This window comes from Dasypus novemcinctus, chromosome 14 (assembly GCF_030445035.2).
Source record: "Dasypus novemcinctus isolate mDasNov1 chromosome 14, mDasNov1.1.hap2, whole genome shotgun sequence".
Taxonomy (NCBI): Eukaryota; Metazoa; Chordata; class Mammalia; order Cingulata; family Dasypodidae; genus Dasypus; species Dasypus novemcinctus.
This window is the reverse complement of record NC_080686.1, coordinates 78,940,824-79,517,539: the sequence shown is the minus strand read 5'-3', so window position 1 is coordinate 79,517,539 and position 576,716 is coordinate 78,940,824. Positions and strand designations below refer to the sequence as shown.

Below are 576,716 nucleotides of genomic sequence, written 5' to 3'. Positions count from 1 at the left end.
TCCTGAAGGTCATCTTAACTGCTCCCAAATTTGGGGTAATTATGAATAAAACTGCTGTATTCTTTCTCTTTTATTTTCACTTCTTTCTTATCATATCCATTTTCTCTCTCTCCCTCTCCTATTTTGTTTTTCTTCTCATCTTCTAATTGATATAGGAGAAAGGCAGGAAAAGTGGTTTCTGGGTAATTCTATTTTGTTGCTATTCTTTTAACTACTTTTGATGGATTCATTGCATAACCTGCCTTGAAATTTTCATTGCCACAGTTTTTGAAGATGATATCTAATATGTGGCCACTAATTTTGGAGTAAATATCCAATTATTATTTGTTTTGTCAGTTTTAAAAAAACTGCTAGAAAACATTTTTCACTTCATATGTGAGACTTTCATAGAATGATCACAGTGAAGATCGATTTTGCTGAAATATTCTAGAGCTTTACTAATTTCCCCAAGGCATCCTTTAATTTCTTGCTATTCAAGTCATATTCTTTTGAATTATCTAGCATATCATTATCCTTGTTCATTTTTTCTCTCTTTCAATTGATAACTGGTAGGGGTGAATCCAAGTTTTGTGGAACTTTTTAAGAAAAAACATGATATTACAAAAATAGAAGAGCATGATACATATTTTGAATGATCAAAGAAATCACAATAAATAACAAATTATTAAAATCTCATGATTATCTCAGACATCATAAGATCCAGAAAAATATTTTTGTTAACTTCTTGACTTATATTTCTAATACTTTTTCCTACTTTTTTTGGCTGTGTACTCTGGTTATCTCTTCATTTAACAATGATTTTATAATATTTTCTTCAGTGTAAAGAAACATGAGTCTTTCTCTTAGCATAACTAATCAATTGTTTTCTATTATTGATCATGTAGAATTTGTTTCAGTTCCAATACTTAATATTGGTAATGTCATATACAAGTTAGGATATTTGTTGTATATTGGTAAAGTCACCATCATATATAAGCTGTAAGAATTGGAAAAATTTTCCATAGACTAGCATCTGGCTCCAACAAGCTTTCATTTGGGAATGTTTGCCCTCTGTTATCAAATACTTTAAGACAATCCTGAAATACATATTTTATATGAAATTTCCTGATTTTTAAATGTTAGCAATCAATTCATGTGTTAAGAAACAGTATGTGGATAAACCAAATTTGTCCACTGATCTACACAAAGGAAAATGAAGACATCACATTTTTATTTAATTCTTGATATTTAGAGTTTTTATTAATGTTTTTGTTTCATTCCTCAATACTTTTAACAATTTAAAAAGAGATATCATGTTATAGAGATGAACAAATTAAAATGCTTATATTGCTATTGTATTGATTCCAAAACACAAATGAAGAGGGAATATAGAGAGGGGAAATGTTGTTTTTTAAGTTGGAATATGACAAATACATTTACTCTGGAAAAAGCCAGAGTGAAGCCTAATAAAACCTGAGGCAAAGCTCTGGGTCCTATTTGCTATTATTTAAAAGTGGTACTAGAATTCTACACTTATTTATGACCAAAAAAAGATATGCTTACCAAAGGCACAATAGAAGGCATTTCTTGATGTGATAAACAGTATCAAAATTTTATATTAAACATAATACTGAGCAGTAAAATATCGGAAGTTTCTCCCTGAGATTAAAAATCAGACAAAGAAATTTTCGGTCACCTTTTCTATTTAACATTTTATGATAGACTTCCCAAAGGGATGACTGCTCAGTTTCCTTTTTCCCATTCTCTTTCTAGTTTCTCTTCTGTTTTTCTGAGTCTCCTAAAGACCTATTGACTGTGACTCACCAGTTCAGTGTTCCACAAAAACTTTCATTTGAATAAAAAGCTTTCCTCAACCAGAAACATAAAAACGAAAACACAAAACTCTGTTCTGGTTTACCATTTTTATAAGGTATGTCTTTCTTTTGGGACTCATTTTTCTAGTTGTTTAGGCTTCCTCTGCCTGTATCCCCTCTTCTTTCTCTATGTGCCTCCTAAATTTCAGTAATTGAAAGCTCCATGAAGGCTCCAAATAATTTTGTAAGCAAACAAAAATTCAAAAGTTTGTATTTTTAAACTTTCTTTAAATAATAATGTTTACTTATTATTATCCTGTGGTCCCCTATAGTTTCCATCTGTTTGTTTGTTTTAATAAAGGGGAAAGAATATATAAATAATACATGAAAAGTCTTCTTTCCCTGCAGTATTAGTTATCTATTGCTGTCTGACAAATTACATAAAACAAAACAACAAACATTCATTAGCTCACAGTTTCTGTGGATAAGGAATTCAGGGGCAGCTTAGTTGGGGGGTTCTTCTGAGATGGCAGTTTGGGTACCGGCCAGGGCAGCAGTCACCTGAAGGCTTGACTACAGCTGAAGGATCTGCTTCCAAGCTCACTTGTGTGGCTTTTGGCAGTGGGTCCAGTTGCTCACTGATTGTTGGTTGCAAGCCCTAACTCCTTCCACGTGGGCCTCTCTTCAAGATATGGTAACTGGCTTCCCCTGGAAGAAGTGATTCAAGAAAGTGCAAAATAGTGAACAAGTAAGAAGCTTCTCATGGCCTACACTGAGAAGTGACATACCCTCATTTCTTCTAATGTTATTGCAACTGCAGGCGAGTCCTGGTATGATGTGGAAGGGCATATGCAAGGGCATGAATGTGAGGGGGCCATCCTGGAGGTTGGCTACTATACCTGAGAAAGGGACTCCCTTTCATATTTCATCTTAATTGCTCATTTCATCTTGAAAATAGCTGGCAGATTTCTCAACTAAAGTAGATGAACCCAAAAAGTCTAATTATAATTTATATCACAGTCAGCTAACCATTTTCATAAAATTTTAACAAATTAGCAAAATAGGGCATTCTTACATTGAAATATAAATTAAGTGTATCTAACCAATATTTAAAGTTTTTGTTTTTTAAGATGGAGGGATTTGATATTAGAGTCCAAGTATTTTTTTTAACACTGACATTGACAGGGAAATGGATGACATTTTTATATTCTTTCGGAATAAGTGGAATCTGTAGTGGATGGTGTGTGCACAATTTCATCGTTTTGCAATCCAAATGAAACAAACTAAACCCAGACCAATTTTGAGAAAGTTAACTCAACCTGTACTGAGCCAGCTACTGAGTAGGCCATAATTAAGTGCTAATCGCATGGGTGTGCTGCTTTGTGAAGCAGTAAACCAGTTTCCTGAGTGGATAAACAAGGAGCCTGAAAGCTGAGGAGCTTAACCTATCAAATAACTGCAATTTTCATGTAGAAAAAGAGCAGACTTACCCTGTTTTTGCTATTAGAGTAAGAGTGAGAATTCCTAAAAAGTAGGAAGAATGGTTCTTTTTCAAAACTGAGTAAGAGAAGGAGGCAATACCAAATATAGGAAAGTGTTTCATATACTCATGGGCTCTGTGTTGAGGATCTTCTGTCAAATTCAGCAAATTTATTTGTCTACAATAATCTCCCACAGTAGCACTTAAACTTATCAAGTTTTAGAGCTGACATGAGCTACAGATTTCATCTGGTCTACCACCAGTTCCCCATCCCAACTCACACCAAGAATTTTAAAGATGAACAAACCAAGACTCCAAGAGTTGAAGTAATTTGTCTCAGGACACATGTCTACTACAGAAGAGAGGTTACAGTACACAGCCTGTATTCTGATGGGCCTCACACTGAATCATAGTTACATACAAACTATTTGAACCTGGGAAATATAACCACTGTAAGGTTCCATTTTTTTGTTTTTTCATCCATAAACCAAGAAAATAATCCCTATCACATTCACAAATTCTACAAATATGGATCAGACGGAGGGACTGTACTTCCCTTAAAGAAGTTTTTATCTGTGAAGAGATGAAGGCAAGTAAAGTGTGCTGTGGTAACACAGGCCCCAAGTCCAATTTCTCATAAGTATTCACATTGAACTTGGCCAAGCAATGGAAGGGTGAAGAGGGAGACAGTGGTCTCTGGTGGAGAGCACAGCATATGCCAAGACCTGTAGAGTATAGAGAGCATGGCATGGTGAGGAATGACACACTGAACGTGGCCGGAGTGCAGACGGTGAGGTGGGGCTAACTGAGAATATTAATATAAATGGTTTAGCATATTGCCCAAACCATAGTAAGTACTTGGCAAATGATAGCTTCTGTTACCATTTTTGTCATTGCTATTATTAATCATTAAAGTTGAATTTTGGAATCAGTTGTACTTACTCCTAATTTCCAGGGTCCTTTTCAATATATCTAGATAATTTACTATGGAAGGTCTTCCAATGGCAAATATTTACTGCACACCTGCTCTTTGCCTGGCCCTATTCTGCTCTAAGACTAGGGATTTAGAAAAGAAGAAAACAGTCCTGGTCTTTCTGCAGCTCACATTCTATTGGGGAGAAGTGGACAAACCATAAGGAAACAAGTATATAAATGAAATAATTTCAATTGGAAAACTGTTATGAAGAGAAAATAACTAAAGATGGTAAAGAGAAAGGGGTGTAACAGGGGACGTGAGAGAGATTATCAGAGAGGTTTTTCTGAGCAAGTAGTGTTGAGCTGAGGCATGAAGGATGAGTGAGCCAGCTGCATGAAGACCGAGAAGAGCATTCCAGGCAGTGACCCCGGCTGGGATTCTGCCTGACTAGAGGAAAAAAGACCTTCTTACCTGAGGTATTAGGAAATGGAAAGAGTTAGGGTTCAGGAAGATAGAGGGAAGTAGTTAAATCTATGAAAGAGTGTGAGGTGGTAAGGTGATGGTTTTATTTTACATGTATTGGAGGGCTTTATCGAGGCATGATGTGATCTGATTTAAACTTTAAATCAGAATTTATCAAAACTGCAGCACTATTACATTTTGGGCTAGATAATTCTTGGCTATGGGCGGCTATTATGTGCCTTGTATGACGTTTTGCAGCATCCGTAGCCTCTATCCTCTAGACGCCAGGACAGCCCCTGAGCTGTGGCAATCAGAATTGTCTCCAAACATTTCTAAATGTCCCTGTAAGTGGAAAGGTGGCTCAAAATCTCCCTCAGTTGAGAACCACTACTTTAAAATTATATCTTCTGTTGTGTGGAATATTGACTGGGGAGGCAGAAGGGGAAGGCAAGAGAGAAAGCAAAGAGACGATTCAAAGGCTGTGAAGTGAGCCTGGATAGAAAAAAGGGAGTCGGGGCTTATGGTGGAGCACCAGAGACTGTAAGAGTGGGTGCAAGATATATTTTGGATATATTTTAGACATCTTTTGGACAGTCAGCAAATATGTTGGAGGCTGAACTGACACATCTTGAGTGATGTGTCATCATACATTTCACTTTGTGCAAGTCTCCTTTTGCCCCTATTTTCCTGGTATAATTATTAAGAGTGCCCCCTTTCAGTTTCAAAAGAGTCCAGGTTTAGATAGTAAATTACAGACTTGCACTTGTAATAGTGGAGTGACAAGCCACAGATATCTAATGTATTTTCCACTTTATCTTATCCATTTAAGGGCCTCTCATTGTAACAATCTGTTCTTACCTGATGGAAATAAAGAGAACACAAGCAGATATTTATAGAGTAAGGAATAGAGTCATTGAGAGGAGGATAGGAGGGAAATATTGCATATACTAATCTACTCATTTGCAGTATGTTAAATATAGTTTTATAGTATAAATTACCATTCATTTCTGGGCTTTTTATAGACTGCATCTGGGTAAAAGAGACTGAGGTACATATGATAGCAATGCATATATTTGTTAATCCCCTTTAGCATATCTGAGAAAAATGTTCTTTTGCTGTTCTACCAGTTATGTAATATATACACACAGTTAAACATTGCAGCAAAATGTGAATTTGTAAAATATTTTTTTAATTCAACCAATTAAGATTTTGTGTAATTTTCTCCATTTTTCTGCCTGTGATGCATTGGTTGGTTGGAGCTCCATACTGCTTTTAGCAAAGTGGAGGAGGTAATTCATCTCCATTGTGGACTGGGATGCTTTGCCAGAGGTTTTTAAAAAAAAAATAACTCATTCTTTGGCCACAAAGAAGGAGACATAAAAGAAAGGTTAAGAGAAAGAAAATGAATATCACAGCACAAATCTATCCCCATTATTGGAAACAAACAAGAAAATAGGCATGCCCACAGTACAGGATGTAGGAAAACCAGGACAGCATGTTCCCTCAATATTCAGGAAATTTCCTGGTCATTTTTTCTTTTTACATTATCATATACCAAAATACTCTAAGTGAAGAGTAACTTAATTTATACCTTGGTTATGTGAAATTATTACTATTATCATCCCCATTTTACAGACAAAGAAGTGAAGGCTTAAAGATCTTTAAGTACTTTATGGAAGTCACATGACTCCTGACGGAATGCCAGGGCATGCCTTCTAGTTCCAAAAGCCCTTCCTCCTTCAGTTTCACCACCTCACATGATTTTAGTAAGGAAAGATTTGCTTGACTTCTGGGAAACTGATATTCAGAGTAATGAGATGTTTTGCTGAATGTCACATTAGTAATTGGTGAAGCAAGGCCTTGACTAGAAGTCATCAAATTCTAAGTCCAGTTTATTCCAAAGTATTTGGATTCTGAGAGTGTCAAAATTCAATGAGGGACTCCAGCATTTTCAACAGACTAGCATAATTTATCAATGATTCATTTTCTCACATAATCTCAGGGGAAATTAAGAAAAATACTTTCATGCAAACCAAATGAAGAAGAATAATGTTCGACTCCCTCGTAGAGACGCTGAAGGAGTATTTTAGCCAGTGTATGTTCTCCAACTAGAGAAGCAAGTTAAAGATTTATAGACAACTTAACTTTACTATGTTGCCTCTAAAATTAGCAGTCTGTCATCTCTTGGAGAGACTGCTTATAACTACATAGTATATGGTCAAAACAATCTGAGGTCCTCTACTGGTTGCCTTTTAGAACTTCCTTTCTCTCTAACTATCTCAATTTGCTTATCTATGAAATGACTATTAAAACATCATCTGTCTCAAAGGATCTTTCTGAGGACTAAATAAAATTTTCCATGACAATATTCTGAATGGTACACATGCACTGAAAGTTAGCAAATATTACTTACTAAGTATTCCAACAAAAAAGCTCTTTGACTACCTGGGCTTTTGGTGGCTTTTGATGATAAAATGTCTTTTTTGGAAGTATGTTAACAACTGATTGCTGGATCTTTTGTTTTGTGCATAAGTGAAGTAATTACTATATATTCTCTCCAAATAATCTATCCACAAAACTTCTTTCTTCACTTTAGAGGCAAAGATACTTTTGGATCTCAGAGGAAAATTTAAGTATAATCTATTGTTATCCTTTCCTTTAAAGGCAAGCAGCCTATGATGTTTAGAGTTTAAAATCCAGTCTAAAGCCACACTGCTATGGCACAACAGAGTTGGGACAAGAACCTGGCTCTGGACTCGTGGTCTCCATTCCATTCTGCCTTCACAATACCATGTTATCCCTATGTAACATGTCCAGTATATTTATTGCTTCAATTTATTTCTTGGCTTCAGCAAAATTCAATAGAGTGGAAACAGCTTTTTTATTGCTGTGGTGAATGGAGTTAACAGGGAACACAAATTTTAGAATTATCATTTTATATTTTGGCTAGCCAGGCTTTCCCAGGTTATGTTTAAATAGATCAAGAAGCTAAATATACATCGATAGCAGTTTTGCCTAAGGGAGATTTAGTTCTGTCTAATTGGCTGAACACTTTCAATTTATTTCTACTAAATAGGTCTTTGATATAGAAAGATTTATTGCTCCTCTTTTTTCCATCTAGAAGATAAATACAGTCTGAGATCAGAAGGGACTTCTTGTAAACCCGAGGTTTCTAGATTGATGGGTTTTTATTTGTCCTAATTTGTACTGGGCTTTAGCCCTGGCCCATTCAGTGTGTTTCAAATATATGTATGTATATTTTTTGCCTCTTTCTTAGCATGACAGATTTGTGTCTGTTCGTTTCTACTTCACTAATTTGTGCTAACTGCATATTGTTTAAACCAAAGGATTAAGTGGAGAGTCTCTATTGCTTAACAAAATTGCCAGAAACTGGGTTGGGCCATCTTGCCTCTTCACAGAAAGCATGAGTGTTTTACAATTCATCCTGGGAAAACTTATAAACCCATACAAAAGAACTAGTTGCTGTCTTCAACTGTGAATACCACAAAGGACTATTCACTTAGAGTTTCCATTCAATCAAACATGAAAACTGTGTTGGGTGAGAATATGTTCACTTGCAAATAAGTAATTGGGTAATAGTGTCTTGATAACCCCTTCTTGATCGGTTCTGTATGTATTCCATATTTTAATCTCTTTATTATTTCATCTTTACATAAGGTCTAGCCATAATTTAGATCCACGTAAACAGAGATTTTTTTTTAAAGAATCACTTCTCTCCCTAAGAGTCTTGGTCAGCTGGGTTTCAGTCTTCTATATTCATTTTGGGTCCAAGGTTGGCGCTTCAATACTGCTTCTTCATTTCTCTGTCATCTTCCCTTGAATGAATTGGCCCAGGAAGGCTCCAGATCCAGTGATTTATTACCCACCAAAATGCTTCAGTTCTAACTAACATGAAGTGATATGAAGATCACCACTACCACTACCATCCACCTCTCTCTACACCCCCTTCCCCATGCAGAATAAATTAGTCTATTCTGTACAAGGGCCCAGGAGAGACTAAAAGTGATTTTCGCCATTCAACAACCCAAGCATCTACTATGTACAAAGCATCATGAATACAAAGATGAACAAACCATGGTCCCTTCCCTTGAAGAGAGCACAATAATGAGGGAAATGTGGTTGGATGAAGATACAGCAAGAGAAAGGAATCTGGAAGACCAGGGGTGTAAGTGATGTACATGAAAGTTGCTTTGATTCGCATGAAATTGTCTTCTTCATTCCAAGTCAATTCTGAGTTTTCACTGGGAAAAACATGGAGAGTCATTCTTGCTGTGATCTCTGACCAAAATGCTACCATAAACTAGATTGCTAAAGATTTGTACATTTACCCCTGGAAAATCACATCACTAGAAACATTTGTAAATTGGCTGAGCATTTTGCAAATGACACTTATCATTCATCATTTGATGTGAACTCCCTTCAATTTCAAAGAGAAGGAATAGTTTAAGAATGATTACAACAACTGTGGGCACTGAGCCTTCTACTTGGTGAAAACTAGGGAATTGTGATAAGGGGTAATTTAATGTGCTGTCTTGTTTTCCTTTCATTTTTTGTTTGATTTATTGGCAAATATGAGTTATAGGTTTCAGAGAAGGTGATCTAAGGGCTTTTCAAACAGTTCCTGGAGGATGTTTAGACCCTGGGGGGATAACTCACGAATGAGTGAAGTTAATTAAGCTTTAGGGTTTTATGAAATTGATAGTTGGTTTTTTTCACATTTTAAGTTTTAGGTAAGAATTTGAATTATTATTCCTGAACCCAATTTTCTTATTCTCTCCCATGCATAGATTACATTATCACTTCAGCCAGTAAGAATGTATTTTCCCAAGTGACATCAACAATAATGCCAGAAAATGAAGAGTACAAATGTTGTCACTTTTAGGCATAAATTATAATAAATCTATCTTACAATGACCAAGTTCATTTTTTAAAGAGAAAACTATGCTGTGAAAACCCATCAAAGTTTCATTCCCTGATCTTTTCTTTTTCCCTTAGTATTTATTTAGAAAATTACATATACTAGAATCCTTAGATCCCAAACCCAGTTCCAGGGTGCTTTAGCAGGTTTAAACTAGTCAAAGATTCAGGTGAGATATTTAGGACCATATTTTTATAAACGAGTCTTGCTAACAAAATTTTTCCTCTCCTTTAATTTCCTATAAATTAGTTCATGCCTAGAGCAAGATGACCATCTTTGAGAAATATGAAAGTTGGGAAATGAAACAACAGGCTCCCTCCAACTTCTGATAGCCCTTCCTCTGCATAGGCACAGCCTAGCCAGAGGAGCTCCTTATTAGGCTCCAGTGACAACAGAAAGGTTTGTTACACCACATCTTATAACAGGAATATTTAGACAATTTATATCTTTCAATATCTTATTAAAAATAGCATAGCAGTTTTTGGTATTTTTTTTAAGATGATATCATTTACTGGGGCTGATGAGAAAAATGAATTATGGATTAAATCTTTCAGGTTATTTTCTGAGTCCTTTTCCTACTAAAAGCAAAACAGTAAATTTATTTATTATTGTTATTATCATTATTCAAGACTCTTGGAATTAAATGACAGTAACACAACTCAAACAAATTTGGTATAGGGGTTTATTGGTTCACCTCATCAAAATGCTGCCAGAATCTATGTAGGTCTTAAAGATATTTGGTCCATGGGCAAAAATTTTCCCTGATGGGGAGCAGATGTAGCTCAACCTCAGTGGTTGAGCACCTGCTCGCTATGTATGAAGTGAGTTCCTCATTTCAATCTCTGGTACCTTCTTAAAAAAAAAACAAAAATCTAAAATATTTACCCAATTTCAAACTGTTTCTTTTGAAAACTAGGGTAGGAAATCTTTAGTATCATGATTGTGGTGATGATTTCTCAGGTTTATATATATGTCAAAAGAGATCAAATTGTTCACTTTAAATATGTGCTATTTAGTGCACCTTGACTACACCTCAATACATTTTTTTTAAGAAAAACATGTAGAGAAGGCCCCAAAATTACATTCCCAAATTTGGTCTCCAAAAGGGCTAAGACCTGCATTGTTTGGACAAAAATCCCAAAAGCTTTAACCGTTTCGGCTAGCCCACCACTTTGGCCAGGGAGGAGGGATCTTTGAGAAGATGGCCAATCCAGTTCCAACAACATGGCTATATAAAACTCTGCCCCCCAAAGGGCAGTCTTGTTATGATTTAAAAATAAAAACAAACAATACATGTACCCTACATTTGGACCCATGTTTTTCATGAACAAAACAAAATCCAAGAAAATGTCAAGTCAACAACATTAGGTAAAGAGAAATGATCTATAGAGGAAGGTTAACCAAAGTTCTGTCCTAAAGCTTTTTAATATCAAGGGATTAAAAGTCTATGGTCAGGATTTTAAAAATACTAGGAAGGCCCTGTGATGAAAAGCTGCCATCCATTTTCCCAGGGCAAGGCAAGTTTGGGGTAAGGATAGAAAGGCAAATTGGGAGTACGGGGGAAGGCTAACATTAATCATGAAAATATATTCTTCTCAAGATACACATTGAAAGATTAGTTAATTATTAGGTCTTAAGAGCCTCAATAACCTTAAACAAATATTGCTATTTAAGTAATAGATAAGCTTTGCTGAGAAATTAAGGAATGCAAAGTGATTGAACACATGGTTATGTATGTTTCAAACCTTTTCCCGTAATAAAATACAGGTTACACCATAATTTGGGGGGACCTAACAATTCAATCGATGTACCTTTTAGTTTCTTTCCCTTTTTTGTGGGCGAACTCTGAGTCATTAGCTGATAAGAGCAAAGGGAGAAAGGGAAACGATAAAAGAAAAGGACTAATTTTTAAATTTACTGTGTGGCAGACAATTTAAGACTTTAAGGATGTCATCTGATTTAATGTTGACAGCCCTGATTCTCATTCTTCCCATTTTACAAACAGAAATTAAGGATTAGAGAAATTAATCCAATTACCTATATTTAATCAACATGACAAATGCTAAATCTTAAAAACTTTGAAGGCCATGCTTTGTATCTTACACCAAGATGCTTACCACTTTAAATATTTGGCATTTTAAGGAAAAGAAGAAACATTTAGTATTCTTATTCAATTTTATCATTCAGTGAGCGCCAACCACTTTGAGAAGCCCTATTCTCTTTTGCTAATAATCTTTTTTCCTTTTTCTTACATCTCCAAATAGGCCAGACTTCATGAGGTAAACTTAAGGTTGGAATTGTGGAAAGAAATTCATCTAGATTTTCTAGGTCAGGGGTTCTTAACTTTTTTTGTTCCACGGACCCCTTTGCCAGTCAGGTGAAAACCACACACCCCTTACTAAGTCCACACTATACTGTGCATTCTTTCATAAATATACCACACCCACATGTCCCCACAAGAATAATGTTTTTTTTGAATTTCAGTTCAAGCTCATGGATCTCTTATTACGAACTCCTGTTTTAGATTGTCTTTGCCCTGAAATCCCAAATAACTGACTGTAAAACTATTTTGAACAAGTAGGAAACTACCTACTAAAATTCCAGTGCTATAAGGGGAAGATAATATTTAGTGAGTGTCTGCTAGTATTTAATGCTTAATGTACATGATCACATTTCCTCTGCACAATGCATGAAGTAACTTTTATTATCTCCATTTCATATGAGAAACTCAAGACCTAGAGAATTTACATTCTCATTAATTGGTATATTCAAATTCAGATCTAGCATGAAAGTCAGACTCTTTCCCCTCTAATAAAGGAGAGAATAACCACTTGCATTCCATTTAGGAAAGCTTGTATTCTTTGAGTGTTTAATATGGGTAGCCTACACTAAAAAACTCAATTTTACAAATACATAGTAAGATCCTGATTTATGTCAGTCACTGAGCTAGGCCCTTTGATCAAAAGAAGACTAAGATTTTCTTCACTTTTTCAGGAGCTCATACTCTTCTGAGGGAGACAGATTGAGCATAACATGACTATATCAGATGGTAACAAAGTCTTTATGCAAAAATAAGTACAGTTTAGCACAGAGTGTCCAGTCTAGAGAAACACTTTTTTTATTCTTATAAAAATGCATATGTATATATCCAGTTTTCACTTCTGTTTTCAGTTTTTACCTCCTACCAAACAAAACTATTTTCTAATGAATAGTTTCAAATTTAGCAACTATCTTTGTAATGCTCATATCAAGAGTGAAGGGTTTCCCTATAAAACACATAAAATATTTTGAAAACTTTTCAATGATTTAAATATTCTTTTTAAATGTTTTGTCACTTCAGAGGAATCTCTGGTTCTGAAGCACCAATGTTTCTAATATTCTAATGTTAATTTACACATTTTCCTACAATTTTAAACAAAAGCTAAGTCTTAAATGAAAAAAAAATGGATTTCAAACAAACAATTTAAATAGAAATTCCTGCTCTTTTAGATTTATGACAAATCAGTTTAGGACTTTGTAAGAATTGTATAATTGTCTTCAGAATGGAAACAATTTTTCATTAATATAAACTAACAACTAGCAAGAGCATCTTTATGATCCCCTACTACCACATTCAAACATGAAAATTAACTATAGGCCAAGTGAAGCTGGCTTTAGACAGTCTCCATGTGATTTAGGTCTCCTTGACACTCAAAATATCTCCTCAGTAGTTCAATTCCACAATTAGAGATTTATTCTTACAGTGTAAGAGTTCTTAATCCTTGCAAATATGCCAGAGAAAATAACACCTAAACTTTTGTCAATTCAATATCTACAAAAGCTAATCACATGCTTAATCCTCAATTCAGCAATATATTTCTGAAATATATGCATATTTTATCCAAACTAAAATATTCACACAGTAGTATTTGTAATAGTCCAAATGGAAGCTACCTAAGTATTTGTGAAAAGAATAATGGATAAATAAATAGCAGTGTATTCCAGAGTGGGATTTATAGCAATGAGAATGAATGAACTGCAACTCTATAAAACAATGAAGGGAAGTGGATGTGGCTCAACTGATAGAGCAACCGCCTACCTAATTGAAGGTCCAGGATTCGATACCCAGGGCCTCCTGACCTGTGTGGTGAGCTGGTCCATGCACAGTGCTACCGTGCACAAGGAGAACCATGCCATGCAGGGATGTCCCCCATGTAGGGAAGTCCCACGCTCAAAGAGTGCTCCCCGTAAGGAGAGCCGCCCTGCGCAAAAATAGTGCAGCCCACCAGGAGTGGCACTGCACACATGAAGAGCTGACACAGCAAAAAGAGACACAGATTCCCAGTGCCACCTGACAAGAATGCAAGCGAACACAGACAAACACACAGCAAATGGACACAGAGAGCAGACAATGGGGGGGCGGGGGGGGGAGGAGATGGAGGGGAGAGAAATAAATAAAAATAAATCTTTAAAAATAAAATACAACAATTAAAAGCATAATGTTGAGTGAAAGAAGCCAGACACAAAAAGGAAACATACTCTATAATTCCATATATATGAAGTTCAAAGAGAGTCAAAAGTAATTGTTGGGGAAGCACACTTGGCCCAATGGACAGGGTGTCTGCCTGCTACATGGGAGGTTCACGGTTCAAACCCTGGGCCTCCTTGACCCGTGTGGAGCTGTCCATGTGCAGTGCTGATGCATGCAAGGAGTGCCGTGCCACACAGGGGTGTCCCCTGCATAGGGGAGCCCCATGCGCAAGGAGTGCACCCCATGAGGAGAGCTGCCCCACGTGAAAGAAAGTGCAGCCTGCCCAAGAATGGCGCTGCACACAGAGAAAGCTGACACTACAAGATGATGCAACAAAGAGAAACACAGATTCCTGGTGCCCCTGATAAGGATAGAAGCAGTCACAGAAGAACGCACAGTGAATAGACACAGAGAGCAGACAACTGTGGGGGGTGGGGTGGAAAGGGAGAGAAATAAATAAAAGATAAATCTTTTAAAAAAAGTAATTGTTGATGTTAGAAGTCAAGAAAGTGGTCCCCCTTTATGGGAGAAAGGTAGTGGCTAGAAGGGACATGGTGGGGGTAGCGAGTAGGGGGACTTCTAGGCGCTGGTGAGGTTCTACTTCTTGATCTAAGTTCTGTTTATGTGTACATGTTCAATTTGTAAAAATATATTGAGTTGTGCCCTCTTGATTTGTACTCTTTTTGTATATGTCTGTTATACCTCAATAAAAATGTAAAAAGGAAAAAAATTCATAAAATATAGCCAGTCATTATAATTTAGTACCAGTGAGTTTGAACTGAATCTTTTTTTGTTGTTTTTACTAAGGCACACCCTAGAATTGGAATTCCTAAACACAAGGTCAGAATGCAGTATAAAAGAAAATTGATCCACTGAGGGAAGGCTACTGTATGCTGGATAAAGATAAAATAGGGCTAGTGAATTACAAAAGAATCCACTTCAGGATGACTGAGCTTTGATCTCTTAGAGCAAGGCAATTTATTTCAAATAAACACTCATTAACACTGCAACATTCATTAATATGGGTGTGTATGAGAGAAACAGAGGCAGAGAAGGAAAGAGAGAGAGAGAGAGGAGAGAGAGAGGAGAGTCTGGAAAGGTGTGGGATGGGAGGGAGCAAGAAAAAGGAGGGATGGAGAGAAGATGGAGAGAAGGACTCTAAGTGAAAGTTCTTTGCCTCCAGTGCATTGCACAGCAATCCTTGTATTCTGTAGGCATTAAATTAAGAGGTTGCTAGTTGGCTGTTTCTTTGTGCACGTCTGTCTTTGCAAATACAATTTTTTTCCAGTACCGTAACTGATGTCTTTGGTTTCAACAACCTCACACAAACCTTAAAGTATCCTTTAGTGTTCCTCCCAAGACTAACTTCGAAAAAGCAAAGACTTTTCTATCTCCATGCCCCAGTATTTCCGAGTTTTTTTATTTGTTTGCTTGTTTTTTTAAATAAATGAAGCCATATTTGATTATTTCAAGTGTTAATTATAAAAAAAAATTGCAGCACAACTTTTGCATTTAAAAAAGTGAAACTACCACACTATGTTTCTATCTTAGTAAATAAATGAACCTGATGTCTTTTAATGACATTACAGTTGAGCATTTTACAGTACACCTTAAGAAATCTTTTGGTTTATTTTTAATTCCTATTTTATTAGTTGTTGTATTAGTCAGGATTCCCTAGGGAAACACAATCAACAGGAGATATCTGTCAATAGTATGAGATCTTATAAGAGTTTCTCATGTGACCATGGGGATGCACAAGTCCAAGTTCTGCAGGCAGGCTGCAACCAGGGCTCCAATGAAAGTCCAATGAAAGTCCTTGATGAGTTTCCAGGAGATGTTGGCTGTCCAAAGATAAGATAGGAAATTCTCTCTGAATGCTGAAATCACTTCCCCTTTTAAGGCATTCAAATGATTGTCACTTATTGCTGATGGCAATCTCCCTGATTGATACAGATGTAATCAGCTATCTATGCAGTAAAGTCATTGATGACTAAAGGCCATAAATGTCCTTGTATTACAGTTAGCCCAGTGCTTGCTGGACCAAACAATGGGACACATTACCTGGCTGGCTTGACACATTAGCCTAATCATCACATTGTTTATTTCCCATTTTGGGTTTATGTAACACCTTTTCCTAGTAGTAGCTGATTTGGCTCTTCAGTGGGTAGGGGACATATGAGAAGAGATGATGTTAATGGTTAGCCTGTAGAATGTTAAATACAACTCTGTTTCTCCTAATAATAGTGTTTCTGTTGCAGTCATTCAACACAATTCTAGCTGAAGAGGAGCAGATAGAGATCTAGCTCCCTGTTCACGTAATATAAATATTTTCTATGCCACCAAATAGCTGTAAAAGGTTTTTTAATGAATTAATTGTATTCCAACTTCCAGATACACATTATTTCATTTAGTTGAACCTTATAGTTGGACATCAAACTTTGTTTGATATTTGCTTATATTATAAAAATCTATATAACTATGTATTACACACATCCATAGTTATTTCCTTAGGGTAAATTCTAAGAAATAGAGTTACTGATTCAAAAAATTGATGTACATTTTAAGGCATTTGATTGCATTGATCAGGGTCATTTTTATCATTCTTCAAGTTTTCCAAAGGGATTAATTTGACCTTAAAAGAACATCATCAGACATAATGAATTCTCAAGTGCTTCTCTATAATGAATAGAAAAAAATTAACATAAAAAATTTAAATATATAGATTGTGAGATGGGAGCATATTTTAAAGTAAGAATACTTGAAGACAAGATAGACAGTATTTCACCAGGGTGGATTCATACATGACTTGCTCGATCAGCACAATGGTCTATAGTGGCATGTCACAGGAGTCTGTATTAATTCTGTTCTATCTAGTAGTTTTAATAATGATCTGTCTAGGGGCTCATGTTGGCTCATGTTTATGCATATTGTTTGTCTATTTAGTTGACATTATTTTGGGAGTGAAACCTAAATTTTTGGAAGATAAAGTCCTGCAGACACTCTGCATAAAGAAATGTTGGCCTAATTTAATATCATGAGAGTCAACTGTAATAAATTTGAAAATAATGAGGAAGAATAGGAATATATTAGCACATATGAAAGCTAAGAAGGAGTTTCATTTAACCAAAGTTGCCAAAGAGGCAATTGTGATACAGATAATAAAGTTATTATGATTTGAGATGTTATAACTAGATATATATTCTCTAGAATGAGGAGGTGATATTGCAAATGTACTCTACGCATCTCATACCAAGTACATGATGAACTAGAATTCATTTAGAAAAGACTGATGATCTTAACCTGAGTCCGTAGAAAACACACTAATATCTTATTGGGTAATATAATCCCAGGGCAACAAGAGTGACGAAAAATTAGAAGTGAGACAAGGAAAGAGGGAAAGCAAAAGCAAATTGGGAAATTCCAGAGCTTTCCAGACTTCAAAAGAAAAATAGCCAATTGTTCAGTCATGTAGGATGTCTACAGAGAGATACATTGAACAGGGAGGGGAAGGGTGAATTTATCTGTGGGCTCCTTCACATTTCTTGTCTATAATGGGTTAAAATTTGTCCATTCAGTGCCCTGCATTTCCTGATTGTATTTACCAAGCCATCTGGGAAGCTCCCAGGGAAGCCAGAGTCTCCATAGGTCTGGTTGTTTGGGCTTTGGGTCCTGGAGCACCTGGAACTCCTGGTGTAGCGGGTGAAATGAAAGACTTATTGAAGCCCAAACTGACCACCTTTGTTGAAGCCCAGATGAAAGAGCTGGAAATCTTAGGATGTGAGATGATGGTGACAGTGACCAGGACTTTCCATTGAACAAATGTCAAGACCCAGGAATAAGCAATGCCAAGTCAAACTGGAAAGGCACATAAACTGGATTCAGTATAGAATCACCACTTGTGCTGCTCAGATGCATTTGTGTCCTTTATGATCTCTATATCCAATATGAGTATTTAGATGCTTTCACTTCTTCCTGAGAAGGGTGATGCAAGAACAATCCAGGAAGGTGGACAAATGGCAACTACTTAAAAAGATTACTATCCCCATTTCTGTAACTGGACTTGGTACCACCAGGTATCTATCATCACCCTCATTTATCACTCTTCTAGAGTTTCCTCACCTTCAGCCAACATTTCAACTGATCTGGATTGCTTGTTGGGTGGAGTGACACAGTCGTCTTTCAGAGGTCTTCAGTAACCCATTTGTGCTTTCACTGGGTATAGAAGCACCAAGAATTCACCTAGTGAAAATTCTGGTTTTCAGACATAATCTTCTCTGCCTCATTGTGTAGCAGCAAACCAATCCATTCATGATAATCAGAATGGATTACCCAAGCCAATATCAAATCTCCTTTCTTTGTCTATAGGTTTATTAGCATGAGGTGTAAAAAAATGTCTAGCTGGTATTCACCACTTGTAGTTAGTAAATCTTTTTCCTTGTCCCCTTGTGGATGTGTCCTCCCTGGGAACCAGACTTCTAACAATAAGGATGGGATGCACCAATTCCACAAGTGGGTGTCTGACAGCGATAGTGACAGGTCCCAGGCCCTTGTCCTTTGGTTATTTGGGACACAGTACTACAAAAAAAACTGTGGTTGATTGCTCATTATGCAGGGCATCTTGAGACCAAAAGAAGGAAGGAACAGCTTCTTCCTATCTCCTCCCTCTATTGGTCAGATTTCCCCATGTGGTGTTAAGTTCTAACACTTCGTGGTTGTACCACCAAGCTCCTCTATGCTACCTGGGGAAGCCAGAGCTTCCTTGAGTCTGGATGGATTGGACTGGGGCATAGAGCTATTATGGGGGAGGTCACAAGAGCTTGTGGTGGTACCTGGGAAGGTGGTGGATTATGAAGCTGAGGAAATCTGGGAAGACCTTAACCTGGCTATAGCAATGAAGATAAGCAGAATTAGTACATGCCATATGAGAAACTTCTATAAGTACTAAGGCTATTAAACCCAAGGAGTGGAATACTTAACTCTCTTCATGAATTTAAGCTGCTCAATCAGAAATTTGACAACCATTTGTTAAAGGATCTTTTAGAAGACTTTCAATAGTACTTTGATTCAATAGATGTACAATTACATTGTGTCCAAACTTGTGAGGCTGTGAATCTTAGGGCAGTAAAGCTCTGTTTATTAGGTAGTTTTATACATTTTAATCAATTTAGAAAACCTGAACAAAGGATAAAACATCTTGGGAGATCTCCGGTTTAGAAAACTCTACATTCAGTTAAATCAGCTCTTGTTCAATGAATTTGGATATATGAATTTTCCTCCCTAGGACATACAAGAAACCAGCTTATGAATGGAAACCTGACTAGGGCCACAGGTTAAAAAATTATTAGTGATGCAAAGCAATGTCAGCATTAGCGCTGGCAGTGTAATGACACACAGTAGGGAAGTATCATGAGAAAATTGTTTGGCTATTCTGTTTCCATGAGCTAATGAATATTGCAGCATATTGTAGCAAAGGTCTCTTACCATATCCAGTTAAAAATAAAATTACTTTGTTGAAAAAACTAATTCAGCTTTGCAATTATTTATAGAGCACTTACTTTGAATGAGTCCCTGTCATCACAAGCAGGGCAAGAGATAGAAAGAGGAATCTGGTGTAAAATAAGTATTTGTTTATTCATTGTGAAATTACTTATGCTAAGGTTTTCCCAATGCCAATATTCTTTTTTTTTTTTTAATGTAAGACTAACTTACTAAGCAAAAAAGAAATATTTTTTCCAAGAGTGTATTACAATTCTTTCTGGTGCCTTTATATGCTTCTACAAGTGTTCTAAAATTGTAGGATCTGATTCTAAAAGTATCTGCCATTGTTCAGGTTATCTATTTTTGTGCAACAAATCACACAAGAACTTAAAAGAACAACAATCATTTTATTATCTCTTGTTTTTTGTGGCTCAGGGATTTGGACAGAGCTCTCAGCTAGGGGGTTCTAGTACAGGGCCATGGCAGGCAAACATTGGCTGGAGCTGAAATAGCAGGTGGCTAGAATATTTGGCGTCCCTCTGTCTCTTCATGTAACTTCTAGGCCTTTCTATGCTCTCCCTCTGCATGTGTCAATCTGGTACTTGGAGCACAGAGACCCCAGGACAGTTGAATGGTTTACATGACTTAGTCTTAGAAATAAAGGTCACATATGATTATTTCTGCCATAGTCTATTGTCTAAATGGTAACAAAAGCCTACCCAGTTTCAAGAGGATAAGATATTGTTCCACCTCTTGATGGGAGGAATGTTAAAGTCACATTGTAAGAAGAGAATGTGGGGTGGAAAATAATGTTGCAGTAGTCTTTGGAAAATACAATCTAACACAGTCATTTTTATCATATGAAAACTAAAATGTGTAAGCTAAATCACAGTGGAAATATTATTTCCATGAAAGTGGGTTTGTATTGTTGCATTCCATAGAAAAACACTAATAGTCCTTACAAAATTAAAATAGTGAAAATACCCAATGTAATTTATATATTCATCATACTCGTGTAATTCCAGATACTGGGGATTAAAAAGGCAAGGTATAACTACCATCATTTTTTCTTCACCATTTCAGTTCCCAAGTAGAAAATCAAATAGAATTCCTTCTGGAGAAAATGGAATTTAATCACATATTTTGTTCATGACAAACAAATCTGAAAAAACAGTGATGAATACTTGACCACATTTCATATTATTTAGTAAGAGCGATGAAGAGTGCCTCCAACAAGGGTGTCCTAGTATATTATAAAATAAATTGTTCATGAACAAAGAATCTGCACAATACTGCACTGGAAGGCTTTAAGGGGTCCTCCCAGCTGCTGGGCCACAAGCACACCAAGGCAATCATAATGATTCTTCTGGGGTACTTATATCTAGGACAAAAAGAAGTAGGATTGATAAAAGTTTTGAATTGGGAGAAGAAGAACATCTGAGTGGATTCAGTAATAAAATCAAACCAGTATCCTGGTTTTGATCTTATCTTTCTTTGTAACATTGACAAGAAAATAGAAAGGGCTTTCTTTCTATGTTTACCAAACTTGTCTAATATTTGGGCCTTGAAGCTATTATGGATTTTTATGGGCACATAAGTCAAAAAGAAAATTAGCTTTCATTCCATTAAATTTCATTATTTTTGTGTTCACACAACAAGGTTTTAGTGATTGAAAGAGGGCCTCATTTTCTTTCTCACCTATGAACAAAGGGTGTTGTCCCCAGTTTGAGATCCCATCAGTTTTTGTCTTAGGATCAAAATATTGCTTCTTTTAAGGGGAAAAGATGTAAATAAAGCACAAAAATGGTACGACAACTTGCAATCTCATTTTAAAACAGCATATTTCTATAAGGCAATGTTGACTGCATGCAAATATTTTCTCAAGGATGTTGTTGAAAGCACAAGTTATTTGAGGACTATCTCTACTTGTTGTGTGATAAGAATCTTGAGAGAATAGTTATTTTCAGAACTCGAATATTGTTCCATTTCAGTAAGCGAATCTCAGCCTTAGTATGAACCAGTAAATAAAAACTTAATTTCTAATGTAGAGTCCTAAAATAAGCCACTGAAAATCCTGCGAAAGTGGGTGAATTATGACTTTGTAATGCAACCTTAGCGTCACGCAATGATTCTCAAGGCATTTTCAATCTGTAACACCTTTAAAAAAATTAGTAAGAAAAATGACCTGGCTTTTAATTCATTTTCTCAACACTGATGTATTTGACTTAGCAGTGTCTGGATCTAAATTAAGATTAGTCTCTAAAGTACCTTTTGGCGAAGGAAAACCATAATGATTTTATTACTCTTTTACATGAACCAGGAAAGGGAATTTTACAAGCATGAAGAGGTTCGTAAATAGAGCAGGTAATGGGGGAAAAAAGAAAGAATGAAAGAAAAGGTAAAACCAAACTCCTTTTCCATTGCATTGTTTAGCTCCCACATCATACAAAGAAGTAAGACTGTTTGTTCACTTGTTAATCTCATTTTTCCATTATCAATCCACAGGGTGCGTTTTTCAACCAGTTTTGAGTTGGAGTTGTAAAATGGACTCTAAAGTAATGTGAGTAAGAACAAACAAAAGGGTTATTCTCTCATCACTGCCTGTGTGTCACTCCCATTAATGTCAGTGAGGATTATGTACTCACATGTAGGAAAATGTCTGTTTACAAATGGAGTAGATACATTACTCTCCCCTTTACCACCATTTCAATTCATTGAAATTGAAATAGATTCGTATGGGGTGTGTTTGTGTTTGCTTCAAAAAGGCATTCTTTTCAAATGGGCTGTTAATGATGTAAACCTAATTATGTGATTTTCCCTCTATATACTAAAGTATTACAACTGGCTTTCAGTATTCAATTTCCCTTCTTTTCTGTGTCCTACCACCTCAACTTAAAACAAACAAACAAACACAAACACAAAACAAAACACAACAAACAAACCGAAAAAAAAAAAGGAGAAAAAAATAACAAAAACCAGGAAAACAAGTGTTCAGCTTCAGCGCATTTACATCATTTTTTTTAAGACAAGCAATATAGTTGAGTGATGTTAAGCTCAACAGATTGTAAATGGAACCTAAAGTACCTTGTTAAGACAAGACATGCTTGCTGTCCACTTAAGCACTTCTTGTTGCTAGTAGTTTCTCCAAAATTATCCGGGTGTAAGTGAAATAGCCAGTGGTACTTATCCCACGGAAATAGCTGTGACCTGAATTTGCATGCCTCAAATTAATTCTTAGGATGCTGATTATCTCCACTCACTCTTGCCGCATTCTTTCAAAGCAGGTACTCTCGGCATAAGGCACAGCAAGCTCTCTGCTAATAGCGAAGCTACAGATTTACAAAACTGCTGCAAAGATTTCTGATCTGTCTTTGAGCAAAAGTTTTGGTGTGATTAACAAAATGCTAAGGCTGCTGGACCAGTCAATAAGGCTGAAATTATGCAGTCAGAGGTTGTTTACTTTAAAACTGCTTGCAAAATATCAGGAGACCTTTCAAAGCGTTAGCAAGCAATTTAAGAGAAAATGAGTAGTATAGGGGTCAGGGGGAAATATTTACTTTGGAAGGTCAATTGAATATTTGAAGGGAGTAACAAGTTTGGCTTCTGGGGTCATGTTAATGTATCCAGTTGTCTATTTGATCCTAAATAATTAAGCAGTAGAAGCAGGAGGTCGCAAACTTGTGGATTAGGTCTCTGGCAAGGACCATGCTTAACATGGTTTGAACAAAAGAAGGGCAGTGTCTTCTATATAAAGTATGGTTTGTTGTGAGGGCAGGTCACAGCCTGCTGTCCTGGATCCTTAGTCTGAGCTCTTGTACCAGAGATCAGGGCAGCCACATCCTCCTCAGTAAAGCCCTGTGGGCAGCATTTGTCCTGTGATCTGTGCTCCGTCATTGCCCTGAATGATTCTGATTCTCCAGACGACTGCTTGAGGGAAGCCTATAACCTGGTAGCTTTTGGAAGCTGAGTATCTCCAGTCTTTGAGTCATACACACATTCCAACCTGTTGGCTTTCTTGAAATTGAAATACAACCCTTAATTATGTTAGTTAATTGCAATTATTGCACTTCAATTATATCTATGGTAAAGGAGCACTAGCATCTACCGAATTAACTTTTTTTAATAGAAACATTTGTGTTTTTTAAAATGATTGTGCTATCTATGAAAGTGGGAAGTGGGAAAGGGTTGTGCTTTTCAGTGATAATTTTACTGTGCTGATGGCAGGCATGGTTCTCACAGATGAACAGCTTGGTTTTTTCCTTTTACATATCACACTTAATGAATTAAGTGGTCACAAACTTAATAATGATGAAAATAAACAAAATGCTGTCTTTTCTATTTTAATATTAGTTGAATTATATGTTGTTTTAAATGTGTCAGATTCAAAATCCTCTTTTCTTGTATCGTCCATTTTAAAAGTCAAATGTTCAACTAGAAATTAAGACATTTTTGAGCCTCTCTCCTCTGATTCAAATAAACTGAAACCGATTTAGGTTTTATTTAACTCATAGATTCAACTTTTAATATAAAAATCATATTTCCTTGGTGGAAAATTTTGTTGCTATTTCTACGCCCTGTACTTTTACTGGTTCTATTGGAAAAGTTGATTACCAGGATGAAATTTAAGATTGTTTTCTGCTGCAAATCTTACATATATTCACCATGAATCTTGAAGGGGGGAAAATATATATATATATTTTTGCAAAACTGATATTTCTGCCCAAATTTTATGTATTACAGATCTCTTAAAAAGGACTAATTAATTCACCAGGTTTTGAGTACATTTTGACTTGTAAAACCAAACTAATCAAAGTTCAAATTTGCATTAATTAGTATAATCAAGATTAGATTGGAGTATTTGGTTTTATATAAAACAGAAAACAAAAGCTCGCCTAACCTCAATCAAATTCTGGAGAACAAAGGGAAATATATATGGTTGAATGGACTGATTTAAAGATGCTTCATTTTTTTTTCTCCTTCAACCTATTCTCAGAGTTATTTCCTAGATGTTAATACTGTCATCACATAACACAGAAGAAAATAAAAAAAACAATCAGCCAGCATGGCTCTGGTATGATCATAATATAAAATGTATTTTGCATTTAATAAAAGTAAATTACGTTTCAAAAGGTAAGGCAACCTATAATTAATAGTAACTTGGATTGCGATAGCCAAAACACATCAAAGCAGTCTGTTCATATTGACTAATGTATGCGCTCTGGGCAATTCAACCTGCCCCCCCCCAACCCCACTCCCATGAGTTGGGATCTTCAAGTTTAATGGTATAAGATGTTGATTGAAATTTTTATTTTTTAAATAAAGTGCTTGCTGTTAAATTTCATGGGTGCTGATTGATTATTCTAATAGGATTTACACATATGAGAAAAGAGACAGAAGTGTTTGTGTGTGTGAGAGAGAGAGACAGACGCACTTTTGCCCCTACACTTGAAGATGAACGAGGGTGCAGATGCCTTTTATTATCTGAGATTAAGTAAACCCACGCTTTCTCCTTGAAAAAAAATTTGTGTTTGCAAATGAAAATGTTCCCCTCTTACTCTGCATTTGGCAGTCCTCATGCCAAAGGGAGAAAAAAATAGATTAAGATTTTAAGGAAAAAAAAATATTTATTATTCTTGAGAATTCTCTTGTTAAATTGTCAGAGTAGAGTGCCTCTTTAGGCTGCATTAAACCCATTCGTTTTTAAAGCACTTTAGAAAGATTTGCATTAAGACAAGGTATTGAAACCTTCAAAAACCAGAAGAAAATTGTATTCCCCTTACAGGAAACCATAAAAAAAAAAAAAAAAAGAAAGAAAAAGAAAATGCCTTGCCTGATTCTTGAAATGCTTTCTAAAGGAGAGTAGAGAACCAGACTAGAATTTATGACCATCATCTTTTTAAAAATGGAAGACAGACTGAAACTGCTCATTTTATTGTTAATCTAGTAGAAGTTGCTGCTGTTGTTTTGTTAAAAGGAAAGTCTTTCTGTAACTGGGCCCACAGGAGAATTGCATCTGCTAAGTGCTCTTGCTACCTTTCCAAGGCAATGACTTGACAATGAGCTATGCTGCAAGCCAGCGTTTGGGGAGGAGTTCCTTAGTGTGCATATATTCCCATTTTTAGAAACTCTGTGACTAAGAGTTTTGCTTAATTAAAAGTTACACTGGAAGTGCTCATAGAACCCCAGATCCTTCCCTGCTTCCCTCAAATTCTTTTCCTTCCATTCTTTCCAAATAATTCATCTTTAACAATTTTCAGAACACAAAACATCTTCCATAACTTCTCTATGTCAATCTATTCTAGATGCTATTGCTTCCTTTCAATTTTTTTATTTTGCATAAATTCTTTCTTCAAAAGCTCTCTCTTTTTTTTAAATAACACACAAGATAGAACAAAGATAATATATGGTGTATATTAAAATCGTCCACAAATCTCCAATAGAGCCATTACATTTGGTCACAGATTTTTTTATTTATTTTTTCCTCACATGCTATTTTCTTCCAGATGATAATCTCTACACATGTCTGAATAATGCTTTACTGCTTACTGGGCAATTTCAAAAAGCACTGAGAGCAAAGCTTCATTTTTCTGTGCATCATTTCAGGGCAAGAGATTATTTTAATCCCCATTTTGTAGACGAACCATTTGAGGTTTAGGTAACTCGGCCAATGCCCCAGAGTACGTTAGACACGAAGTCAGAGTAAAACGCACAGTTTATGATTATGATCTTAGATGCACTTCTCTGTCTTTCTGCAAGTGAACTTGCCTTCTACTTTTCTAACGTGAAAGAACTAAGTTTTTTTGTTTGACTTCTGACTATCACTATAAGGCAGAACTGAAGGCACGATGTTAAGCTCATTTCCTGACCCACTTTAAATTCTCCTATCATCACTGAAGTCATTAAAAGCTTCTCTTTCAGTTTACACTGTAGTTTCCTATTAATCAAAAAATAGCTTTAGTTAGACCTTTGCAAGGGCCAAATACACTATTGCCAAAAGTTCTGTCAGTGGAAAAAGTGCTGAACAAATTGTTTTTTCTTTTCTTGTTGTTTAATCAAATTTATGGATAATAATGTCTATATTACCATCCCCCCTTAAAAGCAATTTGTGTAGAATAGAATGCATTTAAAATTATTTTAAGTGATGATTTCAGGATTTCTAGACCAATAAAATAAGTACATCATCAGGACCTCAGGATCGCTATGCTGAAATCCGACTCCACAATACAGAAATATTCATTTTAAAAGCCAGCTTTGTTTGCTATATATTGCAATAATAAAAGCTTTTATAAGCCTGTGATATGAAATATGATTTGTTTTTCATAATTAGAAAAAAATTCATGAAATTGAAAGAGTTGGAAAGTTAGTTTAAACTTTTCATTAAAAAAATAATAATAGCTCTAAAATTTTATAGGAAAATGGTCTGAGATTTCTGATGTCAATTACAACAGTTTCAAATCATAAAATGGTTTCTTAAGCATAGAACCAATAATAAATAATAGTAAAATTAGTTTCATTTTAGAGAAAATAAGATGACTTTATTTTAATTCACCTTGAAAATTCAGATTAGCGTTTTTAAAAAAAAGCTTTTTATATAGGTGAGACTTGGGATATTGCATACTAATATGAAGATTCTCAATTATAACTTTTCAGCTGCTTAAAAGCTTGTGAATTATTTTCTTACCATCTAAAATTTTCCCATCATTAATCTCAGGCCAATAGTAAAGTTTTATATTTTTTTAATTATTTGAAGAAGAACTTAATAGACTATTTTGGTGATGGTTAAAGGAGAATTGACAAATTCTCCAACACTTAAAATATTGTCCAAGTAATGTTAAAATATACTCTCAAAATGTCAAACTTTCCTAAGGCCTGTAATTCGATAAAGAATTATAGTTCCTTCAAAATTTAAACTAATAAGAGAAATGAATTTAGGAAGTGGAAATGCTTTTAATTATTTCTACAGATCTTTAATCTGTTGGTTTTGTAAGCATACATTTAAACACTGTGCATTCCCTAATTCCATAGCACCGTAATAGAGGATGTTACAAATCTAGAAGACATTATTGCCTAAAGATAATGTATTTGGAGACAATCATAATGGGGTTTCACCAACTTGATTTACTCTGATTAAAAAGACAAACTTCACCGTTGAAACAGTAAACATTAAAGGCAATTTTAAATTGCAAGTTTTAAGTGAATAATATGGAAATCAAGGTTTTAAAAAGTCTGATAATTCAGACTTTTCAATATTCTTTTTGCTATTATTGTTAGACAGCTAAATAAAAGACAAAGGGTAATATTTGCTAATGTATTTGAGGTTCAAATAAATCACTTAGCTGTTGTATTCATATTCACATTTTATACAAAACTAGTTTGAAACAATACTTATGCCCTATTTAAATAAAGCTCAATCAAGCATATGATCACTTCACAGAAATAAAGCTGAAAAAAAATCGGTAATTAATATGTAAGCTCCAAGGGGGAATACTTTTTAGAAGAAAGCCACAGAAGCATCTGATTCTAAAAATATGAGGTAGTTTTCAGAATTGTGAGTGCCATTTGTTAGCAGGTGGAAGTATATAGTTTTTATAGTATATGCCTGTAAATAACTTCAATATAAAGCTAATAATTTAATGAAAATTTTAAAAGAACTCTATTAAAATGATTTCTTCACTCTGGTAGCCACCATTTTAATCACAGAAAATTATATCCCACTTTAGTGAAGTTTGTGCTGTCATTTTTTTCAGTGTTTTCAAAAATTAATTACATCTCTAAAATGTTTGGGTAAAATGCTAAACCCAGTAGTTAGATTGAAGACATATATTCATCTTTAAATATAAAAAATCTTTTACATAAATGTATGTTGCAGAGAAATCTAATAGAGGAACATAACAAAATTTTCCAAATTGATAAAAGTGACCCTTTTGGTCTGTCTAGTACAGATGACAAAATTAAGATCTTCATTTTAAGAGAGTTAAAAGGCAGAGAATAGTACACCCTTAATTATTATTATATAACCATTCAAAAGATGAAATAAAACTTCTTCCTCATGAATTTTGGTTAGCATTTATCTAAAATATTTCTAAACCAAAGGGTATTTCAAACTTACTTATCTCTCCCTAAAAGTTCTTTTTGTACTTCATCTTATTTCTCCAGTCTAATGACTTTATTATTAGAAATCTTCAGTTCAAAGTTTGCATATCCTAACCCCAAAAAATTACCTTGAAAGTACGAACAATTAGCTTTAACAGACCCCAGTTTGTTGTAGGAAACGGCCTTTGACTCATCTTAGTAACTTCCCCAAGGCCCTCACCTTTTCCATGCGTGACCTTGTTTATATACCCTTCCTTCCTAATGTTTCTAGCTCTTCTCATTTTAGAGTTTTGGGGATTCTATTCAAACTCTTTAAGTAGCAAATATAGCTATTGTTCATGAGTACCAAGTGTGAATTCTTTATTGAACACCTTTTACAATGATTTAAGTCAGTAAATTGCTTTGGAATTTACACACATGCTCCAAACCGCAAGACTGTGATATGGATAGATCCATGGTCAAATATGGATGAGGAAACCGAGATGCACACGCTGAATTTCCTAATAGAATTTTCAGTTCCGTACCAGTTACCCTGTACAAGCATTACACTCAATGGTCCATATGCAGGATCTCATGTAGTACTCAGGCCAACCAGAGACTCTGGAGTCTCTCGTGAGCCCTCCCTTTCTTTCCCACCTCATAGGTGATCCTGTAACAAATCCTGTCCTACTTTCAAGTTGTACCAGAATCTGACAGTTTCTTACCACCGTCACTGCTGCTCTCCTGGTCCAAGCCACCAGAGTCTCTAACCTGGAATATTGCGATAGGTTCCTAAGTGGTCTCCCCACTTATAGTTCCCCCAAACAGTCCATTCTTAACAAAGCAGTAAAAGAGACCTTGTCAAAACACAGGTGAAGTTCTATCACTCCTTTGCCCACGGCCCTCAGTTGGCTGTCTATGTCACTTGGTGTAAAAACTACAATTATTTCTCTGACTTTTTAGACCCTACATCATCACCCACCATACCTCTCTGACCCCATCTCTAAATATGCCCCTACCCTCAAACTCCACTGGCTTCCTCCAGTGCATCAGGAATATCTCCACTCACAGCCTCTGCATCTGGTATTTCCTCTTCTCCCTGCCTTCGTACCAATCTTTCCGCAGATCGCATCCCTGAAGCCTAACCTAGTGGTCCCTATTTAAAATGTAGGCACTTCTCCCATTCTGACTCTTCTTGTCACCCTTAGGGCTCCATAGCACTTAACACTGTCTAGCATACTCTATATTTTGATAAACACTTGAACATATATTAAACTTGTTTGGTCCATGCCTTTCTCTACTAGAATGCAAATTGCATAAAGGTGGGGATTTTTTTTTCCTATTTCATTTTATAGATAAGAACGGTGCCTGTTGCATGGAAGACACTCAATTAAATCTGGTGAATGAGTGAATAAAATATCTACATGATATAGGCATCATCATCATCTGCATTTTAGCAATAGCTGACCATAACAGAGTGATCAAATAACTGGTGCAAGGTGACAAAGCCAAGTTTGTCTAATTCCAGCAGGTGCTCTTAACCTCTACTCCATCCTGCCTGTGGAACACGAACTCTAATTCCTGACCCTGGTGCTTTTCCTATGTCACTATGCAATTTCCTACATAAACATGTCCCTGTAAGATATGAACCCAGGCAAATAAAGAATAAGATAGATTCCAGCTCTGCCCAAAGCAGTGGTTTGCACAGAGCAGGTATGCAACACTTACTCAAGGTCATGCAATGAATGGAAGGATTAAGAATTATCATATGGGTGCCTGCAATTTATATGAAATTTAACAGGTAGATAGTTTGCAAGCAAATGACTACACTGCTTACTAGCTGTTTCTTTACTAGTTTCTTTACTTCTCTGTGCTTCAGTTTCCCATTTACAAAATGGGATTAGGTAATGATGGGGAATGTGAGGTGATGTGCAATGCTGAAAGTAGGGCCTAAGACATATAAGTACTCAGTGTATACCCTCTTGCTTCTAGCATGATATTGGTTGACTTAGGTTGACTAAAATACAAACAGCTTCCTACATGGCCTAAATAGTCCTACAAGATCTCATTTCTACCAAATTCTCAACTTCATGTCTTTTAGTCTCCCACCACTTGCTTGGCTCTAGCCACCAGCTGTTCTCTTTCTTGAATTGCTCATTCCCTGCTCAGGGCCCATAACTGGCTGTTTCTTCCAGAGAAAATCCTCTTCCCATTGCTGCCTTTTCACTCTCTAAGTCTCAGTAGACATTTACCTGCTTAGTGAGGCTTCCGTGAACCACCCAAACATCTCCCCAAATGCTCTCTATCTAACAATGTCCTTTTCTGATTTTGCCTTCGATATTTGGAGTTATTTAAATTTCTTAAATTTTTGAAATTGTCTGTCAGTCCATGGGAATGCAAGAGGAAATTTTTCTTTTCTCTTTTCTTTACCTTAGCCCCTAAAGCAGTGCCTAGTACATATATTAGATGTTAACTAAATACTTGTGGAATAAATGAATGAGTGAATGAATGAATGAGTGAATGAATGAGTTAATAAATAAGTAAATAAATGAAGGATTTATTTAGGATACCTGGTTCAGATGAGGAAGTTCAGATACAAGAGTACATGAAAACACATCTGTCAGATAATAGTCAAAGAGGTAAAACTGAGGACTCTACTCATGGAAACAAGTCATGGGCAAAGATACACATTTTATTTAACTTCCAGTATAAATGTTGTATTAACTCTTCAGATATTGCCCATACATGTCTTTGTATCATTGAAGAGTGCTATTCAAAAACGGTACAATTGTGGATCAGTTGGAGGCTTGGTTCCCATCTGTCTCGAAGGGTATTATTTTGGTACATGGCCCACTTTCACAGGCCTCTTTTCTCTAATATACCCAGCATATCATTTGACCCCGTAATTATTGAAGAGAATCTGAATCCCAATGCTTTTGAAGTGCCTACAGGTAATGTGGATCATTAGAAGCATATGTCATAAAAGCTGAAGACATTTTTCAAATCACTTAAATTATAATAATTAATTTAATATGCTTCATATGTTTAAACTATATTTAGTTTCATGCCATATGCTTTTTTTTTCCTTACATGAAATGCAGTTCCAGATTTTTCTATTGCTTTTAAAATACAATATCCAAACTGGAAGTTTTCCAGAGCATCAAGAGTTAACATGCCTACAATAACACATCTTAGTATCCGTAACAAGTATTAAGGGTAAAACAAACTCGTCTTTTAAAAAAATGAATAATGCCATTTCTTAAGCTGGTTACTTCTGCCTTTGGTAAATGCTTGCTGTATCCAGCCGTCTGGGCTTTCTATTCAGACAAAGGCTTGAGGAGTCAACTCTGCTAAGATACTGATGTCATAGACTATGATAGGTTATTGTCACAGATACTTAGCTCTGCTCTGAAGATGCTTTAAAAAAAAAGAATCTGGTTTTCAAAATACATTAGGATTAAACTGTATGTTTTGTCCTTAGATCTTTCTAGTTTCTACCCATTTTTTCAGAGATGAGTTATCTGTTTTAAAATTCATCATTGCTTCTATTTTATATTTTATTTAGTTTGCTTTTTCAACTGTTACCACCACAAGGTAATGTAACAGTTAAATCATGCCATTGTGGCTTTGGTGATGAATCAGATGTAAGGGGTAGAGTGTTGGCAATTGACGCAGTGGCAAACAAAAGATTTTATGACAAATATAACTAGGAGTGGAAGTACTCATCAACAAGTATTGATTTCTCTTTTTGAACTTGATTTTTTTTCTTTTAAGAAGGTATTTAATTTGTGGCTTATCTGGCAAATGCTAAGTAGCAGATTCATTTTAATTTGCTCTCCCTGCTGCTTTCCAAAGTTGTTGGGTAACTGGACTGATAATAGAGATGAAATGAAGAAAGACTACTGCTTTGTGACAGGACAAGTCATGAATGAAAATATTACTAATTATTTGAATTCTACTGTGTTAGTTCTCTGACTTCCAAGTTAAGAAGCAATGACATAATTTCAGGAAGCAATTTTTGATAGAGATGGGAATTTTCCTTTAACCTTGATTTAAGACTTCCAATGAACCTTTAATTTACTTTTTTTTTAAAAGCCTCTTCATCTTGATTTGCATGCTTTAGGTTACTTCACTGATAACCCAGTAACAACCTATTTTACTCTCTATTGTGGAACAATTGTGCATAAAATCTCCCTGATTCTGACAGCCAGAATTTACCACCACTTACTTAGCTTACTTACTTAGGTCTGAAAGGTTATTATTCTAAATACATGTGTACACTTTTCTTTCTTTCTTTCTTTCTTTCTTTCTTTCTTTCTTTCTTTCTTTCTTTCTTTCTTTCTTTCTTTCTTTCTTCCTTCCTTCCTTCCTTCCTTCCTTCCTTCCTTCCTTCCTTCCTTCCTTCCTTCCTTCCTTTCTTTCCTTTCTTTCTTTCTTTTCTTTCTTTTCTTTCTTGTCTTCTTTTTAATAGAGAGACAAGTAGTTTTGCCACATGTGAAAATCCTGGGGAATCTAGTTGACAACACATGATATTTATTCCCATTTGATTTCTGTAAACTCAAATTAGCTACAGAAAGAGTGATTTCCAGGCCTGTGTGTAATGCTGATAAACAGCTGCATGGACAGGGCTGGCTATCTGCTTCTGGACTTGCTTTTGCTAATGTCCACTGGAACAGGAGAAGAAACATAAATAATTTTTTCTTTTTGCAAAGACCACTTCGTTACAGGCCAGCTGTAACCTTAATGGTCAACAGCTGTAAGTACACGTTGGCCAAAAGCAGAGAAGAATTAAAACTATAATGGAAATTCAGAAAATAGAAGAATTGACAAGTGTTGGAAGGAAGAACGCATTGTTGCTTAAAGTCATAGATGATTTAAAGTAGAGTATTCTGGTAAAATGTCTATGTAAAGAATATTCTTAGTTTTAAAAACCACTAGGAACCAATACTTCAGCTTTAAGAATTCATCCTTTGTCCTTAATGTTTTATTTATAGTTCTATCACTGATGTGCTATTTTTCACAAATGCTATGACAATTTGGTTGGAGAATGACAATGCATAAGCATAAGATTTCTATTTTATTCTATAAGCATCTTGGGAAAAAGTGTGCTTTCTATTGCCTTCTATTTGTCGAATATTTTTTAAAAAATAGTTTCTGATCAATTTTATTCTTTAAGTTTTATTTAATGATAACTTACGCATTTTTCTGCTCAGAACATTACATTTAAGCTGTATCTTAAAGAGCTCCAACTTTTCTCAATAAAGCCAAATTAATTATTTTATAGTATCCCTCAGGTTATGGACAAGATGCATTTTAGCAAAATTTGATACTAAACGTTTCTAAGACCCATTTAAAGTATTGCTGGACATTTTTCTACTCAACTAATTGTTTAATGAAAGGAATTGAGTCCAGGATCTCAAGTGATAAAAACATTGTTTTTAAGAATTAATTTCAACTCTATAAATGATTCTCTTTCTGACTTCAGAAATATGATCTATCTGCAGGTTCTCTAATTGGTTGGGTAATTTTTTATTGGATTTTTAAAAGGCAATTGTTTATATGAACTTTAAATATGCAAAGTTGTACACTCTCAAAACTGTGGCTAGTCAATATTATTGGAGAGTCATTTTACGTATAGCCCATTTAGGTTTAAGCAATAAGAAATCATGTGGTATAATTTCAAAAAGCTTTCTGAAAAAAATTTAAACTTTAGCTTTTAGGAATAAAGTAGTAACAGTTGGGGAGAGTTAGGGAGTAAAATGGAGAATAGCAGGGAAAGAACGGCTTGCTGATCAATTCTCTGTCCAATTTTATTCTTGGAACTGCCAGGTGATGATTTATATGTATATTTTCTTGTAAAACTCCAATTCATTAACTTCCCTGAGACTAGTGGTTCTGGAAATTTAAGTTATATTAAAGTTGGAGCACCTGCTCAAACTTCTATATAGTTTTTGCTGGTTTCATTCTCTTGGTCTCCCGCTGCAGACATTCTGCCAGTGGAAATGCCAACGATGCCTTCTGGCATTCTAGTGATGCTATGCAACCATTTTACAGCATATTGAAATCAGAGCAAACATGCCAACCTCAAAACAAGCAATGTGAGTGCCAATAGAGCACTGCACGGTGTAAATGCCACCCAAACATATCATTCTTTGACTCCTCATTGGAATTATCTTGTTCACATTGAAAACCTGTTGTTCTTCCCTTATTTTTGCTAACCAAATTTTACAGTAAAACTAATGAACAGAAATCACACTGGGTATAAATTAACATACTTTAAAAGCATATCCATTTACCTTCTCCCATATTTTCTTGTCTATGGAATAAGGAGATTCATAATGTCCTCCTTGTTCTTGCTATTAAAAAATATTCTGGTAAAGCCTCTGGCAAATACGTACAGTAAATCAGCCCTGCCCTTGCCGAAGTTTTAATTTGCATGCCTGCGTCTCTGGAAACATTCCGGAGTCTTCTAAGAAAGCATTCCAGTGTCTGCCTCTGTAGAGTCCATATGGCAAATGCCTTTGAGATCACAGAACTTTTCTTATTTAAGGCCAAACATATCCCCTTTGTGTTTCGAGTTCTCAGTAGGAGCCTAACAAAGATTCTAGAAATGATGGGGAGAAAAAAGACAAAGTGGAGTCAAGAGAAAGAAGGAAAATAAGTTGGAAGACAAAAACATATATGTGCTGATTAAGCAGCACTCATATAATGCACATCTTGGAACAAGGCACACTTCTTGCTCTTTGCTTCAGGAAATGAGAATGGAGAGGGCATGTATCAGATGATGGAGCTGATTAGGTTAGCAATTCAATTAAAGTTTTTAAATGTTCCCTCTGATACATACTGGTTTCTCATTTAATTGTACTCAGGAGACACCTACCATGAGTGTTATTTAAAATGAAGGTTCTGGGGATTTTAAGAACATTTTATTTTTTGAATGGAGCACTTATAAATTACATGTGTGCAAACAAAGCTTTCAAATGCGTGCTCACCCAGTCCAGCCCTAACTGTAAAAGGCAGTCATGCCTCTGGAAAAAATAAATCACAACATCAGTTCTGTCTCTGAAATGCAAAATTACAACTTTGAAATCACATTTAGGACCTTGTGCTAACGATGAAAGGAACTTAAAGGGAATAATGAAAGGGAAGATATTTTTAAGTGGGTCTTTCCCCCTGAAGACTTTGGCAGTATTTATTTGTTCCAGAAGCATTCACAGACTGCCTTCTCTGTGCCCTGCACTCTGCAATATGCTGGGAGTACAGAGATGATTACACCATTGTTTGTCCCTTTAAGAAACCCACAGTCTAGTGGGGACTGACATGTAATGGATGATTATGAAACCACCAGGAGAGAATACGACAGTGATGGCTGTAGAGTTAACTGCCACCCCCCCCCCCCCCACTAACCTGATGGGGTCAAAGGTTTTGTGAAAAGGTTTTGTGAGCTGAGTCTTAAGGATAGAAGTTAGCCACATAAATTGGTCTGGAATTGGGGGTGGCAAAGAGCAGAAATCATGAGCACAGTCAGAAGCGGGTAAGAACGCTGGGAAGCTCCTTAACCACATGCAGTTCTCCAGGACTGTGGGTAAAGGGTGAGGAATGGAATGGTGAAGGGTGAAACTGAAGACATGAGTAGGCAGGACCCAGGCCATTAGGGGCTTGAGTTTGGATTTTTTAATTGCGGTCTGGGTTTCCCAGACTTCACCATTTTTGTCATAGCTCTGTATTACCTTAAATACGTTCTTTAACTTGTCTCCTTTTTTCAATTCAATAACCTTATTTTAAAAAAGAAATTTTATATATGGGCCTCAAAACCAAAAGTTTAAAAGGAAGTGGATGGAAGTTTGGTAGGTGACAGCAATGAGGAGTGGCAGAATGGGAGGGAGCTGAGTGCCGTGAGCATCAGAGGGAAGTCATGAAGCTGTGAGCGTGGTGATAGGACCCAGGAAGATGCTAAATCACCCATTCTTGTCTTCAGACCTGGCAGAAAGAGGAGTCTCAACTAGCTGCAGAGAAAATGTTTTCAAGAGAGAACAAGGTTCCAGTAAAGGTCAAGAACCCTCTGTCAACATGGGGAGGAATATAGCAGAAACTGTTAAAAATAAATTAAGGGTTCTGGAGCCAAAGAAGCAAGGTGGGGTGGTCTACAGTGAGGGTACAGGTGAGGACATTTATGACAAGAACAGAACAAAGGTACTGAAGAGGATAGAAGTCTTGTGGGGTGTCTGGGGTTGGAGTGAGTGGAATCAGGGCAGAGAGGAAGGTTTGTTAACTGAGACCTATAAAGTCATTGGCCTCAAATGTTTTAAATTTTGCCCAGTTGATTCCATACCAGAACTGGTCAAGCCATTAACAGCTCAGGCTGGTATGAGAATGGATTTAGTATTTCACGATTGTCCCTCACCAGCCCTCTCCAGGAGTCTAAGCTAGAAAGCAACCTAATTAATTCTACTAATATTGACTTGGCCTCTTACTGTTGGGTGACCCATGTCTCAGTATCCCCAGCAGAAAAATGGGTATAATCAAACTTATTTCATTAAGTTGATGCCATCATTAAATTAGATAATGCATTTAAGATGCTTATCAGACTAAGTGCTCAAAAACTTTGGCTAGTGTTGCTCTTAGACTGAACTGGAGTTGCCTGAAACATTTCATTTTATTTCACTTTTGCTTAACAAAGTTTTAGTGGAATATCTTTATAGAGAAAGACTTAAGACAGATATTATTCTTGGGCCATATACAGAACACTTACTTAAAGTCTTCCAGTAACATTCTATATTTTTTTCCTTTGTTCCCAGGCACTTCAAATTACCTTTATCCTCAAAAGGTCAAAATCACTATGTTCGACCATGTTCATGACAAATAATTTAACCTAAAACACAAAATAGGCGATGTAATGGCCAATATATACATGCATACCTGCTTGCCAAGAGTTCCTCTTGATAGTCATCCCTTCTTGCTACCACTGCAATATGACTGCCATTTCACCTCTGGGGAAATACTCATTTTTTCCCTGTTTGCACAGTTTCCTGTACAAAGTCCCACCCAAGACCAGTTCTCATATTACTTATATATATGAAAGGAATGCTTTCCATCACTCAAAAGTACAGTAAAACTCTCAAATATTTTTCCATGAGCCAGCCCCTAAAGACTTCTTAATGGGAACAAATTATTGGAAAGGGAATGGATATTATGGATAGGCAGACAGGATGAAAATTAATGATGGCTGATCCAAAGGATAATATTAGGCGAGCTATGGGACCAAAAATAGAGAGATGGCTTTTCCAGGCATCTTTGCCCTCACACCCTACATTTCCTGGCCTCTCTTGTTAAGTCTCTGCCATCCTTATTCCACTGTAAAATTATCTGACCAAATGTAGAGGGGCAAAGAAGATAGAAAGTGTTTCTCAGATGCTCAGAAAGCAATGCCTATGGCTCCATGAGTGCTCACCGTGCTCTTGGCAATTGCCCAATTGATCCAGTTAAAGGAGAGATACAGGAAGGAAGTAAAACACTGCACCCAACACACCTGGTTTCAGAAGATGCCACTAAACCAGATGCCTGGTTTCCAGAAATTATTGTTTCTGTACAGATCCTTACTATTCTTTGAACTGGCCATTAAAAATATTGTAAAATTTGTTGTGTTTGTCATCACCCCATCCTTTTCAAAATCTGATATCAAATCTGCTAAGGTTTTTCTGCTAAGAAAAAAATTATCTGCTCATTTAATTCATATTGAAATGATTGTAACTAAATGAGTCTATTCTTCCTGGGGAGTATTTAAGGTGTTGTCTAAAACAAAAGAATTAATAATAATCTTTTAGAGAAATTTTTTTTCTTTTAAAGAAATAATTTATTTTAGAGAAATTTTACTGAAAGGGAAATTTTAGACACCTGCAGTAGTGTTCCACCTACATGTGTATAATTCTAAAAGCAAAATTTGTTTGCTGGTTTTTATTTTTCATTTGACACTAAATTTATGTAAAAATTATATTTAGAAGCATTTTGGCATGGGTGATGCCCAATAGGGGAGGACAGTACAGTGTGTCAAGCCCTCAGTGTTGTTGCATGTAATTTTGAATCTGGTCCTGCAAAGAGAGAAGCCTGGTGGTTGTCATCAATCTGAGGGGAGGGGAGGGAGAAATAGAATAGATGAACAGGCAGTATTTTCAAGGCAATGGAAGTGTTCCTCATGATCTTGCAATGATGGATACAGGCCAAGTTAAGTTTCATAAAAATTTATAAGAGTGTATGGTCCCAAATGTAAATCATAATGTAAACCACTGACCATAGTTGGTAGATATGTTTCAATATTTGTACATCAGTTGTAACAAATGTAGCATCGACATATAAAATGTTATTAGTAGGGGAAGGGGAAAAAGGGAGAGGATGTTGGATATATGGAGTGTCCTATATTCTATTCATGACTTTGCTGTGACCTAAAACATCTTTGGAGACAAAAAAAGTAAGATATTGGGGAAATAAACAGAAGAAAATGTCACTGTACATATAGGACAACAGTGATGAAAGTGATGAAAGGAAAAATGTCAAAAACATTTTTTAATATTTTTTCATTAATTTTTATTATCCCAAATTTTTTTTTAATTTTATTTCCTATTTTTAAAACTATAATTATTATTTCATTTTCTTATTAATTGTATTTGGCCATTTTATTGACTTCATTTCTGAAGAAGTTTTGCATCACAGAAGAGTTACAGCCATGGCAGGAGAGGACCATTTGTGTGGAGTTTCAGTGAAGGGGGATACATGGGAGGAGTTTCATCTGGGCATCCATGTAAGGCATATAAATGTGTTCAAATGTTCACGGGACATTGTCACATGGGTGGAGATTCACACAATAACTGAAAGAATATTGACTTCCCATCTTGGAGTGCCCTGCCACATTCTCTGATGGAATAGCAAGAATCCCCCAAGTACAGAGACAATGGCTATTGAAGAAGGATGGTCCATTGACAGGCCTTGATACTGATGACTGTACTTATGAACCCTTACCCTTGAAACTGAAACTTAGCATAGTATTATAAGGTGCCTAAATGTTACCTCCTGAAAGCCTTCTTGTTGCTCAAATGTGTCTCTCTCTGAGCTGAACTCAGCATATAAATGCAATAACTTTCCCGCAGCATGGAATATCACTCCCAGGGATCAACCTCCCTGGCACTGAGGGATTACTACTAAGTACCAACTAACAATGCAACTGGAAAAACACCTTGACCAAAAGGGAGAAAAGGTAAAGACAAATGAATTTATATGGCTAAGAGACTTTAAAGTGAGTCAGAAGGTCATTGCAGAGGTTATGCTTGTGTATGTCTCAGCAGAATCTCACTGACTGCCAAATTATACACTATTCCAAATAGAAGGGCTCCTGAGGGCTCTAGAGCACCCAGGCACTATGGTCAGGGCAGATAATACATGAATTTGGTGTCTTGCCAGTGGGCCCTACTTTGGGATTTGTGTTCCCCAGTGTGACAGAACTGGACTTCCCTACACATGGTTCTTCAGTTCCTTCTATTTGAACCTATAGTTGGTGCTGGAGTTGGTAGGTGTATGTCCAAGAGACTTGAATCTTTGGACTGTCATGTGCCAGCTGAATCCTGAGCCTTAACAAAGTTGCAACACCTACTGTCCAGTTTATTAGGCTTACCCAGGACAACTAACAAGGAGGTGATGATGGACAACCACTATATAGGAACTGAGAGAACCTACAACTGCAAGCAAGAGGGTTCCATCCATCGGCCATATGAGACTGAAGTCCTCTCTCAATTAGAAGTGGAGTAGGCACCACCATCCCAGAATCTTCAGGATTGGGGACTAGAGTGGATCTACTGGTATTTTACTATAGACTTATTGGTGATTCTAGCAATAGAAGAACTAGTATAATTGATGTGGAGGCAGTGACCACTAGAGGTTCTGAGGTCAGGAAGAGGTGTAAATGACATTGGAATTGTACTAAATGACATTGCAATGACAGATACAGGCCATTATACACCTTGCCATACCTACAGAATTGTGTGGGAGAGAGTGTAAACTGCAAAGTAAACTATAATCCATGCTTAATGGCAGTGCTCCAAAATATGTTCATCAGTTGCAATGAATGTACCACAGTAATGAAGGATGTTGTTAGTGGGGATAAATGTAGGTGGTGTGGAGAGCAGGGCCTATGGGAATCTCCTATATTCTTTATGTGACATTTATGTATTTTAAATATCTTTTTTTAATTAAAAATTTAAAAATAATAAAGTGAGTCACTTGTGAACAACAACAACAAAAATAAATGAAAGCATTTTGTTTCTTTTGGTTACACCATGAGAGCGGTTACATCTTCTTGTAGGCAAATTTGTAAGTACTCACTTCAGCCTGATTGATCTTCATTTATTCCTTATTTTCTATCAATTTCCTCCTTGAAATCTAACCCCACATTATCTTTCTAGGCAGTGAGCAATGGTAGGGCAGCGGGTGGGGATGGGGGCAGTAGGGATTGTCACCTGGCGTATTAATCTGTACCTGAAAAATACAGGGGGTTTTCTAATCTCAGTATTTTTTAAATGTGGATTTTTGTTCATTATTCATGTAGTTATTCTTCTAGAAAAATGCAGGATTTTATAAAGTACTTGTTAATACTGGATATGAAAGTCTTATCATGGAGTGTTATAGTCAGTGCACTATATGAGAAGGTGGAAAAGGACCATGAGGTGGTTTCTTATTATTTCACATGGAGAAATTGTAAGGAATTTCAAAGGAGAAAATCTAAGTGTAGCCAGAAATTGTGCTTGCCTAATGTAGACACCATGTTGAAAACAAAATAGAAAACATACCTCACCTTGGCCAAAACTTCAGCTATGCCTCTTAGCCAAATTCTAGGCAATGTTCAAAATCAAATCAACTTGTCAATATCTCATTCTTGACAACGGTATTAAAGAGACATTTTGCTGGTTTTTACTTCTTCTAAATGGTGGCTCTACTGCTGGTATTACCAGCATCTGGTTTGTAAAGTTAGTGTTAAATTAATCACCAAACACATGTATTTCAAAGTTTGCAGGGCATGCAGGGCAGGTACATGTTGTGGGAAGAGATGCTGCACCAGCATCAAAATCCATGTGGGAGAAAAAAAATGTACATTTCTATGTTCCATAATCCGTCAAATCATGATTTCTGGGACCAGGACCCTAGAAGCTACATATTAATAGGTATTACCAAGTTATTTTTATGCCTTTGCCTTACTTCAATACATATCTAGCATCTGACCACTTCTTACAAATTCTGCCACCTCCACTCTGGTCCACACCCTCCAAAGCCTTTATACATTTTCCTGGATGATTGCACTATCTTCCTGACTTGTGTCCTTGCCCTGTTGCACTTAATTCTTAAAAGAGCAGTCAGAGTGATCCTGAAATAACACAAATCAGATCACACCACCCTCCCACTCAACACATTTCAAAGGCTCCCCATCTCGCTCAGAATAATATCTAAAGTCCACTAAGGCCTGCAAAAGACCCTCCATGCCCCGGCCTCTCATTAACACTCTGATCACGTTTCTTATTTCTTTCCTCCTCCTTACTCCTTATTGCCTCTTCCTTTGCTTCCCTCTCTAGGGCCTTGGAATTTGCTGTTTCTTCTGTAGGACACAGCATTGTCCGCTAGAACTTTCTGCAATGACAGGAAGGTTCTGCATCTGTGCTATCCAGTGCAGTATTCCCATGAGGCTAGTGGTTACTATGCTGTACATCACAGATCTAAAGCACTTTTCGCCTAGATAGCTACATTACTTATTCCCTTCTTCCTCCAGGTCTTACTCTAGTGTCATCTCCGTGAGACCATTCCTGTCCACTCTACCTAAAATTTCAATACATCCCCTTCCAGAATTTTCTATCCCCTTCCCTTTTTTTTTTTTCTTCTTAGCACTTATCACTATCTACTATACTATATATGTATTATTTACCTGTTGTTTATCTGCCCTACCAGTATGTAACCTCCAAGAGGGCAAGGAATTATTTTTCTTATTTTGTTTGGTTTGGTGATGTTTTGGTTCACTGTTAAATTTCCAGCACCTGGACAGCATCTTGCACCTCTGCCCCAAAAATATAGGATAAATGAAGAAGTAAATGACTATTAATTAATACTTTATAAAACGGCCATCTCAGCATTTGAGTTGGTGAAGGTAATGGGGGAAGTGATAGACTACTTCAGAGCATCTAAATGTCCCTACTATGTTGAGTTCTGAAATACCCAAGCTCAAAAGAGGAGTTACTGTGGTTCTAAGTGTTAGATATTCTTGAGGTTGTAAGTTACTGCCCAGATCTGTGCAATGCTGGCATGCACATTTTGCTAAAGCTAGGGGTGCACTTTTTCTTCCTTCCTACAGCCATTTGTGAGTAAAAGAACAATCTTCAGGTTAGGGTAAAAAGAAATTCCCCATTACTAAAAACAAAGACACAACCAAACACAAAATTAATCTATGACTACTTACTGTCTTGAAATATCAGACTTACTCCCTTAACTGCAGCCACTCGGATGTTTGTTTTCTAATAGTATCATGCTCCTTTATGTTAAGTTACATGTAAATATAAAAACCTAATTGCCAAAAGCATACCTCTCTCTAAAATAAAAAAAAAAGTGCATAGAATTTTACTATATCCATTAAAAGCTCTGAATAACTTCCAAAAGTCCTGAAATTAAGTATAAAGAAAATTCCAAAGTAAATCTTTCGGTCTTTATGGACTTAGCCCACAGATCGTGGCTCTAAGCAGAATGAAAGAACACCAGTGAAATAATTGCACACTCCTCTGACACTAAAAGCTATCTTGCCAGAAAAATATTAGCGAACAAAGCTTAACTTTGATTTTAACTAACCGAATATTGAATGTAGTTACCTTTTGTCTGGTTGGTCTTGAGAGAATGCTAGAGAATGCATTGAATGTGTCCTTGATTTTTATAAGATGGGGGAAATTAATCATAAGTCTGTGCTTCTAACCACTCCTATCCCATCTCACCTCTACCCCAGGGAAAAATAAAAAGTCTGACACACATCATCAAACTATTTCACCACGATTATCTGCAGGTTAATGCTACCCTTTGAAGCAGATGGTCAATTGCCAGCCTAATAGAAAGAATTGTTATCCTTCATCTCATCCATTGAATATGCTTTTGATACCCATCCTCCCACTCCCTTGCCAGCAAATTGCTACAGGTTCAAATAGTGCCCTATGTATGATAGAGAAACAGAATAATTGAGACTGTCAGAACATCCTCTCTTTTCCCGTACTTTTCCTTTTTTTTAGGAAAATTGTTCTACTTACATATAATTAACGTTCAAGGATACAGCACAAGAAAATCTTACAGCCCCATCAAAATGAAAATCGTAACAATATGTAAGATAAAGAATTGGTAATAAACTTAGAATTCTCAGAGCAAATAATGTCTATTTTTCACTGTTGAACATATCCAAGCATGAACCAGAATCCTTTTTATTAGCCAAAGGATTTTTTGCTTAAACTTTGTCATAACTGTATACTGTCCACAGCAGATCTACCACTCTGCTATTTTGTGTTGAAACTTACTTAGAAGAAATTTAGCCTTAGAGTGAAAAACTCTTGTAGATATAATGTCATTTAGTTCCCATAGTGAAGCTTAGATACTCTTAGATTAAATAGACCAATATAATGACGTGAAAACAGCACAGAAAGATAAACTAAATTCAAGTTCAGCTACCCACTTACTGGCTCTGTTATCTTTGGCAAATTAAAACTCAGTTTCTTCATTTTCCTACCTTAGATGGCTAATTTAGGGATTATATGTAAAGTAGGTAATATATATGGTTCATTATAGATGCCGGATAAGTTATAGCTATTATTATCATTATCATCACCATCATTATTATTATTAAATTGTGCAAACACTACAATTACAACTAAAAAATATTTAAAAGGATGAATTTGTAGGGAAAAATAAAGAGAGGAGTCCACACCGAAGTGCTGAGTGGTTGTTTTTAAGAAAACTTTTTCCTCATTTTCTACATTTTTCTGAATTTTCTCCAATACATTTATTTAATTTCACTGATAATGAAAGGAATCTTTTCCGTTTTCAAACACAATATTCCTTCTATGCTAATCAATATGTTCTCCTAAGAAAAGGTAATAAGAATTATATATTGGTTTATTTTAACTGTAGTACTTTTTATAACATTTTAAACTAGAGAAGAAGCAAAATTAATTTGCCAAAATAATTTCCCCCTTCAGATTTTTAAAATTCCTGTAAATCTAAAGGAAAAATACTCCCACATTATTAAATAAAATTTTTAAGAGTTATTTGATGAAAAGGAAATCTGAGATTTTTTATAAGTTTTTCTTTTTTGAAATGGGAAGTTCGTCTTTACCAAGACTGAACAAATGTCTATTATAAGTCTCACAAGATTTGTATAGAAACTCTGGGCAAAACCATTCTCCCAATTCTAGTTTCTTCCCAAATCACAGCAACTTGGCCTTTTCATAAATGCATAAATGGAGGCTCCCTTTCCATTAAAACTGCATATGTCTGTACCACCTGGAGAAATTTCAGCCAGGGCTTAAGATCACTTCATTTTTCTGTCTTTGGGAATCAGAAGTAATTATTTTTAGCAGGAAACTTTCTATCGTTTATATACGTATTTTTAAAGGCATGGTGTCTCATTCCATAATGTTCGCAGGGAAACATTTCGGTCCAGGTTTCTTTTAATTCTTTCAACTGTAATTTTTTCTTATTCCTTTCTCCACTCGAACTCCTTTCTCTTAATCTGGTTTATTTTTTGTTTTATCCTTTGTACAAGATGTTGAAGAGTGCCCTTGGGTTGAAACAAAGAGATACAGGGGAAGGGGGGGCAGGAGGAGGGAGGGAGGAAGAAGGGAAGAAAGGAGAAATGAGAAGAAAAAGAAAAGGGGAAAGGTGGAACAAAACCTTCCATATTTCTTAATGGGTATCATCATCACAGCCTCCAGTATCCACCCGGGACAAAGGGACACATCCATATTAGAAACCTCCATTCAAAGATAAGTGAACACTTGACAGGGGATGAGGAAAACTGACTGCTCTCTCCTACCCACATAGCTAAGAGAGAAAAAAGGCCTTCTTCAAATGGGAATCTCCCAACTCCACCTCCCTCAGGACAAATGGGTATGAGGTGGCAGTCTTCTTTTCAAAGAAGCCTTCTCCACCCCCACCCCAAGGCCTCATTCCTCTCTCTGTGGCTTTCGGCAAATGATGAGGGGTTGTTTTGCCAATTTTTCAACCTTTGCATCATTCTAAGACACCACGTCAGCATTCTTACCCTATTCCGCAGAAGTTGGCAGGCTGCTCATTAAGCGCACAGAAGGGGGTGTATTTTTCCTTCACCACGCTATTTATCATATCTTCCCATAGGAGGGAAATCTGAATGTCCCCAGTCACCTTGAGTCTTCCATAAAATGGAAAGAGCTTTGCTAATATCCTCCCCAGAACCCTCTGATTTCATTCACAACGTGACATAGGAGCCCAGAGTTGTACTTTATCTGTCATTAATCCTGCTGCAACATGCTACAGTCATTAAGGTGGTTTCTGACCAGCTCTCTGGCTGATGAATGTACAGAAAGGAAAATTGGCAGGGTCCGTGGCAGACGATGGCAGCCACTGGGAATAAAGACCCAACTATTCTGCCTATTGGGGAGCCGTTTCCCCCGTGTCAACAGAGGTACTTTTTACCATTTTATGATCTACTGTACATGGCATCTGTTCTGGCACTTGAGACTGTGTCTATTTTGGGGACCAGTTGTGTATTCCCAGATTGCCATTTTCCTCTGCCTTTTGCTCTGTTAAATATTCTACAGTAGATTATCACTTCATTTTACTTCAGTTTTTCCTCTGACAGTGGTGCGGGGCAGTCTGGACTCACAGTCACTTCCTCTCTCAAGCTCAATCTGTCTAAATGTCAAAAAGAAAAAAAAAAAAAAAGGAGAACTCTTCAAAATCCCAGCAATATGGCATTTCTGAGGAAATATTTGATAGGTGTTGCATTTTTGAAACTCTATTTGCTGGAGGAGAGATTGGGGTTGAAAATAGTTACACTCATGTTTAGCTTTTTCTGAAAAGCAGTGTGTTCTTGAATGCCCTAGCCGCAAAAGCAGAAGCTATATTGACATATAGATTAGTCTGTTTGATCTGAGATATGTGAAAAGAAATTTGGGTGAAAGTTTTGGTCAACATTTTGATAAAATTCACAAAGCTAAGAGCTTATTATTTTTCTCTTCTCTCGTCCTTTCCACTTCCCTCCCTTCTCCTGTCCTTCTCCACTCCCTCTCTTCTTTCTTTCTCATTCTCTCCATGCAGCAAGAGTGTCAAATCTGGTGACATGAAAGGATAAATCTCTGAAAAGGCCCTATTGAAGATTTTGCTACTTGCCTTTTGGTATAAGGGCTGGCACTGAATATTTTCAGGCTATTTCAGACCATCCTAATTATAGGTTATCAAGAATAAAATTAGAGATGTCTTAACTAGGTCAACAGAATTCAGTGATAACATATTACCCTGTGGTGGAATATCTGGGATTAATGAAGTGTTTTACCTAAAAGTACTTCTATTGAGTAATGTTCAGGAATGCTCCTGAGCTTGGAAGCAGAAATATATCAACTAGTAATGTGGAATAACTTAGGCTGCACAGAAACAGGATGTGTCTGTCGCACCATGGATTTCATAACTTTTAAAGCCTTTCATTCCTTTATTTGTTTCAGAAAAATAAAAAGTCAGTATAGTCTGAAAGCAAACATAGTGTCAAGTGGGGAGGAGGGCGAAGGAAATAATTATGGCTGAGTTTTAAAATTTGTCAGGTCACAAAGCTAGGTGTTTAGTATACAAGAGATCATTTAATTGTTAGGATATCTCTGCAATGTGTTCTCTCTTCCCAATCTTAGAAATAGAGAAATGAGGCTCCATGAACAACCACCATAGCCACAGGAATAAGTTCCCCAAGATTATAATACTAATCAAGAGCAGACCAAGGTATTTTTCTTTTCCTCAAGTGCCTTTTATTAAAGTCCATGCACTTTCCATAACTCCAAACTGGTTATCTCAAATCTCTTAGTCAGCCTTTCTTCTTTCTTTTTTTTTTTTTCTCCTTTAAGACTTGCCTGTTTCCTAAGACTTGCAGCAGATTATCAACATTCAAAATAATTGCCCACTCATCTGGCTAGAATGCAGCAAGGCAAAAGGAAAATTTATTCCCAATTAGGAAAAATATTGCAAATTGCATTGGCTATATCCCAGAACAAAGGCATATTGCCAAACAAATTTTGGTAGTCTAATTAATATTTTAAATTCATTTATAAAATGAAGAAAGATTTTCCACTCTTTTGCATTTAAAGACATTATCATCACTAAAGTTGTGCATTTCCAAGCATCGAAGAGGAAGGCGGCTGCATGGTAATACCAGCCAAAATTGTGTATTAGATTTCAGAACACCACAAACCTAGCTCTGAAATGTAAAACAATGTTTTTCTGATTTTTTTTTTTTTAGTCTGTTCCCATGTAAGTACACATGACTGAGTTCAATTCATGGCAAGTTTGAACCTCATTTTATAAGTCATGTTCAACCATAGTTTTCAACCAATGACATTTCAAAGGGAGGAGTTAATATTTTTTAACTTTGGCATAGTTTTGATGAAAAATTCAGGGTCTCCTCCCATCCTTCCAATGCAGAGTTATAGTACAGCAGAACTGCCAATAATTCCGTTATCTTCTGGAATGAAATGGAGTTGGTCTAAGGCTCTCTGGTTCCCCTGATTCTTTACGAGTTATTTCTTCACTCAATAAGAACAAAGCCTTTTCCTTTAAATCCACACAGGAGAGGCTGGGGGTCTGCAGTTGCTCTCTTGGCTCTTTCATGGGAGCTTTTCCTTTATTGGCGTGTCTGTACTCTGGATGGGTCCTCTTCTATGAGAGGCATTTCCTGTCTCCACCATCATGAATGCAGATCTTAGATGAGGCAGGGTGGAGGCAGATGATCATGGGGAAATTTCCTAACCCTCCTATCCATGTACCATGTGACAAGAGAAGCTCTAATAGCAGAGATACGTAGTCAAGGTTGACCACAACATGAGGGATACAGCAATAGCAATTTATCCCATTACTCTTTTCTCTTGATTGAAGGTGGTTTCTTTGAAACTCTCTCAAATGGGAACTTCTAATATGACACCTACACTTTTTTTAATAAGGGAAAAAAATACATGAAGAGACAAAAAGCCCTGAATCCTACCAAAATAATTTTCAAAATACTAATGAAAGGGAAGCGGCTGTGGCTCAATCAGTTGGACTCCCATCTACCATATGGGAGGCCCTGAGTTTGCATCTCGGGGCCTCCTTGTGAAGGCAGGCTCGCCCGCACACTGCAGAGAGCTGCCCAGCCCACAAGCACCGCGGAGAGCCGACTCAGCAAGGTGACTCAACAAAAAGGGAGACAAGTAAACACACAGAAGAGCACATAGTGAATAGACACAGAGAACAGACAACAAGCTAGCCACAAGGATAGGGGCGAGTAAATAAAAATAAATACAGACCCACAGAAGAATGCACAGCAAATGGACACAGAGAGCAGACAGCAAGCACGCTGCAAGGTGGAGGGGGAATTAAAAAAAGTAAATACTAATGAAAACTCTAAGATCTTAATCACTATCACACAGGAAAAAAAAAAAAAAAACTATAGAAAAATGTTGAATTCTCCCAGAAAGTACAGTGTGATGTTATGGATAGTCTTGGCAGCAGTTCTGAAACATAGTCACAGAAACTCATTGAACAGACACACAGGCACACATACAGTTTTTGTTTTTGTTTTAAAGATTTATTTATTTTTATTTATTTATTTATTTCCCCTTCCCCCCGCCCCCCACCCCCCACCCCGGTTGCCGGTTGTCTGCTTTCTGTGTCTATTTGCTGCGTGTTCTTTGTCCTCTTCTGTTGTTGTCAGCAGCACGGGAATCTGTGTTTCTTCTTGTTGCGTCATCTTGTTGTGTCAGCTCTCTGTGTGTGCGGTGCCATTCCTGGGCAGGCTGCACGTTCTTTGGTGCTGGGCGGCTCTTCTTACGGGGCGCACTCCTTGCGCGTGGGGCTCCCCTATATGGGGACACCCCTGCGTGGCACGGCACTCCTTGCGCGCATCAGCACTGCGCGTGGGCCAGTTCCACAGGGTCAAGTTGGCCCGGGGTTTGAACCACGGACCTCCCATGTGGTAGACGGATGCCCTCACCACTGGGCCAAGTCCACCGCCCACATACAGTTTTAACCACCATGAGCACACACATGCATAAATACTGTGTGTGTATTTGTGTGTGTGTGTTTGTTATACAATGCACTCTTGTTATTGTAAATCTATTTAGAGACAAAATAGTGAATCCACTTAGGAAACACATGTACTCTTAAATGACACACCTTTGTCAAATGTTAAGTGGGGACTGCTTTTTTCCAAAAGTCACTAGCAGGAACAATTAGGCTGCTTTATCAAACCTTTATATCAAACTAAGAAGTTGTCTTCTTCTTCTATTGCCACTCAGTCAAAACTTAGTAGAGAATATCTTGTTTCTAGTTGTAACTTAGGAGTTTGCAAGCAAAATAAAGGAGGAGGGGCATATCAACATTTAGATTTTAAATCTTTATTTTTAAGTTTGCAGGTTGAACTGAGAGAACTGTGTGAAGAGAAATTTATGTTCCTCAAATGAGTCTGCTAACGTCCCAGGGACGCTTATCATTTTATTTCCACTAATCACTGAGAGTTCTCTAGAAAAACCACACTGCATTCATTAAATAGCCTCTGGCAAGGAGAAGAAGAAAAAGGCCTTGATTTTCTATCAGATTCATAGAAGAGGTTTTCTTTCAGGAAAGAAAGCACCGTGAAGAATTTGCCAAGAATGTGAAATTTACAGTGTCTAGAATTCAAGGGTCTCCTTGGTGACACTTAGATGGAGGGAAATTTGAAGTAGAGAATGAAGGAATAAAAAATATACATTCATGTATATTCTGAGAAACCAACGCTAAGAAACCAAACAGCCAAAATTGCCCATGAAACTTCGTGTCATGTCTAGGGATTAAATAACTGAAGATATCCTGAAATTTGTATTAAACCATTTGTAGTTGAAGTCAAATGAAATTACATTCGCCTCATTTATTCATCATTATCTGCTATCTTCAAGGCAGTAAGCTGTGCGCTAGGGACCCAAGAACGCAGCCTGTACTCACAAGGTTCATAGTCTAATGGAAGACAAAGCAGTTAAAAACGTTACGGGCAGGAAAGGGGAGTAGTATTGGAGAAAAAGCATTAAGTCCAGTGAGGTCTGAGAGGGAAGGTCAAAGGCAGCTTTGTGGAAGGCGGGGCACCACACTGGATAGTCAAGGGTGGCTGTGGAAGGGTAGGCTGTTCCAAGTATGGCCAAGGGGAAAGATCAGGAACCCTCCCGCAGTGTCTAGACTCTGGTGTACGGGATCCATACTGCAGAGAAAGTCAGAGTTGATCCTATGCAGTAGACTGGGGTCAGATCTATTCCTTACACACTCTGGTGTTTGGATTTTATTCTCAAAACTGCAAGAACCTTTTGAAGGATTTTAAATGAAAGTAACATTGATTTCTTTTCTGCCTCATAAGACAGAAGACTGGGTGCTCTGAGGTTTGGGGATAAGAGTTTGCTTCACAAAGGGAGCATATTTGTCTTCACAGCCTTTGTTCAGAGCAGACTGGCCAAAGAGGCAGAGACCTACGTGTGTTCTTCAGGTTGGGAGCACTTATTAACAGACAGGAAAAGACCTATTTTGTTTAAGAATTTCTTGTGGGTGGTTCTGGAGGATTGACATATACTCTAAGCGCTTTCTCTCAGCTCAGATTGTTGCTCAGACTCATTGATTCTTCATCTTTGACATTTTCTTGCAACAAAGACCAGTTCCTTTTCTTTCAAGTCTTGTGTGACAAATATCTCATCTTTCCTGATACCTGGGTAAATCCAAAAGTCAAAGTGATTTTTTAGTAAAAATGAACTTTTGATTCAAACCTCTTTTCTAATTGCATTTATCTTTTTGTTAACAAGGTGAACATAAATGACTTATCTTTATCTATTTCTTTTCCTGTTTGGGGATGTGAAGTTGGGACATACCTTACTTAAAAAGCTTCAGGCATATGTTTCCACTTTTGGCAGCTGGCCAACTATTCCTTTACGAAGCCATATTAACATTTCTTTCCTTATAACTGGCAATCTAAGTGAGCATTGATTGCTAATATAAATTAATATTTTATTTATTTCACACATAGCTATTTTTCTATTTCTGTGATTGGCCAGGTCAGTCTTAGAATGAAATCCTTAATACAGTTAAAACAATGTGTTTTTTTTGTTTTGTTTTGTTTGTTTGTTTTTTTGAGGTACGGGGGCCAGGGATTGAACCTAGGGCCTCATATATGGGAAACTGGCACTCAACCACTGACCATTATCGCTTCCCCAAGTTGGTTTTTTTGTTTGTTTTGCTTGTTGTTTATTTTTTTTGTTTTGTTTGTTTTTTTCAGGAGGCACTGGGAACCAAACTCAGGACCTCCAATACGGGAGGTGGGCGCTCAACCTCTTGAGCCACATCCGCTCCCCCAGTGCTTTTTTAGTTCACTAGAAAACTCAGTATCAAAAACTTTGTAAATTAATCCATGAGACTGGTATAAATAGTTGACCATCCAAGTGTCTCTTTATTTAAAACATTGTTTCTTTAATTATGTTGATTTCTTTTCTCAGAAAATACCTTGTCTTCATTTTTCTTAAAGAAACCTCCATAAAATTTTTGCAAATCAATTCAGAACCCCTTGAAAAGAAATTTAAGAAAGTAATTGGAAAAATTTGATTATGTTTACAGACAGAAACAGATCTTCCCCCAAATCCCCAAATCAATATTCTTCGTAATCACTCTGGTACTGTAGCTGGTTTTTTAAACCATTCTCATTTGAATCAGAATAGAAAATACTTGTATCGTAATTGCTTCATGCCCCAAATAGAATTTTTCTGAGCCCTGTTGCATTTTTCCTTTGACTCTCCCTTGAGCATTTATACTACTCCAGTCCTACCGCAGGCTGCCTTCCCTTTCCTATTCCTTTCTCTTCCCTTTTCTAACTAGTTCTTAATGGCACTGTCCAGCTAGTAAAATTGCTAGAATTTGTAAAGTATAATAACACACAGTTGCATGCTAAGACCTGGGCAAATATTATCTCATTTAGTCTTCTCTGTAGACTGAAAGGTAGATATTACATAATTTCTTTTTTAAAAGAAAGTAAAGCTCTGAAAAGCTTAACAAATTGCCCATGGTCCTGAAACAGGTAGGTGCCTTGGAGTCCAAAGCTGATGTTCTCTCTGCTCCATAACTCAGTCTCCCAAAGCATGATCATTTACGTCATAACATTTTCAAGATCAAGAAATCAGCCCTAGTTCATCACATCATATCTGAACTCCTCTGCCTGATTTTCAAAAACCTTTTCTAATCTGCTTCAGTGGAACTCAAATAAACGTTTATGGAGTGCAGATAATATACCAGGCATTGTTCAGGATAGGAAGGATGAAAAGAAGGATAATGTGTCTTAGCCAACTTATGCAGGTTCATTTTCTCTCACCCTTTGATTGCTTCACCAGTTTTGGTCAAACAAATAGCCTTCTCCTTCACTCATGCCAAGCTGTTTCCCACTCCCACGCATTTTTATTCACCATACCCTTTAGTGAGCTTCCGTTCATATTTTCAAATTGTGCTCTTCTTTCAAGGTCCAATTTACTTCTTACCTTTTCCATGAGACTTGCACATCCTTGGTGAAATAGGTAGTGCCTCATGTTTCATATCTTCTTGTTTCATATCTTCTTGTTTCATATCTGGTATTTCATCTCACCAGCTATAAACTGTGTTGAGCACAGGAGCCAGGGCATTCTGCTTTTTTATTTCTCACATAACACCAGGCCTCCAGTAATTGCTGAGTTAATCATTCAGTCTACACGGTAGCAGTAGGCAGAGGAAGCAATAGGGACCTGTTGGAAACTGACTTGTAGCGTAAAATTACAGGAACTTTCTTTCTCCTTGGCTGAGTAGAGAGCATTGTCCAATGTATTGAATCATGGAATGTTACCAAATTAATTCTTCCATGTCAATCCACCTCCTTCTCATCATAAAGCTCACAATATCAGAAAATAAAACTTCTAAGGTGTTAAAAAGTATTATAAATCATAAAAGTAGGTACCAAAAATATTTCTGGTGCAAAATGTTGCAAGTGGTCTGTATCATTTCCTTGCAAAAGCCACTAAGCATCATCTTCATCTATAGAGTGGAAATAGCTATGTACAGCTATTGAAGTTGATATATTTGAAATAAGAGTTAAAGTTTTAAGATGTAAATTACTTGTATGAAAAACTTTCTGAGACCTTATTATAGTGCTATTTTGAATTAAGGCAGGTATCTTTGAGGTACCCACCAAAAGAAGGACTTCAAAAATTCTTTAGAACGTCACTATAAGGGTCAAATGAAAGGAACAATAAATAAGTGCCCACCTAGGCAAAGCCATGTGGAAAGCTTGGGAAGGATAAAGTGGAATAAGACTTTCCCCCTGTCTTCTAAGAGTTTGTCATACTACCTCCTATTACTACTACATAATTTGTGATGCATTGTGGAGGGATAGGGACAATGTTGAGAGGAGCAGAATTGCCATGAAAATTCCCACAAAACAGATCTTAAGTAGAGGGTTTGAGAAAAATTTGGAAATATTTTGTGAAACCACTAATAAGAAAATTGTGACATACACAACCTTAGTACAGGTGTAATTATTTTTCTTTCACTTTCTCTTTAAACATATTGAAACTCTGATGCCTTTAAATTGAAAAGTTGCATTCCATTTGGCAAAGGATCAATGTTTCCAGGTAGGTCAGGGAGTATGACTTTCAGAATTTCTGATAATGTTATTAATTGAAATCATAGTGCTAAGTACAGAATCAAACATTATTACAATATCCTGTCAGAATTATCTTTCATAGAATAGGAGAGTCAATAACCACATAACTAAGCCTCAGGTTAGAGCTAGATCACATTCACCACCAGGAATTTCTACAAAGGATGTGAGAAGACTGGCAAAATAAGCTCTTCCTCTGAGCAATGGAGTCCCTGGTGTGCCTGTGTTAAATAGCCAATCCTTTCCATTTTCACTCCATCACCACTAAAGACATACAAAATGTCTGTCCTGATTTCTTTGAACAGGAGGTTTTTTTTTCTAGTTCTAGATTTTCAGGAGAAATGCATTTATATGACTCTAAAAGGACCAGAAATAAGCCTTTTTGGTATCGAATTCTACCATTTTCACCAGGAAAATGCTTTCAAGTGTCTAAGGAGTAGATGTTATGCTTGAGAAGATGCTTCAGCAATTTCAAACATGTCTTTTCTTACCAAGTGACCCTTCTGCACTTTTCTGTAAAGATTCTGAACAAGGAAGTTAACAGGCTCAGAGATCCCACTGTTTCCAACTTCTATTTCCAGTAATGACTCTCAGGGCTACTTTGTCACCAAGACCCACAGAATTGAATGCAACTGCAGCAAAAGGTACTGTGAGTAGAAAATAAATCCCTTATGTTGAAGAGAGAAAAGCTTTAGGAATGAGAATGTAGACAATGGTGCATTTTTCCACAACATATTACTAAGGGATTGCTAAAATTGATGGATGATGAGACAATTGACATAATTTTTGAAAATAATAAAGCAGAATTTTCCAACTTATTATGGCTTTCATTCATTTTCCTTTTATTTTGATGACTATGATGCTTACCAAAAATTTAGATGTACAACATTCTATTTTGATGTGTTTTGTCAGCTAGATTTCATACAATGATGTGAACTCATATAAAGACTACTTACCTTAGAGTTTTCTTCTAGGAAATGAACAGTCCTTAACTCAAGACTTGAACAATGATTCTTACAAAAAATACAGAAAAAGGTACCCAGTTATCCATGGCCCCCTCAGTCAAAATTGAAATGGAGAAGTCATTTGATATTCGGATGCTTAGTGATCTAATAAATTCAGGAAATACTTTTGAGAATTTGCACAATTATCTATTATGTGTCCTATATATAGCCCTAATTTTAGTTTATAACATATATGTTTCATAATATATATGTTTCAGGAAACTTTGTTCCACCTTGCTGACATTACCAATCTTTCGAATTTTAAGGAGCACACGCAAAAGAGTTGCAGCCTACAGAAAAGGTAGATTTGAAAATCAGCTTGCAAATCAATAGTTCTACATAATAAAACTTACTATTTAAAACCTCTTAAATGACCCATGAAGTATAATAAAGTATATATTGTCTATGTAAACTACCTTATACAATAATACATTTGTATATGTAATATATGTGGTAAAGCACAGTATGCAGTAATAGAGCATTTTTAATTACATAAAAATGGAACATGTTTGCATGACTTCGAACCAGCTGAATGGAGAAATGCTGATTCCAGGGAAGTTAGGGGTATAATGATTTCATATAATCCAATGCTTTCACAATATACTGAGTGTCATCAATATAGAGAGAGTATGCATTGGGGAAAGATTATTTTAATAGATATTTTCTCATTACTGAAGGACACATTATAAAAGGTATTGCATGCACTCACCTATTCACCAGCAGTGAGCACCCAAACATAATAGACCTGCTTGGTGACTGTGCTTTAAAGTCGTCAAACAGGGCTGACATCTCAGTTGCCAGGTCATACAGAAAAACAGCCTCGTTTTCTTCACAGAGCAGGTCACTGTGACCTTCAGTGCCACCTCTAGCTATGAAAGTTCTAGGAAATCCTCCTGACAGTACAGCCTACAACAGATTTGTCTGCTGCCGCTGCTGCTGGAGCTGCCATGGTTTCTAGCTGCGTCCCCCTTACCTTTGTCTTTTCAGTGTTTCTCCTGCCCACCCTGCCTCTGCTGGCCTCACTTCAGCTCCCCTACCGTCGTGCTTGGGAACCCGCCGTCATCCATTCTGAGCACCAAGTCACCTGCTGCAGCAGGCACTGCCTGGAGCTTGGCTGTGCTCCAGGTCGCGGCTGTAAGGTTCCCTTCTTAACATTTAAGATTAAATGAGGCTTGGGGACGAGGCTGGTGGAATTGTTTAGAGAGCTGGATGTGGTGCCCCTGTAGCAGGTCTAGGTCCTAGCGTCATTACAGGGGTTGGCCGGACTTGTCTTTCAAGTCTGGGCCGGTGCACATTAGCAGGGCTGCCCTAGGGCCACTCTACTTTGAACCTATGCAGGGCAAATCCCGTTTTGAAAACTCCAAGAGGTTGTTTGTTTTGCTGAGACTATGAAGGTTCTTCCACGATGCACAGATTTTTATTTATTTATTTATTTATTTATTTAACCCCATGGAACTTTTTCATACTTGTCTCTGTTTAACTCTGCAAGCTCTCTCCCTTAGGTATCCGTTTCTTTATTCCACACCTAGCACTTGAGCGCCCTGCATGCACTAGGGAATGGGAGGCAGGACGTTGTGGGGAAGAAGCCTGGGTGTTTTGGCGTCTGACACGCTTGGATGGAATCCCAGTTCTGCTTCCAGGGCAAGCGTCTGGACATCATTAGCGCTCATTTTCCTCATTTGTGAAGCAATAAAAGTAATAGTATCCACCTCATAAGGTAGCAAGGATTATCTGATCTACTGTATATGAATTTCCTAGCACAATGCCTGCACAGAGTCCCAGTGCAATAAATGGTTGATATTATTCGATTGTTCTTATTCTTGAAGTAGGAGATGGGATATAAGGGCACTAGCTTCAAGTACTGTGTCAGCCAGTACGGCAATTTCACACATAAGTACTATAAGGAAATTCGTGAGATAGAAGCTCTGAGGGGGGTCATCAATTCTGCTTGAGGGGAGGGGGCGACGGCATTTGTCGAGGACGGCATTGGCATCTCTAAGGAGATTTTACTTGGCTGGGACTTAACCAACAAGAAAGGTTTTGATAGATTCTTTAGTGTTATATAATTTTGCTGTATTTAATGTGTTTCTTAAAACGTCCCTTCAGTTTTCAGAATATTCTTACTCCCTACCATTTCAAAGTCCAAATTCTATCAGTCTTGTAATCCTAAAACTCCTACTCAAATTTCTAATCTTCCTGGATTCTTCCCCTGATGAGTGAATAAATTAAATATTACTTGAAAGTATGCTTGTAGGCTGAGGCCTGCACATAATATTTTCTATGCAGAAATTTATTTTGGCATGGGAATTGCTGTAAGGGAATATAACCTGTATTAACGTGAGTGCCGTCAATCATTCCCTGAGATGAGTATGATAAACATTTCCATTTTTGATCCAATTAAAGCTAGTAGAGCTAGAGAAAACCATATGGGCCTCTTTTCTTTTTTAAGTGGTATAAATTTTCATGGCATAACTATCCAACAGATTCAGAGACAATAATATGCCAATAGAGTTTGGATGCAATCTGCTGATATGACATAAAGGTCTTAGAACAATAAACAAGGACCATAATACAGAGAATTGATGGCATCAGGATAATTAGATCCATCAGTACACTTAACAATAACCACAGGCAAGCAAGCTAGAGGCATATGTATTGCTTGTCCCCTTTTGCAAAATAGTTCCAACTAGGTAATATTCACTGATAATGAAAATAATCTGTAATGTTTACTGCATAAATAACCAAGGCACATTATACCTATAATAATTTCAGAAAAACAAAACCCAGGGGGCAGTAAACAACATACACCCACATTTCTATCTCCTACAAATTACTCAGTATTAGCTACAAGGGAGAAAGGGCCAAAACATCATTCAGGCATGAAATGTTAAATAAGTATCAGAAGGTTTCTAGCAAAAAAACCGTAAGACTCTGCTGTATCTAATGTCCAACCGCAAAGAGAAAGATGTGACAGGGTGATGGAGAGTGGGCAGTGAGTGTAAAAGTAGCCATAAAAACGTTTTACACTGAAAATGAGTAATGACGAAATGATAGTTTGAATTTTGCACAAGTCACAAACTGTTGGATAAACATGACCCATTGACATGCATTCTTTGTTAGGACTACCTACCATTTGAAATAATTTTCAATCCATTGTAAGATTTCACATGAAAATCCAGATTTCTCTCTTTGTTTTAAACTTGGAACCCTGGTGTACTCTGCAGCCATCTATTTGTAATGCACCCTGCCTCCCCTCCTTCAAGTCTTCACTCGAAGCTCACATTATTTATAGTATTTTCCTGACTACCCCTTCAAAAATTGCCTGCCACAAATTATCATCCTTCTCTGTTTTGTTTTTCTCTATAGTATTCATGGCATGTAAAATGGTTTTTATTTACTTTTATTAGTGGCATATAAAATGGTTTTTATTTGTCTTATTTAATTATGATGCTTATTTTCCATCTCCCCACATAGAATGAAATCTTCATGAGGGCATGGATTCTTGTCCATTTTCTTCATTATCTACTTAATTTGACATATTTTGTTTAATGTCTAAATATGAACATAACATACACTCAGTAAATATTTATTGACTGAATCTGACAACACTAGACTTGTATTTCTACACATAACTAGCTCAAGGTGTACAACAGCTGTCTTCATTGCACAGGTTGCATGCTCTCCAAACTCACACCTTAGCAGTCTTTCCTTCAGGGCCCAGTTAAAAAAAAAAACAAAAACCCAGTCCCTTCTTACCACACAGAAATCAATAGAAAATATTTTAAAATATTATATTCAACACCTGTGCTAAATATTTATATATGCATAAACATCTATTTTACAAAAGAGAAATTAAAAAGCTGACCTGAGAGTTAAGACCTGGTTTATCTGACCTCAAAGCTATGAGCTTTAGAATTTATGAGCCTTAGAATTTATTAAGACATAACATTTAGATCAATGGCAAAAGATAGGTTGAAAACCTCTTTTAAAAACAGGATTTTGTTCATCCTAAAACCAAGAAAAACAGAGAAACCAACTCTAAGAAAGAAAGAAAAAAAAACTGTTTCAGAGACTACTCAGATTTCCTTGTCTAAAAATCACAAATAATCTATTAGTCAAAAGGTAGACAAAGACCCCAAACTTGCTCTCTGGCAAATGTGCCGTCAATCAATCAAGTCTTTTGTAGATTCTTATAGTATAGATGTTAAGTCCTCTGACCAGCCCCAGGCCAGTGCAATGCAATTGCAAAATTGGCAGTTCCTAATACCCCCATGGAAACAGACTACAGCTGGGTTATTTGACTTTGAATCATGATATGATCAGTGCTCTCACCAGATGAATAGAGTAAAAGGCAAATTTACAACCCTGTTTACTCTGCAGGAGTTATGTGACTTTGGACACCTCTGCTCATTTTTTATTTCTTTTTGAGATAAGGTTGGTCCTGTGGAAAAAAAATGTTGTTCCTTTGCAAGTCTCATCAGGTGTGAAGAAAGACAGGGGAGGGATAACACTCCCTGCAGTCTGCAACTACAAATCCAGAGTACATCCCCCTCCCGCCTACCAATCCCATAATAGCACTTTCAGTTTCTGTTCACACTTGCTTTCCAAAATTCAACCCCAGGTAACATAGCTCCTATCATCCAAAAGAGAATGCTGAGCCATCACGCCCTTCATTCTAGAATGGTCTTGGACATTACCGACCAAAGGAGAAAAATACTATGTCAGGCCCAACATTATTTTGTTGTGTTGCTGCTATCATTAAAAAGCTTGGCTCAAGTACATTCAAATATATTGAATGAGTTGAATTGAGGGTTGGGGGAAGAAGGAGTATTGCTTTGCGAAAATAAAGAATACAATTTTAAAAATATTAAGTTGATGTGCACAGAAAATGGCCTTTACTCCAGGCTTCCCAAATTTCCTGCTTCCACATGGTCCCAGTAAGAGCTATTTCCACCCTATCGTCTCGTTTGAGTTCGAGGCCTCACGATCTCATCTCAGTGTCCTGTTTTCCTTTTATATGAGGAAAATATTCACGTCCTTGTATCTTCCCTTATTTGTAAGATGTTTGTGTGATAAGAATTAGCCTTGTTTCTTACCCCTAAATTCCTGTTTTTGTTTGTTTGGTTGGTTGGTTGATTAGGGAATAATTTATAAACTGTTATTCTGGTTACATTTTTTCAAAGGGGGCTTATTACCTTGACGGAGTATGTTCGTGGCTTAGAGAGTTACATGAGTCTGCCGGAATCTACAAACCTTGGAGGTAGCCCCTTTCTTATTAGGCAGCACCGTTCCAGCATGAAAAGCTCCAGGCCTAGGACAAAGGAAGTCTGACATGACCGGACCTTCATCCCCATCGGCCCAGCTGGAAAGGACATACACAAAATGTTGTTTTGTACAAACAAGCTGCACAGTTAGTAGCATGCTACTAACATGCTAAGACACATTCATATGGAGTTTTAGAAAACTTGTACTTCTTTTTGTGAGCATTCAAGTCTACATACAACCCATACAATCCCAGATATCCTGATTTGAAAGAGAAAAATAAAAAGGGGGGAGAGAATTTTTTGTAGTCTTTTAACCAGAAAAATTAACTGCTCGATGGCACTAACGTCCTGACCATCTGAGAACACTAAACAGTGATAAAAACAATTCAGAGGCTAAGAGAGAGAGAATCAGAATTTAACATCGATGACATTAATGGTAATACATGACTTCTCTACCCTCGATGCTGTGGAATGTTCGTGAACTGGCGTGGGAGGGCATTACTTTTGATGCCTACTCTGTCCTTAGGATGAAGAGAAAAAAGATGGGCTTTTCCAACAGGAATATTTTAGCATGAAGTCTAAGTAGCTCTCTGCATGAAAATTTTTCTAAATTCTGGAGAGTCGCTGTGTTTGAAGATCGCTGCCGAGTTTGGTATTTGTTTTCTGCCCCTCTGTCAGCTGCCCTGCATACTGAGATCATGAAGTACACTGCTTGTTGGAAAGGAAAAGCAAATATTGGGTCGTTCTAACTGAGGTCATAGTTTCTCCATGTCTAGACACCGTTAGTGCCCGTTGCCCTCTGTGCTTTCCATGGATTCATAAATGTGTGGATTGCTTTGTATTTGGTTGCATAAAATATACTATACTTCCAAACAAGTTTCAAAATTTGTATTTTAGATCTTTCTGATAAGTCTCTGCTCAAGTTATTTTTTTCCTCTACGTTGAATCAATGACTTTTCATAATGAAGTCTTGGACAATATGATGGCTGTTTTCTGTATTTTTAAACTCACTGTGCAAATGTACCTCATATTTTCTAAACTAGCTATATTTTTATTCCATTTGTGCTGTACCCTGCTTCAATCACTTTGAGTTTAAATTTCAAAAAAATAGAAAAGAGAGAGAAGAAAAAGAAATGTCTACAAAAATAGCATGAGAAAACAATTGCTCATGGTAGAAAACAAAATGAATGGAAATTTTATTTTCTTTTTACACTTTTTTTCCTCTGGATAGATAGACCATTTTGTTTTGGTTCCTTTATTACCTTACTATGTCATAATATATAAGAAAAGTGAAGTATGACAAAAGACACACTCATACACATATGTTTTTAAAGATAGTCCAGGGAAATAAGGCTTTATGAATAAGTCTGAACAGCTCTATAAACAACTTGACTGTCGGATTCTATACAGTTAGTTTCTTAACTTCACTAAGTAATCATGAATGCAGAGCTAGATATGCACTTATGTGAACAAAAAATAATTCATTGCATGTTATGCCAATGTCCAAATAAAGTTTAATCTGTGTATGTGTACATGCCTGAGAAAAATATGTGTTCTAAAAAAAATGCCCTGCAGGTCTATGTGAATTTTTTAGGACATAATATATTGTTTTCAGCTTCTATTCTGAGCTCATAGAATCTTCCATAATTTCTAAAACTTCCATCGATGCACATGATGTTATTTAGATGTTATTAATATACTCCTTGAAATGTGATTTCCAATGATACTTCAATTATTCATAATTAAACAGAAAATAACAAACTGAAAGCTTACAACAAAACCAAGAAAAAAAGAAACCTCTACTTCTTAGAATTGCTATGGAAAATGTTAAGTCATATTGATTTGTCTAAAGCAACTTGTTCTCTATAAAAGCGTCTTCCCAATTATTCTGCTTTTTGGTTGTTGTTTCGAAGGGAAAGTAAATCTACTTTCATGCCTCCAACAAAGTAATAATAACCATAGCCATAATCAAACATTAGTGTTATTTTAACAAGCATTAATGTTGGAGACTAATACCTGTGTCTAAGTTTTGGGATTAAGCCTTAACAGTTAAAATATTGCAAGCTGGCTTTCATTCTGATTTATACTGTGATTTTCACTTTCATGAAAAGACGAAGGGAGCGTATGGAGAATCCATATGTCATTTCTTTTATTCACTCCTTCCACAGACTTTTCCTTCTTGCTGGACAACTATCCTTTCCTTCCCTGTTTGGCCCACTTCTAGTTATTCTTCAATTTAAATGTCACCCTACAAAGCCTTCACATATCCTCCAAATTGTGTTAAGTAATCTCAGGATTTGCTATAACATTTGTACAGAAAGCTGTTATATTACTGGTCATATTTTATTATACTTTGCTGTTTATGTGTCTCTTTTCTTCTCTGTGAATTTCCCAACAGCAGACACTTGGCCAAATAGTTAATAAATGTTAATTAATTAAAATATATTTGATAAATGTAAATGTTTTTAAACTGCATTTTGGAAAATAATTTTTTAAATCTCCATAAATTATACACAAATAAATTCCAGTTGGAATAAATGGTTGCATTTAAAAAAAAAAAAAACTATCACAATCGTACCAATGTAAGAGTCAGGAGAAAACTATGTTTTTCTTAGCAATTGAATTTGCCCATAAGAAAGAACCATCTTTTGTTGTGTTAATACTCTGATGAGCTACATGGGCTAAGGAGTATGAGTTCACAGAACAAGACTGAGCTGAAAGGAAGTAATTTAATTGAGATTGAAGGAATGAAGTACAGTTAAACGTAGACCTTTTGTTATCCTAACTCAAATTAAGCATGTAAGCGTGGAACAAACCCTGAACTGTTTCAGAAAACAGAAAAGAATTCAGAGATGGTAGAAATAAAAGAGAGCAAGAAGAATGGGAGAAGAAGAAAGAAGAGGTCGATGACATATATGGAGGGCACTTGGAGTAAAGAACGGGAATGCCTACTGGAAATACGTCTTAATTCTTGCCATGCAGAAGATGTTGTTAAGCCTCTTCTTTGTCCCCCCTATGAAATCATTAACAAAGTCTATATGTTTCAAAGGTGCATCATAGACTTGGATGTATATTTTGAGGTACATGACAGAATCATGAATAAAATGTCAAGATTGGTATGGGACAAGAGCATACACTATTACATTAATCAAATCAAGAAGCAAGTTTAGTAGTTAAGTGGAAACATGGTGCTGCTTTAAATTTTCCAAAAGAATAGGGAAAATAACAGAATAAAATTAGCAGGTTCAACTGTAGAAGTTTAAAATTTTATCAAATAGGAAAAACATATAAAATAAAAAGAAAAATACAAGAGGAAAATATTTGTAGTACAGGGTTAACTCATGAGCAAACACTCATAAAAATTCATAAGAAAAACATTAGAATATTAATTTGGGAAAAAAGATAAAGAGACAGTTGATAATTAGTAAACAAACATATGGGAATGTTCAAACTCACACTTTATTAAAAGAACATAAATTGAAAAAATAACATTACCCTTTTATATTATTAAATTAGTAAAATTTTAAAGTAATGCTATAACCCCATGTAAATGCAGATGTTTTCAAAGTAGTATGTATTTATTCCTTGTTATTGGCAGTTTATATTGCACTATGCTTTTTGGGGGGAAATGTTAGTATATATTTCAAAAGCCATAAAAATATCCATACTCTTTTGACCTAATATTCCTGGAATATATTCTAAGGAAAAATCCACAAGGCAAAAAAAAAAAAAAAGCCATATGGATAAATTGTAACAGGAAAAATTAAAACTGTTGATTTTAAGAGTAAAGGGATTTCAAACGCTTTTAAAATTTGATCTTTACAGCATTATAGTGTTGTGTCTGTATTTGTTGAAAATAATCAGCTCTCCTTAAAGCTTAAGTTTTTTTTAAACATTATCCTTCATTTTCCATTAAAGAATAATCAAGATCACCATTTCATTTCATTATGCATACTTTTGCTCAAAAATGGAGTAAAGAAGCAGTATACCAATTAAAATATAGCTTAGAGTAAAGCTTTGGTTTCAGAATTGTCATGCTTTGAAAAATATGTTAATTGCTATTTCTTGAACTTAATCCATATATAAAGTAAGGTTCTGCCTTTAAATTGAAAAAAGATTGGTTTTATGGTACAATAATGGGGACATTATTTCAGATCTCCAATAACATTCAGTTTAGGCAAGCCTTATTTTTAAATAATCTCCTTTTTATGATCAAATGGTAACATGTATTCATTGTAGTAAATTTAGAAAAACAGAGAAAGGCATGAAGAAAAAAATAAAATCCTATGCTCTCACCACCAAAAAGTAAGCGTTGTTAATATTTTGTTTTCTATTCATTCTATATACATGAACAAAAATGCTATTATAATGTGAATACTGTTTTGTAAATCTATTTTTACTTTGTATAACATGATACATTTTTACATTTCATTAAATATTCTACATCATCATAATTTATAATACTAGCATTATATTTAAACCTTCCTATTTAATTCAGTATCGAGTGTTTATATCATGCTTCTAAAAGAAGGCCAAGAAAGGAAAAGTCAAGCAAATACCACAAAGAAGGAAAGAATTTGACTGAAAAGTATTTTGATAAAGAATACTTCTTTCTACAATTTTCAATCAGTCTGTTTTATGGTGCAGGTGTCAAATGTTTTTGTTTTATTGTGATTTTTACCATAGCTCAAAAGTCAATATTCTGCTGTCAGATGTGGGCTTACATGAGAAGAATAGGAAAGGAACTTAACTAGGAAGCATGAGCTCAGGGAATTGAATTTGCATTTAATTCACTGAGCATACATGTTTACATGACCTTTAGAAAAAGGAATTAAACCAGTTTTTCACTAGCTCTAGGCAATCTACATTAAGGAGGCGATTGAATCAAGAATCTAAAATACTCTGTACAAGAGAGCTAGGTGAACAGAAAACCGCTTTAATTCAAATACCTTTCACTATTAAATTCATAATGATCTTAGCATGGTACAGTGGTCATATTAAGAAACTGGGGGTGAGAATTTTTGTTATAGTTGAGTCATCACATAACCCATAAACTGCCTTAGTAAGCCCCAAACAATCCCAAAATATGTAATAATACAATATTTTAAAATCTCATTTCAAAGGCTTCACATTTCCTTTTGTCAATTTTCAGAATCAATTCCAAATCTGTGATAAATGATAATGTCTAGTAAAGAGCTGATATAAAATGAGGCAGTATGGGTTAGGAGCCAGCTCCATCATTAAAGTTCCACATGGCTTTAAGCAAGTCACTTTAGCTTTGGAGGACTCATTTTTACCACCTATAAATAAAAGGATCCTGTCATATAATCGCAGAGATTTCATTTAGCTGTAACACTTTGGGATTCTACTGTCCATCCTTTTAAACAGATGTCAAAGTGGTAGTAGTATATTGCAAGAGACCTATTGCACATTGTTGTCTCAGGGATGGAATAAAATGGCTAAATCACATCTCATTCCCAGGCTTCCATACTAAGCCTGAGGGACAGAGGACTAAATATATACTGAATGAAATGAATTAATATATGAGTAAACTGCTACAAATACATATGTAGGGCAAGCAGAGGATTGGATTATTGTGCCAATCCAGTGTTACCTATTGCCAGGATCACATAAAGCATGGTTATATGGAGCTGGCCATTAGTTCTATTGTCTTTACTTTATATTTAGACTTCAACTGGGATTTACAGAAATGTATATACTTTAATGCAAAAGCAACAAGGAGAGGAACTATTGGAGGACAAAAGGATGAGAGGTGAACAAAACAGTCCAATCATTAAAAATCATTTGATCAGTTGTCTTTTAAAAATCCTACCTTAACTTTGCTTTAGACAGATAACTGAATATTTCCTTTTTTTGGGTATAGGAGGAAGAACTGAGAGAGAAGTGATGTGTAGCAAGAGAAGACTCATCAGCTTGAAGGTTAGTCAGAAAAGAACAATTCGCAAGTTGTAGGGATTTCAGAAGTAAAATAAAAGAACTACATTTACCCTGGTTGAACAGCAACTGAAGAGAGGAGCAGTACCCATCCAAGGACATCTGAGGATTTAATAACAATTTTGCTATGTTCCAAGGAAGGAAGTAGAATACATAGGATTCAATTAGCCACACTGGAGCACTTGATAATAGCCAAGACTGAACAACAGAGGTGGAGTTCCCTATGGAAAACAAATAAAATACAAAGAATATTTTTATAATAAAGGGTTAAATTCTTTTCTCAGAGAAAGAGTAGATCCGTATCTTCGGTTGTTGTCAACTACATTGTTTTCTTATTCCTTAGAATATAGCTAGGGATATATTGGACCATAAAAGTAAAAAGATGTTCATCTACAAAAGGTGATAAGTTTGGGGAAACCAGTGCTAAGGCTTTCTTTACTCCAAAATTTCTGAGACTCTTTCATGTCATTCATCTGCATTATGAATTTCCAGAAGAAGAATTCCTAATTGGTTTGACTACAGAATTATAAATGTATAACATCTATTAACATTTTGTGGTACATTAATGTTTAAGGGGACAAGTGCTAAATATTGGTCTAGGTTTTCTTCAGCCCCTGTATTCCAAGATTAAATGAGTCATTTGCATTGCAGAAAAGATTTACATGAATGTTGAAGAAATTCAATAGTTTCTTTTTTCTGTTTAAGTTTCTTTTTTTAATAAAAAAGAGAAACCAACGCTGAGTAGGTTTACAATAAATATTTCAACAACTATTTATTTACTTCCAATTTTGTGCTGATACTGCTTCAAGAACTGGGAACAGAGCAGTGATTAAAACAGAGTACTGATTAAAATCGGATTGACGGTGGTGTTGGTCAATAAATGAAGAGTTGGTCCATACATGAGATGATGATAAGTAAATGAAGAAAAGTAAAGCCAGATAGGGAAGAGAGTGACTGAGGTGGGTTTATTTTATACAGGTGTTCAATATGGGTTTTTTTAGTTTTTTTCTCTTTTTCCTGTTTTTTTTGGGAGGGGATTATTTTTAATAAGGTGAGAGTTTAACAGAGAACTGGATGAAATGAGGAATCAAAAAATATGAATTTCTGGGGGGAAACCATACCAAAATGAGAATACAACAAGTACAAAGACCTTATAGCAGGAATGACTGACATGTTCAAATGTGAAAGAAGTAGAATGTATCAGGGAGAAAAAGGTAGGAGAGGAGCTCAGAAAAGGTACAAAAGTGCAGATCATCTTGGGCCTCAGGTCATAGCATAGCAGATTGTGTTCTGAGTAAGATAGACAGCTATTGGATGGTTTTGAACATGAAAGTCTTATGCATAACTTATATTTCAAAATAAATTTTCTGATTGTTCTAGGGAAATGTATTTTGATTAATTCACCCAGGAGATGATAATATCTTAGAATAGAGTGATGGGTACATGATTGAGAAACATGGAATATGAGTCAAAAGGGTTTGCTGATGGAGGTGGTTATGAGATGTAAGGGAAAAAGGGGAGACAAAAGTGGCATCTATGATTCCTGCTAATATGCTGAAATGTAAGTAAACAAAGGAAAAGATCTTCATCTGTTTTGTTCCAAGCATATAGAACAGTAACTGAAAAATAGTAAGTGTTCTATAAAATATAAAAATGTGTTAGAAGGGTGACTTTTGGTTTCAGCTATATGGGAAAAATGGAATTACCATTTACTGAGATGGAAAACAAAGCAGTGGGAACAGGTTGAGGTGAGAATGAAGAGTTCAGTTTTGCAAATACCAAGTAGACATGTCAATTAGACATCCAAGAAAAATGTAGAATAGGCATTTGGATACATAATTCAAGAATTTAGGCATTAGACAAGGCTGGTGAAATTAATTTGAAAGTCATGATATTTGAACCAATAGAACTGTATGAGATCACATGGCGACCAATTGTAGGTAGAAGGGAAAATACATCCAATAATTGTGCACTTAGATACCTCAGTATTTAGACCATGAGAAGATAAGAAGGATTCAGCAAAGGAAGTTAAGAAGGACTCGTAAGATAAAAGGAGAACAATGAAAGATGAAAATGCCAGAAGATAAGTGAAGAAAATGTTTTAGAAAGGATCAATTAAATGTATCAACTGTTTTTGACAGGTGAATTAAGAACTGCTTGGGTTGAAACAAATGTCTGATGGAAATAGAGTCAATAAAACAAGTGCCATTGAGTTTATACAACCCTTTCAAGTAGTTTTGCTTCTAAAATGACCAGAAAAATAGAGAGATAAGGGAAATCAAGGGAGGATAGGGTTTTTTAAAAGATGGAAGATATCATAACATTTTATATGTATTTTGGTAACCTAGGGGAGAAGGAAAAAGTGATGAGACATTATATGTAAGGTAAGGCCAGGAACAAAATCCCTGAGAAGTCACAAATGGATTCAATCTAAGGTATAAAGATATGAATTGACCTTAGACAAGTACACAGATAGTTGAGGATGGAGGCAAAATACATGGATATAAATGATATATGTTTTATTTTTTTCTTGTGGTATCATGTGGATGTTTGTGAAGATTTTTAAGTTCATATTCTGAGATTGAAAAGTAGAGAGAAGCTATAGGGAGTCTGAGGAAAGAAAAGGGTTGAAATAGGCCTCTACATGAGTAGATAAGTGGTTACATTAGAGAAATGTAGAGAAACACCAAGAACCATTTTAATAATATGATAGAACTTGAGAATTAGACAACCTTTGGTCATGAATTTAATGTGAGAATTGTCAGTATGGATTGTGCTTTTTTCCTAGCCAGGTTCTGCAGTTTGGTGCAGGAACCGAGTTGGGTAGTTGGATTTAATCATGGTTGAGTTTATTTTTCTCAGAAGTTTTGACAGAGAGAGAGAAGGTCAAGTTGAGAGTATGACAAATAAAAAATTATAATATTGAACCATGATACCTATGCCGTAAAAGAAGGAATGTAAAGCCATGGTGGAGGAAAGAAGACCAGTGAAAGAATGGTAGATCCAACCAAGTAGAGTCAATCAAGCAGAGGTTCCTGTGGGGTTGTTGGAGTCAAGGTCTCAGTGAGTTACACTGAAATTAAAAAGAACTCATGATCAGAAAGTGGAGTGCTTGAGTTTGGATGATGGATTCAGCTAATAAAAATGACACTGTGAATAGGTGATTGATCTGGGATGGAAAATAAAACTAGAGTAACCGAGAGGTCTGGTCATGAAGGGGTGTTATAATTATTGGATACCAAAATCCAACAATTATGACAAATAAAAGTGTACAGAGATTAAGACAGTTGGTAAGGAGAATAAGTAATAAGTAATTCCTCAAGTAATAAGAAGCAGCATAAAAAAGAGTTTAATGGAAGGACACTGATGTAACTCATCCACTGAATGAAGAGTACTTAAGAAAGTCTTAGAAAGGGTGGGATTTGAACAACAGGAATCTTGGACATTTTTTTTCTAAGGAACTACCATCAGATATCTTATCTCCTCCCACCTTCCATTTCTAATTATCTGTTAAATATCAAAATACTGGGGGAGAGCCTTTCACTGACCAGCTTGATTAAGAGGTCCACCCCTTTAGAGCAGCAACAGTGTACTGGGCCCTTTCCTAGCCAAGGATGTAAGGATCCGATACCAGAAAAAGTCTAGAAATAGATGGTAGAATAAAATAAGAAGCAGCCGTTGTAGAGGCTATCTCCCAGTGTGAAGGTATCTAGAGACAATCACCCCATTGAGGCAAGGTAATTTCTCCTAAGTGACTGAAGTATAGCAGTTGCTGGGATCTTTGAGAGCACTATGGAATAAAATTGGAAGACAAAAACATAACTCTACCTTCAACTATAATCTTATCAAGAAAGTTTGGTACCATTACTATTGGAGTATTTGTAAGGCTTCTTATTCATGTCATTTCTGAGAGCATTACATCTATTTGTCTGCAGTGCTTGCTTTTAGAATAAAATGCTAAAAAACCAAAACCCCCCAAAATTTACACACATAGCTTTAAAAGAATAAGTATTTGTTGAGCATTCATTGCATGCCTGATAAGTGCAGTCAATTAAGTGGAAAGCTAGATAGCTGGCATCCAACTCTACAAGTAACCTTGGAGGGAAAAGAACACCAAGGGCAACAATCAGTGGTGGCGTGTACTTTTCAATTTTTTTATGTAAGGATGAATACATGCTTACTGTAAAAGAAATGCAGATGTTTATACAGGAAAAAAATCGTCATTATTCATCACCTCCAGCTCTTTAACACCTCAATATTTCCATTCTGCCATATCGTTTACCCTTATTACTTAGAATTTTAAATTTTCATACCTTTAAATATATCAGCCTCTTCCTTCATATTTTTTGTCACTTAATTAGGAAGTCTTTTCCCACCCCAGATCATAAAAATATTCTCCCATATATTCTTCTAAACTTTCTATTTTGTCATTGCTGTTGTTGTTATTGTTTTACTATTTAGATATTTAACATATTTTTGTGCTGATGACTTATAGACTTAGCTTTTTATTTTATAAAAACATTTATTGTTCTAACAAAAATTATTGTGTAATCCATCTATTCTCTGCTAATTTAAAATACTGTCTTTATCGCTGAGTTGGAGAAACACTCTTTCTATATGCCTAGCATTACATCTAACCACCTATTATCAATAGCTCTAGTTTCTTTGGGGGAACTATCAATCCTTTCTTCCATTCAGTTTTCATTGAGTGACAATAACTTAAATCAATCTCCTGAGGCAACTGGAATGATCAAATCACCCAAGCCAAGACAATCTAGTGTCTCTCAGAAATTTAAGTCCAAGAACTGACACACAACATAGCAAAAGACAACTGGAGATATATTTAAATCTTCTTTCTAATCTTTTTTAAAGTTCGCATTTTTCTTTAATATTTCTTTTAAATTTAGTCACTACTGTTTTAGAGCTCTTATTGCTATTGTGAATGAGAAATCCCCCAAGATTTGGCAAATAATGGGAGATGTTTTAAAAAGTAGAGGCAAGTAGATTAAGTCTTTGGAGACTCTTGGATTAAAGGGAAGGTATCCATGAAAAAGGTTAATTGGCCTGGACCCAAGAAGGAGACCTAGAACTGAGTGGTAGAAGGACCTAGTGATGCTCCTTGCCAGCATCTAGTGTTCAGGATAGTTTGCAATTTTTTTTAGTGCCCCTAATATGATTTATTAGGAACAAGTATCGAAACTTGTGAGTATTGTCATATATGAAATGTTGACATCTGTAATGAAAATTTAGTCAAGACAGATTGTACTATAGTTCCCAAATATATTGCAATCCTGTTGCTATAATTTTGTTGATTTATAACTCAAAGTATGACTGAAGATGTTATCTTTGAATAATGAAGTGTTACATGATTTGGGTGTTTTTAGAAATGGTTTTCTCCCACTCAGTTTAGATCATTTGGAGAATTCTTGCTTATGGCTGCCAAAGTAGGGTCATGTGAGACTATAGTCATAGAAGTTAGCATCAGAGGCTTCCATCTAAGGCTATGTTTCCAAATGAGGTTTTTTGCTCAGAGATTACCTTTTATCTTGGTGCAAAAGGCTGAACTTGTATTACTTTCAAATGAATCTCAGGGGCCATCTTGCCCAGATTTTGCTTCTGGGGTCTTCCATAAGGCCCAGGTACTCTCTCTCCCTAAGGTCTTCAAGGGCAAAGATGGTTTCTTAGTCCACTTTATAACCTCAGTGTCTAATATATTACCTAATACTAGAAGATGCACAAGGAATATTTGTTGAAAGAATGGGTGCACACTTTAAAATAAAGCTTTTTAATGAACTGTAATCTTTGCCAGGTATTCAGCAAACATTTATTGATGCCTTAACCATGTGTCAGATACTATCCTAGATGCTGAGTATACAGCAATGAACAAGACAGGGTCCTACCTTCCAAGAAGTTACACTCTAGTGGGAGCAGACAGTAAGTACCTGAACAATTACATAAGTAAGGTGATTTCATGAGGAGGAGCTACAGCGTGCATGAAGACCCAAAGTTCAGAACCTCAGGTAAAATGTAGAGGGCTGAACAAGAAGGAAGAGGGAAGAAAGAAGACTGAGAAACCCATCTGTGAGGCAGATGCCAATCCAGATGGATGTGGTGAGCTAGAAGACTAGAGAATAAATGTCTTCACAAAGGGGGAATTGGACAACTAGATCACATGCTCCTGAGAGATCAAGTAAGAAAAAAAGAGGATTGGTCATTGACTGTGGCAAAATATTGGTCATTCGTAACTGTGATGATGCTTCAGTGAAACAGTGAGAAAAAAAAAGACTGGTGTTGGTTCAAGAGAAAAATATAAGGAAAGAAAAGAGATATAACAAATATTGACAACTTTCTGAGGAAGTCCTGTTGTGAATAGCTATAAAAAAATTGGGTAGTAGCCAAAGAAGATACTGGGTCAAGGAAGGGATTTTAAAGATGTATAAAGTTAAGACATATTTGTATGCACGTTAGAGTGAGTCAGTTCAGAGAGAGAAAATAAGCACCATTTTAGAAAAAAAAATTCGTGGAAAAACAAGATAGAAGTCAGGATTTTCAATAAGGGAGGTTTTAAAAATTCATTCCATTTTATTATGAAGAAATAGAGTATATGGGTTCAGATGCAAAATGGTTGGTGAAATAAGTAGTGGGAAAATAAAATAGCTCTTGTCTGTTTTAATCCACTTTACCTCTGAGAAATATGCAATGAAATTATCACCTGAGAGTGGGTTGGAGATTTTAGCAAAGTGGAGAAGTATGAAATAGTCATCCCTGAATGGAAATGTAAAACCAGATAAGGGAAGTTAAATGCAATAAGATCTTTGGACAGGGCAGTAATGTGTGAAGTGATGTGAAGTGAACCTACTCAGTATAGATACATGATATTTTCCCTTAGCAGTTAGCTGCTCCGGTACAGGTATGAGGACACAGACAGTTAAATTTAGCATATAAATAATTAGGTTTGGGGTTTTCCAGACAAACTGAGTAGTGAAAGTTAAAAGGAATCAGGTTATTTGCAAGAAGAACTTATAGCTGAATCAAAGACTTTAGGCTGGGTAAAGAGGAAATTGAGAAAGGTGACACAGAGTGGAAAACACTAGGGCAGTCCTTGGATTGGAGGTTTTGATAAGGTCCAAGAATTTCTGGGGGAGGAGCACTAGAGAAAGAGAGATGGAAAGAGTTGTAGTGAAGATTAAATAGTAGAACGATTGACTTAGAGAATTTTGATTTGGTACAATTATTGGCGTGGTCAGGAAAGGGCAGGGCAACTTAAGTGGGTGGCTGAGATCATTGGAACTAAGAGGTCACTCATTAACGAGGTCAGAGTGATGGGTGGGTCAGAGACTGTGAATGTTAAAATCACCAATTATGGTGACAGTAGCAGTTGACCGGAGGTAACCAGTGACCTAGATGCAGATGTAAGTAATCAATGATTGAGGATGACACTAATGGATAAAGGGTGGTAGATATTTCAAAAACGTTTTGAAGGCAGAAAAAAAGAAGGAAAGATATTTTGGAAGTAACAATATGAAGGAAGGGTGACACCCACACCTATTAGGCCTAGAGAGATATAGGCTATGAGAGAAAAATCCGACTCCTCTTAAGAAGGAGCTGGGGAAATACCACCTTCAGTGATCATCCAAGCTTCAGTTAGTGCAACAGGATGAAGGTAATGTTCCACAGTAATAGATTAAATTGGTTTATTGACGACAGACCAGGAATTCCAGAGGGATAAGTGGAAGAGTGCTGAGAGGGCAGAGAGTGATTCTGTTTACAGAAAAGTACGGGAATAAATGTCCATAACATGACAGGAGCATGGACAATGAATGACGTTGGGATTGACCTGAAGCACATGGCAATGAAATGGTTCAAGGTGCCCTGACACTCCAGAGAAAAAGAGTTGAAGTAGAATTGTGCATGCAGAGACATTTTCTTTCACTCTTCACTAGACTCACTTTGGAATCATGTTGAATGAATACACTGTAGACAATATTTAATAATCTGTCTAAAATTATCATTTTTATTGTAAAAAATTGTTTATGCTCACAGTTAACATAATGTAAAAGCTTGTAAGTTGAAATGTAAATACCCCCTTTCATTCCAACCCACACTTAGAACTATTCTCTTGAAGTAACCACTTTAAGAATATACTTGCTATGGAGAAAGTGGCCATGGTGGCTGCTGGGGGTAGGGAATGGGAGGAAGAGATGAGATGTGGGGGCATTTTCGGGACTTGGAGTTGTCCTAGGTGGTGGTGCAGGGACAGTTACCGGACATTGTATGTCTTCCCATGGCCCACTGGGTGGACCGTGGGAGAGTATGGGCTATGATGTGGACCATTGACCATGAGGTGCAGCGGTGCTCAGAGATGTATTCACCAAATGCAGTGAATGTCTCATGATGATGGAGGATATTGTTGTTATGGGAGGAGGAGTGTGGGGAGGAGGGGTTGGGGTATCTGGGGACCTCATATTTTTTAATGTAATATTAAAAAAATAAAGACAAAAAAAAAGAATATACTTGCTCATGTGTTCTTCGAGAAATGTTAAATCCAGAACCACAAAGACAATAATATTGTACACGTTGCCCTACAGCTTGCTTTTATTTCTTTTACTTAATAAGATCCTAGATAACTTTCTCTATTAGTACATATACATCTATAGACCCCATTCTTTTAAAGGCTGTGTGGTATTCCATTATAAGGTATACACTATAAAAAGGGATATTTAAATTTTGTCATACAGACCACCATCATTCCTGAAGACGTACAAGCAGCAGGGCTAATCCTAATTAAGAATGTCAAGTGTCTTAGAAAAAGCCAATAAAGAATAGGCTCAGAGTAGATAACTGAATGTCCAGATTGGGAGTATTGTCCTCCGGCAAGCACCCAACCCATGTCAGTGATTTGCCAAGTTTCTCTGGCACTGGCACATATAAAACAAGCAGAGGGTCAAGGCCTTGACCAGGGACAGTGACACTGCAGCTCTGAAGGAAGTACTCACGCTGATGTTAATGAAACTATTTTTACTAAATTAACTGAAAATGGGAATGATGATTCATCTGTGAACTGTGATCATTCATCGACTGCCCTGTTCCCTAGGAAATGGTGTACTATCATCTTCTCCTTACAAATAAATTTTATTTGTCTTATTTGGCTAAATTTATTGACTTTAACTATTCATTGCGTAAAAATCAATAATGAAAATAAAACAGACTTTTCACAGTTAGAGGCTCAGCATCTGACACATTCTAGAACCAACTCATCTACAAAATAGTTTTTTACAGAGGTGCTCCTCAATTTATAGAACAGATGCATTCATACAGAATTGGTTTTAAAGTGAAACTCTTTTACTATTGATTTTTTACAAAATGGAAAATATGTTGCCTCATAAAATTCATAAAGTCACTGATTCTTTTAAGTCTTAAAGGCAAACATTTAATTGTTGGTGGTAATATAAACTCTTTTGCTAGGGTTTTTGGACAACAACTATTTTCCAACTCTAGGACATCTCCACTGCTTCCATTTGGGTTCTGTTGGATCTTTTTATCATTTCATAAGAATTCTCTTCCAGCAAGAAATCTTCAGTCTCCATATATAGTTTCTAGGGCTTGGCTTCTCTCCTGACTCTAATAGAATATTTTTTCTTATTTTTGTCTTCCCACGTCTCATTCATTCTTTTGTAAGATTCTTCAGAGTCTTCTTTGGGAAACCACCCTACTCACATTCTCAGTCCTTGGATTTAGGTAGGTCTCCTGTGCTGCTAGCCAGGGTGGAACACATGACCCTGTCCTGGCCAGTAACGTTCCCAAGCCCCCTAATACTATTGACTGGGATGGAGGTAGTTATATGGTTCAAGTTGGTTCAATAAAGAGAGCTGTTTTTATTCTTGCCAGTCCCATCAATACTCATGTGGGATTATTGACAGAGATTGTGATACACACTGATTTATGAGATGTAGTAAGCAACCTGTGGAATAGTTTCTAAAGGGTTCACATTGAGATATGACAGCAAGAATTAAATAGTTAACTTGAGCAGGAATGAAGACCTTACTTTCATGTTTAATGAAATGGAGAACATAAAAAATCAATATCATATTTTGTATATTAATTTTCTCATTTTTATATAGATTAGTCATCATTCTACAAATGATTCTAGGAATTTCATTGCCAGTGCAATGAAACTGATGTGATTTTGAATAAGAGGAGTTTAAATAGATTCAGTCTTTTATCTTAATAGGGAAATCACCAATTATGAGATAAGTAGACATATAGCCAATCATCTTAATTATGCAAATAGATTACTATGAGAATATCGGTATATACACACAACAAACAAAGGAACTTCCTGAAACTTTCATAATAGTGGTCTCAGTGACCTAAAATTCTAGGAATTAAATTCAATTAAGTATAGAATATGGGTAAAATATTTATCCTGGGAGCTAAAAAAAAATAGATCACTCGTAAGTGATCGTAAGTGACTAGTGAGGTGAGCAGTAGTGAGACTGAGAACTTTCCTATTGGGAAACATTTGGGAAACTTTTCTTTAAATCATCCTAGAAAAATACAATGCTCATAAAGTACATCATTATTTTTCCTCACTCTTTCTTCCACTCCCTCACATATCCTGAAAAATGTATTGCTAATAGAATTTTTCTTCTGCCTTCATCTGTACATCATACATTATGTGAAATAGCTAATGTTTTCTCACTAGTGTGGACTGCCTTTTATCACAGCAAAATGAGCTGTTGATACTTTTGCATATAGTTGAAGTGGTTCCAGAATAATCTACTCACTTGATTTGTTAATGCCATGATAGTACTATCCTTTCAAACTGAACCCTCATATTTACTAGTCATATAAAAGAGATGTTGTTCCCACAGTGGGAAGGCTACCCCAAAGGATGTCTGCCATGTGACACCCCTCCCCAAGGAATGCTGTAATGTTAACTCACACTTCCCTCAGAGGGAAAGCAATTCAAAAGTAAACAATCAGCTACCTCTCCCAGACATCTGACACATTACATACAAAGTACCGTCAGTCCTCGAGGCTATTTTGTCAGCCTCAATCTTTAAAGTATCTAGCAGAACGATTTAGGATTTAAAAGAGCTACCCGACAAGGGGATGGGCATGCCTCAACCTTCACTTGGCTACATTTCAAAGAAACCTCACTGGCCATCTGAGCAACTCTGCTTTCTATTCTACAGAAAAGACAAATCTTCTGAAAAAGAAAGAACCTACCAGACTAGAAAACCTGATGGCCTGCATGTTTGTGTAACACACAGCACATCCAAATAGCAATGTGCTTCGCTCATACAATATATAAGTGAGATTTCTCTTTACCTGGTTCTGACCACTGGACCAGAAGCTGGACCCTATATCCATGTAAAGCTTGGATCAAGTGGAGATGTGGAATAGGATTTTTTTAAGATTTTCTAATTTAGGTCTTTGAGAAATAATTATTCACAGTGTTTCAATGAATAAGGTGTAATAAATATATTCTGAATGAATGAATACAGCACAATTATTTGTTGGAAATGACTAAATTGGCCTTCTATAATATTCTATTTACTTATATGAATGTGTTTCCCCTTTTACAGGTGAATTTTTTTAATGTATTCTTTTACATACAAGATCATCCCAGGAAAGTAAACATTATTCCATCTGTAGTTGCAGAGCCTAGTTGCAATGTACATGGAAGCATTTGGCAACATGCCATTAAGCAATTTATCCTTTTGGACAGTTTGATAAATTAAATATCTGTCCTTCAAAAGCTGATAGATCTCATTTTTCTCACATTGATATACCCAGTTTTGTATTTTCATATAATCCTTATTTTGGGCAATATATTGCAACTGTTTCTATCATTTTGTGCCAGTTTGCTCAAAACTTCCAAGAAACTGTTCAAAGGTCTCTAGTTGATGTTGCAGCTGGTTGCTCCAGGAATGTTTTAAATTTTTATTAGTGTTTCAACAGCTTTTATGGTTATCACCATTACGTAATTATGAACAAATACTATGAGTATTACCAATGTGGTAATTTGCTGTTTTAAATCCATGGGTATTAACGTTTGCTTCTGAATTTCCTATCAGGAAACATTTTGGTACATTGAACTGCACAGGATTTTGCAGTCGGTCTCTAACTCTTCAACAAAGGGGGCTCTGATGGCCTCCAGCCAATGTGAACAAGCTTGTTCTGGTCCTATCAGGATCCTCCTCTGTGTGTCCTACTTAGTTTTTGTTCCATGTGTTTTAATCTGTGTTGCAATGACTGCCTCTTGCTTATGGCCTTATGTGTAAATCTTGTTTTTTTGCTCCTGCACTTACTAAAAAGAAATGTCTAAATATGACGTCTACAGCAATTGATGTCAATGGGAAGCTTCACCACCACTTCAGCATTTTGCAGAGCATTTTGGAAACAAGCAGTCCAATTAATGGTCGTCTTTCTTCTTGGGGGTTGCAGACCCCTCCTTGAGCAGCTGTAGAGTGGGCAGCAGAAGCGACACTTTAAACTCCTTTCCCTAAATTGGTTATTTCTTATTTAAAGTCTGCACTGGAAAGACCCTTTCCCAATAGATTCATGCCCCACTCCAAGCCTGCAAAAGCAGTAGATAGGTGTTTTGACTAGACCATCATTAAAACAAATTACAATAATATGATTTCTTCTTGGGATGCAAAGAGGTGCTTTGGAAATATATATGCTTTGCGGGATTAAAGCCTTGGGTCAAATTTGCAGTTCCTCGCTATCTGTGGGCTCTTAGACAATGCATGTTTTAGATTTCTGGACCCACATTTACAAAGGATTGTGAGAAATAATGCATGTCAAAGTAGCTAGTTCATTAAACAATTATGAAATATGTGGTATTTGTGGTAGTGACTTGAGAATTGGAGAACTGGCAATAAATGAAACATGAACCCTAACTATCCAAGAATGAAAGAGGAGATAGAAACGCTGTTTACATTTGTGGCATACCTAAGTTGCCTCAAATGAAAGCACATGTCCTAGACAGTGCTATCACTCCAGAATTGGTCCTCAAATTCCAAGTGTAAATTTGGAAATAGCCATGCCTCCTGACGTGAATGATAATCTTCAGCCATTGTAGTTCAGGTAGCACTCATCTATTTTCCTTCCATGAATAGTTGGGTGGAGTCTGGTTCTATACATTTTGGGAAAAAAATTTGAGAAGTAGGTAGAGTTCAGTTTTTATACACCTTTGCATGACCATCTACTTTGCTTTTACCCATTCCCCTTATGCCTCTCTATCATTTCCTTCCCTCCCTCTCTAATTTCTCTACTTCCATTTTGTTTTCATTTCTGAGGCTTCACTTATGGACTTCTTTTGTTTTGTTAGAAATGGAGGAGTATCAACTGTTGCTCATTAGTTCTTCAACCCATTCTCATCCCATCCACTATCTCTCATGACCCCCTTTTCTACCATGATTTTTGCCACTTCAATTCCATTCTTAAATCTTTGTTGAATAGGCTTAAGTGTCAGATGCTAAAGTATATAGGCCAAAGCAAAGCCCATTCTCTACTCTCAAGGAGCTCACACCAAATACAACACAAAGATGGCCAAAAGCCACTCATTGATTTTATAATGTATTTATTCATTGAACAACCACACGTTGAATAACTGCTGGGTATCAGTCTCTCAATTTCCTACTGGATAAGCAAAATGTGATTTTTTTCCATCATGGAGTTACAATACATTGTGGGGGAACATCAAAAACTGCAGATAAATGCAAACTCTGATTAAGTGATATAAAGGAGAAGTAGCAATGCTATGAGAAAGAATAGCAAGGGACTAAGGCTGACTTTCCAGACCTTGTGGTGTGGTAGAGAATACATTTGGACACATGATCGATTACAGAGAGAGGGATAGGTGCCATGATGGGCAATAGGGCATGCTATGGGAGCACATGGAAGAAACACTCAACCGGATGGGCAGGGGTCCATAACACTTTCCAGAGAAAGAGAGGCCTAACCTGAAGTAAGAGTAGGACACTTATGCAGGCATTATCTCATTTAATACCCAAAAAACCCTATAAGGTTGTTTTAATCTTTATTTTAATATGGAGGAATTGAGGCTCAAAGGCTCTGTGCAAGAGGAGACTGTTTTATACTCCTAGCACACAGTGGGCACTCAATAAACACATGTGATATGAATGAAAGCTGTCAATCCAGCATAGCCGATGTGAAAGTCTACGTAGTTAACCACTACTCTACCTTGCTCAGGAGAGATGTGATCAGTTCTGACAGGAGATATTGGGATGTTTTTAATTATGATTAATTTTAAAAGCCCTAACCTTAGAAGCTTTTTAGTAAAAAGCCTACATTTTATCCTTCAGCCTTAGGCAGGCATTTTGTCCTTTCTCCCATCTAGCAGCCTGCAATATGGAAGACAGAAAACATGGGAGAAGCACTAAATCTGGGAAATCAAAAATGCTCTGAAAAACAAAAACAGCTTCTAAATTATATTTCCATATTGGTTCTATCTTTATATTGTCAGTGTCTGTGGACAGTGCCATGGTTATATTTATTCTGCATATACTGCACTACTCGTCTGTCTTGGAAAAGCATCTTTGATTTTTAAAGTTGTTCTCTTTGAAAAGCTAGCCAGAGTGACTAGACATTCTCTTTCTATGGAATTTTATTTGGAATTTTATTCATTGGCTTAGAAAAATGTGTTCTTTCCCCGAATCTTTCAGAGGTTCTGTGTGTACTTATATTTCTCCAATTTGTAAAATTTTGAGAATGAGAAAGAAAAAAAAAAAAAAAGAGCAGAGGATGATCCAAATCAGGGAAGCCTTCCAGGGAGAGGTGATGTTTGAGTGGATTTTTGAGGGATGAGTAAAGGTCAGCATTGTAAAAAAGGTGAGGAAAGAGAGTTCCAGGAAGTAGGAAAAACATACGCAAAACCGAAGAGGCCTGAAAGAGCATGATGCATTTTTAGCAAGCACAAGTCGTACCAGATGGCCAGAGGGAAAGTTGCCTGTTGGCAAATGGCAGGAGATTAATCCAGAGCTTTAATACATTTAGTATTTTTCTGCTATACAGCTACTGTCAAAATTCCAAATGAGATACCTGGTATGGACCAGAGAAAGAATATTCTAATCCATTTACATAAATATTCTGTCAATTTTACCTGTTGTATCCTGTTGTATCATCAGAAAGCATGCCCCTTGACTAGGACTCTTAACCTTGGATGTGTTTCAGAATTACCTGGGAAATTTTTAAAAATGCAAATTTTCTGAGCTTAATTAAGTCTAAATGAAACAAAATACTTTCTGGTAGAGACACATTGTAGACATTTGTCTGATATGAATAAATGAATATAACTATGTATTAGGCTTTTATTGCACCTACATCTTTCATTGCAGATTCTAATACAAGATGGGCTTTTATATGCTTTCCAAGCTGCAACAAAGTGATATAAGAAACACATTTGCTTTAATGTGCTAGAGATGTAAACTAGTGTTGAGTGTACATTTTATTAACAAAAGCATTCTGACAACAATGTCTCTATCTTTGTTGCTAAGGGAAAAATGACAAATCTTTGGGACTAATACAAATGTTGATGTTACAACAGAAAGTGAAGTAGTTATCTGGGGACAGGTGGTGTATTGGGTCATTCCTCAAGTCATGCCATGTACGATTCTGCCTACTATGCCTATATATAAGCAAGCTCTCTTTATTGAAATATGAACTTTCTTTAAAATCAATGTTGTCCCTGAGCGGGTAGAGGAATTGGCAGTGCTGTGGACAAAGGCAAAAACTGCCTTCTTTAGATCATCCTGTTATTGAATTTATCCAAATGCTTTACTGCGTGACTTGGGGATTTGACTCCAACCATCCATTGAGCAATCTCTCCAGAGGCTTAGCTTTAACTGTCATATGCTCTCAGCAAATACATATTGGGTAATGGGGGACGAAACTCCAAACAATGCCTGAAGTTAGATAAATGAAACTCTCCTATAGCTGGGCTTATTCATATCAATACTTTCTTCCATCATGTTTCAGCAAGGGCAGGGGTTATTTCTTAACTTTGTTTAGGGCCTAGTACAGGATGCAGTTCTTAATAGGCATCCAATAATTGTGAGTTCAATAATTTTGGATAAATATAGCAGCACAGAAGAATGCAACATAAAAGCAAAAAACAGGAAAGGATTCTCCAAAGAAAAGAGATGATATGATTATAACAATGATTTCTGCTGGTTTTACTTTCATGTATAGGTAAAGGATATAAAAATATATGTATATATTTACATATACGATGGCTAGGTTCTACTGTCCAGTGATTGGCCCACACTGACCTAGACATTATTTTGCACTATTTTCTTGATGGGATTAGCATCTATAATCAGTTGGCTTTAAGAAGATTACCTTCCATAATGTGTGTGGCCCTCATGAAATCAGTTGAATGTCTTAGGAGAAAAGACCAAGCTTTCCAGAGAGAAAAAGAAATTCTGCTTCTAGACTACATCAGCTTTTCTCATAATTGGTAGCCTGTTGGCCACCCATACAGATTTTGGGCTCAAGACTGCAAGACTGCAACTCAAGATTTTCCTACTGACAAGTCTGCCCACAGGTTTTAGACTTGCTAGCCCCTCAAAATCATTTTTTAAAATCTGTCTATATCTCTCTCTCTGTCTCTCTATCTCTCTATCTCTCTCTCTCTCTCACTCTCTCTCTCTATCTCTCTATCTATCTGTCCATACCTATACACATGTATCCTGTTCGCTGGAGAACTTTGGAGATATAAATATATATACATATATATATATAATAAATGTAGACAGTTCAAAATGAAAAAAGATATATATATATATCTTCTTTTGTTCATTAACAGGAACACATGAGGAACAATGTATTTAACTTAGAGCTAATAGGTAAGAGTAGCAGTTTGATATACTTATGAATTCCAAATTAGATATTGGATTATGTTTGTAATATGGTTTGTGCCTGACCATGATTAAGTTATGATTAGGTCTTTGATTGGGCCACGTCAAGAGGGCTTTGAGTCCTCACCCATCAAGGGTGAAGACTCACAGATAAAAGGCATGGCAAAGGACAGAGTTGAGGGTTTTGGATGTTGGAGTTTTGATGTTATAATTTGATGCTGAAGTCTTAAACTGGCGCCCTGGGGAAAGAGACAGAGCTGTTTGGCTGATAGTCTACAGCTGATCTTGCGGAGAGAGGCAAAGCCTAGAGAGCCTCATAGTTTTCAGTTTACCTTGTGGAGAAAACAGAGGAGTTGAGCCTAGAGGAACCCAGAAAGCCTGAACCCTTGCAGACATAAGGAGCCGTCTTGCTCCAACATGTGAAAATAGACTTTGGTGAGGGAAGTAACTTATGCGTTATGAACTGGTATCCGTAACCTCTTGCCCATAATAAATACTCTTTATAAAAACCAACCAATTTCTGGTATTTTGCATCAGCACCCCTTTGGCTAACTAATACAGTAGGAAAGTTAAAATTAAACCCCATATTCAAGATTATGAATGGGGCAATTTATAAAATATGAAATTTTCTATTCATCTTGAGAGGTAGAGTTATTTCCCCTAATCTGAACTAGGCTGTAACTTATTTTGACCTACATAATTCAGTGGAAATGAAACTGCATGATTTACGAGGCTAGGATAAGAGAAGGCTTGCAGTTTTCTATCTGGGTCTTTTGAAGTGTTCTTAAAATCTACTCCTCAGCACCCAGTTGCCATGTTGTTAGAGCCTCACAAGTGTGCACTAAAATTGACAGTCCAGGATGAACTCTCATAACCTGCATTAACTGCCAGCCATGTGAGTAAGCCATCCTGGACAAACAGCCCAGTTGAGCCTTCAGATGATTGAAGACTGAGCCAACATCTGACTGAAAACACATGAAAGACCTCATGTGAGAGTCACCCAATCGCTCCCAGTTGATCCATAGAGCTATGAAAGGTAATATCAGCTTGTTGTTTAATAGGTTTTGGGTGGTATGTTACATTGAAGAGAAAATAAGAACAGAATTTGTTACAAGAAATGAGAAGCTATCATAAGAACAACATAAAATATGTGTCATTGGCTTTAGAACCAAGGAACATATGAGACCAGGTAATGCTGATCCAATTGATATTCCTGTGAAGGAATTGGGGGTTGGAATGAGAATAAAGATATTATCTTTTGGCCTGGTGAAAAGATGACCCTTGATATGTAGTGGCAGAAATCCTAGTGAAAGTGTGGCTAGCAATAATGTGAAAAATAGAAAATGGACATAATGAACAGGTAAAATGGTTAAGGAAATTTCCAGTCAAAATACTGAACATGCCAACTGGTTTTATTTAGCCACTTACGATAAAGGAAGTATGAGTTGATTTTTTAAAGGAACTCAGATTTCAAGCAGAATTTAGATAAATATAAAGGACACAGGACTTCCTATGTTCAGAAATAAAACTGGCTCTAATTACCAGCTACTCCAGATGGCAAAAGCTCTCAAAGTAAGCAAAAACCTCAGGGTAAAGATCATCTTAGGTGTGAGGTAAGGGAGTAAAGCCCTTATGTTAAGATTAGAAAGACTTAAGGGAGTGCTCAAAAGCCCTCTCCACCTGACAAATAATCTTCTAATATTCTTAAGACATAGTTATATAGAACCCTCACACACAACCAAAAATAAAAAAAGTGACCTGTTTGAAGAAATCTGTAGATGTTATTTTTTCTAATAGAATGAAATACAATAAATTTCATAGGAAACCCACAAACATTAGAAGAGAATTATATTGGTAGAAGCAAAATTAGCTCAGCCCCCTCAAAAAAGGAGACAGTTCAAAATGAAAAAATTATTTTTTAGAGATTTATTTATTTATTTTTCTTCCAATCTCCCTTCCCTCCCCCACTATTTTTACTGTCTATGTCCATTCACTGTGTGATCTTCTGTATCTATTTCTCTTTTTGTCTTCTCATCTTTCTCCTCTAGGATTCACCAGGATTCTATCTTGGAGAATTCTGATGTAGAGAGAGGTTCCTTGTCAATTGCACCACCTCAGTTCCTGGTCTCTGCTGTGCTTCACCTTGACACTCCCCTGTGTCTCTCTCTTGTTGAGTCATCATCGTGCTGTGTGACTCACTTCTGTGGGCACTGGCTTACCATGTGGGCACTCGGCTTGCTGTGTGGGCACTTGGCTTGTCACACAGGGACTGGTCTGCCATGCAGGCACTGGCTCACCATGACTGCATTCTCACCGGCACTTGGCTAACCACGCTGGCACTCGCGCAGGCACTTGGTTTGCCGCGCAGGCACTCTGTTTGCCGCGCAGGCACTCTGTTTGCCGCACAGGCACTCAAGTGGGCACTTGGCTCACTACATGGTAATTTCGCTTGCCACATGGGCACCCGCATGTGCACTTGGCTCACCACACAGGCACTTGGCTGACCATGTGGACACTTGGCTCACCATGCATGCACTCGGCTTGCCACATGGGCACTGACTTGCCAGGCAGGCACACTTTCTCTTCTTTTTCACCAGGAGGCCCCAGGGATCAAACCAGGGTCCTTCCATAGGGTAGGTGGAGACCTTATCATTTGAGCCACATCCACTTCCCCCAAAAAATTTTTAACACCTAAACTTATGTGGACAAGAAGCAGACTAAAAAACTATTCCACTGGAAACATAATCTTTTTTCTCTTTTTCTGTCAAAAAGGAAATCATACTCATGGGGCAAAGCAATGTCTATGTGTGCATAGCCAAAACTCCTAAACACAGCTCCCAAGAAGCAGAATGAGCATTAACCAAAGCAATGATAACTTGCACAGAATTGATTTCAGAATAACCTTAGACAATGATTGCTATATGATTCCTGTTCCTTACTCCAAAAATTAAATGGAAGATAACAGCAATTAATGAACGTCTGGAGAGCAGATGTCTTTTCTCTTTAGATCACAGAAATTCAGACTAAGAGAAGCCATACTGAATATGCTACAGGCATGGAGCCTGATTCCCACTTAAGTGTAATTTAGATGGAAAAAAAAAATTCTAACCTTAGAGCCTGAAGGTTTTGTTGTAATATATGAGTTTGGAATGAAAGGATGAGTATATATAACTTGTAGCAAATGGCTGACTCTGATATCAAATTCTTTGCTACTTCTTATACAGAGAAGCAAAATCTAATTTCCCTCCCCTAGAATATGATTTGACTCTGTGACTTGCTTTGCCCAAAGAATGAAGTGAAATTGATGCTGTTAAATTCAAAGCTTAGGTCATAAACATCAATGCAGTTTTCCATTTGGATCATTTGGAATATTTGGTCTTGTAATAAACCCTCCAAGAACCCAGATGCCATGCTTTGATCCGCCTAACCTCCTTGTGAGGACACATACAGTCATTCCAGTCTATAGCCCACCTGAAGCATCTATTCTGTAAACATCTATTCTGGCCATGTGAATTAACCATTTTAGAAGTGCAATCAAGTGGTAGCATCAGATATCTACAGGCGCAGGTGACTTCTCACTGTAACCATGTAAGAGATTCTAGGTAATGACTAATCATATGAATTTTGTTAATTAAAATATCTGCAGATATACTAATGGTTTGTTATTTTAAACCACTAAATTTAGAGTGTTTGTTATGTAGTAATTTATATCTCAAACACCAACATTTCAGCACTAACTTTTAAACAGACACATGCACAGACAAAAACTATTGCCCATTATCCCAAGGCAATGGTTAGAAATACTTCATTCTTGCAGAAAGAGTCCCATGCTATGAAACAGCAATCATGGCTGGGTTCATCACTAAGGAAGCCAGGAATTCAAAACCCTAACTCTCTCAAAATGATTATTAGTCCCAAGTGATTTATCAAAATAAGTATGTGTTTAGTAAAAAAAGTTTGGAAAATGCTGTAAATGTGTATCTATCTAGGAAATTCATGATATGCAGCAATTCTATGAAAAGTCTTTCACTACGAATTCTTAAGTTTTAGGTTGCTTTTCAAACATTTAGGCTTTAAAATACTTTTTTTTTGTTATGGTATCTGTGGAGCTTCCAGATAATGTGCTTTGGGAAATGTAATCCAGGCTTGTTATCCCACACTAAAGTAGTGATTCATATTAATTCATTTTATCTTTTTATTAAAAATGTATTGAATATACTTAAATGCTAGCTCTTAACCTACATAGGTTTTGATATTTTGCCTTAAAGGAATTAAATATTGAGTATAACAGAATAGACATTTAAGCAAATAATTTCAAAATTATGAGAAAATTGCTATGATAGACTATAGATGTGCAAAGAACATTAAAAAGAGGAGGAAAGTGCACATACTCATTTTCAGTAGAGGTGTCAGGGAAGATGTTTGAGCAAGGTCCAGGACTTTGACAGGGATGAAAAGGAGAAAGAAAAAGACAGGAAAAATATGTTTTTTAGTCAAAGGCTGAAAAGCTACACTAAAATAGCATGAATGATTTACTAACGATTTAGATATTTCAAAAAATAAAATATTTAATATAGGAAATTTGGTACTTATAAAGGTCTTGGTGGATATTGAAAAAAAAAGACAGAAAGTCTACCACAAGTTTTTAGGTATGCCAGGGTAGTAAACTGCTGACGATGATAATTGTGCATACCAGAAAATTTTTGGTTGAGTCACAGAATAAAAATTTTAAAACTCTCAGAATCTACTGCAAAATATCATATCTGTCCAAGTCTACATATCTGCTTCCATTGAATCATACAAGCAAAATGCTGGAAACCAGAGTTAAAGAGAAAAATCATGTAAAGTAGCCAAAAGAAAAGGACAAATTACATATAGAAGAACATACTTAAGAATTATAGCAGACTTCTCATCAGAAAAAATGTAAACCAGTAGACAATGGAAAGCATCTATAAAATATTCTAAGAAAAACATGTCATTGAGGGATTCTAAGTCAAGAAAAAGATCATAAAAAAATTAAAGTGAAACAAAAATGTTTTCAGATGTGGAAAAGGAGAGGTAACATATCATCCATGCACTACATACAACATAAAAGGGAAAAAAAAATCAGAGGAAAATGTTACATGCACACACATAAAAACGACCTCTGGGTTTAGTAAATGTGTACATGTAAGAGATATTTTTTGTATGTTTTTAATTACTTAAATTATAATTGACTGTTTAAACATAAATAATGCAATGCTAGGAAGATAAAATTGAAGTACACTGACGAAAGGTTTTTATCATATATGTGAAGTGGTATATTATTATTTTATGATAGACTTTGAAATTTTAAAAATGTATACTTAAAACCTTAAAACAGCCACTTAAACATAACAGAAATGTAAATACTAAGTGAAAAAGGAATTAAAATAGGATCACACACATATGAAATAATCTAAAGAATTCAGGAAAAGAACAAAAATGAGGGAAAGTATAAACAGGAAAATAAAAGAATGAAGAAACTTTTTTGAGGCTAAAGAAATCCTGTGGAACAATGTGAAGCATACCAACATACATACAATGTGTGTCTCTGAGTGGAGAGAAATAAAGAATATTTGAAAAAAATGATGGTTGAAAACGTTCCAAATTTCATAAAAGATATAAATCGATACACCAAGATGGTCAACAAACTGAAGCAGGGTAAATTAAAAGAAATAAAAAACAAGACAAATTATAGTCAAATTGTTGAAGACAAAGAAAATTTTGAAAGTAGCAAGAGAGAACTGACTCATCACATATATGTGATTTTCAAAAAGATTAACAGTCAATTTCTCTTCTGAAACCATGGAAACAAGAAGACAATGGGATGACACATTTAAAGAAAATGTAAAAAAATACTGTCGACAAAAATCTATATCCTACAAAACCATCCTTCAAAAATAAAGAGAAATTAAGATATTCCAAGATAGGCAAAACCTAAGGAAAATCCATCACTAGTAACCCTGCCTTACAAAAAATGCAGAAGGGAGTTTTCCAGGCTGAAATGAAAAGAATGTAGACAGTAAATCAAAATTACTCAAAAAAAAAAAAAAAAAAAAAAGAAAGAAAGAATAAAAGTAAACACAGCAACATAGATAAATATATATTCTGGTGTTATTGTATTTTTGGTTTGTAACTCTTCTTTTATTCCTATATGATTTAAAAGAAAACTGAATGAAACAATATTTTAAAACCTATATTAACGGGCACAAAATGGATAAAGATGCAATTTATGAAGATAATAACATAAAGCAGGGGGACATAGTTTTAAATTAACAGAGATTTTAATACTACTGACAGTAGGTATTAATTTAAATCTGATTGCCCTGAAGTTAAAATGACAATTGTAATCTCCATGGTAACCATCAAGGAAGCATCTTAAAAATATGCACAAATAAATGATAAGGGAATCAAAATCAAATACTAGAAAAAATCAATCAAAAACTAAATCAAGGGAAGCAGACTTGGCCCAATGGATAGGGCATCCACCTACCACATGGGAGGTCCACGGTTCAAACCCTGGACCAACCTGACCTGTGTGGAGCTGGCCCATGTGCAGTGCTGATATGTGCAAGGAGGGCCATGCCACACAGGGGTGTCCCCCACATAGAGGAGCCCCACACACAAGGAGTGCGCCCTGTGAGGAGAGCTGCCCAGTGCAAAAGAAAGTGCAGCCTGCCCAAGAATGGCGCCACACACATGGAGAGCTGACACAACAAGATGATGCAACAAAAAGAAACACAGATTCCTGATGCCACTGGTCAGGATAGAAGCAGTCACAGAAGAACACACAGTGAATGGCCACAGAGAGCAGACAACTGGGTGGGGGGGAGGTGAAGGGGACAGAAATAAAAAATAAATCTTAAAAATAACCCCACTAAATCAGTAATGGAGAAATTGAGAAACAAAACAAAAATATTTAATACCCTTCAATATCAGTAATTATTTAAGTTTAAATAGCGTAAACTCCAATTAAAAGACCGTGAATTGGCAGAATGGATTTAAAAAAAAAAGAAAGAAACATGATCCAATGGTATGCTGTCTGCAATAGAATATTTTAGAGTCAAAGAGATAAATATACTGAAAGTGAAATGATAGAAAATAATTTTCCATGTAAGTAGTATCCAAAAATAGGTAGAGAGCTTTATTATCAGACAGAATGGATTTTAACACAAATATTTTTACACAAGAAAACTATGTTATAAATTGATAAAAAGGCTAGTCCATCAAAATGTTTAACCATTACAGATGTATATCAAAAGAATAAAACATACAGATGTATAACAAAATATACAGATGTATAACAAAAGAATAAAAAAATATGAGATAAAAAATTGACAAAATTGGGAAGCAGATGTGGCTCAAGTGATTGGGCTTCCGTCTACCACATGGAAGGGCCTAGGTTCAGTTCCTGGTGCCACCTGGAGAAGGCGAGCTGGCACAATGGACAGGTGCAACAAGCTGATGCAACAAAGAGACACAGAGAGGAAAGACAATGAGAGATAAAACAAACCATGCTGCTGAGATGGCTCAAGCCATCGAGTGCTTCTCTCCCACATGGGAGGTCCAAGGTTTGGTTCCCGGTACCTCCTAAAGAGAAGACGGGCAGATACAGAAAGCACAAAGCAAATGGACAGAGAGCAGACAGTGACGTCAAACAACGGGGGTGGGAGAGCAGAATAAATAAATAATTTTTTTAAAAAACTTTTTAAAAATTTGACAAAATTGAAGGGAGAAATTGGCAGTTCTATAATAATAAATGGAGACTTCAATACCCTACTTTTAACAATGGATAGACAACTAACAAAACCAACTAGGAATACAGTTCTTGAACAAGACTATAAACCAACTATTTTTAAGAGACATTTTTCTCAATGCACATGGAATACTCTCCAAGACAGACCATATGCTCGGCCACAAAACAAGTCTCAATAAATTTTAAGACATTGGAATTATACAAATTATCTTCTTGAACTACAAATCAGCAACAGAAGGATAGTTCAAAAATTCATAAATATGTGGAAATTAAGCAATACACTCTTAATCAATCAATAGGTCAAAGAAGAAATCACAAGGGAAATTGGAAAAACACTTTGAAATGAATCAAAATAAACAATACCAAAACCTTCAAGATGCAGTGAAAGCAATGCTCAGAGGGAAATTTTAGCTGTAATCATTTATATTCGAAAGGAATAATGATTCTAAATCAAAAACTGAAATTTTTGCTGTAAGGACCTTGGTAAAAAAAAAAGAGCATGCTAACCTGAAAGGTAGCAGAAGGAAGTAAATAATATTCTATAGGAGATAAATGAAATAGAAAAACAAAAGGGAGAATCAATAAAACCAATATTTAGTTCTTTAAAAATATCAACAAAATTAACAAACTTTAACTAGACTCACCAAGGAAAAAAGAAAATGTTCAAATTACCAAATCAGATAGGAAAGTGCGGAGATTCTCACCAACCTCACAAAACTACAAAGGATCAAAAGACAATACAATGAATGACTGTATGCCAAGAAATTAGATAACCTAGATGAAATGGACTAATTCTTGAAACTACCAAAATTGACTTAAAGGGAAATAGAAATTTGAAAAGATCTATAATGAGTAAAGAGATTCAATCATTATTAAAAACATACCAACAAAGAAGACCCAGAACCAGATGTATTCATTGGTGAAGTCTAACAAACATTTAGAGAAGACTTGACAAGAATCCTTCTCAAGCTCTTCCAAAAACTAGAAAAGGATTAAACACTTCATAACTCATTTTATGAAGCCGTATTACCCAGAAACCAAAGCCAGATAAAGATATCACAAGAAAATTAACTATAGACAATGTCCCTTATAAATATATATAAAACATCAGTGAAACACTAACAAACTGAATCCAACAACATATTAAGAAATTTATATTTATGTTTCCTGGGATATATCCCAGGAATGACAAGGTGGTTCTACATTCAGAAGTCATTCATGTGATATACCACATTGATAAAATGAGGGCGGAAATCACATGATCATGTCAAATGATGCAGAAAAAAAGCATTTGATGTAACATAACACAATTTCATGATAAATAAAGACATGCAACATCTTTTCAACAAATTGTGCTGGAAAAACTGGACAGCCATGTGCAAAAGAATGAGAGTAGACCACTACATCACACCAAAGTTAACAAAAGTTAACTCAAAATGGATCAATGACCTAAAATTAAGAACTAAAATTATAAAGCTCTGGGAAGAAAAGAGGGAAATATCTTCAGAAGCTTGTGTTAAGCAATGGATTCTTAGACTTTATACCAAAAACACAAGCAACAAAAGAAAAAAGTAGATAAACTGGACTTTGTAAAACTTAAAAAATTTGTGCATCTAAAAGTATTACCAAGAAAGTGAAAATACAACTTATCAGAATGGGAGAAAATATTTAGAAACATTATATCTGATAAGGTCCTGCAACTCAACAAGAAAAAGAGAAATGACCCAATAGTTAGTGAAATGTAAATCAAAACCACAATGAGATCCCACTTCACATCCAACAGAATAATTATTATTAAAAGAACAGAAAATAAGAGGTGCTGGCAAGGATGCAGAGAAACAGGAACCTTAAAACATCATTGATGAGCATGTATAATGGTGTGGCCACTGTGGAAAAAAGTTTGATTGTTCCTCAAAAGTTAAACATAGAAATAATATATGACCAGCAATTCAACTTTTAGGTATATACACAAAAAAATTGAAAGCAGGGATGCAGACAGATATTTGTACAAGACTAATGACAACGTTATTCAAAATATCCAAAGCATGGAAGCAACACAAATGTCCATCAACAGATTAATGACTAAACAAAATATGATATATACCTACAATAGAATAGTATTCAACCATAAAAAGTAATGAAGTTCTGATACAGGTACTACATGGATGAAACTTTAAGACATCATGTTGAATGAAATATGTCAGACACAAAAGGACAGATATTAAATGATTCCATGTATATAAAAAATCGAGAACATGTAAAATCATAGAGACTGGATTCGTTTCCTAAGGCTGCTGTAACAAAATACCACAAATTGGGTTACTTAAACGAATAGAAAATTTCCCCTCACAGTTTTAAGATCTAGAAGTCTGAAAGCAAGTTGTTCACAGAGCTATGCTCCATGAAATGCCTGTAGAGAATATTCATTCCTTGCGTCTATCTAGCTTCTGGTGGTTTCCCACCAATCTTTGGCATTGTTTGACTTGCAGTGAAGCACTTCGCTACCAGTGGATGGGGTGATTGTAGTACAGGGAGATATGATTGAGATCGAGGAGCTGGAATGTGAGGGCGAGCAGACTGGGAGGTTTGGGTTGGCCTATCTGTGAAACTGGGCTGGAAAAGGGAACAAGTGAACTCTGGGGATTTGTAGGTCTGTGGTTGAAACTACAATGGTGGGACTGTTTCTTTAGCAAATATGGCAGGGGAGAGTCACTGCTGCAGGATGTGGGGGTGGGGGGTAGATATGTGGGAAAGGGTGAACCTGGGGCAGGCTTCTATGGAATATGAATGTGTTCATCTTGTAATAGTGCGTGGAGACTTACACGATAGACAAGAAAATATTAAACTCCAGTTCTGGGGAGTCCTGTTAAGTCCTCAAATAGAGGGACAAGAATCTCTCAACTATATAAGCAGCAACTAATAAAATGTTAACAGACCAGTATGTCATGCCCTAAATATGAATGCATGTAGTTATGAACCTCTGAACCTTATTCTTAAAAAATTGAAACTTAAAGGTAACCATAGGTTCCAAGGGGAGGGAGAAGGGAAGAAAGTATGAACATAGGGTATTTTGGGAGGATTAGAATTCTGCATGATCTTGCATTAACAGGATACAGGCCATTATACATTTTTTAGAACCTATAAAAGTGTACGGTGCAAAATTTAAACCACAATATAAACCATTGACCATATTAGCAATGCTTCAATATCTGTTCATCAATTGTAACAAATGTACTATATTTATGTATGTTCTTGGATAGGGACAATGTGGGGGGTAGAGTAAATATGGGAAGACCCTATATTTTCTATGTGACTTTTCTATAACCTAAAGCTTCCTGGAAAATAAAGAAAAAAATATATAAGGCACTGGGAGAATATACAGAAGAAATTGTCATTATTCATAAAAGATAATCGATTTTACAGTGATGAAATGTAAAATGCAAAAATTTAATTTTTAAAACTTTTATTTTGTTTTCTTTTATGTTATTACTATTTTATTTGGCTTTGTTTATGTGGAAGTTTTGGACTGCAGAATGTTTACAACTGTGACAGAGAGGATTACTGTTACAGTGTGTCAGTGATTGTATTAGTCAGCTAAAGGGGTGCTGATACAAACTACAAGAAATTGGTTGGTTTTTATAAAGGGTATTTATTTGGGGTAGGAGCTTACAGATACCAGTCCATAATGCACAAGTTACTACCCTCACCAAAGTCTATTTTCACATGTTGGAGTAAGATGGCAGCCGATGTCTGGGAGAGTTCACACTTCCTGGGTTTCTCTCTTCCTGGCCCCTTCTTCTCTCCATGCTCAGAGTTCTTCTCTTCCAGGGTTTTGCTTCTCTCTGGGTTCAGGGTTCTTTGCTTCCCAGAGATTGCTTCTTCCTGGGCTCAGGATTCCACTCTTTCTGGGGCATGCTTCTCTTTCTTTTGTGTGCTTACTTCCCAGGGCTCTAACTTAAGGCTTCAGCATTAAACTTCAACATCAAAATTCCAACATCAAAAACCCTCAACTCTGTCCTTTGCCATGCCTTTTATCTATGAGTCTCCAGCCACCAAAAGGTGGGGATTCAATGCCCTAATGATGTGGCCTAATCAAAGCCCTAATCATAACTTAATCATGCCCAGTTACAGACCAATTTACAAATATAATCCAATATCTATTTTTGGAATTCATAGCCATATCAAACTGCTACATTCTACCCTCTGAATTCCAAAAGGACATAATATTCAAATAAACCTTAAATCAGTAACAATGCAAGTACTAAAATATATTACCATTTAAAGAAATACAGTTTGTCTTGGGGCAAAGTCCTGTTTGTTATAGAACTCTGAAATTTACAAAACAATTTATCTGTTTCCAATACACAAATGGACAGACAAAGGATAAACATTTTCATTACAATAAGGAGAAATTGGAAGGGAAACATGAGTTATGGTTTCTCTACAGTTCAGTAGACCTTCAGGGAATCTGTTCAATTTTAAAGTCTGAGAGTCGTTCTTAAGAAGATGGTTTCTTCTCCTTGGGATCATATGGGGACCCACCCTTTCAACTGGCCTGCCCAACAGCCATTTTTTTTGGTTCCACCCTCATCAAGCATCTGGGTGTTGACCACTAGACCTTTCCCTCCAAGAGTGTTGGGATGATTGCCACATCTTACCCAATCTTTAGGTTAGAGTCTTAATCCCCCTCATACAGGGATGTGAAGACAACATTCTCCTAACCTTTGGTATAGAGGCTCAACTCTCTCAGAGCAAGGAGTTGACCACCTGGCCTTCCCTAACCTTTGGCATACAGGCTTAACCCTCTCAGAGCAATGAGTTGACCATCTGGCCTTCCTTAACCTGTGGGGGACAGGTCGACTTCTCTCAGACACACATGGTGCTGATCTTAACCACCCTAATCTTTGGGAAATGTGCTCCACCCTCTCTGTACCCTGGGGCAGCAAAACTCCCCCAGAACACCAGACAGGAACATCCATCCTCTTTAACTGCTGGGGCAAACTCACCCTCTTTGTACACAAGGGCAGGGCTCCTCTCTTGGCCTAAGGTGATGTCCTAATTCTAGATCTCTGCTTTCATGGTTTTCCTCCTAAAGCTGTTTCTCCTTCAATCTCTCCTTTCCCTGTTCAGTGGTTTTGTTCATACAGTTCTCTCAAAAACCTTGTTGGTTTAGCATGCAAGAAGCAGGGGTCCAAGCCATCAGACAGTAAGACTTTGCACAAGTCTTCCTAGATAACTGCATCCTCAATCCTAATTTGTAAAATCCAAGTTTAGTTAAGTCCTCCAATGGGGCACTTTCATCTGGGAGGTTGGTTTCCAGAGGCTTGGAATTTCCAGAATCAGATTTTGTTTTCTTTGTGCCCAACAGTTCAGTCAGTGCTCAGTATATCTCTCTTGTCTAACTCTTTGCTATAAGCTGCAAGCAGAGGTCAAGCCGCATTTTCCAGGTTTACTTTGGAAATTTTTTCAGCTAAATGCCCATGTTCACCATTTTTAAATTCTGTCTTCTATAAAACACCAGGAGTTAATCTTGCTAAGTTCTCTGCAACTTTAAAACACGGATCGCCTTTCCTCCAGTTTTCAATAATAGTTTCATTATTTACTTCTAAGGCATCATAAAAAGTTTCTTTAGCATCCATATTGTTATTAACAGTTTCTTCAAAGCAATCTGACCTTTTCCATCAAGCATCTCACAATTCCTCCAGAAAATACCCCTAACCCATTTATAAAACCATTCTAGCATTTCAGTAATTGCAAAAGCACTACCCCATTTCTGGTACCAAATTTTCTATTAGTCAGCTAAAGGGATGCTGATGCAAAATACAGAAATTGGTTGGTTTCTATAAAGGGTATTTATTTGGGATGAGATACCAAGCCATAAACCATGTCACTTCCCTCACCAAAGTCTATTTTCACATGTTAGAACAAGATGGCTGCCGATGTCTGCAAGGGTTCAGGCTTCCTGGGTTCCTCTCTTCTGCTTATCAGTGTAACAAAGTTTGACTCATTTATAGTTTCCATACACATGGCTCTTCTGCCCCTTTTATTTGAGCCTCTAATTAGCACTAGACCCATTAAGTATATGTTCCAGGGGCTTAAATCTTCCATCTGTTCATATGCTGGTTGAGCCCTGAATCTAAACAGAGTTACAACCAACACCTACTCTCCAGTTCATCGTACTCACCCAGGACAACTAACAAAAGGATGATGATGGACAATGCCCATCCCAAAAAAGCAGAGTCTCTATAACACAAGCAAGACAGTTCCATCTATCTGCCCCATGGCAGATAGATTGGAAGCAAAGTGGTTATAACCATCCCCAAATCCTCAAGATTGAGGAATGAACAAACATAAGATTGGAATGTAATTATGGACTAAAGTAGATATTATTATTCTAGTAACGGAAGAACTTTTAATATTGATATAAAGACAGTGATCTCCAGAGGTTCTGAGGGGACAGAGAAGGAACCATATGTGTACCATGGGGCATCTTTGGGATATTGACATTGTTCTGCATGAAATTGGAATGACAGATACAAGTCGTTACACATTTTGTCAAAACCTATGAAACTGTGCAGTGCAAAATCTAAACCATAATGTAAACTACAGACCATGCTTAGTAGCAATATTTCAATAAGTGTGCACCAATTGTAACAAATGCCCCACACTAATGAAAGATGGGGGAAAGTGTGGGAGAGGAAGGTGGTGGGTATATGGGAATCTAAATCTTCTTTTTATGTAATTACATTGTATATTACATTTTATGTAATCTAAATCTTCTTTAAAAATAAAGAAAAATTTTTAAAAAACATCTTTTACAATTATACCAGAAACACGTAATACTAGGGATAAATTGCATAAAATAGATGCAACACCTATCAAAGCTAAAATGTTGAGATAATTTAGAGATGGCTGAAATACATGGAGAGTTACATCATGCTCATGTATCAGAAGAGTCGATATTATTAAAATGATAGCTTTCTCTAACTTAATCTGTATATTAAATGCAATGCCAATCAAAATCACAACAGTGTTCCACTTCTAGAATGGTAGCATGAGATGCTCTGCAGACTGTTCACCTGAGACAAACATAACTGGTTAAAATATACAAAAATAATCATCTAAATCCTCTGGAAATTGTTTCAAAGGCATACACAAATGAAGAAATATTCATTCCTGAAAATATTACAAAACTCATTAAGAAAAGCAGGAGTTTTTAGCATTTGAGTCAAAACAGCTCTTTCTCTCCCCAATCTCAACCCTAAGTGACTGAAATTCCAGTCCAAATAGATGTAGTCAAGATCATAGTACTCCCTAACCTCACAGGTCCCAGTTGAGAACTTCAGTATCTTCTCAGGAGGGCAGGCCACCAGCACTAACTCATCTCTTTGCTGAGGCTAAGATCCCAGCAGTTATAACCAAGAAGTGAGGAACTTCTTTCTTCCACTCAGCCCACACTTGTAGAACAGAAACACTACCTTAAGCATGGCATGCCAAGAAACACTGGAGCCCTGATTGCTATCTTTTCAACTCACTCATAAGGCAGAGGTTCCATGTCAGCTGAGGCAAATCAAGAAGGCAAGAGTATAGTGCTCCTGTATGGCTCCCAGCTCATGAAGCAGAAGGGTCACTCTGAGAGAAGCAGGATGCTGTCCCTCTCCTCAGCTCTACAGATGTGTCTCAGAGATTTTGCCTAGGGGTAGAGGCAGGCCATTAGAACAGAGAGCTCAGAAGCTCTCCACAAAGGAAATTTTTTTATTTAAACCAGATGATGGGGATGCTCAATCACAAGGGTTCTTTTGAAAATGATGGAGATTTTGGTAATGAATAATTTAGAGAATGCTGGTAACTTCATGAGAGCAGCAAGCTAAACCACAGGCCAGCTAGTTATCAGACAGAACCGGGGTAAAGCTAGCTAAGAAGAGCCTTTCTCAGGACAGAATGAACTTCAAAGTCTGGCCTCAAACCTACCCAAGCAAAAGAAATGAAATTTAATTGGATCAGACTCTGTAGTGATTTATGCCCCCAGAGCATTATCAAAAACAACTGAGCAATCAAGCAGCAATTACTGGAGGCTATCAGCGGAGTATGAATACCAACAGAGGGATACAGCTTAACAGAGAGATCAGGGAAGGAGAAGGTCAAAAATAGCCCTGCTGAAATCCCTGCCAACCCATGTGACAGTGTACATGCCCCAGGCTATGTCCTCTGAGAGGAGACATCAGAGGCTTCACACTCCAGAGGATAAAGATTTCGCTAAAATACACAGTCAGCCAGTAATGAAAACAAAAGGCAAGCAAGAAAAACAAGCCCCACAAAAGGGGAGATTGTTATCCAGATTTTCTACAATATATTATTTAAACTACTCAGTTTTCAACAAAAAGCTATGTGACATGCAAAAAAGCAAGAAAGTGTGATTCATACATGGCAAAACACAGAGAGTAAAATTGCCTGAGATGATCTGGTTATTGGACTTAACAAACTAACATCTATAAGCAGCCATTATAAATGTTACAGGAACTGAAGGAAAGTATACTTAAAAAATTAAAGGAAGCTATGATAATACTTTCTCATCAAACAGAGAATATCAGTAAAGAGATAGACCTTATAAAATAGAGACAAATGGAAATTCTGGAGTTGAAAATGAAAATAACTGAAATGAAAACACACTAGAGGGACTCAACATTAGATCTGAACTGGCAGAAGAAAGAATGGGTGATCTTAAATATAAATTGAAAGAGATACTGCAATCCAAATAACAGAGAGAGATTATAAAAGAAGAAGAAAGAATAGACTTCAGAGAAATTTCAAGCACCATTAAGAGCTCCAACATATGTGTAATAAAGTCACAGAAGGAGAAAGGACAGGGAAAACAGATTAGAAATATTTCAATAAATAATGCCTAAAATCTTCCCAAATTTACTGAAAAATGTCCATTTATATATCCAAGTGTAAACCTTAAAGAGATCCACATTCAGACATATCATACTTTTAAAAAATGCTAAAGCAAAAAGACAAAAAGAAAATCATGAAGTAGCAAGAGAAAAATAATTTGTCATATACAAAGAAACTCTAATGAGATGAACACTTGCCTTACATCAGGAACAATAGAGGCTAGAGGCAGTGGGGTTGCATATTCAAAGTGCTCAAAGAAAAACATTCTCAACCAAGATTTTTATATCCAACAAAACTATCTTTTAAAAATGAAGGTGAAAGAAAGATACTCCAGATAAACAAAAATTGAGAGAATGTATTGCTAGCCAACTTACCTTGTATGAAACACTAAAAGAAGTTCTTCAAGATGACATCAAATAAACATAGCGGGTAATTCAAATCCACATTGGAAAAAAAAAAGATTACTAGTAAAGATAACCGTACAATAATAAAAGACAGTATAAATACATATTTCCTCTTAGCTCTTAGATAAATCCAGTTTAAAACCACAATGAGCACTATGCAACATGAATGTGAATAAAATGATAATACAAAAATACTGACAATATCAAGGGCTGGTAAGGATGCAGAGTAAGTAGAACACACATACATTGTTGACTGTAATGCAAAATGGAACAGCTTCTTAGGACAAAGTTTGGCACTTTCTCATTAAGTTATATATGCATTTATCATATGATCCAGAAAACCAATTGTTAGATATTTACCTGGTGAATTGAAAACATGCTCACACAAAGATCCGTATACAAATATATATAGCATTCCTACTCATTTTTATGGAGAATTGGGGAAAAAAACAAATATCCTTCACTAGGTGAATAGATAAACACTCTGTGTTGCCTGCATAAAATGGAACACAACTCAGCTACAAAAAAGAACAAAACTATTGATACATACAACCACTTAGGTAAATCTCATAGGAATTATTCTGAGTGAACGATACCAATCTAAAAATTTTGCATACTACATGATGCCATTTAAGTGACAGTCTTGAAAAGACAAAGTTCTAATTATGGAGAACTGGTGAGAGATCGCCATGAGTTAAAGGAATATGGAGGATGTGACTACAAAGGAATAGCATAAGGGGACTTGGGGAGATGATGGAATAGCTCTGCATCTTGATTGTGGTGGTAGTTATACAAATAAATACATGCATATAAATGCATAAAAGTACACATTGTAAGGGTCAGTTTTACTGCAGGTTAATTTAGAAGACTAAAATAAAGAATAAACACTATTAAGGTGTCCTGTTTCCATGCAGGGATATAAAAGAATAGCAAGTGTTGCTCTCACCCTTACAAAATAAAAAGGAGAAGAAACTCCAAGTCTGTGACTTATCTTCAGGCCATCAGAGAACTAGGGTTCAAGACAATTAAAAATCACAACATATAAGGAGCAAGACTTGGCTGCCAGGAGAAAAAGGATCAGAGCACTTGTAGATGCAGGTAGAAATCAGTGAGAATAATGCAACTAGAGTACTGATCAAATTGGTGGAGGCTGAATATTGGCTGGTGAGAGACTGTGGAACCCTGGGGCAAAGAGAGCGGCAGCCCAAATTCAGGGAAACATCATACCATATTGTGGTTTTTTTTAAACTTGGACCTCATCAGTCGCTCATAAAAGTGACCTCACCAGTCGCTCTTTGTTGAGATTCTTCAGAAAGCATCTTTCTTATGCAGACCTGAGAACGAGGAAGGGGGTTTACTGCAGGAGCTGTATAAAATTCCACCTGGATCCTTATCTCCTGTTTTACCTAAAAAAAAGAATTGTAATAAAGTCTTAATCTATAGGGGAAAGGCAACAAACAATTTCACACTTAGAGTACTGGTGGAAACTTAATGAAGCTGGGGAAACAGAAAAGAAAATGGTCTCTATCCCTGATGGAAGAACAGGTGTTATGCTGATCCCAGACAAAAACATTAAAAATGCCACACATGTAAGATATAGGGACACAGTGCCTGCCTCAGACTGAGGCTAAACCAAAAATCAGAGAACATCCTCCTGTCCTTTCCCACCAGGATAGCAAAAATTGAGTAGTAATTCGCGGCTAGTGGGATACAGCTTAGAAAGTTGCAAAAGCATTGAGACACACCCTCTCTGAAGCATAATATAAAGGGAAGATGCAAAGGGGAGCAGACAGTGAGAAAAAAATGGTAGCGAACAAACTCCCACCCTAAATGCAAGGAATTTGAAGCCTGTGGTGTACTGAGGGTAAACACAGCAACAAAAAATTTAAATCCAGCCCAATTCCTAACTTTATTAACTTAAACCCAACTCTAACGGCCCATCAGAAAGAAGGGTATACATATTTCCAAACATGAAAGTTATTTACCTCAGTTTCCACTACCTTACATCAGCTGGTCACATTTCAACAACAGCAGCAACAAGACAAAGAGGCAAGAAAAAGTAGCACCCTACCAAGGTAAAAACTAATCTAGTAAATCATAATCTGGTATGACGTAGATATTAGAACTGTTTGATAGAGGCTTTGAAGGAAAACTATCTGATGTGCTAAAGTCTCCAAAGGAAAAGATGGCAAACATGCTATATCAGGAGGTTATTTCAGCAGAGAGATTTAAAAAAATAAAAAAGAAACAACCAAACCAATAAGAAAACAAATAGAAATGCTAGAAATGAAAAAGACAAATGGTGATGTGTTCAACAGGTTCATCTGTAGAAATGAAAACAATGAAGGAAAGAAACACACAATGAATTACAGATAGAGCGATAAAAATTAGTGAAATTGAAACATAGACAAAGAGGAGTGGGAAAGAAAACAGTACAGCATTCAAGAGCCATGGAATAACATCAAAAGATCTAAAAAATGCAAAATCAGAATCCCAGGGGAATAGAGAAAAAGGCAGAAAAAATATCTGAGGAGATAATGGCCAAGAATACCTAAATGAATTATACTACACTTTTAACAAGCCCCCAAAACACTAAAAAGGATAAATACCAAAACAACAATAATGTTAACAATTTTTTAAAAGTCATATTTAAACTGCTACAAACAAAAACAGAAACCTTCAAGGCAGCCAGAAGAAAAATGGTTCCTTATGCACAGAGAAACAAAGATAGAAACTATTACAGCAGACTTCTTGTAATAAACAAGTACATAGGAAGAAAACAGAGTAAGATATTTAAAATGAGGAGGAAGAGAAAAGGGAGGAGGGGAGAGTAAGAAAAGGAAAGAAGAAGAAAAACTTAACCCAGAATTTTACACCTAGGAAAAAAAATGTTAAGATTGATTCAGAAATAGTCTCAGAACGACTGAAGTCAAGAGATATCCTCACTGCAGACCTACTTTGCCAAAAATAAAAAATTAGAGGAGGTTTATAATATAGAAGAAATAGGATATCAAACTAAAATGCGGATTTATAGAGAGAATTGAAGAGTACTGTAAATGGCATAAATGAAGGTAAAATGACACTATTTCTTTTTATTTACTCTAAAAGATAACTGTCTGGCAAACCTTTCTCTAAAGCACCAGGGAGTAAATATCTTAGGCTTTATGGGATAGACAATCTTTCTTGCAATTAACAATTTTGTGAAATAAGCCACAGACAATACATAAATGAAAGGGAATGGCTGTGTTGCAATAAAACTTATTTACAAAGCCAACTCAGGAATCATATTTGGTTGACTCCTGGACAAAAGCAAAAATAGAAACAATATATTGTGCATTTATGGAAAATGTAAAAGCAAAAGGTATGTCAAAAATACTACAAAGGACAGAAGGTAGGAATTGAGATGGTAATTTTGGTAACATTCTCACACTAAAAATTAAGTGGTATATTATTTGAAGGTAGACTCAGTGATTAAGGATAAATATTGCAAACTTTTTTTTACAAATAGTTAAAAATAATTTAAAAATGAGAGATGAAATGGAATCATAAAGAAATGCTCAGTCAAAAACATAAGAGAAGGTAGAAAAATTAAAAAATAAGAAACAACATATTGAACAAAAAGAAAACAACTAAAAAGATGGTAAATTTTAATCCAACTATACAAATAATGGTATTAACGGTGAATGATCTAAATACTAATTAAAAGACAGGGGTTGTCAGATTGGATGAAACGTAAGAACAAACTATGTTGACTAATAAAAATGCACTTTAAATGTAAAGACATACAGAAGATAAAAGTAAAAAGATAAAAAAATAAATATACCTTGCAAACACGAACCAAAAGAAACCTGGAAATGTAACATTATACATTACTATATTATACTACATATAATATAATATGGTATAATACATCAAATTATATCATCACACTTTTTAAAGTAGACATGCATACTTTATTCAGATCAAGGATAATCAAGACATGATAAATAATAGAGTTCAATTCTCCATGAAGACATTATCCTAAAATGTACGTACCTAAAAATAGAGCATCAAAATAAATGATGCAAAAACTGATAGATCCTAAAGGAAATATAGACAAATTCGCAATTTTATTTAGAGACCTCAATATTCTTCTCTCAATAGTTGATAAAATAAAGAGACTAAAAATCAGTATGGATATAGAAGACCCAAAGAACATTGCATAACTGACCTTTATAGAACATTCTTCCCCAAAGCATCAGAATACAGATTCTTTTCAGGTAAACAAGGAACATTCATCAAGGTGAGCCATATTCTGAGCTAAAAAATACAATACTTAATATATTTAAAAGAATAAAAATCAGAATTGACTATCAAAACTTAAAATATAAACTATTGTATAAATTGAATAGAATATAAATTGAATGGAAGTTTACCTATTAAAGAAATTGAATTTGTATTTTAAAACCTTCAAATACAGAAAACTGCTGGCCAAGATGGTTTCACCATTGAATAGTACTTATAGTAGCTCCAGACACTAAATTTAATTTGATCGAGGAAAAAGGAACAAATTTCTATCTGACATACAGTAGAAGATCATGTCCACTTAGAAAGTTACCTGTAGGCCATCTACAAGAGGTTCATTAAGTTTTGTAAGATAAATGTGAACATACAAATACAAGGACCACCTTAGCAAATGTAATACAATGCTTTTATTTATTATAAAGAACCATATTATAAATTTACTGGGTGACCATATACCCACATGAACTTGAAATGCATGGTTTCGGAATGTTATTGATGTATTTGATCTTTGTGTTTTACATGAACCTTGGAATTATAACCAGATATTTTACATTTTAAGACCAACTTATATGAGGTGCCAGGACACTACAGCTCTGGCCTACTCTGTCTCTTTGTAAATAAAGTTTTATTGAAACATAATCACTTCTGTTTATTTATGTGTCTTTAGATGCTTTCATGCTACAACAGAGTTGAGTAGTTGTGACAGAGACTGTGTAGCTTGCAAGGTCTAAAATATTTACTATCTGGTCCTTTACAGAAAATATAAATTGTTGACCCCTGACTTACATGTCTGTGGTGGCAGAAGGAAGGATTAGCGGAAGGAAAAGGAACTGTGGGGAATAAGTAGTCCAGATTGTCTTTCTGGGTCTCAATGAAAGAGAAAGAGGAAAGAGTGAAGAAAATTGAATCACATGGTTACTACACAGAATACCCTTTCATCCTTTGCCACAATTGAAAAGGTAGATTTAAAGATAATTTTTAGCCTCTGAAAGAGAATCTAAAGGTCATTTAGACCTTGGACAAATTCCCCAAATCCCGTTGAGTCCTCATTTCATCCATGCTATATAAGATTATAATATACTTTCACCAGAGTACTATCAAGTCAAAAGGAAATAAATGGTGTATGAGGAAACATTTTCTGTATCTCAGTTCCTACCATGAGGAGACTCTCAATATGTATTTGTTGCATGAATGTTAGTCATCAAAACCTCCTCATATTACAGAGAAGGAAACCAAGCAAGAAGAGTAGATAGATTGGGCAAGGTCTCACCAACTATTTACAAGTGAATAGATCCACAGTTCGTATTTCTTCTTTCAACACTCTTTCCACTGGAGTCCTCAGGTCTCCTTCTTCTAATTCCTTCTCCCTTTGCCTAGCTTTAGACTCCTCAACACTATGAAGCCACCTAGCCAGCTCATAAGAATAAGTATGTCCTCTTTGACATTTGGCATGAATAACAGTCATTTTTTTATTTTTTTCCCCTTTATTGCATCTTTCATCAGGTTTGGGGGGTTCTTACTATGGTGTTTGTTTTTGCTTCTTTAGATACTGAGAATGAAATGAACAGGAAGAACATATCTATATTACCTACATCTTGTATAATAACATCATAAGCATATATTTGCATGCTTGTTTGTGTGTGTATTGAAAATAGATGCTTACATGCTGCTTCCCCATGTTCCTTGAAGTGAATATAGATTGGTGCTGCTCAAAAGTCAATATCAAATCTAATTGACTTTTCTCGGCATGTGCATGAGCAGCAGAGGTACAGTTTCTGTTGAGCTATGGAATGTATCCCCAAGTCGAGTTTTAACCCTTAGAACCATAAAAAAAAGCCTGACTGAAAAGCATGTAACTCAGTCACTACCCATAAAAAGGGCACTTGCCCTTGATAAATCCCTCTCAATGAAAAAGATATTTTTGTCTTTCTAAACTCAGTATCTATAGCGCCTATAGCGCCTGTGGCTTGAAGTAGACACCTAATTGTTTGTTAAATGAATTATATTTTTCTCCCCTTCAATCTCATAAACAAAATATAACTGAATAAAGGACTTAAAAAATTACATCTTTCAAGCAAACTCTTTAAAATCTTTATGGAAGTTCAAAAACTTTTTAAAGTATTTTAATTTGTTTTGTTCTTTCTGTACTTGATGCCAAAGGCATGATGTTGCCTGCCTCTGCTTGCTTACAGGTAGAGAGGCAACCTGAATCTGTCTAATGGAGGATGACAGGAGAGGTGAGAGAAATCATGAGATGGAGATGTTAGTTCAGAACCAGATTTCACTTCATTTTGTCCCAAGTCTCTCTTGGGGTGGAGTGGCCTCTCAGCTCAGACTCTGCTCGCAATGGTAGCAATCAATCCTAAAAGAGAGGAGTGTGTCAACAATCTGTGGGTGGTAGAAACTGCCAGACCTCAAGAACCCACGGTGGTCCCTCCATTTAAGCTCGATTCTGTCTGAATCATTTTTGTTCCCAAGGGCTGCTATCTTTGGATTGGTAAAAGGCAGTCAGCATATCAATCCTTATTAAACCATAGTGGCAAGATGGTCACTCGAAAATCATTTAGGTTCCTATTATTGGCAGTAGTTGCTAAGTATTTACCCATGCAAAATAGTAAGCAGAGACCTAGAAGCCTCCTAGGGAGTCACTTAAGTGAAATACTGATGAAAAATCTTCATTGAAGCAGAAATTCCAGTCTTTGGCAGTTATGAAAGGTTTTATTCTAAACAGTTTTCACCCCCTAAACTGTAGGACAAAAATGAATAGCAAAAATAGAGTGCAGCATGTGGACAAAGCTCAGGGAAATCTAAAATGTAAACAGGGGCAAACAGTAATACTGCAACCATTAAATGGGATTTGTAGGCAAGAGACCTATCTTCAGAAAAGTAAAGCAAATTGGTTTGCTTCTCTTAATTTGGAAGCATTTAATGTAAGAAAATAAATATAAAAACTTTATTTTCAAGTGAATAATTATATTACATTTTATTTATTAAAAAATAAATATGACATTTTTTATTTTTTTTTGGAAAATTATCAGCCATTGGCCATAATCCAACTATGCAAATTTTATTTTTGTATATTGCTTTATAGACCATGTCTCCAAGTATGCATATTCACATCAGTAACAATTACTGAATACATATATACTTTATGATTCTTCCATGATTAACTCAATATGAATTTAAATCTGAGCTGTTTTCCTGAGAAGAAACTTTTTTGATTGGAACTTCTTTTAGAGTAATGAGAAGTTAGTTGTAATCTTTTAAATCCCAATATCAGTGACTACTCCCTACCTTTATGCCCTGATATCAGAATGACACACCACCGACATAATTTATTTTCACTTTTATCAAATATCAGGGGGAAAAATAAGTGAATGTGTTTCTTAAAGCCATCACACAGGTGGGTGTGGTTGGCATTCCCTGGCACGGGTTTTTTAGTAAGGTGGCATGCCAAGGTCTTAGGGCTAAAAGGAATTATGCCCAATGTAAGTTGGTTATTCCTTGCCAACTAAAATTGTCTTTTCAAAGAAGGATTTGAATCTGTATACGTATAAATTTACTTCAAGAACAGAAGTCCAAGAAGTACAAATTAAATGATTTATTCAACCTTTAAATGCAAATTGAAAGTAAGAAAATACTGAATAAGAGTAAGAGAGAAGCACATTGGCGTTTCTAGGTAAGAAAAGTTACCTTGTTTACTTGGAAAATGGATGGGCAATAGAGCAGTAACTGAACATTGCATTTTGCCTCTTATGTGTTACCATTTTCTTCTATCGTGTTCATTATATCTTAAAGCGAGGGGGCTTTCAGTGTATTGCTATTGTGTATCAAGCTACATCATTTGAATAAAATGACAATTTGGATAAGTGGTAATGTTTTATTAAAAAAAAAAAAAATTTCATACCCTGATTGCTCGGTCAGAATAACCCTTCAGTAGTACATTGTTAATGTTTGCAGTTAAGTTTAACTGAAGTTGGACAAAGTAGTTTTATACACACACATATACTATAAATATATATATTATTCACTCTATATTATATGATGTAAGTCTTGTATTGCTTATATGAACAGGTTCATTTTAAATTGGTATTCCTTGACAGCCTTAAATTTCTTGCTAAGGACCCTATGACTTTCTCAAGGGTTTTGGTTTAAGCCAACTAAGATGTAATGATAGCTTTGCAAATTTTTAATTTTATTTACCTGCTTTCCAAATATTTTTATTTTAAATATTTTGATTATATTCTTTAAGTAATAACAACTGTTATATAGTATCCAAAATGTGCTATTCCAGGGATGGTTCCCTTTCTGGAGCCTTATAATTTATGTAAGTTACATTTATTATGCCATTAATACGACATACTTTTCACTCTAATTAGATGCAGATGTGACTGGCAATTATGTATATGATTTCTATTCTTTGCAAACCTAGTATTAACATGTCCCAAAAAATGCCCCCCTAAAGACAAAACTGTAATCTCTTTTAAATAGAAAATTCCTATCCAAATGCTATTATACTGTAAGACTCTCAGTGTCGACGGGATTTAAAAGGAAGATAGAGACAAACTGGACTCATGAATTCATGTATCCCCTTTAAGGTCACCAAAAGCTCCTCCCTTCTTTGTGTTCACACCCTTGAAAGACTTGCAGGCGGTTATCATGTTCCCACTTAGTCATTGCTTAGCCAAGCTATACATGCTCTTTTAATTTTTTTCATACAGTAAGTCAAACCCTCCTTTTTCATTTTCTCTGAACTCTCTCCAACACTTCTATATATTTTAAAAATAGCATTCTAGTGTTGACAATATGTCCATTGATTTCTATTTCAGAAAGCTTTTAATGGAGCCAGAGCCACATGCTGGGTTCTTTTGAGAGAGCTTATTTCAGAAAAGACATGTAAATAATAGCATTATTATTATTACAAATTATCATTTGTCCACGTAACAAAGAAGGGATATAGGGACTCTTCATTTCCCTTACTCATCTACCTTTGTGAGTTATCAGGATAGATGATTTCAAATGTGACATTGAATTTTTTATTTCTTTTCTTTGTCCAAATATAAGTTAGGAAAATAATACATTCTATGCTAGTTGATAATATTCTCCAAATATCCCTTCAGTAACTTTGTTGTTTGTCCAGTTTTATAGATGACAGTCTACGTTTCTAAATCATTATGTTCACATCCACTTATCTCTAGGCCTCTCACATTTTATGCAAACTTGATGTCATGGTTTCACAATGAAATTGGTGTACTGTACCTTAATCCATCAAAAGAATTTGAAATTATTTATCTTACTTAACAAAGGAAAAAGGTATTGCTATTTCACTGTCCTTCATATTTCAAGAAACAGGAAACAAAAGTTGCTCTACTTTCTGCCTCATTCCCTCCCCCAAGGAATTCCAGCTTTTTCCCATAGTGCATAAGTAATACATCATCCCTAGTACTATTTCAAAGTATATACAGTTTTCATGGCTGTGTTTGCTAATCAACCTCAGTCATCTAGTGTGTAGAGAGATGAGGAAGCATAACAAGGAGGCAAGAGTGGACTCTTTCACGAAAATTCAATGTTAGTGAGTGAGAGTTTGGACTTTCCCCTTCCTACAAGAACTGGTTTCATTGATATAAAAGACAGTGACTCTTTCTTTTTATTTTTTATTTTTTATTTATTTTTTATTTTAAGAGAAGTTTATTACTTTAACAGAGAAAATTAAATTTTTGTTTTATATCAGTATATCACTTGATACATAGTTTTATCAAATGTTAGTTCGCCTATATCAAAACAGATAAAATGTGTTTCCATAAATGTTCTATAACATTTTATATTCATTTAGAATTTGTTCCTCACATTTCTGCTTTGCTTTCTTCAAAGACTAGTTATTATTATATCCAGCATTGACTACAAAAAACAAAATTCACTTCCACAAACTGTCTTCAATCTTCCATATCCATTCAGATCTTGTCCAACATATTCCTGGAAACCAGCCATATTTTCTCAGGACAAAACCACATTCATTTAAAAAAGCTTATTGAAGTTTTTTTTTTAACAAATCAGTTTTATCAATATTTATTTATAAAGCATGAATCCATCCAAAATGTACAATCAATGGTATTTGGTATAATCACATATTTGTACATTTCTCATTTCAATCATTATTAGAGCATTATCATTATTCCAATAATAAGACAGTGACTCTTAGAAGCACTCTGCCCAAAGATGTATAATTATTATTAATATTTTTACCCTATATTTGCCCAGAAAGAAAGATGAACCAAGAGCTTAAATCACTTGACAAAACCTCTTTTGATGAGAAGAGTTGTTGCACATCTCTGAAATAAGTACAAACATATTAGAGACCTCATCTTATTAATGCACTGGTATTTATAGGTACAACACTATCAGAATCTTCAATGAGGCCAGCATTGCTAATCAAAGTAATTACAACTGAAGGAAAATGAACAGGAAGACTAAGATTGGTTAGTGAGAGAAGAGTAAACCATCTGAAAAAATAACATTGGAAGCAATAATAAGGAAGATATAGCTGATGTGGAGGTGTAGTAAGGGAGGGGTTATCTATCAAAATTCTACTTACACTATTTGACAAATTCCTATATGCAGAATTTTTTTTAAAGATTTATTTATTTATTTCTCTCCCCTTTCCCCCACCCCAGTTGTCTGCTCTCTGTGTCTATTTGCTGCGTGTTCTTCTTTGCCCACTTCTGTTGTCAGCAGCATGTGAATCTGTGTTTCTTTTTGTTGCATCATCTTGTGTCAGCTCTCCGTGTGTGTGGTGCCATTCTTGGGCAGGCTGCACTTTCTTTCATGCTGGGCGGCTCTCCTTACGAGGTACACTCCTTTCACGTGGGGCTCCCCTACGCGGGGGACACCCCTGTGTGGCACTGCGCGCATCAGCACTGCGCATGGGCCAGCTCCACAAGGATCAAGGAGGCCCGGGGTTTGAACGGCGGACCTCCCATGTGGTAGACAGATGCCCTAACCACTGGGCCAAATCCGCATCCCTATATGCAGAATTTTGATAGATGAAAGTCTGACATTCAATTTACTGTCTGAAATTTTCAGTTTTATTGAAATGTTTTGGTTATATATACATAGTCAATTATTATTTTTCTAGCATAAAAATGTATTAGTCAGCCAAAGAGGTCCTGATGCAAAGTAACAGATAGCTGCTGGCTTTTATAAAGGGTATTTATTTGGAGTAAAAGCTCATAGTTACAAGACCCTGAAGAGTCCAACTCAAGGTTACTTCCTTACCAAACTCTGTTGCCATGTGTTGAAGCAAGATGGTGGACAACATCTGTAAGGGTTTGGCCATCCTCTTTCCTCTTAATGTTCTTTCAGTCCAGCTTCTTCAGTTCTCAACTGTAGGCTGGCATAGAGCTCATCTCTTTTCCCAGGGCTTGTTTCTTTCTAGGCTCAGCTGTTCTAGCCTCTTCACAAGGTCAGCTGTAGACTATCAGGGGAATTGCTTGTCTGTCTTCCCAGGGCTTCTGCTGTGTCTGTGGATCTGTCTCTCTTCCTCTGTGTGTATTTTCTCTGTGTATCTACTTCTGTGTTCTAGATTGAGCATACATTCATATAACTCACCAACAGGGCAGCAACTCGACCCTGCACACCCTAAGGATATAGTCAAATCAAAACCCTAATCCTGATTTAATCAATTAAACCAAAAAGCCTTTGAATTTAACACAATCGAAGGGTATCACCCCAGAGAAACAGACCAGTTTACAAACATAATCAATATCTCTTTTGGAATTCATAAATAATATCAAACTGCCACAAAAACATTCTAAAATATATTATAGAGCAAAAGCCTTTCATTCAGTAAGCAAATGAACAAAACTTATTTATAATGATGGACTAGTTGCTTGGGGTGGTCTCTCACCAGTTTAATTAAAGGTGTTATATGAAGGCATAGAAATGCAATTATGCAGATATGAAAATTTCCTTTTTCAGTATTTTATTTATTTTTATTATTTTGCTATTTTTAAACAAGCAGATTAAGAGGTCACTCTTAATGCAAACTTCTTCTTCTTTCTCTCCCCTTCCTTCCCTTTTCCTCCCTTCCTCCCTTCCTTCTTTTCTCTTCCTTTCTTTTTCTCTTCCTTTCTTTTCTTAATGACTAAAAACTTTTCAAGATATTTGATCCATAATGCACAACATGAAAATGTGCACATAAATGTTCAAAGTATGAGTTCAAAATAGGGAAGGGGAGTCCTGCCAAGATTGCCTTTCATCCTGCGATTTCTTTGCTTTCTCTTAGAAAAAAAAATCAGAGCACTGTTCATGGCTAATTACAATCCAACTTGAAAGTAAAATTGCACAGTTAAGAGTAAATATAGTAAAAATATAAAGAGCAATGTAGGGGTTACTTTTCAAACTAAACAAGTAAATATAAAGAAATATGAAAACTCAGGTAGCAGGGATTAACCTTTTAGACACTACATGAACTAATGTGCAATGACCTTTACAGGAATTGAAAATATTAAATAGTTCTCAAAAGTAAACATGGGGCCAATGATCATGTCATTTACTATGTGTCCACACTCTTCTCCCTAAAAATAGACTCCTTGGATGTCCGTTTTCTCCAAAAGCCAAGTATTGCTATTGAAACAGATGTTTGTGCCTTAGAATTGGGAAAAGATCTGTAGCTGGTGGTTGAGAAAATCTTCAGTGGCTTTGATCTCAATTTCAGGGTGAACTTCTATCTTCACCTCAAACTATGACTGGAGATGAGTGTGTGTCCCTGAACCAGGGAGCAAAGCAGAAGAATTTCCCTCTACCCTCTGCCAGCTTCTTTGAAGTTTCATAGGAAGTGCCCCTAAGCACTCTCTCATTGTCCTTTGCACTCTGGTTGGGAGAAGACTTTTGCATGCACTGGAAAGATGAGTAAAGTGGAAGTATTCCATCTCCAGGAAGCTGGGCAGTGTTGTGGAAGGACTGTTAAAGACACAGAGCTCCTCAGCCACTCTCGTAATCGTCACCAGTAATAATAGAGACTAATATTCTCTGAGAAGTGAAGAGGAGTGAGGCAGTGGGCACCAGCTTGGCTTTATCTGGGGTATTAGGAGAAGATGGGAGTTGGGAGAGACCTTATCCTTAAACTTTCCTTCTGTGGAATTCATCATTTGCTTTCCCACAGCTTACAGGGGCACGCTGGGCTCAATAGTTTTTAGCTTTTAAAGGTAATAGATAATACTAGAAGAACACTATCAAATGCAGTAGGTTTCAGCTTTACTTTTTAGATGTCTCTTTATTTGGATTTTGCAAGAAACTAGAGTATGTAAATCACTTTTAAGAGAATAGTTTCTCTAGTATCCAAGGAATCAAATCATATTAATAGTCCCTGTAAGCCTGCTGCTGCCCGATAATAAATGAAAAATGTTCTTAAAAGAATATTAGTTAAAAAAAAACACTGAAGTTTCTTGCTTATCTTAATTCTGCATGCAGTACCTGACCTCTAAATCCATAATGAAAATGTTACTTTCAGTTTTGTTTCCCTCCTTCGGAGTGAATAAATTTTAACATTGTTTTTTTTCCCCAAAGATTCCCCAATGCAAACCACACTTGTAAAAAAAAAAAGCTAGAAATGGGGTCTTTCCAATGCCTAAGAACATACCTATGCTCTTAACCATAGTCATTCATTTTGCGGAGCTTGTTTGCTGGTTTTAGGCAAGTTGATTTCATAGAATCATAGGCTGGAAAAACATCCTTTAGTTCATGTCGGCTTCACAGAAAGAAATCTGTCTAATATATGTTTAGCAATTGGCAGAGAACGAGACTCCACACCCTTTCTTAGAAATACAATTCATAAGCTTCTAATCAGCAAGTTTTATTAAGAGGCTTACTTAAAGAAAAAACTTATAAAATCCCAGTCTACTCTTCTTTGGCTGTTTTGAGGGAAACCAATAAAGTTGCTTAGCTTTGTTCCCTGCAAGTATTTGAATATTATTAACTGTCAACTACCAGGCTTCTCCAGGTTACATGCCCAAAGTCCTTTATTGCTCATTTTGCTACTCCTGTCTACTTTAAAAATCTGGAAAAGCCTAAAACAACTTTATAGTAAAATACTGAATTTGAAAGGGAAAAAAAAATGGACTTTTTCCTATGTAATTAGTTATTTATTGGTAGAAATCATAGATTGCTGCTTATATTGTAGTTATATTGTAAGTACATCAAACATGTACTTAAGTAATCACTTTGTAAAAGGCACTTTGCAAGACTCTGGGAGTAAAAACATCATAAGACATAGTCCAGACAAATGTATAGCAAATAGTTACACTAGAATCTGATAAATACTACAAAGAGTTTGCATAAAGTTCTATGAGAACATAAGGAAAGACCTCTGTTCAAGAGAGGTGGAAATATCTTGCAAAGCAAGCAACATTTGAATTAGTTTTTGAAATTGAGTGGTCACTCTCCAAATGAAGAAATGAACCTCACATTCAAAAGAAGAGAATCCTGAAATAGTATGGTTAGTGTTAAGTAGTTCATAAGGATGAAACATTAGAGCATGTGTGAAGTGTTAGAAGCTGAGATTAAACATTAAATTGAAGCCCTGCGCTGAGCTTTATCTGCCCTGTAAAACATCGGGGTTTTAATTTGTGGGTTCAAAAATTATTTTAGCAAATATTTATTGAGTACAAACTATGTGTGCAGCATTGACACAGCAGTGAATAAGACAAAATACCTACTGTTTAGAGTTAACATTTACAGGTGGGAGAGAGTAGCAAGTCTAATAATAATAATTAGCTATTGTGGTGGTTTGAAGCTATATGTACAAAATCAAAAACCATTTTCTTAAATCTAATCCAGTCCTATAAATGTAAATCCACTGTAAGTGGATTTAGTAAATGCAAAAACCTCTTAATGAGGCTACTTTAGTTAGGGTGTGACCAACTTCATTCAAGATGGGACTTAATCCTATTACTGGAGTTTTTTATAAATAGAATAAATAGAGAGAGAGGGGGGAAAAAAACAGAGGTACGCGGACATGGCTTAACTGATACAGCATCCATCCACTATATGGAAGGTCCAGGGTTTGATCCCCAGGGCCTCCAGACCCATGTGGTAAGCTGGCCCGCATGCAGTGCTGCCACGCGCAAGGAGTGCCATGCCATGCAGGGCACCCCCATGCAGGCAGTCCCCATGCACAAGGAGTGCCCCCCACAAGGAGAAATGCCCCATGTGAGAAAAAAGCACAGCTCGCCCAGGAGTGGCACCACACACATGGAGAGCTGATGCAGCAAGATGACACAACAAAAAAGACACGCAGTTTCCCAGTGCCACCTGATAATGCAAGCAGATGCAGAAGAACACACAGCAAATGGACACAGAGGGCAGACAATGGGGGGAAGGGGAGAGAAATAAATAAAATAAATCTTAAAAAAAAGAGAAAGAGGAAACTGAAAGCAACAAAATCCAGAAGAGAAGAATGAGACCAGCAGACACCACGATGTACCTTGCCATATGGCAGAGGAGACAAGGATCACAGGCAGACTGTCTTTGGAAAGATGCCTTCATGATGCCTTGACATAGATATTTTCTCAGCCTCAAACCTGTAAGCTAATAAATTCCCATTATTCAAGCCAAACCATTTCATGGTATTTGCTTTAAGCAGCCTAAGAAATTAAAACACCTGTTATAAAGAAAGTTAAAACATTGTAAGAGGATAGGAAGTGATGTGGGATGGGAAAAGTGGCCAAGGAAGCTTCTCAAAGAAGACAGCATTTGAAACAGGTCAGATTGGAGGGAGATAATGAGCCTTGTGAAGGTCTGAGAAAAGAGTGCCCATGAAGAGGGAAAAGCAAGTTCAGAAACTTTGAGGAAAGAATTTCTTTGTGAAAAACTATCATTAAAACTCAAATAGGATGAGCCACGAAGGCTAAGGCACTATCTCATATCTCCAGAAAACCAAAAATTTGGCAAGAGGATGAGCAGAAATATATTCTTCTTAATTGGGCAGGAAAAAAAAGCTTTACTTAACAGAATTAATATACTTTTAAGTTGCTAACTCCAAGTTCCTGTTTACATTGTCACTGTTTCTCACCTGAGATGCGGGCATTTTCAGAAACACCAATTTAAATGTTGAACGTTTGTCTGCATTTTTAGATGTTAAAGCTTGCATGGGAAACTTGGAAAGTACTGAAAGATCATCTTATGTATGGTCATGTAAATGTCATTTAGTGATATGGCTGAATGTTATCCACTTTAACTTTGGACAATTATGAATTCATTGAAATTGTTCATGAGAATGGTTGCAACATGAACTTGGGTAGTCCAAATAATGGCCAGCTCAGAGTTCACTATGTTCTTGGGTTTCACATTCTTTTGTTTTTATAGAAAAAATGCTGCCCCTCTTATGTCATTCTAAGCATTTGTTACTAAGTCTAAATTCTAAAATATACAATATTATTAGGAGATTTGGGGTTCTGAACGGTTATTTCTGACCACAGTTTGCCTCTGTGTTTCAAATTGGATTTAGCTTCAATTTATGTTCATGCCCATGCATCTCTGGAGACATGACAAAGACAAATAGAACAACTAAGGGGATATTAAGGGCAAAATGAGCTGCTACAGAACGATTTTTAAATTCCCACAGTCACCACAGATTTTCATTAGAGAAGAGAGATTTACTTGCATCCTTCTCAGATGTTTCTTTCACAATGCGGGAATTTCCTTTCCCTACCCTGAGGAGGTCTTTTTTGTTTTGAAATTCATCTCCTGTAAACAATATTTATCATGTTTAGTGTCCTTAAATTTGTGCTGCTTTTGATTTTATGACTAACCTTCTCCTCTGTCACCTGGTATTTGCCCATGAATTTCTGTTCATAACTAAAACCTTAGGCAAAGACTTGACAGATTTCCCCACAGCATCACCCAATCCTAAATAAAACAAGTGATGTCTTCCCATTTGTTTTATGAAGTGGCACTCAAGCTGTTTAATTACAGTATGTCTTAGTAGGGAAATTTGAGACTTAAGAAACAGAAAATCTTTCATTTTCTCAAATAAAGCAATTTCTCAGAATTGCCATGGTCTCCTCATACTCAATCAGGAAGACGTATTCCTGCTTCCTTTTACTATCACAAGAAGAAAAAGAAATCCTGATGTGTAAGAAACCGTAATGAGTGGGCAAGGCAGCAGCAGTCAACTCTTGTGTGTCAACTCTTGTGTGTCAATGTTTCATGTAAATTTATTTTGAGCTATGCCAAACTTTATTCTCCTCTACTCTCACTCTGAGTTGCTATAAATCTAGTCTCAGCACCTTAATTCTATATAATACTGTAAGCATTTTATCAATAGAATGTAGACAAATCTATATTTGTATTTTATGAATTGGTTGAGTTTACATTGTCATGAAAGAATTATAGCAAATGATAGTTTAAAATATTTGCTTTGGAAATAGCAGAGAGTTTGAAGAACCCAAGTTTTCACTAACAGCAGAAGAGGACAAATGGACAGTTTGCTCTGCTCCACACAGTACTACTATTTGCATTTCCCATGGTCTTTCAGTCTGAAAGTGTCAAGGGGATATAACTTGTGGTCTAAGATGCAAAGTAGTACATGAGCCTCTGCTACTCAAGATTATTTTGAATTAATCTTTAAAAAACTTTTTATTAGATAAAGAAAATAATTTTCTCCCTCTTTGGCTAGCAAATGGCTTTTTCAAAGGAAACAAATGTTGAGTTCAAGAGACCAAATAGGAATTTGCTTTTATATTTTTATTTGAATAATAGGAATATTTAGCTACACTGCCAATATGGCAGCCTCTCGCCACATGTGGCTATTATGCATTTGAAATATAATTAGCTCAAATTGAAATTTGCTGTAAATGTAAAATAGAGATTTATTATAAAACAAAAATTATGAAATGTCTCACTAAAGGTTTTATGTTGATTAACTGTTGAAATTTTATTCTGAATGCACTTGGTTAGATAAAATATGTTATTAAAATTAATTTCATCTGTTCTTTTCTACTTTTAATGTGGCTACTGGGAAATTAAAATTTTAGTTTGAATTTGTGTTTTGCCTTACATTGCCATCATTCAGCATTGGTTTACAAGTTAACTTGCCAACTTTACACAACTTCAAAGAGGCAATAAAAATATGAATAATAGAATTTAATATTATGAATCACTTATTAAGTGTTAAATACTCTACTAGTCACTTTGATTCTTTCAAAATCCCTGTGAATAGTATATTATTAGCCCCATTTCTCATATGAAGAATCTACTGAGGTTTACAGAGTTTTAAGCAACTTTTCGAAGATGACATAGCTAGGTTATGGCTAGATCCCAGATTTGAACCAAGAGAAGAGAGTTAACTATACCACTATAGTGGTATAGTGGTATACCACTATTAATGGTTTTGGATCAAAATATAGTTATTTTTGTTTTTTGTGTTCTTATTTGGGAGTGTATTTCTTCTATATATTTTTAATGTGTATACAGGAAAGTCTACTCTTTTTTTGGTTTATAATTAATGCAGTCATGTAATAATATTTATAAACATCACTCACCAAAATTCCCTTGAACTGTCTCTTTAAAATGAGCCTCTCCTCCAATCTAATCCTAGCAACCACTGATCTCGGTCCCTACATCCAGAATGTGATATAAATGAATCATTCAGTATGTAGCTTTTTACTTAGCATTTTTATTGTTGAATCCTCTTCCACTGTATATGGCACAAGGATGTAAGACAATTTGTTTAAACATTCACCAGTTGAAGGACATTAGGTTTATTTCTGGTTTTTGGTGAATATGAATGAAGCAGCTATAAATATTTGCATACTCTACAGGTTTTCTGTGTGAACATGCATTTTCATTTATCATAGGTAAATACCTATGAGAGGGATTCCTGGGTCTAATGGTGATTATAGATTTGACTATACAATAAACTGCCAAACTATTCTCCAAATTGTCTGTGCAATTTTATATTCCCATCAGCAAAGCACAAGAGTTGCTCTGCTGTCAGCACTAGGTATTGTCAGGTATTTTGTTGTTGGTTGTGTGGTTTTGTTTGGTTTTTGTGCATAACAATATCTCATTGTGGTTTTAATTTGAAATTCGTTAATGACTAATATTGAACCTATTTTCATTTGCTTTATTGCTATTCATGTATCTTTTTAGATGAGGGGTTTGTTCAAATCTTATACACATAATTTACCGGCTTGTTTTTATTGTTAAATCTTGAGGGTTTTTTTGTTTTGTTTTGTTTTGTTTTTGAGAGTTTTTTTATACATTCTTCATACAAATCCTTTATCAGATGCATGATTTGTAAATATTTTCTTACAGTCTGTGGCTTGTATTTTCATTTCCTTAAAAAAATATTTCTCAGAACAAAAATTTTAAATTTTGATGAAATTAACTTTATCAATCTTTACTATTTTAATCATGCATTTAGTGTCAGGTCTAGAAATTCCTTGCCTACACCAGGACCACATTGATTTTCTCTAGTCTTCTTATAAAAGTGTCATAGTTCAAAATTTTACATTTTAAATGTTTTTTTTCTTATGGTTTTTCTTATTATTGATGTCCAGTTGTTCCAGTAACATATTTTGAAAGACTATTTGTTGTGCATTGCACCATTAAAAAATTAATCCTGTGTTTTTGAGTCTATTGCTATTTATTCTATTCCATTGGACAATGTGTCTATATTTTTGCCAAATTCACTCTGCCTTAATACTGTGGCTTTACAGTAAATTTTGATATTATAGAGTGTGAGAATTCCAACATTTTTCTTCTTTTTTCAGAAGTTTATTGACCACTTTATTTCCTTTTATGTTTTTAAATACCTTTACAGATCTTACAAAAAAAACGTTTTTATAGATAAATTAGGGGAGAATTAATTTCTTAAAAATATTGAATCTTCCAATCTATGAAAGAGCATATCCATACATTTTTAGGTCTTTTTAAAATTTTTTATCAGTGTCTTCTAATTTTCAGCATACAGGTCCTATACCTATTTTACTAAGTTTATATCTAAAGTTTACTTTTTTTTTTTTTTTTTTTGGTGCTTCAGTATACAGTATTGTTTTAAATTTTTCTTTCCAATTGTTCATTGCTAGTATGTAGAAATACAATTGATTTTTGAATATTGACCTTGTATATTTAGATTTTGCTAAAATCATTTATTAGTTCTAAAAGCTTTTGTAGATTCTTTGAGACTTTCAAGGATAATGATCATGACTCTTCCAAATAGCAAAAGTTTATTTCTTCCTTCCAATTCATATGCTTTGTTTTTGTTTTCCTTGAATATTTCACTTCCAGGACAATGTAGAAAAGGAGCAGTTGCCTTCCCTTGCTCTAGATTTTAGGGAGAAAGCACTAGTTTTTTTTAGCATTAAGTATGATGTTTGCCATAAGTATTTTTGTAGAGACCTTATATTAGGTTAAGGAAGTTCCTTTATATTCCTATTTTGCTGAAAGTTTTTATCAAGAATGGATATTTAATTTTTCAATTGTTTTTCATGCATCTTTAGATATAATTGTGTAGTTTTTATTCTCTAGTCTTTTAATATGATGAATTATTGATTGATTTTGAAATATTGAACTGGCCTTAAATATCTAGGATAGATTCCACTTGGTCATGATGTTTTAACCTTTTTATATATTGTTGGGTTCACCTTGGTAATGTTTTGTTGATGATTTCTTCATCAAGGTTCCTGAGGGATATTAGTCTATTGTTTCCTTCTATTTATTTTCTTGGTTTGGTACCAAGGTAATGCTGGCCTCAAAAAATTAGTTAGGAAGTGTTCCCCTCTTTTCTATTTTCTGAAAAATATTTTGTATGATTATGATTTACTTTTTTTATTTTAATATGTGTTATAAACATTTTTATGTAATCTGGATGTCTCTGTTTTAGTTGGCTTGTTTTAAACCATTTACATTTATTGTAATTGATATGGTTGGATTTCAGTCCAGAATATTAATCATATGTTTTCTATTTGTCCTCTCTGGTTTTTTTTCTCTGTTCCTCTTTTCCTGCCTTACATTAAATTATATGAATATTTTAAATGTTCTATTTAATGTATATATTTGTTTATTGAACATATATCTTCACTTTAGTTTTCTAGTAATTGTTCAAATGATTATAATATACATACCAAATATTTTCAGTTTTCTAAGATATACTATTGTACCACTTTATGTAAAATGTAAAAGCCTTACAATCATATAACTTACTTTACATTACCCCTTTCTGTTAAATTTCTCATATGTATTATATTTCAACATACAATGAAAACACCACCAGATAATGCTACAATTTTTCTTTCCACAGTAATACATAGTTATAAAAATTAAGAGGCGAAAGATAGTCTATTATATATACTTAGAGGTTTATTATTCCTGTGGCTTTCCTTCATTCCCAAAGCTCTGAGTTTCCACTGGTGTCATTTCCTTTTAGACTGAAAATTTTCTGTAGCATTTCTTTTTGAACAGAATTGCTCACAACAATAAAACCTCCTTGAAAATCATAGGAAGTAGATTAAAAAAGTAATTTTTACAGTTGCTTAAATTTAATTACTGAGATCATTTTGTAAAGATTTGTGAGGTGTAGACAAGTATTTCATGCCCTCTCAGGTAATAGATAGATAAATAGATAGGTAAATATCTATTTAAACCACACTAGTTATCCATTCATTCCACAAATATATGCTGAGTATATATATCCTATACTACACGTCAAATGCTATACCAGGCATTGGGTGTATAAAGGTGAACTAAAATAACTATTGTTCTCTTTTTGCTTACAGAAAAGTAATTTATTAATTGAAGAGATCAAATACTCCCTGCAAGGGAGTGCTCAGGAACAAAGAGGTCTGTGACTGAGGGGAGAATGTGAAAAAAAATCCAATTAGGAGGGTGCAATTGAAAAATGATTGAATATATAATCATGGCATGTAGTTATAGTAAATAATAAAAATTTTTAAAAACTAATGGTAAGATGAAGAACTGTACAAAAAAAAATATAAAGATAACATCTACTTGACTGAGGCAAATGATATTTAGTGGGGTATAAGCATGTCAATACTGAATGTTGATTTAACTAAAATATTGCCGTAAGTATAATAGAATGAGAAGAAATGTGGAGTTGTTTTAAGAGAGCTAAAATCACCTCTATCAAAAAAGGAAGACAAAAGATGAAATCGAAATTCCCAAATTAAGAAATTATAAATATAAACATTTAGAAAAATGGAGATCAATATCAGATAAAAACATCTAAAAGGTTAAATGTTTTATTGTATCTTAGGGACAGGACTAAATAAAGGGAGGCATTATTTTTCATAATAAGCCTTTGGAACCAATTGATTTTTAAACAGTTTCATGTATTATTTTTATTAAAATTAAAATAATATAATTATACACTCTTCCTTATGCCTCTTTTGGATATCTTTCTTTCAAAGCAACATTAAATATGTGAACTTATGAGTGCTGAGCAGAGATGCAGGAAACAATATATAAGCTCTTTTCAGCATATTCCAAATGATATTTACCCTGTTCTTTATCTCATGCTCCTTAACAATTCAGCCATGTATAGTACAAAATAGGGACAGATCTTTAGGTCTTCAAGGCCTGTATATCTGTCAAGTGTTTGACAATTATAAATTAATATATTAGAAGATGTGGCAGCAGACGATCATAAATATTAGTGGTGATGTAAGTATGTCTATGTCCGAATGTTAGTAAGAGACTTTGACAACAAAAATGGAAGTCACTAGTTCGGTGAATCTTTCTACATAGATCACGGATTGTCTCATATCTCCCAGGTAAATGTTTTTGGAATATAGGTAGCGGTGCCACTGTCCTTCTTTATAACTTTGGTGGTAACTCAGGGTAATGAATAAATGTCCAAAATTGTTTTAAAAATTATGTATATACGTAAGCAGGTATGAAAGCTATCCTACATTTTCCTATCTAAACAAACCCTGGAGAAGTCTTTGTACCACAAAAGCTGTTAAAATGATGCAATAGGAAACAAAGAAACCTGGGTACAGATTTAAAAAAAGAGAGATCTAAATACAGTCATCTTAGGTTATTGAAGAAGAACTTAAATAAAACATTAAACAGTTTAATTTCACAATTAAGGCTTGTAGCATGGGCCTAAATGCAAATCCTCTCTGTGCCTTAACCAAGTTACTTTTAATTCATTTAGCCTAAGTTTTCTCATCTGTGGAACAGGAGATAAACTAGCAATATTAGAGTTTTGAAAGAATTACACAAAATAATGCCTATAAACCATATGTTGTCCAGTGTGGTCAGCATTAATGCCACATCACACTGTTGCATGCTCAGTGCAGTTTTCAGTACTAATGATAACTGCCATCCCCGATAATTGCAATTGTACAGGGTACTTTACGTGAGGGTCACTAATTCTCAGGAAACCAGAAAGGATAGAATTTGAGACCAGAAATATCTGATTCCAAATTCGGGGTATTTGTATGATTAAACCACAAAGAATGTTGTGTTTATACCAGTAGATCAGAACTATTAAATAAGAGAACTGCTTTCAAAACAGGTAAAGACCCCATGGAAATAAGGAGCAAGTTTCTGACTATGTTAAATATTATCAAAAACTAAAACAACAATGATTTCTCTCAGTGCAATTTTAAATCTGTGTCCATTCAAATTAATTAAAGCAACACATGTCTAATTAAAAAGAAAAACCAGGGCCAATATATTAAGCTATATATGAAAATTACTTATCTGAGCATTAAGATAAAAATTAAGGCCAATAATATGAATTTGTAGCAGTGTAATATGTAGTACAGGTATCCAGGACTTCTGACAGTAAAGTAATTTGCATACATTAAAAAAATAATCCTCATAATTTTTCTGCTGTACAGCTAAGTAGCAATTATTTCTGAGATTTTTCAGATAGTGAAACAAAAGCACAGAGAAGGAAAAATCTATCTGCATCTCTCAATAGATCTCAAATTTTATTTTTAACTTGTGAGCATTTACTGTACTTGAGGAAGACTATAATAAAAAATGTCTCTATTTTTAAGTATGGAAATAGTACTGAGTAACTGCAGAGGGGTACTCTGAATTTTAACAAGAATGGGGAAGAAATAAATTGTGTGTTCTTTTCACAAATACAGAAAATATCCAGTGGTAGCTGGCAACTGTTTCAATAAAACAACTACTTTCATCAAGTAAGTCATTATTTTAGCATCAATGAGCACACTTAAAATGACAAATCTTCATATTTAATAAATGATGAAACATCAGATTCTTTATCTACCTCTTAATATAAGATGCAATCCAGTCATGTTCCCTGGGATGTTTGTTTGCAATACTAGACTGTCCTGAAATGAGAATTAAAACTATAGGAAGCAAAAAGTCAGCATGTAGCTACTTAATAGATTTATTTGAAAATTCTTCATGCGTTTTCATGTTTCAAACAAACTAGGAAGATGAAAATAAAATGAAAGCAAGGATGTCTGATCTCCCTCATGAGTCAGTTTCTGTTTGTCTGATTGTGCAAAGCTGTGCTTTAATGCATCTGTGATGAGCAAATAGTAATTTAAGAGCACTGATTGGCTACCGGATTCTCCTATCAGTAGTTTTTTTACAATAAGATTTAAATTAGTTGTCTCTGAATAGTGAATGCTATTACAATCGGGTAGAACAGTTGTCGTTTTGTTAATCTTGCTTTTGTAAGATATAAATTTTATGTGGGAAAAGCAATGATTACTCATTTGGTTCACTATATATAAAAGGGAAAATAGGAAACAATGAGACTGGAGACAAAAGAGAGAAGTGGAAATAATCCTAATTGGTTCATCTACCCCACAAATATATGATGAGAACCTACTGTGTGCATGGCACTGTCAGAGCACTTTGAGTAAAACGATAAGCAAAGACAGACAAACACCCAATCTCTTTAGTCTAGAGAAGAAGGACAAGCATCAATCATGCAAATAAATGTGAAATCAGAACAGAGGGAAATGTTATGAAATAAAGGAGTTATGAGATTGTATAACAGTAAGTTTCAATGTTTTAGGAAAGTCAGAGAAAGTTTCACTGAAGAAGTGAGGACAGCTTTGAGATTTGAAGAATGATGAAGAATTAAGCCGGAAAAAGGAAGAAAAATATTTGAAGAAGAGGTAAGACCATATAATTCACAGAGAAAGCTGTGATGGGAAATGCTGCTTCTGGCCATAATGGAGTAACAGGGACTGGACTTTCCTTTTTGCCTGTTAATAGGCAAAACAATGCAAGTAAGGAAGGGAAACAAACAAGGTGAGTCCTCTGATTGCCCCAATTTACTGCTTGGAGAATTTCCAGGTCACAGTGCAGGGAGAAGGGGGACCCAAACAGAGTCCAGTAGTATCTCTCCAATGAAGACACAGAGTTAAGAAGAGAGAGCAGAGTGGCTAGAATTTGTAGGGCAGGGTACCAAATAAGAGGAAGGAGCACAGAGATAATTTGAAAATCTGCAAAAATCCGAAGTAACTACCTAACTTCCAGGAAAAGAGCCACCAGAAAGGAACAGAGTTCATACATATCCAGCAATAATGTTCTCACTAGCCAGAGTAATGAAAACCTAGCAATAGACTTAGAATCAAGCAAAGTACTCAGAAGGCTTTGCTGCTCTGCTCCCACCTAACAAAGCTTAAAAACAAGCCTCAAGAGAAGCAAGTTGTTTCCAAATAACTTAACTGTATCCCATCCAAAATGCAAAAACATATTTTGAAAATACAAATAGACCCTGCCTAAACTCCTCTCAGACCCATTTTCCCTATGGAATAAAAGCCTTAACTTGTAGACAGAAAGACAAAAAAAAAAGTAGCTTCAAGTTCTCAGTGAAAACCCACTACAACTGGGATTAGGGGGTGGTAGCTACCATGGAAACTCCACCCAGACCCCTCTTTCTTACTTGCCCTAAGGAAAAATAAAAAGGCTTGATCTGCTAAGGAAGGGGGATCAAAACTATAAACCAAATGAACTGATGGAATTCCACTGCAGCTCAAGGAGAAGAATGTTAGAAGCTCTAACATTGGGAGAGACTACCAATTCATGGCAGGCACATCACTATGTCCAGAGGAAGGGCCAGAATACTTGTGAAGGCCACATCTCCAAGACCCAGCTGCATAGTCCTTGCGTATGGCAGAGATTTAATCAGAACATCAGAGATCAACCTCCTCACTCATCCTCCATCACCATGCTAAAAACATCAAGTAAAAAACAAGCTGTGGGATGGAACTGGGTGAGCTACAAAGAGCCAGACTTTCTCTGGGGAGCAATATAAAGGAAAGAAAGACCCAAGCTGAGCAGGGAATTTAACAGAAGGTATTTATAAAGGAATGTAAATCTTTAAGTGTACTAACCACCAGAACAACAACAAACTTCACTAAGTTATCACTAATTGATACAAATCTCCACAATGATTGCCTAGCAGAAGAAAAGGCAAGCTCACATCCAAGCATGACAACATATTTTTCTCAGTGTCTAATGTCCTTGCAATATAGCCAACACTGAACAACAACAACAACAACAACAACAACAAAATCGGAAGCTTAAAAGAGGACAAGTAAAAGAACAATCTGAAAAGAAAAAAAGCAATCATCAAAATCAGACTAAGATATGGTACATACGTTAAAATAACAGATAGGATATGTAAAATAACTGTAATTGATGTGTTAAAGTATCTAAAGAAAAAAGTAGACTACATGTAATATCAGATATGAAATTTCAGCAGACATGAGACTTATAAAATATCAAATGAAATACTAGAAATCAAAAACACAGGAAAAGAGATTGTGAATGCCTTTGACCAACTCATCAGTAGATTCAATACAACTGATGAAAGAATCAGTGAATTTAAAAATAGAACCATAGAAATTACCCAAATTGAAATGCAAGGAGGGAAATTAAGGTGGAAAAAAACATAAAAAGCATTCAAGATCTGTGGGCAAATATCAAACAGCTTAACACATGTTTAAATGGAATTGCAGAAAGAGAATAGAGATAATGGGATCAATAAAATATTAGAACACATAATGGCCAAAGATCTTACGAAATTATTGACACCAAACTACAAGAACCTCAGATAGCACCAAACAGGATAAAGGATAACTATCAAAATGAACACTTGTAGGTGTGTATATTCATATGTTGTAAACAAGATGAAAAAATCTTGAAGGCAGTCAAAAAGGCGGAGGAGAGACATTACCAAAAGAAGAATGAGAATAAGATACAACATATTTGTATTAGAAACCATGCAAGCAAGAATAAAATGAAGTGGTTTCTTTAAGGTAAGGTACTGCAAGAAGAGAACAAAAGAAGTAAACCAAAAAAACACTGTCAACACTGACTTCTACAGAAGTGGAAATAGCCTTCAAAATGAAGGAGAAATAAAGACCTTCTTGAACAAGCAAAAACTGAGGGAATTCATTGCCAGCAGATATACTGTGCAGGAAATGTTAAGAGAAGCTCATTAGGCAGAAGTAGTATCTTGTGGTTGAAACTTAGAGCTACATAAAGAAAGGAAAAGAATCAGAAATAGAACAAGTGCAGATAAAATATTTTTCTAATTTTAATTGCTCTAAAATAATTACCACTTAAAGTAATAAGAGTAGACATGTGTATTAGTCAACCAAAGGAGTGCTGATGCAAAATACCAGAAATTGGTTAGTTTTTATAAAGGGTATTTATTTGGGGTAGGAGCTTACAGATACCAGGCCACAAAGTGTAAGTTACTTCCCTCACCAAAGTCTATTTTCACATGTTGGAGCAAGATGGCTGCTGATGTTTGCAAGGGTTCAATCTTCCTGGATTCCTCCCTTCCAGAGTCTTGCTTCTGTCTGGGTTCAGGGTTTCTCTCCTCCCAGGGTTTACTTCTTCCTGGGCTCAGGGTTCCTCTCTTCCTGGGGCTTGCTTCTCTTTCCTCTGTGAGCTTACTTCCTGGGGCTCCAGCTTAAGGCTTCAGTATCAAACTTCAACATGAAAACTCCAACATCAAATACCCTCAGCATCAAATAGCTGCAACTCTGTCCTTTGCCATACCCTTTATCTGTGAGTCCCCACCCACCAAGGGGTGGGGACTCAACATCCTAATGATATGGCCCAATCAAAGCCTTAATCATGACTTAATCATGCCCAGGTACAGATCAGATTAGAAACATAATCCAATATTTATTTTTGGAAATCATAACTATATCGAACTGCTACAACATGTATTTTGTGTTTATAGCATATGTAATACTGAAATGTATGACAATAGTGGTACAGTGGTTGGGAAGGAAAAACTGGAAATACACTGTAGAAGGTTCTTATACTACCTATGAAGGGGTATAATATTTGAAGGAGGATTCAGATTACTTTAAAAAGTATATTATAACCTGATGACAGCCACTAAAAATTATTTTAAAAGAAGTATAAATAATATTTAATAGGGGATAATGCCTAAACAAACCCAGAGAAGGAAGAAAAGGGGGAGGGTGGGGAGGGAGAGAAACAAAGAAAAAGTGAAAAAATATAAAACATTTAGCAAGATGGCAGAATTTAATCTAACATGAATAATCATTTTGAAAAATCATATTTTAACTCTAAATGTGAGTTAAAACATGAAGATTTCAAGATTGAATTTTAAGAAACCTACTATAACTATTAAAACTAAGTAGGTGGGAAGCACATGTGGCTCAAGTGATAGAGTTTCTACCTACCATATTGGGAGGATCTGGGTTCAATCCCCAGGGACTCCTGGTGAAAGAAGAAGAAGAGAAAGTATGCCATGCGGTGAACCAGTGCCTGTGCGAGTGCCTGCGCAATGAGTGCAAAATGCCTGCATGGTCAGTGCATGTGCCCACGTGGTGAGGACAAGTGCCCGTGCAGTGATCCAGTACCTACATGAGTGCCTGCATGAGTCCTTGCATGGTGAACCAGTGCCTGTGCAAGTGAGTCTCACAGCAAGATGATGATGCAACAAAAGAGAGACAATGGGAGTGTCAAGATGAAACACAGCAGAAACCAGGAACTGAGGTGGTGCAATTGACAGGGAACCTCTCTCCAGATCAGGAGTCTCCATGATCCTAGAGAAGAATCCTAGAGGAGAGAAAATGGGAAGAGAAAACAACACAGACATCAAAAATGGCAAGGCAGGAGAAGGGGAAGGGGGCAAAATAAAGAAATAATAAATCTTTAAAAACCTAAGTAGGTTTAAAGCAAAAGAATAGAGGAATCTATACCATGCCAAAACTAATCCCCAAAAAAACCCAAAAAACAAAAACTAGAAGTAGCAATATTTATTTCACAAAAGATTTCATAACAAGAAATATTATTAGGATAAAAAAGGTACATTACATAATTATAAAAAGATCAATTATCTAGGAAATTAAAACAACCATACTAAGTATTTGTGTGCCTAATGAGCTTCAAAATAGATGAAGCAGGAAAAAGAAAAAAGAAAAAGAAAAAAAGGTCAGATCTGATAGAAGAAATAAATAAATTCACTATTATAGTTGGAGACTTCAACACCCTTTTTTCTGCAATCAATAGAATAAAAGTAGAAAATCAGTAAGGCCATAGAAAATCTAAACACCACTACCAACCACCCTGACCTAAGTATATTTATGGAACACTCCACCCAACAACAGCAGAATACACATTTTTTTCAAATGCACATTGAACATGAATCAAGAGAGAACTTATTCTTGACCCATGAAGCAAACCTTAACAAATTTTTAAAAACAGAAATCATATGAAAAACATGCTTATACCAACATGGAATTAAAATAGAAATCAATATGGAAAGATGACTGGAAACCTGCCAAACATTTTTATCTTGAACAACGTTTGTTAAAAATGTCAAAGAGGAAGTGGAAAACAACAAATGAAAACTTCTGGAATGCAGCTAAAGCAGTGCTTAGAAAGAACTTCATAGAACTAAATCCTCTTTTAGAAAAGAAGAAAGATCTCAAACCTTTCCTGCTCAAGCAGTTTCTTACACTAAAGAAAGTAAACTTAGCTTTCATCTTACCAAAAGGAGAACAAATTAAAAGTAAACAAGCAGAAGAAAGGAAATAATAAAGACTAGAGATTTAAACAATATGAGTGAAAAATGGAAATACACTAGAGAAAACCAATGAAATCAAATGTCGTGTTTTTAAATGATCAATAAATTTTATAAACCCCTCCCTAGCCATTTTCTTGGGAACAAAAAAGAAAACATCACAACTGATCCCACAGACATTAAAAACATAAATAGTATAGAAAAACACTATGCACATAAATTCAGTAATTTGAATTAAATGGATTTATCCCTGGAGAGACACAAACTACCAAAATTCACTCAAGAATAATTAACTTGAATTGTTACACATGTAATAAAAGAATTGAATTAAATATTATAATGTTCAAAAAAGAAAACTCCTAGTTTGGGTGGTTTCACTGATGAATTTTACCAAATATTTAAGTATGAAATAATATTGATACTGCACAATTTCTTCTAGAAAATAGAAGAGGGGGAAGTACTGCCAACTTGTTTTGTTGGGTCAGAATTACCCTAATATCAAAGCCAGACAAAGCATCACAAGAAAAGGAAACAGCAGATAAAGATCATACATGAAAATAGATGCAATAATTATCACCAGAACACTAGAAAATCAAACCCAGCAAAATATAAAATATGGGTTTTATTCAAGGAATGAAAGGCTGGCTCAACCTTCAAAACTCAAACAATTTAATTTACCATATTAATACAGTAAGCATGAAAAATCATATAGCCATCTTAACAGATGCAGAAAAAGCATTTGACAAAATTCATCATGCATTCATGATTTAAAAAACAAAGATCTCTCAGCAAACCAGAATAGAAGAGCAATTTATTACTATAATAAAGGGAAAATTTAAAAAGTATAGCTATCATTGTCCTTAATGGTAAGAGACTGAATGGTTCCCCTTTAGGATCTGGAACAAAGCAAGGGTGTCCACTCTCACCCCTTTTATCAACATATGCTGTAAGTCTTAGCAAATGTAATAACACAAGAAACATAAATAAACTGTGTACAGATTGGATAGGAAGAAAAAAATTGCCTTTACAGTTATCCCTTCAACATCTCAGGGATTAGGGACACAGTCCCCTGCAATCTGGAAAATTCATGTAAAATTTTTTGGTGCCCCCTTTGTACCAGAGCAGAAGTCTGAATTTTTTTTTGTTTCTTTTATGGGGTGTTTACAGTACCTTACTGTAGAATTTGGGTTAAGTATTATACAATACTATACATACATTTTATACATTTCTGAGTTTCTAAACTTTTTCTGTGCCATCAGCTGGCTCTTGCCTGTCATTTGCAGCTTCCACAAAACTCCCCCAAATTTCCTATTTAATTTCTTATTCTATCACAGGATCTATCAAAACCATGAGGGGGAAAGGTGCAATGTGGAAGGGATAACTATAATCACAAAAGGCATGATAGTGTATTTTGAAAATTTCAAAGAATCCACTGAAAAGTTCTTAAAGCTAATAAATGAATTTAGCAAGCTTATAAAATAAAATTTCAATATATGTCAATATTATTTCTGCTACGAACAATGAAAAATTTGAATTTGAAATTTAAAAATTAATACCATTTAAAACAGCACAAAAATATTGAAGTGCATATGCATATAAATGAGGGAATATATGCAGAATCTGTATGCTAAAACCTAAAAAAAAAAAAGCTGATGAAAGAAATTTTTAAAAGATTTAAATAAATGGAGAGATGTATCATTTTCATGAATTGGAAGACGCCATATTGTTCAGAGGCCAATTTTCCCCAAAACAATCCCAACACAATCCCAATCAAAATCTGACAAAAGGTTTATGTAGACATCAACAAAATGATTTGAATAGTTATTTGGAAAGGATAAGGAGCTGAATAGCCAAAACAATTCTGAAAAGGAAAGAAAAACTGGAGAATTCACACTCTCTGACTTCAAGAAAACTTGAAGGTATGTTATTGGTGGAAGCACAGATAAATAGGTGAATGGGACAGAAAAGAGAATAAAAAGCCTAGAAATAGACCCACAAAACTATAGCCAAATGATTTTTACAAAGGCCAAAAGGCAATTACAATGTAGAAAAGATAGTCTTTTCAACAAATGGTGCTGAAATGATTGGGCATCAATTTTATAGAAAAGGGAACCTCACCACATGCATCACACAATACATAAACTTTAACTCAAAATGGATAATAAACCTAAATATAGATCATAAAACTACACTACCTTCTAGAAGGAATCATAGAGAAAACCTGTGTGGATTAGAGTTAGGCATGAGGTTTTAGATATGATGCCAAAGCATGATCTACAAGGAAAATATGATAAGTTAAACTTCATCAAAATAAAAACATTTGCCCTTCAAAAGACACTGTTAAGCAATTGAAAATAAAAGGCTTTGAATGCAAAAAATTGCAAATTCCACAACTAACACAAGATCATATACAGGACATCTATATTGGACAAAAATAACCAATTTTTTTAATGGGCAAAAGATCTGAACAAACTTTTCCAAAGATGTATGGATGGCCAATAAACATATGGAAAGATAATCAACATAATTTGTCAATAGGGAAATGCAAGATAATAGGAAGAGAATACCACAACGAAATACCATTACACACTTAACTAGACTTACTTTTTGAAAAAGCAAAAAACAAAACAAAACCTTCTAGTAACAAATGCTGGCAAGGATACAGAACAATGGAAACTTTTATTCCTTCTTGTTGGTAAGAATTCAAAATGGTATTTTAACTTTGAAAAACTGTTTGGCAGGTGTTTATAAAGTAAAACATCGTCTTGCTATTGACCCAGAATTCCCACTCCAAGATATTTATCCAAATGAATTTAAAAATCATGACCATGCAAAACCCCATATGCAAGTGTTTATAAGAAGCTTTTTTTTTTTTTTAATAATTGCCAAAAACTTCAAGCAAACAAAATATCCTTTAAAAGGAGAACAGATTAACTGGTGCATCCATATATTAGAATACTATTCAGCATAAAAAATGAGTTATTGATTCATGCAACAACTTGAAAGAATTTTAAATAAATTCTGCTAGGTCAAAGAAACATCTCCTAAAGGCTTTATGTTGTGTGGTTCCATTTATATAACATGCTGGAAAAAGCAAACTTATAGGTGTAGAAAAGAGATTGATGATTGTCGGTGGTTGAGGTAAAGAATCCAGTTTGACTAAAAGGAACTAAACAGGGAATTTTTAGGGCCCTGGAACTGTTCTGTATGGTGTTGTGGTGGCAGATACCTAACACTATGCCCTTGGCAAAACACATTTAACTACACCATGAAGAGTAAATTCACTGCAAGGAGATTTTAAAAAGCAACTAAAAGGAGAAAGTTCAGGTAGTGATATTAATACAAAAGTAGATTTCAAAGAAAAGGATATTTCCAGGCATAAAAAGGTCTTTTCATAATGATAAAGTAGTTAAACAAGACATAACAATCCTAAACATTTATATATCTAATAACAGAGCTTCAAAATACATGAAGCAAATATGAATAGAACGACAAGGAGAAATAAACAAATTATCATTTGAGATTGTAATACATCTGTCTCAATAATTTGAACAATGGAGAGAAAAAATAAAGACACAGAAGATTTGAACAATGGTATTAAAGAACTTGACCTAACAGTTATAAAAGAGTAGAATAAACATTCTTTTCAAGTGCACACAGAACATTTAACAAGATAAGCCATATTCTCATCAATAAAAAAATTTTCAAAAAATGTAAAGGAATTCAAATAATACCAAGTATATTCTCTGGTAAAATGGAATCAAACTAGAAATCAATAACAGAATGTTTCCTGGAACATCCTTTAATATTTCAAAATTAATTAACACATAAATAATCCTGTATCAAAGAAGAAATCAAAAGGTAAATTAGTATTTTTAAAGCATATATAGTTAATATACAGGATTTAGAAAAAGACTTTTTGATAACATACATATTCAAGATAAAGGCAGGCTTTCTAATTCCATGACTATTTAATTGCAAATGCTAACACCTTAAATTATTCCTTCTCTACATGAAGGAGAAATTCCAAATTCTGTTCTTTAGGAAGACTTGGAGGGCAAGCAATACCTTAAGAGCAAATATTTTGGACTGAATGAGAAAGAAAATATTAAACATAAAAACTTGGGGGATACAGGACTTAGAAATTTATAGGACTAAACAGCTATAAAAGAAATATAAGTAAGGCCTCTATTCAATGACCTAAGATTCTATCTCAAGAACTAGAAAAATAATCATAAATTAAAGCCAAAGTAAGCAGGCAAAAAATATTAAAGTGCAGAAGGTGAAGAAATAGAAAACAGACAATTGAAAAAGCTCTAGCCAGACTGATTAGAAAAGAGAGAATATACAAGCTATCATCTCAAGAATAAAAAAGGGGTATAATTACAGGTATCAAAGACATTAAAAGGATTATAAAGGAATATAATGAATAATTTTATTCCAATAAATTGGACAACTTAGATAATATGAACAAATTGCCAAGACACAACCTACATTTACTAAAAAGTTGTGTTTGCTGTTAAAAAACCTTCCAACAAAAGCTGATCAAAACCACGATGAGATATCATTTCACACCCATTATAATGACTGCTATTGTTTTGAAAACGTGGAAAATATGTGTTGGAGAGGATGCAGAAAAATAGGAATACTCGTTTATTGCAGGTAGCAAGGTAAAATGGTGCACTTGCTGTGCAAGACAGTTTGGCTGTTCCTCAGAAAACTAAGTATAGAACTACCATCTGCGCTGACAATCCCACTCCTAGGTATATACCCAAAATAACTGAAAGCAGGGACTCAGGTATTTGCACACTGATGCTCATAGCAGCATTTTTCACAACTGCCAAAAGATGGAAGCAACCCAAGTGTCCATCAATCAATGAGTAAATACATAAAATGTGATATAAACACACAATGGATTATTATTCAGCCATAAAAAGGAATGAAGTCTTGATACATGCAACAGCATGAACCTTAAAGACATCATGTTGAGTGAACTAAGCCAGACTCAAAGGACAAGTATTGTATGAGTTAATTGTTGTGAAACAATTAGAATAAGTAAATTCATAGAGTCAGAATCTAGAATATAGGTTCCAGAAGATGGAGTAAGCACGGATAAGGAATGGAAATTTAAGGTTTACAAAAAAAACGGGTTCCTTCTTGGAATGATGGAAATGTCTTGGTAATGGATGTTGGTGATGGTAGTACAACATTGTGAAAGCAATTAACAATACTGAAATATATATATGAACATGATTAAAAGGGGAAATGTTAGCTTGTGTATGTGATAACAGAATAAATTTTTTTTAAAAATCCATGGAACTACACTACACATTGAAGCCTAAGTTAAACCATGGACTTTAATTCATGGAACAACTATAAAAATGTGCTATCATCAGTTGTAACAAATGTTCTACACCAATGGAAGATGGTGGTGGTGGGGTGGTAAATAGGAATCCTGTATTTTATGCATGATTGTTCTGAAAAACCCATAACTTCTCAAAAAGAGAAAAAATGTATATCAATTTTTTAAAAAAAAACATTACCACAAAGAAAACATCAGACTCAGATGACCTTCCAGATGGATTCTACCAACAATTTAATGAATAAAAATACTGATTCTACATAATATTCCAAAATATTGAAGGATAGGAAATACGGAATACTTCCTGATGCATTCTTTGAGTTTAACATATGCCCAAACATTAGCAGAAAAGAAAACTATAGACTAATATCCTTTATGAACACAGAGGCAAAAATTCTTAAATTTTATTAAATCAATTCTAGCTATGTAATATTGATAATGCATGTTAATTAAGTGATTTTTTCTCAAGGAATGAAAAGCTAATTTAACATTCAGAAATTCAAATAATCTGTATCAGCAGATTAAAAAGGGGTAGAGAATCATCAATTCAAGAGATGCCTTAAAAAACATCAGATAGAAGTCAACATCCATTCAAAATAAACAGGCTCAGAAAACCAAGAATGGAAGGGAACTTCCTCACTCTGATAAAGGGTACCATCTGAAAACTTATATTTAAAATCACACTAAATGGTGTGCTACTAAATGTTTTCCCCCTTAGAGCAGGAAGAACCTAAGGATATATACTCTTACTACTTCTAGTGAGCATTGTATAAGATTGTTCTAGCCAGTGCAATAAAGCAAGTAGAAAGAAGTACAATTCTCTTTATTCTCAGAAGATGTGATCATCTATGCAGAAAAAAGGCAATGACTCCTAATACCTTGTCTTGAGAAGCTGAGCAATATAGAAACTCAGAAAATTCTGATTCTCCTTGTGTCCTTATTAAGTGTGGTCCTAATCCAGGCTTCGCAGTAAAGAGCTTTAATATTAAAATATTTTGTTAGAACAGAATTTACAATGAGGTGAGATTCCAGGCTCTACTATCTGGGAAATTATGCACTGTAACCCAGTTCTACCATTTATGGGGAGACAAGGTATTTGCCCCTTTGTAAGTTTCAGTTTCTCATTTGGAAAATCAGAATAATAATTGGAATTAAATCAGATAATGTGCATAAAGTTTATATGTAGAGGTCAGCCTACATACTGCATAATTATAAAAAGGTAGCTCTTTGAGCTGAAATTCTTTTCTCTTCTTTTTGTCCTAGTTCTGTACTCTGGAATACAGCACAAAAATTCAATTCCTTCTTGTGGTGGTTTTAAAACATGCCTGCAAATTCTTTGAGACTCTTCTGGTCATCTTGGAGTTGGAATCTATATCCCTTACCCTTGAGTCTGGGCTGGATTGTGACTGCTTCATATAAAGGAGAGCATGGTAAAAGTGATGCTCTGTGACCTTCGAAGCAAGCTGGTAAACTGTGATAGAGTTTCCTGCCTTGATTGCTGGATCACTCATTCTAGAGCCTCGATTCCCATTCTAAGAACTCTGTCTACCTTAATCCTGCCATGGTAGAAGGAAGCTACACCATTTGGAGAGGCCATGTATTAGTGTGTTGGTCAGTTGGCAAACTTGAGTTGCCCTAGCCTTGGCACCAGCTATATGAGTGAAAGAGCCTTCAAATGAATCCAGCTCCCAAACATCTAATTACCCTCAAACTGTGAGTGTTCCCTGTTGAGGCCACAGCCATCTAGAGCAGAAACTAACCATTCTTTCTGTACCCCCACCCAAACTCCTGACCCACAGAATCTGTGTGTGTAAAGATTATTGTTTTAAGCACCTAAATTTGTTGTAATTTGTTGTGCAACAATAGTATTTTTCTTCATGGCAACTCTTCAAAACTATGTCCACCAGTAGTTCTTCTCTTCCTACCACAGATCCTTCAGCGGTTTCTCACATGACATGGTTTTGAGTTCTGTCATTACATGGTCACATTCCTTAGAAAATATTTCCATGAGACAATCACAAGTGCACATGGTACTTCGGATATGAATGAAAGAGAGAAATACATTCCTATCTTCCTCAAGGAAATTATAATCTTGTAGGGAAGACCAACAAAACCAGTATCAGACAATCAACAGACAACACAATAGAGCAAGTAAGTGCCATCTTAGAGTAGATTAGAGAAAAATGGAGTCAATTAGACCTAATCAAAACCAGTTTAATGAAGGCAATTTGATGAGCTAGGGCCTCAGCTCTTCGTAGGACTGGATTAATCTAAGTGACCTCCATAGGTACACAAAATCATGTGCACAAAACAAGTAGATAAAAGCAAGCCCAATGCCATTCACAAGTTAGAGAAGAACTGACCCTGACTTTAGTCACTTCACTGGAGCAGAGTTATGAGGGCTGGCCAGTCTGTGAACTCATAGTCTAGCTCTACCTCTTACTTTATGTCCTTGGGGAAGTTATTTTCTCAACAGTCTCAACTTTCCTCATCTGTAAAATGGGATACTAATATTATGACCCTCCTAAGAGTATCATGGTGATTAAATGAGATAACATGTTTAAAAAACCTAGTGTAATGCCAAGCAACTTTAGCTATCATTACTTCATTCACTCAATAAATATTTTTTGCCATGTCCTAAGTACTGAACCCTGTGCTAAGTTCTGAGAATTGAAAAAAAAAAAAAAAAAGAATAAGACATACATTTGTTGCTAACTTCCGGTATCACACTGCCTAATGGGGAATACCCATACATCATAATAATTATAATCTAGGAAAGAATATTATATTAGTGATAAATACGAGGTCCTATGTGCTAATATAGCAATAGAGATATATTCACAATCTTCAAGGTCTGTATGTGTTTTGAAAGGTGTTTCAGAAGGGAAAACCTTGAGCCTCTCAGAAACTATATTTTCTTGAATATTTGTCTTGAAATAGGTGTTCAGCAGATAGAAACGATTGAAAAACAGATTCCACAGAGAAGAAACAGCTTCTATGAGAGTATGATGTGAAGGAAAAACAGGTCTACTAGGCAATGCCTTTAAGCAGTTTAGAAAGGTCAGAGAATAAGTTTTGTATCCAGATTTGTGAACAATAGTGAACAGTTGGGCAGGAACCAGAACTAGAAAGGTTTGTTCACTTGGGTAGGTATTCGATTTTTGTATAAAAAGCAAAGAGAATTCTATCAAGTCTCGAGTCATTGAAAGATTTTAAGCAAGGGTACAAATGGCTTAGATATGTTATTTATAAAGATCTTTAAGGCAGGGGGCCAAGAATTTATTCCAACATCAGTGGTGGAAGGTAAGGTTGTCTGGTTGGTTTGAACCAGATTGTAGAGAATTCTGTGGACCAGGCATGTGAGTTTGTGAGTCAAAGTAAACCACTATAGAGCTTTGAGAAATTCTGGCAAATGGGAATGCAGGTTTGTTTGTTTGTTTTTTAAGAATGCATTCTAAAGATCTGCCTGAGTCATATATTGACTGTTTCAAAGGAAAGGGTCCAACAGGGACTAAGTAGCTAATATCATTCAACCATATCCCTGTTGTAGAAATGCAAAACAAAGAGTCAGAACTGATGTGGTGAGGGTTGGGAAGACAGAGGAAAGGGTTTATACTAGAGACATTTTGAGAAAAGAAGCAAAGAGGCTTAATGACTAATCAGAAATAGGGAATGAAGAAAAGACAATATACACTAAAAGTAGCCCAAACTATATGAGCCCACAAGACCTCCTTCTAATTTTCCTCCTCAGAATTGAAATTGGGACCGTACCTTGTTCATTGTTTCAACTCTAGCACCTAGCAAGTCCCTGACAGCAGAAAATTCAGTAAATGCTAGACAAATAAATGAAAGATGAATCAGAGAATGGACATACCATTAACAAAGAAGTTTGTTGCTTGGTGATATTTTTTCTCTCAAAAGTTCTATGTCCTACTGGTGCCTTCTCTTTGTTTCTTACTAATAGCAATTAAAGCATGGACTCTAATACTGGGATTTATCCCATCTGAGACTGTGTTTTACATGCACTATGCTTTACATACATACTATAGGTCTGAGTTGATTTCAGTGACGTTACCCCTAGACCTGGGTGAGAGGACCCTCTACTCTAGGCCACACTTTACACCTCTATTTTGAGGCACCTCCAGCTGTGATTTTTCATGGCATAGAGCCAAGAGGACATGCTTTCCTGGAGTACTTGTTTCCCCTCCTAGACCATAATCTGGGTACCCAAGATCTCAGAATTCTCTGCCCCAAACAGTCACTAAGTGGGTCTCTTCACTGGATCTGTCATTCTAAGGGCAAACCACATTCTATGTGGGTACATCAAGAGCTATTGTATGACCAAAGGCTGCTTTTGCTATGGAGCTGTTCAGATAGCTCATGGTTGGAAGAGAGTGGCCAGCTCTCCCATGCTGAACCACAGATCTGCAAGGTTTCTAAAATTCTACATTTCAACATTACCATTCCACAAGGTAAAAGGTACATTTGCCAAGGGATCAGGAACCTTTATTTTTTAAATTTTTATTTATTTATTTATTTTTAGAAGGTACCAGAGATTGAATTCAGGACCTCGTAAGTGTGACGTAGGTACTTAACCACTGAGCTACACCCATTCTGTGAGTTTGTATCCGTCTCCCTCCCTGAGATGGCTCCCTTGTCTGTTTGCTCATTATTGTTGTTTTTTGTTTTTTTTCCTCGTTGTTTGCTAGTTTTTTTGTCTTCTTTAGGAGGTAGTGGGAACCGAACCCGGAACTTCCCATATGGGAGGCAGGTTCTCAACTGCTTGAGCCACAGCAACTCCCCACAGATTTTATTTTATTCATTTCTTAACTTGATTTAATACTTGTAAATATTTAGACCAATGAGAAGGGTCTACTTTTTCCAGGCCCTGAAAATGTCAGAGAAAATCCTGTCTTTAAAACATAAAGCTTTGAATAACTATTATTTACTTAACACCCCACTAGGAGTTCTTGGGGGATGTACAATCTTGTGAATATTTCTGGACTGATAATTTAAATTTCTGCCCTATACTATAATCACAGGTTAAGCAGTTCATCACCTTATAGTTAAGTAATTCCTTCTTCTTTGTCTCCTTCTATCACCAACTATTTTGCAAAGTCATATTCTTTAATTGTGAATTTCGTTGTAGTTGTTTATGTAACATTCATATATTTATTGTTCTGTATGTAGTTTTCCACTTTGTTTCTCAGCCAATATCACTCTTCATAGAAGTGTATTTTTCTTCATTTCAATTCTATATCTAAACCATTGGGTCCTTTATGTTTGAAAGCAGAATATAGATTTTGTTGTACAAAATGAAAAATAGTTCAGAATTTTAAAATAAGTACAGTCTGGTCACATTCCCTAAAATATTTACACCTGTTGAGCTGATAAATTGTCTGACTTCTAGCAAATCAATTATAATTTATTTTGTTTATTAAAAATAGCTTAAACAGGGAATAAATACATTTTAACATGCTGAATCCAAGATGAACCTGTTTTGTCACTTTTTGTAGGTGTTAACTTCTCAGAAAGGCAATTACTAATAACTCCTCAGGGGTTCATCTCCAATATCACTTTTTCCTTTGCTATTGGCTGTTTTCTAAGGGATACTTTTGCCTAACTTTGGCTTTCTTTGGCATTGAGAGCTGAAGGAAGCTGTCATAATTTAAAAGTTTGGCTTTGAGGTGAAATATCCCGTCTCTCGTATTTCACTGAGCCTCTTTAATTAAAAAGGGTAAATATTTTGAGATAGTGGGTTTCATTTCTATGTTTTTAATATTTGCTTTAATTTGTCTGTTGTGTGTGTACCATGGAAATGAGAGTAACTAATTTGAATTTATAATTTTACATTTATATCTCCATTAAGCTAGAAAAAGCAGCTGCTGCCCTTGTATCATTTTATCTTTTAAAATTCTTCTAACACTTAACAATTTGTGTGGACAGTAGAGCTCCAAGCCATGCCCTGAATGTGATACAAGGCTTCTTAGTGATTTGAAACTTCCCATTTAGGATCAATTACTTCTTCAGTTGGGCTTGCTTTGAGGCCAAGAAGGAGAATGTGTTAAAGATCTGTACATTTAAGATATTGTTATCATCTACAAGTTTTCTCCCACTAAGCTGCAGAAAGAATACTGTATGGTTCAGATATTATTGTTGTTGTTATCATCATCCTCACTATATTCAGCTTATATATTATTTGTAAAAGAAAACTGAGAGAACAAAACTCAGATAAGGATCAATAAGGCAAGAAGGAGTGGGGAGATCAAATAAATCGACCCAAGGGTTAGAGGGCCTACAGTCCATAAAAGGTTCAGCCTCCAGACAGTGTTTTAGAAGTATAGGGCAGTCCAGTTTTAAATATCTGACAGCCAGGAGACTGTGTTTTTAACCATGGAAATCTCTATTGTTCCACCTGGTCGGGATGCATTTTTACTTAAGGCAACGTTCATTTTCTGGTGAGAAAGTGATATATTGCCGCTTCACACTTTCATATGTGCTCATCGGTGCCCAGGCTCAGTCCAGCTGACTGGAAAAGGAGAATGTGACCACCTCTCCTACCCCACGAGTCACCCTCTGGCAGTGCTCGAGGCCTCCTGCCAAGGCTCTGGCAGTTTTAAGACTATTTCCTGGCAGCCATTGGCTTTGAAAGGCCATATGACTCTGCTTCTGTCCGTCTGGATTTTGTTCTGAATTTCTTAAGGGCTTGCTTCTGAGCAGCATCTCAGCGGCAGCAGGAGCCCTGGGATTCAGCGAAGCCATGTTAGCCAGGAACTTTGGATCCCTGAGCTGTCCCAGGCTCCTTCTGCCAGCAGCTTCAGGGCTTCAAAGAAGGGCTCGGCTGGAGTACCCAGGATGCTTTGCGGCGGCTGCCACAGCCCCTCTTTTGAAGCACCATGGTAGCCAACAGAGAGGATTCTGTGTTACATACAGTATGACCCTGGAGGTGCCAGCCAGCTGCTGTGACTCAGCTAAAAACAGGGAACTCGCTGTAAGAGAGAGGGCGTAAAGGGGAGAGATTACTGGCGGGGGAGGGAAGAGGAAAAGCAGCAGGAGTTTATGATGCACAAAGTTTGTCAAAGGGCTCAAAACACATTTCTGAAAAAGCTTTCTTGACGGGCCAAAGGAAGCCCATCTCTGTGAGTTTAAAATCTGCTTGGGATACCCAATATTTAATAGCCTTTGTAGCTAACAAGTGGCAGCAGGATAAGGGAGAACCAAAAAAATAAATTCTCCCCTTATTCCCAAATGCCCGGAGGAAATGTACATTGATTGGCCCTCCAGATTTCATTTGTCATCAAACTTATTGGTGCTAAGGAACTGAATCACTTAGCATATGGACTTTTATTTTGATTACTTTAATTTCTTCTTATTATGCTTTTTGCTTTTTCCTGTGGTATCGGATAACGGGAGGGGTTATGGTCTGAGTCCATGTGGAACTGATCATTTCAGAAGCAAATTTGAATCCAAATTGTGAATAAAACAACACAGTCCAGAGGAAATTTATTTATGAAGCTCTCTATTATGCCACTCTCCCTTGCTCTGGGCAGCTTTTTAAGGATAAAGGTGATGCTCAACTAAAAGTAGAGCTGAAGAAAGAAATTTTAGTCTTATTTTGTGAAACATTTGCTAGGGTACTTTGCTCAGTTCAAAGGTAAAAAGTTACAGGCAGATGGAACATAAAATGTAAAGTGTTCCTTGTCTAAAAAAACAAAGGTGGGCCTGGGAAAAAGGGTGCTAGAGAGAAGACCTCACATTACAGAAAGAGAGTAACAAAAACTGATTAAATCAGCATTTTTAATGCAAAGACCAAGGTATTTAATAGGTATTCTTCTTCTTAACTTTCCATGTGAAGAAGTCATCTCTGAGATGATGCAATAATCAATCTGGTTAGACAGAAGAAAATCAAGTTCATGTCTTCTGTCCACCAAAAAACGAAGCAGTGAGTGAGAAAAAGGCTTAGGGTTAAGATATCAAAAATGATCCAGTTTGCTCATGACAAGCAAGAGGGCAAGTACAGCCCATCAAGTAGGGCCTGGGTGTGTCCTATCCTGGTAGTGTTTCAGAGGTGATAAAACCCTGAGCAAGTGGTGACAGCTATCCTCTAGGAAAAATAAAATAAAGCATGTAGTCTCTAGAATTTCCCCAAAGATTTCTTCTGTTTCAACTCTCACAAAACATGTCAAATTAATATACCGAGGAGGAGAGGCTCAACCTCATACCAGCTAAGTAAGACTTGGATTTGCTGTTTTATTTTTCAATTTTCCTATCAATGGCTGCTGAACAGATAAGTAGACAGGTTTCATTAAAGAACAGTTTTTTTTCCGCACTCTAATCCCATTCACATATAAGTTTACACAAACAGGACACCCTCTTCCCACCAAAAAAAAAAATTAATAGACTTTCTCAGCAACAGTTCTATATTGTGGAGTCTATGTTCTTGGCAAGAGGCACATGCACTGAAAAGAAGACCATGTCAGTTTTTGGTTTGTTTTTTTCTAACAGGGAATCTATTTTTTTATTCTGTGTCTGTATAAGAAGGAACTAATATGTTCTTAATAGAAATTTTGGTAAGTGATTAAAACAAACTCAGATTAAGAAAGAAGAGGTTAGAGGTAAGGAAGCTTAATCCTAAAAGTTTGTTTATGTTGTTTTTCAGGAGGTCCTGGAATTGAACATGGATCTCCTAAGCAGGAGGAAGGTGCTCAACCACTGAGCTACACACACTCCCCCTTAATCCTAAAAGTTTTTAAATAACTTCAACAGGAAAAAGATATCAAAAGAAAAGACATTGATTACAACATCAGAGAACAGTGTGAGAGAGAAGCTTAAGTGACAGAATACGAAATTCCTCTGCTTCAAAGAGGTGGAGAAAGCATCAGGGGCCATCTTCCCAAATGCCCACCATCTTGCTGTTGTAATAAGAAAGCCAAGAGAAGAAACCAAAATGAGAGTGAAAGACTGGATTCTCTGGCTAAAAACCCAGATTAGTTGTATCCCCAGGTTAGAAGGGGATTATCAATTGGTGGCTGGATTTCAATACTTAGTCACATCATTAATGTGACTCATTTATTCCATGTCCCATTTTTCTTCACAATTAGGTTGTAGCCCTTGGCTGATTCTGGATATTCTGTCTGTGGTTTTCTAGGCCACTTCCATTCTCAATAATTCACTGGGAACTTTTAGCACCCCCTCTTTAATTCTCTTCAACTTCAGCATGTACTGGCAGTGCTGAAAATGAGATGGAACTAAAACAGCGAAAAGGATTTGTTTTAACTAAACTTTAGTGAACTACTACCAGAATCATAATGGGTTGGGGAATCAAGTCTCGTTCACTGAGCACTTACTACATCTCAAGCACCACGTTAGGTTTCAGTTAACAAAATATACAAAGAAGCAGCTCTCAAACCTTTTGGTCTCAGGATTCATTTAGACTAAAAATTATTGATTTTAATTCAAAATAAATTTAATTTTAAAATAAGTGATTTTGTTTATGTGGGTTTTAACTACTGTTGTATTCCATATTAGATATAAAAGCTAAGAAACTTGAAAAATGTTTAGTTATTAACACATTTTAAAGTACAATAATAAACACCTTACTGGGTAAGAAACATATTTTAAGTAAGCTAATATATGTAACATATTTTTAGAAAGCAACAAAAATTTTAGTGAATAGGTGACCTTGGTTAACATCATTGCCAATTCTGTATGTCTGGCTTGATAGAAGACAACTTGATGTTGGTACATGATTCCTTATTCAAACTATGACACTGCTACTTTCATTGAAGTATATTAAAAAATTCAGTCTCTTAAAAAAAAAAAAGAACGAAACATCTCTCTTGCCCTTAGGAAGTTTATATTCCAATGATGCACCAAAAAAAAGTTTCTACAAGTTAGCCAAGTTCCTTGAAGGGATGGAAGCTCATCTTTGAGGGATAGTAGCAAATTGGGCAATACTAATGCAGAATTTTTATTTTGCCATATTGATGATACAAACGATAGTCTCTATTCTCTTACAGTTCTATCCTGAGTACCTAGCACAATGGCTGGAGTACTCTGAGGAAGGAAATTAAAAGTATTAACTGGATAAAGGAATAAATGGATGCAATGCTTCTTGCCCAGGAGGTATGGGCTTCAGGAAAGGTATCAATAGCAGTTGGTAAATAGTGGGTGGGCTTCCTTGATGCCACAAATTGCAGAGAAGGTTTTGCAGAGAAGGGAGCATCAGAATCCTTCTTTTTAGTCTCTCAATTGGCACACTCAGCTCTGTTTGAGTTGGTGGCTTCTCAACTGCTTCTCACAGCTCCATCAACACTCTATACTTACCCTCATTTCTTTGACCCTCACCCAATTAATTGTACTCTGAATGAACATCTGCTCCAAGGTGCCATGCAGCTTCCAATGTTCAATTTGGAAAGTACCCACAGCACAATGGGGAGGCATTATCAAAGACTCTGTGTCTGGGAAGCCTGCTCTTTTTACAGCCAGCACTGCTGTTGGTTTTGCCTGCTGGCTTGCATGAATTGGCTTTTACATTTCTTAATTTAGACACTAGCAGTATGGAGACTTATTATATATATATTTTTCTGTCTGAGGATAGCAATGTTTTCCATTGCACAAATTGAGATGAGTGCCAGCAGTTAGTAAGCACGGAGCTCCACACAGCCCACAGATGCATCACTTCATAGCATGAGGCTGAAACACTGGGAGCGGAGGATCTGTCCTGTGACTCAATTGGGACTATGTTTTGTTTTTTTTTCTAAAATCTGATGAGGAGCCAGGATGTTCAAGTAATAATAATAATAATAACTAACCATATTTCAGGCTGGTGACTGGTCATCTTTCTGGTGTTTCCAAATGTTTGAGGAGGAATCACTTTATCAGATTCCCAATCCCTATAGCTAATAAGATAGCAAATAATGGAGCTAATGATGGAGCTACCCTGCATACCAGACATTGCACTAAGCACAATGAACACATAGTGCTTTGAACAAAAACATAAGGTAAGTAAGGTTATGACTCTTATCTTAGATGAGAAATCTGAGGCACAAAGGCTAAGTCACTTCCCAAATTTACCTAATGTCTCAGATAGGTCTTCGTAGAAGCAGAGCTAGAGGCAGCCATGCACTGAGAAGACTATGGTCTTAGCTGAAGTCTGCCTTCACCCCAATCCCATGGGGAGCACTGAAGCACACGGGCACCATAGAATTGTTCCCACCTTGTGGCAAGAGGACAGGTCTTTCATATCAGGCTGGCAGCCTTAGGCATCTAGAGAGATCTTTCCTTTTAAGCCAAGGGAAATTCTCCAAAGAATGGAGCAGCAATGACCTGTTAACAGCAATACTCACAGCAGATGGATGGGTGTAAGGCCAAAAAAAGGGGGATCTTGGTGACAGTGTCCACTACTAGCTCACAAGTGGCAGTGCTTGACTTCAAGACCCATGCTTTTTACATTGTTCTGTATTGTAAATGTGAAGTCTCTAACAGGCTTAAGCAGTGCCACCCTTTAATCTGTCTCTGGATGTGAGGTAGGACACAGTCTCCTGTTGTAAGTCCCAGAGAAGGTGTCAATAAAACCTCATACATTTTCTTTCACCATTTCATATAACTTGATCTCAGAGCTCCTCTAGGAGCTGCTGAACACAGTACCCACTCCTAGCCCCCAAACTTCTAGCCTTCTCTCGAACTTACAGCTTGAGCCACCTACTTCCCTTTGCCCCCAAACGTTATGAGGAAGAAAAGGGCCTGGTTGATGACCATGTGTATCCCTGCTCCTTGCAACCAACCAGCAATAAACAAGAAAAAGTAAGAAGAGAGGGAAACTTATTAACACCATGCGGTATCTAAACAAGCAATCCCAGATGGCATCCTTTATGCCTTCTGCCTCTGATAAGAAAAGATGGAGCAGGAAAAATAAGCAGCAGCTGACAAACCATACCCAGTATTAAGACCAACAGGGAGAACAGACATTAGCTTGAGCTCTGCCCTCAGTCACAGCTCAGCACCCAACCCAAAGGCCTTCAGCTGTGCATGCTTTTATGGAACCAGAAAATCATGAACAGTTACAGGCCAAAGGAATCTTTCCTTCTAGTCCAATTCTGGGTTTTCTGATGAAAACTGAGGTGTAAAGTAATCGAGTGATTTATGTGAGATCATTTTATTGTTAAAAAGATTCAGAAGAAATGAAATTCGAGAGCTCCTGACTCCTGACCAGTGCTTTTCCCAGAACCCATGCCTTTTTCTAGTATATAAAACATGCTTTTTCTTCTCTTTAAACTTGCTTTTTTTCTAGTATGCATATGTATGGTAGCAACTTTGTATGAAGTAGGTAAGAGCTCAGTCTCTGGTGTCCACCTAGGATTGAATCCTCACTCCACTGTTTCCTAACTGTGTGTCCTTGGGCAACATTCCCTACATCTCTGTTTCCCCATCTGCAAACTAAGGATAATAATTATACCCTTGGAAGTTTGGGGAGCAGTAAATGGCATAATCTATGTACAGTGCTTAGCCCAAAATACACCTAACACACAGCAAATATCTAACAAAGTTAGCCCTTGTCCATTTACTCACGGAATACATTGGGTAACAGTTTCATGGCAGGCACTTTGATAACTGGAGCTACTCATCTCAATACAACATGGTATCCCTCCCAAAAGTATCAGAGTGTAGTTGTTGTTTTAAAGTGCCATCTTAGAATTAAGGGTGGGTTGTGACACTTAAATATTTCAATATGGAGTGCAAATAGGACACAAGTTATCACGGACCACCTGGAAAGCCCAAGTCAGCCATAGCATGTTCATTAGTAAGAGCATGATGCTGAGATTAATCAATGGAAATGCTATAACATGACAGAGGAGGGGTATCCCAATGTTGCCACTGGACAACCCACTGCTTATGGCCTAATCAAACAAGCAACTAGCCCAGGTTTTCCTTCACAATTTGATAAAACCAAATGCTCCGAGCTGGTGCTGAAATGATGAAGAATTTGAATGAAAAAATCTAGATCGAAAGGCCAAAGACAGTAATGTAACTTCTCATACAGAAGAGAAACTCAACTGGATTTAACTTCCTCTTCTTCCTATTATGCTTCCAGAAGATGGCCGAGTGTTCCTTCTCAGCTAAGAGGCATTGAGGTCAGACAAAGGAAGGATTTTCTGGTAGTTAAATCCAGAAAGCAAAGGTTAGGAAGTCATAGATGACACAAATTCCTTCTTTGAACATGTAAAAAGTAGCAACTCTTTAAAAAGAGCTTAGGATAATGGCATGGAAATGAGTCAGAAAATATGCAAATTAAATTCAATTGAAATATATATGTCTTTAAAAATTAAGTGATAAATTGCCTTGCCAAATGCTTTTCTTATGTGCTTTGCCACCCGCACACCCCCATATTTAAATTCCAGTTCAAGATGCTTTCCATAACCTCAAATACATATTCGGGAGTGATTGGAAAAGACAGAGGGGAGTCATTCTTCAGTAATGAGGAGGATTGACAGTCTTCAGCTCTGTATGTAAGGGAAAAGAAAGAGGAGGGTAATATAGGGCATGTAAAGGTTCTAGTAAATTGGACTGAGAGAAATGAAATACGTAAATACTAGAATGTACCTAATGTGAGAGGTGCCTTAAGAACAGGCAGCTTCCCCTATCCAACTTGCTATTCCTAGTAGTTAGCCTAGGACTTAGCACACTGTACATTCACAAAATGCTTGTTGAATAAGTAAGTGTGTATTTCCTGAATTCTTAAAACACATCTTCATTGTATTTTGTCCTCGGAGATGAGCCTTAACTATTCCCGATAATTAGAAGACAGCACATTTGAGTTGAGAGGTTGCTAAAAACCTGTAAATTAAAAACCTGCAACATCTGATTGTTTTTAGGAAGAGTCGCCACCACACCCCGAACAGCAGAGGACTGGAGAAACCGGTGGACAGAACTTAAACAGAGACTGATAGTGGGTAGAAAGAATTTGAGGAAGTCCAAGTTCAAAGTAAAGCTTCCAGAAACCAAGAAAAACACAACATCCCTAAGTTGAAAGAGGGCTGAGAACAGAAAACCAGGCAGCCAGTCGGAAATGTGGCATGGCTCCAAAATCAAAAGTGGGGGGAGCCATTCAGTGAACAAAACAAGGTGCCCAGTCCAAGCAAACAGGTACAGACGCACTGCTCCAGAGACACAGCCACCTTGAACCTACCTAAGACCTGACTCAGACAGAAAGCCGTTTATGATATTCCTGCTACAGCAAGTTTGAATGACAAAGGAGGAACAGTACCAGGCTCAGAGCGTCAAAGTCTGCTGGAATCTAGCAACTCCCTTCACGGGGCTATTTCCGACCCAGGGCATTCAAGGCTATTGTGGAACCACAGTCAGCAGACCCTAACAAATTGATAAGCATTTTTCAAACTATCTGTAAACCTCCAGAACATTGATAATACCTTGCCACTCATCTGTAAGTAAAATGACTGGATGCAGGGCTTCCCAGTATCCCTCCACTTCCCTCCCATGTATTTCATTCTCTGCACAGTGAATGTTGGAATAAATAAAATGCATTTTCTTCTGCATAATTTCTGTTTGCTTAAGAAATGCTTACACATCTTTGATTTTTGTAACTGAGCTTTCAAAGGTCTTAGCACACTATGGGTTCGCAACGTCAGTCACAGGAGCAATTCACAAACATGTTTTCTCACCCTTCCCAAATCAGTTTGCTAAAACACCTTCTGAAAAGAGGAAGGGAGTGTATAGTAGATGCTCAACAGATATTTCAATGAATTTAAGTCAAGGAAAGACTCTTAAGACAGCCAAATCATTTGCTTCTCCTTTCTAAGTCCTCAATTCCTTCTATAAACTGTCACAATGGCAATTCAGAGAGGGTTCATGTACAGCCCCCCCACCCACCCTGTGCCCCCAGGATCCCTCCAGGAGAATGGCAATTCATTGCACCTCATCCCACAGGCATTTGAAAAGTTCTTAATGTCAGATGAAATCTGACTCCCTGGAATTCATCATCTTTGATACCTAGTTCTTCCCTCTAACAACATCTTTACATACACAAACCATTCAAATATTCCAAGACATTTACTCATTCAAGCAAACACATATCCCTACCCTGAATCTTTTCTTCTTTGTTTCATAAGTCCAAAATTTCCATATACCATGATTTTCATATTTCTCGACATTCTAGTCACTCTTTTCTGAGTATACTTCAGTTTTGTCAGGATCTTACAGAAAATGCAGCACCCAAAATTTAGCACAATTCTCCACACAGTGAAAAGCAGAACTTTGCGCACACTCCTTTGAGACATGTCATGGATACACACTATGATTGTGTTATCTCTTCTAGCTGCCTCATTACCCTGTTAACTTGTTGAGTTGATAGTCAACCCAGATCTCGAGGATATATCTATATATATGCTTTCAGGTAACTACATTTCCCCTGGCCCATTAGTCCATTGGCTTAAATAAATGAATGAATGAGTACATGCATCCAAAAATGCAAAAGAATTCAAGTTCACATATATTAATTACCAAGAGGTACACCTTTCTTACCAATAGCAGTTTAGTTATTCAAGCAGGAATAAGATAGAGGAAAATCATTTTTATAATTAAAAAGTTGATTCTTTGAAAATATAAGTCTAGGCTAAAATTTAGATTCAAGTTCATTAAAGAAATTGCCCTGCACACATTTATTTGTTGCATTTATAGTGGCTTTAGCTTTTTATTTATACCTGGTCTTATTTAGATAACTATTTAAGACAAATCATTATCTTCAAGTAGTAATTAATGTTATCCCAGCAACAAAATGTCTTTACAAGCTAAACTCCTCATTTGCTGAATAGATTTAAGAGTTTTTGAGCACCAATGGGAACACATAAGTCATTGGAAATTTGGTCTTTAGCCTTGAATGCTATATAAACTTTGGATCAAATTGGTTAAGGTGAGGAGTTTAAATGTGATTTGAAGTTTTTTTTATAAGCTTTTGCTTGAAAACAGATTGCTTATTTTGCTCCTAAAACTTCACTTTCTCATCTTGAACACAGAAGCAAATTTCTTGATAAATGGTTAGGAAATCAGTAACTTACAAGGTTGCTTTATAGAGAGTCACGGTTCCTATTAGAAAAGTGGTAGGAGAATCAAGATGTCATCTACTTTATTATCTGTAGGTTAAATAAATTACTTTCTAAAATAAAATTTGATTGAAAAGTCCAAGGCTAACCCTGTGGAAGAAGGTCGACATTTCTTCTTCCTGCAGTTCATTAGATGTATATTTGGGTCCAGAGGGTGGAAAGGGACCATACAGTGCAGAGGGCTTGAGACAAACTCCCACAAATGGACATGACAGCACTGCTCTCTGTTTTATTGAGTTACACCTCCACAAAGAGGCAGCATACAAAATAATTCCCTAGGTTTGACCTGGATCTTGCTGAGATCTGGGAACCCCTGATGTCTCTCTCTCTCTTCCTTGCCAATGGAGCAATGCAACTCACCTTTGTGTCCTGAAGAGTAAAAGTTTTGTAACTTTCCAACTAGAAGCCATCAATCCTTTGAGCTCTGAGTGTCTATCAGTTATGTGTAGGAAATCAAGGGGATGAATCTTAAGGTGCTCAGTCCTTCAAATAGCTACAAGAATAATTTTAGAATGACACCATTGTAGAAACACTTGTTAAAAATTACATCTGTGTTCTTATATATGTGTAAGTTGGTACACTCATATCTCCACAGGGAGATAATTATACATCTCTAGGTTTAATTTGACAAAATAGGTCTATTGTGTGAGAACAAGCCATAGGAAATCTGCCTGACAGTTACAAGTACCAGGGAAGGTCTAGTGCTACATAATAAAACACTGTTGTTGAACGAAGAAGCACAAAACAGCTATTATTTCCTAGATGAAGGTGAGGCTATTCTGGCTCTTTGGGTGATTGTAAATAAATCTTTTGCAATGTCCTGGAACGAGATCAGCCAACAAGAGAAAGAACAGTTGTGATGCTTCTAGGCTGTTGACCACAGCCTGGACCGAAGAGGGAACATATTCTCCTTGAAAGTCTTCTTCCTCACACCTTCCGCATTTTCAGGTCTTGCTTGGAACACAAAGTGTGACACCACCCCTACTCCTTTTTTTCCCCTTATAAATGGAACAGAAGTGGTGTCCTCTTTACTGGGAACAGTTCTCCAAAGTGTTCAAGTTTTCCTTTCATTTCATGGCATGTTTCAGCTTAATCTGGTGCCAACCGGCAAAAGCAGTATGATCCGAGGTTCTAACAGGAAAAGGTGGTGCGCCAAGTGTTACTAAGCCTAGGAGACAGAAGAGTGGTGCAATTGATGTTGAAACTGCCCTGTTTGATGAATAGCAGGGCATGTAGAGAATGCAGCTCAGCCTAGCCACATGGGTACATTTGTCTCAGGTAGAAACCTTTGCAATAGTAGACAAGGTAAACAGCAGCAGTTCCTGGCTCAGGATTTTGCTGGAAAGATTTGAATGCCCCTTAATTCTGTTTTGTGGACCATAATATCTGGAAAAGAGAGAAAAAAATGCAGGCAGGAACTGCTGCTCACCCAGAGATCTATTATATATTTTAAAATACTGACTACTTAGTGTAACTTTAGATGGGACAAAACTCTATGCTAGAAAGGGTTGGAGCTTTTATGTTATGTCAACTCAAAAGTCCACTTCCCAACCCTGCAGATTACTGCAAGGCTCAGGGAGGCATGGAGGAGTCCATGTGTTGCCTAAGCCCTCTGGCTGATAAGCATCCTGTTCTAGATCTGTGCTGTCCAAAATGGTAGCTACATGTGGTTATTTAAATGTAAATTTAATAAAAGTAAATCAAATTAAAAATTCAGTTTCTCAGCCATATTTCAGGTGTTCAATAACCCCAAGTGACTAGTGGCTACCATATTGCACAACCCAGAACATTTCTATCATAATAGAACATTCTATCGGACAGCACAATTCTAGAATATTTTCAACACTTGTAAATATCCTAAAGATTTTCATAGGTAGGTATATGAGAAGCAATTCTCAGTGTGGGGCTAGAGGGAATAGTGCTTTACAATTAATAGTCAATGGAAAACTTGATTCTATGGAAAACTTTTCCATGAGGGAAAAAATCAGTTAAAACACATTAAATATTCTATCTCTCTCTGAGAATATAGCAATGCATGTGAAGGTTCTGAATAGTCCCACAGTAAAGAGCCTTGCTTGCCTTTGATTAACCAAGTACTTTCAAACTAACTTGGGGTCATCTATTAACTTTCTTCAGAACTCAGTTTCTATTTAGCACTTCTTAGAAGAATTTTGCCACAGAAGGAACTCAAAACAAGCCTTTTCAGTTGCCTGCCCACTTAAAATCAGGGCAAACCATTAGGACAGTTCCAAACTAGAGTAAATTGAACAGGGTCTGCCTGGTCTGGCCTTGTGCCTCATGATTTTAGGAAAAATCAAGTCTCGAAGGTATGAATTAGGGGAACTCAGCAGTGAGAGTGAAGTAAGTTGCTTATCCTCAAATATTATTCCTGAAGATACTGACCAGATACATGCCAACCTTTCTAAAACAGATTGCCAATTATCTACCTGAAATCAAGACTATAAGTAATCTCTCCTAGCTTTAACTCCATGAATCCTGGACAGAGATTTCTCTTACTTCATAGAATTTGCCGAGTCAAATGTGTCAAGTACGAGTCATAGTTGGATTTTTCTGTGTCCATGAAAGTCAACATTCTTATTCTATTCAGCCAACAGACTTAAAATTTCTTATGAAAAATAGATTCATAGTATTTGCTAAGCAAATCTAAGTTCCCAGATCACTGACCCTGCACCACCATGAAATAGCAAAACAAAACAAAATGAAACAAAAAACTCGAAGCTCCTGTCACTGAAGTACTTTACTTCCCTCTGTTACTGATTTCATGTAACAGAACCAGGGTCCTTTTTTACTTCTCCAGGTTTCTTTCTTTTGTTTTCTTTTCTTCTTTTTTCTTCCCTTTCATCTTCTCTCCCCCTTTCCCTTCTCTCCTCTTCTCTCACCTCCTTTCTTCTCTTCCTGTCTATTCTATTCCCTTCCTTCCCTTCCATTTTCTCTCCTTCTTTTCCCTTACTTTCCCTTTCCTTTTGTTTTAATTTCCATTCTTCTCTTTGGCTTTCTTTTCTTCTTCATGTGAATTATACACCTCACACGGTTTTATTTCTGAGGGCTGTTATTATCCATGGTAGCCTCCCTTAAGAAGATGTCAATGAAAATAAATACCAGTCTGATCTCTCTCCTCACAAAACATCAGCAGTTCTCCTTTAGCATTTTACACCCTGGCATGTATGCTATACAGCCTGAATGGAAGATTGTAAGGAAAATACAATCTGCACAGCTGTCTGTCTTTTCTCTCTGTGCGATGTCTTCTCACCTGCGGGATTTGTTCCTGCTAAAGAATTGTCCACTACAATGAGTGTAAATGCTCTATAAAAAAAAAAAGGGCAAAAAGAAAGGAAAGGAAAAATACTTTGCTGTGCACACTAAGGCCACTAACAGGAGGACTGCTGTTTAAAATAGTTCTATTCAAATCTGAGAAAGGTTTCTTCAAGGTGACAATTCAGATTAATAAAATATTTGATCTCTTCATCTTTAAACTATAGCATGGATTATTTCTTCAAAAGTAATGGCATGTAGTAAGAGAAAGTTGTTAGAAAGTTTGTGCTCACTGACTAAATTTGTATAATATTCATATAGTATACATTCATATGCCCGCTGACACAATTCATATTGTGATTCAAGTTGCAAGATTAAAAGAGCAGTAAATTAACTCCATGTAAGGAGTTTTCAATACAATACATAGTTTTTAATACAATACAGTGTATAGTACCTATTGGTGTAAACCAGCCACATCCCAAGAAAAGATGTTTGAGAAGACACAGCCTCTCTCAGTGGAAAGGAATCAAAGTTTACAAACAAAATTCCGGCAATGGCAATATCATTTTGGACAATATTATGGCAAGTTAAATCATTTTCCATGTGTTTTTAAAAATATTAAACAGGACTAAATATATATTGACAGTATGGTTCCTGCATCATCACCCTAATGCTTTACTGTCTGGCCCCTATTTCAATGGAGAATCTCTTCCATGATTTGTATATTTTTGTACTTTGGCACTGTAAAGAATGCTACGATATAACCGATGTGCAAATCTTAACCTGTTGGAGACAGGATTCTAGATAGTTCTGGGATAAAAGTAAGCATAATAAAACTGTTTTGATGAGAAAAGTCCCATGAGCCAGCAAATATGAAAGAAAACTGAAAAAGTGAATATGGTGTTGGTGTTAATCCAAAATTATGTGGGTAAATTCCATTTCAGTGGATATTTTCTCTACTTTTGAGGCTCTCAGCAAGTTGAAGATTTTTATATTCACTTAGTAACTGGTAGCAGAATGAATTTACTGGATTTCTTAATTAATTCATTTCAAAATAACCAGTTTTGGGGAAGGGGTTATTGGTTTTTTGTTTGTTTGGTTTGGTTTGGTTTTTGCCTCCCTTTCAGAGTGTACCTGCCTTTGCTGTAATGAGGATTCTAGGCATAGCTTCTCACAATAAAACCCCTGAGGAGCTTTCTCATGGGGGCAGGTTTTCTGCAATCTCTAGGTACCTAGATTCTTCTAGGAGGTATTCCATCATTTTGAACCTTGCTTTCTATGAGTCCTAACTTCTCTCTAACTTCAAGCACCTTCATACAAGCTTTATGGTCTATGAAAGGAACAAAATTGTGAGAAAGTAGGAAATGAGGGCTAGAGGTCATTTTGTCCTTTCCTTTCTAAAATAAGAAGTATAATTTATTGTAAAGAGGTTTTATTATTGCAACTACATATATCTCCTTTTCCATCAGTGCCTTTAGAATCATACACAGTAATTTCAGTAATTCCTCCTGTAAAATTTTGGATTCTAGAACCTCCATGTACCTATTCATGATCATTAATCTCACCCCAAGTCAAGTCCCTGCTCCTCATTTTTAATATTAAAAAAATACCAAATCATTGGCCTGCGGCAAATAATTAGTATAGTATAAACAATATAATATAAGCACCTTCTATGTGTTTTTCATTATACTTTGTTTACACTACTACCATTGCTTTCATCATACGTCATCATATTAGCTCTTCTTTTTCCTGCTAGATTATGAATTTAAAAGGCAAAAACCTTATTCATTTTTTTTCCTTATTCATCTTTTGTCTCCAGTTTCTAGAGTAGTGCCCGACACCAGGACTGTGCTTAATTATAGTTACATAGTAGACACTATCGTGTTAAATAAATATTTAATTTTTGCCATGGTATTTGTGTGGTTGTGGATATGCATGACAGTAGGATTCAAAGAATTTACTTTGAGCACATGCTTGCACATTCATATGTATTGATCATTTATATTCAGTTTTTACTTGCATAAATGAAAATGTGGTAAAGGCATTGTGATGCTTTAATACTATCTATATATGAAAGCCATGCTTTCTTTTCCAGCAACCAGAAGAAGTTATGACTTATTTTCCTTCTCTAATTTCCATCATACTTTGCTTTCATATAAATTTTCCTGGATGGAGACATTGATCCTTGTTCCTTACCTACTTAAAAATCTTCATTGACTCCTCATTGCCTACATATTAAAATCCAGATAACTTAGCTTTTTTTAGGCATCTAATTTTTCCTCTTCCTTCCTCATTATTTCTTTCATTCATTGATCAGTTCCTTGACCTTCCCTCAACAGCTCCAACTTTGCACCTATGCTCCACCACCCATGCAGTACCACCACCTGGAAGAATATTTTCTATCTTTTCATGTCCAAATGCTACCTTTCACAAGGCTCAGCTTAAATGCAATCACTACCATCCGGAAGACTACTTGGTCGTCCAATTTAAAGTAATTGCTCTTCTTTAAACTTCTATAGTCTCTGTAGTGCCTCCTATGAACTCCCAAAAGATGAATATTTCTAGCTAATATATTTTACAAAACTAACATTTATTGTATAGCCACAATAAACAAGCACAGTCTTGGTGTCAGCTGCATATTTGTCTAGTCAACTCTGTCAGCACTCTCTCTAGGAGAGCAACAGTAAATCTTGGTTGGATATACACTAAAAAGCTATGTTTTTAACTTATACTTTTTTGTCACTAAAAGAAGAACTGAGAAAGTAAACCACATTATGCGACTCTGTGAAGTTACTATCAATGTACTTTATGTGTAATGCATGTTCTTCCTTTACTATCTGTTAACATATCTATAGACATGTACAAAATGTTTAGTGAGCTATGAATAACAGGCAGGATCTATGTGATTCTGGTTCAAGCTGAGTCCTGGTGAAGTCTTTCCAGAAGTCACTGAGTTGGAATTATCTCTTCACTTTGTCCATCATCCTGATTTGTTATTGCCAATTTCAAATGTTGACTTGTGCCCTGCATGGGGATCTGCATTATCCCAGATGTTTCAGTAGCAATATCCAAATTCCCAAAATGCTCACTCTTATATTCTCAATCTCTTTCCCAAGAGCACAATGGAGTGTTTCCATTGTGCTAACTACTCCAATTTCCTTAAGTAATTGCTGCATGAGTTAAGAGGCAAGTACATCTGTATCTGATCTGTATCTGTCAGCATCTTAGCCTCTCTGGAACTCCCAGTCCTTGTGTTGATGATTATCCTTATGCCAGATAATAACTGGAGGTAACTCTGCTCCCAGGCACACAGGTTTCCAGTGTTGGCCAGGGGGTTCTATCTCTATGAAAGGGGAGTTAGTCACCCAAAGGGTATGTACACACCAACCTTTCTTTAGGATCCATGTTCTACCTGTGATGCCCTTGGAAACTGGTTCTTAAGCCAGGTTTCAGCATCTAGGTATCAGTGACACTGGTTTGAAATGATTGCAGACAAGCTTCACTAGGGGAGAGTATGAGATAATCACACTAAAGAATATCAGTATGAGGCAGGTTCACCTACTCTATCAGGTCCCACTTTTGATTTCTGTTCCAGAGGGTAGAAAAGCTGCCCAAGAAAAACTAGTGAAGAGGGAAAGGTCAATCTTTGGTAGTTTCTAAAATACCTGAGCTGAGGGGAGAAGGAAAAAGGATGGGATGGAGGAACACAACCAGTATGTCCAAACATTTATCCCTAAAATTTCAAGAAGCTTTTATTTCCCTCATATGGGCTAGCAAAGGTGGCCTTTTACTAACACTGTTATCAGTCTGGTACCCCAATGCAGTGCTTGGTAAACACTTACTGGCCTGAATCATTTCTTTCTTCCTAAACCATTACTTTGCCCACTCAAGGATGGCATTGATGAGTCAGTCACCTTTTCCTAGGTCTTTTGAATCTGAGAGGACTCTCTTTAGTTGACATCACCCTTACCTTTCCATACAATCAGTGGCCTGCAGTAGCATGATGTGGGCCTCCCCTTGTGAATCTCTCAATACACATAAACACTCCTGGATTGCTTCTGTGGTGGTTGGAGGGAAGTTATTGGTACCTCCTATACTATTACAAAGGGGAAATAATATATTCCTGGCAAATAGCTAACAAAGAAATCTTTTTTTCTTCTATAGTTGAATCAGTCTCCCATAAAGAATGTCCCCAAACTCATGCCAGTCCTATGTTCAGTCTGGTTAGGATTTTAACTGTTGCACACTAAGTAGGTTTATGTCAAGGACAACTTTATGCGTTATTCATCCAATAGTATTACCTACAATTCAATGGACAGAGCTGATGCATCACTGCAGTCTTCCCATCCCCACATTACCAGCCCTATACAGAGTATGAATCTAATGAATAGTTTTTGAGTTACAATTATAGCTATAATCTAATTCCTTAAAAGTTCTCCGTTTCTAAATGTCTTACATCCAACTCTCTTAATTTGAGCTGATGTATTTGTTCCTGTGTGCCAGCAGTATGAGAGATGCCATTCTGACACAGTGTTTCTTTAGACTATTCTTTCTGTGGTCACCTTATAACAATCATCATATTGATTGGTTGTTTATGAATCCTGAAATCACTTTCAGCATGGCCCAACCAGCAGAATTGTATTAAGATGCAACTTGTTTTAGTGCCAATGGATTAGTTAATTTTCTATATCCTAGCTGATTATCTTTTATTATTTACATCTTGGAGGTATTCTGATAAAAATAAAGAAATAAGGAAGGGTGGAAGGGAGGGAGGGAGGAAGTAAAGAGAGAGAGAGAGAGAAGCACTTTGTGAGTAAATAGTTCAATTATATTTTATAATCAAATCTGATTTTATATGGAAAAGTATGCCTGAAGAAATGGAGAAAAATTTAAAGATTCTCAAATAAGTAGTTAATTCAGACTCTTTGGCCAACTTAATCTCATGGGTGTTTATACATTAGTATTGGTATTCAATCTACTGTTGCATGATTGGGTCATCATAAAAGATTTCTCTAAATTTTGATATTGATGTCAACTTGGAAATTAATAGTTAGCAGAGTTATTCCATTATTGCTACAACATAGCTCGGATCTTGGAGAACTTGAATAATTAAGTTCTGTCTCCAGAGGCAAGCAGTCATTCTCGTCCTTGCATATGTAACTGCTTCCAATATTGGTATTTAGAAGTTCATTTTGGGTAACAACTCTACCAAACATTTTCAGAGACAATGTGGCATTTTAAAGGATATTTGGAAGCCCTCCTTTGTAAAGCTCACATTCTAAATAACAGGTATGTAAAAGTTGCCCTAATCACTCTCAGAATTTTGTTTTTCTTCTTCTTTGGGCTCATTTTGCTTTCTATTCATTTCCTACATCTGTGCTGAGAAATGTAACATAGTTTCCAGGCTGATGAGGGATGGAAGTTAATAGATGTTTCTGTTTCTTTATGCTTAAGCAAAAATGGGAGGGGCAGGAATTAAGAGTTAGTCATTAAATATTTATCATCCATCCACCATGTTAATAGCATTGGTCATAGGACAATTATTAAAATGGCATCCAAACTTTCCTCTGCACTTAATCCCAGGTCAAGAGCCACCTCCTTCATGAAGGCTTTCCTGACTTAATGGTTGTTTTCTACATTCTCTTTCACCATGATAACTTTCCACTGCACTTTTTGTGTATACCATGTATGTTGACCCTTGACTTTCATCTGCCAAGTATTGTTCCCCAATTGCTTTTTCATGTCTAAGATTTCCTTCCCAATGAGATTCTAAAGATCTTTAAAGGATACCCATAGATGATATTGATATTTGAGTACAAAGTTAGAGAAATTACTTGTCTTCTTAAGAAATGTATCTTAGATAGTCAAGTGGGAGCCCTCGCCTTCCATGCAGCCACCCTGCTTCAGTGTACGTGAATGGCAAGGAAGATGCCACCACTCTGTTCATATTTTCTTGACTCATCCTAGATATCAAATTCTAATTTATTCACATCAGTAACAGCTGGATTTTTATTTTCTTGGAACTTTGGATAGATTTTTGGGTAGTAAGTGGATATAGAATTAAATTTTATGATCTTGTGACCAGTTTAAGTAAATTAAAGATATTTTTTAGCTACTGGAAAAAAAAAAACAAAAACTATTGGGGGCTTGTCACAAAAGAACCTGTAGCCCAGAAGTTTCTTTGGAATACCCCTTTGATGACAAACCCTTGCCTTCTGAAGATAGATAGAGGTTTGGAAATGGCCAGGAGTCATTTGGAGCCTGGATTTGTGAGTTGTTCAGTGATTAAGAAGGGTGTTACAGTTTCTAGTAAGGAATAAATGGGACACTAAAATATGGGTGCTGATTTTCTGGTGTGATTTATAAGCCAGCTGTGATCACAATGCCAGGGGGCAATGACACATGTTTTAAAGAGTAGCACTTCATTATTCTAAGTGTGTTTCTTCGAAAGGAGACTAATCCAAAGGACTTGATTCTAACTTGGAATGCAACTCCCGGTCATTTTGTTAAAAATGGGTGCTACCGCTTCACACTCAGACATCCTAATTGTTCTGTATCTTTATCTAGCTCAGTGCTGAATAGTAGGCTATTAACAGAAAATATGAAGCTGGAAACAGCCCAAGTGTCCATCAACAAATGAATGGCTATATAAAATGCGGTACATACACACAATGGAATATTATTTGGCAAAATGAAATGATGAGTCAAGCAAAATGAAATGATGAGTCATGCTGCAACATGGAAAAACCTCAAAAACATCATGCTCAGTGTAATAAGCAATCGACATATAGACAAAAATTGTATTTCACTTAGATGACTAGAAATAGCAAATTTGCATAGGTAGAAAGTAGATTGGAGATTACCAGAGGAAGGGGAAGGGAGGCGTATGTTTGTAAAGAGGAAAAAAAAGAAAAAGAAAATATCACACACACAGAAGCCAGATTGACTGGGCTTGAAGTCTGCCTTTCTAGCTGTGTGACCTTGGACAAGCTACATAACCTCTCTGTGTCTCAATTTTCTCACCTCTAAAGTGATACAGGTTTTTGTGAAGATTAAATGAGTTAATATATGTAAAGTGCTTGGAGGAGTTCCTGGCACAGAGTATTAACTATTAATATTAATCAGTTAGAATTAACTAATCAGTATTAATTATTATATTTCTTGTTCTTATTTTTATTATCACTTTACTAAAAATGACATTTTCAAAGATCACTTTCTATTAATGGTGACCTCTATGATCTTAAATACTAGTGGTTATTCAAATAATGTTCTCTACATAAGACTGTTACTTACAACCTGTGCCACTGGCTCTGTCCTAGGATTCTAAAGCTGAGGCAACATCAGCATGGACACAGACTGGATACCATGAAGTCAGAGAATTTTCACATCATATTGGAAGATGTCTTGTCATGGCACAAAGCAGCACACTGTATAACATAGCAGACAGAAAGAGGCTAGGAAGAGGCAAGATCTGGGTCCCAGACGAAGGCATCATATAAGTCAAATGACTTGAAATGTTAAGTCAAATGACTTGAAATCTCTGTCTGCCTCATAAATATTTCTCTCAACATTCTGCCATGTAAATCTATAGCATCACTTCCTCTTGCTAAGGGAGATGGAGACACTGACACTACCCACCTGTTCCTTGGCTTACCCCGAGAATAAAAGACCATCAAAGAGTATCTCAGTTCTGCAGGGCAGGGGTAAATATTGTGTCCTTCACGGGCCATGGAACATCAAGGATGAGCAAACCATCTTTCTCTTTTTCACGGCCTAGGAAATCTGACCATGTGAGCAGGAAGTCCCTCTGACTCTCCAGGGATGGGGCAGCTGCTCCCACTTCCTGCCACCTGGAAGTGGGTGGCCTTGAACCGACGACCCATTAGTGTTGCAAACATGTATTGTGTGGAGTCCATCATCCTGTTTAACTTGGCATCATCTACAACCATTCCAACATTTCGTGAACGAGATTACTGCCAAATCGGTATGTTTCTGATTCAGTTACACTTAACCCATTATCTCTAAGTGCTTTCATGATGCTTGTACTGACAACGAACCCTGCTTCAATCTTTTTTTTTCCTAAAAATTGTCTGTTTAAGTTTTCTCTTTCTACAGAGGAGATTGAAAGCCATGAGAGTCTTTCCAAAAACTTTTCAGGCTCTGCAGTGGCATTTTCAGTGGGAAATTGGCAAGGGTTTATGTGTGAATGAAGACAAAGAAAGCCAGTGAGCAGTCGAAGCCCTGCTATTGAGCGTCTGCTTGTCCACATGTCAGAAAGGAAATGTGCAAATCTTCCTTCAACTCCTAACAGAGTTGCCTGCCTGAGACTCATGAGGTCTGATGCACTTTAGGAATTTAAACAGAGGAAGAAGGATTTAAAAAATAAAACATGAAAAGCATTAATGCAAGCTTGCCTGGAAATATTATTCCTTTAACAACTGTGTGTAATCGCACCCTTCCTCAGCTACCTCCCAACAGAAAATGAAAGATATGACATGGGGTGGTGTGTACACAGTACAAGCATCTGGGTTAAATTCTGTCTTGATGTTTTACTCTCCTATAGACATAGGGTTATTTATTTATTATTTTTAACACCTTCTGCAAGGCTGACATAACCCATGTCAACTAGAATCACCAGCCTGCAGAGATTTTTACCAGATAATAAAATTTTCCCCAGCCTTTCTCTCAGTGACTACTACCTTATAATTTTAAAAAGGAAATTAATTAATCTCTTCTTTGTATAAATATATGGAGTTGTTAGTGGTTCTTGCTGGAATGGTCATTTCAGAAGCAGGAACTCTGATAATTCTGATAAGAAGAATCAATTTTTGATAGAACTTGAATGGCTATACAGTAGATTCTGAAATGATTAGCCAAGCTTTAAATGATTAACTCTGCTTTGGATCATTTGATGTGCTTCGGTAACACCAAAAGACTAAAAAAGGTAGCAATGCATGGTAGAAAGAATTTGTACTTTGGATTCAGATAAACTTGCATCTGAATCCCAGGTATGCACTTGCCATGTGATGTTGCACAAGTTATTTAGTCTCATGAGCCATAGTTTTCCCATCTGCAAAATGGGGTTATCATAAGATTACATGACAATATGGTGTTGTTATAGGACTATCAGATCAGATGGTCAATGTTCAAAGATTTTAATAGTCTTTTATTCTTATTAGAAATATGAATATCATGAACAGAAATGAAAATATGAATATTCTTAAATTCTTCATACTACTAGTAGAGATAGGCTTAGGAGCCACAGATAAGATATAGAGGAAAGAGCACTGGACTACTGGTGAATTTTCGGTTGGTTCTGCCAGATCTCATTATTATGCCTTTGGGCAAGTCACATCAGTGTGTATATTTATTCTTAATATGAACAGGTTTGATCTACTGTCTAAGATCCTTTTAAGCTCTAATATCAATGTTTCAATGATTTTGATTCTGCTGGAGGTAAAATGGATATGTAAATACAATTCCTCCAATATCCCATTTTTGGATTTTGATTGTGCTTAAGACACATCTTATAAGAGTTACTGAAATAAAAACATAGATCAGTATGTTGAACATTTCATGAGTCACCATCACTACTATATTCAATAAAATACCTCATGGGTATATTTCTTCAGATATTTTTATTTATATCAGTGTCATTCATTTATAAATTCTTTAACATAGCTTTCTATTTTCATACCAACTTTTACAATCCGATTTTGATTCAGAAGCTTCCCTAATATCCTCTGTAGAAAAGACAACACCTCCACACTTCCCCAGTATCTTACCTAGCTCCTGGAAAACACTTAGGGAAAGAACCACCCCCAGACACCACAGGAGTGACAGCTCTGTGAAGGACATACAGATGTGAATATGTATTTTATGGGATGTTGTTCTTTTTCCCTGTGCAGGTGTTTTTCAAATGATTTCTCTCATTTGCTCACAGAGGACAGAAATATTAGTTTTCATTATTTTTTTTTAATAAGGAGGACAAATCTGGTGGGAATGTCTTCTATAATTAAAGGTGGATGATTTACTATATCTGAGCAGCAGGACTTAGTGTCGCTTATATATATTTCCTGACAACCTCTTGCATGGCTTCAGTCACCAAGTAGTTGATTCTATGTTGCAATTTCACTTCCTCTAGTGAATTGGGGGTGATTTTTATTCTGTGTTTAAAAATAACCCAAACATGCGTTCTCCAACTGATATTGTAATCATTCCCAATAAAAAGCCCACATTTTGGGCTGTTTTCACTTTTTTTAATTAAAAAAAAAAACAACCAACATTGTACTTGTTTTGATCCATTGTGAAAGAAACAATATTTCTTTCATCCTTTCATTAACTTTTAAACACATATCAATTTTCAGAGTGAATGAAGTAATGAGAAATATACCCCAGATATCTGGTTATTACTGGAGTTAGCATATACTTAAAGATGAGTTATACACTTAGAAGCATGGTTATGGTTGATTTTTCTAGGTATCAATGTATCAGAAGTCATTTATATGGATTAAGTAAAGAAGCCATGTTTGTAAAACCAAAGAATCAGTAACAAGGAAATATAAAGTTGAGAGGACTGCCTTTAGAGTAGGTGTCTCTAAAATGATTCTTGGGTGTCCATTTATAAAGAATACCAGCCTACCAATATCAAGCCCTAAGTAAGAAATTTTAAAGAGTAGTTATTAAAAAATTCAAAAAACATGAAACCACCAGACACAGTTAAGAATTCCCTAACTTGGTAAGAGAAGGCAATCTTTTACCTGCAAAGGAGGAGGTAGAATCCTCCTTTATAGATAGGTTGAAAATGTTCATCAAATTGAAGATTAATCAAGTCTTAGAGTCAGAAAAATGTACTGTTCCTACATGGCCTTTCCAAAATGATACTATTACCTTTTTTTAAGCTTTAGGAGTTCCCCAGATGTTTGTGCAACCATTTGACTTGAGATACAGTTGTAAGAGGAGGAGACCTAGAACATAAATATCACCAGTACACAATATATTTTAACCCAGAGTCCTCGTTATTAGTTTAATTTTTCTTCAAACATGTCTAAAGGATTTAAAATGTCTAATATTTTCTATTATGAAGTGTTTTACCTTATTCTTTTTGTAAAGATTGAATTTCCCTGAACTAATAACAAACTGTATATAATAAAGTAACTAAGCTACTGAAAGAAATAAATGACCAAGGATGAGTAAGTTAACAAAGCAGAAATTTGGATGTAACAGACCTTAACAGAGAGAAGCTTTAAATTGGCAATGTCTCTGCTCCACGCAGTCATTCAGGGAACCAGACTAAGGCAGACTCTGTCATTTTTAGCACATGGCTTCCGAAATTGCTATGATCATCCCTATGACATCTTCAGGAGGGAGAGAGAGTGGTACATGCTACTTCTGCTCACATTCTATTGGATAGACCTCAATCTTTTAGCTACATCTAATTTCAAGGGGTGTTGAGAAATATGGCCCAGCTCTCTGTCTTGAAGAAGAGGAAAGTGTGTTTTGGTGCTCCAGGTATCAGTCTTCACTCACTATGTTATTTTCCCCTCAAAACTTCTCTTATAGGGAAGTGGATATGGCTCAACTAATAGAACATCCATCTACCATATGGAGGGTCTAGGGTTCAATCCCCAGGGCCTCCTGACCGATGTGGTAAGCTGGCCCATGAGCAGTGCTGCCATGCACAAGGAGTGCTGTGCCATGCAGGGATGTCCCCACGTAGGGGTGCCCTACATGCAAGGTGTATGGCCTGCAAGGAGAGCCACCACATGTGAAAAAAAGGGCAGCCAATTCAGGAGTGGCGCCACACACACAAAGAACTGATGCAGCAAGATGATGCAATAAAAAAGAGATGCAATTTCCCAGTGCCACCTGAAAATGCAAGTGGGTACAGAAGGACACACAGCGAATGGACAGAGAGCAGACAATGGAGGGGGAAGCAGAGAGAAATAAATAAAATAAATCTTTAAAAATAAAACTTCTCTTATATAACATATTTCTTTTCCTCTCAATCTTTCTTTACCTTTATACCATTTATCTTTTTCTCTTTTGTGTCCTATTCTAGCAACACAGATTTCATTTAAATTGGATGACTAAAATCTAAGAGAAGAACCTCAACACAAGAAATCATAGGAAGCCAGCCTTGAGGTGGTTCTCTGGCTGAAATGAATCTTTTGTTCCTCATCACTAAATGGTATTAAAAAAAAAAAAACTTTGGTTCAAATTTTATAGCTTGTAACAATAAGATATATATGTGAAAAATTCCAATGTTTCCAATAATAATAATAATGACTAAATCTTGATAGCTGGTGAATTGATTACTCACTAAGGGCAATACATGAAACTACTGAAACAGCTTCCGTTTTTACTTAGAGAAAAGCTTATGGGTTATCAAATGTTCTTTCAAAATTTTTTTTCTTTCCCATGCATTCAAACTCAGTAATAAGATCACATCTTCTATTTAATACATTTGTTACACAGTAGTCATAACCTCTCATGTTATGCAAGAACCTTGATTATCAAGCAGCAAATAGAAGATCCAGAGCAAAGTGCATGGAAAGTGCCCGGTTCAGAGCAAATGATAAATTTTGACTGTCATTATTTTATAATCAGGTACTTCTTTTTCCTATGCCATTAGTCATCTCTTTTATAAATATACATTTTTATATAACTTAAACAAAAGTTTGTATCCAAATTTTACCTTAATAAAAAAGATGTGTTATTTTTTAAAGTGTATTTAGGTACTGTGAGGTTGGTGGGCCTAAGTCTAATAGCTGGCAGGTGCTTTTGAAGAGAGGGTGTAGTAATAGTGGAAAAGAAGGGAGAAAGGAGACTAATTGGTTGTGTCTCCCCTGCATTTCATATGTACCCACATATATGGATATCCTTGCATGGAATTGGTGAAGAGAGACCCTGTGGGACTGGAGGTGAGAGGCTGTGGTGCTGAGTAAGCCCGGCAGCCTGTGCTTATACCAGACTGGACTACTTAGGAAGCTGCAGTGTCAGGCTGAGTCAGTCAGCCAGTCAGTCAATCAGAAGGGCTGGAGGGAGGGGAGAGAAGCCACCAGGTGGCTGGTAGCCACCTTTCAGAACCTCCCTCACAAACCCTAAAGGCATCGCTTAGAATTGTGTTATTTCTTCCTGTTCTTTACAGAGAAAATTATAGGCTACAGAGACACCTTTGGATATAGGAATTTGAGGTTCTTCTGAGGACATTTTTTGCCAATGCAAAAGGCTATGTGGTCATCTTGTAGCTTTATATGAACTAGCACTTCCTGCATTCAGAACAAGCTCTGAAAATAATATAGAGTAAGAAACCATGTCACCTAATAAAAGACAAATCATATATGCAATTCCTCTTCCATACCAGCAGCTGTTCTTTTTTTTAACTGTTCCACCCAAATTCAAAGAGCATTATCAACTGGCTTATCCTTAGTTATACAGTTGGATTGACAGCTGGCTTTTTAAAAAGGTAAGTTTGGAAATTACTGATTACATTGCAAAAACAGTGAAAGGTATATCTGACATTGCCCAATCCAATCCTTATTAGTAGGTGTGTTGCAATCAGAGCTGGCTGATAGAGAGCCTTTTCTACTGAAGTCTTTGCTATACATATGCTGGAGAGAATAAGACTTAAACAGAAGAAGTACCTAACCATTTAATTAAAGGTTTACTAGAAAATTGATACTCCTATAACTCTGATTCTCAGATTCCTGTCTGGTTTCTACACATTGGCAATATAATCAGGTTGATGTCACTAGCAATTTCTTATGAAAACCCGGATTTCCAGTGAGGCAGTATAAACTTATGGTGCAACTGCAATAGTTTTCCTCTGGCATTTGGACCCTATTTTGATAAATGACTTTATTTTTGTAGATTTTACTTTGTTCCATGTTATTCCCTTAGCTTAGAAGAACTTCAATGTTGCCCAGTTCAAGTACCCATATAAAAGCGTTTTAGCCTTCTGCTCTTCAGAACTATTTCATCATGACTATTATCCACAAAGTCAAAATGCAATACGTACGACCTAGTGCTTAAGAGAAGGCTATACGTAACATTAAAGTCATTATGATATTGTAACGACTGTTCAGGGGCCCTGAATGATGTGAAAGGAACCGGTAACAGTGAAAGAGGTTGGGAAGAATTATGCCAAGAATAGGAATAGAAATGAACTGGCACTGAAAGGAAACTGGCAAGGGCCTATGACCATCGTGCTTGGATTGTTTTTTTCCAACCCAGTGAGATCTTTGAAAAACTCGTGACGCACCCAGGATGTAAAGGAAATAGCCATGGCAAGGCCCTATCTAATCCAGTGCTTTACCAACCATTCCAAACCCATCTTCTTCCACTCAGCCCAGCTCACTCAGTCTTCTCCCCCATGATCATTTGTGGTTTCTCCAGTACACTAAGGTGGAGTGCCTTAGAGCTTGATGTTCCCTTTCCTGGAAAACTTACCTAATTCTCCTGGCTTGCTGCTCACTTCAGTGAGGTATCTGCTCATACGCCTCACCTCTGAAAGACCTTCCTGTCACTCTACCTAAAATAACCCTCTCCCTATCCCCATCACACTTTATTTATTTTCCTTTTCTTCATACAACTTACCTTTAACTGACATTAATTTTTATTTTCATTGGCTCATTTATTTGTTGTTTACCACCTTCACTAGGATTTTAGCTAAATAAGGGCAGGAAGTTTATCATACTACGTTCTCTATTTCTAGTCTCAATTTTTAGAGAATTTCCTGGTACATGAGATGCTCAATAAATAAGTACTGAATTAATGATGAATCAATTAATGATTGACACTTTGATGTCACAAGTTTCAAACTCCAGATCTGCTCTTACCATCTGAGGCTATTTTCTGATCCTCAAAACGGGACCTTAAAACACTCTGCATCCAAAATACTGTGAGAATCACGTGAGGTTATGAATGTAGAAAGTCTTATAAACTGTAAAGTTCTGCATGAAAGTTTGAATGTCACTACTCAGGAACTTGATATGGTACAAAAAGAACTTGACCTGGGTGCAAGATCACACTCCTAATGGGGACTTTACCATATCATGTGTACCCTTAAACAGGTAGGTCTTCTCTCTGGGCCACATTTTCCCTTTTGCTGTGTGTGCATAAAGTGAGATAACGTGTATGAAAGCATTTGACACTCTCTAAGGTAATACAAGAATAGATGACAGTATCACCAGTCTGACTGCAGAACTATTCTGCTCACAGTCCTTATTCCTTTTATCCCAGATGTCTTCTGTTTATATGAATACAGCATTCATATAAACGGAAAAGGTAACTTAGAATCCTATTGCTAGACTGATGCTTTCCCAGAGCTGGAAAGGGATGCTTTATATGGGTAAAACAATAACCCTTAAATAAGTAAGCAGACTTGTCACAAAGCTTATATGCCACTGGTACCATCACAATGACAAAACATAGGTTATTTCTTGATGACACTTTATCCTGAATTTATTTGAGGTTACATTCTGAGGTTAAACAACTCCCTGGAATTTTTCAGTGCCACAGAGACTGTGAAGATCCTTGGCCACTATGGTTCAAGCTAAGTCATGCATGAATTTAGCCTTCTTCAGAGTATTTGCTTATGCTCAATGCACTGCATTAATCAGAGAAGGAGGCTTCAATCTTAGGCATGTTCTCAAAGACTCTGCTCCATTGTGTTGCTTTTGATGAAAGCTTAAAAGGCACAGAACAGGAAATTCACTCTGATTTCATTGTTCCCTTTGAACAGTTCTTCCCCCTTAGGAACAATGCTAGTTTGCCTAAAATGACTAATATTCATTATCTTTTATTGAGCATTAATTCTGTGCCAAGCACTGCACACAGTACTTTCGATACTCCTTTACATTTCATTCTCACAGAAGGAGCTTTTATTATCCCCATTCTACAGAAGAAAAAAAAAACCTTGATATTCAGAGATGTGATAAAATTCTCCAATGGCTACTCAGTGAGAAGAGCAAAGGTGAGGCACCCCACCTCCAGCTGGCTCCCGGGCTTATACTCAAAACCATGAAGCTAGAACCCTGAAGTAATGAAGTCTGGGGGATATTTGGGAGAAGAATTAAGGAGATCATTTCACATTTCCTGTAACAGTGTTTGAAACCTTTTACATTTTGGAGTACCAACTTGATCCATTGATACTGAAAAATCGTCACTTCCAATCCCAATTGGTCTTAGAATATTACTATTTATTTTGTCCTCTGAAACTTGATTAACTGATTCTGTATAGGGAAGGTATGCTACTTTGGAATAATGGATTGAAACAGATGTTTTTGAAGTATAGACATTGTGCCCAGCATTGGTCTAGGCATTGGCAATGTTTGAACTACACTGTTCATTAGAGTTTTCTCTACTTGACATTAACACTGGTTCCAGCATGAGCTTTGGAGTTTAGCTTGACCCAACCCCATGCCCTTAATTTATGATTCTGAGCACTTGTCAGAACCTGCCTAATGCTCAGATGATAGCCCCTACCTAAAAAGCTTGCTTTGAGAATTAAGTAAGATAATGTGTCTTCCTAAAATTGTTGAGAGAATTCATTGAAATAAAGTAATGCATGTAATACAGAGCCCAAGAAATAGCCCTCTTTTGATAAAAATCAACAACGATTCCTCATAAAATTGAAATGCATTTTAAAGAATTAGGATTGTTTGATATATTTTCATATATAAATAAGTATGTAACCTACATGTTTTCAAATAGGATTTGAGGTTGTTGGATCAATATTTTGCCCAGTGGCTGGTTTCTAAGTAAATCACTGCCTTTTATTATTTGGGAAGGAGAATTCATCTCTGCATTCTGAAAGCAGCCTGCATTTCCTTCTGGTATTTTCTCCATCACTCTAAAAACAAAAACGTTTGCTCCAGATTAACTAATGGCCCTCCATCTCTCAAATATATTGAGTAGATTTAATATTCTTCTCCTGCTTAAAATGCCTTCTGCCCTCATCTACTTACTCCTTAAATGCTTAGCAGCTAGACTCGAATCTCTTTCTCTCCTTCTCCCTTCCTCTGAACTGAACCAACGCTACTTGACCACACTACCGTATTGGAATTTATCATTTTTCACCTGGTTTCATTAATTAGATTTTCATGTGTGTTTTATGTGCCTTGTACACCCAGCCAGGCAGTAAAAAAACTATCCTATACCTTCTTTGTACAATTTCAAAATTATAAATATTTATTAATTATTAAATCTTCATATAATATAGTAATAAGCGATAGGTAAGGAATGAATTCCCCTTTTCTTGGTGGCTCGTGCCAAAACCCAGACACTGGATTATAGCTTCACTCCAGCATTTCCTGCTTTCAAAAAGTAAAATTTTAGCCAAACACTTCTGTTTCTTGTAACATGGGGCTACATAGTGTTAATTATACTTATTTAGCTACATGTTTATTCATTTTTAATATCAACAACAGACTTAATTAATCAAATCTCTCAATTCTTTTGACAGTTACATATACATAACCCTAACAATAAGATCAAACGCTGATGTGTCCCATTTAGGTTGTGCTGTATTTAATCTCATAGTTTATAGGAAGATATATAATAGCTGTCGATAAGATAATCATTTGGTAACCAAAGCAAAAATGTGTACTAACTCCCTTCAGGTAGCATATCACTTTGTCCCACACTGAGTATATTTTCAACAAACAAAATCAAGTTTCAGAATCTTGATAAACCTGTTTTTACACACCCACAGCTGATTCATGAAAGGTCTTAAACCAATAGCTGTTTTATCAAGATCATAGCTTCCAAGAATTATTATTTGTGTTGAGGTTTTCAATTCTCAAAAGTGACCAAGCAATTTTAATGATCTGAGTCTCTTTGGTAAATACTGAGAGCACTTTTTAAGTTTTGGTCATGCTGCTTTCAGGTAATATAGTAGAAGAAATCATTTAAAAATCAGTGCCATATTTGCATATGAATTTGCCCTTATCTTCACCTGTAAAAAGGGAAATGTAGTATTTGGGGGATTTCCTGACAGCAAATGTTTTGACGTGTTCAAGCCAGGCACTTTAATTACTTGAGAAATTTTGACACATTCAATCAATGAACAAAGGCTGAGTCTAGACAGAACTTGAGAAAACTGTAGGTGAGCCAATGCATTTCAGTCATTAGAAAAGTTGCTTACATAGCTCCAGCATTCCACAAAGATACAAAAACTTTTTCAAGGTCCCCCTTATTCAAACCGCTATTACCTGGATACAAAATCTTGGACTGCCAGCCACAGAACCAAAGAAGTTTTGGAAACCCAGTTAGGTGTTTCTAATGTGCTCCCACACTTCTGGAAACCCCCTTTGGGAGTACTCATCAGATGCGTGCTATTGCTTCTGGATCATCAATGCTTCTCACTAGGCTCTAAGTTTTATGAAGAAATAGTTACATTTATTTTGCTCTCTACTCTACCCTTCACTTCTCCAAGACACCTGACATATGGTAAGTCCTTGGTTCATATTTGTGGGAGAAAGGATGGAGGCGGGCAAGAAAGAAATAATGATATCTTGTGTTGGCCATTCCTGTCTTGGGCAAAGGTGATAAAGAGTCAGTCAGTGGTTGGTCTCTGCTGTCCATGCGTTTATCCTACTTCAGACTCCTCTATACTTCTCAGTCCAATCTCCCCAAGCCATGGCACTCTTATTAATGGGACCTACCTGTATTCACACGAAACAAGTGATGAGATCATTTTATTGACTAAGGCCACTAAGTGTTACACTGTTCCTGCAATCTTTATTCATAATCTTTATCCCTAAAGTGTCATTCATTTAACAGTGGTGTTGTAGAAGAGGAAAGGTTTCCCAGCACCAGACAACAATCAGGCCTGCTTACTCTAAAACCAGCTATACTGTGTAGGCACAAATTCTTCATTCGTTCATTCGTTAACTCCTTAACCAATATTTATTGAGCAACTTGTGTGCCAGGCTTAGGGCTTGTCAATGTGATCATAATCTGGGGAAAGAAAACACATAAAGATGTGAGAGATTTCTCTTTGGGATTCTCTTTTGTCTTTTTGAACCATCCTCCAAGAGGTGGAAGGAAAAGAGAAATCAATATTCATCCGCAGTCATTATCTGAAAATGTCTGAACAAATTTGAGGCCATCTTAAACCTGGAGGGAAACAAGAATCACTTAAGGAAGTAAGTCAGTTTTCTAGGCAACCTATGGAACTCCATGTCTCCTTCACTGCGTCATCCAGTGAATCCGCACTGACTACCTCATGTGGGGCACTGCACTAGGCCCCCGCACATACAGATGAGAGGCTGTCCCCGCCCTGAAGAAGGTCACAGTCTAGAGACAGACAAGAACAGACAAATTAACACTTACATGAGATAAGTGCAGGGTAGACGTAAGTAGAGGATGCTATGGCAACCTAAAGGAGGGGCACCCAACAAAGCCTGAGGCAGCAGGTAAGGCTTCCCAGAGAGGAGGACAGTGGGTGAATGGGAGCAAGTCAGGTGAGAGGGTGTGGAGGGGATGAGCTTTTTACACAAAGGAAACAGCACACGTAAAGACTCAGAGGTGAGGGGGAGCAAACCACTTGTGGTGGGAAGATACAAACCATTTTAGTAAAGTAGGGATTTGTGCTGTGGGTAAGGAAAGTATCAAAATGAGAGGGCTTAGCAGGGGCAATTCATGAAGGGCCTATTTGAGAAGTCACCAAGGGTCTTAGAATGGAAGTTTTAGAAAGTTGTTTCTGGTGAAGTGGATTAGAGAAAGGAAGCTGGAGCATAAGGACGCAAGTATTTTTATTTATTTACAGGCTTTTATGTTTTATCCTCAAAGGTGCTATTTAAAAAGATGTTAGATTCCTATAAAGGCATGTACAGCAAAGTAACATGACAGAATATAAGTCGTGTTAAAATATAAAGCAAAGGAAAAGCAAGGTCAGGGACATGAAATGAAATCTGAAATGAGCTAGAACACACAAAGTATACTGTCCACTTATAATCACCAGCTAAGGGGAGGCAAATGTGGCTCTAGGATTCCTATGAACGAATGATTTATTGTAGCCATATAATAAACAAGTTGATCAGGAGATAACCAGTCCTGGTACTAAGATTTGAAAGAATGTCTCCTAAAAATGTCAAATATAAAGGAAGTCAGGAACAATCTAAAACTTTATTAGAACTTGAGAGTCATGATGGTAGGGATTTTGTTTTTTCACTGTTACATCTTCAATGGCTTGAAGAGTGACAAGAGTTCAACAAATATTTCCTGAATAAATAGATGAATCCATTAGCAGTCATGGTTCAGAGTATTCTCTCTCAAAGAGTGAGATAAAGGCTGGGCAAAAGTAGACCAGTATAGAATAGATCCACAAGATTACCCAGCCATTTAGTCTACAATAGATCATTGTTTTATCAAAATCATTCCCTGAGAAGAGAACATTCTGATTATTCTGAAGCCCCCTTGAGAAAGAAGAGAGGAAATCTAGACAGCCCCAAGTCTAACATAATGAGTGGAACTATCATGAACACCCTTAGAGTGAGCCAAGTAAGAGTTTTTATAAAGGTGTTTCTATTAATGTTTCTAAATTTGAAACAAAAATATTACAAAGAGCAAATTAATAAGAATGAGTTAAATCCTGCATACTCAGTTCTCTGCTAGTCTGGTGTAATCTAAGAGTAGCTTTAAGAAAATATAGAGGAATGGATGAGCTGCCTAAACATCATGGATTTATCTGTAAATGTTATTTTTCCCAGTCTCCCAGTCAAGTCTTTGCCAAATATTGGAGAACAGTGAGTTTAGAATTATATACCCTGGCAAGTATCTAGAGGGAAGCCTTTTTTTTTTTTTTTCCAGTTCAGGTTAGAACCCTTAGCCAAATTGTGGATGAGGTCAACAGCCTTTTGTGAATCTTAGAAAGCTTAACTAGGACAGCATCCGTATCTGTATATAAGGAAACTCCTTTTCTCTCCAGAAATAAGCAAAATGAGTAACATTAGGTAGAACCGAATATTGCTGAGAATATACTCATTTGTTCCAACTCAGTGTTCTACATCATATAATATGACAGGAAGTTTAGTCTGAAAAAATTTTATAATCACTCTGCTAGGCCATTTAAATATATCAGTATAGCACCAATAGATATGCAATTATTTGAATACTGTAATTTCCAGGTATACCCTTGATGCTAAGGGAACTGAATGAAATGAATTGCTCAAGGGATTTATTAGTAATAAAATAGTTGAAGAGGGTAAGCAGTTAATAGTTGTAAAACATTAGTACAAATTATGGCTTTTATTTTAGAATAGTGAATAGTGATCCACAGCTTATCTTTAGGGCAAATATTATTCACCAGATCCAGTTTCCTCTTAAGGCCAATCTAGTTCATGATAATAAAATCATGTCATATATTTAAAAGAGAATGTTTACCTTTTATTGTCTTTAGCAAATGGGTGTTCATCCTAATGGTGAAAAAAATACAGAAATACAAGATTAGAACAAATGCAGGTCCCAGACATTTAAGTTTCATTAGCTTCACAGAAAATAAGTCTCTCATGGTGGGTCCATTCGCTAAGAGAGATAAGAGGGGAAGAGGTTCTTAAGGTCTAGGATTTAAAAACAAAAACCAAAAAATTTTGGATATATTGACTTCGAGGTGCTGGTAAGTAATTCAAAACAAAAACGTCCAGTAACTAAATGGATTTATAAACCTTGCCTTTAAGACAGAAGTAGAGAGAGGGCTGGAAATGATCATTTAGGAGTTAGTTAGGTTTAAATCTATGACAATGATTTAAGAGGGAAATTCGTACCTAGTTATTAAAGATGGAGGATAATTTTGTTATTGAGAGAGAAACAGGTCTTCTTTTACTTCTCAACTACTGCTTAGCTCAAAAACAATAACATAAACATGAGAAATTCATCAAGAACAGTTTAAAGGCCATTACATACTCTTGATTCCCCACAAGTCAAAACTTGAGGTGACATTCTCAAACTGTTTTCACCATCTAATGTCATGAAGTAGAATTCAACAAAGGAAGGGAAAAGCATTTCTGAGAATGAGTAATTGGTACAATAAAATTTATAGGCTAAAGGGAGGCTCAGTTACATGAAGTCTGAGTTAACCACAAGCTTAAGCAATGGAATGATGTATCATGACATGTTTCACATATCCTACATTAATTGGAATATCTTGATTCAGGAATTTGGGTAGTCAGAGGTGGCCCAGGATGAAATCATGAAGTCAGCAGAACTTGATTTCCCCCCCGCTTTTCCACAAGCCCTTGCAGCCGTCCCTTTTAGCACTTCCCACTCCCAAGTACTCAATGGTCTTATTGCTGGTCTATGTGCCACTAGTTCCAAAACAAAATGATCTGATAACTTCATTCATATCAGGCAATTCATTCATACATTTATTTATACAATACAAATATTTATTGAGCATCTGTCCTCTCTGTACCAGACAATGCTCTGTGTCCCAGGGGGTGAAGAAGACAAGTTCTTGCCATTATGGAGTTTACTTCTACTGGAGTACAGAAGCAATAAGATAGGCAGATGGTAGTTTATATGGATGGTTGAAAGATGATAGATTGGGGATGGATAGATATAGATGATAGATAGATAGATAGATAGATAGATAGATAGATAGATAGATAGATAGACAGATAGAGAAAACCAGGTCGAATACAAAATATATTAAGCAGAATTAAAGAAAACTGGGAGATAGGAGGCATTTTAGACATAGATGTCAGAGGTGGTGCCATTTGAGAAAACACTGGAATGACATTAAAGAGCCAGCAATACAAAGAACAGAAAAAAAAAAAAAAAAAAACTATTTAGGCAGTGAATAGCAAGTATGTGGCAGATTGTATTTTCCAAAGATTGCTGACACAATATGTACCATCCAATATGCTCAATTTACAATATGACTTTGATACTCCTCTCTTGAACATTGGTAGAACTTTGAGACTGCCCGAACCAACAGATTATGGTGGAAGCAACACTAAGTGACTTCTAAGAATGGATCATAAAGTTGCCATGTAATTCCACCCTGTTCTCTTGGAATGTTTGCTCTTATTGCCCATTTTCCATGCTGTGAGGAGGCAGAGTTCACATGGAGAGAAAAGCAGGTTGTCTAGCTGACATTAAGTTCCCAGTCAATAGCCAGTACAAACCACCACACATGTGAGTAAAGACGCCTCCAGATGACTCCAATCTCCAGCTGTAGAGTCACCACCAGTCTTTGAGTTTTTCCAGCTGAGGATCCAGAGAACATGGAATAGAAACAAGCTGTTCATGGTGCGTCCTCCAAATCTGTGATCCACAGAACCCATGTGCAAAATAATATGGTTGTTTTGTGCCACAAATTTTGCAGCCATAGATAAAGGGAGCAAAGTGCTGAACCTCTAGATGGAAATAAGCATCAGGTATTCAATAAACACAAGATGGCTACTGTGGCTGAGCAGAGTAGACCTGGACAGAGCGTAAGAATGAGGACAGACTGGTATAGACCAGATCACAAGGCTCTTTGGAAGCCACAGGAGTTTAGATGTATTTTTTTCTAAGTATGACAGGGTAACATCATCCCATTCTTAAAAAAAGGAAACCCAAAGGATAGTATAAAAAGTACTTTGACTCTGGAACAAGATCGTGTGGGTTCAAGTGACAGCTTCATCATTTATTATATGTGTTTTCTTGGACAATCTGTTAATCTTTTGAATTGTCAGTTTCATCATCAGTGAAGTAGAAATGAAAACAACACCTACTACTTCACAGGGTTGTTGTGAGGCTGAAATGATCTACTGTGTGTGAAATCACTCAGGAAAGCAAAAAACATCAGATTTTTAAAAGTTTGGAATAACATTATATGTAAAAGTAGTTAAATTTTTAGGTAGGAAAGTTGAATGCATAAGACTAGACTATCTTTACAAATTAGACTTTCCACTCATAGATTATACCTTGTCTGGCTACATGGACTTATTGACCAATTTGAAACATATTCATTCCACACTGATTTCAGGTTGGTTGTCAAATAAATGTGATAGCATATATGGTAGATAAATAAAAGATAAAACGTGAAAATTCTGTTAGGGAAAGGAAGATAGTTATTTATATAGAAAGAGGGAAGGCAAGAACCTAGCAGTTTCAGAATGCCAGTGATCAAGGTAGAAAACATAGGGAAGTGGACTTGGCGCAGTGGTTAGGGCATCCGTCTACCACATGGGAGGTCCGCGGTTCAAATCCCGAGCCTCCTTAACCCATGTGGAGCTGGCCCATGCGCAGTGCTGATGCACGCAAAGAGTGCCCTGCCATGCAGGGGTGTCCCTCACATAGGGGAGCCCCATGCGCAAGGAGTGTGCCCCGTAAGGAAAGCCGCCCAGTGCGAAAGAAAGTGCAACCTGCCCAAGAATGGCCCCGCACACACGGAACGCTGATGCAACAAGATGACGCAACAACAACAAAAAAAGCAACACAGATTCCCGTGCCACTGATGACAATAGAAGTGGACAAGACACAGCAAACAGACACAGAGAACAGACAACCAGGGTGGGGGTGGGGGGAAATAAATAAATAAATAAATCTTTAAAAAAAAAGGTAGAAACATAACAGTGTCTTTTGTCATGACTAGATAGACTTATGCATGCTGGAACCAAAGCAGACCAAATGGAACTTTTTGCCCAAAGCCAACACCCAAGAAAGAAATTGAGTGGTGAGGGGGGTGGGGATTGGTTGAGAAAGAAATGCATCTTTAATTGGATTCTTCTCACAGAGAGCAGCACTGGGCCTAGACCATCCCTCTAACTTCATAAAGCAAAAACATTTTTAAAAAATGAACGTGAGAGATTTTCTCACAGATGAGAAGCTCATTGTTCCTATGTTTAGGAATAATATTGCTATTGTTAATGATAATTGTGGTGATAATGATAATAACATTTATCTAATGCTACTTTACTGCATTTAACACATTTTCTCTTTCCAGTAATTCACAATTATTCAAATAATCACAGATAATATTATCACCATTGTACAGGTGAGGATAAATGAGGCTATGGGTAGTTAAGTAATTATTCAAGTTAATTCAGTAGGTATTGGGGCTGTGATTTGAACTAAGGTCTGCCCTGATACCAATATCCATGCTCTACAACTATAAGATGTATTTTGTTCCTAGTTTCTAAAGGGAAACTATACTCAGGACATTCAACATAAGGTATAGCAAAAGCTCTTTCCCTCTGGCATTATGGGCTGAGCTGTACAGCTGCTCTTTCTTGGATATGGAGTAAAATGCCTGAAACTTGACCTACTCCTGGGGGGAAAAGTGAAAAAGGGAGACAGAAGAAACTCACCAATGACACTCAAAGACTGAAAGTAAAGGTTATCAAATTGTCCACATGAAACTATTCCTGATTCGTCATCACTGTGGTATGGTTGATATATGATTTGACATTCCAGTAACAATCTATTTTTGGAGAACAAGATAAGTTACATCAGCATTATTTTATCTGTTTATTTATTCAAGTCAGAAGCAGTATAAGCAGTTGTCTCATGTGAGATACGTTCATAGTCTACTTTAAAATACTCTCCCTATTCTGGTGCCTGCTGCCTGAAATCCCATCATTCCTTGGGACTGAGCAATGTCCACATAATGCTATACATTCAGATGATGGAAATTTTAATTTATTTTTCATCTGGAAGCTTGACTTTGAAGACTCAGGATTCATGAGTCATCTAATTCATTATTTGTGATAATAATGGACATTTTGACTAGTGCATGTTCCAACGCAGAAGAACAGGGTGCAGAGATCAGATAAAAGGCAGGCAGACCGAGAGGCACAAAAGAGCTTTCAAAGTCTCTTTAATGATCAGTTTCTAAATATTTTACAGCTCCAGGTAGTGCCAAGTTGGATGGAAAAGAAGACAGTCCCAAGACATTGTTGTCCTTCTCACTCGTTCTAGCTATGCATATTCAACTGAAATGCACTCTTTGTTGAGGTCTCAATAAGAATGGTATCAATGGATTCTATTTTAAGTAGGAGTCAGTGTTCTTTTTATGCTCTTGACCAATTCCTCTTTGAAATGAGCTCTTCCCTTGGCTTCTGTGACATGATAATAACCTAGTGTTCTCCTTACCTCTAGCCACTCCTTTTTACTTTCCTTTGTCAGCTCCTTCTTCTCTACCTGGCATTCTGCAGGTCTCAGCCTGGCTCTTCTTTATTCTTACTCTTCTGAACTCCCTAGGTGCCTTCATTCACTCCTAGGACTTCAAATACCAACTATGTGTGAACAACTTCCACATTAATATACCTATTCTGAACTTCCCTTAGGAATGTCAGGTCTGTATAAACAACATTCTCCTTGAAATATCTGCTTGCATATTTCAAATGTAACATGCTTTAAAATAACCCCTGAATCTTCAAAATTCCTTTATCCCAAAGGTTCTTACTCTACTGTTAACCACTTCATTAAATGACACCTCCATTCCCTAAGAGACTCAGGCCAGAGCTCTCAAATTCTCTCTTGAAGCTTCTTTCTCCTTCAACACTGAAACAACCATCAATTCCATGTGTTTCTACACAAGAAACATATTTATAATCTACCCACTTAAGTCCATCTTCACTACCTGCCTCCTAGTTTCAACTGTCATCATCTCTTTTCTAGATTATAGCTTTTTAACGATCTACCCAATTCTGTCTCGCTCCCTCCAATTCATTCCCTAACAAAAACCATTCCATAAACCGTAGAATGAAATGAAAAACTACAGCACAACACATGATGTGAACTTCACCTACCTCTTCAGTTTCATTTCCAATATCTTTCTCTCTCACTATTCTCCAGTCACACTCACCTTCACAGAATTTGTTGAACAGGCAAAGTTCTTTCCCACCTCAGGGATTTTCCTCCTGCCTTCCCCTCTATGGAATGCTCTTGCTCTACTCTTCAACTGGATATCTCCACATAGAAGCAAAAATATGACTTTGGTAGAAAAGTTTTCCCTGACCTCTCTATATAATAATGCCAAATACATATGGAGGATTGATAAAGTACCAATGTTCTAAATGTTTCACATCCATGAGCACATTTGATCATTAGAGCAACTCCATGAGATAAACACTGTTTTTATTTTTATAGATGAGGAAACTAGAACAAAGTACAGGCAACTTGTCCAAGGTCACATACCTAGCATGTATTAGGACATAGCTAGCATCCAAACACTTGCTTTAAATGCCATCACATCTCTTTATATATCCCAAGGGAACTGCCTATCCTGAGGAAGGTGCAAGGCAAAGAAACATTCCATTACTAGGTGTGACTGTGACACAAACCTCCCATGTAAGCGACTGGTGAGCTAAGTCAGAATATGAGTTCCTTTGGCCTTGACTAGATAGATAGGTTTTAGGAGACTAGAATAAAAGCAGATTAAATTGCTATTTTTTTCCAAAAGTTCTGGAATCAAACCCACAGTCTGACCCCAGATCCCATGTTCCTAAAATTAAATTAATACTGCCTTTTGTTCTTCAATTTATATATGCCACCTTATACTTATCACTAGCCTGTTGTGTAGGTGCCTAATATTTACTTTGAATTCTGTGGAAAACACAATTTTGCTTTATATCTAACATGCCTATATTGTAATTTCCAGGGAAGCAGACTTGACCCAGTGGTTAGGGCATCCGTCTACTACATGGGAGGCCCACAGTTCAAACCCTGGGTCTCCTTGGCCTGTTTGGAGCTGGCCCATGCACAGTGCTGATGCGCAAGTGCTGTGCCATGCAGGGGTGCCCCCTCGTAGGGAAGCCCCACACACAAGGAGTGTGCCCCGGAAGGAGAGCCGCCCAGTGCGAAAGAAAGTGCAGCCTGCCCAGGAATGGTGCCACCCACACAGAGAGCTGACACCACAAGATGACGCAACAAAAAGAAACACAGATTCCCATGCCACTGACAACAACAGAAGTGGACAAAGAAGACAACGCAGCAAATAGACACGGAGAACAGACAACCGGGCCAGGGGGAGGTGGCGGGGAAGGGGAGAGAAATAAATAAATAAATTTCAATTGGATGATTTTTTAAAAAATTTTTATTGTCATTATTGAGGAAAAATATAATTGCCATTCTGATAATTTTTATGTGCTTTCAGAAAGTATTTAAGGTATTTGCAATCTATTAGTGTTCCATTTTTTAAAAAGATTTACTATTTACTTTTAAATCCCTCCCCCTCAAGTGGCTCCCTCATCTGTCTGCTCATTGTTTGCTGCCTTCTCTAGGAGGCACCGGAAACAGATCCTGGGACCTCCCACGTGGAGGAGAGTGTGTAACTGCTTGAGCTACAACTGTTCCCCACTGGCTGTGTTGTCTGCTGGCTGTGTCATCTGCTGGTTGCAGCATCTGTTCGTTGTGGTGTCTGCTCATTTCAGTGTCTGCTCATCTTCTTTAAAAGACACCAGGAACTGAACCCAGGACCTTCTGTGTGGGAGACAGGCATCCAACTGCTTGAGCTCCATCCACTCCCTTTTGGTGTTCCATTTTAAATTTTTGCACAGCAACTTAAAAGAGCATATATTAAGTACTTTCTACATGCAAGGAAAAGCAGTAAATATCTCAGTGTTGAACATGAAGGGCACCCTTTAATCCCTGCCAATATAAAAAATAATGATAATAGGTAACACTAGTGGAGCAGGTACTATGATAAGTAGCTCTACTGTAAGGTCTGTACTTTATATGTAATAACGAATTATCCTTCACAACAATCTCTTTGACTGTATTACACAACACAAGGAAACTAAATTACAGAAAAACCAAGTGGCTTGCTGGAATATGAACCCAGACAAGTCTTACTCAATAATCCTTTCTTTTTACCATCATGTTATTCTACTTCTTGTGATCCTGTTGAATAGATATGCGTGGACATTATCACAATGATAGGAGAAAGTGTAATTAGTAACATAATAGAGGACCCAAATGCCATAGGAATACAAGAAAGGATTAGATTAAATGAGACTGCAAGGAAGAGAATTTGAGGGGATCCTTGTGGTACCAGTTATGGCAAAATCATGTTTCAAATCACATCACCTATGTGGGAAAGAGCACTAAACAAAGAAATGCATGGTGCATTCCATGAAAACAAACTAGAGGTAGGCTAAGACTAGAGAGAAGGCCTTGAATTCAGTTCAGAAATTATGTTTTTCAGCACCTACTATGCACCCATCATGTTTTGGGTGGCTTGAGAAGCTTGGTCTTCCTCAGAAAGGAGGCAACCTTTGGTGGACTGTATTGAAGAAGGAAGCCATTTAAGATTGTGGTGGCTTTTTGATCAATACCCCAATTTTCCTACTACCCCTAAAGGCTTAGCCAGCCCTGCTGCAATTATAACAATCTGTAGAAGTTTTTAAACCCATAGTTACTTGGAGCCCACCAGAAAACTATTACATCTGAATCTGTGCAGACGGAAACCAGACTTCAGTAATTTTTAAAGTTCCACAGGTAATTCCAAAGGCAACTAGGTCTGACAACCATTACCCTGAACCATTGTATTCAACCCCTTCTTGAAACCATAGCTGGGGTGTAAAGGTTTGAGGTCAAATATTAGCTCCTGAGACATAAGGCAAGGTTTATTGGCAGTCTTCTCAGCAGCAATTTCCAAACTCCTAAGGAGACAAAGAAAGAGATTGTTTCTCTCTTCCTCTGGGCATTTTTGAGTCTGGATGTGACACAAAGACCTGTGGCAGCCATCTTCTACACATGAAGGAAACAGGCAGGATTGCAAAACTGAAACAAAAGTTGGCAGGATTAAGAAATAAAAAGAACCTGGATTCAAGATGATAGCATTGAGCTACTGGTGATACCCTGATGAAGCTCATTCTCACTCTAGAGTTCCTTTTATGTAAGGTGATAGGTATCCTTATTGTTAATACAGATTTGAATGGGTATTTTTCCTACCATGGCTGAAAATTCTCAGAGATAGACCAAGGAATCAGTTTAAAGCCTATTGCAATTAATCCAAATGAGAGATGCTAAAGACAGATGCATGACATGTTAAAGAGGTTGAATCCATGAGACTAAGAGACATAGGAAGGAACTGTTGTGGGGTAAAAACCTGAATGCAAATAACAGAGAGGGAGAATGTGGTTAAAGTGTTATAACGTGGGTGCGAACACAATCCTATGAGAACTCAACAGGGAGAGTTCATGTCTTTAAATAGGTATTGGGAAATGCTTCACGACCTAATATATCCTAGAGTTTTGACAACACCAAGATGGAGTGATTACTCTGAGCATCACCAAGGCAGCAGTCCTGGTTAGGGAGAGAGAGGAAGGAATGCAAAATGATTGGAAAATACCCTGAAGTATGACAAATATGATATTTGTTGAGGGTAGATTTTATTTGTTGCTAAAAAATGTTTCCAATGTATTTTTAAGTACAACTCTCTTATAAATTTGCTACTTCTGGGTTTTATTCTGCATGTGATGGTTTGCCAAAGCAGAAGTGATTAAAAATAAGCTGATTTGTTGTTAGTATTTTTTTTAAAGATCCCCATTATTTCTAGAGTAAATGAAATAAATACTTATTTAAAGTCACACTGACTGTTCTTACCCAGTTTCAGTTCCCAACCTCTTCTAACCCTATTCTTCTGATAGGTTTACTTCATTTTATCTTCATTTATTTCTTTCAATGATACATTGAAAAAAAAATTATATTTCCCCTCTGCTTACTGCAATTCTTTCCCTTTCTATTTTTCTGATGAGCTTGAACCAGAAATTACTTGCAATTCACATATAATGGAACTGTACATTTCACATTTAGATTTTCAGGAATATATCCAGCAGTGGTAGCATTTCATGTGAGGGCAACACATTTGGGATTTGGGAAGAGATTTTATATATGTATGTATATATATATATATATATATATGCATTTTATTACATATATAATCATTTTACATATTATTTATAGTTTTAAATAATAGAGCCTCAGAAGCTCTTTATAGATATGTAATCTAATGTACCCAGTAAAGGCTTGAATTCGCTCTGCAATGACTGAGAAAACTGGAAATTCTTTCTACAAAGACAGGTCTCAAGTATTTATTTTTTCCCAAGAAATCATGAGAACTCCATGCCTATCCCTAAATCCATTTATTTTACAACATATATCAGTCAGAACTGATCTATATAATCTTACATTTTATAAAATGTTATGAATAATTCATATTTGGTTTTACTAGGCCCTGTTAAATTTTCCAGGTTTCATATAGTTTTAGATATGGTTATTGCTTTTAAACCTAAATAATATTGTGAACTGTAATATATGTTTTTATTTCTGTCTTCAAATAAAGTTCATTTTGATGGTCCTGAAACATATTCTATAAAGTTGCCTGGTTAAGGCTGACTGACTACCTGGTCAAAAAGTAACATATACCATGGTTAATTTCCTTTTCCAGGGCGCTAAGCCTATCTTGCCTAACCAAAACCTTATATTTATAGGCACAATCAATGGGAATCCAACTCTGAGTCAGGTTCACATTAAACAAGTTCACAAATTATATAAATCAGGGGTCCTTAACAAGGGGTCCATGAGCTTGAATTGAAATGTAAAAATGTTTTATTCTTGTGGAGATGTGTATGTGCTGGCATGGTATATTTATTTAAAAATACAGTATAGTGTGGACTTGTAAGTGATCTGTGGTTTTCACCTGACTGGCAAAGGGATCTGTGGAACAAAAAAGGTTAAGAACTCCTGGTGTAAATATAGTTTATGTAGGTATATACAAAATCCCTATGTGTCCTTGTCAATGAAGAAAAAAATTTGTTAAGTCAAGGAAAGTCACTGAGTCAACAATTATCCATTGAAAGCAACCATATTCCTGAGACTATGAGAATGCTGAGGAATATAGTAGTGAGTACTACATGTGTGGCCCTTGGCCACAGGGAGCTTGGAGTCTAACTGGCTATATTAGAATCTACCAGACTAGTGCATCAGTGTATTGTTTCCTATTACTCATACAAATTACCACAAACTCAGTCTTAAAACAAGGCCCATTTATTAGCTGACATTTCTGTAGATAAGAAGTCTGGCATGGGGTGACTAGATTCTCCAGAGTATCTCAAGACTAGCATTAAGGACTGAATTATCTGTAAGCCCTAAGGAAAATTTGCTTCTAAGCTCACCCTTGCTGGCAGAATTTAGTTCCTCAAGGTTTTAGGACTGAGATCCTTGCTGTCTTGCTGGCTATTAGCCAGGGAACTCTCTTTTGGGGAGGGGGGGTTTGGTTTCATTGGGGGGGAATGTTAAGAGTCCTTATATTTGGGGCCAGATAATTCTTTGTTGTGGGAGACTGCCCTGTGCATTGTGGGACGGTTAGCAGCAATTCTTCCCACTAGAATCAAATACCTCTCCAGCCACTGCCAAATATCCCCAAGAACAAATAATCCCTACTTGGAACCACTGCTTTAAGGCAAGTTGATGTTCAGATGGTTGCTTGTGAGCAACGAACACAGTTATTTGAATTATTTGACCTTGAAATATTCCTAAACTAAGGCAGTTTTAAGCTTGCAGAGAAACCTAATCTTCAAGCTCTCTTAACCAAGATATTCTTCTTCCTGCATAGTAGTTGATGATGCTTCTTGCTAATGATTTACAATTAACAAAATGCTTTATCGTATATTATGTCACTAGGTATTCTTCAGAACAAAAGTGTATATTTGGATAAATGCTACTACTAGTATTATTATTATCTCTACTTTATGTATGAAGAAACTGCGACTCATGAAATTTAAGTAATTTGTCCAAAATTGTGAGGATACTCAATCGTAGACCCAGTCCTGAAGCCTTCTCTCTCTCTATTTTTAACTTTATGCTTTTGTTTTGAAGTCTACCATGCTGTGTTATATAATAATATCTTTTAATATAAAATCAAAATCATGGCTAACTTTGCCAATTGGTCCAGGCTCCTCCTCAAAAAAAAAAAAAAAAACACAATAAGTTTTCAAGGAATCATGACAAAAAGAGAAAAGGGGTGGCCATGTAATATTAAAAGGCCTTCTGATTCAATGCCTAACACCATTGACCATATCATTTTTTTCCTCTTTTTATACCTCACATGGACACAATTTTGAGGCAGATTTGCTTTTCTATTTCAATATGAGTTCATATTAATAGTAATATTCTTGACCTTAATGGCTTGGTAAAGCTTATAGTCATGAACTCTTTGTAGAAATAAACCCAAGTAACACAAGTAGCCTGAATGTCTTATCTGAAGCTATTTAAGTATAATTATTATTATAGTAGACTTGCTATGGGTAAATTCAGTAATAGTGATTAACAAGTACTCTAAAGGACACATTAAAACCCAGATCATAAACCTATAGAATTCAAGCAAAACTTCTCATAATTTCTTCACTCCTCTTCCAGAAGTCAAACAATCTTTTCCTACAAAAGCAGGACACTCTAGTGCCAACCACAACCTTACATCAATTAACTTCCCTCTAAGCCTCAGGGTGCTCATCTATAAAACAATGATAATGTTATCTACTTAACAAATCACAGCTTTTGCCCTATGTGGGCAATCACCTTTTTTGTAAGAAGCACCTCTTTTTATGCACCACAAAGGACAAAAAGCTACCACTTAAATTATGAGGTGATACTATTTTATTGCATAGACTATAAACACACCCTGGCTTCTGAGATGTCAAAATATGGAAAAACTGTGTTTTAGAGTCAAAAATATATGATACTGGGAAGCAGATTTGGCTCAGTGATAGAGCATCTGCCTACCACATGGGAGGTCCAGGATTCAAACCCAGGGCCTCTTGACCCGTGTGGTGAGCTGGCCCTTACACAATGCTGATGCATGCAAGGAGTGCCATGCCACACAGGGGTGTCCCCCGCATAGGGGAGCCCCACGTGCAAGGAGTGCACCCCGAAAGGAGAGCCGCCCTATGCAAAAGAAGTGCAGCCTGCCCAGGAGTGGCACCACACACATGGAGAGCTGACACAGCAAGGTAACCCAACAAAAAAGAGACACAGATTCCTGGTGCCACTGACAAGAATAAAAGCAGACACAGAAGAACACACAGTGAATGGGCACACAGAGAACAGACAACTGAGGCGGGGGCGGGGGAAGAGAAATAAATAAAAATAAATAAATCTTTAAAAAACATATATATATATATATGATATCATTTAGAAGGGATATCATTCATTCATTTAGAAAATATTTCCTGAGGTTAGGGGTTTTTTTTTTGAGTGTACAATTATTTATAGCCTTTTAAAGAATTTTTGAAATAAAAGCTAAATGTTTTCATATAGTACAAAGTCTTACTGAGCCATTCCTCTAATTCTTAATGTTGACTTATTTTCTCTTTCTATACAAAAATATTCCTCTGGGCTTTGGCTTAGAAAGGTGGTAAAGGAACAGTCTAAGAGGACAATAGACAAGAAAACATACAATTACAATGTCCTGAAATGGGCTCACTGTTGAGAAAGCACAGAGAAGAGAGTAGCTAATATGGAAGTCCCAATATAAGGCAATCAAAGAGATAAAGTGATTTTTCACAAAAGGAAGATAAAGAGTAAACACACGCAAAAAAGTAAATGGCGTTTTTGGCCAACATGAATTAATATATTTTTAGGGATGACATTGAACTACTGAAATTAATATTTCCAATATTTAATTTGTTGATCTAGTTAAAAACGCTATTTAAATAAAATAAAATACTGATTTAACAATACTGCCTTTACACTATTCATATAATCCATGAAACAATGTTGTCCAAACTTATCACAAGCACTTTGACTCAGTATCTCCATCATTCCTCAAGATGTTTTTGGCTCACTTAAGGGTTTTTTGAAGCATGTCATCTTCAGGCTGAGTAAATAGACATACAGCACTTATTTAATCTTTGTATGAAATTCTCATTGGGCCTTAAAAGCCTATTTAAATAAATATCAGAATTATTTTTCTTAATTTATTGTTTACATATATATTTTTGATCACATTAAAACCAACTTCCTCTGCAACATTGCAGAGTGATTGTTGAAAGGTTTATTTTTCCAACATCTCTTATTTTCAGGTATGATATCATATAGAATGAAGGAAAGAGAAGAGGAGAGAAGAATATTAGAGGCAGAAAAAGAAATGTAGGCTCAAAAATATAGTATTTTCAGGAAAATATAAATTGTTTTACATAGCAGGAGCAGAGTGCAACGTAGATGTGAAATGGAACATAAAATAAGAGAGGTATGTTGGAGTCACATGCTGAAGAGGTAATGAGTTTAGACTTTACATAGTTAGCAATAAAGAACTTCTCAAGGTTTTTACATAGTAGAGTGACAAGATGATATTTTTAGCTTCATAAAATAAGTAAATACAAGCAACCCACCTTCATAGAAAACAATGTTACTAAGTATCATGAAAGTTAGCTCAATGCAAAATGCATTTGCATGTTCATATCAACAAGCTTGTTTCTGTACACATTGCCCCTCTCTAGTGTACCCATGTTAGTTCCTGCTACCTACGCAAGGTGCTTATTATACACTCCCAGTCATCCTCCTCTATCAAAAACTTCTCTTGGAGAAAAATAAGACACAAGTTAGGGGCATCTTATTTAATCATTTGGTCCTATTTTCACTGTTTCGCAGGTAAAAAAAAAAAAAACATGCAGTTTTAGAGCTAGAACTTCAGAAGCAGGTCTATGGGAACACACATCCCTGCTCTTAAATATGACATAAAATTGTAGGTTTAAAACTGTGCTGGGTTTGATATGCAATATCAAGGAATTTAAAAGCCATCTGGGGAGGAAAGATTGGTAACAAAGAGGGAAGAATTCAAAGGTGCATGTAATTTAGTCTTAAGTATCTTCAGAGAATAAAGAGAGCTTTGGGAGAATGAAGAATCAAGAAAAAAGACCTTGAAATGTGGCTAGACACAGTCTATGAGCAGTGTGATGGCGAGTCCAATAGTAGGAAATGCATGGGGATAGAATGTTCGCGATCATAAAGACTGACTAAAACAGCATGAGCTTCCAGTTGTAGGAAATAAGATTGAATAGAGATAAAGGGTTTATATATGAAAGACTCTGATGTCAGAAAGAGATTAGACCAGATGTGCTAGTCTTTGTAAGTTAGGCGAAACTGTAGGTTTTCAAATGATAGAAAGATAAATTTAAGAAGACTCATCTGGAAGCCATACACAGGATGGATTAAGTTTGTGATGAGACAGAAGCAAGAAGTCAACAAGCAGGCTGTTACAATAATCCAGGTGTAGAATGATGGAGGCCAAGACTTATACTATTATTATTTTTATGTAAAACCCATGGCAACAACCATTTCTACAATGCCTTTCAGAAAATAATATAGAAGCATGGCCTTGCCAATTTGGATATTACCAGTTTAACTGGAAGGAGGCCATGGACCAATGAGTCATTGGAGTAATTTTAAACAATGCAGCCAGACAGTCTCACTTCGTATTTCAGCTGCAGTATACCTGGAAGGTGTTTCCACACACCAGCCATTCAACCTATGAAGTGGCTAGAAAATGAAATTGTATACCAAAAAAAAAAGTAATCCACTGTTATACATTAATATCAGTAGGATCCACTAATTGAAAAAAGGTTGAATTTACCAAGATTTAGAGACAACAACAGTTTTTGTCACTGTCAAAATTACAGGGAAAATCCCTCAGTTTGTCACAGACAATGTCTCTAATTTAGGAAAATGGGAGAAAAAATTTTAATGTTGTTAAATGCTCCAAGTGTTTTTTGGATTCATTTTCTTTTTTTGTTTGCTTTTTCAGAATGTTTCTGCCTGTGTGCTCTGTTTACTAATGTGGACAATGTAATAAAGGCTTTCAGGATGGAGGTTCTGCTTCTTATTTGTATTCTACAGGACAGAAGAAGCTACTTTAGCAGCCTATGTGAATAAACACCTGAATTTATTTAGATGATCCTGGCATAACCCTCAGAGTTATCTGTTCAGATCTTACAGCCTTGAGAGAACTCAAAATGACTACGGACATTTACTTAAGAGCATGAATAGTTCTAGTGAGTGATGCCTCCCAAACCATCATCTGACCAGATTTGGAGCTGGGAGGTCTGCTGGGAGCACTGTGGTCTTTGGGTGAAAAATGGCGTCTCAGTCACGTGTGACTCTGGGGGTAGTAACGGGGAAAGCTGGCAAGAAGTGGAGAAGCTGAGCTCTTCAGCCATGGCGCTTGCTCCTTACAGAGCAGGACTGTCCAACAGAAACATTAAGTGAGCCACAATTGCGAGCCACATATATAATTTAAATTTTCTTATATCCACATTAAAAAAGTAAAAAGAAGTGGGCAAAATTAATTTTAAGATTATACTGTACTTAATATAATATATCCTAAACGTCATCATTTCAACAAGCAATCAACATAAAAATTATTGGTGTGTAGACTGCGTTCTATTTTGTATGAGATCTGGTGTCTATTTTATACTTAGAGCACTGCTCAATTTCAACTAGCTGAATTTCAAGTGCACAATAACCCCATACCGCTAGTGGCTGCCCTCGTGTATCCTAGCTTCGCACAAATCTGCTTATACCAGGAAAGATATTCACACTCAGAAAGAAGAATATAATATCCCTGATATTCGATATACTTATCAGAGTTATAGGAGGAAAAAGAGAAGGAAGTAAAGAAAACTCAATTGTACAATCATTTTAACCTAGTGTTTAAGTTTATTCTCATGAGGGCCTTCTCTCCTTGTGTGAAATGGAGACAGAGAGCTTGTAAATGAGGATGCAATGGTAAGAGCAAATATGGATCTGTGTTGAAGTGTTTACTGGCCTATAACAAAGACAACATAGTAAGATTTCCATAAAGTCAAGTTTATTTAATTTAGAAGACTCCCTGTTATTTTTATTGCATGTTCTTCCTCCTTTTGTGTATTAAAATGTCATTACTTCTATTAAATAGTAGTCATAGTAAATGGCTGAAGAATGCATTTTTAATGTCTCCCCTTGGCAAAATAAAATGTTGGCAAATATATATTGACTCTGAACTTTAAAAATGTTCCTGGCCATGAGAACAAGGCTAGAGATAACCGTTAATTTAAGGTGCCAGAGACCTATCTTGGGAGTCAGAAGCCCAGCGATCATGTCCTGCTTCTGCCAACAAAGGAACCAATGGCCTGAATCCAATCCCTTAACTTTTTTGGACCCCATGTTTATCTGTCAGATGAGGGATTTAGCCCAGACCACCACCAACGTGGATTGCACTGATGAAATTCTCGGCTTTTATGACTCAGCTAAGTAAGGTAGTGACAGAGTAGGAGAGATGACCTGCTTCTCCTGACACAGAGCTGGTACATATTTCCACCAGAGACAAATTATGTACTCCCTGCTTCACAAAAGTCCTTGAAAACCTGTGAAAGGAAAAGTGCTACCTAGATATATGATTATCAAAGGAAATATTTGCTGCTAAAATGCAGCCTGTATGTACATGGCAGCGCAAACATGTAATACCTTCTGAGTCATGCCCGCATCATGCCCCATCCCCTAACATGACTAACACACCTTTTCCCAATCCTTATGTGAACCTACATTTGATTTTGGCAGTTAAACTGATTGATAGTTGGGTTTACAATTTTAATACTTCTATAAAATACCTGTTTAACCTGTTCTAATCTGTTGGTGAGCAGGAGTGGTAATAGTTTCCAATAAGTAAACTGAAATGCTTCTTTGATTTACTCCCAAGGGTTTGAAGGAAGAGAAATTGGGTTTGAGGCATAATTGTAGACATTTGAATATATCGTATAAAAAAGAGAACTGACAACTATCCAGTGCATAATAGTGTTCACTTTGCATTCAAATTAATTATTTTAAATATTAACTCCCTGTAGAAATTTTCATGACTCTAAGCCTGAAGTCTCTACCTTACGAACATTTTTTATTATGAACAAGCATCCGTCTCTCAAGCTAAATTGTTTTCAAATTGATCTTTGATGATTGTTCTTGACTTTCTTGAAAATTTACCAATGCCCAATTTTTACAAGCAGAGCTGGCTTTAGATTGTGTTGTCTGCTGGACTTACTGCTTTGTTGTCTAAAGTTTTTGTGATGGTACTGTTTGTAACTCCAGTTCCTTTCTTATCTCTCCTGAAGCATAACATACTCTTCACCTTGGCAAAAAAAGATTGTCCCCAAGAATAATCAAGGACCATGCACCAAAACAAACTATAAGGACTGCCAATGCCTGTGGAGAAAATAAAAAAATGGAAAGGGAGATTTTTAAATAAAACCCTCTTAACTCCAACCTATCTATTCTATGATTTACTTATTATAGAGACACCTCCTTTAGCTACCAAAGAATATTTAAGGTTGACTTGATTTCTATTTGCCTTATACTTATTGAGACCTTAAATGAGTCAGGAATAAGAATGTTTTAAATAAAAAGTTATGATTTCAGAAAGGGTGAAAATTCTGTATAACAATTGAGAAATGTTATATACTGGAAAACAAGCTGATCACATTATCTCTTTTCCCTTTTTATAGGGGAAATAGGTGAGCCAGCCTGACCTCCCTTCTGAATTAATGATTTTATTATTTAGAGGTGACATGCACAATTATTATCTGAGAAAAATAACTAAATTGTAACTATTTAAAATAAAGTTGAAGAAAATACATACTTTAATCAGTTCTTGTGGTATAATTTTTCTCTGCCACACCAAATTTTTGGTTGGTGCACGGCATAGATTTCATTTCATTCATATATGAATAAATACTATAGAAAATATACTAATTTCTGAAACTCCAAAATAACACTCTTTCAGCAATAGCAAGGAAATAAAACAGATATTTTTCCTGATTTACTTCAAGCAATTCAACATAGAATAGAGGAATATTTAGAATAGAACTGAATATATATTTCTAATGTGCCTTTTTTATCTGAACAGATGATTTCCTTCATTGGAACAGTTGAAGATCATGAAGTCATTTTTGTGATAATAAATCTCTTCTTTGCAAGTATTTGTCCACCAGTAACAAAAAAGCTAGTATCTTAGCATTTGTTAAAAATTCCACTTTCTCTTAAACATATGAGTTATGTTATTGAATCTGGAATTAATATTACTGAAGTACTCATTTTAAATACTTTGTTGAAACAAGAATAAAAATAAAATAAAACATTGTTTCTTTGGTTCTTCCAAAACTATTGGTTATGCACTTAAAAACTGTATTGCATAATATACGTTAAGTACAATTATTCATCCAGTAGGTCTTTATTAAGCAGCTTCTGTTCATGTTCATTTGTCCTGCATATATTTGAGAACTACTCTGTGTCATTGTGTTGGACATGCAGAATGCATCAGTGGAAGAGAACTACATGACCCTGACTGCATGGAAAAGTCACATCAATTAAATAAATATACCCATAATGCATGTAATAAAAGATAAGAGGAAGTTGTCATGAGTTCCTACAAGAGGACTATCTGATCTGGAGGGCAAAAAAGAAAAAATTCCTGTAAGGAAGTGACCTCTAGGCTAAAAAGAGAAGAATGGGTAAAAGTTAGTGTTAGGCTAAAAGGGTAAAAAAGAGGAAAGAGAGAGAGACAGAGAGCACTGAGGCAAGAAAACAATTAGTTGAAGGCCAGAATCCTGGGACACATTGGAATATTCAAGGAGTAAGAGGAACAAAGTGGGAAGTGGCATAATTTGAGGTCTCCAAGAACTAGTCAGGAGTCTGATAGCACAGGATTTTATGCTCCATGGTGTGGATTTTGCTTTATCCCAGATACAATTGGATGCCAGGAAAGCATTTTAAGTGAGGTTTCAAGATAAATCACTGAGAGGAAGTATGGAGGCCAATTTGAAGGGAGGTCAGAGTTGATATCAGAGAGACTGTTAGGAGGCTATTGCAGGATGTGGCTGTGGAGATTGAGATGAGAATAGATACTGGATAATTAAAATGTAGAATTAATAGGGCCTGGCTGTTAGCTTAGACATGGGGGCAGAAATAGATTCCTAGATTTCTGGTTTGGGCAACTGGCTATGGTGACTCTGAGGAAACTGGAGGGAGACAGAGTCCAGGGAAATCAGATGCGTTCACTGTAAGCATGCTGCTTTTAAGGTGCCTGTGAGACACTCAATTGTTGATGACAAGTAAGCATTTGAAAACATGGTCTGGGGCTCAGAAAAGAGGTCTGAGCTGGAGATATAAATTTCAGATTTGCTTTTATGGACAGTAATTGAAGCCATGTGAGTATGTGGGATTGCCTGAGGAGAATGTACGTAGAGAAAGAAGGAAAGAAATCACAGGACAGAGCTCTGAGAAACAGCATTATCCAAAGGTCAGGCAGAAGTAGTGGAGTAAGAAAAAGACACTGAGAAAGAGTGGTCTGAGTAGCATAAGGAAAACCAAGAGAGGAGCCCAGAGAAAAGAGAGTTTTGAGGAGTAAAGTAATCAAAACTATTGAATTCTGCTGAGAGCTCAATTAAGGTTCGTGCTGCATATGAGAAATTGTACCGAGTACTCTGTAGTCTATAGAGAGGACCAGGGCCTGGACTTTACCTTCAAATTGCCAATTAATTGGTGGAACACATGGGCATATAATTAACTCCCAAATGGAGTAGAACATATAAGTGTCAAATTAGATGCAGGTACTAGGAGAATGAGGAGAAATGAATGATATTGGTTAATTTTGCAAAAATTTGTTTTAAGAATTTTAGACAAAATTCTGGTTTGACTCCATTTTCAAGGTACTCAGTTTAACAATGATGTTAAGAAAAATCTTACTCTCCTTTCTCTATGTGTTGTGTGGCTGGCACAGAATAGCTATGTATGACAAAGAAGAAAGGAATAATTTCCTGTTCAGGAATCTGAGAGTTTTTGACCCTGGCCCAACAACTCAGCTAGATAGTAGCTTATTCAGGGAAGAGTTTCAGATCTGTTTCTTCTGAAATTGGCTTTACCCCATCTCGGCCACTTCATAGAGATCTAGGAATTTGGCCTTAAAATCTATTGTACCTTAAGGCAAAGGAAGATATTGTTCTTTCCTCTTCATGGTGACAAAAATGGTCCATCTGTTACAATGCTCAGCAAGAGCTGGGACAAATGTCACACACTTACTCATTCAAAATTGGAGATAATTTCAACACACCAAAATTCAATTATTACTTCCATTGTAATTATTTAAATATTGTTCCAAATATTTACACATTTTGTATGTATTTTCCTTACTCTGATAAAATCTTACAGTTCAAAATGGAAACTTTCAAAGGAAATGAATCAGAAAGTTCTTTTCAGTAAAATATTGTACTACCAATTTCCTTTAAATAATGCACTTCCCTTTCATTTAAAATTCACTTTCATTACCAATATTTCTGGCACGAAGCATGCTTTGTTTGTTTGTTTTTATTGTTGTTTTAGGAATGCCTCATTGTGTAAAATGAGGTATTTTTGCTATTTCTTTTAATACCTTAGAAAAGAAAATACTTCTTGCTTAAAAGCATTGATTACATTCTTTAAAACTTTAAATTTTGAAAAAAGAATCAAGTAGATTCTCTTTATTTTTGTGACAAGTTGATGAAGTTTTATTAATTTAAATGCCTTAAGAGACTTTGCCATGGACTTAGTTTGATTTTATCTTACTGTGGGGGGGTGGGGGGGTGGAGGAGGGCAGAATGTAAAAGGCTTTCTGATAACCCTGCTAGTATTAAGAGGTTCTTCTGCTTCATATCCTCCCTCATAAGCTTCTTAAGCATGGTATTAAAAAGCTATTGTTGTACCTGAAAACACTGAAGTTTTGAAACAGAACTATTATTAGTTTTCTTGGGTAAAATAAATTCCTTCACTTAAACCAAATGAATTTCAAACAAATTGGAAAAGCCTTTATATTTATAGATGTATGTGTTGACACAAGTTGTGGTTCTGTATATTTTAGTGAGAGTTTACATCTTAGCTGGTCCTCAAGGATCCTTTGACAATAACACACTAGGAAGTAAAATTTATTTTCTTCTTGATATATTCTAAGAGAGTATCCCTTTTGTTTCCCTGGAAAATTTTTCATTGACATTTCAGAGTATCTGTCATGAGAGTTTATATTTATCAGCATTCTTCGTGCTTTTAAATTTAATCCCCAGCAATTTTGACACCAGCAAATAGCCATACTCATAACAATCCGCTTTGGGATTAATTCACCTGTCGGATTCAACACCTATGATTTCCTTTGTGCGCCACTATTTTTTGACTCGATGTGTCAGGGGTTCTTTACATTTTTTGTTTCATGGTCCCCTTTGCCAGTCAGGTGAAAACCATGGACCCCTTACTAAGTCCACACTATACTACTGTGTACTATTTAATAAATATATCATGCCAACAAGAATGTTTTTTTGAATTTCATTTCACACTCATGGATTCCTTGTTAAGAACCCCTGCAAAATATAAAGAGCTGAAGGAATGAATACAGATGCCGGGCAGTAAGCGCCATTTACTTCAGGATACTAGAGGGAGCCAAGGAGGAAGGGGAAAGCAGCACAAAACAACGTTATGGAGGATCCACTTTTTGCTTCAATGAAAAGAAAAAGAAAGGGAGATTTCTATGTGTTTATATATGGGAGTGGATAAGAAAGGAGATGATATTTTCCAACTTCCTCATTGTCTGTAGTGTTTGAATTATTTTCACAAAAACATAATTAGTAGGGGAGTGGGTGTAGCTCAGTGTTTGAGCACCTGTTTCCAATGTACAAGGTCCCAGGTTCAATCCTTGCACAACAGAGAGAGAGAGAGAGAATGAAAGAAAGAAAGAATCTGCTAATACTTGGGGAAAATGATGTACTTGGTGGGTTTCTCCCCCAGGAAAATAAATCCATTCCATAGCAAACTTGAAGATTATATAATTTTGGATAAGAGGGACTATCTCCTATTTTCTTTTCATAATTTTAACCTTTAAAACTGACTGCTGTCACCCAAATTCTAGTGCACATCTGAAACTTTAAATAGGGAATACTCAAATTGATCCTGTGTATTAATTTTACAGATTTCACTTTACAGATTTCAGACTTGAGAATACATACTTTCCTCCACAAATCTGAAAGATGCTTCTGCATTGTTAATTGATGTGTATGGAAAACAGGCTTCAAAATGAAATTTCCCTTCTACTCAAAAACGTTTAAAAATTTTCTTAATATAAAGTATTCCCAAATTAATCTAATTAATTTTCAGCACTCTTGTGTACTCTTGCTGCATATCTTCCCATTTCTTGTTATCTTTTTCTTCTCCATGTTGCCACTGGGCATTTCTAAAGAAACACTTGAATGGAATGGAAAAAATTCAGGTTAGATGACTTGGACTTGAGTTATATCTCTGCCACTTACCAAATGAATGACCTTAAGTATCAATTAACCTTCCCTGTAATTGTCTCAGCTTCCTCATCTGCAAAACAAGGATAATATCACCTGCCTTACATGCCTTATTGCAAGGTTGTGAGGATCAAATTATAGGGCATATATACACTATAAAGTACTGTACAAGGAAAAAGTATTACTATGATTATTAATATTATTTTTATTGAGTTGAGGAAGGTTGAAATCATGTGGTTTCTTTCAGCTGCCTTTATCTTAGACCACAGAAGAAAAAGCAATGAGAATTTTGGAGATTAAGGTATTAGGGGCATAGGTAAAATGTCACAACTGTCTGAGTAATAAGAGAATAGGAGGCTGGAGAGAAACATGATATATGTAAATATGAATGTGTGTTATATGTATAAGAAATTGATTTGTACACTAAAGAGCTCTATGTGTATAAACCCCCTTAACTGTGGCAATGGAAGTGATTTTAAATGTCCAGATAGATACTGAGGACTTATATGAATATAAAACATTTTACATATATTATCTCTTTTAATCCTAACAAAAGTATTTAGATAGTAGCACCTACAGTCATGATTTTATAGATAAGGAAGCTGAGGCTCTGAGGAGTAAAATGACTGATCAAAAGCTACATAGCTGGTAACTGGCAGTGCTGGCATTAAAATGCTGGTGTTGACTCTAAAGTCTGTGATCTAAATCTCTGCCCTACACTGAAATCCAGGGAGGATGGAAAAGCTAGCAGACAGAACATGCATCCTTGGCCTTCAGTCCTGACCACATAGTGCCATTCCATCCTGTTCGTGCACTAATCCCAGTGGGAATTTGGTGAGATCCTATGCAACGCATTATTCCTTATTCAGTTATTCATCCATTCAACAATTCTTGATTATGCCAAGCACTGTGCAGAGTGTTTAGATATGGGATGAATAAGCCAGAGTCTATGCCTTCAAAAGGTTTAACATTCAGATGTGGAAGCAGATAGGTAAAGAGGCTAGTTCAAAGCACTGAGGTGAATGTTAAAAGAGGAGTGAAGAAGAGGTTTTGTGGGAACAAAACAGAGAAGAACTGTGTTAGTCTTGGGCAGAATTGGGGAAGGTACACTGGAGGAGAGGCTTCCAATGTGCAATGGGACAAATGAGAAGTTCTAGAGGAGGGAAAAGCAGTGGGGAAAGAAAGGAGACAAAAATGGAGGCTAACAGTTTGCATTATTGATGAGCCAGTGAGTAGTTTGGTATAACTTCTGGGAAGGGTTATTCTAGTGGTGGTGAGAGAGAGGAGTTCTAGAAAGATAATCAGAGGCTAGATCTTGAAAAGTTGCTCACTTTTATGGTGAAACATACATAATACCAGTGAGTAGGAATTTAGTCTGTCTTTAAACAATACATTACAAATGCTTTAAAGTTTTCATATCCTTAGAGCTCTTTATGGTACTTCTCAGAAACTCCATTAAGGAAATAATTTGAAATATGGACATAGAGTTATGCTCAAAGTTACTAATAAAAAGTTATTTATAATACAACATTTTATATACTGTCTAAGTGCTCAAAAATAGAGAAACAGTTGAAGTAATTATGTTAACTCAATAAGAATGGGATATATATGACCCATTCATATATATGCATACATGTAGATATACATATATACTCTGTTATATAGTATGTATATACTTATGTGTGCAAAGATATGTACATATGTATATGTGTACATATATGTATATATATACACATTACCAAATATTAACCAATTATATATATATATTTTTTTTTTTGCATTATAGGATAGCTATTTTCTAGTTATTTCTTTATAATATTCTATATGCTCAATACCACCAATTCAGGACAAAACAAAATAAGAAATATTTAAAAAATGAGATCTGCTGTTTTTAAAGCTACATTAATTTCAGAAGAAAACAATAATGTGACTAAATGGCAATTAATGGAGATTTTAATTCTGCTGGAGATGAATGGGATGGGTATCAACAGAGGTTCTTGTTTGATATTGTGTTTGAACGAAGCTAAGAGGCTGGAGTCAATATCCTCAAAATACCCTTCCATGAAGAAGGCTGAGATACGGGTCACCTTATAATATTGCTCCTTGCTTCCCTCTATAAATTATCTCAGCCTTTGTTAGAGTCACAAAGCCTAGTTGATAAATGTCTGCAAAATTATGTGTCTCTCTTGGAGACAAGACTATTTGGAAAGGGTGATTTGCTGAAAGAATGACTTGGAATATTTTAAAGCTCCGAAAAAATACTTTTCCTTTTGTTGCATGCATATCGAAGTGCCTGAGTGAGAGATAGCTTGGAAAATGAAATCAGCTGACTGGGATTAAGCAAAGAATACACACACACAAACACACAATTGATGATAGCCACACATCAAACCCAAGACGCACCCAGGGTAACAGGATTAATCAAAGTGTTTCAAAGTTCCACCACGTTGGCACCAGCAGTAGAAACAGATTCAGTGAGTTCTTCCATCCATCTACTTCTGACTCTGCTTGTTTATCTAAGCAGTAAACATCATGATGTCAGTTGTATGGCTGGAATCAGGATTGCCTGGCTTGGATGAACAATAGAGAATCTTGACAATGAAACCACACAGTTTAGGAGAGACCTGCAGTGAATCTGTGCACGCAAGAGCTCACAGGAAGAAACTAAATTGAACTTTTTTTTTTAATTCCCCCTTTTGTAGGAGTGCACCAATTTGGAGGCAGCATTTGGGGAAGTCTACTTCTGGGAGCCAATATCTAAGGTGGGATTCCCGCTGTCATTTCTATTGAAAGCATTAGCATAATTCCTCAAGTACAGCCTCTCTAAGATACCTTGAGTTATTTATTAATATTTAAAGAGGTTATTTGGCATGAAGCATGGAGAATAATTCTTAAAAGGAGCTGACAGCAGAATACATTTGTTAACTAGAAAGACATGTCTAAACTTTGCCAAAAGAAATACTGTGTGCAACAAGCACTCTTGGTAGGGAGGGTTGTTTCTTCTGTGTGTGTGTGTATGTGTGTGTGTGATTTTTTGTTTGTTTCTCCTCAATTTCCAGTTACACACCCTGCCCCTGTGACCTGGACCAGTTTTTGAATGAAATACTGATAATAAAGGAAAGAAAGTGTTAGAGTGGCCATGAGGACTTATCCCCAACTCTTTCTGGGGCCATTCTTTTCCCAGCTTGGAATTAATAGGAGACCACCCTGCTGCCTGCCCTTCTAACTTGTTTATATTTTTGTTCATTTTCTTCCATTTAACAAGGTGGTGAATAAATGCGCTTTACAAGGGAAAAGGGACTGTCAGGGCTAGAGACTGGAGTTCTCTGTTAATTCATACCCCAGGTAAGGTACAAACAGTCAAAATGCAAATCTGTCTGTCAGTAATCAAAAATTTGGCCTAAGGGGAGAACCCAGTTAAGTGAAGGTAGTTAATTTTTCCTTCCTGCTTCTTCATTCCAGGGCCTCTTCAGAAAGTGAGTTAGAGTGCTAGTTACTGATTTTTCTCTTTCTCCAGAGCACGGACAAACACATTTTAATTTGTTTCAAGCTTCACAACATCAAGGTTTTTGGCGTAGATTGTAAATGTTAGTTTAAAAATATCGCGTAAACACGAATTAATATTCTAGTAATTGTTTTAAACTATTCTGACAGCTATCAGAGGTATCAAAATTAAACTATAGTGTTGACGGATTCATGCAGGGGTGACCAAACCATTAAAATAAAGAGGCAGTGACATGACTGCTGTAAAAGTCAGAATGGTGATGACACCAGAAGGGCAGCAGTAGGCTATGAGATGGGACACAGAGAGGGACTTCCGAGGACTGATGAAGCCCAACTCTCTTGATGTGGGTGATGGATATAAAGTGGGTGTTTTCTTTATAATAATCCACTAAATCCTTTAAAAAATAAATAGAATTCAGCCTGATCGTTGCCATTGGTGGGGAGAAGGGACCAGAAGGGAGCAGTAGACATCCTTCTGGGATTTTAATATTGTTCTGTTTTTGATCAGCATACTGAGTACACGTGGTTGCTGGGTTTGTGAAACTTCTTGCAGGTGGGCACTTGTGTGTACTAGTCTATGTGTCGATTATATTTCAATAGAAGTGTAAAATTTCAAAAGTAGAGCCCTCACAAGATAGCTTTAAAACATTTATTGAGCTAAGCTTTTCCCTAACTCTGTGTCTACCTCCTAATAAATCTTAGTGACTAAAAGAAAAAAAAAAATCCTTCCAATTTTCCTGAACTTTTCAGTGGAAAAATCTAGCCAACTACCAGTAACACCGACTTTCTTAATGTAGAGGAGTTGAAGGAGGAATTTAGAAGGTGGATTTATAGGAAAATAGTTTATCTAGGAACACCATAAGACTTCCTGAGGCTGGGACTTTCCATAAATAGAAAACAACACTGAAAAACTCAAGGCAATAGATCAAAATAAATATATAGTAGCTTCTCAAACTTTGACCTCATATGTGTTAGGATAACCAAACAGCACTCAATGAAAGTGTTTTGATTTGTTTTTCTGCTTGCCAATAGAATTTTTCTTGCTACTGAACTGCAAGGTCCTGTTAGGACTGAGGCCAAAAGAGACATTTTGGTAGCAGAATTTTTTTTCCTTATCCATTGAGGATGCTCAACATTGAATGTCAGAGTCCATTTGGCATGTAATCTAATCTTTTTCAAAACTGATAAACGGAAATGAGTCGCTTCTTGGATGCTGCAGAGGTGGAGCAGGTTTGAGCAGCTGGCACCCTGCTTTTTCTACATGTCCATACAAAGATGAACTGCTTCTCTAAAATATGGAATTGCTGCAGAATCCAGCAAGCAGATTAGAAACCAGGTTCGGATTTTTCCCCCAGTTTTCGGCATGATGTTTTTTTTGAGAAAATTTTGTAAAAAAACACAGGTACCGTTTTAAAAATCTTCTTAAAAAACAGCTCTTAGAATGCTCTGCTAATACTAAAGGTGAAGTGAGTGGATGCAGACTGTCGGGACGATAACAATAAAGGGTGGGGAAGAGCTCTTCCTCGGCGTCATGAAAATTACGTGGGCAGATTCCTTTAATCATCACCTCAACTAACAAAAACTAAGGGCAAGGATTTCTGAGTGACAAGAAGAAGGTGCTCTGTTTCTGAACCAGGATTACCACGTAGTTCCTCAAGAAAAGCCCGGGTGAAGGTAAAGGAAATGCAGTTTAGTGTAACATCCCTTAATTATTTACAGATGTTTATGAAACTCCTAGTTGTCTCATCTGTTCAGCAGGGGGAAAAATGTAAATGGAAAAGCAGGGATTGTATCCCTCTGTCTGCTATCAATTAAATCATCAAAACAAAATTATCATTCAAATTACAATGTATCATTTCACTTTTAGAATGTATAGAGGGAAAACCGTCTATGAAACAGAAATCTGTAAACCATCAAAGCAACAAAGCAACATTAAAGTTCAATGAGCAGTTTTGTTCATGCATGTTTTAATCTAGTTAAAAAATGGAAACCATGTTCACGTGGTCAAAATAACACTTGCGTCAAAGAAGTCTTTGAGGTTCAATCCAGGGAGACAAGTAAACGATTTTTGTGAAACCCCAAGATATTTTCGAGAGGGGAAAGGGCTCTCTAGAGATCCAAATACGGTGGCATTAGTGGAATTTTAATGTGGGAAAGTATCTAGCAATAAGGCAAGCTTGTTAGAGGGAGAAAATATCGAATGTTCAACTTCTAAATGTGTTCTCTCCAATGATTATGTAATTGAAAACTGTTTTTTATTTTCTGTTAATACTTGGATTCTATTGTTTCCTATCATGCATATGCTAACCTCTCTTTGTATTAAGTTCTATGTTATTGTGTCTTGCCATGTTAAAGTAATTATCTGTCTCTACAAGAGAGATTTATTACCTTCATGAATCCGACCATACACACATCTTAAATAAATTAATGAACTGACAAACAAAGAGTGTCCCATCATTCTAAGTAGCTGACAACGTTTAAAATGCAGTCACATTGCAGTTGCAAAAGTTTCAAAGAGATGGGCACTTTTGGAAGTGTAAAAGGACTTATTTTGTGAATAGCCATTCAGGCAACTGTACTAACTGGATTTAAATGTAAATAAAAGATCGATGCTACTACTGCATTTTTCTGGAACACTGTTTTGTTAGAATACTGTAAGTTGTTTTCTACCAAAAGACCATGTCACTCTGGTGTTTCTCAAGAAACGGTTCTCTGGATTAGCTTAGTAATTTTATCCAAAACATACTGACCAGTTTGACTTAGTAATTTGAGGCCAGGTGTGTAAATTTAATTAGAAATGAAAAAAGATATTTACTTATGGAAGCTTATAAAAGATTGCCAAAGAAAACAATCAGTAGATAACTTTTGCGCAAAAGTGACTTTCCTCCATAGAAGCTAAGAAAATGATTTTTTCTTTGAAAAGGACTCCATTGTCACAATTCTTAATCTAAAATTTAAATGTTAATTAATATTTAGGAATGTCAAATTATCTCTCATTTCCCAAAAGAATGACAATAGGGCCCATTTCTCTTTGCTTATCCATATTTTCTTTAGAGTTTTGAAAATTAATTGCAAGAGGAAAGTACTTGACTGAAGAATTATTTTGGCCTTATAAAAATGTTAACATAATTGAAATACAGGCAGATTTATGCAGAATTGTCTGTGCACCAAATTACTGCTAGGCTACTTTTCCTTCATATAGCTAGCAGAGGACAATATTTTCTTATTGACTATTAGAGCAATAAAACAGATACGTTAAACATTCATCAGAACACAGAATCAGTGAAGTCACATTTTTGCGTTTAAAAACCAACGTAGGAAGCAGAACCAGTGTTCACTTCTGGACCCAATGAACCACAAATTTTTAAAAAATTATTGAAACAGTGTGCTCTGTTAGATTTTATATCTGAGCAGTTCCTAGGCATTCATTTTTGCAATTTGACAATTATTATTGTCCTTAAGAACAAGGTGCTTAGGAAAGAATTTGAAACTTGATTCAAAGAATATTTCTAAAGAAAATGTCACTAGAAACAGTAGTTCTCCTAGCACTCTAAGGCTTTCAATGTTTTGTGATTTCCAAAAAACGACAGTGTTTTTAACCCACCTCATTATTTTTGTGGGTTTTAAAATGTATTGCACATAACTATTTAATTTGCCAGACCCACATTTCAGAGACTAGTAAACAAAATGTTAAGCTCCCCTCACTGAAGTACACATATTACTTTTCACTAAGCCACTTTGCACAATTTTCACTTCTTTACTCCAAAAGATTGCCAGAGCATTTTTAATTTGCTACTTACCAGTATATTCAAGTTGCAAGTCAGTTTTGTTTTCTCAAACTTTAAAACTAAATACTTAAGTGTTGATTTGGAAAAGAAAACAAAATTTCTGTAGATTTAATTTTTAAATATATGAACATTTTCCTAATTATGTAGAAAATATTATTAGTTTATGCCTGTTACATCATCATATACATCTGTGACACTTGATCTTCAAGTGGAAATTCATAGTACTTTTGAAATTTGTAGCACTTATTAAAATATAAGTAAATATTGCTTACATTTATTATACATTATAGTAGTTACTACCTGCACCATGTATTTGCATGTATATTTTATCATTATCATCATCACAATCATCATCATCATCATCCTGGCTAAAATTTTCTAAGTACTTGTGTGCAATGCCCTGAGCTAAATATTGAATATGTGTTGCTTCATTCCTCTCTGTAGCCCTTACTTCCATTCCTGATCAGCAATGTCTTAATGTGAAGGTGCCTGGGCTTGGGGGGAAAAATAACATCTTCACCTAAACGCATTGTTCAGCATGTTTAATGTTGCTATTTGAACCAATGGAGAACTTCTTTTAATAGTTTTGCTTGCATGTTCTTTCTAATGCTCGGCAGCAAAAGAAATACTGAGTACAGAGGATGGGTGACTACATTTGGAGAAATCGAAGAGTGGCATCTGTTTAGAATGGAGAAAGTGGGATTATTTCCAAATATGATATTTATTTTCATTTTATAGCTTTCTCCTTACATACAGAAGAATGCGTTTTATTGTGAATGTTATTTTAAGTGAATATTTCAACCATTTCAGTCTTCCCAATAATTTAAACATATAGCAAGCTGAGTATCCTAGGGCCTATTCCAGAATTGCAAAGAATTTTCCCTCCCAAATAGATGTCATTTCTTTAGAATGGAAATATTCCAATGTCAGCAATATTTACTTTAAATAACTTTCACATGCTTTTCAATTTTCTTTCTATTGGCTGACTTTAGGAGGACACCATACCTGACAAACTTTTAACCTTCACTTTGTTCTCTCATGCCATTTGATAGTACTCCATAGTTCTTGGAATTTTTTTTCACTTTGTATGTTCTTATACAAATGAAAAACTTTTGAATTGAATTGAGCTTAATTTTCTTCTGCAAAAAAAAAAAGAATTTTTTAAAATGCCCACACCCTTATTTGTGACATATTTTATAATTCTGTTAAAGTGTCACCTATTTTGTCAAAATAACTGAAAAAGAAAAAAGAAAGAAAAGAAATGCATTAAAGCAAAAGGGAAAAAATTGAATATCACACTTAGTAGAGGCTGTTTGTCCATAAATTATTTATCTGTAAGCTTTCTAATGGAAAGAAAACTTTAAAACAACTGAATTTGCTCACATGCAAACAGCTTTGAGAATAAAATAGTTATGAAAAAAAGGGGTAATTCAGTCTGCTGGTAGAGAAGCAAGTGTAGCGTATTTTTTTCCTTCTTCTAATCTTTCCACAGGTCATCAATCATGAATTTTCCCTGGTATGTTGCTGAAGCAGAGAGTGAAATGTGCAGCTGTGATCTCCTGATAGGAGGGTTTCCATACCTGCACATTTTAATAAGTCATCTAAATACAGCTAGAAGGAAACCCAAACTTTGCTTTTTTACCTCATCTGTGATTGTAGCTGACATCAGAGTGTTTCGGCTGAATGTATTATGCATTTCAAATGAGATGTCTGAATATTAAAAATGAAGCAACATGGGTTGAAATTAATAACACTTTTGTAAGAAGAAAACTTTTACATATTCTGGAGGTTGCTATAAGTAGTCTGTTTGATCCAGCTTCTTTTTATTAACATTTCAGTCCTATTTTATTAACTCTGTGACTTTTGCTAGTATATTTTACATGTGTCCCTATGTCTTATTCTCTTCATAATATTTGGCATTTATAATTATAAATGAGCTCATACAAACAGATCACTGGCAGGTAATTTCATATACTTTTCCGTGTTTTCAGATGATAAAAATTTAGGATGTTTATATAAGGTGCATGAGCAAAATGTGCTACAAGGGAGATGAGTCTTAAAAGCAACCAGTTTCTAATTAATTTCTTGAATCATTCTCTGCCACTGTTTCTGAAAAGGGTCCAATGCTTCAAACTGATTCTGTAGTTTTCCACTAAAAATATGATGACATATTCATATTTTGCCTTCAAGAGTGTGATGCACTTTTTAAAATGGAAAGTGGAAAATTTGAATATGTTCAGTTTAACTTGGCAAACTATTACAGAGCACCTACTTTATTCAAGCACTATCCTAGGCACAGTGGGTAGTGAAGGTGACCAAGATATGCTTCTTTGTCTTAAGGAGCTTATACTATAGAAACAGAAGATAAATAAAGGACAGAAATATTAAGGAACATGTAGTGAATACCATAATAAAAAGTGCAGATGCTACAAATCAGAGAAGGCTTCCTGGAGGAAGGGGCACCTAAGATGAATCTTGTGTTTATTGCGTTAAAATCTGTGAGATGCTATGGGATCAGTCTGGAGAAGTGGCAGGGGCTCAGTCTTTAGAGGACCTGGTAAGCCATGTGGAGAAGCATGAATTTCCACCAGAACTCAAGAGAGAAGAACTCTATGTAGAGGCCACGGTCAGATTTCCAGCTTATTGCAGAGTCAGTGTGAGGAAACCTGCCAGAAGAGGCAACAATATGAATGATGAGATGATTGAGAAGTGTCTGCAGTTGGCAGCATGGGCATTACCTGGAAGAGGAATCTCAGGCCCCACCCCAAGCCTACTGAATCAGAAACTGTTTAGCAAAATCCCCTGATTATTCATGTGCCCTTTAAAGTTCAAGAAAAACTCATCTAGACTCAGTGGGAAGTAGGCAATGGATCGGATTTTGAGAGTGATTGAGGAGACACCTAGGATGACTTCCAAACTTCTGGCCTTGGGATTTGCCAAGCTGCTGGTAACAAAGCTAAGTGGACACCACTCTATGGGGCCAGTAATTTAGTATAGAGAAGCCATTGGCAGGTTTTGCTATGAATGGAAGCTTGCATTTTAAACTGAGGGGTGGGAGGTTGCCCCACAGATGCTTGGAATAACAGAGAGATAGGAAAGTGAAGGCAGGATGGCATTAATTTGGCAGGCATCCCCACCCACCACACCACCACAGTCCACCACTCCTCTGCAGAGAGGGACTGCAGGCAGAAACAGAAGATCCCTTCCAGTGCTTCTTTGGGGTCCCAATGACGAAGTTCCACAGAGCAAGGGAAATGATCATATCGTGTGAAGCACAATGGCAACATCTGGCAGGATCAGTCACCAAACATTGGGGACCTGCATGGAAGCAAAGTCCTCAAGAAGGATACTGTCATGGATGCCAGAGGTAAGATGGCATCTTCATGTGGCTCATATCCAGCAAACTCCTACAGAGAGGCTAACACTGAGGAGTAGGAGTGAAGTTATTCTCGATCACGTGAGGGGATTCCCGAGGTGGGAGACCAGAAGGGGTACGAAGCATGCCTGGGTCTTGTGGGTTTTCCAGTATAGGATTACATCCTAAGGAACCTTTTGCACTGATGTAAATGATCTAGTTTGTATTCAGAGACCAGAGAAACCTGAGCTCAGATACATTACAAATACCTTACTGCAGAGATGCAGATGACAAGGAAGAAGATAGGGGAGATGATTTTCATTTTTGGCCAAGCAAAATGTGAGATAACTTTGGGACATTCAAAGGGAAATAAACTTGTTTACATTTGCACATCTGTACATCTGAGGAAGGGTCAAGGCAGAGATAAAGAGGTGGGAGCTATCAGCCTGTTTTTGGTTGCTAAAACCATAATAGAGGACATGATCACCTGGAGAGTATATGTTGGGAGGCAGATAGAATTCCTGAGGACAACAGGAAACCAAGAAAGAACAGTAAAGACACCTGAGGACATCTAGGAGGTGGAGGAGCTGAGGAAAGAGAGTGTTTCACAAGTGTGTACAACAAATTCCAGGGCAGCAGGGTTCCAGAAAGATTTATGTCCACTGGACTTGGCAATCGCTTTAGTTCGAAAGCTGGAATATGAATTTCTTAAGGAGCCTCAAATGCACAGACTTCTGTTCACTAGCTCATGTTACTTTTATAAGTGAAATAGAAATCATTACTGAGTCTGAGTCAAAAATGCAATCCATATTAGTTTTATCCGGTATTTAATTAATCTCTGGCATTGAAAACTGTATCAAGTTTCAGTGGGATCCCCTATGATGACCACCTGAAGAATCCAGGTGCAATGCAGCACGGTAGCCCTAGGATCCCTTAGGGGGCAAGTCACACTGTAAAGGTTAGTTTCCTGGCAGATTAGCTGGCAGTGAGGGATTAGTTGTAGTGTGACAATGAGTATGGGCTTTGGAGTCAGGTCTTCACAGGTCAGAACCCATCAATGTCAGTTACTAGCTCTGTGCTCCGCGCTCTGCTATATATTTTTTTTCAATCTCATTTTACTCATCTGTAAAATAGGACTAATAATGCCTATGGAGTTGTTGAAAGGTTTAAGGGAGATACTATAAATATGGAGTTCCTACCATAAAGGCAGGCTCAATAATCTATGCCTCCCAACCCTGCAGGATCAAAGTGATCTGTGACTAATTACAGGAAGCGGAGTATAATTAGAAAGTCACTATTTCACCTTGAAATCAGACAATTATATTTAATTTTTTTATTAAAATTATATTAGAAATTTCAGCTCCCTAATTAATTTGGTGAGCCATTGTCATATATGTAGCATGTCCATTGTGGACCAGGCTTTCAGGTAGGGAAGAGAAAGGGATTTTGTTGGCTTAATTCATTGCTATAGAGTAGCACATAGTAAATACACTCAAATATTTATATTTACCTGATATTTGAATTTTAAGTGTAGATCTACTTCCTGTAGACTTCAATTAATTTTCTCATCTATAAAATAGCACCTGGAGTCCTTTTAAGCTCTAAAACTGTAATTTTACCATAATGGACAGAGAAGAAAAAAAAGACAAAAGCTAGGGGTATAAATCAAAAGAGAAGGAACTAAATTATCCATACGGTTAGTATAATTTTTTATTAGGTTGGTACAACTAAGCTGCCAGAAGTAGCCTGGGTTTTTTTCTTGAAAAATTGACTCACTGAACTTTAAAAAAATATTTTTGTGCACCTACTTGGTGCTAAGCACTGAGTACATTGTGCTGAAAACAAGGAGACACTAGTTTGCCCACATGGGGCATATATTTATCTTCTCTTCCACTCACCATGTCCCCAATGGCACTAAATGTGAAATGGCTGGCGAGGAGTTCTCCTGCAGTTTATAACCATGATACAGAATGAATCCAAGTAATCTATACTAGAATTAGTCTCATTTCAATGAACTATCACCAAAAGACAGGGTTTATAAAGGAGATTTAACACTAGAAGAATTTCTTCCTGACAGCTACAGTTGTCAGTGATAAACAAACTAGATTAAATTCTACCATTGTAGCATCAGCAGCTTAACCAACTAGGGAGAAGTCTGCAGGCAAGCAGAAAAGTAAAAAAGAGAAGTAAATAAAACCACACCACACAGAAGTAGAATTGCAAGGGTGGTGAAAGACAAAGGGTGACATAAGTCACATTGACAGCCAACTTGGAATGGGCCTGATCCAGAAGAAGGTCTTTGCAACTAACAGATTTAAATCCCATGGGCTGGTGGTGAGTGTTTAGTTGTATTTCCTGGTGTCCGAGGATAACCACTTACGTACATCCCAGGAAGATATTCATCACTGAATGTATATGACTTCCCATAATTTATCAGCCTCCCTTTATTTTGCAGAAGACATTTCGTTATACGTTTAGAAATATATCAAAGCTACTTTTACTGATTATGCTACTATGTATTTAATTTTGCCTCAATATGAGGATTATTCTAAGTGTTCTTTAAAACTTGTAATTTTAAAATGCAATTCTATATTCCTACTTTCATATATTTTCCATTTTAGAGTAATCATTACTGGGTAAATATCATTTAATTTGTATAGATTTTTCACTTAAAATGTTAATGGAAATTCTTTAGTATGAGAAAACAGTATTAATACTAGTCTTGTTTTTTATTTACTAACATATTGCATACATTTTAAACTTATCTTATTAAGTTCAAATTTTGAAACTATTTTGTCTGAAAAAAATACACTGCTTGGCAGATGTTTATATATGTATATATGTATATAAAGCCAATTCTCTGAAATATTAGCACTTCTATTTAGCACAACCCAAAATGTTTCTATATTTATGTTTACACAGTGATGTAGTGGAATTGCCTATTTGTATGCATAGCTGCTAATTAAGATTTCCCTTAGACTGAGAGTAATATATAAATGTATACATATTGACATGTATTTAGTATAGGCAAACCTGTGTAAATAAATCTATTTAACCATATGTTAAGCAATCAATACATATAATTCCCTAAAAATTGTAGGGAGAACCCAAAATGTCCCATAATCTGTCTAAAATGTGTTTTAAGGACTTTGAAATACTCGTTTTTCTTTATTCTGGGATCATTAAACTCAAAGGCCAGAATTCCATCTTTTACAGGACCATATAAGCATTTCACCCTCACAGAACTTCACTAAGCTATTACAAAGTCTGACAAAAGATTAGGAGCACAGTTTTTCATGTCTTGCAGAATCTTTTCTGCAAAAGGGACTTTTAAACACACAAAGATGGTTTAAATCACCAAATGAGCATATTTGCTAAAAAAATGTTTGAAAACTTAACTTGATTTGGGAATCAAGGTGTCCTTCTTGATTTGAGGACAAATCTGTCTCTTGATTTTATACCAACTAATTCAACATTAGAAGTGGGGGGGGGGGCAAAAGAAAACAGGAAAAGAAAAGTTTTAGAGGTCCTCACTTGACTTAATGTATCAGAAATAATATGGCATTTAGGTTTCTTCAGGAGTTTGTCCCATGTCCTAGCTCTTCCAATGATTTCTACTTTAGGGAACTTCCAACTGCCGTACTATAAGGATGTCTATATTCACTAATCAATATTACTAAGACTTTTAATTATTAATTTTCAAAAATTTAGGATAAAATAAGATTCTGTTGTTGTTAACACTACTATTTCTCATTAGGGTCGTATTCACTGTTTGGGAAACCTGTCATAACGTTAATAGGCAACAAAACATAGGCAGAATTGTTCGACTTCTTTTTTTTCCCAACTTCTCTTTCAAAGAGCATGATCTTCTAACTGGAAAGGTGAAAGCAAACATCTGTAGAGGGAACTGACTTCCAGAATAGATGAGGAGATAGTAGAGAGTAAGAAGCTCGTTAAATGAATTCAAGTCTCCTTATGAATATCATCCCATGGTGCTGAAAGAACCTGCAGATGAGATGATGAAACCATTGTCAGTAATCTTTAAGAAATCGTGAACAACAGGAGAGGTGCCAAAAGACTGAAGATGTGAAAATGTCCCAATTCTCTAAAAGTGGAAAAAGTAAATTGCATCAACTATATGCTGGCAAACTTGTCAATCCCGTCAAATTCGAGATTATGCTATTAAATAGATGACTTATAAGTAAATAAAAAATGCAGTACTTATGAGAACTCTTTATGAGTAACCTAAAAACAAGTATTACCAAATTAATATCATTTGTGATTGCCAATACAAATCGCTATCAGCTAAAAACGATTAGCAAAAACCATCACATGATCACTAAACAGTATTTACTAGTTCAGAATGGGTAAAAACTTATTTATCAAGAGCCCTGTGACAAGAACTTTTAATTTTTAATTGCCAGTATGCTCAATATTAGTCAACTGTGTGGAAAATATTCTAAAATGGTGACAAAATTGCTGTACCTTTTCATTTCAGATGACAGAAAACAGTGTTAGCATTGCACCTACAAAAAATAAGAGCTCATCTGGGCATTTCTTGTTTCAAAATTTTGGGTCCCAACATTTGGAAAATATTGTCAAACAAGAGCTTGTCCAGAGAAGGGTGGTCACATTGATGAAGTGTGCTTCAATGGCAGGGGCAAAATATTGCGAGATTTAGAACAAAAGAGACTAAAAGAGTCATCTTCAAGGATGTAAGGAAAATTACATCATAGGGAAGAGATTGTTTTGAGCAGATCCAGAGTCTGGAGCCAGGGATAATTGGTGGATGTTGCAGGAAACCAGGGAAGAGGTTTCTTTCAATTAGAAATACTGAAAAATGAATCTGCTAATCTTATGAAGCAATCATTTTTCTGTCACTAGATACGTACTGTCAGAGACGGAATAGAGCAAGAGGATTTCTACATTACTTGGGCAATTGGTCAAGTTCTTAGGCTCCTTCTGATCCTATAATTATTTGATTCTAAGTATTTCCAACTGCCACTTAGTATTTTTTGGATAGGAAGGAAGGAAGGAAGGAAGGAAGGAAGGAAGGAAGGAAGGAAGGAAGGAAGGAAGGAAGGAAGGAAGGAAGGAAGGAAGGAAGGAAGGAAGGAAGGAAGGAAGGAAGGAAGGAAGACAGGAAGGAAGACAGGAAGGAAGGAAGACAGGAAGGAAGACAGGAAGGCAGGAGGGAGGGAGGGAGGGAGGGAGGGAGAAATATCTTGAATGAATTCTATTTTATCAAATAGAATTCATGAAGAAAAGCATTCAAATGTCATCATACAATATATTGCAGAAAAAGTTTTATTTTAACTTTCTTCTTTGTGATAAGACACATTTATGTCATCTTGAATATATACTTTGCCATTTTATGTGATTGGCTGTTGTTATAAAAGAAACATGTTTAAACTTTATACTTACAGTAGCTCAGCATCATTTTTTCTTTTTGAATTAGTTAACCATGGGTTGCAAGAGGTAGAAATAAGCAATTGGTAGATGATTCTCAAAGCCTTTGTACTAAAATTTATGACTGAGAAAGTAAAGACTCTCAACCAAGAAGACCAGCTATACCCACTATGCCCACTATTTCCTGACAAGAAGGCAATCATTTAATAATGTGGAAAAATTAGCCATATACACTCTCAGTTTCCACGAGCTACTCCGATTTACTCTCTGCAGTAAGAAATGGTTTCACAGGTGGCATACCTATGAGATTTTTGAACTCCAAGTTGAAAAACTTTAAATGTCTGCTAAGATGAAAGGTTTGAGTTGTATATTTAAGCCAATCAACGATGTGCAAAAAAAGAAACAGTCTTAAAAAAAAAATCTACTCTCTTGAAAAATGCTAATATTTCCATGCATATTTCTTAAGGAAAGGTGAGTTTTAAGATATGGAGAAAAATTAATTTACAACTTAAAAAGACTTAAAGACTTTCCTTCACAATTATAGAGAAAGCCATTCTATTGTGTGTTACAATCTTTCTCACTATGCCATACGTATTTAATAAACTTGACTGGCGCGATAACATCAAGGAATACTTTTTGAACATATGAAAAATATAAGATTTAGTTAACATGACTTTTCATATTCATTATATAAATTTCAATGCTTTTTAGGATGCAGAGAAGTCATTTAATCACCATAGAGCAATACTCATAGTAGAATTACACTATAAGCAAAAGTTACTATATGTAGTTGAATTTTTAAAATATAATGCAGTTCAACCATCCTCTTGTTATAGTGAGAGGTATAAGGAGCATGCTTCTCATTGTAACAAGGTTTCAGATATGTCAAAGGGTGAATCATGACCCCCACCTCCAAACCCACATACTTATAAGAACTATTTGCAGAATAAAACTTGATGTACCACATTAGCCTTTGTTTCAGGTATTACTGTTGAATTCTCCATCCAATATTCTAAAGGATTTCATGATATCTCAAAAATGACAAGTTATTGCAGATAAAATTCTATAATTAAAATAATCAAATGGAAATGCACAGAAAAAATATCAAGGTCTACAGCATTCTACAATGAGAATGAATTAGTTACAGAAAAAACATAACATTGCTTAAAAGAATTCTGAATGAGATAAAGCATAAAGCAAAACGTTAATATTTCAGTAAAGTATTAATTTTCTTTCCCCCTCCAAAAATAAAAACTGCTTGCTGATTTTGTTAGCCACCAAACAAACATACATGAAAGGAAAAGAAGCCAATATACAAGAATAAAAATTAAAAAGAATGCTAAGACAGTATATTTTGTTATATAAAGGTATCTAAAAGGGATTATAACTAAATTTTCCTTCAGCTTCTTGACAATCAGAGGTGGGTATCTATATTAATGGAGTTTGCAGATGGATGCCGACATTGTATTGAATTGTCAGTAATAAGAAACGGATTAAATTATGAGTATGCCTAAAGAACTGGAAATGGTTACAGAAATAATGATACAAATTAAGCGCGGAGAAAGCAAGATACCAGTGGAAAAACAATTGAAAATGTGCTATGCTGTGGTGACCAGAAAAATACTTAAGAATTGTCATAGATCACCAGTTCCCTTTGGGTCATGACCCAGATTAGGGTCGCGTAGGGTGTACAGACCGGTCAGGAAAAGGCACTTGCTGACCTCCTGGAAAAACAAAGAACAGGGTAAGTGAAGGAGGTGTGCTTTGTTTTGTTTTTCCCCCTGGTAAAAAGGAAATAGGGAGTAAAAACAGGGAGCTGAGACTCTCTCTGGACCACAACAGCAGAGCTGACGACCATGATTTATTTACGCATCAGTTTAGCATACATACCTTCCCCTGCAGAAACCACTGTCTCTTCCTTGCTCTTAGCTGCAGGGTAGCCAACGGCCCAGAAAATGTTTTATCATTAAAATAATCCTGGTTATATATTAATTTTGATAAAGCAAGTAGATATAACTCTATTAGTAACTTATTAGTCTTTGGTCAGTAAATCCTTAATGATGTCCAGTTTATAAATTCCTTGAGAGAAAACTGAGAAGCAGAGCAGTAGATTATAGAAATTGATGGTAAATAATTGGTCTAGGAAGAAAAATACTGAAGTATGAAAAGGAAGCAATGTTGCTGTTTTCTGGGATCCAAATGAAAAAATTTGGGGCAATTTTGATTTCTCTGAATTACAGCCAAGAACAACCTGAGATGGGTCAAAGGAGAAAAATTTGTCATTTAAGCTGAACAAAGAGGAATCTGCAAACAAATTAGTGAGGCAGACAGTTCAGATGAATAGGAAGAATAATATTGTAACTAAAATGATAAATTTAACCTGAATATATAAAGAACTATTTCCTAAGAAATGAGTATCTAAGGTTACACAGGTTTTTTTTTTTTAAAGGACAGACAAAATCTTCATTTCTTCTTTTTTATACCAGAGAAGCAGGCATTCAACCACAGAGCTCCATCCGTTCCCCAATGAGATTTGGTTTTATCGTTTGTTTGTTTTTTATGAGATATGGGGATCGAATCTGGGACCTTGTACATGGAAGCAGGTGCTCAAATGACTTAAACTTCATACCCTCTCCCTTCATTTCTTCTTAAGACAAAGTTTGATTAGAAACTTAGTTTAGAGAGAAACCTAGTACTAAGCTTACAAAAAAGAACCACAGTGCCAACTGATAATTCTCAAATGGCTAAAATTTCCATTTGATTTATACTAAAGGGAAAGGTAATTTCAACTGGAACGTTTTTAGCTCTGAAGTTTCATTTTGTAAGCACACTGTCAACTTGCAGACCCTCTCAGAGGTTTGCACGTTGTGATCAAGGTTGTACTGCTCAGCACCCTTTTCCTAGAACAATAAAAACCCTTCCTACCTTTTAAACTTGTCACGTTTTCAGTGCATTATAAAGTTTAAACCAGCTTTGAAGATTAAAAAGACTGTACACAATGCTTAAGTGTTACTATTATTACTAAAATGATGATATGGTCTGGAAGGTGTTCAAGGGCATATTGGGATGAATGTATTATGAGACAGAAAGTTGCAACTAAAGACAGCTGTTTGATTGCTACTTGAGAGAGTAGAGTTGAACAAGGCTGAATATGGATGATCTCTTTTGGCTTTATAGAACTAAACAGAGCACAGACAGTTAGTTTAATAATATATCTCCAAGGGAAGGAAGAGTTAGTGTAATTCATGGTATATATGATGCTCTTGTTTACAAACTCCAGATAGGATTTCTATTTCCCAAAGTTCAGATTATCTTTAGCATGGTGACCTGATCCTTTGGGGGCATATGTAAATTTGCATTTTTAAAAACTTTGATTAGAGTAATAGTTTTCTAATTTCTTTGTATTTCCAACCATTATATTATTCTTGTGTTATAGGCATTTTCCTATACCATTTTCTTCTCCCATGGGAATGATCAAAAAGTTTCTCAATACAGTAGCTCCAAGGTTATGGAAAAATAGAGATAAAAATATAAGTTAGAAACCTACGGTCCGCTTAATGATTTGAGACACAAATAAATAAAAGTTAAATAATGTGTGAAATTAAACAACAAGAAATGTCAAGAGTCCCACATGTTACAGAGCACTATGAGTCACAGATAGCAAAAGGACTGTGATTTTATCACAATGTGTTGGCCTGGACTATAAGGGTTATAATAAAGATATAAGATATTGATAGGCAGAAAAGAGCAGGAAGACCACTCTAGACTGGAGGAATCCTTTGAGAAAAGTTAAAGAGGAAAGAAGAAAAAGGTATTTTTCATGAAATTGTATTACTAAACTAAAGAGCCTATCCTAGTTTTCTGGCTGCTATGACAAATACCACACAATGGGTGGGCTAAACAATGGAGATTTATTGTCTCTCAATGTTGGACACTAAAAGGTTTCCTTCTCCATGGGATCAGTAGCATCCTGACTGGCTGGAACTCTTTGGGTTCCTTGAATTTCCTGTCACATGACAATGTCCTCTCCCTCTTCTAGATTCCATTTACTTCCAGCTTATGGTTCCTCCCATAGTTTACTCCCATGGTCTCTAGTAATAGGATTAAGACCCATTCTGATTCAACTGGCTATACCTTAACTAAAAATAACATCTTCAAGAGATCCTATTTCCAGTGGGTTCACACCCATAAGAATGGGATTAAGAGCAAAAATTTGGTTTTGTTCACTGGGGGTGGGGTGGGTTTCATAATTCAACCTAATACATAGCTCACGAGTAGTTCTTTAAAAAAAGACTGGAATGGTTGCTAGGGAAAGATGTTTAATCTAGGTTTACAAGATAAAAGTTCATTCTGAAAACCAGGAATAGTGAATCCTATATGTAATCACTGATATACTGGTAGATTTACAGATAGATTGGTTTATAGTAGATTTCTGGAACAGCGTGTTAACAAAGATTAAGAAATGGGCTTGAAAATGATTTTCCAGGTTCAGATAGCATACTGTGAATATAGACATGAATGTGGTGGAAGGGTGGGTTCAGAATCCATTCTCCATATTTTTCAACTCTAACTTAAGCAACATGAACTCCAGAAGATTTTGATATAGAGGAACACCTGGACTAAAGGGTTTTAAAGATATTTCTCTAGTAAATAGGCAAACATGGATTAGAGAAGGAAGACAATGGAGCAAACTAATCAGTCATGAGAAAGAAGGTCTTACTAAAGGGATGTGGCAATAAGGAAGGACTAAAAGATGGAAATAAATGACATCAATAAAGAAAAACAGTAAGAACTTGTGACTGTTGCATATAGGGAATATAAGTGAAAGGAATACACAATTTTGAGCTTATGTGATTGGGAGGCATCATCTCATACCTTAAAAAGGTATACTTTCTCATTGAATATTCTTGTCAGCCTTGCAGGGTCTGGATTTGTGGAAGCTGGATCATTGAACCAAATGGATAGTACATCTTGAGTGAGTAGTATTCCAAAATGGAGTGGAAGGAATATTGAGAAGGTTAGTTGGCAGACCAAACTACATTCAAGAGAGCGTTGGGTGATTTATTGTAATTGAGATAATATTTGACTGATGCTTTTTTTTTATTGGACACATAATTTTCAGTGATTTCATATTGTATAACAGAAGTCTACTTTTTTTGATCAAAATATATCAAAAGGGTTAAGAATGTAAGTCTCTAAAATGTAGGAAACAAATATTATTTTTTTTAAAGATTTATTTTATTAATTTCTCTCCCTTTCCCCCCTGCCTGCTCCCTCCCCCTCCTCCCCCCGCAATTGTCTGCTCTCTTGCGTCCATTCACTGTGTGTTCTTTGCATTCTTGACAGCACCAGGGATCTGTGTCTCTTTTTGTTGTGTCATCTTGCTATACCAGCTCTCCGTGTGTATGGTGCCACTCCTGGGCAGGCTGCACTTTTTTCACGCAGGGCGGCTCTCCTTGCAGGATGCACTTCTTGAGCGTGGGGTTCTCCTACACAGGGGACACCTCTGAGTGGCATGGCACTCCTTGCACATGGCAGCACAGTGCATGGGCCAGCTCACCACATGGGTCAGGAGACCCTGGGTTTGAACTCTGGACCTCCTATATGCTAGGTGGATACTCTATCAGTTGAGCCACATCCACTTCCCCAAATATGCTTTTGATAACAAACAACAGAGACACGGAAGCTTGGTGGAAATCTCCACATTAAGGTTTCCACCGAAAAGGGAAGTATTCATTTGATTTTTGTCCAGAAGTGATCTGATATACTGTGTGAAAATGAAGTCTTTCATTATCAGGTCACACAGTTCTTAAAAGTGTAGTCTTTCAAGTCAATAATGATTTTTTTTTCTTTAACTAGTGTGTAACACTTGGGTAGTACTTAAGCTAGGCTAGGCACAGGAATATAACATGGGGAAATTCATATCAATGAGGAGTTGGTCAGAAACATTTACCAAGAAGAGCAGTGAAACTCATATTCTTGCCTCAGAATTCATCATTGACTGTGCTTTATATTCAGTATTTGTTTCAAGTAAGAAAATACAGGGTACAAAAGGCCAATTTATAAGTCTCATAATGCTGTTTTCCCTATAGAGATATTTACCAAAGGCTTAGCCACATGTAACCCCAGTATGTTTAAATTAATTTGATTGTCAGAATTTATTTTAGGAGCAATTGGGAAGGAAGCTACTTGTGTTAATTCACTCTTTGGTTTTAATTTCCCAACTTTTTTTGAAAGTCAGATTCTGAAAGAAACAATCTACTTCTCCAAATGTGTAACTCTGGACATAATCTAACCTAGAAACTGATGGGGACAATGACTTAGGAACTAGAATTTAGTTCTCTTACTTGATTTTTAATTAACTAGCTCTGTGAACTTGAGAAAGTTCCTAATTTCTCTGGGATTTTATTTATTTAACTGTGACATGAAGAGATTGGATTGGATGCTCTCTCACTGATCTAAATTCTATAAGGTTTATTCACGTGGAATCTGTGTGAGTGACAAAGTAGGCTCAAGAGAAACCCATGAACTTTCATTTTGAACCTTAACAACACAAGGAAGTCTGGAGCTACTGGCTAATCACTTCTTTGTGCTACTACATTCCTCTCTTGCCTGCAATACTTAGGGGAAAAATCTGAGAGGAATAGTAAATGTCAACATGATTATAGATCCCAAGCAACTCTGGAATAGCAAGATTGGTTGCTCCAGATGGTATGAAATTATATAGCTCAGCCCATTTCCTACAAGGCTCTTCAAAATAGTTCTGGTTCCCATGGGCACTCTTGTGCCATGCTGGTAAAGATATAATCAGTACTCTACTTCTGGAGAAGATTTGGACAATCCAAATCAGAATGTAAAATGTATATACCCTGTATCCCAGTAATCCCTCCTCTAGGAATTAGCCCTAAAAAGATAATCAGACAGGTATGAAAAGCTCTGCGTTCAAGGATGCTCATGGCATGTGGTTTACAATTAAAACAATTTGATATAAATGAAGTAGAAAAATGACCACAAGGCCTTATGTTATCAAAAGAAGATTACAGACTAGCTTGTACAATATACCATATATGTATGTGTATATATATGACTCTATATGAGTTTAAATGCATTGAGAGGATTTCAGATGGTTTTTAGTTATTTTTTGGAACTTTTCTACAGTATTTGAATTTTTTAGAATCAGTATGTATCACTATTTCAAGAATAGTAAAGTGAGTAAAGAATAATGTTGGTTCCTGAGTAGCTGAAAGTTAGCACAGAAAAATACCTGGGAACAACTAAGCAAATGGTAAGGTGTTTTGTTGTTGTTGTTGTTGAATCATGGCTATTTTGTGAAATACTAAAAGTTGGAATTTTTAAAAAGAAATATCTTTAGTATCAGCAATGCCTTCAACTAAGTTTAAGTATTCTTCTGTTGTCCTTATAACTGAAGTGTTTTCTGTTTTATCTGGCTTAAAATCCTGAAGATATGTAATGATCATGTCTTCTACTATATGATAACATTGCTCTAGCTTTAAACAAATTTTGTCTTTAGGATTTTTAATACTTGGCAATTTGTCTTTCCCTTAACATTCTTGTGGCATACTTATTTAGCCTGTCCAACATCTGGATCCATCCTTCATTTTATGTATCATTACAGGGAGTAAAGAAAAAACTTCCTTTATACCAACTAACTATGTGAAGTACTTACTTTCCCAGCATCATTTGTAGATGCTAAGGCACAGGCTCCAACATCAAGGCCCTCCAGCACTAGACTCTGATTCAGACATGGGGGAAAGAAATGACGAGGAACATTCTTTCTCTTGGTAGCAGGATCAGTGGAGGTGGCTGCTAGGCCAAGTTCCTGGGAGCAGAGTGTCACATCTTGACTTCAGTGATAGAAGTAGTAGTTTATTCATCAGGCTAGTTCTGAAGATAGTTTGAGGTATTGTTCCTGGAAGCTAAGCTTTGAATTGCTTTTTCTAACTCTGCCAAAGAGTGTTTAAGCTACCTGATAAACTTTAAATAACTTTCTTTTCCTCTTAATTATCCAGTCAAGCTTGCAACCAAGAACACTTAAACTGCTCTGTCTCCTGCCACCAAATGGATACTCAAACCTGCATCTTCCCCTTCCTGTGATACCACAAGAAAGTGCGCTCTCCTCTCTCTAACCCATATTCCTCCAAACTCCCACCTTTCTAAAGATTTACCTTCTCCAGTTATGTCCTCTCTCATCTTCTTCATCAATCTCCCCCTTTCCATAGGCTCATTCCTTTTGCATGCAGACATGCTCATGTATCTTCCATTTTTAAAAAATTTGTCTTGTCCCCGTCCACATTTCTAAGTGACTAAATTCTGCCTCCTTAATTCTAATAGCCTAAAAGGGCTATAAACTGCTTCTACTTCCTCACCTCTGAGTCATCCCTCAACTCTTTCCCTATTCTATTCTATTGGAACAAGGCCTCCAACAACCTTCATGCCACAAAATCTAACTCATTTTATTCAACCTCTTGGTTTCTTCTCTTCAGGGGCTCAAGGGGGCCCACCCTTTCCACAGGCTTGCCCCAATGGCAGTTTTCTTGGTTCCACCCTCATCAAGCAACTGGGTGGTGACTGAGCTCCAGACTCACCTTCCAAGAACAATGGGGTGATGGCCACTCTTTCCCCAATATCTGGGGTACAGTCTCAACCCCCTTAGTACAGTGAGGTGACAGCAACATTCTCCCTAATCTCTGATGTGCAGGTCCAACCCTTTCACAACAGTCGGTTGGTGACTTCGCCATCCCTAATCTATCAGGGAAAGGCCCACCCTCTCAGAGTTCTGGGGTATTGGTCTCACTCTCCCCAACCCTTGGGGAATGTGCTCCACCCTCACTGTAGCCTGGGGTGACAAAACTCTCCCTGAACAGTGGTCTGGAACATCCACCTTGAACAGTGGTCTGGAACATCCACCTTCTTCAAATGCCAGGGCAAACTCACCCTCTCTGTACACATGGGTGGGGTTCATCTCTTTGTCCAAGGGGATTACTTAATTCCAGACTTCAGCTTCCATGGCTTTCCTCTCAAACTGTTTTCCCTTCCACCTCTCCCTTCCATGTCCCTTTTAGTCCAGGCTAATAGTGGTTTTGTTCATATAGATCTTGCAAAAAATTTGGTTTAGCATGCAGGAAACAGGGATCCAAGCCATTAAACAGTAAAATTTTCCACAAATCTTTCCTGGATAATTGCATTTTCAATCCTGACTGACAAGTTCCAAGTTTAGTTTATTCCTCAAATGGGGAATTATGGTTGGGGGATTTGATTTCCAGAAGCTTGGAATTTCTGGAAGGAGTTTCTGGTTTCTTTGTGCCCAACAATTCAATTCTCAGCTTATCTCGTTCATGTAGGATTTTACTATAAGGTACAAGGAGAAGCCAAGCTGCATTGTCCAAGTTTACTTTGGAAAGCTCTTCAGCTAAATGTCCAACCTTGTCATTTTCAAATTCTACCTTCTGTACAACTTCAGGAGTCATTCTTGCAAAGTTCTCTGCAACTTTAAAGCACGGATCACTTTTTCTTTAGTTTCCAATAATAGTTTCATCATTTACTTCTAAGACTCTAACTTTAGGCTCCTGTGTTCTCCTTGAGTGAGTGTCCATTTATATATCCCACAAAGTGGGTGGGGACTCAACCCTGGGCCATATCCTATTGACAAGGGTGAATTAAAGCCCTAATCTTAATTTAATCTAGTAAATGTAAAGCCTTTCAATTTAATACAATCAAAGGATATAATGCCCAGAGGAACAGACCAGTTTACAAACATAATCATTAACTCTTTTTGGAATTCATAAATAATATCAAACGGTCACACCTTCCCATATCTCTTTACTCTGAGACTGAGATTTGTATTCCTAACTTGAGATCTCTACTTGAATGTCATACTTGCCCCAAATCTTGGTTTTTCCCTAGCCTTCTTCATTCCAGTAAACGGCATCATCATCACTTCATTTCCTACGTCTGAAATCTGGAAGGCATCCTTGAGTCCTCCTTTTCTCTCATTGCTAACATTCACTCCATCAAAAACATCTACTGTTCTGTTTCCAAACTGGCAATTACAAATTCCTTTGGGCAGGCAGTCTTCAAGGTGGGAAATCTAATAAAGGTTTCAGAATTCCCTAGAAGAAACTGGTTGGCTAAAGTAGTGATAGACATTTTTCTGACTGCTAAAATCACCAATTCTTCCTTTAAGGCCTTCAACTGATTCATGAGACCTCTTTATTACTGAAGGTTGATCTCCTTTGTTGGTTGCAGATGTAATTAGCCATAGATGCAATCAAACGACTAATGATTTAAATCCATGAGAAACCCTCACAGTAACCATTATTAGGCTGGTATTTGCTTGACCAAACAACTGGACACCATAACCTAGCCAAGTTTGACATGGGAACTTAGCCCTCACACTATCCAACCTCTTATCTAAGTAATGCAATAGCCCTAGCCTCTCACACTTCAACTTTTGGTTCTCATGTTTTTCGCTATAAGATCAGAGTTCATGCTGGTCTGCTTATCATGGAATTCCTTGCTCCAATCTCTGTGCCTTATACACAGTAGGTGTTCAGTGAATATTCATTGAATTAAAAAACTCAGTCAGTGGATTAGGTCCATTTGGCAGCAAGTTTGGAGGTAAATTCTAACATAAAACTTAAGAAAAACCAGCAGATGGTGATAAGAATTGGATGGGATGTTTTATAAATAAAATTAAAATCCCTACCATCACAGCTACCAAGTAGTGAACTTTAGTGATAAAGTAAAGAATTCAAAGCAAGTGGACTGAGAGGTACAAAAGTATTAGTAACATTGTAATTTATTTAATTGGCAATGGAAATATTTCTTGCTTAAAATACTTCAGCATGATGCACTACTATTAATTAACTAATTGATTTAACAAATATGTATCGAACACCTATTTTATATTGGTCAATATCATGAATGCAGGGAATATGGCTGCAAGCAAACAGATAAAAATCCCTGCACTCATAAAACTCATAATATAATTAAGAGACAGAATATTAGACAAATAAGTAAAATCCATATCTTATACTGGTAAATACAGAGGAGAAAGAATACAGCAGGAAGGGGGTTATAAAGTGTGGAATAGGATGTCACATTTTAGGTTGAATGGCTCAAGAAGATCTCATTGAGGAGCTGACTTTTGAATAAATACTTAAATGAAATGATTTTTGGTGAGAGAAAACATAGTTATTCTAGGTCTTCTACTCACAAATGATGTAATCTCGGCCAAGTATTTTATCACCTATACTTCAATTTCTTCATCTCTAAAATGGGAATAATAGTACTTCCATCAAGAGTTGTTTTGAGAGTAAACAATAAATATAAAGTACTTAACACCATGCCTAACACAGAGTAAAAGTTCTATAACAATAATTATTGCTATTATTGTTACTACTTCAACTACTGATTTTGAGGTTGTTGCATTTAAGAGGGGGCAGTTGAATAAAAGAATCTCTAAGGAACCTAAAGCTTCAGCATTCTGTGGTTTAATTTGAACTAGAGTAAGGCAGTGTTTTTGCCTTGCACCAGAACTTTTATTTTTTATAACAAATATTTCATGTTTAAATTGGAAAATATATGTTAGAAGGTCAGAATGATTGAAATATTTTACTAATCAAACACACTTTTTAAATTTGGTATATCTGGTGTCTAGGTCTCATATGCTTTATTGTCTCACAGATTGTGACAGAATACCTTGTCTCACAGATTGTGACAGAATACCTTTCTTTTAATATGCGCTGTTTATATGCGTTAATGTAAAATTGATACCACCAGAGCCATACTGCAGTGTCATGAGTCATAATGACATACACTGTTACAAGTCAGTATTTAATTACTATTAAAATTGATAACAGAAACATCAGAAAGATGATTCACATCTAAGTCTTCTTAGGTCAATAATCTTCTAGAACTCAAGGCTTATTTCAGGCATGATGTGTGTAATCATCATGCACTCACTTAGGCTAACACTAAATGTCTAAGCCTCTTGCGCTGGAAAGGTTTTAATCTGCTCCCCATCATTTTATGACTATTTCATATGGAGTCTTTTGAATACCAAAGGATTATCAACATGTTATGACATACCCGTTGCCCAATTACTCTTACTTCCCTAAGTACATTTTGAAGGGTATTGCAGGAAAAAAAACAGGCTTCTCTTAATACAATAATGATAAGAATAATTTGTGAAGTCAGGGGCATTTATAACTCAAGACCATTAAAAGGACTTTTCATTTAAACAAACAAATATTCCAGAACTTGAAAGAGCCCAAAGAATCCCAAAGACTCTACTATTGTTCACAGTAGTTATTGACATATGTCTTTTGCTTATGTCTGCTGGCTTTCTAATAGCTTTTAATATCTTCATGTCTTTTCCATTTGCAGGTGAATTTGATGTTGAATTTCTGAATATAGCCAGAAATTGCACAGCTCCAAGTCTGGCAAGTAAGATGGGTAGTCAATCTATGCAATATCATTCGGGGTAAAAAGCTTGGAAATCTATTTGTTTGAACAGCTAAAAGTGGCTAGAGAAGAAATAATTGTACTTTTGAAAGCCTCATAATGGTATAGTTCTTTTATATCACTATATATCTAATAATTGATTTTGATTTTCCTTGATACCAGTTCACAATGGCTTAAGCAATAAAAAAAAGAAAATAACTTGAGAGGGCAGGGGTTATGGCTGACTTTAGGTGCAACATTATTCAGGGATCCAAACAGTGTTTCAGAACTCAGCTTCTGTCTTTCCATGCCCAAGTTCTGATTCCTCTGCATCATCTCAAACTTTCTGTAGGGGCAAAACAGCTCTGAGATCTCTAGCCTCGCATCTTTGCAGGTCCAAATGCAGTGGATTAAAACCTCCCCATTTTCTCCCCAGTCATGAGGAACCTGAGTATGATGTGGCAAGGATTGCAACACATGTTTGCTTTTGGAGCAGTTGGTCAACCTCACGGATTGAGGAAAAGGGCTTCCCTTTATCCAGAGGGAAACCAGTGGGCTATTGCTAAGGAGGAGAGAAGGCATCATGACTAAAAAATAGCAAGAGTTCACTGTAAGTGGACAAACACACTCATACACACATTCATATCATACTTGCATAATTTAGTGTCAAGTCAAAATACATAGGTTCAAGTTTTGTTTCTGCCCCAAGAGTGAAAGTATAGTATTGTGTAGGACTAGAGACTTGACTCAGCTAGTTCTACAACTGAATACACGTGTGACTAAGGCTAGGTCAGGGCATATGCCTGTAATTATCTATAAAATGGGGATAATACTGATATCTCCCTCATAGAGTGTTTTTCAGAATTAAGTGAATTAATATGTATAATACACTGAGAACAGAGCTTTCACAAAGCAAACGCCACATAGGCATTTACCCCTATTATTACATAGGCATGTCCTTGAGCGCTGAGGTCATTTGTTGTATAGGCCTCTGTTTATTTATAAAACTTGAGGAGGGGTTTACATTGCAATATAAAGTCAATGTTCCACAATCCTATAATTTCGTAAGCATTTGGATGATTCTCATCCTCTGATGGAATCTTCCCTTAGGAGACTTGGAAGCAGGAGGCCTGAACCCTAGCATGAACAAACTAAATTTCACCAGGACCTCAGTAGAAATTACATAACTTTCCTCTTATGATATTCTGAATAAGGAAAAGAAGCCCCACTGCCAAAAGTATGATAAAAGAAATATGTACCTGGTATTGCAGTTTGTAGTATTGCAGATACTAATAAATCAGAGTGATCCTCAGGTTTTACTCTCATTCTACGAATAGAGTGTCATGTTGGATATAGGATGAATGATTGAGTAATATTTTAATTTTGGTTAATGGCATTATAAATCACAGTATAGTATCTTAGTAACCAGTGCTTTTTGGATAGTAGGGCAGATCATAGAGTTATCAGGAGTAACAGATATTTTAGACATCTTTAAGATGTAAACCATACATTAATCTACACAAATTATTTAGATGCATCCCACAGAATGAGTTGATTCTAGAAGGTCACCTCATGTTTATTTCTACTTTTGTGGTCTAAAGACAGAATTACTTTCAATCAACTAATATAAGAGGAAGCTATGAAATGGCATGTCTCTTCAGATAAAATACCACTTGGTCAGAAGTACCTCGGATATGAGCCAGAACTCTTTGTCTGATATTAACATACAGCAGTTGGAAAACTCATGGCATAAATTAAGCAGTAGTTGTCAGTGTTTAGAAGAGGTAATAAGGAATATATCTTTATTATGTTTCCTTGTATAAGGGGCCTTAATATACATGTGACTATAGGTGTAAGGACATTTATATATAATGCCAAAAAAGACTGCATGGCTAATTATACAAATGGATATGGCTTGTCCAAGAATCTTTCCTAAGACTGCTTTAAAAGAAAAAGTTCAAGCGGCGGACTTGGTCCAGTGGTTAGGGCGTCCGTCTACCACATGGGAGGTCTGCGGTTCAAACCCCGGGCCTCCTTGACCCATGTGCAGCTGGCCCATGCGCAGTGCTGATGCGCGCAAGGATGCCCTGCCATGCAGGGGTGTCCCCTACGTAGGGGAGCCCCAGGCGCAAGGAGTGCACCCCATAAGGAGAGCTGCCCAGCGTGAAAGAAAGTGCAGCCTGCCCAGGAATGATGCCGCACACATGGAGAGCTGACACAACAAGATGGCGCAACAAAAAGAAACACAGATTCCCATGCTGCTCACAACAACAGAAGCAGACAAAGAAGACGCAGCAAATAGACACAGAGACCAGACAACCAGGGTGGGGGATGGGGGAGGGGAGAGAAATAAATAAATAAATAAATAAATAAATCACACACACAAAAAGAAAAAGTTCAGAAATGTTTAGAACAGATTAGGTAGTACTAACTAAAGATTTCATCTAAAATTATGAGTCATAGAAAAAATGTAACCAATATTCTCATGTAATGGTCATCTGTGGTTAATGACAAGGCCCATATCTAAAAATGTCAGGTATCCTTGGGAGAGATGAGTAATATAGTTAGAAATCTCAGATATTACCAATGTTCTCAATCTCTAATTTGTGGATTTCCTGCAGTTTAAGAAATTCCATTTATTCCCAGGAGTTTTACCTTGTTTATCTTGCTGAATTAATTAGTTTTGAACTATGAAGTGTCCGTGCATTTCTTTCCAGACAGAACTATCTCCAGAGTCTAGATGAGAGTAAATTGGAACAATTGCCCATGGCTCTGCTCTGCTAGGGAAACCCAGCAGCGGGGGCTGGTACAGTGAATTCATGGCGACTGGCCAGGGAGGAAAAAAGAGGGGAATGAAGTTTAATTCAAAGGAGCACAATTATCAAAATCAATTAGCATAGCCTGCAGAGCATCCTTTATCCCCAACTTATACCCACGCAATGAAAAAGCAGTAACCCCATGCCCTAAGTATTGCAAACTACTATAAATGGCCTTGAACTCCCTATCTCGACCATTTTATTCTCAACATTTATTCATGCCTTCATTCATTATTCAACCAACATTTATCAAGGTTTTACTTTGTAATAGATGACTTAATATTTGTCATCATTGTGTCGCATACCTTAGTGAATGAAGAATCACATGGTATGTTTTTTAAAATTACATTTCCCCCCACCTCTAGAGATGCACATTTAGTAGCTCTGGAATGAGGCCCATACATTTTGTATTTTTAAGAAGCACTGAAGATATCCATACGGTAGGGTTCACATCTACTCATTTATCACTGGGATATCAAACACCTGACAAAGTGTCCGGCACAAAATAGTTATTCCACATATAGCCTTTTAACTCTATTGAATTTATATTACAAGGACTCTGCTAAACTCTAGGGTACAAAGATGACTGAATCACAAGTCCTTCGGCATCAATCAGCATCCCTGGCAGGAAACAGAAGGCTCATTCAAAGGAGTATTTGAAGAGAGCTTAATGAAGGTTTATCTACAAAGGCACGGTCAGGGATAAGTAATCGACAAGGTAGGATGAAACACTCATGGCCCAGCAACATTGGGGAAGAATCTACAATCCCTAAACCTATAAAAGTAAGGAGAGGGACTCATTGCTGGAATTTTATGACAGGACAGACATGGCAGAGGGGCTTCCCTACCACGCTAAATACCAGGGGGAGTAATTATCCTGACTGTCTCTCTCCAGTCGTCTGATCTAATAGTGCCTCCCATTGGACTAACCCAACCTGAAAGCAGAGAGCAAGGGAGTCTTGGAGTTAGAGTCTTCCTCCACCCAGGACACAGAGCAGAACAGAGAAGATGAAGAGTAGCCTCCTTCCAGAAGCTGTGAGCTTACTGATAGTTGATAGTCTACTGATAGTAGTCTACTGTCTTCAAACCAATGTACAGCCACTGAAGGACAAACCTTGCAGTGAAAATACTATTGATATTAACCCTTTAATCATTTGGCCTTGTTTATGAGGCTGTTTATATATGGTCCATTCAATTGCCTAGATGCATCAAGGATAAGTCAATTGTGTGAACACCAAGACAGAATGTTAACTACACAAAAGTTTTCATTTACCAGATGACTGCACACTCAGACACATGCATGCGAACACACAAACTTTTGTGGGATTCACATGCCATTATGAATTGTGGTCCCTTTTAGAACTTGGACATTTGGAATTATATCATCAAATAAATACCACATAAGATTTTGATAATAGAATTTCTGAAAAAATTAATAGCTACCAATAGATTGACGTATGCTAAAGTGATTCAATATTACTAGTATTAAACAACATAGAGCAAAACTACCTTTAACATTTAAAAGAGATTCTTGATCTCTAACTTGTCTTTTAATTTTCCTAATGCACACTTCTGGCCTCTAAAACTAAAGATAATCTCTTCCAGTCTAAAAAATCTCAGATTTCTGCCTCATTTTCTACACCCTGCATTTTGATGCCTAGGGACTAAAGATCACTTAATTCTCTATTTTTAGAGCAACATGGAATTTTGAACCCAAACTTAATAATAATGAGGACAATATTCAGAGGAGGACAAACATCTCCTCTGATACATTGCCAAAAACATGCTGCTGAGATGAAGACCACCCAGGAGCTTCCATTGGCACATGGTTCATCAGTACATATGTATTAAAGAAAAAAAGGAAATGAAAGAAAGGGCCACATGGAACATTTAAAACTTGGGCTCAATAGTGTGTTTCTTAGTCAACTTTAAAGGGGTTATTCCAATCTCCAAATTCAATTTAACAGATGCTATTGAGTGCCTATGATTTGATCTTCTCCTGCCCTCAGGGATCTTCAGTTTAGCAGGGGAGGGAGATAAATCAATAGTCAACATTAGAGAAGTCACTCTGATGAAGTTCTACCTAAAGAGAGAAGCAATCCCTATAGCAGCTTAGTTCCTGCACTGCTGATTCTGATTTGGGGTTTGGGGAATACCTCTTGCAAAATGTAGAATCTTAGGAGAGAGGATATTTAAAATGTAGAGTTGGCATGAAGGGTCCTTCAAAGCTTTCCAAGGGAGGTGGCAGTATAAAGCAAAGACAAGGCATCCTGACAGTGTCAGATGTATTTGGGGAAAAACGAGTCTGACAGTGGGTAAACGGAGGGTAACCTGTGTGGAAGAATGGAGTGAAGAAACAGACACCAAAAAGGGGGTTCGGACTCACATTTGGGAGATCTTGAATGCTCCAAGTACTTCGGGGTTTTTTCTTTAGGCAGTGGGTGCTGAATGGAGACCATCTAATGTAGTTCTGTATAATGATGAAACAGGGAGAGCCGGAAGGGAAGCCCAGTGGGACAGCCTGGGAGATAGTCTGAATTTGGAAATGGTCAGTGTGGATAGAAAGAAAGTGGTAGCAGGTACAGAAGCCTTTAGAAAGAGATCAATGGAAGGACTTGTTAACAGATTGGATCTGTGGCCCGTGGAGAGGATATTGCCGAAGATGTCAAAAGCCTGAGGTTTCTGATATGGATGACTGACACTTATAACAAAGAAAGGGTTTATTTCCTCCTTCTTCCACCTTATCTCTCTTTATAGCCTCGTCTCCTTAAGTGACACCATTGAACACATCGCGTTTAAATTGCTAGTGGAATATTTTGGTCTGAAATTTTTGAGAATTCAGGTGTTGGACTTGGTGAGATACAATTGAGAGTTAATTGCATTAAGTTTGGGGCAGTGGATCGGATGAAAGCCTCAGCAGGAGATGATAACCAAGCAGAGGGAAGAAATACAGAGACAACTGGAACACACTTATTTTCAGTGTCTGAGTTGGATTTGGGTTACCTCAGATGCAAATGTCCTTTCTTACTTGAGGGAGTAGAGTTGAGTCCAGCTGTTTCCCAGAGTGGCTTGGTTGAATACACGGCAGTGACAGATCCCGTCTAATTCTACTTTCAATTCAGTGGAAAGGATATGGTTGGACTTTCATAAAACTTAAATGAAAAAGCAACAACTGTTATTATTGTTACACTAGACACTCTAGTCTGGGGTTTTGCTTATGTGTATGTGTGGTGTGTGTGCAGTGTATGCGTGTGTCTACACCTCAGAAATTTGTTTTCCCTGTTATTTAAATAAAGCCCGCGTTCGCTGGCTTTTAGGGTGGGCTACAAGGCCCATCTGTTTAACTAGGTATTTTCTTGACACTGCAGGGGGAGGATTGGCAAGTCTAAGTGTGAATTTGAATACCAGATACAGGCTATTTAAAAAAGAAATTCATCTTTAATAAATTCACCCAGAGGTGCTTAGTAATAGGTAGTTTTGGAAAATGATCATAATTTGTGTGGAAGAGTTTTTTTTTTTTTTTTTAATTAAAAATTTTTAAAAAATGTTGCATGGTGTGTGATTGCGGAAAGAAATAGACCCAGGGGAGCTCATCTTTGGTAGGGCTTCTGTTCCTTTAGGTCTCTCCACTGAATGAGGGAAGGATGCAGAGACTTAAATAAGTGCTTCTGGTGGTGCTGGAAGACCAAATGGTCTGTATACATTTCGTATGATATAGTACTAACTTGAGAGCAAATAATACATAAATATATTCTTGATTGCATGTGTTAAAGCAGTCGGCATTTAGGACCAAGGGTTGTCAATCTTTGAGGTTTCTGAAAGGAATTACAATTTATGACGTGCTAGGGTAAACAGTTGGATTACATTTCTGAAATACAAGTTCCATCAGGTAAAATCATTGTGATTATAGGCACTGGAACTGTAAGTAAGTTATGCACTAAAAGGTTGAAAATGTAAAACTAGTATGCTTGCGATTAAGTCCTAATCCCCTTTTGTATCTCTGCTGAATAAACTAAGAGAAAAGAAAAAAGAATCTTTAAACAATAAAACATAAAAAGTGTATGTTATTTGTAGTAAATAACAAGCATTGATATAGCTCAAAGAATTGTTTTATCAGTGGTCCAGGCATGAGAGAACATTTTGGAATTCAAATAATTTTGAAAGAGTAGAAAGAATTAACTTTATTATTTCTTTTGCTTGCTTTAAAATTTTTTTGAAAGAATTTCTTTATTTTCTGATGTGTTATATAAAGCACAGGCTGCCATTTTAACAACCTGCCTCCGTTGTTCAAATATGCGTTGCAAATAAAAGCAAAAGAGAATGGTTTTAAGAGCTTTGCATATGTTTGACAGCAGAAGATAATAAATGTAAATAAATTTTTAATATTTCCCCTAATTCAGTTTGTGCCATGCAAATGTCAGGAATATAAAAACAACTCAACAAACATTTGAAAGAAAACAATATACATAACTTATTTTATATATTAAAAACAACTGTCAAACAATTATGACCTCATGTATTAGTTGGTTGTTTTGAAATAGTCCTACTAGAATTTAAAAATGCTATGAGGGCCTTTGAGCTTAAACATATTGTGTCAATCAAGAGCATATGTAATATATCTAAAGCATGAGGTAAAAATTTTCTTCATAAATTATTTCATAAATAAATAAGTAATTTACTTGAAAAAGTTTCTGAAAATATTTGTGCATTTATTAAGTTCTCCACAGATCTTTTTGTAGTTAACGTAAATGGATTGATACAGACAGCATTTTGATCTGCTCGACTCTGACTTGAAATACAAAAAGTAATACTAAGAGATTCTTCATGTCTCAGGCAAACTTCAGCAAAATTGAGTCCGTGAAACTTCATTCATTAAAATTTTAAGTGACCATGAATTTGTTGGCTTCAGTACCGAAAGTGTAACTTTATCCTTTCAATTAAGGGACATAATTCACCATCAGACCTTTGGCTTTAACTTTTTACATAATATATAATTTTGAGTACATTTAATGGTCAAATGTTTTATTATTACAGGTGGAAAAACACCAGCCATCTCAAGGGTTTTGGGTTTGCAAAGGCATGAAATTTAATTATTTTGAACCAATTTAATCAATGATTGTTACATGTGAGTAAATTTACACTCTTGACGATTGCCTTAGATTTGAGAGTGAGGGAGAGGAAGATCACTTCCATTTTTAAGGTGTCATTTAAATCATGGGGAGCAAAAAGGGATTAGGGGACTAATTCTTATGATATATTATACTATTTAACTTTGTGCCCAAGATGCTAGAGTCTCAGATTTTGGCAGTTAGATACCAGAGTTAACAGCTTTAGGTGGTATTAACCCTTTGGACACAAACAGTTTTATGCAAGTATTCAGATATTCAAAATCTATTTGCTCTAATGTTCAGTTAGTCATGGCTGAAGAATGTTTCACTCAGATCCTTACATATTTTTTTCTGGATGAAAATGCTTCTCACTGTGCTGTGCGTATTTCTATAAAAGTCAAAGTTAATTTATGGCTTAAAAAATAAAATAAACGTCTATATTTAATATATGAATACTTTTTTACAGTGGAAATTGGTGGTGGACAGTATTAAATGACTCTAGTGTGGAAATATGCAGGTGGTCATTAGTGACTGACTATGAGATTTACTGACAATTTTGATATTAATTTTCCCTGCAAGCAGGGCCGTATATAAATCTATGTTCCCAAATTAATTTCAATTGATGATAACATATGACTAACTCCATACATATGAGGCTCATTGTCTTTTCCCTTCTTTAGGGAAAATATTGTTTGCCTCATTGTGAAGCCGTATTTTGACTATTCTTTCACCTGACTGGTTTCTCTATGGCAAAAGAATTGCTGCTTTTTTACTCCTAAAGAGTATATGGGACATGCTACCAAAATCTTCTAGAATAAAGGTGTCGAAAAAAGGAATCCCATGCCTGCCTGACTAGGCATATGAAGTAGAAATAAAGACCTTACAACAAAAATAGTAAGATTCTAGAAGTACATGCTTAGGTTTAAAATTTTAGTATGATTGCCTTTTTCACTTCTGATAATAGCATGTTTCGAAAACATATTCAACTTTTCTCTAAAGAGATGCAAGAATCATTAACTGAAAAATATTTTGGAAGAAATCACTTCATTTTCAACTCACAGATTCATGATTTTACCTCTCTAACATTCTAATTTTAATCATTTTGTAGTTTGGAGAAGGATGTTACTCCTTTTAGCACAAAATCAGTTTAAACTGACTTTCATCAAGGAAAAACATGCCACTTAAAGCTACCCAACTGAAGAAAATGAAGTCCAAACGCCCAATAAATGTTTACTTAGTTTTTAACACCTACTATACTTTCAATCCTGTCATGGTAATGTTTTATGCATTTCTGATCTTTGGGAATAAACACACACATACACACACACACAACCCCACTCAATTCGGTAAATTTACGTCGAGGGAATTTCACCTAACAATGAGGGTATTTGGAGAAAGTAGTAAAAAGAATGTCACTTAATTCAGAATTTACCTGCTACTAAAACCCTAAACAACAGCAGGCATTAATCTTCTTGCACTTGAATAATGTTCTCATTTTATCTATTTTGCGGTACCCCTTAAAGTACCCAGTGAGCTTGCTGCCTTCTCCCTGGCTCAGAAAACCATAGCAACCTTAGTTCGCATTTCTCCAACTCAAGATAGAGTTCAAGTTGTTCTCCTCAAGCCCTCTTGCCATTACATGGAAACAGCGAACACCGACTAGGTGTCCTTCGACTTCTTCAAGCCACAGAGAGGGCGGGGGGAAGGGGAGCGGCACACGCACACTCAAAAAAAAAAAAAAATCCGCCGTCGTTTAATTGGGAGGGAAGGGAAAGTAACCACCGAAAAGGTAAACGCACTTTTAGACTTCTTGTGCCTGTTGATGGTAGCATCGCCAAGCGTTCTGGGGACCTCGGTTTTGCCGCACGCACTGCCCTCACCCCCGCCCCCCCCCCCAGGTAGGTCCTAGCTTTTATCGCACGACTTCTCCAGCGCGGCGATTTTGCCTCCTTTTCCAGCCCGCACGTTCACACATGGGGGGTGGGGAGGGAAGGGGGGGAGAGGCGGGGCGGGAAGGTAGCCGGGTCCCTGCGCCGCGCGCCTCTCATTCGCCGCGCTCCCACTCGGGCGAAGTTCTCGCGCAGCCGGCTCGCCGCGGCCAGGGCCCGTCCCGGCGGGCGGCGGCGGCGGCGGTGCTCGGGGCCGGGCGGGGCGGCGGCGGCGGCGGCGGCGGCGCGGGGACGCGCGCTGTCTCTTTAAGGGAGCTCGGTCTGGGGTGGCGCTTTCCTCCGCGAAGGCTCCTTTGATATTAATAGTGTTGGTGTCTTGAAACTGACGTAATGCGCGGAGACTGAGGTCCTGACAAGCGATAACATTTCTGATAAAGATCCGATCTCACTGCAATCTCAAGCGTCCTCTTTTTTTGGTGCTGCTCGTTTCTCCAGACCCCGCGTCCTCTCGATCGCGCTCTCGCCTTCCTATTTTTTTTTTTTTTAAACAGAAAACAACACCCCCTCCCCTCTTCCACCCGGCACCGGGCACATCCTTGCTCTATTTCCTTTCTCTTTCTCTCGTTCTCTCTCTTTTTTTTTCATAAGGGGGGGGAGGGAAGAGAAAGGGGGGGGAGGCAGGAAAGACCTTTTTCTCTCCCCCCCCACCCCCAAATAATCCAAGATCAACTCTGCGAACAACAGAAGACGGTTCATGGCTCTGGCCGCCGCGCCACCATCTTTCGGGCTGCCGAGGGTGTTCTTGACGATTAATCAACAGGTAAGGAGGGGAGGCCCGGGCGGGCCGCGGGGCCGGGGGCCGCGGGGGTCGCGGGTGCCCCTCGCCCGGGTCCAGGGCGCCGCGACGCGAGTGCTGCGCCCGCGCGTGTGTGCGCAAAATGTGGGCGATCACGAGCGGGGAGCCCTGGGAATTAAAAGTGACTTTCTTTGAGGGGGGAAAAAAAAAGCCGAGGGAGAGTGTGCAGAAAAGCCTAGCGCAGGCTTCTCGGGTTTCACATGCATTTTCTTTCTTCCTTTTTGCGCGTGTGATTTCTTTCTTTCTTCTCTTCTGCTCCCCCCCCTCCCCTTTTGGTGGGTCTCAGGCATCTGAGCCTTGGAAACCAGCGACTTCAAACTGCGGTAGCCCCTGGAGTCAGGAGGGTCAAGTTCAGCCGCCGGGGAGGAGGAAAAACAAATCCCCATTTGCCAAAAAAAGAAGTTTCAGGCCGGTACCCCCCTCCCCCTCGCAGCCCCACTCCCCCCTCGCTGTCTCTTTCTGGCTGATTTTAATTCTCTCCTACCGGGCGTAGCGGAGGAGCTGGAGGTGGTTGGACCCGAGGGGCCGCCGCCGCCACCGCTGCAAGTTTTCTGGGGCTCCTGACAAGCGGGGCGCAGACTAGGCACCAGCATGCAGAGTAGTAAGTTGGGCGAACTTGGGAGGGCGGGAAAGGTCTAAGAGATGGGCCGTCCTAGGGTCCCCCAAGTGGGAAAAACAGCACCGAACTGGCGTTGGCTTTGAAGAGTTTGCAAAGCCAGGCTTCAAACTTTTTTCCCCCTCCAAGGCCCAGCTGGGCTGGAGGAGGAAGAGTGTCGCAGCCCCTGATGCCCCCGCTTCTCCGGGGCTCAGGGCAGCTTGGCCCACGGGTTTGTGCCCTGTCCGTGCCATGTGGCAGGGCCTTGCATCCAGGTCGCTTCCGTGGGGGCTGAGGAAGGGCAGGTTTCCTCTGCGGTGCGGATGATGCGCCCTGTGTCGCGGGTCAGGGCACACTGGCCGGTGATGAAGTGCCTGACAGCGGTGGGACATCGGGTGGACAGGCACTTCACCTTCTGTCCAGTTCCTGTTTGGGCTCCTGAGAAAGGCATCTTTGAAAGGCCAAGGCAGACACCTCAGTCCCTTCAAATGACTCCAGGATTATAGGACCCATGAATAATTTGAGGGTGAGAGGGAAGTGGGAGCTGTTTGAAGTGCAAAGCTTGTTTTTTTGTGGCTGGGAAAGCTTTTTTGTTAGTACCTGTCTGAGATGGTGGTGTTTCCCTGTTTCCCGAGGGAAGTCAGTAACTGGTTTATGGCCCTAAGAGTCTAAAGCCATTGAAGTTTGGGGGGTGAGGAGGAGTGGTGGGTTTCGGAGGGGAATATTAGACTTTTTAAAGTTTAGCTTCTCTTTACGACCTCTTATCTTTTTTAGGCCTCTATATCGATACGATGACAATTGTGAGTAAGAACATGGATCTTAACGATGAATCAGAATTGTGATAGAATATTCATCCTTATCCTATTTTGGAAAATCAGGGCTTGCTTGAGTTTGAGGAAAGTGAAGTGAGAACCTTGGCGGAGAAGTTAAATTGGAGAGAAGTTAGGCCTATTCATTGAATTGTGTAGCTTCATTGAACTTTTGTCAACTTACCAGGTGGACAGGAAGGGGTCTGGGAGCCGTAGTTAAGTACAAAGAGAAAATACTGATAGGCCCGAGACAAAATTACAAAGAAATGATAACTTTAGACCTGGTTGTTGCTCAAATTTGAGTGACTGAAGAAAAATAAAATAGGAACTTTCCAACAACTCTTCAGAGTCTTCCGCTCTGAAGTGAAAAACCTATGTATCTAGCTGGCATCATGTTACTTTCCTACTGGTTTTAGGAAAAGTTGATCATTTAGAAAAGGCTGCCAGAGTTAAAAATGCAAGGGGCAGCAAAGGAAAGTAATGCGGGCAGCCAGTTCTTGACGTGGACAAAAATGAGAATGAAAGTTTCTGAGCTCACTCAGTGTTGTGAAGTTTCTTACATGCTGCTCATTTGCTTAGAACGCTTCTCAGATATTCCACTGGTTAATGTAAAATCGCAAACAAGTTTCTAAAATGGTGTGGGTGCCCCTCTTCCCTACCCGCCCCCCCCCCCAATTTGCCAGGGTTGTGAATAAATAATAGGGTTTGTATGGGAAGATGAAGCGTTTCCTGTAAGTTGTGATGCTGACAGGACAGTTTGGAAATGATATCAACATTTTGAGGGTTTTTTTTTTTTACCTTTAAGTGAAAGTTTATTAATGACGTGCTTAATCCTAACAAGTCAGAGCTTTCGTTCTTAGAGCTTATCTCTCTTAGATTTCATGACTTTCTTTTGAAACTTGGTTAGAAAAATCTCTAGATCAGTTAAATATACAGGACCACTAATGTACTAAAGTTTGACAATAATTTCTGGATATAAATATTGTAAAAATAAAATTCCTGAAGGGGAAACAGAGTTTTAATACCAACATTATGACTTGATTCCTCTGAATGTGAGGCTTTCTGAAGCTTCATTAATACTCTGTTGGCAAAGTATTATTTACCATCCGGCGGGCGAGCTGATGTTTACGGCTTCCTGACATATCAGTTATATGTTAGCATACATGTATGTGTGTAGAATACTTGTAAGCACATAATAACTAAGCCTGACACTCTACAAGTAAATGGTGGAACGTGGCAAATTCCTAACAAAAAGTTTGTCATTACCTTGAATTCTTGTTGCTCTAAGGGTCTCTTCTGTTAGTTAGGTTTTGCCCTTGATCTTTTGAAGGTAACATACAAGGTAAGGAGGAAAGTGTCATAGTAGCTGTGGAATCTGAGTTGAATTTAGAGCTGAGCAATTTGACGATTAATATTTTAGATGATTGTATGCAATTTTCTACATACTTGCTTTAAGCATAGGTTGAAATCCCTATTAGTGTGCTAATTGTAAACTGAATTACACATACCCCTGCCATATCTTCAGTATTATTTTTGCTCTTTTTTTTTTTTAAGTCCCATACCATGCCTGAGATTCGCCTGAATTCCACTGTGTAGATTTCTCTAATACTCATAAGGAAATCTTCATTCATATGGAAAACCTTCAAAGCGGGGCAATGAATGCATCTGTGGAAAAGCTGCTCTTAAGATTGCAGTATATCAGTGATGTTTCTTTTATTATTATTACCCTTATTATTAATATTTGATGTATATGCGTCTACAGAAATGCTTCAATTTGCAATAATGATCTGCACACTTCTATTCAGACAGCAAGCCAAAGGATATTAGGTTTTAATAAACTCTTATCTTACCTTCTTATTAAAGTAAATAAACATTATTGAAAGTTTTTAAAGGACTTATTATAAGTAATTTTCGAACTAGAAATTTATTTCTAATTTGAAATTAGCATAAATATTGAGAGCTGGCTTTTAAACGGGTTTCATAATACATCTCCTTAAAATCACTGCTTTTTACTTAAGTATCCCTTTTGATAACAAACAATAATGTAACAGCACCATGCTATTTTGTGTAAAACAAAATAGACTTTAGGAAAGTTAGGGTTGGGGTCTGTCATCAATTTAAAGGGAAAAATAATTTTTAAACTAAGTGATGCACTTAAAAATAAAACGCTTAGCTCACACTAAAACATATTCTTATTAAATATTCTCTGATGTGTAAAATGAAGCCATTCATTCAACAGACTGACAATTTTCCACTTGGTATTTGCCTTTGCTTTATTTAGTTTCCGCAGGACAGCTAGTGTGGTAGCCTGCATCTGTTTTTGGCAGGCATAGAAAACTATAAACTTAGACAGTTCTGTTCTAAATATTGCAGCTCACAAGTTACAATCAATTTGATAAAAACAGGCAAGTTTTACGAATTTGCTTTCTGTTGAACCTTGGTCTACCTTTCAGGTAATAGACGTCTCTTTTTCGCCCCCTTTTCCTTGTTATAACTGCTAATAGTATTGCTAATTCTGAGTCTTGTTTACTCATTTATCTTCTTTATTTGCTATTTATTGACATTTTGGAGAAATTAATGACAGCATATCTAGAATTGGCTTTACTTTGATTGCTTAGCCATGTGATAAGTATATTTATCTTTTGATAGCATCATACACCGAAAGTGAATTCTTTGTTACTATAATAGTTATGACTTATGGAATTGTAGGATCCGCCTTAGATATAATATGAAGAAGCTCATACAGCTTTTGCAAGTAGAAATTTAATCTAATTCTCTAAGGGTGCTTATAATGGTCACATAGAAGACTGAAGATCTTTGCAATTATATACATTTAAAATAATGGGCAGAGTTTTAAAATAGTTATTGAAATTATTGGCATCCTAAAAGTGAATTAAAGTAAATATGCTAAAATGTCAGTTGTTGTTATGCTACTGTTCAGTAGCCAACGATGCTGCAGAGTGAACTTTGAAAAATTTATTCTCAAATGTAGGTGGGTCTTAAGCTGTGTACACATTTGTACGGAATATTCTATTAATTATACATGGCCTTTTAAAGTAATATCTTCAATGATAAGATTATTGTCCCCTTTTGAGTTGTCATTTCACATAGTGGGTCTCAGATCTCTGGGAACTGAATTCGTTGGTCTTTGGCTTGGTTCTCTCATGTGTATTATACTAATATTGAACTTGATTTAGGTTAGAAAGAGATCTTTGGGCTTAAGGAATCTCCTTTACTGAATGTGCAGAAGCATCTGTGGATGAAAATTATTTGAATTTAAAGATAGATGACGAAAGCTGTCTGGTCTCTGCAGCTGTGGTTAGCTACTATAGTAGCGATGCCTACTTTTCCTTACCCAATTTTTTTTTTTTCAAGAGCACAAATCCAAGTAGCACAAACAAAGATGAAATTATCTGTGTTCTTCAAATTTGAAGCATCATTGGGAATCATTTTCTGAACCAAAGCTATAACTGAAATACCAGTAACACTAAAATACCCTAGAAAGGACATGAAGGATAAGCTTTTCTTTCCTAAGTGTGTTTCATTAAAAAAAAAAAAAAAAAAAAAAAAAAAAAAACTCTTAATTTTTAAAATGTTTCTAGCTCTTTAAAAACCTGCAGTAAATACTTTACAAGTGGCTAGACACCTTCCCTGGTGGTTTAGTTTATACAAGCAGGAAACTTTCTCTCCTACTCTTTCTCTCTCTCTTTCTTGTTTTCTTTAAACCAACTGACGTAATGCCAAACTTTGCTTTAAAAGAACAGACAGAAGTAATTGGTAGCTTTTAACTTTTAATAATGTTCTGGATTGGTTTTAGTGGCCAAAATGCCATTTAAAAAAAAAAAGTTCAAGTAAAAACGGGCTTGTAGCCTTAGGAAGAAAGGCTCTGTTGATGCAGTTATTTTTATTCTTGTTTTTCAATCTGTTATTAAAAATCTTTCCTGCTGAGCACTGCTGGATTTCTCCAATTGCTCTTTGTGATGGCCGGTGCATTTCAGGTTGCCATAACTTAAACAGGTTTTGGGTTTTGAAGGGAGTGGGCATTTGCATTGCATTATTTCTGTCTTATTTGGGGAAAAAAAATGTTTTTGTTTTAATCGAGATGAATGAATTAAGGTTATCAATGGTGGCAGGTCAATGAATATGTTTGGATAAAGAAGGCTACTACACCTGTTAGCAAGGGCCTGAAATGTAGAAGTTTAATTGTGACGTTAATCATTTTTAAGTGACAAGAAAGGAAAATAGATAAAACTTTGCAAAATGTATTTTTAGATCAAAAGCATTAATTTTAAGGGTCAGGGCTTTTTCCTACTGGCGGTTCCTTTTTTTCCACATAATTTTAGATTTTTTAAAAAACTCTATGTATCACACAATGTTTCTCAGTTTACTTTTTTTTTTTTTAATAATTTTTTTCTCTTCCTGACTCTGCACAGGCAGTCAGAACTTAGTTAAGAGACATCTTGATGATGTTGAAACTCTAGTTAAGAGACATCTTGATGCTGTTGATTGACATCAGGGCAACTTCAGAAGCTAGCAAGTAGAAAAATCTTTCAGAGAGCAAAAAGATTTGTGCCACTTTTTCTTTCCTTGAGGGGAGCCACTCAGGAAATAGCCCTCCGCCACATTTTGTGGGCCAGAGCTGAGTATCGACATTTCTGATGTGAATCCTCCATGAGGTTTAAATCTTATGGTTACTTGTCCTGGACTTCACTTATACCTCAAATTTATTCCTGAGAGGTTTTCTTTTTCTTGAAACAGAACACATTTAAGGCGTAATATATATTGAAAGTTAGGTGTCACACAGAGAAAGAATATAGTTTTTAAAGCGTTTGTAATTATCATAAAAATATACTGCATATTTGGGGCAGTTTAAGTGTTCTTTTGTACAGAACTTTGACAGTTTTAATTTACTTTATGTGTTTCTCAGTTTTTCTTCTGAGAATTACAGACAGTAGTTCAAATCAGAGGCATTTCTTCTTTGCTAACTGCTCCTTTACTGAAGTATTCCTCAGGAAAAACTTTAGGAACTTAAGCTCTATGTTGCTCACATTAGCAGAGTGAGAGTATCTTGGAGTAAGTCTTGATTCATTTTATTTTGCACAAAGTTTTCAAACATAATTTCAAGTTATGGGTATGTCTGTCATTGAATTTTTATTTAACGAACGTTGGTTTGTACTTCAAAACTAATTTTTATTTAATGAACGTTGGTTTGTACTTCAAAACTGAGGGAAAAGTAATAAAGTTTAGAAGCATGGAAAACGCAGAGGGAATTGTTTAGAGCTGTAATCCTTTAATATCAGCAGTTTGTTTACTGTTAAGTAATGGGGAGGGGTTGGGGAAAGCTTTGTGGAAGATGATACAAAAAAAAAAAAATCCATCAATTGCGCATATGATCCCCTCCCCTTAAGGTTTACTTAAACAATATGTTTCAGTTTTGCCTCAAACCATTCCGCACCACCTCTGCTCCAAGAATCCACCACTATCTTGGTTCCTGAAGAGATTAAGGATAACAGTTTCTGTTATATAATGAACAGCAGTATTGTTTGAACAAAGGTAACATATTTTGATTTGTGTAATTTTTGGTAGTTGTAGTAAGATACCTATACTATGAAAGGAGATCTAGCACCATAAATGCCTGCAAATGCTTGAGGTATCCATGAGAGCTTTACTACGTTTAAATTATTGCTGATACATGTGCATGCTATTATATGTGTGGTTTATGCATGTGATGTGTATGGATTTGTAATATATACACCTTGATGGTGGAGTCTTAAACTATGCTAAACCATTAACTCTGGACTTTAAACATGAATCTTTTCAGGAGATACATGACCTACTTTATAAATTCTACAAGTTTGAAATGCGTGTGGAGTTTAAATATAATGGACCTAATGGAGTTTAAATATAATGGATCTATCACTGTGATAATACTTATATCTACTCTGAATTTAATACAAAGTTTAAAAATTTAAAAAAATCCTATGAATCAAAATACCACCTTTCAGTGTAAGAAATGCTTCTGAAGATCATTTTTAAAAAGCTTCTTTTCTTAGGAGAGGAGCAGTTAAGTGATAGTGCTGTTTCTGAATATATTGTTTTATGTGCTAGCAATTTATAGTTTATAATTCCATCTTCTCAAAACGTTATGTAGAAATAATATGGAACATGTAAAGACTCCGTACTCTGACCCAATGTGTTTTTCCCTGGGGTGATGGATTCTGTGCGTCACCCAAATATGATGCTATTTGCCAGGCTTGTATTACTGGTTTTGGGGGTTGCTTTATGTCCTATTTCATCAAGCAACACAGTATAACAACTTTGGTATCTAGGTAATTGACACAGTCGAAATAGGGTCTGGAAAATGTGTCACATACTTTTAAGGAAATCAGTTGTTAATTGATAGATTCAATTTATTAAAATGTGAATAAACATGATTCCTTTTCAGCTGTTTAAGCCTCCTATTGTAAGTAGTATTAGAAAGAAATACACAAATGCCCATAGTTTTTGGTTTTTTTTTTTCTTTTGTTTGCAGGGAGCATGCTTCTCTTATTTGCATTTATAATTGCTTGTCTGTTAATTACATTGTATTCAGGGTAGTGAGTAGTATAGTGTTTAAGGCAAAATATAAGCACATTCATATTACCTAATGCACATGTCCCAAGTTTTTTAGAAAAAGTTTTTAATTGAGAATTATAAAAAACAGGAATGAACCCAATATAGGATGAGAGGTAACACCACAACTGCTATTTAAGCACTTAATATATTTTAGCTGTAACAAAAAAAAGCGATAAAACGGATTTTGCCTCAGAGCTGTTTTCACTTGTAGAATTTGGACAGAATGTATGAAACTTAAAAATCAACAAACATTCATAATATAACATGTGCTTCTTGATTAAATTCTACAATATGGCTTTCCGTGAATTCTTGTGAATCACGATTACATCTGAGATCAGATGCATTTATAAATATAGTGTAAATATATACTGCAGAAATTAGTTTAAAGAATCTTATTTCTTATTACATGATACACTTCATGTGCAGAGGAATCAAGCATTACTAATCCAGTTTTAGCTTTATGTCTCGCTGAGCTATCCACAAGTGCAGCATATGCATTTTTTACTTCATATTAACTCAGTTCCTACACGTACGTGCACATATCCATATTCTCATTCATGGAGAATGTTTTTGCATTACAGGCACTGTTTGGAATTTTAACTTTTTACATGTTTTTTTGAAATGACTTTAGTCTTTGTAATGTCCGTTTTAATTACCTAATGCGTCCCAGCACCTATTTCAGGGTTAATTTAAATAGTAATTTTGGTTCTGCAACAAAAGCAAGAATGGCAAAACAAATTAAAAACCAACTTCTACTTGTAGCTGCTCTGAGATGTCATTATCCATATATCCTCTTTAGCCCTGAAAGATGTAGAAATAAACACATCACCTATTTTTCTCTTGATACTAGCAAGTAGTTCAGAAAATATAAACCATCCAAAAAGAGATTTTGGCATTTATTTCTGCTTACTATTTGAGGCCTTTTAATATTTTTGAATAAGAATCTAGCACACTTTATTTTTAAAAGTCATCATTCAGCTGATGGAAGTGAAGACTGATTATATATGTTTTAACAAGGCCCATGTTATTAAATTCTCTCACACATAGTCTAATTGCCAATGTTTGATATTTCATTATCAATTATTTTCGGATATACCCTTTTATGTTAAGAAATAGATTTAAATTATAGTGAAAAATTTTAAAATGCACAAATGATTATGGTTAACACAGCTTTGAACTTATTGGAATTAGGACCTTTTGGAAGACTTGCAGATTTTGCTCCTCAGTTCTGCAAATTTGGGTGAGTGGTAGAAAATAATTCTCTTAGGTACAAGGGACCAGAATTACATACCCAAGTAATGACTAATATGAAACATTATTTTCTGTAATATATAAGTAAATAGTAATATATTTTTCTCCTTTGCATGTAGAAAGAAATTTGCATTACGTTCTTTGGATATAAGATTGTGGTAAATTACTATGAGAGATAACATCGTCATTGAAACCTCAATAAAATGTTTATTTTACTCTCTAACCCATCACTGGTTATTTTATTTTTAAGTGTCCTATTCTTAAGATAATTTGAGCTGTTGAAAATATGCACTATTTACCATACTTTTTTTTTTTTTTCACTTGTGTGTTGATAAACTTCAAGTAAGAAAGCTGGTCAAAGAAGAAATTTAAGGCCAATTGAGAAAAATCACTATGTACACGTATTGTATTTAAATAACGTGTACATGATTTTGCATGTTCATTTTGGCAAAGTATTAACTTTCAGTGTTACAGATATTTGTGTACATTTATGTATACACATTTACTTTTTTTCTCCCAGAATAATCCAATGTATCATTTTTATGCTCTTCTCACATGCTGAATAATTCAATATATCATTGACAACCATAAACTTTTAAAAATTATACGATAATGATTAGAAATGGAGAAGGGAGGGTAAATTTAGTGCAAGCAGGTTTTCCGCTTCATTTTTCCCTATTTCAGGTCCCTCTCAAAAGATGTACATCTGAACAGAAGGAGGACTAGGATCCTGTATAATCCATTGTAACATAAGGAACTATTGTTATATATGACTTTATATATTTGTATATTTTTGACAGAAAACTTTTACCCCTTTATCTGTGGTACTTGAGAATTTTAGATAAAGCCCATCAGGGTCACACTCATCAGTTCTGGGTTTTGTGCGACAAAATGTTTCTCTATCTTCTGGTGCACTACCGTGCTATTTTCCTTCATGAGTGGATGTCCTGTAAGATTATTTGGCATTTGAAAGTACAGCTAGAATTTTTCCTTCTTGAAAATTCTCTGGAAGGTTTTCAGAAGGGTAAGCAGAAATCACAGAGAGCATGATGTTGTTCATTTTAGAATGCTAAAGAAAATTACTCCGAGATCAAGCATGTGTCCTCTGGATCATTCTGCAGTGCTTTATTATTAATTTTTTCCCCCCTGGTTGGAATCTAATATTTCAGTGTCTGGAGTAGTAAGGATTTCTTTCACCTTTCAGTGGAAATATATGTCAGCTGTAGAGTTTTACCTGTTTTTCTTATAATACTTATATCTTGGAGGGAGTAGTATAAGAAGAGGAAGAAGCATATACACTGTAAACTAGTAATTTGATTTTATTGTTTGATTTTATTGTTTTTATTGTTTGCAGATCTTTCTTTGCCATTCAATTTCTATGAAGCAATACATTGAATGAAATTAAATAAAGTTGTGGAATAATTTTAAAACTGTTAAAAGCACCAACTGTGACATATTTCTGGCAAAAAGATTAAGACAATTTTAGTTACTCAGTGCTTTCACCAAACCCTATACCCAAAGTTTATAAACATCCTTTTTGCCATTTGATCACAGATAATACTTGAAATTCATTCAGGGAATATATATTTGACCATCTGATCACAGATAGCACTTGAAATGTATTCGGGGAAGACCGTACTTAAATAGAAAAATCTCACCAGTATATTTTGGATTCACAAGAATAGAATTACAGATGTCATCATATCAACCCTTTGGGGTCTTTCGTAATAAAGAATTTAGCTTGGTGTTTATGTTATTTATATTAAATAATATCAAACAAAGGCTGCCTAACAACATATTTGTGCTTTGAGCTAGTGTAGTTCAATAAATGATTGTATTTCCATCAACGTATAGTGACTAAGGTAAACTAGAATAGTAGTTAATCTACTCTGAAATGGTACTGAGGTTTGGAATTTACAACTCATTTTTAGGAGCTATGGAACATATATAATAATAGGTAGAAATAAGCAGAGTGATCACCTTTTATAAAAGTTACTTCTGTCTTTCATGTCTAGGAAAATATAACAGTGAATGTTTGCTTTTTGTATATTTTGTCTCCAAGCAGAGGAAACTGACAGTTTTATGTTTTAAGTGCCGAAAAGTTGTTCTTGGCTATGCAGTCCCTGAGTTAATCACTGGGCTGTTAACTTGAATTTTTGTCTTTAAAAAGTTTTCAGTTTTTAAAACGAAATAAGCATTCATTATTTCCAAATTGACATCCTGCATCCTGGATTGGTTTTTAGAGAAATATTTTCCAAATTCACTTGGATTATTTGAAGTCCATTGATTTTGAAATACTTGGCCTTTTTTTTTAAAGCTTTCATAAAGAAGAGGAAATATTTCATCTTTTTAGGGTTTTCGTATTATGAAACACTTGTTAGTTCCCATAAAATGCAAGTTCATTTTGCATTCATTTTTTTCTTCTGTGATATCCTTTAAAACTTTGTTTGAAACATCAGAAATTGAGATATCACTGATTTCCGCTCTCCTGCTATACCGCTTTATTATAAAATAGTTTGGTCATTTCTAAGGAATCTTGGGTCAATACAACACACAGAAGAAATATTTTCATAGGTCATTTTGATACTTTTATTTTTACTTCAAAAAAGACTGGTGTTTGAAAGTCGTATACTTATTTATTGTTTGTAGTTAATTGTAAAACTCTGAACAGCATAAAATAGCATGGCCTTTAGTTGTTCCTCATTTAGATCTTATGCAATTTTTATCTAAAAACTTTATAGAGGACAAAAAGGAGAAAATACTTTTAACTTTGAAATCAGCATAAAATATTTCTGTGGAGTTTTTCAAAGGTATTAAAAGATTCTAAAATACTGTTAGTGCATAGGGTTAAAATAAATCTTTGCATAGTGGAGAATACGTTTACTCTGATGTATTTTAGTGTAAAGATGTGAAGAAATGTTTTCTCTGGTTTCTCCATATGTGTGTCTGTGTGTGTGTATAGCCAATTGTATTCTTAAGTTATACTTATGTATAAAACAAATAAGGGTGCTGCCATAAAGAAGTAATAGCTCTGCACAATCATCTTAAAGACTATTAAAATATTTTTGTTTAAAATAAGTACTCCAGACACTGAAGAAATAAATAACAAATTGTAAACTTCATATCCCTACCCTAACACATCACCGACTCTAACCTTTGAAAAGTGGAATTGACTCTGAGGGAGCGTATTGGAGCGTATTATTTCCACTCCTCCTGGAGTGTATTTAACAGTATTTTGGTATCTCCAGTTAGAAATGTGGAGAGTTCCTCTAACTACCTCATTGTTTGGTTCCTGTAATGTCTAGCAAACATTTTGCCAAAACTTTGTTCCTATATAATCAAAATGGTGTTGTGAAATTACAGTAATATGATGATTTAAGATCATATTTAATGTGTTATTTTGAGAGTATAATTTTTAAAATGTACATATTTGGAATATAATGGACGAACCAGGACACGATTTAATTCAAAGGCTCTGGAGTCCAATCAGTAATACAAAATCCAGCATATTGTTTCATCATTAAGAAAGTCTGAGAAAATGGAGTTCATTTGTGCAAACACCGTTGTAGAAGTAATTGGTTGACTTTTTATTTTGACAAAAAATCATGTCAAAAATTAGCAAATTCTCTGAGCCCAACATAATGTACATTTTATTTCATAATTGGTTGCATCAGTTAAAACCATATTCAAAAGGAAATAAAACAAAATAAATCGCCTGTGTGAGGTCAGATGTAAGGTAAATGGCATAGCCTGTGACAGAATTCTGTTAGTTCTGGGCCTTTGGGCTTAAAAACTGGCTTCCTTCTACAAAGATGTGAACATCTTTGCTGATGTTTATATTTCATTTTGTGTGCACGACAGTACGACAGTACATTGTTCTTCCCACGTAAGGGCAAAATGAGGGTCTAACCTTGAGAACCTTTTAACATTCCTTTGTTCTTGAGAAGTAGAGCCTGGCCAATGAAACACTTCTTTTTCCAATGGCTGAAATTTTCCTCTGATGGTCAAAGTAAAATCTGTTGTTGAAGTTTGGTTTTGTTTCTTCGTTTTTCTTTATATTCGGCTATAGTCAGATTGACCATACAGTAATATTTTATTTTTATAGAAAGAATATTAGCGACTGTCCAGAATGTCATAGCATCATCTTAAATGGGAAATTCAAGATTAAAAAGTTAAGTGACTTGTCCAGGATCATACAGAATATATGAACAAGAATTAGTGTCTGATCATCCTAATTTATACATAAAATGCTAGACAATTTTTGGTGTTTGTTGAGGAAATCAGCCTAAGTTTTGAGATTTATTAGTATTTATTTTTCCTTTTATGAATTGATATGAGAATATAATTAGAATCTTTTATGACCATGTTGTGGAAAAATGATGAGCCTATCATGAATCAGTAGTTATATTTATATTATTGGGCTCTCAATACCTTATGAAGATATGACAATCAAATATTTAGTCCAGACGGTATTCCACAAGGTTAAAACATTACTGAAAAAGGTATAGGCTTAATGTTTCTTAAGATACCAGAGCGATAGAAGCCTCTTTGGGTTCATTTATGTAACATTAAATGAGGACTAAAAAGTTGTTTATTGGTTATAAAATGGTCATTAATAAAACTTTAGTTTGTTCTTTTCTTCCCTTTAGTTTAAAATATATCCAACATTATTCTACATGGAGGCCAATTTTTGTAAACAGTGGGTGGTTTGAGTTAAGGATTTTTTATTTAAGAAAAAATTGAACTTTATTCATAACAGCCATAAAGGCTGGTTGAAAAACTATAGGCACCATCTCTGTGACTAGGCCTGAAATATCCAGTTGGTTATTAAAAAGTGGTTGTGAAACCATAGCATTTTACATAAATGCACACCATATGTAAAAACAATTAATGAAAGACAAATAAAAGGACTTCATTTAATTTAAATGCTTTTCTTTTTAATTCTGTTGTCTATATGATACATTTCTGCTCCAAATAGAGTGAAAATGAAATACTTTAAAATATAAATTTTAGCCCTTATTTTTCTTTTAGAATTTCTCCAAGTTCAATTTTAATCTTTGATCCTACTTACTACAAAAATACAGTAAATGTTTCTTTATAGTTGATTGTAGTTAAGCCAGTTTTAATCTTTTTCTTTGTTGCATTGGAATGGTGAGAATTCCAAGTCTTCTTAAATGTTGGAATTTTTTTTACTTAAACTCCATGCTGCTTCTTACTTTTCAGCGCTAATAAATACACTGTATGATATAAAAGGAAAATGTAACATCCTCCCCCCATTCATTGACATTCACAATTTACAACCGCATTGCCACTGACATTTCAATTTTTGGTTTTTAAGGGATGGTGGAAAGATACTGGACCCAAGACAACCAAGTCTGTTTCAGGGAGCAACCTTAGAAGAGACTTTGAGAAGCAGGGTTAGGGTCTCAGACTCTGAAATGGGCTGGTCTGGTCAAGTGTCTACATTTGAATCCACTTACTCCTGGGTTGCAAGGTGAAGAAAATACCTATCGGTTGGTCTGCCTTTCATTTATATAGGTTTTTGTCTTTTTGCATCTCAGCCAGAGGGCTGGCTTGTCAGGTAGCTTTTTTGTTTGTTTCTTTTGGTTTGGTTTGCTATTATTAATAATTCTTTCAGGTGAAAACTCTTTGTAAATGTCTCTGAATATAGTTATTCCTTTAAAATGGAACAGTTTGCTTGTGGAAAATAATTCCATATTCATTCAGCTAAAAATAATCTGTTAAATAAAAGAGTATTGGAATGATCTTAAACATTTAAGAATGATTCTTCTAAAATGGCCTGAAGAGCCTTTTTAAGTATTATGCTGATCGTCCCACATAGGATCTCTTTATTGGCAGGGTGTATATACTATGGGGAGAAAGGCTGAAAACTTCCATTATTATTACATAACCATCTAGGGTTGTTCCCCTCTCCTTCACTACCTATCATCTCTTTATAAATATTTGAAAATTTGTTTAACCTGACTGTGAATTACAATTTGTTCCCCATAGGAAACGTTGTCGATGCCTATCTACTTCACCCTAGTATTTCTTAACCATATTCTTAATGTTATTTTGGAATTAGGTTTTCTACTTATCTTTCCTCCTCTTCCCCAAGTGTCTCTTTTTCTTTTTTGACTTCAGAATATTGAAATTTTACTGTGTACTCTTGGGCATTGTAGACCAAAATATGGCAGTCACTCTGGGCTTTACTTATTAGAAAGTCCTTTTTTGTTGGCTTTTAAAACAGGTGAAATGCAGATAAGGTTTAAAAAAAATGAGACGTGGTTTTTTGTATTTTATTTTTTCCTTCTGCTTACAAAGGGATTTGCTTTTCTCATACATCTGTATACACTTTATTAACTCTCCGTGAGTCCCAGTTATGCTAATGTAGTCATTTACTTTTGCTTAGTCCCTTCTCACACAGTCTTGAAATTACTTCGGAGTTGTTCTCGGGACATTATCTGTGAACAAGGACTTTTCTAGATGTTTTCTAGAAGAAGATTAAGTGGCGTTAACTTCTGTTAGGATTATAATCCAAGTGCAGTTGTTTAGGGAGTGTATTTGGAAACTAGGAAATATCTCATTGAAGTTCTGTAAGTAATGTTTTGATTACTGAAGCTGAAAGGGTATGTTAGGGTTTAAGCTCTGGACTGATTGTAGGTAACAACTGACAAATAGAGACTATAGCTCCTTTAAAAGTTCAGAAAAATACAAGGTAAGACAAAACAAAAGGCTACTTTTTATTTATTTCCAGGTGGATTCATCTTGTCCTTGGCAAGGCATATAGTAAAAATGTTGTTCTTTGAGATTTATTAATTGAAGTGTTTCTAAGTCAGATGTGAAATCCCTTGTCCTTTTACAGAAAAAGGATAAACCTATTCAGATATAAAAATAGCCTTTGGGTAGAGAAACTATTGAGCACCTGAATCTGGATTTCTCCTCGTATGTGTCCCTGTCACTAACTGGAACCTGGCAAGCCTCCATTGGTTTGTTGGCATTGCTGTATTGAAGATACCAGAGGCCTCGTGGTCTTGCCTTTCAACTATACCTCTCAGATGAATTGGAGAGAGAATCTCCAGTGTATCTGTCCTGGCTACTGGGACATTGTATCTCTACCACATGCATTCTAGGCTGTCCTCAGCTCTCCTCTTTATCTCTGTACATTTCCTCGAGGATTTTATGGCTTCACCTTTTGATTTGAATGAAGTAGCACCAGAACCTTCACCTTCAGACCTAACCTGGCTTCTGAGTTCCAATGGCATGCTCTTCAGATTCTGCAAGTATTCACTGATAAACCTGTTCATCATCATTACTTTAGCATGCAAGACCCTGCCCTTTGCACCCAATTTCCCATTCTGTCTGTACTAAAGTGCATGTTCCAAGCTCAGTACGGGGCTTCCCAGTCCCAACACATTCCCAAACCAAACTTTATTCCTGCTCTTACCTCTATATGAAATGCCTTTCATCCAACCTTAACTGTAGGGATTCTCCTGATTCCTCAGCGACTTCTGTACCACTTCTTCTGGGAGCCTTCCCAGTTCTGCTCAATTAGATTTAAACATCCACTGCCCTTTGTTCCCACTTATTTGTGGCTTATCCCAGAATCCACTTGGCATTTTGAGCCTGAGGAGAGTGACCCTACCCGATTTATTTGTTTTTGTTTTCTTTGCAATGCCTTGGATAGAGTCTTTTCTTAAAAATGCTGCATTTAATTGACACATGGGGGGGAGAATGCTTTGGTCAGAAAATCTAGGACTTCCAGGGTTTTGAGATGGTCATGGAATTGTGCTGTTAGGCTTTAGAGAGGAAAAGGATTATCTGACGTTTCATGATTAGTAGCCATTTCTTCAAGTTTTGCCCTAAAGTATTATTCCTAAAGTGCAATATTGATGGTTATGACTTAACATATTGTGTTCTGCAAAGTGTTTTCAAATTGTGCCTTATATTGTTTAATGCCATTTAACCTTGTGATAATGACTATGAAACTGAGGCAGAGGGAGGCCCAAATACACCTATAAACCACAGAAAGATAAAAATGCAGACCTGTTTGTATTTTACTTTTATTGCATCTGAGACACTAAAAAGTAGTCAAAGATGCAAGGTGAGAAATGGATGTGCCCTTAAAACATTAAGGATAACAATATTAGACTCCAAGGTCATGGCTCAGAAATGTGCAGCTTTAACTTCTGCTGCTTGGTGTCTTTCATCCCAAGTGTATGTTGCGTTGTGATGTTTGAAGACAGTGGCTTATGTATTGGCTTAAGGATGAAAGTTACCTGTAAGTGGGTCCAATGCTTGTATGCTAAAGAAGGAAGCATAATTTACACCTTCAGATGCTCTAACGAGGACATTGACGAATAGGTTTTGTCAGGAGTGGAGCAGAACCATAGGTAATTCTGCTCTGGTATGCCCAGGCTTATGGCAGTGGAAGGATATTGGACTCCCCTTTGCTCTTTTTAATATCCATCTCTCCCTGAGAGATGGCCAATAAAGTGATAATTCAGTAATAGCTGCTGAGGTATTTTTCATGTTGGAACAAGAATGCCTGAGAATTCTTTGAATGCTTGATTTTTACTAATCACTTTTAATTTCATCTTAAAAGCAGGGAAATAATTTTGAACTTTTTTTTTTTACCATATCCTTGGTCTTTTCTCTTTCAATATTTCTTTAATGAAAAAAGCTCCCTTTAATCTGAAAATTGGGAAGTCCCTTTGATTTAATATTTGAATCTGTTAAACACCTAAATATTATTTTAAACAGTTCTGGAACATTCTTAAGGTATGCTATTATTGCACAATCCCAAAACCGTATGGATGGAACAGTCACAGAAAAGTCAAAGGGGGGATCTATTTAATCAATTTCTTTGCTCTTAGGGTAGTTCATTACTTGTAGGACTTGCACTTTTTTCTTCTTTGAAAACAAAGCATTCTAAAGCTTCCTAGAAACCTTAGCTAATTAAATTTTTCAAACATACCTTTCTGATGTTACCTTATGTGTATCAGCACCTTCAACAATCCTTTGAAGGAGATAGTTGAATTGTTAAAAAATAATGTCCTCCTGAAAGTTGTAAACACTTACAGGAGAAAGAGCTTCACTGAAGAGTACAGTCCAGTTAATATGTAGGGGTTTTTAAATCCTCTGTAGTTTTCCACAACTGAAGGGGTGCATATTTTTGGTTGAATGTGAGTAGGCGAAATTTAGTCTTGGTGTTCTGATAGCCTTGGTGGTTTAGAAATCTCGTTATTGAAGTTTCATAATCCCTGACATCACTGTCCAGCTCTTGTGTCTGCTAAATGCAGAAGTAGAGGAAGGAAATGTATGTTTTGGCTCCATTAAAATGTTTCTTATCAGACTCTATGTAGGAGGAGTGGACGCTGCTGAAGTTACCTTTACTTGCCAGCTGGACCGCCTGTGTGCTGGGCTAGTTTCCTGTCTGTTAAAGCTGTGTGGTGCCCTTTAACGATGGGAAGGAGGACATTAAAAATGTGTGGAGCTTAGAGCTTAGTGTTTTCGTTTGTGAATATCTGGGAGCAGAGGGTATGCAAACTTTGCCAAAAGGCTGGACAAAGTTTGCATAGTAATGAGCTACATGTAGCAACAACTGATTGAGTAGCTGCATGGCCAGCACTGATCAGCAAGTAAAAGTGAGAGCACCATAGGCCGTAGGCAGGCTGGGTATACCAGCAGCAAATAGACTCTTACTAAGAGGTTAGGCTTCCATTAGGGAGTATAACTTTTGTTAAAACGTTGTTAAGGATTCATACTTGTTGAGTACTCTGCACTTCTCTTGTCTTGCATGAGATAGGAACTGCTGTCATCCTCATTTCACGGGAAGGAGGGAATTGGGGCTCCGGAAGTTTAATAAATTGCCTTGCCTACAACAGCTGGAACTAGCAAGTAGCAGAGTCGGGATTTGGACCCAGGCACGCTGGCTGGAGAATTGGGGCTCTTCCCACTAAGCAGTTAATTCCACTTTATTTTTCATCTGGTGCACGGACAAGGTTGGAGTTTCTCTATCTTCCATGGTGTTCAAAGACTAGGTGACACTTTCACAGGAGCACTGTTCCTCTGCTTTCCTCCTAGACCCTAATCTGTGCCACCTTTGCCCGCTTTCGCCGTTGGAGATAAAGCCAATGCCTTTGAATATAAAACATTTTAAACTTGGCTTTTAGAAATAATTTTAGAACTCTTCAACTTGTGTTCTTTCCATACAGATAGCTGCAGTCAGTCTCTTGTAAAAAGTCTATCTAAGTGTAAGCAACTGACTCTTGTTGGCTCCATTACAGTAAAAAGGCTGTGATCAGCATTCTCTGGTAAGGGGAAGTTGTTGAATGATACGGGGATGCGGTTGTGTCCTGTTAATCCTTCTGGCTTTGTGTTTAACATATTTGCACTCCTGGTAACGACCCCTGCTCCAAATGGAGACTGGAAGCGTCTTCCTTGGCTTATGTATGTTTCAAAGACAAAAAAGAAGCTTTGGTTTGGGTTAGAGTTTTAAAAAGATACTTCATCAGCTCAATGCTAGCTGATTTGTCTCTACTGGATTTTGAAAAACAGCAATTTATAGTTTCTGAATGAGATTGTGTTTTGGTGGGAAGAAGAGTCACAGAACAGAAACCAAGAGTAATTTAAAAAATTAATTTGAAGGGAAAAAATCACATACACACAATCTGAACTGCGGATCAGGAACAGAAAGCAGATTCCATTTTAACTGACTCGCGAGTAGCTGCAATCCGAGTGAGTGGGTTGTGCCTTGGAAGACGGTGCCGCCTGTGGCCCTGCCTTGGAGGCTGCGTTGTGTGTGTGGCCGAGTTCGCTCGCAGGAACCCCTGGGCCTGCCGCAGCCACCACGCGTGCTCGGCGCCCAGGCTGTGGGTGTGTTATCGCAGGAAGTCCTGCGGAAGCAGTTGTGTGTGCTCCCTCCCTCCGGGTTACCGCGCTCCTCTCGGGCTGGTGCAGGCTGTGCTTTCAGGCTCTCCGCCCGCTCCCTCCCTGCCCTCTGTGCCTGCCTGAGTCGACGGCCTCGCGGCCTGGCTCCTGTTTGCTTTTCCCTGCTCCCCGCCACCCTGCCCTCCTCCACGCTTACCCGCCTGGTTTCCCTTCTCCATGATCCCTCTTTTTCTTTGCTTCCTCTTTGTCTGCTGCCTCTCCGTGATTTGACGCTCTAATTTCCTCTTGCCATCCCGAGAGGGGTTTACCCACAGTTACTCATCTTTAGGTCCTATTATTGGCCTGCGAACATTGTGCGCCATGTAGAGACAGTTGCCAGTTGAGATAAAGTTCTGTTTTTTCATGAATTAAAAACAAAATTAGCCTTTAAAACCATCTCAAGCTTTCTCATATAGTTTTCAAGTTATTAAGCTGCTTAAACCCACATTTGTGATGTGTCGAAGTATGTTTACTTACACAAGCTTTCTAGAGTAGATGGAAGGATTGTGTCTCAGGCATTCTCAATCACAAAGTTAGGAGTAAAATAAATGTAAGAAAGTCATGCAGCACATCACAATTTAAGTTATAATTTAAGAAGTCTCTGAGCATATGAAGCCTTTTTGAAGTGGTTGAGGCTTCTATTATATTTTTGATGTTCTGGAAATTGAGGCCTTTATATTTTTCTGAATTATGAATTCTCAGATGATGTACATGGGTTCCTATCAAATTTTATCCCTCTCTAGTCATTACCAAGTTTATTTTTTTAAGCAGTTCTTGTTCATTGCATGCTTTCCTGCATCCTTCATATTAATTTTCTTTTTCCAGAATATTAAAGTGCTATTAGGAGATGTCAGTATTTTTAGGACTAATTAGTAGACTACTACAAGGGGAATTTAGCAGGGATTGCATTTCATTGACTCATGTAATTTATGTCCAACTGCATCATTTTTGCCTTTAAGATTATAGTGTATATAATTTTAGGTAAAGAAAATAGTTAATACCCAACTGATGTGAGGTAGCTATTTTATCGCGTGCATGGCAGGGTTTATATATTGATGCCTTAGTTAGTTTTAAAATTCCAAAGATAAAACAAAATGAGGAAATTTAGATTTTTCTTTCAACTCATAACAGTTTAACTTCTAGTATTGCTTTTTGTAAGGAAAGATTATGTTACGTTGATATCATAAGTGGATTTCATAACACAGTAGAAAGTTAGAGATGTTTTATTAAAAAAAACCCTTGAATATGTTAAATAATTTGATACAAGTCCTTTTAAAATAATATGTTTAAAATAAAATGTTAACCATATGATAAAATATCAACAATAATGAACCAATTAGTAATAAGAAGTACTATTCTGTCCTCATACTTTTTATCTTTGGAACAAAGGTACTGAAGCCACAGCAGTAGAAATACAGGTTCTAATACATAAATAATAAAAACCAAGCCCGCCATACATTTCTCTCTGTCTTGGAGGAGCCATTCCTAGAGTTTCGGTATGCACATATTTCTTCAGTGGTCATAAATGTGCATCACAGTATTTTTTTTAAACTTCTGTTTCCTTTTTTTGGCCTTTTTCTAGTGTTTTAGCATTTTGGTCTCTTTCCAAATTTATTTGTTCTCTGGATATGTATGGCACCAGTTAAAATAAAGAATACTCAGCCTTCCTGTGCCTCCTGGAATGTGCAATTGTTTGGAATAGGCCTATGTCCAACTGGATGTAGGTTGTAGATATAGTCCGCTAAGCTTCTCTAGTTCAGTCTCCCCATCTATAGACTGAATAAAAATAACTGGGCACAGGTTTTAGGGGAAGAATCAATTTAGATAATATATGTAAAATAGGTTTGGTGAATGCCAAAAGGCTGTGGGAATGTTTGTTATTATAATATTAATTATAATCATTGTTCTCTTTCTAATCTTTTTGTTTCTGTCATTATTTATGGGAGTGCTCATTAGAGACTGTTAAAATGGTGTTTCTAGGGCCTTACTTTATCTTTTCATTTAAAAAATTATGTTTCGGATATATACAGAGTTGAGCAAACAGAATTTTATTAGTTGTTAGTTATTGTAGGGAAGCATGGTGTCACATTCTTCCCAAAGTCTAGGTTGGCATTGTTCCCATGGTAGAATATATGCCTTAATTCATCAGTTCTCTTATCTTTTGGATTTCGGTTAGGTACATTTTGGTGTTCAAGAGCAACAAATTCAAGGCCCCTCCAAATTGTAAAAATTCTTGAAAAAAAATCGGGTCTTTTGCTGTCCATCTATACCTTATTCACTGGTTCCTTAATGACTTATGCCATCATTTTTATTTTAAATCACATTTGTCTTATTACTAACTTTTAATTCCTGGCTTCTTCAAAATGTGTCTTAACAAAATTCCCCTTCAGAATTAACTGTCTTTTTTGTCAGTAGGCTGTGGTAAATTCACCAGACCACATCAGATTCTTTCCTGAGGAGTAGTATCTCAGAGATGATATTTTGTAATTCTCTCTGGACATTTTAGAATTTATTTATTTTTCAAAATATGTAGAACATGTGCCACATAATCATAAACAAATTTGTGAATAAAAATAATATGTTACTACTGAAGTCACTAGTTTTTCCACAGGAGAAAAATAAATAAGAGGTCATGTGATTTCATAGCCAATGTATGGTCTGCTCTACGGCAGAAGGATCATATGTTTTCCTTTTCAGGAAGTAAGCATACTCTTAACACCAGATATAAAAGTGTTATTTCTTCATAAAATATGTCCATTAGAGAAACAATAAAGTGATTAAAATTAATAAGACTTTTTAAAGGTTAGAAATGGAAAACATTTTCTTAAGTGACACAAGAGATGTTATTGATGATTTTTAGGTAGAATTAGAGTGAGCCATTGAAATTGGTTTTAATTAAATAGAAAAGATGTGCCTAATTTGGGCACTAATCTTTAATCTTGTTGGCAGGTGCTGCAATCCCAGTGAACTCGAATTGCAAAAGTCAGAAGTTCCGTATCTTAGAATCTTGAGATTATATTGATAAGATGACTAGCATTTCTCTTTGTTGTGATAGAAGTTTTCAAATAATGGAGGCGGTCCTAGAAATCATTCCAGAATTTCCAAAATGAGACTGTCAGAGAGGGTAGGAATGATACAGATTCTCTGTAAATAACTTTGTCATTTTGACATAGTTCCGTATTTGTTTGAAACTCAGCAATAAATGAGCCAATAGGATTCATATGTAAGTTTTTCTTTATAGTTATAGTTTTATGCTTTTATATGTATATGCTGTTAAAATTATGCATATATTTCTATACATATGTGTAGAGTATATATAGAGAGAGAACTAGATATATACTTTAAAAAAAAAACCATATCTGTATTAAACTTTGGAAATTGGGCAAACAGAAAATGGAGGTTTTCATTTCCACATCACAGTTGTTTTTCAGTACAGATCTTTAATAACTGGAAGCCATTTCTATATGACAGTAACTTGATAACCCATTTTGAAATGCAATTGTTGAGCTCATTATAATTCCATGTGCCCCTAATGAAAGGCATGTGACTGCAGAGATTGAAAGAATGAACTGTGGTTGGTCTCAACAGAGACTTTGCTGCCCCTTTTGGGCCATCTATAACCTGGCACCCACTAGTGTATTTGCTAAAATGGAGTTTTCCAAAATTTAAATGATGTCACATTAGAAAGCAATGCCAAGAAACAGTGTGGCAGTTTCTAAATTTTGTGAAGTTAAAATCCCTGGCTACGGGAAGGAGTACATATCACAGATGAGTAGTTAGTAATGACTTCAGTTTAGCAGGAAAAGAGCAATTCCCATATGCTGATTCTAGTTTTATAACAAAGAATGTTATAGAAAGATTGCACAGTATTTAACAAGCTGTGAGTTAATGTGACAGTGTCAGTGTATCTAGTTCCAGAAGGATAATCACTTTACCATATTCCTTCAAAAATATTTTAAGTTACATTACAAAACAGAAAACTGGCTACAAATGAAGCCAGACTGTTCCCCACCACCTCCCATCCCCTCAGGTAGGCAATAATATTGAGTTTAGTTAAATAATGAAATTGCTTGAGGTTGCCTGATCCTAAATGTCTGTGCACATAAATAAGTCTTACTGCCAGATTCTGAACCATAGGAACATATTTCCTATATATGTGAGAGCCAATGTAAACAAGAGTGTTATCTCCCGACCTTAAAGATCCAAGTCTTGGTTTCCAGTAGATCAGCTACCTCTCGATGCAAACCACTCCCAGTTTGAGCTTTGACTACCCGTCAACATTTATGAGCACCTTATGCTTATGGAAGCCAAAAATATGAATGTGTACTATGGACAGTGCTCTATCATGTAGGTTTATCAGTTGTCAACAATTATTTTCCCAGAGACCTGGCCTCTTGTGCATGTTCATATTGGCACTCTGATTTCTTAGCTCCTTTGAGCTCTTAACAAAACTGGCGGATTTAGCTTTAAAATTGTAGGTGTGACTGTGTTCCTTTAAAGTTTAAATGCTCATTTTGCTCTTGGAAAGGTCTGCCAGACAGGGATGGAAAGTTGTGGGGTGAGAAGAGGGTTTATTTCCTTCATTGATTTAGAAAAAGTGCATATTATCCATCAGGGGGAAAAAAGTAATATTTTTCAAATTCAGAGAAAAATACTGTTTTACCATTCAAGCAATGAGAATAATCTCTTTTTCTAGGTAACATAGATAGATTGTAGATATTAGGAGAGGTCTGATTCGAATAGAGGGAGTTACATACAATTAATAAATAATGCAGCTTAAAGAATTTCTACAAAATGCCTTTTATAAAGATTCCTCCCACCCCCTTTGGAAACAACTGGGAAGATGATAATTAAATTGGATATAAATATCGTTATATTTAAATAATATTTTCTGATTTTCCATTTGTGAAAAACATTCCTTGGAAGCAGACTGTGGAAATAAGATGTTATGATGACTGTAAAATCATCAGAAGCAGTGTATGTTACTCTTGTTTGTCAAGAGACAGTGCTCTTCTGCCAATGGGAAATTGTGAAGTGACATAGGCAAAGGATACCTGCTGCCACAATTTGATTTATACCTCACTTTTAGTGTGCAAAATGTTTAAGAGAAACATTGATTTAAAACATAAATAGGTCAGTGACAGTTTTTAAGAAGTGAAAACAAAGAGGAAACCCAAGTCACATTTGCTTTTCTTTTTCTGCCCAAACATGTTTGGCTGCCTTCTTTTTTTCAATCATATAATGAGTGTGAATTTAACTGGGCAAGCAGAAGTACCTCTTGCCTGCCAGTGGATGCTGGTGTTTTGATATCATTCTTCATTCAGCATAGAATGAGTGCCTACTCTATTCCTAGGGACCCAAGAACTGGGTTTCTAAGACTTTAGAGTCCAGTGGGGGAAAAGTAGGGAGTATACCAACAATTATAGGGCCCTGCCTTTTACAATCTACTCTACTGCCTATTTTATTTAATTTGCACCCTTTTCTGGCTTCATTCCCTTTAAAAAATAATTTTGTAAAATACGCAAATTATACATCTTATAGAAAATAAGAAAATTTAGAAAAACACAAAGGAGAGAATAAAACCTGGTAAAAACCGCTATTGATTTTGGTTTGTACTCTTCCATAATCCTTTGATCATGTGTGCGTCATATTCGTGTGTGTGCGTGTGTGCGCATATGTCCCTTTATTTATTCTATCCAGCTTTGGAAAAGAGGCAGTTCTGCCAGGAGTTGTTTTTGGAAGTACAAGGAGGTCTCTGCCCACAGTTTTTAAAGAAGTCTTATTACCTCAAGCTTGAGAACAATCTTAAAAATTTTGGCTAAAAATTTTGTGTACCAAGCAGTACCTTCGTGGCTTTAACACAAATGACCAATTCACCATGTTTTCCACGTTGCGTTCCTGTCTTCAGACACACCACTACAAAAGTTGTTTTGGAATGGCATGAAGAAGCCCAACCCCTCCGGTAGCAGTTTAATATTATTGATGAATTCCAAAAAGAAATATTGGATTATACTTGTAATCTGATCTGTACCTGGGCATGATAGAGTTACAATTAGGGCATTGAATCCCCACCCCTTGGTGGGTGGGGACTCCCAGATTAAAGGCATGGCAAAGAACAGAGTTGAGGGTTTCTGATGTTTGAGTTTTTGATGTTGAAGTTTGATGCTGAAGAGCTGGAAAGTAAGCTCACAGAGGAAAGAGAAGCCAGCCCCAGGAAGAAAGGAACCTTGAACCCAGAGGAAAGCAAGCTCCAGGAATGTAGGAACCCAGGAAACCTGAACCCTTAAAGACATAGGCAGTCATCTTGTTCCAAATAGACTTTGATGAGGGAAGTCACTTATGCTTTATGGCCTAGTATCTTTAAGCTTCTACCCCCTAAAAATACCCTTTATGAAAACCAACCAGTTTCTGGTATTTGGCATCAGCACCCCTTTGGCTGACTAATACACCTGCCTAAAAGTGACCTGACTTTAGGATGCTTCTACTTCAAACACAAATTCCATCTGCATGAGGAGCAACTGGGAGACTTGAGTAGTTTCCAGGGAGTACTACTATAAAATGGAATTTTCGATGAATCTTTAGTACCTAAATGTGAGTTCTGCCAAGTCCTAGTCTTCTTCTATCTGGCTTTAAATAAAGAGGTATGTTGTGATGAGGTCTTTCTGGTCATTAATTCTACTATTGACTTACATGGATCAGAATGTACTAGTCAGATCATCATTGAATTTTTGACCAAGTTCTGAGTGAGCCCCCAATGGCCTAGAACGATCTGGATTTGTTCTGCAAGGACTGCTTTAATGCTTTTAAATTATGTTGGAAAACGTCATAAAATGCTGCAGGTCTAAGAACTTAGAAGTTAGGATGGATTCAGGAAAAGCAGGGCTCTTAAAGCATACTCTTACCTTGGCTTTAATAAAAATGTTTTCATTTGCTTTCCTTTCTGTTTTTTGGTATGATCTGCTTAGTTTTCTGGTGGGGTCTTTTTTCTTTGTGCATCCCTTAAATGTTGGTCATGATCTTGCCTTCCCTTTTTTAAACTGTGTATGTTAAATCTCCTTGGGCAATATCACCATTCTTTCATCTGATTCAACACTTTTGACCCAGATCTTTCATCTGAAACTCAAAACCATGTGGATGTCCTTTATATACATCAGACTCTGTACCTTCTAAACTGAACATCTTGCCTAGTAAACTGTTCCTTCTTTTGTAACTGTTATTTCAATAATGGCGTCATCTTTCACCAATGTGCGAGACCCTTAAAGCTCATCACCTCACCTCCTACCATCCCTATCTCCAGGTCTTCCCAGTCAACTCTTGACTGTCTCACTGTTAAATTGACTTCCTGCTGCTTCCAAATCAGGCTACCACAATCACTCTTTGGGATTACTGCAACAGATTTAAGTGAGATGTGTACTTTCATTATCCATTTAATACGTTTTTTTTTTTTTGCTGCAGTCAGAGTGATATTTACGTAACCCAACTGATCAAATCATAATACCATCACCAGTTTCCCACAGCCCTCAAGATGAATTCCAAATTTATCCCAGTCTCTAGCCATTCACCATTTCTTATGCTCTGCATCCTATTCTGAACCTCTCATTTCCCTTAAGAAGCCACAGTCTCTCTTGTCTATGGGTTTTTCACTTGCTATTCCCGCTGCCTGAATCACTCAATCCTTTCTTTTCATCTGGCCAGCTCCTATTATTATTCAGTTTGGAGTAATTTTCCTCCAGAACCTGTTCCTGTTACTCCAAATCTGGATTAGTCACCTCTTTTGTCTGTTCATTTTTCTTTTCTTGAGGTACACTGGAAAGTCACTGGCTTCATACCTGCCATGTTCACAGTTGTGGTCCCAGCAGCTCGCTCAATGCCTGACACATACTTGGCCCTCAAAAAAATGTCTTGATAATAACCTCACTTATCATAGTGTATGGCCAGTTTTATATTTGCACCAAAAATAGGATTTAGCCTTAAATGGGTACTGATGGCAATAGTTAAACCTGATCTTGGTTTCTGGGGAAAATTCCTGATATTACCTTGTTTGGGTAATTATTTGCAATTTTTTTTTTCATGAAAGTGTAGTGAAGGGTGTACAACTAAATAAATTGTGGACCATTTTAACATGATGAACTTTATTCTAAGTTTAAGTTAATGAATTCAAGGCTATAGCAGTTTTCTCTCAAGGCGTATTCCTGGCATCAGGAAATATTCTTGAATAATGCTCTCGTTTAACTTGTCACCATGAATATACACTTGAGTAAGGGCATTACCTGCAGGGTTCCACCTGCTTTTGTACCTCGTATGGACAGTATTGGTGATACTCTGTGAAAGAGAATTCCATTTTTATTTCAATAAATGAAGGCAGTCTATTTTGAGATCTACAATCTGTTTTTCCTCAGACGATGAGAGGCATTAATAGGTTACAATATTCTTGAAAACTTCTGTTATGTCTTGCTTTTAATATAATTTCAACATCAAAACAGGCATTTGTAATGTTATAGCATGATTTAAAGTGTTACAAGGTGCCCTAATAATATATTCGCTTTTTCACGAAGTCATTTTTGTAATAGTTTTTTTTTTTCTTGGTAACACCCAGGTTTGTAGCTAAATAAACAAAGCATCATTTGCAGGTATGATGATGATATTACCAGTTACCAACAGTACTTAAGTTGAACTCTGTGGTAATCTGGTTTTCAATTAATCAGGTAAGACTGTTACACTGCAATGTTGTTTAACAAGAAGTTCAGAAGAATAATGGAAGCAGTTCATTTTAAATAACGCTGTAGAGAGCTACTCTGCAGGCATTGTCATGTTCCCTTTACAACCGTCCTTTTCCATACACACATAAGCTTGTTTCCTACAGTTAGCAGTTAAAGGCATAGAATGATAATGGTTTAGAACACATACAGCATTAGTAGATGTGGGACAGGTAAACTAATTCTTACACTTACACTTGTTAGGTGAATATATTGTTGGACTTCATGGTTCTCCTTGAGGGATTTTATGGAATAGTGTTATAGCATCACCTCATACAAACTTGGCGAACTTTTGCAGGATAAACTATGACTGTGTTATATGTCTTCTTGTACCTGTAAGACAAAATACTAAATGTTACCTAAAAGAGTTTTTCAAAGTATTGTTTTAAAGTTTTTCTGTTACTCCTTGTGACCTGCTTGTTTATTCATTTTTCATCAGTTTCTAGAATCCATGTGTTAATAGAAGCCAAAGGCTTAAACAAAGATTACCCAGTTGGAAAGCTAAAACTGATAGAATGCTACCTATTAAATTATCTTTTTCCTGCAAAATGAGAAACAACCATTATTATTTGATTTCTGAGATGGAAAACCTTTGGCTATCTTATCACATAGAGTTAGAGCAGCTACCTTAGATGAAGGTAGAATCTGTCACAATTCATTTAAACAGAGTATTTACAGTCTTATAAAACTATTCAGAATTTAGATGTGTGAATTCTCTGAAAAGCCACAGTATTGTTTCATTGCCTGCTTTTCATCTTTTCCAGCTAGTCTTTTAAGATAAGCTGGTCACTATAACCCATTCTGATTTTCAATTTTCTCATTTATAAAATGGGATTAGTAGATACCTTGCAGGCCAGTGGTAAGGATTAAATGTGGAAATTATATGAGCCAGTAAGCAAATAGCTGCTATATAATAGGTACTTAATATTAGTTCTCTTCCACCTTTGCATAGCTTGTCTCTGTACTATAATTAATTTATTGTGTTCTAATGATACATTCAATAACTACAGATATGTGCTTTTGCTCTGCCCCCAACAACAACTGTAACAACATCAACAACACAATCAAAGGCATGGCTCCCTTCTCTCCTGTTTCCTTGTCTCTGTTTCTCTTCTTCCATGTTAGGACATCTGTTGCGTCCAGCTCTTGTACTGACTTCCGATCTGTCTTTTTCAAACCGTTCACCCTTTAAATCCCTTTTGTTCAGAACTCTTTATTTTCTTCTCTCATAATTCCTCTTTTCTTTTCTCTTCTACCTCCTTACTGTATACTGGCACATCCTGACTCTGTGCTTTGCAGCTTGCCTTGACTAGGCAATGACAACACTCCTCCCCATTGGATTGGTTGGTTTGCCCACCAAAATAGAGAACTCAAATGTTTTTCTCAAGAGTATTCTCTGTTTGTGAGACTCATCCGTTTTATTCTATATATAGTTCATTCATTTTTACTGCAAGGTAGTATTCTATTGTATGACCATGTGTTCCATAGTATAGGCATGCGCCATAACTTATTTGTCTGTTCTACTATTGATGTACATTTGGTTTGTTTCCTATTTTGGCAATTCAGATAATGATGGTGTGGGCATTTTGCTGTGTGGGGGCACATTTGTAATTAAACTCCTCGTTTTGTGTCATTTTAGATGCTTGAGGTTCCTAGGAATCTGATTCCAGGACATTTAAGACTTTCTTGTATTGTTATGTCCCAGATTATTCCTTTAAAAAGCTATGTGTATGCATATATATATATATATATATATATAAAATGCTATTAGCACAAAGTATTTTTAGTTTTGGAATGGTACAATGATTCATGGTGAAAGTTTTAAATAAGATTCATACATATAAATGTGTATATTTATCATAAGTATTATATATTTAATAAATATATATTATATAAATATTTAATGTAAATAGTCATGCATATGTGAATTTTTAAATTCATATTGCTAATTACAGTAACATTCTCTTTGAATATCCTGAGTACTTAGTTTTATAATTGATATTCCTGTAAGTATTTCAGTCAGTAGATATTTTTGCTATCTAAAGCTATGTAGAAATTTATAGAATCTGAGCAGAATCAACATAGTTGTGACTCAGAGTCCTATAAAAATGGATTTTTATTTTTATTTCTCACTTCTTGTGCATTTAGTTCTCCATGACCTGGATCTAGAATAATGATATCTGCTTTTTTTCTGGTTTAAATAAAGACAAAATTAATGATTTAGACCCTTTTATGTTCTTGTTTGGTTTGTTATTATGTGGTGAGACAACTCTAGCTTTATTCTAAATTTTATTCTGCTGGTCTAATTAATATCAGTAGATTTAGGCTTTGCTTGAGGACACAAGCAATGTATAGAAATTTCTAAGTATACTAAACATTGATCTATTCCGTAAGAATTTTTGTTAGTGTCTGCTGTATGGTAAGCTACTCTCCATGGAGAGGGCCAAAACAGTGTCCTTCAACTTTTTAAAACCTGCATGTCCTTCTCCCCAGTATGCTACTCTATGTCCAGTCAACAGTCTCTCCCATCGTGTGCCATTAATGATGGAAATGTATTTTAGCTACAGGTGTGTTGTGCCTGGACAAAGTTTGAGAATTGCTGATAGCATATATATTTGCACATCTATGAATTATATTAATATATTGCTGTTTAATGAACATGTTCTCATATGTGAATGGATATATATCAGTATTTAGAATTAAAATTAATAATGCCAATTGTTATATGTTCTGGTTTGGAGGATTCAGTCTAGTGAAGTAGCCTAAAACGTAAACACATACTCACAATATGGTATGATGAGTTCCATGTAAAGGGCTATATAAAATTGGCACAGGTAATAATCGAGAGGACTCACTTTTTGCCTGGGAGATTGAATAGGATTTATGTAGAAGTGGCTATTTGGAGAGACTTTTCCTGTGAATCCTGTTTCAGAGCTTAGTGATGTGCTAGATGTAATGAGGAAAATCCAAAAGTTAGCATGACCTAATTGTCCATGAAAATGTTGGAAAGTCTGTATATTCACTTGGCACAAATATAGAACCAGTCAGTATGTTTGTGGCAATCTTTGTGAAATGGTCTCTCAGAGGTATTTTCCCATAAGTTTCTTCAAATGTTAGCACTTTCATATCTATGAGTGCATTGGTTATTGGTTATTCATTCATTAAAAACACTAGAGACTTTGTGAGAAATGTTATAGGAAACCAACATGGCCTAGCATAGCTTTGGACTCCTTCAGACCCACTTCTTTTGGGTACTAGGTCTGTGATCAAGGCAAGTAATTTAACTTCTCTACATCTTAGTTGTTTCATCTGTAACATATGGATGATTATTGTACCTTATGCTAAGGATGGTTAAACAAAATTAAAATCAAATAAGAATGCACTTTTGGCACAGCGTCTGGCTCATAGTAACACTGAATTTTTGCTATTAACTAAAAATCCAGGTCAGAATGTATATCAAAATTAACTAAAAACTGTGGGCCTAAAAGGAAAGAAATAAACAAAAAATCCAGCTTAATTTTGACTTTTGGCTTCTTTAAACAGTCAGTTAAACTTCCGAGGAATTATTTGTAAAACACCTGAATCTGGAATTATACACGTGTATTTCCCCCCTTACTCTGTTATAACAGGTGTCCATGACAAGATCGACAGAGAAAAGAAATTACTAATTGGGGTGCAGCAGGTGGTGAAAATTTTTTTCTGAAGGGGTGTGTGTGTGTATATGCGTGTGTTTAGAATCATAGATTAAGTTTATATTGAAGCTGAAAGTGAAGATTAACTAGATTACCAATGAAAAATATCTGTTTAATGAATAAGCTAATTTCTGCCCTAATATAAATTCTGCTGCCGCACATGTATGTATCAAAGCACTCTTTTCGCCAGCACGTGAATATGCAAGTAGGAGCTGGGGATTTCTGGAGTAACTTGGATATGTGGTCATTCCCTCAAGCCTGAACCTTACTGTGACCTCACCATCATGTCTAGCTTTTGGTTAAAATGAACTTAAAAGTAATTCCTTGTTTCAGATTTACATCAGAATCTACATTGAATATTTTTTATTTAATTTTTATTTATTTTTAATCTTTTGCTTTAATGCTTAGGGGTAGATGGGAATGCAATAATACCAAAGCCTAAACAAAAACAGATAAGCACCCCAAAGCCCATAAAGCTGGAGCCTGTGATCTGCAAGAGTGAAACCTGGAGTCAACTCTTGGTAGACATCATTTCTTTATTCCTGCATCACCCGGAAACATGAGTCAGACATTGATTGAACTTGCAAGCTCTGCCACAAAGAGAGGCAGTCATAGTCTGGGTCCCTGCTAGATCTGTGTTTACTGACTTTGGTTCCAGACATTAATTTTCTGTCCCTCATTATCTATGCAGATGAATCTGGAGGGAGATTCAGTGAATGGAAATGAAAGAGATGGGATTTATTAATAAGGAGGGAGGAGCGTGTGGACTAGATATACTCTCAGGTTAGAGATGCAGGCACTTGGGGACTACAGATTACAGCATGTGCCCTCCCTCACTGCAACTCTGGGTCTCCCTAATGTCTGTCCACATACCATATTTCCTTAAATGTTTTTAATAATCAACTGACTGCCATGGTTTTGCTCCAGACTTAATTTCAGTTGGGCAGAATTTTAAGATTTTATAAAAGTATGGGACAAATTTAATTTACTAGATGATAGTGTTTAAAATGATCACTATAGTAGACTGTATTAGAAACAACTGCAAAAAAAAGTGGGCCTTCTTTATTCAGGGATATCTGCATAAACTGTTTAACTCAGAGATAATATTAGGTTTATATCCGCATGTGTTTATATATATGTAATTTAGACAGCTGTGATCACATTGTACATAGATAGTTATCTCCATCCCTTTTTCATTCAAACTTCTTAGCTGTAATCTTGTGTTATTACTCATTCCTTTACAATGCTGATTCTAAATCTTTCATGATAATACATTCTGGTCTTCTTTTAATGTTGATAGCCATGCTGGAAAAAACAAAAAACAAGACCGAAAATAAGCCCTTTACAGCGTTCCACTTTTAGGATCAAAACATCTTAACCAGCCTGCCAAGTTAACAAAGGAATACTGGTTTCTTTAAATTTAAAAGCTTGGGTATATTTCTTCCTTGAAAAGCACTGACTAGAGAAGCATCTCCCCACTGCTTTCAAAAGAACATTAGTTTTATTGGGTAATTGGAATTATGTGAGATAAAGGCAAATAAGATAGAGAACTTCCAATCCAAATGGAACAACTCCTCCCTCTCCCCTGGACCTCTCAGGGCAGTAATTGCTAATATATATTTTGAATTCTCAGAAGAGGTGTATAATGTGTACAGTTTCCACTAAACTTAATTTGACCATGAACCTCCTTATGTTTCTTTTTTTCTGAGGCTGACATTATGGGAAGAATGTAGAGAAAAATCTTGAGATTTCTTGTCATCTGTGCAGGTTACCACAGTAAAATCCCAGATAGAGTTTAGCTGAATTTGGGGAGGACACAGGCAGAATCTTCTGAAATAATGGCTTCTCAAAAACAAGCCCTTAGTTGAACCTTTCTAAGCCTGTAACCTATTCAAAAACTATGAAGGGATTCTGCATGTACTTTGTTTTCCATGTTAAACGTTTTCTCATCCTAGCTTACTCAGAAAAGTGTTTTAACTACTTCCGTTACAAGTTGCTTTTTTAAGTGTAGATTTTTAAATCAAAAGAGAAAAATGATCCCAATCTGTGTATGCATGTAATTTGTTTTGATAAGAAGGAAAAATTAGGCTAAGTTGGTTAAATTAAGCAGTAAGCCCTAAAATAGGGTAGTATCTAAATCAAATTCCATATCATTGTTGTGCTTTTTTTTTTTTACAGTGTGAAAGGCATCTATCAGTACTGTTTAAAGAACGAAAATCCCTGCCCTCTTAGAACTTACCTAGTGTATTAACACTCTGAACTTAATTCTGATCTCGTTGCATGCATGCATTTGATGATTCCTTGTGACATTAGTGCTTTCCCTGTTGGACCCTCCTGTGATCTGCTCATCAGCTCCCCAGTGGTCTGAGGGGTGCAGCCCTTTTTAGCAGCTTCCTATGATCTGCCAGGGATGCGCACAGTGGTTTTTGAGTTAGTTCCCAGTTTCAGGAGGAAGCACTGTTGCTGATGATGGTGCAAACTTACTTCCCTCACTTTGGCTACTAATATATTTATAGTATATTACCAGTATGAGTAAATTCTCAACATGTCTTAACAACATTTGTTCTAAACCTTTATGTAGTTTGGCACTCTTAAAAAAAAAACTACACAACTATCAAAACTTTGCACAACTTAGCAGTGCTGTGAAAACAATGAACATTCTTATTGAAATATATTATCTTCATGGTATTCATCTGTTAGAGTCACTATACCATACATGATCTTAAATTTATTGAAGGATTTGCTATGATTGACATGGATTTCTTATGCTGAACAGAGAGGTGTTAGTAGTTATATTGGTGGATTGAGTTAACAGTTGAGATTAGTTTTTCTGTTGAAATAACAGTTTGGGAAACAGACAAAGCAACATCAATACCTAAAAATTCAGCTACCTTTTATATACAAAGATGTCCCAAATGCTAGGAAGAAAATCAAAGGCATTCCTACAAATGCCTGGTGACTATTTCTGTTACCAGTGGTAACTTAATTTACATACAAATAAAATGTCAATTCACATCATAACCATCAAGATAAAATAGATGCATTTATACTTTTTCACAAGCTATTCTTTGAGAACTTAAGTGTTGTGTTTGGCTCTTTGCCCAGGCACCAGTTGAAGTATTCTAAGTTTAACAGAGAATTAAGGGATGAAGTTCAATGTGGCCCATGTGCAAATGCAAAGTCAGAGTGGCCTATTTGAATCAACAGTTGTCATTGTAGATTATTTTAATTGTTTTCTTTTGTGAGGAAAAAAAAGAAATTTCAAATGTGTGGGGAAAGGAATGGTAATGTTTCTTAATTTGCTTAGTGAAATTGTGATCTAATTCAAATCAGAGTTTTTAATACATGTGCCTCTCACCTGTTGTGAAGGAAAAACGATCCCCCTTTTGATAATCCATATTATATATATGGTCTGTTTTAGTTACCTCATTTAGTGAAATAAGTTCATGCTTCATTTTTTGAGATACATTCTAATGATTCATTTAGACTCCTAGCATAAGGTCTCTAAAGGCAAAAAAAATGTTCTGTAATTTTCTTATAAAAACATAATAATGAAATACTTTCCCTAAGGTACATATAGATTTATGAAGTCTTATTTTGGTAAATATGACTTTATTCCTTACCAGACTGTTTCCTCTTACCCAGACTAGTACATTTGAAATGAGATAGTTAAAATATAGAGCACATAACATGATGAAATAAAAGCCTAATAAGAAGTGTTTGGGCCAGCATCAAAACTCTTTGAAATAGGATATCTAAATAGTGTACATTTTATCTCAGAGAGACGCTTGGTTCTAGTGTCCAGATGACTATTAATGGGCTTTGTGCTCTGAAGCATATGTTAATAGAAGCGATCATTTTGGATTAATTTGATGTGAATTAATATGAGATTTACTTGATGGGAGTTGTTTGAAGGTGATGACACTTAAATCTCAGCAGGATTTAAGATGTCTAAAAATACCTTTAAAGATTCAGGAACAGTCAATTCAGAGAGAGTAAATTAAATAGAAATGGATAGCAAAGAACAGGATCTGGCATTGGGTTTATGAAGTTTAAAGCAGTTTACAAAGAGTGATCTACCATTGAAGTATTGCCCTGGAATCTGAAGAAATAGAAAACATTTAAACTCCTTCAGTAATTCTTGGGTTTGTGAATTGGATAAACAATGTTTCCTTGCATTTTATAGTTCACTTAAGCAATCTGATTTTGATCTGTATATATGGAGTAGACAAGATTCAAGTGAATTTTTTTTCCTTAACCAATGAGCAGACACATGTGTTCTTTAAAAACTGAGCTTTATATGTTGCTCATATGGAAGCTATCTAGTTTGCTATAGACCCAAGCAAGACTTGACCTTCCTTTTATTCAGCTATCACTTGCTTAATTCTTTAAATTCTTCTGGGAGGACTTTTGATCAAAAGAAACAATTGGCCACTTTTTTCTTTCTTTTAATTTATTTTTGGTAAAAGCTACATGGAATGTGTAATTAATAACTCAGTACTCTTAGGTTGGTGATACAAACAAGCATGGAGAAAAATTATCTTTATTAAGGAGGTGATTTTTTTTCTGTTAAGCTTTGATTTCATACATTTGAAAGTTTTGTTATCCAGTAAAACAGTCAGAAAAGTCTTCTTTTATATTATGAAAATAAAAACTGCTACTTATAATAAAATCATACTCTGCAGGATTTGAGACTGAGATCAAATTACATAATCTCATTCTCCTAATTTTTTATGGTCCTGTTCAGGTAATGTGTGTGTAGCTGTCTGTACAAAAATCTGTAATTTCTTATATATACAAGTATTATTTTTCATAGAGAAAATGGACTTCCTTATAAGCATTTTCTTTGCTTTTTAAAAATACCTTTATATTTTATATATATATTTTATATCTTACTTGATGCATTGGTCGGGTTGATAAAAATACAAATTTGTTCAATGAAAGAATGTTGGGGGAAAGAATAACTGGGTGAGTGATAGGCATCAGTGGTATTTAGGCCACCCTTAGCAATTGATGGTTTAATATTTTACCATGTTTCAGTGAAATTGGACAAAGGTTTTCAAAAGTATAAAATTAAACTCCCTAAACCATTAACCAGAACCATCACAGATTGGAGAGGCCAGGAGAAGTTCAGTAATTCTTTATTCTAATTCCTTCATTTATGCATAAGGACAGAAGTTCAGAGAAAGGTGGTTTGAATCAGATCTAGAACCTGGAACTCATGATTGCTGTACGTTTCTTCTTCCTTAGTGTTTTATTATTTTTATTTTTTTAAAGAGGTACCAGGTATTGAACCCAGGACCTTGTACATGCAAGGCAGATGCTTAACCACTGAGTTACATCTGCTCCCCTCCTTAGGTCTTGATTTTTCACTTTGTTTAGGGTAGAGATACCACAGGGAACAGAATCTGTGTCTCTTATCTTCATGTAGTTTCTCATCTAATGAAAATATAGCCTAGTTTTCATCTGAATTGAATGGATTTGAGATCTCTACTATCGTTTTCAGTTACTGTACTAGCTGATGATTTCATTGGTTGGCTAATTCATTTGTTTTTCTTATTTCAAAGTTATTCAGATCAAATATATTTCATAAAATGTATGAGTATGTCTGTGAAATAAAACAAAATCATTATTTGGTTAATTCATGATAACGAGGTAATAGTGAAAAGCTCCGATCCCTTTGGCTGTGATGGTGCCATCCTGAGAACATGAGTTGCAGTCTTCTACAAGAGTTTTTTCTTATATATTTAAGAATTTTAATCAGTGAGATAAAGTTGTTAACAGAATTATATTTTAAGCTTTATTGCTAATTATTCTGCCACATAAACCTGTCTAAATGATAATGTAGTATAGAAATATAGTACACTGTCCTATTGCTTTTTATAATAATAAACTCTTTTTCAAAAACTGCAGAGAGGACTTTCAGATTTAAGTTATAATTTAGCAGGAAATAGGGTTAATTAAGAGTGGAAATGCATGCTTTTTCAGATGCAATGCCTTACATTTCAGTAATTAAAATTAATACATATAAAGCACATTTGGGAGGCTAAACATATATTTAAGCCACTTAACTATCTTGGCATATAATATGCATTATATTACATGGGGGGTTTAAGGAGCATTCACGTGTTCATGGAGATCCATCTATATGATGTGAAAATGGGAATGCTTGCTATTATCCCCCAGAAGTCAGTTTTTAAAAAAATTTTTACATTAAATAGAGAACTGAAATTAACAATTTTGAGCCTCTTAGCTCTCAATTTAGATTCTTCAACTCCTGTCTCCCAGGGTCACTTTTAACTCCAGTATTTAAAATGGTTGTTTATAGTGGACCTACTTTAACTGGCATTTTGAACTTTTTTTTTTTTGTAATTTGTTATGTTGTTGTGTAGTAGAATGATAACGTTTAAAATAAGAGTTGCCAAAACTGATGGCTAAGGTTTGTTGAGGACATGATATATTTTAACTGCTTTAAACTTTTCCATATAAAAACATTGTAATGTTCATTAAGATCTTTTTGGCCCGCTCTCCCAGTATAGGTAAGTATTGTAGTCATTAGGATTGAGGGGATTTTAGAAGTGATATAATTCCACCAGCATAACAGTCTGTCATGAAAATGACTCCTCCTGGAAGCATTTGTATCATGCTTCTTCTCCTGTTGCTCAATTTAAACCCAGGGGAGGGAGAGGATCATACTCAAGATCTGTTCATGCTTTTATCAGTATCTTTCAAGAAGTCTACGGTGCAGGCATTTAATGTATTTTAAGACCGTTTACATCATTTAGGAAGGAAAATATATATTTTTTGCTTTGTTTTGCAGATGTACAGATCAGCTCTCAAAATGTCTTCTGTGTCTTCCGAGAGTCTTCTAAGACAATTGCATTAGCCTCCTGCTAGTTGACTAATAGAATTAATAATTATAAAAAGCACTCTAAAGCCACATGCCTTATGAAGTCAATGCTGGGTATGATTTTACAAGTATGTGATCCATTTTTTTTTTAAGTGAAAATGTTAGAAAAGTTCTTGGCACACCGTGAAACATCATGCAATGTGTTCTTTGTCTTAGAGATAATAACTTGAGGGTGGCTATAGTCTAATGGTATCTAACTTATGACTTGCTAGGGGAGTTTCTTCCACTTAGAAGTATTGCAAATGTGCTTATATTTACATAATATGTCATTCTGAAAAATGACGGTGATATAATTCCAGTAGAAATCATGTTTTTCTATAACTACTTCAAAGTATAGTCAACTAAATTATTTTTTAAAAAGCAACTAAAAAGAACACTGCCCTGCCCCCCATAACAGAAAATAAAACCCATTTGACCTTTCTGATACTTCTTTGAAGTTTCAGTGTTTAACATTCTTTGCAATGTATGTTATTAAGGACTCTGTTCAGCAGGAGTCACTGAGTCATACGCGTTCTGAAAGTTTGTTCTTGGGTGGAAGAGAGAACAGAAATTGGGAAAGATGATAATTTAATTATAACATATTTTCTCTCAGGCTTTAAAGATGCTGATTGAGTATTTTTAAAATTGCGACTCATTGCATCTCTTCAGGATTTAACAGTAAATCGGCAAGATCTAAAACTTTTCTTTATTCTGGAAAATAACTTAATTTTTTCAATATTAATCTATCGCTATCTTTTTACTTATAAATATCTTATCTTGGTTCAGAATTGCCATTTAGAATGTTGCCGTTTTTGTAAATACCTTGGACATTAATTAATATATGGTCATTAACCATCATTTCCAATAGAAGGGTAATCTTCATGAATTTTTTTCTTCCTCATTTGTTCATGGGGTCCTCCTTTTTATATAGGATTTTAATCTTTTTGTATAACCTTATTCATTTCATTTTGGTAAGATATTTACTCCCATTAGGTTGAAAATGGTAAAATGCAATGATCTATTTAACACTTGTCCAAGGAGAGATTATATTTCAATAGTTACTGAAGAGATTCATGTACAATGGAAAAAACAAGCAGGAAATTCTAGAGGAAAAGGCAGAATTACTATACCAAGCCATCATACACATATTCCCTCCAGATTATACATATGAATGTCTATACGCTTAGAATATTCTTTTCTGTAGGCCAAATAAAAACATAATTTTTCCACTTAAACTCTTATATTCAAAACCATAATCAATTTCATGAGCTTCCCCTTTCTTTCTATTTTTTCTTTCATTTTTATTTTCCCCTTTGTTTGCTACCAATAAAATTGCCTTCCAATCTTCCACATTATAGTTACAAACTCCGAAAGCTACTTTAATGACTTTTGAAAAAGGACGACAAAACTCTCTTAAAATGCCAACGTGAACAAATAAGATGGTGTAATTCAAGTATTAAGAATAGAAATGGCTAACCAGGTTTTTGTTTTCAAAAGGTAGTACCCTAACTCATTTAATTTCAGGGCCTAATGGTAAGGAGCATGAGGCGAGGAGCAACCTCCCCACAGAGTCCAGGCAGGTTTACATTGCCTCACAACCATCATTTTCATCTGGAACTTCAATCCTTCAACCTATAAATGCATTTTTTTTTAACCAAAAGGGAGATTCTATGACTATTTTAGGAATAACATTGTTGGTATTTAAGAAGAGCAGTGCACTTTCTTAAAGACAGATATGCTATTTTTTATATTATTCAATTAAAGCAGATTTTCACCTTGCAAATGACTCTTTATCTAGTTCATTTTCTTTGCTCAGTGATTCAAATTGTAAAAATTTTGTCTAACCGGCTCTTCTGAAGCACAGGTACACTCCTATAGTCCAAGCTAATGTGGTTCCTTGGCACTTGCAAGAGATTATAGGCAAAACAACTAAAACATGTTATTAATTTGGATTTTCTCAGGACATTTTGGACCATTGTGGTATAACTAACTCTGCTAAATTTGTCCTTATGAAGGAGTGGCTAATAAAGAAGACTTGTTTTATTAAGTTAGTCACAGGTGGATTTTTCCAGGACATATTTGGGGTGATGACTTACACAGCCCTGGACAGTGTTTCAGTTGGGTGATTAAGGAACAAAGACCGTGAAACCCAGTTCCCAAGGAACCTTTGCTAATGCGTTTTTACTGACATGACACAAATTGCTTCTTATCTCTGTATATCCTTAGAGTTCTGACTCAGACTCCAGCAGAGAAATGTGCCACAGCGTTTTGTTCTTATTTTGACTCTCCTCACTGTTGCTACTAACCTGCAAGGCACAGTTGAGTTGCATATAAAGGTGAACCATCAGAAACTGCCAAAATTTTACCATTTTCAGATACAACACTGACAAGGTCTTATGGTTTGAGTTAATATTTTACTTCAGTCAACGTCCAGTTTGTTCCTGATGGTGGAACTAGTACCCGCCTACCAGGCTGTGCATAGAAATCTGGGGCTTAGGTACTACATCCTGACTGGGCAGAGTCCTAAGTAAAGCCTGACCTGGCCACTGTGATGCTTACTGGGTTCTTCTTCCAATGTTCAGTTAAGCCTCAAATGCAGCTTAAAAAGATTGGTTAGTAGGGCAGAGATGAAACATTTGTTATCCTCCATTTCCTGAAAGCAGTGGGGCAGTTTGCACTCTGTTTATAACATGCTGTTTCTGTCTTTTTGGCTATGAGAACATTTTGGTTGCTACTATATATATATTTTTACATCTTGGTTGCATAGTGTAATGATATTGAATTCTAATTTTGGTGTTTATATATCCATATACATACCAATTAGGCATGTAATAATATTCTGTAAACATAAACATGTAGATATAGTCTCTTAAAACTAACGTGTACATATTAGATAATAAATAACATGTATAAATATATACACATGTATATGCATGTGATATATTTCACCGACTATAACTAAAGAAAGAATCTGAACAAAAAAATAGAATTGGCAGGAAAGAATAACTATTGGGAAGGTTAGAGTTAGTAATGCTAATGAATTTTTCAGTTCTCATTAAACCATTCCAGAATAATAAATGAGCCACTCTTTGTGAAAAAAGTAATTCTAAATGTAAACTCTGGGCTTTATTCTCAATGTCTTCTTGAATTTTTTAAAATTGAATTTTTCCTGGAGGAAATATCTTACTGTGCACTTTAGAAAAACATTTAATAATGTTAAACCATGAAATAGTCGATTTGATTACATGCTTGTAAGAACCCTGTATCTGCCTTTTCCTTGTGTTTTTACAGATATGGTCCGGAAAAAGAACCCCCCTCTGAGAAACATTGCTAGCGAAGGCGAGGGCCAAACCCTGGAGCCCGTAGGTACTGAAAGCAAGGTATCTGGAAAGAACAAAGAATTTTCTGCAGATCAGATGTCAGAAACTACGGATCAGAGTGATGCTGCAGAACTAAATAATAAGGAGGAGCAAGATCCATCTTCTAGCAGTAAGAAGGACTTAAAAAGCTCAGCCCTTAGTGAGAAGGCTGGCTTCAATTATGAAAGCCCCAGTAAGGGAGGAAACCTGCCCTCCTTTCCGCATGATGAGGTGACAGACAGAAATATGTTGGCTTTCTCATCTCCAGCTGCTGGGGGAGTCTGTGAGCCCTTGAAGTCTCCTCAAAGAGCAGAGGCAGATGACCCTCCAGATATGGCCTGCACCCCATCAGGGGACTCATTGGAGTCAAAAGAAGATCATAAGATGTCACCAAAGGCTACAGAGGAAACAGGGCCGGCTCACAGTGGTCAAGCCAATTGTCAAGGCTCAAGCCCAGTTTCAGTGGCTTCAAAAAACCCACAAGTGCCTTCAGATGGGGGTGTAAGACTGAACAAATCCAAAACTGACTTACTGGTGAATGACAACCCAGACCCGGCACCTCTGTCTCCAGAGCTTCAAGACTTTAAATGCAATATCTGTGGATATGGTTACTATGGCAACGACCCCACAGATCTGATTAAGCACTTCCGAAAGTATCACTTAGGACTGCATAACCGCACCAGGCAGGATGCTGAGCTGGACAGCAAAATCTTGGCCCTTCATAACATGGTGCAGTTCAGCCATTCCAAAGACTTCCAGAAGGTCAACCGTTCTGTGCTTTCTGGTGTGCTGCAGGACATCAGTTCTTCAAGGCCTGTTTTACTAAATGGGACCTATGATGTACAGGTTTGTGCTTTATATTGTAATCTCTTTGTACAGAAAAAAGATATTTAATGAAATGTGAATTCACAGATGAATGTTAAAACTAAGCCCCCAATGCCAGAATGGCAGCCTGCTAGATACAGCAGAAGAGATGTATACACTCTATACCTATTTCATCTGAATGGGTGTTCAGAGTTGTCTGTATCTTCTCATCATGGGAAACAATTCCATGGGACAAAGTCTTTCATAGATTTAGTTAGGCTTTGTGTTTCTTGAAATATTTTATGGTAATTTGATGTTTTCACAGTCTTCCAAAAATGGCACTAATCTTTATGATAATTCATGCCTTGCTTGAGTTTTGAATTATAATAAGACCTTTCCTGAGGGTCTTACCTAGGTCTTGGATTAAAATTTGATCTTAAACCTAGCCAGATATCACATTTTATTACATTTGGATCATATTGAAGATTTCAGAGATATACTCCTGAAAGCACAAAATAAGTGCAAATGAAAATTTGGAAATCAAATTTTACATTGATTAAAAAGAAGTCAATGTAATTGTAAGTACTAGGAACATCAGAATGTACTTGGCACAGGCTAATAAAGCATTCCTTTGTACATTTCGGGAAAATGCTAATAATTTATGAAAGCATTTAGTCATAATTTAGATGTATACTTTTATTAAAACTGGCATACCTTTTTGATCCATTCTTCTATCTTTTGTTCACAGCATATATGACATGCAAAAATCTACTTTTACTATTTCAAGTAGAATGAAAAGTGGAGCTGAGTCTTAAGAAATGTATTCGTTTAATTTTAGCATAGTCAAACTCAGGGTCAGCTTGAGAAGAGAGCATATTTGTTTCTATTACAGGCTGTAGGTTTTTATAGTATTATTTGGCCAGGGGGATTTCCAAACATGTTAGGTTTAATAGTAACCTTCTTTAGGAATGATTGGAAGAAGTACCAGAGAACCTGTGAAATCACACCACACCGATTTGACCTACTAAACCCCTTAAAGTATCAGTCATTTTTATCAGTTCAATAGCTATAGCACATTTGCCTGGGACTTCTCTGTTGACCTACTGCTAGTTAGGAAATGCAGGGAGAGGGGTTGTACATAAGAGGTAGTAAACGTATTTTGCAGTACTTGTAAGAAGAATCAGAAGGAAAAAATTTTGAGTCCTGTAAGTGTCAGATTGGTGATCTTATCAGTTTAAGGGCCATACAAAGTAGAACCTTTATAAAGCCAGTTTCATCTTTGGAAAGCGCTCTAAAAATTCCATCTCACTTTGTGAATTTCCACAAATAGAATGATTTCTGCAGAGCAGCAAATTAAGCCAACATAGTTATTATGCATGAAAGCTCCATGCTTTGAACTGCTGCCTTATTAAAGATCATTTCACTGTCTTATGTCAGATACACTCTGCTGTCAAACTGTGATTGGAAAGCAAATACGTGTTTTAGATAAAAGGGTTAGAAGTGAATAATGTCAGTATGTGAAACAGTGTTTTATAATTAGCAAGTAATATGATGTTAATACCTGGATTTCCGGCAGTAGTTTCACTTTGCCCACTCTGGGGACAGGATCTGAGGGAAGCTGATTCTAGGCTGTCAGGAAGGCTCTAAGACAAAGATCACTAAGGCCTATACTTTGGAAGAATTCAGATTTTTAAACACACTTCCATTTCCCCCAAACAGTTATTTGTTAGGTTCTTAGTTATTTATAGTAAAGTTTTATGTTTGCATAGAAGGAGCTGGACACTTTTCCTGGGCAGTGATTTTAGAAATAAAACAGATGTGTGAGCTATCTGAGTTTGAACTAATAGAACTAGAAATAAAACAGCTGATCCTAGATTGCATAGTCTACTAAATCCTTGTAGCAGCACACAGGGAAGAAGACAGAAAGTGGTAGGAAACAGCACGTAGAAGATAATCTTAAGATCAATTTTTTTCAAGAAGTAATACTCCTAAAAATAGAAAAAAGCAATCTGTGGAAAAAATTAGGGATTATTTCAAAGAAATGTTTGAATCTAGAAACAAGTCTTAAGAGAGTTAGCTTTCTTCGATTTATGAAGGGAACATTAAACACACTTTTTGGCCAAATGCTAATCTTGAACATTTTGCATACACACCAGATGTTGATGCTGAAACATGTCTGAAGATAAGTAACTTATTAATATTTTTATGCTGAAATAAATATTGAGCAGCTTCCTTATATGCATAAACTGAATAAAAGGACATCTGAAATTCCCCCCTTTTACCCACACATGTTTGTGTTGCTGAAATGCCATATGAGAGATTTTTTTCCTTGGCACTTGAACTGTGTGGAGACTAAAAGCTGTTGGAGATAAAGTGCTGACTCTAGAATTTCTTTAATGCAGTTTTGTCAGAAATTTATAGCAAGTTAATGGCTTGTGTGTTTTCTGATAGAAAGATGTTGGTAAATACAAGTAATGCAGACAGTCATTCAATTTCAGGAATAATTTATGTAAATCTGTAATTGAAACTAATTGAAGCAATAGATAAAGAAGCCATTAATCTTTTTCAATTAAACTTTTTTAAAAATAATTTTATTTTTTAACATTCAGGACAGTTGGTGGTTAATGATAGATTTATGACCTTTTAGGCCAAAAAAAAAAAAAAGGAACAGAAGCCGGAAGGCAGAAGGAGAGAACTTAAAGAACTCTGTGGCTTTGATCTGTATTTTGATTTGACATAGGTGATTTTAAATAATTTGAACTGACTTGATTGCAAACATTAGATATACAGTTAGGAAAAAGATATAATTTGAACAGATTCTAAGATTTCCAATTCCAATTTCAGATTATTGCTAACTGTTAGGTATTTACAGGGGAATACTTGAATTGTGCACCTATTTGAACTGACAGTATACTTCTAATGAAAGTTATGTTACAGTTAACTTAGTCACAGAATTAAAAATATGTAAATAGCATTAAACAGTGTTTCTTTGAGGTATGTCTGCAATAGAACCCCCAGCAAGTTAATGGAGGTCACTTTAAATAGCCACCATAAAATCAGGGCTATCTTTTCTAAGTCTATCAGGTTCATGAGATTCTCCCTGCAACACCTTGATATGGCAAGCCCAGCCCCAAAATCAGAAAACTTGTCTCTCCTTCACCAAGAAAAACAACAAAAGATAGACTGGCCAGCTCAGAGCTAATTTATTTGACTAGGATCTTAAATCCCTCAAATCTTAGTTTTCCCTGCATGTTTTATCAGCTTGTTAAGCTTAAACATTCAAAAATAATGGAAGTGGCATGATTGGTGAGCCCTTCATGTTATTTTTACTGCATATGTTCAGCCTTTGAGGCTCACATATAGACAAATAATAGGACAAGAGATTGAGTTCTTCAAAAAGTAATTATAGCTTCTTTCTTTTTAATCAACTTTATTATGCTTATATTTGAACCATTGCTGAATGGAGGCCCGCATTGTTAAATGCGGACTTGGCTGTTTCATTAGAGCTTAATGTGCTGTGCATTAGGGCGTTTGCATCATCTTTATGGGAGAGCTCTTAGCTCTCACATCAGGTTATAGGAGTCCTGTCAAGTTGTGCTTCCCATGGGAAAGTGTTTAAGCCGTCCTGTGTTTATAAATGCTCACAATGTACACATTGCCTTTTCATATTGGCATCCTTTTTCTATCATTCTCTGTTATTCAAGCTCTGGGAAGATAGCTATTGGATTCCATCTATTAAATTCATTTTGGGCCTTGAAGAAATTCTAAGATTAACAGAAGAATCTCATAATTAACTTACTTGTGACTTCTTTGTGTTTGAGCTATGAGTGCTACATTGCTGTTTTGTAAATATTTGCATTAGAGTTACACAATACATCATGTTAGAAACAGGAAGAACAGATTTTAGAGACAGGAAGTCATCCTTTGTATTGTATTTCTAATATATTCAACTGTATGATCTTTATAGACCAGTACATTCATTTGAACCAGGGATTTCAGTTTGGTGTGAGAAAAAAACAAGAACAACCCAGGGAACATTTATCTTGCTGTGGTCTATTTTGACTTTTCTTGAATTTTTCTTCCAAATATTTATTTTTTGCCTTGGAGTTTTCTTTGATCTGTAGTAGGAGGAAAGCTGTAGATCTTAGCAGGTTTTGTTTCTTTGTTTTTCTGCGTTGAGGCTGATTGCATTTAAGAAAAACTGGTGAATGGAACTTTAATCAATTCAGACTGTCAATAAAGTTCAGAATGTTTGGCAAATGAGCCCATACTTATTTTCAGGGCTGTGTCTCTTTCATAAGTAATAAAGTGTGCAAAATGAGACATGTGCTCACCCCAAGGCCATAAAGCAAAGCAGAATGCTGGCATTTTCCAGGTTATTTTCATCAGTGTAGATGGCACTGCTGGATAATGCAGCCACCACAGTAGAGCAAAGCAGTTTGACCACCTTCACTAATCCCTTCACCTGTATGCCTGTTAAATCTCCTTTCAGCGTTGTTACATGAGTATCAGCATGATAAATAGGAGTTCCTCTTTGATTTTTGGTTTATGTCCCATCGTTTAAAGAATATACCGCTTTCTTGAATATTATCATTTCTCTTCAGGTTCAATGTTTAGAAGAAGAAATGATGTTTATCAGTGCATCTGATCAAATTTGGCATTATCCAACTTTTAAAAAGGTTTTATCTCTTCAATGGCTTGCTCTGCTGACCACAGCAAGTCAGATTATCCAGTTCTTTTTATTTCTCAGGTCTTTGTAATTGCAGCATACATACAGCTGTTGAAAATACAAGCATATATGTAGTGCCCCTAGCCCAGGAAATTCAGAGTCAGAGAGCGGTTCCCTTTCATTTTCTGATTTCCTTCACAGAACCTGGATCTAAGAACCATTAGATCATATACCTGTAGTTCTAAGCATGGTTCTTCATAATATAACTCCATATTTTGAAAATTTAGAAAAACTCTTGGGTGATTTTAATTGAAAGTCAATTGTAAAAGTTATTTGGCTGTATTACTTTTAACTTGATCCATATTTCTTCATCTATTAGTTTCCATAATCAAAAATTATACCTATCATCTATTTTTTTCCAATTTTGGGTTCATCTCTAATAATGGTCAGTATTTATTCAGTGTTTCTTATGTGCATATGTGGATCTAAATTTGTCACATATATTGATCAATTGATCTTCATAAAAAATCAACGCAGACATTATCATTATATCTATTTCAAAAAAATGAAGAAAGTGAAGCATAGAAGAATTAAGTAACTTACCTAAGAGCACCAAATTGTGTAAATGGAGGAAATGGGATATAAACCCAGATAGGCTAGAGAAACCTGTAGCCTTCCTAAATTTAAGACTGAGTACAGTAGTACTGTATTCTATACTATACCATGTAGCATAATGCTACCTTTTTTGAATTTACTGGATTGAGAATTAAAATCACTGTAAAGCAAATTAATTTGGCTGATTTGTCTCATTTTTTTTTCAGTTATTGTGATTCATTTTCACTGATACTTTTCCTGTAGAAAGTAGTTCTGTAGAGCAAGTAAGGCAGGGGTTCTTAACCTGTTTTGTGCCACAGACCCGTTTACCAATTGGGTGAAAACCATGGACCCCTTACTAAGTATATTATTTAATAAATATATCACACCCATACCAACACATCCCCACAAGATTAATGGTTTTTTGAATTTCAATTCAAGCTCATGGGCCTCTTGTTAAGAATGTTAAAGTAAGGGGAAATTTTTGATTAATCAATTAGGGATGTGTGTTTTATTGCCAAACCTAGGCATTTGATGTAGGTCATACTTTAGATGGCGTTGTTCTAGGAATTTGTGATTTAACAAGTATTCTGAAAGTTTTCTTCTCATCTATTTACTAGGCACAATCTAGGTTGTTTTTTCTTGAAGACTAAAGATAAAAGTGATGCACCTATACCCATTTATGTTCTCCAAGGCCACGTAGTTAAACTTTCCTTCTTTGCCCACGAGTACGTGCAATAATAGGTGTGGAGGCAGAGAACTAATGAGAATTCCTTCAGCGTGTTTAATTTGAGGCTACGGTCTGATTTCACTGGATTCTGAAAGTGAAGAAGTGTGGATAAAGTGAGGAGTTCGAGGAATTCAGAAATATCCTACTGAGCTAGCATTTCTCCTTCGATATTTTGATGAACTGTTGATGTAAGATTAAAAACACCTGAATTCTTTCAAGTGTCTATTAATGTATCTGAGACTCTCACAGTAAATGATAATTTGTTCTAAGACCTGTTTTTACTGCTGACGAGTGTTCTACAGGTACCTCAAAGTGTCAAACTGAAGTTGCTAATCTTTCCACAAACAACTATAATTTTTTTGCCTCCTTTCTTCTTTCCTCCTCTTTTCAAGTCAGTTAGGCTGGAGATCTCAAGTTAACCTGCATTTCTTTCCGATATTTATTTCTCCCCTAAAATTGAGTAGTTTTTCCGATTCTTCACTCCTTTATTCTTTTAATGCCACCACCATTAATGTTCACTTAGAGAATTCTTGTTGGTTTCTTTTTATTATTATTATTACTTTCTCCTTCCATTACCTTCTCTTCCCAACTCTTTTCACCTCCCCTTTCCTCAGCTCTCTCTTTTCCTTCCCTTTCTCTTCTTTTCCTGTCCTTTTTAGTCTTCCTCTTTCCTCCTCTTCTACCCTTCTCTCTTCCTTCTTTCCCCCTTCTTCTTCTTCCCTTCCTCTCTTCCTCCCTTTTTTCCCTCTCTTCTTTTTACTTTTCTTTTCCAATTCTGCTTATAGATCGGTCTTCCTGTATTTTATAGGAGGAGTAGGTCTACTTTTTGTTAAATATACCATTTAATTATGCTTATCTAATTATACTTGTAAAATTAAGTACAAGTTCTCTAATCAGACAATACTTTTCAAAATTATCTTTTACTTCTCTTGTAGAAGAAATAATACAATAAGACTAGCCCACATATAGTACTTATTACCTAGCAGATGTCACTATGCAGCAGATTCCATTTGGAGATTTAGTAATAACCCAGTCCACCTCCACATTTCCCGAGAGCAACTGACACTGTTTCCCCCTCATTTATACTTTTACTCATTTTGTTTTCTCCACCTGAAACACTTTTCCATGATCACCTCCTTTGAGACTCATCGCAAACACCAACTTATCTGTTCCCAGCTCAGTTGTCACCTCCTGGAAATCTTTTCTGCCCTTGTCCTTCTGGGTTAAAGTGCTCTTCTGTGCTTCACGGATGCTGGTACATCTTAGCAGGCATAGTACATTGGTGTTGTCATGCATTAACTTTTAAGTTTTGTGCCCCAAACCACAGACACATTGGGGCTTTGGGGCTATGTCTCTTCTCTTTTATATCCCTAGTGTCTGGCACACAGGAGACATGAAACTAAAAACCCTTCACTGAAGGAAGGATGTTCTACATCTTCAATGATTAGACTCTGTTTTCCCATTAGGATACTCTTTAGAACACACTGTAATTCTTACATATTTGCATTATGAGCCAGTGGCCACAGCAGGTTGGACACAGAAAGGAAGCGCTATGAATAATGCACTCAGATGCATAATCCCCTTGCACTGTGTTTTATGTTTTATTTTGGAAAAAAATTTTTCCCTAGAAGTTTGCCCAAAATATTGAGACTAACTTTAGGATTTATTGTCATTCTATCAGCGCAAATAAGAGATAGCCACAGGAAAATTATTTCAGAATTATACTGAGTAAAAGAGAAAACTTTTTTTGGGATAGAGTATCTATTACTTTAATCCTAAAAACAAATTAATAAAATGTGTGTAACTAAGAATTTGCAGTATTTTCTCTTAAATTTGCTTGTTAACCCTTAAACCATTTTAAATTATGGTTCTCCGCCCCCCCCCCCCAATTGGTTGCCTCTGATCAATCCAGTGGAGAACAGTGTTTACAGTGACCCAAGAAATAGGCTATATGGAAAGCAGTTGTGGCTTGGGCAATTGGACTCCCCATCCACCATATAGAAGGTCCAGGGTTTGATACTCAGACACTCCTGGTGAAGGCAAGCTGGCCCGTGTGGTGAACTGGCCCATGTGGCGTGCTGCCCTGAGCAGGAGTGCTACCCTGCGCAGGACTGCTGGCCCCTGCAGAGAGCTGCCACAGCAAGATGATGCAACAAAAAAGAGACACAGAGGAAAGACAACAAGACACAACACACCAGGGAGCTGAGGTGGCACAAGAGAATGGTCACCTCTCTCCCACTCTGGAAGGTCCCAGATCGGTTCCCGGAGCTGCCTAATGAGAATACAAGCAGACACAGAAAAACACACAGTGAATGGACGCAGAGAGCAGACAATGGAGGAAGGGGGGAGAAAGAAATAAATCAATCTTTAAAAAAAAAAGAATTAGGCTATAAATGGCACAAGACCGAGGTGATTGCCACCTAATTAGCTTTGTTATCGAAATTTTTAAACACGTACATCTCCATCAAAAGTGTATCATTGAGTATCATTCCTAGCAATTTCAGTGCCCTAAAAGGTATACTATTCTGGAATATTTTCTGAAGCACAATACGATATAATGTAGAAACATTGCATGTGTAGATTAGTAGGTTAATTCTGATTATAGTTATTTTCAGTTAAGATTGTTACATATGGATTTCTTCAAGTAGTTTTCACCTTCAATATTTGAACAGTGATTTTTTTAAACAATTTAGCTTTTTATTTTCAATATTTTACTTCTTTAACTACCAGCCAATAACCTTAAGTCCTTTTAAATTAGTATCCATATAATTGGCTTTGTGGCTCCCAATTATAATACTTGAAAATGAACCACATCTGAGGAAAAGTATGTGTTTTGTTCAACAACTCCTTTTTGTTACATTGAAAATAAGTATATGTACTAAAGTATCATTTTAAGAAATCTGAGGCTTGTAAAAATAATTTCCTTTGACAGATTCTTTTAGATGTTATTCTTATTTTTTGCTTTGTGTTATTAGAATGGGAGAAATGAATTCAGGTTAAGGACCTTGAAAAAAGCCAACACTTTTATAATTTTGACCTCTGCACTAAAATACTCTATGAAAATTTATATGTAAAAAAATTATAAATGAAAGCCATGGAAAATACTATATGCAAGGAATAGTTTTTAAAATGAGGATTAAAATAGAATGAAAAAAACATCATTAATCCTCAGTCAGTAAACAACAATTTAAAATCTGTTTCTTTTCATAACTTACCAGGTATGCTGGGTATTTCTCTCAGTATATAATTCCAACTCACCACTGAATCATAGTCCCAGAATCATATGCTTTGGGGGAATGGGGGAGGCACATTTTGTGCTTTTTTTTTTTGAAGAAGCCCATATATATAGGTCAAATCTATGATAATGGAACCATACATTACTATTGCTTTATTACCCAGGTAACTTGGGCCTGGCTGATAGATTTCCATCCATGCTCACATCTCCCTTAATGAGTTAATTTCTTCATTCAGCCACAATGTATTGAGGCCCTGCTTATTTCCAAAGATTAATAAGATACTCTTCCTGTAGTCAAAGAAAGAGTATAAAAAGAAGCATTAGCTTAGTAATGGAATTGGATCTTCTCATTTACAACTAAGAATACTGCTCGTGACAAGTTTATGAGTTTGTCAGTGAATGACTTCACTACTTACCCTCTATTTTGTCTGGCCATCCCATTGGCAAGAGAAATTCATGGTTCCTTTTATTAAACAATAATCCCATCCATGTGAATGGTACTGTGGAGTGTATGGTAGCCACTAGCCACATGTGGCTGAGTTGCAATTAATTAAAACTAAATTATCAAAAACGAAACAAATCACTTAAATAAAATGAAGTAAAAAAAAAAAAAAGGTAGCTCAGTTGCACCAGCCCTATTTCAGGTGCTCCATCACCACGTGTGGCTGATTGATGGCTACCATACGGGCAGAGCAGATTATACAACATGGTCCTTTATGCAAAAAGTTCTGTTGGACAGCACAGTTCTAGAGTTTGCAGATCATTTTCCAATACAGTCTCTCACTTGATCCTCACAATAATCCTCGAAATGGCAAGGTGTACAATTTTATTTATATTCATTAGTATTCGTAAATTGAGGCTCCAGGAGGTTAAACATGTTACCTTCCATGGAAGTTAATGTATAGAACTTTACTTAGGCACAAACAAATGCAAGCAAAGGTAAATACAAGGGAAAAAGGATTTTATCTACAACTTCGGGTCTTAAAATATAAGTATCTTGAAGGCAGAGGTGTACTCACTGGTATATAACTAAAAGCTATCACAGAACTTGGCACAAGCTATACACTCAGTAGCTGCTAATTGGATAAATGAATAGATATAATTTTTGACCTAAACAGGATTTGCGGTTTAATATAATTTATAAAACATGAAAATTCATTTCAAAGAAACTGCTGGATTAATGGGTTATAATTAAAGTTCTGGTTAGCAAATGGAGAAGATTGAGAGTTACACTCTTTATTTGGCTTCTGATCTCTTTTTAGTGTAGTCATAACCAGGGAAGGATAAGTTTTTTGTTTTTGTTTTTCCCCTATTCTTTGTGTATATCTGACCACTTGAAAACTTTGAAATAATTCTCTGAAGGAGAGAATAACTCAATAAAATATTCTGCAATCACTTATTTTGCACACTGTTTTTGCTGTGTGTTTCTGTTTAATCTAGAAAAGAATCATTTTAAATTAATGTTTGTGGGTCCTGGAAATAAAATGAAAATAGTCAATAGTCATATGTACTGTCTCTTAAAAGAGTGCATTATGTTTTATTTTACAGTGGTATTTAATGATACATATCAGTTCTATTTCACTAAGACTTAAGTGTACATCTATTATAGTAAAAAGTATCAAAATTGCCACAAATTTAGCCTTAAGATTTTCTTTTTGAAAAAGAAAAGGAATAAAATATTGTAATTATGCAAATGTCAGTGAGATTAAGCAAATTTAGCTTTTATAATAGTATGTAATCGTAATATTATGTTAGCTTTCAAGACTATATAATACTCATACTAACATGATTTATTACTATTTATGAAGAAAATAAATAGGTAACATAAAGAAACGTCAGTATAGTTGTTCATGTTGTTAAATGAGGTCTTTGAGTTTTGTTTCTTTGCTTGTGTAGTTTTGGAAGAGTGGCCAGTAGTAAATAAGCCATTAAAGGCAGTCTAAATAATGGAGGTGGGTGATTTTCTGTGGATTAAAAACACAACTTTGAGCCATCTAGACCCCAATTTAAAACTTCTAACAAAATTTCCAGAGTTGCTTAGTTAGTCCTAAACTAGAATGCTTTGCTTTCTCTTTTTTATAAAATATCCTTTCTTGGTTTCTTCACTAATAGTGGTCATTCATAGCCTGAAATTTTTACTCTAAGATTACTGTCAAATACTGAAAGGGATATTGCGATGCTTAATAATTTAAGTTCATTTCAAAATTACATGTAGAGGGACTTCCTCAGGATATTTGCACTCTTTGTGCAGCCCTTTCAGTAGGACATGGAGCAGAGGCTTCAAAATTGCAAAATCAAAGAAATAGTGATGATGTATTGTGGTTTCTCCTGAGAACCCCTGGTCTATGAACAGAAGTTCAAAATATTTTGTATTAAGAAAGCTCAGCAACTCTGAAGCAGTGTAGTGGCTAAAAGAAACTAAGTTTTCACCTCTAGATTTTGCCCATTTAATTTCTTTGCCTACATTAGAGGGGAATGGAATATTTCTGAATTTCTCACTTTTGAGTTGAGTTTAGACAAGTTCTTGAAGGAAGTACCTGATTTGATGGCATTACATTTAAATGTTTGCTTTTTTTTTTTTTTTAAATAAGATTGCTTCTCACCTCTTTAGTAAATTGGGAAATATATATAGAAATTTCATAATTTTACATTTCAGTGCAAATTTTAGTTGCTTTACTCATTTCAATGGTAGGTTAGAATAGTGAATAAACTGGATCCTCAAGTTGTCTGGCTTTGACATCTCTCATGCCATTGATTGATTTCCAGGGTTGTTGCCAAGGAGGATACCCTATTCCTTACTCTCTGGTTAGATGATTCTCTACTATTGACAGATTGAAATCTGTGTGCATAGCATGATGATATAGACTGTCTACAGTGAAATATTCTTGTCCTTCAATTAAAGGCTATGGAAGACCTTCATAAATTATCTTAATCTATAGTCAATGATAAGTTGTTTGTTTAATGCACACTTCCTAAAACTGTGATACTGGAGATAAATTTAGAGGTTGCCCTAATTGAGGAAGCTGATGGTCAAGAGAGGTTAAGTAACGTGACCAAGGTCACACCTCTCCTTAAGTGACAGAGTAAAGATTTCAATCTTAGTCCTGTGCAGTAGCAATACAAATATATCTCTTAATGTGCTAAAGGAATATTGTTTGCATTTTAAGTAGAACCTTTTAAATGATTTTGAGATGGCTGAGCATTTTCTCATGGAGTGAGTTGGAAATGAGCAGTGATCACACGTGTCATTTTTGAGCAGCTGTTGAAGAAGCAGAAGATGATTATGCCACTTGCTTAACATATTACATCTGGTTGCTAGAAAAATGCAAAAATTCTCTGATTGTTGGGAGAGGAAATCACCCTCTCTTTGGAGCATTTTAGTGAACAATTGTGTATAAACCACGAATTTCGTCTGTTCATTAGTGGCACTCAGTTGAGCTATCCATTGAGGTTGAGGTACTCACTGAGAAAAGAGGGACAGTATTTTGCAAGCTGACCCTAAAGGGCCTTCATAGCCCCATACTGTGTAATTTCATAGTTTGGGAAATAAAGCAGAGCTAAGGTGATTTTCATGGTGTAAATTATTTTATTTTGGCCCTTGAGCATCTCCATAATCCCCTTGTGGGCGCTTTGCTATGAGAAAATTTGTTAGTCAAATAAAGACCTTGAAACGTTTTTGTCTTTTTATTTGTCCTGACTTGGGGAATTTTTAAATTCTTTGCATTGCTCTTCCATCACCAGGATTCCCTGTCCAATCCATTCATTTTATTTTTAGTTTAATTGTGATTGCTAGGGTTCCAATTATAAGCCATTTTGAGTGGTCATTTTAATACCTTTATTTTACCCAGAAGACAAACTTCATGTCTGGCTATGGCCTCATTGCTGTTAGGAAGTAAACAGAAGATATCCTCAGAGAATGTCTGCATTGAGTAATCTCTGAGCAACTGCCTCTGGTTTTGACAGCAACCCTTAAGCTTTGTGAAAAGCTATTGCATGTGATTTGGATGTTTCCACAGGAATGTGATTTAAAGGAGGCGATAGTAAACCCTACACAGTTGAAAATTATTTTCTTAGTTTTTTAAAGTATATGTTATTAAATCTCTTGAATTATAGTGTTTCACTACTTATTTTCATCTGTTACATTGGCCTGCAATGTTTAGTATAATGAGCCTCTCAAAACTAGCTATTGAGAAATGAAGAGCGAATTTATTCTGCTCTGATTATTCAAGTGATTTTATAATAAGCAGGAGTATTATTGTATTTTTTGATGTGGAATACTTGGCAGAATCCCCCACCCCCCACAGACTTGATTGCATTAATGACACGTTTTAAGTAACATCCATCTCTTCTACACCAGGTCATTTCAGGTGGAACGTTCATTGGCATCGGACGGAAAACACCAGATTGCCAAGGAAACACCAAGTACTTCCGCTGTAAATTCTGCAATTTCACTTATATGGGCAACTCATCAACTGAACTAGAGCAACACTTTCTTCAGACTCACCCAAATAAAATAAAAGCTTCTCTCCCCTCCTCTGAGGGTGTGAAACCTTCAGAGAAAAACTCTAAAAATTCCATCCCCACGCTTCGATCCAGTGATTCTGGAGACCTAGGAAAGTGGCAGGACAAGATCACAGTCAAGGCAGGAGATGACACTCCTGTTGGCTACTCAGTGCCCATCAAGCCCCTTGATTCCTCGAGACAAAACGGTACTGATGCCACCAGTTACTACTGGTGTAAGTTTTGTAGTTTCAGTTGTGAGTCACCTAGCTCACTTAAACTGCTAGAACATTATGGGAAGCAGCATGGAGGAGTACAGTCAGGTAGCCTTAATCCAGAATTGAATGATAAACTTTCCCGGGGCTCTGTCATTAATCAGAATGATCTAGCTAAAAGTGCAGAAGGGGAGCCAATGACCAAGGTAGAGAAGGGCTCTAGTGGGGCTAAAAAGAAGGACTTCTCCAGCAAGGCAGCAGAGGACAATATGGTAACAAGCTACAATTGTCAGTTCTGTGACTTTAGATATTCCAAAAGCCATGGCCCCGATGTAATTGTAGTTGGGCCACTTCTCCGCCATTATCAACAACTGCATAACATTCACAAGTGTACCATTAAACACTGTCCATTCTGTCCCAGAGGCCTTTGCAGCCCAGAAAAGCACCTTGGAGAAATTACTTACCCATTTGCTTGTAGAAAAAGTAATTGTTCCCACTGTGCGCTCTTGCTTTTGCACTTGTCTCCTGGGGTGGCCGGAAGCCAGAGAGTCAAACACCAGTGTCACCAGTGCTCATTCTCCACCCCTGATGTGGACGTGCTCCTCTTTCATTATGAGAGTGTGCATGAGTCCCAAGCATCAGATGTCAAGCAAGAAGCAAATCATCTGCAACCAGATGGGCAGCAGGCTGTCAAGGAGAGCAAAGAACACTCATGTACCAAATGTGATTTTATTACACAGGTGGAAGAAGAGATTTCCCGACACTACAGGTGAGCCATGTGGGTAGGGGGGAAATATCAAGAAAATGAGATGAAAGTAGAAAAAGAACCCTGAGGGATGATCCGGGAATTGCTGGGAGTGTTTCTTGGTGACTTGGGGAGAGTGGGAAGACAAGATGACATCAAAAATCATTCATAAAAGTGCAGTATTTTTAGATGTTACTCCTCGGGATTTTAATTTGGTCCCTTGTTTCAGGCCATTTACTGTTAGGTTTCATACCTGTTTTAAATCAATTACTGATTATATTTTAAAATTCTTAATAATGCTGATGAATTTATCCATTTACCCCAGTCCATTTATTTGTCCTTGCTAAAGCATGACTCTGTGTTCCATAATTTTTGATGCAGCAGCTTCCAAATTAAAGGTGCCACTGTAATATGTTTCAGCTTCTATTCCAACTGGAAAACAGCTTGAGAACACAGTACTCATTTTTCTTTTAAAATAAGATTAGACAGTCTTCTAGTTTGAAATTTTGCATATCATTGACAACCAATTGGTAATCTAAAGGTGAGTATTCTGTAATATGTGTGATTTTGGAATTTATTCAGCCATTTCTTTGAGCAGGTAAAACAGCTTAAGCTATTTCAAATTCATAGCTAGAGTTAGGATAGATTAGTGTGCTTTCCTTATACTTTCAACCTAATATCTTTAGAAATGTTGGTTTTTCCCAGTTAATCCTTCAAATTTTGAGAGATGAGTTTAGGATACATATTTTTATTTTATTTATCTTCATTTCTTAATTAACTGGTTCCAAAACTCCACATTGTGCCAGGCATTGAAGACAAATGTCTTCAAAGCCCTCTTGGTACTGATGGTTTTGTAGGGATGACAAACACTTAACAGAATGATACGTGACATAAAAGAGGAAATACAGGTTGCTGTGGTTCCAGCCGAATCTGGTAGATTAGGAAATGCCTTCCTGAGGAAGAAGCATTTTAACTGAGGCTTGGGTTATAAGTAGGAATTTGTTCAGCAGCTTGTATCAGATATTACTTAGTGCTTATTGAGTACTTTCTTGTTATTAGGCCTCTTAGAATGAAAATTAAGTGTTCTGCTTTTGAAGATTTCTACTTCCCTGCACCCCATAATTTGGTTCAATTCAATATCCCTATGTAAAAATCTAATGATTTTGGTTTTCCAAAATTTTAAAAAGGTCTTCCCAAGTTGTGTGTTAGTGTGAGAGTACAACTGTGTTGTCAGTCAACAGTAATGAAACAGTTCATGTCCAACAATAGCCTAATAATGTTAGATGCTAATTTGAAGGGCATCCTAATGTTCACAGTGAATCAAAATGTTCAGAAAACACTTACTTGAGATTGGCACTGTTTAATTTATGAGGTCAGCACTAGTCAAGACACAGTCCTGCAATCAAATATGTGTTCACACTTGCAGTGAGTGTTTCTGGCTCCTCTGATGTTGGCTGCATGTTAATTTATTTCTGGGAGTAACAGACATTAGCTTCTTTCTGAGTTCTACTAGTGTGGATGTGTGAATAAGTGCATGTTGTGGATTTACATTTGGTAGGTGAGGTAGAAAGTAAGAAATCCTTTTTTGAAGGGGGCAACTTACTTTTATCATGAGGAAATCACCCCCTCCCCCCCCACACACAAACATGCACACATTTAAAGACATCTGTCTACCAGGTCTCTTGGACATATAGCTTTTCTTGACAAGACCAAGGCCATTCCTTGAAAATCTATCCAGAAAACCAGGCTTTCAATACACTTTGTGTAAACAAAAAAATTCTCCAAGAAATAATAGTACAAATAAAAATTTTACAAAATAATTTCAGGGTTTAGTTAATATTCAGTAATGAAAATATGCTCCAGAGGGAAGAGGCTATTTTTGCATTGTTCACTGCTATAGCTGCATGATTTTTAGCACAGGGCCAGGATGGCTAACAGGTGTTCCATGAATAATTTTAAGTAAATGAAATTCCTGTTGAGTTTTTGACTACACAGTAGTTATGAAAAACCTTAGATCTCCGAGATCAGTTATATTTTGACTTTGATTATTATATGGTCTTGAAACTTTTCTGCTTAGGTATTCACATGGCTATTCATTTCACAAGGAAGCCTTTATGAGGACCTTGGTTTCCCCACTAAATGACAATTCTCTGTGCACTTTGAATTTAAATCAACCTCTTAGCATTTTATCATTAAAAGAAGAAGAAGAAAAAAGAACATCGTCTCTAGGGCATTAAATATCCTTCCACTTATTCCTAAAACTGGATGCAATTTTGGTGTCCCTAGAGTCTTTAAGGTGCTGAATAGTTTTTTCTCTAATCTGTTTATTAGTTCTTGCAGAGATATTTGAAATTTGGAGACCTAGATATTTCAGGAGTGGCAGCTTGGTAGGGGAGTATTATAGAGTAACTCTACTGAAAGTTGAAAAACAATGGAGATCCCAGGTATGTGAAAAGAAATATCCACATGGATGTTTAAAATTTGAGCCACTATCACAGCATTTTCCCATAATGTGAGCTTCTGAAGATAGAATAAAAGGACAAAAACTACCATATCACTATAGAATTTTTCTAGTTAAGTTTATGTTTGTTTATATATTGTTCCTGTTAGGAAACTTCCATTGTAATTCCATGTTATTACTGTGGAATAATCTAGGCTTTTGAGTATTTTAAGTACAAGGCTTACAGTGTAGTAAAACGATAGCATAAACTGAAAATTGTACAGTATGTGGAATCACATAGCTATAAAATAACTGAAGCTAAGAAATAGTAGAATTGATTTAGAGCTCTGAGTGCAAAACCTTGGTCTGGATGCCACTCCAAGTACATTTTTCCTAAGAGTAGGTTTAAGACAGATTGTCCTACAGACATTATTCAGTCAGTAATTATGATGTGGTCCATTCCTTTTTTTTTTTTAATTAAAAATTTATTGAGGTATATCACTCATACATAAACATACATAATAAGTGTATAGTAATAGTTTTGAACTCACAAAACAAAAGCACATAACATCATACAGAGCTGTCATACCTCACCCTACTGCCAATACCTTGCATTGTTGTGAAACATTTTTAACGAATGATGAAAAAGCATCCTCAAATTATTACTACTGTGAAAGTATCTTACAATTGGTGTGTTTTCCTCCAACCCAGCCTATTATTATTATTATTGCTATATCATTTATACATGAAAATACATAAACAATAAGTGTATAGTAAAAGTTGTGAACTTGCACAGCAAACATGCATAACATCATGCATCTGTCCCCATACATCAACCCACCACCAACACCTTGCATTTTTGTGAGGCATTTGTTACAAATTATGAAGGAGTATTGTAAAACTTACTACTAACTATAGTCCTTATCTTACATTTGGTGTATTTTTCCCCAAACCCACCCTATTATTATTTTTTAAATATATTTTTATGACAGAAGTTGTAAACTTACAAAACAATCATGCATATGTACAGAATTCCCATATAACACCCCTCTATCAACACACCACACCATGGTAGACCATTTCTTACAGATTGTGAGATAATATCATCAGACTATTACTAGGTCCATAGGGTGCATTTGGCACATTTTTTCCATACTCCCCCATTATCAACACAGTACATCTTTGGCATAGATGCATGAATATTACTTTATTACTGTTAACCACAGTCTTAGGTCATTCCAGTTGTATTTTTCCCATGCTTCTCCACATTCCCACCACCTTGCAATAATGATGTACATCTGCTTTAGTGCACAAAGGACACTCTTGCATCTGTACCATCAACCATAATTCTCATCCACCTCTGGCTTTACGTCTTAGTCCTTAGATTATTCTCTAGCTTTCTTTCAGTTGGCATTTACATCCCTAGACTATCCTTTTCAGCCACATTTCCATTTATAAACCTGCTGTTACTCAGTATAATGTGTTACCATCAACCTATACATTTCCATACTTTTAGTGTCAAGTTAATTAAAACTTGTGCACACATTAAACCTCAGTAGTCCTTCTCAGTCCTCCTCTTATCTTACTTTAAGAATCGACCACTTACCACCAGGTCTTTAAGATGTTTTCCTCCATTTTATTCTAGAAGCTTTATAGTTCTTCCTTTTATAGTCAGACTTTTGATCCATTTTGAGTTAATTTTTGCATAAGGTGTGAGATAGGGATCTTTTTTCCTTCATTTGGCTGTGGAAATCCACTTCTCTCAGTGCTATTTGTTGAATGGACTGCTTTACACAAGCCAGGTGGGTTTGATAGGTTTGTCAAAAATCACTTGACCATAGATGTGAGGGTCTGTTTTTGAACCATCAGTTCAGGTCCATTGGTCTATGTGTCTGTCTTTATGCCAGTACCATGCTGTTTTTAACACTGTAGCTAGGCAATGTGATTTAAAGTCTAGAAGTGAGAATCCTCCAACTTCACTTTCCCTTTTTAAGATGTTTCTGGCTATTCAGGACCCCTTACCCTTCCAAATAAATTTGATAATTGTGATTTCCATTTATTTAAAAAATGCTGTGGAATTTTTATCAGGATTGCATTGAATCTGTATATCAATATGAGTGGAATTGACATCTTAATGATATTTAGTCTTCTAATCCGTGAGCATGGAATATTTAATATTCTTCCAATGATGTAGGTTTGTTTTTGCTTTTTTTAAATTTCTTTTAACAGTGAGTTGTAGTGTTCACAATAAAGTGTTTTACATTGTTGGTTAAGTTTATTCCAAAATATTTGGGTTTTGTCTGTCATATTTTATTTTCACCACACTTTTGAGACTTTTAATTTTACTGATATAATCTTCATTTCTAGACTCTTCCAAGCCTCTCTCTTCTGTCTTTTCTTTACAGACCGCCACACACCCTTTAGTATTTCCTGTAAAGCTGGTATCTTGTTTCCAGACTCTCTCGGTTTCTGTTTATCTGTGAATATTGTGAACTTGCCCTCATTTTTGAAAGACAGTCTTGCTGGATATAAGATTCTTGGCTGGAAGTTTTTCTCTTGCAGTATCTTAAGTATATCAGACCATTGTCTTCTTACCTCCATGGTTTCTGATGAGAAATCAACATTTAATCTTATTGGTTATCCCTTATATGTTGTGCATTGCTTTTCTCTTGCTGCTCTCAGAATATTCTCTTTGTTTTGGCATTTGACATTCTGATTAGTATGTGCCTTGGAGTTTGTCTACTCGAATCTATTAGGATGGGAGAACCTTGTGCTTCTTGGACATGGATATCTATGTCCTCCAATAGGGTTGGGAAATTTTCCACCATTATTCCTTCAAATATTCTTTCTGCCCCTTTCCTTCTCCCTTCTCCTTCTGGGACACCCATAACATGTATGTTTGCCTGTCTCTTGCTGTTGTTTAGTTCCCTGAAAACTTGTTCAATTTTTTCCATTCTTTTCTCCACCTGTTCTTTTGTATGTTTGCTTTCAGAGGCCATTTCTTTAAGCCCACCAATCCTTTCTTCTGCCTCCTCAAATCTGCTATTGTATGATTCCCGTGCATTTTTTATCTTTTTATTGATCAATTCTACTATCTGATTTCAGATGTACTGTCTTCCACATCACTAATTCTTTCCTCTGCCTCTTCAAATCTGCTGTTACTTGCTGATAGTGTATTTTTTTTTAAGATTTATTTTTATTTATTTATCCACCCCCCTTTGCCTCTTGCTTGCTGTTGCTCTCTTTGTTCACTGTGTGCTCCTTCCGTGTCTGCTTGTCTCTCTTTGTTGCATCATCTTGCTGCGCCAGCTCTCCACAGGCACCGGCCATCAGCTCTCCATGGGTGCAGGCTAGCTTGCCTTCACAGGGAGGCCCTGGGAAGTGAACCAGGGCCTCCCACATGGTAGATGGGAGCCCAATCGGTTGATCCACATCTGTTTCCCCTGATAGTGTATTTTTGATTTCTTGGATTGTGCTGTTCATTAGCATCATATCTGTGATCTTTTTGGGTATGTTTACAATTTCTTCTTTATGCTCTCCAAGTGTTTTCTTAATATCCTTAGTCTCTTCTTCACTTCATTAAATTGGTCCATGATACATGTTTTGAGATCTTTGATTAGTTGTTCGATGTTCTGCTCCTCTCCCTGGTTTTTAGTTTGTTCATTGGATTGGTCCATGTTTTCCTGATTATTGGTATAGTTTGTAATTTTTTGTTGCTTTCTGGTCATCATTTTATCCTGACGGGTTTGTTCAGTTGATTAGCTTCTCCGTCTAGTCTCGGGTTTATTTAGGTGCTGTTTGTGTGTGTGTGTTAAGTCTTCTCTTTGACACTTGGTTCTTCTTATTCTCTTTCCTTGTTGTTGTCTAAGTTCCCTTGAAGGAAAATATTAGGGCCAGGGAAAGCAAAAGAGGTAAGAAAATAAAAAGTATAATAGTAGTACTGATAGTAAATATTAGCAGAAGAACCATGTGAGACCTAGGAGAATGGATATTACTCTCATGTAAGCTGTGTAGTGTTATAACAGTTAAAAAGTGGAGTACTTAAAATGAGATGTTAAACTGAATTTGGGGAAGAATGTAGTATGAATTAAAAGGCCAGTGTGGTCAGAAGAGCGGGAAAGAGAAAAGAAAGGACAATAACATAAAGAGTGGATAAAATATAGAAAATAGAATAGAGGTGTTAGAAATAAAAAGTAAAAAATTGGAGGCTAAACAAAGAGAGGTGGAATGTAAGAGAAACAATAGATGATGGAAAATAGAGAGATGTAAAGGAAAGGGGATAGAGTTGGTAGCCAAAATCAGTACACACAGAAAAGAGGAAATTGAGGATGAGGAAGCACAGCAAATAAAAAACACTGCCTGCAACACACAATTAAAAAAAAGGAAAAAGAAAAAGAAAAGAAGGGAAAAAATAGGGGGGAAAAAAAGGCTGTGGAGGGATAAAGAGGAAGGAAAGATAGGAAAACAAACCACCAAAAGACCAGACAAGGCCTCAAGCAAGGAATCCTCTCTGCAGTTGAATAAACTGCTTAGGAGTCTATCTTTCCCCCTTTCTTTCTTCCTCACTTCCCTCTCTCCCAAGGCAGCAGGAAGACCATGTGAGGGCTCCCCTCAGAGGTTCAAGTGGTACCCTTGTGAACCAACTCACCACAGAAAATAATGACTCTTAGTTTCTTTGAGAGAGAGCACCCACACCTTGCCAGGAACCCTAAGTATGCTATTGGAAGCCTACAAAGCACATCCTACTGTCCCCCTCCCTTAGGTGTGCTGCACAGGACTAGTTAATTTTCTGACTCCACTTTCTCCCAGACCAAATTTCCCTATCCCAGGGCATTTATGTAAATCGGGCTCTCTCAGCAGATTCTCCTCTCCTGTCTTCCTGGCCTCTCCCCAAGCCAGCTGGCATGCTCCTCAAGCTCGAAAAAAGGGGGGACCAGAAAACTGAACCTGCACTCCCCAGGCCCCTCTGCACCCTTCACCAAAACCCTCCCACTCTAGGAGTTTGTCTGAGACTGGAGGGCTAGGAGAATGCTGGAGTTCGGGGAGTGCTGGGTTTGGGGAATGCAGGCTTGGAAGATTGTGGACTTGGGGAACACAGGTTTGGGGAATGCAGGGTTCAGAGCCGTGAGGTTTGGGGAATGCAAGTTTCAGGGAACAGGGGCTCCGGGATCACATGTTTAGGGAACATGGGGCTCAGAAACGCCACCCTGTGACCGGTGGTGTTCAGGGAGTACTGTGGCTATCAGCCCTAGGGGAAGGGTTTTGCCTTCCCACAGCTTCTGACTCTAGTGTCATATACCCATGGTTTTACCTTGAGCAAGCACTCCTTTTGACGCAGTTTCTCCAGATTGATGTCCAGAAACCTCCTTCTTTGTGGGTTCCTAAAACTCCTCACTCAGGCAGGATTCTGTCCCCAGGTAGCCGATTTTTTGCAGGAGAGATGATGAGGGTGCACTCACTTTGACGCCATCTTGCCCCGCCTCATTCCAGTGTATTTTTTATTTCATTTTTTGCACCTTTCATTCCCATAAGATATGCTTTTTTTCTATATATGCTTTCAAATTCTTCTTTGTGCTCATCCGATGTCATCTTAATATCCTTAATCTCTAACCCACTCATTGAATGTATTAAGGAGATTTGTTTGAATGTCTATAATTAGTTGCCTCAACTCCTTTATGTCATCTGGAGGCTTATCTTGTCCCTTTAACTAGGCCTGTCTTCCTTTTTCTTGGTGTGGATTGTAATTTTTTGTTGGTGTCCTGGCATCTGGCTTATGAGATGTATTTGTTATGGATGCAGTTTCTCTCTTTAATTTAGGACTTTATTACACGTTTCTCCCTTGCTGGTTTAGTAGGAGCCAAGGATGTAGTTGGTGCTACAAGCTGCGGAGGCTCAAGCTGCCTTCATTGCCCCAGGCACAAATGAAGCTTCTCCCAACTTTCTCCTTTGCCAGGGGTAAGGACAGAGCCACACATGTGTATAATAATCCAAGTTGTGCAGGCCTAGACTCTAGTTGCCCAGAGAGACTGATGAAGCTTTACGCCCCTTTCTCCCCTCCCTGGGCCGGGATCGAGCTGCAGGTATGGGCAACAATCTATGCTGTAGTTGACTTCTGACTATTCGGTCTGTACCAGCCAAAAATACCTGCAATTACCCAGTGAGGCTGGTACAGGGCTCACCAAGTTCTTCCCTGCTAGAGGTGGGGCTGAGCCTAGGCTAGGGCTGCAAGCCGATCTGGGTAAAAGAAGCCAGTCCCTATCCTGACTGTGTTTTTTCAGTCAGCTTGGGTTTCCTCTTATGCTGGGGATAGAGTAAAAATGGTGGCTACAGGCCTCATTTCTACGTGGACAGGTTCAAACTTTAACTGTTCTTAGGGTTATACTTTAGCCAGTTATTGACTAATCAGTAGCTGAAGTTGGTGGCCAACTGTCTCTTCCTCCCCTGTTTTCGGAAAATGTAGCTTCCAATTCCAGCCACAGAAAGCTCCTGAGGCAGCTTGTGCCACCAGAGTAGGATAGGATGATCACTGGCCTCAGTAGTGTGGCCTTTATTTTCCCAGAGAGGTTGGCGCAGGTCCCCACAGCTTCTTCCCTGCCAGAGGTGGGGCTGGGGCTTCTGTCAGAGCTGCAATATGACCTGGATGGAAAGAAGCCGCACTGTGATTATCAGTCCTTTCTGCTTCCCCTTGTGCAAGGGTGGAGTTAAAATGGCAGCTACCGGCCTCTTTCTGACTTGGACAGCTTCAAACTTTAACTGTTCTTATGATTATACTTTATCCTGCTGAATTTACTAATCAGTAGCTGAAGTTGGTGCCCAACTGTCTCTTTCTCCCCCATTTTTGGCAAGTGGAGCCTCCAATTCCACCGTGGAACAGCTCCCGAGGTGGATTGTGCCTCCATTGGAAGATGGGCATCAGCCTCTGTGGCTTGTAGTGCTCTACTTGTGTATCTTCCCTGCAGATGGGCAGTCTCCTCCTTCCATTCTTTCAAGAATGTTTCAGGATGCTCTTCTGGCCTCCTGGAGTCCCCAAATAGATGCTTTAGATAGCTCTGCGTGATTATAATTGCCCTGTAGCATGATCTGCCTCTAGTAGCTCCTTACTCTGCTTCCATCTTCCTGGTGGTCCCAATTCTTATTTCTTAATGTGTCATCTTTACCTGTGATGCCCCTAATTCACATCGTGACTGAATTATTATATTCTGCTCTTGAATTGATTTCTCTTAATTCCATTAATTGTGTTATTTTTATTTAATTAGACAGTGCACCCATTTTTTGGTTGACTACCAGGCTCCCTATCAACAATTTCAGTGCATAATTTGTGTTTCTCTCCTAAGTTCCACTTACAAAACAACTGTAGTAGATAAAATATACAGTTTAATGCATTGCTAGATGTCTACCAATTAAGTGATATTTCTGAAGCTTTTCTTCCTTTCCTCCTCAGCATCAGTGAACTAAGCCTAGACAGGGGAGAAGTGAACAGCAAACAAAGAGAACATGAATTTTCATTGACAGCAGATGCCAGCCTTAATACTGCAGTTGATGAGGAGATTGAGTCTGACATCAGTGGCGGAGAGAGGGTGCGGCATCTGTGAGCTTCACTTGAAGCTGCATTTGGTGGAGGCTAAAGTGAATCCACATTGGTTCCCTCTTTTTCACCTGTTAAGAATAAATACTCATTTTTTCTATAGGAAATTACTTCAGTTTTGACTTGTAAGATATCCATGAATTAAGATAAACCTTTATGAGCTCACTATGATGATAGATAAATCCATGGATAGAGATATTTAGATGAAATTAGATAGGAGTTTTCAGTAAAAAAAATGCCACTTATTAAATGTTTCAAGAAATAAGCATTACAAACTTGATGAAAAATATGAAACTGTAAATGACCAAGATTCACAAAAGAAACGTGTTTTTTTTTGTAATTGAAAAAATCTAATTGTCAGAACTTAAAACACATTGAATCAGTTAAATAACAGATTAGAGAATGAGGGAGAGGGAATGGGTCGATCAGCACTTAAATCAAAAGACATTACCTAATTATAAGAGAGGGCAAGGAGATGGAAACTATCAAAAATGGAGAGTGATTATGGAGATATAAATAGCAATTCTTTATCTACCTAGTCAGAGTCTCAGAAAAAAATAATAAAATGGCAGATAGAAATTGATTCATATGAAAGCATATAATGATTGACAGTTTTCTAGAGCTGATGAAAGACAGGAGCATACAGGTCCAAAAAACAGCATAGCATACATTAAGCAAGGTAAATATGATAAATCCAACCATAGACACATTGTAGTAAAAGTAAAGAATGCCAAGAACGCCCCTTAAAAGCAGCTAGGGGGAACCAACAGATAGCTACTCAGAGGAGACAATTAGGTTGACAGCAGACATTTTCTCAGATCTATGGAATCCGGAAGAAGGAGGAATACTATTAAAAATTTTGAGGGGAAAAAGTCCTCTCAACCTAATATTGTATATCAGTTCTCTAAGAATAGAAGCAAAGAAAAGACATTTTCAGATAAGCAAACACCAGGGAAACATGCAGGTAGGTCTAAAGAAGCATAGTTTGCCTGCTGTATACAGTTAAAAAAGGGACAGAAGTAAGATATTTGCCAGCTTTAGTATATGAAATTTGAAGGTAAGAAGATCAAAATTAAGTTGTTCTAATGTCCTTCAGTTGCTTTTTTTTTTTAAGATTTATTTTTATTTATTTCTACCCTCCCCCCCCCCAGTTGTCTGTTTTGTGTGTCTATTTGCTGTGTGTTCTTGTTCTTGTCTGCTTCTGTTGTTGTCAGCGACACGGGAATCCATGTCTGTTTGTTGCGTCATCTTGCTGTGTCAACTCTCCGTGTGGGTGGCGCCATTCCTGGGCAGGCTGCACTTTCTTTCATGCTGGGTGACTCTCCTTACGGGGTGCACTCCTTGCACGTGGGGCTCCCCTACGCTCGGGCTCCCCTACGCGGCAGGGCACTCCTTGCGCGCATCAGCACTGTGCATGGGCCAGCTCCACACGGGTCAAGGAGGCCCGGGGTTTGAACCTCGGACCTCCCATGTGATAGACGGACTCCCTAACCACTGGGCCAAGTCCGCTTCCCTGTGTCCTTCAATTGTGCGGAGAGTGAATTAGGACTTTAAGAAAAGTCTATATAAAAAAGTCTACATAACTTCCAGAACTGTATAAGAGAAAAATGGAATATCACAACAAAGAATACTTTTAAATTCCAATCAAGATTTTTTTTTAATGGCAAGAAATGATTTCTAAAAGAAGCATTGGAAAAAATGGGCAAATAGAATGCCAGAAGTAAGATGGTAGAAAATAAAGACCAGATATCAAAACCGAATGAACATAGATCTTTTCCACTTAAAAGATCTTATCAAACTACTTTTAAAAAGGAAAATTTAACTATAAGCTGTTTGCAGGTTCCAAACTCAAAATATAGGAAATGAATTACATACAAAATATACATATTAACATTACATGATATGATTTTAAAATTTAAAAATGAGGAAACAATTCACAGAGAAAATGCATATGTCCAATAAATATATGAAATAGTGCTCAGTTGCACTCATTATTAAATAATTACTTACAAGAGCAATACTATAATCATTTTCTTCTGCATATATTAGTGATTTCATTGTTAGCTAGAATGTGGATAAATGCACTTATTTTTTAGTGGTGGATGTGATACTCAACACCTGTCTCTTATGAGACTTGTGAACATGTTTTTAAAAATTTTAAATAGCTTTGCGACCTTTAGACATAAACCATGTAAACTCAAACTGAACGAAATAACATTGGATAGAGTAGGTAGTCAAATTAATGTAGATTCTGCTCAATCTTGATCTTATAAGAGCTCTGTGAAAGATCACGGGCTGTGAGCTCTGTTAATTCTGGAGTAGATTTTTATGATAAGCACTTAATTATCAACACATCTGAAAAAGCCAAGTACACAGTGCATTAGTACCAAGTTTCTAAAAAGCTCAGGGCAACGATGGTTACAGTTAGATTTGTGTATTTTATGTGTCATGTTTTCTTAAACAATGCATAATAAATCAGTTGCCTTTAATACTTTGAAATGGGCATAATAGTTCAAGTTGAAAATTCCTATCGTGAGATGAAAAGTTACCCTGGATACTGTAGTCCATCAAGAAAATTACCCATGATTACATTCCCTTTTTTGTATGCATTATTTATTAGAAATTTCATATTTAATGATCCTGAAGACTGTACCAAAAATTATCATTCTGAAATAATTTTAGCAATGATTTTATAAAGTTTATATACATTTTTTCCTTTTTCTTGCTTACTTTATATTTTATGGGTGAACTTTTCTATTTTGAGTCTTTAGAAGAGGATCTTTTTTTGAAAGTGAATCATAAATTGGAATTTTTCATATATGATGTTAGTTGTAGTTTCTTCTACCACTTTAAGATGAAACACCCAACCCCAACCCACCAAAAAACCCAACTGCCCAAATGAATAAATACTAATCAGATTATGTCAGCTTAAAAATGTAGGAAGAGTGGATTGAAGGGAATTTTATTTCAATTGATCTTAGATTATATTTTGTAGACTAAGCGTGCCCATATATCTAAGGCTATAAATTATATGTATTTTGACAAATGTTATTTTTTTTCATTAGGTGAATAATATATTTCCAACTTTTAAAGATGGGTTTTTATCCATGCATAGTTACATGTTTGTCTTTGTCCTTCAAATGTTCTCTTTCTGCTTTCATTTCATCATTCTATAGTAACATCAGCCATATCAAATGCACATTGTAGACCTTTATGCCAACAAATATATTTAAAAAATGACTATCTTTATTCTATGTCAGATCTATTGTAAACTGTATTTAAATTTAATCATGTTCATTTCCCCTTCTGAGATAATTTATCTATAGGTGTTTGAATCTATAATTACCAAAAAATATCTATCAAAATCTAATTGGTTAGTATTTGTGGATTATTCATGTATTGTGATGTGCCATTTAGTCATTGAAGAAGAAAAACTCCAGTTAAAACTATTTAAGGGGAAACACTGTTATTTTGAAAAGATGAGTTTTACAAGTGATGGCATACATGTATAAAAGTTAAAACTTACAGGTGTTTTATTACAAAAATATAAATTAAAATATTATCAGAGTTAATGAATAGCATCATTTAACTGATGGTTTTCTAGGAGCATCCCTTAGCACTTTAGTAATTAAGAAAACAGTTAATAATAATCTTTACTAATGAGTGAAATACAATTAGGATAAAAGTTCAATGCATTTGAATATCATTGGACCCGAAATAAATGCTCCTTTATAGCACATGAAATTTCTATAAAATAGGACAAGGAATAAAACATTTTCTCACAGAACTTTTAAGTCATTTGAATAAAGTACAGGTTGTTATTTTTAGGCCTGGAGACAAAGAATGATTTAGCCCTTTCATCAAAATCTCTTGGAATCATGTAGTCAAGATTCCAAATATTACATGGATATACTTATATTTTAAAAAAATATATATATATACACACCAAATACTGAGTGAGGCATACTTATACTAAAAATTATTATTATTTTTTATTTGAAATTCACATTTAATTGGGTGTCTTGTATTTTATCTGGCAACCCTATGCTAGGGATACTTCATAAAGTGATATCCGCCCCTGAGGTAGCATGAGGAGAAAGTTTGGTATACAGTAGGGAAGGAGGGTCAAAAATTTAAATGAATGCAACATATATTTGTAGTTTCTTTTAAATTTGCTTGGATGGGAAGCGGACTTGGTCCAATGGATGGGATGTCCGCCTACCACATGGGAGGTCTGCGGTTCAAACCCCGGGCCTCCTTGACCCGTGTGGAGCTGGCCCATGCGCAGTGCTGATGCGCGCAAGGAGTGCCCTGCCACACAGGGGAGTCCCCCATGTAGGGGAGCCCCACGCGCAAGGAGTGCGCCCCGTAAGGAGAGCCGCCTAGCGCGAAAGAAAAAGTGCAGCCTGCCCAGGAATGGCACCGCATATATGGAGAGCTGACACAACAAGATGATGCAGCAAAAAGAAACACAGATTCCCGGTGCCGCTGGATAAGGACAGAAGCAGTCACAGAAGAACACACAGCGAATGGCCACAGACAGCAGACAGTTGGGGAGGGAGAGATATAAATAAATCTTTAAAAAAAAATTAGAGTGGATGAAAGTAGTCAGAAATTCTAGGAGTTTTTAAATTATGAAGAATTTATTCAGAGGATCACTCAACATACCATCTACAAAATATCTGAGTACCTCTTAGTATTTCTGTACCGCTTTGTGACTATGTATTACATTCAGTATCCTGAACATCCCCAGGACTGTGATCATCCATTCCTGTTGGTTAATAAGCAGATTTTTACTGACTATTGGAATGATCTGGGGGCGGGAGGTACAGGAGACAGAAATGTATGAGCTTTGATCTTGAGCTTCAGGCAATTACAATATAGCTGTTTAAAAAACTCCCAAGAGGGATCACACAATTTTATAGTAGCTCAGAGGATGCCACCTTCACTTTTGCATTCAATCATGTGGGAAGTCTTAATGGATGAAGGAATGATTAAGATGGGTCTTATGAAGTGAAGAACTTTCTGAACCTCTTTGATGTTTTCATACTAATGCACATAAAATAAACTGCATTTTTAGGTTAGAGGGGAATGCAACTAAGATAGTTACTTAATGGTTAAATTTTTTTCTTGAACAATGTTTCTTATAACCAGTCTTGAAATAATCTGTATTTACCCTTTGAGGGCATAACATTATTTTCAAGTCTTGTCAGTTATCATTGAGAGACTGACACATTTCAGAGATAAAGCTCATTTCTCAGGAGCTAATTTCCCAACAACCGTTAGCAAACAACAGACATGAAAGAGTAACCATGATCAAGATCAAAAATATTATCATCATGCCCTCCATATTATTTTAAATGCATTAACCTGCTGCTGTCTTAGCTTCATCAATTAATTGAGGGTGGAAATATTTACTTTATGGGATTGTTGTGAGATAATACATATATGTGTATATGCTTAGCACTAAAAGGTATTATTGGAAAGACAGTCCCCAAACAATGAAGTAGAAAAGATGAACTGTTAGTTTGGGATTATGCTTAAAAATTTCATGTTTGTAGTTTTAACTGATAAAGCTGTTAATTTTGACTCTTAGAGGTGGCTGATATTGTATGTGCTTTAAGATGGGAAACCATGTTGCTCCTTAGTAAGTATTCATCTGGGGATGTTCTAGAAAGTGGTGAGTATATCTGAGGATTTGTCTCAAGCAAACTCATACCCATCTTGATGCAGCTTCTGATCATGGCTGCATGGTTTTTGATGCTGAAGGTGTATTCTGTGGACCAAGTACACCTGGGAGCTTGTTAGAAATGCACTCTAAATTTTAACAGAATTCCCAGATGACTCCTATGCAGTGTTCAAGTTTGAAAAGCACTGATCTAGATGCTAGTTTAGGTTATTGAAAAGTTTGAACAGCTTGCTTCAAGCTGTTGAGAATACAGTAATGTTGCTTTTTTCACCTGTTTTCTGTAATTTATTTAGGAATGATATTATAAGGAGGAGCAAGTCATTCAGTTCTCGAGGGTACCATGTTGCAAACCGCTTTTTCTTCTTCACCTAGTGGTGTTCAATGGCCTGGGAGATTGAGCAATTTAGCAGTTTATTGGTTTAATCTCAGCCTTTACTCTTTTTTCATTAATAGTTGCCAGACCAGTAATCTTAAGATTCTGAATAACAAAGATAGGAAGGTCATCACCAATTTTTTATTAAAGTCTTGGGAGATGGGGACCCATTTTTAAAATATATTTTTTAAATTGGTATAGAACCGTAGTATATCTAGTCATGTGGTTCATAGATACTGTTCTTGGCATTGGTGTCATCTGAGGACTTGGTTAAAAATTCAGACTTTTGGGTTAAGCCCAGTAGATTCTGATTCAGTAGACCTTGGAAGTATTTCTTAAGAAGCTTTTTAAGTTGCAGTATTGCACACAGTCTGTTTTGCATACTATTGCTATTGTCAGTCTCTACTCCATCAGAAAACTTTCCCCACCATCCATGTTCATTTTCCATATTGGCAGTAATCTCATTAATTTTCATATAAAGGGTAAAAAGTTAGGCAGCAGAGAACAGAAAGATAGAACAGTAATCTTGGAGTTAGAAGCCCTGTATTCTCAACTTGGTGTTGACTAACATGGCAAGTCACTATCTGTAAAATGGGGCCATATGTTTCAGGAGAATGGGAGATCATAAATATGTGAGAACTTTGAAGTTGTCAAAAGAAAAGGCATGTCAATATAGCTTGTTATTGTACCTGCATTTTACTGTCCTTCCTGTTAAAACGTGTTCTCATTTTTGCAGTAAAACCTGGTTTTCACTGAAAACTTACCTTTGGAATTTCTGTCTCCATTTTGCTTTTTGCCCATTTCCACCATTCTCTGCACTCTGGCAGTTTTCCAGCATCTGTATCATGGAAGATTTTGTTAGGTCAATTGGATCAAAAGCTCCTCTGTGGCGCATTTTGGAGCAGCTCTTGCTGCGGCCTGTTAGGAGTCAGGGAGTTGTTCGTTGGGACAATTTCCAATCATAAAACCTGGAAGATCCAGACTCCTAGTCTCAGGAAAAGATGCTTTGTGAGGAATTCATTATCTGGACAGGGGCCCAGGGCCTTGTATATTTGGAATATGAATTGCATAATGGGTGAGGGTTGGATGTGTTGATCTCTATTTGGCAAAATGATCGGGGTGGCTCAGGGGGCATTTTTAGATTGCAGAATAAGTAGATATCAAAGCTACATAATCTTAACAAATCCTAAAATGCATTTCCAATTTTGAAAATATATTCTACCTGGCAGTGACCTACAGCAAAGCATTTTCGAGGGAATAAACTGGATTTTAAGCATGATGTCTGCCATTGTTAAGGAAAACAGTGATACAAAATATCAGTTTGTATGTTTGTACTCCTTTGCACAGAGAGTACAGAAAGCAGATTTATACAGAATAGAAGGCTTTTATTTACTTTTAGGATTTATACTGGTTTACCCTTACCTGCTTATTTACTGTGAGTGTTACATAGTATTTACAAGAACCCTATGGAAAGACATTGTTTTCTCTTTGCAGATGGGAAAACTGAAGTACAGGTTCAGTAAATGGTCCAAAGTCCCATATCTAGTTAAATACAGATCTAAAATTGAAACCCAGGCATTCTGGTTCTAGAGTCTATACTAGTTAGCATGACAAATTGCTTCTCTGGTAAGGACTGAGAGTCTGACATTTTTAACTAATTTATTATGTGCTGCTCTGGAATCATGTATTTCTTCTTTAATGTCTTGATACTATCTCCTTTTTGTCTTTGTGTTTATGGTCTTTATTTCTTGAAACAGCCTCAGTGCAATTCTTTGAAATTTTTACATTAGAGGCACTAGTCTCGATCGAAATAGCAGTGGCAATTTAGAGTCCTAATTTGTAGTCATAGGTCCCTTCACAGATGTCTAGCAGAGAGCCCACATGGCAGGGAAACCAACACTTGCTTCTGCTATGGTCCAGGAGTTCATCAGATCTGGGATTGGTCAGAGCTAGTGAATGTGCTTCCTGAAGTTTATTTATTTTTAATGTTCATGACTCAATAGATTATGTGGTATATCTGTAGTAGGGTATTTCCTGGGTATTTTTTGAACTTTAACCATTCTGATAAATTCATTTTGTCTGCATGATTGGGCTTTGTAAACAAAACAATTTTTTTGTACAGTTTTGGGTTTAGGAGCTAATTTCCCATTGGATCCAGCTAGAATGTGGTTTTGGTAAAAACGTTCCTTGGTTGAGGTACTCAGCGCTTCTTGATTCTGGATTTTAGGTCTTGACTATTGTTCTTTGTGATCTTAATTCTCCTGTGGGATTTTCTGGCCTTGACACCATCAGCAGGTTTCTTACTCTTGGTCACAGATATCCTAGCCTTAATGGTTGACTGCTTTGATTGGGGATAAAATTAATTTTAATATTGTATTTGAATGGTCATCATGAGCACATTATTTATCATTTTTTATATTTTCTTTTATCTTGATTTCTCAACCCAATGTAGGAAAAGTAGGAGAGAGGATTGAAATAATCTCTAAAAAGTAAAAATTAAGTAGCCGGGGAATAGATGTAGCTCAGGTGGTTGAGCATGCACCAATTTCCCATGTATGAGGACCCAGGCTTGTTCCCTGGTACCTTCTAAAAACAAACAAGCAAATGAAAAAAACAGCTCTCATTGGGGAGTGGATGAAGCTCAGTGGTTGAGCGCCTGCTTCCCATGTATGACATCCTGGGTTCAGTCCCCAGTACCTCCTTAAAAAAAAGTTATATAACTATATTTATTCAATAAAATATAAACTCTTAATAATAAGAAACTATGATATAGGCTGTTAATGATTAGAAGCTATTTGTGTATGACATTGAGTCCTCTATGGGTCTCAAAAATAACTGGTTGATGATTTTGTTACATGTCTTAATACCTTTGGATTTTTGCTCCGTAAAATAGGAAAATTCTTTTAGATTTTACCATCACAAATGTCTCATGAGGGATTTAAGTTATTTAATACAGAAACTATTATAGTCTCCAAATGATTAGAACATACATTTGACCATGCTTCCCTTAATGGTGCTTCCCTTACCTCGAAGACAGTCATCCTCCTTACCATAACCTGCACAGCTCTGAATGTCCCTTCCGGCTTCGTCGATTGACATGCTTCCACTTACTCATTTCTCTCAAGCCCTAATGGCCTCTTTGCAGTGTCTCAGGCTCATCACCCATGCTATAATGTCTGATAGAATAAGACATTCCCTTTGGTTCCTTCTCATCCTTTAGTTCTCCAGATAGATAGATAGATAGATAGATAGATAGATAGATAGATAAATAGATGGTATAGATAGATCAGTCACTCAGAGAGAGAGCAGGGGTGAGAGAGAAATAGAGAGAATATCTACCTCTCAGAAAGACCTTCCTGACTCCAGCCCTCCCACCCCCATTACAGTCCTATATATTTCATTCTTAGTGCATATCACTCTTTGTACTTACGTATTCATCTATAGCCTGTGGGAAGCCTGTCACTTCCAATTAAACTCTAAGCACCAGGTGGGCAGGGATCATGTGTCTTTTATTCACCAATATGTACTCAGTGCCTGGCAAAGTAATACTTTGCTGATTATCTAAAGTTATATATGGTATATATCTTGTAGTAGATTTAAATATAACTAACTCATGAAATATATTTTGTTTCTTTAAGTTAGTAACTCACACCACATTATTTTAATGTAGTGTTTCCCATGGTATTTATTTAGAGAACTATAATAAGTTTTTATGTTTAAAGAAAATATTTCTCACTCCAATCATTTATGTACCTTTTGGGTTTGCCTTTTACAATACAGTGACTCTGTTCTTCTGTGTTAATCAAACACATGTCCTAATATGCAGTCACTGATCTCTCTTTAATAGCAGATGTTAGGTTTTAAGCCCTGTAAAAAGAAAACACACACACCGTCTCTCTCTCTCTTTCTCACACACACACCATTTAAATTAATATCTATACAAAGCATCTATCATGCTGCTTGACACCCAGTGGACACTCAATTTGTTAAAAGTGTATATGTCCTTACAGATTTATAGAATTTGTCTAGAAAATTCTTGGGCTTTTTAATACATCTTGTTTACTAGATTACCTAGATTATCAGCCACATTTCACTAACTAAATGGATTTAAGTTGGATGCTAGAAAAGAACATTGTAATCAGTAAGGTAGAGCTTATTGTCATACATGGAAAAGCTGTACAAAGCATTTCAGCTTTAGAAATGAAAGTGTATATATAATGAAAAAAATCTGTTTAAGTAAACAGAAAGTGATAAGCCCACTGATTAAATCAGCTAGAAAAAAATATGAATATCTACTTAAATAACACAGAATTGATAATTATCCAATCAAGGTAAAATGAACAGAGCAGGTCATTTGATAAGAAAGCAAAACAACCAGGTTTAATGTTAACTGCTGGAGTGTGTGTACCTGTTACTGCTAACATAACAAAAGGGAACTTCACATTCTTTCTGTGGAATTGAAAATTACCAGTTAATTACATTCCAATTTCTGGTCCTGGAGAATATTGTATTTCATTGTACCTACTAAGTTACATGAGATAAAATTGAGGTATTTAGAGACTATTTTAAAACTACACACATACACACCATTCAGAATGCTGGATTTCCAATTGCTGCTTTTTTCTTCTCCAGGAGAGCACACAGCTGCTACAAATGCCGTCAGTGCAGTTTTACAGCAGCCGATACTCAGTCACTACTGGAGCACTTCAACACTGCTCACTGCCAGGACCAGGACATCACTACAGCCAACGGTGAAGAGGACAGTCATGCCATATCCACCATCAAGGAGGAGCCCAAAATTGACCTCAAGGTCTACAGTCTGCTAAATCTAGACTCTAAAATGGGGGAGCCAGTTTCTGAGAACGTAGTGAAGAGGGAGAAGCTCGAAGATAAGGACGGGCTTAAAGAGAAAGTTTGGACTGAGAGTTCCAGTGATGATCTTCGAGGTGTGACTTGGAGAGGGGCAGACATCCTGCGGGGCAGTCCATCATACACTCAAGCAAGCCTGGGGCTTCTGACACCTGTGTCTGGCAGCCAAGAGCAGACAAAGACACTAAGGGATAGTCCGAATGTAGAAGCTGCCCACCTGGCACGACCTCTTTATGGCTTGGCTGTTGAGACCAAGGGATTCCTGCAGGGGGTGCCAGCTGGTGGAGAGAAGTCTGGGGCCCTCCCTCAGCAGTATCCAGCATCGGGAGAAAACAAGTCCAAGGACGAATCCCAGTCCCTGTTACGGGTAGGAAGGTTTAATTTTTATTTTTAAGAATTCATGTATTTTGAATAGAAAAATTGGAGAAAATACACATTCCTAGGTTGGTATTATATTGTATGAATGAAACAAAATGATCTTTATCAATCTGGTTATTTCTACTCATAAGGCCACCATGGCAGAAAGTAGCTCATGTGTGTTTGCATGTGCCATGCACATACTTGAGACGGTGGTAGGAAGTCACTTGTTTTTCTTTGCTATTAACTCAGATTGAATTTGTCTTAATCATTCCTCGTGATTATGCAAAACAACAAGGCTGCATTTGGAGAAGGGAGGTTTAGAAATCCAGAAGGACACACATCTGTTACATTAAAATAACTAAATGCCTCTGAAATTTTAAGGTGGTGTGCCTCTATGTGGTTAATAAGATGGCAGCGATTTAAATCACTGAGAATGTATAGCCCTTGGTGAGATATTTGTCCATAAATGTAATATTTTGTGAAACCCACAGTATAATTACGTGCAAATGGAAATATTTGTTTAGTTGGCAAGAAAGGGGATGATATAAAGCTAAACCTGAATGATGTGAAAAGCATCCAAAAAACAGGGTTTTGTACATTTCATATCACACTGTTTTTTGGGAGGAGGGGTATAGGGGTAAGGAGAAAGACATAGTTCCATGTGTGTGGGGGGGCAAAAATCAAGTAAAATGAAATTTTTGATAGCTGTCTTCATGCGGTGTAGACTCAACATTGTCAAGAAACATTTTAGGTTTTGGAAATTCATGAACTCACCAATAAGTGATGCTTGCTTTTTTGCCTAAGGTACCACCACTTCACAGCATTTCACCTTTAGTCTGAGAAAGTTTTGAGCTTTCTGGATGGTTTTGAAGCTTTGCAGGTGTATAAAAGGAAGAATCAGAAACTAGTTAACCTTTACAAACTGTCCGTTTAGAAAACATAGTTTAGTCAGCCCAATGCTCTGACCTGCGGGTCAGATATGTGCAGGGAAGAAGTTGGTCTTCCCAGTGTCTGCAGGCCTGCTTTGCTCTCCTTTCCTGCAGGTTCTCTGAAGCCTCTGTGCTTGTTGGGTATCCCCTAGCGGAGTTGAGAAATGCCCTTTAGAGGTACACATTTAATTATAAAAGCCGTTACCTTGCCCTGCTGCAGTCGTGCCCTGGAGTTAAGGGAAGGGCCTGAATGCAAAGGAGAGGCAGCTCCTTGTACACTGAGAAACAAAGGATCCTTCCTGCAGGGAAGGAACGAGTTCATTATAAGTAACTTTTGAAAGAAGAAAAATAAATAGCGCTTGTGCACTACAATGGATGTTTAATTCAGAGAGCTTCTTTCACATAAATATATATGGAGCTGCGTTTTTACAAATGTAAATCCTCCTTGACTCTTCTGGTCTCAAGGGGTGCTTATGGCTATAGGCCAAAAGGAAGGAATGGAAAGTTCTAGATTAGATTCATTTCATGTTGCATTTTGAGGGTGTATACTTGTGTACCTTAAAGCTGTGTCAGGCTTTTACCTTTCTCCCACTTTTTGTGTCTTCTGTGAATTAGGAATTTTAAATACTTGATTAAGCAATGGGGTCTAAAACCCAAAAATGGTAGTTATATTTTTTTGTGCAGGCTAGGGATAATAATACTTTTCTAAAAATTGCTTTTTTTTTCTTGACTTACCGCACTTCCCTAATTCCCTGACTTCAAGTTTCTGTTTCATCATTTTCAACTGTTTTTTTTTCAGTTCCTCCACACGGGACTGCTGAAGTAGAAAGTCTTCAGCAACAGACTCCTTAGCCATATTCTGCAAGGAATACTTAAGTCTCTAACCATAGCATTGGTGATTCCTAAAGGCTATCTTCTACTAAGTTTCACAGACATGACAAAAGGAGAGTTCAGATTTTTTAAAAAGGAATCTTCATTCTTCTGTGGCTTGAATAAAATTTGAATAATCAAAATTCACATTTTGGTTGTATTTGAGGAGTGCTTTTGGACATTACCAGTTTTATTGGATACTTGGGATTTGAATGGTAGCTAATTTAATTATGTATTAAATTATTGTATTTAGTTTAACTGAACTTAAATTTTTTGAGCTATACCTATCCTATCGTTGGCTTCTTGAGATGCGAAAGTGAATTAAGAAGCAAAGCCCTTTCTGATTGAATTTAACAGGAGCTCCATTTTGGTGACAGAAGTTGGTATCACAGCAGTAATACACTTCTCAGTTCACTCTCCTGCTATTGATAAGGGCAAACCCAGCAGAATATCTCTCATTACGTCAAAGGCAAAATTGATGCACTTTATTTTTGTTGTAGTAAAGGTCGTCGTGAAAGTATCCTAAAATAATCTATAAATACGCAGTACGAATATGCTAATATAATTTACATGTTCTGAATTAAAATACAGTGGCCTTCATAAATATATACCTACAAATTTATAATATATCTATTTGAGCTTGATCAGTAGATCTGAACTAGAAATTAACTACCTTGCTGTTTGGCACGTTTATTTGGAAATAGTGCGGAATCTAAGAAATAGTAAATATCAGGTTTTAAAAATGATTTTTGTGTTATGTAGTACGTGCAACATGGCAGTAATAGAGCAAGAATATTTATAAATGAATTTGAACACATGGTTTCTAATACTAAGAGTAAAAACTCAATACTCCCCTTTTAATACTCTTTAGAGTGATATCAAGAAACAAGTACGGACAATTTCTCCAGTAGAAAATGTGTATTTAACTTAGTTCAACACAGTGCAGGGAAATAATGGAAAAATTTTTAAAGATTAGGCTAAAAATATATTTAGGGCCATGTCATAAGACACAATTTTAATGTTGCTTTCAGAAAGCAGTCTTTCGGAGACATTTTTATACAAGGAAATATGAGTAATCACAGAGAAGAGCTAGATTTTTAAAATTTTAAAATTTTCACTTCATTAGTCCTAAAATAGTAGAACTTTTTTTTTGTTTTGTTTATGTCAGTGTTTGGCTTTTAGTTTGTGTTCAATATCAGATCATTATATATTTTCATTTAGTAAATGTCTCCATATTTTCCCTTGTTATTAGTGTGAAGTTGATTTTGTTATAAAAATTTTTAACTGTGTGTCACCCGTGATGACCATTGTTGAGCTTTGACTATGATAGGGAATACATCAGCAAAAGCTTTATCTTACACATTGCTTTATTAAAATTAGCTTTTTTTGCGTGTTAACTCTCTGATATTTCTGTAGAATTAGTTTTTTTCCCTTTTCTTAATAGGAAGAAAAATTAAAGCCTTTAGAATCTTTGCTCGAAATAGTCCAAACTTATGTGAAAACTTTGTTACTCTTTTAAAACTTCTGGAATAGATATTTTAAAGAATAAGCCCCTGAAATAGTCACTAAAATTAATATTTTGAAAAACTCCATTTAGTCTTCATTTAGATTTACAGTTTGGCTCTGTGGAGAGTTTAACATATTTAATAATGCTAGCTGTGCTAAAAGCAAAAGTTAATTGGCTTTATGTATTCAAATAGGTGTTTCTCATTTTAAACTAAATTAAATAGTGTAGTGCAATCTCAGTAGAATTGTAGGCTCTTTTCTGGCCAGTTTCTTATATAATGTACAGCATATTTGTAGGAAGATATTTGTTTTTATTTTGTTTTGTAGATGATTTCTTACTCAGATACAACTGTATTAGTCTTATAATTTCTTAGATAAAAATTCTGCATTTATTTATTGAGTGGAATTTTTGGATTGGATTTCATAACATAGACTATTTTGTCTTTTGCTGATAACTGCCTAATGGGAAAATCTATCGTTGAATTTCACAAAGATTTTGCCAAAATCAAGGGCATTTTTCATTTGTATGAGGAGCAGAAGCGTATTTAAGTTTAGCTGCTGAATTTGTGGGGGAAATTTGCTGCAAATCGACATTCAAGTGAACTTCCATGGCATTTGTTAGAATAGAAGGTTGCAGTCAGCTAATTCATAGGTTTGAATTTTCTTACGTCCAAATGCCCTAGTTATCATCCGTCATGCACCTGGGGGAGGGGGAATATCCCTTTGAGATGGGTTTCAGCTTCCCCTGTAAACTTATTTAGGAAAGTTTGTCAGCTGTCACATCTACACTTTGCACTGTTTGAGTCCAGTGGAGCTCTTCAGCCAGGGACCTGTGGGAGCTGAGTTCCAAGTCCTGGGAGTTGGGTTCCAAGTTCAGCCATTGATTGTGAAAGGAAGGGCCCCCCAGGATCTCCGTTCCTCTATCTCTTAGAGAACATCCTAATGCCTGCTGTCCTCACAGGAGTGTTGTGCAGCTTCGTTAATTACTGTTTGTTAGGTCATTTGAGATCCTCTGATGTGGAGTGCTAGATAAGTGCAAAGTAGTATGATTATTTGTCCATTTGGTAAATGTGATACCAAGACAGTACAATGCAGATGTTATTCCCCCTTTCCTTAGCGGCGTTAAATTTATAGTATAAAGATAGTTGATACCGGATAGTCTATTGAGATGCAAAAATGTTCTTTTGGGGACAGTCCATTGGCAGCCAAACAGACATTCAAACAAGCGACAATGTTGAATGCCTTTACAACCACTGACAGAGGACCGCAGGAACTTTTTTTTAACCAAGGATGAACTCAAGTGAAAAATCTAGTATTTATTGTTTTGCTTCATGTTGTATTATAATAGAAGCGGAATTTCAGCTATTGTATAATATTAGTATAGTAGTATTTACTTAACATAATGTATACGTACATGACAGTTTTCCTGACCCTATTTGAACTTTTTAACATTTGCAAGTGTCAAATACCAAAGACAACAGACTGTACCTGGGAGAAAAGGCAAGTATATACCTCCCTAATCATTGGCTATGAAACAGTGATTTGAGGGCCATGTTGATAAAGTTTCTTTTTAGTTAGGAGTTGGTATTTGATTTGCCTATGAAAGGAGCTTAATACCACCTATTTACTATTTACAGAGATTACCAATTCTCTTGCACCTCTGTGTTTCTGCCCTATTTGGAGTCATTTCTGTTCTCACCTATTAGGAAACAGTTTGATTTACACTCAAATATATATATATATATGCATATTTTTTAAGTAGAATCCATGCATTGAATTAATTGTGTTATAGTGAACATGACAGTTTCATTTGTTTGTAGTAAATAAAACCAATCTCCCAAGTATTTCTTTTTTGGTTATTAATCTTTAAAATTGCTATAGCATTTTTGATACTAGTTAACATGTAAAGCCAAATAGATGCATATATAAGTTTAGTTTTTATTTTTAACTTTCATGGAGTAATTATGGGCAAGGACATGGATTAGTAGATAGATCTACTAATTTTCTAGTGGTTTTCTAGTGGGGTTCACAATTATTTCAATTTTTAAAAAATAATCAGCTCCTTTGGCACAAGTATTTTTTTAAAAAGCCCCTTTTTTTTGTGTAGGCTTTCTGTGAAATCTTGCATGGTTCTGCCTGCCTAGGTTTCTAAGACAGGGTTAACAGATATATCTTCTAATGAATTGGCTGTAAATAGTCTCTGTGAAATGGTATCTTTCAGCACAGTATCTGTTAATTATTTCCTGTATAACTATCTTTTGCTCAGCTTCTCTTTTTCACAGACTGCATGAGCCAGCAGATAACAGGGCCCCCAAAGAAACCTATTGTTGACGGTTCTTAGATGCTAAAAGTGTAGACAGAGTATGTGTTGAGTAGACAGAATATGGCTCAAGTTTTAGAACAAATGCAGAATGTTTCAAAAGTGTGTCAGCCATGAGCAACACAGTCTTAATGTGAATCTTGTATTTTTCTGCTAGTGCCCTGTCAATGGATGGATTTGACCAAAGTGTTGGTTACAAAAAATGCCTGAAATTATTTTATCATTGATTTTCATGGATATTGTTACTTGTTTCCATCCAAAAAGAAAGGTGTTTTCTACATTGCTATATTCTTTACTTTTCCTTCCTGCAGAATGTTCACTAACTTTCATGGAGTAATTATGGGCAAGGACATGGATTAGTAGACAGATCTACTCATTAACTCAAGGAAGCTTGGCAAGCAGGACCTCACTGCTGCTTCTAGCTGTGTTATTGTTCAAGGAGATGCAAATCGTTTCAGACAAGTTTGAGGAACTTTTCCCTTGTTCAGGAGAAGCAGTGTTCTTATTTATAGACATTTATAATTTACTTTAAGTGTAGTTTACAAATAAAGTAGAGGTTGGCATATGACTTTTTTTTTTTTGGAAAAAGCCGCAATAGTTTATCTTGTGGCATGTATTTTGTATATGTTATATCAGTGGTTAGGCATGAAGCAAAGGAATCTTAACACATAAGTTTTATTTTGTAAGTATAGGAGATCACTTACAATAAATTGAGTGCTTGGCATCATTATTCATCTTAGAACGATGGAATGACTCTCAAATGTAATTTTAAGTGTTAACTTGCCTCTTTAAAAAAATTCTCAATTTTGAAGATTTAATTTGGGCATATTAATTAGGAAAAGGTTGAACCATTTCATACTTAGAAAACTTAGCTGTTTGAAACATTATGATTTAACCAGAAAACTTAAGGATATACAATATATTTTTAAGGTAAAATGCACTTTATAATTTTGCTAACACTTAAAAACAAAAGAATGGGTGATGATGATGAATCAAACTTTTAGAAAATTGGGTATATGTAGTAAGATTTTTAAAACAAAATTTTGGTATAAATAATATCTTGATGATATGATTTAATGAATTGCGTGAAGATTTGCTTGTAGTGTTACATTTAGTTTTAAAATTTCATAATCTAGACTTAGCTGTAGATCATGAAAAAAAAAGTTTTGGTAGACAAACAGCCCATAGAATAGTCTTTTCTCAGGAAATTAACTTTCTGAGTTTAGCTGGTAATAAATTGGGTAACACAAGAATACCCTGAAATTCTCTAATTTGAGTTCTCGAGGGAAAACAAAAGCTGGTTGAACTACTTTTTACTTTATACAAGTAAAAACATTCTAAGGTAAGTGACTTGGTTAAAATAGATGGATATCTATCATTTATTGCTAAGTAATTTAGCAATGCAATTCCTAGGATTATAAATTTATTACTTTGCCATTAATTTTTCAGGCATTAACTCCTTTCATCCTCACCACAGCTGTTAGAGCTTGATATCATTATTATCTCTTTTTATTTAGATGAAACATCCGAAGCAGTGAAAATAATTTGCCAGATATCACACTGTTGGTAGTGGGATAGATGACGTTTGAATCCTAGTGATTTTGAGTCCAGAGTTCAGAGTTCATGTTCTTAACTATTATATACTTCCTTTGACTCACTAGGATTTGTTAATAAAATACTCAGATGACTTTCTAGATTTCAGTATAATTTGTTTTTTCTAAACACGTATGTTTTTCTGTGTGTCTTTAGAAAATGGAAAAATAACTTGAAACTTGTACAAGTGATTGATGCTTTTTATCAAAAGAGGTAGATAATACAGAAGCTGTAAAAAGAGAGAAAAAGATTCAATGTGAGATTTTTGAAGTTCTTCCCTGTTACATTCAGAAATGAAAATAATTTTTATTTGCTTATAAGTTTTTAGAAGTCTCTCTCTGTTTTGCAAAGCATGGTACAATTGAGGCAATGCTGGCCATATTTTAGGAAATACCCATGTTTGGGCTGATCTGGTTCATAATACTGGGAGACTTTTCAACCTCAAGTTTTTCTTGATAATTCAGGAAAATCCATCTACTCTGCCTAAGTTGCATAACTAATTAAAATTGGAGGTTTTTAACATGTGAATTGTCTAAAAGAGCAGTCCAGTTAATATGCCTCTCATAAATTTATGCTATGTAATTATGGGATGGGTAGTTTTTATCAAATTGGGATTTAGAGCATGCCTCAAATTCACATGTAGTTTACATATTTCTGAAGACTCCAAAATATATCCCAATTACTTTTTAGTATGTCCAGTCCTTTGAGGTTGCAGTTGGAATTGGAGGTGGATGTGCTTCACTTTTAATTGGCTCTTTCTAGCAGTGATTCAGGCTTGAATGGATTTTATTTTCTGGTTAAATTAGATTTCATGTTTTCATTTTTATTTTCCCTTGTGATGTCATGGAAAGAATACTGGATTAGAGGAAATAAGCTTTATATTCTAGACTCACTTTGTGACTACCTACCTCTGTTACCCTGGGTGGGTCATCAATCTTTATACTGTTTCCACCTTTGGAAAATTATGGTCCTTGAAGTAGATAATTGGTTGAATCCCTTTAAAATGGCAAATTCTAGAGCCAAATAAGTAGTTGTCCATGAAACCTTAAATACTCAGATCTATGAATATATAATTGAGATTACTTTGAGACAGAAGCCTTATGTTTTAGACTGAGTGATGCTGGTGTCCAAAAAGATATCACATTAAGTGGAGTAGAAGCTTTTCAATAAGATTTTAGTCTCATGGCTGAGAATCCATGTGTCGCATATACAGTATAAATCCTACAAGAAAGCTCATTCTTTGAAAATAACTTAGCTTTGAAGAATCATGTTATTAAGGGGCTACTTATGAATGAGGATAAAGGGAAGCATGCCCAGTGAGCAGTAAAATTATTCTGGTGAGAATGTAACATGCTTGAAGTATATTTCCTCAGTTTCTTGGCATTGAGCGACGATGCCTGTTTTGTTCACAGTCAGATGTTCTAATAGGAATTTTGGATGCAGAAACTAATTTTAGTAGGTGGGGTGCAAATTTCTTATGAGTCCATGAATAGACTTTAATCCCAGCTGTTTCATTACAATTATAAAAATAAAATTGGCTGTGAATCATTCAAACTTGATTTAATGGATGTGAATAATTCAGTTTCATCCCACAGAAATCTTAAAACTATAAACCTATCTTAGATTTTTATGTTCTTTCAAAGTTAATATTTCATCTTTCCATTGGAAATATTTGAAGTATGGGTGGTCATGATGAAAGTGACCATATTTCCATACAACTTGTGTGTTTCCAGAGCTGAGGCAGCCTCAAGGGTAAGGCTGGGTATGAAGTAGAGGAAAAAAATTTGGAAGAGTCTAAGAAAAAAGAAGAGGATGTTAAATCTGTATTTCATGGCATTTTCTTTCTCACTATGAAATATGTATTCACTATAGAAATTTTAGAAAATATAAAAAAGGAAAAAGAAGAAAATGACTGCTCAGATCTTGAATGTATTTCTTTTTGGATGCATGGACACACACAAACCCCCTCACTCACAGACCCAGATGTGTGTGTGTGAGTGTGTGTGTGTGTATATATATACACACACACATACATAAACACACATAAATGGAGATTTATACCTTTTATTATTAAATAGCCTTCATTTTCACTAATAAATTGTAAAGATGTTTCCACGTGTCTATTCCAGCATATTATTGATTTTACAGAATTTCATTGTATGTTGTATTTCCTTTTTTTTTTTTCTTCTATAAATAATGCAGAATTGAATACCCTTGTAGTAAAATTCTTGTACCTTGCTTGTGAATTTAAATTTTTAGAATTGGTTTCTCCATAATGAGATTTTTCCATGTGATGGCACAGAAATGGAGCTTATTGCTAAAGTATTGGTCACTTTTCCAGGCTATGTGTATATACTCTTGGGAAACAGGAAAATAGTATCATTTCTTGATTTTCATTAGTTGGAATTGTTTTAGCTAAGAAAAATAACAGTAACATTTCCTTTAAACATTCTCATAGAGGAAAAAGTTTGTAGCTAAAATGGTTTGAAAAAGGTAAGTTTCTGAAGCACCAACAAAGATTCAGTCCATATCTATTTAACCTTGACAGTAGAAAGATTCCTTAGCCACCTTGATCACATATAGTTGAAGCCAACTACTATTTAGTGTTTGGCACACAAACTCTATTTTGAAATATTTGAACTTATTTTTATTAGCTCTAGATGATTTTCATAATTTGTGGCAAGATTGGAAATTAGATACTTAAGGGAAGGGTGAAAAGCCATTCTAAAATACTCCTTTTAAATTTGCCTCTCCACTCAGATCACTTGTGTTTGCAGGATTCTTTCATGGAACTAATTTTATTTTGTAGTTCATGAAATTTCATAAAGATACACTTTTGTTTGGGGATTTAAATGCATGCTTATTTGGATGTGTCTAAACTTAAATATGTTAGCACTCATCTAGGTTTAGGATTTATTTTTGAAGAACTAAGATGTCAAAGAAACTAGACTTGGATACAAAAGAGATAGAAATCCAAAAAGTACAAGATAACTTGGAAGAATCATTGTGGAATCAATTATCAGTCTCTTAAATTTTCTTGTTACATGATACTTATTTATCACCTACTATAGGTTTCAGGAACCATGGAAAATCCTATAAAGGGTATGAAGGTGAGTACAGTAGGGCTCCAGCCCTCAGGTAATATACAATCACATATAGATATAAAAGTTATACAGATCTCTCTAACACAAATAAAAGTAGGTGGGAGGCAGAGATCTTTGGATGTTTAAAGAGGAATGGATCACATTCGGTTGAGGGAATAAAGAAAGTTGCCATAGAGGTCTTCTGAGCTGTGTTTTTAGTCTTTCAACAAGTGAATATGAGAGCATGGAGGGCAAGCCATATAGAGAGAACAATGTGAGGTCACCTTTGGGCATTTTCAGGATATAGATTATCCTGAACAGCTTGGTTGAAAGATATGAATAATACAGTTTGGGGAGCTAAGATTTGACATGTATGTTGAAGAATTTACTTAAGGGCCTCTTTGAAAAACTTTATTTTAGAAGAAAATAGGGAACCAACACAGAATTTTGTGCCAAGGATAACTTGATCAAACTTTTAATCAAGCTAATAAGGCTTTTTTCTGCATAGTATTGTTTGGAAGGGGAAAGGATGGACATGGATTGGAATAAAGGAGATAGGTTTTTTTTGATGTAAGCACATAGGTATCTTTTTCATTTAAATACAAAAACAAAATGTCCTTCCTTTTCAGTGTCATTACATAGAAATGAAGAAAAATATAAATGAAAAAACATCTTGTATATCCATTAAAAATATATGGCATATGTAATATACCAGTTTGATTACCTACAGGGACTGTTCTATTTTCGACTTAACTATTGTCTATCTAATTTATTCACTAATAGTTTCTCTTGGATTTAATCTGCTGGCTATTTAATGTCTCTGTCTTATTGCTGAGAAGAAAGAGAAATGCTTGCCTGTGATATGTCACCTGTTGTTCAATGGCTAAAACTGTTACATATCTTAATACTGTATTACATTAAGTCATTTTAAAAGCATTGCTTTCCCTTTTGTTTAAAATTCCAGGGATATTGGTAGGGGGTTAATGGAACTCTTGATTAAAATCTTCTAAGCTTCAAGGCTTTCAGTTCTTGTAAACAATTTGGATCTGAGAGATAGAGTTTTATCTTTTTACTAGTCTATTTACTGATTTAATGTTAAGGAAAAAATCCAAATTTTTTGTTGTTGTTGTAGTAAGTACAAATAAAAATATCCTTTTAGAAAATCAGCCACAGCTCATTGTGTGATGATCACAGAATGTACAACAGTTCTTTTGAGAAACCTCTGGACACACCATGATCATTTTTAAAGTAAAGGAGCTATTCTTGTTGTACCAGTTTTCCATTATTCAAAATAAACCTTTTAAGTTTTATATCTAGGCTGCTGTTTAGTGATTCTTTCCAAGCTTGCAGGACTATGAATTCTAATCATAGCTTAATTAATCTGCCCTTGCTCCATAATAGCTAACCAAGCTAGAGTGGATAAAAGTCTTTGAAATAGGTGTTTATGACCCTGAAATTTCATCTCTGTGACCATCCCAAACTGTTCTGACCTCTCTGTGACTGTACACAATGTCGGCACAATATTCAGGTTCAGCCCGAAGTCTCGGTTTGTTCAATTCTTGATGAACCAGATGAGTTTCAAATTTGGCAGTTTTGATTTGCCTGGGATTAAGTTGACATCCCTGTAGTTTCAGCCCTTTTGATTTTAATGTATGAATTTTGCTGCAGTGCTGGGGTGTGTGTGATCTTCTCTAGGCCTAAAGTGAGTTCAACTGAAGTAACTTTACATGTGCATGTGTGTTTGTGTATACTTGGAGGTTTTACCCTAAAACAAAGGTGCTTTACACAAGTTTGAGAGACAGTAGTGCAAAGATATGGAAGAAAGAGCAAATACTATATCTTCTAAATAAGTCATTTGTGAATATTTCTCCCTTATGAGATTATGTACTCCTGAGAGAGAAAGAGCCATGTCATTTTATTATTCTATCTCTTGTTGCTTGGCCATATTGCTCATTTCTTAAGAGGTCTAGAATAAAGATAATTTTTAATTGAACAGAATTCTATGATGATATACGTATGTTTTTTAATTTAGAAAGCTACCTTTAAATTCTGTATGAGGCTGCCATACTGCTGTGTAATTTTCTACCATTAATTAAGTTTATTATTACAACCTAATTAATATTTGAATACTTTTTTTTGGTCTGAAGGATTAGGTAAATTATTACTTATCTGCAATTTTTGTCCATAACCTTTAGAGTACAGTATTATTTAGTGAGTTGTTTACTCTGGAATAAAGTCAATGATAGTAATTTTGGTTCACATAAAAAGGAAAAACTATGCTGGAATATTTTTAAGTTTGCATTTTTTCTGAATTATCCAGTGAAGCAGAGATTTCTTAGGGTTCTCAGAATTTTTCAGTACAGGAATCTAGAGCGCAACCTGCCAATGACTTTCTAGATTGAAAAGTTCCAGTAAAACCTAAAAGATTTACCTTTTTAAAAAAATCATGTATACAAGAGTGACTTCCTTTATATAGTTTTTTTTTCTTTAAAAAAATCAAGTTTTGATTTTATTTTGGTTGAACTTAGTCTTTGATGCAGCTAAATTCTTGATTCATAAAGCCTGATGATGAATAGTGTTGAATCCAAAATATGGAAAGAAAGGTCTGCAATACTGTAGTACTGCTCTCTTCTAGAAACATTTCAGAATACTGGGTCCTGTATTCAAGATAGGAGGAAATGTGCAGTGGGACAGTTTATCACAATCATTTTGTGACCAAGTCTGGTTATCAGAGGCTTAGTGCTCAGGCTTCCTATAACAACTTATTCCTTGAGCCTGCAGCATCCAACTTGCTAAAGACAAACCCAGAAAGGAAATCTTTTGGAAACTCCAGAAATGCATGTAATGTTTGCACTACAAACACAACCTCATCATCTTAATCCCCTTCTTGCCTAGAAGAGATGACTAAAATTACCAGCTTTATCTGTGGAATTGAAATCTGAAGGCAGGGAGTTCTGTTCTTTAAATGGAGGTCCCGTTTGTTTTCTTGATCCTTCAGGAAAGTAGTGGAGGAAGGAGAGGTAGAAAAGAAATAGCTGTGTGCAAAAGAAAACCAGAGAATTATTCTCTTCTTAGCCCTTGATGTTGCTGAACCCTGCTTACACTATAGTATTCCCCTGGTGCCAGAGTCACTGCCTGCCCGGATTGAAATCCATGCTGAGAGAAATAGAAAAGTCTTTTTCTGGAGTCTTGTCCTGTGCAGTTAGTTGTTTCTGTCTACATGGTTTGCAGACATAAATCCCTCAATCATTTAAACATGATCTAGTAAAAGCCATTTGAAGGAAATGAAACCCAATTTTATTACCTTTTTTTTTTTTCATTTAAAGGCTAATCTTCATAGCTTAAAAAGCTTTGTATATCTTTCATTCAGTATTTGAACTACGCCTATGGAAGACATATGGGTTTAAATAGTACTTGGTTACCATCTGCTGATAAGGGAGAGTGAGATGCTAAATCAGAATGGCAGGAAAGTCTATTTCAGTAGATGCTATTTCAATCTAAAATACTGTAGGCAATCTTACAGAGTATTTTAATTGGAATTATACTGATGTGTGTTGGTAAATGATTATATTTGCTGATATGGTTAAACTTATGTAATCATTTAGTTTAGCAATATGGGGCTATGTGAAATTTTGATCCCATGAATTCATTGTAGACTTTTGTTTCTAAAATAGTCATTTGTGGAAAAACCTTTCCGATGCATATTTCTTTTGGAGAATAATAGTAGAATTTGTATCTCAGGCCAGAAATGTAACACAAAACATCAACTTTACAGCTAAATTAACTAGAAATGAAATATATATATATATATATATATTCTTCCCATAGTGCTCATTTGTTGAATATTTATATGGTATGCTACATTTTGAATGCTAATTTAACCTCAGAGAAATTAGGAAGAAGAAGTAAAAGAATCTTTTTTTGTGTGAAATGATGATATGTTATAATATATAATGTTGAAAAGTCTATAGTTATCTCGTATCATGTTTAGTTTAAAATTTGTTTTGAGTTTCTTAGGAGTCATCCAGTCATTTAGAAGGATATGAGAAAATCTAATCTGAATAATATATATGTATGTGTGTATATTTATATAAGCATATATTATATATTATTCCAATAACCTTGACACCAGTTTTCTTTCTGTTTTCTGAATTATTTATTTTTTAAAACATGTAGGTGGCATTATGGGGGAGATAACAAGAATTAATAATGCATAGTTTCTGCCTTCTTGGAATAAGTTCGGCAAAGAGTACTCCTATATGTCAGGCATTACGTTGAGCGCCTTCATGGCCATCATTTCAGTCACTCTAAACAACACTGCAGTGTGGGTATTTGCAGCTCCGTTTTGAGGAAGGCACTCTAGTTTAGACAAGTTAGGTAAGCTGCCCAAAAATAACACAGGTAGTTTAGATTTAAGGTTTAGGTAGTGAGTGCTAATTATGCTTGGGTTCTGTGCTAAGTGCCAGCAAGTATAGATGAATAAGACAGAGTCCTTATCCTTGAACAGTTATATTCTATGAGATGACAGAAACATAACGGGCAGGTTTTTAATGTGGCATGGACAGTATAGAGACCGAGAGGCAGCACCGAGGTCAAGCAGCTACCTTGGCCTGGCAGATGCACAAAGTCCTGCTTGACAAGATGCTGCCTGAACTTGGTTTGATGAATAAAGATCGGACGAGTGATCTAAGCCAAAGAATGACGGTTGAGTAAAGTACTGGAGTCATTAACCAGTGTATAAGCAGTTTATCTAGAGTTACGTTGCTCAATACTGTAGACCCCTGCCACATGGGGCTATTGAGCACTTGAAATGACATGAGTCTAAGGTGAAATGTGCTGTAAGTATAAAATACATACTGGATCTCTAAGACTCAAAATGAAAAAAATCAAGTAAATTTTGTCATTAATTTTTATATTAATTACATATTAAATTGATAATCTTAGATATATTGAGTTAATTAGATATACTTACTTAGATTCTGTGAATCTAATTCACTAATTTAATGAGATTATTTGGTGTTTTGGAAACCTTTTAATTTCTGCTTGATATTATTTAGGTACATATTGTCTTGCTGGTGCATTTGAGTTCTTGAAATGACTAATTTTTGATGTATTAGCCTTATTAAAGGAAAGGTTGGGCACTTCATAGTTTATTTCTCTGGGAAAATATGAAGAGTGGTCCTAAATCCTCATGTACATACATAGTGCATCATTCGTTTGAAGTCTGTGGGTGGTCTCCATTGCCAAAAATAGTGTTTTGTTTTTGTTTGTTTGTTTGTTTCTATTTGGAAAAATTCATTTGAAAATGTGACATTTGCAGGTAGATTTTCCATTTAAAAAATATTTATGAATGCTCTTTTTCTAGTACAAAATAATTGTTTTTTAACTTAGATCTCTTCTAACCTTGTTTTACGCAAGTACTTTTTCAATATACTGAACCATAATAATGTTGGTTATACTTTGTTAGGTACCTGGACTTAATTTTTTTCCCTATCATTATTGAAATGTACTCTGTCAGCATTCTTTACTGAGCGGCCCATGAGGATCTAGTTGAAAAATCTGGAACAGCCTGTAAGCTCAGTCTCTTACAATGTGCTTGACCAAGCACGGGTCATCACTTAAGATGTCTTGAAAGGCTGCCCTTCCTTAGATGATGGGATGCAGGTAACTTGACTGGGTCCCACAACCAAGTCTATGCCATGAACCCAGAAATGCTTTGCTCAAAAGCAGGGATTATTTTTATTTGTATAATGTTAAGAAAGGCCACATTTGGGTATAACAGCACAATACTAACATTGATGTCATAGAAATCTCTAACCACCCAAAAGTTACTGATGTGTGAGTCTCGAGCTTTCTTGTTTACCGCAGAGAAGTACTCTTTTATCTCATTGAGTAGGAAGAAGCCAGGTTACCATGTAAACTATTTTAATGTTGATGGCCTGTGGCACAAGGTCAGTAAATGTTTTCCCCATTCCTCTCCTCTTTCTTTCCCATTCCTTTTCTTCCTTCCCCTCCTTTTCCCTTTAGATAGCACGCGAAGTCATGTCACATCTGCTCAGAGCTCCCTTTGCAAAGGGAATCACTTAAAGTTCATGCCTGAGAGAAGTTCAACCATAGACCAGGAAAGTCATTTTGCCGAGCCCTCCCAATTCCTGCTACATCGTGAATGCTTGAAAGAGGAATGCTTTGACTCTGCTTCCTGCAGACAGTGTAGGGAGTCTTACCAGCATCATGGGTTGTACAAAGAGGGCAGAAACAGAAGCCGGAGTCACATCAGTCCATGTCAGCAGTAAGAGGTGCTTTGCATGGGCTCTCTTCCTTTCCATGTTATACAGGTGTGACTGGGTGACTGGAACTGTCCTTGACAAGGCTGCTTGCTTCAGGTATTTAAACAATTTTATGTTATCAAGCCATTTAGAATTTTAAAGTCAGTGCACCAGTGCTTATTCCAAATTCCATTCCTTGCATTTGCTTTGTTTCCATTCTTACACTGTTACAGTATTGCCAAAAACATCTTCACAAATCCTTCCAGGTAAATTCCTGGAAATGTGATTGCTGCGTCAAAGGGTGTGTGCCTGGAAATGTGGACGGGTAATGTCTGATTGCTCGTTCATTTCTGATGAGCAAATGATTTGAAAAATAATTCTGTCCATTCAGAATATGTTAGGTTAGAATGGTAATGAAGTTAGAAATAAAGAATCAATATGTGGAAAAAAATATATCCCTAACTATGAATTGGTGTACTGATTTTTTTCCCCGCTTGTCTGCGTTGATGTGTTATTCCGTTGATGGCATTTGTTGGAGCCACTTATTTTCATCACATAGTTAATTTTTTTTTTAAAGATTTATTTTTTATTTATTTTTCTCCCCTTCCCACCCCCCCCCCCCCAGTTGTCTGCTCTCTCTTTCCATTCGCTGTGTGTTCCTCTGTGACCGCTTCTGTCCTTATGAGCAGCACTGGGAATCTGTGTTTCTTTTTGTTGCGTCATCTTGCTGTGTTAGCTTTCCGTGTGTGCAGTGCCATTCCTGGGCAGGCTGCACTTTCTTTCGTGCTGGGCGGCTCTCCTTACGGGGCGCACTCCTTGCGCTTGGGGCTTCCCTATATGGGGACTACCCTGCGTGGCACGGCACTCCTTGCGTGCATCAGCACTGCGCATGGACCAGCTCCACACGGGTCATGGAGGCCCGGGCTTTGAACTGCGGCCCTCCCATGTGGTAGACAGATGCCCTATCAATTGGGCCAAGTCCACTTCCCATAGTTATTATTTTTATCTGTGCATCTTTCTGTGGACCAAGTATACCTTGGTATGCCTGATACATATAATTTGACAGTGTCAAAATAAATCAGTGCAGTTTGTTTGGAAATAATCAGAGAAAAAAGGTAAACTTTCTCTGATGAGTAAGATTTATAGTGTGGTGTGTGATGAAAAAAAGGCTAGATCCAGGAGGTGGATTACTACAATTACCTCATCAGGTATTAAAGCAATGAAATGGACTTAGTTTCTTGAATCAAGTGTTCTTTTCATTTTCCATTGTTTTTCTTTCCTTACATAGATCCATTTAGTGAAATTACAGGCGCTATTCTATTATTATTTTTAACTACTTATCTATTGAAAAGAATTTGATTTCTAATTATACCTGTGAAAACTAAAAATGTGTGATTATCCTGGATCTACCATACCTTTTGTAACTGGCTTAAATTTTTACAGATAGAGGATCATGGTGCCATGATTTAGTAGCGAGTCACCATCATCCATAATTTGAAGAATGAGTGGCAAAAGTGGTGAAATTTTGTTTCTTCTCACTGCTTTCTGATTTCTGGAGCACTGCCATCCCCCACATTTCCTCTGGCCTTAAGAATGCCAGATGGCAATTAAAAAAAAGAAGAAAAGAAGAAAAGCCAAAACAATAATAACAAAAACCAGAAATCATGGCTTATGGACCCTCAGCACAGCCCCTCCCTTGGTGCCATATAACTTGGGGCTCATCAGCCAGGTTCTTTCTGTTATGCTGATACTCTGAAGACCTGGGTAGCTGCCATTTTTTACCCTGCCAGTTAGCCTTGAGCAATAGATCAACTTTTTTCCTCTTTGCTCCAGACTCGAAGGAGCTGGAGTGCAGCCTTTTTACACAATTCTGACCACCCTGCCTTTCGGCAGTCTCTTGGGAACTCTTATGTTGTTCAAACCAGGCCATTCTGTCTGTGGATTGGTGGTTGTCCAGAGTCCTCTGTTGCATGCAGCTTTTCCGATTATCCACTAAGATTTCAAACCCAGTGGGCTACATGGCATGTTGAAACACACATTGATATCAAAGATAGTGTGTACAATTTGCTTTAAAATAGCACTTGTCCATGCACTTGCCAGAATTTGTGTCATACTATGGGTATAATTTATATGAAAATAACATTACAAGATTAGGTAGATAGTGTTGTTCATATATGAACTTAGAATTCTTTTCCTCTTCTGTTTTACAGTAAATAGTTTCTGGTTCTTTTAATTTGGTGTGATAAGAAATGTTGCCCTGGAATCAGAATTGTGAGGCATGATGTTTCTTATTTCTTGGTGCTGTTGCTTTTACTGCACCAAGTATGTACTTTAGATGACTTTGCTGAATTACTTCAGTGTCAGTGTAGGCAGTAAATCTATGATTACAATATTTTGCTTTTGCTCAGAAGATCGCTTTCTCAGCCGGAGTACCTTGGAGAGACAGCACCTACATTTTCCATCAAATTACAGAAGCCAAGAAAATTGGGTCGGATTTTTTTTTTTTTTGCTTTTCGTTTTGATTTAAAACTTTGTTACTTCGTAGTTCTTTGCTATGCTCGCTAGTATACATCTAAAACCACAGACTTATCAAATGGAAAATAAAATCAAAACAGGAAACTGCAATATGTTTAGTAATAAGGAAAATAATAACGCACTGTCATTTTCTTGTGCCATTAAATAAGAAAAGGCCCCTGATATTACATTTATAAAGTTAGTGTCTCTGCACTGTGAACCACCAGTGAGCTGCATCTACATCTTTTGAGCCAGGCATGTATTGGAATTTTGCAAATAGCCTTTGCATCTTCTTGCAGGCCTGCCTGCTAAGAGCTTGAGTTGGAAAACCACTTTCAGAACCTTCTGAACTTAAAAAGAAAAACACGTGTGGCTGTTAGCACTGCTCCTAGCAAATGGTTCACATTATTATGTGTCATTTAGCTACTTTCTCTGTTTTGTCAGCAGGAATCTTTGTTTCACACCTGAGGGTTGTCATGTCAGAAGTCAGAATTAAGGCTAAAAGTCTCTGTCTTGAATTTCAACAGTGAATAAAGATAAGGCCCTTTAAAAAAACTGCCAGGCCGATTTAGGAGTTATATGTATGCCAGTGACTTTCTTTCCCCATGGAACAATATCACGTTAAACACGGCTCTTCCTTACATATCCTTCCATTCAAATATCTTGTAGAAACCTGCATGTTTATTAGAAACCCTATTTATATAGTATAGGACTAGAATATGAAGAAATGTTTGATTTTCTTTTTTTATGACTCTCTTCAGCATTCAGGGTAGGTTTCATTATTGGGAAATCCATAAAAGTAACATCTAGTGGATTTAACGTTCACAATTATGCCTTGGGTGTGGACAGTAGTCAGAGAATTATTCTTCTTTAGAAGCAGAACAAAATTATCTAAGTGACTTGTTTATCTTGACCCCTTGCTGCAGCTAAACAAGTTCCTTTCATCTAAGTTGTCTACAGGAATGGGCAGAAATCTTGGGGAACCGATATTGTGAGGGAGTTGGTTGAATTCAGCATTTTGGCACCAAAAACTGGAAGGAGATAATTGGTGGCCCATACGGTATGTGCAGTGGGCACTATCAGCTGTTTAAACATACACCAATTATTTTCAAGCTCTCCAAACCCATCTGTCACCAGATTGCCCAGTAACATGAAATGGAATTGTCATTTCTCTCTGTATAAACTGATACATTCCTAATTGATTTTTACTTGAAACTTTGGTGTACATAGACTTGTATCATCAGACTCTTGTCTTTTGTTTTTGTTCATTTGGGTTTTTTTTTTTTTTTTGCTGCTTTTTCCCTACTGATAATTTAATGTACAATTTCGTATTTGTAAGAAGAGAACAGGTATGGCCCAATGGTCACTTGGTTAAAAATAAAATTGTGTTGAAGACACTTGAAGTAGGATTTTAAAAATAGCATATGAAAGCTGCAGCATATCTTTTCTTTTCCAATGTGTGTCAGCTGAGTCAAGAAAAGGAGAGTATGTCTTTATTGTAAATATGAGTAATATATCTCAGAGCATCATATTTAATCACTGATATTTTTTCTCCACTGTATACAGTGGAGTGCAACATAAATTCCCATGTGCTGAAGCTTTTGGTAATATTGGAATGCTCAGTTTATAAACGGGGGTGACTAGAATTAAATTTGAGCACCCATCTGCAAGAACTCAACAGTGTTTAATTAAGATGCTTCCATTTCACTGGAAAATTATGCAGGGTATAACGGGAGTATGTAACTGAATAGAAAAGAGAGCGTTTATTTATTTATTTGTTTTAATTGTGGCAAAAGCAGGAGATTTCTTGGTTACCGATTCACTAGTTCCTGAGTATGTTTTACCTCTGGCAATGTTAAATAAATCCAAGATTGTGTCGGTTTCCCCTAGGACATATACACTCCAGCAATACCCATTATCTTTGCATGAGCTATCGTAACACCTAATACCTCAGCTGGAGTTTAAGCATTATGACAGTTAGGGGACTTCAAGTGAGTACTGTAAAGGCTTAGAAGGGCCTGTGAATACAAGTGGAAAAATCATGCAGTTGGCTCCCATAGAAGATTTAAATTGTTAAAGTAAACTTGCATGGTCACTTTGAAGTCTTAGATTTTCCTTGTAAATTAATGAACAAAAGGTATAACTCTCCTTAAATTTCTGAGGAGTTTTTTGTTTTTGTTTTTGTTTTTTTTCATTTGCATAAGAGGAAATGAAACAATACAAAGTTTTAATATCCCCCCCCTCCCCCCGGCTAAACCATCAGTTTAGTGATTAGCAGAAGAGATTTTTATATTATGTTTTAGGCTCAGTTCCCTGGCTGCAGTTCACTGAACCTTGACATAAATCTGGAGTAAGTACTTTGTTAAGGGGTTAGCCTTTTGTGCAGGGTGTCTGAGAAATCTTGCCGGACCAGGTTGGTTGCAGAAATCAGTGTCAAGTTGCTTTTGCTCTGAGTTGGTGAATAAGAAAATGCAGATAACAGAAAAGTTAGAAGAAAAAAAAAATCTTCCAAAAAACACCCTTACCCACCACTTCCGAAAAGCTTATTGTCTACCTTTAAAGGACTTGCGGTTCTTTTTATTGATAAATATTTGTTGGGCACATTAGTTTTGCTTTTTTCTTTTCTAGAAGTTACCCAGTCATCGCTAGTGGATACAGTATGTCACTATGGTACATGGGTATTTCAGTCACAGAATCCACATTTTGTGCTGTGCTTGTTGATGCTGGTTGCTTTTTATCTAATCTATTCGATCATGCTATTTGCATGCCACCTTTAATGTAAATCCTAGCAAATGTATTAAAACTAATGGAAAGAGGGAAAACACACATTCACACTCAGGACCTGTAGACATGTCTTCACTGTTGAAGTGAGCATTGCCATAGAGGATCGATGAGGTATGTGGCCTTCCCCGGGATATATTGCCTCTTTTCCATTTTTTTTTTTTAAGCAAATAAGTTAACTCATATGGAAATAGAAGTATATTTTCTTATCAGTGCAATACCTTGTACTTGAAAACTTAAAAATATATTCATAATTTTGTTCAATCCTGAAGATTGAAAGTTGCCTATTGCCGATTATCCTGAAAGTTGTTTTAAATAAATCATATTCCTGAAATCCAATAACAAAAACTTTTTTCTCCTTACATAAACTGCAGTTCGCCATTGCTTAGCGATTATTTTGGCAGACACACCAACCGATTTGAATTTTCATTCTTTTTGGAGAAAGGTGAGAGAGAATAAGTCTCAATAATTCTAATTATCTATTTGTATCAAGTATCCAAACTAAAAAATGTGTTTTCTTATAAAGTAAAACATTTTTTAACAGTGGTCAAAGATCAAAGAAAAATGACAAAAATAAATGTCTACTTTCTTCATTCATTGGAATAATCAGAATGAAGACAATATTGAGAGCTTGAAAATATAGGAAGTGATTGCCCCATTTCACATAAATACTGTTTAAGTGGCTCCACTGAATTAGGGTTTTTATTTTTAATGTCATTGAGTTACTTTAAAAAATCATAATGTTTGTTAATAGCTTGGATTATACCTGTTTACAAGAAAATATCTTCTCATACCTTCTTGGAGCCCTTTATTACTGTATCACTGTTCTTTTGTTTCTTTTATTTTGTTTTTGTTTTTTCCCCACATTACTACAGCCTTGATGTACTGTCATTGCTTGTTACTCAGGGAACATCCACACAAGCACCGGGGATATCTAAATCTTTCTTTGTGACTAAGTCTTGAAAAATATTTTCAGAGTTGTTGATCCAAGGTCTGCATGTGATTAAGGCAATTAATTAGCTTCTCTCCTTGGCAAGCTCAGTTTAGGCTGATAACCCTCAGGTGTTTGCTTTTTATTAAAATTTGATTTTTAATGATTTTCTTTTTTAAAAGGGTGTGTATGTTTTTCAGTGTGTCAGTATATGATTGGTAGTATTATTAATAGTGATCAGAACAGGCTGGGTGACTTTCATCGTGTTTTTCTTGCTTGTTTTAGTAGCTAGGCATGATTTGAGATGGTAACTTACTAATGCATGTTGAATTTGGATGAATCTTTAGACTTTGTTCCTGTTATCCCTCTCCGTGTAGCAGGTTCCACTTGATGCCTTCTGTCGTAAGATCACCGAGGGTAAATTCTATTTCTGTTACTAAATAGTGCTGGGTTGTTTTTTTGTTGTTATTGTTGTTGTTTTTTACAGGTTGCAAAAGTGCACCCTTTTCACAGTTGAAGATCTGAAGCAACTGAGAAAAACAAAAAACAAGATTAAGGATGTTGAGAGAACAAAATATCACCTTTCCTCTGATAAAGCTGATATCTCAGAATGTGGCATGTCCTATATCCATATAGGTTTCCTAACCTTGAACCATGGGGCCTTGTAGAATTAACTAATATCTGCCTGTGAGTGCCATAGACTGTACCTACAGCCCTTGCCCTCACAGTGTTTTCAGTCTGTTAGGGCAGATGAACCATGCACACCATGACAGCAGTGTTGGTTAACATTTGGTATGTGCCAAAAGGGAGGATTTCAAAAGAGTAAGTGTAACACTTATCTCACTTTGTACCACAGTCTTGCTTATAAAATATTATGAAACATTCAGCTAGAAAGGGTTGTGTTCGTACAAAGCAATAGTATCACAAACCCATGATTAATATTAAGTTTATTTTAGTCTTTAAGATAATAAAAGTGTTGCTTTTGAACTTCGGGTTTTAGGAAATGTGCTAGAGGTAATGAAAAAATACAACATTCAGGTTAAAATGGTAAGTAGAGTCAGACCCTTCTTTACCTCCTAACACAAGCATTCTGCCTCTCGGTTGGGGTTTTACCTGGTGTTACCAACTCAGCAGGGACTTTTATGCTTCAATAGTCAGAAGGGGAGTGAAAATAGTTATTTGTTTCATTGTCCTGTTGTCTACCAGGTAGCACTGTCAAAACATAAATATGTATTTGGTATCACTTCAGCGTATTTGTGAACTCCAGTTTCTGAAAGACTGTTAAATTAATGAAAAGTAAACTTTAAACCTAATGGGTACTTTAAGCCAGTGTACAAATTATTGTACCCACTCACCATCACCGTTGTCAAAGTTTCTTTTAACTTTTCTCAGAGTGCATCTAATTTTGTATTTGGGACTTCCCTAAAACGGATTTAGCAGCCATTCCCTGGAATGTTCAAAATAGTTGAAGACACAAAGTAACCTAGATGTTTAAACAGCTCTTTTACACCGTAGCAACCAGGTTGTTATGATCTTATGAAAACAGTCTTTGTTTCTTTTCTCCTCTAACTCTTGGCTTTAGTCAGCAAAGATTCCTCTGCTTCATTAATGTTGTGAGGACATTAAATACAATTTTTCTTCTGGATAGTATTTGGGCAGTCCTGATACTGATTGCTCTGTGTGTGCATCTGTGTGTACTTGTATTTTCCTGACCCATTTTATAGTTTGGGATGTATCCTGTAAAACTAGAGATGGCCTTTTTAGATTTTGAATGTCCACAGTAATCTTCTTTCTGTCTTTGGGAAGTGATTTGAGGCTTAACATTGGCTTTACTTAATTCTAGGTTTTTCAAAAAGAAAGATTAATAAGTAGCAGCAGCATAGATGGAGCAGAGGGTCATCTTTAAATGCTCTTAAAGTAGAAGTAAGTGATTCTTGTGCCTGTGGTACCTCAGTTTCCTAGTGCCTCCACAGACTGTCACGATTAATAAGGAAAGACTCAACACTTACACATTTAAGCCTTGAGGCACTGTATAAAGGATAAAATGTTATTATAGAAATTATTTTTTGAAAAAGACTTATCAGGCAGCTTATCCATCTACTAGGCATTATTAAAAATCAATAGTTATTATTGATTACAATGTTGTTAAAATTTGATGACTTAGTTTCATATGAAAGAGAGACACGTGAGGAAAAAAGTACATTTAAAATGCAACTTATGAGATCTTACAGGAGTCGGAACTTTTCTAAGAAAATGTCTGGAAACCTGACATCAAATTTTACTTCACTTTTATACTTTGCACCTCTGTAAGAGTAATGTCCTGATGTGGTATGAAATATGTTGAAACTAGATTCATTCATACATTCAACAAACACATGTTTAGTGTCCGTGTAGGCACCAAAAAGCCGTGTCCTGCTTTACAGTTACTTCATTTTTGTGTATCTTTGAACATCAGGACTAGTCAACACAAAATACTGGTGGTTAATGAGAACTAGGAATAAATACGAATGTGCTCATACCTACTGCATTCTTCTTATAACCCTAAGATTGACACTTCATGAGTTTAATGTTATCTAAATAATATGCAGTATCAAAGATGAATAACTAGATTTAAAATATTAAAAGCCTGCTTTAAAAGGCCAATGAATAAAATAATCCCACTTTTGTATCAATTTGTTAAGTGCAGCTAGGTGACATATTGATATGCTCCCACCAGACCGTAGATGATAATAAATATGGCATTTTTATTCATGTTAATAAACTGGATACAATAAATGGAGAACACATCTTTATAGGATTTCATAATGGAGTTTTCATTCATAAATATTAATATACTTTGTAATGGTGATGCATTAACATTAAAGAGTAAAAGGCAGCAGACTTTATCGTGAGATTTTATAGTGCTTAATAGGTTTTTGGAACAGCAATACATTCAAAATAAAGCTCAAGCTCCTTCAAAGGCAATTGAAGACCACAGACATTCTAAAAAGTATGGTATCTTTACAAATGAAATTTCTAGGTAGAACATCTTTATAGAAATCACTTGATTATAAACTTGACTTCTTAGGTCTCCTTAAAAAAATTCATACCACATTAGCATTCCAAAGATTCTTTATCATTTCTAGCTAGAGCAATTGTTTTATCATTAACACAGTATTTTCATAGATCTTGCAGGTTTGATGCTAGATAGTTTGATAACCTTAATAAAGCACATGCAATCCATCATAAGACTATGTTGCAGAAATGTAATTGTAATTACTGGTTTGAAAAATCTTAACTATACACAACCCCATTGAATAGATATTAAAAAAAAACAAGCAGTGATTGAGTAAACACCAATAATAGGAGAATATAAATCCTTGTTTTCTCACACTTAATTGCCAAAATGCTTTGCAGCACTGAGGAAAATTAAGAAAGAAGATTCCTTAGGCCAAATTTTAACCTTGGAATACTAGTGGCAGGATGTCCAATTGGCTGAGGTTCTGGTCTTGCATCTGGTTTTCTCTTTGTAAAATAACTAGATTTAAGCAAGGACTTGCCTTTGTTTTCCCCCTTAGGTGTTTTCTGATTTCCATATATAGTAATATGATAGTTGAAGAGCTTTCACTGAAGGCCAGTGGGCAACTTTATCTTTATTTCATAAACCTTTCCCAATTTTAACAATCAATGACAACTATTTTTATTAAATCCATAATAAAGTTAAATCATTCTACTGTTGTTTACAATTATGTGTCCATTTATCTTGGGTGATAGGCTATAGTTTACAGAGTCTTAGAAATTTGAAGCATAGAACACAACTTTCATTTCTGTCAGTAAGAAGGCTAAAGCCATTTTTTTCCATCTGTTTTGTGAATTGAGCTAGTATTGCCCTCATAATTACTTGGGTTCCAGTGTTAGGTTTTCTTGGTGTTAAGGAAACAATGCCTTTCAATTGCACCATAAATACTATTGTTATACTAGGTTTTAGAAGTAGTGCTTTTGCATATCGTAGTGTCAGTGATAAACAAAAATATTCTTCAAAATGTATTATTCTTCCCTAACTCTGGGAAATGCACTGTGGTACAGGGTTGGGGAATAGTAACAGGCATTAGTCTTGTTCATCTTCTTGAATCCAGGGCAGGTTTTTACTTTTTTCAGGAAGAAAGGGAGAAAGTTTCAATGTAGTCATCATACATCATCCCTTGAATGGCAAGTAGGTTCTTAAGTAACCAGTAAACCCCAGGGCAGAACCAGCCTTCTGTGGATGAAGGTATGAATTACTTTGGTCAGATATGCCACGAGGAAGGTTATAGGTGCTTGGAGATGGAGCACATAGGAGTACTAAGCACCATAAAAATAGAAAATGCCACCAGACAACTGTATTTCTAGACAGAAAGTTTCCAACTTACTTAGGTTACCAGATTTGCTGAATGTGTGTGTGCAGAGGACCAAAAATTAATAGCAATATATAATGATAGGATGTGCCTTTTGGCTTAAACACAGAGTTTGTTAGGGAAAGTAAAACACAAGCACATGGATTGGCAGCAGAATGGGATGGTACATCCCTTTGGACACTTACAGTGTTTGTGCATCCTATAAATACCAAAAAGACAGAATAAATAAAATAATTCAACAAAAGGACATTGGTCTTCAAAACTCATACCATTAACTTTGAGGGATTTGGAACTAGGGCCAAACTCCTACTAACCAAATGTGGAAGCTTTATAGGAAGGTTAATAGAAAATTTGAATAGGCTATTTATGTGAAAGCTAAAAAAACTGGGAATTTAGAATATCACAGGTTTTATAAGCCAGCCATTCTGGAAAATGTAACTATAAATACCACAATCAGTTTCTCTGTTATAAAAATATTTTGTTATCCTGTAAATTAAAAAAAAAGTCTTCATCATTTTGAGGAAAAATAAAAATTTTGGGTGCAAGTGAATATGCACCCAATATGAACCTAGAGGTTGCCAATATGGTAGACATTTTGCCTTTGAATGGTTAATCTTTTGCATCTCTTTTTGAGATCCACATCTAGAGTTAGACTATATTGAAATCACTCTTAAATCCTTGGAAGTTCTGTGATAGGTTTATTACCATCATTTTAACAGAAGGTGCTATTTGTGTGTTGGCTCCTGGTTTGCATATGTGGAAATAGGCTGGTCTAAGCTCCACCCACCAAACCATATGCTGATGTTATGTGTCCTTATCCGGTCCCTGTCAGCCTTCTGTTTCACATGCTCTTGTCTGAAGGGAGTAGATGAGCTGAGGGAGAAAGGAGAACTTCTTGCCAAATATATCTGAATTTTGAAATCCACAGAAAAGGTCACTAGTGCTTGATAACATATTGGAAACGTTATGAATAACTGTTAGTTCTCCTTTCTCATTTTTAATGATTGTAAAAGAACCCTTGATGTTGAAGTGAGGAACACCAGTGTTAGAATGATCCGTTTAATTTCCCTTATAGGTGCCTATATTTGGAACATATAATGTGGTGATGAAGAGTCTACTTGAAATTTTACTTGGTTTGTTACTGACAGGTATAACAACAGAGATAACAGAGGAAAACAAAACAAACAAAGCAAAGCAAGTGTATCTTTAACTGCATGGTTCTAGAATTATCCACTCCACAGATGCTTACCTGGGAAAACTCAGTGAGTGTTAAGTGTCTGTTACACTGTGTTCGCCTTTGACAGTTAATAGCTCCTAGGCTTTGTATGTTTGGGGAATGAGACTCCCACAGATATTTTGGGAAGAGATAGGAAGGTATCCATGACGGTGAAGTGGAAGAAGAGTCCTCTCCGAGTTTGTGGTAGAGCCACTTATTGTCACCTCCTTGCACTGTTTCATTCATGCTCATTATCGAACAGTCTCAGTCTCCCTGTTCTGTCCTTTGTTGCTCTCCTCACCTAGCCCGGGCCTCTTGTCTCCCTCTTCACAGTGTGACACCCCTCGGCGGGCCTTCTCTGAACCTGTGCCATCTGGAGCAGCCTCCCTTATCTCAGAGCTCCGCTGACTCCCTCCTGTTCTAATCTTTTGGAAGTCTTATCTCTTTTTCTTGGCCTCCGCTCTGTAATTTATTTCTGCTTCTATTATTACATTGATAAATCTGCCATTGAACCAGGGATGTGCTATTGAACTAATGTATATCTTTAATCGAAGATTGGGTTGCATCCTCCTTTGCCATAATGCACGGCTTTTATTTACAGAGGAATCTCAGTTTAAAGTTTGAGAATGAAGCACAGTTCTGTTTTACCCTTCCAAATCAATTGTTTTATTTCGCATGTTGTTTTATCATGATATTTTTGTAATAAGATTGTTTCCCGGAAAGGATGGGCCATTGAATTTGGGAGCCATGGGCATGCTGTCTGACTTTTCAAGTGCTTCAGGACTGGCCTGGGTTTTTGGGTTGGGCTGGGAAGTCTGACTGTGCTGTCATGTTGGGAAAAGTCCCTTTGGAGAAAGGTGGAACTCCACCCATCATCATCTCTGAGGTCTCAAGAGTAAGAAAAAATCCTATCCTATTATTCATTAATCCTTAGGAATGCTGAGCCAGTTTTACAGATTTTCCATCTTTGTTTGTTTTGCATTAACTTTAAGAATGCTTTTGAGGAATCAGTTTAGTGGATGAGAAACAATGTTTAAAAACTCTCACAATAATGCTTCTTAATATTCCACACTATTAAAATTGTTTCTCTAAAATTAAAAATTCTCCCAAGTATACTATAAAAATAGATTTTGAGAATTTCACAGAAAAAAAAGTATTACTAAAGCCTATAAGTTTAGAAATTGAGTTTAGCACATTCTTAGCTATCAATGCTATGAAAATGAGGAAAAGGAATTTCTTAGTATCAGCAATACTTATGATAGTATTTTAGCTTAGGAAAAATGTTACTTAATGTACATAATGATATTTATAGTCTCTCTTATATAGACTGTTTATTCTCTATTTACTTATGACTTTACTTTTTAAAAGTTATCTCACACTAAAGAGGAAAATAGTCTTGCAAAGTAACATCACAAGCAGCAGCAATAATGCTTTTCTATTCTAGAAATGTCTTTAACAGATTGTCAGCATAAATTTCATGTTAGTATATTCAGTAAGAAAGGAAGCAATATGAACTGCTTTTTGAATACTTTTCCTATATTAAGTATGTTAAACATTGGTACTATGGTTAAGTCACTTGTTCATTAATTCATTCCTTATTTGTTGTAATAAGCATTTAGAACATTTGCTCTAGATGCTCCAGGCACTGATTAAGGCAATGCAATTACAAAGTTGAAATATACAAAGTTTTGCACCTTATAAAAGTTATATCTCAATAATCTTCTGAAAGGATTATTATTTACTCGACTATAGTGATTTGATAGAAAAAATACAATTTGATATTATTTTTAAAAGCAAGTGTTTTTGTTTTTGTTTTAAACGTGCAGTTATAATTGTCCCACTGCCACTAGATCACATACTTTGAGTTCCTTTTGCAGCAAATGCATTGAATTTGCGAAGATCCATCATTCTTCCTGACACCTCATTTCCCTACTAGGCAGTAATGGGTTTTTACATTTTGGCAGTCTGTGACCACTGTACTAGGTCGAATTTAATTAGTCATTATTTGGGCCGGACCATCCACTCTGGAAGTTGCCAGGATTGAAGTTTGAATATAAGAGTGATTTGAAAGAAAAAATAAATACGTACTGACAAATAGTGTTTCTTCAGTTGGTTCCATAAAAGAGAGTATTTGTTTTAAAAGAGTTCATGAGGACATTTATAGCCACCAACATTATTTCATATTTTAAAACACAGTGCTGATTGCATAGCTTGATTAAGGAACAGTTTGTTGGTTATGTGTAGTTAACTTACCAAGAAAGCCTCTATGCTACAGTTTTTTAATTAAAACCACTAATTTGTTACCAAATACTAGGAAAGGAATGTGTTGCTGTAAACCACCTTCATCTACTTTGTAATATACTTAGAAATTTCTCTTGAAAGTTACATTTAAACTCTTAATATGCATTTAATTTTACACTTACAGCTTATCTTTGCATGAAAGATAGCAGGATGTTGTTTTATTCTGATGTGAACTAATAAAGTGGTAGAAGGCATGGCAGTTCAGAGTTTGTCTTTTTTTTTTTTTTAAGAAAGGAAGTAACTCTTTACAGATTTCAGCTTTTTTTTTTTTTTAAATTGCAAAGCACATTATATAACTTCACTCATTGGTATGGACTCAGACGGATTCTTTAATTTTTTTTTCTTTTTTCTTTTTAGAAAAGGCCTTGTAGCACAACTAATCTGCAGATCCTTTCTTGGGGGATAGGGGTGTAGGGACAGCATATCCTTTTAGATTTGGTGGCATAAAGGTCAAAAGATAAACTGTAAGTGATACCTGTGTTTATTTTTTTGACAGTGTTAAATTAGCAACCCCTCAGACCTCTCCTGGAGAAGTACAACCTGAGTAATTGAACATGTCACTAGGGAGTGTGCTTGGCTAAGCTGATTCCTATTATGTTGACTTGTCAGGGGCCAATAATTAAAGCTGAAGAGCAATGCTCATTAGTGTCTGCAAGATGATTCAAAGAGTAAGAGAGAGAAGTCCTTGAGGCACACCTGCAAAAGGCAGGCAATGCAGGGAGGTGAAAGCAGACAGACGGGCTTGCTTTTCTGCTGTGTTAGCAATCCAGCTATAAAAGGGATGCACTAAATTAAGAGTTGCAAATGTGTTCTCCCTAACTCAGATTATAAGACACATTTTACTTTTGTCTTTAAACATAATTTCGTTCCATGTAATCATATTCTGCTTAATTATGTTTTTAATGCTATATAGGATATTTTAGAAAATAGATAACAGGTCTATTCAAAAGTACCTTGAAAAAATTTATACTGTAATCATTTCATTCATTTTATTGGAAGCATCATAATAATCAAAATCTACTTTGCTTCCTTAAACTCTTGGTACTATGCACGTAAAACCTGTGAGTTTTCCAGTTTTTGACAATAAATACGTTACTAGAGTAGACTTGTCACATTTACTTAGCAAAAATGGAATTTTTAACTGCATGCTTAATATGGACTATGGCACATATTGTGTTTAATAAATGATCTGGAGCAGTCTAGAAAAAGAGACTATAGCGTGATTAGAGAATTTACAATTCTTTACACAACATGAGTAAGGTGTGGGCTTTTTGCAACTATCTATATTGTTTAGCATTGAAATGGTATGAGAACTTGAATCATAAATCCCTGAAAAACTTTTATTTCTATTCCTTGAAATTTGACTGCTCTTCTAGGCTCAGTTTTTACAGACCTATCATAGAACCATAGCATATCCAAATACCCTAACATTTTGGGGAAATTAAGAAAAAAATAATTTATTGAATATATTTATCTGTAATCTCGTTTTGAGAAAGTCTTTTGTTGTGGTGAGCTGGCCTTTCTGTTTCCAGTAATGCACCTATTAAATCCATCCTTCACACTTCAACTGGAGAGACATATGTGCCTTTTATAAGACTTAAGAGAAAGACTCAAGTCTTTAGCTTGGCATAGGAAGGCCCTCCATGACACATCTTCAGGATTTAGCTTGAAGTTTTCTCTTTGCAGAAGCCCTTCCTGAAGCTGAATTTTGTAGAGCTATATTAGTGATATACCGTGTGAGAGTGAAATTGTCTGTGTTTCTGTCTCCCTCAAGTGAACGAAGTCCCACAAGGGAGCGATGTTAATGTTTGCACACACAGTGGCTGGAGCTCAGTAAAGGCTGGTTAAACTTAACTCAGTCAAGGTGTGGAAAGCCCTTCAGGGAAAGTTACAGATTTCCAAGAATACCAAAGCTTTAGAAGTCAAATGGAACAACCTCTTACCTAATACCACGAATGCCTTACTTGTTCTGTAATAGATAGAGCCTTCTCTAGGCGCTGCTGGAAGATTTCCAGTATCGGGGAGGTCACTACTTGGTAAAGCAGCAGTTTCTAAATTGGGCAGTTCCAATTAATAACAGCAATCGGCAGCAGTAATAAGGGCTGCACTGCCTAAATTTTCACTCAATCCTCACAATAGCCTCATTATTTAGACACTAATTTTTATTATCTCCATTTTACAGGTAAGGACACTAAATTCAGAGAGGTTGAGTGACCTGCTTAAAGTCCCACAGCTGTTGAGTGGCTTAACTGGCATGGGAACCCACGTCGGTCTGACCTAAGAGCTGGAGTGATTTTTTTATTGTTAGAAAAATGTTTTTGATTACTTTTCCTTCCCACTGTTAGAGACATTTAAACTCCCCTCCACAAATCACTTGTTATCACTAGAAAATATTCTTGTTATTGTTTTATAAAGCAAGGGTAGACTTTTGCAACATCTGTTATCCATCCAGACTTTGGAGGCCAGTGTGCCCGCCACGTTGTTGCTGCATAATAGTAACGGGGGGGGGGGGGTAGAGAGGCCATTAAAATAAAAACCAGTGGCTGCCCTGAGTTTATCCAGCAGAGCTCTAATTTACACTTAGTACTTCATCGATCTTGTCTTATGCTGAAGGGCCTTTTTAACAGTGCATTATAGTAGAAAGGCTACTTGACTGAGACGCCCAAGTTTGTCTTAACTAGCTGAGAAAGTGGTGAGCCACGCAACTTTAGGAGTCTATTCCCTTAGCTGTCAAAAGGGAGCTGGGGGAATCGCTTTCTACTGTCTAGGGTTGATATTGGGATAAAATGGGATACATTATGAGCATTGTTACCCATTTATGTATTGAAACTTTTCGCTCTTCTTTACATGAGTTTATGGTATTGGTGCTATCATCTTATGCAATATGTTGTTTTCCTAAGACTTGCCATGTTGAAAACAATCAATATTGACTCTTGTGACAAGGATATAATACTGAACACATATTCATTTGCATGAGAAACATTGACAGTGCTTGAATTTAGCACAGCCTTTCCTAAGTCTGGAGTATTATTTTCTTAAATGTTCCTGGCAGGATGGGAGGGGGGGTATTAATTGGGCATTTTCATTTTTAAATGAGTTTATTGATTAAAACTAGAAACAACTCACCTTCTACCTTAATTCATAAATTTAAGAGATTACTCTTTGCATTAGAAAGAGATAAACCAATTATATATTCAGCCCAGTAGGTCTCTCATCTGTTCCTTTAAAAAATGTTAAAGCGCCTTGGAACCAATTTTTACGGTACTATTAATCAGTGTAATCAGTATTAATACACCACTTTACCAGCTCAGTGCCACTTGTCAGTAATATGACAGGGCAAATTTTACATCTTCTTCACAATGGCTTTCATGTATTAGGGAGAAAAAAGGAGATCAGGGTTTTAATTGTTAGCAATCAGAAGCCTATGTGATTAAGACTGGCATTCTCAATAAGACACATCATGTGGGGGGGGGGGTGTTTGTGCCAGGGAATATTTTTCATCCCTTACTAATTCTTTTATGAATTTGAATATAGTATTACTTACTACCACCTGAAACTTTAATTACAGACTCACCGGAGAATAATATGCCTGTTAGAAAAATAAAATAGTTTTATGGTAGAGTTAAGGGTTTTTAAGTATGGTTCTGACTGGCCTCCTCTTCCCTCTGTGTCTTGACTTGCCTCCCTCAATCCTTCAATGAATCGTACTGATTTAGTATCGAAAATGCCCACCATTAAGACTTGATTTCTATAGGCTTAGGCTTGTTATGAGAAAGTGTTTTCTGTTAAAATAGAAGTGATCCTTAGAATAGCCACCCCCGACACCATTGAGTTCTCAGGTAATTAGCTATTCAAAGCAGAGAATAGGACCCAAAAGGAAAATCAGGTAAATACAGTATACATGAAGGAGTGATGGAGAGATGGCTAACTTAAAGGCTACAGTTAAGGAGTGAATAGAGCATAGAATAGAGCAGGGGACTGCAGCAAGCTGGGAGAGAACCTCCTTAGAGGAGAACATTGTGGAAGAAAGGAGGGAGAGAAAAATGATCTGAGAAAAAAATTGTGATTTTCCTATAGCTAATTATGATGATTGCTTCACAGTATTGGAGCACTTAATGGTGGGCATTGCATTTAATGACCAGAGTACGAGGTAACTTGGGTAAGGTCTCAGAACTGCCTGGTGTTGGGATTGGAATTCACACCCAAGTCACTCTTCAGCATAGCCCTTGACCTTAAACCCCATGCCTCACTGGCACAGCTAAAACTAGAGAGACTTATCAGATTAGTTTAGTTTAGCTTAAAGAAGGGGAGAGACAGATAGATGGAGATAGATTGGGAAAGAAAAAATGGAATCAGCCTTTGTCCCCTTCCTTCCCTGACTCAGGGAAAAAAAAAAAAAAGCTTAAAAAATCAGTTTTACAAACTATGGGTAATAAAAACATCTTTTACATGTTTGCTGTTTGATATGGCATTTTTATGGTTCTATCAGGCATGAGTTATACCATTTGATATATTTCTTAATATAATTAAAAAGTAAAATTAAATAAACTTCCCTTAATTTGGATGCCAGATTAAAAACCTAATTTCTAGGAAATTACGAAGTCAGTGATAAACTTCAAATGTAGTTGACAACTGTAATGGTAGTTTTATTATTTAAACACTTGAACTGGACCTTTGTGGAGAAAGTTACATAGGATTTGGAAATTTTCCTAAGAATTATTTCATAACTGTTTTTTGTCTGTACTTGTGAATATCTGCCTTTCTTATCAACAGCCGATGTCTAGAGCAAACCTCTGCCCTGTGTTAAAAAGTAACTGAATTTAATTCAAAGTAGAAGTTGCTAATTCAGCACCCAGTGATGAATACTTTGCCCAAGTTTACTGGTGTCTGCTTGTATTAGATAACCTGGGATTGTAGATAATTTGAAAATATTAAAAAAATTATAGAAATGTTAACTTGCTTAAACTTTAAAAACTTTCTCTTTGTGTGTGTTTGTGTGTGTATCACATTTTTACATGCCAACAGTTACATTTGTATTTTTCCCTCCTTTATCCATTGGGCATGTATTGCTTCCTTTTCTTGAAACACCAAGGATGAGAACATGTATGTATTATGTAAGAATGCTATTAGTAAGAATTATTATATTTATAAAATTAAAAGCAAATAGCTTCTCAAAAATCCCTTAAATTGACAGGAATACTGATCTGATTGTTAGAGAGAGTCAAACTATTAGTTGTAAGGGTATTTTTTGTGGTTGTTGTTGTGTTTGGTGTCTGTATTTGGTGGTTTTGTTTTTTTAAAAATTATTCTTTTGTTCTTGGTTTTAACATTTTTCATATCTTAGTTGGAATTCTTTATATCTTTTAAAAGTTGTCCACTAAAGAAACTCTTTCTTACTGTTCACTTTTGGCATTAATTCTCATAGGTTCTGGTACATAAATAATGCCAGGCCAAGTTTATAATTTGGACAATTTAAAAAGGCTGTTTGGTTTTTCCCCATGGGAGGGATGATAAATTAAATACACTATCATGCCATAGTTGTTTGTTTTTTATCAGATTATAAGCTGTCTTGTGCTTTCTACAATTTCAATGTACTCTGCGATATCTGGAGATAAAAGACTCATACTTGGTGAAATGAGTTGCATTATGTGCATTTCACTCGGATAATTTTGTATTCATATTCACTTCTTTGAGTCTACTCTTGAAATAAAGCAGTCAAACCATTTGTCCCTCAAATAATTTTGAAGAATGGATCTCATTGAACATTTTGTGGTATTTTAGAGATACTCTGCTCTTTAAGATTATTAAATTGTAGTCACCAATAAGGTCCAAGACTCTTGGGTATAGTAAAGAGGGGATTATGAATTCTCTAAATAAAATTAGGTATATTTAAGAAAACACAGTGCTAACTGTTGAACTTGACTCTTTGACCATTACAATTTCTCAGTAATAAAGGTGATTCATGTCATTTAATCTGACACATCACCTCATCAACAATAGTAGAAGAAACTCTAGTATAGGTCCATAAACAGCTGTACCTTATGTATTTTATTTTAGCATCGAGCTGCTGTTTCTTTTTGCGTTTGACTCAGTTTTATAGGAATAGCTTGTGATGTAGAGAAAGACTGAGTGAAAGTATTATAAAGAATTATCCTTTCAAACCATGCACATGCATTCACTTGGGAAGCATATATAAGACTTATAAATGATAATGAGATTGATAAAAGGGATTTTGTTTGGAGGATTCTCACAATACACTTGTTAAAATAATAAACAATTTTCTGACTTATTTCAAGGGACAGTTCATAAGCTGTTGGTAATCATATATTGCTATCTGCATTTTTATTTTCTATTTTTTTTTAAGATTTATTTTTTATTTATTTCTCGCCCCTTCCCCACCACTCCCCCGCCCCCGACCCCGTTTGCTTTCTGTGTTCATATGCTGTGTGTTCTTCTGTGTCCGCTTATTTTCTTCCCAGCAGCACCAGGAACCTGTGTCTTTTTTTTCTGTTGTGTCAGCTCTCCATGTGTGCAGTGCCACTCCTGGGCTGGCTGCGCTTTCTTTGTGCACAGCAGCTCACCTTGCAGGGTGCACTCCATGTGTCTGGGGCTCCCCTACACAGGGAACACCCCTGCGTGGCACAGCACTCTGTGTGCACATCAGCATTGTGTGTGGGCCAGCTCACCACACGGGTCAGGAGGCCCTGGGTTTGAACCCTGGGGGGCCTCCTATATGGTAGGCGGACACTCTTATCAGTTGAGCTAAACTTTTCATGTATTGTGCAAAGTTTAGGAACTTTACACAATATATGAAAAGTTGGAAACAAAAAGAGTTAAGTATTTCAGACTTGATAGTTTCTTCTTTTCCTCTTCCTTTCCCTCCAGCTTCTTCCTCTCCTTCCCCTCCTTCTCCTCCTCCTCAAGTTAGGTTCAATTACTTACAAAATCCAGAGTCAATCCACTACAGTGCTTCACAAAAGCATAAACCACGAATCAGTCTGGCAAAAGTCATAGTAATGAATGAAGTAATTATATTAACAAAGTGATGCGTTTTTAACATATCCAAATGTTAAGTGTTGGTGGGCTTCAGCGTCTCCTGTCAGACAAAATAGGTTAAGTCAAATTAAATTAATATTTATGTAAATAACTTTGTTAGTATAAATACTCTTCATGAAAGATTTTCCTCGGTTCCTGAATGCCTATTAATTTTACTGAGTAGATCAGTAAATGCAACTTTTCGGTTATTATTTTCAGGTATAATTAGAAGAATTTCTTACCTGACAGGGCTTTAGTTCTAGTAGTAGCTACCATCTTAACAAATGCTAGGAGGTACAGTAGTTAGAGTTCAGTGGCTTCCCAACACCTTCACCTGCATCCAGCCAGCATGATAGAGATAGCTTCCCAGTGTTCCTGAGAGCCAGGCAAAAAATAATGTTTATTTAGTGCCTCACTGAATTCTCACAACTATCCTACATGGTAGATACTATTAATCCCATTCTACTAATGGTGTAACTAAGGCCTGAGGACAGGAAGTGGCTGGCTTCAGATCAGGTAGTGCCACTTCATGATAAGCTGTCACTTGAATTAGAGAATTTGCTACTAGATCCTTCCTCTTGATTGCCAGTCTCTTCTATTTCCTTCCTATTGCTATGCCCATGGAAATGTGATTTCAGGAATTAGGAATTATTTTCCATTTGTCCTGAAGTTTCCTTATAGGAATTTTATTTCATATTTAGATACATTTTTGTTCATATTGCTGTGACGACTTATAAATAACATTTCGAGAAATTTGTTTCCTACCATTTACAATATTTTTATTTTTATGTTTTAATATTAAGGACACTGGCAATAAATGCTATGTTAAAAACAGACATGAGCATTTAGAAAATATTAGACCAGTTTCAGGGAAATAATTTCTTAAATTATACTTGTCAGAGCAAAAGTTAAGGTTTTTATAGAATGAGGAAATGATCTACAAACTGATGAAAGGGCCATTTAAAAATCCACACTAAATTAGATTCAAAATTGACTTGAGGTGAAGTGTTTCATTTTTGGTTCATTGTAATTGACCTCATGGTACGTAAAAAGGCAAGAGGCTTTTGGCTTGAACAAGTTACTAAAATGAATCTTGAATGAAGAAAAAATAGGAACATTATTTTTTTCAATTTGCTGAAGAGTTAGCCTTAGTTTTTTAAATCTTTTATTTTGGTAAAATCTTTTTTTGTGCTCACATGCATAAACTAAAATCAAAGACCCAGTAGTTTACACAAAATAAACACTTAGCTCTTTCAAAAGAAACATCACAGATGGCTTAAAAATAAAAAGGAATTCTAAGGGGTCTTTTGAAAAGTGAATGACTTGGCAATTTTCACATGGTTCCTAATCTTGAAAGAAACAAAGTATGTGAAATCTTTATATTATACATGGTTATACATAACCCAATAACAACAGCAACAGAACTGTCTTAGCCAATACTTAATTTAATCCATTTCATCTCTGTGTGGTACACTAAAGTCTTCAAAGATGTATCTTTTTCATAAAACGTTCTCTACTTCCATGTGACTGTGAAAATAAAGATAATAACAGCAATGTAACTCGCTTATTTTCGCCTTATGCTTCAAGTGGCATCGGAAATATCCCGGGTCTTTTTCTTTTCTTTTTTTTTATACTATCTCCTTTGGGCCTCCACATCCCTTGGGAGACCAGCCTGCTTCAAAAACTGCCATAGGGACTTCTTGAAATTGTTTATGTCAAGCTAAAGGGGAGTATGAATTCTCTGCTTGTTGCAAAATAAAATAAAAGGAGTGGGCTTTTTCCCTGTTTCTGTTTAAGACATTGAAAGGAGAAAGCTAGAATTTGTGCTTCTTCCTTAGAGAATTGTGATCATTTTGAGTAAGTCATACTGTGAGACCTCACATTGCTTAATTATAAACTTGTTCTCTTGTTAATAATAATAAATAGCACTTATATTGTTTGTTTCATCTTCAGAGCATTTCACAGACACTAATTAGTTCTCACAGTGTGCATATAAGGAGAGTAAATATCATCGTCCCCATTTTACAGATGTGAAAATTTATGCAAGCGAGTCTAGCCATAGCCCATAGTGGAAAATCACGTTCTAAAACCAGGATGCAAACTCACTAGTGACTGGTGCCTAAATCTTCTTCCTTAGCCCTAAATTAGGTCTCCTCTCTTTTCCTGCGCATCTTCCCATCTTTTTTGTTTTTAAGTTCTGGGAGGGCCTATGTGTGATGTTTTCCTTCTCTGTCTTCCTCTTAGAGAATAGTTTTTTTAACACTGCCCCAGAAATAAATAAATCATCTTACTCTGAGGGCTTTAAAGACCTAATATGTCTAATCAGGAAATAAATATTTCGAAAAGTCAGGAAATGAATTAGGTTTGGGTGCAAGGAAGGATTTCAAATTACATTTTGCCTAATAAATGTTGCATCTGTACACAGTAAAAGTAATGATAGTGATTAGTTAACAGTACCAAATAAAACTTGCATTTAAAATGAACCTGACCAGGCATTTTTGTGTCATAGTGACTGATGTGTACTCAGTCCATTCTTTTAAAAATCAAGACGCTCATTTGAATTGTAAATTGCCAGTATTGTAAATTGCAGTGATCTTATTGTGCTGTGATGTGACAAATTACAAATGGAATATTGGCTGGGCTTCCATATCTTGCATTTCTCTTCTACTTGCTGGGGCTATCACTATTAATCTCTTTTGCAGAAGCTGTATGGCAAATTGTTCTGGACATTGAAAGGCCATTAAGTTGCATTGTTGACTATCACAGGGCTCTGTGTGGCTTCTCTGACCTCTGACTTTTCTTATTGGTTGTAATTCAGTACAGTGCTACTAAGTTTAAGTCCTGCTGTGTGTGGATATAAGAGGATCTGGGACAATTTATCCCTGACAGCTCACTTGATAAACATTTTATCATAGTTCAGAGTTTTGACTAAAATGTGTCAAGAATATCTTAAAATGGAATGTGGTCCTTAAAAAAAGTTCCATATCAGAATCATAAAATATATCGAGGGTGACTGGGTCCTTATCTAGCCTTCCATTTTACAAATGAAGAACCTGAAGCCAAATGCTGTTTTTAAAGATCGGTTTGGGTTATGAAGCAGTCTGTAAAACTTTTAAAGCCAAAGAGCTATAGTGCTTTCAAGTGACTTGCTTGACTTCTCTACCTATTTAATTTTTCCAATTGTCGAGTTTTCATCCCAGAATAACAAAGAAATTACACATATAATTTTGGGAGTTTATCTATATATAGCAGCTATTTTTTAAGTTGGTAATGTGAGAGTGTTCTACTGGCTTGGCATAAACAATGAAAATTGATTCCATTAAGCATAAAGATTAGTGATGCTTTTCATTCTTAATGCATGGTGGAAGCATTAATAGGTATAGAGTGGGGTAGAGTTGGAAATTTTGCCTTGTGATAAAGAAAGACTGAGCAATAAGAAAGTATAGCAGAAACTCTCTTAACCCATCTCCACTTAATACTGTACTGGATTAATCAATACTTTCTGGACCTTCTGTAAAATGCACGGGCGGATGACCACAGGGTGTTGAGTACATTCTGATACGGGGCTAATTCTCTAATGTAACCTACTGCTGGTTGACTTGTGTACTTATCAGGAGTCAGTGGTGGTTATTCCAAACTTGTTTTGCATTTGTACTTGGTTATTATATTTACTTAAATAAATTATATACTGTATAAACTGATGTAATTTGAAAGTGAAAAGAAAGTTTTTCTATGAATACCAAACTGAATTCTTTGGAAAGCTTTGATAAAAATCATTCACTTGAAATATCAAATTAAGTGTAGATGAGACAGTTGCAAAAGATTGGAGAAAAGATCACCTGCATTTGGAAATTTTAGAGGCTCTGTTATGTGTATGCTTTATGTAGGAAAGACAACTTGGTATCTAATTCATAAGATATGCAAAATTATATTTTACCTGTTTTAGGATGTAATAAATGATTAATATACACATATATATGTATATCTCATTATGGTTCCCCACTTCAATTGACTTTTCAGTCAACTGACTGCTGGTCAGTCAAATTGTGGAGTGACTTCTACAGTGGTAGAAGATCAAGAAAAGCTATTCGCAAGTGCTCTTTTTCATTCCTTTAGTGCTTCTCCAGGATCCTTTCTTGAGAGTAGAAATTCTAACTAAATCCTTCGTTGCCAGGCATATTCCTTTTTATTGGGTATGTGTGTGTGTGTTTAACAGGAGACACATTAAATCTCTGGTCATCAATTGAGAGTTTTGATTTACAAACGTATTGATTTTTTATACATCCCTTAATATTTACTTTTGTTTAACAACATTTCTTTACTATTTATGTACTTTCCCACTAGTATTTTGATTTGGCTATATGATTTTTGTACTTTAGACTATTGGTATTGTTTTGAATATCCATTATGCTGTATTGTTGTTTTGTACAGAAACTTAAAGATGTTATGATTTCTGCCATGATGGAGCTTATAATGCAAGGGATTACAAGGAGATTATAAAATACGCCAGATTATAAATTCTAAAATCTGAGGAATGAGGGAAGATGGATAGTCTGTGGAATAGAAAGACATTCTTTAGTCAAGAGGTGTGGCTTGTTGCGTTTGAAGTGTACAGAGGCCAAACCCTAGCTGACTCTCATCCAGCAGGATAATCAACACATACTTTTGAAGATTCCTGGGAGCAGGCTTTCTGATACTAGATAATGGATCATTTTAGATGGCTGGTATTATCCAATAAAATCAGGAATTGGGGAGAGGATTAGACTGGAAATAAGGATTTGGAAGTGGTAGCAAAAATTGGATTGTTGACGCTAAAAAGATTGGATTAGAGTCTAGAATTTTTTTGAGCTTCCAATTGGAAATTAAAGTGAGATTGATCTTTAACACCATAGGTTCACCTTGTTTGATACCTTGTCCAATGAGCCTGTCATGCTGTGTTATAGTTACCTCTTTGCTGATTGGTCTCTGGCCTGGGACTGGGGAAGGGTTCTTTGTTTCATATTCCTTATACTTCTAGAATCTGAAACAGTATAAGCACTTGATAAATATTAGTTTAATGCTGTAACAAATCAGGAACTGGAGGATTATTTTTTAGTCTTAACATGAGTGTTCGAGAATTTACTGCATATGCATCTGTGTTTTCTTTTCCTTGTGGTTTCCTTTGATACAGATCTTCATGGTAAGTGAGTGATTTACGTTTTTGATGTTGTATTGGCAAGGTTATTAAAAAAGACAAAAAGCTTAGATCTGGAAGAACTGAGTTCAAACTCTTGAGCTACAACCTTTTGCTAGGTCACTGATCATGAACAGATAACCTACATTTTTGAGCCTCAGATTGATCATCTATAAAATGGCAATTATTCCCACCTCAGAATGTTTTTTAATATTGCAGTGAAAAAGTATTAAATTAGAAGATTAGAAAGCATATGTGATATGGCACATAGTATGTTCTCAGTAAATGTTTTCTGAGCCTAAATATTGCTCACAGAAAAACATGAATGCATCTCAGAAGATATATGTGGAAGCTCACTTTTTTATTTTCTGAAACCCGGGAGAGTTTGACCCTCACTCTGCAGTTTCATTTAGGTTATCTCAGGATCATTTAGGTATCTTCCTTACAGCTTTCAGGGTTATTTATCATGCATATATATTTAGACCAAAAATGGCCTAAAATACTGAGAAGTACAAAATAGTGATAATAATGCAATTCATGATATTTTCCAAATTTGCTGGCAAGGTGGTCTATAAAATGTGTCGTTTGCGCCTCTCGTTCATAGAACAAACAAAATAATACTTAACTATGTAATAATATACGGTATTAAATCCCCTTGGGGAAAGAGTTGGTTTTAAATACTTTGAAAAGAAACTTTCAAGTTAGTGATTTGCACAGTTAATTATAAACAACAAGGCTGGTAATTAGGTGTTGCCATTTTGGGTGGAATTGGTTTCACCCATCGCTAATCTGTCTATCCTTGTCTTTGGCCTTTGAGAGATTACGGGAAAATGCACACGATGAAAAGTTTAACTTGTCAAGTATAAATTTAGATGCAAAGTCCGGAATATCAAATACCGCAAGTGATAATTATCACCACCTGGAAATAATTTGTACCACTGAGTTAAGTAAAGAATTCTCCCGTTCTGCTGATGGGGTGTTTTTAACCTCCTGATCACTGAAGCACTCCCAGCAGTTTACAGTGATATATCTTGTGGTTCATTCCCAGTCATCAACATAGCACTGAGCAATTAGGAGAACACTAGAGGATAAGTGTTAGCTTTGTAGACTGTGACTAAGATTAAACCAGGAGCAAATTAGAAGCAAGGATGGTCCTCGATCCAGTAAGTTACTCTTAAGTCTAGACCACTTACTCTTTACTTCACAAAGCCTGAACTTTTTGTTTAAAAAATAATAAATAAATATTTAAATCGTTGAATTTAATGAATTATATTTTAATATCTTGTATATGTATTTTCTCCTATGTAAAAAGAAAATTTTTATGGAGTTTTAGGACATGTGCATTTAATGGTAGATCCATTTATAACCCCACATATGGAGAACAAAAGATAAAGGTTTATAATAAATAAATGGAACTTAAGTATATTTTACATAATGGATCTACGTAGACCCAGTGAGGGATTTTCTGGCAGACATTTTTTCATTTCCTGATGCTTTTTCATATAGGATTCAAGTGTCTTAGCTTTATTAGGTTTTGTGGTTACTAAGGGGTAATGGGATTTACCCCTCTGTAGGCAAGAATTGATGTTTAATTCTGACAGCTTATGTTTAATAAGATTTGATTTCCATTCTCAAACATTAAACATTTACATTTATATTCTGGAAGCACATTTTTACATAACACAATACAGTAAACAGAATGAATCATAACTATGAACACATTTTGACAGCATTCTTATATAAGTTTTAAGAAAAGAAATAGCTAAGCTACACGTAAAAGACTTATGAATGGAGCAACATAAAATATTTGCCCTTCCATGTGATTTAAAATTATAATTGGCTCTTTCTCTTTAATTTAAAATAAGATATATGTTTTTCTTTTTTTAAAGAGTCATTTAAAAGAACATTTAAAACAACCTTCATTTCTCTAATGAGAGGGAGGATCCGTGGAGAGAATCTAATATGTGTGAGCTCCCTCTGTTGCTCTATAATAGCATTTTATTAGTTATATAATACCATGTAGAAACTTTTGGTAATGTTTCAAAACAAGTTGAATTTTCTCTAAAGGCAATTTTTAACATTATTTAAATAGAGTATAAAGGAAGAGCCCTCTAAATGTAAAATTCTGACTTTCAAATTTATGTTACAAATGCTAGAAATGATTAAAATATTTAAAGTATATTTATTTCTCACCAATGAGAAGGGAAAAAATTCAGATATACTTAGGAAACACTTCAGATATTAAAATAGAACGTTGGGTCCAGTTTGCTGAAGTATCAATTTGGAAGATGCAGGTGAACCCATTGGCAAGTTAGCCCATTGAATTTATGCTGATGTTTATGTTAATTAAAAACAGGGAATAAAATAGGTACTACATGAAAAATGTTCTGGTGAATGGTGAAAATGAAGAATTGCTTTGAAAACATGTAAATGACATTTTAGAATGCTGTGGAATTTTTGTATGGTAATCTAGGAGAAATTTTAAAGTATTCCTTAAAGTTTTGAAATAAATCAGTTGTATTATATATATATAACACAATTGATTTATATATATATATATATATATATATATATATATAAATAAACATATAACATTCTCTGTCCTCCATGTCATGTACTAATGCATTTGAGTGAGATCAGTAGTAAATACCTTAGGAATTTACATTGATTGACTCACTAATTTCATATTTGGAGTAATAGTTCTCTAATTTTATTCTTTTAGAATTCAACTTTAATAAATTGTTGCTGTGTGAAATGGCAGATGATTATATGTTTCTGTTTATATAAAGGTGAGCAATGTAATCATCACTTATAAACTGAAACGTGAGAGTTTTTGGATTTGAAATATTCTGATTGTAATACTTTTCAATATTTTTAGTAACAATTAAGATTTATGGAGAGCTTAAGGAGTTCACTTCAACTGGTATCAAAAGCAGGTGATCCACAAGTCTTGACCTGATCTATGTGGATAATTTTGTATTTACTAGTACTTTAAAAATAATTTTATCCTCTCCTTCTAAAACTTAAAACACTGTTTTCAAAGGAGCTAGTAGGGGAAGGCCCTAGTATTTTTCTATCTTGAAAATACTATATTTTACCTAAAAATTATTAGAATTGGTAATTGAAAAAGAATGGACTGTAGAATGCAGTTTATTTGTTATGTATCTCCCCTTTCTTGAAACTCAGTCCGATTGAGTTTAGCATCATATGGCCTAAAACTTTCTGAAGTTCACTGTTGATTTGCTTAGTATAAGTGGGCCTTCAAAAAGTAAAAAATACAAGAAAGTGATTGAATTTAGGAGAGTTGTGTTTTTTTTCCCTTTACATAATATAGAAGAAGGTATGGAAATTGTTTTCCATCTTTAGAGCTATGTTTCCCTCTCCAAAGTCAATTTAAAATGAAAATTACTTATACATTTATAATAGAATGTAACTACCACTTATTTTCAAAAGTAGGGGCATAGTTTATAGGAAATCCCTATGTTTTTTATCCTAATTGGGCAATCATCATCCCCTCTCAAGAATTTGAATACTTAAAATATTTAATTTTAACTCTTTCTCTGTATTATAGAAACTTTTTTTTTTTTTTTTTCACAGTAAAAGAGAGAGGCTAGATGTAAGAAGCAAGACTCTTCAAGTTTAATACTGCTCAGAATCAGAGTGCTATTTAGGTACTTCTAGTGTAGTGTTACAGATAGATTTGACCATAGCTGGCAACTTTACAAACACTGGAACTCAATTCACAAAGAGGTGTGGGTGGGGGATAATGTGAGATATAGACATTTTTGCTAAAGAGGGAAACCTAGCAGCTAATCTCACAACTAAGACAACGAATCTTCCATTTTTTCAGCCTACTTAAAGTATTCTCAAGCTAGAATTGACTCTCACATCTCCAGTATTCACCAGTGTTTCTCTAATATAAAATTTTCGATCATCTAGAAATTACATAGAGTCAAACCTGGAACTCATCTTTGCTTCTTTATTCTTATTCACATCTCTTATCCAGTCAGTGACTAATTTGTCTTCTGTTCCACTTCTTTGGTAGACTCTGTTGTTCTCTTTTCTGAACTCTCACAATAGCCACTTCTTTTCTTGCTTTTGGGTTTTCTCTCTGTAATCCATTCTCCATTCTGCCAATAGAGTAACCTTTACAAAAATCTGATAATGACCCTGTTTTGCTCTTGCTTACAGCCCTTCACTGGTTCCTTATCATCAACATGGCATACACATCCCTTCTTGCTTGGCTGCTATCTTCCCATGTAGCCTCATCTCCTGACATTCATCTCTCCCTTTTTGTACCCCAATTACAATTCATTTACTCATGAAAAATTTTAAGCACTTTTGACCAGGAACGCCAAGATAATTAACATATCATGTCTGTGTTATGAATGGTCTCAGTAGGAATCCTATCTGTGCTTCAAGACTCAACTTGGCCCTCACGTCCAAAGGAATATGTTCTTTGCTTACTCCTGCTATTTGGACCTAGCTGAGCTTGTAAGGCACGGGTCATGTCCTTCCTATGTACATCTTATGCCAGGTTTAGTGCCTGATTAAAGTAGGCCCTCAGTCAGTACTTGTAGAATTTAAGTGTGCTGAAATATGCCTAGAAAGTCTGTTTTCTGGTTGTGGATTCCATTTTCTAACTTATTGTTTTCATCAGTCAACTATTTTGTATATTATTTTCATATATTATAAAAATTTCATTTGTGTCAATATCATCTATTCCCCAGATCATATAGACTTGTTTAGAAATGATGGGCCAGTCATAGTTATTTTCAAAAGAAAATCCCAGTCCAAAGTATTATCTGAGGTTTGGTAATCTGTGAATTATTTTATTTACTTGGTGACTCTTCTAATATTTTCCCCTCAGAATTTCTCATCCTCTTCAGTGTCAGTAACCTTTATCCTCCTTTTTTGTTCAGCCTGCCATAGACATGCAGTACCTCAGATTTCATCATCCCTCCTAATGACACCCCTTTTAGACCAAGGACTCAGAAATCCCCATCTTTGACTACATCTTCCCATTCTTTCTTTTACCTTACCAGTTTCCTCAGTCTTTCTGAAAGAATTCCCAAGCCAGACATCATCAACTGTATTCATGCTCTTCCCCCCCAGCTGGACCTCCATTTATATTAGTAATCCTTTTACTGATCCTTAGTTGCCCAGAATATTCCTCCATAAAAGAGGTTCTTCATTTTTTTCTACTCTTCTCAGTTATCTGTCCTAAAGTCTCCTAGTCTTTGTAAGTATTCTTCTCTTTTATTTTACTAAAAAGGCTTATTTGACTTCATCTGTTCTTCTTCTGTCCTATTTAGGGAAAAGGGGGCACCCCATTTTCTTTCCTAACCTAGTAGGTCTTTAATCTTCTTGACCTTTCCTCTCCTGATTGCTTTCATTTTCAGTCTTCCTTTCTACCAATCCACTTAATTCTGCATAAAACATTAAATTCTCCCCTGTCCTATTAACATTTTCCTCTGAAGCTTTATTTGTTTTTCCCTCCCAGCTCCAGGCCGTTCTCATCTCCTTTTAGAAGTGCTGAGGTCATTTTGAGAGTGGTCTGGAGCCAAAAGGTTCCTTCCAGTGAGTATAATAGCTAATGGATTCAGCATAGCTGAAGTAACCAATGAATTATTTGAATTGGCTAGTCAGGTGGCCCTGCTTACAAACTCTTTGGATAGAAGAATACTTTGAATGTTTAATGTTGATATTAAGTTCAGAAATTAAAAGTCTAATCTCCATGAAACCTTTCCTGAGTATTTCAGTCTACATTGTCTCTTCCTTCTCCAAATTTCTCAGGCACCTGTATCAATCACTTTAGCAACTATCTTTTGTTATCGTAAAATTAATGTATCTACAGATTCTTTAGAGACCTATTGTTTTAATATGAAAATAACTTTAATTACATATCCTTCAGCATAATAGACTCTCCTACTATGTGGTCTATTGTTTTAGTCAGCCAAAGGGGTGCTGATACAAAATACCAGAAATTGGTTGGTTTTTTTGAAGGGTATTTATTTGGGTAGGAGCTTACAGACCAGGCCATAAAGAGTAAGTTACTTTCTTCACCAAAGTCTATTTTCACGTTTTGGAGCAAGATGACTGCCGATGTCTGTGAGGGTTCAGGCTTCCTGGGTTCCTCTGGGCTCAGCTTCTCTGTTTTCTCCACAAGGTCAGCTGTAGACAATGAGGCTCTCTAGGCTTTGCCTCTCCCCACAAGGTCAGCTGTAGACTATCAGGCGAATGGCTCTGTCTCTCTCCCCTGGGCTCCAGGTTCAGCATCAAAATTCAAGATCAAAATTCCAACATCAAAAATCCTCCAACTCTGTCCTTTGCCATGCCTTTTATCCATGAGTCCCTACCCTTGGTAAGTGGAGACTTAGTGCCCTAATGATGTGGCCTAATCAAAGTCCTAGTCATAACTTAATTATGGCCAGGTACAGACCAGATTACAAACAAAATCCAATATCTATTTTTGGAATTCATAACCATATCAAACTGCTACAGCTCTGTTTCTCCAGTAGTTATTATATTTATCTTGAATTCCACTCTGTGTTTTCATGTTGATGTGCACATGTATCCAAATGTCATAAGCATGGATCTTGCCAGTTCTCTTCCTGATTTACCCAGGGCCACACAAGTAGCTAATTTTCTCACACTGGTTAAATACTCTTTCTATAACCATGCTCTGGGTTATTCACGTCTAATTTCTCCCACCAGACTCTGTGTTTTCTCATAGCTGGAACTCGTCTTTATCTCCTCTGAAATATTCAGCAGTCTGCTGAATGTGGAGTCAGCACCTGCAGATTCATGTCATGATCATTATAAAAAACAGTAAGATAGAATAAATATGGGTACATTCTATGTGATGGTATACTGGAGTAGGGTGATCCTATATAAGATTTTAAAAGAATAATGGCAGAAAATGGTCAGATTATAAAAACTACTGAGAAAAGCAGGGTTCCATAATGAATAGCATGAGGGGTTATAATTAAGTGCCCCAGATTGGGGGAAAAAATAGGAACCAGGAGAGTGGTTGTAGCTCAAGTGGTTGAGTGCCTACTTCCCACTTTCCAAATAAGAGACCCCAGGTTCAATCCCCCGTACCTCCTAAAAAAAAAGGAGCCAGACAAGTCATCTTGGCTTTCAGTTACCTTCTGTTTTCCATTTCCCTGTATAGATTTTAATTTGAATGTTCATTTAATATATCTATGTTCCTTTTATTTTCAAAAGATCTATTCCTAAAACATCTTTTTCTCAGCTAGTCACTGTTAGGCTTCTGTATTTGTGTGCATTTGTTTCCAGTGCATATTGAAGAACTATGCTCTCTACACGCTGGCTTGTCAGATACTGAAAACGTGTTTCAAGTGACTACCTTGCAGTACTATCTCATTTTCTATTGTCCTGGTCAGCATAATGGATATTATTTGCACAAAAATAAGTACACCAGAGACTTTCTGTAATATAACACAGATTTCATGCTGTGAGAACCCTAGGGCGTGATTCTCTTTTTACTTACATGAATGGGGTATAAATTCAATGCCTCATTGAATCTTTCTCCAGATTGAGCATATTGAGAATAAGTAGTCATAGATGTTTACGATGTGAAGATGTTGAAATACCCTGTCCAACAGAGACACTTACTTTATATAACAAAGGTAACGGTTTCAGAAAACTCTTCTTCACAATTTCCAGAGCATGCTATTTAATTAGTATAAAAATATTGAGACAATTTTAATAATACAAACATATTGTATATGTAATTGTTACATTAAGAATTTACCCAAAACATCTTGTTTAAAGACACAGTGAACCTTTGCATGGTATTTTGAAGTTCTCCTTTTAGTTTTCACCTCTTTGCTCACCCATCCTCTGTAGCTGCTGTAGCCTTTATTCCCAACATTTCTAAACTTTCTCTTCTGGAAACCTTAGTTGTCTCTTTTATCCCATGCTCATAAATCCTTAATCCTTAATCCAGGCTACCAACTTGCCTTCTTTCTGCCAGTCTTTCATATTTTCCTTTCTTTCTTTCCAGCCGTTCTTATTTTCATTCCCTGGGCCACTGCCCCAGCTTGTTTCTTCATCATCTCTTGCCTAGCCTGTAGTAGTAGCTTTCTAAAGAGTCTTAACTCCATGTCTCCTGCAATATTGTTCTTATTTCACTTCATGTCATGATGAAGTTTTCAACCTTCAGCATTCTGTATGTTGATTTATATTCATAATATTTAACTGTCTGTAATATGCGATTGTATTCTAAACTGCCCCCAATCTTATTTTCAAATAGTTTTCACAAGAATCGTAAATAAATAAATAAGGAATGTAGTTTATCACCTTTACATACTGCATGATATTCCATCTCTGCAATAGAGCAGTATGCTGTGTAAAGCCTCTGGATGACTTTAAGGATTAAAGTTGTTAAAGGCCTTAAGGCAAAGTGCTGTTTATCCACTGAGTTAGTTTTGGATTTTGTTTCTTAGTTATCATTTATCCCTCTAGTAGTATTTCTAGCACAATTCTGAGGCTGTTAGCTGGAATAATAATGGTCAGTGAAATTTAAAATACTATGTAAATGAATTACAGGAATTTGAAGTATGTCAGGAGTGTTTGACGCCTGTACTATGTTCAAATGAAAGTCAGTTTTGCTTTCATATTGTAATGTATTCGGACTTTCTTGGTTCTAATCCTGACACGCTTTCTTGCTGGCTATGTGAAGCCTCTTTAACCTGAGGATTGCAAAAGGTAATGTGTACAAAGTGCACTTTACTGTAGTGCCTGGTGCTGCTACGTGTGCAGTATGTATTAACTATTATTATAATTGATTTCTGAGTAGAAAGAGATGCGCACTACACTTAGTTATGTGAAGAAAGACTAGGATAACTTTTGTTACCTGACTTTACTGGTTTACAAGTTAGAAAGCTTATTAAATAGTTAGACTTGAGTGTTACTTTTCCAGAAAAGAACACATCTGTCTTTTATGTTGCCTATGAGAGTTACTTATTTACTTTTCTTGCAAGCATTGCTTCTTCCTGCTGAAAGCAGAGAGAGTATGAACAAGGAGAGCAGACAAATTTAAAAATACCCATTTAGGGATATCAACAAGTAATTTTGCTTTGATCTTTTCAGGTTTTTACCTATCCACTGAAATCTGAGATGGTTGCAAACAAAATAGTCCTTCTTTTCTGGTAAAGGAACAGGAAGGTTCTAACTTTGGGGCCTTCCTCAGATTCTTACACTTTGGGAATGGATAACAGTGACCATTTGATTTTTATATAGAGGCCACAGTTTATCTAAACCCTGTTCGCTCAAAGGAGGTAATGTCAGAGGAAATAAAATACCAGAATGGCTTCTTTTTATTAATGTTCAATTATCCTGAGCATTTGGGAAGGTAAATATCTCCTCATCTATTAACTGAACATTTTTAAGTTGACTTTTCTCCTCAGGACCATTTTCAAGTGACAGTATAATTGGCTGGTGAAAGGGACCTTTACCTAACACAGTTTCATTTTTATTATAAATTGCCCATTAGTGGATTAGAAACTAAGTGAAGGGAGTGAGTTGTATTATAACTGTTCTTTTATTCTCCTTGTCCCAAACCTACCTTCAAATTTTTCTTTCCTTTTTATTTTTTATATAGTAACTCAGCATGAAAGATGTTGGGGAAATTGACTGCTTTATTGGTTGAATTGTCAGAAATAGAATGATCCTCAAACATTCATTTTTCTGATTTCAGCCGTGCCCAAGCCTCACTTACATTTGCAATTGACTTAATTCACCTTCTACCTTAAATATAATTTTGCATATCTGAAAAGGAGACGGTGATGTAGTTACCTAAATATGTCGTTATTGTGCATAACACATTTTTTGGGGGGGATTAGAAATGAGAGAATAAAGATGTGACTGCTAAAAATTAAGGAGAAGACTAAAGTAAGAATGAGCCAGAAAAAAAAGGCTCACATTAGAAATGTCTATTTAAATCACTTGGTAACCAACATCTCACCAAACTCTTGAAACCATGAATAACAAAAAATCGATTTTATTACGAAACCTGAGAGCCCCTGGAAACTTGGATACATAATGCACCATTTTCTCACGAATCCCCAAAGGTCATTGGACCCTTGGAAGAAGCACACAGTATTCACATCTTGGAGAGTAGGAAGATAGCTAGAAAAAGTTTTAAAAAGAAACCTCTCACCAGTATGTCTTTCCTTTGAATCAAACCATTCAGATTTTCCTCTCTAAAAATTCCTTGGTAGAAGACCAAGTTTGAGTTATTGTTCAGAATTGGACTACTGGGCAGTGTTTCAAGGGTCAGTTTTGCAATTAATCCTTATGTGGCTATCTAATTTATTGCTAGTAGAAACAAATATTCTGGTTCTTTGCCGCATAATTTAAGGCAGACAATCTGGGGATTTCTTTTCTAATGTACTAGAACTAATGTTTTGTCTTTAACACATACTTTATTGCTTCTCCCAAGTGAGGCATGAATTTATGATTTTTAATTGTGATTTCATTTTCATTTCTGATGCTTATGCATATTCTCTCTCTTTCTCTCTCTCCATCTCTTAAAATTAACTCTTAGTCTTTTTTGCCCCTGTCCAAATTATAGATGGTAAAGCAAAACCAGAATGGATTTATGATGTTGAAAGATAATAATAATACTGGTATTTTTTTGGTGTTTACCTACTTGTTCAGGTGTTTGCAGGTTATAGAAAATTGGCTTCATTGTAGCATTACCAGTATAAACTCACTGACCCCAGAGAAGTTCTTGAGTCTTACAAATTCTCCCTTTTGCCTGATTTCATTTGCTTTTGTGTTCTTGCCTGATATCACAGTGTAGAGTCTTCGCAAACAGGTTCCTGCCCTACATGATTTCACAATGTGTCCTCTGCCAGTGACACTCTAGTTATTTTAGATGAAAAGTTTGCTTGACAAGTGTTGTTGATTTTTAAGTTAAATCTGTTAGTCATACTAACAAGTGGGAAATTCTGTTTACATTTCCACAACTATAGACTCATCTAAATTTCAGTACTTTTTTTATTTTTGTTTGCTTTTTGTTATTTTAAATTTCAGTCCTTTTAACTTCTTTATATCTGCACTATCCAATAAACTTTTGTGATGATGAGATTGTTCGGTCATCTGTGCTATTCTGATTTAGTAGCCACTAGCCACATGCCTAAGTCCTATTGAAAACTTAAAATATGGCTAGTGTGACTGAGGAACTGAATGTTGAATTCTACTTAATTTTAATTAATTGAAATTCAGATAGCTACATATGGCTACCATATTAGAGAGTGTAGCTCTAGATAAATCATATTTGTTACCGCAAGTTCTATTATACATTAGTGCTATCAGATTAATTGAGTATACGTCGCAAATGAAAACAGCATAGTACATTTATAAGATCTAATTGATATTAGTCTCAGACTAACAATACATATTTCACAATCTTTGAATCATCTTTGAGAAAGAACATATATATTACCCGTTGATCATGTTATACTGGTGACACATGTATCATAATGTAATTCAGAGTTTCAAAGTTCATCCTTTTTTTTGTCTTTATTTTTTTTTAATGTTACATTAAAAAAATATGCAGTTCCCCATACATCCCCCACCCCCCTCACCCCACTCCTCCCACAGCAACAACCTCCTCCATCATCATGGGACATTCATTGCACTTGGTGAACTCTCTGAGCCTGCTGCACCACATGGTCAATGGCCCACATTATAGTCTACACTCTCCCCGAGTACACCCAGTGGGCCATGGGAGGACACACTATGTCCACCAACTGTCCCTGCAGCACCACCCAGGACCACTCCAAGTCCTGAAAATGCCCCCACATCACATCTCTTCTTCCCACTCCCTACCAGTCAGCAGCTACCATGGCCACTTTCTCTATGTCAATGCTACGTTTTCTTTGATTACTAATCACAGTAGTTCATGAATAGAGTATCAGTAAGTCCACTCTAATCCATACTCTATTCTTCCATTATGTGGACCATGGAATGGTTATGTCCACTCCAAATATATGTCTAGAGGGGGCTTAGATCCACATGGATGATGGATGCAGAAGTTCATCCTTTTTATGCCATTTGTTCTTTTCCTGATTCCTCTGAAATTTTTCATTATCTCCATCTGTTGTATCTTCATTTTCTCTATGACACTTGATTTCCCACCAAGTTAAAAAAAGACCATAGAATTGAACCGAGACTATAAACTCCATGAGGGCAGGGACTATGTTGGCTGTGTTACGGCCCTAGGGCTTAGCATGGTGCCTGACTCATTGCAGAAGCACAATCTACTTTGCGAATGAACTAACAAATATTATCCTATCAAAGCACATTCTGTCCCAGTGTAGTAAAAAGATAAGGCTTTGAAGTCTACTTCAAAAAGAGAATTTTTATGAATTTTATCATATATTAATAACCAATATTAAGGTGACTTTGGGTACTGGTTAATTTAGTTGTACATTTTGATGTCATTTTTATATTATTATACAATTTTGTATCAGTTATTTGTTCACTGCAGGTTTGTATTGGAGAGGAACAGCTGATACCAATACAAGTGGCATGTGCTTTTTCTGATTTTTAAAAAATATTTATTTATTTATTTCCCCCTTTCCCCTCCTCTTTATTTATTTATTCCCCTCTCCTTCCCCTCCTCCCACCCTGCTGTTTGTGCTGTCTGTGTTGTCTTCTCTCCTCCTCTAGGAGTCACAGGGAGAGAGGTTCCCTGTCACTTGCGCCACCTCAGTTCCTGGTTTCTGCTGCACTTCACCTTGACTCTTGCCTTGTCTCTCTTTTGATGCATTATTACCTTGCTGCGTCACCACGCAGGCACTCGCGCAGGCGCTGGCTTGCTGCACGGGCATGCCTTCTCTCCTTCTTTTTCAACAGGAGCCCCCAGGGATGGAACCTAGGTCCTCCCATCTGGTTGGCGGAAGCTCTATCACTTGAGCCATATCTGCTTCCCCCTTTTCTGATTTTTATGTTTCTCAGAAATACGAAGAATAGGCAACCAAAACAAATGTTAGAATTCTAAGAACTTTGGTATGAAACAATTCAGTAGGTATCAGCAAGTGCCAGTTATTGCTGAAGGATAAACAATAAAATAACCTGCTTAAGACCAAATCCTTCTCTCTTAATGTGCATATTTTATATCAATATGGGTAGATAAAATAAATTCTCACTTATTTCTGTCATCATTTCAATATCTCAGTTATAGAGGTGAGTCATTAAATCGAATTATGGACAACTTTTTCCGAAAAAAAAAAAAAGAAAAACTCACCTTGACTGCAATTGATAAGACAAGGGAGTTTTCTGGACCCTGAAGTTTTTGTTTGTGAAAATATTGTAATATAACAGGTCCTGATAGATGCATTGCTTTTTTTTTTTTTTTTTTTTCATGGAGTCTAGACCATACTTAAAAGGATTGTAGAAAGAGAATGAAAGTTTCTTTTATGCATCCCTCATTTGGCAATAACATTCTTAGCCTTCCAGTGAGCTGGCAATTCCTTACAGCTTATCACGGCTTTAAGTCATCTTCCTGATACGTAGTTGATGGGCTGGAAATGAAGCTTTCTTATTTACCATCAAACCTTAACTAGAGACTTAAACTTGTACCAGCAGATAATATTATTATGATGATCTTTTAGGTAATCTTTTAAAAGTTGTTTTTGACACATCTTAAAGCCCTGTTTTCCAGAGGAACATGTGAGAATTTAGAATGGAATTTTAGCATAGAGTTTGTAACAACTTTCCAGGTTGTTTGCACAGGCAGACAGTTTTAAGGAAGTTAATTTCTAGATACTCAGCTTGCAAGAATCTCACTCCTAAAGCTGATCTGTCCAACAATAAGCCTGCTTTTATAACCAACCACTTTAGTAAAGAAAGACAAGTTCATCAAATATCCCAGATTTTACCATGGTGCATGGTGCGTTTTCCTAGGGTATGAACACCTCCCAGGCACATAATAAGAAGTAAGTCAACCATTGGAATTTCTTGGATATATCATTCATGAATTATCAAAGCACCATAAACCTTTACTTTCCTGTCTTGCCCAGTCTTTCATGTTTTTAATATATCTCTGTTAGCAGTAAACTTGGAGTTGGAAGTATATTTTGGATTATGTTGGAATACTCTGAGTACAATCTTTCCCTCTACCCTCTTCCTGCAAATTTAGGGTCTAATCTTGGAAAAATAAAATCAAAGGATTATTATCAGAGGATATTTGATAGGATCAAGGTGCATGAGAAACAATAGTCTGACTCCATGTTAATCAGAATGACAATAGAAGTTTTTAAATAACCATAGGAAAAGTAACAATCTTAAGGAACCACAGCTCTTTCAGAATCAAGGCCATGCCACAGATAGCACTAAGCATAGACATGTATTCTGGTGAGAAGCAGAATCCCAGCTATCTGGGTTTATACAGCAAAGGTGAAAAATAATGTTTTACTCACCTTTCCTTAGAGCAGTCCAAATGGCCTAAGACTAATTTATCATTTTAACAGAGATTAAAAAAATTTCTTGTTCTTCATTAATATAATACATTATAGCAAAGGAGTCATATGCTTCCTTTTATTTTATTTCATTTTATGAATGCCAAAATTTTAACATTCATACTCATTATTTGCTGATATTATTAAGCCAAGTCAAATAAAGTATACTTCCTTCAAATTTTATACAACTTTCTGAACCCACACAAGTTTTAACCTTTACTGTACTTTTTCATATTATGGACTAACAAGACATTTTACTTTGAAAACTACTTTTTTTTTTGGTTTATTTTCCTTGACAAACAAGGAACACATTCCAGTAAATTGCTAATACATTTGAACTTTCCTGTCACTCTTGATCCTATAGTCTTAATCACCTGCAGTAACTTTTAGCCATGTTAACTAATTTCTGTTTCATAGGTAGAGCTAAAAGGTAGACGATTGAAATATATTATCATCCACCATCATTTTAGTAGACAAGCAAAGCTTATAAATGCTTATCACATAATCTCCTACAGCCATAGTCATTGATTTTGTACTTTTTTAATGTGGAAAAAATGGATGTCTTCATTATAGTGGTTCAAGGATATAGTAATGCTATAATTTTATAATATTTTAATTCCCCCCCCCCCCGCCCCTTGGCTTTTTGAGTGCTGTACGCTCTCTGTGTCCATTTGCTATGTGTTCTTCTGTGCCTGTATTTATTTTTATTTATTCCCCTCCTTGTGGCTTCTTTGCTGTCTGCTCTCTGTGTCCAGAGCTGTGCGCTCTGTGCGCTCTTCTGCGTTGTTGCTTGTCTCTCTTTTTGTTGCATCACCTTGCTGAGTCAGCATGCTACCACACTTGCAGCACTCCACGGCATCCAGGCTGGTGGCTCTCCTCAGTGTATGGGCGAGCCTGCCTTCACAAGGAGGCCCTGTGACGCGAACCCCGGACCTTCCATATGGTAGACGGGAGCCCAACTGATTGAGCCACAGCCACTTCCCATCATGCTATAATTTCGATAGAGTGGGATCAATTTATCAATATTCTTTCTTACTTATAAATTTACTAGTCCAAATATTACCCATTAACTCAACTTTTGTTTAATCTGACAAACCATGTTAATTAAGTATTGTTGATATAAAAACAGTTTTGTTCACATATTTTTACATTTTCTTAACAATTTTAGACTTTATGTTGGGGAAATGTTAACAGTGAACCACTGTAAGAAGTTAAAGAAGGTTAGGTTAACTAGTTTCTTCAGCAGAGAACAAAACAAAATTTTATTAAAAAATAAAGTATAAACATTGTATTTAAAATTGATAAAATCAAGAAAATATATGTAATGTTTTCAAAATGATATGTTAAATGTTCATAATAATCCAAAGATTAACTTCAAATTACATGAATGTGCATTCTTATGTAAAAATGCTCTGGACTAGGAGATTCTATAAAAAGAATCCTATTTTCCTAAAAGACAAACACATTTAAATTTTAGAAGTTATTTCTTTGTTTTCTTTAAATTCTTGGAATATTAGACTATACATGATTGTTAATCTCTAAGCCAGTCATAAGAGAGCACATTTAATTTGTGCATTATATAATTTATTAATATACTCTGCATATAGAATGTAAAGTTTACAAAAGATGTAGTCCTTTTTCAGTTAGAGACACAGAGAAACACAGGGAACTTTCAGCCCCAAGTCTTCAGTCATAGCCATGGGTCAAGAGTAAACAAAGACACAAAAAAATCGCTGATCCAGATCTGAACATTTCTATTTTCTATGGTTATGAAATGTGTATTTGCCGAACAAAAGATTAGAGAAATTAACTAAATAGAATTTTTATTGTCTCTCACCCAACGGAGAAGAGAGCCTCTATAATTAAAGATCATAAAATGAACAGTAATAGGATTCCCTATCATTGCTGCTAACTAGGGAATAATTTATTTGCTGTGTACAAACCACAACTACAACCAAACAACTTGGCCATCAGGAACCAGAAATGAAAACAAAAACAGTTAGGATAAGAAAGAGAAGCAGAGTCATTGAAGGTAAAGCCCTACTGTTGTTCAGTGTCAACTCCTGGGGCCAACAGAAAGAGTGACTGTGCTTAAATATTTCTGTCAGGTGAGTCCAGTTGGATATTATCTCAAAAACCATCAAAAGAATAATTTTGAAAATGTTTAAAGCATGACCCTTGTGCAAATATAGATTGAACACATGTCAAAGATTTATTTGGGACTCACTAAGTTGGTGGAAACGCTTCAAAGGAGAATGAGAAAACACAAATTATATAATTTGCTGTTAGTGGCAGTCTGACTTAGAGGCAAAACCAGTTAATGTCCAATAGGACAATAGAACTTTAACCTTTGTGATTATTTTTTTCTTTTGGATGAAAAATTAAAATGTAACTTCACAGAGTCTGAACCTTAATTAATACTAAATAGCAAAATCAAACTCAGGCAGTTCCCCTAGATAATTAATCCTTGTGTGAACCTTTAAGAGCTACACACACAATAAGCTTCACTGCTGGACTGACTATGCTTATCATCTAGTTTATTCTCTGAACAATGGTAAAAGGCTTTGTCAAGAATTTATGCCTAGTCATAGGAAGAAAAGCAGGAAGATGGAAGAATTTAGATGAGGTGGGATGAAAACTACCAGTCCTGTGTTCTTTTTCTTCCTATACTTTTCTCACTCGTTAATCCATTTCTTCTGATCTCCTAGGGCAAAAAATGTGTGTGCACACATACGTGCAGATTATTCCAGGAATTGCAACCTAAGGATAATTGTCTCGAAACTGCTGACAGGATAAAAACCCCATACAATTAACACTGCCAATCACAATCAGGACATATATTAATTCTGCTTTTTCAAAGTGTTTCCATCTTTCTTGTTGATGTATTAGCAAAACAATCATGATTACATTGACAGTGAAGAAATATATATATGAAACAGTGTCTAAAATGTAGATGTATATTTCACCCTTTGCTGGGTCTAGTATTTAAGACAGAATCAGTGGGAATTAGAAATGTCAGGAATTATTGCCCAAATATAGTTATGAATTTCACAGGAGTATTTCTTGAAAAACACATTCTAAATTATTTTGCTTAGTGATTAATATTTTGGAATATTGGGAAACATCTCCACTTTAATGAACCCTTCTTTAATTTTGTACTATCATAGAACCTTATTCTTTAATCCATGTTTTTAATATATGTAGACTATAAATACCCTTTTGTGTGTTTGATTTTTTTCTTTCAGTTTTTAATTCTCTTCCCATTGTCCTAAATGTTGTTGGCACAATGTGGAGCAAAACCTTTTTAATTCAAAGTTATAATATAGAAAACCTTTCTATATATACTGGACTTCATGGCTGAATAATTTAGCATTTTTTTCTCTGCCTCTTATCTATTGTGTATTTAAATACATAGAAAAGAACAGAATCCACATATTTTAAAGTACAAAACATGTTCAGGTAGAGAGCTCCAAATGTGTTAATTACTGCATTCCTCATTGGCACATAGGTGATAAGTCTTACTACTAAATTTTACTGACATACTTAGTAGTACAACCAACAAGAAAATTTCCTTTTTAGATATACATAATATTCTTCTAAAATCCGCCCTGTATTAGTTGTAAAATTTAATGATAGAGGAGATGTTAGTGTTTGGATTTAAATGTGAGGCAAAGGTTGTTCAATCACAGATTTTCTGAGAATTCATTGGACTCTGTATCTAAGTATCTTTACTTTCTTCATTGTGTATGTCATTTGAAAATCTTACATACATCACTTGTGCATCATGTTAGCTCTCTATTTTAAAGATGTCAGTAGTACTATTATGATTATTTATACTGATTAATTAAAAGTTTCTAGAGGAAGAGACTTAAAGAACAAACTAGATCTATGCTGCCTTGTCCATTGTACATGTCAGTGATCAAATTATGGGATTGAGTGCTTAATATGTGAATGAGGATGATAGCTATTGAAAAACCAGTACTGGGAAGCGCCTTGGCACAATGAATAGGGCGTCTGCCTACCACATGGGAGGTCTGCGGTTCAAACCCCGGGCCTCCTTGACCCGTGAGGAGCTGGCACATGCGCAGTGCTGATGCGCTCAAGGAGTGCCCTGCCATGCAGGGGTGTCCCCCGCGTAGGGGAGCCCCATGTGCAAGGAGTGCACCCCGTAAGGAGAGCCACCCAGCACAAAAGAAAGTGCAGCCTGCCCAAGAATGGCGCCGCACACATAGAGAGCTGACACAACAAGATGATGCAACAAAAAGAATCACAGGTTCCCGGTGCCGCTGGTAAGCATAGAAGCGGTCACAGAAGAACAAACAGCGAATAGACGTAGAGAGCAGACAAACAGGAGTGAGGGAGAGGGCAGAGGGGGGAGGGGAGAGAAATTAATAATAATAATAATAATAATAAAAAGAAAAACCAATACTGGAAGAAGAAAGGAAATGGTCTTCAAATCTTTGCTTTTGTAATAAAAGTGCTAAAAATCACATTAGATATTGTTATCAGTATTGATGAATGCCCGTAATAGAATCAAACCAAGCTGTGTCCCTTTTATCACATACTCAAGGATACCAACTGAGGAAAAAAACCACGAGTTTTTTTTTTTCTCTTAAGGCAGCAAAAATGGCACAGAGGAAATGGAGAAGGTCCCTGCCGAGGTTCAAGTGAACTGTTACCGTAAATCTTGGTAAATTACAGGGTAGATGATTCAAATCCAGAACTTAACAGTTGTCCTGAAAAATGAGTCCAGGAGCTTCCTGCACTGAAGCCTATTGATAATTTACAAGATTCATAATTTGATTGCAGGAAAATGTCATTTCAAAGAATTCAGTTTAAGAAAGAAATTGTGTGAAATTGAATATGTCTTTCTGCTTCTACCATGGGGAAATAGAAAACTTGGGTGGACATACGTGTCAGCTTGTAAGAACTCATCATTCAACTCTGAAAATAAAAGTTACACTAACCATCATCCAAGTGGTCTCTGTTCTTTAGGAAAAGGCATAGGAAAGTATTGCATGATGCTACATAAGTATTGCAAGATAACTTTGACAATTGCAAAAGGCCAGTGGTGCTCATAACTGACATATATTTTCACATTATGCATGGACATGGATGGAATGGTTATTTGATTTGTGGGCATTGGTGTTGTGTGAAAATAATTTTACATTTCTATCCAACTATTTTAGCTTGAAATTCTCATAATTATTACAAGGAAAGTGTCCTCACTCTTCTGATCTCTTAGATTTGCATTTCTTTGATGGTCACAGCTATACTACACTGAACTTCTTTAACTTTAATGACAAGAATATCCGTTCGCTCTAATCTCCATCTAGATTAGCATCTACAAGGTCAATTCCAGGTTTTGCGGGGCCTAAAGCTTACCAAATTTGGATGGTCCTCTTTTTAGAAAAATAATTCATAAGCATGGATAACAATTAAGCTAAAAATGAATATTTGTTTAGAATGAGAAAAGAAAACACCTTCAAGTGCAAAGTTTTTAAAAATTGGCAAACATCACAACCAGCACACAAATGCAGAAAAATAACATGATAACTGTAGGCAACTTTCATTTTGGGATATGACCTCTGACCCTGCACCTTCCTGTTCTCACACATTGGGTGAATCAGAACAGTGAGTAATAGCAACATGTATAGAAGCCTCTCCTATAGCAAAGTGGCAAACTGAATGATTCTATTAGATCTGCTTTTATTGTGCTATTTTACAAGTCATACTAAATAGTAAAATAGTAATAAAAATTAACACGAATATGGTTTTCAAACAAAACGAACTCAGTCTGCCAGGAATGAAAGTTCCAAGCAATTCAGTAACCAGGGAGGCTGTTTGATGTCATGGTCAAGAACAAAGACTCTGGAGTCAAGCAGGTTAGAAACTGATGAACGATTGTCAGGGCTTTGACTTCTTGTCTTCTCCAAAGTGGTCTGGACACCATAATTTGGAATTTTAAAATTCAACTGATTAGGATACCAACCATGTTTTAAAGTTGTTTTATTTCATGAAGAAAGACATAATACTTAGTAAGTCAAAACATTAAATCATTTCATTTTTCTGCCTTTTTTTCTTTGTATCTTGAATCATGGAAGCATCTTATATAAAATATTTCATAGTTTCTTATTTCTATGTTGACTTACTAATTAGCTTCTCAGAACCCCTATGCATCCTTTTGCATCTTTGCTCTATGTTTAACAACTGTACATTAAAGTTGTATGAGAAAAAGCTCTTAAATCTGAGAACTTTCATCTACTTTCTTCATATGGTCATAAGAGAAATGTCTTGTTAAAGTATCTTCCAGAGAAAGTATTTATTTATGCAAAGTCTATTAGGGGCTTTTCAAAAATGAAGCTTTTGCATGATTCAAATGCAAAAGTTGTTAAGATATCTATCTAAATGATAATAAGAACTTTATGAGTACGGACTCTTTGGCAATTCCACTTTGAAGCTTATAGAAAGATGAAGAGATTATGTTTAAAACAATTTGTTAGAAATCTCAAAGCTGAAAATGTTTCTTGTTTTGATGAACAGGATGATTGTTCTTGATTCAGATGAACAACCATATATTTTGTTTAAAAAGCACAAAAGAGATCTGGTTTATCTTCTTGCATTAGTAATATATATATCAAAGACTATGGAAATACTATTTTTTATCACTTCCTTCTCCCTGCACAAATAAGAATGGGATAGGACTTTCTTCCCCACCCTTTTCTTTTTTAAATTGGATTCTATTAATTTTTCAGTCATTCTGTAAAACATTTATTAGTTTGTTTCCATTCAGTGATGAAGCATCATATAGTTAAAAGACCACTGAACTGGGATTAAAATAAACTCTGTTAGTGTGAGCCTCTGTGTCCTGTACCCTAGTAGGGCTAATAATGCATACCTTGCTTATTTCAAGTTCCCTGTGAGAATCAAGTGATAAAATATGCATGAAAATAAGCAAATGTGTCATCTCTGCAATTCCTATTGTTGTTTAGAGACATTAGCAATGATTATACTTTTAAATGTGTGTTAAATATTTTTAATAATGATCTAATCCTTTGTTCTTAGATAATAGCAAAGTGTCTTAGTTTGCCAGAGCTGCTATGGCACATACTGCAAACTGGTTGGTGTAAACAACAGGACTTTATTGTCTCGTGGCCTTGGAGGTGAAAAGCCAAATAAATAAGTGAGCAAAGTCCGTGCTTTCTTCCATGATCAGTAGGATTCTGGTGTGACGGCAGTCCTCTGTCACATGGCTCTCTCTCTCTCTCCTCTCGCTTCTCCTGATGTCCTCTCAATTTTTCTCTTTGTAAGGCCTCCATTTATATAGTTTAAGACCCACCTGATTCAATTTGGCCACACCTTAACTAATAATAATGTATTCCAAAGATGCTGTTTACAGATGGGTTCATATCCTCAGGAACACAGAGTAAGAGCATGTCTTTGTGAAGGACATGAGTCAATCCCCATCAATCCACCAACTGGACCCCAAAAAGACATGTTCTTCCACTTGCAGAAGATGTTCACCTTAAACAATTTCAGTAACATCTCTTAATAAGTCTCATCAAAATGAGTTATAGACATGGTCCTTCCTGGGGCAAAATCCTTTTCCATATGTAGACCTGTGAAACCACAAAAACAAGTCCAGTATCTGTCCCTGCAATATCATTTAGGACAACTCCCACGTCCTGAAAATGCTCCCCCCATCCTATCTCTTCTTCCCTCTCCCTGCCCTCAGCAACTATCATAGCCACTTTCTCCAGATCAGTGCTACAGTTTCTTCCATTACTAGTCACAATAGTTCTATAGTAGAATACCAGTAAGTTCACCCTAATCCATATTTTATTCCTCCATCCTGTGGACCCTGGGATGGCAATGTCCACTCTACCCCTATACTGAGAGGGGGCTTAGATCCCACATGGTTGATGGACGCACTTCTCCTGCTTGGAGTTGTAGGCACTCTCGGTTCCCTGGTGTGGTGGGTGTTCTGCCCAGACCTGCTTCCATGGTTCTGCCCTTGAAGTCATTTTTCCTTCACTTCGACCCATCTTTGTCCCTTTCAGTCAGGCTGGCAGTACTTCTGTTTATACAAAATTCTCAAAACCCCCGTGGGTTTTGCAAACAATTCAGATGGGTCTAAGCCACCAGACAAAAGGATCTAACACAAATGCATTTCCAATCCTGACTTCTGAGATGGCCAACTGGATCCATGATTCATATGCCTAATCTCCTTCCAAAACATGGTTCAGCCACTCCAGCGTGTGGGCCCCCATTCTCTGAGAACTACTTTTAGGAAGCTCAGGGAAGCCCCTGATACCCCACTTTGGGCCCTAGTCTCAGAGCATATTATGAAAACATAAAATATGTGAATATGCGTTTCCTGAATAGTTCTAAGACCCTTATTTTATTTTATTATTATTGTTTGGAGTATCACCTCTTCTTTTTTTCCTAAACTATCCCTTTAATAGTTTTCTCTAGTTTCTCATTTCAGATTTTAAAAGTGAAATGAAAATGGAAAGGGCTTTATGAGTGATCTCATTGTAGAAGTTATCTAGATTTTATATTTCCCATTCCTTTATACTTAATCCCTTATAGCCAATCTAACGTTAATTTTTTTTTTGCAACTTGCCTTTTTGAGTCTTTCCAAAGATTTAAACTTGGTTTTCATAAAATATTAACTCTTTTGTTTTTTAAATTGTTTGATGTAAAAGATTAACAACCTAAAATTTTCAGGAATATTGACCAGAAGTCTGTTTAAAGTAATACATATAATTTGGAGACAATTATAAGAATATATTTAAGATTCAAAAATAAATATTTTGGTTAGTTTCAGTTCATTTCAACAATAAAAGCTGAAATAATGTCAATACCTATGTCAAATTCATTCCTTCTATAATTAAATATTTTTAAAACACCTAATATAATTTTCTTCAAAATTTACCTTGATATAACATTGTTAACACACTTACTGTAAAGAAAATGTTTATTTTCTTTCCCCCCATTTTATATACATTTTTTTTGTGAATGACTCACTCAGTGGATGCCACTATAAATTCCAGAGAACAATGGTATATATATGTGGTACTTTTTAAAACATTTTTATTTTGAAAGAAGCTTTAGATTACATAAATGTTATGTTGAAAATATAGGGGAATTCCCATATAACCACCCTCTTCCCCTCCCACACTTTCTCCCAATAACACATCTTTCATTACTGTGGTACCTTTGTTATAACTGATGAACACATATTGAAGGATTGCTGCTAACCATGGTCTATAGTTTACATTATAGCTTACACTTTTTTGCACTGCACAATTTTATACATTTTGACAAAATGTGTAATGGCCTCTATCCGTCATTGCAGTGTCCCCAAAATGCTCCATGTTACACCTACTCTTTGCTCTCCCTCCTTTTAGAACTTCTGGCGGCCACTGTCTTTGGATACAATTCTTCCATTGCTAGAATAATAATGTCTAGTTTGTCCATAGTTGAATTCACTGCTTATGTTTGTTCATTCCTCAATTGTGAGGATTTTGGGATGGTGATACCCACTCCATTGAGATTGAGAGGGGGCTTAGATCCCATGGGGCCGATAGATGGAACTGTCTTGCTTGCAGTTGTAGATAACTCCGTTTTTTGGAATGGGTATTGTCCATCATCATCCATCTGTTAGTTATCCTGAGCAAGTCCAATGAACTAGAGAGTAGGTGTTGCAACTCTGCTAAGATTTAAGACTCAACCAATATATGAAAGGAATGAAGATTTAAGTCTCTGGGACATATATTTAATGAGTATAGGAGTAATTATAGGTTCAAATAAAAGGGACAGAAGAGCTCTGTGTAGGGAAATTATAAATGAGTCAAACTCTGTTACACTGGGGGAGCATAAATTCCAAAGTAAGGCCCACTGACAGGGTGCCAGATTCCTGAAATTGTCTGCCCTGCCTGTAGTGTGTTGATGTCTCTAGAACCCTCGGGAGCCCCAGGGGTATTTTTTAATGATGTGCTATAGTATGCTTGGGTTAATGACTAATTTTTTAAAAGGATGATTTCTGAGTTTACTTGTCCTGCCTAAAACTTTGAAATCTTTTCATTGAGCCAGAAAAAATGAAGCTGAAGCAGATAATTCTCTCAAATCCAAATAAGTATTTTCTCTCTCATGGTTTTTACTAACAAATAGTTAATGGGAAGTAAATGACAGGGAAGCTGTCATGTCTATCCATCTAAAGTTAGAATTCAACATTTCCATGTAATTAGAGAGACAGTGTGGCACAGGCATGCATATCTTTTATTACTTTTTAAAGATATTTTTAAGGGATAATTAAAAAAATCAAGCAGCTGCTCTGTTTTTCACCTTCTTGTGCCCACAATTTTTAAAGAACACTTATTTACCCACATTCATGTTCATGCAAAAGAATAAGTCTCTCTTGGCACATGTGGCCTTTGACATTTATTTGTTAACCAAAACTAGTCCTTCATTCAAGGAAGAAAGGGTAAGAACCTTTAGAAAATAACTTCTTAGAATTACAAAAGACACAATTGTAAACCTTACCAATTTTAAGTACTTAGTCATCTTATTAGGAAATATATGCCCCTTAATGGATTCACTGTATCCTGATTTAGTTCAGTTGCCTAACTAATATGTTTGTCTGTTTTCACTGATGCTACAATCTAAACTGTTTACATTCAAAGTCATAGGGAAAAAAGGCATTTGGCATTTTTTTTCTCATTTATAGTTCATGGCAAAAATGCATAGATTAGAATAATCACAGGTCCTTAAATTCTTTCCATGAAAAATGGTGATCTAATTCTAACTTTCAAACTATACTTTTTTTTGATGTTTTTTTGTCTTTATTTTTTTAATGTTACATTAAAAAAATATGAGGTCCCCAGATACCCCCCACCCCCCTCACCCCACTTCTCTCCCCATAACAACAACCTCCTCCATCATCATGTGACATTCATTGCATTTGGTGAATACATCTCTGAGCACCGCTGCACCTCATGGTCAATGGTCCACATCATACCCCACACTCTCCCACAGTCCACCCAGTGGGCCATGGGAGGACATACAATATCCGTAACTGTCCCTGCGGCACCACCCGGAACAACTCCAAGTCCCAAAAACGCCTCCACATCTCATCTCTTCCTCCCACTCCCTACCCCCAGCAGCCACCATGGCCACTTTCTCCATATCAATGCCACATTTTCTTCGATTACTAATCACAATAGTTCGTGAATAGAATATCAGTAAGTCCACTCTAATCCATACTCTATTCCTCCATCCTGTGGACCTTGGAATGGTTGTGTCCACTCCACATCTATATCAAAAGGGGGCTTAGATTCCACATGGATGCTGGATGCAATTCTCCTGCTTTCAGTTGTAGGCACTCTTGGCTCCCTGGTGTAGTGGTTGACCTTCTTCACCTCCATGTTAGCTGAGTGGGGTAAGTCCAATAAACCAGAGTGTAGGAGCTGAAGTCTGTTGAGGCTCAGGACCTGGCTGTCACATGGTCATTCCAGAGATTCAGGTCCCCTGGGTATATATTAAACCCCAGCACCAACTATACTTTTAAATGTCACTGATTTAAGTTTCTGAATCTATTTGGATAATAACTCCCAAAGAGGAGTTTAGTCTTTGAGAAAATCGTATTTCCTCTTCTTCCCCAAAAGACTTTCACCAGTCTGGCAACACCAAGTTCTTAGTGATCTTTTGGCAACATAGAATAGTGAAAAGAATGTTGGAAAATGAAAACATGTATGTTTTCTATGACTCCCTCCAAGTTACTCAGAGGTCCTACAAAAGTCACTTAATTTCTCTTGAGTCTACAACAAATTTTCCTTATAGTTTCTTGTCCTCAACATGTACTTGATCATCTCTGGAGATTCCATTCTAGCCTTAGACTCTAATAGTCTTTGTCATACAGGAAGTACATGAAGAAAACACCATCAAAATGTATCCTGCTTTTCTTACATTGGAATTGACACATGGCACTGCAAAGAGCCTGTGATGGTAGAAATCATGCTTGTGTATGAACATGAAATTATTAAGGACAGCTTGGAACCGCAGTGGCTTGCTTCCTCTCCTACTCTGAGAGCACTTTTGGTAATTGATCTATTTTGTGTGTGCCTTGCGTTTCTTTGGAAAGTTGAAGAGGAATGTATGTGGAGTTGTATTATTTAATTGTTCATTGTCTAATTAAACTGTAGTTTGTATTAGTGAGAAATAACATCGATAGGTAAATGCGAACCTTGGAACAAAGTATCTTTTGTATCTGAGGTTGAGTTGTATTGATAATTTAAGCAAAAATTAAGATAACTAAATACACAGAAAAAACTGTTAACAATGATAGTACCCTGGGAGTAAAACAGAGGCCTGGAGAATGGGGATGGAGAAGCCTCTTTAAATTTATGTCTTTATCTAATAGAAACAAAATTTGAACACTCATTATGCCAATGCTTGTATTTTCAATGAAGATCCTTGAGGCAGTAAATATAATATTTACATTTTGATTTTGTATTTTATTTTTACATCAACATAATATTTTTTACTTTTGCTGTATATTTGTTATGTTCATCTCCTTTCCTCTTTTTGAAGTTCTCCAGATCTAATCATCTAGAGATCCAGTTAAACTGCATCTGACCATCCAGTTTAATGCTTCACTGCATTTATTTCCAACCATTTTCTTTTATAAATATATAAGTGGCAGTTCTGAAATAATCAAGATTACAGCTCTTGGGTGAAAACATTAAGGTTGTAACTTCATTTCTGTGGACCCTCTAGGGTTTGGATAACCAGAGAGAGACCAAGGCAACTAAGAAGGCTGGGGGTGGGAGCTAAAGACAGGTCTATTGTGATCTACCTTATGGGATGTGGTATCAAACCCATGGTGTGGCATGTGAAGAGATCCACTGACTGTACAATATAAACAGAACCCTAATGTAAGCTATGAACTGTAGCTAATGGTACAATTATAATAATATTCTTTCATCAATTTAACAGGTGTACCGTGCTAATGCAAGGTGTTAATAATACAGGGAGTATATGGGAACTGTTTTTTCCTCATGATTTTTCTTTAAACCAACAATTTCTCTAATAAAATAAAAAGAGGTGATTAGATAAATCAGACATGGAAAAGTAGGGTATGGGTTTTAGAGTTTCAAGCTTGGGTACGAGGTCCAAGGCATAAATTATATCTCTGCAATGGAAGGAGGGGGTCATTCTGGGAACAGCAAAGGAGGAATGCTGTATGATGTAAATAAGATCGGCACTTTTCAGAATCAGGATCACCATGGGTATGAGGGAACATTTCGAGATGATGGAAGTGTTCTAAAACCAGATTATGTGATATGGCTGAAAAACTATATAAATTTACTAAAACTCAATGATCTATACACTTAAATTTTGGTATGCAAATTATATCTCAGTAAATTTAGAAGAAAAAAGGGGCAGAGGATTTGTGGAAAAGAACAAGGCATCAAAGAAATAAGAATTAAAGCATATATGGCACTTCATTATATGCCATGTTCTTCTCTAAATGCTTCACGTATTGTAGTTGATTTAATTACCACAACACCACTACGAGGTTATCTCAGTAGTTCCTTATTTACTGTTATACTGACTCTCAAGTAAAAATGGAAGTTCTATAGGCTGACTGATACTCATTTTCCTAAAATAGGGGTAAATCTCCTTCCATTTCTCTCTGTCTAGAGTGAATATTGTTCTTAGGAACCGAGGAAGGCAGATCTGAGAGAGGAGAATCAGTTATCTTAGTTATTGGGAGAGGAATGACGGTTATAAGTGGCCGCCAACAAGAACGATTGTATAAAATGTCCCAGGGTATCTGTTATACTTGACCTAAAATGGTACAGAGATATTCTTCAACTTAGAACTATATGAATATTGCTTATGTTCACAGAGGGAGCCTCTCTTCCTGTGTTACTTAGTACATTACAAGATTTCTAGGAAGCGTTCTCTAACTTCTCTAGCTACATTACCTATTAGCTCTTGGCTCTGTTGCACAGTGCTTTGTGAATGCATACTTAAACATCTTCACCTATTACAGAGCAGTATCATGGCAAGGTATAATAGGGCTGTGCCATAGAAAGGAGCAGGCGATTCAGGGGATTCGAAAGGCAAAATAGAAATAATTCTAAAGCCCAAGAGTTCTGTAGTAAACTTAAACAGGAACTGATTTTTCCTGCTTCTTCTCTTCACAAGAAGCCTAGAGGATGAGGACTTTATTTCAAAATGCCAAGACATAGATGAGGTCATAATGTAAACAATGAAAGGAACCAAAGATGGTGTATAAAGCTGGGGCACAAAAATATAAACCCTTGAGAAGATGGTCCAAGAAGAAACCCCAGTTGTTCTTCCATATGATTTAGGTAAGTAGCCACAGATTTGGGGATTTTGATGACACTGGAATTTGATGTTTATAACATGAGTTTAAGGCAATTGCATGTGTTGGTCATTTGATATTTCCAAAAGTTAAATTTAATTTCTCTTCAGATGCTTGTGCTGTAAGTACTTGCTTACATTTCAGATATTCCCAAAAGCATAGACAAAGAGAATAGGCAAATGGGGGCCATCTTTTCTGAAAAAAAAATTTTTATAGGGCATTTGTATCAGAGAGTGTGGATGCAAGAGTTTATGTTATATGTGTCAAGATCCCCAGCTAGATTATGGGTATCTTGAAAAGAACAACTATGCCTTATTCATTTTTGTATGTCATTCCCATTCCTCATAACATTTGAGACAGAGTGTACACACACACATTTACTGAGCTGAAAAGTAGCAAACAAGAACTCAGCATGAGTTAAAAGCCTTAATTTAAAGAATATGTTCATGTACTTTTTAAGAAATAAGAGGATCAAAAAAAGAGAATGTTTGAGGTGTTTGTGTATTTGTGCATATATATGTGTGTACATGCTTATAACTAAAGTTCTCATGTATATTGAAATGTGTTTCATGAAAGATTAGTCCAGTTTTATTAAGACATATATTTAAGGTATATCATATTTTTATAAGCATTTGTACAAGAATCTTACTTTACCATGTATTTATAGAAGTAGCATATAATATACAAAATTTAAGAGAGCTATGTTTTACACAAAATCTAAGGCTTATTATGATAGATAATGCCAAATAGCCAAAATGTTCATATGTGTAAGAGTTTTAGAAGTTTGAGATGAAAGGCGGAGATAGAAAATATAGTATTCTCTGACCAGAAATAGGATGGTGATTCATTAAGCTTTTTCAGTCATGAAAATAACTTTTTTAGCTCCGAAAAAAATGTGATACATGATTTTCTATCTTCCACATCCATACTGCAGGGAATGATGATAGAGTTATTTGTGGAAACAGTCTTCAGAGAACAATGAATTTTCTCCTTTCATGCTAAGGTCCATTTTAAAGTATGTTAAATTAATAAATTCATGAAAGTACAGGGCTAAAATTTGGTTTATATTCTACAATTTTCATTTTTAATTCAAACTAGTTTCAGAAGAATGCAGATTTTCCAAAAAGGCAACTAAAACCTTAAAAAATTCTCTCCTTTTTTGTCCTCCTATTGCTTAGAAAGCACATGAACATACTGTTTTTAAATTTAGGCTTTTTCAAAAATGGCCTCATGCTGAGTTCTTGTTTGCCAAGTTTCAGCTTGGAGAAAATTTTTATAGCTCTGATAAACTTCTGAAAATAGAAAAAATTTAAATGGAAATACTTGTGCATCCTTAGTGAGGGCCACAAAGTTTGCCACGTTTAAGAATGAAGGTAATGTTTCATAATTTGGGGGATCTAGCAACGAATTGCTATGGTATTTTTCTGAAGGACAGGACTTTTGTTTATTTGTATGTTTTGTATGTTAAATTTCATATGCAATAGAACATTTTAAAATTTTAAGTGCATTTATCTACTATGTATATTTTATACATAGAATCATTTGTCTTATGCATCTTTTTGATGTGTCACATATTATCTAACTGAATTAAACGTATCTTGTGTTTTAATTTCTAAGTGTGGATTCACCCCATAAGTGAGATTTGATATGGTAGGACTGATCATTCCTGAATATCTTTGGAAGTATGAAATAACCTTTCTCCTTTCACTTTTGTTAATGTAAACCAAAGGATCATTTGTCCTTTGAGGAAACTCAGAATATGTAGGATGTTTGTTGGGTGCCTGCTCTGCCATGAGCAGAATTTTAGAAATGTAGAAAATGTATAGACATCTTCTACATTTTGTTCCAGCAGATAAATCCGCATTGAAGGACAAAGTCCTTGTTTTTCCCCTGGTATCTGTGTCTTTGGCTCCTTTCCTCCGTTATAAAGACATATATTTCAGATTTGACAGAAAATAGGTTTTGTAACTCTTGACATGCATACATGCATACTCTGTTAGAAAATACCCTAAAAGGAAGCCCAAACAATCTGATGAAGAACAACTTGATAGAAAAAAAAATAGTAAAACAAACTATAACAAGATCAATATTTAACAATGGAATATTGCTTAACTACATATTTACAATCCTTTATAGTTATTTAATGAGGTTTTCTAAATGTGAGTCTGGAACTAATTCTGATCACCTTGACATTCAAAACAGAGATAAAGGATAGATAGCTTTCTGCAAAATTCTTAAGTATGGCAAGAGGAATTATCTAGTATTGATAATAAAGCAACATGTCACCTGTGTTGAATTCTAAATTGACTTGTTGAGCTGTGTAAGAAGGTAAAAGAAGGAGCTTTTTTTCAAAATGTGAAATGCATTGGGAAAAGCCAAGGACAAAGCTGAAGTATGACTTAATACAAAAGAATTTTAATCCTAATGGAAATCTCTTTGAATAAGAAATTGATAGTTGAGGATCAGTGTCATCCACAGAAGTATAGCATTCTTTTGGGGGACTAAGAGACAAAGTCCCAGAGAACTGAGATGTGTTAATAGCTTGTTTAAAATTTATGGCTTAGGAAGAACAGATTAGTAGTTTTTGGAGTAAAGGCTGAAATATAGAGGACTGATCAATCAGTTCAGTGCCTGCAACTGCACATTTTAAAAGAATCTTCTTAAAAGATTCCTTATTGGCCACTTAAAATGCATCATAAAAGATTAAAGGATATATCCACTGTGCTCCAATGTTGGTATATATGTTTACATATCTATGTAGGTCCTATTTTTTTTCTTAAAAGAAGAAAACCAAGAGCAATAGCACATGAGGTTGATTTGTATTTATTAGAGATATGTAGGGGACACTGAATTAGACTTTGAATGATGGGCAAGACTTAAAATAAGTGGGATGTACTGAGTATGGTATGGAAGCTGGAAGAGGATGAGTAGAGTCTCTGTTGATGTTTTCAACTGAGAGTAATGTTTCAAGCAGATTAGCAGGGAAGATGAGAAAGACCCCTGGAAACCTGTTTGAACAGTAGGTACTACTAGTATAAAGCAAAGCACAGGCAAAGAAGAAAGGTGGTGGCCTTGACAATGGAGAGAAAAACAAGGTTGGGAGATAGAAGGAAGAATTCCCAAGCAGTGGATTTTGAGTAAGAAAGAATGTTGGGAACCAAGTATCCCTCAGGTTGAACCCAGCTCACTAGGACAGCTCCATATTTGCTTTCTGTAACTCATTCTCTTCTGGAAATTAATCACCTTTTTTCAGACCTCACTAGTGAAAATCTTCCTATGTATCTTCTTTTTTTTTTTTTTACTTTTCTGTAAATTGACACAAACTTTAATTAACCTTGAAGGCAGTGTTTACTGTATTGTGGATGATATAAAATTAACAAAATTAATGAATGTTGAAATATTTTAGATTTAATATTTGGCCTTAAACTGATATAATTCAGCTGCTGGGTCCTGAGCTGAGCCCTTCTCCACACTAGAGAACAATCTCCTTGAGGGACAGGTATTTACATCTTGCTTCTCTCTCTATCCTCAGCTCTTAACTTCCTATCTGGCACCTAATGAGTGCTCTGTAAATGTAATTATTTGAATGTATAAATGAAAGCCTAAATTGCCACCTCTTATCCAGGAGTCTGTGATCAGTTTGTGATTTGCAGCATTGACTGGTTTGTTATAACCTTCTGCGTTAGAACAGGTCCTACTCTTTAGGGAATACCTTTCTCTCTTTAAAAGAGAGTTCTGAGCTGAAATAATGAGAATTTGGCTTTAGGGAAAACACCGTGCATATGCATTCATTACTTTCCTTGGGTAGTCTCATATGGGAAAAAAAATGACTCTAAAACATGTATTCCTAGTACTTAACGAATCAAGATTTTACATCAGTAGAAGGAGCCATTGAGAGGAATTTTAAAACTTGAAGAAGAGCTTTTGATCAGCCGATATTTTTATTTAATTCAGGAGAGGGAAAGACAGTGCCCCAAATGCTGCAAAACCAAAACTCACAATTCAGAAATTTTTGAAATGACCATTGACCAGTTCTTTGTAAGGTAAGCTGAAAGATGCATTAGTGTCACAAGCACCTGAAGAAAGTTAATTAAGGCTGGAGAGTGATAGGACTCACTTTTCAAATGGATCTGGCGTCAGGATTCTGAGGCAGTGAGCTAATATTCTAGATCACTTCAGAAAATAATAGGTCCAGAAACCATAGCACAGTTACAAGAAAAGTTTTCTAGCTTCTATTTCTTATGCCATTCAACAAGATTTAGAAGGAAATGTGGCCAAATTTAATAGTTGTTACCTGATGAAAAACAGGCATCCTTTGGATTATCCTCAAGCAAGACTGGGACTAAATGCAATTAGAAGATTCCACTGAGGCCAAGATGGATGAAGAATCACAGAAAACCAGATGGATACAAATTATGGGCTCAGCATCTTAGGTAATCCATGTATTTTCAAAGTAGTAGTATAAAAAAACCATTAGAGAAATTCATATTGTGAAGTGTGCAATAGATTCATCAGCCAAGGATGGTATCAAATCAGTATTTTTCAGGAGGTGTGGAGAATTTTGGTTTCTGCCGGCCCTAAAATGAACAGTGTATAATTCTCTATTAATATTCTACCATGTTTAATCTTCAATATGATATTGTTTTTTTCTATATACAACTTTAATGCCATGATACGATTCCATCATAATGTGTGATATATATTTCTTGTTTTGTCTCCAAAAGGAAAACTTCTTTGAATATCTTTGTAGTACACTTAGGTTTAGTTCTCATTTTGAACCATGCAATAATTTGTGCATAAAATGAAATACTTAGCAAACCTATCAAATTTAAAGAAATATGCTGAGGTGGTCATCATCGTTCAAAAGAAATGAATGTTTTGCTTTTTTCTTTCAAGAAGGTAAGTTATTAGCATTTCTTTTTCCAAAGGAGAAGGTACAGAAATTATTGTGATAAAAATATGCTTCTGAAAAGATAGATAAGATCTTCTTTGCACACCAGTGGAGGCAGAATGACAGTACAATTTAGTAACTTATGCAGTACATTAGGATGCACAGCCTTATGCAGAAGCTTCACCCTCGGGCCAGACCTATAGTAGTTGTAAGAAAATGATTTATGTGTTGTAATAAATGTTACTTCTCAATCTGTTTGCTTGTTCAGTGGTTGAGGTCCCCAAAGAAAAGGTCTATCTCAAATTAGAACTGGCATGTATTATCTGTCAACTTTATATAGTACTGTAAAAGTCATTCAGCTGACAGTAATATTAGCAGAATGTTTTATAGATTCTGTACTGTGTGAAGCTTTGTATGGGTGAGGAGAGGTGATGGGTCTGTAGGGCTCTGTGGTCCAAGATAAAGTTGCGTGTAGATGAGTCATTTCAGTGCTTCTCTGTAAATGAACATCTGGCTCACATATTGATTCCATGTGTGAAAATGAGATCAGCCCATATAATGACCAGAATCAATCAGACTTCAGCCAAGGGGTAATGTACACTGGTCCTGATTTGTTAGACAACCAGAATTGGCAGCACCTTGCATAATTTGGCACCAATTGACAAAGATTATGCTGTTTAGGGGCCTTGGACTATTATTAATTTGAACCCCCCCTTAAATGTTTTGCAGAGTAAAATCAGCTGTAACTTATTTGTCCCAGCCCCCTCCTTTTCATCCTAGCTCTAATTGTTTTAGACAAACAAGTGAGCTTGTGGCCTGTTCACTTTACACAGGAAGACATGAATTCTTTGATCCATACAATATTCTTTAGCTCAACCTTGGAGCTATTTACTGAGGAGATTTATTTGCAGACAGACAGTAGAAAAGTTCTTTGTGAATAGAAATGAGTACAGCTTCTATGGGTTTTCAGCTCAAGTTTCAGCTGCTTACTGTAAGAGAGAGAAACTAAACCATCTTTATTTTTAACCTCTATCATTCTTGTTTTAAAAAAAATACTCTTGAATACTGGAATGGAATTAAACTATCAGTCTTACTAATATACTTCATATTTATTACAGCAAATCAAATTCATGGAATGATCAAATACCATTTTGCTTTTGTGCTTTATGTAATCAAGGAGAAAATTTTGTGATATTTTAAAATGTTCAGATGATGATTGTAAATATTTACCAATGTGTTTCACTCCTTATCTTCTGGGTTTAAATAAAAATTTCTGTGCTGAATTAATAATAGGTATTTGAAGTAAAGAGATAGCTCTAATTATCAAAATATACTTTTAAAAATTGATTATTGCTGCCAAAACAGTTTTAAAGATGACTCATTTACTTTGAATTTAAACAATGTTTTTTACTTATCTAAACTAATATTTAATTTTTCCACCAATTAAATAAGAGCTATTTGAACAAAGTCTCTCTAAAAACTTAATATATAATGAACCAGACACTGTAATCGTGAAAATAACAAGGTAGTTCCATAAATACAACTTTATATAAGGCTGTACGAAATGAACTCCTTTAAGACTATTTGATTTCTTCTTACCATAGGGCAAGGAAAGATGATCAGTTTGATTCACAAAATCAGTTCTAGGGATAATTCTCACAATGAATTAGTAAACTCTATTCTCTTTTGTCATCTTGGAATTAATTTGCCAGGCTTCTTCATAACCAATATGTTGAAAACCACTCCCCTCTTTTAAAAAAGAATTTTTTTAACTACAGATTTGCAAGTTGTCAGTAAAAATGTGTTTCTTTAGGGAAAAATTCTGTCATGGTCTTCTGATTTTACCTCCTCTTGTCTCTTAGGCTTATTAACATCGTTTATGGCATTCTTTCCTTTGTTGTTACATTTGAATAATTTGCCAGTAACTTTTTAGAGAGTTATGAATGGCATCAAATAAGTCTCTGTAGTTAACTAAAAAAAGCAAACTGCTTTCATGGGCAAAAACTATCCTGACACCTGAAGAAAAAATGATTAATCCAATATTTTATTTTCCAAAATACATTTTTAAGTTGTAGATTAAGGATGGCAGATTTCATAGGCATCCTAACTTCGAGGTTTATGCCCTTCCACCTATATACAGATTCCCAAATTAAGAAACATAACTTTTGGAGAAAGGTATTTTCAAACACTGAAACACATACATACTTTTCTCAGAAAAGCTTTAAAGTCTAAACAGGCATTCAATGTATAGATCCTTAATTTTTTTAGGATCTTTCTAATCGCCTCCAGAAAGTTTAAGACCTAATTTTGATAAACAGAAGTGCATAGGTTTTTGATAAGTGCCTTACAAGAGCTCTCTTAGCAAGAATTATAGTTAAACACTTTGGAACCAAATGCACACTTCTAATAAGTAATTAGATTGTTAGTTATACACATTTAAAGAATTGTGAGAAAATTTTAGAAAAAGAATGTCTGCGTATATAGATAGAAATGGGTAAGCCAAAGGTTTTGTAATTTCAGATCATTAAATAACACAATCCTGCAAGCACCTATTACTGAAGATACACTATCAAGGTTCCACATGCAGTTGACATTTCAGAAATAAATGGTGAAGTGTGTGTGGTTGACATGCACATTAAAGCCATTTCAACACACATGTGTTTTCCTGTCTCTTATGACTAGCCTCAGGTAAGAATTCTTGCATATTAAAAATATTATCACCATGATTTCAAAGTGAGGCCAAGTCCTGTTACTGGAATGTGTGATAATTTACCATCCTGTCTATACTATAAGTGAAACCATGAACAGCCACTGTGTTTAAACATGGTTTTTGTTATATTTCAAACATGGTGTGGACAGCTTTATTATTTTGTCAGACACTTATTTATTTGTCCTTTCATACATGGTGCATTGGTTAATTTGGCATAATTCTTTCATTGAAATATAAATGCTAATTGCTAATGACAATAATCTTTGGAGCATCCTACATATACCCCAAAGAGGACTATTACTCCATTTTATTTAGATAAGATCATTTGACATGGTAAAACATAGTTTGCTAGAATGACAGATAATGTGGTTTTCTAAGTAGATATGAAGGCATATTTCCTGTATCTTATAAAAATATGAACGAAAGCACCCACTTGGCTACTATATCTTTGAAACAAACATCCTGTTTTGGTTTTATTGTTGGAGATTTTCTTACACCTGGATTTCCAAAGTTTAGTTCATTACAATTTTAGTTTATTTCAAATGTCATTTTAATATATTTCTAACAGCTAATTGCAGAGAGATGGTTGTTTATTTTCAAAAACAACAAGCTTTTGGTGGTTTCAAATTTAAATATGCCTAATTGATTATAATTGTATGGAAAATGACTCAGTGCTTATCAGTATAATTCACATGTCCTGACTTATGCTAGCAAAATTATTTACTTTAACAAGAATATTGAACCTGCTTATTCCATCCTTTTGAAAGTTTTGTTTTTCTTTTCTTAAATGTGTTAAGGTGATGAAAGGACCAATTCTCAGGTGAAGACAAGAGGGCTGTGGCCATGAGAGCAGCAGTGAATGATACTGATAAAAAGTTGCTTACGGGCTCATTGTGGAGGGGTCTTGAATATTATGAAACAATCTGGACTCTGTTTTAAAGACAGTAAAAGTCACATCTTCTGACCCTGTTTCATCCATATATTACTATCGTGTAGCTGCTAACAAACGAAAGAGCTACAGACAATGATTTTTCTTACAGTAGTCCCCCACAGAGTTTCTGGACCCTTTGTAGCTACCTCTTATTCGCCATGTGCTTGAATCACAGCCCTGTAACCCTTCTTCCTACATGACAGACTATGAAGAGAGAAAATAAAATTTTAAATATAGTATAGTTAAGATGTAATGAGGATCTGATGTAGGGGCTTTGTAGTGAAAATCAAACCTCAGGACATGGTGGCTGATTGAATGCAGGCAAGGAGAAGGGTTTGAGGAATCACTGAAAGAAAATAGGAAGTTACATACAAAGAAAGAAAGAAAAAAGAAATAGGATGTTATCTTCCCTGAAATAGGAAAAACAGGAATATAAGCAGGTTGGATAGGCAAAATGTACTATTCACATGGGGTATCTAATGAAACACTCACTTCGAAAGTCCACACAGACCCTTGGAAAAAAATACATAAACTGTTGTGTATCATGATAGCGGTTCATAGTTTTCATCACAATCACGATGATATGAAATAAGGGACAAATGTGGTTTTCAGTGCAGTACTATGTTGGCGGTATGAATTACAGCATTACCACGTTAAGAAGGGAATGTCATTTCTTCGTTATCTGTCCATCCAGAAGTAACTCCAAAACCAATCATGATGAAAAAATACATATTGACTGTAGGTTTGGATTTTTGCTAATAAATGAATACTTTTTTGGCTTTTTCAAAGTTATTATTAACCTCTTCGTTTTGTGGACATTAATTATAATATTTTTAGAGCTGAGAGACTTTCGAGAAATCTGGTCTTCTTTCTAATTTTAAAATAAAAAAGAAATTTATTTATATATTATAGTGTGGAGGCTTCTTCTCTAAGATAGACTATATTTTACTATATTTCAGGATATTTAAACTTGTTCGATTGTGGCTTATATTTCTATATTTTTAAATAATTCTGCAAGATGTTTTTTCTTAAAATTAGAAAATAAATTGAGAGCCTTACCCAAATTCATGAATAGACATACTTTTTTATTGGAAAAAAAAATATGTATATATATGTGAAACAGTTGTTTGAAAGCTAGCATTGCATTTTAGTAGAATTTTCTGATAATTTACCTACATTTGTATGGTACCTTTAAATGCCATTCTTGTAATTTTTTACACACATAGAGAAAATCAACATCAGGTAGGGTTTTAGCATTAGGCTATTTAGCAGGGAATTCATATTTTCTCTCTGGGTATTAATATTTAAGTTCTATTATGAAAATATGTGAAAATAAATTATCTAAAAAATCTTCACTATGAAAAGTAATGAATGTATACCTTACTAAAATGTTAAATGAGATGCCACTTCAAAAAATGTGTGTGCATAAATATGCCTAGCATGAGTAATTGTCCTGATGATTCTAACAGTTCCTCTACTGCTTCCTGAGTGTCCTTACTTAGCTATTTAGCACTCACAGAATCCACATAACACTTAAATTTATATATTGAGCATCTATCTACTCTGGGCAAGATACTCTTTATTGATTCTATATATTTCTGCCCTATGTTTAGGTGTTTGTGTGGATAAGCATTTAAGCTGTGGCAACAGATAGCTTCCAGGTATTTTGACACCTATAACCACGCAAATGTCAACCTTCCTGTACTTGAGCCTTCTATTTTCATTTATATGCTTTCTGTTTTTCCTTGATCCAGCATCAAGGTGATAAGGGGAGAGGAGTTGCTAATTGGAGGTAAAAGACTTTCATTATTCTAGTTTTTGAAGTTAAGACTTATTAGTGGCTGAGTCTTCAAAGTTTTTCTCATCTGCTTTAGGGGACTAGATTTTGTTCCTTGCTGGCTTTCTCCTTCTCTGATCACTGTCCTCAAGAAAACTGAAACCATAACTTAGAGGACAGCATCATGATATAACTGATCTTGCCCTAATCTTGTGACTACATTTTGTTCTATCAAGAAAAATACGGACTCAAATCTGCAGCATATCATAAGGATGTGCCTTTGTTCTTCCAGATTATTCTATTCTCAGCTCACTTTTAAACCCCACCTCGCAAAAATCTTGTTTCCCATGTAACTAAGCATGTGTTTGTTTCCACAATGCCAACAAAATAGACTTGGTAACCTTTGGTTGATAGTGAATCACCAAAAGTTTCCAGCAGGGAATGACAAGGTCAAATGTATATTTTAGAAAGCTTATTCTGCTTGCAAATGGAAGATGGACAGGAATGAAGGGAACAACTAGTTAGGAGTCCTTTGAAGACCTGAACTGAAGCAATGCAAGTAGAGCTAGAGAGTGGGGGGCAGGTTTCAGAGGAAATTAGGACATTAAGTCACCCTGAGTTGGTGACAGGTAACATAAGAGTATGACAGAAAGGGAAAATGACTTCCTATTTTGGATTATGGGCAATAGCATGAAAAGTTGAACCATTTAAAGAAAAATAAGAATAAATAGATTATGTTTTGGTGTGGGTTTTTGGTGAATTTTTCTTTTGTTTAGTTCTGGTTTCAGTGGTGGAGAGTTGTGCTTGGAGGCAGACATAAATGATCAGGAGTATCTTTTGTTTTATTTATTTATTTATTTATTTATTTATTTATTTATTTATTTATTTATTTATAATGAAATCTGAATTTCACATGTCTGGGTGTCTAGTTTTTTAAAACCGTAGGCAGGTGGGAGCATAATTCAGTAAGATATTTTTGTATTGGTTATAAGATTTGGAAGTTAAGGATATTTAAGTAATAGTTGAATGCAGTGGGCATAGGTGAAACTTCCCAGGGTTTAAACCTCGCACTGTAGCTTGTGGATACCTAGGTTATAGCAATTTTACTATGCCATCCTTTTTTTGTTATTATTTGCATATATATATATATATCCCCACTAGCTGGTAATACACTTTGACAACAGGACCATCTTTTCTTCTCTCAGCTTCTCTACCTCCTAACACAGTTTCTGGAACATGGGTAGGCACTCAGCTATGTGTTTAGTGAATGAATAAATAAATTTTAAAAAGCAAATGCATGAGTAAATTGAGGTAGCATACAAAGTTAGAAGGAAGAAATCCAAGGAAAATTACTATTTGGTTACTATTTCTGAGAAGGAATGGTCAGAGAAGTGAGACCCAGGAGAGAATGGGTATTGCTGAAACCATGGGAGGAGAGAGTTACAGAATTGGGGGAACTGATCATGAGGCTCATTCTCTTCCCCCTCCACTTCATGAGGAAGAGCCATGAAAGAAATTACCCTTTAACAAGATCTACATACATACCTTTGATGGAGTATGTTAGGTTTGCATTCTTGAAATTGGAAATTCCCTGATACTTTCAAGAATATGTGCCAAGACTGGACTTCATTGGCATTAAAAGCAAGTTCATCATTGGGTTATATTGAATTCAGATGAATGACCAACAGCTTTTTCCTTGTTCTTCTGGGTACATCAAAGGCTAAACTAGCAGTGATGTTCTATAAAATGCTATTTCTATGTCTTCGTATATTATCTGAAGGTAAAATTGTTCAGCATGGAGATTCTTGCAAATTCATTAAGGATGTAGCATAGCGTGCTATTTAGTTAGTTGCTTTTCAATAATAATGGAGATGGATAACCGAATCAAATCTTAATTAGATGAAATCCTACCCTGACTGTTTTGTAATCACATAAGGATGACATTGAATTTGTTTAGGTAACTTAAAAAATAAATGCAGCATTTTCCCAGAATACATCATAACATGGTATTACAAATAACTTACTTTATGTTCAGCTCCCAATATTCTTTCCAATTATATGAAAATAGTTTCTACTTTCAAATCAGTTATATTGCTTTGGACATAGCAAACAAGTTCAATAATTTCTCTTAATCTGTGTTCATTAAAAATTTTTAAACCTACATGCCCCCAGGAAATGGTATGGAAACACTTCAGACAGACTGACTCCATTACTAAAGAAAACTGTTTGTTTCAGGAGACACCCCAAACTTGTGGTTCTGATTATGGCTTCTCTCATTATGATCTCATTGCCTTTAATTTTGCTCTTGTTGTTTAGAAGTAAACCTGATCTGTAAAAAGATCCCAATTGAAAATCTTAATTAGATTAAAAAAATTAAAAGTGTGCCTTCAACAGCTAACTATTGTCTTCTTGGTGGTAGGAAGTATGTAAAAATAAAGAGGAAGAAAAGAGGAACCTGACATTAACATACAAGAAAGATATTGATCCCAGCATTTCTTGTTTTTGTTCTTAAAAAATAATTTTGTTTTCTAAAGAGTAGAGCATGTTGATTCATCATTGACACGTGCATATTTTCAATATAGCACTTTTCACTTCCTGGGAATATTTGCTCAAGAGTTTTAAAACACTTTCTAAACAAACAAAAATAATTTTCATGGTGGATAAATTGTAATAAATTTGAATCAATTACCCTTTCTTATATATTAGCATAATTACAGTGTTTGGGAAATAATCAAAAAGCGGATCATCTCTGATCCTAAACAATAATTGTGTCAGTGCAGCTCTTCATCCATTCTTTGGTTTACTCTTCTATTAAATAAAGATGGGAATAATAATAGTTATATCACAATTTCTATTTGAGGCACAAGAATATTACTAAATGCCAAAAATATTATATGATTTCCTATGAACTTTTGCCCTTTTGGATTTAAAGGCACTTCCTTTTTCAGAACACTTAATTTAATATCATAATATGTAGATTAAAGGGTTGAATGAACATGAGTTCAGGGAATCTATTTTGAAGTCTACTACACCTCCCAGGAACTAAGTCTTCATGACGGAAATAGGTTGCCTTATTACAATTTCAGTAAACAACCAGGTTTAACTCATTTCTGTCTGGGGTTATATTTCTTTTCTTTTAGTAACAAGAAGCGGATTATGATGAATCATGGTTCCATCAACCTGGGCATTTCCTTCAAGAAGTACATGCAATGAAGTTCCTTTAGCATTCTCAAGCAAAACTTGAGTCTCTTAACTTTATGTAACATGAACCTTTTGTTTCAAATACACTCTTCTCCACTTCTACTGGGTTCAAATATATATTCATGGTCTCTACTATATTCTATCATATTTTTCTGGCTTACTAGGTTTCATATAAGTGAGTTGTCCAAATTCTTAAGTTATTCCTCAAACTTAAAACTTAAAAAAAAAAAAGGACAAAATCCGTTTTTTTTTTTTGGAAATGTTCCTAAAGTGTTCGGTAAACAGATACCTAGTTAAAGACAGTGAATCAACTGTATTTTCTTTTGTGACTTTATGGACATTGGTATGGTAAGGCAGCAGTGCCCTTTGCTCCTAAGGTGTACCTGCCCATTGGCCTTTTTGAGTTCTTTGTCACTTACAATGTTCTGATCTCCTTCCTTGACATCTGACTCATTCCTTCCATTTGGGCGTGGATGGCCTTCCCTATTCCTTTCTTACTGGCCTTCTCCTTTGATGCTTCTAATCTGTGGAGGATTTAGAAAGTATAAAGTAAGAGAAAATAAAATCTAAGCACAGACATAGTCATTTTTTTTATTAATAAAGCGTGGCACATGGGTTTATTTACATCTGTTTTGGCTGAGAAGCTTTTGACATTTATCTTAATTTTGGAGAGAGGAATTTATTCTGTTTATCCTTGGTTTTGAACTTCAGGATTATTCCTATAAGAGAATAGGGCTATAAAGTCAGTATAACTTTCAATCTTGAGAGCACTTCTCTTCACGGACAGTAGTCTCAGCTTTCAGAACAACAAAGAAGCATCAAGTAAAGAAGATTCGACGTAGTCATAATAATCCACCAACTTTTATCTTTAGTTCTGAAACACTGGTTTCAAAATATCTTAGCTTAATTTCAATTTTGGATTGAAGCGTGCTGTAGGATCATGAATTCTTAATTCTACTTTAAGATAACCTCATTTGCTGTTTCTGACATTGTTCTAGGAAAACTCTAGGGATATAATGAATAAAAAATACTCAGTTTTATGGAGCTCTTTTATAAGCTCACATGTCATCAATAATGTCAGGTCTTTTCCTTGAATGCATTTGTTCCTGCTCAAATTCTGATCATAAAATTACCTGAAAAAGATAAAACAGAAGTTGACGCCATTTTTGATGAAGTCTTAGGTCTTCTCTCCTCAACTGTACTCTTAAGACCATTTTGCAACTCTCTTAATGCTCTTGGCAAACTCTGATATTTTTGTAATCATCTATATACATGTGTGTATAACATATATTCTTTCCGTCTCCTAGATTTGAAGCTCCTTTTAGGTAGGGTCCATAACGTACACATCATATTTTCTACCGAGTTTTTCTGTAGAACATGCTCAGATATCAGTTGAGCTCATGCAGGCTGTTAGTTCCTTGCCAGCTATGAGAATGTTTCCTTCCTTTAGTGTCCCAGGCACCTATAGACACTCAATAAATATTGATTTCATTAGTATTGAAATATTTTAATACGATAACATGCCTTAATAGTTTTTGCCTGCAGCCAAAGCCTGTTAGCATAGATGCCCTTTACAAGGGCTTAATGGTATAACATAATTTTAACCTCTATTATTTTTGTGCACCAATAAAGCGTATCATATATAAAGTAAAAAAATTGAACAAGTGAATGGTCTGTTCATCACTGAAACTGAGCAGCATGAAACCAACGAAGAACTGTCAAGGCTATGTGGTTATTCTCTAAACAGAACAGATAGAATCATCCTTTCCCCTTTAATCACTTTCTCTATCTTGCTTCTGTGTAATTTTCTCAGTTTCTTAGTAGAATTGGAACTTGAGATAAGCTTGCAAATATGATAACTGAGTGCAGTAAATGGATCTTTTCTACAGCACATACAAAAACTAAGTTGGGATACTGTTTTCAATCAGGAAAATGATCCATGAGCAAAGCAAAGATAATATTTCAGATCCCAAGTTTTTTACCTCCATTTTCTTGTGTTATGTTATCAGTTTTTTCACTTGCTTTGGACAAAGGAAAACAATTCTTGAGGCAAAAGATGTTTCTGAGCTTGCAAATTGGTGATTTTTAGCATGAGCACTTCAAACAGTAAAATTTGGTGTAGAAGGTATGTATAGGAGTGAAAGTACACTTTAAATAAACACAGAAAATATGTATTAAAATTTTTTATCTAAAATTGAAGGACAAATGTAGAAAACTATCCGCTCTTGTAACAAATATTTATGCATGACTACTCACTCACTCTGAAAAAGCCAGAATTCATTGCTTTTTTTGGTTATGAAATTGTCATTATCCATTCTTCACATTTATAATTTAATTCATTTTATGTTTTATGTAAGCATTTAAATAACTAGCAAATTTGCTGACAGCAAAGTTTAATTTACTAATTTTTTTTCTTCCCTGACTCTTTAGTAGCAAGTGTTAGCCATTGTATTTTAGAAATATAAAACAAAAGTTTTATAGACAAACTTGGAATATTAATCACAATTAAAGCCTTTGTTTTCTTTCTGCCCAGAATGATTTATTTTTCTGCCTTTTGATATTGATATTGATATTGATGAAGCAGAACAGTTAAATATTTGCAAAAGGAAGAAAGCTTTTCTAGGTATAGGCTGTGTATTTTCTGTTGAATGGGTGTTTGGCTTGATCCATTTAAAGATTTTATTTACTATCATAATATAAGAACTGAAAAACGTGCTTTATTTAGAAAGTCTATTAGTGTGGGAAGAGCTTGGGATTTGGAAATAAAAGAGGTGGGTTCAAATCTTGGTTCTAGCCAATTAGTAGCTGGGCTCTACTGAGAGTTACTTAGACTTTTTTTTTTTTTTAAAGATTTATTTATTTATTTCTCTCCCCTTCCCCTCCCCCCACCCCGCTTGTCTGTTCTCTGTGTCTATTTGCTGCGTGTTCTTTGTCTGCTTCGGTTGTTGTCAGCGGCATGGGAATCTGTATTTCTTTTTGTTGCGTCATCTTGCTGTGTCAGATCTCCGCGTGTGCGGCGCCATTCCTGGGCAGGCTGCACTTTCTTTCTCACTGGGCGGCTCTCCTTAACAGGGCGCAATCCTTGCGCGTGGGGCTCCCCTATGCAGGGGACACCCCTGCGTGGCACGGCACTCCTTGCGCGCATCAGCGCTGCACGTGGGCCAGCTCCATACGGGTCAAGGAGGCCCGGGGTTTGAACCACGGACCTCCCATGTGGTAGATGGATGCCCTAATCACTGGGCCAAGTCCGACGCCCTAGACTTTCTAAGTTGTAATTTTTTTCTTTGACATAGTAAAAATAGCACCCTTTTTTTCCTATTTACATTATTATATTATACATTATGTTATTTTTTTTATATTATATGAGCCATGAGAAGGAGTGGGGGAGTTGAGGGCATGGTGTCAGGAAGAATGCACTTAAGACATAAAGTCAATGATTTTATTAAATAGTAACAAATGGAAATGATTATCCAGGAACAGTAGCAAGGAATTCCAAATACCCCTCTTTTGAAGCTATCTAATTCTAGAAACTCCTCGCTCAATTCATCTAGAAATTTAAACTCTGTATTCAGTTTTGTTTGAACATTGTGATTAGGTCACTGTAATCCATTACTTCAGTTTACCCTGTCCTCTGATTCCTTCTGTTTGTTTTCCCATAGCCCTTTAGTGCAGTGAAAGACTTGGTTTGTAAAAGACTTTTATTTCAAAGTTACACAGGTGATGACAAAAAACTGTTTAGTAGCTAGGAAGGTAAACTGATCCTAATTTGCATGAGTACTTTCCCTCTTGTGTGAGGAAGTAGTTCCCATTATTCAAATGAGAAACATTCCAATTTCAAATTCCTTAGTAATAAGAAAAATGTCTGGTTCAATAAATGATTAATTTTATGTTTTTCCTCCTCTGCTTTCCACCACATTTGGCTTTTCTTTTTCTGACATAAAATCCATTGGACTATATAGTACAGGCTTCATCACAGAAGTAAATAACAGCATGTTTCCTTGGGAACAATCGAAAAAACAGAATAAAACAGTGCTTACTGTTTTTTGAAAGTTGTGTCAGATTGTCATGGTAATAAAGAGTTACATCATGTTGTCATAGCAATGAGAATTATAAAACGGATTTAAAGAGGATGAAGATATACCCTTTGGTGTTATGATTCCTTTAACTTTAAAGATAGTTACTTCTCTGCTTCCTCTGTTTATTTCATTCTGCTTCCTTTTTATAAAATGTGGAAGGAGAGCATGGCTAAAGGGAATAATGGGAATCCATACATCTTCCTAAATGAAGAGTTGCAGCTTAAAGACTTAAGTCATCATATTCTGCTTGAGCCAGGTACAATTCAGGGTCAGGAACCCAGGATCAGATACACTGCTGTGTCAAGACATCCCACCCTCGATCTGGAGGAAGTTCCACTCCGAGTGGGTTAAAAAGGTATTTCCTCTTTCTTTATGATTATTCATGGATTTTCTTTCAATAAAAAACATCCCAATCTTCCTCTGAACAAAAAGGCAGTATTCAGCTTTGGGAGCTGATTCATCAAACTTTATCAGGCTTTGGCGAAGATTGCTACTTCTCTGTAATTAGAATGATTTAGGTCATTATAGTTACTCAAGAGGTTAAACTTTGACCCATGAGGTGAAAAACTAATTTCAATGCTAAACCATTTCCATTATTCCACAGTGGGACCAAAGGGGGGAGAAAAGCTTTAAAAGGCAGTTGAGACATTTGTTACTGGAGTTCATCCAATGACAGATTCTACAAAGAGTAGCGATTGAAGAAAAATACATTTGTTAACTTTGAAGGTTTGTCAAAAAATCAGTTGTTTTAAATATGTCCTCTCTTAACTCAGGTCTTACTCTCTTGGCAAGAGCAATTTGCTTGCTTTCATTCTTTGTTGCTACATTGCCTCCTCTCAACTTGCATTTTTAACAAACTCTTTAGGGGCCATGCAAGTTACAGCAAGTTTTAGGCAGTAATAGTGGCCAGGTAGTATAATAGTATTTTTAATGAATGTCTGTTTTCTATTCTTTACTGTGCTTTCTTTGGAAAGGGGCCCACAGAGCAAAGTATTAAGAAAACACATTGCTGCCCTGGAATGTGTGTATTATCTGCAGATTATTTCCTATTAGCAGATTAGCTGCAAGGCTATTGGCTCAGAAAAGTCTTTGAGAGTATTTTGTTTTGTAACTGATTCAAGCCATGGGAGAGAATTGCCACCATGATTGGAAAGAATTAGCTACTGTTGCCATGGACACTGGCCTTCACAGTCTCATTGTTAAATCTAGTGCTTAGAATGAGATGCCCCAGCATGAGTTCAAGCTTTGTTAATGAAATGATCGAATACATTTTTCAGAGCTGTGACAGAACTTTGTGAAAGATATGTGCAGTACACTTTTGCTATAGAATTCAGAGTTTCCTTTATAGATCAGCATTTTCCACTGAACTAAAGTAATCCTATGCTATAGCATTTAATGGAAACTAACAATGATGTCTATTTAAGGCTGCAATTACCTTTGTAATACATACCCACTTACAGCATATGGTTGTAAATTATATTTTGTTTAGATCTAAACAAAACAAACTTGAATTTCAAATGACCAGATCACATTGTTAGAAGATCCACACTGATCTGCTCTCTAAGAATAGAAATTAATGGTAATATTATATGTTGGATGTAATCTTTTAAAAAAAAAAAAGATTTCTGCCATGAGGTAGATCAGAAGCTGCCAATATGTTTTAAAGATTGTCTGCGGATCACAATATATTACACAGTTTAATTTTTAAAACTGGAAAGAATTTGTGGGTGTTAAAGAATGAATAGTGGTTTATTATGGTGATGCTAGTGAAAACCTGTGAAGTTCCAAAGGAAAGTGACAAATGTTATCAGTCCCAGACCTCTGCTAATAGTCCAGTCAAAAGATATTTCAGTTCCTTCCAGAAGCCAAGCATTATGTTCTGCACTTCAAAGAGAGCCTTTGGTCTTAAACAGCCTTTCTTTTTTATCTTAACCCCTCCTATCCATCAAAACACTGTGTTCCATCCTCCACCTCCCCACACACACAATACTGTTTTCTTCATGAACTTTTGAGAGACCTAGATTCAAATCACGTCTCTTCCACTTATTGATTTTATGACTTTGGCCAGTTCTCTTGTCAAAGCCTCAGTTTCCTCATCTATAAAATGGAATGAAAAGAGCACCCACCCCATAGAGTTGTTTTGTGAATTGAATTAATAATAATGATGTAGATCAGAAAGCCCAGTGCTTGGCCACAGTGGGCACTAGCACTCTGTAAATACCATTAGTATATTCAAAAACCTTTGCTGGCTCCCAATTTCTTAAAAAAGTCTAGATCCTCCAAAACTAGAACACACACTACTGCAAATTTATCTGCCCCTGAACAATGTGTCTAGTTATCACCCCCAAACCTCCCAAACATACTTTGTTCCATGAACATTCTCACCTCTGAATCATTGCTCAGCAAAAAAAGTCCCTTACCAAGACTACCTATGCCCCTCCTTCTCTGCCTAAGGTGGCTCTTTTCTTTAAGACCCACAATCTCTATGAAATATTTCCTAACTAATCCAAGGAATGCACATCTGCCTTCCCTTACTAATATGAAATGGAGCATAAAATGGATAATTCCTTGTCACTTTTTCTGTTTCTAATCTCAGTTTATTCAAAATCTTTTATTTATATTAGAAGCCAAGGGAGAACTGGTTTGGAATTAAGTTTTTATAAAAAATTCAGAACACAAAATGTCTTTTGCAACATTTTTTTGGTTGTTACTTTATGCATTATGTTTAGATAATGGTAAAATTAGATTATTTTAAGTACAATGGATCTTTTCCTGCTTTGTAATCAAAGAGCAGTAGTCTATCCTGTATTTAATCTGAAAAGAGGAACAATTGCTTTCCAGTTTATAAAATAATAAACTGACCCCCAAAATTCTGGAGCAGAAAGTTTCTCTTGCCTTTGATATTAAAGGAAAGATTCTTAAGAAAGGATAATCACAGTTTCAAATTCTATGAGATTAATTCTGTGGTCTGGGACAATGGAAATATTGGAGCAAACCACCCCGTGAATGTTGTCACCTTCACCAATGAGACAAAAGAAGGAATAAGAGTAGAAAGGTAGTTAGTCATTCAACCTAAGAAGAACACGAAATAAAAGACTAAAACTTAGTAATTGTTATATTAAACTTAAAGCTTCTTCTAATGGAAGTATGAATTTATATTCTGAAATTTCAAATTGTAGAATGTTATTTAATAGCCCTATTAGGAAAACAAAGTTATTTTTATATGCATAAGCATGTATGTTTATGCATTTACTTGTATGTAATAGGTTTTGTATGGATTTTTGGGTGAGGATGATAATTTGAAAAGATTTTAATGAATTATAATGGCATAAGTAAATTACCTCTTTATATTCTCACTTTAAGAAAAATTGGGATGCAAAATGTTATTTTACAGTTTTACTGTCTTATATTCTCTGAATTTTATGATAATTAAGACATTTGAGCATTCCCTGTAAAACTTGGTCTTGCCTCAGTGAAATCCCCTTGTCTTAGTAAGAAAAAAGTTTGCTTGACAGAACCTGTGTGTGTCTTGCACTGATATCTGTGTGAAAATACAAGTGTGAAACAAAATGGAGTAAAATAGAGAGATAACTGTCAACCAGAATTCTACAGACATTATTTCACTCTTGTTTTCTCCTGCACTTACAATTAGGTAAAAAAGAGAAATTGGAGAATTGATAACATCTTTTTACCTACCTTGAGGGAGGACGGAAGCGGAAGGACACAGCACAGCACAACACATTTTGAAGTATGACATAGGAAATGACTTATCAAAAAATTAAATGTAAGATGGACCAAGCATATATTCAATTATAGCTAGAGAAACAAAAGAATGATAAAATATTATGTACTCACTATATTTCAGTCATATTGAAAAAAAGTCCTAACTTTGAAGGAGCGCTTTTAAAATGCTGAATTCATGCTAATAGGGACTCTAATAAATTATGCTTCTGATAACATTTGCCTTCCTCATCAAATGTCATAGGCACATTTTTTTTCCTCCTGCCGAAAGCCACACTTACGTTGAAATTAGAATGCAGTGTGTTCTCAGAGCTTCATAATTCATGGCCTTTTGATACAAGTAAATGAATACAAAATGTATGCTCTTAATTAATGTTTAAAAATCCAACTCTTTATTAGTAAACCAAGAATTATATGATTGCTGAACTGAATTCTGTCAGATAGTGGTGTGCTGTGCTTTTTAACTGGAAAAGATTGTTGCAGGAAGAAGTCTGAGTCTTTTCTATAAAGCAGAGAGAGGAAAAAACGCACAAACTTTAACTTCTTTTTCCTTAGAAGCTTCTTGCTTTTTAAGACTAGGAATCTATCAGAGTTTTAGTTTTGGTTTTGTATAATGGGAGTGATTGGCAATGTGGCCACACAAAAATGTTATGAGAAAATATGTTCCAACATGCCTTGATGAAAAATGCTAATAGTTCCTTCATTTTCCATATATCACTTCCATTTCTAAATGAAAATGTGTGTACCCTGTAATTCATTTGAGACCAGGTATGTATCTGAGTTTCAGAAAGAGTGGGCACGGGATATGGAGACTATGGAGGCCAAGCTAAGTCATGTAGATCATTTTTCAGTAGACAAAGGTGGCATTAAAAGGGGGTAGGAGTTCATCAGAGCTGTGCTTTAGAAGATAGGATGTTGTCCCTGTTAAAAAAAAAAAGTAGTTGTAATCTGCTAAATGACCATGTAGTTTGTTTTTATGAGAATGTTTTTTAAATATTGAAAAATGTTAATCGTACAACTAACCTCGGTTGTAATAAGATAAGACTCAACTGCTTATGAGTTGATTATTTTAAATCTGAATAATCCAAGTATTTAATATTTAGCCTTTACAAGGTGCTTAACAGGGGGTCCATGAGCTTGAATTGAGATTCAAAAAAACATTCTTGTGGGGACCATTGGTGCTGGAGTGATATATTTATTAAATAATACATAGTATGGTGTGGACTTAGTAAGGGGTCTGTTTTCACCTGACTGGCAAAGGCGTCCATGGAACAAAAAAGGTTAAGAATCCCTGCTCTAAAGATTCTAGGTGAGCTCTTTTTAAAATGTTCAGTTTACTGGTCTTGCTTATATCGTGTATAACTAAATATGATTGATCACATGAGTACCCCTTCTCCCCAAAAAAACCAACAACATTTAAAGAACCACAATAGCAATAACAAATAGCTAAGTTAACAAATTGCACTTCATGCTTTGTAGGAAGGGCTCTGAGTGAATGAATAACTTTAGCTCTGCATCTTTGGTCCTGGCACTGGAAGTGGAAAGAAAAAGACCATAGCAGACTACATTTTGACTTTCAGATAACGTTTTAAATAATTCTTTATGCTCATATTTCTTTTCTCTATTAATATTCATGTATGATTCTTTCACTCTTTAATTTGCATATCTTTATTTAAATTTTGAACCATGCTGTCATTATATGTCTTATTATTTTTCAAAAGGAAAAAAATGACATTAATTGATAACTAGTTGTTCTATATCAATTAAACATAGGGCATCTTATCATTTACTACGAGATTTAAGTCATTTTGCTGTCAAGAGTATATTAAGCCATATCCTTAATGTGGCCCAAAAGGGTTAAACTATGTTACTGATATTATCATGGACTAAGATTAGACATTAGGAATAGCCTCTTTATTTTATATGTCATTTTCACTTATTTTTTTAGCAAGTTTATATTGGCAAACCAGATTTTCTCAATGTATGAATAATTAAATCATTGTAGAAATAGACAACTCTGGCACAAGTTTTCATCAATACTAAAACTGAAATGTCCATTTGCAAATTTCATTTTATACAAGCTAATTTATCATTTATTGGTTTTATCCTGAAGAAACAGTTTTTAAACTCTTTTTTTTTTGTCACAGTAATTCATGTCTCAAATCCCTGGCTCTACTTGGATTATAAAAGGTTTCTCAACATATGGTAGAACAATATTTCTCAATCTTTTTTAGTCCATGCAACTTTTTGACAAATACAAATCCTCCCCTCATTGCCCAGTTGACTCTCAGTTCACTTTCCGCTTGAGAATCACTATCCCTGAGGTTTAATAGGTAGCAAAAGTACATACCATTCATTATGAATTTCAAAAATAATCCTTTTTTTTCCCCCACTTTAGATTTAGCATTGATATCTGTCAGTCTGCTACCGTTGGTTAAATATGAGTGAGAGTCATTCATTCTTTCAGAAAATTTATTTGAGCTTTTACTGTGTACCAGGAATTGTACATAACATAGATACACTGTTATCTAGAGATAACAGTGAAGGAGAGTCCATGTCTTAGCCTTCTCATAAAACCTCTGGTCTATCTGGAAAATTAATATATTAAACAAAAAATTACCAAAAAAAAAGAAGTAAGGGTTATGATAGAGAATGGGTTATATGTTCTATCATTATGTTTCCTACATTATCATTTTATGACAAATAGTTTCTTGAAACTATTTGTTGAGGGAATGTAAATGAAATCATAATCTTTGAGTAGCGAGTATATGAAGTATATAATCAATGGTTAGAATAATTTGCATAATAATTTGTAATTTCCAAAGTCTAATATAGTTTAATAGTGCTAAGCTTTGAGGATACACAGACAAATTAACACGCACATCACTTCTTCCAGTTATATTACTTGTCTACTTCTTTTATTTTCTGCTTCACCCCCAGTGGGCATGGCATTTGCTCTGCTCTTAGCTGTATCTCTAGCACCTGAAATAGTGCCTAGCACATAGCTGGTGCCCAATAAACACTTGCTACATGCATGAATTGAACAGGGAGGTTCCTCTACCTCCTAAAAATATGGATAAAGAGATTCTAACAGTGTGATGAAGAGGACAGTTTTATCTAGTCTTCCCTCAGATGTGTCATGGCTAATCCCTTTTTCATTCTCACTGCTAACATCACTGATAAGTGTTCTCTTTCCTTCCATCCTTATTTATTGCCTCTAGTCTACTCCCTGATCTTCCTATTCCCTCTCTTTTCTACCTCTTGTCCATCTTAGCATTGGTGCCTGGATTTCAGGAGAGGCATAGGTAGTACCTTTTTACATACTGCCTACCCTGCCACCCCCTGCATACACACTCCCTCGCCTGTAGTGTGTATCTTCAAGGTTTTGGAATCAGACAGACCCAAATTTGAATATTGTTTCTGCTGCTTACTGGCTGTGTGATCTCAAGCAATTTACTTAACATCTCTGAGCTTCAATCTCATCTGTAAATGGAGATAAGTATTTCTTTATTCATGGTTTCCTCAGAATTAAATGAAAATGACTAACAGTGTCTAGGAGATTCTGATTACCAATAATTATGGTTTCTTATCTCCCCTATCTCACAATCACAGCCATATATCTGTTTTGGCAGTAATGAATTTATCCATTTAACAACCATTTATTGAGTGCTTATTATTTGTTAAGATCTGTATCAGGTGATTAGAAATATAAGGATGAATAAGACAAGATATGGCCTCTGTCCCCAAAGAAGACAAGACCACCTTATATGAAAGACCACTGAATATGGATTCAAAATACAAGACTGTTTAATATTCATATGAAGGTGCCAAATTGCTGCTGCTTCTTACAGAAGATAGCAAGTTATATTGATCACATGGAAGAAATTATACTAATCTTCTCTCTGGGTTTTGCCGAGGTTTCCATTCATTTCGGTTTCAGTTAAGGTGGGGTTCTTTTATACAAAACACCCCTAAGATATGGATCCTGGCTATTGAGTTATATTCTTATTTCCTTTGCTTCTGCAACCACGTTGATGGTCAACTGAAGCTCCCTCTCTAAAACTGATCTTTGATGAAAGGAGCCTAAAGGAATTCAAGAGAATTATCTTCCCTTAGGGAATTCCTTCTTCAATTAAATTGACATATCCCAACTTTGTAGAGATTTAAGAAAAACTAAACGACTTGTGTTTATTTAGTTTTGACTTGAAAGCATTGGAGATGGGGAGTTTTTGTAGGAGTGTGATGTTTGTAAAAGAAGATACATTGTTCATGTTTTTAATGTGTAATTTTTGCTTTAAATATTTTAGATATTCTTAGTGATTGAAGCAAAGAAGACTGCTTTGTAAAATGTAGTAATTAATTGACTTGCCACAAAATGTTGCAAAGTCAAAATTGACCTTCATGTTCAATTATGATTCAGTGGCATTTATTTTCATGTATAGTTTAAGTTTCATGTTCTACATTAAAAAAAAGTGGCAAACTATGACTATAAATGTCTATATATACACATTTATCACCGTTTGAAGTCATTTGGTATTTACTCCATTGGATGGTTCATTTTCATTAAAATCTTTTATTCAGAAAGCAAGACTAAAGGCTTGATTTGAGCATGCCTCAAGGAAATACATGTTTTGAATCCAAACTGAGCCCCTTATTATTCTCAATCTATTCTCAGTTTCCCCCACACTCCTATTTTCCTCAAGGATTTTCTCCCTCTGTACAACTTTAGCATTTTATAAGAGAGATATGAAAAGCACTATCATATCTTGCCCTGTTTTCTATTTATTTATATCATTGTTCTTTCTCCCTGATCATCTTGTAATTTCCCATGGACTGTCTTTGATCTCTATGTTCTCCAAAATGCCTTTTGTGGTACCTTATCCAAAGTAGTGCTCAGTAGAATTTTTCTTAATTGAATCCTTAAGCCAAAAGTTTGATATTTGGGCTATATTGAAATATTTTAGAAGGAAAAAAAGATCACTTTCTCAGCAAATATATTTATCCCGGTTTCCACTGTGTTTCTGAAAGCAGTTCTAAACATAGTCGATCTCTGTTCTACAAATAGTTATCCTTTTATTTGGGATGAGCAGACAGGAGCGTCTTCAATCAGTGAAAGTAGTTGCTCAGATTTCAGAATGAAAAGAGTTCTTAAATAGTTTTTATGTCCTAGTTTTTGATGATCCGGTACAGTTAGATGAGGCTGTCTAGTGTTTGAATTATGAAACAATACTGTTTTACTTCCAGCATATTCTAAACCCTGTGGTTATTAGTACTAAGTAATATAATTAACCAGCATTGGAATTCTTGTAAGAGAATGGTGGGTTGGTTAAGATCAAAGAACTGTTTAGAGTACAATGAGGAACTGCTAAGTTGCATTATGAGCTCCATTTGCTAGCATCACAAAAGTTTTGAGACAAATTGAAATTTAAACTCTGTATGAAAAGTACTTGGCTAGGTTACACTTTGCTGCTTAGTGCATTCTTGGTGGCAACCAACCTTTCAACTAGCTATTTTTAAAATTTGAAATTTCTGATCTGGAAATGGGCAGCTATGTCAAATCTATATATATCTTATTTGCCAAACCGTTCACTTTTTCTTATTCTGGCCCATCCTTTGAATGATAAAGGTCTGGTACTTGGGGAAAGCTCAGCATCAAATACGCAGGTAAGTAAAAGCAAATACCAACAAATTGCAAACCATAAACCTAATCTAATGCCTTCTCTCTGTAACAGTAAAAAGAAGCATAGTACTTAGTATTTTATTTTAATCTAAAATATTTTAAAATAGTTACTAGTAAAGAATTTATAGCCATAACTAGCAATTCTATTTATTTTAAAGACTGTCATGCACATAAATTTAGTGATCCATATTGAATTAAATCATTAGCATAAAAAATTATACAACAGCAAGTCCTGTTAACTAATTATATTAGATTGGCACTTTAGAAGAAGAGGTTCATTGCATTCAAGTATTATCATTTATAGAAATAAATCTTTTAAAAGAAGCCTTCTGTTTTAAAATTTGTTAATAAAGGGATTAAAAACAGATATACATATGTAAAATATAATCCTCTGGATAGATTTCTATCTGATAGAATTGAGTAGAATAAAGGAAAATGAAGCATGTAGAAAAATAAAATCAATCTCTTTCTAGATAAAAACTCTACATACTTAAGAAAACATCAGGTTTCCTATGCCTTATAAATATTTATCCTTCGTATTGAAATCAGTCAGTCTCAGAACATAATCTATAAACTGACATTTTTTTCCTTATACGCGCTATAAAATAGTAGGGGGGGTGGGGTTGAATGGGACCTCACATATATATTTTTAATGTAATATTATTACAAAGTCAATAAAAAAAATAAAAAAATAAAAAAAAATAGTATGGACTGAACACCATTTTAAAGTTAATCTCTTATCTTTAAGCTTCTGAATAATAATAGCTACCACTTACTCAGTACCTCCTTTCTTTGAGGCCCTCTGCTACATATTTTATACGATATTTCATTTACTCTTCTTAAAGGCAAAGAAACTCAAAGAGGTTAAGTGAATTTCCTAAGGTCACATGCTACTAAATGTTGAAATCAGGATTTGTTCTCATGATGGTCTGGTTTTCACAGTCATCTTTAGTTTGAAGCAAGAATATCCCTGAACACCATTAAACGACAACATATACATAAAGCAAATCAAAATAAATGCTATGCAATCCAAGTAAATAAATTTGAATAAAACTATACCTCTAAATCCTCTTTTCTTTGACCCCTTCCCATGAGAAACTGTAAAGTTATCTAGTCCTTTTTGCACATCACACTATACAAAAGACTTTCTGATCCTGTGATCTCATGCTTTGGGGACAAAGAATCTTCAAGGAAATATATTTTGGGGTTTACATCATGCTTTCCTTGCTTGTTTTTCAGGCTTTAACAATTTAATAAAAGCAAAGTCTGTGACAAGTTTTACTGCTTGATCATATGTTTTTCTTACCGACCTATTCATTCACTTGCTATATGTATATTGATATCATAGTGTCAGTGATTTGTAATGTCATGAAATATAAAGAAATGCATATAAAAGGGTACATTTACTCATAATATTTTAGAAAAGATTAAATTTTTAAAGAAATTGATAGACAAAAGTCTTAATTTTTTATCCTGGTCAGTCCCATATTTAGGATTAAATCATGAATAAGTATTTAATGATGAAATGAAAAAAATTCCTGAATTCTATTATTTTTTTCCTCCATGTCAACCACTAAATTGCTGTATCCATGAGGTTCATGCTGGATACTATATTGTCTATAGAATTTTTCCTTAGCTGCCTCAGTATTTTCTCACTTGAATTCTAGTTACTTCTTATCCTGTTATGGCTCTTCTACTAGACTGCAATTTCCAAAAGGGCAAAGTCAACGTTATAATTCACTTCTGAAACTCCCATAGGCTAAGGGCTCAAGAAGTAATTGTTGAATTAATAGATAGTCATAATTTTAAATAATCTATGTAAAGTGTTTTGTACTTAATTTTTAAAAAATGCTTTATTTGGCTGCTTGTCAAGATAAACCTGAGTCAGGAAATCATGACTTATTTGTCATTTTATCCCCCAAAACAATAGAGCTTTGTTTATTTTTATTAAAAATACATTTGTTGAAAGTTAGCTGGATGACTTTTTTAAAGTAGAATTTCATAACATACATCCTTTGTGCTAATATTGAGAGTGTAACTACCCACCATCAAGCATGAGGAAAGCAAGAAAAAAATATAAAAAAGCTAGTTAATATTTATAATTTTTGATTTAATTAACAATGTTTTTAAAACTTTTTTCCTGAAAAATGAAAATCATGACACTAAGTCAGAGTCAATGAAATTCAAAACAGGAGAAACAGAGGTGGTCAATAAATGTATTAAATGGGTTTTAATCACATTATTGATAAAAGTAATACAAATTTGAATAAAAATGAAATTCTACTTTTCTACCGCATGCCTAGGTATGGGTGAATGAGTACTTTGTTGATGAAAATTGTACATCTTTGGGAGGTACATTTGACAATGTATAGCCTTATTTCAAACCTGCATACCTTGCTATAAACCTAGCAATTCTGTTCTAGTGGTTTAGTCGAAAGAAATACGGAACACAGGGAAGGAGGAAGGGAGTTTGGAAGCAACAGAAACATGTGATAGCACAGATTTTTTTAACAAATCAATTTTATTGATACATATTCAATATAAAGCATAAATCCATCCAAAGTGCACAGTCAATGGTATTTCGTATAATCACATGGTTATGCATTTACCACTTCAATCATTTTAGAATATTTTCATTATTCCAATAATAAAAACAAAGAACAAACCCTATCACTTCTCAATCTCTGTTTCCCGTCCTATATATAGTTGCTATTCTGTTTCTGCTATTCTGTTTCCTTCTCTCTGTATATTTGTATTTATATTGTGTAAAAACTGTCTTATACAAGCAATAGCACCATAAATGTATTTTACCTGAGGTTTTGCTATGTTATACAGTCCCATGTTACATTTTTTGGTTTCCTTCTAGTAATATACAATGACTCACCCTTTCAACCACTGTCATTCCCATATAATAGCTCTGCTAATTACACACACTATGATGTGCTCTTATCATTTCTATTCATTTCCAAAGATTTACCAACAACCTTTTTACCAGTTCTGCACAGATTAACCCTCAGTTTTCCATTCTCTAACACTCATCAACCTGGATTGTTTCCACCTTTTGGCAATTGTGAATAATGCCACTATGACTATCTGTGAGCTGATGTCTATTCATGTCACATGATAGCATAGGTTTTTGCTAGATAATCTGTGGTATACCGTAGAATAGGTACTATGCAGACATGAAAAAAATCACGATGATGTTAATTAATTTGCATATTGAGGAAGCAGTCTGTATCATAAGTGCCTATTGAGTATCTGCTATAGGCTCATAGAGCTCTGAGGATACAGAAATGAAACATAGGGCTCATGTTCCAACAGGGCTTACTACTTGGTCACCTTGAGCCTAAGGAGCAACAGTGGTTATCTTACCCCAAACATCAGTATTGTAAATACTGAAGGTTGGGAATTCATTTCTGTGGTGCAACTTCCAATTCAGTCTTCTCTTGGACTTTCTAATCAACAGTGAAGAATTAGTGGGAGTATAGTTCAGAGATTCCTAATACCTTCCCTTAGAAAGTGAAGATGCATATCAACATATCTGGATGCTTGTCGACTTCTTTTTTTTTTTTTTTTCCTAAATCCATGTCTGGAAGTCATAAGACACTTGTATTTCTGTACACATTTCTCTCATAACTAATATAATGGTGTTTTTTTTCTCATTTTTAAACCTATAATAGCGTTACAACTAACCACAAGTAAAATATCTCTCTCTCTCAATATTGTTTTGTTTCTGTAATGGAACTACAAAATTTAAGTTTTAATTCTATGATGTAATTTTTGGTAGTGTCAAAAGTAGTATCAGATTTTTATAATTTATTGTTTTGTTTCTGAGAAATAGAGTCATGTAAAGGAATTATTTTATCTGCAGTATATTCACTAGCTAAGGAATAAATAAACATAAGCACAGTAAACATTTTTTTTAACTTTACATTTTGAGGGTGTTTTCAGAAATAAAGGGTAACGTTCTTTATTCTCTGTTAAGCCTTTGGATAGAAATCAAGAGCATTGTTGTATTAGCTGCAGCTCCCAGTATTTTTATGGTTCTGTCTTTTGCTTGATGGCCTTGGTCCTTCTGAATCTGAAACATTTATAAAACTCATAATTATGTGCAAATATTGAGGACCTAGAATTGTGAAGTTTGTATTAGCCAATAGCTCCTAGTGCTACTTAGGCAGAAACTGAATTTCTGCCTCTTTCTTGCATTTTCAATTAGAATTAGTTTTTGTTGCAAAATTATAAAACATAGGTCCTTTGAGGCAAGAGAGGAGCCACAGCCTATATGTTGAATAAAAGGTTGAGTAGTTGGTCACACCTCAGGAGTGGGAACCTGCCATGCTTCCTTGGGAAAAAATTCCTTCTCTGAAATGTATTGTGCTAATTAGTAGTCCCAATATGAGCACAATATTGCCAACAATTGTTTTGTAGTTGCTTATGAATCAGGGTCAGCATTTTATGCATATTTTTCTTGTGTTTAAACTAAAAAAAAAAAAGTGGGGAATACCCCTTTGTGGTGAAGAATGTTTTATATTTAAAAATCAGCATCTTTGTCCTTTTATTTTGGTCTTTGATATTTTTATACTCTTCGTTTCAAGTTTATTGGAATATGAGCTAAAACATATAGTAAATGTAGAACAGGTGATTGGTATAGAATAGCCTCCTCCCACGCTGGAGTAAAATAAGTGACTACTTTTGAATAGTAATTGTCAGTGTGAAGCATTACGTAGAGTAGCTCCACTGTGCTTCCCTTATAAGCTACATGCCTGATATTAAACTATAATTATTGGGACAGCACTGCTAAAGTGTATGTCTGTGGATTAATATATAATTTTGTTATTTCCAATTTATTAATCACTCTACGTATTAGAATACTATTTGTTTTTTTTAATTTACATACTCACCATACTACCATGTCATTTATTGGGACTGAACTACTTTCTTTTCAAATTTCCTGCACTTTAACAGGTTTTGGTTTCTTGTGCAGTATATTAAAGGTGCTTATGCAGTTATGATAGTTTCCAAGAATTTCAAATAAGCTCCAACTAATTCTGGAAGCAACAAAGTGAGCCAGGTTTCACGAAAAGGGAAATTGAAAAGGACAGAGAGAGAGAGAGGTGGGGGGGATATACTTTGTCTTAAAAAACAGAAACCAAAAACACATAGTAAAATACCAGCCGCCATCCATAGAAGTTATTACCCATCATATTAAATTCATAGCCAGAGCAATACGAAATTTGTGCCTTATTACAACAAAAGTTTGTAAGACAATGCCTTTTGTTAAGGCACTCTTTTAAATACCACTTATGCATTTTTTATGAACTGGCTTTCCCCTTAAGCCTGTGTTTCATGCACTTGGAGTTTTAAAAGTTTTGCTCTAACCGTTATTTTCCTTAGCTTTCCATATTTTAGCTCAGGAAGAAAGCTAGTTCATTCTTCACCTAATATTACTTTCCTTTATACTTTGGGATGCCGTTTTGTTTTTTGTTTTTTGTTTTTCCTTTTTCCTAGTGACCAGAAAAGCCATCACCATTATGGTCCACTGCTTTTACAGACTATGACCAAACAATATTATCTCTAGTCTTTTAGGTAAAGTACTAAATCCACATGCACAGCTTTTAAGATACTCCCACTGTCTTGCAATTTTTTTCAGTTCTTTCAATTTTCTTGTCTGCATTTATAATTTGCCTTGACTTTCCCTATGTGAATAACAGAGACAGTTTATGTCTCTTAATATTTTTGATAAGTGTAATTTAGATGCTGATTAGTTTGCAGTGCCATTTTACATTATATCACTTCTGCTCACTAATGAACTGCTTTAAAATAAAAATACTTTTCACTGCTCTAAAAGGACAGAAAAGAACTGTTCTGTTCTCTTTTTGCACTGATAATGGAACAAGAAAAAGATTTAAATCACAGTGTGAAACAGAGGAGAAAAGTGCAAAAGCCAGCTCCACAATAGTATCAATCACTAGAAAGAGTTTTTGCAGAGTGCTGTGAATTTTCCTCCTCTAGAAATTCCTCACTTTATCCTTTCCTCCCATTTATCCCAAAGAGGATGTTCTCCTGTCCTCAGTGGATTTATTTATGCCTTAAACAAAGTCAAGGAATAGACCTTTTGAGGCCCTTTCTATCTTTATGATTATACAACAAATGAAATAAACTGTGGGCTCTAAAAGTTGTTTTCTGCCTTTTATACATTTTGTGAACTACTCCTGACAAGTTTCAGTAGTATAAAATTTTTCAATAGTTTCCTCTTTTCTTTTTTTCCGTTTATTTTTACATGGATTTCTCCCAGGCTACTAGAATTTTTATAATTGATTTTAGTGATGTCATTTCTTTGAAAGCCTTAATCCAGAGTGGTGACCAATTACCAGTAAATTTTACCAAAAGCCATCTGAGGTTATTCACAGCCCATCAAATCACCTAATCACTAAAATAACTAAAAACCATTTTTTAAAATTCTAACAGAAAAGAAATGGCTCTAAATTGTCTTCATTACTCACAAATATCAGAAAACGGAATTTCCCCTGCATACAAGAGTTAGAAAATACATACAACAGAATATTTCATCTTCCTTTATTGTTTGGATTTGCTTCTCATAGCATAAGTGATTTTGCTACTCCCTTAACAAAGAGTTTTGCTTCCTTGTCTCTCGCAGGAGGACTTTTCTCTGGTGTTGAAATATTGAACCAACTCCTTAGGGAATGAAGTCAGCACACACAGCATATTCCAGACCACTCCTCTAAACCATCTCAGCTTAAATATTAATGAAACTCACATGAATCACACATAACATATACTACCCCTTTGTGTTGGAAAATGCCATCCTTTTTATGGTTGTTACTGTACAGCAAAATAGTAGGAAGCAAAATCATAAAAGAATAATTAATATACTTCAGAAGTGAGCGTTTTATTGGGAGATGCTAATTAAAGATGATAGATGGCAGTGATTGAAATAAGCAACAGCCATTTGGTCAACCCAAGTGAAAGGTCAGGTATCATCTTGAATGCTTTAATTAAGGATCCTGTGCTTTTTTCTTCTCTCTCTTCCAAAAACCTGAACAAGCACAGAGGAAAGCTCCATACTGGCTAAAAGGGAAATGGTGTATATAGCTCATGCCTGGGAATGCTGATGATGAGGAAGATGTATGTTAGGAAAATGTGGTTGACTCAGTCCCAGATGAAGTTGCATTGTGCTCTGCAAACAATTCATGAATGCTTTCTGAGTCCTTAGACCGTGGCTCATCCAGGCTGCCATATTTTTACATGATATTTGGGGAAATCACACTAGCATATCCTAATGTTGTGGAGACAAGTACTGACCACACATAAAGAAGACTCCCTGCTTAGAAATAAGCTCTGAAAAGTCCGAGTAGGCTTAAGGTCAACCTTATATTAAGAAATCTTTAATATCTGTGAAATCATAAAAAATATAATCTGAAAGGAACGGGCCCAGAATGCAGAGTAATAAAACCTAACACATGTTCATATGTCTTTGGCATTGAGAATATAAGCCATGGTTATATTAGTTATTAAATTTAATTTGAAAGCTGCCCATTATCCATTTGGCTACATGTGTTTACCCTTTGCTTTTCTTAAATGATAAATACAGGTATCATTACATTTAATAAAAAGATTCTTCTATTTCAGTGGTTAATGTTAAAATATTCTTAAATGACTGGCTTTTAACAAACCTATCCTTACCAACAAAGCAAAAAGACTTAATTTTTTAAAAACCAAATAATGCCTGGTTTTAATAACATACAAATACTTGTTATTCTGCCCATATTTTATATATAATATATCATTCTCAGAGAGATAAAACTATCATTAAACAATAATATTTTATGGAATTGCATGCAAATTTGTCTAAATATATAAAACATGCATTAAAATGTTTTTTAAAAATGGAATACAACAATAAGTAAATAGCATTCCATATTTTCAAATTTGGAATTTGGATGACAGCCAGACCTCACATAGAATTATTAATATTTTAACTGTGCGCTGTATTATTTCTTATTTCAATGTCTTAGTAAAATGCAAAAGGACACTGGGTTTAAGTATGTGCTTTTATGACCCTAATCCACAGAACAGTTCCATTTTAAGAGTAAAATCCTAATAATGCCTCTAGAAAAAGAAAAAAGAAGACTGCTTAAATGAGGCATCCTAGGAAAGCTCTTGAAGTTAGTCTTTCTATGGCTAGAGAAGCAAAGAGGAAGGAGATATTGTTATTGCTATAGAGGGTACTCAGGCAGTGTTAAAAGTCCTGTCCTTATCGCCCAAGAGTGTAGATGGTCCAGTTGTCAAAGACTAAAGCATATGCAAGGATGAGCATGGAAATATTCAATCTGGTGTCAGTAATGTCCTTTCCTGAAATTAATTGGGGTATTTATATTTCCAGAAGCTTTAAAGAAAGCAGACTGAAACTATAGCCAATAGGCAGGATTGATATGATATAATGGATGGATTTGTTTTTTCTTTAAAAAAAAAAAAAAAATGACACCCTGAGTGTAGCCATTGATATTCTTTGGAAAATAAATGATAATATGAGTGTGGCTTATTTTCATTTCAGTATGATGGACAAATTCATAACCAGGAAAAAAAAAATTTCCTCATTTGGCCAATTTACTGAAGACAACACAAGGCTCTGTCTTCTTAGCACCAGTTAATGATGTTCTAGTTAATTTGTAACTTGCACAATATCTCTTCTTGCTAATGCTGCCAAGCATATTGCAGATCAAGGAGCCTGTTATGCAACTGTGAATAAGAATCTTGGGCCACTTCACACTGTTTCATCTTGTCAATTGGGAGTTTTGTTTGGTTCTGCGTGTGTGTGTGTGTACACGCGTGCGCTAACTAAAGTCTGATGACTCTAAAGCAAACAAGCAATGGGCCATGTATATCTCTTTTTTCAAAAGATACCATGAGTTTTATCTATTTAGTTGCTCCCTGTTTGCATCTATGCTTTTTTTGAAGGGGGGTGTGGGACAGTCAGTATATGTGGGTGTTACTTTTGTGTTAAAAGCGATGGGGTAAAAGAAATAAAAAATAAAAATAAATTTAAAAAGCGATGGGGTGATAAAATGGCCACCCAGTTCTTTCTTCAGTTTTTTGTTTTTGGGTTTTTTGTTTTTTTTTAGCTATTGAAAAGTATGAAACTTTTATCAGAATAGTTTATTTTGGCTTTGACAAGGGTTTTTTTGTTTTGTTTTGTTTTGTTTTTGTTTTTGTTTTTTGTTGAACACACATAAACAGTAAGTGTATAGTAAAGATTGCAAACTTACAAAATAAACATACATTAACATCACACAGGGGTCTCATACATCATCCCTCCTCCAAATCTTTGCATTGGTATGAAACATGTGTTACAAACTATGCAAGAGCATCATCAAAATATTACTGTCAATTATATGCCTTATCTTACATTTGGTGTATTTTTCCCCCAACCCTTACTATTTTTTTTTTAATATATTTTTGTTACAGATATTGTGAACTTGCAAAACAGTCATACAGATGTGTAGATTTCCCAAACAGGGTTTTAATTGCTTATCAGAGAGTATCTGAAACTTAAAATTTCTCCATAACTCAGACCCAGTAACCACATAGTTAATTTGTGTGTGAATCACAGAAGGCTGGAAGGAAACACTGCCTAGTGTTTCCACCCTGTTGCCCTAATCGAATTTATCTCTACTTCCCACTTTTCTGGAAGTCAGTTTTTATTAACATTCATGTGCAAGTACTGCTTGCTAGTTCATACTAGCAAAGAAAATTATTTTTTTTTTCTGAAAGCACTTCTCTTTCCTAAAATCCTAAATTAGATTAAACAAATAGCCCCTTTAGATAAATAAGTTGTTTAATTAATCAGAATCAGTAACAATGCCAACTAATTAAATGGATTATTTATCAGAAATCAAGTTCAGGGCATCTGAGCCTTTGAAGATAATTGAAAGTTGAGTATTTAATTTAAAAACACTAGTTGGAAAACATATATATATATTTCGATCTTGGTGAGGTACAATTACATAAATTACTATAGTGTTAGTATTTTGGAAATCATAGAGCTCAGAAACAGAAATAGTGCACTAGGGTGTGTAGGGCACTAGGGTGTGTTAGAGCGTATTATAGTGGAATCTCCATGAAAGCTCTGGCGGGTATCAGCTGTGGAGGGTTGCTCAGCTGTTCTTGCCTGTGTTGTACAGAAGTACTACACTCACTTTATACCTCTGTTGAACCCAAGATTATGTGATTTTCTTCCAGTCAGAGGAAGAGGCTGACTTAAGATCATCCTGGAGGAAAAAAGAGTATCTCCCTCCTTGCTTAGATAGCAGAGAAATTCTAGGTGTGCTACAAGTGCAGGGTTATTTATGCCGTGAGGTGAGAGTAGTGATAAGAAATGTTATGAATGTTATCTTCAAGGCTAGTTTTTTATCCTGTTGAATGTTGGTCTCATTTTCCTTAGTGACTTTATAGGTGGCCAGGCTGTCATATTCTATTTTATCCCCTTTCATATTTGTTAACATCATTTTCAACACTGTATTTACTTTACATGGCTTCTTGTTTTAGTTTTCTTTTTTCCCTCATCTCTTGCCCTCTACCCTGGCTCTAGGATGCTCGTATATTAACACAAGAAAGCTTGATAGATGAAAATTCATGAAAAGATTAAAAAATACATGTGTTTTTACTTGCTTACAAAAGGCAAATTAGAAATATGGAATTGTATTTTATTTTTTTTAACAAAAAGCCAAAAACCTTCCTTTTAAGAGCATTTACTGCAATGTGAACGTTCCGGGAGCAGTTTTTGTCCTAGGAGACGTTTCACCGTTAACTGTTGGGTTTGCCACTTTGCCTTCCACATGCCACAGCTGCTTTTTTAAATAGGGTGGCATGGGGGTGGGGAATAAAGTCCTGTCTCACTCCGTCTGAGGGAATCAAGTAACCTGGAGTGTGATTTTTTTTTTTTTCGTAACTTCCCAAAATTTTAAATAGATCAGTTCTGGCCATTTCCTTTGTGTAAATGAATTTTGTGAGAAATAAGAATGCTTTATGGGAATATTACTCAAAATTTCTTTTAGAAAATTCAAAGCTGGCTTCAAACACAGTTCTACAATGACGTTTTAGTAACTATTATGGTATAAGATTGCAGTGAAAAAATTATTTTTATTCAATTCTGAGGGGATGTCTATTAATGTAGTAGATAATTTCAAAGCGGTTCTCTGGGGATTAACTTTTTATGGTAAAATGAAGCAATGTAACATAATGCAAATCATACTACCGTTACAAAAAGGAAATTAAAGTTGGACAAATCTGTCAAAATATTATGAGAGTTGAGGAATTAAAGTTTATTGCTTTATTTTTAGAATTTGCAAAGATGTTCCACTGCAGAAATGCCTCTGGGCATTTTTTAAATGTGAGGGAAATGAAAAGAGCAGTCACCACTAAATGCCTGTGTGCTAATTCAGCTCCCTGCCCCCCTTCTCTTCATCCTGTTCCCTCCTTACTCTGAGTATATTATCTTTAGGGACTCTAGATCCATAGCCAGCATCCGTCTTTTAACGTTGATGTTTCCTAGGACATAAGCTCTTAGGCATATTAATTGTTCCTCATGTTGAAACCAGATTGCGTCTCATCAGAAGCCCTTCAGTCCTTGTTGAAAAGAGTTTGCATTAAAGTTTCAGTAATAATTTCAAACTCTGAGCTTCTAAGGAAAGGAAATAAAGCGCTCTCCTATACTGCTTTGTTCAACAGTTGCCTTTTCTGAATTTCCTATAACAGTTTTTGATATTACAAAATTATGATTTTCCTTTAACCTTTTTCTCCAACTCTGACACATTTTCGCTAAAAACACTAAAATCAGCACTACCATCTAGTGTTGGTTTGCTTTTCTTATGGAGTACCAGAGATAAGAGTAAATCCATTGGAAACAAAACCAAAAAGTCAAGTAAATGTTCTCTGAGCCACACTTTCTCACCTGTACTATGTTGATTATTAAAGACAGATTATAGTTTTTAAATTAAACCTAGAATATTTAGGAGATTATACACACACAGAGTTGATGGTTTTAGCAATTTAATTTGAGTTCTGGGTTGAATTTGAATGCCAAAGCGGACTTTATGCTACTTGGCCACTACCTGCATTTTCATAGGTAGCCTTAATCTAGCATCATAAGCAATGACTCCAATGGATTGCGACTCTTGGGTATGATAAACTTCTCAATTATTTCAACAGCTATTTCTTTGGATTTAAAAAACATATTTTTTAATTTCACTACAGATATGAGAGACCCAGTTAATTTTATAAATTACTGCTTTTTTAAAAACAAGACTATTATATATTTGAGTCATTATAATCTAAGATTAAGTGAACCCTTAACTTTATACTTTGTGAGAATCCAAAGTCTCTATGTCATATTCAGTTCTTACATGTATAGCAAAAAAGATCATAGCTTTGCACAAAATTATGTCTGCTCTACAATAATAAAGCAACAACGCACTGCATTCCCGGGAGACTGAGCTTAATAATTTTGCTAAATACAGTTTATGTATCTTTTCTATTCACACACATGCATGCACATGCACATACACAGATACGTAAGGATGCATATAAGAGAATAAAACTGCTGAGACATAGTTCTTTTTTGTATAAATTCAGGACATGAGAACTTCATGTCCTTAGGATTCAAAGCTCTGCCCTAGTTCCCTGGTGCTTCAGGATCACTCTTAATTGGCTAAAACACTGCTTTTGATGATTACTGTTGGCCAAGGAAGAGAACGCCAAATGAATTACGAAGCTTTATATTGAACAATTTTTATAATGTGTTTAAGCAGACATTTTTTATTTTTTATGCTGGAAATATGTTGAAATTATTTCCAAAGTATTTAGAATTTTTCTTAAACCCTGGAGAATAGATGTTTGAAATATTATCTTGATTTACCAAAAAAATACCATGCCTGAGCAATTATGATAAAACACATTGTAAAGATTTTTAATTTTCCATTTGTGTTCTTACTTTCTTTGGTGGTTAAATCTTTAAAACCCCAACTCTAAAGTGCATTTGAGAAGTTCTTAGGGAAAAATCTGTTGTTACGGAGTCTAGGGTGGGAGAGAATAATTACACATAGCTTTTTGATAAACAGTCTAAATTGTGCTTCAAAGGACAGATGTGGCTTTAATAATCTGAAACATTTGCATTTTGAGATTAAGCTTTGCTTGATTGCATTGTACTTGATATGTATACTTAAATCTATATGTTAAATGTTATACTTTGATATAGCACATCTTGTTTGACTTTGTTCCTATGATCTGACAAGCTTCATTATATAATAAACTAGTTTAAATAAATCTTAAAGACATAAAAGTGTTCCTGACAGTAAGAAAAAATTTAAAGCACACAAATGATATATCGGTTAGATGTTCCAGAGAGAGTCAAAGTTTTTTCATTCAAATCTTTGAACATGTGTTTTGAATAAAGCTGTAAGGCATTTTCCAGTAACCAGTGTTGTATTACAAAAATGAGTAAAGTAAAACAAAAGGAAAACATGTTTCAACATTTTATTCAGTATTGTCACATATTGTTGCACATTTCCTTCTGGAAGTAAATGTGACATTTGTAATGCTAATTTTTCAAACCTAACTTTTTATATCTTATAAAATATTACTTAGAATGGTATGCCCTTGTGAGAAGAATGTAAGTAATGAACTACTCTACCACGGTTCAAATGGGTTTCTAATAGTTTGAGTGCAATTATATTGCAGCTCTGGTGTAAGTCCATCACAATCTTTGAATGTTTCTACTACATTCTATCCAGCAGTAACTAGTGATAAGCAGGTTGTAGAACACTTGACCCAGTATCCTAACATTTTGTATAGAGTTCAGGAAATAAAATCACTAGTTATATTGATAGGTAGGATGGACCACATACTTGGATAAGGTAATAGGGTGATGTAATGAAAAGTGAAATGATTACTTAAAAGTAGGAAAATCTTGCTCTGTTCCTAGGTTTTTACTGTATTGTGAATTAGTGAATTAGCTTACTCTGAGGTATAAAATAATGTATCAGGACAGTAATTTGGTTATTTCTATTTTCTGAGTAAACAGTTGCCAGGCTCTAATCATATAGAAGCAGGAGGTGAAGCACTGAGCATGTGCTAATAAGTTTGATATTTAACATACCAAATTGGGGACGGAGATACTTAAAATTAGCTATAAATTAATCCATAGAAAGATGGATATAATTTATATTAGCATTAAGTTGTATGTTGTATTTATTACATTTTATTAAAATATCTCAGACAAAATCTAAAATCTGTACTTTATAAGCTATCATTCACACTACATTTTTACTAAGGGAAGCTACTTCTGATCAAAGAAAAACTGAAATTAAATATTTAAGCTGGGGACATTCATTTTTACAATATTAATTTATTAAATTGCTTTCAAATTATGTTTTGAATAATTGAAAGCCTGAAATCAATTAAACACTTTAAATAGCCTGCTCCCTTAGCAAGGCAGCCTGTCCTTATGATGAGGGTTTCCGTATTGACCAGCCTGGAGACAGATATTTGGTTTCCTGCACGGACTGAATGTGGTCAGCGCTGGCCAGACTCCCTTGCACCACTCCATCAAGTCCCCAAATCTGACCTCTAAGGCTAGAAGTATTTATGTGATTTCTGTCGCTGTTGTGTCTAGGAAATGAAACACACAGAATTTGTGAGGAGGATGACAAAAGACATTTCACTCTTCCTCTGAAGATGAAATAGTTAAAACTCTCGGAAGAGAATGAATACTTCTTCAGTATTCAGATTGGTTATATTAAATTTAAATCTTATATCCAGTTATTTGTAGACGTTTATATTCAGTCCACGTGAAGGAAATTGGAGTCAGTGCATAGGTCTACCTAAGTTATTGTGACATACAGTTTCCACGATTCATTCCCTGCCTTGCTAATATGACAGCTAATGCACTCGTGAATAATTCTAAGTGAGCATACCTCGGTAGCCAAACGGAAGTGTTAGTAACATGAACACTCTTCTTTTTCAGATTTCACAAAGTTTTATTTTGGAAATGATTTTATATCATCTCACAGCAACACTAAGAAGAGAGAGTAGGGGCTACTGCTTTTATTTTACAGATGAAGAAGTTGAGGCTCAATGCATTTAAACACTTTTCAAAAGCAAATGGAGGATCCTGCATTTAATCAAATTTTGGAGCCACCTTGTGTTTAATGTATGACTTTGGCAGTATCCTGTCTGGCTTCATCACTCCCTATTCCCAGTGCCTGCAACACTTTGGTGTTTAGTAGGTGCTGAAGGAGTGAATCAAATGAATGAACAAAGCCTAAAAACAAGGTTGTCTGGCCTTTAGTCCTTTGCTACCCACACTATAAGACTACTATAATACAAAATATAGAACTCTAGAGATTTAGAAGACTCCAAAGCATGCTTTCTTTCCCCCACATACATGCTTCTAATAGATTAATGGAAAATGGTGGAAAGGAAATCACTCCTTCCTTTTGTAAAATGTGGTTTACGGACCCAGAATTAAATTATTGTGCACTTGCTGTGTGCCACTATTCTAAGCATTTAACATGCATTGATTAATTTAATTTGCACAGCCCTATAAGTCAGATACCATTGTATCACCATATTATAGATAAGAAAACTAATGCATCGGAAAGTTAGGACGCTTACCCAAGATTAGAAAACAGCAACCATGGGTCCAAGCCCTAGGCTCATACCTTTCCCTAGACTGCCCCTTGCCAAGACTGTGAATTTTTAGTCCACTGGTTTAAGGCATTGTATGAAGGGGTGATGACTGTTCACAATGATTTTGCTGCCCCAGCAGCTAATAGATTGTCTACAGAGATCTCTTGGTGATCCTCTGCAAGCAGTGGAGTTGCCTGGCAACAGTCTGGTTCCTTGGGGGTCATCTGTCATCACCCAGGGCATTGTTGGAACTTTGAGAGTAAGATCATATTTCTTCAGAACACCATTATGAATGTCGTTCACTTCTGGCTTTGCTCCTTTGGCACAGGGAAGATACACATTAAATTTAGGATAGTAGTTACACTTGGAAAGGAGAAAAAAGGTATTGGAAAGAGGCAAACAGCAGGCTTCCCCTCCATTGTCACTGAGTCTTGTTTGTTTCTATTGGTATTATTGTGCTCATTTGGTTGGTTGTTTTAAGGTTAGAATTGTGTAATCTTGGTTTTATTATGGTTTTTTTTTATGTTTGTCTCTTATTTTCAAAATAAGTCCTAGTTCAAAAAAATGTAAAAGGAAAATAGAATATCTCTGTGTCTATAGGCAATCATTAGACAAACTTGTGATCCCGGAAATGATGGGTTCAAAAGTGAGGAGAATGCAGGCAGGTTTCAGCCATAGCCTGAAGCAACCAAATTTTACCCATATACCTAAAGTTTGTAGAAATCAGTTACTCAATGTGGAAAGTAGAGGAAAAACCTTACAATATGTTTTAAATGGAAAGACCCTTGGAAACCAACTAGATTGAAAAATCTGAGGCATATATATATTAATTGACTCAAAAGATGTCATAAAGATAGTTCAGGTGTTCATTAGTTCAGGAAATCTTTATGGAATGCCTACCGTGGGGCAGTAACCTTAGTTGTTGCTGGAGACACAAAGACAAAGATGTCAGTGTCCTCAAGGGACTCATGGTCTTTAGAGGGAAGATATCTGAGTAAACAAATAACTATAATACAAAATATCAATTGCGTTTGCAAAAGATGTAATTGATGGTCTATTTATCTCTGCTATCTATCTTTATCTGTCATCTATCTATCATCTCTTCTTAATACATATAAAGCATATAGCAAAATGCCTGATACATAGAGATCTTAATAAGTACTATTTGTATTATAACTCTTACTACCTGTAATTCCAAGATTCTTCATGGCTGTTTTTTATGAAATGTGCAGAGAGGATTTTGCCAGGGCCATTTATTCAGCCTTTTCAGAAAATCCTTATCTTTGTGAGTCTGTGAAACTCTCCTTGAAGCTCTCAGGCAAATCTATTAACCACAGTACTATTGTTGGACCTTGGAAATGCTTCTGTTGCTGTATCTATTTGGCCATATTGTAATTATTTGTTACATACTTTGGCTTCAATTATGGCATAAACTCCTTCATGTCAGACTCTTTTTCTTACTCAGTTATTAAGCTCAGGGCTTCAAATATAGTTGATGATCAAGAAAAGATTGTTGCTTGAATGATTATATGATAAAAGGGGCTTGGGAGTGTGTCCAAATGGCTTCTTAGATCTTTCTTTGAATAAAAGCAATTTTGAGGGGAAGTGGACATGGCTCAATGTATAAGGCTTCCGCCTACCACATGGGAGGTCCACGGTTCAAACCCCGGGCCTCCTTGACCCGTGTGGAGCTGGCCCATGTGCAGTGCTGATGTTCAAGGAGTGCCTGCCACACAGGAGCCCCACGCGCAAGGAGTGCACCCCGTAAGGAGAGCCGCCCAGCGCGAAAGAAAATAGCCTGCCCAAGAATGGCACCGCACACACAGAGAGCTGACACAGCAAATGACGCAACAAAAAGAAACACAGATTCCTGGTGCCGCTGATAAGGATAGAAGTAGTCACAGAAGAACACACGGCAAATGGACACAGAGAGCAGACAATCGGGGGAGGGGAGGAAGGGGAGAGAAATAAAAAATAAATAAATCTTTAAAAAAAAAAAAGACAATTTTGACCCTTTAAATAATTGTCATAGTCTTGGTTGTACGGGTTTCTTAACTGCAAGATATTGTTTCTAGATCATGTGAGCAGTTGCTTTTATATTCCCCTACTGATATGTTGTGCCCTGTAATGTTATAGCATAATCCTGCTCTAAAATAATTTTCTTGCTATAATAAATATAGTTTCTATTGTACTTCTAATATGAAAAAAAAAGAAATATATTTATCCATACTGCAGAGTTTTTGTAAACCTTAAGACTGTATAGACAAAATTTCTGATTTTTAATTTTTATTCCAGAGTAACTTGAAGATAAGGATTATAAACCTTAGTCTGTTACAGGGGGATGATTCCCATTGAGCTTTGAATAAGATATATTTTGAATCTCCTGTGACGTGTATGTGTTTGTATGTGACTTTATGTACTGAATAAATCAAGATAGTAATATTTTAGAAAAAGAAAATAATTTTTTATTTTGCCATCTGGTAGATCATAAATTTAACAGAACACAGATTATTACATTTAAGGATGAATATTTCCAAATCATCCATTCTTTCATTCCTCAAATACTTATTGATCACTTTCTATGTGTCAGTCATTGTTTTAGACATTGAAAATACACCGGTGAACAACAAAAATGAGGTCCCTGCCTACTCAGTATCTTTTCTGATAATTTAATATTAAATCTGAAAATAAAAAAACAATTATTGGCAAAGCTAATGTTGTCCTTGATAAGAACTCATTAGTGTGCTATTGAAAGCTCAATAACCTATATATTGCATCTATATGACATATATTACATGCATAATTCTATTTTACATATATTTTAATATGTCCTTATGAGATTGGCCTCCTTTTTGACAGTTTTCGTCTACTTGAGTAATCTATAGAAAAGACTCACATACCCATTTGAATAACTTAGTATCCTACAAAATCCTAGCTTAGACACATGGATAACTTCAGTGATCTGAATTTGATTATTCCCTACATATGGGAAACAATAAAAGTAGTGCTTAGGGATTTCATAATGCAACTCCATTAAAATCAATAAAATTTCTGCAGACCTAAAAACCTCTTCACAATTGAAAAATTCGTACAGGCAGTACCACTTAAAAGATCACTAAATCAACAGTCTCATAGTACTTTGGGGAACTATAGCTTTATTATTTTGCTTACTTTCCATTTGACTTTGCCATTCTCTACAAACCCATTACTGTGAGTAAGAAAATGACACAATTCTCTCATCCACTTATAATTCTGGGGGTGTCACTCTCTAAACTGTGGCTTGAAACCTGGGTGAATGAGCTATTTTTAGAAAATCACTAGTTGGAACTTTGAAATTATAAGAGAGTTCCCTGCAAATTGTCTTTTCAGATGAATTGGTTAAAAATATAAATAAACGTAAATGTTAAAATGTTCAGAAATTTGAGCAAGTTCATTTTTAATGAAAAAGTACTTATTTTAACCAATAGCATTAGAATGAATTGAAATCCATTTGGAAGACCAAGGTCAACAAAATGTTGTCACAGTGACATTTTAAGGCTCATCTCATCCTGCATTTAAAGTTTGAGATCAGAAAAAAGAAGGGAAAAAAAAAAAATATATATATATATATATGCACCTACATACGTGTATATACATACATATTTATAGAGCTTTGGTGCTTCAGTTTCCCTTTTCTTAAAAAGTTCCAAAAGAGAATAAGCTACATAAATGCCTCGTTCCATTCATCAAAAATTAACCTAAATAACTATGTGAACAGAGTGGTGCATTTGTGATGGTCCTGATTTTTGAAATTTATTGTACAATTTTAGTCTGCTCTTTTAATATTTAAAGAATTACATATATACTTAAGCATTTATCCAAGAAGACTAGTATTTTGTGATTACCATAAAGACATCAACCTACTGTTGGGGTTCTGTTGACAGGACTTCCAATGTTTTGTATTGTAATGTAAAGACCTATATATATTCATGCTATATTACAGCTTTCATCTCATTTTCTGGACATAAATTCTTATATCTGAAAATTAGAAAATTTTCATGGAATATGTTAACTTCTCTTATAGTGGTTTAAGTTGTTTTCTTCTCTTTTTCAGAATGAGATATTCTGTCATTTTACCTTACATTACTCTAATGCTTTTCCATTGAAAAAGCAATTTAGATAAGCTGACAATATAAACAAGGCAATAGTAAGTATTTAAGAATTTGTAAGCATCTTTAGCCTAGTAAATATTTTTTTCTTTTTGCTGTAAATTACAAGTTAACCCTGCCTTCTAATTGAGTAGCACCAATATTTGCTGATACTTATGAACAATTAGCTTTAAAAAATGTATGTATTGGAAAAGGACAAACCTGTACCAACAACTCCTCACATTAAAAACTGGTCTTAACAATTAATTTGATGCTTTATTTTAAAATAGCTTTAAAAACATTTATTTTCTTTTCAATAGCTGATAACTTTCAATTCTCTATAAGTGATTTTGAATTTAAATTAGAAGTATAAATGTCTACCATAATTAATCAATACCCTGTGTATCTGTGATTAAACAACTTCTCTGAAGTTCTACCCTTGATCTGGTTGTTAGCCTTTGTTAAAAAAAATTATGATACTTTTGAAAACCATGTTATCATTGTTTGCACACTGAAAAATAATCTGAAATTAGGAGTGGAGAGAACTAATTTGATTTCCTTCTGTATTCAAAGATGAAGATAGTCTCTCATTTTCATGCCTTTCCAGGGTGAATTAGTTGTAAGAAAGTTTATAAGAGTTTCCTTGAATCATCAATATCATGAAATAATACATGGTTTATAGAAGATAGATAATAAAATTTTGACATACTGCATTAAATGCTAACTCTATATAGTCAAGAGTATGTTCTTATTTCCAGAATGCCACCTGTGTTAGTCAGGTTCTCTAGGGAAACAGAATCAACAAGAGATATCTGTCGCTAGTAAGAGATTTTATCAGAGTCTCTCACGTGACCGTGGGGATGCACAAGTCCAGGTTCCACAGGCAGGCTACAACCAGGGGCTCCAATGAAAGTCCACTGAAGGTTCTTGATGAGTTCTGGGAGACGTAGGCTGTCCAAAGACGAGCTGGGAAATTCTCACTCAATGCTAGAATCACTTCCCCTTTTAAAGCATTCAACTGATTGGATAAAGCATCACTCATTGCTGATCGCAGTCTCCCTGACTGATGTAATTGTAATCAGCTATCTATGATTGACCACTGCAGTAAAGTCAATGGTGACTAAAGTCCATAAATGCCCTTGTATTACCGTTAGCCCAGTGCTTGGTTGATCAACCAACTGGACACGATTACGTGGCCAAGTTGACACACATTAGCCTAACCATCACACACTTTAGAACCGGAGTAAAGGCATCTGGTGTCTTCTAAAATTTGTTCCAAAAGTTATGGTAGATAATTATTGTGGAAAGAAAACACAGGTCTTTAATCATACCTACAGTAGTCTTAATTTTTTAATTAAAAAAAAAGGGGTGATTTAAAATTTTCAAAATATACTGCAAATTATTAGCTTGGATCCAAAGAAATCAAATCTAATTATGACAAATATTTCTAGTTTTTCTATGGGAAACAGAAAGACAAACAAGAATTCGAGTATTAAAAAACAAAAACGCAAGCATTAATCTTCCCCATGAAAACGACGTGCCACAATGGTTCCTGGAATGTAGTAACATGCCATGCTGGTCTTATGTTCTGTGTTCTAAAATGTTTCCTTGAAGATACATTCTCTACAAGGGTATTATTAGAATTTGAATTAAATTATAACAATTATTTACAAGGATCATAAACTATTGGTAATGAAGAGACCCTCATCCAACCTGTGTGTTTACAAATGAGACTCATAGAGGTACACTGAGGTAACTGAGCTTGGACTTGGGCCAGCCCATTTGGTTCAGCAGGTCACTTCAAATTATGATTCAGCAGGTCCCTTCAAATTTTTATTAGTGATATGGTTAGTATTTATGTAAAATACTGATAGCACCTCCTTTAAACTAGACTCAGCCTTCATTTAAGCAAGACCTAAATTCAAATATAGCACACACCATCAAGAAATAAAGTTTGTATAAGCAATGTAATAGTGTGTCTATTTTTGAAATGCTGTAAACATTCTAAGAGCACAAACTCCTGTGAGTCATTCTGTTATCTACCAAACCATATCCCTAGGGAATCTCATCTTTGAACTCTCCCAATTTCCGTTTCCTCATATCCAGTCATTGGAGTTGAAAAAAAGCTCAAATTAATGTGACCACATGAAGCACCAAAATGCCTCTTGAATTGAAACCCTCCTTTCTGTGGAGGATCGCTGCCCACGGTATCAGAACCCCTTAGTCTCCTAAAGGGTTTGCAATTTTTACTTCTCCAGTTCATGTTCCACACTTGCCACAAATGTATATCTCTCCAAATAAAACTCTTTAACTCTTCTCCTTGTTTCATGCAATCAGTACAAATCCCTTAGTGTAGAATTCAGCACACTTCTTCTTCCCCCCCATGGATCCCAGTCTCCCATTTTTTCAGCTTTACAATTGCTAAACTCCAGTTCTGATGAGCACTCCAGACACAGAACTGCCCATTCCCATATTTGTAAATGTTGAGTCCAGGCACTGTACCCCAAACTCAATGGTCTTGTAGTTTTTCTTTACCTTTAAGAAATCTTTGAAAGCGAAGCCACCTATACTTTACCTAATCAGTTTAAATTAACCATAACCACATACTCTTCTGCTTGCTCAAAACTGTTTTTGGTGCATTCCATCTTTGTAACTCATTTAGGACAGCAGTATTTTATTCATTTTTCTTGTTTTTTTCCCCCCATAGCGTTTGAAGAGTATATTTTCTCCCACACTAGAATGTAAGCAATGAATTTTGTTTTGTATCCTGCTCTGTCCTGAGCTCTAGGACAGAACTTTCACATTGCAGGCATATTTGTTAAATGACCAAATGAGTTTGCTCATTACTGAAGGCTGGGTTGTTATTATTTATAAATTCCGAAAAGAGATATTGATTATGTTTGTAAACTGATTTGTTCCTCTGGGCACAATACCCTTTGATTGTATTAGATTCACCTAGGTGTTTTTGATTAAATTGCCTGTTAAGATTGGAGTTTTGATTTGACCACATCAGGAGGGCAGGCCTCAGGGTTGAGTCCCCACCCCTTGGTTGGTTATATAAACAGACACTCAATCAAGGAGATAGAAGCAGATATGCAAGAAAAGAGGAAGGGAGCTCCGTAGACACAGAAGAGGATCCTGGCCCCAGGAAGAGAGATGAGCCATTTGCCTGATAGTTTGCAGCTGAAGAGAACAGAGCAGCTGAGCCCTACGCTGGCCTACAGCTGAGATCAGAAGAAGCCAGGCCCACATTTAAGAAGAAAGGGGAAGACTGAACCCTCTCAGACATGCCCACCATCTTGTGTCAACACATGACAGCAGACTTTGGGTGAGAAAATACCTTTTATGGTACCTTGAGCTGGACTCTTGAGGGCCTTGAAATTGTAAGCTTTTATACCAAATAAGTACACTTTATAAAAACCAACAGATTTCCAGTACTTTGTATCAGAACTCCTTTGGCTGACTAATACATTTGCATTAATTTGAATAGAACAATTCTTTAAAATATATTTTTTTCATGTATTTTGTAGTTAGTTTCTTAGCAAATTTCTTAACAAATTTAGGCCCCACTCACCTAAGATGATGAGGATTTTATTATATCAAAGAGAAAGGAAATGTGCCTGTGCATCTTCCTTTGGTTATTCTTGGGGGAATAGAACAGAGGAGTCACATTTTCTTTCTAATGTTTTTTTTAAAATGATTTGTATGTACCTAAATATGCTGAGAAATATTCCAGACCATTTTCCAAACTACATCTTAAGATGGCAAAGTCATCTTTTTGGCAAAGTGAGTGGTTTGGACAGGCTAATAAATTCACTTTCATTCTAAAGTATTTTAATTCTGTTGCTTATACTTTAATACCTGTTGATTTGAATCCTGTAAAATATTTTGAAAACAATTATCATGTAGGTCAATTAAATACTTAATATATAATTGAATTTCCGGGTCAGAGTTAGAATTTAGGGAAAAAAGCGTTATTAGGTCTGAACAGAAAAAATTAGGCTAAAAGTTCCAGAGTAACAGAGGGATAACCCAGAGAAGTTAAAGCATATAATTTAAGGTCAGCTAGAATAAAATAGGATACATCAACAGATTCATCATAGGTTGCCTAATTCTTAATCTAGCAGAATTTGCAATTATAAAAATACATTATACATTCATTGCAAACTGTGAAACAAAGTATTTCCCTCTTTCAGAAAGAAGCCATCTGGCACAGGAAAAAAATAGGAGAATAATAATACTGGCTTTGGGAGTTAAAGAAAGACCAAGGCTTGAGGCTGGTCATATCCTTGTACTAGGTGTATTTTCTACTATCTCAAGTGTGTTTCAAAATCTGGAAAAATGGCATTAGTATCACCTGTGTAAGTTTGTTAGTAATGCATTGGTGTTCAGCCTGGTTTCTCAAAGTGTCAATTGCCATATGCCCAGAGGAACCCTGATCCTTCCATTGGACTTTCATCCCTGTGCACCTTCACTTGCACATTTTTTTTTTTTAAGATTTATTTATTTCTCTCCCCTTCCTCCCCACCCCCCACCCCAGTTGTCTGTTCTCTGTGTCTATTTGCTGCATCTTCTTTGTCCACTTCTGTTGCTGTCAGCAGCACCCGGAATCTGTGTTTCTTTTTGTTGTGTCATCTTGTTGAGTCAGCTCTCCGTGTGTGCGGCACCACTCCTGGGCAGGCTGCACTTTCTTTCGCGCTGGGCGGCTCTCCTTATGGGGTGCACTCCTTGCGCGTGGGGCTCCCCTACGAGGGGAAACCCCTGCGTGGCAGGGCACTCCTTGCACACATCAGCACTGCGCATGGGCCAGCTGCACACGGGTCAGGGAGACCCGGGGTTTGAACCGTGGACCTCCCATGTGGTAAACAGACGCCCTATCCACTGGGCCAAGTCCACTTCCCCACTTGCACTTAATACAGATGTTGGGCACCCATACAAGATTTGGAAAAAAATGGTTTTGCTACAACAAAACGTTTGAAAAGCACAGAAACGATGTATGTAGACTAGAAAATAGCAGGCACTCAATATATTATAGCTTCCATTATTTGATGCTACATGGTAACCTAGCAAATATTAAAAACATGAACCTGCTCTTACTAAGTAATCTCTCAGGTAACCTGAACAAAAATCTTACAGAGGAACACATCTCACATCTTGAGTGCCTTTTGCCTTTGTTGCAATGTTTGCCTGCTAAACGAGGTTATTATAGAAATGGTCAGTGAGAACATCAATAGATATTCTTATCATGTTGTAAAGTACAAGAAGAGTAATGTGAAAATACCAAGAGGGAAGTGGATGTGGCTCAACTGATAGAGCGTCCACCTACCATATAGGAGGTCCAGGGTTCAATACCCAGGACCTCCTGGCCTGTGTGGCAAGCTGACCCACAGGCAGTGCTGCTGAATGCAAGGAGTGCCATGCCAGGCAGGGGTGTCCCCCGCGTAGGGGTGCCCCCCACGCAAGGAGTGCACCCTGCAAGGAGTGCCACCCCATGCAAAAAAAAAGCGCAGCCTGCCCAGGAGTGTGGCCACATACATGGAGAGCTGATACAGCAAGATGATGCAACAGAAAGAGACACAGATTCCGGTGCTGCCTGACAAGAATGCAAGTGGACATAGAAGAACACACAGCAAATGGACACAGAGAACAGACAATGGGGAGGTTAGGGGGGAGAGAAAGAAATAAATAAAAGAAAATACCAAGAGCCATTCTGCATCTTTTAAGCTAGCAATGAAATCTCAAGTTTTTTGGAAACATAGAACGACTTGGGCAAATGATGGTGTTTACTTTTGTCAGGACATTATAGGAGTCCTTAAAGGGAAAAGAAATTCACACGCTATTGGGAAGCCTACAGCTTAGAGATACCTCACTCACATCTCCAAAAACAATCTAGTAATAAATTATTGTGAAAAATTAGGGAAGGGGAATACATTACATAGTATATGGAATTTTAAGGTGAAATTGTATTGTGAACAATTTAATTTACATCTCATATATTATAACAATTTGGGGAACATAGAATTTTTTAGTATTCTTATTTCCTACGTAAAACTCTTTTGAAAGGATTCTGTATTTCAAGATAATTCTATGAATTTCATCAAAATGACAAAGGTTAGTTCAGCAGGCTTCCAACCAATAGAGCCTATGATGAGGGATACAGGACTTACAAATAATTTGGTCCATCAAAGAATGGTTATAATAATATCACTGTTGACTTTATTAGATTGAGATTAAGCAAGCATCAGTACATCAGGCTCTGAAAAAAATTAAGTAAGAGCATTCTATCATTGCAGCAGTGTGAATGCTGATGAAAGAACTAGTGGTTAGAATTCTCTTGTGGAATTAAATATGTCAAAACAACTTATACACAGTGGAGCTTATTTTGCATAAAAGCCAAAAAACTTGAAAAACTTAAAAGACAAACAGTCATAGCATGGAAGAACAGTAGTACAAGTGGAATAATTTGAAACATTACTCGAAAACTATTTGAATTTTCATAGGCCAGCCAATTTGAATAGCTGTATCCAGGGTAATATTCAAAATATTGAAGAGCCAGTGCACGGGCATGGACCAGCCCGGGAAGATATGCTGTGCATTTTAGGGCTGCATAAGTGTGCACACATGGCAGAATCATGGGAGAGTGTGTTGGGGAAGGGGGCAAAGAGTAGACCATTGGGTCTGGCATCCTGTGGATACCAGTATACCACCATAAAAGCCCTGCCCTAGGGCTTTATACTTTTAAAAGTAACCAAGGTGATACTGTTCACCAGGAGTTATTGGGAACCTCTGGATTAGACACCCTGTTTCAGCTCAATGCACGTTGAACAGTCAAGAGAATAAATTCCCTTCCAAGTAAAGATTTCTCTCATCTAATGGCTCTGTGTCAGCTTGAATAGGGCCAAAAGTATATACCACAATAAAATTACCATCTAAATGCAAGCAGCAGTTTGTAAATATTACCTAGTCAAATTCATCCAAATCAATTGCCTGTTTACAGTTTAGGTACTTTAGAAATTGTCAGTCTTTTATAATTGATACTGTAGCCGATACATGACTTGTTGGAAGTGTTTTCAAAGCCATATACATTTTAATGTGTCTGTAGTAGAGATTATGATAGAGTTAATGTGGCTTTCCCTGGATGCCAAGTCAACAATGTGTTTCACATTTTGAACTAGCTTTCAACTTTATCTTTAAGACGCGTGATGAATTGTCTGAAGGCAGATGTAAGGCAGGTGCATTGAAATTTCTGTGCATGCACACACAAACACACACTCACATGTACACCCTCATAAGCAAATGAAAGCATTCTGCCAGCAACACTGAGAAATGGGCTTGAAATTGTGGAGGGATTTTTGTTTGTTTTGTTTGTGGGTTTGCCAGTTAACACTGAACCAATGTGACTATATCCAACTTTAGGTTTAGGCAGGGGTTCTTAATGTTTTTTGTTCCACGGACCTCTTTGCCAGTCAGGTGAAATGAATACTTCTGTTAATTTATTTTTGCGTACGTTCATAATTGAAGGAAATGCTAGATTTCAGTTAGAGGTCAGAGATAATTAAGATGTTGATTTTTTTCAATTCAAGCTCATGGACTCCCTGAAATCTTTCCACAGACCCTTAGGGGTCCTTGGATCCCTGGTTAAAAAACCCGGGTTTAGGGGGTAGTCTTAGGGATGGAGGAGAGGTAAAGTGATGTTATTCTTAATGTTATTTTCCAAATACCTGCCGAGCTTTTGTTCTGTTTTGTTTTGTTTAGTGTTCGCTTAGGTTTGTTAAAATTGTTTCTATTCTGATATATCTAGAGCAATATTAATGGTGATGCGACATTTTATGTGTCAGGCTATCGAAATGATTTAGGTAAAAGAGACACTAGTTTCCTAAGTTTCAACTAAAATGATAAATTCTTAGGTTACATCTGTGCTCAAGTAGACACTGCTAATGTCATCTCATTTATATAAATACTTGTCAGGTGACTGCCTAATTTTACAGGCATCTGTGTCTTATCCAAGCATCCCAAGGCTTGTGGTACTTGGAAGTTCCTTTGTATTTCAATCTATGGCATCAAATAAGGATTTTTCCTCCTTCTCTACAAAAAAAAAAAAAAAAAAAAAAAGCAGTTTGAATATTATCACATCAAAGGGAAAGATGCCATTGTCTGCGAACTCTTACATCTGTCAGAGTAAATCAATTACAGGACAGAATTAATTTGACATACAATTTCTTCCAAACAAGAAACCCCTCATTTCCTTCTCAGAAATGTAAATACATAATAAATATTATATATTTTCTGTTTGGTGAGAAGATACCAGTAAAGTGATAACATCTGGCTGGAGCAAAACGCTGCCAGCTAAGGAATGGTTTCCTCTCTGCGGGCCTGACCAGAGTCTGATGCTGTGCAGATGTGCGGCCGGGCCTGACTGTAAAAGTTATAAACATTGTCATAACATTGTTCGACTTCTCTAGTATTTCCTGTCTTCTGCTTAGCACTTTATTACTAAGTCTGGCCAGCTGCCAAGTGAAATGCAGGGAGTTAGGGCCTCTGGCTTGAAATTTAAAACAAGTCCAGAATTCATTGGGTTTAATTTGATATGCGAACTCTGATAACTCACACTTGTTAAAATAAAGCCGCTTACCATTCAAGTTAGATTTACACAGCTTTGAGAGGACGCGGGAGAAGAGGAGGAGAGCACATTTTTCAAAAACTTTAATATTGGCTTTTAGCTCTTGGTTTTAGAGGTGGGGGTGAGGGAAGAAGGATTCTGTGCGTGGAACAGCTGATTCAGAAGCTGGACAGCTTACAGCAAACTTGTGTTCATTTCCTGTATTAGATGCAGTTCCCTGGGCAGAGAATGGGCCTTTCTTTCAACACTTCTGAGCACGTTCTTTCTCTTGGCTCATTTTCAGATTAGGAAGGCCACATGAGGCTCGTTGCCTATACATCATAACAAAATGGTGAGGTGAAAACAAACGAACGATCCACCACCGGGCTGATTTTCTGCAGAGGGTATCTTGTGCCAGGGTTGAACAGAACGTTTATTGAAGCACCAGCATGAAGACATGTTAACCCAATTTTTCCTGTAATGTATACATGATTGATTGGCAATTTTTGGACCACAGGCTGTGGTTAGGATTACATCAATCAGGAAGCAGTAACTCTTGAGGGACTTCCCTTAAATAATCTCGTGTTTATTGGCGAAAGTAGTTGCATTTTTTGCTGTCTGTTTCTTTCATGTGTTCATCAGTCCCATTCCTGTTTGAAATGTGGCATTGGTACACGAGATATGTCTTTCTTCCTCCTTTTATCCCCCCTTCGCCATTTAAAGTGCAAGGTGACGTGCCATGCACAGTGCCTGGCACATTGCATGCGCTAATACAAAAATGAATGAGTGTTGAATAAGAAATGAATAGTGAAAATCAATACACTTACATGTGCATGCAACCAAATTTGGATTTTATGCTCTTCAGAAGTGATAGGGTCACTTTTTCAATTAACAGCTTGCCAGACATTTATTTTTAGAGCACCACTCAACTTCTCATGTAAACAGAACACTGCATATGCAATGTATCAATTATCATCAATATACAGATTTTAACTGTCTTGCATAAATATATCACATAATGTATCCCTTGTAAATAAAAGTACAAGTGAAAATGTGAACAAAGAATGGCCAAAAGGGGAATTCACTTAATGCTGTGAACCACTGATTGTTCACTGGAACCACACTTTTGCACACTACGAGAAATAATTTAGTTTGTAATATGCCATCAAAATTCTAATTGCTGCCTTTGTTGTCTGGCAGATTTCAGAATGGTCTCAACATATATAACTTGTTATGTTCCCAAAAGGATGTGTTATGGATCTACGAAATTTTTGTAAGGTGTGAACACTAAAAAGCAGTCCCAAGGCTCTGCTGTTAATTTGTTTTTATTGAGGGGAAGGCAAGAATGAGGCACATGTGTGTGCAACCACTTTTCACTGCTCGGTTTTTTTTCATGTATAACTGGTGTTCAGGGATGCATGGGTGACACGTGAGTTACAGTTCCCAACTCTGGAGAAGGAAGTTCCTGCCACGGATCTTCCCAGGCTGCAAGATTCTAAACTTAAAAACTAGGAAGGAAAAAGAGAAACATGTTGATGAGTACTTCAAGTTTAGGGTTAAAAGTTATTTTTAAAAGAATCAGAGCATTAACTAGTGGTTTTGTTTAAGTGGCCCTCACAAAAATCATTGGTGTTTAATTGTATTATCTAATTTTTGGAAATGGAATGTAAGGCATTTGAAAGTTAAATAGCGTGAAGAATGAAAAGCATGTTCAAAGCACTTAAGATGGTCGGCAAGGCCTGTGCCATTCAGAGCAGCTCCTGCAGGCACAGAAGGATTCTGAATACTGATCATCTAATCTCAACTGGGTTTTGAAGTCAGTTTCTGGCTCCACATCACAATCAGAACAGATGTTTCCCAGGCTATATAGGTGAAATAAATTTCAGAAATAACAGACTTAATTTTATAATCAGAGTTTTGTAAGAAAGCCTTGGGCTCGTACTTTTCAGAATTCTCCATTACGTACAGCCTAGTGACTGCACAGAACACATGCGTGCATACTTGCATCACATTCTTATATACTCATTTCATTTCAGACATGAAATTTCCTCACTTATTTTCCTCTTCCAAGTATGTGTGTGTGTTGTGTGTAGCCTTTGAATCACATCTTACTTTGACATCTAAAAGCAGCATGCATTTTAAAGTGTTACACATGAAGCTCAAATTATTCCCTGTTATTTGGGAAGGCTGCTTTGACCACGATTTTTTATTCCGACAGTCTGATGGGGACCCGCCGTTAATTATGTATGCCTTTATTGGACTGATCAAATTAAACAGCTAGTTGGTGTTTACCAATGTCCTCTGAATATGAAATAGGCAGATAAGCAAATGCTCACCTTAACATTATGCTGTTTACTCCTGGCAGAGTGTTACAAAAGGCATGTACAGGGAAGAATACAGACAAGATACCATGAAATCTTGGTGTGGGGCCAACAGACCCCTAGCTAGTTGCTAGATTGGTAAGAAAGCAGCTTTCTGCTGTCAGACTCAACATTAGTCAGACAGTTGCAGAAGCTCTGAAGCCTTTGGATTTGTCGGCAATGAGAGATTTGTTGTGGATTTTCAACAAGGCTCCTGTGTGTGTGCCATACTTAGTAAATATTGGCTGTCAGGGTATTTTTCAGTCATGCTGAATGAACTGTTAGTTTCCCCAAGCTGCAAAGTGCAGAAAATCCTTCTCCCTGATTTTCTTGCCATTGAGATTGCATCATAGCTTATGCAGTACAAAAGCAAAATTAAATCTAACAAAACTCCTCTTTAGAGAACTGCAAAAGTGATCAGGAAGCAAAAAAAATAACTGCGATTATAGAAACAAATGGGCCTAGAAAGGCCCTAGAAGTACTTAATAGTCAAACTGTTTATGCTGGAGTAACTGAAATTTTTTTTTCCTTACCAAAATGTCTTTTATAATAACTGCATTGATCAGAAAGAACCATGGTAGAATATATGTGAGGCTTCCAGAAATCTGAGAAGAATCTCAACCTGTAACCAACTTTTCCTTCCTTTCATAGTGTTTTCCTAGAGTAAATGAGTGTGCATTGACATTTATGTTGTACTCAGAGGATTACTTGAAATTTTTAAAATTAATATTAAAAATCCACTTTGAAAGGGTGATCAATAATGTCCCTACATTTTGTCCCTAACGAGCAACTTCAGACGACATTACAATTATATCAAGAGCAAACTAGCCTGGGCTATCCAAAGTTAGAGTTTCATTGTAGTTGCTTAATGGTGAAGAGGGCCAAAAAATGAAATTGTCCAACAGAATTAGTGTACTTACATTCTTTTAACTTCTCTTAGAAAATAGACAAAAACACTTGAAATGTATGACCTAAACTCTCAAAATCATGATAAAGTGGAGGGAGAGAGAGGCGGGTAAAGTGCATTGTTCCATCCCTGATTTAGAGACACCTATTGAGAATGGATTTTAGGAAACTTTCTCTGGCCTGCGTTTTTTACAAAAGATCTACTACGTGAAAGAATAGCCGGGAAAGAGGGTACTTTTCCATATGTTGTCCATTTGGCTGTCAGCACTCGTTCTGACAGAAAAGAACAGGGTCTTGAGTGACTGCTAGTCTGTCTTAAAGAATGGTAATGAGGCTAATTAGGAGAGATGAGAGCTGAACTAGATTTGTGAAGGCAATTATCCATATAGCTTTTGTGCCATACTTTATCTTTATCAGATTTCTCTTCTCTAATTTTGTCATTTCTCAAACATCACAAGAATAATGAAAATGTCTAAAGCAATATGAACAATGCAGTTGGTAGGAAAGAGTAAAATACTCTAATGAAATTCTGTGAACCTGTTTCTATTTGGACTCTTCCTAAATAAAGATTTGGAGCACGGCTGTGATGGTTCTTTCTAAAGTTGTTGTTGTTTGCTTTACATAAATGAAAATTAATTGTGCTTTATTCTAATGCCTCTATATATCTTCTTTGGTAAGTGAACAGTATTTTGCTTGGTCCTTTTAAGTTAGTCATCATGGCAAGTCAGTAATTTAGTGTACTTGAAAGGAAAAGACATCAGAGGCTTGCAAGCAAGCATAAAATGAATTCTCTTTTATGTGATTTAGAAAGTTGAGACATTTTAGTTTCTGTTTTCAAAGGTTTAATACATTTTAACTTTGACAACAATTATGAAAGTAAATAAATGGACTCAGATCTCTACAGTGATTTCATAATAGGTGACATTGAACATGTTTTGTTTGTTTTAAGTATTCACAAAGTTAACAGTTAAAATACTTGAATATTGGTTTAAAGTTGCTGAATTATTTTTGAACGTGCTATTGATTTTACTTCTGATCTATATAAAAGATGACATTCTAAGGACATGAAACTCTTCCTAAAATAATGATGTGTTTCTATATTACATATAAGTGATATATATATAGAAATATATATTGAATTATAATTTCATCCTAAGAAAAGAAACCTGGATTACTTAAGATTAATTAATTTATTCATCTTAATTAAGATTAAAATGAAAGTTAAACAAGGCTGGTTTAATCCAGTAGAACCCAAACTGAATTTTTAAATAACTGTTTGTGCTCGTGTTACACCTGGGCATAATTTTTATTACTTTTAGCATATTTTACTAGAATTTTCATTTCATCTGTCTGTCACCCAAAAGATCATTTTTCTGTGAGCTTCTTAAAAGTATAAAGAAGGCACTGCTTTGTTTTCGTTTTATAGAATTAGTCACAAAATCAAATGAAACGAAAACAACATATAGGCAGAAAATCTGAATTGGTGAACAATGTTCTTACATGTGAAATTCCATTACCTTCAAGTACATGCCGTAACAAATCAGGAAAATCTCCATTTTGACTTAAGTTGCATTCACATGACTGAAATACTTGGGAACAAATATGGGACAAATGTGTTAATAAGTTTGGGAGAACTTGTAGCAGAACCTGGAAGGTCATAATTCAGCTGGAGCTAAAAGATTAGAAGTGATTCTCAAACTTGAATATGGCTGAGAATCACTAGAAGACATTGTTAAAATACAGATACCTGGTACAGGGAGTCTGTGGACCATACTTGGAGAAACCCTGTTCCCGATCTAGAAATTTGCCATTCCAAATAGCAGAATATCCAAACAAGGCTCTGCATTGCTAGCAGGGAGGGAAACTGAAGTTGAGGAGTAGGAGAAAGACATCAGCGTAGAGTAGAGAGGGAAGCTGAATTGGTAACCTCAGAAACTGCATTCTATTAGGTTGAACCACATTAAATTCACCTATAAAGTTGTAATTGCATAGGGTCCAATCTTATAATTCTGTCCTTGACGGAATAGTTTTTGTAATCCCTGTAACCTGTCTGGAGTAAATTCCTCATCTATAAAATCCTTAGTTCTAACATTCAGCAATTCTAGAATAGCTTTGAATTGCATAGTTGGACTGAAATTGGGAAGATGCACATATCAAAGGCTGAAAAAAGACAAGTGATCTGAAACCGTACCAAGAGTAAGGAACCAAAAATTCCAGGGCAGGAAAAACGAGCAGGAAACTAAACTGATGCAAGATTTTTGCTCCTAACTAAAGCAGTCTTCTGCCTCAGGCACAGGTCACTTTAGTCAGGTTGTTTTTTTAACAGGAACCAATCTCAATACAACTAAAGAGGGTCCTGCAGGTGGAAGCCTGTAATTGGAAGCAGCTGGCGCAGGTGAAAAGTGTGTGTTGGGGGAGGCAACCATTTTTTGGTCTGATAGGAAAAAGTCCTTTCTAAGGAGGGGGAAAAAAAGGAGTGAAAAACATTTAGGAATAATTTGTAAAAAAGTACATTGCTTTTTATATAAATGGTGTTTTCTAAGAGCTTGATAACACTTATCTAAATGTTTTAAACATTTCTGCTAAACACATCTTTACATTTTGAACTGGACTCTATATAAAGAAGCACAATGCAAAGTAAAAACAAACTGCAGGCCCTATACTGGCATCTCAATTATCACAAAATCCAAATGTGTGCAAACCAAAACGGTTTATTTTACAGTGCTTTTATTCAACCTCAGAACTGAAATGTAATCAGTTTTGAAAGAAAAAAATGCAGGAGAGAATTCTATTTAGTGGGAATATGATAAATGTATTCATTATATATTTAGCCATCTTTATTTAAACGTATTCCTGAATGACTCAATGCATTTTAGAGTAAACCCTTATACATTCATATTCTTAGGTAAATTTCTTGTGTATTTAGTGGCAGTGCAGCATAAGGTATTATTTTAGTAATATTGCTCTGGTTACTCCATCTGGCCTTGTCCCATTTCAGCCTTTTATTAAGACAGTATTTTGTTTTGAAAATTTCTTTAAATTTAAATTAGCGTGCCTCCTTTTCTTAAGTTGCTAAATTGAACCTTTTATTTCTTCTCACTTATTTAATGGACTAAGTTTTGCTAAACAATTAAAAGTCATAATTTCTGACCTTCTAGAATTCACAAACTAATGAGGTAAAAACGTTTGTTTTTCCTCATTGGCTATTACTGTTTCCTTAAGTGGAGAAGGAATTTTAGTGTAATTTAGTTACAACACCTTCTGGACCAATCGTGTAGTTCAAGGTGTATGATAAGAGAGTAGAGAAGTTGTTCAACAGGACTCATTGAAAGGAGGCTTTTGGAATGTCACAGAAAAAGGTTAGTAGAAAGGGAGAATAACTGTTTATTTAGCTGATTAAGATCTCGTTGTAGAAATAAAACAAGTTACTTGGAGGTTCCTTATAAGAAGTGCTGGCAAACAACTTTTCCATTTAAATGTAAATAAAGTGTGGAATCTTGACCTGGATTCTGAGGGCTACACAAGTTTCTTAGGGTTGAGAGACTTACAGAGAACAATGTTCACAAATACACTGATATGGGTGTGTGCAGGATCAGATTCCGGGAACTTGAAGTAAACTAGCTTGACTAAAGGATTAGGGTAGGGGTGGTAGAAGCTAATTGAGATAGCAGTTTATCCACTAGGCTTAGAAAAGATGAAGTTTTAAACAAGGAGTTGATATAATTAAGATTGTTTTCACAAATTTAATGTAGAAATGGTATCTTTGGTGGGCTGGAAAGCAAAAAGGCATGTGCAGGGTGTCAACTCCAATGGAAGGTAGAAGGGAAGGACTGATGCTAGGAAGAATCAAGATTTAGTCACTGATCAGATGTTCTGGAGGAAGTGATCAAAGAGGGTGCCAAGGTTCAGGACAGCTGAGCCATACCTACAAATGAGAAAGGGAGGATATTGGCTATGGACAAAAGATGAGTTTGTAAAGAACTTATACAGGAAAGTGGCTGTAGGCTCAAGCAATTGAACTACCATTTACCATATGGAGGACCTGGGTTCAATCCCCAGGACATCCTGATAAAAAAAGAAAAAAGACTTCCCAGACCTGCACAGTGCAGAGGTCTGGGTTGCTTTTTATTTTCATAAAAGAATAAACATTTATAAGATTTTATTAACTTGTAAAAGAACTTATATATTGTTGAATTTGAGATGGTGAAACATTGTTCACTCAATAACTGAGTCATGAATCTTCTGAGACATTTTGGAAGACAACCAAAAAAGTATGCTATTTGCCCTCTAGAAGTTCACAGTTTAGTGAGAGAAATGGCCAAGTTCACAAAAATTATAGAAAAAGATATACCATGAAAATATTGATGCTACCAATAAAATGCAGCAAGAAAGCACAAGAGGACAGAGAATCTTAGAAGAGGCAATAGAAGAACTTGTTTGAGCCAAACTTAAAAAGATGAATAAGAAGTTATTAAATCAGCTTAATTCATTCTTAGCCATTCATGCATTCAGCAAACATTTACTGAGCACGTGCTGTATTCCAGGCAGTGTTGGGAACTGGACAGGGTCAGAAAGCACAATCTCCATCAAAGAAAACAAAGATTGGCTAGTACAGAGTAAGTTAGTTAATGGCTGACGCCAATGGATGAGGATGGAGGGAGCTGGTGGAAGATGTGGAAGATAAGGTGATGTAGTGATAAGCTAGGCCAAATGGGGAAACAATAAGAACATTATATCACACTGCTCTCTAAAAGATGGGGAACTTTAAACACTGGGGGAGAGGGGAGTGGCATTATAGATTTATATTTTAGAAAGGGAACCAAATATCCATGGTGAAAAATATTTATAGGGATATAAGGTATGGAGAAAAATTTTATATCGTCATTCAAATGGTGGTGTCAAATCAATGGAGATAGGAGATAGCTGGGTGAGATGATGAGGAAAGGACGGAGGTGTGTAGGTGGGCTCTTCTAAAATAGCTGGCATTTATTGAGTACTCACCATTATCTAAGTGTTGAATTAACTCTTGTCATTGTCACAACAACCTGCCAGATAGTGCCATTATTTTATCCTTTTTATAGATGTGGAAATTGTATCAAAAAGCAATTAAACAATTTACCCAGGGTCACACACCTTGCTAGTGTCAGGATTTGAAACCCGGCATTTGGGTTCCAATACCTCTAGATAACAAATACAGTTCCAGCAGAAAAAGCCAAAGGACTTGAAAATGATCATGGCAAATTTAAATACTTGCTGGAACAAGCAGGTTGTTTAAATGTCCAGGCTGAGATGTACACTTTGAAAAGGGACAGCCACAACCACCTCAGCTGTGTCTTGCTTGCAAGGAAACGAACCAGGTAATACTAGATTTTATGAGTGTCAATAAAACTAGAAAAACATGGATTTTTACATGTGATAGCCCAGTTTTTAAGGGTTGACAACTAATTTAAGTTTTTCTTTTTTAATGAATTCTGTCCTCCCATGTCAAAACAAAACAAAATTTAAAAAATAAGCACCACACCTGCTGTCCAGAAGTGGCCTGACATTAACCAGCATAACAGTTCTGATTCATAATAAAAACCCTTTGAAATCCATACATGTATTACACATTTAATTAGTATAAAAAAACCCATATTTATTTCTAATCCTGGACAGAATTAGAGGATTTTCAAATGTGGTATAAATCTCACTACAGGTTCGAATTTTAAGTGAAAATTCTCACTTTTCTCCCACATTTCTAAAAGCAAAAATAGAAAATTAGATGTAATCTTTTCTGCCTACACTGTGTCATCTACTCAGAGTTTGTTGATATAATAGCAGTGAATCTAAATATGACATTTGAAGTCAGTTCTCCAAGTATTTCCAAATATCTGCATTCATTATATCAAGTAGATAAAGTAATGAACTCCCCTACAACTGTTTTTACCCAATTTTACCCAGAAAAATTGAAATATTAGTAATCCTACTAGTCCATTCTTAGCCTTTATGTACATGGTGAGAAAACCTCTGCATTTATGAAGTTTTATAACAATAAAAAGTTATAAAGTTGTGCTAGTGCTTCAGAGGGAATGACATCAAAAACTTATGGATCAGAGGCAGCCAAAGTAGATACAACCCCAGATAGTGGTGCCCTGAGGACTATGGAGACACCCAGGTCCTACAGTCGTGGCAGTTGGCTCTGGAGTTCAGTGCCTGCCAGTAGGCCCTACTTTGGAGTTTGTTCCTGAGTGTGATGGAGCTGGACTCAGATGTGATTTCTCTAAACATGCCTCTTCTGTCACTTTCACTGAACCTATGGTTGGCACTGGGGTTGGTGTATGCTCAGGAGACTTGAATCACTGGACTGGCCATGTACCAGCTGGGCCCTGAGCCTCAGCAGAGTTGTAACACCTACTCTCCAGTTCTTTGGACTTACCCAGGTCAGCTAACAAGGATGGTCAACCACCACACCAGGAAACTGAGAGAGTCTACAAATGCAAGCAGGAGAATCCCATCCATCAGCCATGTGGGATCTAAGCCCTTACTCGATTTAGAGGTAAAGTGGGCATTGCCATCCCAGGGTCCTCAGGATAGAGGAATAAAATATGGATTAGAGGGAACTTACTGGTATTCTACTATAGAATTATTGTAGAATTAGCCACGGAAGACAGTAGCCACGGGAGTTGCTGAAGGCAGGGAGAAGGAAAAAGAGGTGTGATGTGGGGGCATTTTTGGGACTTAGAGTTGTCCTGAATGTTATTGCAGGGACAGATGTAGGACATTATATATCCTGCCATAACCCACTAAATGGATTGGGAGAGAGTGTAAACTACAATATAAATTATAATCCATGCTGTGTAGCAGTGCTCCAAAATGTATTTATCAAATGCAATGAATGCACCACAGACACACACAAAAAAAAAAAACAAAAGGGATACCCAGTGCTGTGAAAACATAAATGATTTTCTGTATCTACTTAAGAAATAACATACTAAAAAAAATCTTTAAATCAGTATAGAAAAATTTACATATAAAGAAACTTTCTAAGTAAAGGATGTTAAATACACATCGGTACCCTGCTTTGTAAAATAAACATGAACCTGGAAAAAAAAAACTTGGAGGAAAGCTGTGGGCTGTCATCAGCCTGAAACACACCCACACATGAGTACATGCATGTACATACATACACACACATGCAGAAGCACACTTGTTTGGGAGATATAACTCGAAAGAATAAAGCACGGTTCACCAAAAAAGAGGGATAATGAGGCCATTTTTCATTATTTTCCCAGTAGATTTTAAAATAGTTACCTCATAAAATAAATAGTTTTAAGTTTCCACATTACTTTTGCCTTTAATCTGTGCCTGTGATGCAAATAAATGAGTGGAGATTTTTGTACTCCCAAAGGTTTATACAGAGGCAAATGTATTAAAAAAGAACACCCAAGGTAAATGTAATTTCTTACTTAAATAGCAGTATACAGGATGCTATAGTTGATAGTTGGAAGAAACTTTATTAAAAAGAGTCTACAAGTACGTTAGATTTATTTTTATACTCATTGTTCAGGGATAGGCTACTCTACCCAAGCTTGGCTTCACAGTTATATGTTTATCTAACTTGGATTCAGTTTGCATGCAAGGGTCTCAGAGCATGTGCTGGCCATGCATATAAATATGCATTTTTAATGGAGGATCCTATAGACAGGTTGGGGCAAAACCATGTTCGAAGTAAGAACCAAACAAGAAGAATAAGGGTCTAAAGAGCCAACTATAAGCTTTTATAAAATTTAAAATCCATGGACTTAAGTTAGACATAGTTTATTGTCCTTGCTTAAGAGGCAACTGAATTAACTTAGCTATCTAGGTAATAGCCAGAAATAGCACACCTTGGTGAAGCTCTAATTATAACCTCTGAAGCTTTCAGTAAGTGTAGAGCTCAAAACATCGAGTGATTCTGCCTTTTGAAAGTCATGTGAAGTTAGAAAGGCAGGCTAATTAAAGCAAATCTTGGATAAACCACTTCACGGAGATAGAACTTTGATGGTTGGATATATCAAAAATTGTTACCAGATGTTGTGTGGAGGCCATAACAGTTTAAAGATCATGAGGTTTTTTTTTTTAAAGCAAAATTATTCTAATTGAAGTTGTCAGCAGGAGTGAGACTAATATGCCTGTATTTGATTAAATAATAGTTTATTTAACATTCAGTGTGGCCCAAAATTGGCCAAGACAAAAAAGTCAGAAAGCATTTTAGCCAGAAGATTTAAAATGAAAAACAAAACAAACCGACAGCACAATCTAGGTGACTCTCAGGCGCTGTGGTTTGATAATGTCAAGTTTTATCCTATTATCTATTATCCTCATATGTCAGATCATATGTATCTTGAATTACTGCCTGAGGATCTTTGTTCTTTCATATATTTTGTATTTTCCAAAAAGGGGGAAAAAAGTAAGGAGAGCAATATAAACTTATAAATTATAAGACTTATTACTGAAATCTTGGAAAGCAAACACCATGTCTTTCTCTATTAGAAAAATGTAAACATCTATATTTCTAGGAGTTATGCATTTTATGTAGACTGCAGTTCTGACTCTTACTGGAATAGGAGCATTTTAGCGGTATATAATAGAAGAGTAAGTCTCACATGATCCTGTTACAACTTACAGGCACCTTTTCCTGATTACATGATAGCAGCACATAACTGCTTCCTTCCCCTTCATTGTACAGCTGCGGGCTGCTCTCAGATGAAATGTAAGAATATCCTCCTTTTTAAGACCATGAAGGCTCTCCCCACCTTTTTTCACATCTTTTCACTACTCCTCCTATTGATACGAGCCTCTTTCTCCTTGCATCTTTTGCTACTGAGGCATACACCTAGCCCACACCAATGAATCATTTGTGAAAATGCCATGTTTTCCAGAACAAAGATTTTAAAATATGTATTTAATGTCCATAAACATTTAAGAAATTGACTACCTAGAATGGTGAGCAGTGAATCCTTTGAAAAAAATGAATTTTCTGCATAGTGGCTAATTCCTGCACTAGAGTTTGCTCTCCATAGTACAAAGAGGTCTAGATTTTTTAAGTAAATTGCAGCTTACTCTAAGGCAATTATGAGAAGACAACTACACTAGAGGGTCATTAATCATTGAAACATTCAAATAAAACTAAATGTTTCTTTTTAGATCTAAAGTGCAGCCCATAACACAATTGAAATAACATTAATATGAGAAGGGAATGAAAAGACAGAAAACAGCTGTTGCCTCTGCAAGTGTGCCATGGGGCTCTCTAATCAGAGTGAGATACTGTATACAGTAAGGGAGAGGATTCCTGTTGATTCACTCCATTTTCTACCGTCTTGAGCTTTTTGAGTTTAAAGGAAGTTAGGGTTGATGTTCTTACATGTCATAACACTGCATTTCTGGACATTCAGCAGAAGGAAAAAACTGCTGGAAGGTTTAGTTTTACAGCTGTTGGAGAGCAGTGTTTAAAAGTTGCTCGTTAGCTGCAAAGTGCTAATAATAACGTAAACAAGGTACAATATGTCCCCTGTGGCTAATGAGGAAAAAGTAGGCTCTTTCAGTATAATGTTTCATTATTAAAATAAATGTAAATTTTACCAGTGATGTACTTTAAAAGCAAACTAAGAACCCAAAGAATATTACATAGTTAACCAAATTTGTCCTAGAGGACAGCGCACAAAATAACTTACAGGCCATTTGAAAAACTAATGATTCCTTCACTTCTTTGGTGTGTTTGTTTTTGCCATTTTAACAAGTTCAATTTCTGTCCATTTGATCCTCTTTAAAATTCCTTGACTTTGCAGCATGATTTTACTTCCACATCCGTTTCACATATTCTTATTTTATCATTTTACCATCACCAAAAATGGCAGTGCAGAGAGCATACTTCCCCTTTCCTAAAGAAGAAAACAGTGAGGGAGAAGAATGAGGTAAACTTCCCCAGCCACAGAATAGGTCCCAAGCAGCTAGAATGTGGTCTCCCAACTCCCCGCCTTCTGCATTTATCACTAATTTAAGATTAAAATAATACCACCACTATCCTGAAAGAATCACTAACCTACCCTTTCCATGGCCCAGCAATACAAGAAGTGAGTACACCATTCCAAGTTTATTAAAAATACATGACTGAGCAGGTAAGCTACTCAATGATCTTCACTTCTACTCAGGGCGGTTGCTGAATGTTTAAGCTTGGCAAAAGAACCAAATCTAATGCTATTCCCATATGCAAGCCATCTGACTTCCCCTCACCTCCAAACAACAACAGATGACTAACCTAATAACACTGGTGATGTGTATGTTACTGGTATTCAACAAGCATCAGTTAAAAGAGTGAAGTTCACACTCACGTTCAATATATTAATACCAGGTTGCATCAGTAACTTGTTATTTTTTATTTGGGTTATGTTTTAGTACCTGCATGATATTTTTCGAGTGTTTTGTTGTGAGATAGTTTTTTCTTATAGATTATACACAATTAACAGTGTATAATGTGTGGCCCTTGAGAGGTCTGTAAATGATAAATGGAAAAAAGAAACAAGGAAGGAGGGGAGGGGTGGAAGAAGGGTGAGAAAGCACGAACAAAGGTAGGAAGGTGAGAAGGAGGGAGGGAGGAAATGTAATCGTCCGAGTTGATAACGTTACTCCCGGCCACCCAGAAAAAGAAGCATGAAATATTCTTGGAATCCTAGAGCTGCATTATTATTTAGTGTTTACCCTCTCTGCCACCTCCTCCCTTTTAAAATGAATCTAATAATGAGGGAAGGGGAAACCGATTTACTGAATACCTACTAGGTGACTGGCACAGTGCCAGGCTTTCTATGCGCCTCATATTCACAACCCTTCGGAATGATTGGCCACATGCTTTTTTTTTCTTTCTGAAACAGAACCCAGAAAATTGTTTTATTAGAGTACTTATCAGGTTGCCTCATAATGCTTTGCATGTATGGCCTTGCCGCTACTTAAGACTTGGGTCCTGCCTTTTACAGCTATGTGCCCCTTAGAATTCAGCCGGGGGCCACGCACAGGGCAGAGGCTCAGTGAATGCTATTAGAAATGAACAAATGAGTGAAAGAACGATTACCTGAATATCATATTAGTGTGCTATGGTTTTTGTGCTTATGTAGTCCTCTGTATGTTAAACTTATTGGTGCTGGATTTACATGCCTTTGGAAGAATGTGTGCCTTGTACCGTTTCCTACTTTTCATTTGACTCTTGTGCACCTTTTTGATATTGGCTTGCTTTCATTTTAGATGTAGAAAAACCATGCCATGTTTTTGTGTTTTAGCCTTAGTACCTTTATGAAACACTATAAAATTCACTCGTTAGATTGTAAGATGCTTTTATTTCATAGAACAACAGTTTTTGTGTTGATTGTATTTTAATTTTGTTTAATTCATTTTTCAGACTTTAATTTCCTTTTGAGAATCCAGACTTCCCTGAGCCCGAGTTCCTCAGGTTCAGGTGAAGTTGATTCTTACCCAGATTCAGGGCCACAGCATGTGCCCTAAACCCTTTTTACTCAAACTGGAAGCATGTTAGGAATGCAGAATCTCAAGTCCCTTCCCAGACTTACTGAATTAAAATCTGCATTTTTTACAAGATCCTCGGGGAATAATCAATAAAGCATATTAAAGTTTGAGAAACACTGCTCTAGAACTGAACCAATCTGGGCATTCCATCCGCCTGTGCAAGCACAGGATCTGAGTCTGGCAAACCAGGCCCTATTTGAAAACCTTGGGTTGAGCCATTAGGGAAGTGGATTCAGTGTTTTCCCCTCGGCTTGTTCAGTAGAACACTTGACTAGACATGCAGCAGCCATTTTTGCCCCAGAGGGGAAAGTCTATCTGAATGAGACTGGAGTCAGCATAGAAGAAACACATTACCAAGAGGGAAAGAAATTGTGTTGTTCTCGTGATAGCCTTTGAATCCTGATCAAACTATAATAAAGTCAGGGTTTCTCCCACATTTTCACACACATGAGGTAATAGATTTCCTTCAGATCTATCCAGTTTGTTTGCATTTTCTGCCACAACTGAAAGAAACTGACAGATTCAGCATTGAGTAAGAGCTTATTCAAGTCCCAGCTCCTATTTCCTTGTCTCCTGGACTGAACCTCTGTGTGTGCGTGTATGCATGTGCATGTGCATGTATGTATCTGTGTGTGTGCCATGTCTCATGTATTCTAGCTTCAGAAGCTTAGGGATCATGCAGATCCTAGCATTGAGACATGTCTACTTTCTTGTGCCGGTTTCTTAACTGTTTCATGTATATTTACCTTACCTCCCCTCAAAATTATAAACATTTCAAAGGCACTGAACTTTTCTTATATGAGGTGATAATTTAAAGTAATAAGACATTCATAAATAAACATACCAGGACTTATACCAAGTGAGTGTAGACTTCCAAAACCACCACTCAAGGAAGCTGCCAAATTATTCAGGTTTTGCTGACTTTGTAGAGAACATTGCTGTAACTCTTTAGAATAATGACTAGCATCAGTTTTTGAGTCATTAGATCACACCAGTTGTGTCCTAGTCACGTCTGATTTTGTATTAAAGTGATGCTACTGGACTAATGTTCAACCCAGTGAGACCGCTTCAATTCTCGTTGGTCATTAACTTCTGCCCTGAGTCCCCTGAGCATGCCAGTGTCCTGGGAGCCCTGGCTCCTCCCTGAGGACTCCTTGGAAACTACCCCCATGCAGCACCTGGTCTGACAGAGGGTCTCCAGACTTCTGCTCCTGCGTTTCAGCCAGTGCCGGTTCTGATTCTGATCATTCATAGCCCCCACCATACTGGTGGTCATATAGTTTATCATCACCCTTGGGTACTCCAAGGGGGTTCTGCCACCTCATTCTGCAGCTATATTATGAATAAATTTTCCCTTTTTACAGAAATGAAATTGGCTGTCCAGGAAAGTAGAAGTTGTATCACTGAAAGCATTGGAGTTAGTCAGGATGAGTTTAGATCCTATTCCTACCACTTATTACTAAGAGACCTTGTTTAAGTTATGCCTTAGCTTTTTCATCTCTATTATGGTGATAGTAATAATAGTAATACTATCTTCCTCATTGTGAGTTTGTGAGAATTAAAGGAGATAATGCATGTAAAGCATTTATCAAGATGTCTAGCATGTAGTAAGTGTTCAGTAAATATTAGTCCTAAAAACAATAATATAATTAGTATGTTTATCCTGTGCCACAGATTCTTTTTTTTTTTTTTTAAGATTTATTTATTTATCTCCCCTTCCCCCCCCACCCCGGTTGTCTGTTCTCTGTGTCTACTTTGTTGCATCTTCTTTGTCCGCTTCTGTTGTTGTCAGCGGCATGGGAATCTGTGTTTCTTTTTGTTGCTTCATCTTGCTGTGTCATTTCTCCATGTGTGCAGCGCCATTCCTGGGCAGGCTGCACTTTCTTTCGTACTGGGCGGCTCTCCTTATGGGGCGCACGCCTTGCGCGTGGGTCTCCCCTACGCGGGGGATACCCCTGCGTGGCACGGCACTCCTTGCGCGCATCAGCGCTGTGCGTGGGCCAGCTCCACACAGGTTTCAAGGAGGCCCGGGGTTTGAACCGTGGATCTCCCATGTGGTAGACGGACACCCTAACCACTGGGCCAAGTCCGCTGCCCCAGATTCTTAATTGCATTGTGAAATCGTTTTAAGCAGTGTTTGAAGCAAGGTCTCCATATTTGTGATGCATATAAAATTCATGTATTTCATTAGTGTGTTTACATCAAAATCTGTCATTTGTGGCACGCTTATCAGAGTCACTAGTTTTACTTTACATTTTTCATGCTTATTTTCCTACAAATGGCAAAGCTGTGAAGATAAGAGCACAAAAGTATTAAGTAAGAATTGTTATTAATTGGTGATGCAGAAATAGAAAATGTAAGTATTAAAGAAATGTAATAGATTTAGAAGCATTTCCACAGCAATCATTTTGAGTAAAGTTATCGTGCAGTCATTGAAATGAATAGAAAAAAATATCCACAGACACAAAGAGTCACTTATATCAATAACCCAGGCTAAAAGCATCTTCCCAAGGAATGATCTTCATAGACAATTGAAGATGCAGCAATATTTTAACTACTAAAGTGTTTTCTCAGATGTAGTATTTCTAAATACAGTAGAAATCAATAGCCATACAAAGCCTGTTATCTTAACTAGTCGAGGATGTATATAATTTGGCAAATATTGGATTAAAGTTTTATTATTGCACTTGTATGAATAAAGCAAATGTTTTATGGGAACTGGACTACCACTTAGAAATTTTTAAATGTAAAGCATAAAAATATAAGCATGTGTGTGTATGTGTCTGTAATACACGTATTTCTTTGGCATGACATTTTTAAGAAGACATATTTAAGTCATGAATAATTTATAGTGCATTGATCTCAACCTTTACGAAGTTTAGAAGGTTTTAGCACTGCTTCTTTTTGGACATAGCATTTCTTCATTTTATTTAGTCCAGTCTAACCTTATTAATTTTCTAGGCTACAGTTAATTTCTATGTTGACTTGAATCTTTAGTTTTCATAGTTTTGTGATAGACTCTTCTAGAGAATTTACATATTGTTTTGATAATCTTTTGGCTAGCCACTGACTATGAGCAATGGTAAATACATTCATATTTGACTTAAAATGTGATGTCCAGGTATATGTAATGTTGAACCATAAAGAAAACCAAATATATTGAAATGTATCTGTTTACATCCCTGAGAAACATTGGAAGTAGAACTTTGAGTTTTGATTCAGAGGCCTTGTCACCTTTGTATAATAAGAAAGCAATTAGCTCATGTATCCAAAATAATTAATAACAGCATGTTTCTTACATGTGGATGTGTTGCAGTGACTCCAGGCTTTTGATTTTGTGGGAAACAGAGTTTTCGTTTTCTCTTCTTAAAAGAGGAGAGGAGGTAAAGCTACACAGCAGTCAATTCCTAGAGGAGAAAATCTTTCATTTATTGATTAAATATCAGGCATTTAGATTGTGAATTTATTCCTTTCCTGTCTGCTACTTCTGTAAGCCAAGAAGATTTCAACAGGTGATAAACATTCAAAGAAATAGAGGGGTGGAGACAACTGTGCATTGGTTGCTAAGGAAAATCTAAATCAACTTAGAAGAAAGCTAAAGGAAACCAATGTTTATAGCTAGAACCAAAGCACACTTTATAGTTCTAATGGAAAATTACACCAATATTGCCAAGTCAAAAATTACATATTTAGAAACTGTGTAAAACACACTCACATACACAGGTGTCAATACATGTGCCCTGGGTTGATTACCAGCCATGCTGTGAATGGACATTATGCATTCTCAATTATTAACAGCAATAGAAGGCTTAGTGTGATACAGTAATCATTTTTAAATAATCCTGAATCTACTCAGGTTGAAAATGTTCTGACAGCAAGAGCTTTAAACAGCTGCCCTGAGCAAAGTAGACATTGCTTTCTTTTAAAGTTGAAAAGGAGAAAGGTAACAATTATCCCCAAGACACTGGAAACACAGTTGTCTGGTTTATTTATTTTTTTCAAATGCCTCCACCTCTTGTATAAAGAATAGTATGTTTGAATACATTGGACAATGGTGGACATATCAGAAACAGTAATTAGATAAACAGGTAATTAACATATTAAAAGTGTACTTGAAATTAAGAATAGCTTTCAAATGTGCTTTTAGTACATGCTACAATTTATTACTTGTCTAAAGTAGTTTCTTGAATTATAAGTCAGCATCCTATATAGAGCCAAAGTAGAAAAATACAACTTAAACATAACTACCTCTACAAGATTAAACTTGATACTGAATTGAGTACGGGTAGAAGCTGTGACTATTAAACATTTCTTTCCCCCTTAATACTTCAGCCATAAATCCAGTACAGCTTTTTACCATTGAGAGAATTCTGAGTAAAATCAGAATTCAGATTAAACTAGAATATTTATTATTTAGTTGCTACATTAAATATCATCTATCTAGAGGTATTTTTTGGATAGATTAAATTTTCCAGTGTGCCTGCAAGTCACTCTATCCTGTAAGAAAAGGGATTTTTCCCCCCCTGAAATTGTCTAATATAATCTTGATGTATATTTAGTTTTAGAAAGTAAAACCAAGAGAGGGTCTTACTAACCAAACTTTTTAAACACCTTGCAGTTTGTAACTCAACGGTTGGTAGTTTAAAGATCAGGACACTCAAATGTATTGCTTCCCCAATATAAAGACAACTTTATATTATATTTATATTAATTATATAAATTAACTTTATATTAATTAACTCATTTCATCATGATAATTTCAATTTCAATTATATATCTATAATTTTAGCTATATCATATATATATAATTTCTTTAACTGACCACAAATGTTCATAATAGTTCAGTGTTTATCTGATTTTCAAAATGACTTGCTCAAATAGGAGCTAACATTTTTCCATTTCAGATCCTTCCCTTCCCCCACTGTTACCAAGAATTCACAAGCTTTAGTAAATTCAGCCTATTTTCATCCTTTAAAAAAAAATCAAGTTCGAGAAAGAATAGCACAGCTGTTCACGATGTCATATCTTATAAAACAAATCTATTAGGAAGGTCAAATCCTGGAAGGGGTCAAGTTAATGGTATAAGTGGAATAATTTGGTCATTTTCTGAAATTTGTAAACTTAGACACATAAAAGCCCTATATTAGCTCTACTAATTAGCTAAACCGCTGCTAATGGTGAGTTTCTTCTTCTTTGAAAGTTATGACTTTTAAGTTATGGGCAAACTTTTCTTTACCTTAGTTTTTGAAAATGTAAATTGCTTTGAATTCTGGTCTGGTACCAATCAGTCCACTGTGTTTATTTTTGAATTACTGTCTTCATTTGGGAAGAATTCAGAGGAAGATGGTGATTTCCATTTTATTTTTGCTAAAATATGTATATATATACACACACACACACACACACACGGGCATATTAAGTACAATTTGATGGCATAAAATTTGGACAATAGGTAGGAAAAGAGAAATGATTTAAGTCAGATCTAGCCACTTAATTTTTTTCCCCAGGGTGCACAATTTTTTTGGAGTGTGTAGTGTCTGGAAATGTTTCTTAATCATACATAGATTATTAATTCTTCATGAAGTAGTACCTGCTGGTTTCTTAAGTTTCACTAATTGTGCCCTTCCAACTTTGACATTTAGTTTTTCATCAGAGATATTTTGTTTTCTAAGTTAAATGTAACCCCATAACTTGGGAAAGAAGTATGACTGTTTTTTAAAAGTAGACATTTTAAAATTTAAGACCACCAACCTCTATATTTTTTAAATATATTAAACTAGAGGACTTTGAAGCCATATATTTTTTAAAATGTATGTAAACACACATGTATTCTCTAAATATATGTGTGTGCATATGCGTGTATTCCTGTATATGCATATATATGTACATTTGTAAAGTAGAGGGTGTCAGTTCAAATTCCATGTGATTACTTGTGGATATAAATTTGCAGCCAGCACCCAAAATTAGTTCTTGTGCAAAAGTTTATAAGTCTGGATCTACATAAATCTAAGTGTGATTAACTTTGTTATCTATGAATTAAATAGCTGTTCTTATATTTTTGTATTATGATAATGTATATAATCTATGGGGCTACACTGTATAAAAAGAAGCAAACTACCTTACCTGGAATTAGATAATATGCACGAGGGGACGTGATCCACAAAATGTTCCTTTATGTTTAGAATATTCCAGAGCTAATATTCCATTTAGCTTTTGGAGTGAAAAATATGTATCTTTGGTAGACTCATTAATCTCATGAAAGTGAATATGTCACCACCTAACTGGTTTATGTAATGCAATCCTTCAAGGTCTTTAGGAAGGCAGTCAAAAAAGAGAGAATGGGAGAGAGCAAAAGGGAGAAAGAAAGGGAGAGAAGAGAAAGAGAGATTATATATTTTAAATATATAAACATTCTATAAGACAGTGATGTAAATCTGGGAGTTTTAGGGTCACTATCCATACTTATTTTATGTTGTAGAAATAAAATAAATATGTGTGAGGCCCGTTTTATAAGTTTTGGCATATGCAAACAAATATGTGGCTATAGATGTTGAATTATATACATGTGTATGTGTCAAATGCTTGAAATGGTGTTATTATGTACATGGTTGATGTCGAGCAAATGTTGGTCATTATCGAAACTATCACAATGAAAGTTCCTCTACTGTCATAGAAAACAGGCAGATATTTACAATATGTAGACATTAAATATTTTCATACCTATGCATTAACTTTTTGAGAAGTTTGTTTAGTGATTCTCTAGATGCATTTCTTTTACTTTTTTGCTTGTTTTTGATCTGCACATCCACGGATGTCCTCTATCTCAGGCTTCTTAAAATTCCAAAGTTGTGAAAACATTGTGAATGGGGTAAATGTCTCATATGAATAACTTTGATAAAGTTTTCGTGCACAGGCAAAATGTTATTCACTAGATTTCTACATAGTGATCTGCTTTTACTTTGTAATTTGTAGTCTTCAAAAGACTTAAAAAAAATAATAAAGTCCATCCTTATACTTTAAAAAAAAAACTTTATTGAGATCCAATTATTCAGTGTCTCCTGAAATTAAGAGAGAAGAAATTAACACCCATTGAGTGCCTGATATATGTAAAGCATGGCTTTAGGTATTCACCCATACATAATTATTTGTTAATTGAATATATATGTGAATTGAACAAATTCTAACATAGTTGTAAAAATAAATCAGTGATAAAAATGAATCACATTACTGATGTCTTATTTTCCATCTGTTATAATTAATAATTAGGCTGTAATATAAAATGCTTTCATAGGTACTGTATTGCTTCATTTCTTTTTCACAATCCTTTATACATGTTATTTACATTTACTCTCAACTCTCCAGGAAAATTACCGGATTTTCCCTCATTCATCTAAACAACATCATTGGTATTTTAACCCTACTTATAAAATCTGATACTAGTGACATCCTACTCCATGGTGGAGCTGAGAATGTTTCAATGGCTTCCACATATTGCTCGGAAACCAGCAAACAAAAAGGTCCATTCCTATTCTCTCCTCTCAAAGAATATACAGTCTAAATATGGTGTAGAATTTATTCATTTTCTTTTGCATTATTTCGGGTTTAGTATATTTTTGATCTTCATAATAATGAAAATACCCATATCTCACAAAAGTGAAACTGTTTTCAACCTAAGTCCTATTTATATTTCACGAATAAGGCTGCATTTTAAGTACAATCCTTCAGTTCCAGCATATATATATGTATACATGCATGTATATACATATATGTTTTAAGAGAATGGTTGTTTATTAAATTAACATTGTCTTATTACTCCTCCTGAAAGAAGTCAATTCAATTTTAAGCTATTAATTAATATGAAGATTAAAAGAAAAATAGTTCCTTTCTGTTAGAAGCCCCTAGTCCCTTAGGAGTGACCTGAGTATAAATAATTGCAATCCAGTACTCTGTCTCTTATACCTAAATATTAAGTAAGCAGAACTGTCTATCTGGTGGCTTAAAGCCAAGGCAAACTGGCATTCCAGTGTTCCATGTTAGTAACTCTTATGAATAAAAGTAGTTTTGATAGATTTAGGGTAAATTTGTAAATGGAGAATAGCATAGGATAAGTCACAACTAAGCCAACTTGCCTTTTCATTTCTTTTCTGTTTTTCTTTCATGTTTTAAATATTTTTTAAAATATTTTTATGTTGTTTCAAGAGCTCAGTAATGTCAGTATTTTCTTTTTTAATTCATGTTACTCCACAATAGGGAAAAATGTTTCTTTATAAAAAATTAATATTAATTTGTTACTATGATTTCTTTGCATCTTCTGCAAGGGTTGTGAGCAGTTTTAATGTATGGCTAGGGAAAGAAGTAACGCCAAGAGAAAAAGAATGTAGATAAGAGGCAGAGGAAAATAGTTTTAGAAAAATTCCTGCCTTATATATTCAGAGTACCTCTCATGAAATATCTCACTCATCACAAATTTTGTGTATCAGGATGCGCTGCCAGCCCTCAGCATTGGTTTCCTGGTAGTCTACTCAATGTATAAAATGTCAGAGAGTACAAAATGACTTTAACTGTTCCTTCTGGAGTGTGAATGTCTGTGGGGTAGTCTCAAGAATGCTTGATGCGATGCGGTAGTTCTTGCTTTGGTATGTGATACGGTGTGATTAACAAACTCCAGATCACACAGAGAAGCAAGTCTGAGTGAGGCGATGGAGTGCAATTGCCTACCCAAGACAGTGTATTACCTTGAGCTGTTCTGGTGGCATGAGAAGGGGAATATATGTATAAAACAAAGACCGTCATTACTTTCTTCTTGAGCAGCTGCAGCTAGTCCCACTAATGGAAGTGCAAAAGCAAAAACTGGCAGCACAAGGTATGTGTTCGTTTTTACAGATGGCAGTGCAGACAAGTTGGTAATTGAAAAGGAAGTCGTGTACGTGAGCTATTTGATGGGGGGGACAGCCTATTACAGTACTTGCCTGTGTAACTGACTGGGTGAATTATTGAAAAAGCAGTTTTCCCATGAATAGATTTCAGTTATTACAAAATCACATCATTATTGTTAAGGAAATTCATAATTCTAAGTTGTCTTTTAAAAATTATGTTATTAAAACTTTTAAAAATCCACTTAGTCTTCCCTGTCTGCACGGTACCCTTATAATGAAATTATCTGCTCATGTTCGGTTTTACCCATAGCAGTTGCAGGGCCTGTTTTTTGAAAACACATCTTCCCTTTGAACAATAGCATAACATACTAGGTACTTATCTGAATCTTGGGAAAAAATGTGTTTAAATACCAACGAGTTTGTGTCCTGAGAAAATATAAAATTGAATAAAAATGTCATAACATTTAAAAGAAGTATTTATAAATTCAAAAGTTAGATGACCTTAAGTTCCTCTTCCTTAGGAGATGTGCTTCCCTCCCCCTCACTACCACATACTTAAAAGTCATAGGTACTAGAATGGTATAATTCCACTATCACTTTCAAATATTTAGTCAAATTGCATATTTGGCATCAGGGTCTCTTTGACACATTTGTAGTTTTTTGAACATTGCTCTTAATTGTATTGAACCTCAGTATACTTAATTCTTATATTTTAAGGTGTTTGTTTAAATGAAATTAAGCGACAGCTACTGTCTTTCTGCTGAGCTATGTTTTAACATCTGATCTGTACTGACTGTGTCCTCTTTTTTGATAGCCTGTAAATAGTGTTTAGAGTTAAACATAATTTTTGTCCTTGCTGTTCTTTGGTGAAATGGAAACTCTATCACACAGGCAAAGTACAAAAGTAAATTGCACAGAGATGAGTAACATATACTTCTGTATATAATAATGGTGTTTAAAGAGAAATCATTATAAATCTTTTTGTATTATCTGAATACTCAGGAACATGGCAGAATAACCTCAGCTTTCAGAATTGGTAGTCTTTTATCTTGAATACTGAAGATATCAAACATTACAAAGGGTCTCCATCTGGATATATGCTAATATGGTAGGGTAAATCCAGTGAATTCTTACCTGAACTTGTATGTTTACAGAACTTGTCAAAACATCAGTACCATTTTTGCCTTCCCCATCTCTAGCCAAGTCAAGTGCCCTCAAAGAGAGTAGGCTTTATTAGGAATTAGGTCAGTGGTATCACTAATATCTGCTTTTTAAACTTTTTTTTGAGACAGCAGGATCAAAACACATGGCTATACCCCACCCCTTCGCCACCACTGCCTCTCCATCAGCCAAATGCTATGTTCCTCTAGCTATGACTGTATCTGTCAACCTCAAAACAGCTTGTTGCCATATCTGATCAAGGATGAGTCATTTCTATTTGGTACCTCAAAAGTTTCATAATTCCAATCAGCTGTTATAGAGTGGTTTGAAGAGATAAGCATTCTTCAAAGCTAGACTATGGTGAAATATTTTTGGTAAATAGTTCCCAATCGCCTCTTTAGTAATAGAACCTGAAACATGGTTAAGAACTCTGGCTCTGAAGTGAGAGAGATCTGCGTTTGAATTTTAGCCCTACTGTTTAGCAAAAGAAGGGAAATGTCTCTAAGCCTCAGTTTTCTCATCTATAAAATGCAAAGAATAATAATCATAATCATAATCAGATATGCTTAGGTACATTTTGAAGATAAATCAGATAATAACCCAAAATTATAGTGCTTATAGTAACTGCTTTATAAATATTATTAGGAGATAGTATGATGGCAGTTATTATAAAATAGTCAAAAAGCTGTCAAACAAGAATGTTCTACCAGGTAATTGTCTCTCAAAATAGTTTTTAGAAAACAATCCTAGGGGAGCAGATGTAGTTCAGTGGTTGAGTGCCTGCTTCCTATGTATGAGGTTCTGGGTTCAATCCCTGGTGAATAATAATATCTAATCATTCACTTTGGTTTTTTTTGTTTTTTTTTAAAATTTATTTATTTATTTTATTGACTTTGTAATAATATTACATTAAAAATATATATGTGAGGTCCCATTCAACCCCACCCCCCCACCCCACCTCTCCCCCCCCCCCCCAGCAACACTCATTCCCATCATCATGACACATCCATTGGATTTGGTAAGTACATCTTTGGGCACCTCTGCACCTCATAGTCAATGGTCCACATCATGGCCCATACTCTCCAATCATTCACTTTGAATCCAAGTTCTTAAGCTTAGGATCCATCGATACCCAGATCCACATGTCTTTGTGTGCATTTTGTGAGGGATGTTTTTCTGAACATCCTGAAATTACTTGTAAAATGTGTTGTATGTTTATTTTTTTCTGGGGAGAAAATTGTAAATTGTATCAAAAGAGTTTATGATACCCAAAAAGTTAGGAACCCATTGATGAATTCCTGATGTATATGTAACTAAATGCCTTGAGCATGATAAAGCTACATTTGTTAGGTAATGCAAAAAGAATGATTAATTATTATTTGGTGTTTTCTGTTTCTTTCTAACTAGCCACCACCATCATTATCTATTATAAACACTACATAGATAATACATAAAATACTGTCATTTTTCTCTTTAAGTGCTTAGAAGCTGAGACCTTTGGACTTGAGACCAATTTTAAAAGAGGGGTCTCTACTTCATCACTGGGGTTTTATTCTTTATAATAGGAAGTGTTCCTATAATAAGCTTGTTAAACTAAATGTATTACATAAATAAGATATACAGTAAATATATTAAAACAGAATCAATTCTTTTCAAGCCAAAGTTTGCTTAGGAGATGCTAAATATTGTTTAACTATGCCTCTGAAAAGCCTTTTATTTTCCTTTTTAGTGTCAGATTTGGGCACTGGAATAGAGAAAATCCCTGTAGAACAACCTCTAACAATTGTTGTAGCTGAAGGAAAGGTGAAAATGGATACATGGTAGCGGAAATAAAAGCAGTGAGAGACTTGAGTAGTTTTTTTGACAATAATGGCTTTCACCTGGAATGAAAAAAGACAGTGCAGACATAAATTTTCAGCCACATTTTTAGCTGTCCAAATGCATACTTGCTGTAAAAGGCAGAATAGTATTATGGAAACAGCCTGGGTTAGAACCCCAAAGATCTGAGTTTGTCCAATCCTGATTATATTGTAATTTCTATATGATATTAGATGTTTGCTTTTGTTTATTTACCAAATATGGGGAGAAGGAGATGGGGTTCTTCAGGTCCACATAATGGGTTATAAAATTATGCATGATAAATTTCTAAAATATTTGAAAAATTCATATGAATTTAAAATGTGAAATATACATTGGCCAATTTTGATTTCCTGAGATGAGTTGCATATCAGAAGAGATTGAACTGATGTGTGTTGAATAGCCTTTCCTGGTGCACTGGTCAGCTCCCTGTGTGATGATGCATCCACGGAACAAGTCTTAGGAACATTTGTACTGGATACAATATATGATTACTAGACTATATATTGCCTTGTGTCCTGAAGTTGTCCCATTGCTCCTAGCCAGGAATGTCAATTTAATTTACACTGGTCTCCATTATCATTGCTGATATGTTAAGGAAATGAATTTAATAAGCAGGGAAAACAGGTTTTGTTTCCAAACTCTGAGATGGGTGATTATAAGATTGGGACTTGGCTGAACCTTGTAGAGTCTCTTCAGTTTTCTGCTAAGAAATATGAGGGCAAAGAGGGGTGTTTTAAAACAGGCATCAACATGCTATACAGCCCATTTCAACTGATTCTTCACAATTTTACTTGTAAACAAAAGCCAGCCAAGATATTGATAACTATTGCTTTCTGTTGGCATAGTTCTTGCTAAACTATTGGCCAACTTGTGCTTTTGTTAAAATTCTGGCTATTAATTTTAAAGGTTTCATTGCAAACCTTTGTCTATGTTTAAGTTGTTTTAGCTGCTGTATTCAGTATATTCTGTAGAGTCTACTAGTGTATATTCAACAGCCTGTTAATTATCTTCTGGGGGAGGAAATGTGGCCATTTATATCTGTTAGTAGGGATTAAAATAATATTCATAATTTATTCAACATTTTTTGAGTGCCTACTAGATATGACAGTTATGCACACATTATTTAACTCCTCTCAACTCTTTGGTTGTTCATAGGACACTGCTCTCGATAGTACATTATTAATGATTGCATAAAAATAAGTGTGACTTTGTTGTTGAAATGACTGGACTATTACCCATTAATATAAAGGAGCACAGAAAGTAATCCCTCTGATTATTAGGTATATTTCAGCCTTTAAATGAGATTTATTCATGGGAAATTCTTTGGGTTTTTGTTGTTTTGTTTTTCCCCCAGAAAAGTTCCTTTATAATTGCATGATTTAAACTGTCAACGTTCATGAGCATTCTCAGTTTGTGTCACTTTTACCTCCACACTTAACTAGATTTTTAGTAGATGCTACTCGAAACTCTGTGATACTATGGGCCTTATTTTCTTACACATCACTTTAGCACCAGCTTCTAGCACAGTGCCAGGCACATGGTAGACACTCAATAATTATTCCCAGAACTGAATTGAATTAAATTTACCACTGAAATTTTATTACTCCAAAATTATACTAGAATGTTCAATCAAAGCCATCTGTACATCTCCCTAAAATCATATTTGCAAAGGATTCTTAATATAATTAAATAAACACAAATTATTTAAAGAGTTAAAAATATTTGGGGTACATCCAAACTAACAGTACATATATCAAATTTCAGGTTGATTTGATTTAAAATAGCTAAGATATAAAACCATAAAAAAATGTGAGTAAATACTCTGCCTATCAAGGCTTGTTATGTAATTACATGGTTTTGGTATGGTTCTAATTCATAGAAAACTATTACAAAGGATCATTTCTACACAAATTCCTTCACCAATAGAGATTTTTAATATCTCAGAGATGAATATCCATGTCTCTAAATTTTAAGCCACGTGAATGACTAATTCAATAAAATTTACTTTTATTAATCAGATGGAATCAGTTCTTTGTTAACTATGCAATATGAAAAGCTTAAAAAAAGTTTTTGGCTAATCTTCAAATAATAAAATAAAATAAGCAATAAAAACAGCTGAACCAATTTAAAACATTTTTTTCACTTTTTTTCTAAAGTCACATCTGCGTTTATCAACACACATGCCAAGTCTCAGCCCTGAAAGGTATATAACTGACTGAGGAATTAAGCCTCCCCACTCCAAAGCAAAGCTTGAATGGGAAACTTTGAGGAAAATTCATATATAGTGACAGTCATACCATGGTTAGCTGTGACCCTAAGGGTAAGATAATTATTTAGTCATTATACTTCTTGGGGTATTCCAAAGCAGAGAAAATAAAAGAAAATATGTTGGTTTGAACGTGTTACTGATATTCAAAGATGAGTGCATCATTTTCTATTTCAAATGCTGTTGTGGCATGTCCAAATTCATCACCTATATTGCTGTTGTGAAAAATCTGTGCTGTGATTTTAAAACATTTGAAATATGGCAAGGAAACAAGTGATCAGAAAAATTCTCATCACTGACAGCACTTCCTATGCCAATCACTGACCTTTCCTCAAAACTCAGTGCAATTAACTGTTCCTATCATCATCCTTCCCTTTTCACGCTGGAAATTACCAGCTAACAGAAATAGCATGGAGGCAGCACAAATGCAACCTAAAAATTACTAGTCAAACTATTAAAAAGTGAATAATCTCCTTGAATTTTTGACTCCAGATTTTTTTCTGTAGAAATTTTCAGTTGAGGTCACTGTCGTGAAGATTTGGGGTTTGGGCCAACCTTCCTTTGCTGTTGCCCTCTGTTGAGGTCACGTAGAAGTAGAAAGTGGACTTCTTGGAGATCAGGGGCAGAGAAAGCTATGACTGTGTTGTGGCTTTTGGTATGTAAGTGCAATTTTCCACCTAAAAGGAGAATAAGAATCATATATGTCCCTCCGCCATTGGTGTTATTCACTAGCTCCTTATTCCTACCATCTTCTCTCCCGGCAGTATCATTTTACAAGTGACTCATAGTAATTCTTCCTTCTCCTGCACAAGGCCATGGAGGTACAAATTATTGTCCCTCAAAAACAGCTGATAGGACAAGGGAAAACAATCTTATGTACACATCCACTTGCACATACAGAACCATCGGCGATATTTCACTGCATTGGTGTGTATAAAGGAGAGCAGGAGTTTTTTGCTACCTGACACTGTATCTTCAGGACCTAGCACATACCTGGCACTGGCTGTCTCTCAAAATTGAGTGTGGAATGTAGGATTGGAAAATTCATTTTTTTAATTTTATTTTCCACAACATGATCAGCCATCTCTGCCAAAGTCGAGATAAATTTGTCAACCTGAATGGAAGACATTAAAATGGGATTTATTTGAAAAGCACTTTTTTCCCAAAAAAAAAACTAATAATAAGGATGAATACTAATGGTAAAAATAATAACCAGAAAGTTTATTTTGAACTTTATTTATGTTTAATCACTCAAGACAGACTACTGTCCTCCTTGCTAATAATATAGAATATTTGATGAATTTTCAGAGGCATGATTTCGGCCCTTGTAAATAAAGGAACAAAACATTTTAGAACTTTGCCATGCATGATAAACTGTGAATGAAGTAAGGTCTTTAGTGCTTTTCTCTTTTTTTAATAAGGACAATCTTATTTTTAAGAAGTGGGGCAGGGAAGGCTTCTACTTTACCTTCCTTTGGCAGCAGACTGCTTCCCTGCACTTGATTGGGCTAAGGATGTTGGCAGCTTCAAAACACTGTCCAGTGAGGTTGCTTTGTATACAGCATGACCAGGTCAGCCCTCTCATCTCTGTGCAGTTTAGAGAGATGTTGACGTGGTCTTCTGTGTCTCTGTGGTCACACAGCTAGGGAAACTGCCCACTCCTGCATCTTCTCTGCTGATGTTCGGGAAACCCCGTCCAACAAACGTAAGGTTCTACAGTGCTTGCCAAAGTGCAAAATTTGTTTAGAATGGGAGGTAACTTCAAGTGTGAAATATTTCTCACCCACCTCCCACTGCCCACCCCCACATAAGCATAGTCCTTTTGAATTCTAGTTGTGAACACCTAGGTATTTCACTCTGACTCAACTTTCCATTCTCATATTTGATAAGATTGGTACGAATGAAATACATTTGATAATTTCAGCTCTATGTTTTAAGCATATCTAAAATGTCCAATAACTAGATGAAGAGAGTGAACTTTTTAAAAAGTTATCAAAATTTGTTTCTCTTACACAAGAAGTCACAATAGAATTCCCTTGACAAATAGCTAACTTCCTGAGCATTTACTAAGTTCGTAGCACTGCACTAACTGCATTCATTAACCCACATAATACAGCAACTCATACTTGAAGGATGGGGAATTTTAAGCATTGAGAGGTTAGCAACTTGCCCAAAGCTGCACCTAGTTTATGGCAGAGATTGGGTAATGAATTCAACTACGAGACTCTTAACTCTGATTATTAATATCCACACTAAACTGACTCTCAGTGAATTCATGGCCCACCTAATGTATTAAGAATAAGATATGGTTTACCTAAAATATCCCAACTTTTATTGTGCATAAGTGCTGCTTAAAGCAAAACATGCCTGGAAACAGTGCTATAATTTCATGTCTTTCCCTCTAACTAATGAAGGGCATTTCCTTTGCAAGAGAATTAAGCACAAAATTGTGCAAGGGTATGAAATGCTCGCTGAAATCAGGATTACACCTACTTTGGCATGCTATGTCAAGCACCCAGGGCACAAGGAAAGAAAAGCAAGCTGGAATGAATAGTTACACATTCAAATTTGAGCCTCAGCCACGTATGTGGGTTAGTTTCCAAATGGACATTTACGTTGCCTTTATGTGGATCAAATTGGTGCTTATTTGCCAAATCTAGGGAAAAAAGACTTTTACAGCCTCAGGGAAGTTTCACAATTATAACCTAACTAGACTCCCCAACTTACTTTGTATAAAGGGTGCCCCAGAATGTTTGATAAACACAGCCTCTAATAGTTCATTGATTTTCAGGAAAGCAGCATACTCTTGCTTTAGCAGTGGGTCCCGATTAGGACCTGTGAACTGATGCCCACTGTTTGGTGTTGCTCTTATTGAGATTTAGTAACGTGTGAAATGTTCCCGGTTCTGACTTGGGGGTAATGGGAGAGCCAGAGATTATCTTTGTGAAAATCTAGTTTTTATTACAGCACCTAAAGTAGCACAACCTGCTACACTAATGAAATCGTGTTCTTGGTTTAAAAGGGCAGTTGTTAGCCTGACTTTGTGCGTACTAAAAACATTCCCCCAATCTTGTTAAATTATTGCTCTCATTTCAGATTTTTATGGCTGTGCAGCTTACCAGTCCTCATTTCTTTACGTTTCATTCATTTTCCTTGTATTGATGATTAATGGAGGATGTCGAATGTTAGAGTGAACAGGCATCAGCAATTGCAAGATCATAATTAGTTTAGCTGACGAGGGCCTCTGATAGCACTTGCATCTGGATGGAAAAATTACCCTATAGGGAACTGGCTGCTCACCAGGTCTTTTTAGTGATACATTGTGAAACACCCGATGAATCAAATGCCCTTTCAATGCCAAGAAAGTGTTCCAGTCTTGAAGCCAAAATTATGTCTACAGAAAGCTTTCCATTTGAAATGTATCAGAGTACAATTATAACCATTGTATTTTCTTGGCAAGCATACCACTCTTCTACAGTATGGACTCAAGCTAAATAAATTGCCTAAATTTTATGAATCCCTGAAATTTTGACTTACAGTGTTAGTAATTGTAAATTTATAATAAAATTGGGTTCCAACAGGACTTTTTCCCCTCCTTATCTAGCATGCATATTTTATCACTAAAGGCTTTGCTTCTTAGAAAAATGAGAGCCGGGTTGCAAATTCAGGCTTTTTTGCAGCAAGAGAATTCCATTTCCTGCCTTTTAGTATTTGTGCCTACAAACACAGCCTGACTTTTGTTTAAATGAGAAGTTTAATGAAATTATTACTTCATAGCAAGAATGGGACAAGCGATAGTAATTATCTACTTTGAAATAGTCTTAGATTATTTTTTAATCTGGTGATTACAAAATTCAGGCTACTAAAATCAATTTATATTTGGAAATTGCTTATGATTTCCAAGTCTGAGTCAAATAAATAAATAGCCATTGATAGTTCTGTGTTGTCTGGCTCAAGCAGGCATTTTACAAGGGTTCTCATTAGTAATACTGTACTTCTCTTTGGCAGAAGTTTCTGCTGGTCAGCATTGGAATATAGAAGATGTTCCTTTTCAGATTTTACAATTGCAAATGAGAGACCAGAATTGAGTCTTACATTCTCTTCACACTTATTTGGAAACATTTGTTCCACCATGACTATATTTTAAGCTCAGGTAGCATGTGCTCCTCTTTTTCCAAAGAATATGTAACATATTGTGATACTCTGCCTTTCGACTTTTGTTCTGACACCTTTAAAAGGTGTATTTCAGGGCTCAGCATTTAGGAATTGTCATTAAAGGCCCAAAACCCAAAGTTCAAAAAGTTAAAGCTCTTTTTGTGAAAAGCCTTTGGTGTTCCACACACCTCATCCATCACTGTAGGGTTAATTATAATGAAAATCAGCAGTGCCTATTAAACACAATTGAACCTGACCTCATTATGGGCAGCATGGGTTTTTATACTGTCATTGTTGCTAGTCCAAAGACAAAACTTCTGGGTTGATTTGGTCTAATTCCACCGATCATGTGACTCACCTCTGACCTTGTGTTTTTTATTGTTGTTGTTTCTTTTTTTTTTTTTTTTTTTTCTTTCCATTTCAGAGGCGTAGAGGCTCTGGTGTTTTTTGTGCCAATTGCTTGACCACAAAGACCTCTCTCTGGCGAAAGAATGCAAATGGTGGATATGTATGCAACGCGTGTGGCCTCTACCAGAAGCTTCACTCGGTAAGAACTTGAGAGTTTGTTCCAGGAAAAGATTTATAAAGCACTGGCCCGGTGTGTGGTGTGATAAGTACCCTTCCCTGGAATGCCATTTCTGCTCCTTCAGGGTGGTTTAATACAGTCGCTGTGAGTGCTCCTGTGATTTATGGTGAAGTGGGCTTAGATGTTATGTTAGGGGGAGATACCTTCGAGATCATTAACAATGCTTTACACTTCTTTGATGTAAAAAGAGGAAGGTGGTTTCTGGGAACTAAACATAAGAGCCTAATGATCATCAGAATTAGGTGAAATTAATTTAAGTAGAAAGAAGAAACCTTACAAGTTGCAAAAATACCTAAAAAGTTTTCTATTTGTTTTTGTTTTTTCAAGGAGGACTTGTCCATGTTTAGTATAAAATACAGGACAGGGCAGAAATTCTTATTTTCCAGTTTACCTTTGGAGTCATAAGTGCTGTCTTGGCTCGTTTGGGGGTTAAAGGTCAGCTCATTCAGAAGTGCAGTTCTGAACTACAACCAGAGAATGTTGTGTGAAACTCTGTTTTACTTCCAGTGGGGATTTATGGAAGGTATCTGGAGTCCCAAATGGCACACATCAGTTTGAGTCAGGTGCAGTGGGCTTTTTTATTAATGGCTTACTGGGGTACTTCAAATTGTTTTTTTCCCAGATATTAGTTGGAATTCTCTAATAAAACTTAAACTCACAAATCCCCCATCTGAATGTGCATTTGACTACTGGAAAGGATATGCTTTACTTTAGAAAGTTTATCTGATGACAGGAGCTGACTTTAAAATAGCAATACCCCATTAAGTAAATAGAAATCTCTTTGCCACTGCCTTTTTCATTTCATTTGGCATTTTACCATAACTCTTAGTACAAGTCAGTGAATAGATTACAGCTATAGGGAACACAGTTTTAGACAAAAAGTCCTCAAAATGGGCCATGGGAAGCACTCTTAAAAAAAAAATGCATGCTACTAGTGGTCCTAATTGGTGCTAAGCTGTAAAAAAACCTTAACTATTAGCATTTAGCTAGTAGAAAGATTCGCCCCCACTACCAGCTTAGTTTTAAACTACCAGCTTACTTTTATTTTAATATTCACCATTAAAGCACAGCAATAAGCTTCCTTTTAATGAGTACTGTCATTAATGATTTTAATTGAACTCTGGCCAATCATAGGCCAGGAGTTAATTAAACTCCTGCTCTGCCAAGTTATGATCATTTAGCCCTGTGATATAAACCAAACACTTTTGTAAAATTATTTTAATATTCATCTCTCCAGGGACAAGATGTTTTCATTTTTGAGGTTTTTTTTAAATCATAAATTGAAATACGTGAAGGTTTATGCTCACATTTCATGTCAAAGACTGCCACAAAAGTTATGGAAGCTCAAAGGAGGTGTTAATGCAAATGTCAGATTTCTCTATAACATGGAGATTAAATACTACATATTTTATATGAATATGAACTCTTTATAAATTTGAACATTCTGAACAAAATAAATGGACATGGCATATCCGAGAGATGTGTCACTTCCGTTCTGAAACCAGTAATTGAATTGCTAATAGCAAGTGTACTACATTTGTTTCCTTCAAAATACTTTTGTGACAAGAGAAACATTCCAAAAAGTGTTTGTATTCATATTGCTTAACATTTAAGAGATACCGCCTTTGCATTACATTGCATCCTTCCAGGAATACTTAACAAATTATATATTACCTGTATTCCTATATTTATTTAGAAATTATATCCTAATTTCAGTAATTTTTAGACAAATACAATCTTAGTCTATTTAAAGATCCTTCTAAACTGGTTAATCTGTAAAACTACATTAGTTTTTCAAACTTATTCATTTCATTTTATAAATCAAAGTTGAGCTCTTATACCAAGTAAAGTTTTATTATAGACTTTTCCATAGATTTTAGTCATATAAGCAACTGTTGAACATGTACATAAATACCAATCATATAATGCTTACGCTGAGTAAAGTACTTGACTGAGCGAGAGTCAGTATTTACTTCTGCAGAGTAGACTGACAGATTGGATATTTGAACCAAGGCCACAAATGAATTTAGATTTTCAACAGAAAATAAATGCTTCACCTGTTAGTAAGTAAAATCTTCCATTGAATAAAAAATATTGTTAAAGAGAATTAAAACTGAGAGATAAAAAAGTCTCCCACTTAAATAGCTTTGATTACCTGGTTTCCTTCCTCACAGCTGTGTCATTTTCCTTTGTTTATTTGTGCTCTGGTATTTAATATTTTTATACTCACATTTGAAATGATTTAGAAAAGTGCATAATTTTTCCACTTTTGCTGTCAATACATATATCCCACATTATCAAGTTGGCATCCTAGTACCCAACTCAAAAGTTGAGAAATATTTCAGAAAAATAACATTTCTTCATGTAACTTTCCTATACAGTTTTATTATTAAATGATGCAACCCCCAAATCTCTTTGGCTTGGAAAAGGTGTTTTCAAATCAACTGTTTCCAATCCTCCCTGCAAACTGGCCTAAAATCATGCACCTCGGTTACATCCCCTGATCCTACTTAGAGCACAAGGGAGAGCTTTGGCAAATCTATAACATAAAGCCTATCCTCATTTTGAACTTAGGCATGGTTTGTATTTGTGAGGAAATTTGAGTGCATTTTAATGTATTTTTCAATGTTTTCCTTTTATGTACTGCATGTGTATTCTCTGCAGACTCCCAGGCCTTTAAACATCATTAAACAAAACAACGGTGAGCAGATTATTAGGAGAAGAACAAGAAAACGCCTTAACCCAGAGGCACTTCAGGCTGAGCAGCTCAACAAACAGCAGAGGGGAAGCAGTGAGGAGCAGGTGAATGGAAGCCCACTAGAGAGGAGGTCAGAAGATCATTTAACTGAGGGTCACCAGAGAGAAATTCCGCTTCCAAGTCTGAGTAAATATGAAGCCCAGGGTTCATTGACTAAAAGCCATTCTGCTCAGCAGCCAGTCCTGGTCAGCCAAACTCTGGATATTCACAAAAGGATGCAACCTTTGCACATTCATATAAAAAGTCCTCAGGAAAGTACTGGAGACCCAGGAAATAGTTCATCCGTATCTGAAGGGAAAGGAAGTTCTGAGAGAGGCAGTCCGATTGAAAAGTACATGAGACCTGCAAAACACCCAAATTATTCACCACCAGGCAGCCCTATTGAAAAGTACCAGTACCCACTTTTTGGACTTCCCTTTGTACATAATGACTTCCAGAGTGAAGCTGATTGGCTGCGGTTCTGGAGTAAATATAAGCTCTCCGTTCCTGGGAATCCGCACTACTTGAGTCATGTGCCTGGCCTACCAAATCCTTGCCAAAACTATGTGCCTTATCCCACCTTCAATCTGCCTCCTCATTTTTCAGCTGTTGGATCAGACAATGACATTCCTCTAGATTTGGCGATCAAGCATTCCAGACCTGGGCCAACTGCAAATGGTGCCTCCAAGGAGAAAACGAAGGCACCATCAAATGTAAAAAATGAAGGTCCCTTGAATGTAGTAAAAACAGATAAAGTTGATAGAAGTACTCAAGATGAACTTTCAACAAAATGTGCGCACTGTGGCATTGTCTTTCTGGATGAAGTGATGTATGCTTTGCATATGAGTTGCCATGGTGACAGTGGACCTTTCCAGTGCAGCATATGCCAGCATCTTTGCACGGACAAATATGACTTCACAACTCATATCCAGAGGGGCCTACATAGGAACAATGCACAAGTGGAAAAAAATGGAAAACCTAAAGAGTAAAACCTTAGCACTTAGCACAATTAAATAGAAATAGGTTTTCTTGATGGGAATTCAATAGCTTGTAATGTCTTATGAAGACCTATTAAAAAAAAATACTTCATAGAGCCTGCCTTATCCAACATGAAATTCCCTTCTTTTACTATTCTTTCTTTTGATGACTAGGTTACCAAGATTTTTTAAAAGTGAGACAAATGGTCAATGAGAAAGAATGGGAGATGGTAAACAATCGTTTTTTAGAACCTAGTAAGCCAAAAATATCTTGGCTGATGTGTACTGGGGAAAGGAGCCACAAGAAGTATCACCAGACTATAATTCTTATGTTTGTAAAGAGAGAAAACATATCTAGAATTTAAAAGGGTTTACATATTGTGATACTGAAGCAGTAATGGGCTGGCCCATTTGGCCCATTTGTTCCAAAACCCATAAATTGTTGCCAAAATTTAGAAGTGTCATGAAATCCTAGGCAGATGCAAGGACGTGAAAGGAAAATGGTGCCCTCTCAAATCAGTCCCCCTCTCCTTGACCATGTTTCTGATCAAGACTTAGAAATGCGAGCTGTGGTTAGGCTTGGTGGGAGAGCAGCAAGAAAAACGACAGATGGTGGCACAGTGTTTTTGGCCAGCCCTGCCTGTACATACACATGCACACCCTCTCTGATATTTTTTCATTTAGATGTTCAAATACTCAGTAGTCCTTTTGTTTGCAATTTAGATTCATCTTGTCGAAATATAAATGCATTTTAAAAACCAGTGTCCTCCATGCTTACATAGAAATTTTACTTTAGCCAGATATTTCTTCCTCGTCTGTGATAAACCAGTTCCAATTTGTCTTTGTTTTAAGCCGCCTCTTGGTCACTAATCTCACTTGGCACATTGTAACTAAAAGAATCCCCTCATTTCATCAAAAGACTAGATGGATATAAAAGTCAGACCATGGGCTTAATTTGTTTAGAACGAAAGGTATTTCTCCGCAAGGTAACCTGCTGTATTTATTTATTTTATTTTGGTTAATTATAATTTCCAAACTTTGTGGTCAGGTAGAGTCTAAGGTTACGTTACCACAGACTGACAGTTGGTATATGTACCAATCAATCCCTTCAGTATATTTATACCATTTTAGTTAGGTAGCATTAAATAGGATCTTAGAAATATGTCTTCATAATACTTTTAATACTTATGGCTTTGTAAAACTATCCATGAAGGGAAAGCTCCTCAGCATAACTGCTCAGGGAAATAGGGCTAAATAACTGAACATTAAATAATTGGTTAAAGGTGCTGTTAGTCGAGCCTCAATGCTTGCTACAAGGATGTATGTACAAGGACTGACTTTAATAATTTGCATTATATTGTCCCAACCAGTAGTTTATTTTTTGCCACGGAGATGTAGAAGATATTACAAGCTACTGGATGCACTGTCAGATTAACTTATTTCATTAAAGAAGTTGGGAGAACAAATAGGAAAAAAAAAACTTATTTTTCTAGTAAATATTAATGTATTACATTTCAAATAATGGTGCCTGACATATTGAATAATTATTTTCTACAGTGTACGTATGCAACAAAGATATTCCATCATGCATTAGAGTCAGTTCTGGCTCTGCCTAGCTGTTTACATTTGCAAATGTAGCAAACAAGGTAATGAAGCAACTATTTCTATTGCAGTAGATATCTTTTTGTGTGTGTGTGTGTGCATTAAAGTTGTAAACAGTAACATGAAACAAATGAAAGTTCTTGATATAATGGTATGGAAAACAAGAAGGAAATGAAAATATTTTTATGCCTACTTAGGAAAAAAAGGGTAGCACTATTCATTCCAAGTACTTTTTTGTTTTGTTTTGTTTTTTGTTTTTAATTTTTAAGCTCTTAACTCACATTGTTATGCTTGAAATGATAAACATATATCCTCTTTTTATTGCTTTGTCTATGTTTCAGATGAAACATTTCAGAAATGATTTTGATAAGTGCTGCTGGAATCTGCAGCACGGATGTTTTTATTGCATTCTGTAGTCGCATTTGCACTCCATTTTTACATTAATTTGTAGTTGCTTTGTATTGTTTCATTTGGTTTGGGTTTTGTTTCTTTTTCACAGTGCCGGGTCTTTTCTTGGTTGGATGGCAGGTGGAGTTCAACTAACTCATGACTGTTGCAGTGAATGAAGTTAAAAATGTCTTTCTGATGTTGTGTTGTCATTTCCATCCTTGCATTTTCATTTTCATGTTAAAAAAAGAGAGAGAGAGAGAGAAAGAAATTAGAACTAAGTCCTCTGCTTCAGTTCCATTGTTAACGGGCCCTTTTCTGATCTCACGTGTCACAAAGTTCTTATAGTCACATAAACAGAAATAAAGAGGTGGCGTGAGGAGCGCCGATAATTAAATTATGCAACGTAATTTATCTTAGGAATTTTGATGCATACATCTCAAAATGTACAAGCAGACTTGAGAGGTGGCAATCTGAAAACAGAGAGATTTCCCATATAACAAAACAGTATTTAATTTTTTCAGTAAAAAGAGTACAAGCAAAGTGCATTATTAAAATCCTCAAGCAACATTAAATGTGGACTGCTCAAATTGGCAAAACCCCAGAAGTTTGGTTAGCTTAGACAGTATTGCAGGTTTACTTCTTGGCAAAAGTACTCCTTAAGCAATTTCTCCAGTGCGTCAGAAGCACTGGCACATTTGGCATGTATATGCCTTTTTTTTTTTCCATTTAATTCCCCTTACCTCTAGGCAGATATCGTAGCAATGGCTAGCACTGGAAAATACATGTCACTATTTTGGAATGTTTATGGTCCGTCTACTTTTTGTAGAATATTCTTGAATAGCACTGACATGGTAGTTATTATTTCACACTCCTTTGTTATTACGTCATTTTCATTTTTGCTTTCATTATTATACATACTTTGGTGGGGAAGAGGATGAGCTTAAAAAAAAGAATAAAATTTGTCATAACACTAAAACATCCCTTATTGTTTTTTAACTGTTGAAGCCTTTGTTCCAACTCTCAAAAGAGTATATTATTAAAATGGTATTTTTGATCTAAAGATTTCAGAATCATTTTACTGCAAGTTGTGATTTTAAATATATAACCTTTTTTTTTTTTTTTTTTTTTTTGAGGACTATCAAGATGATTTAGGGATTTTCCTTCTTGGAAAAGTCTTCCCTTATTGGCAAAAAAACTATGCCAGCGAAAATGATATGCATTTAAAAAGTGTAGGCCTTTTATAATTAGTACTATGTATATTTGAATCGAGCTTTGGATCACTTTAGACCAAGACCCTCTTATCTATTCTCACTCACCTTTTTCTCCCTCTTTCTCTCCTCATCTCTCACCCACATGTTCATCCCATTCTTTGAGACAGAAAAATCAAAGAGCCAGCCCACCTCGGAAGGTTGTAGGTTGAGAGACACTAAGTGACTCCAAGTATATGAGAAAGACTGAAGCTCTAAAGTTAACATGTAACCATGTAGTTCAAAAGGAAAAAGTGTGCCCAATTCTCTATACATGACATATTGAGATGTTCTTTTTTAAAAAAGATCAACTTTTAAGATAGTGATATTCTGTTCTAAACTGTTCTCTTTTAGTAAAGGTAGATTTTAGAAAACAAGCATGGGGATTCTTTTCTAAGGTAATATTAATGAGAAGAAGAAAAAAAAGATTATTCTTAGCAGCTCTTTGTTGAAGCCTGTGGTAGCACATTATGTTTATGATTGCACATGTGCACATAATCTATTATGATCCAATGCAAATACAGCTCCAAAAAATATTAAATGTATATATATTTTTAATATGCCTGAGGAAATATGTTTTTTTGAATAAATTGAAGAGTATCATACTGCTATTAAAGAGTTTTTAGCCTCCTGCTGTGTGGCTGCAAAAACATCACAAGGTGATTCTTGAAACCTCTCAACTGCCTGCCTGCCTGTTTGGTTAGTGACCATTAATGCATTTCTAGAGGGGAGATTTCTGTCATCCAGCGTTGACAACATGGAGTAAAGAAACTGATGGTCTTGAGTCCTGTCTGCCAGCCTTTTACCTACAGTTCGGAGGAGCTGACAGTCACCTGTCTTTGGGTTGAGGGCCATGGCAAAGAAGGCAAGGCATCTTTGGTAAGCAAGTAGGTGAAAACTTGCTGACTGTCTAGATCACAAGAAAAACCTGAGGAATTGGAATTCAACCTGATTATGAAACTAAATATGCTAATGACAGGTAGGTACTATTAGGTAGAATTCCATCAGTAAGCAACTATAAAGGAGAAGAGCATCGGGACTTTAAAGGGCAGTGTTATTTTTCCAAAGAAAGACTTTACCAAGAGCAGAAGGCATGGCTTCCTTGCAGAGCACTTCTGTTTGGTTTTCCATTGCTGTTTCATAAACAGCGGACCCACATGTTCCTGATAGCAGTGCAAGCGTTGAGAAAGCATCCACGGTTATTTGCAGTAATTAGGACCTCTGGAAGATGCTAGGACAGAAGTGGGTCAAGTCAGGAATGAAGAAAATGTGAAACTCAACTTTGATCCACACATGGAAACTGGATAATGCTTGCTTATGGGCTGTTCTCTTGAAAGGAAAGGTAAAGCTGTAAGCTTCGCTCCATCCTACGCCAGAGTAAAGCCAAAATAACTTCACCATGGAATGCTCTTTAGCTCTCATCAGAGAAAATGGTCCTTCAAGACCCTAAGTCCCAAAACTGGATCCTGGTTTTACCCCTGGTTGTTTTTCATTATATGACCTGCAGCAGTCACGTTTTTCTCTTTGTGCCTCAGGTTCCTCAGCTGTAAAATTGAAAAAAAAATTAAAGTATATTAATAATAATATTAATAATAATAATAACGGTAATGTAGTACTTGTTTGTAAAGCACTTTGAGATCCTTGGTTGAAAGGCACCGGCACCGTGAAGTGCCAAGTATTATTATGTGGCCAAGGGACTTATTTAAACTCTCAGTTCCCAAGGCCAGGCAAGTTTGGGGTCATTTTTGTGAAAGATGAGCTGTAAATATAACTAGACAGCCTATAGTGTTGACTGTGAAGAGGCAAAACTATTCCAAGGCTGATAAAACCATAATTTCTTAATGGCTACCAACAAGGCAAATACCACAATAAATAATGCCAAATTCCTTAGAGTGGACTATTTGACAACAACATGGATAATTTGGGGGGTGGGATGGGGGTAGGAAACATCTCAAAATGCCAATGTAAAATTAACTTACAGCAATATTCACCAGCAGAAAATGTCTTTCATATGGAATGATTTCATGTTGCTAGGAAAAAGAGTTCAATTTGTAGTCCTGATTTGAATATTAGAATGTTGGCTATTATAGTTCTGTTCTTACAACACATGGAATTTTTATTTTATTTTATTTTGTTTTCATAGTGCATGTTCATTTCTACTCACAAACATATTCTTGGTGTATTTCTTATGCAAACAATCTTCAGGCAGCAAAGATGTCTGTTACATCTAAACTTGAATAATAAAGTTTTACCACCAGTTATACATATAATGGTGTTGGTATGGTTTATATGGATTCACTTTCATCCAGGTAGCAATAGGAAATACAGACCATTGTAACATATAGACAGGCTCTGATGAATTTAGGTAGCAAAATCACCATTTTCTAAAAATATTACTAAGATTAAAACCTCGATTCTTTCAACTTGTTTTCCTTTGCTTTTTTTTCCCTTTAATCAATCAATCTCTTACTGATAGATTTTATGTAAAAAAAAACAAACTAGTTTCTTTAGGAAGATTAACAATAAAAATTGTGTTTATTTCTAAAACATGGATTGAGTATCAAAGTACTGAGTGTTGAGTATTGGGTATATATAATGTTATAGTATGTAAAAAACTGCTTTTGAAGTTTTATGTTTGATTCAATCCAATATACCCACGTAAGAATGATGTGAAGATCCTGATAAATCATCTTTAAAAAAAGTTCAATATATTGCATGCCTTATTTGTTTGGGGCTTAAAATGAAATTAATTAGAGGTTTCCTGAAAAATGATTTTGGAAAGAGGTAAGGGGCAGAAGAAAGCAGAGACGAAAGGGCATGGGAAAGACTCACCTCTGTTTTTAACCTGAAGGAAAAACACAAAAGAACAGGACATAAAGTATATATAAATGATTCATTGCTTCAGAAGATTTGTTTTGAAATTTTCAAATTAATTAGTGTCTAACCACCTTGCACAATCTTCATTCCTCAATATTGTGAACCCAAATCAACAAATCTTTTTTTCCCTTCCTACACTCTCCTCCCTAGCTCTTCCCTTTCACCCTTGTTTTTAAAAACAGCAGAGCAGAGACTCTTCGAGGGGTTTTCCTAATGCTAATAACCTTGTTTCACAGCTGGAGGCAACATCCTCTAGATAAGCGTGTGGCAATAACACTTAACGTGATTTCTCTTCCTTATATAGAATTTAACTCTTCCATCAGGGACCACTTTTCAGATAAAGTTGAATACACTTTGTTCTCACTTAGGATTGTCAGAATCCCATTTAAGGAGAATTATGTGGCCGTGGGCTATTTACCCTTGTTAGGAGAAGAGAGGAGAACGGAGAAATGAGCCGCCACTACCACCCCTCCCTCACCTTTCTGTCTTCCTCCAACCTCTGGAGGGCATAGCTGGAGTCAGAAACTCAGTTGCCTCAAAGGAGCAGGCAAGTCGCCTGCGTAGATGAAGCCACCTGGGCAGAGACTCGGGAAACTGGAAGGCTCGTCCCCCACTTTCCGAAGCTCTACCAGAGCTTGGCAATACGAATATTGCCAAGGGAGAATGCTAACTAGTGTTGCCAGATTTTCAAGAAAAAATGGACAAAGGGAATTTTATATGAAATCTCCTAAGTTATAAATGTCAGTAACTGACTTTTTTTTCTTTTTTAATACTACAAGCCAAACAAAACACTCATACAGAATAAATTCCACCAGTAGGTAGACTGCAAGCATGTGACCCCTGGAGCTTGAACAATAGTGAACTCTGGTAGCTGGCAGGAAGGACTTTGGACCACGGGCTGAGGGTACTTGTTCCTCTGGGTTGTGTCTCAGATCCCAGTGCATATCCCATTCTGCAAGGAAATCTGAAAATACTGCTGCTACAGCACCTGCCCAATTCCTTCTGAGCACACGGAAGAGAAATGCGCACTACTTTCTAAGCAGGCTGCAAATGGCTTTGTACTTTGGTTCTCCATAATTGTAACCACAATTACAGTTTTTGGTGTTTTAGGTTGTCTTTCAAAAAAAGATTACCCTTTCCATGAGCTAAGAAATCTCAAAAACTGCTAAAAATGACTAAAGTTGATGTCAAGAAATGTCCAAGATGCCCTTATATCCCTCTCCATGTCATTACAGAATGGAAAAACAAAACAGGAGTAGAAAGTAAAGCATAATGGTGTAGAAGGGAGTCAAGATAGATAATTATTTTTATGAGTAATTCAAGAATTTCTTTAAACAGTAATAAATTATTTTTTATAATATATTCAGGGTATCAGTAATCCCTAAGTCATCTTTCATAAGCATTGTACTTTTATAGAATAAATTGCTTGTGGTAACAACTTGTTCTTCCAATTTTCTGCTCAAGAACAGCAACAAAACACTAGTGAACAATAACTTTTTCTTCAAGGTAAGCAATAGAAATCAGTATAAGCAAGAGTTACTAGAAAGGAAATGTAATAGAAATTGCATAAAGGAATTTCAATAAATAGAAAGTAAATTCCCAAGTCACAATTGAATAAGCACTAAACTGTAAATAGTTTCCAAGGAATTTTTCTGAGCCCATCATGGACTTTTTCTCAAAGGTTGCAAACCTCTTTCATGAAAGCATTAGCCATTACCGTATTTTCACATTAGTTTTTAGTAATTAATATTGTCAAAAACAGGCACTTTTAAAAATTTTGCCAGTTTATTTGGACAACAAACAATTTGCAAATAGGACAGTGTCAAACCAAAAGTATTAAGAAGCCTCAGCAAAGGGGTGGAAAAGGGAAGCTTTTATAGAGCAAACACAAGCAAGAAAATGTTCTGATTGGATGACGTTACATTTCCAATTTACAAAGGAAGGTCTTACAACATGGAGGGCAGATAGACAATGGTACAGTGTGTCCATTTTGATGAGCTGTCTCTTGGGGACTGAAACTGGTTTATCACCAGGTATTGCTTATCTGCATTTGCAGAGTGTGGTACTTTGTTCCATTTTCTTGGAAAGCTCCTTCAGGCTAATTGTTTTTTGTCTTTTGGAAAAAGCCTTCCTTGGAAAGGGTTCCCTCCAGACAATGCCCAGTGCAGGTGGCCATTTTATTTTACTTAAAGGTATATTATACAACCAAGAATATCTTCTTCAGGGGAACTATTGTGATGGGTAAGGGAAGAAATTGTAATATTGATGTGGAGAAAGTGGCCACAGTAGCTACTGATGGTAGGGAGAGGGAAGAAGAGATATGATGTGTGCACATTTTCAGGATTTGGAGTTGTCCTGGGTGGTGCTGCAGGGACAGATGCTGGACATTGTGTGTCCTGTCATGGCCCACTGGGTGGGATGGGGAGAGTGTAGACTACAATGTAGACTACTGTCCATGTGGTGCAGCAGCCCTCCAAGGTGTATTCACCAGGTGCAGTGAATGTGCCATGATGATGGGGGAGGTTGTTGATGTGGGAGGAGTGGGGTTGGGGGGTGGGGGGTATACGGGGACCTCATATTTTTCTAATGTAACATTTAAAAGAAAATAAGTAAAATTTTAAAATTAATACATCTTGGAAAACTTTAAAAAAAAAATGTTTTCTTCAGAATTTAAATTCCCTTAGCTATTTTCTTTCCACATAGTAGACTACCCTTTGTAATTGATGAATCCTAAAAAGTATATGTACAATAGTGAATTTACGAAATATAATTTGATATAAGGTTTGTTATATATATTTATAAAGTAACTTGGCGACTTTTTTTCCTCTAGTGAAATTGTCATTACCTTTATTTTGTTGTTTGCTGGTGGTGATATCTACCCAGGTTTCATGAATTCATTCAACAAATATGAATCATGGTCTACTCTGTGCCTGGCACTATGCCAGGCTTTGGGATTACATCAGTGAAAGAGAACAGACCACAATTCCTGCATATGTGAAGGGGAGACAGACAATAAACACACACATGCAAAATAAACAAATATAAATATAACTTGTCATGGCAGAAGGTGATAAATGCTGTGGGGAACAAATTAAGTGGAGTAAAAGAAGTGGGTTGGTTGGATGCAATTTTCAACAGGCTAAACAGTATAGGCCTCATTCAAATAAGACTTGAAGGAAAGAGTAAGCAGCTGGTGCAAAGATCCTAAGGTAAGAAAAGTATACCCGGTAAGTTTGAGAAAGAGCAGGAGGCCACTGTGACTGTGTGGCAAGGTAAACTAAAATGTGTGGCAAGGGAAAGTAGAGTAGTTAGATTTGCTCAGAAACAAAGCCTAGAGATAAGAGGAAGTCACATAGTTCAGGACATTGTAGGCCACTCTAAAGAATGTGATTTTTTTTCTGCAAAAGTTGGAGAAGCATTTTAGTGTTTTACGGAGATGGGTATTATTAGTTGATTTGTTTTAAAAAGGACCATTCACTTCTGTGCTGGGAGTAAATCATGAGGAGTGGGAGATGAAACAAGGAGGCCAGGTAAGAAGCTAATGCAGTAATCTGTGATAAATGAGAAGAGCAGAAAAGCAGGGAAAATTCCAGATAATATTTTGGAGATAGAACAAACTAAATTGCCTAGATGCAGCATCTGAGAAAAAGAAGCATTGAATTATCCTAGATTTTTGACTTGAGCAACTGGAAGAATACATTGGCTGCAAAAACCATTTATGGGTAGAGTATGTTGGGAGATGAAAAGAAAAGGACATGCACAGATTTTTTTGGACGTGCAGTTTAAGATCCAAATGCAAACATTAAGTAGACTGTTAAATCTATGAGTTGGGACTTAGGTAGTCAGTATAGAAAGTGTTTCAAACCATGAGACTAGCTGAGACCATCTAGGGAGTGAAGAGCTAGAGATGAAAATAGGCCCAATATTTGGAAATCAGGGAAATGAGAAGCTAGCAACAGGAACTGGGGAGGAACAACCTGTGAGGCAGAAAGAAAATCAAGAGAATGTGGTGTCTTGGAAGCCCAGTAAAACAAAAGTTTATTCAAGAAGAGAGAGACCCATCTTATCAAATGCTGTAGGTCAAGCAGGATAAAGACAGGATTGTCCACTGGATTTGGCAACATGAAATATCACTGACATAATTTATGAGGCCCCAAAGCAAAATAAAATGCAGGCCTCTTAAAAATTCTTACAACTTTAAGGTGGCCACAATAGAGCATTAAACCAAGCTCAGGGACCTCCTAAGCACAGAATCCTTGCATCTGCAGAGATCACATGCCACCATGAACCTAGCCTTGGATAGTGGTGACACTGACTGAGGAGTTTTGATGAAGAAATAAATGTCAAATCCTGATTAAGTAGGTTTAAAAGAGAATGGGAAGAGAGGTTTGGAAAACTGAAAACGTAGAAACAATCTTCAGAGCTTTGCTATAAAGGGGATCAGAAAAATGGGGCGATAGCTGGCAAAAGATGTTGAATCAATAGTTTGTTTCTTTTTTTAAGAATGAAAGAAATAGGAGTATGTCCCTTTGCTTAACAGGATGATGAAATAGGGAAGGACTAATTAACCATGCAAAAGAGAGAAGGGAAGAGTGGATCAATGTTCTTTAATCGGTGAGTAGGGGAAAGGAGAGAGTATCTAGTGCACAAATTCATAAGATTATTTTAAAAAAGAAATGGATAGTTTATGTTCGTAGTCACACTTGGCAAGGCAGACTGTGTGGATACAAACATTGGTAGGTGTGTAGATGCCATGTGGGGTTCCTGAAAGCTGTGTTTTCCTGATGCAATGTTTTTCTTGTGGCATTACCATTTGTACTACTCCACTAAGAATTCCACAGTATGCCACTCAGAAACAGGGACGTTCACATTCAATAAGACAATATAGTTTGATTATATCCCAATGGCATTTCATTCCTAACCTGAGGATGGCATTTGAATCTCACTGTTAAATTTTGCATTTAGTTTTTATTTAGTTGGTTCAAAATCTGATAGCTCATTTTCTTGGTTATATTATTAAAAAGTCTGTGTGCACTTTTGCTATCCTGAAAAAGAAAACCACAGGAAGTAAAACATTCTTAGATTTCCCAATAAAATTTTATAAACACCTGAGGATACAGGTGTTTATAAATGCAGAATTTTATTTAGTTTTCCTTTGACTGTGATTAATTTGTTGAATGAATTAATACATGTTCCTTGAGTACCGATTTTGGACTCAGAACTGTGCAAGACAGAAGGAGACACAAAACAGAGTTAAAATTTTATGCATTGACTGCTTATTTGGAGGTTATTTTCTGGAATCTTTAGCTGTTGCATTTCATTTAATTATCCATTTTAGTACCCTACTTTTAAAAATCTTCCCATTATCTTAATATTTTGTCGAAATTTTAGGAAAAGGTTATTATTCGAGCTATGGCTTTTTAGTTTCCTAGACTGCGTAAAGCAAATACCATGATATGGTTTGGCTTTAAGCAATGGGAATTTATTTGCATACAGTCTGAGGCTGGGAAAATGTCAAGGCATCGTCGAGGTGATGCTTTCTTCCTAAAGACCAGCTGCTGGCCATTAGTGGCTCCTCTGCCACATGGCAAGGCACATGGCGGTATTTGCGGGTCTCTTCTCTTCCAGGTTTTGTTGATTTCAACTTCTTGTTTCCATGGTTCTCTCTCTCTTTTTCTGTACTTATATAACATTTATAAAGGACTCCATTAGTAAGATTAAGTTCCATGTTGAATGAAGTGTGTCACATCTTAATTAAAGTAACCTCATTAAAAGATTCTCTTAATATAGCTTTATAACCACAGGAATGGATTAGCTTTAACAAGATGTGAAAACCACCACACTTCACCCTTTGGACCCCCAAAAGACATGCTCTTTCTACATACAAAATATATTCATTCCTTCACAACATCCCAAAAGACTTAAGTTATTTCAGCAGCAATACTAATTTAAAAGTCTCATCAAACTCAATTATAGGTGTGGTCTGTCTGGGGTACAATTCACCTCTGTCTGTGGACCTGTAATACCTAGAGAACAAGTTATCTGCTTCTAATATAAGGAGGGACAAGCATTGGATACATATTTCCATTCCAGAAGGTAGAAATTGGAAGGAAAACAGTGATCACGGGTCTCAAACAATTCTGAAACCCTGCAGGGCATACTCCATTAGATTTCAAGGTCTGAGAGTCATTTATGGACTGATGTTTTGTCCTCTGGGCCTGATAGAGCAACTGCCCCTACTCTTGCAAATGTTTGTGCAGTGGCCATGCTCTCCCTGAACAGTAGGGTGAAGGGTCCACCCTCGTCAGGCTTTGGGGTGATGGCCAGACTCTCCACAAATCTCCGGGGCATCTGAGAAAACTGGGGTGATAGCATTCTTTCTGAAAAATGAGATAGAAGGCCTGCCCTCTCCATGTGCTGGGACAGACTCAACATTTGCACACACATGTGTGGGCCTGCTCTCTTAGCCTGAGAAGATGCCTTTGGTTCAGTCCTCAGTTTCCATGTTCATGACCTTAAAGTGATTTTTCCTCTAATTGACCCCTTTTCTGTGCCTTTTAGTCCAGGCTGGCAGTGGTTCTGTTCATATAGATCTCACCAAAAAAACAAAACAAAACTTTTTTTTTTTTCATATAGTACACAGGGATCCAAGCCATCAGACAAAAGAACTTTCCACAAATCCTTGCTGGATAAGTGCATTTCCTCTCCTGACTTGTGCTGAAATGGTTGACTGGTTCCATGTTCAGTTAAACTCTCACATGGAGCACTATTCTCTGAGGTCTCACTTTCCAAAAACTCAGAATTTTCCAAACCATCAATTTCTTGTTTCTTTGTGCCCAGGAATTCAGTTCTCAACATATCCTTTTCCTCTCACATTTTACTATAAGCTGCAAGGAGAAACCAGGCTGCACTTTCCACATTTAGCTTGGAAATCTCCTCGGCTAAATATCCAAGGTCATCACTTTCAAATTTTGCCTTCCATCCAACATCAGAACTCAATTTTGCCAAATTCTCTGCCACTTTAAAACAAGGATTGCCTTTCTTCCAGTTTCCAATAACACAATCATCATTTTTTTCTAAGGCCTCATCATAAGTGTCTTAGCATCCATATTTCTACAGTTTCTTCAAACAATCTAGACTTTTTCTATTAAGCACATCACAATTTTTCCAACCTCTACCCATTATCCAATTCCAAAGCCGTTTCCATATTTTTGGCATTTGCAACAACAGCACCCCATCTTCCTAGTGTCAAAATCTGTTTTAGTTTCTTGGGCTGCTTAAAGCAAATATCATAATATGGTTTGGCTTTAAACAATGGGGATTTATTAGCTTACAGTTTGAGGCTGAGAAAATGTCCAAATCAAGGCATTATCAAGGTGATGCTTTCCTCCTAAAGACCGGCTACTGGTGATCCTGACTCCTCTGCCACATGGCAAGGCACATGGTGGTGTCTGCTGGTCCTTCCCTTTACTTCCAGATTTTGCTGATTTTGGCTTCTGGTTTCCTTGGCTTGCTCGCTTTCTCTCTCTGTATGCATTTTTATAAAGGACTCCAGTAGTAAGATCGTCTCATTCTGAATGAAGTGGGCCACACCTTAACTGAAGTAGACTCATCAAAACATCCTACTTACAGTGGGTTGACACCCATAGGAATGGATTAGATTTAAGAACATATTTCTCTGGGGTATATACAGCTTCAAAGGACCACATGAGATAACATATTCAGTAGAAAGACTTTGGTATTTGCTAACAGTTGTCACTTCTAAGAAAGCATGTCTCACCCTAGCTGTCCAGTAAAGTAAAAAATCAAAATTTGCAGACCCAAATAAAGTGAACCTCAATGACCCACAGATGCCTTAGTACTTCCTATAATTTATTGTTCCTTAAACTGAAGTCTAACAATCAACCTTCCTACATGCATACAAATTAAGTTAAAGCAGGTCACCTCATAGGTAATGGCAAATGCTTGTCATGATTGAAAAACACAGAGTGAGTTGTCTGATACCCTGACATTAGTGACTGATGATGGCAATTGAGACTAAATCCAGTATTCTTACATGCAGGAAAAATTTCTTTTTTTCCGAAGCGATGCCAACTGGCTCTGATTTCCCTTATGGTCTCATATTTAAAGCCTAAGCTAAGCCTTCTTTGATGTTTTAGTTTGCTAAAGGCTGCCAAAGCAATATACCAGAAATGGGTTGGCTTTTACAATGGGGATTTATTAACTTATAAGCTTACAGTTTTTCTGAGGCTGAGAAAAATATCCAATCAAGGCATCAGGAGAAGATCTCTCCCTGAAGACATGGCTGCTGGCTATCCTGGACTCCTTTCACGTGGCAGCACATAATGGTGGCATCTGCTCTCTCTCCCTTCTCCTCCAGGTCTCGTTGCATCCAGCTTCTGGCTTCCTCCAATTTTCTCTCTGCTTCTATAGCTTTCTCTCTCCCAGCTTCCTTTGATTTGAGCTTTTGGCTTCCAGAACTTTCTCTCTTAGCTTCTGGGGGTTTCTCTCTGTCTCTCCATATTCATCCCATTTATAAAGGACTCCAGAAAGAGGATTAAGACCCACCCTTGGCTATGTCTTTCTGAAGTAATCTAACCAAATGGCCCTTAACTGAATCTAATCAAAAGGTCCCATCTAACATTTTCATACCCACAGGAATGGATTAATTTAAGAACATAATTTTCTGGGGTCCACAGAAGCCTTGAACTATCACAGTTGTCTTTGGTTAAAGTTGTCTTCAGCAAAGGCAGAGAGTACCCTTGCTCACTTGATTCCTTTGTGACCAAGTTCACTGATTTGCTTTCAGACACTATTACCTTACTAGGACCTTAATGTCCAAAATGAAAAGAATTGTCATTGGCTTTTGAAGACATTGGGTTCTTGATGTTAGCCTGTTTTCCCTGGAATTGTAAATATTTAATTAAATGAAAGTTGAATACAACACAACTTTCAAGAGCATGTCCTTTGATTCAAATCAAGGACCTTAACACCCTAAAAACTGTGCGTAGGTAGATTATCATTTCAGTTAATTAAGTTTAAAGATGAAAGTATCACATTATGCTGATTACATAATAATGTCTGTTTCAGAGACTATACTCACATGCACTCAACTATTAAAGTCACTACCATAAAAAGGGAAACTTCCTCCTTTTAACCTTCCTGCCCCCAACCACTTTAACCTCAAAAACAAACTCTACAATGTTTTAGTATTAGCAAGAACTGTTTTTGTCAAGACAAACAGCACTGTGAAGCTCTGTTGATACTTAAAATACGTTTTAAATATTTTTACATAGAAATATATGTTTAATTTTCTTGAAGGTATAAACACCCAGAGAAAAGAGAACAAACTATTGGCACACACAATTGCCCATGATGATTTTAGATAACTGATCATTTCAGATGGACTAAGGAACTATAAATCAGTATTTATAAGGATTGATACATTGGATTATATTTTAAATTTTGTTGGATTGGGGGTGCAGATTGGAAAAATAACAACAATAACAAAAGCAAAACCACACCCCCGATAAATTCCTTTGTTTTAGCATGCTGGCTTCTATTTTGGGGACAATTTTCATGAAACTCTTGGGGAAATTTTTGTTAACAGGTCCCATAGTGTCAAAAACTGTAGGTACAAATAATGAAGTTTTACGATCCAATTAGCCATCAAAGAGATGTTTTAGGTTCATTTCTAAAAAACTTTTCTCCCTAAAGATATATTTGTTCAGGGACTGTGTTTATTAATAGAAATAAATACATGGGAATATTTGTTTTTTGGCAAGTCAGTTTACATGTAATCAGTCATTTATCACTTAAATGCAAAGTTTATAGAAGCAGGCAACCAAGGCCAGTTCCACTCTTTTACTATAAGCCAAAGAGCCAGGGGCCGGCTCTTCAGGGCTCCTATTCAGTTTCTTTCAAACAAACAGACTCAAACTGCACACCCTCTAGTCACCTGTTAATTTCCCATTTCCCTAGATGAATTTATCCACTTGGTTAATCTCTAAGAATTTGTGGAAACACTGTTGGTCATGGGAAACATCTCTACAGATGGGATCCTTATGTATGGTGTACCTCATAATGGTTTGAGTGGTAAATAAAATAACTAGATCGATACTTAATTTTCAGATTGTCAAAGCATAACTTACAAAATGTTAGAAAACAACAACAGCAAGATTCTTACAGGGAAAATGAGCACATGCAAAAATTTTGAATATCTCCTTAATAAAGGAACCAACAGGACGGCAAAGTTGGTTTAAGAAAGTATATGAAAGATTGAAAAAAGAAAAGAATGCTATAAGAAAAAGAATGCTAAGTTAGATCCCAAATGCTTCATGTCCTACTGGATAATAAAATCATAACCTTTGAGCTATCATTGTTACTGGATAGAAGAAATCATATGCATCTCTTCTGGACAAAATATCATTTGTATCTTATCCATTTTCTAACAAGGTAACTTGATAGTGAAGTAAAATAGTAATAGTAAAAAATTGTTATATTTTCCTCTTAGGATGACTCTTAAAACCTTTTAGATAATGCTTTGTACAACATTGAACAATCAAGCAATTATCATTTTTTTTGCCTTATTTCCAAATTTAGATTTTTTTTTCTTAATTTTGTTTCTTAACAGCATATGAAAGAATCTGAAAAAATATTAAAATTGTTTCCATCTTTCTACAGAAATATACATTCTAAAAATGAAAGTTACTTCTCACTGTGAGTTATAGGGGTTATTAATTATGGCTATATAAAACAATGTAAATATATTTTATTGCAAAAAACAATGATTAAATTTTATATTACAAATGTATAATTGAATTCAAATTCACCACAGTTTAAATATGAGATTAGTTAATAAAGTTCTCTTCCTCTAGCTCATACTCAAAATATAAATATATGTATATAAAGATAAAATACATACATAAACAAAGATAAAAATTAGGGGATCCAGAGTACATTTATGGAGAAGAATAAATACCAATTTTTATGTTTTGTAGTGAGTGATGTCCCATGGAATTGTAACAGAAAAAAATCAGACAAAAGCTTTCATTGACCACTATAGCTTCCTTCTTACCCAAAACATTCAGGAATGAACCAAAAATTCCCTTTTGGGGAGAGGGTATTTTCTACTTTTCTTTTGAAGAAATCACAGCAAAATAACTCTCCCACTCCACTGCCTCTCAGTGCCTATCCCTACCACCTTTATCTTTTTGTTACTATTATGGACTGATGATACAGATGCTCATTACAAACCAATTTCTTCTCCAACTACTTGCCTTTGGTCTATTTCAGAAAACGTTTTTATATCTACCAGAAGAGGGCAGGGAAGGGAAGAGGAGGCAAAAATATATTGTGATGACTTTGTTACTCAAGAACAGGAAGGACAGAGCTCAGTTCTTCTGAATTCTTACACAGAATCTAAAAATAGTAAGCATTCAATAAATGTCTTCTTAGATGAAATGGAATCACTTGTTAATGGCTCTGAAGATATCGACTAAGGTTTTTTGGTTTGTTTTTTAAGTGTTAAGGATATTTTTATTAAATTTAGAGAAAGTACAACTACAAACAAATACATGACTTCTTCCAAAAGGCCACTTTGTGATAAAACATATACACATAATTTTCAAGGTCAGTTTGCCTGTTTTAAAGTACTATATTGCTTCTGGCATGAGAATCGCCTAGTGCTTTAAAAATTCTTTCAATACAACCCCTGTGCCCTTATCAGGTAACATGGCGAAGGTGTAAATGTGGCGATATATCTGAAATGGGTTTCAAAAGAAAATTCCCAGGCCCACTAATCCCAACTCTAGATGGTTTGATAAGAGGCAAAGCTGCAGAGTTGGATGCTAAAAATGGATTCCCATCTGCTCTTCTACTGGCTCTGGACACTGCTGTAACTTTAAAATATGGTGGTACATTTCTGGCTAGTTTTGTCCTTCCTGGTGAATCTAGAGGTTTCATATCATGAAAAGAAAGCTTTTTTGGTGGGACAGATGGATAAGATTGTTTCAATCTACTAAGGTTTTAAGAACCCCCTAAAATTAACATTTTTGGGGGGATTAAAACCCTCCCAAAATAATTAACAATCATTTTGGGGTTAAACCTCTGTGGAGCACTTTTTTTTTAATATATAATTCAGTGTCTACTGAACCTATTTTAAACATATTAGTCACTAAGTAAATATTTATTGATTAAATTATGAAAGGTCAAGGATTGAATATATTTAACCAAGAACTGGGAATCTCTAACTCTAAAATACACACGAGAAACTGCCAATGCCGACTTTGTTCCCAATTTATCCATCTGTGGGCCTTACAGGTTAACTACAGGAGAATCAACAAAACTATCTTTTAATATGCTTCTATCAGCAGAGATAATAGCAATGTTATTTTTAAAATAAAAGGTCCCTCTGGAGTTCCTTTGGTGCCTGGAAGTGGGTGGCAACTTCTGGGTCAAAGTATGACTCAGGGATGACTTTCCACCATTTTTCATTGGTAAAGGTTTTCTGTTTGTCTTTTTTTTTTTTTTTTTTTTTTTTTTTTTAGCATAATAATTTCCCAGTTGTTTCATCCAAAATTGATTCAGGTTTCTTGAAAATATTTATTGATCTTCTGTTTTATAAGAGTTTTATATCTTCTTATATAATATACTATGGACAGTAGGTAACACCATCATAATGTAAACCCAGGAACTATCTTTGCTGTCTCCCTTTCTCTCACCCCCAGGTCCCATCTTCTCACAAGCCCTGCTCATCTTCCTTGCTAAGCAGTGTGTGAATCTGCCACCTACTCTGAAGCTCCTACCTCTGACCTGACTGAGGCAAATTTTCTCTGAGTCATGGCCATAGTCTCCTTCTTGGAGACACGACTGCAAAATAAACTCCATAAAAGGCAAATCTGACCTTGCTATTTACCACTTTAAATCCTTCCATGCTTCTCACTTCTTTAACAGAAGAAAACACACTTCGCATAGTGAAGCCTTCAATGGCTAGTGCGCAGGAACCCTGGTAACTCTTCTAATTTCACAAACACATCAGGGACTTTACAGTTTATATCTTTACTTGTACTCTTTCCTCTGATTTGAGTACCCTCCCCACTTTCATTTGCTTATCTTTCTCATTACTGAACGGTCAAGATTGGATCAGACATTATCTCTAAAATGACTTCCCTGAACACAGAGTGTTGAAAATTCCCTTCCTCTGGACTTCCTGACACAAGCCTATCTTTTCACTCATGTTATACTTAAATGGTCTCCCTCCTGACAAAAGAGCCACACTTGAAATTTGGCTAGTATGACAAAGCAATGGAATTTTTATTTTATTTTAGTTTAGTTAATTTAAATTAAATCACATGTGGCAAGTGGCTACATGTGGACCATGCGGCCTTAAACTCATCTTAAAAGAGTTTACATGTTATTTTGCTCTACTGTAGGGGACATAAGTAAACACCAACAATTTAATGTACTTTTTAATCTTTTGTTCTATGGCTGAAAGCTCAATATTTAATTATAAACAATGTACATTTATGTGTATTAATGTGATAAGTATGAAAAATACGGTCTTTGAAAAATACATCAGCTTTTTTTCCTAATTTCTTGAATAATTTACCTTGGCAAATATACTGAAGTCACTTTATATTATAATAATAAGCCTCTGCCTCTGTAGTCAGCTGAAACATGTTTTCCTTCATGGGCCTTTTTAACCACTGTGAAAATTGATTATACTTCATTTGATCTTAGGTTTTCAGTATCAGAGTATTCACGTGTTTCTGGACATTATGGGTGGTTTTGTAAAACAAGGAAAAGGCAAAAGATATGAATAATTTCCAAACTTCAACCTTAATTTCAATATTTTTAAATTTAACTGACAAGGTAATTATCCCAGAAATTGTCCTAACTAAATGATTTGTGAAACTATGATTGTCCCATTAAAATGACAGAGTACTCAGTCAGGGGAGAAAAATGGTTCTCTGAGGTTTGGCCCTATTAAACAGGTTCTTTATATTATTATCCATTTCTCATTTTGAATATGTGCAGCTGTGTGTTTGTGAGAAAAAAATGTCACAGCAGAAGATGGCTAATGTCAATCTTCAGCCATGCAGCTGAGTGTTAAGAATGCAGACTCTCAGGGCAGACTGTCTGCTTGGAACCCCACTTCTGCCACTTACTGGTGATGTGAGGTGAGCAGTCTCTTTACCCACAATCTACCTCAGTCTCCTCATGACTAGGTAGGGATGATAACTTGTTCTGTCATGCTGATCTGTATTATGCTACAGTAAAAATCTTCACATCTTCATTTTGTAAAACAACAGGGAATATTTCTAACTCACACTACATGCTCAACTCATATCACCTGAGGGCTTTGTTGCACATCACCCTTGCTCTAGAACCAAGGCAGCTATAGCAGTCACTACCTGAACTATTGCCAAACACCATGACAGAGGGAATAGAGCTGAGGAAGTTCCCTCTTCAGCAAGTGCTTTCAGTGACCCCTGAAATTTCCAGTCAAATCATTCATTGGCCAAAAAAGTTTCCATGGCCAAGAAGTACAGTTTTACCAGGTGGTGAAGCTGGGTAGATCCCAAAAATCTGTTCTTAACCCCAAATCATTCCTGTATATGTAAACCTATTGCAGATGAGACCTTTTGAATAGATTCAATTAAGGGACCTTTCTTTTAATTAGATCACTTCGGTAGGGCATGACCCAGTGTAGGTCTTAATCCTCTAACAGGAGTCCTTTATAAATGGAGGAATAAAAAACCTCAGACATAGAAAGAAGACACAGAGACAGACAGAAGCCTCCCGAAGTTGAAATCAATGAACCCAGAAGAGAGAAAAGCCACCAACAGAGAGTCTGAAGCCCATAGGAGAGGGGAGAGATGAGCCAATGCCACCATTGAACCTTGCCCTATTAGAGGAATCCAGGGTTACCAGCAGCCAGTCCTCAGGGAGAAAAGGATTTCCTAATGATGCCTTGATTTGGGCACTTTCATAGCCTCAGAACTATAAGCTTTTAACCTAATAAATTCCCATTGAAAAAGCCAACCTATTTCTGCTATATTGTTCTCAGCAGCTTTTAGCAAACTAAAACACCATGTATTAAAAAATGAGATAGAACAGAAACATTCAATAACTGGACACTAATGATTACCACAATAGTTGTACCTCTCTCATAGATTAAGGACTTAGTTTACACAATTATTTAGGACATGTCTGAAGTACAATAAGTTATTAAGTGAAGAGCAAATGCATGAAGTGTGAAATTAAATTATTTTAAATTCATGTCAAACTAAATGATTTGGGGATTCTAACTCTTTGAAGGCCGAGTAATTGGAGGTAGCAAAAGATGGTAATGATATGTTCCTGGGCATTAATATTTTACCTTTCTCAATTACAGTACATTTTAATAGGATATTTTAAATACAATGCCTTCATACAAAAGAATGACCATTTATATGCTCATTTATACATACAATAAATGTTTATTAAGGGTTTCTTATATACCAGGAACTGTTCTAAGTGCTGGAGATACAGAGGAGAACAAAACAGAAACAGTCCCGGACTTCATGGGAAATTTGATGTTAAATCTAACACATGCAAATAATCGTTTAAGATTGTGAAAAATGCTACAAAAAGAATTTCTATACAAGCAATAGTAATAATTATAAAAATTGGGAATTTTATAAACCTTTAACAAATAATATGCAATCATTTGTCCATCATATTTATACTTATGTATTGAACATAAACATTTCTTATGGTCTGGGCCAGTGTTTGTCATTAGACCTACAGAGATTAGTGAAGCATAATTGTTTCCTCAAAAAATTCATAGGCATAATTCTTTCCTCAAAAAATTTATCTCCTTCAGAAACTTCCATAAAAAGTAATAATCTTAATACGTGATAGATGATACTGAGATCAACACAGGGAGTACCAAAGATGAGGATCTATTCCATACTGGAGGATTTCAGAAATGGCTTCTTGGAAGAGCATACATTGCATCTATAAATTCAGTGCAGTCCCTAACAATGAGTTCCTTTACAGAAATTGACCACTGATCCTAGAATTCATATAGAAATTCAAAGTACCCAGAATATTCAAAGCAAATAGAAAAGAGAAGTCAGTAAATTGACTCCCAATTTCATAACTTACTAAAAGCTACAGTAATCAAGAGAGTGAGAAACTGGCATGATAGACATACAGATCAATGGAACAGAATTGAGAGCCTAGAAACAAACCCTCACGTTTATGAGCAATTGATTTTGATGAAGGTACCAAAACATTTCAGTGGTTAAAAAATGTAGTCTTTCCAAAAGCAGTGCTGGTGTAATTGGATATTGACACGCAAAAGAATGAAATTGGACTCCTACCTCACAACATCTGCAAAAATTAACTCAAAATCAGTCAAACCTAAATGTAAGAGTGAAAATAATAAAACTCTTAAAAGAAAACATAGGTGTATATCTTTGTGACTTTATATTAGGAAAGATTTCTTAAATACAACACCAAACAAAAAAAAAAATAGGTATATTAGACTTCACCAAAATAAAAAAAGCAACTTTTGAGCTGCAAATGATACCATCAAGAAATTGAGAATGTGAGCTACAGGAATGAAGAAAATATTTGCAAACCATATATCTGATAAGGGTCTAGTATGCGGAATTTATAAAGAACATATAAAACTCAACCATGAAAGGACAAATAATCTAATTAAAAATGGGACAATGATTTGAATAATTATTTAAACAAAGTGTATATCCAAATAGCTAATAAGCACATGAAAAAATCTTCAGCATTATTAATCATTAGGGAAATGCAAAACCACAATAAAATATCACTTTATACCCACTAGGATGACTATAATAAAAAAGAAAGCTAATAACAAGTGTTGTCAAGGAACCCTGGTATACTGTTGGTGGGAATGCAGAATGTTGTAGTTTCTTTGGAAAATGCTCTGGCAGTTCCTCAAAAGGTTAAACATAGAGTTTCCATAGGGTCAGCAATCTCACTCTTAGATATATCCAAGAAAAAATGAAAACATATGTCCACACAAAAACTTATACACAAGTGTTGTTCATAACACCATTGTTCATTATAGCCAAAAATGAAAACTCCTAAATGTTCAGCAACTGAAACTACTGAAAAACTGGATAAAATATAAGAAACCATGATTTTCACTTACCCACACATCAGGTAGAAAGGGCAGTAACTCCTGAAAGATGGGAAACAAACAAGATGAGAGATTCTAGGCCATGGTGCAGAGAGTGAGAACCCAGGAAGAGCCCAGCAAACTCCTTGAACTATAGAGATAGAGCTGAGAGTTCGGGGATGCCATGGCAGTTAGTGTTAGCAGACAGATTACCAGAGAGGAGAGAAATGTACAGAGAGGTTTGGGAGATCTGCAGAGGGGTCCTGCTGAGTCCTCGGCTAAATACAAATCAGTGCATTCATATGAGGAGATTACCTAAGGCCAGGTAAATTACCACTTTAAATGACTACAGGGCAGGCAATAGTTCCTGTTCCCACCAGTCAGTGTAGGAAAAAATCTCCTAATTTATGGAGCATTGGGTGAGTGCACCAAAGGTATTTGCTTTAGTAGTGGAGAAAAAAATAGCCCTAGACTAAATTTTCTCTTGCTTAGGAGAAGAATCAAACTATTTCCAAGTAGCTTACCTGTATCCCAGAAAAAAGTGCGAACATATTTAGAGGGATGCAAAAATATTAAGCAACCATCAAGATAAACTTTAGGAGAGCAGATGTAGTTCAAATGGTTGAGCACTTACTTTGCATGTATGAGGTCCCAGGTTCAATCCTTGCTACCTCCTAAAAACAAACAATAAAACAAGCAAAAACACCAACTCCCATTGGGAAGCAGATGTAGTTCAGTGGTTGAGGTCCTGGGTTCAATCCCCCAGTACCTCCTAAAAAAAATAAAATAAAGTTTATAATTTCTGGCTTTCAATAAAAAATTACCAGGCATGTAATTAAACAGGAAGAAACAGAAAAATATGAGATAAATAGATGAATTGAAACTGAACCAAAATGATACAGAGAGAATTAGTAGACATTGACATTAAAACATTAATTATAATGGTATTCTATATGTTCAAGAAACTGCCATCACCTGTCCATAAGTTCCAATAAAGCTTATGCCTGACTAAGTGCCAGTGTGTTCTTTGGTCTTGCAGCTTCACCATCTCAGGCCCTTCAGGAGTTGGGTTGTAACAAACACATTACTGAACTTGAAAACATATCGATAGACACTATCCAAAATGAAATATTCTAAGAAAAATGATAATTTTAATAATATGAACAGATGATCAGGGTGGTGTAGGACAACTTCAAGCAGCCTGGTATATTTACATATACATATATATATTTATATATAATTGGACTTGCTAAAGGAGAGGAAACTTAGGGACAAAAAATGTTAAGGAAATAGGCAAAAATTTTCAAAATTTGATGAAAACTATAGAGTCACAGATTCAAGAAATTCAATGAATTCCAATCACAATAAATATGAAGAAAACTACACAAAGGCACACCATAATGAAATTGCTAAAAAACACTGATTAAAAAAAACTTAAAAAGTGTCATAGAGAAATGGCACATTACAAAGTTACAAAGATAAGAATGATGAAAGAATTCTTGGAAACAATGAAAGCAGAAGACAGTGGATGGGGGAGGAGCATTGGTATGGTGTGCCATTGATGGGGGATGCGTAGAAGGGAGTGTGCCTGGGCATGTCTATAGGGTATTTAGATTTGTTTGGATATTTGTTGGGTATTGCTGCAGTGGATAGTGATTCATGTGACAACTGAGGGGGTACTGTGTTCCCATCCTGGAGAGTTCTGCCACATTCTCTAATGGAATAGTAACAATCTCTCATGTGCAGGAGCAATGACCAGAGAAGAAGGATGTTCCATTGATGAGCCCTTAATACGGACGACTATGCTTATGAGCCTTTTGCACATGAAATTTCAACTTGGCCTTATGCTGCAGGGTCCCTAAGAGTTACCTCCTTGTTTCTCAAATGTGGCCACTCTCTAAGCCAAACTCAGCATATAAATGCATTACCTCCCCCCACCCCCCAGCATGAGACATGACTCCCAGTGCCAAGGGATTACTACCAAGCACTGACTGGTGATGCAACTTTCTTCTGTAGGATTCACCAGGTTCGATCCTGGGGACCTCTGATGTGAAAAGAGTTTCCCTGTCAATTGCACCACCTCAGTTCCTAGTCTCTGCTGTGCTTCACCTTGACTCTCCCCTTTATCTCTCTTTTGTTGCGTCATCATCTTGCCGCATAACTCACTTGTGTCAGACACTGGCTCATTGTGTGGGTACTAGGCTTGCTGCACAGGCACTTGGCTCGCCATGCGGACACTGGCTTGCCACATGGGCACTGGCTCAGCACACAGGTACTCATGCAGGCACTCGGCTGACCACGTGGGCACTTGGCTCACCACACAGGCACTCATGTGGGCACTCGGCTCTCCACACAGGCACTCATGCAGGCACTCAGCTCACCATATGGGCACTAGGCTCGCCAAGTGGGCAGCTGGCTTGCCACCTGGGCACTTGTGTGGGCACTCGGCTCACCATGTGGGCACTCAGCTCACCATGCTGGTAATCGGCTCACTGAGTGAGCACCAGCTCACTGCAGTGCCTGTTTTCTTTTCTTATTTTTCACCAGACGGCCCCAGGATTGAACCCAGGTCCTCCCATATGATAGGCGGAGGCTTATCACTTGAGCCACATCTGCTTCCTCTATGTATCTTTTAAAAATGAATAAAAAAATATTTTAAAAAAAGACAGTGGAGCAACATCTTTAAATTAGTGAAAGAAAAAGAAAACGGTCAACCTAGAATTCTATACCCAGTTAAAATACTTTTAAAATAAAAGTGAAATGAAGATTCGTTTCACACGTAAAATAGATAAAATTATCCATCACTAGCATACTGTCCCATGAGAAAATGTTAGTAAAAATTTACCAGGCAGAAGGAAAATGATACCATATAGAAATTGGATCTACATAAAGGAACACAGGGCCTTCAGAATGGTAATAAGGGAGAAAAAGCACATCAGTGATTGTTGTGGCTCGAGTAGGTTGTAAGAGGAGTCAGACAAAGGAATTACAATGGATTATAAGGAAATCTGTAGGGTGGTAAATATGTTCATTATCGTCATTGAAGTAATGTTTTCACATATGTCAAAACTTACCAAATTGTACACTTTGATTACGTTTATCTTCTTTTATATCAATTATGCTTCAATAAATCTATATTTTAGTAAAAGAAAACAAATTTGAGTTGCAATTGAGATATCCAAGTAGAACAGATTTCCACCTGCTAGTTTAATTGTTAGATATAAGGGTCTGCAACGCAGACAAGGGTTAGATTTTGAGAATCATTTCTGTTAGGTAGCCTTTGAATTCAATAACAGGCAGCATTGTATCATGTTTAGAAGTTTGAGTTCTGAATCCAGACAACCTGAATTTGAACGTTGGTTTTGCCACTTAGTACCCACAGGACCTAAATACTTTTTTAAAATTCTCCATACCTCATCTGTAAAAAGGGCAGAATAATAATGTCAAAATCACAGATTCTTTGGAAATGGCTCAGGACAGTGCCTGGCATACATTAAGTTCTCAATAAATGTTGCAGAAACAAAAACTTTTTTTTTGAGTTCACACAGGAAGCAACATATTAGAGCTGTGTTTCTCGACCTTTTTTTTCATTATTGTTGCCTTAAAGAACCTTTGGGGATGATTTCTTCCTAATCCTTGTTCCTCATGATTTTTAAATATATGTGTGTGTGTGTATATATATATATATATTTATTTATTTATTTATTAATTTATTAGAGAAGTTGTAAGCTTACAAAACAATCATATATGCTGTGCAGAATTGCCATACATCACCCTTCCACTATCACCTTACATTGTTGTGGAATATTTGTTACAGATTATAAAAGAACATCATCAGACTATTTCCACTAACTATGGTCCATAGCATCCCCATGAAATTTTAGCACCAGAGTTACACTAAATATCTGTTGATCCACTGTGGTCCCATGGAAGGCCACAAATCATTGTAATATTTTTGATGTTTTTGCCCCTCAAGAGCCAGTTTTCTCTCCCTTGAGGGCACTGTAATGACCTTCCTCCTCTCAATTGACAATGAATGGATCATCCCAAGATGGAGATGGGATCCTCATTTAAGATAAAGGGTAGAGGATAAATGGCTTAGGAATATGATCGACTTCATTAGAACACTTTCTAAATACGGTGGAAATAACTAAAATAATTGGAAGCGGCTAAATAAATGTACCATTATTGGTCACAAAGCTCTGTACACAGAGATCCTACTGATGACTGTTAAAATGATTTTTTAGGTGTCATATATTGAACGAGAAAGCCTGAAGACTGTTTCAAAGCTGATTTTGGTTGATAAAGACATATAGGCCATAAGAAGCCCTTCCCCTAGCACAGTATTTCATAATTTTCTCCCGATTCCAGTCCCTTCCCAACACAACACTGCACCATTACTCATTTTGTCAATAAATACTTAGGGAATATTTACTATTTGCCAGATACTGTTCTAAGAATACAGTAGTGACTAAGTCAGATACACTCTCTGCCCTTAGAAGTTTATATTCTAGTAAGCAAATCAGAAAATAAAAAAGTAAACAAGTTAATAATGTAGTTTCAGAGAGTGACAAATGCTATGACAAAAATAAAGCAGCATAGGAATGTAGAGGGTGATGAGTAATTCAGTGCTATTTTAAGGTGGGGAAATCAGGCGTGGTGACTGTTAGGAGATGACATCAGAGAACTGGGTGATGCTGGGGTATTTTCACCAAAGAATGATCTGGGGTATTTTCACCAAAGATATTTTACTTCAAGTAAATTAAGCTTTTAACCCTAATTTCCAGTTTAGAAGTTAAATAATATCATAAAGAAGTAACCAGACAAATCCAAAATATGGGGAATTCTACAAAATAACTTGTCCATTGTCTTCCAGATCACTATCATAAACTGACAGAGGGGCCTGAGGGCATGGGAAGAGACAGAAAGAGAGAGGCAGAGCGGCATTTTCCTATATTGAAAGAAACCAAAGAGACTTAACAGGAAAAGGCAATGTACATACCTTGAGTGAAATGAATTCCGATTCATTATAAACAAGCTAGAGAGGATATGGGAGGCTGAATTGGGGGAAATTTCGAATAAGGTCTATGTACCAAAGATGATATAAGCCCAGGGGCTACCTAACTTTCTAATTTATGGTGCCCTTGATATACCATCATTCTTTTCAACATACTACAGAGTCCAAAAGAAATACCTAACGGTTCCATCGATTAAATTGTTCTCCATACAACTTAAATTTTTTTTGTCCTAACAACTTAGTAGTTGTTCCAAAAAGGAAATATATAATTTGAAAGAAAAAATATTTTTATTTTATCTTTAAATAACCACTATTTACTAATGGAATTTGTATAACTGTTAGATCCTGTACAGGTTCTCAAGCCTTGAAATCAGATTGGATACTAACACCCTTATTTCCTGTTCCAGACAGATTTTTGCAGGGTACTTAATTTTATCAAAGTAACCACCAAAATCTCAACTTACTATGATATCATCGAAAGGAGTCTAATTTTGAAACTATATATTAGAGCAAAGAGTTCACATATATCTGACATCTGGTCACTTCATTTTCACTAAAAATGAAAAAAATATCTCACAACCCCTGTGGGTTTTCTTCAGCACCCTGGGGTGCCTTGGCACACAGTTTGGGAGTCACAGTATCAGGGAATTATAAATTTTCTTAGAAGTGATAATTATATCATGGTTATGGAAGAGAATCTATTTTTAGGAAATGTGTGCCAAGGTATTTGCAACATTCTTTGAAATGATTCACCTAAAAAAATCTCTTTGAGGATAAACAGATAAAACAAATGTGGCAGGAGGTAGAGATAGGGGACTCATACCATTCTTTCAGCTTTTCTGAATATCGAAACATTTCATAATAAACTATTAAGGGAAAAATAAAGGTTTGGGGAAGACACTTTCTAGCACAGAGAACAGCAAGCTAGCCACTCATGTCTTCTGAGAAGGAAAATGCCCCATGGATTAGGGCCTAGTGTGAAGCGAGTAAGGCGTGTGCCTGAGTTATGTATTTAAGGGGCTGACAAAATCTCTCTAATCAAGATTAGTAATATTTTAATGCAATATTTTACAAAATCAGCATTAATGTAACACATCCGTGATGAACAAAATATCCACATTTTAAATAAAGACAAGATCGGTATTACTGATTTTTCCTTTTGCCTCCACTCAGGCTCTGCATGGGACTGATCTGCAGACAGCTTATCTATACAGCCTTCAGTGTGAGCTTTTGACATTATATGACTATTTCAGAATCTTGCTATAAATGCAGAAAGAATTCAGACTTATAATAGCCATCTTGACATTAAAGTGCTATTTCTAGGTCAAGTTCACCCTAAAATTATTGAGTCCTCACTTACTAACTGGGGAAAAACCCTTTCTGAGACAGAGGAGGAAAATTAATCCTGAGTACCTCATATAGTAAATAAGGAAATGTACTCTAGAAAGCTGAGATGTTGGAGAATCCCAGAATAAGCCTTAAGTGAGGTACCCAGAAGAATCACCTGGTTCCCACTGGGTTTATTGTAACAGGGAGCATCCTCCAATATTCTTTGAGAGCCTGATTCTAATGACTTAATAATATTCCATCATATAGACAGACTCATCAATTGATTTAACAAATTATTGGAAATGAAGTGTTCCAGTTTTTTATTCTATAAATAATATTGCAATGAATGTGTATATATAAAATTTCACTACATCCATGTGAATGTTAGTAAAGTAACAAGAGTCCATTTAAAGTACTGTACAAAACTGGTAATTGTCATAGTTAACAAATTACTTGCCGCCTATATATATGCAGCAAATATAATAGACTTTGCTTTTTCCTTTCTCATTTGCTATATTACCATCCTCTCCCCCACACACACTTTTTTGTGACATAGTAGGAGAAAATTTGACTATTGTGTGAAGACTAGAGAACTTTCTAAAACTTCTTCTTATATTCAATTCTCTGATTAATGTGCATTCTGGTGTCATGGATTCATGGCAGTGAACTCTAAATGCTATATCGGGATGAAAACACCTGCCACTTCCTCAGGAGTAAAAAGAATCCATAAGACTCTTTCAGCTGTAAGACAGAAATTGGAATGTCTTGTACTGGTGACAGAAGGCCTTACCATTAGAAAAAGTTTTAATTGCATACAAACTACAGCCACAGAGAGACCATAACCTGTACCCACCTCTGATAGCAGGCAGATTATCTTTTGCTCAAGGAGGGAAACAGGGAGGGTGAGAGGGGAGAAGATTTAGAGGACAGTTTAATCACATGCCCCACCACCCCTCTGAGTTTTAACCAATGGAAATAGACAGATGAGACAAATGGGGTTTAAAGTATCAGTTTCCTCAACCAAAGTACAAAGTTCACTGTTCACGATAGTGACTTAGGCCTGAGGAGGAAATGGGTGTGAATTAAGTCATCTGCACATGGAAGAGATTTACCTGAATTTTGTGCCCAGCCAGAGGAGGAGAGGCTAGAAAAGAGACAGTGGAGATCCAGATAGTCTGTGATGAAGAAGCCTCCCCTGTTTTGTCTACTACAGTGCATCTCAAAGTGTGCTTCAGGGACAGCAGTAGCAGTATCACTTGGAAACCTGCTCGAAATGCAAATTCTTGGGCCTCAACCCTGAATCAGAAAATCTAGACAAGGGACCTAACAATCTGTTTTAACAGGCCTTCCAAAGAATTCTGATGTATGTTAAAGTTTGAGAAACACTAGTCTAGAGAATGGAAATATAAAGCATATGTGGTCCACGAGAGAGAAAGCTCATCCTGCTTCCTGTGCCTGAGGAAAGTGCCCACACCTGGGACTCAGGCCATTGAAGATTAGGTTCGAACAAATCAGATTACCACTCCCTTACCATGGTGGAGGAAGACTGGGAAGGAGTTCACGTCTCCTTAGGCCAAAGTAAAAAGCTGAGGGGAAGAGGAGAATTACTCTTACTGAGAAGAAATCAGCTGTTTCTCTGAACCTATGGTAAAAGCAAGTACCTACCCAATAATAAAAGGTGAGTGACTAAAGGCAGCTCAGCTCCATGGTGATGTGGATTCTGCTTTCCCTCCTGGCCAATTTGGGATCCTCAGTATCACTCTCCATAGATTTAACCCCATCGGGATAAGAATGTTCCACAACCACACATCCACACCTCTCCTATCACTCTGTTGTTTCAGTGTTAATGAATTACAAAGAATCTCAATAATTATTAGAGCTGCCTTTTATATAATCAATTTACATAACCTCTAGTTCAGCGATTCTTGGCCAGGGTTGATTATATTCCAGGGAATACGTTATTGGTTGTCAGGGCTGGAGGGGGCAGAAAAGGGAGGGGGACATGGTAAAACTGTTCATTGGCATCTAGCAGGTAGAGGCCAGAAAAGAGCTGCTAAACCTCCAGCGATGCACAGGACAACCTCTCATAACAAAGAATTATCTGATCCCAAAATACAATAGTGCTTATGTTACAAAACCAGGCACTGTTTTCTACATTTAGTCTCTCCTATGCAAAGAAATATTTCTTTTATTATGTGCCTGAAACTGTTTTCTTTACCTCCAGAGTATGTCTTCCAGAACAAGTGTCTTCTAGGGCTTGCAGGATTTGGGGACTAGACACTTCCTTGTTAATTCTCAGTACACAGATGTTTAAGTCTTTTCAGACTAGTTTATATCAATATGGCAAATGTACCATTCCGCTGGTCATTTAAATTCCTCATTGAATCATATAAATAGTTACCTACTAAATAATTGAGAGTCAATTATAAAGTTCACATAACTTATCCATCTGTTATAACATCTGGATTTTTGAGCCTTACTTAATTCTTTGCTCTTTAATTTTAAGTATAAGAAATTTATTTTACATTCTATTTCAACAAATATTTCTTAAATAACCTACAATAGGTTCTGGAGTTCAAAAGGTATGGGTATATGTAGGTGAATACAATGATAAGATGTATGTCTTAAGAGTTTCAACATGGGCATACCATATCTGATTGCAGAACCATTGCTGAAAATCACTTTAAAGTGAAAATCATAAAGAAAAAATATATATATTTGCAAGTTTTACCATTTATACTTGAAGTGGGATAACAGTTTTGAACAAGGAAGGTTTTTTTCTCTTGTATTGCTCGTTTTCACTTCATCCGCCTCAAGAAGATAGTGAGTTCACTGCCGTAGAGAGAAAAGCAACATGTCAGAAAGTAATGAGAAAAAAAGATGTCTTCAGGGTTTTGGGTTTCTAGAAGCATCAGTCCAATAAAGAGGTTTTCCTTGGCCTTAGAAGCAAGCAAAAGAATGGATTTTTCTATCCTGGGTAGAAGAGGAATGAAGCAGACATATTGAGAAGCAAAATAATATGAGAAACCTGGAGGGAGGGACTCTATGCCTGCAAACTCGGCAGTGTCTGGGAGCAGGCAGGACCTCAAAAAGTCGAAGCTAGTGGTATATTTGGGTAAATGGTGCTGTGTGGACACTTTCTCAGATATTTTCATACCCTAGCAGGACTAGGAGACAGCAGGATTATTTTCAATACCTCTAGGGCATGTCTTCAAGGATGGGTGATGGGCAGATCAGAGGGGCTTGTGATTTCTCCTATCCAAATGCCTTGGCTCCACGTAAAATCCCAAGAACATAGAAAACTTGAGAAAAGCATTAATTCCAAACAGTAATGATTAAGTTTCTACCATACTAGGAAAACTGGGGTTCATGTTAGAATGTTTTTTAAAAAATGTCCAAATATGTGAATTGAAATTCATGACTGCTGTAATCGACAAGAAATACTTTCTTGGTACCAAAGAAATTTAATTTTATTCAATAGGCAATATTTAATCACTAAAATAATGTGCTACCCTTACTACTATAATCCATAAAAGAGTTATTAAAAATTCAATTTTAAGAAAGCAAAGGAAGAAACTTTTTATTATAACTTGGATCATGCATTAAGTGTATCAACTGATATTCTCTGCCACTTTCAGGATATCAAGGGTGACAAAAAGCATATTTTCTAAAGAACTCATGGAAAGGTATAACCTTTCAATACAGAAAGATCATGTTGTGGAAAAGCAGGCTAATGGACTCAGCTTCAGGCTGGACCATTGCTCTTAGTCTCCAAACTATCCCTCTTAATCCTTTTCTCTAGAGCATTTATTCCAAACACCTATACACATGTGAGCTTGGTGAATAAAAATTAATTAAAGAGTTATCAAATTAAATTCAGATCATCATGCTTTCCAGTAATAGTTGTTTTGCTTCAAATGTAAGATAATTGGTTTAGTGCTTCCTTTGGCAGCACATATACAAATGTAAATTGACTCAAAAGAAAAGGGGAAAGCAGAAACACCATGAGCTTGCCATTAAAGCTCATTATTACAATTTCCTTAGCTGAAATTTTTTTAAACAATTTATTTTTTTATTATTTATTTCTCCCCCCCCTCCCTCGTTTCCCCCATTGTCTGCTCTTTGTGTCCATTTGCTATGTGTTCTTCTGTGTCTGCTTGTATTTTCATTAGGCAGCTCCAGGAACCGATCCTGGGACCTTCCGGAGTGGAAAAGAGGTGATTACTTTCTTCCACCACCTCAATTCCCTGTTCTGCTATGTCTTCTTTTTCTCTCTCCTCTGTGGCTCTTGTTGTGTCATCTTGCTTTGCCAGCACTCTGTGTCAGCTGGCAGCATTCCCACACAGGGTGGCACTCCTGCATGGGGCAACATTCCCACATGGGCCAGCATACCATGTGGCCCAGCTCGCCCTCACCAGGAGGCCTTGGGCGTCGAACCCTGGACCTCCTATATGGTAGATGGGAGCCAAATTGGTTGAGCCACATCCATTTTCCTAGTTTAATTCTTTATTGGATTAATTCAAGTTCCTGACATTCCTTTAAAAAGCTTTTAACAGACCCCACCTCCATCTTCAACTTCCTCTTGTAGCACATTGGGTTTTGCTATCCAGAAGATTCTCTAAACCAGGAGTTCTTAATCTTTTTTGTTCCATGGACCCCTTTGCCAATCAGGAGAAAACCACAGCCCACTTACTAAGTCCACACTATACTGTGTATTATTTAATGAATATATCACACCTGCACTGTGACATTTTTTTAAATCTTTTTTATTTTTATTTTTTTAAAGATTTCTTTTTTTTATTTCTCTCCCCTTCTCCACCTCTCCCCACAGTTGTCAGCTCTCTGTGTCCATTTGCCGTATGTTCTTCAGTGTCTGCTTGTATTCTTGTCAATGGTACCGGGAATCTGTGTCTCTTTTTGTTGCATCATCTTGCCATGTCAGCTCTCCGTATGTATGGTGCCACTCCTGGGCAGGCTGTACTTTTTTTCACGCTGGGTGGCTCTCCTTATGGGGCACACTCCTTGTGCGTGGGGCTCCCCTATGTGGGGGACACCCCTGCATGGCAGGGCACTCCTTGCGTGCATCAGCACTGTGTGTGGGCCAACTCATTAGATGGGTCAGAAGGCCCTGAGTTTGAACCCTGGACCTCCCATGTGGTAGGTGGATGCTCTATCCATTGAGCCAAATCCGCTTCTCTGCACTGTGACATTTTGATATTATTTATGAATTCCAAAAAATTCCAAAAATATATTATGTTTGTAAACTGTTCTGTTCTTCTAGGTGTGATACCCTTTGATTGTGTTAAATTCAAAGGTTTTACATACACTTGATTATGTTAAGATTAGGGCCTTAATTCTACATATCTTTAGGGCGTGCAGGATTGAGTTCCTGCCCCCTTAGTGGGCTATATAAATGGACGTTCAATCATGGAGAAGAAGATACACAGAGAAAGGGAGCTCCATAGACATGGAAGAGGAGACTGTGGCCCTGGGAAGAGAGATGAGCAATTTGCCTGATAGTTTACAGCTGACCTTTTGAAGAGAACAGAGTAACTGAGCCAGGAAAGAAATCTTCAACCTACAGCTAAGACTGGAAGAGAGTTGGGACGAAGGAGCCTTAAGAAGAATGAGGAAGGCTGAATCTTCATAGACATCGCCTGCCATCTTGTTTCAATATGTGGCAACAGACTTTGGTGAGAAAGCAACCTTGAGTTGGACTCTTAGGGCCTTGTAATTGTAAGCTGCTACCCCAAATAAATACCCTTTATAAAAGCCAACAGATTTTTGATACTTTGCCTCAGCACCCCTTTGACTGACTAATACAGAATTTTGTACTGAGAGTGGGATGGTGCTTTTGCAATTACCAAAATGCTGGAATGGTTTTATAAATGGGTAAGGGGAATTTTTTTTGAGGAATTGTGAGATACTTGATAGAAAAGGCATACATTGCTTCAAAGACTGTTGATAGAATGATGAACACTAAAGGGACTATTGATGAGGCCTTAAAAGTAAATGATGAAACTATTATTGGAAACTGGAGGAAAGGTAAATGTGTTTTAAAGTCACAGCGAACTTAGCAAGATTGACTCCTGATGTTATATGGAACGCAGAATTTGAAAATTATGAACTTGGACATTTAACCAAGGATATTTCCAAACTAAATGTGGAAACTGCACCTGGCTTCTCCTTGCAGCTTATAGCAAAATGTTAGAGGAAAGAGGTAACCTGATAACTGAATTGTTGGGTTATGGGTGAGTAAGGACTAACCATCGAACCCAGACAGGATGCTTTTGAACAATCCAGGCAAGAGAGGCTGTGCTTGGGCAAGGGTAGTGACAGCAGAGGCTCTGAAAAGTGCTTTCTTTCTACAAATATTCAAGGTAGCATAGGCAGGATTTTCAGTTGTATTAGCAGTGTTGAGAGAAAGAGAGGACCTACTAGCATTACTGTAAGGACGAGTTTGCTACTTTTTGAGAAAGTGAAGACTGTGGGATTTGCTGGCTTAGGGGTGAATAATAGGAATTTGGTTTTGAAAATGTTGATTTAGGTGGTGGACTTGGTCCAGTGGTTAGGGTGTCCATCTACCACATGGGAGGTCTGCGGTTCAACCCCCCGGGGCCTCCTTGACCCGTGTGGAGCTGGCCCACGCACAGTGCTGATGCGCACAAGGAGTGCCCTGCCACGCAGGGGTGTCCCCCACGTAGGGGAGCCCCACGCGCAAGGAGTGCACCCTGTGAGGAGAGCCGCCCAGCATGAAGGAAAGTGCAGCCTGCCCAGGAATGGTGCTGCACACACGGAGAGCTGACACAACAAGATGACGCAACAAAGAGACACAGATTGCCGTGCTGCTGATGACAACAGAAGCAGACAAAGAAGAAACACAGCAAATAGACACAGAGAACAGACAACCGGGGGGGTGGGTGGGGGGCGAGGGGAGAAAAATAAATAAGTAAATAAATCTTAAAAAAAAAAAAAAAGAAAATGTTGATTTAAGATAAATGTCTATTAGACATCCAGAGGGGCATACTAAGTAGATGTTTGAATATATGAGTCTGAAGTTCAAGGAAATTGGCCAATGCACCCAGCTGGAAAACTGCATTCCAGACTCACTTGCAGCTAGTAGTAGGTCATGTGCCTACGTGCTGACCAATGAAATGGTTTTAGTCTCCTAGCTGTTAAAACAAAGACCATACAATATGTTGGTTTAAACTATGGGAATTTATCAGCTCATGCCTGAGAGGCTAGGGGAAGTCCAAAATTGAGTCATCAACAAGGCAATGCTTTCTCTCCCAAAGATGGGCATTCTTGGCTGGCTGCTGGCAATCCTTGATCCTTGGCTTTTCCATCATATGACAATGCACATGGCAGTGTCTTTTCCTTTCTCTTCTGGATTTTGTTGACTTCAGCTTCTGGCTGTAAACCATGGCTTCTCTCTACATCTGCCTTTCACTTCCAGTAATGTGGAATTAAGCCCAACCTCATTAGGTTGGGCCACACATTAACTGAAATAATCTCTCAAAGAGATCTTATTTACAAAGGGTCCAAACCTACTATGTGAGAAAAGACCAAGAACATGTCCAAACTAGGGTTCACAATTCAGTCCACTGTAGAGCTCGTGTGAAAATACTATGTGGAACTTCCGGGAAAGCTCTGAAACTATGAAATTAAACCTGTCTTCCCCTTTCTTTTCTCAATACTTTCTAAAATGTGGATGTAACAGATAAAATTCAAGCAGTCATCTTGAGGTTACATGGAAGTCACAGGAGGCCAAATAAAACTAGGAGTAGCCTGTATCCCTGATGACTTAGAAGAGGCTCTGAGATACCAAACTTCTGACATTTTTAATATGAGGGAAAAAAAAACTTTGTGTTTAATTCACTGTATCCCAATTTCTGTTATTAAATGCTGAATACAGTTCTTAACCCATAATTATATGTGTTAGATTCCTATTGATACTATAAGAAATTACCACAAAGGTAGTAGTTTAGAAGAATACAAATTTATTCCCTTACAGTTCCAGTGGTCAGAAGTCTGAGATAGGTCTTATGGGGATAAAATCAAGGTGTTGGCAGTGCTGCATTCCTTCTGGAGAATAGGGGAATCCTTTTTCTTGTCTTTTCCCATTTCAACTGACACCTGAATTTTTTGGCGCATGGTCCCTTCCTCCATCTCCAAAGGCAGCATGACATCTTCAAACCTCTCTCTGATTCTGACCCCTGCTACTGTCATTGCTTCTCCTTCTCTGACTTCTCTGCCTCCCTCTTTCCCTTGTAAGGACACTTGTGTTTACAATAGGCCAAAAATGTCTCCCCATCTCAAGATCCTCAACTTGATCACATCTGCAAAGTCCCTTTTACCATATACGCTAATAAATACATAGGTTCCAGGAGTTAGGACTTCTATATCTCTGGGAGGCTAATATTCTGTTTTCCATACAAGGTGATCACTTAGGAGACACAACACACTTGCCAGTTCTGTATGTTGGTACTTATGAAACAAATAGCCTTTTCTTTCCTAAGGAGCACTTGCTTTTATAAAATTATAGATATCCAAATATTAGGGAAAGAATCCAACTAAGGCAGGCAGATTTAGTGGGTGAAAGATGCAAGAACTGAATTGACCAACATAACCTCTATCATCAAAATAATTTTAATAATGCCCTTTACAACTGTGTTATCTGGGAAAAGTAGTTAAAGTTACTGAAATGGAGGGTGTGACTTAAAGATGGAAGCATCTGTAAGAAAGCATGATGAAATAGTTCCCAATTCTAGTCCTATATTCGAACTTAGCCTCTCAGCAAGAATCTTTCTGATTTTTCTAGTGTTTATGGCTTGAAGAGAAATCCTGTTAGGTTTTCGAATGAAATCATGACCTCAACCCCAGGTGGGCCAGGTACCAAATGGTAAGGTGAAGGCAGTGAGCTGAGAACAGGTGTTGAACTAAGCCCTAATGTTGGTAGGGTAGGCCATGAGGAGAATGGTCAGAAAGTTCAGGTCTCATTGACACTGGTTTAATAACCCAAGGGAATGGAGGCACAGCACTAGTGTCTCTAAATCATGGTTATTCTTGAATTCATATTGATCCAAGCAAGCAGGCCCATTTAGATTGCAGCTTAACCTTGAAAAAGAAGAGGCAATCAGAGACTCAGACAGAAAGGCCGAGACTGTGACCAAGACTTTACAACCTCAGCTGCTGCAGATCCTGTTCAACTTCCCTATAAAGGGTAAATAAATGGATTTAATTATTTTTTTAAAGATTTATTTTTTATTTCTCTCCCCTTCCTCTGCCCCCCACCCCAGTTGTCTGCTCTCTGTGTCCATTTGCTGTGTGTTCTTCTGTGACTGCTTCTATCCTTATTAGTGGCACTGGGAATCTGTGTTTCTTTTTTGTTGCGTCATCTTGTTGTGTCAGCTTTCTGTGTGTGTGGCACCATTCTTGGGCAGGTTGCACTTTCTTTCGCGCTGGGTGACTCTCCTTATGGGGCGCACTCCTTGCGTGTGGGGCTCCCGTACATGGGGGACACCCTTGTGTAGCACAGCACTCCTTGCATGCACCAGTACTGCGCGTGGGCCAGCTCCACATGGGTCAAGGAGGCCTGGGGTTTGAACCATGGACCTCCCATGTGGTAGGCAGAAGCCCTATCCATTGGGCCAAGTCCACTTCCCAATATACGGATTTTAAAGACACGTCAAGCATGGACCATATAGAGCAGTTACCTACAACTTTCCCATCTTAGTTTTCTAAGGATATTTGTTCATTTAATTTACATTTCCTAAACACTTCTACATACTAAGTACTGAACAAGGCACAAAAAAATGAAGATGAAATATTCAGTCCTTGGTATCAAGGAGCATCTGCTTTATTAGAAAGGCAAACAAGTAAATAAGCAATTATAGTCTTTTGTGAATTCAGTAACAGTGAGAAGATCAAGGGTTTACGGGTATCCTCCTCTAACAGCATGGAAATATATCAGTGCTTGAAATGGTGATACCCTTGATCTGAGACTTTTAAGACTAGTGGAAATTTGTGAGGAGGGCACCAAAACTTGAACAAAAAAATGGAATATTTGCCAAGCAAAAATAGCCTGGAATATTTGGAGAACAGTAAGGAGTTTGATATTATTGCACGTGAAATATGGATCCAAGAGCCTTCAGAGGAGTAAGACTGTGTGACACTTATGAGTCAGATCATAAACACCCTTAAACTGCTTCAGGAGTTTAGGATTTCTAGGTGAAGATCTGACAAAGAATTATAAGGAGAAAACTGATATGAATGTTAACTTCAGAGGCTAAATATAACTTATGGTGGATAGAGAGATAAGAATGTGGATAGCAAGATTGGTTGGCACTTGCATAGGTTTAGGCAAGGTATGCTGCTTTCTTAAATGAGGGAAGTGCAATGAGGGTAGAACAGAGGTGGGAGAGTAGAGACTTGTGAGGTTGAATTGATTGAGCTTTAGTGAACAAAGGATTTTTAGCAGAGATATTATTTAAATAGTCTTTTAAGTCTCTGGCCCTGACAACTGAAAAAAACAGAGAGAGACAGAGAAAGAAGAGCAAGGTAGGGAAAGAGAGAAATTTAAAAGAGTGAGAGTGAAGAGAAAAGGGTAGGGAAGGAGGACAGAAGAAACAGAAGGAAGGATTATTAGGGAGTGGGGCAGGTTTTGGGTGTGTGAATGCATTCATCTTCCCACATAATTAAGTTTCATCAGACTGTGTTATGTCAAAAGCTTATTGGGGCCTATATTAGTCAATCAAAGGGGTGCTGATGCAAAGTACCAGAAATCTGTTGGCTTTTATAAAGGATATTTATTTGGGGTAGAAGCTTACAGTTATAAGGCCCTAAAGAGTCCAACTCAAGGTTGCTTTCTCACCAGTCAGTTGCTACATGCTGAAGCAAAATGGTGGGTGATCTCTGCCTGTTCTCTCAGGGCTCCCTAAGTTACTTTCTGCATAGAGCTCATTTCTTTCCAGGTTTTCTCAGCTGCTCAGCTGCTCTGTTCTTTTCTGCTACAAATTATCAGGCAAATGGCTTATTGCTCTCTGAGGCTCCAGGATCAAAACTGACAATGTTCTATCCTCTTTCATGTGCTTTCTTGAGTGAGTGTCCATTTATATCAGCCCACCAAGGGAGAAGGGCCTCAATCTGAGTCATGTCCTACTGACATGGTCAAATCAAAGCCCTAAATTGATTTTATTAAGTAAACTTAAATCCTTTGAATTTAATACAATCAAAGGGTATCAAAATACACAGCTCCTTCTTGTTCATTTAAATCTTTACATGGGGAAACGGACTTTGGCCCAGTGGTTAGGGCGTCCGTCTACCACATGGGAGGTCCGCGGTTCAAGCCCCGGGCCTCCTTGACCCGTGTGGAGCTGGCCCATGCGCAGTGCTGATGCGCGCAAGGAGTGCCGTGCCACGCAGGGGTGTCCCCCGCGTAGGGGAGCCCCACGTGCAAGGAGTGCACCCATAAGGAGAGCCGCCCAGCGCGAAGGAGGGAGCAGCCTGCCGAGGAATGGCGCCGCCCACACTTCCCGTACCGCTGACGACAACAGAAGCGGACAAAGAAACAAGATGCAGCAAAAAGACACAGAAAACAGACAACTGGGGGAGGGGAGGGGAATTAAATAAATAAAAATAAATCTTTAAAAAAATAAATAAATAAAGACAGTTTAAAAAAGAAAATCTTTACATGATATTCCATATAAGAATTTCTTGTAATTTAACTATCATCCTATTGATTCCAGTTTTTTTGCTTAATAAACACTAGGTACGGCACTTTGTCCATGACCTTATGCACACCTGCAAATATTTCTCTAAGATAGAATCTTAAAAGTAGAATTACTAGGTCAAGTAGTAAGCACATTTAAATTTTCATAAATACTGCGAAATTGCCTTCCAGAAAGTCTATTCCAATTTATATTTTCATCAATAGTGTATATTAGATCTCATTTTTTTGACTTTAACATTTTCTATTTCCTCTGCCTGAAAGCTCAGATATACATTTTTGTTTTCTAGTTAATCTTAAGTCATGGTTTTGTGTGTTGTATGTGTTTGTGTGTGTGTGTGTCTGTCTGAGGTAGTGGGGTAGGATGGGAGGATTTTCCACAATCATCATTTTCTTGCCTTATTATTTGTAAGGATAACATTTCTCATCACTATATGTTAAGAGTGATGTATTTTTTTCTCTGACACCTCATTACAAAATCCTTTCTTGTAGTGAGGGCCATGAGGTCCCTTAATTAAGTAGATGTTCATATTTTGTATCTCTTGAAAAACATTGTAGAGATTCTGGTATGGAGGGTGTGGCTATTCATACACTATTGAATGGAGTATTCCTCTTTCATGTCAGATGGTCAAATCTTTGAGAGATACATTCATAGAGTTCCAGTCAAGCTGACTATTTTGCTACCCAACATAAGGGCAGACTGTGCTCACCGTCATTGGTGTCTCTACTGATAAAAGAGAGCCTATAATAAAGGTTCTATGTGGTTGAATTGGAGTTTTATTAAAATGACTTTTAATTCCAAATACACATTATTCAAGCTTATTATCCAAAGATACCCTGGTTTCTAAACTAGGCTGTCTCTTTTCCCCCAAAAGAATCTCCCATCATTAATGTTCCCCAAACCACCTTGCTCCTCCTGCCTGGATGGCATTTTCTCAAGCCTGGATCTAACGAATAGCAACAGTGGGTTCACCTGCATTTCAGGTTCTGTACTGCTACCTTTATCACATGAAATTGAAAATTAGTTTTGGCTAAAAACAGAAACAAAAACTTGCTCTTTGGAGCTATATTTATTTAGTCAATTTTACTCTGGGTTGAAAAACCAAAGAGCTTCTACGTTGGGCCATGCATATTCTTCTTTACCTTTTGCTTTGCTGTCTCTTATGGATTTTTCAGAGCCTGAACTACAGATGGTTTGGAGATTATGTGTAACCACCAACTGATCTATCCATGCTGTTTGTACTTTTTCAATGGTTAACTGAGATCAGTGTGAGCATCTCATTTATCAGTCTTTTCTCAGTGAAGGGTAATTTTTTCTATATTTTGAAAATAGTCCCTATTCATCTGGTTGTCAAATAGTCCTCCCTGATGATGGGCAAATAGGTTATTTATTACCAAGCTAACTTTCCCTTTGCACAGGAAATCGCTGGGTAGGTAGGTTGGAAACTGAGCCGTATCATCCTCGGGATCATTAGAGGCAGTGTAATATTTTGTGGCTGTCAGCCTTTAGGCCTCTGTGATGGGGAAGAGGCCTTCCTTCAGGGAGAACATAATGATCCCAGAAAGTTGGCTGACAGGGTCTTGATCTACACTTTTATTATGTTCAATTTATCAGTCTCTTTTGAAAGAATTGACCATAGGACTCTTTTAAAACATTTGAAATCTTTGGATAAAAGCTCAAAGACAGGTTTTTCCTCCTTCTATTAATTTCATAATCAATGATGTCAATTTGTCACTATTAATAATGTTTCCACGGCCACTTTCCCTAGGCTTTCCTGAACTTAAAAGCTTCTAGATAAAACTGCTCCTCCTTCTCTTACTTCTTCTTCTTCTTCTTCTTCTTCTTCTTCTTTTCTTTTCTTTTTTTTTTTTTTTTTTTCTGATCTTAGGTTTCCTCATTCTGCTGACTTTACTCAAATTTACTCCACTTTATCCCTGGCCATCAAAACTTTTTTAATGCTCTTGCAAAAATCACTGTTTAGTTAACAATACCCAGCCTTGAAATTTTTGAAAGCTGACAACTTGAATTATGAATGTGTGTTTTAAAATTTTTACATTTTACCTATATGGTTAAGTTTTAGCTTTTTGGATAGTCTCACAAAAACAATATCTAAGCTATTTTTCAGTTTATGGAGAAGTTCTTTTATGACATCCCAGGTCTTTCCATGTCTGTATAACCTCTCTTGTTCCTTATTAAAGCAAAATGAAATGTAGGCACTTTTTTTGGTATTCTATATTCTGAATGAGAATATCATTATGTATAAAAATTTTGAATCTTAAATATGATTAAATATGGGTTAGTACTTGGTAATGGTTAAAAGTAAGTCTGGAGTCTCCATGCCAAGGTTTAAATACTTCATTTGCTAAGTAACATTGAACAAATTACTTCAAACTCTGGGCTTTGATTTCTTTATGCATAAATAGTGCTAATAATACTAATCTCCTAGAGGTATTTTAAGAATTAAGTGACATAATGCTTGCAAAGTGTTTAGTACAGTACATGGCATAAGAACTCAATAAATGCTATCTATTGTATTTATGATAGAAAATAATAATGCAATATGATGATATATATGGCAATATATTATAATTATAGTGGCCCTACCATATCAATATTATACCCAGTAGCATATATTTCCTTAGTTCCTTTGGATAGATCTGTCTCTAGGATATGGACAGGAAGAGGCTTACCGTTCACAGACAACCAGGAAGCCATACTGAACTGTAAGCTGTCTCATATGGACAAAGGATTGATGAGAGCTAAGTAAATATTTTAGGAGCAGAGCTAAGTTGATATTTTAGGAGCAGAAAAGAGTGATACCAAAGGGTCAAGTGAACAGTCATGGGTACCAGAAACCAAAAATGCAGAAAAACAAACTCGATAAATGTCTTAGTTTGCCATTCTGCTATGACAAATGCCGCACAATAGGTTGGCATAGAAACAAGCATTTATTGGCTTATGGTTTTGAGGTCAGAAGAAGTCTGAGCTCAAGATATTGGCTAGGCTTGTTTTCTCCTAGAATTGGTGGCATCCTGGTGCGAGCAGCACGCAGTCCTGGGGTTTCATGGCTTGTATCTCTGCCTCTGTCATTTGGAGATGTCCTCTCTTTTCTCAGCATTCCTGGGTTCCACTGGCTTCCAGCTTCTTCCTGAATAGCCTTGTCTGACTTCTGACTTCCACTGTCTTCTCTTCATAAGGCCTCTGGTAATATAGATTACCACATTCAGTTGGGCCAATCTTTAACAAAAAATAGCATCTTCAAGAGTTCTGATTTACACTGGGTTCATATTCACAAGAATGTGGCTTAGGATCACAAACATGACTATGTTGAGACCTATAATTCAGTCTTTCACAGTAAAGGGAATCTGATTTTTAAGCAGAGGTTCCAGATTCTCACAGCAGATGAAGAGATGTAGGTAGACCCCAGAGGAAGGATCTGGTCTATTCTTGCCTTATATAGGACTTGCTTGGAGCAGTGTTCAGCTCTTTATTCCTCAAACAAAATTGATAATGAAAGATACTAATTAGAGTTTCATATTTTACTGAAGAATTTGCAGAAAAGACTGAGGAGGGTTTATGTCACCTATCACATGACATTTCACTCCAAAATTCTCCTTCAGACATGTCTGTTTTCCTCCCAAAGCCATGCCTCAGTTTTGGCCTCTCTGACACTTTTTTTTTTCCTGCCAAAATTGTATTACTGTATGCTAGTTCTTTAAAATATATTTACTGTAGTAACACGTACATATAACATAAAAAGTACTGTTTTAACAACTTTTAAATATACAAATCAGTGGCATTAATTACATTTACAATGTCGTACTGCTGTCACCAACATCTATTCACTGGCATTTAATCACCTCAAACAGAAACTCTGTACACATTAAACATTAACTCACATTACCATCCCCCAGTAATCTTTAATCTACTATATGTCTCTATGAATTTGCTTATTCTAGGTATTTCACATAAGTGAAACCATACATTTGTCCTTTTATGCCTGGCTTATTTCACTTAGTGTGATATTTTCAAGGTTCATCCATGTCATAGCATGTATCAGAACTTCATTCCATTGTATATACCATATTTTGTTTATCCATTCTTCCTGTTGGTGGACACTTAGGTTGTTCCTACCTTTTGGCTATTGCAAATAATACTCCTATGAACACTGGTATGCAAGAATATGTTTGAGTTTGAGTCCTTGTTTTCAATTCTTTGGTGTATATATCTAGAAGTGGAGTTGCTGGGTCATATGGTATAGTAGATTGAGTTATGTACCCCAGAAAAAAAATCATGTTATTAATCTTAATTCATTCTTGTAGTTATGAGCCCATTGTAAACAGAATCTACTGAAGATGTTATTTTTATTTAAAATGTGGCCAACTGAATCAGCATGGACTTTAATCCACATTACTGGAGTCCTTTATAAGCAGAAGGAAATTAAGTTATAGAGAAAGTCACAGAAAGAAGGTGGGAGTCAACAGAACTGGGAAGAGAAGAGAGAGGGCCTCACATTGTGAATTGTTATATGATAGGATAACCAAGGAACTCCAAATATTGCTGGCAGCCTGGCCCCAGAATGCCACAATCTTGGGGGCATAAGCATTGCCTTACTGATGCCTTGATTTTGGACTTCTGGCCTCCAAACTGTTAGTCAATAAGTTACTGCTGTTTAAGCCAAGCCATTTTTGTAGTATTTATGATCACAGTTGGGAAACTAAGATGTATGGTAATTCAACTCTATGCTAGTTTTGGCTTTAGTAAGTTGGCTTTGTCATACTCCGTATTAGAAGAGATGGCAATACTCATATGTGAAAGGCCTCAAGCAAATTGATCAATAGTATCAAGTGTCAAGAGAAAAGACACCCAGATTAACTAGCTATATTCTGATCATGGTCCAGATTTTTTTCCAGAATACCAACACCTATCTCTCCCAACCACTCCAACCATGTCTATGGGAAATAGTGGACAAATTATTTTAAATTGAATACTAATATTGGATATATAAGGAGCATATGCCTTACTGAAAGTAGATTAGTAGCATCAGGTTTAGATTTGGATACATAACCCACTCTTAAAGTACAGGTCAAATTTCTTCTTTCCCAAAGTGAAAAAGAATATTTTTCAGGATGATGGTGTCATGTGGTATTATTTCATCAAACTATCGAGAACGTTTACTTTATGTCTCTAAAACATTATAGGTTCTTTTTTATTTAACTAGTAACTATTTACAAAAGATTAAAGGGTTTCTTCCATGCCAAAATCTAACTCATGGTGTCCCGCCAAACCAAGCTGGACTTCTTCCAAAGTGTATTAGCCTCACTAAATAGCATCAATATCCACCCAATTGTGCAAGTCAGAACCCATTCAATGGTGACTCTTGGGATTACTAGATGTCCTGATAGTCATCCATCATCCTTTTCCCAAACAACACTCAAATAAGTACACCATCTAAGTGAAAATGGTGTTCTGACAAGGTAAGAACAACTTCCTTCTATCCAGATTTCTACCCTTAAACCTTTTAATTTTTGAAGACATTCTGGAGTCACCACTGCCAACATCTACATCTCCTTTTCTATTAGGCTGGTGCAAAAGTAATTGTAGTTTCTCATTGTTGAAATTTGCCATTTGGCATTGGCATACATTCTTAAATAAATGTGGTTATCTTATACATCACTTTAATGTGCATTTCTTGCTTTATGTTTTTTTGCTAATGACTTACTACTTGCTGTTTCTTTTATATTTATTTTAGACTATGGAAGTGATGTTAGACAAAAAGTAAATTCAAGCGTTTTTCTTATGTGAGTTCAAAATGGGTCATAAAGCAACGGAGGCAACTTGCAACACCACCAACATATTTGCCCAGGAACATACAGTGGAGCGATGTTTAAGAAGTTTTGCAAAGGAGGCAAGAGCCTTGAAGATGAGGAGCTTAGTGGCCAGTCATCGGAATTTGACAAAGACCAGTTGAGACCATTATTGAAGCTGATCCTCTTAAACTACACAAGAAGTTGCTGAAGAACTCAAAGCTGACCATTCTGCAGTTGTCGGCATTTGAAACAAATTGGAAAGGTGAAAAAGCTTGATAAGTGGGTTCCTCAAGACCTAACCAAAAATAAAAATAATCAGCATTTTGAAATGTCATCTCTTATTCTCCCCAACAATGATGAAGCATTTCTTGACCTGACTGTAATGTATGACGAAGAGTGGATTTTATATGAAAATCAGCAATGACCGGCTCAGTGGTTGGACCTAGAAGAAGCTCCAAAGCACTTTCCAAGGTCAAACTTGTGCCAAAAAAATGTCATGGTCACTACGTGGTGGTCTGCTGCTAGTCTGATCCACTTTCTGAATCCTGGCAACACCATTACATCTGAAAAGTATGCTCAACAAATCAATGAGATGCACTGCAAACTGCAACACCTGCATTGGTCAACAAAAAGGGCCCAATTCTTCTCCACAGAAATGCCAGACTGCATGTCGCACAACCACTTAAAAAGTTTAACAAATTGGGCTACAAGATTTTGCCTCATCTGCCACATTTACCTGACCTCTTGCCAACCAACTACCACTTCTTCAAGCATCTCGACAATTTTTTGCAGGGAAAACGCTTCCACAACCAGCAGGATGCAGAAAATACTTTCCAAGAGTTTGTCACATCCCGAAGCATGTTTTTTATGCTATAGGAACACACAAACTTATGTCTTGTTGTCAATAACGTGTTAATTGTAATGGTTTCTATTTTGATTAATAAAGATGTGCTTGAGTCTAGTTATAATGATTTAAAATTCATGGTCCAAAACCTCAATTCCATTTGTACGAACATTTTTTTAAACCTTTGAATTAGATTTTCAGTATCTCTGCCTCATCTCTACCAAAAACTATTTAGTCTGAAATAACATCAGCTTTTCCAGGCCTACAACTAGTTTTTCTTTGTCTTCTCTAACCCTTTCCAATAATTTTCCGTAGACAACTGATTTCTTTACAAAGTGAACACCATCATGTTATCCCCCAACTCCTATTACTATTCCATTTTTTCAAAAAGTTTCCCTTGTCTTTGTATGGTTCTTAGAACAGAGAATAAGTCCTTAGCATGGCCTCCAATGCCTGGGGGTCTGGCTCTTCTCTTCCTCCTTAGACTCATCTTGTTCCATGCCCCTTGTCTTCTTTTCCCTCCTATGATCTTCTTTCTTCCATAAACATTCTACACTCTCATCTAGCACAGGACTTTGCACATGCCATTCTCTCCTCCTCAAATGCTCTTCTTATACCCCACACAATTTCCACTCGAATATCACCTAGTCTTGTCTTCAAATCTCTGCCCAGGAGCCATTTGGAACAAAAGCTCCTTAATGTCTGGTATTCATTCTATTATTTACTTTAGTGGCACCATGTTCCTAGCCTTTGAAGCAGTAGTCACATTTGTAATTTTAAGTTTGTTTGTTTAAAGCCTCCCTGCCGTTTTGCTGCAATCTCCAGAGGGCCACAAATACTTTTGTTCATCATTGCATCCTCCACAGGTAGCAGAGTGCCTGGCACAAAGTAGGTGTGTAATAAATCAAATATATCTCAATTGAACAAATGGGAAAGGTATACTTTATATCAAAATTTCTTCCCACCAAATAGAAATTCCTTCTTATCTCATTCAGAATAAATCCAAATTCCTTACTGGTGAAGCAGCTTACAAGATGTTCCCCAGTGATTTTTGTCCACTGGCATCCATGCCCTTGTGTAATTTCCTACCACATTGAGTAGGCTAACCTAGGTAATTAATCAACAGGACAGTGCAGAAATGATGGAGTGTGACTTTTAAGAGCAGGTCATAAAACATTGTGACTTCCACCTTGCACTTTCTTGGATTCCTCCCTCTAGGAAGGTAGCTGCCATTTTGTGCGGATCCTCAACCATCCATCTGGAGAGATACATATGGTGAGGAACTGAGGCATCCTGGTAAGAGTCGGCAGTAAGTTGCCATGAGTGTGAGTGAGTCTACCTGGAAGTGAATTCTCTGGTCTTGGTCAAGCCTTCTAATGGTTACAGACCCAGTGGACATCGGACTGCAAACTCCTGAGAGACCAAGAACAAAAATACTCAGCTAAACTATCCATGGATTTTTGACCCACAGAATCCATGAGAGATAATAAATTTTTACTTTTTAGGCTGCAAGTTTTGGAGTAATTGTTATATAGCAATATGTAAGTGCATATGAAAGGATATCTTTGATATGACCCCCCCATTATTTCCCTGGCTTCAGCTCTTATTAATCTCTCCCTTTGTTCAATCTACTCCAGCCACTTTGGTCTCCTTGTTTTTCTTCAAATAAAGGAACACTCTTACCTCCGGGTCTTTGCCCTTGCTATCTCCCTGCCCACAGGTCTTTCTTCAAATAGGATCTCTCAGTGTTATCCTTGACCACTCCCAAACTCTTATTTTACTATACATCATTTATCAACATTTGACATACTGTGTATTTTACTTTGCTGCTGTTGTTCTTTTTCCTCCTCCATTATAATGTAAATTCCCATGAAGGTAGGGACTTTTGTTGTTGTTCACTCACTGTTGTATCTCTATCATTCAGGACTGTGCAGGCAACTAGTGAGTGTTCAATAGATACTTATTAAGTGAAATAATATTGTAATCTTCTCATTTTTGCGTTTGTTTTATTTTTGATTTTACTATTGTCTCCATTTTTTGTAATATCCTTGAAGTCAAGCCCTATGTCATATTCATCTTAAGGAATAGGAGATTCATTTGCTAACCCAGAAAAAGTGATCTGAATTACTTTGGGAGTTTATACCTCAGAGAATATGTTAAGAAGTTACATCTGAGTTTTAAAAATTACGGATTTAAAAATATTTTGCATGTCAGAAGTCTTGTAAAATTAGCCAAGGTTACTTAAAAACAATACAATAATATAAAATTTGAATTTAAAAGCAGAAAGTTCAATTTATTATGTAGTTTTAAGCCAAATGCATTTGAAATCAATAGCTCCTTAGACTTAAAAATTAAATTTCATAATATTTTAATAGCCCTTGAGATTTTTTTCTTCATTTGAGCTGGTTTATCTACCAGTTTGCAAATGAAACTACTTTTATAAATGAGCGAACTAGAACTCAATAGACAAATGAGTTATGTGATAAACTCTGAAAATTTGCAGTTTGTAATTATTTTTTCATACTTTTATTTTTACATTTAAATAGCTTTATAGACATACAAACTGTACTACATACATTCAATTTTTCTTATATGAATATAGTTAGGGGAATGATAAATTATACAGTTTAATTATAACTGGATTGGATCCACCAATTTGCTTTTCACTTTTAATAGCTAAGAATTCTATCGTTTCTGGAAGAGACGCTTTATAGAAGCTTGAACAAGTCCTGGCAATTAGAGAGTTTAGTTGACTTATCCAAAGTCAAATATGTAGTTACAGGCAGAAGCACGACTACAACTCAGCTGTCTAAACTCCTGGTTAATTGTTTTGCTCTCCATCCTCTCCTGCTTCCTGAAGTGTTAGGAGATGTTAGGGTTATCGCTCCCCTGGGAGTTGAACATGCCATTATGTGAAACGACTCATTACGGAGGAAGTCATTGGGGGAGGAAGAGAAGGATATAGGAGGAGGCAAAGTATGCATATGTTTGAGCCACATTCTGCGTTGTTAAAATGAAAAATTCATAAGTTGCTCTTTGACATTAATTTTCAAAAGGTAACTTGGTGCTAGAGGTAGGCAATAGAGAGGGGTCTGTTGGGGAGGTTATCCTGTCTTACCGAAGAGATGCAAGGTTACCTGTTCTATCCCCAGGTTCTAGATGATGGAATGTTTTCTAGGGGGGTGGGGGTGGGGGGAGTATAGCTGTTTATAAATTTTGTACTAATAAGAGAAAAGAAAAGATCAATTCTTGATGGGAATTCACAAAGTCACTGAGAATAAATGCAGAATAAATAAAAAGATGCTTTTGTCAAGGAAGGAAAATAGTTTGGATTGTTGTTGTTGTTGTTGTTGTTTTTACCAAGATTACTTAGACTTTTGGAGTCAGGCAGTTGCAGTATAGGTTCTGCTGCTTACCAGATCAGTAACCTTGAGAAAGTCATTTAACCTCTTATCTTAGCCTTGGTGTCCCCAAAAGCAAACCTGAAGCAAAAGCTTGTGTGTAGGTGGTTTCTTTGGGAATATGAGTCAGCGATTGGAGTAAGGAATGAATAGGAGCAAAATGTGAAAGGAATGAAAGTCAATTTGAGTGTGTGTTACTCAGTGGCCCACTGGCTAATGCAAAATCACATGGGATCCTCACTGGAACCTTATGAAATACATGCGAGAGCTATCTTTCCAGGCAATGAGAGGGAGAAGCATTCACCCAGCAGCTTTCATTCTTTCGGATCATGAGAGAACATGCGGACTTTAATTTCCCAAGCATGAGTAGCAGTGGATTCCTGTGGGGTTAGAGAAACTCAGAAGTAAGAAGTCTTAAGAGAGATGCTGTCACAGCTTGCACCTGTGATAAGCAGATCAAAGCCTTTCTGGAGCTAGTCACTGTAGGAGTGGATGGAGTAAGAGACAGGGTGGAAAGGATTTGGAATTCTCTAAAAGAGTGCCTGAAACACCTTTGAATCTTGGTATCTTAATATGGAAAATGGGCAAAACATTATACTACATTACATTTATGTGCAGAGTAACTGGGAAAATATATAATACTTGGCACATAGTAAGCACTTGTATTGTTGATCACTGTTTTTATTATTATGATGATGTTATTAAAGTGGTTAATAATTAGTGTCATTATTTTTACTGGAGAAAGTCAATATCTACCCATGACTATATTTTCCCTTACCTTACTGCAGAACATGGACTTCCCTCTAAATGAGTATACTCATCAATTAATCATCATACTATACAGAGTTGAAATTTAACCTTTTAAAAACACAAGATTTTATTTTACTTCCTAACATGGGTTCTGGTTTAAAAGAAAATTGGAGAGTTCGAGAACAATTATTAAGTACTGTAATTGTAATTTCTGTGGCTTTTAAAACATATTTTTATTTTAACCATTTTAGACTCTATACTTCAAGCTGTAGAGTGAAGAATTCATGTTTGTTAAATCAATATGCACTTTATAAATAATATATACATCCAATTAAAAATTTCTTTATTTTCCTAAGACTACTATTTATATCTTTGTTATAGAATTATAATTAAAAATTATTTTTAATAATTATTATTATAGATTGAATTTTGTTGTTCCCCCCCACCCCCAAATACGTTGAAACCCTACTCTCCAGGACTTCAGGATGTGACCTTATTTGGAATAAGATCATTACAGATGGAATTAGGGAAGTTAAAAATGGGGTCATACTGGAGTAGAGTAGGCCCTTAATCCAATATGAATGGTGTCCTTACAAGAAGAGGATATTTGGACACAGACAAACAGCAGGAAGGAAGCCCATAGTAACTGAGGCAAAGAATGCCATGAATTGCCGGCAAGCCACTCTAGAAGTCAGGAGGCAGGTATGGCACAGATTCTGCCCTAGAGAGGCCAGCAGGAATGCAGCCCTGCTGAGAGCATAATTTCTGATTTCTGGCCTCCAAAACTGTAAGACAGTAAGTTTCTGTTCTCAGCCACCTAGTTTGTAAAACTTTGTTATAGCAGCTCTAGGAAACCAAGATAATCATCTACTCACTGTAGCTCATATTACTGGACAAAAAGCACGTGAATTTGAAAAATTATGTACATATGTGTCTAAAGGCCTAGAATGTGGCAGTTTTAAAACCAGCTCACAAATACATTTGGGCAACCCAGGCGTATGGTAGCATTAATGCCCTGTGTTCACCCTTGACCACTGGGGAATAAGAGTCCTGGGTGGATGCTTCTCCTTTTCAATTCTCCCAAGGGTAGTTCTGAGATGCATTCCATAAGGCTCCAAGAGGCTTCCCTGGGATTGAGCACCAGTGGGCTACTGGACAACATACACTTGAATTGTTAGTATAGATAGCATGCTTTTATTTATTTTTTTCTAGATTATGTGTTTGATAAACTTTGTATTTCTTGACATTCTTTTCCTATTAAATTTAGTTATTTAGATAAGTATTGGTGATGTTTAATGAGAAGTCTTTTATTTTCCTAATTTATAATGTCATTTCTAAAGTAAAGATATTTAAACAATGTGGATCCAAGTATCTCAACATGTGTTATATTATTATTACTATTATTTTTTAAGGTATATTTTTTATTTATTTCTGTCCCCTCCCCTCCACTCTCACCCTGTAATCTGCTCTCTGTGTCCATTCACTGTGTGTTCTTTGTCTGCTTGCATTCTTATCAGTGGCATGGGGAATCTGTGTCTCTTTTTTGTTGTGTCATCTTGCTGCGTCAACTCTCCTGCATCAAACACAGTACCACTCCTGGGCAGGCTGTGTTTTCTTTTGTGTGGGGTGGCTCTCCTTGCAGGGCATACTTCTTGTGCATGGGGCTCTCCTATGCGGGGGACACCCCTGGGTGGCATAACACTCCTTGCGCACATCAGCATTGCATGTGGGCCAGCTCACCACATGGGTTAGGAGGCCCTGGGTTTGAACCCTGGACCTCCCATATGGCAGGCAGACACTCTATCAGTTGAGCCAAATTCACTTCCCTATTATTTTTTTAACTACCCCCCCCCCCCACAGCTTTTTGCGTGCTGCTTGCTGTGTCCATTTGCTGTGGATTCTTCTGTGTCTGTATTTATTTTATTTTCCCTCCCCCCGCACCTTGTGGCTTGCTTGCTGTCTGCTCTCTGTCCATTGCTGTGCTCTTCTGAGTTTTTTGCTTGTCTCCCTTTCTGTTGTGTCACCTTGCTGAGTCAGCTCTCTGCTGCGCTTGCGGGCTGGGTGGCATTTTGTAGTGTGTAGGCAAAACTGCCTTCACAAGGAGGCCCTAGGACATGAACCCAGGGCCTCTCATATGGTAGATGGTAGCCCAACTGATTGAGCCACAGTTGCTTCCCATATTATTTTTTTAAATAATCATCATTCCAAATCCTAGTATACAAGGTGAAACTTGGTATTTATATGTGTAAACACATACTATATGAAACAGTCTTAAATGTAGATAAAAAATGCAGCCAACCATATTTTCTATAAGTATCTGCCCCTCAGATCTGGCCCAAACTTCTAATTTTGTTTGCTTGTTACTACTGCATTAAAAAGTTTCTTGATCTCTTTTCCTTAATTTTCTTTAAAATTAAAAAAAAAAAGTTTCTATTCTTTTCAAAAGTTGAATAGATTTAATCAAAACTATTCAATTTATAAATAATATTCTTAAAATTAAACTTATTGTATCCTTTTTAAAGGTTTAGATTAGAAATATCTGCATACATCTTTAACTTTAAAATGATTTTAAAAAGGTGACATAACTTCTGACCAAAAGTTTGAATCATTTAACTAATCATCCTACCTTCCACTTTGATCACAACCAGAAAATATCAAGGAAACAGGTTGAGGTTTGATCAGTTTGAAAAGTACAATTCTGGGATGAATAGATTCAGCCCAATATCTCATATCCTCTCTAGTTATCAGTATGGGTAATTTTGATGTTTTTGAGAAAGGTTGCCTCATACAGGATGACTAGTTACATTTGAATCTCAGAAAAACAATGAGTAATTTTTTAGTATAAATATGTCCCATGCAATATTTGGGTTATTTGGGCCAAAGCCTGTGTTTCCTTTCCTAATAATAATAATGATTATTATCATCACATTCTTTAATAATATCATCTTTAATAATGTCATCACAACAATGAAAACATTAGCTAACTATATTAAATGCTTACTATGTGCCAAGCACTATACATTATCTCAGTTACTCTGCACAGCAATACAATATAGAAGGATTGTGCCCATTTCTCATAAAATAGGGACATTGAGATTCAGAGATGTATCAGGCACTCTTTTGGAGAATTCCAAAACCTCTCTAGCCCACCTCTTATTCCATTTACTCCTACAGGAACTAGTTCTAGCAAGGTCTTGACCAGCTTCACACAGGTGCAATCTCACAACACTTTCCTTCATGCTTCTTATTTCTTACTTCTGGGACTCCAACGCTGGTGAACCCCACAGGGATTCACTGGTACTCAGAATTGGACACCCTGATGGGTGGGAAGTTAATGTCCATATAGTCACACTTGACCAATGAGAGGTGAGAACTGCTGAGTGAATGTTCCTCCTTCTCATTCCCCGGGAGGATAATTCTATAATCCATTTCATAAGGCTCCAGTGATGGTTCCATGGGCTTCAGAACGAATGACCCACGTTGCAAGAACCTTTTTTTCACTTGAAATTCTAATTTAATTAAGCATCATATTTTTATTTGCTAAATCTGGTAGTCCTACTTTTGTGTGATTGAGGAAATAGCTATTTTATTGAGTACTTGTATATTTAATATGCCAGGATATACTTAATGGATCATGATGTGGGAAGTCTTTTGTCCTAAACAGATAAAGACTCCACAGTCATAGCATTTGTGATAACTAAATATTGTGATTGCAACTATATTTAACTTTGATGGGTTTGCCTCCATTTGACACTATTGAACAAAGTGGAGTGTAGGGGTGAAAGAGGTGGTGGATTCACTAAGGTAGTACTTACATTTGTTAGAACTCCAATTGAACTTGTCTTATAATCAATTTAATCCTGGTGTTTCCAATATCATCAGGAAGGTCACAAATGAAGGTTTACGTTCACCCTTACTGCAAGGCCAGGCACTATGTGGATTCTCCTTACCATCCTTTCATTTAAATGGAAGAGAAATTTCAATATGTACTAGATCTAGTACTGACTTCCAGTGGACAAAAGAAAGGACTTTTCTAGGATGTCTCTATTCTAGCAATTTCTAGTTTTTGTTAGAAAATCATTACTGTGTCAAACAGTGGAATTTAGCACTTATTTCTGAACTGTATTTAATGAATACCTCACTTCCCCACGTGTAATTCAGATCTCTGGAAATAACACAAATATATGCAAATATCTAGCACCTGCACCTCAATCTTTCATCTTCAAAAATCTTATTTTTATTTAAGAGTATAGTGTCTGACCAAGAACAACAGTTTACAGTGTTCACTTGATTAAATAAAAACATTCATGGAATTTGAGTGGTTCCATCTGAACTAGACAGTTTAGACTGATGCAGTGTGGAAAGGATGTAGAATTACAGAAGAATTAATGTGAAGTATATGATTTTGGCACTGAGAAAGCCCTATGAATACCATCAATTTGAGATTTTTAAAAAGTATCTAAATGTGTTTACACAGCTGGATATGCAGTTTCAGCTTGATCTCTTTTCTTCATGTTTCCAGGTTATTTACAAATGTGTTTCCCTCTGCTTTTTCCTTTATGCATTTTATTTTCCAAGTTTGGATTTTAAAACCTCAGATAGGAACATAATATTGTGAAATACTTTCTGGAAGTTTTATGTGCTGTTGTGTTATTAGTATTAGGAGAAAAAGAAGCATCTGGAACTTAAACATTTTAAAATATAATCTTACAGTTTTGTCTAGTCAAGGACTACAATGTTTAATTTTTGTAAAATACATTTCTAGGTAGAGTGATTAATTTTTTGTGTGATCTTGGGTTACTGTTGGCAATTTCCAAATTTTAGCAATATTCTGAAATTAGCAACTCTATTTAATATTTAAAATTTGCTTTTTGCATATCCTTGATTTTTGCCAGAATTCTTAAAACTTAAAGTCAATGAGATGTAAGGGATGGAGAATGTGACATGAATTTTAAAGATCTCTGTCTTGTCCTGAGCCCAATTGCTGACTGCTTGATTTAGAGAAGTTATTTAACCTCTCCATGCCCCAGATTTTTCTCTTGTGAAATGGAGTGTTATTTTTCAACTGCCTTCTTCCTTTGGTATCAGGAGGTCTAATGAGATAATGTGCCAGAATCATTATCTTGAATCATCTTTTTTGGAAGTGTGTAAGCTCACAGGCACAAAGGTCAATCCATGCAAGGGGGATAGAGGCCTTCCTTCTCCATACGTTATGTGTAGGATTAGGGACCTTGCTGAAATGATCCTTGGCCACAAAAATCCACAAGGACATGGGAAGCGGAATTGGCCCAGTGAATAGGGCATCCACCTACCACATGGGAGGTCTGCGGTTCAAACCCCGGGCCTCCTTGACCCATGTGGAGCTGGCCCATGCACAGCAGCGCTGATGCACTGATGCACGCAAGGAGTGTGGGATGTCCCCGCATAGGGGAGCCCCACGCTCAAAGAGTGTGCCCCACAAGGAGAGCCGCCCAGTGTGAAAAGAAAGTTCAGCCTCCTCAGGAATGGTGTCACACACACGGAGAGCTGACACACACAATGATGCAATAGCCGCTGACAACAACAGAAGCAGACAAAGAAGAACACGCAGCAAATGGGTACAGAGCGCAGACAACGGGGTGGGGGGGTTGGGGGGTAAGGGAGAGAAAAACAAACAAACAAACAAACAAACAAATAAATAAATAAATCCACAAAGACATATATTCCAGGACCAGGAAGGGTGAATCCTTAGGAAGTCCAAGAAAGAAAGTGGTAATAGGAAAAATGATTAGAAATCCACAAAGACCTGTATTAAAAAATTCATTACTTACCAGTCATAGTAATTAGTGTTTTGTTCACAGATGAGTTCATAAGGATTTAGAACAGGGCCTGGTACACAGTAGGAGCACAATAACTATTTATTTGTTGGATGAATAAATTGCTATGAGTATATCTCTCCTCATACACTAGAATTTTTCCTCTAATACACACTATGTAAACTTTTAAGGTTTTTTGTTTTGTTTTTCTTCTGAAGAATCTTAGGATGCCATTGTTTTCAGACACAGAATCTGTGTTAGACCAAATTTTTTGGAGTAATTATTTTCTTCCTATTGCTTAGTGTTTGTCTTTTTAATATACATTCCATATCTACCTATTGATTGAGGTGGTTTCCATAAAATGTTGTTTTACCTCAGTTGAAAGGAGACTTTTCCTACTCTTATATAGCATCAAATTCTGCCTTAAACAAATGTCTTAGCAGGCAGGCAAATAGTATACCTCACAGCTGGAGCTGGATCTTTCCCTTTGGCTGAGAATAAATCTGCCTGAAAAGGTGACTGCGGAGGGAGCTGGAGGGAACTTTTCTCTTTAGGCCCCTGAGGAGAACATGTATTCCCTGGCACAAAGGGGAAACTCAGACTGTCTCATTCTTCTAAATGAGATGAGGACTTTTTTCCTTTATACTAGTAGTTCCCAATCTGTTTGGCTTGAGGCCCACCACTGTCCCCCTTCCTGCAATGTACTTTTACTAGAATTCCCATGGCAGCTGCTGCTCTAGCTTAAAAAAAATTTCTCTCTCCTTCTAGAGAAAACCTTAGTTAATAAATGTGTAAACTTTCCTTTGCTTAAACCCATGTGTCTGGCTTATGGTCACATCATCTTTTCCAGATGACAGCAATTTCAGTGACTTCACTGTCTTCCATGCAGCCACGCACCCTGAGGATCCATTTCCATGTACTATCATGAAATATAACTCCACTTTTCTATGCCAATTCTACTAGGTCATTTTTCCTTGATATTTGTATATGGCATGTCTGGCAGCCAATAAAGGACAAAATAACAAATTATGGGTCAGACTTCTGTTTCTGGCATTATGGAGGGCCAGAGAGTCAGAGAACTCCCTCTCTGTATCAAACACCTAAAAATGTTAAATTAAATATTAAATCTTATTAAAAGCATGGCTGAACTAGCAGTAAAGGTAAGGAAATAATCAGTGGTCAGAAAAGTTTAATTTTAAAAGTGTAAGCAAGTGCTAGATCTGGCATTTGCCTGCAACTACTTCCAACCTCTGACGGTTCAAGCCTTGAGGTTTTGAGTTTTCTCTTTTTTATTTTTGAAAAAAATTTTTTTAAATTTTATTTTTAAAGAAGTTTTAGGGGCGGTGGACTTGGCCCAGTGGTTAGGGCTTCCATCTACCACATGGGCGGTCCGCGGTTCAAACCCCGGGCCTCCTTGATCCGTGTGGAGCTGGCCCATGCGCAGTGCTGATGCGCGCAAGGAGTGCCGTGCCACGCAGGGGTGTCCCCCATGCAGGGGAGTCCCACGCGCAAAGATTGCGCCCCGTAAGGAGAGTCGCCCAGCACGACAGAAAGTGCAGCCTGCCTAGGAATGGTGCCGCACACACGGAGAGCTGATGCAGCAAGATGACACAGCAAAAAGAAACACAGATTCCCGTGCCACTGATGATAACAGAAGCGGACAAAGATGCAGCAAAACAGACACAGAGAACAGACAACCGGGGTCGGGGGTGGGGGGGGGGGTGGAGGCGCGGTGGGGAAGGGGAGAGAAATAAATAAAAATAAATCTTTAAAAAAAAAAAGAAGTTTTAGATTATATAAATGGTATAACAAAAATATAAGGTATTCTCATATTCCTCACTCTTTCCTCCTCCCTCACATTCCCCCATTAACAACACCTTTCATTTGTGGGGTACATTTGTTAAAATTGATGAAAACATTTTGAAGTATATCTACTGACCATGGCCTATAGTTTACACTTTGTACGGCACAATTTTATAGGTTTTGACAAAGTAAATAATGGCCTGTATCTGTCATTGCAATGTCATGCAGAACAATTCCAATGCCCCCCACGTGCGCCATGTTACACCTATTCTTCCCTCTCCCTCCCCTAGAACCTCTGGTGACCACTGTCTTTATTAGGCATTTCTTAGCAAAGCACCCGTGACAAAGTTAAGAGACCAAGTAGGATGGGATTTAGGAAGGCAAATCTTTTATAAAATTTGGGCACCAAAGAATGATATATTGTTAGAGAAGAGAAAACCTCACAGTACAGAGAAGGCACATGCATACTTTTCTTAAAAAGCATGAGTGAGACCAGGAGGAAAAAAAATCTCTCTTGAGCATTCCTAATCACAAGTTTCCATTCACACAGATTTGTGGCTAGAATTCACACCACTAATGTGCCATACACCCTATCTCTTATCCCCAAATAAAACAGTTAAAAATTTAGTTTGAAGTGATCCTGGGTTGACACAGGTCATTTAATAGCAAGTGCATCTGGGGTACTGAGAATCAGAACTCATGTTGGTCATAAAACTGGGCACTCACCCACAGTGATGGGCCTTGGAGGGAGCGGCTGTTGAAGGGGCCGAGAAGAGGGACCAGGACAGCAGTGGGGGTGGTTCTCAAGGAAGCAGCTGTTACCAGTTGGTACTACAGTACTTCCGTTTTTTTATAACAGGTATAGGGATATCAGTCTTAGCCTTGGTAAGTCACTCAACTGTTCTGAAGAATAGTTTTCTCCTCTTTTTCTAACCTGCCTACCCCCAAGGTTATGAGATAATGTCCATGAAAAGGCTTTGTGAAAAACCAAGTAGCCGTCAACGAAGGTACAGGACTGCTTCAGTGTACCAAGTAATCTTTATGATCTGAAATAATAGTTACTCAAAGTACCTAAAGTGGAGGTTTCATATGATTTCCTGGCCTGAATTTCTGCTGGGTGAATCATGCTTGCTGTTAAAGGGAATGTGGTGAAAGATGGTCAGTAAAGTATGCTTTAGGGAGAAATTTCACAAAACCAGGGCAGTCTCTTTGGAACAAAACTCTCGCTAGGACTTAAGAATGGGGATGTCTGCTGGAGGTGTTAATCGGAAAGGTGACCGCATAACGGTGATGGTCTCCAAAGGGACATTGCTGAAGAAGTGCCTCCCGAGCTAACTGTGGAAAGCCAAGCCAAAGAAAAGGGATTGTTTGTTGGGTGGGCAGAAGCTGGGCTCCTCTTTTAAAAAGGCAGCAAAGAGATCAAAGGGAAAATGTTACAACCTATTAAAAAAATATTAATGAAAAATTGAACATTGAACCCAGGAATAAAAGACACCTAGCTTTTCCCACTGCACATGGACTGAACACCTCCTCACTGGAAACCTCTTCTTTAAACAGGCAGCCCCTCCTTTTGTTGCTGAGATTTGAGTCTAGGTCACAAATGGGGATCATCCAGTGTGAAGAATTAAGCAGCCAGTGACTGAGTGGGTTGGGCAAAGGAAGGCGCAAGACGCAAGGAAAAGATGGCACAGGTTCTTGGTACAGGTTAGTATGCCCCAGAATCGCCATAGAGGACTGTCCGTAGGAAGTAATCAAGTTGGAAGTGTGTGGTATGGGAAGGGAATGGTGCCAGAGAACTTGTCTTGAAAATGTTTTTGAGTAGCAGAGACTACATTTCAATTTGGATTTTATGTTACAACTCAAAACAAAGCAGTAAAGCATTCTAAAATACTTTCACATTTTACAGAACTGCTCAGTGGTCCACACGGAAGGACTCTGAAGGGGCTGGTAGAAATTATGTGGTTGCTTACGGCCCTTCCACTGCCTCTCCCTGATCGCCCTCTGCACCACTCCTGGGTGCAGAAGCTGCAGGAGGTAGGGGGCTGCCCCTCTCTGGTCCTGCTTACAGCAGCGCCAGTCTCTCTGCCAGTCTATTTTCACTTATTGAGCTTTGTTCCTTCTTTTATGAGTCTCTTGTCTGGGAACTTTTATAGCTTCCTCTCTGTTCACAAACTTTTGAGAACCTATAACCATGATCACTCTTCCACCAAAACAATCTAAAACCAAATTACAGTGAGATATAAACGGAGGTAGTATTGGCGCTCACTTGCCTTCACCCTGAGTGCTGTAAGACAGGTGGGGCCATAGAACGATATTAATGCTCTTGTATCCCCCAAATATTGTAAACACGTTGATCACAATTAGAATGTCAACAGGTTGAGGAAAACATATTAACGTAACAAGTGCTAACCAGGCACGCACACAAGGATCGACCACCGACTGGATAAACGCTCGCCAGAGGGACACTCTCCCTGGGGAATGGCACAGACTTCAAGAACTCTGGGCATAAAGGTCCAGTGTAGATGTCACTCGGGTGGGTGTCGGGTGGAGACAGACTGATACCCAGGCCCTAGGACTCCGGGCTTCAGCGGTCGTGCTGCGCAGGGGGTGAGCTGCAGCCCTTGCCTCTGCACGCCACCGGCGTCCCCAGCTGAGGTTTTGGACCCTCCACTAATGCGGTATAGGTCGGATTGCCAGGACCTCTCCTTAAAAGTGATCAACCCTGGGGGTGGAGAGTGGGGGTGTATGGGAGCCTCATATTTTTTACTATAACATTTTGTATAATCTATCTTTTAAAAAATTTTAAAAATCTATTAAAAAAAAAGTGATCAGCTCGCCTTGTGTAGGCTCTAGGGTCAATGGATTTGAGAGGCTTCTGGCATCCTCCACCTTCAGATGTGTTGCGTGCCCTTGATCTGATTATTGCGGTATTGGTTGTGTTGGCAGCTTGCCATTAAGAGAGCAAATAAATTGCGTTGAGCATCCAAACTTTTGTCAGGCTCGCGGTAATTTCTCAGGTCATACACAACAGCACTCTTTGGGGAGGCGTACACCTGGATTTGAGTTCTAGCTCTGCTATTTATGAGCTGTGTAATCTTTGAATCCACCATGTGACCACTTTGTTTTTGCCCACCCCCCACCCCCTCCGCTATTAAATAAGAGTTTGGAGCTTTCATAGTTGACCTGGCTTCTTTTTTTCTCCTAAACATCCCAGTAATAAGTTGTACATATGAGGATGAGAACTTTTACCCTTTAAACTCTAGGACAGGAAAGTTATATATATTTAACATAGCTTCCTCTCAGTTTATCTTGGATGGACCAACTGAATTTCCCATTGGTGTTACATCCTACGTTCTTCCCCTGAAATGGAAATAAATTTTAGGTTAAATCACCCTACTTTAAGCTTCCTAAGCCCCATGTCCTTCAGAATTACTCAGCTCGTTTTCATTTCCTGGTTTTGTCTCTCTCTTTCCTGTGAGCTTCTAAGACCAGTGTGGGCAGAACCCAGGTGGGTGTTCACTTGCCATAATATTCTCAGCATTGACACAGTGCCTGGTACACAGCAGTTCCTCAACATACATAGCATAAGCGAATAATGAATCCATTTATTATGAAGGCATGAAAATCCAAAGTCCACTAAGGGTTAATAGAGTCTTAGACTAAAATTAAAAAGTACTTAACATTGACTGCTTTTATTATTTACAGACAATCAAAAATAATTATCACATTTATCTACCAGGACTGGGACTCTGGTTACTCTGATGAAAATCTTAAAGAGATAAGGGAATATTTATCTCAAAAATTTTGACTTTCTGCCTGACTGTTACTGGTCTCTGTGGATCTCCAGTGCCAAAGTTCAGAACGCAGTCTACATCTGATTATCCCTCTGCTATCTAAAGGCCAACTTAGTGGCATCCTTAGCATTCTATTGCCCCAGGTACAATTTTATAGACAATCCCATTCCAATCACTAACAGCTACAATGTTTCAAAGTTAATTTGTCTTCATGACATATTTATTTCTACTGAGGATATTAACTCTCCGTTGGACATGGCTTGGGGTTGGTAATATGGCATTCTTCTGACATATGAACTGTCTAAATATGTATGTTGGTTTCTTTTTCAATTGTTATTAATGTTTTCAAGTTAATATATTATTACAAAAAATTGTAGAGCTCCTATTATTCTAGTAGATGTAATCATAAAAGTGTTGTCTCTCCTGGTAGGGTTCATTCATTCATTCATTCATCCATTCATTCATGGACCATCTTCTAGGCACTGTGCCAGACACTACTGGAACAATAGCAAACATTGTACAGTACCTGCTCTCAAAGAGTCCTTCTCCCATTCATCAGTGGGAAGTGTGGTTGCACATAAGTCAACTGGACATTAAACGCAGTCCATAAATGCTACAATAAGATTAGCATAGGGTCCACTGGAAGATGTGGGAGGAATATATTCCCAAAATTTGGGAGAGGAGGCACTAAAGTTTTCTCAAAGGAGGTAGAGTCTGAAAAGCAAATAAAGTTTTTCCTCTTGCTGTCTCTTTAAACCCATGCTCTCAGAGTTTTATCTCTCGCTGCCAAACAGCTTATAGAGGTCTTTTCTTAAAAATAATTCCTTTCCTAAGAGTGATTCTGGCATTTGTTGTTGAAATCATGTTCTAATAGGCTGCTCATTAATAACAGAGTAACAGGGAAGTTTTAATGGAGAAGGAGGGATTTGAATTGAGGTTTAATGTCAAAACTCTGTGTGTGTGTGCATTCTAAATATACAGAACTGTGACAGCAAAGCGCATAAAGGAAGAAAAACATGTCATATTAGCAAAAGAGTGAACAGCCTAATATGTTTGGAAAGGAATACTTGTAGGGATAATTGAAGATAAAGTTATAAAGGTCAGTTTCTTCAAAACTTTGACTGTTAGTGTTTAGACTTTATACTGAGGACATTTGGACCTATTTTTGAATAATGAGGTTATTATGTTCCCCATCCATGTATAAGCCAAGATCCTTTATACAGCATGTGAGGTCCTTCATGATTTTTCCAACTTTGTCTTACTCCACTATCTCCCTTCCCTTACAAAGTTCTCATCCACAGTATGGAACTACTTGAAAGGTTGCCAAATGTGGTAGATTGAACCATGTACCTTAATTTAAACATGTTCTTAGTCTTAATCTGCATTCCTTTGATGGAGAACCTATTGTAAATAGGATCACTAGGGGTGTCCCCCGCGTAGGGAACCCCCATGCGCAAGGAGTGCGCCCCATAAGGAGAGCCGCCCAGCGCGAAAGAAAGTGCAGCCTGCCCAGGAATGGTGCTGCACACACGGAGAACTGACACAGCAAGATGACGCAACCAAAAGAAACACAGATTCCCGTGCCGCTGACAGCAACAAAAGCGGACAAAAAAGAAGACGCAGCAAAATAAATAAATCCTTAAAAAAATTCAAACCATTAAAAAAAAAGATGCTATTTTTAGTTAAGGTGTTTGCTCAACTGAATGAGGTTAGATCTTAACTTGGATTATTGGAGTCCTTTATGAAAAGAAATGCAGAAATAGTAATGGAAGGACACTTGGGGAAGCTGGACACTGGAAGTCAGTAGACTCTAAAGAGAAAGGAAAGGGCATGGCCATGTTACTGGAGGCAGAGACACAAGCGAAAGAACCACAAGGATTGCCAACAAGCCAGTACCAGACCGCCACAGTCCTTGGCGGAGAAAGCATAGCTTGTTGATCAGCCTTGATCTTGGACTACTTCTGGTCTCTAAACTGTGAGAAAACAAATGCCTGTTAATTTAAGCCAACCCATTGTATGGTATTTGTGATAGGATCAAGACAAATAGAGACATCAGTGCACCATTCAATTTCACAAATTCCAAAGCATTACATATGCACAAGTGTTCGTACATCCTCTCTCACCTCCTTGTACATTAATGAATTCCTACTTGAATTCTTGTTTTGTGACACATTTGTAATATTTCACTGCTCTCTTCTTTCTCTTCAAATGCCATAAACTAATAAACTCCTCTTCTTTTTTTACTATAGTTGTAGAGTATATGATTATTTTTATTTTTCTGCATTGTATTCTACTTCATAGACTGAAAGATATAGTCAAAGACACTGTGTCCTCCCCTTCTTCTTTCTTCTCCTCTTTCTTCTCCTTACTTCTCTTCTTCCTTATTCCTGTCCTTCTGTTTTTGTGGCATCTGAGATCCAGCTCAGAGCTTGAAGTGTAGTAAACATTCACTATGTATTTCACCTGCATTAATCTGAAGTGCTATGTGATTTGGGGAAATTTATGAAACCTCTTGAATCTGTTTCCTCATTTGTAAAATGGACACAGAAGGTAGTTCATACAATTATTTTAAAGATTAAGTGATACTGAATATGTAGAGTGCTTAGGACAGTGCTTTGCACACAGGATATACTCAAGACTGTTATCTATTAGTTATTATTAGGGCATCAAAGGAATGTAATCTTATGAAAGAGTACCCCCAATCTGATACAGTCGAGGTAGTGCTACTGCTACAATTAAGAAAACCTAGTCGTGTAGCCAAAAGTAACTCAAATCTTTTATACACTTTCTTCAAAGTACCTAACAGGGGACCCAGATTTAATGTACAACAACATTTTGTCACATCTCTTTTCCTTTCTTTCCTGATTTTGTCAAAGCTTGGGGATGCCCCATAGATGTAGGGTGATGGGTGGTTTGTAGACCACCCATGTGGGAGAAAAAGGGAGTGAGGCATATGGGAATCCCTTATATTTTTATGTAACATTTATGTAATCTAAAGCTCCTTTAAAAATAAAAAAAAAATTTAAAAGGGAATATTGAACTATTTTTAGCAGAGTGGGCAGGCTGCACTTTTTTCGCATGGAGAGTCTCTCCTTACCGGGCACACTCCTTGCATGTGAGGCTCCCCTTCGTGGGGGACACCCCTATGTGGTGTGGCACTCCTTGCACATATCAGCACTGCCCATGTGCCAGCCTACTACACGGGTCAGGAGGCCCTGGGTTTGAACCTTGGACCTACCATGTGGTAGGTGAATGCTCTATCTGTTTAGCCAAATCTGCTTCCCCAAATACACTTTTTTAAAGAAATTTTTCTTTTTGGACTCAGTGCTTTATTCTATCAGCTGCCATATACTTGAGTAGCTAGATAAAATACAGGTACAACCAAAAATGTTTTAAGTATAAGTATGTCCCAAACATTACATGGGGTATACTTACATTAAAAAATTACTGTTGTTTTTCAGCAATTCAAATTTAACTGGGCATCCTGTATTTTTAGTTGCTAAATCTGGCAACCCTGAGTATATTATGTTTCTATTTCACAGATTACTTCATAAAGGAAGTCACATGCCTACTCAGTTTATTTAATTTTAAATAAATTTTAAATAATCATCTTCAACTCTTATTATGTATGCACCTACTTACTGAAGGGGAAAAAAAGGTCCACAATGGATTTTAAAATGTTTTTAATGAAAATGTTTAGCTTCTCTTCTCTAATGATTTTTGTTTGTTTGTTTGCTTTGATGGATGTGAAAATTAGCTTCAAAAGATCTTCATTTTGTATAATACTTTAAGACCAACAAAAAAAAATCAGCATAAAAACATCTAGTTTCAAATAATGTTTTCCTGAAATAGTCGCTTATTACTCAAAACTATTATTTTCAAATAGAATTGGATAACATGCAAAAAAATAGACAACTACAATAAAGCATTCTATATCTGAAGGGAATTTTTAGAAAATATACTTTATCTTGAGGATAGTTTTGATGCACTCTTCAGCTATATGGTTTAGACAAGTAAAAGAGATTAACACAGAATTCTGAAGATTAATACCTTTCTTAGAAAAACATTCCAAACTGGAACTCTAGATTTGAGGAGAGAATAATTCAATGTCCCTCTGTAATTTCTTATTGTTGGAGGGTGAAAACAATTTCACTAGGAAACAGTTCAGAGTAAATGCAATTTCTCTCCATGTTCTGCGCTGAGACTCACCAAATTAGTTTCCCAAAATGGCAGTCCAACATTTTGAAAACTGGTCATGAGAAGAATTTCAACCACCTGCTTTTGTTTGAGAAGATACAACTAGATAGATGCCTTTGCTTTGTTATGCTTGTAAATTTATTATTCTTTGATAATATGGAATGATTATAATAATGATGAAATGGAGCTTGCTGGTTTTTATTTGCTGAATTTCTCTGTATGTAGAGAGAATTACATTTTTTTTTACTGACGCAAAGCCACATATAATTAAGAGGAAATATGATTATTTGTGTGATAGAATTACAGAGAGAGAAGGGCCCCCAGAAGGATACCCATTTCATTCCTATATCTCTAGGCACAAGAGGAGGAGAGTTATTAGAGATTTTCACATGGAAAAATGCAAGGGCAAAACTATTATTTGAAAAAGATTTTTCACAGATGTACAAAACATAGTGCTCCTGTAATTGAAAAAACGTGTATTTTCATGATTGTCTTTCACAGTTAGTGGCAAGGTATATAATTAGATAGTAGTTGGGAATTAAGATAGGCTGGCACATAGTAGGTGCTCAGGAAATATTTAAGAAATGAATAAATGAATGATGGATGGGATGCCTCTAATACATACATATATATGTATAGGAAAATTTTCCCTACATTTAGAACCCTTCCTTTTGAAAGAGTTGAGTAATTCAATAAACTGGTTGGAATAGGGAGTAAGATCCACCAAGGAAAGTGATTGAAGAAAAATAGATCGTAGTGGATAGGCTTATTTTTTCCTGAACAGGTTATGCAAGTCGAGGGTAAAAAATTAAATTTATCAAGGTGATAGATGGAAGTTTTAGAAAGTAGAGAAAAGGAAAGCAGAAAAGTGAAGTGACAACAGAGAGGAACAGAAATATCTACTATGAAAATTTTATCAAGATTCTATTTTATGGCTCAAATTATTTCCTGTACCTCCCTGTGAAATTTTCTGCAAAATACCTTCATTTCTGCTTAATATGTTGTGGAGTTAGATCAATTTTGGGGATTGCTCAAAGTAGTTACAAGGTGGGTCTTGGGCAAGCAGCGATGCCCAATGTCCATGGAGGTCTTATACATCTGGATAGGAGGCAAATCTCTTTATTCATTTCCTTGCTCAAAATTCTTCAGTCGTTACCCGTAATCCACATCAGTGCTTTTTCAAATTGGGTGGAAAGGAAGAGATGCCTTATCAATCATTTGAGACATTTTTCAAAACACATATGGTAGCCATGTGTATTTGGAAAAGGGTTTCTCTGTGATTCTCCTATTCTGTCTCCTGTGCCATTGCCCATTTGGGAATGATAGATTTACAGGATTAAACCAAAATTCACATGGTATAGTAGACTGTCAAGATGTGGGCCAAACTTCTCTGACCAGTTTTACCTACCCATTCCTGCTTCAGGTTTTATACTACAGAAACAGTAAACAACTTATGCTTTGTGCCTGACCCTCCCCTACTTCTTTGCAATTTTCTCTCCTCCTGGACCATCCCTTTCTCCACCATCTCTTCTGGTCATTGCCTACTCACCCTGCAAACATCAGCTTGCTGCTCCTGTAAAACTCTGTACCTAGTTAGTTATACATGTTATTTGTATGTCTACTTCTGTCTAGTCTAGGAGCTGTGTCCAGGCTATGAGATATAGCTAGCACTCTAAGTTTTTGAAGCTGTCTTTCTTTGTATTCACAGGAGATACAGTAAGTCACATATATAGTAGGTTATGAGCAACTATTCATGAACATTGTATGAAGAGAAAAAGAATAGAGCATGGGGTTGATGGGGTGCTAGAAAAGGCAGAAAAGTTGTGTCTCTGCTGCCCATTTTATTTACATGAAATGATCAGCTTTAAGGCCCACATGTGTATTTGAACTCCAACAAGTTTTTTTTTTTTCTTTTTTTCTTTTTCCTTTTTTCTGCCAACATTTCATAGATCCATATGAGTTAAATTATCTGGTACATTTTTTGTTTATATGTTAAAGAATCCAATGAGTTGGAGCATACTTTAAAAAAAAATCCTTTTGAAAGGAAAGAAAAACTGCTATTAAAGAAATGGCAACCACTTATAAATCTAGAGTAATATAGACATTAAGCTCCCTAGAGAAGACTTTGCTTTGGCAGGAACCCTTTGAAATCCAACTTCTGCATTTATAGATACAGGATAAAAATAGGTACCCTTTATTTGGAGAAGTTGGACAGAAAATACATGGGAGTAGAAATGGGGTCATTGAGAATTAGTAATTCTTTTACCATAAAGAAGAACCAGCAAATGCATCTGTAAATGTGGGTGTGGGGGTGGGGGAGGAGGACGTAGGGCCAAGAGAACCCCTGCCTGCTCCAGCCACATGGACCTTGTGGGCAGGTCCTGAGATGACCTGTAAGTGCCCTATTATTAACAGCTTAGACTTTGAGGGTAGTGAAGAAACCCAAGTTATAGTCAGCCCTGGGCTGAGAGAGTCTGCTGCTTGCATCCTGAGAAACTGCATGCTGAGAATTATTGCTCTAGGGTATCATGATGGTTTGTTCCTCAGTCACCCATTTGTTTTTTATTTTTTATTTTAGTAGAAAGGGACTTTTCTGGGATGCCAGATTTTGGTGATGAATTATGCTTAGATGACACTAAATCTTCCAGCATGGATGATTCACTAGATTGCTACAGTGATAGTGTTTGCTGAACAATGTGTTCAGGCATTGCCAGGAATGGATAGGAAAGTCTGGCCTACAGCAGAACGTGTTTACAACAGCAATGCCTCGTGGCAGCCACATCAACAACAGCAGTAACACATGGAACCCTCTGGTGGATAAGAGCAGGTTTTCTCGTTTCCTCTGTACATACTGACAGTGACCAGAAGTTAGTAAGTACCGCCAGGTAACTCCTGAATGCATCCCAGATAAGATATTAATAGGAGGAACCAAATGATATCTAGGATGACACTTTGATCTTTTAATTGGAATATTACATGAAACGAGGACCTCATTTTGTACACAAAGTTAGTGAAGCAGGACATGTAAGTTATAATCATAAATACTTGACTTTTGTTCACTGTGAATTTATCCTCCTACACATATATAACTACTATTTCAGAAGTTTAAATCTCGTATATTTATTCTATTAGTAGGATATATATAGCTGATTTACAATCTGTCTGAATAGCTTTACTTACTGCTCAAGCCAGTAAAAGTGAAATTGATCATGTCTATAAATATGAAATAGGTTCAACTAATTTAAACAATTTCACTTTTAATTCCTATTGTGTCATTTTATAATCTCCATAGACATGATACCTTGATAGTCTGAGGACTTCATATGGTTGTGTAAGAATGTGCATTATACGTTTGCAAACTTGTATTTTTTATTTATGCTATCTATGATATCTTCAGAATTGGGAAATAAAAAGTCTTTTTAAAGTGCTACATCTAATTCCCAAGTTTAGTTCACCAATATAACATAGGGGCTATAAACCTTTATGAGATTGCATGGAGCTTATGTGTTGCAAAAATGGTCTCCTATTTTTTGTTATGTTCATCAGCTAGAGGTAAGATTATTGGGTTTGGAATCCAGAGACTGGAGCACAGGTCCTGCTCCAGTTTATAAGGGCTTGTGAAAACTTTGGCAGCCGTCTTCTTTCTAAGTTTCAGTTATCTCTTGGGTAAAATGATTGGGTTTAACTTGAGAATCTCTAAGATTCCTTCCAACTCTAATGGTCTGAGTATGTGATTTTATCCATTTTCTCCTGTTGAATGCATTACTGCTAACTGGCTAATGTCCAGAGAGGGTCAGCACTTTGCTAGACTCAACAAATACTATTTTGATCTATTACAATTCTGAGGAAGGACACTAGGCTTCCACTGAACAAACAAATCATTAAGTGGAGTCCAGATCACTGAAGAGAGGTACAATCTACACATTGGCTGAGCACTGTCAGATGTTAGCAGGTTAAAGAAAAACCCACTGGCCCAACAAATATTTTTATGTGTATCCAAGATTTTATTCATTTGTTTTATGTATTACTATTCTGGCAAGTTCTAAGTCTGTGGAAACCAATTCAGAAATTAACAGACAAAGAAAGGCATTCTACTGGTGGAAGACAAAACGCTTCATGGTTGAATTTTCTAGGCTGCCTTCCAGACACAGGGTAGGGAGTATCTGATAGACAAGAATAAGAAGTAAACTCGTTCCATAGTAAACCTAGAAATAACTTATTCAAATCATTCCATATCAGCTCTCCTTCCCAACCTAATTAATGTCTTTAACTTAGAATGGATCTCAGCTATAAAAAGAAATTTCAACAGGTTGAAATGTTTCTTTTATCTATTTGTGAATATAATATCACAACTTCTATATGATATTTTCTTGAACCAGGCAGTGCCTTTAAAGGGACTTAACCATTTCTCAAAACCAATTAGTAACTTTATTCAAGAAGCCCATGGGCAACACAAAACACACGTCGTCCTGCCCCTTAGTCCAGCTATGCAAGAAAGTTAAACTTGGGGGTAAACGTCTTTACTGTGTTTGTTTATTTTTGTTCTTTTTTAAACGAGTGCATTGTGGCTTTAATTATAAAGGAATGCATACTATTGTGGTTTCATATATGCTTTTAATTAGTTACCCCTCTATGTGTATATACACCCACACCAAATGTTATTTGGTGTACAGATCAGAGGTGTTTGGGACTTTCAGATGAAAAGCTTAAGGCCACCCAACTTGAACAAGTAATTATTTCAGCAACTAGCTATATGCTTTTGTTTAGGAAACGTGCATTTGAGAGCATGTGAGTCAGTGAAAGTTTAAAACAATTCTTTAATCCATCCTCCTCATGAAAACAAATGCAAACTTTTGTGTGAAATTACGAAGGTGGCTTTCAAGCAAGTGTTTCCATGTAGTTGAAGGGATGGCCTGTACCTCACAGATCTTTTCAAGTTGTATTATATTCCTATTCTCATTCTTTATAAAAAAATCTAGACTTCTACTTAATTAAGATAATCAGGAATGAGCTACACTATAACTTTAATTACATTCACCTTGTCAGAGAGAGTAGTTTGTTAATCTCTCTACATTACCCAGTCGTTTCTTCACTTTTCCTCCTCATCTACTTTAGATTATATACTCTGTCATTTCAATAACCCTTTGGCCATTGCACTAAATCGTGTCCTTTTCTTCACACCTCCTATTAAAACTCAGTCCTCCGATACCCAATATTACCAATGGCTGGACTGTTGAGAGCTGCCCGGTGCTACTGGAGGTTACACGACAAGAATACATTAGTTCGACTATAATTTGGAATCACCATAATAAAATGGACTTTTAAAACTCCTGGCATCCCCCTACAGTTCTCTGGTCGAGCAAATATCCAGAGTTCATATCTTTTCCACTCTGCTTAAATGCCTTCAGCACGATTTCTACCTTGTCACTTCCAATAGTTAACACAACTTCCTATAGAAAATTCTTGTAGTTACCATTGCTAACCTAGAGAGTTAACCCATTTGAACTTGTCATTTCCTCCTTCTCTCTAGAAAAAACTCTCTCTTCTTTCTAATGGTACTTTCCTCCTCTAGAGCTTTGGATCCAATTCATTCCGCTTTTTCAGGATATTACATTTTACTGTTCCTTCTCTCTTCTATACATTCTTCCTCCCTTTCTTAAGCAGATCCTTCTCACTTGTAAACATGCTCAGGTATCTTTCATTTTTAAAGCAATAACAAATAAACCACATAGGACCCACACCTCCTTCAGCCCATCATACCTCTTAGCACTTGTTCAGCCAATCTTCTCAAAAGAATTACTTTTACTTGTATTAGCCATTTTCTGTTTTTACCCTCATTCCAACCCACTATGAGTTGATTTCTGTACCCATCACTTCACCAAAATAATTTTTGCTAAACTACCAATGAATTCCTTATCAATAGTACTAGTAATTGTAGCCGTCATTGGAGTAACATAGTAGTAGAAGAAACAATAGCAACAGTAGGAGCAGAATGAGTTACAAAGTGGTTACAAGAGAATCTTGGACAGTGATAGATGATTTTGGAGTATTGTCTCAATAATGGTGCCCTGGAAGTGGGTGCTAGGGCTGTGGTTACGAAGAATTTCAGCTGCGAATCAAAAACTGTGTGTGTGTGTCTGTGTGATCATGGGGGACGGGAATTAAAATATGCAAAATGAGAGTGCACACAAGAAAAGAATTGAGAGCTAGAAATGGAAGAAAAGAGAGCTGGTTCTGAGCAGTAAACACTTCTCTTACCAGAGAGTTTACAAACATGAGATTTGAAAACTTTTTAGAGATAGGATGGAAAGTTTAAAATGTCAAAAATATGGCCAATTTTCTAAATGTGTTTCTTTTTATTATTTTTTCAAATATCTGTTCCAACCCTTCTAACATGCATATTATCATTATAATTTTTGGGTGAATGTTGTTTTGTATATTTATTTAGTGTACTTTGGGTGTGGGGTTTGGGTTGGGGATGGGTGGAAGGAGAAAGGGCAAGGAAAAGAATTTGTGTGAACTGGCGTGGTCCATTACACATTCTATTACATGCAAATTTTTAGAACAGCCTTTCAGAAAAGTGTTATAAATGATGAAGAAATAATTTTCTGTTATAACCATTAAAAATCTTAAAAAAATAGTTGCTAAAGATGGTAACTTCTAAGAGATGCTTAAGAAAGTTCTGCAGGTTGATAGGAAAGGACTACGGACAATAAATCAAAGATGTATGAAGAAATAAAGTGCTCTGGAAAGCATAACAACCGGGGTAAGTATAAATGTCAGTACTATTGTATTTTTGGTTTGCTACTACAAAAATAGCATTCCTACAGAATCTAGAAGGAAATGAGTAAAATGCAATGAAGAGTCATTGGTTTTGGACTCATAATATACAAACATGTAACTTGTGACAAAAACTACATAAAGGTGCAGGGATGGAGGGTATAGGAACAGTTTGTATATACTATTGAAGTTAAGTTGGTATCAAAGAAAATGAAATCGTTACAGATTTAGGATATTAAATTTAAGCCTCACAGTAATTACAAAGAAAATATAAGAGAATATTCAAGCTCCATAGAGAGAGAAATTTGAGTACAGGTTGCCAGGAATGATGCATGGGTGGAATGGGGCATTAATACAAAATGCGTGTGGAGTTTCTGTTTGGGGAGATGGGAAAATTTTAGTAATGGAAGGTGGTGCATATATTGCAATATAGTGGATTTGATTAATCCACTGAATGGTATGCTTGAGAATGGTTGAGATGGGAAAGTTTACGTTGTAAATATGTTCCCACTAATAATAATAAAAAAAAGAATGAGCAACTAAAGAGGCAATGATATTTAGAGGCCAGACATGATCCTGGACTGTGTTGGAGTATACAAAAAATTGGTATAGCTTTATATCAATGTTAAAATTCTTGAATGTAATAACTGTATGTAAGGTGGATACATAAACGTATATCCTTATTCTTAGGAAATGTACATGGCAGTGTTAAATGTTTAAGGAACATGTTGTATGCAATCTATGTAAGTGTTAAAATTGATTGATAAATAGATGGATTGACAGACTGTTGAATAGTTAGATATAATGATATGGCAAATGTGGCAAAATGTTAAAAGTGGTAGAACTGAGTATCTGAGGGGATAAGAGGTATTTTGGAGTTCTCTGTATGGGCTTTGCATTATTTTTGTAACTGTCCTGTAAGTTTGAAAGTATCTCAAAATCAAAAGTTCAAAAAATCTTAAAAAAATAATGCAAATAAAAAAGTATAAGAACAGAGAAATGTATGTCTTCTGTGATAAAGGGAGGTAGTTACACTTCCGAAACAAAAGTTATGGTATATAATTGCAAAATAATGTACTGAAAAAGTTGGATTTAGATGAGGGAAGATGCTGAGACTTGGCACATTCTTTATCAAATATAGAACAGAAAAATGCTTTCCTAAAATTATCTGAAAAACCTATAGTAGGATGTATGTATTAGAGTAATTAAATGTAGGGACTTGGGTGATCCATGCATCACTCAGAAACTGTTCCTATAAAATCCAACTGGACCCCACAGAATGGAAAGATTGATGGAGCTGGAAGAGAGATTGCTTGAATCCATCCTGTCATTTCTATAGTCTCTGATTAGTCAAGGCAATTAATACCAGCAAACCCACAATTATCAGTGATTTTTTTTCTTTGTGTGAAGTTTGATATAGGTCAGGTGACTCTTTTTCACCTTTTATCTTTGCCATCTGAAATGGTTCTTCTGAGGAAGTGCCATGCAACACTGCTTCTCGAAACCCATCGGCCACAGTCACGTGGCTTCCCACAGATCAGCTGGAGACCAGAGGAAGAGGGAGGAGGTGGTTGTTTCTGGAGCACTTGTTTCCTCTGGCACAACGACAAGTCTTTTAGCAGAAGCAAAGTGGCAATTGGGGGGTAGGGGCAGTTATTGCCAAATTTCAACAAAAAGTGCTTGTGACTTAAGTGGTTTTGCTTGAATGTACAAATGTCTTTGCAGGAAAAGAAAAAACAAAACCAAACAGAAGAGAGACATATGAGAAAAAGAAACAGTAGTTTTGATGAGAAATTCTGAAATTGTAGATCAGAGATATAGTGTAAACCAGCCCATACTCCCTTGCATCACACCACATTATGCTTCATTCAAAGATACATATTCATCAGAAGGGAACAAGTATCAGAATTATGTGTGGATACTGCATATGCCACGTTTGTCTTTTGGCTCTCAGCCATATTTTGCCATGCTGTACTCTTTCCTTTATTTTCAAGGGCTGGAAACCCATAAATTGCATTTCACAGTCTCTCTTATCAGTTAGGTTCTAGTTAAGAGCTTCCATTAGCTTTCAGGAAAGGGGAAGGCTGTTTTGGTTTTGCCTGCTATTCTTGGCTAGCAAGTGGTAATTTGCAGGTGACTGGGGGCTTCTGCATTAGAAGTTTAAGAGTACTTGTTGGACAACTTCAGTGACTGTAGGCTCCAGTGGCACTGGCAGAACAGTGGAAGCTCCAGTCATGGTAATGGCCAAGGTGTTGCTCCTGTAGTCTCAGAATTGGCAAGTGCGCTTATGGGCTCTGGGTAGTACTACTTTCTCTTGTTTTCTTCTCCAGTCCTAGAGGTGGTAGTGGCTTCCAGTACGCAGTGATCTCTGTATAGCCTCTGTCATCACTCCTTGCTTCTTTTTGCACTTGCAATATGTTTGTATTAGACTCTCCTCTTTTTGAAATACCTGGAGTGGTTCTTCTTGGTTCTGTCATAATTTTCCAGCTGCTGAAACAAATGCCCTACAATGGGTTGGCTTAACAACAGAAGTTTATTGCCTCATGGTTCTTTCTTCCCTTCCCTTCCCTTCCCTTCCCTTCCCTTCCCTTCCCTTCCCTTCCCTTCCCTTCCCTTCCCTTCCCTTCCCTTCCCTTCCCTTCCCTTCCCTTCCTTTCCCTTCCCTTCCCTTCCCTTCCCTTCCCTTCCCTTCCCTTCCCTTCCCTTCCCTTCCCTTCCCCTCCCCGCCCCTGCACCCCAGTTGTCTGTTCTCTCTGTCCATTTGCTGCGTGTTCTTTTGTCCATTTCTGTTGTCAGCGGAATGGGTATCTGTTTTCTTTTTGTTGCGTCATCTTGCTGCGTCAGCTCTCCGTGTTTGTGGTGCCATTCCTGAGCAAGCTGCACTTTCTTTCGCGCTGGGCGGCTCTCCTTATGGGGCACACTCCTTGTGCGTGGGGCTCCCCTACGCGGGGAGCACCCCTGCATGGCACGGCACTCCTTGCGCGCATCAGCACTGCGCATGGGCCAGCTCTACACAGGTCAAGGAGGCCCGGGGTTTGAACCATGGACCTCCCATGTGGTAGGCCCATTGGGCCAAGTCTGCTCCCCCCTGCCTCATGGTTTTAGAGGCTGGCTTCCTCTTGGAGTTAGTATCTTCTGGCTAGCCAGCCATCTTTGGGCTTCTTTGGCTTTTCCTTCAAATAGTAATGCACATGGAATGTCTTCTTTCTCTTCTAGGTTCCAGTGACTTCTAGCTTCTGACTGCCCCCTGTGGCTTCAACTTCTGTGTACACTTTCATTTGCTTATAGGGCTTTAGTCATATTGAATTAAGACTCACCCTCATCAGTTTGGACACACTTTAACTATACCATCTTCAAAGATCCTTTTTCACAAATGGATTCACACCCACAGGTCCTGTGGTTGGGACCTGAATATTTTTTTTGGGGGGGGGACATGATTCAATCCCAAAACTACCAGATACACTGTAAAGCAACACAAATTTAAATGAAGAAAAGAACAGAGGAAAAAGGCAGAAAAGATAAAGTATACACACATACTTTATAAGATTATTTACCCACGGAAATAGAAGATGCATTCTGAAAAAAAGTAATTCCATGTTCTTAAAGAAATTGCAGGCAAAGTGATTTTACCTTAAATTAAGGAATTAAAGAAGAGCTATGCATTCAATGATGAAGGTAACACAATAGAAGAAGACAAAAAGAAAGAAAAAAGAAGAGTTATTAGAAACTCAGGAAAGAAACAGAAGAGAGAGACAATACAATGCAGGGTGAAAACCATATTTGATGCAATAAAATATATTAATCACAACTGAAGAGCAGCAAAAGAAATCACACAAAACAATACCTAAAAGAATAATGGTATAAATGTAATAATAGAGAAGATATATCTGTGGAAGAAAAAGTGGAAACTATAATTAGAAAATAAAACAACAGTAGAAATAGAACAGATAATAATAAAAATGTTTTCTTACAGAATTATTCCTGAAATGTAGGAATACTTGAATCTGCAGATCAAAAGGAGCCAGAAAATAATGTGGTAAAGTTATTCAACTTTAATAATGAAGGAAAAACTATATGCATCCAAGCAAGGAAAAACAAAGCAAAGTCAACAGGAAAAACTTAGGCTTACCAAAAATGCACAGCAGTGCCCAGTACTAGAAGATAACACAGCCACATATACACATTTTTCAAGGAGGAAAAGATTTTGGTCATATATCTTCTATTTGTTGTACCGTAGGCAAAAAGGGTAAGAAATAAATAGCTTTAAGTGAGGAAGGATTAGAAAGCACCCATGCATCTTTCTTGAAAAGAATTACTTGAATGTAAAATGAATAAAAAACAAAGAATCCAGGAAAGGAGAAGTCATAATAATTAGATTATTAGATATTATGGAATCAATTTGAGTATTAACTAAAACAAAGAACTATAGGAGTTGTAGTCACTGAAATGAAGGGACGTTATAAGCCTTCATATGTATGTATACATTTATGTAGATATATGTATGTATATACATATATAATATATATACCTATACATTAATTGTATATAATATATATGATAATAACACTAAGAAAAATCAGGAAGTTTTAGGAATAAAAATAAGCAGAACTGCATGGAATCCAATTTTCTTATGTTTATCCAAGGAAGTCAGTAGATATGGTCTAGAATCAAACATATAGTTTAAAAATGAATACAATTTTTCATATTATATTTTCCATTTGTAAGGTTTTGTTTTAAAGGAATTAATAGCTTTTATAATGAAGACATTTATCTAAATCCAAGTAATAAAGATTTTTCAACTCCTCAAAAGAAAGGGATTTTTTTTTTTTAATAAAAAAGAAATGGGGGAAATTTTGAGACCTCCGTGAAAGTAACTTTGCTTTAATTACAAATCAAGCCTTTAGGGGGAAAGTATCAAAAGAAAACAGAACAATAGTCATCCACAGGCACAGCTTATTTATTTGTAGGGTCTTTTCCCCCGTTGTTATGTAGAAAAAACATAAGATTAAGCCAGAGAATTGGCACATAAATGTAACTACTATAGCGTATTGAGAACCCCCAAATGAGCTCTAACAAAAATCGCAACGATGGAAATCCATTTCATGTTCCAGGGTTCCTGCTGGGATGGCATTCTTTGCATTTTGTTAATTTGGGCTATGTTATACAATGTTCCACTAATGAGTAGAATAAATGTAGCTATATGGTGAAAACCAAACCAAGAATTTTTAAATCTTTAATTATTTAGAGCAGTACATGAAAGGCTGGGAAGCATTTCCATTAAAATCAACTATGTTTAGGAGTTTAATACCAAACTCTAAATATTTCTTTAAAGGTGGATCTAGAAAATCAGAGCAAGTACATATTTTTCGTTGGCTTCAAGAGTTTAGATGTATATTTTCTCTCTCACACACACACGTACACACACTATACACACACATGAGAAAGCAAATTCAATGCTTTAAATTGCTTTTGCTAATCTCTGCTTACAATGACCACAATGAAAATTATGAACCTGGGAAGAATTTAGTTCATAATTTGACCTAACTTAAAAAATCATATATGTATGGAAAAAGAAATAATTAAATGGGTATTCTTATAAGTCAGTCAATTCATCGAAATTTTTCAAAGCATAAGGATCTACTAAGCTAATTTCTAGGTTGAAAAGCTTTTACATAAAAAAAATAGTAATGTATCTAAAGTATTATTACAATTTTCCTTGTCAAGAATCCATTCATTTAATTGTGTAGAAAGAAGCATGATGACTTCTTTTTTTTTAGATTTATTAATTTTTTTATTTATTTCTCTCCCCCTCCCCCCCCCCCCAGTTGTCTACTCTCTGTGTCCATTAGCTGTGTGTTCTTCTGTGTCTGCTTGCATTCTTGTCAGTGGCACTGGGAATCTGTGTGTCTTTTTGTTGCATCATCTTGCTGTGTCAGCTCTCTGTGTGTGCGGCGCCACTCCTGGGCAGGCTGGACTTTCTTTCGCACTGTGTGGCTCTCCTTACAGGGTGCACTCCTTGCGTGTGGGGCTTCTCTACGCGGGGAGACCCCTGCAAGGCAGGGCACTCCTTGCGTGCATCAGCTCTGTGCGTGGGCCAGCTCCACACAGTCAAGGAGTCCTGGGTTTGAACTGCGGACCTTCCATGTGGTAGGCAGACACTCTATCTGTTGAGCCAAGTCTGCTTCCCCATAACGAATTCTTTGCAATCAAACAGCTAAAAATTGATCAGTAGTGTGTTCATTGAAATATTTGGTTGCCTATTATACTAATACTCAAGTGTTTCACATACGTTTCAACATTTGCACTTAATTTATTTTAAGTGTTGATGGAACTAGGTTTTATTTACTGATTGCACTCAGAGGATATAGCTCCCTTGGTGTAGCTATATTCTCAAATATTTCTCAAAAATTTCTCAAATATTTTCCTTTCTAACCATTTTCACTACAGATAGCTGTGTGCAAATAAGTGTATGTGTGAGTAGATGCTTATGTGTTAATGTTTTAACATGTGTCATTCTCCAGGCCTAAAGGGCTGTCTAACACTTCACTGACCTCCAGCTTTCAATTTGACAACCTGTATGTGCAGAAACCCATGTGTACAGAAAACAGTCTTTCTTTGCAGGCAATAGCCTAGTTAGCAAGCTATGTGGAATGGGGCTTATGCAATTGAAATGAACCTATCTTTGACATTTCTAGCCAAATCCCCACCTATGTAAAATTATTGCGTTTTAGGGAAAAGATCCCTGTTGGATTGTGAAACTTTTTCTGCTAATTTAATTCATGCAAAATTTTATTTGTACCTTTATCCAACTATATTTCTCAATAGTTCATTTTGCTATAATTGAATAATCAAAATATAAAACAATGTTGCCAATCCTTACCAAGATATTTATACATAGCCCAAGAATAAGGAGAAATATTTCAATTCAAAATGTAGAAACATGTTTATTTTTATTTAATTTAAACACATACTTCATACTATTTTAAAAATATGTGGAAAACAAAAGCCCAAAGAATCTCAAAAGTTCTTTGGAAGTATTGGTTTATATTCCAAGATATAAAACATTAGGGTAGTCAATCAAAACAATTGATTCGAAATTCACCTCCACGTATTTTCTGTGGATCCATAATGAGACGGTATTAGTCAGAGTAGAACTGAACAGAAATCATCAAATTATGGCTCCCTGCAGAACAAACTGACTTGCCAGCTGTGGATATGTTGAATCATGTACACAATAAAAGATATATTCTCAATCATAACTCTGTGTTCTTGTGGGTGTGAACCCATTTGCAAATAGGACCCTTTGCAGATGTGTTATCAGGTAAGGTGTGGACTCATTTATGAATATGAACTTCTGAGAGTCTCTTAAGGTGTGCCCAAACTAAATGAGTGCAGGCATTGATTCAAATTTCTGGAGGCCTTATAAAGAGAAGTCAGATATCTCACAAAGTCACAGGAGGAGATCGAGGACATCGCCCTGTGACTGGAGGCAGATGTGCAAGCCAAAGAACCCCAAGTACTGCAGCAAGCCAGCACCAGGACACCACAGACTTCAGGAAGAGACCATGTGATTGCAGATGCCTGGATTGTGGAGTTTTTGCCTTCAAAAACTGTAAGACAGTAAATGCTTATTGTTTAAGCCAGTCCATCCCTTGGTATTTGTCACAGCGGCTCTGGCCAACAAAGACCCCAAATGTTTTGGTAAATAAAATTTTATGGGAACACAGCCATTCCATTTATTTATGTAGTGTCAATGGCTGCTTTTGCGTACAGTGACAGAGATGAGTATTTGGAACAGAGACCATATTGCCTGCAAAGCCTAAAATACTCATTATCTGGTCTTTTACGGAAAAATTTTGCCACCCCCTTGGCTAGACTATGCTGCGGTAATAAATGATCCCAGTCTACAGTGTCTAAGCACAAGAAAATTTCTCACTCATGTTACATGATTAAATTAAGGAGGAATGGGTGCTTACATCAGTGTCCCAGGTTGACAGAGGTTGCATCTTGACAACACTTCCAAGATGATGGGAATTACACTGGGGCTCTTAAAACTTCCATCTGGAAGTGACACATCAGTTCCACTCATATGTCTCTGGAAAAAGCTATTACAAGGCCATGCTTAACCTCGAAGGGAGCAGGGAAATGAAATCCTATCACATGTGCGGAAAGAAATCGTGAATATTTGTGAATAGTCCTACAAGTGCCACAAAGAAATTATCTGAATAATCCAAAGGGTGCTCATCACCATCTTGAATTATTGAGAAATGATAATAATATGGCCTGGAAAACTAAGTATGAAATACAAGTTTACAATAAACTTATAATATGTGTAGCACTCATAAAAGAAACTACATTATTCGCCTTGCAAGCGAAGGATTTAAACATGTCTATGACATATATTTACAAGAAGATAATATTACACATTAATTATTAATGGACATCTATAATGATTTTACAATCTAAACTGTAAATTATAAAGAGGTGATTAAAGATGTTGCATAAAATATTTAAACCAAGTGGTGAGTATTGCTATTTCACAACTGTTTAAAACTTTAATGAAGGCTAGAATAGTTTTCTAAATATATGTGTATTATGCCATGGATAATAAACTAGACAAAGATTAGAGAGTCGAGTTATTAATTCTGCTTACAAACGTACATTTTTAATGTCTTACAAATTTTCAATGTCATTAAAGGAGTAAATATAGCAGTCTATTCTATTTTATAGTACAAGAAAAATAATCAATTTAGTTAATTTTATACATAATTTTAAAGTACAAAGGAAAGGCTGATTGCCATTTAAAATCCTAAATAGTATCTTTATTTATCAATAAATTGTTAAAAGGAACATTGTTGATAGGACTATTTAGTTTTATTCTTGCAATTATTTAAAATTAACCATTATTTTGAAAGCATGCATCTCTAGCAAGTGTAACTTTATAGAAATTTCATAGAAAACAATCTTTCTTTCCCTTCTCTCCACCTCAGCTATCTGTTCACATCCACTCTTTTCAGCTTGTTCTTTCTCACATTTTAGAGGAAATTTTGGAAAGCATTTTCTAGTCACTTCCACATAATGAAAATCTTCTTGGCATTTTCAAATACCAAAAAAAAAAAAAAAAAGTCCAATTGTAATTGTTGTAAAACTAGAACTCTGTGTTCAATCAGAAATGAATGTTTCCTTAGCTAGGTCATTTTGCTGGTTAGAACGTGTGGAAAGGGAGGTTTCCTCTTGCCTCTTGCCCTCTCACCATTAAGCTGCCTCTGTTTCTTCTAGGATTAGAGGTTGCATGGGAGTAGGAAGGAGATGATAGGATAGGAAAGATTCTACTGGAATTCTCTTGCAAACTGTTTCTTGGCTTCCTCAGACATCCCTCCTCTGGGAATATTTGCCCAAACTTTCTGTAATATGGATTATTTGTCTCTGATTGGGCATTCTGCACTACTCATCTAGGTGTCTGCCCAGGAAGTCCTCCAGCAGAGGATATGAAATCGTTCTAGTCTGATCTCTCACTCTGTCCTCCAAGAAATAGTCATTCAGCTTCAGGTTTCATGTAACCCAGTTTGATAGCCACAACCTCTTAACATTAGATTTCTCTGATGCGTTTCAATCAGATGTTGTAGGAAAAAAGTGTAGGGCAGAATGAGAGCCTATAAGAGCGGATAGAAATTAAGGTACTGGGGCCTGGGATTGACCCTGGGACCTCATATGTGGGAAACTGGCACTCAACCACTGAGCCACATCAGCTCCCTAAATTCATTTTTATAGATGAGGAAACTAAGCCACAGAGTGACTTAGTAACTTGCTCAAGGTAATGACAGGATTCACTGATTTGAATAAGATTTTTCCATGCTCTTTTATTAAACATATCTAATCATGGTTTTTATTCTCCATAATGGTTAATACAAAAAGAGAAAATAGAAATTAAAAAATGGAAATATATATGTGTGTGTATATATACATATATATATATACTTCCATTTGTCTCATGAGAGTTGAGAAACATCAGAAAGGATGTATAATAGGTTTCCTTCGTTTTAGGAGTGACATACAGGTTGAGGATCCCTTACCTATCACTTTGGGGATGGTCTATTTCTAGCTTTTGCCCCTCCTTCTGTATGAATGCATGCTTTCTTTTTTACAACCTTCCTCCATCTCTGCCTCCTGATCCCAGAACTGCAGGCATCTTACTGTCTTACTTGGATTCCCAGAAGCAGAGCCTGAAACAGGGCAGTTTATTTGAAAGGTGATCCAAGAAGGAAGAATGAAAGAGAGGAAAGAGAGAAGCAGGGAAGGAGGAAAAGTCAACATGAGCGTGAGTTATCAAGATCACTACTATGGGAAATAGGGTAATTCTGCCAGAACCTCTGACAAGTGTTCAGAATGACTTCCGAGTTGCCGTCCTAAAGGACAAAGGACTCGGCTCTGTTCCCGATTCCTTGTTACCAGTCCATAATAAATTCAGAAAGTCAGAGTAAGCTTTGAGAATCTTTTAGAGCAATTTAACATCATCACGACATTTCAAGTGTATGGTTTTACAAAAGTGAAAGTATTGTTTTCCTATGGATGGAAACTTATAAAGAAAGTAAGCAAGGAAGAAGGGAAGAAATTGAGGAAGAAAGTTGGTTCTCCATTGTTGACAGTTGCAGAAGCCCTAGATAGAGCATTTACTCACTGGTAGAGCACTGCCCTGGAGGCATTCAAACCTGCACATAAAGCTATACTGGTGCAAGAGCCAAGTGGACTCCTGCAGATTTTGAAAAGGTCCTGGGATAGGGTGTGGGCAGTGTGTCTTTGAGGTGGGGCACTTTCAGCTCCAGGTGAATCTGAGATCACATTGAATTATCTACCACACCTCAGCTGAAATCAAAGCTAAGCTGAGAGGGAGAGTGATAACTTCTGCTCTACACAGCCTGATTTCCTTCCATGACACTGGTTAAAGTGGCCCCAAATTTTCCTTTAAAAACGCACTTAACACCACAGGAATTGTTGGGACACTTAAAAGAATATCCCTTAACTTCCTACAATATTTAGCCTGTTATAACTCTTTTCTAATTTTAATTCCTAGTTCTACTGTTTGTGCATCTACTCTGAATCCTACCCTTGTTGTAGTAAGTCGAATCCAGTGAGGCACCCGCACAACATTTAAGGAGGCACCCACTCAGAGGACACTTGTGGAACCATAAGGGTAAGTGCACCTTAAATTCTGAGCTCCAGTTGCCTCATTGGCCTCACTCTGGTCAGGACTCTGGTAGACATGGTGGATTGGCTTTCAGTGTCTTTTTCAGCTTCTTTTTCTGTTTGCACCATCTATTACTGACATGGTGAGGGTCACCACTCTTGTTTGTGGTTATTTTAGAGGTGGCTTGGTTCTGAAGCTTACTGACCATAACAGTGACAATGTGCTTCTGGATCTACAAGTTTCCTGATTATGGAAGAGGTTTTATTGGCTTTCTAGGGGACTCAAATTTGTAAGGTAGCTCTGGTAATTCTTGAAAGTTCAAACTAAATTCTGTTGTTTTTTTTCAGCCTTCCCATCCATTCTATAAGTCATTTAATATGCTATAATAAAGCCTTTTTTACCTAAACAAGCAAGAATGGATTATATTTTCTATAGCTAAATCATGACCTAAACAATTAAGTTTTTCAGTTTCAGAGAAAATAATAAGTCATTTCCCAGTAATTTTTCTTGACTCTCCAGTCATCTCAGATCATATTGGATTCCATGCAGCCCTTTCACAGCCTGAAATACATTTACTTTTAGTCTCCATTCACAGAAGTCTCTTGAACTGATATCAGTTTTTTGGGGTGGAGGGTCTCCAGTAACTTCCTTGATAGGTGCCCCTCTTCCCTCATAAAGAGCCTTTCAAAATTATTGGATTTTCATTAGGTATTAGCCGTCCTGAGCATGTGGCTTTCCTCTTTATCCTTACTCTATAGTGGCAAGATGGCTGCAATGCCTCCAACATCACACCTTCTTCCTAGAAAGGAAAAATGATAAGGTCAAAAGGCAAAAGGCACAGATCAGTTGATGTGTTCCTTTGCCTAGTTTCCTTCCTTTAACTCCTCCTGGCTTGCTTATATCTCCCCCACTCAGCCCCAAACTGATATCTCATTGACCAGAACTTGGCTAGCTGCAATGAAGACTGTGGAGTTTATTTTAGTTTCCTCCTCCCTCTCCCCTTTAAACTGGGAATATTGTTGCCATGAAAAAAAAACAAACAGTTAAGGAAGAGTAGAACACATATTAGATGGGCAGTGAATAATGTCTGTCCCTGATCTGAATCACCCATTCCAGTTTATCAAAAACCAGTTCTAGTTTTTTGTTTTTTGGGTTTTTTTTTTTTTTACATCTATGTGATTTCTCTGTCAATTCCCTTCCTACTCACTTTCCTTCCCCTTTAAAAAAAAATTGAATTTGGTTTTTGGGGCTATTTTTTCTTTAAAAAAACAACATTCAAAAAAACCTATATTTATATGCTTAATAATTATTATCTCACAGTATATTTAGAGGATATAAAAATTTAATAGATGTGGGTCCAGGAGAAGAGAGGACATGAAGAGGTGGATTATTACAAATAATAGTTAAATTTATGATTGAAGTTTGTCTGTCTCTACTTCTCTATCATTCTGTAATCTATCTTTTTTTAATCTACCATCTGTCTACTCTATCTAATGTCTATGTCACCAATTTATATTATTTTACACTATATAATGCTTGGTGCCACTGAACACAGATTTTTAGAGATAGTTTACATAGATTTAATACTCTGGTTACATCTGGTTTGTCAAAAAATCTTCATATGGCAGTGGTTTTATGTAAGCTATATGTAACTGAATGCTATTAAATGCATTATTTCACATTGGTCCATTTTGTTAAAATTAGAGAATATAACTGATTTTAACTTTAATTGTATTGAGTGGAAATGAAAATTGAAAAACACTTTAATTCAGCAAACATATAATGACTACCTCTTCTGAATTTTTTTTTACGGCAAATACTTTCAGATAAAAAATTGTGTGTTAAAAAGATATTTGCATGGGCATCAGAGTTCAAATTTATTTTTAACTGAAATGTTTTTGTTCCATATTACTTTGAAAAATGTTGAACACATTACCACAACTAATGACATGTTTACTTGGCTAATGTTATACCTGAGAATATCCCTTGGGGCAAAATACTGTTTCTTTAGTATTTATGACATAAACAAAGCTCAGTATAAACGGAACCTTCAATAAAACCATTTCTCTAAGCTCATTTTTCTACACAAAAAGTTGTAATTAGGCAAGTCCACTCCTCTGATTTTCTTTAACAAAATAATATTATTCAATTTGAATATATTTTCCTGGAATGTGGACCAACTTAGATGTATTAGGCAGTTGGTTGTATTAAAATCCACAGATAATAATAGTCTGCCAAAACTCAAACTGTGCACATCATCCCTAATTAGCTGTTTGCAACCTAGAGTTGAATAAACTAAATACAGAATGTGGAGTTCCGCGTTTTTTTAAGTAGTTGAGTTGAAATGCAAATAAATTCACATATATTATTATGCACATATGAAAATATATTAAATCAATCAATCAAGACGATCAATCAGGTGCCTGCTAGAAGTCCAGACTATGCCAGAAAATGTGGAGGATTAAAAAAAAAGGAAGAGCAATAAATGGACCTTCAAATGTCAATATGAAGAAAATTGTAATATAACTGTGGAACCAGTCACAAAACTTTTGGAATAGATTTACAACGTATGTATAATACTAGTAGTACCAGTTCTACCACTACTACTATTACAGAACAATAGCAAAAGCAGTAGCAGTAATACTAATATCTTCTATTTGCTGGGTACTTTCTAGATTACAGACACAGTATGAAACATTTTGCCTGGATCATCTCACTTGTTTCACACAACAAAGCTGCAAATTATTTGTTATTATTATCCCCATTATACAGCACAATGAGACAGTAGGATTAAGTAACTTGTCCAAAACTACGTAACTACTAAGGATGGGTATCAGTTGGATTTGAACTCAACTATTCTGGTTATATTTGAAATCAAGAAACTATGCCTGCAGTATACCAACTTTTCAGCATTATGCTACCTCCTATCAACTTTGAGTAAATTCATAGTGCCTCTAAGTTCCAGAGAGAGGAAATCAAAGAATACTTTAAGTACCAACACTTTTCAAAAATCAAGTATTTTTCATGGAAACACATTAGATGGTTTACTTTGTTTTGTAAATATAAACTATATTTGCTAGTGAATAGTATTTTCATTTCTTTCCAGAATGTCAGAATTCAGTTTTGCTGCAGCGTGACTCTCTCTAATCATTCTCCCCTTCCTCATTTGCAGCTTTGATGTCACTGAGATATCAAATGCAGTGTCAGAAGTGAGTTAACGCTCTGCACCTGAGTCACCTGCCCTTGGATAATTTTATCTGGCAAAATATTCAAAATCAGTATTTACATGTTTTCTTCCTTCTACCCACTGATAAGGACATTCAAATAAACTCTAAAGAATTGGTGTCTTGTCAAAGAGGAAAGAATTGAAGAGTCACACAGAAAGGAACCTTACAAAGCAGTTTATCATAATTAAAGTCCATGAATTTTATTAAAATCCATCAATTTATCTATCATTTAATGAGCCCCTACTATGTATCAGGTATAAAAGCTAGTATAAAAGCCAACCCATTTCTGGTATATTGCATTGCAGCCTTTAGCAAATTTAGACATATCCTGACTTAGACACGTTCTTAATCTTAATCCACATTCTTCTATGTATGAATCTGTTGTATGTAGGATCTCTTGAACACGTTATTTTTTAAAAGATTTATTCATTTATTTCTCGCCCCTTCCTTCATTGTCTACTCTCTGTGTCCGTTTGCTGTGTGTTCTTCTGTGTCTGCTTGTATTCTCATTAGGTGGCTCCAGGAACTGATCCTGGGACCTTCCAGAGTGGGAGAGAGATGATCATTCCCTTGTGCCACCTCAGCATTCTGATCTGCTGCATCTCTTATTCTCCTTCCTCTGTGTCTCTTTCTGTTGTGTCATCTTGCTGCACTAGCTGTCCACGTGGGCCAGCACTCTTGCACAGAGCAGCACTGCTACGTGGGGCAGTACTCTGCACGGGGCAGCACTCCTACGTGGGGCAGTACTCTGCATAGGCCAGCACTCCATGCAGACCAGCACTCTGTGCAGGCCAGCACTCTGTGTGGGCAGCTCACCACATGGGCCAGCTTGCCTTCACCAGGAGGTCCTGGGCATTGAACCCTGGACCTCCTATATGGTAGACAGGAGCCCAATTGCTTGAGCCGCATCCACTTCCCTGAACATGTTACTTTAATTTAAGGTGTGGCCAATCTGAATCAGGCTGGATTTTAATTCAGATCCCTGGAGTGCTTTATGTAAAGAAGGAATTCAGACGTGGAGAAATGCATGAGGGAGAGCTGGGAGCAGGAAGGTGGAAGTCAACAGAACCTGGAAGGGAAAGGAGAGGACAAGGCCTTGTGGCACGAGACAGGCATACACGCCAAGGAATCCCAAGGGTCATGAGCAGCCAGCACCAGAGTGTTACAGGTTTTGGGAAGATAGCATCGCTTTGCTGATGCTTCGATTTTGTACTTCTAGCCTCAAAATCGTGAGCCATAAATTTCCATTGTTTAAGGCAACCCATTGTGTGGTATTATTTGTTGTAACAGCCTGGAAAGCTAAAACACCAGGAAAGGATATATCTTCCTAGTTGCCCTCCTCCTCCCACCCCCCCCCCCCAAATCTTAAGTTTTATGCTGATCTTTATGTTATAGCTTTTTTTTTAAGATTTATTTATTTATTTAATCCTCCCGTCTCCCCCGGTTGTCTGTTCTCTGTGTCTGTTTGCTGCATCTTGTTTCTTTGTCCACTTCTGTTGTCATTAGCGGCACGGGAAGTGTGGGCGGCGCCATTCCCGGGCAGGCTGCACTTTCTTTCGCGCTGGGCGGCTCTCCTTATGGGGCACGCTCCTTGCGCGTGGGGCTCCCCTACGCGGGGGACACCTCTGCGTGGCAGGGCACTCCTTGCGCGCATCAGCACTGCGCATGGCCAGCTCCACACGGGTCAAGGAGGCCCGGGGTTTGAACCACGGACCTCCCATGTGGTAGATGACGGACGCCCTAACCACTGGGCCAAGTCCGTTTCCCTGTTATAGCTTATAGTAAAACTGTGACTGCCTTTGTGTAGTGCAGTGCTACAAAGGTGTATCGTGGGAATTTAGTTTCAGAGCACAACAGAAATTTCCAGCAAATAGAATTTAAAAATCCAGAAAGGACAGATAATCTCATTGTCACTTACATAGCACAAATAATTCAAAAGAGCAGGGAGAATGCCTTATCATGGCCAGTCTCCAGGAGTAGCTGAAAACTGCTCTGGCTAGAGGTCAACAGATGGCAGTTCTGCATGCAGGGCTGAAGAGAGACCCATCTATACAGTGTTTTTTTAATCCACCCAGGGGTGTGGTGGGGGCTGTGCTACAAAGAATTCTTGTTCTGATAAGCATGTGTGCTGCCTCTTCCTGGTTTCCAGGTTTAAGGTTTGGCTGGATCTTTTCATTAGACTGAACATCTCCCCCAGGTTGTACAATAGCACACAATAGAAAAGGAGGTGGGGGTAGTAGGGGAAAGCATTGGGAGGATGGCTGCTTAGCCTGTGTTTGTGACTTCCCCAGAGAAGGAGGTGCAGGTAGGTGAGGTCTAGTTGATGGCCACTTCTCAAATATCTGTGATTTACCTGACAACCTTCTAAACCAAACTCTGTTGGATTTCAAAATCTGGCTCTCTCTAAGTTGTCTGGCCTCCATAAATCAAAGTGAATTGTTTCAGACAATTATAACAGAAATATCCTTCTGGAGTCTATTTGGAAGTCTCATTTAATTTTTATTTTTTAATTAAAAAAAAATTTAGTTGGTATCTACCATCAGTCTAAATAAATGGATTCTTCAATCTTATTGGAAAGGCCGTGGGGGCAGCAAGCTGTACCAGGAATAAAAGTCACATCAAATGATATTTGAAAAATTTTATTGTCTTTTAGAGCTAACGGTTTCTTTTAAAATAACCTGTAACTTGATTTTAGCCCTTTGCTAGGATTAAATAACAACAATTAAATTTAGTGGCCAAAGGAAAAAGGTTTGTCATGTGGTCATGTGTTGCTTGACAACTGTGAGACTGTCCTAGGGGTGAGTCTTTGTGGCTGGCTGTATCTCTGATATTATAATGAAAAGGAAGGGGAAGAACAGAATTGGTAGATAAAAGTTCAGTGACTAAAGGTTCTTGGCCAGTGAAGGTGATGTTCAACTGCGTTATTTTTGTAAGTTAATATTTATTTATCCATGATTATAAAGGCTACATGCTAATTCATGAAAATTTTAAAAATGATAAAGAAAAATATATAATAGAAATAATGTACCTCATGATATTGGTGCTTTTTTCCTTTTCTCTCTCTCTTTATAGAGAAATAAATATAATTAAAAATATATATATCATGCAAAAATATATATAAACATGTACTTACAGCATTAAGCTCAAACTACATAAATATAAGTTTAATTGGTTGTCATCTGAATTTCAAATATATTTTCTTACTTTCTTGTCCATTGACTTTTATTTTGATATGACACAGCATTCTCATTTATTCACTTAAAGATATTTGTTGAGCCTCTACTCTGGGGCAGGCTCTGATCTGTAGTTCTCAGGGCTTGTGATATGTCAGTCCATAAAACAAAGATCCTTCCCCTAAATGAGCTTATATTCAGTGGGAGGTGTGGGGAGAGAGACAAAAACAATTAACATAGTAAATAAGTAAATTATAGAGTGTTTAGAAGGTGGTGAGTTCTAAAGGTAAAAGAAAATTGAAAAATAAAAATAAAAACAGAACATGGAGTAGGAGGCTGGGGCGGGGGGGCTGGAGGAACTGCAAGGGGGCTTATGTGGTTGGTGCAGAGGGAGCCAAGGGTGAGAGCAGTAGGAGATGAGGCTAGAGAAAGAGGGGAAGTGGAGCCAGGTAGGTGGTTCTGTGAAGACTGGCATTTCTGTTGAAAGAAGTGGGAAGCCACTGCAAGGGTTTCAGCAGAGAGGTGATGGGATATGAGCTGTATGTGGGAAAAAAAATAGACCACAGTGGAATAAAGGGAGATACAGAAGATGTGGAAGAGTGGCTGACAGCTTACACCAGGGAGGAAGCAGTGGAAGTGGTCAGTAGCCAGACATTTCCATGTAGAGGGAATAGGATTTCCTGACTGACTGAACGTGTGTGAGAGAGGCGTCAAGATGAATCCAAGGCTGTTGCCTAGAGTAAATGAAAAGTTGAAGTGGCCATCAACTGAGATGGGGAAGGATGGAGAGGGAGCAGGTTGGGAAAAATAGGAAGCCAGGAGTTCTGTTTCAGATATGCTTTGAATTTAAATGTTTCACATTATTTAGAATTAAAATATACCTATATTTTATTTTGTGCTTTCTGGATTTTTATCTTAATTAAGATAGCCCTTTCCTCCTTGTTACTGT

The 576,716-nt window shown here is 36.2% G+C and overlaps 1 protein-coding gene across 4 annotated transcripts; it reads left to right on the top strand.

Moving 5' to 3' along the window:
- The first annotated feature begins 238,714 nt into the window (after positions 1-238,714).
- TRPS1 (transcriptional repressor GATA binding 1) lies at positions 238,715-485,434 on the top strand. 4 transcript variants are annotated; one of them, XM_004471429.5, is made up of 7 exons: positions 238,715-239,285; positions 278,792-278,949; positions 282,152-283,065; positions 296,609-297,735; positions 318,431-319,034; positions 479,793-479,915; positions 482,619-485,434. In XM_004471429.5, the coding sequence occupies exons 2-7, from the start codon at positions 278,913-278,915 to the stop codon at positions 483,678-483,680; spliced, it is 3,867 nt and encodes a 1,288-aa protein (XP_004471486.3). In that variant the 5' UTR covers positions 238,715-239,285; positions 278,792-278,912; the 3' UTR covers positions 483,681-485,434. The 4 variants fall into 4 exon arrangements, with proteins under 4 accessions (XP_004471486.3, XP_071064108.1, XP_071064107.1 ...); XM_071208006.1 differs by lacking the exon at positions 238,715-239,285 and adding an exon at positions 239,520-239,922; XM_071208007.1 differs by lacking the exon at positions 278,792-278,949 and having other exon boundaries at positions 238,748-239,285.
- Positions 485,435-576,716: the final 91,282 nt, after the last annotated feature.

What these genes read in the sequence shown, in the direction of transcription:
- TRPS1 (XM_004471429.5), top strand. Translation starts at nt 278,913, where the DNA reads ATGCCTTATGAAGTCAATGCTGGGTATGATTTTACAA. An exon ending in TGCTGGGTATGATTTTACAA is followed by an intron (nt 278,950 to 282,151) that starts GTATGTGATCCA and finishes GTGTTTTTACAG; the next exon opens with ATATGGTCCGGAAAAAGAAC. An exon ending in ATGGGACCTATGATGTACAG is followed by an intron (nt 283,066 to 296,608) that starts GTTTGTGCTTTA and finishes CTTCTACACCAG; the next exon opens with GTCATTTCAGGTGGAACGTT.